Source organism: Ctenopharyngodon idella, chromosome 22 (assembly GCF_019924925.1).
Source record: "Ctenopharyngodon idella isolate HZGC_01 chromosome 22, HZGC01, whole genome shotgun sequence".
NCBI classification, from domain to species: domain Eukaryota; kingdom Metazoa; phylum Chordata; class Actinopteri; order Cypriniformes; family Xenocyprididae; genus Ctenopharyngodon; species Ctenopharyngodon idella.
The window spans coordinates 9,429,991-9,998,088 of record NC_067241.1 but is presented as its reverse complement, the minus strand read 5'-3'; the positions used below and the strand labels follow the sequence as shown (position 1 = coordinate 9,998,088).

General features: G+C 37.0%; 23 protein-coding genes, 3 long non-coding RNA genes and 1 other non-coding gene across 57 annotated transcripts; 14 read left to right on the top strand and 13 right to left on the bottom strand.

The window, feature by feature from the left end:
• Nucleotides 1–15,756: 15,756 nt before the first annotated feature.
• On the bottom strand, nt 15,757–44,990 carry LOC127505247 (uncharacterized). Its single transcript, XR_007927673.1, has 4 exons — nt 44,490–44,990; nt 23,079–23,165; nt 20,818–20,995; nt 15,757–16,268 (listed from the first exon to the last, which is right to left on the bottom strand). It is a non-coding gene; the product is annotated as an uncharacterized LOC127505247 (long non-coding RNA).
• On the top strand, nt 24,019–43,022 carry cd34 (CD34 molecule). The gene is made up of 5 exons (XM_051880674.1): nt 24,019–24,250; nt 35,411–35,611; nt 35,707–35,855; nt 39,816–39,968; nt 41,360–43,022. Exons 1-5 carry the CDS (start codon nt 24,175–24,177, stop codon nt 41,549–41,551), a joined length of 771 nt encoding a protein of 256 aa, XP_051736634.1. The 5' UTR covers nt 24,019–24,174; the 3' UTR covers nt 41,552–43,022.
• A 10,258-nt stretch (nt 44,991–55,248) lies between the features above and the next one.
• LOC127505246 (uncharacterized) lies at nt 55,249–69,948 on the top strand. The gene is made up of 4 exons (XR_007927672.1): nt 55,249–55,392; nt 56,881–56,917; nt 58,298–66,060; nt 66,221–69,948. It is a non-coding gene; the product is annotated as an uncharacterized LOC127505246 (long non-coding RNA).
• An 817-nt stretch (nt 69,949–70,765) lies between these two features.
• On the bottom strand, nt 70,766–75,325 carry LOC127505244 (L-rhamnose-binding lectin CSL3-like). 3 transcript variants are annotated; one of them, XM_051880678.1, is made up of 10 exons: nt 73,376–75,325; nt 73,219–73,242; nt 73,020–73,076; nt 72,811–72,946; nt 72,615–72,724; nt 72,494–72,538; nt 72,099–72,216; nt 71,643–71,752; nt 71,253–71,299; nt 70,766–71,172 (listed from the first exon to the last, which is right to left on the bottom strand). In XM_051880678.1, exons 1-8 carry the CDS (start codon nt 73,404–73,406, stop codon nt 71,647–71,649), a joined length of 627 nt encoding a protein of 208 aa, XP_051736638.1. In that variant the 5' UTR covers nt 73,407–75,325; the 3' UTR covers nt 70,766–71,172; nt 71,253–71,299; nt 71,643–71,646. The 3 variants fall into 3 exon arrangements, with proteins under 3 accessions (XP_051736638.1, XP_051736636.1, XP_051736637.1); XM_051880676.1 differs by having other exon boundaries at nt 73,219–75,325; XM_051880677.1 differs by lacking the exon at nt 70,766–71,172 and having other exon boundaries at nt 71,195–71,299; nt 73,219–75,325.
• Nucleotides 75,326–86,205: 10,880 nt separating this feature from the next.
• Nucleotides 86,206–106,054, top strand: snphb (syntaphilin b). 13 transcript variants are annotated; one of them, XM_051880653.1, is made up of 8 exons: nt 86,206–86,468; nt 92,958–92,995; nt 93,248–93,347; nt 95,102–95,176; nt 97,274–97,390; nt 98,026–98,133; nt 98,252–98,401; nt 100,223–106,054. In XM_051880653.1, exons 2-8 carry the CDS (start codon nt 92,989–92,991, stop codon nt 101,853–101,855), a joined length of 2,190 nt encoding a protein of 729 aa, XP_051736613.1. In that variant the 5' UTR covers nt 86,206–86,468; nt 92,958–92,988; the 3' UTR covers nt 101,856–106,054. The 13 variants fall into 13 exon arrangements, with proteins under 13 accessions (XP_051736613.1, XP_051736616.1, XP_051736617.1 ...); XM_051880656.1 differs by having other exon boundaries at nt 86,209–86,468; nt 93,211–93,347; XM_051880657.1 differs by lacking the exon at nt 92,958–92,995 and having other exon boundaries at nt 86,209–86,468.
• Nucleotides 106,055–106,203: 149 nt separating this feature from the next.
• sdcbp2 (syndecan binding protein (syntenin) 2) lies at nt 106,204–119,960 on the bottom strand. Its single transcript, XM_051880673.1, has 9 exons — nt 119,707–119,960; nt 112,641–112,692; nt 112,243–112,339; nt 110,686–110,786; nt 108,808–108,966; nt 108,439–108,614; nt 107,457–107,628; nt 107,136–107,227; nt 106,204–106,894 (listed from the first exon to the last, which is right to left on the bottom strand). Exons 2-9 carry the CDS (start codon nt 112,689–112,691, stop codon nt 106,840–106,842), a joined length of 903 nt encoding a protein of 300 aa, XP_051736633.1. The 5' UTR covers nt 112,692; nt 119,707–119,960; the 3' UTR covers nt 106,204–106,839.
• Nucleotides 119,961–120,444: 484 nt separating this feature from the next.
• Nucleotides 120,445–127,673, bottom strand: fkbp1ab (FKBP prolyl isomerase 1Ab). The gene is made up of 4 exons (XM_051880679.1): nt 127,483–127,673; nt 127,308–127,355; nt 123,894–124,006; nt 120,445–123,733 (listed from the first exon to the last, which is right to left on the bottom strand). Exons 1-4 carry the CDS (start codon nt 127,517–127,519, stop codon nt 123,605–123,607), a joined length of 327 nt encoding a protein of 108 aa, XP_051736639.1. The 5' UTR covers nt 127,520–127,673; the 3' UTR covers nt 120,445–123,604.
• A 2,345-nt stretch (nt 127,674–130,018) lies between these two features.
• On the bottom strand, nt 130,019–144,219 carry LOC127505241 (sodium-dependent lysophosphatidylcholine symporter 1-like). Of its 6 annotated transcripts, XM_051880670.1 has the most exons (15): nt 143,547–144,210; nt 143,166–143,285; nt 141,377–141,501; nt 141,057–141,189; nt 140,663–140,741; nt 137,856–138,019; nt 136,982–137,072; nt 136,665–136,786; nt 136,399–136,482; nt 134,059–134,142; nt 133,850–133,962; nt 132,377–132,520; nt 132,035–132,211; nt 131,015–131,058; nt 130,019–130,917 (listed from the first exon to the last, which is right to left on the bottom strand). In XM_051880670.1, exons 1-14 carry the CDS (start codon nt 143,628–143,630, stop codon nt 131,016–131,018), a joined length of 1,563 nt encoding a protein of 520 aa, XP_051736630.1. In that variant the 5' UTR covers nt 143,631–144,210; the 3' UTR covers nt 130,019–130,917; nt 131,015. The 6 variants fall into 6 exon arrangements, 4 of the variants coding, with proteins under 4 accessions (XP_051736630.1, XP_051736629.1, XP_051736631.1 ...); XR_007927670.1 differs by having other exon boundaries at nt 130,019–131,058; nt 132,385–132,520; nt 143,547–144,219; XM_051880669.1 differs by having other exon boundaries at nt 130,019–131,058; nt 143,547–144,197.
• Nucleotides 144,220–150,293: 6,074 nt separating this feature from the next.
• Nucleotides 150,294–159,974, top strand: LOC127505516 (F-box only protein 44-like). Of its 5 annotated transcripts, none has more exons than XR_007927729.1 (9): nt 150,294–150,438; nt 150,524–150,638; nt 150,722–150,992; nt 151,080–151,194; nt 151,283–151,378; nt 152,767–152,902; nt 152,998–153,180; nt 157,211–157,325; nt 159,804–159,829. XR_007927729.1 is itself a non-coding variant. In XM_051881120.1 (8 exons), the coding sequence occupies exons 1-7, from the start codon at nt 150,431–150,433 to the stop codon at nt 153,142–153,144; spliced, it is 888 nt and encodes a 295-aa protein (XP_051737080.1). In that variant the 5' UTR covers nt 150,294–150,430; the 3' UTR covers nt 153,145–153,180; nt 159,804–159,974. The 5 variants fall into 5 exon arrangements, 3 of the variants coding, with proteins under 3 accessions (XP_051737080.1, XP_051737079.1, XP_051737078.1); XR_007927728.1 differs by lacking the exons at nt 157,211–157,325; nt 159,804–159,829 and adding exons at nt 154,724–154,823; nt 154,985–155,863; XM_051881120.1 differs by lacking the exon at nt 157,211–157,325 and having other exon boundaries at nt 159,804–159,974.
• On the top strand, nt 156,251–188,318 carry fbxo44.9 (F-box protein 44, tandem duplicate 9). The gene is given in 24 exon segments (XM_051881117.1): nt 156,251–157,122; nt 157,211–157,325; nt 159,804–159,884; nt 173,946–174,026; nt 174,028–174,136; nt 174,228–174,339; nt 174,467–174,562; nt 175,143–175,278; nt 175,369–175,487; nt 176,243–176,289; nt 176,375–176,483; nt 176,584–176,679; nt 177,221–177,356; nt 177,452–177,591; nt 178,618–178,664; nt 178,753–178,858; nt 178,988–179,083; nt 179,606–179,741; nt 179,834–179,935; nt 185,321–185,591; nt 186,453–186,567; nt 186,678–186,773; nt 186,866–187,001; nt 187,093–188,318. Coding segments are annotated over 24 exon segments (2,631 nt in total). The 5' UTR covers nt 156,251–157,114; the 3' UTR covers nt 187,234–188,318.
• On the top strand, nt 165,491–170,516 carry LOC127505517 (F-box only protein 44-like). Its single transcript, XM_051881121.1, has 6 exons — nt 165,491–165,807; nt 167,173–167,434; nt 167,572–167,686; nt 167,816–167,911; nt 168,253–168,388; nt 168,485–170,516. Exons 1-6 carry the CDS (start codon nt 165,748–165,750, stop codon nt 168,647–168,649), a joined length of 834 nt encoding a protein of 277 aa, XP_051737081.1. The 5' UTR covers nt 165,491–165,747; the 3' UTR covers nt 168,650–170,516.
• Nucleotides 188,319–188,384: 66 nt separating the features above from the next.
• cdc42l2 (cell division cycle 42 like 2) lies at nt 188,385–191,053 on the bottom strand. 2 transcript variants are annotated; one of them, XM_051881124.1, is made up of 6 exons: nt 190,876–191,053; nt 189,854–189,993; nt 189,575–189,647; nt 189,320–189,420; nt 189,048–189,245; nt 188,385–188,954 (listed from the first exon to the last, which is right to left on the bottom strand). In XM_051881124.1, exons 1-6 carry the CDS (start codon nt 190,901–190,903, stop codon nt 188,865–188,867), a joined length of 630 nt encoding a protein of 209 aa, XP_051737084.1. In that variant the 5' UTR covers nt 190,904–191,053; the 3' UTR covers nt 188,385–188,864. The 2 variants fall into 2 exon arrangements, with proteins under 2 accessions (XP_051737084.1, XP_051737083.1); XM_051881123.1 differs by having other exon boundaries at nt 190,683–190,922.
• Nucleotides 191,054–191,672: 619 nt separating this feature from the next.
• On the bottom strand, nt 191,673–201,520 carry dnmt3bb.3 (DNA (cytosine-5-)-methyltransferase beta, duplicate b.3). The gene is made up of 24 exons (XM_051881116.1): nt 201,157–201,520; nt 200,538–200,655; nt 200,171–200,239; nt 198,538–200,060; nt 198,246–198,378; nt 197,990–198,094; nt 197,778–197,884; nt 197,645–197,698; nt 197,080–197,223; nt 196,879–196,986; nt 196,571–196,712; nt 196,122–196,430; nt 195,980–196,024; nt 195,534–195,613; nt 194,800–194,912; nt 193,812–193,995; nt 193,625–193,709; nt 193,377–193,522; nt 193,162–193,252; nt 192,728–192,876; nt 192,490–192,575; nt 192,291–192,360; nt 192,047–192,168; nt 191,673–191,944 (listed from the first exon to the last, which is right to left on the bottom strand). Exons 3-24 carry the CDS (start codon nt 200,190–200,192, stop codon nt 191,803–191,805), a joined length of 3,960 nt encoding a protein of 1,319 aa, XP_051737076.1. The 5' UTR covers nt 200,193–200,239; nt 200,538–200,655; nt 201,157–201,520; the 3' UTR covers nt 191,673–191,802.
• A 342-nt stretch (nt 201,521–201,862) lies between these two features.
• Nucleotides 201,863–213,195, bottom strand: dnmt3bb.2 (DNA (cytosine-5-)-methyltransferase 3 beta, duplicate b.2). 2 transcript variants are annotated; one of them, XM_051881113.1, is made up of 26 exons: nt 213,164–213,190; nt 211,467–211,577; nt 210,945–211,066; nt 210,644–210,789; nt 210,331–210,502; nt 208,721–210,225; nt 208,281–208,428; nt 208,027–208,155; nt 207,815–207,924; nt 207,675–207,734; nt 207,356–207,499; nt 207,146–207,253; nt 206,737–206,884; nt 206,320–206,619; nt 206,180–206,224; nt 206,020–206,099; nt 205,711–205,823; nt 204,660–204,843; nt 204,473–204,557; nt 204,225–204,370; nt 203,991–204,081; nt 203,686–203,834; nt 203,426–203,511; nt 202,653–202,722; nt 202,408–202,529; nt 201,863–202,318 (listed from the first exon to the last, which is right to left on the bottom strand). In XM_051881113.1, exons 2-26 carry the CDS (start codon nt 211,547–211,549, stop codon nt 202,162–202,164), a joined length of 4,503 nt encoding a protein of 1,500 aa, XP_051737073.1. In that variant the 5' UTR covers nt 211,550–211,577; nt 213,164–213,190; the 3' UTR covers nt 201,863–202,161. The 2 variants fall into 2 exon arrangements, with proteins under 2 accessions (XP_051737073.1, XP_051737075.1); XM_051881115.1 differs by lacking the exon at nt 201,863–202,318 and having other exon boundaries at nt 202,404–202,529; nt 213,164–213,195.
• Nucleotides 213,196–217,262: 4,067 nt separating this feature from the next.
• dnmt3bb.1 (DNA (cytosine-5-)-methyltransferase 3 beta, duplicate b.1) lies at nt 217,263–265,678 on the bottom strand. Of its 4 annotated transcripts, none has more exons than XM_051879004.1 (23): nt 265,439–265,678; nt 255,400–255,498; nt 246,705–246,855; nt 245,894–245,982; nt 244,474–244,617; nt 241,812–241,931; nt 240,707–240,865; nt 239,137–239,244; nt 238,404–238,545; nt 232,743–232,883; nt 231,689–231,733; nt 229,607–229,686; nt 229,144–229,256; nt 226,369–226,552; nt 226,193–226,277; nt 225,814–225,959; nt 223,616–223,666; nt 223,404–223,494; nt 221,416–221,564; nt 221,246–221,331; nt 220,259–220,328; nt 220,005–220,123; nt 217,263–219,060 (listed from the first exon to the last, which is right to left on the bottom strand). In XM_051879004.1, the coding sequence occupies exons 2-23, from the start codon at nt 255,457–255,459 to the stop codon at nt 218,919–218,921; spliced, it is 2,475 nt and encodes an 824-aa protein (XP_051734964.1). In that variant the 5' UTR covers nt 255,460–255,498; nt 265,439–265,678; the 3' UTR covers nt 217,263–218,918. The 4 variants fall into 4 exon arrangements, with proteins under 4 accessions (XP_051734964.1, XP_051734962.1, XP_051734963.1 ...); XM_051879002.1 differs by lacking the exon at nt 265,439–265,678 and adding an exon at nt 261,922–262,001; XM_051879003.1 differs by lacking the exons at nt 223,616–223,666; nt 265,439–265,678 and adding an exon at nt 261,922–262,002.
• An 814-nt stretch (nt 265,679–266,492) lies between these two features.
• Nucleotides 266,493–276,894, top strand: commd7 (COMM domain containing 7). Its single transcript, XM_051879006.1, has 9 exons — nt 266,493–266,676; nt 267,539–267,592; nt 268,813–268,915; nt 270,032–270,088; nt 270,173–270,210; nt 270,341–270,431; nt 270,539–270,588; nt 276,020–276,068; nt 276,172–276,894. The coding sequence occupies exons 1-9, from the start codon at nt 266,593–266,595 to the stop codon at nt 276,246–276,248; spliced, it is 603 nt and encodes a 200-aa protein (XP_051734966.1). The 5' UTR covers nt 266,493–266,592; the 3' UTR covers nt 276,249–276,894.
• A 13,968-nt stretch (nt 276,895–290,862) lies between these two features.
• On the top strand, nt 290,863–405,853 carry nol4lb (nucleolar protein 4-like b). The gene is given in 12 exon segments (XM_051878998.1): nt 290,863–291,761; nt 314,844–314,999; nt 318,875–318,986; nt 322,564–322,676; nt 347,570–347,717; nt 397,433–397,785; nt 399,139–399,318; nt 399,523–399,711; nt 400,605–400,724; nt 400,859–401,063; nt 402,773–402,894; nt 402,896–405,853. Coding segments are annotated over 12 exon segments (2,130 nt in total). The 5' UTR covers nt 290,863–291,425; the 3' UTR covers nt 402,992–405,853.
• Nucleotides 405,854–411,610: 5,757 nt separating this feature from the next.
• Nucleotides 411,611–425,146, top strand: srms (src-related kinase lacking C-terminal regulatory tyrosine and N-terminal myristylation sites). The gene is made up of 8 exons (XM_051879000.1): nt 411,611–413,124; nt 416,956–417,077; nt 418,053–418,219; nt 419,795–419,942; nt 420,740–420,898; nt 422,377–422,558; nt 422,648–422,804; nt 424,087–425,146. The coding sequence occupies exons 1-8, from the start codon at nt 412,778–412,780 to the stop codon at nt 424,284–424,286; spliced, it is 1,482 nt and encodes a 493-aa protein (XP_051734960.1). The 5' UTR covers nt 411,611–412,777; the 3' UTR covers nt 424,287–425,146.
• Nucleotides 425,147–425,152: 6 nt separating this feature from the next.
• Nucleotides 425,153–438,887, top strand: ptk6b (PTK6 protein tyrosine kinase 6b). Its single transcript, XM_051878999.1, has 8 exons — nt 425,153–425,674; nt 427,525–427,646; nt 427,747–427,907; nt 428,257–428,425; nt 433,218–433,376; nt 433,492–433,673; nt 435,401–435,554; nt 437,437–438,887. The coding sequence occupies exons 1-8, from the start codon at nt 425,277–425,279 to the stop codon at nt 437,673–437,675; spliced, it is 1,584 nt and encodes a 527-aa protein (XP_051734959.1). The 5' UTR covers nt 425,153–425,276; the 3' UTR covers nt 437,676–438,887.
• Nucleotides 438,888–441,705: 2,818 nt separating this feature from the next.
• LOC127504543 (uncharacterized) lies at nt 441,706–449,776 on the top strand. The gene is made up of 4 exons (XR_007927400.1): nt 441,706–441,828; nt 446,888–447,006; nt 447,498–447,605; nt 447,720–449,776. It is a non-coding gene; the product is annotated as an uncharacterized LOC127504543 (long non-coding RNA).
• Nucleotides 449,777–449,791: 15 nt separating this feature from the next.
• ppdpfb (pancreatic progenitor cell differentiation and proliferation factor b) lies at nt 449,792–451,811 on the bottom strand. Its single transcript, XM_051879282.1, has 5 exons — nt 451,583–451,811; nt 450,974–451,065; nt 450,802–450,879; nt 450,350–450,449; nt 449,792–450,190 (listed from the first exon to the last, which is right to left on the bottom strand). Exons 2-5 carry the CDS (start codon nt 451,026–451,028, stop codon nt 450,067–450,069), a joined length of 357 nt encoding a protein of 118 aa, XP_051735242.1. The 5' UTR covers nt 451,029–451,065; nt 451,583–451,811; the 3' UTR covers nt 449,792–450,066.
• A 229-nt stretch (nt 451,812–452,040) lies between these two features.
• trnae-cuc (transfer RNA glutamic acid (anticodon CUC)) lies at nt 452,041–452,112 on the top strand. The gene has a single exon. It is a non-coding gene; the product is annotated as a tRNA-Glu (tRNA).
• A 748-nt stretch (nt 452,113–452,860) lies between these two features.
• Nucleotides 452,861–467,904, bottom strand: tpd52l2b (tpd52 like 2b). Its single transcript, XM_051879281.1, is given in 10 exon segments — nt 452,861–454,536; nt 456,370–456,418; nt 456,706–456,747; nt 457,053–457,079; nt 459,245–459,346; nt 459,834–459,881; nt 465,773–465,861; nt 465,863–465,922; nt 466,080–466,231; nt 467,443–467,904. Coding segments are annotated over 10 exon segments (675 nt in total). The 5' UTR covers nt 467,462–467,904; the 3' UTR covers nt 452,861–454,449.
• Nucleotides 467,905–469,164: 1,260 nt separating this feature from the next.
• trim101 (tripartite motif containing 101) lies at nt 469,165–475,632 on the bottom strand. 2 transcript variants are annotated; one of them, XM_051881171.1, is made up of 10 exons: nt 475,132–475,632; nt 473,838–473,924; nt 473,210–473,358; nt 471,300–471,477; nt 471,127–471,222; nt 470,785–471,018; nt 470,667–470,689; nt 470,451–470,575; nt 470,136–470,371; nt 469,165–469,659 (listed from the first exon to the last, which is right to left on the bottom strand). In XM_051881171.1, the coding sequence occupies exons 1-10, from the start codon at nt 475,294–475,296 to the stop codon at nt 469,573–469,575; spliced, it is 1,380 nt and encodes a 459-aa protein (XP_051737131.1). In that variant the 5' UTR covers nt 475,297–475,632; the 3' UTR covers nt 469,165–469,572. The 2 variants fall into 2 exon arrangements, with proteins under 2 accessions (XP_051737131.1, XP_051737132.1); XM_051881172.1 differs by lacking the exon at nt 473,838–473,924 and having other exon boundaries at nt 475,132–475,565.
• Nucleotides 475,633–477,120: 1,488 nt separating this feature from the next.
• On the bottom strand, nt 477,121–495,622 carry dnajc5ab (DnaJ (Hsp40) homolog, subfamily C, member 5ab). Its single transcript, XM_051879196.1, has 5 exons — nt 495,447–495,622; nt 483,339–483,506; nt 482,574–482,787; nt 482,300–482,471; nt 477,121–481,117 (listed from the first exon to the last, which is right to left on the bottom strand). Exons 2-5 carry the CDS (start codon nt 483,446–483,448, stop codon nt 481,014–481,016), a joined length of 600 nt encoding a protein of 199 aa, XP_051735156.1. The 5' UTR covers nt 483,449–483,506; nt 495,447–495,622; the 3' UTR covers nt 477,121–481,013.
• On the top strand, nt 494,511–500,908 carry gid8b (GID complex subunit 8 homolog b (S. cerevisiae)). Of its 2 annotated transcripts, none has more exons than XM_051879194.1 (5): nt 494,511–494,534; nt 496,662–496,790; nt 496,888–497,084; nt 497,610–497,807; nt 499,847–500,908. In XM_051879194.1, exons 2-5 carry the CDS (start codon nt 496,670–496,672, stop codon nt 500,018–500,020), a joined length of 690 nt encoding a protein of 229 aa, XP_051735154.1. In that variant the 5' UTR covers nt 494,511–494,534; nt 496,662–496,669; the 3' UTR covers nt 500,021–500,908. The 2 variants fall into 2 exon arrangements, with proteins under 2 accessions (XP_051735154.1, XP_051735153.1); XM_051879193.1 differs by lacking the exon at nt 494,511–494,534 and adding an exon at nt 495,920–496,070.
• A 1,179-nt stretch (nt 500,909–502,087) lies between these two features.
• On the top strand, nt 502,088–518,098 carry slc17a9b (solute carrier family 17 member 9b). The gene is made up of 13 exons (XM_051879192.1): nt 502,088–502,673; nt 503,402–503,599; nt 506,016–506,155; nt 508,213–508,312; nt 508,413–508,543; nt 509,793–509,889; nt 511,508–511,604; nt 511,932–512,019; nt 512,332–512,366; nt 512,682–512,797; nt 512,980–513,035; nt 515,727–515,756; nt 515,902–518,098. Exons 1-13 carry the CDS (start codon nt 502,543–502,545, stop codon nt 516,078–516,080), a joined length of 1,398 nt encoding a protein of 465 aa, XP_051735152.1. The 5' UTR covers nt 502,088–502,542; the 3' UTR covers nt 516,081–518,098.
• Nucleotides 518,099–568,098: the final 50,000 nt, after the last annotated feature.

The following is a 568,098-nucleotide window of genomic DNA, read 5'->3' as shown; positions in this document are numbered from 1 at the left end:
AGTTTATTTTTCAAGCTAGACGAGCCAATGCGCATGTGCAATCCTAATCGCGAGTCTTAGGTTTCTATGGGAACCGGAGCCTCTAACGGCAGCTGCAGTGACGCAATGACTTTATCAATCAGCGATTGGCTCTTTTACTTAGAAGGCGGGACGTATTCCGCCATATTGCGTGTTGCAGTTTCTCCCATTCATAACTAATAGGAGTGAACCGTCTTTCTATATATATAGTCTTTGCCCCAGCATAGTAGCATAGCAGCCCATGCTTAAAAAAAAAACTAGCAACAACAACACAACATATGCTGGTTAGCATCTATGCAGTGCTTTTCAGCAGAGACTTCACATGGGTTGCTGAAGAACATGGGGATCTGTGGTTTGGCTCTGTTTCTTATTACCTGCAGGGTAAATCGCCACAGCAGCTGCAGCAGCTAGCTAAACGACCTGTGAGGAAAATAGCTGCTGGTCGATTTAGTTTTTCAACCGCCATCCATCTGTCATTGATGGTTATGCATCTAGTCAATATTAGCTAGTGTGGTGAGGCCTGTCGCTAATTAGCTGGTCAAATAGATAGAGGTCCGGTACAGTCCGCGCGGCTCAAAGGGCGCCGTCAACTGCAGCCATCAATAATGAAAGAGGCTGCGTGTAATAGCTGGTCATAAATATTTTAGCGTGTGCTCTGCCGAGACCTCTGATCGCCATTGAGGTGCTGCCCAAGGCAGTGGAGCAGGTTTTAGTGCAACTTCATTAGCCGTGATACTTCACTGTGAATGCTGATGGTTTGTCGATGTGTTTTGATGTGGGAATGTGAGAAGCTTTCAATAGCAAGTTAAGAATGTTCGTTAAAAGAGGTGCTTGTTTAAGCTTAATTGGCAGTGATGTCAGTTTGAAATGGCTATTCTATAGTAGACTAATGTATATGTACATGTGTAATAGTCTCACAAAGAAATCCATGTTTTGTTTGACTATTAGGACTTCGTATCAATTTAAATGATCAGAATGCATCTATGACAATGGGTTCGAAAAATATGGATTCTTATAAAAAAAGTGTTCATTTGGCTCAATTTGCCACAGTTTAGGGGTAAGTTGCACCATCAGGGGGTAAACTGACCATCTAACTGAATCTGAATCAAACCCATGTCAAATTTTAAAGACAATTGACCTCTTTTAAAAACTAATTTAGTAATCAGTTTTCCTTTTAAAAATAGTCACATTTCTTTTCTTAAATTTAATTTAAACAACATAAAACCAACCAAATAATGTTTAAATTTCAATATTTAATTGTTTGCATTTCTGAAACAATTTATTGAACACCAAAGTTGTAACCTTCCCGAAAACAGAGAGTTTGTTGAATAAAACTACATAAAAACTGAATTGAATGAATAAACAAATGTCACTGAAACTAATAAACATTTTATTCAAAAGGTTTTTGGTGTGATAGGTTTTCTGCAATGTCGAACATGTTAGGTCATTAGGGACTACAGGTGAAAAAATATATGATTATAACCTGGTGCAAAGCATCTGGTTCTTATCCGAGAAGGATTTGGTGTATTTTACATCGTCCCTATCAAATAAACTGGTAACACTTTAGAATGATGGTCCAACATAAACTATGCAGGAAGTAATGCAGGACAAATGAGTACTACCAAAGTCCCTTTAAGTGTTATTATATAGTCTTTGGTAGTACTACATTAACTTCAGTGCCTTATGGTGGGATACGCTGAAATGCTAATTCAGGCTAATATTTAGCTAAATGATGGTTGTACGTTGGTAAATCACCAACATGCATCATAAATATTTTTTATGATAAATTTGCTTTCATGTAGCAGCCATTACATCTGATATGTTAAAATTTTACTCTGACAAGCCAAAAATTGGTGCTTACCACTCCTCCCATGTGCTTCTCCTTTTCACAGTTTGGCAGAAATGACGGATGGTTCCAAAATGTATGGTCACATGACCCTAAAAGTGTACGGTTGCCAAGATACAGGCAGTGGGTCAACTTACCCAATGGCTCATCTTACCCCATTGTGTATATGACCATGAAGTTTATAGACTTTATTCAGAGTATACATCATATTTATCCTGCTGAAATCCGGTTAGGTTGGTTTAGGCATTTTTCTGCTGGTCAGTTTGGGAGACCAGCTGCCCAACTAGCTAAACGCCAGCTTGAACAGGCTTGAAGAGCTACTAGACCATCTTAAACCAGCTGAGATCAGCAAACCACATTATTAGGCTGCTTTTATTTCAGCAGGATAATTTGATGAGAAGGAAAACGATGTTGCAGCAACAGGAACTTTGGCACCAACAGTAGTATACTAATCTTTCTTAGTAGACATACTCCTTGGGCTACACAATTAATTAAATAAAAAATAAATGCAATTACAATTACGGCTGCTGGGATTGCAATGGCCAAATAAGAGGAGTTTGTATTAATCACTGGCATAGACTTTGCTTTGAGGTTGCTGCAGGATTGAGTCCTAAAACCTTCTGGCTCCATCGTCCCAAGGTCAGTGGGTTTTTTGAATGGGTTGTTGGTTAAATGCCCGAGGGTTGTGGTTAACTCAAGTTTAAGATATTTTAATCACATTTTATTCTAGAACATAAAATACATCAGTAATACCCCACTCATGATTTTTTTTTAAGCTTTTTTAAAAAGGTGGTTGCTAACAATTGGCTAAATGGGATTACTGAGGTTGTGAGGGACATTAAATGTCATCACACTGAACAGGAAACTACTCACTAGTCCGCTTTTAAAGACTTGTTGTGTTCATACTTGCAAACTAATCTAAAACTTCCTAATCTAAAGCTAATCTAAAACTTATAGGCCTGGTTTCACAGACAGGGCTTAGATTAAGCCAGGATTAGGCCTTAGTTTGATTAGGACATTTATGTAGCTTTTATAAACATGCCTTAGTAAAAAAACCATTACTAGTGTGTATCTTGAAACAAAACAATGGCACTGACATATATTAAGAAGATTTTCAGTGCAAGTTGCTTTCAGTTTTAGTCTGGGACTAGGCTTAAGCCTTGTCTGTGAAAATGAGGGATGTCGTTGAAGTCATTTGACTGTGGTGTAGTTTGTTTATATAGTTTATACTTTAGCTTTTTACTTCTGGTGATTGCATAGTCTTGAAAATTTAATAAATGTTATGTTCATTTTTGAAGATTATATTGAAGAACAAAACATATAAGAATCATACATTTTTGTTGGTCACAGAGCTTATTTTCTGCAATAACTCAAAAACCAATAGACTTTATTCAGAGCAGCGCCATGAGATGTATGAAAACGAGGCTATGAGGGATAGACTTACCGTGTTTTCAATGGCATCTGCTGTAAAAAGCTGTATAAAGCTCCTATATCACTTAAAATTTTTTCACAGCTCATGTTGTCTGGAGTTTTTTGTCTACTGAAATTTTTTAGAAAGATATTTTTGCAGTGTTTCGTCAGCAGAACAATCCCAAAACACATTAAATAACAGTACAACCCACTGAAGAGATGTATAACTATCTCTCACAGCCTTGCTTTCATTCCAGTTAATCAAAGATGGTGCTGCTATGAATAAGGTCAATGGAAAAATCCTATTGTTTTTTGTCAAGGGAACTAGGGTACTAAAAAATGTGAACTTCCGCGTTGGTCTACAAAATTACATCATCCCCGCAGTACACTCTCTTCATTTTGTTCTCACTTAGTTAAATGGCCTCGTTTATAAAACTTGCGTACATACAGATTTGAACTTGAGTGTGTGTAGGCTACGCTAAAATCCACGCCAACATTCATATTTATAAAAACGTTTTTTGATGCGGAAAAAGTGCTCAGAACCACGTCAGAATCTAAGCAGGCCTGTGCACTTTTTCTTGTGGCAGAGAGTCAAAGTACTGCAGGTATTTGGAAATCTAGGCAATTCTTGTCGCTTTCTATTCTCAAGTAAAGCATTTGGATGTTGTCTGATGCTTTTTTATATGGTATAATGACATTAAATAGGCGGAGATCTGAAACTATTCAGCCGCGCACAATTTCAAGATCATTTCCAAATTATAAATTTCAAATCTGGAAGAGAGGCGTGCACACTTTTTTTGTGCATATGATCATTCTCTGAATCACACGTACGCACCTTTGAGAAATGATCGTAAGATCAAATATAGGACGGTTTCTACGCAACATTTTATAAGGCCCCTGCACTCTAACAAACGGCATGGCATGAAAAGTAGCAGATTATTAGATAGGCCTAGCCTACTTATTTCAAGATTAATTTAAAAGGTGTTTTTTGTTGATTTATATTTATTATAATTATCATTTACAATTTTTTGAATGAGCAAATCATCATAGACCATTTGCAGGTCTTCACGGACCACCAGAAAAACACTGGCATAGAACATGCATTAAAATGATGTTTATATCAAAGTAACCTTAATGTAACCATAACAAGATAAAGAAGCTTTGATCAATAATTTGGTTTTATCTGCAGTTCACCTTTATGGCGTTCCTCCAGCGATGCCGAGGGTGAAGAGATGGGCACCGCTGTCATCCGCAGGCCTCGAGCAGACGGACTAATCCTGGATACTCTGACAGCGGCTAGTCACCGCATCCCCCGAGGCTAGTTACAGAACTAAAGCCTCAAAAAGCTGTCCACACAGGGTACCTGTCAGACGGAGAGAGAGGGGGAGGAAATGATGAGGGGATGTGAGAGTTGAACGTGTGAAGGCTGGAGAGACAAAAGCAGAATGAGCAGTGTGGCTAACACAGAAGAGAACGGAAGAGCAATAATGGAATAATGAACAAATGATGAAATAATAACTGGAGAAGGGCTGTCACACAAGGCTGAACTAAGAGGGAGAGAAAGAGGAGGTAAAAGAGCACAATAATCAGACTTTGTGAAAACAGAAGTGAGGTTCTGATCGACAGAGCAGAGATTAAAGGAGGAATAGAGATGGAGATATGAGGCAGAACAGCTGTGTGTTACTGGATAAGAGAGGTGTGCAGGAAGAGTGGCATGTCTAAAGACTGATTTAAAGGAAAATTGGTGGGGGAGAGAGTACGTCAGGGTGAAATCACCCTCCATGCGTCAAAGTGGAGTTATTTATAGAGTGATGGCCTGTTCACCTGATCTAACTGTCACTTTCCTTACTTTCTATCTCTCTCTCCCTCTTTCTCTTCATGTAAAGGGTAAATCTGCAGGTTTAAGGAATAAGTTTCATTATTAGGTAAGGCAAATGTAATTTCTGCAGCACTAGCATCACCAAAAGTAAGGGCAAAAATATATATATATATATATATATATATATGCACATTTTTCCTTTTAGCAAACTCCAACACTTAATCAAAGTGAAATATGGACTAGTGTCTGTGAATATTAAAGGGTTAGTTCACCCGAAAATGAAATTTCTGTCATTAATTACTCACCCTCATGTCGTAAGACCTTCGTTCATCTTTGGAGCACAAATTAAGATATTTTTGATAAAATCCGATGGCTCAGTGAGGCCTCCATTGCCAGCGAGATAATTAACAGATGCCTAGAAAGGTACTAAGGTACAGTTCAACTTTAATGTTATGAAGCGATGAGAATACTTTTTGTGCACCAAAAAAACAAAATAACGACTTTATTCAACAATATAGAGATGGGCAATTTCAAAACACTGCTTCATGAAGCTTCGAAGCTTCACGAATCTTTTGTTTCAAATCAGTGGTTCAGAGTGTGAAAATCACATGATTTCAGAAAACGAGGCTTCGTTACATCATAAGTGTTTCGAAATTTCAATCGTTCACCACTGTGGGGCGGGACTTTGGCAGTTTGATACACGCTCCGAACCACTGATTCGAAACAAAAAATTTGTAAAGCTCCGAAACTTCATGAAGCAGTGTTTTGAAATCGCCCATCACTAGATATTGTTGAATAAAGTCATTACTTTGTTTTTTTGGCGCGCAAAAAGTATTCTCGTCGCTTCATAACATTAAGGTTGAACCACTGTAGTCACATGAACTGTTTTAAATATGTCTTTAGTAGCTTTCTGGACATCTGAAAGTGTTAATTATCTTACTGTCAATGCAGACCTCACTGAGCCATCGGATTTTATCAAAAATATCTTAATTTGTGTTCCGAAGATGAACGAAGGTCTTACGGGTGTGGAACGACATGAGGATGAGAAATTAATGACAGAATTTTCATTTTTGGGTGAACTAACCCTTTAAACGCAAAAAAAGAAAGTATGCACATACTCAAGCTCAAGTGACATGATGTTTTCAGTGTTTTCTGTCTAAAATAAACATTTGGTTTAAATTAAAGAAATTATGACATATATCACTATTGTACTGTAGAATGTACTAGAATGTATCAAAGTAATAATAATTTTTTTAAATAGTTTTTTAATAATACATTTGTACTAAAACATTAAATACATAATCTAAAAAATTTAAAACAAACTTGCAAAAAATATTCTTGTTAAAATTTGAACAAATTAAATTGTGAAAGACTTACGAATTTGTTTGTTTAGACATACTGACATCCTAATTTAATTAAACCATTAAAACAGAATTCAAAAAATAAATAAAAACACTGAATTTTGGAAGATAAATAAATAAAATGGATATAGGACTGTACACAAGCATTAGTCTTGGCATCATCCTACTTTGTGTGAGTCACTTTTCAGACTATCAACATAGTATACACTTGTTTTCTGTCAGAACTGTTGAGCGTCACAAGCAGAGGAGTTTTTCCTGGTTCTATGTTCCTCTCAATGTTCTTCCTGTCTCGTTAGACTTGTAATTCATCCAGTATCACTGAACTACATGACTCACTAGGCTCAACTGCTCTGACGGTTTGTTATGAGTGCCTCTCCTTTTTTTTCCCCGACAGCAGCAGGAAGAGTGCGGTAAACAAATGTAGAGCACTTCTATGGCCCTCAGTGGCCCCTCACGCTCCCACACCATCTGGGTTGAGCTGTAGAGGCAGTGGTGGAGGCTTCGAGTGTGGTAAGATCATGTGCTTATGGGTCCATTTGTGCTCATTCTCATATATAGTTCATGTCCATGTATTGTTGATGGAAACATCTAACTCTTGCATTCATTTGAGAGCTTATCAAATTCAGCCTCATTGCACACCCTGACTTTAGGCATAGTTGGACGTTTGCATGCCAAGAATGTCCTGCTGGCATGTTTATTAATATATGCAGATGTTTACCACTTATGAATCTCAGAGGGTCAGTCGCTAATTAATACACCTCACACCCCCTCACACCTCTAGAGCTAATTCAGTCAGGAGATGACAGATTTTACAGAAAATGATGGTCACAGACTTGAAAGTATGATTCCATACAGTCGGAGGATATCAAACATGTTTGATATATTGAGCCAATTTTAAAACACATGTTGTTTTCATTTGTCATAGCAATGAGGCGCATGTTTCTATGAGATTTTGTTCAGAATGACTGAAAAGTCTGTTTGTGATTCTTAGACATTTAGTATATGTTGCCCAGTTTTTCTCTGTAACCATTTACAAAGTCGACAAGTGTATGATTCCTAGTTTTATTGTTTTTTAATCTTTTAAAACCTGTTTTAAAATCTTCATCCTTCCCTCGCACTTTGTAACAAAACCTTCCCTCGCAGCTCAAAATGACCTGAAGCCCTTAAATTATACTGTTTTCGTCCAGAAAGCTTATTTAATTTCATTTTGATAATATTTTTTTTCTATTTTTTAATGCAATTTTTTGGAGATTTTTTGTTATTTTTTTCTTCGCATTTAAATTACTAGATTTTATAAATAAAAAAGTAAATAATTTAAGCACATTCTTCACTTAAATGTAAAATAACTCACAATTTCATGCATAACCCTTTTAATTCAGCTCAAAATATCTTACATTGGATGTCTTTGCCGACCTTTTTTAGGAAAAAAAAAATTATATAACATGATATTTCATGACTCTTACCACTAGATGGCCTCATAGCTCTATATGGAGCAAATTAGCTGTTCTGCTGGGTCCCAAGGTCAGTTCACTTCAGTATGCATTCAGATACACATGTAGACATAAAATAATGGCAGCGGCTATTTGCATTAAGTGTAAATAGGAATTAGATGCTATTTACACTAAGTGAAAATAGCATATTTTCTTAGTGATAGATGCTATTTACACTAAGTGAAAATAGCGATATATTCTATTTACACTAAGTGACAATAGCAGCATTTTCTTAGCAGTCTATTTACTGTTGTTAATGATATGCTATTTACACCAGGTGAAAATAGTGATAGATTGTATTTACACCATGTAAAAGTATGAGTTCTTTGCAATAAGAGTAAATAGTAATTAGATGCTATCTATAATTTTTACCTCAGTATTTTTGTTCATTAACAGGATGCAATAATATCATAGAGTGTAAATGATTATATTTATTAAAATTATTAAATGGATGCTGCCTTATTGGGAGATTTAAAAGGATTTATTACTTTTTAAAATATCAACCACAAAACTATTATTTCATTGATAATGAAGCTGTATTACAAAAGCAATGACTGTAGTTAGTATAGCATAAATCATTACCAATAATAATTCATAATTATTGAGCAACAAATCAGCATATTAGAATGATTTCTAAAGGATCATGTGACACTGAAATCTGGAGTAATGACTGCTGAAAATTCAGCTTTGCCATCAAAGGAATAAATTACAATATATTAAAAAAAACTGTTATTTTACATTATAATGTTTCACAGTATTACTGCTTTTACTGTATTTTTGATCAAATAAATGCAGCCTTGGTGAGCATAAGTGACTTAGTTATTCCAGACCAATAGGGTATGCATTAAACGTAACATGCCTAGAAAGTTTGAATTGAGATTTGAGATCTGTGGGGAATTAAACTTTATTCACAGAAGGTGATCATATGGATTTAGAATACTTGGAATATAGTACACACCTCATATGGAGCACTTTTGTGGTGCTTTTTGTCATTTTTGGAGCCTGTTTATTATATGCGTTCTCTTTATCCGAAAGAGCAGTGTGAACATTCCTCAAGATACCTGCTTTTGTGTTCCACAAAACAAAACAAAAAAGGTCAATCCGTTACACATGAAAGGTTTAGAGGTTTATTAACAGCTTGTACTGCCTGGAGAGTTTAGTTTAGCTAAAGACATAATGCTAAAGTTTGGCTAAACAATGCTTATACGTCTCTCAGTTCATGTCAGTTCTGGGTTTCCCCCCAATATTAGTTTTATTTATTTTTTTTGGTCTGTCTATCTCTCCTCTGTTCCCTTGAATCCATTGTCCAGGTTGAAGCGTGTCTGGGTTTGTAAGGGCTTGCTTTTGCCGCAGTTCTTTGAGAATTATTTAAGGCATAAGAGTTACTGTGGGATAAATATTTGATGCCTAGAACCTGTGAGTCTGTGCTCAAGCCCAGAGCAAATACATCAGAGGCAAACAATACACACACACACACACACACGTAAAACAAGACTATAAACTCTTTGTACATTTATTTTCTACTAAAATAGACTTTTAGCATAGAGCTCAGATTTAATAGCTATAGAGGTTTTAGTGTCCATTTACTGTCTCAGTCTAGCTCAACACTTTCAAAAAGATGTCATGCATATAAAGCACATTTAATGCGACCACCTATTGTGCACCGTGAGAAACAGAGATATAGCTGAACGCAATATTTTGGAGTAGGTTTTTGCATGTTACTGAATGCATCTTATTGGCAGATGCAGCTTAGTGATACATTTGAAGATGACGAATGTGGGGATCAAAGGAACAATCTGTTTAATGTTTTCCCAGCAGCTTTTGCTTTTTCTAGACTATGCTGTCTTATGAAATATGAAGTGCATGATAATTAGTATGTTCACAGACGATTTTATGTTTGACCATTAGAGGGAGTACTTGAACATGGTACAACTTCACTGTCTGCTGTAACACTGCAAAGATTTAACTGGTCTTATGTTGCCATCAAGTGGAGAAATCTGAATTACTAATATAATAAACTTGAAACGTACTCTCATCTAGACAAAATTATAACCAGGTTTGCATTTCCTGAAAGGAAAATAAGGGCTTGCAAGGAAGCAAAAGAAGGTACGCTTAGGTGATGAAATGCCATCAAATCGTGTAAAGTCAATTTACTGTAAATGGTGAAGAGTCACAATTCAGTATGCAAATAAATCCAACAAAGAAGACCATATGTATGTAATTATATAATTAAATTATACAATATAAATTAAATATTGTATAAATTAAAAATTGTAAACGCTTTGAGGGTGAAAAAATCTAATAAATCTTCCTTTGACTTATACTTGCAGTTCAGAGATCCAAGCACTGATATTCATGTTGTATTATTTTTCAACACTTAAACATGTCTTTAGGAAGATATTTGTTTGCATTAAGGTAAAATTTGTGAAAACGTTTCAAAATTGCAACACTGGGCAAAATTTCCCCTCTATTTTTTGAAACAGTAAGTGAAAGTTTTTGGAAGTTTTGAAAAATAACATTTTAATACTGTAATAAATATTCATATCAAAGTATATTTTAAATATGTATTAATTTTAAACAACTTAATTTAGATATAATTTAATTAATTTTAATATATATATTGTTATATCCATGAGACAATAATGACAAGACAGCTCAGAAAACGGCTGACAAATATATATATATATATATTTGTTTATAGTATTTGTTTTCTCTATGTTGTGAGAAAAACTAGACATATAGAAATAAAAAAAAATATATATATATATATATATATATATATATATATATATATATTAGTCAAACCAAAATTTATTCAGACACCTTGAACATTTCATTCATTAATACAGTTTATTCACTATATTTAAAAAAAAATGCTCATAAAATATGACAAGGTCTCAGAGTTTAACTGTGTTAGAAAAAAAAAATCATCTTAATTATGTCAGAAAACACTTAAGCAAAACATGGTCAGATCAAAGTGTCTGAATAATTTTTGGTTCAAAATTCTTATCAATTTTACTGGTAGTCCACTGTATGAATAATTTTTGGGTATAATATGTCACAGTTTATTTTATTTTGCTATCTTCACTTACATAAATGAACTGTAGTGTCCTGACCCACTAGTAAAAATATATCGAAAATATCAAATATATATATATATATATATATAGTGTGTGTGTGTGTGTGTGTGTGTGTGTGTGTGTATATATATATATATTTATATATATATGTGTATATGTAAATAGAAAAAAAAATGTTCCAAGAATTGTCAGCTGGCTGGCACGCTTTTGTGTCCCATGCATATAAACTTTATATAAATTATAAACTATAAAGTATAACCACTACAAGTATACTTGTAAAAGATTATCAAATTGACATATATACGTTTAAAATGTTCTAAAATATTTACGGCACTGATAAAACATCTATAAAATAATGAAAATTTTTAGATTTGTATGTTTCTTGCAACCAAGAAAAAAAAAATTGTTTTGTCAAAATAAACAGCGAAGTTTAAATGACCATAAATGGAGAAAGAGGCTTTTTTAGGCTCAAATGGTGCACTTACAGCATCTACTAGCAGAGGTTAACTAGGTTTTGCCAAAATTAATCAATAATAATAATAAAATAATGGTTAAACTTAGCATTTCTTGAGTCTTCCGTGTTCTGTGATTTAGCTTTGCGCTCTGTTTTTGAATGCCAAAAACGCCCACTAATGTGACTGCATCTTTGCAGGCAGCTATATAGATACATGACAGAAAAAAGAAAAAGAAAAAAAAAGACACAATTTAATACACAAATAAATGCAAGAAGAAAGACTGATTCAGTATGCAAATATTTCAGTGACCTCATTGCTGTTGATGGTAAACACATAGTATCAAAAAGAAGGGTAACCACAAGTTATTTTCATGAGTTCATATGAGATTGTGAACTCTATTATTTATCAGATTACTGTGTTGAATAACCTTAAGGCATCTATCACAGGCAAAATGCTTGTGTGAGAAATCCGTCAAATGAAAACTTGACAGTCCAACAGTATGACCTCAGTTCAGATATGATTCTGATAGCAGATATAATGAGAACCATGTGCGTGCCCTCCGTAATGGATCAATCTCACAAGCCTTTTCTGACAAAACCGATTTCACTCTGTTCCAGCTTACACACACACACACACACACACACACACACACACACTTCTAAAGATTTACAGTAAAAAATAGACTCCATAACCCAGACATGCTTTACAACTGCATGTCATTTCAGGCTTGCACAAAAAAGATTGAATTTACAATGCAAAACCCCTGTTTGCTTTTTCTCATTTCTCTTCCAAGTATTGTCTCGCACTCATTTTGCAGTCAGGCCTCAGTCTGATTTATTGTAACAGACCATACAGGGAGAGAGAGAATGAGAGAGATCTGAGTGAAAACCACACAGACGAAGAATAACATCCATGTGTGTAAGAACAGCATTGTGGGAAGTGGGTTTGGGTGAGAAGTAATATGCACTTAAAGGGTTAGGAATTACGTTTTGTTATTCTTGATATCTCCCTAGGTCTCACTTTAAGGGTTATACTGATGTCTCAAGTAGGTTTCGAGACTTTCACAAGGATTAAACGTCCACAATAAATCACTTATAAGAGCTGCCAAGCCGCCCAATCAGCACCAATTAGGGCTGGTCATGTGGTGTGTTCTGTCCTCTTCAATCAGCTAAAGACAGTGAGACACAGTTATAGGAACGAGCTTGGAGAGAGTGAGATGAGAAGATGATGAAAAGAAGGATGTGGTTAAAGCCACATCAGAGGCAGAACATGACAGATAAATGGAGTGCTTGGCTCCCAGAACCACGTCAATACAGAGAGAACTGGCATGAGTTATGAATTTGTATGTTTGATGAGCAAACTTTTGTATGGTGTGTTTGTCTTTTTATCTGCAGTTTTTTATTTATTTTTTATTTATACAATTACAATTCAGATTAAGCACATCTCTCATGTGTAAATGTACCATGAAAGTAGTCCATATGACTAGTGCACTTTATTTCAAGTCTTCTAATACCTGTTAATTTGACAACAGCTGACCGGATCATTGAGTCAGTGATTTGAACTTGAGAACAGGATCAGTCCAATTTGTGAACAAATCATTCTTTTGAACCAGTTCTTTTTTTATTATTCTTTTTTTTTTTCTTTTGAACATGTTCTCTTTTTAACAAATCATTCTTTTAAATCAGTTCTGCTTTGAACAAATCATTCTTCTGTACCTGTTTGTATTCTTTAAACAAATTATTTATTTGAACCAGTTCTCTTTTGAACAAAGTATTCCTTTGAATCAGAACTTTTTTGTACAAATCACTCTTTTGAATCAAATCTCTCTCTCTCTTTTTTTTTTTTTTTTTTGCTGCACAAATTGCATTGAATTTTGAATCATTTTTGAACTGTTCCTAACTGGTTCTTTTTTGACCAGATCATTCTTTTGAACAAGTTCTTTTCTTTTAAAGGGGACATATTATGCCCATTTTCACAAGATGTAATATACAGTGGGTACAGAAAGTATTCAGACCCCCTTAAATTTTTCACTCTTTGTTATATTGCAGCCATTTGCTAAAATCATTTAAGTTAATTTTTTTTTCCTCATTAATGTACACACAGCACCCCATATTGACAGAAAAACACAGAATTGTTGACATTTTTGCAGATTTATTAAAAAGAAAAACTGAAATATCACATGGTCCTAAGTATTCAGACCCTTTGCTCAGTATTTAGTAGAAGCACCCTTTTGATCTAATACAGCCATGAGTCTTTTTGGGAAAGATGCAACAAGTTTTTCACACCTGGATTTGGGGATCCTCTCCAGTTCTGTCAGGTTGGATGGTAAACGTTGGTGGACAGCCATTTTTAGGTCTCTCCAGAGATGCTCAATTGGGTTAGGTCAGGGCTCTGGCTGGGCCATTCAAGAACAGTCACAGAGTTGTTGTGAAGCCACTCCTTCGTTATTTTAGCTGTGTGCTTAGGGTCATTGTCTTGTTGGAAGGTAAACCTTCGGCCCAGTCTGAGGTCCTAAGCACTCTGGAGAAGGATATCCCTGTACTTGGCCGCATTCATCTTTCCCTCGATTGCAACCAGTCGTCCTGTCCCTGCAGCTGAAAAACACCCCCACAGCATGATGCTGCCACCACCATGCTTCACTGTTGGGACTGTATTGGACAGGTGATGAGCAGTGCCTGGTTTTCTCCACACATACCGCTTAGAATTAAGGCCAAAAAGTTCTATCTTGGTCTCATCAGACCAGAGGATCTTATTTCTCACCATCTTGGAGTCCTCCAGGTGTTTTTTCATGTGTCTTGCACTGAGGAGAGGCTTCCGTCGGGCCACTCTGCCATAAAGCCCCGACTGGTGGAGGGCTGCAGTGATGGTTGACTCTCTACAATTTTCTCCCATCTCCCGACTGCATCTCTGGAGCTCAGCCACAGTGATCTTTGGGTTCTTCTTTACCTCTCTCACCAAGGCTCTTCTCCCCCGATAGCTCAGTTTGGCCGGATGGCCAGCTCTAGGAAGGGTTCTGGTCGTCCCAAACGTCTTCCATTTAAGGATTATGGAGGCCACTGCGCTACGAATTTTTTTTGTAACCTGGGCCAGATCTGTGCCTTGCCACAATTCTGTCTCTGAGCTCTTCAGGCAGTTCCTTTGACCTCATGATTCTCATTTGCTCTGACATGCACTGTGAGCTGTAAGGTCTTATATAGACAGGTGTGTGGCTTTCCTAATCAAGTCCAATCAGTATAATCAAACACAGCTGGACTCAAATGAAGGTGTAGAACCATCTCAAGGATGATAAGAAGAAATGGACAGCACAGGGTCAGCAAAGGGTCTGAATACTTAGGACCATGTGATATTTCAGTTTTTCTTTTTTAATAAATCTGCAAAAATGTCAACAATTCTGTGTTTTTCTGTCAATATGGGGTGCTGTGTGTACATTAATGAGGAAAAAAAAATGAACTTAAATGATTTTAGCAAATGGCTGCAATATAACAAAGAGTGAAAAATTTAAGGGGGTCTGAATACTTTCCGTACCCACTGTAAGTCTATGGTGTCTCCAGAATATGTCTGTGAAGTTTCAGCTCAAAATACCCCACAGATCATTTATTATATCTTGTCAAATTTGCTCCTATTTGGGTGTGAGCAAAAACACATTGTTTTTGTGTGAGTCCCTTTAAATGCAAATGAGCTGCTGCTCCCGGCCCCCTTTCCAGAAGAGGGCGGATTTTTAACAGCTCGCACTTCAGTTGCTCAACAACAACAAAGCTGGAGAATCTCACGCAGCCAAAATGACGATTGTCGGACACTGATGGAGAGCCTCAGGAAGAAGTTATGACTTATAGAATTCAACTGGACATTTCTGAATGGTTAGTGGATAAATTTATGTAGTTGATTCAACTCATTGACTAGCATGTGTCGTCATGTTAATCTTTTGGGCAAATCCAGCATTGAATTTACCCTTGTTTGTCAAGCAGTCCAGCGTAAAATTACGGCATGGTAACAACAATCTACTACAACAACCCTTCCTCTTCTCTAAAGCAGCCCAACATGGCCTCACCCCCTTTGTTGTGTTCTTGGGGGCAGGGTTAATGGAAATTTTAGGGTTAGTGATGTCACTAACCCAGGAAGAAGCTTGTTGTAGTCCCTATACCAGCCGTTTACTGTCCTTAAACAGCGAATACTTTAAAAGAAAATATCTCCCTTTGCATTGAACTTTGAGCGTTGTAACTTTGCAGACGTTGTTTATGCTCTAACTGCAACATTACACACTAACTAAAGTTAAAAAAGTGAAATCATAATCAACCACCCCTTTAAATCAGATCTTTTTTAAACAAATTGTTCTTTTGAACTGGTTATTTTTTTGACCAAATAATTATTTTGAATCAGTTCCTTTTTTAACTAATTACTCTTTTGAATCAGCTTTGTAAAATAAAGAAAAAAAAGAAAAAAAAAATGTCTTGATTTTTTTTTAAATAATTGTTCTTTTACAAATTGTGTTAACTTTATTTAAAATAAATGCCACTTGATTTAATATTTTGTTTTAATGCAATCAAATTCCTCTGAGTGTAAAAGCAGATATACAAACACATACAGTATGTGTGTACAGTATTGTGTATTTTTTTCACATTCTTGTTTCTTTACTCCATTGAATGTCAGTCGTACATTTTGTTTCCCATACTGCTGAGGTTACGCTTTTTGTTGGGTGTGGTGAGGATGTTTTATTAGCACATGGAGAGTCCTTCCTCCTGAGATAACTGCTAAAGTCAAACATCTGCACACGCTCGGCTTAGACAACAGGCTATAAAGAAAGAAAAGGAGCGAAGAAACAAGGGAGGAGTTTAGAACAAATGGAGGGGATTTTGGACAGAGAGCAAGAAACACAGAGATTTGTGTTTTCACTGCATTTCATGAACAATTTAGCCCGATTACTTAAAAATGATTAAAGACAAAATTCATTACGTCTGTAAGTGGTCTGTGTTTTCTATTGGTTGCTAGTGACAATTTCAGTTTCAACCACAATCACTATAAAAATCAGTTCAGGCTGAGTTCTTGTTGTCAAGAGAGATTAAAAGGTACGTGTTGTTGCTCAAAGCACACGTCTCTCTGCTTTCATACAGTTGTCCATTTCCTCAGAGCAGCACTGGCCTGAAGTGATTTAATTGGCCCAGACAAAACTTTGGAAACCCAAACTACCTTGAAAATAGTCTCTTGTGTTCACCAAAGCTGTATTTATTTATTTAAAAATCCAGTAAAAACGTTACTATTGTGAAGTACTATTGTATTTTGAGGATCAACCTACGAATAGCTTTAGACCGGGACAGGGATCCAAAAAAAAAAAAAAAAAAAAAACATATTTCACCTTTAAGAATTTGTTTGAGCCAGGCTGTCTTGTTGTAAATGATCTATGAATGAAAAGCCCCATTTTCCCAAAATATATGATACAATCAATTCTGAGGTGGATCTGGCAGGAAGTAATAATGGATTCCATCTGGATGCCCTCTCACTGGACTGATCTTAAAAGACTCCAGAAATAAAACCAGTACAGATGCATCATAAATGACCGTATCTCAATTTGCCATGGCACTTTCTACTAAAATCTGTTTTCCTGTTATTCCCAATCGATTTTTCCCCACATGGAAAAGTGCCTAGTGAATGTTGTTTCAGGGTCTGTCTCCTTTTCCATGTGTCTTGGAGAGAGCCAGAAGACAATTCCACTATAATAAAACATGGAAATTCTATGTGGAAATTTCACTTAAAGGGATAGTTCACCTAACAAAAAATGTCTTTATTTATTCATCCTATGTAATTTCAAACCTGTATGACTTTCTTTCTTCTGTTAAACACATATACACACACAGAACACAAAACAAGACTTAATATCTTGAGTCATATTTATTTACTGGAAAACAAGACAAATATTCTAAGGAAGACAATTATTTTTTGCATTAGTCATCCTCATGTTATTCTGAGTGACTTACTTTCTTCTGCGGAGCACAAAAGGAGATATTTAGAACATTGGGGTTCAGATTCCATTGACTTTTCATTGGGCATTTTTCAAAATATCTTTTCTCTGTGTGTTTCAGGTATACCCTATACGTTATGGGGACAAAATTTCCCCACAAAGATGGCAATATTCAAAATCCTTGTCGCCCCATGAGGAAAACAGTTTATAAATCATACTAAATGACGTTTTTTTGAAAATCTAAAAATGTGTGTGTGTGTGTGTGTGTGTGTGTGTGTGTGTGTGTCTTTAACAGAAGAAAATTTCATAGGATGAGTAAATGATGACAGAATTTTCATTTTGGGTGAACTATCCCTTTAAAACAGGACAAAAGAATAATGTCATCAGCGCAACAAAATGAGCGTGGGACAGTTTTTCTGACCTGCACCAGGATCCAGAGGGTCATCTCCCAGAGTGATGTCCACATTTAGTCCGATGACAGGGGGTCAAATGGTGAGGGTCCACTATCTACTCACACTCACACTCATAAATATACACATACCAAAGAAAGACAGGAAGCAGGCAATAGCTGGACAGGAAGAAGGGAGTGTTGGCTATCACAATGTGCAGAACAGGGGTTCCCTGTATTGTTTCCTGCTTTTTCTGGCCAAAGTGACACCAATCTCATTCGTTATACAGGAATGCAATCCAGATTCCTTTGAGCTCCTCGGCATCTGCCTATTTTCAGACGATTTGCACCACCTGAATGTGCTTGATAGACACATTTAGCAGCTCCAGTAATCTCCCATAATTCCATGTATTACTCAACAGCTGCCTGTCATTGTGTTTCTTTTGGCTTGGCATTTGTTTGTTTATTTCTTTTTTTAAGTCCCCATTGATGATATCAGTGTCACATTTGGCATCAGATGTGAACACAGGCCTGGTCTTGGTCAGTCTGATCACTGCTTGTTTGAACAGGCCCTTCGTTTTTGTTTGGACAGACAAGAGAGGAATTTTGTGGCCATTGCACGTGTCGTTTTAGCTTATTTATAGATTTCAGAAGCTTTTGTCATGACAGTTGTCAAGAAGAGGAGCCAATGTAAGTTATGTTCCCATTTAAATTCAGTTTGGGAGTTTGGGGTTCAGCTGCGCTCATTTATTTGCAATTTAGCTTCACAAATTACATAGCAGTCATTTAATAACTTTTTAAAGATTTATACCTTCACATGCATTATTTATTACTGATGCTTCAATTTGTAAAAACCTCTAATGCAAAGTATTAAACTTCAGTACGTAACCCATCCCACTACATTTGTGCTACTAACATGAATGATCAAATCGTGCTGCTTGTTGTCGAATTGTGGATTTGCTTTTTTCTGGTAGACAATAAAACGTGCAAAAAACATCCTATAGACTTACATTGTAGAAGAAACCTGAGCCATATCTAGAGACCAGAATAATACTGATTCTTATGGGTCAGTAATGAACCCACCCTAAACCATCAGGACACTTTAGCATCACCGCAGCAATGCCCCGGCAACCACTCACTTCACTTACATATGTAAATCAGAGACTTGTTCATGCAGTCACAGTTACGCTGCACCAGATCGCTAACATAATGTAATCGTGAATTATGAACACCGGACAGATGCACAACAGCTCAACAGAAGCGTCGCTGCATGCAAACCACAGTCACAGCCACAGGTTTCTCCTCCCTTCCCCACTTCCTTACTGGAGTCAGGGGAAGCTCCACACTCTCTTCAACTAGAGGTGAAAAACATCCAAAGCTAGAAACATGCACAACTAGTGCAGATGTTACATTAATTGAGTTCATATTTTTTGGCATTTAACATAAGAGAATTTGTTACTATAGGGCTGAGTGATGTATCAAATGCAAATATTGATATAATATTGGCCTATAACAATATATTTGCAATCTGGAGATATTTACATGAACCATTCCAATTTTCAAACTATCAATTTCAATGAATCATATGTTTTACCTTCTGAATAAAACCTTTTGAATTTAATATCTGTTTGGTCAAATGATGGATCAGCCTTTCCTGTCTTAAGAGTCACAGACTCTTAAGTATAGGCAAATACTTGTTGTGATTATTATGTTTCTAATATGTTATATGTTTCGGAACAGATTTTGATGGAGTGTGTAGCTTTTCATATCTTAAACAACCACGTAGGAAGACGCATCATGGTCGTATTCCAGGATGACAATGTCAAGATTCATCAGAAAGAATGTTTGGGAGGGAGCATGAAGAATCATTTCCACACAGGAATAGGCACCTCTGAGTCCTGACCTTAAATTCATTGAAAGTCTTTGGGATGTGCTGGAGTAGACTTTACAGAGTGCTCGACTCTTGCATTGTCAATACAAGATCTTGACCAGAAATTGTTGTGCTTCTTGATGGAAACAACATTTACTTCCATCTCCTCTGAAATGCTAAAGGGATAGTTCACCCAAAAATGAAAATTCTGTCATCATTTACTCACCCTCAAGTTGTTCCAAACCTGTATGAATTCCTTTCTTCTGTTGAACACAAAGAAGATATTTTGATGAATATGGGTAGCCAAACAGTTGATGGACCCTACTGACTTCCATAGTATGGGAAAAAAAAATACTATGGAAGTCAATGGGGCACATCAACTATTTGGTTACTGACATTCTTCAAAATATCTTTTTTTTGTGTTTAACAGAAGAAAGGAATTCATACAGGTTTGGAACAACTTGAGGGTGAGTAAATAATTACAGAATTTTCATTTTTGGATGAACTATCCCTTTAAAGGCCATTTTTTTCACATTGAAAAAAGTGACATTTATAATGTTATAATAGATTTACATTTCAAATAAGTGCTGCTCTTTTGAACTTTCTGTTCATTAAAAAAATCACGGGAAAAATGTATCACAGTTTCCACACAAGTATTAAGCAGCACAACTGTTTTTTAAACTTTGACGATTATAAGAAATTATTATAAGAAATTAGCATATTAGAAAGATTTCTGAAGAATCATGAGTAATGCCTGCTTTAAATTCAGCTTCGTCATCACAGGAATAAATAAAACTAAAATATATTGAAATGAAAAAAGTTATTTTAAAATAAAAGCAGTCTTGGTAAGCATAAGAGACTTCTTTCAAAAACATTTTTAAAAAATCATATCGACCCGAACTTTTGAACTGTAGTGTATATATACAATATGATTTTAGCTATCAGCCCCATTTATCACTTATATGCATGAACAAAGCTCTTAAGCATTCCATGTGGAAGTCATCCTCCTTCCCAGTGGAATGCTAGTAACATTGTGGCAGTTTGTGTAAACCATCCCCCCGCTTGCCCCCATGGACTGAAAAATAACAAGGTCATGAAAGGTCAAGTGCCTCTGACCATTTACCCACCACCCCTGAGCCTCATGATGCCGGAACGGTGCCCAAGCCATGGCCGACGGCCACAGAGACGTTCTGTTTGTGCTGAAGGAACATTTACATGTTATTTTCTGTTCTCACAGGCGTGGCTGTGGAAGGAGGAGGCAGAACATACGCTATGAGGCAATCCCTTCTCAAAACCCCTGAGACTCTGAAAGAAAGAGAAAAGAAGGAAAAAAAAGATGATTAGCCTTCTTGATGGTAATTTAAAACAGGTGTCTGAAAGTGGTTGTGTGTGCCTTTGTGTGGTGTGAATGTACAAGAATGCTGTATGTTTTAGTGTTCCATGTTATGATAACCAAAACGATAAATTCCACAAACAGGAAATGACAGGGAGCAGGAAATATCACAAAAAGGGCACTTGTAAGTTGTACATCTCCCCAACAAGTTCTTTATGTAAGGCTGGTGTTTTATAGTGGCTAAAGGGCTGTAGAATAAAAGGTTGCTGGTTCAAGCCCCATGAGGAAAGAGTCATGAAATATAACCATGATTAAGATGCGTAAACACAGGTTGCTCCAGGATGAAGGAGAAAACAATCTTATTGCTCAGATGTTGCTTTTTCATAGCTCGGTTATATCTCATTAAACAACCAACTTTGTCTTTTCTCAGATGATAAATAAAAATAGACAAAAATTAGGCTATTAACTCTTCCCCTGCCAGCATTTTTTTTTTAAGTCGCCAGTCAGCACCAGAATTTTTTTTATCATTTTCACAAAACTCAGAATATTTTGTTGTATGAATATCTGAACATACAATATATCAAAAGAAAGAACAGAACCTCTGCTTAAAAAAAATTATCATCAACACTCAAATGTGGGTGTTTCATGTAAAAGCAACATTTTGAGCAAAAACCTGTGAAAATCAAGTTGTCTGGAACGGATTCAGAACGTTGATCAAAACAGTTCAAGTAGATCGAGTCCATCAACACCTCCAAAGCCTGCACAGCCCTATACCTCTTGCGTTGACATTTCATTCAGTAACATTAGGCAGTTTTGATTTATATCCTGTTTCATGTTTGATAATCGCATTATTTTACATAAGCATTAAGCAGTGCTTCTATTGCTTGTTTCTGCTGCTTCTTTGCTTGTTTTTTGATTCCAGAGATTCTGTACCTTTTCAGAAAAAGTGCAATAGCACCCCCTACCGTATAACAGTGAAAACATGGATTGCCGGAAAATTCCATCAATGGTGGGGAAGCGCTTTGTCATATGACAGATAATTCATTCAATGGTGGGGAAGGGCTTTGTCATATGGCTATATTTTATAGATAGATAATCTCCGTTTGCACTCCATTTAATCTCATAGCAGTCTTGAAAAAACAATTAGGATATTTGATTTGCGTTTTGTCTTTTACTACGGGGATTTCAATGAGTACTTTAGATTGCTTTTGATAAATGCATGTGCTAAATGGCTACTTGCATACTAAACGGCCCTCAAAAGCACACACATTGATTCATTTGTCTGTCTGCGTAAGAATAATAAAAAAAAAAAAAATCATCCACTCTGAAGTAGAAAACAGATGAGTTTTCCTTTGAGTTATGGTCACGCTAAGTGCCTGGAGCATCTTGCGTTACAAAACCACAGCCACCAGGAATTAATTTACAGATTTGTTCTTTTCATTTAATGCATCAATGCTACATTCAAGAGTCTCATTGGCCATTTGTAACTGGAGTGTCTTGTACCGTTCTTGAACAGCTCAGGTTACGTGTGGTTCCATATGTGGAGCCTTGGCCGTGCCGTCGGACTCTCCTCACACCGTAGTGCTAGCGGTCACACTCCACCCACTGCTGCTGCTGGCCAAAAACTGGACAGCCCAGGTGGATGTTATGTGCTTAAGCCTATCAATCATTTCACTTCCAAACTCCCCACACCTCAAAAAGGGAGGGAAATGAAAAAATCAGGCTTGTGGGAGGGGGACACATGTTCTCCGCTCTCTCCCCCATCTGGCCGAAATGTTTGACAAGTAATTTTGCGAGTAGTCCCCAAGAACACACAAAGCTGCTCACACTGCACTGTTTCCAGATGTTCTCCGCGCGGCGCCAAGACACAGATACATGTGAACGATTCCCGCCCAGTCACACCGAGGGGGAAATGGGATCGCGTGAGGGTGTGTGCGTGTTTAGATGCAGTGGTGCATGTGCGTGTCGGCTTTCTCAGCTTCCCTTCCGTTCTTTCCTTCCATGTGAGTGTGTGTGTTGGCATTTTTGGGTGATTGAGGGTTAAAGATGACTCACTGTATTACTCATTGGTCCAGGGACGGACAAATTCAGCGTACATGACGGCATGTGCTTTCACAAGCTGATCAGCGGTGAACAAATAGTCTGCAGAGATGAAAGAAGAAAGGACACTGTGGTTTATATATCATAGTTAAAATATCAAAATGGAAATGTGGAAGGCAAATCAGACAAGGAAAAAAATTTTACCTTTTCAGACCCAGGGAACTCTAAGACAGCCCATATATTGTTTTTATAATGCAAATTATTATAAACTATAAAAAAACATTCTTAACTATAGAAGCCTGTTTCAACCTCAGTATAAAAATAAACATGACTGTGAGATTAAAATAATAGTAACATTGTGAGATATAAAGTCATATTATGAGATATAAAGCTACAACTGTAAGATATAAAGTCAAAATGACCTTTTTTATTTGTTTTCTCAGTGGCAGAATGCAACTTACGTGGTCATGTACAACAACATATATGGATATTTTTTTAAAGGAAATCCTAAATGTTTTATATAGTATATCTGTTTATGAACCCCCTGTGGACCAACAGATGAAATGTTTGAAAATATATGATTAATCAATTAATCAATCAATCAATCAATCAATCAATCAATAAAAATTAATTATATTAATTTCTCTGAATCTATTTGGAGGTTTAGTTGGTGGCAGGCTTTGTAGAGTTTGAATTTTCCAGGTGCCAAGAGACTTTTTCAAAGTAATAAATATAAATATACAAAATCACTGTAATAAATATACAGCTAGACATACATGTTTCAACTCTTTTTAAACTATCAAATGCACACAACATGAAAGAGGTGGTCTTGCCTGCAAGAAGAGAAGGATGACGGTTGAGAGAGAGAGAGAGAGAGAGAGAGAGAGAGAGAGAGAGAGAGAGAGAGAGAGAGAGAGAGAGAGAGAGAGAGAGAGAGAGAGATGTGGGGGGAGTGTAGAGAGGCCATATAAAACCCCTGGAGCACAAGCCATGCTTTATCTTGTGACCCGCTCATTTCTGTTTCAGGCACAGAAAACCCCTAAACTCTTTCAGCCCTGCCCCAGCGCCTGCATACACACTCTCACACACCTCAGCGTGCTCAGAGACCAGAATGGCTGTACGAAGAATGAATGAACTCTGGAAAACCATGGCTCTGGCTTTAATGTTCGGCTTTCTTTTGCTTCACAGTAAGTTTATTTAAAGTCTTTTGTAAGCTGTAAGCTAAATATTGCGTATTACATGCAGCATTTTATCATTGTTTAATCGTTTACATCCTTTTCATGTTCTTATTTTATATTTTGTATCATTGTTTAAGCTTTTTTTGTCCAGATTTATAGGAACATAACCTTATAATTTGTCAGGATTCATCATATTTTAAGCTGTATAAAAACATCACTGATTTTGAGCTCTAATATTTGGTTTTGCTTAGGTTTTTTTTTTTTTTTTTTAAAATAGTCTCATCTTGATTGATGTGACAGCCGGCAGTTTGTAGTGTTTACTCAGAGGAGACAAAGTTAAAAATCTAGCGGGAAACTAAAACAAAGGGCTCTGGCTTAGAGTGGAAACACGCCGTTGATTGTAGTTGTGGGCTATATACTGCTCTCCGTCTGGGTGGAGCTGGCCGAAACATGGGCGTATGTGTGTGTTTTAGGGACTGAAGAGTTTGGAAAAGCCTGGAAACTGTCTGAGGAGTCTGTTCAGCATCTTTATCCTGATCTCTGTGACTGCATGTGGTGAAATTGTCCTTTCGAAAAGCAGACGTACGAATGGATTTATTGTAGACTGAAATGTGGCCCACAGTGTTTGGTTCATGTACTCCTGAAAATAGATGAATGTTTACATTATCAGCCACAGGGATGAAGACAGTCGTGTGTAAACGGCACTCTCTTCTCAGGGAGGTTACCACAGGTCCGTTATTTCAAATAGGAGTAAAAAGAGCTGGTTTGTAAGTGACGCCCATGTGGGCAGGGCAGAGCTGTACGCCCCATTCCCTTTTCCCAAGAGGTGAGTATAGTTTAATGGTGGGAAGTCTAGTTTAAACACAGTGCAACTTCTCAAAAGCGTGGTGGCTGAACCAATCAGACTTTTACCAGGAAACCAGTTGTTAAAATGTAAAAGAAAACAAATATTAGAAAAGAGAAAACTATGATTTTGGTTAGTTGAACTACAAAAATGCACTTCCATGGCAAACAAACACTCACACAGCACATAATCAGTTTTCAAGCTAAATGAAAAATTGAATTATGCAGCCTTGTTAAAGGGAAACCTGCGTAGTTTGCCAAAGCTAGTGTGTAATACGAAATCTGAAGTTAACGTACCCTATATTCCTATAGTTCTCCTCAAATGTCCTGCTCAGTGGCTTTAATAAAAGAGTAATGTGAAACTGTAAACCAGCTGAATTCATTAGGCTGTAACAGCCATGCTGCCGTTTGGAGTTTGCAAGAAGACATTGTTAAAATGAAGCCTCTTCCTCTCCCCACCTAGAGACCGAAAAGCACTACACGTTTCCATTCCCACCAGTCTGTTAAATGCTTGGCACTTTAGTGCAATTGGCACTCCTGTGAGACTTTGCCAATGGACGGTCAGAACATAGCAGCACTTTTCAGCCAACCATGGAAATGTGTGTGCATCAGGTCCAGATGTCGATACGCCATTAAAGTTCATTATATTCAACAGAAAATCTTAAATGCTTGTTATAGTGATTCAAACTGATCTGTGCAGACATTAAACATAATTAGGCCTCTAGGACAATGTTTCTTGTTAACTGACTGCAAATTCTTTGATGCAGATTTAACTAAAACTCTTATAAATATTTGTTTATAAGAGCCATACAAGCATCTATGGCTATTTTCATGACAAGATCTATGTATTTTAACAGAAATAAATAGTGGTACATTAATAACGAAAATCAACAACTGACTCTTATAAAGAAACATCACTCTGGTGACAGAAATGTCACTTTTGTACTGTATTCATTTGATATATTAATGTTGCTCTGGTGCCATATTCAGCTCATTTCATAAGATGCCATGCTTCACTCAAAGCTACATTTTTAATGCTAAAATTAAGAAAATTCTGTCATCATTTAATCACCCTCATGACATTTGAAACCTGTATGACTTCCATCTCTGTAGACTGAAATTTAAGTCGTTATTACTAATACACTTCCCTCATCAATACTCTAATATTCTTGAACCCACATCAATGTGTGCCATTAAAACACAATATCGGAAGGGCATTGACAAAATCCTGAGGAGTGACAAATTTTGGTTGTGAAAGCAATCTTTTGTTCATATGTTGCGTTGGCAGAATTTATTCTTGTAGCTCAAACACCAGAGCCAAGATCATGGGTTTGATTCCCAGAGAATGCATGAACTGATAAAACCTACCTAAACAGCATCTGCTAAATACATAAATGTAAATGTAAATTTACAAAATGGGAAAAACTGATCTGAAAAACTTTCAAATTACGATAACCGAATCAGTTGTTTCAGCATGTGGACACTTAACCACACGCTACAGTTGCTGCAGAATTAAATTAACCGGAGCTAAGTGGCTCAAAAGGGTCAAATTACATGGTATTTGAATAAGGCCTCAGAGGAAAGACTCAGAAGATAGAAGTACTGCATTCCAACTGGCCACCCACTGTTCAAATGTGACAGTGACCTCCCTACACTTTTTGAGGTGTAACCTTCCTCCTCTGATGGATGGAAAAGAGCAAGAAGGAATGATTCGCTATGACAGCCTGTTAGCTGAGCTCACATTCACTCCATAGTTACGTTAACCACCCAAATGACATGCTAAATTTCAGTTACCACCTTTTCCCATGTTGTGAGTTCAGCCATTATACACCCTGGCAGCTATGTGGCATTTCAGTGGACAGGCGCCAAGATGATGGTTGGTGCCGCCCAAGCACCATGGAATATTATTAAATCGGGCTGCATTTTAAGCTCAACGGTGAGTGAGAAAACACCTTCACGCGTCTTTAGCTCCCTGGCAGACCTAGCGTCCCTGACGCAGGTCTTTTCGCAGTCCTAAAACTGCAACTGTGGTGTATTACAGTTAGATATCTGGATAAAATCCAAGGCCTAGATCAACTGTACCAACAGAAGCCAATTCATCCACCCTGATCTGAACCAACACATGGGAACTTCCAAACTATACAATACAGGACGTTAAAAGGCACTATTATCACACACATTTTTATTGCATCGGTCAGTATGAGAAAAGCTATTTAGTGGACAGCAGATGCATATTTTTATGGGTTTAGTCACACAAAGACACATAGTCAAGGCACAGAGGAAGAGGAAGTTAATGCATGCCAGTGCATCATGCATGATAAAATAAAATGGATGGAAGGAGTCACTACAGGGCAAGGAGGGAAATGATAAGCTCATATCTGCATACCTTAGTTCTGTAATATTCTCCTTGGCTGACAATGCACTGTTCGGCCAATAAAAACATGCAGCTGCCAGTTTCTCATGGCCTTTAGCTATTGCCTGGCATTCCTGCAGTCCCAGGCCACTTAACGTCATGTACCCAGGGGTGGGGAGCCTATACACAAATCCTGTAAGATACCTTACATCATTATGATTTGGGTGTGCTCTGTCTCACTGGGCTTTTCACCGATGCATATTGATTAAAACTGAAAGGCTGAAAAAATAAGCAGTTCATTCTCCAAATACGTGAAAAGATCATCTGAGCAAACAGTAATTACGGCAAGTTGTATGCTTAGACATTTATGTCAATCACCCCACTTATAATTAAGAAAAAGATACAAAACAACTATTACGTATCATATTATGAACAAATGCGTACTATCAACTAACATTCATGTTTAATTAGCTGAACATCATCTTAAATGAGAAAAACAAGACAATCTGGATTCATATCAGGGTTTGTTGTTGTTGCTCTTGTGAGTCTGTTACTCTGTAGTTCCCCTGGCACTCCAATGCAGTTTTGAAGTTATTGCGTCTTCACAGCTGGCAGCTTCCAACCACTCTCACTCTGACATAGTGCTCTGGTAATACGAGTACCCAAAAACCTGAGTCCAAACATTAGTGTGTAATTAGCCTGTGGTTCAACAAAATCTGTAACAAGTGGAAACTCCAAGACACTAGTTTGGACCAGACTGCTGGTTGGATCATCGTATTAGTCAAATAACAACTTATAAAGTGACGGCAAAGTTTCAATTTCACAGAAACTCTAGCTGTAACATTCAGGATAAAAACTTTGATGTGAAAATTATGCAACATCCTGTAACTAGCCATATATTTGTGCTTTTTTCCATGATTAAGGTTTTCCTATTGAAAAGTTTTTTTTAAATAGTATAAGCATATGTATAGAAATATATTTTGTAATAAACATCTAAATTAAACAGACAAAATAAATCAAATGAAATACAATAGTATCTAACATAACTAATAGTTATCACAAAATATCTAATATTTATCCACAAAAAAAAAAAAAAAAAACACTTTGTGCTTTTGATGCATTTAAAATAATAATAATAATAATAATAATAATAATAATTGTACCCTATCCATGGACAGTGTCTTTTCATTAAAGGTGCAGATGGTGATCTGGGAAATGCTAACGTTAGCCTGCTAGCATTGAAAGCATACAATCCCACCCTCCCTGCAAATCGCCGTCCAAAGCTACGCCTCCTCCAAAACACATGAACGCGCACAAACACAGCTGCTCTCGACAAAGTGTTAAACTACATCATGTTTCAAGGCACAAAATATTACAATAATAATGAAAGTAAACAACTTAAGAGAGCTTGCTGCTGCAGATTCATTTCGGTGTTGATACTGTTGACATGGATATGCATAATTCTAAGTCTGAGGATGTGAACAGCTCTGGTTAGAATATCACGGGTTGCCATCTCTTAACTATGGTAGTTATGGCGTGAATGCAGCATAAGCTTGTCGTTTTGGAGGAACTGTAAAAGGTGGCTGCTGTTTGCTTGCGGTGCTCATGACTGAGGTCTGTCTGTAATCTGTATAAACTGCATAGCATGAAACGCGCTGATAACGTATGATGTCCGCGCGAACAGGGCGCGCGAGGGAATGTAAAAACATATGTTGACAGGCAGGTAGGACATTGCATTTCATTCGGACCGAAAATAATAATTGGATGAACATTTTATGGTTCTACGCCTTCCACAGACGGTATAAAAATACATTTAGACTGTTTAACATAGTGATTACTATTAGGATCTTAGGAGACTTTCAGCCAGTATAACAAAAAAAAAAAAGTTTCTGTAGAGAATAACCTATTGCACCTTTAATTGCTTATTACGTACAAAGATTGAGCTATATTATTGTTGTTTTTTGTAATACTTGTTACATGCATGTAACTTTATGGAGAAGTTTGCAGTTCTATGGTGGTTTCTGCCATTTTGCCTGAGGAATAAACAGAGTTAATGTGGCTTGGCTGAGCCTCTTTAACCAGTGGGGTAATTAATGTTCAGCAAGCAGCACAACACTGGGGCAATTCTACCTAATGTTCCCTAATTGAAAACATAAGATTTTATCCTTTCCCTGCCATCAAAAGCACGAGGACTTTCTCACAGCAGTCTTTCCTCTTTAACCACACTGTTACAGAGCCCAGGGGATTTGTTACGGTTAGCCAGAAAGTGAGAGAGGGGGCAAAACCCAACCCCAGTTTTTCTTTTGTGTGATGAAAAGTAAAAAAAAAAAAAAAAAAAAAGAGAGAGAGGGAGAGAGATAGACACTTCAATACCCCCACACTCATCTTTCTGTTGTGGCCTTTTCTCCAAGCATTGTATAAGCTGAGCATGGCAGTGGATCAAACATTTAGATATCCAATTACATTGTCTGAATCAATCTGCATGATGATGTCAAAGAACAAGAGCTTGGAAATGGTCCATGGACATCTGCAGACACGCAATGCTTTTGGTGCTGACAGTGAGCTGCAAAAAGAGGAGGCAGCTGGCAGCTAGAGGGGGGTGACAAGATGATGCCTGTTTTGGACAGTAGGGGGTGCTCTTTAAAAAAAATGAGGTTTTATGTATTAAAAACACCAAAATCTTCAACATTCATTAACCAAACCATCAATTAAAATATTATAATATCTGTACTGTATAGATCTAGATGGTTCTTATGGAAATTAACACAGCAAAAACAGTGAATGAGACACTATTGTAGAAGAATAGTAGAGGAATCTATTAGTAGGTGGTCTGTGTATTAAATATACATCTTGAATTGGGTCCAAAGGGGCCAGGAATGGGATCATTACTGTGTGCATTGTTAACGCACTGTCTATAGTTTCTATCTGAGATACCTACATCCTGTCTGGCTTGGGAAACATTCCACACCTGACACTAATTTGATTAATTCCTTCACCTCGTTTTTGTTTTGTCACAAAACAACTGGGCTGCGGGCTCAGTGCTAAGTAAACTCTCAGGATCAGCATGCTCCCTAATGGAAATAGTTCTCCCGTACTTGGGGTGGATAAAGTGACCATTGGATTTTTAGTGTGTTCGTTAAAAGAGCCCATGAAGTTCTTTGACCTTTTGAAAAATAATATTTTGTGATCGCACCAACAAGTGCATCACAGGGGCTTCCGCTTTAAGATTTTTAAAATAAACCAACAAAAAAAGACTACAAATATTTTTTTTTTTTTAAAAAGGGAAAGTTAAATGTTAAATGAAAAAGCCAAGTTTGTCAGAACAAATTTTAAACGTTGGCTTGACAAGTCTTTTAAGAAACTTTTATTACTTAAAACCTCTCTCCCAACAGAGAAAATTAATGACAGAACGATAGATAGAAAAACAGATAGGTAGATAGAGAAGGAATATGGCTGCAGCTGACTGTGATCACCAAGAGATGCTCTCTACGATTTGGGTGGAGGAGAAGCGATGATTCCTAGGCTGCCGTCCAGCTTAGCCGGCTGCAGACGTCAGAGCCTAAAGTACACTGGGAGGAGAGTGGTTCCCTTGAGATCTGTGCATCTGGTGATGGGAGAAAGATGGACTCCACCCTGCTGGACAACACTTTAGGGATTGTTAGAGTGATTGTTAGAGTGCCTACATCCGTCATCACACTCTTTCTTCTTTCGCTGAGATGTTTATTTAGGTTTCTCCTGTTTCAACCCGACCCAGAGATAGGTGAAAGATAGGAGATCTTGAAATGGCATTTTGTCCCGCTAGATAATTAGGTCACAGATCTGAGTGAGGAAGGGAGAACAAGAGGATGTCTTTGTTAGGAAGCTATAGACTGTCCCAGAGTTCAACAAGCTTGTGATTTAAGCATTAATGTGGGTATTTTAGAGATTAAAGAAGTTCCCTTAAGAGCCGTGAAAAGGCAGATTGCTTATCTCTGCATTCCTCCTGGGGATTGAGTTGAGGATACAAACCAGAAGTCAGAATGAAAGCAGACATGCCTTTAGATTCCCAGAAATAAATGTCTCTGGGAAAATTACATCCCAGTGACATCATTTTTAGTCTTATGAGTAGACCCATGGGACATTTAAAGAGACAATGATCAAAACATGACTTAAAATGCTTTGAAATCCAATGAAAAAAAAGGTTATTTGGAGTTCCTGTGCCACTTTTCTAGCTCAGCACAACTCCATATAGATTAAAACAAAATCAAGCTCAATTCTTGAAATCTGAACCCTACAACCAAGACTTAAAGGAACAGTTCACCCAAAACTGAAAATTCTGTCATCTGCATAACTGTCCATTTAATGAGGTACTTACTTTAAAATAACCTAAGCATTTTACAGGCATCGCTCATGTTTTTAGGGAATGTGGAAGAAGGAGGCTTTAGCTCTCAGGTTTGTATCAGAGCTGTCAGGACGTGTCTGGTTAAGCTTACTGCCATACGTCCATTCAGGCACAACTGGGGATTTGGGAAGTCTTTGTCCTGAGATTGTCTCATTACATCAGACCAGACGTGCCAGAACACCATGGAATGGATTAGAGTGATTCCAAAATCTGGAGAGCACATTTAGTCCCTGTTGTGTCACTTTCCTTAGAAAAACAATGATTCCGGTCATATTTCTGTTGTATTGGTGGATGAAAAACATGCACTGAAGCAGTTAGGTGGAGCCACTATTATCACTCTTCCAGATCTCTGTTTATGCTTGCTGTCGGGGCATTCAGAAGTCAGTTTGATGAACAGATCTCACTGCCACACAAATTGTAAAATATATGATATGATAAGAGGAATATCTCATTTGGGATGAAAATGTGATGGGATATGAGTTGTATGCTTTTTGGGGTTGAATTAAAACAACTGACCAACTTCACTGAACTAAAATGTGCATTCTCCAATCTCCAATTTGTCTCATACTGCCATGGTGACCGTTAGCTAATCTTTACCTTTCATCTCTAGCATATCACTTTAGACTATGTGCATATTTGAGGGTGTGTGCAAGTCTATGTGTGATGAATGTAGCTAAGTTCCCAGGTGAAAAAAAAAGTTCATATACTAAAAATTATTCTTTAGTACTTCTTAAGATAATCTTAAGAACATCTAAGTGTACTCAACTGTGCTATTTTGAGACACCATGAAATATGAACTAAAATGTGCTTTTAATATACTGTCTGTGTATTAAAATAATGTCTTTAGTTACCACTTATAGTGTACTACAATTTTTTTGCATATAATACATAAACAAATGTATATAGAAAATGTATGCCTAAGATCTACATAAAACTTATGGATAAAATATATGCATTTTATGCATAAATAAACTCATGCATAAAATTTAAGCATACGTCCAGACAGCATGCTCCCTGACCGCCCACTTAAAAAACTGGAAAGTACTTTCCCAATCTGGATCTCAAACTCAGATTTGACTGGCTGTCTTTGCGCAACACAAGGTTTTCATCAGTCCGACTGGAAACAAAGTTGTGTGTTCACAAGGTTTAATCAGAGGTCTGGCTATGAGAAACAATATTTACATGGAAATTCACGGGTTAGCCAAGACTAACTCCCAAATTGTCTAGGATGACCTCATTCACCTCAAAGATCAGTGTTCCCTGCTATATGGATGATGATGATGTTGTACCACAACACAATCATGTTTGTACACATACCAAGGAAGCACACCTTTTGGATACTGTTTGCATTTGCATTTTTACATCTAGCTATAAAACCCCAAAGTTATGATTTTTGGGATGCACTAATTCTAATCTCACAAACATACCATTTTAAGACAGAAAGTATGGAAAACAGGATGTCGCTACTCTGTCAGCATGTGCTGCTTTTAAAAGTAGGAGGGGTATTTTGTTCTGTGCACAGTTATAGACATTCATTATCATACATGTTAAAATTAATATTGTGGTGCTTCTCATTTGTCGAAAACACACAAATACAGAAGTGTACAAAGGCATTCTCGTATGCTGGTCTTGTTTATGTGATGTTGGGAGAAGAGGGAACATTCTTCCTAACAGTTATTATATCAATAAACATGTCAGGTTTTGGCTTGGGTAAGTCAGCTCTTAGTTTTATTAACATTTTTAAGAGCTGTAGGATACATGCCCAGTTCAACCAATTAAAATATATGGCCAGCCACTCACAGTATCAAGCACGATAGACCCGCTTACAAGATACTCATCTATAAGTATCTGAAAAGAGGGAGGGGTGCTTCACACCCTTAAAAAAAAAAAAAAAAAAAAAAAAAAAAAATCACAAACAGAAAACGAGGTATCATAGCAATCAATGAGATCTCAGCTTGACCAATCATTTCTTTTGGTGTTTTAACTAAAAAGATTCATCAGGGTTCATTGTTCCAGCATTGCTGCCATACAGTACAGTGGCCTTGTTACAGTCACACCTGTTGGGACAAATGTAGAACTAGTTTATGATCAGGGTGTGGCAGATATCTTAGTATTGCTAGTTAGGAAAACACAAGACCACCCAGCATGAGCTCCAGATGGCATTCTGAAGCCTGCGTGACAATGAGTTTGACGGCAAGACGTGTGGTGTCCTAAATGACACCAGAAATTGTTCTAAATTTAGAGCTCAGCGGCTCAAACACCCAATGCCCCCCCAAAAATGTAATCTACTCTTTGCTAAAAAACACTTAAAAGAGTATTCTGGGATCAATAGAAGTTGTGCTCAATCAGAATTTGTGACATGTTAATTGCCACAAAAAAATAATTTCCACTTGTCCTCTGTTTCCTTAAAAAAAGGAAAATTCTGGGTTACAAATTTAAAGTAATGGAAGAGAATGGGGCTAACAGATAGTTTAGCTACAAGATGTAAACAATAAGCATAACTAGTTTGAAAAAAAAAAATTACAACTCAAAAATCAACTACTCAAATACTGTAATGCACCAGTTTTAGCAAAAGAATTAATGTGTTACAATTACAATAATTTATGCTTTTTTATATCCACCAAAAATGTACTTCCATTGTATTTCAGAGCAACCTCAAATTTTTGCTTTTGAGTTGATTGAGCTTAACTTTTATTGCACTCTAAAAGTGAAAAATCAAGTATTTTTCTTATAATGTTACTTTTAGCAAGAACACAAGTTCAATGACTTTCGGATATGGCGTAGTCAGTTGAGGATGCAACACCTAAAACAAATGAGAAAATGAATTCACCCATACTACGCCCAGCCACACGCTTCCTGCATTCCATGCCTCTAGACAAAACTCTTTCTTAAGGAGTGTGATAATGTACAGCAAAGCGAGGGTTATGTTTATTTGCTCAGTCAGTGTCTGCAGCATTACCCTCCTGCTTAAGTTATTAATAATGTAGAGTGGCTGTGCAAACAAGACACATTTTTGGAGAGGGTGGAGACAAAAGGGCATTAAATAACAGGCCAGGCTTTTTTAACCTCTTCTCAACCTCAGGGTTCACCTACCACCCACATGCTACTGTGTGGCAATCTCTGGATGAGGAGCATCTGACACTCAGGTCAATTTGTGATTGCATAGTAATATGCGTGAATGGGTGGCATGGAAACCTTGATTAAAACCCAAACTTTATCATTTCGCAAAACTTTGAAAATTTGTTTTTTAAATTAATATTAGGGTTGCCTGTATCAGTGTTGTATCAGTATGCAGAATTGAGTTGAATGTGAGTTATGAGACGGTTCTTTTAATGAATAGTTAGTAAAGATAAGTTACTGGAAATAAATTAGATTAAAATGAAATGAACAAAGGGGTTCCCCCTCGTAGAAATCGCATTCTGGGGCGGGTAACACAGGGGCACCGCGATACGACCACAAAGGGCACTTTCACTTTCACGATCAAAGGGGCAGGGGGCATGATGTGCCAGCTGTTATGTAACATAGAGCCAACATAATTAAGCAAGGTGAGGTGGAAGTCTAACCTAAAAGCATTTTCTGTGTTTCCGTGTAGGTTGTCAGGGACAGACCACAGCAACTTCAACTAATGCTTCTCCAAACACGGGATCAGCCACGACATCAAATCTGCCAGGGGAAGCAACAACAGTCCCAGTCCCAGTAATAAACACAAAAATGCCAGCAAACTCAACCCCTGTGATCCCTGCTCAAACAACACCTGCTGAACCAAGCATACTTGGCACTTCTGGCCACAATGGTATGAGGCATCAAGAATGTCCAAGAAAATAATTTGAAATTGAAAGTGTTTTTAGTTGGTGAAACTACTATTACTTGATTCTTTGTTATTATTAGCTCCATCAGAAACCACCTCCTCTGGCAACAGCAAAGATGCCGGCCTGACTGAATCCCCACCAAAACAATCAGAAAACACAGCCTCCAATACCCCTTTTGTAGTGAAGCTAAACAATCCGGCCTCAAATCAAGCATCCGAACCTTCTAAAGTAAGTAATTTTGAGTCACTGATTTCATGGATTAGAATTCTGGGTGGAAAAAACAATGGTGCAAAAAGAATGTAATTTGAGAGTTTAATTAAGAACTGTAAGAGTTTTGATCACTGATTTTCATGGGTCAACAGCTTTCATGAAGAATACACAGAAAAGTTTTATGAAATGCGTATGGTTTTTTGTGTAAATTTAATTTAATTTGACTAACGTTAATTTCCTAAACTCAACATTTAGTATTCACATTGTTCAAGTTTCATTATTAGTCAAAAAAAAAAAAAATATATGATTTTGGAATAGAACACCAATTCTGTGGTGTTTGTTACATGTCCCTTACAAAAACAAGTACGGTAAAGGTACAGTGATGGTTACAGATGGTAATACCATGGCACTGATAGTGATTTGGAAGTACTTTGGAGTACCATATAATAATCTTTTTTGGCACTACCATATTTTTGAAAATTTACCAAAGCAGTATTATGGTAATTCTGAAAGCAAAGTACATTCATTTTAGTAGTACCATGGTATATTTCAAAGTACCTTAAAAAATACCATTATATTAGCATCATAATACCGTGGTACTGCTGTAGTAGGGGAGTATCAAAGTATCAAAGTACAAGAGTATTACCATCTAATACCACCAATGTACACCTCCAAAATGCATTTTTTGGCAAGGGAACACTGTGTTTACACTGCATTTACATACTTTTATATTACAGTTAGGCCATAACAGCATCATATGTACACACACGTCCCGTATCTACCCAAAAGGTCATCAGAACAGCTTAACAGTTATCTAAACTCCACTATACAGTTGTCTCTACAACAGTTGAAGACTCTTTGCCAACCCAAACCATTTGGACAGAATGATTTCAGATGTTTTCAGTTGCTGTCATCTGCATCCGTGTACACTGGAAAGGAAGGAAGCTTCGTGTCTGAGAGGATAAAGTTTAGCAAGGCAGTTTGAGCTGTTGATGCCTGTGAGCTCAGATTAGGGAGATCCTGTTTTGTCATTCGCTATAAATAATCCCTGCACACAAAAGATGAATGAGTGGGAGAGAAGAGGGGCTTCCTCTCACTGCTGCCATGCGGTTTATAAACCCAGGAAAGAGGTTAGACAGAAGAAGTGGGGGGAGATGATGAGTATCTATTGTTGGCAAGAACTGATCTGAGACCAGTGAAAGTATAGTGGGTGGGATGATAGCATTGATAGGCCAGTCTGATGCAGGATCAGTCATTTTTTTCCCATCATGATAGGCATTGCTCATTCTGGCATGACACCGTGGCATGACACATCATAACCTAAATGCTTTGTGAAAGGCAGGGAGAGGTACTAAACTACAAAGACTCCTTCCTGTTCACTTCCTCTTTTTGTTTTCTATATTAACAGATAAGTTTCATACAGGGGACGCATGTCAGGAAGAGTGGAAAATGTCTAAAATGGGAAAGCTTAGGAATGCTAAATATCAAGGGTGTAAGTAGGGATGCTAGGGACATAATCCCTACCAATATTCAGCAATACTGAATTGTATAGCAATAATTTTGATTTAAAAAAAAAAATTATATATGTAACCAGTGCTGTTGTAATTTTGGACATATCTGAAATGGGTCCATTGGCATTCCCAGAGAAGTCAAAGTAAATACGTAAGAAAACTGCACTCTTTCAAGGACGTGCATTTAGTGCATGGACAAGCGTTAGCAATAGCCTACATGCACAGTTCAGTTGAATGATAAAGTTTAAGCTTCTTTAACTTCAACTTGATGTCGTTAAACTGAATGTATAAGGCAAACTGTTAGCTCAAATATCCACAAAATTAAAAACAACACTGAAATAATCTCTTATTCAGTGTTGTTTTTAATTTTGTGGATATTTGAGCTAACAGTGTGGATTATCTGTCAATCGGATGCACGTGAAATTTGTGTTCATTTCTACAGCAACAGTAAACTCCCAGTCTAGTTAATAGGTCAGACAGTATATTTTTGATATTAAAATAAAGTGATGTGCAGAGTCATCAAGAGCGCTCTGAATATATATATTATATATAGAGTATTACATATACATTATGTATAGGCCTATGTACTCTGATGCTGATGAGAGATGTTGATGGTTGCACTATGGACAGAGTAAATGTAAAATCTATTAAACTGCCTTTAACTTATAACATTACAGAATTGATTAATTGAAATCAATATCAACTAAAAACCTTAATGTCAATCCCTAAATAAAGTTTTATATATATATATATACATATACAGGTGCTGGTCATATAATTAGAATATAATCAAAAAGTTGATTTATTTCACTAATTCCATTCAAAAAGTGAAACTTGTATATTATATTCATTCATTACGCACAGACTGATATATTTCAAATGTTTATTTCTTTTAATTTTGATGATTATAACTGACAACTAAGGAAAATCGCAAATTCAGTATCTCAGAAAATTAGAATATTACTTAAGACCAATACAAAGAAAGGATTTTTAGAAATCTTGGCCAACTGAAAAGTATGAACATGAAAAGTATGAGCATGTACAGCACTCAATACTTAGTTGGGGCTCCTTTTGCCTGAATTACTGCAGCAATGCGGCGTGGCATGGAGTCGATCAGTCTGTGGCACTGCTCAGGTGTTATAAGGTTATAAAGCCCAGGTTGCTCTGATAGTGGCCTTCAGCTCTTCTGCATTGTTGGGTCTGGCATATCGCATCTTCCTCTTCACAATACCCCATAGATTTTCTATGGGGTTAAGGTCAGGTGAGTTTGCTGGCCGATTAAGAACAGGGATACCATGGTCCTTAAACCAGGTACTGGTAGCTTTGGCATTGTGTGCAGGTGCCAAGTCCTGTTGGAAAATAAAATCTGCATCTCCATAAAGTTGGTCAGCAGCAGGAAGCATGAAGTGCTCTAAAACTTCCTGGTATACGGCTGCGTTGACCTTGGACCTCAGAAAACACAGTGGACCAACACCAGCAGATGACATGGCACCCCAAACCATCACTGACTGTGGAAACTTTACACTGGACCTCAAGCAACATGGATTGTGTGCCTCTCCTCTCTTCCTCCAGACTCTGGGACCCTGATTTCCAAAGGAAATGCAAAATTTACTTTCATCAGAGAACATAACTTTGGACCACTCAGCAGCAGTCCAGTCTTTTTTGTCTTTAGCCCAGGCGAGACGCTTCTGACGCTGTCTGTTGTTCAAGAGTGGCTTGACACAAGGAATGTGACAGCTGAAACCCATGTCTTGCATACGTCTGTGCATAGTGGTTCTTGAAGCACTGACTCCAGCTGCAGTCCACTCTTTGTGAATCTCCCCCACATTTTTGAATGGGTTTTGTTTCACAATCCTCTCCAGGGTGCGGTTATCCCTATTGCTTGTACACTTTTTTCTACCACATCTTTTCCTTCCCTTCGCCTCTCTATTAATGTGCTTGGACACAGAGCTCTGTGAACAGCCAGCCTCTGTTGCAATGACCTTTTGTGTCTTGCCCTCCTTGTGCAAGGTGTCAATGGTCGTCTTTTGGACAACTGTCAAGTCAGCAGTCTTCCCCATGATTGTGTAGCCTACAGAACTAGACTGAGAGACCATTTAAAGGCCTTTGCAGGTGTTTTAAGTTAATTAGCTGATTAGAGTGTGGCACCAGGTGTCTTCAATATTGAACCTCTTCATAATATTCTAATTTTCTGAGATACTGAATTTGGGATTTTCCTTAGTTGTCAGTTATAATCATCAAAATTAAAAGAAATAAACATTTGAAATATATCAGTCTGTGTGTAATGAATGAATATAATATACAAGTTTCACTTTTTGAATGGAATTAGTGAAATAAATCAACTTTTTGATGATATTCTAATTATATGACCAGCACCTGTATATATATTATGTCCCCACCAATGTCAAAATCAAACCTATGCCCTTGCTATAAATGATCATGATCATGTTTATGTTTTTCTCTACAGACTAGTGATATTAAAGAAGACAATGCCAACTCTGGGTCTTCTCCTGTGGTTTTCGTGTCTGTGCTGGTGACCGGCTTACTGCTTGCTGCCATAATAATCGGCATATACTACTTCAAGTGCCATCGGCGAAGCAACGGCAAAGGCATGAAACTGGTGAGTACCAGCCCAAAGAGTCAGACTTAATGAACCCCAAAAAAACATCCCTCATTTCCTACTTTTCCTGCAGTCTAAACCCCCAAATCGATGACTTCAACAACTGTATCTCCACCACCAAGTGTTCCCAATCAAATTCCCATTTTGAATGTGCTATGCACACATTTTAATTGCAAAGTTTAGTGTATTTGGTAAGAAAGTGTTGCCAAGCTTCTAATTAAGAAGGAAACAATTGGCAGCATATCAGTGCAGCGCAAAGTTCCTCCAGCACACGCCCAATCTAATGTTCAGAACCACAACACATGCTAGTGAAACACAAACCGTTTCATCTCCTTGCCAATAGTTCTAAGCTGTTTTCCTTCTCTGTTAAATGATGTCAAATTATGAATTTGAAAGAAAGTGCACTTCATCGGACCTCAAAAAGAGACTTACAATAAAAAAAAACTAAAAAAAAAACATACATTTCATAAGCCATATGCTGCTCAATGAAAGCTTTAGCTTTGAAGATGCATCATGAAATATATTCCATCAAATAAAAATGATTTTATAGCAGTTTTCATATTCTGCTCAAAGAACACACTGACCTTATTTTAAGGGTCTTGCTCATTAAAGGGATAGTTCACCCAAAAATTAAAATTCTGTTATCATTTACTCACCCTCAAGTTCCGAACCTGTGTACATTTCTTTGTTCTGCTGTACCCAAAGGAAGATATTTGGAAGAATGTTTGTAACCAAGCAGATCTCGCCCCTCATTGACTACCTTCTTCCAAATATCTTCCAAGTTGAGGGTGAGTAAATGATGACAGAATTTTCATTTTTGGGTGAACTATCCCTTTAAGTGGTGATTTACAAAAGTCCTGAAAGAAATTTAAAATCTTTCATAATTAAAAATCAGATACTGTAGTGTTTAATGCATTGTGATGTTTAGTAAGTAGTAATTTAGTAAACACTTTAATTCAAAACAATTCACAGTACACATATAGGACGACCTCTAAGAAGTCTGTAAACCTCTAAAATGTTGGGTTTTTTTAATGTCTCAAATTATTACATCTCTTTTAAATTGTTATTGTTTTTGGTTTTTGGTTGTTGGACTGAGAACTTGAAGGCTAAATACAGAGCGAATTGAGACGTCTAATTAAATCTTCTGCTGCTTCTCCTATGACAAATGGTCAATCTCACATACATCTTCTCTAGAGTTTCTGAATACATCTTAACAATGTCAGATCTCGATATAAACTCAATATGAACTCTCATCAAAGAAACATCTCAGGCAAAGTTGAAATAAACTCTGTTAAGTCTTCTGAGCTAGCTTCTGATGATAATAATAATAATAAATAGTATAAAAAGCAAAATAAAAAAGTAAAATCTGTTTGTATCTTGTTTTCCTACAGGCTGAGGAGTCATACATGGCTGATGAGGAGAACCAGGGCAATACTCTGGTGTCTGTGGCCCCTCTGAACCAACCCGAGCCTCAGGAAAAACCAAGTCTTAACGGAGAGTCACAAGAGGCAGTGAAGCCCCAAACTCCCCCTGCCGCCACCAATGGCCACTCTACCACCAAGACGGCAGACACAGAGCTGTGAATGAGCCGTTCTGCCATCAAGGGTCTGGGTGAAACGCTCAGCCCCTGTTTCTTAAACCCAACTCAATCTACTGCATATTGACCTTGGCCGTCAGAAGGCACGAGGGAGACAAAGACTCAAATTCCCACATTTACATGTAAATATCATGCAAAATGTTCCACTTAAAGTCATACGGAATTAAAAACACATCTGAATCAAAGTTATAGCTATGGGATACAAATATATAGGATAAAAAAATGGGATAAATGTTATGAAAGTTGTAAAATGGCAGTTATGACAGTGATGATTTATAATGAGAACATCATTTAAACTTAATCATATGATGCAACAAAAATCGTTTTAGTCCAAGAGGTGCATCCCTTGAGTATAATACTACTGTGGGGTGGGGAACCTTTCCCATGAGTCATTGCTAGCTTCCATTAGTACAGCCAGGACTGGAACATAACACTGGGAAGATTCATGCTCCTGTCCCAGCGCTCCACAGCTAAGTGTAAATCCCATCACACCATAAAGAAACACTCAGAATCCATTGGGTGCGAGTTGTGGATTTGTTTGCGTTGTTTCTAGACTGTATGAAATGTTCTATATGTTCGTCTTTGTGTATAGTATGATTTGACTAGTTAATAGTCTTGTATAATTTTGTTAATATCACTGCATGACAAAGTAATGATTTCTGGAGTTGGTGAGTATAAAAAAAAAACAGTTTAAGCATCAACATGAACTCCATTTCATTGCTGCAAACAACACTTAACATAAAATCCAACAAATTAGGTTTGCTGCAAAGCCCGTTAGCACTCAGGGTGACAGCTAAATATTATCTGACATTTCTGGATTGAGTTACACCATACTTTGTAAACCAGTATTATGCTCTTTTTGTAATATTTTTATTCTAGACATCTAGATGTAGTGTTTATGGACTGACTGAATGACTGACTAAATCGTTTGAATAACCTGCCTTAATTATTAGAACCTTCTTGGGTGGGTGTGTTTTATTTTGTATCTACATTTGCTACTACACTGTACATAAATCATTAGGCAAAGAAAGTATGTAATTGTGCAGCCACGAAACCCTGGACCATTGCCTTTAGTTTTAATAGATTCACTACAATACAACAAGAAACAGTGCAGACATAAAGAAAATTTCTACACTATTTGTCAACCCATTTCTTGTTTAAATACTTCACATTTCTTCAAAAGATTTCTGACACAAGACTGACTAAACCTTGGGGTCAAAATTTGGTGCTAGAGTGACTGTATCTCTTGAAATAAACCAACAGAAAATGAAATTATATGTTGTAAGGTTCAATATGAATATATGAGCATATATACATATGAATATCATGTCCTTTATTTCAACTATGACATTTTGTTTTAACATTCCGGTGTTCTGTTATATTTTGGATCGGTGTACTAGCATTGTGTTAAACTGATGTATGTTTGTGATAGGAATAAAGTTTTGGAAAATAAATCAGTACATGCTCACTATTCATTTCTACTTTACCCCATTGAGACCTCGTCTTTGTGTGCCTTGGATCTATATTATGCAATGTTTCATTTATTTGGCTGCTGGGCTGTTTACTCAAGAGCTTTTTGTTTGATATGATATGCACACATATGTTCTCTCTTCATCTCTCTCTCTCTCATTCCTCTACACACGTGCAAAAATTTGGCTGGTATCTAAAGGCCATTTAAGCAAACAGCTGGTTTGTGTAAGAGACGGTAATGACATCATAGTGAAGGGATTCGGGTGGGGCTCAGTGGTCCCTAATCAGTTTAAGAGAAAGCAAGTTAGCGTTTATGTGTTACTGACTGCTGAGTTCTGTGACTGATCACCCTAAAATTAAAAGCTGTTAATGGGATAATAATGATATCACAAATATAATCTCCTAGAAATTAAGCTATGAATTAATGCTAAACTTTCTAAACCAATGCAAATATTTATAAAAACAGCAACGTTCCGAAGATGAAGACCAGAACCTCAAAAACCTAGATCCAGACCAATATCAGACACCAGCACTGACAAAAAAAAAAAAACTCTTAATTATTATTTCAGTCTTGTTTTTGAGTTAAAATATCCTTACAAATCCTTAAAACAGGATGAATTCATCAAATTCATCATAAGAAATAACATTTATTTTGTTGCTGATGTGAAATATGTTATTTAATTGTGAGTTCAGCAAGTAGTTTTCTTAGATTTCAGGATTCCCCCATTCAAATACATAGGACTTGGTCTTGGATGCCTGAAATAGCTGCCTGGAGGCTTAGCAAATATGGTCACGGAGTGAACAGACTTTCCTTGAAAGGGACTTTGATATATGTCACAATATGGAAGAAAAAAATATTGCAAGTTCGCAACTTCCTTTTCATTTCATACCTGTGGGGTTATCAAAAGATACCACACAGACTAGTGATTGAGGTCATTAAAATCTTCATTATGCTGGAAGTCAGACTGCGGTCTTGTCTGAAACTGTAAGCCAGGCCCAGATCCAGACCAAACTTTTAAAAATATTTAGCAAATATTGCTAAAAACATCATTACACCAACGAGAAAGAAAACTCATACTGTCCTCTTTGGAGCCTGGAGCCAGTTCACATCATCTTACATATTTTGACTATGTCTTATCTCATACATAATCTCCTCTGATAATCACAGGATACTCTTGTTCCACACAAACCCATTCCCATTACCCCAATGCAGCTCACCTTCATGATAAATATGTTCTACAAATCAGGAATGAACCACAATAACCTCACAGCACTGCCCACCAAAACAAACAGAGCAAGGACAAATGAGTTTGGTACAAACAAACAACAGACTGAGGAACAACCTTCCTATAGGACAGAAATAAATGCATATATATCATGGCTTATCTGACAAGAACGACTAACAGTTAACCTTTTGTTATTTTGTTTTCATGCAGGCTACTAAATATTATTACCTGTAGTACACAGTTGTTCATAAGCTGCACGTGCAGTTGATCTTCACAAAGACCCTACTCGTCTTTGGCGATTGGATGGATTTGTAGGTTTAGTCCAGTTTATTGTAAGTAACGAGTATAGTTTACTGTGTTCTAAACGGTTTGTTGTTCTACAGTTTTACAGAAAACCGCTCCAAACGATTCAGTGTGCGAGTGAGATGTTCGAATGATTAAGACCGATTCATGAAAAATGATTCATGTTCACCCATTTGATGAGATTCATTGCAAAGAATCGATTGGAAAGAATTATTCATTCTTGAACAGCAGACGTTTGTTTTATTTTTATTTTTTAAAAATGTCAGGAAAACAGTGTTTTTCAACTAGGTATTCGGTAATCTCACTCGTCAGAGGATTTATCAGCAAAATTTTATTAATGCTCGTGGCATAACGAGGAACAGGTATATGGCGCACACAGAAATTTGGCGCCGCCAAGAGATGGCGCCCTTGGCTATCGCCAATGTCACTAATAGGCTAATATTTTTACAAGTTTTAATCATCATTGCTGTTTGTTTGTTTTTTTATGTGGTAAAAATGCAAGTGTGTGATACAAAATAAAGTGTTTCCAGCCAGGAATAAATTCTGTAATTGTCACTAGACTTCAATAAAGCAATATTTATGTCAGTGACTGGGCTTTAAAAATATGACTACTACTTGCATGTACATATTATTTAGCATGTACAATTATGGTATATGATATATATATATATATTTTTTTTTTAAACATGGTTTGTTATTATATAATGGCACTGAATGTTCATGTATCCATATGGTATTTCTTCCAAGAAAAAAATATAATACAATGGATATTTTTTGTTGACCAGACTTGTTCTCACTGATCATGAAAACAACTGTTTTCTAGTAGAAATAGTTTTTTTCTGCGTGTGTGATTGTGACGGGGAGTCAGAGATTAAACTCACACACATATATCCACATTCCCACCCAAGGCAGCAGGGTGTTTTCTCTTCTCAGCCCTGTGAAGGTGTGTGTTGTCGCAGCTGTGAGGTTTGTCAAGTTTTCGTTCGCCTCACTCTGATGGTTAGATAGCCTCGCTGAGGAATAGAGTGAGAGAAGTCCAAGAATGTTATGTGTCAGGGTTCAGGCCACACCAGCCATGGGAGGGGAGGTCGGAGAATCCCAGGAGAGTCTGTTGTCGTCACTGAGAAAGAAAGGCCGATGAAGGGAGAGAAAGATAGAGGACAGATGAAGGGTGCAAAGTGCACATCTACCTCATATGTTTAGGCTAACACATGAAATGAACATAAATATCACCAAAGGAACCTTTGGTTCATGTTATATTTGGTACAGCTTTCTGTTCTGATTTAAGACCACCTAACATTTTAACTCTAGCTCTTTAATAGTTTTGGAATGGGTATGATTTAATTTGAGTAATGATGATAAATAATAATTTAATCAAAGTTTATTAATAAACGATCCCTAATGGATATAATAGCGGGCATAATTATCCATTCATCCATCCATAGACACACACACACACACACACAATTATATATATATATATATATATATAAAATAATATATACATACACATATATTATGTAAACACAAACTTTTATGTTACAAACCCGATTCCAAAAAAGTTGGGACACTGTACAAATTGTGAATAAAAAAGGAATGCAATGATGTGGAAGTTTCAAATTTCAATATGTTATTCAGAATACAACATAGATGACATTTCAAATGTTTAAACTGAGAAAATGTATTATTTTAAGGGAAAAATAAGTTGATTTTAAATTTCATGGCATCAACACATCTCAAAAAAGTTGGGACAAGGCCATGTTTACCACTGTGTGGCATCCCCTCTTCTTTTTATAACAGTCTGCAAACGTCTGAGGACTGTGGAGACAAGTTGCTCAAGTTTAGGAATAGGAATGTTGTCCCATTCTTGTCTAATACAGGCTTCTAGTTGTTCAGCTGTCTTTGGTCTTCTTTGTCGCATCTTCCTCGTTATGATGCGCCAAATGTTTTCTATGGGTGAAAGATCTGGTCTTCAGGCTGGCCATTTCAGTACCCGGATCCTTCTTCTACGCAGCCATGATGTTGTAATTGATGCAGTATGTGGTCTGGCATTGTCATGTTGGAAAATGCAAGGTTTTCCCTGAAAGAGACGACGTCTGGATGGGAGCATATGTTGTTCTAGAACTTGGATATACCTTTCAGCATTGATGGTGCCTTTCCAGATGTGTAAGCTGCCCATGCCACACGCACTCATGCAACCCCATACCATCAGAGATGCAGGCTTCTGAACTGAGCGCTGATAACAACTTGGGTTGTCCTTGTCCTCTTTAGTCCGGATGACATGGCGTCCCAGTTTTCCAAAAAGAACTTCAAATTTTGATTCGTCTGACCACAGAACAGTTTTCCACTTTGCCACAGTCTATTTTAAATGAGCCTTGGCCCAGAGAAAACGCCTGCTTCTTTTTTGACCTATAGAGTTTTAGCCGGCAACGTTGAATGGCACGGTGGATTGTGTTCAACGACAATGTTTTCTGGAAGTATTCCTGAGCCCATGTTGTGATTTCCATTACAGCAGCATTCCTGTATGTGATGCAGTGCCGTCTAAGGGCCCGAAGATCACGGACATCCAGTATGGTTTTCCGGCCTTGACCCTTACGCACAGAGATTGTTCCAGATTCTCTGAATCTTTGGATGATATTATGCACTGTAGATGATGATAACTTTAAACTCTTTGCAATTTTTCTCTGAGAAACTCCTTTCTGATATTGCTCCACTATTTTTCGCCACAGCATTGGGGGAATTGGTGATCCTCTGCCCATCTTGACTTCTGAGAGACACTGCCACTCTGAGAGGTTCTTTTTATACCCAATCATGTTGCCAATTGACCTAATAAATTGCAAATTGGTCCTCCAGCTGTTCCTTATATGTACATTTAACTTTTCCGGCCTCTTATTGCTACCTGTCCCAACTTTTTTGGAATGTGTAGCTCTCATGAAATCCAAAATGAGCCAATATTTGGCATGACATTTCAAAATGTCTCACTTTCAACATTTGATATGTTATCTATATTCTATTGTGAATGAAATATAAGTTTATGAGATTTGTAAATTATTGCATTCCTTTTTTATTCACAATTTGTACAGTGTCCCAACTTTTTTGGAATCGGGTTTGTAGATAACGTTAATCGCGATTATTGTTTTTTAAAATACAGTGATCCACTATGAATATCACTTATCTTTCTGACAGAGGCATTTGCAGGTGAATTGTACGTCAATGCGTTCTAATCAAAGTAAACATTGGTTAAATGTCCTGAGTGATCACATGCTCTAATATACAGAAAGTCATTTCATGTGACCATTCTTTCCCCATTATAGAAGCTGAACCCTCAGGAGGTTTCTATTAGGAAAAAGTAAGCTTAAGAATGTTTACCTACTTCCTGCTTCTTGCGAGCATTTTGACTGCTTCATGTTGACATGGTTCTTATCTCGGGGGGAAGGAAACATATGGCCGTTACAGATTTGGGCAGGAAATGTATCAAATTGACGGCTTCCCCCTTTCTAAAGGGACCACTGCTATTGAGTAGCAGCATCTTTGGCTCGTACTTTGTTTCTACTACACACAAAATCACACACTTGTATGCACAAGAAACTGATTTCATCAACACCTTTTCACTTCAAGGACAATAAAGTATATGATCCAAATTGCTTCAATCTAATCTATTCTGTGACCAATTTGATCTGGAGATGGTTCAGTGTGTGCCAGAGGCATTCAGACAATAAAGCTGAACAGAATTTCATTCAGATTGGTCACTCTATCAGCCGAAGAAAAGGGAAGATATACAATAAGGGTGTGGGCACATAGTCCTCCTCAAACATACAGTGCTCAGCGTAAATGAGTACACCCTTTTGAAAAGTAACATTTTAAACAATATCTCAATGAACACAAAAACAATTTCAAAAATGTTGACAAGACTAAGTTTTATATAGCATCTTTTTAACTTATAACATGAAAGTAAGGTTAATAATATAACTTAGAGAACAAAATTTTCAGTTTTACTCAAATTAGGTTGATGCAAAAATGAGTACACCCCACTGAAAGTCTTTGGAGCAAAGCTAAATTTTAGACTACAAATGTCTAATTTAACAAGAATCCAACCACAGGTGAGTCTAATTACACAGGTGTCCAGCAGAATGATGACTATAAAAGGGTGTTAAAACCCCTTCCTATTTCATGCTGTCAGCAATGGCACCACATGGAAGAGAAATGTCACAAGACCTGAGAAAGAAAATAATTTCTTTACACCAGAAAGGTGAAGGCTACAAGAAGATCAGCAAAGCTTTACTTATCAGTCAGAATGCTGTAGCAAAAGTGGTACAAAAATTTTAAAAAGATGGAACTGCAACCATCTCACAGAGACGTCCAGGTCGTCCACGGAAGTAAACACCTCAACAGAAGCGTCTTCTGATGAGAAGGGTTGAAGAAAACCGGCATGCAAGTTCACTGCAGTTATCTAAAAAAGTAGAAAGCCAAACTGGGGTGACTATTTCCCATGACACAATACGGCATACACTGCAGAGGAATGGCATGCATGGGTGCTGTCCACAAAGAAGCCTTTCCTAAAGCCCAGGCACAAAAAAGCCCGCCTAGAGTTTGCCAGGGCCCACAAAGATGAAGACTACTGGGACTCTATACTCTGGAGTGATGAGACCAAGATAAATGTTTTTAGAACTGATGGCTTCAAAACTGTATGGCGTCGCAAAATTGAGGAATACAAAGAAAAATGGATTTCTGAAGAAGAACAGGGTGAAAGTGATTCAGTGGCTCCTGATCTGAACCCAATCGAACACCTATGGGGAATTCTGAAGAGACAAGTTGAGCATCACTCTCCTTCCAGCATCCAGTCTCTAAAAGAGGTCATTCTTGAAGAATGGAAAAAGATAGATATTGTAAAATGTCCCTAACTTGTTCATTCCATGCCTAGAAGACTTGGTGCTGTCATTAAAAATCATGGAGGCCATACAAAGTACTAGATGTAGTAATTTTTGTTGTGGGGTTGTACTTATTTTTGCATCACCCTAATTTGAGTAAAACTGAAAAATGTGTAATCTAAGTTATATTATTAACCTTACTTTCATGTTATAAGTTAAACAGATGTTATATTAAACTTAGTCTTGTCAACATTTTAGAAATTGTTTTTGTGTTCATTGAGATATTGTTTAAAATGTTACTTTTCAAAGTTCATTTACGCTGAGCACTGTACATTTCTCACTCTCAATGGTTTTATTTGTCGACTAACAATGTCCAGCAGTGTGTGTGTGTGATGAATGATGAATGCATAGTAAAACACTTTCCAAGTCAGTTTTAATGTGACTTTCACATGATGTAAAGAAAAAAAAAAAGTTGATAATCTGTAAAAATCAACCCTTGGGACATAAATGTGCCCATAAGAATCACCTACGCTGTACATTGTTCATGCATGATTTACGGATCACATTCTGCTCTCTGCAACCTTGAGTGTTTAGCTGTCAAAAAGCATGACACAACATGAAAATTATAACTTCTCAAAGAATTGTTTAACCAAAATATATTTTATGTCATTCGTGCTCTTAAAAGGTGGAAAGGTCCAAGAAGAGCAACTGAATTTTCAGCACTGGGTTGGTAAAGGAAAGAATATCAGGATTATGTCACCAAATATGAGCAACTGAATAGACTATTGTGGATTTTATTAATACAGAGCCTTCATTTTGCCTGGAACTCCATGACTGTTTAGCCTTTCAGAGTAATCCATCTCTCCATCTCAAAGTCCTCGCTTCATTCCATTGTCCCTCCCTACACCTCCAGTTACAAACCAGACAGTTATTAATACACACAGACTGTCATCGATGTCCTATGGCAGTGAGAGGGTGTGCTCAGATACTATAGAGGACACATAATCCACTGCTATACGTGACTGACGGCAGTCAGCGAGTGTCCTTATGGGAGGGGCAGAGGAGGCTGCTAGACGTGGGCTGACCTCCAGATTTCACTGTAAGTATTTGGATGGAGGAGAGAGAATAAGACAAGCATTATATCAGTGAAACAGTGCCCTGCTTATTTCTCTTTAAAGGGGTGGTTGATTTTGATTTCACTTTTTTAACTTTAGTTAGTGTGTAATGCTGCAGTTTGAGCATAAACAACATCTGCAAAGTTACGACGCTCAAAGTTCAATGCAAAGTGAGATATTTTCTTTTAAAGAATTTTCTGTTTAAGGACTACAACAAATGGCTGGTAGGGACTACAACAAGCTTCTTCCCTGGTTAGTGACATCACTAACCCTAAAATTCACAAAAACCCTGTTCCCCATACGTAACAAATAACTAATAATAATAAGGGGGCGAGGCCATGTTGTTCCGCTTTAGAGAAGAGGAAGGGTTGTTGTAGTAGAGTGTTGTTGCCATGCTGTCATTTTACGCCGGACTGCTTCACAAATGAGGGTCAATTCAACGCTGGATTTGCACAAAAGATTCTGAACACCGTTACTGACAATCGTCATTTTGGCTGCGTGAGATTCTCCAGCTTTGTTGTTGTTGAGCAACCGAAGCCTGGACTAATTAATTTGAATATTGTTTACGTATTGTGGTGGAGCTATTGAGTATTTTAGCATTTACAAATTTGGCCTATTCACTTCCAATATACATGTCTCGCTGTAACCAAGTTTTTGCTTTTTAAGAAAATGAGGGAACAAAGTGGAGATAAATTTTTACTGTAATCAACATTACGCCACAATTGCTGTCAATTGAGCTTAACTTGTACTCAACTCTGTATATTTCTTTAAGCAATGAAAGAGCAACCTCTGAGCAATAAAATGTTCTTCTGGGTGAGTATACATGACATAAACATACACAAAGACAAAGCGGCACGATGGATATCACTGCTTACGCATGTAAGGCGTGTGCACATTTCCATCCATCTTTACATGAGAGTTTGACACAGTCATGTGCTGCTCCTAAGTCTGACCTAGAGGGTGTGTCCATAACAAATTTTAAACTACACACATACCAAGCCGTCCAAGCCAGAGTGATCTCTCAACAGACACACACTCTCTGACACCTGGTGGCCACGCCTGGGGGGTTTAATTTCATCGTGTGTAAAATATGATACTGCTAAGTTTTATTAGCGACACTAACACATGCACATATACACAAAAAACAACACATACACACTGTGGACAGCCACAGTGTCAAATTGCCAATGCTGGAAGCCACACTTTCACAAGCATTCATTTATTTCTAAGTATGCAATCAGCAGCTTTACAGTAAGTGCCTCGTGAAGTTCCCATGCCTGATTGAGGTCATTTGAAATAGCCCGTGATGAGGGGTTTTTGTGAGTCTGGGTGTGGACCGGCCTGTATAACCCAGGCATATGACAGTGTGGTAGTCCTCTGGTTTAAGAATATAATTGGATCATAACATTTTACTGCAGCTCGGAGGGTCAAGTATGCTATCACATTTTCCCACATGTGCAAAGTTTGCACCTGTTGTTTGGAACATGCATGATGGATCAACATAGATCACAATATATATATACTGTACTGTACTGTGCAAAAGTCTTAGGCACATTAGTAAAAAGAAAAAAAGAAGAAAAAAAGGGTTTTGAGCCAGTTATATTGTAGTGTGTCAGTAGGAAATATCAGTTTACATTTTCAAACATTCCTTTTGCCATTAATTGTAATAATCGAGTGAGATTTTTGTATGCACAAAGAGTCTGACAACAGCCGGTATGCTCCACATGGTGATCTGATCTCACCATCATCGAATCTGTCTGTGATTACATGAAGAAGCAGGAAAAACCGAGACAGACTAAATCCAGAAGAACTGTGGCAACATCGCCAAGACGCTTGAAGAAACCTATTGAATATTATTGTTGAAATCAACTTTTCCTTGAGCTTTTCTATATAAGAGGTCATCGTACATAAGTTTTCAGAACTGAAAACTTCCTTGCTAGTCCAATAAAAGCTTCTATCGACACCAGGCCCAGCGAACAACTGATCCTAGAATGGGCTATCTATAGGTGAAACGCCGCCTCCGCAGAAGAAATTAACGCCTACTTCATCATTGCAACGTTAGCCCCGCAAATGAATGCCTCAGTTGAGCTTTATTTATTTGTATTCAGTACATTTCACTGTGGATTCTTCGGTAAATCAAGCACATTTTGGAGCACGCTTTGCAAACAGACTTTAACGATATGGACTCGACAGTAATGCAACAACATGTATGTAACTGTGTTCTAATGCCTGATCTGGTATAAAATGATTCATACACTCTGATGTTCTTTATCTATGTGTCAGTAAGTCAAACCAGTGACTAAAGGGTCAACTTCATGTTGTTTCTCTTAGTAGGATGAAAATAATCTGTTATTTAAACAGTGATTAAATTAAATATAGAAAGCGATCAAAGAACGCTCCCTTTACAATCGCAGGAGCTGTCAATCAAACAGCACGGGTTTATCAGTGACTGAGTTCTGGACTCCCAAAACTCCTGTTTTATTCAATAAATCTCTTAGTTACCTCGCGTTTGCACTGCTAGTTATGATGAAAGCATTCGTTAGTGTGCAGAAATTGAGTTGCAACGACGAGATCACTGCTTTCAGTCGCTCAACAACATGTCTGTGATCGGCTACAAGGTTCATCATTGCAACCTTTCATGCCACGATATAAATATAATGCCATAGATTTAAGTGTAATGCTATAATCAACACTTTTCACGATTAGTTAACCTTGAGAGCTGTAATTGTAAAAACATGCTAAAAGTTTTCGAAAGAGTAATACTTAGCTATTTCAATTGGAAAGATGTTAGCCAATCACAGCAAAGTCTCACAGCAGACACGCCCTTAAAACAGAGCGTTCAAATAAGAGGGCTAAAATCAGGGTAGAAAAAATGCCTTTTGTTTCTAAATTATGACAATTTTTTGATGTAAAAAGCATACTAACAGTATAAGTGCACCCCAGGAAACATTATAAAACAATAAAACAACACAGTTCATGACCCCTTTAAGTGTCCCCACACTTGCCCCCATCAAATGAATGAACTTTTTATTAGGTTCCTGCTTAAATTAATATGCACCCAAGATACTATTGTACTGAAAGCAAAGAAGAATCAAAAACATTAGAAAAAAAATGTAACCATTGCATAAAAAACTTGTTTCATAAGAGGGATCAGGACAGCAGATGAAAATACAATGAATAAAACTATTGTTCTCTGTGAGACGTTTTAACTCTCTTCACAGGGGAGTCTTCAGTTGTCTTTTCAAGGCCACAACATCTGATGAAGACCATGAGGAATCTGGAAAACATGTCTCTTTCTTTCCACTGTGATGCAATGCACACTGAAACGATTTCATTTCCTGTTCTCCATAACGCTCCCAAGTCAAGCGTCATCTCAGCTCAACTCTGAACATTCCAGTCTATTATAATTATATAACTGTTTGTTTCTCTATATATTGGCACTAGATTTATTATTAAATGTGTGTGTGTGTGTGTGTGTGTGTGTGTGTGTGTGTGTGTGTGTGTGTTGTAATTAAGTTGTTTATGTTTTAAAATGTTTAATGCTATAAAATGTTTGATAATCCATCTCGGCTTTAACAAAAAAATCTCTGGAGGCATACTAGGCATTAAAAGATATTAAAATCAAAATATGTTAAGACCAACTTGGACACAAGTCTAAATTTCTTCTCATGTTGTGTACAGGACCCAGCATAGTGTAAAATCATGACACTTGCGTCATGGATAAAGAATGTTAACTGATCCATGTGATGTTTTTCTTGGACAAATGTCGCCCCCTGGTGTAATAATGATGACTATACGCTGTAAGCCTACATAAATATTTTGACACGTTCATTTACTATAAAGAGGGAAAATGCAACTGGAAAGACAGTGAAGCTTTCTTATTTTTTCTTATTTTTTTTTTTTATATATTAAAAGTTGTATAGGCCTGTCATTATAGTCCTAGTCCATATACATTAAATATATCATATTAATAAATCATATATATTATTTCCGATGTAAAGGTAATTTTGATACATTTGACAGGAAAAGCACAAAACAGAAAGAGCCCCTTTAGACCCCCATGACTGTGTCAAAGCTGTTTTTGTTCTTAAATATATTTTAATATTTTTATGAAAATGCATGTGCTATCATGTTCACACTAACATAACAATAGAAATTTTTGAAATGTTAATGTGAACGTGATCAGCACATTCATGTTCATAAAAAAAATAAAAATAAAAATAAAATAATAAAAAAAATTTAAAAAAAAATTAAAAACACTGTTTTGACACATAGTCACGGGAGTCTACGGGGCGCTTTCTGTTTTGTGCTTTTCCTGTCAGATGAGAAAAAATATATCAAAATGACCTTTACATCAGAAATTAAAAACATCTTCATCATGTTTGCCGCCAGTATGACTTTCACCAACAGAGTGGAGACGCCTTTTTTCTTGCAGGGGGCATAGCGTGGTTACATTCGATGACAGGACACTCAAATTCGTCGCACAGTTTTAACGGCACGTCTCACACCAAAACGTAGCGCAAAGGGAAATGCCTCTTCTAACAATCCTAATAACCCAGCAGTCGCGAAACATGTCAATACGGCTCTGCGACATGTGATTCGCTCGAGTGTTTGTAAACATGCGTCAAAAGCATGTGATTCTGCTGACGACAAACTGCGTTCTAGAAGGACGGCCAATCAGAAAACGGGGGTGTGTGAGCTGGGCGGGGCCTCGCTGTATCGCTGTGGAACATTCTATGTGCTCGGCAACAAGACGCTTCTGATTGAAAAATGCAGTTCAAGCCAAAATCATCCATCGTTTGACATCTCTAAGAGACAGAATAACTCGACGACACGTTTGTTCAGGTCAGTGGGGTATTTTCTACCTAGTAAAGTTGTGAAGTATACTGTACATTAGGCGTTGCGTTGTTCTAAATAATCCACCCTCAGAAAAAAAACAACAGGCTATTTCGTCATGTGTGACAAGTTGATGAACTTTTGTCTCACTGTGTAGACAAACTAATGTATTTATTATGTGAAAAATGTCATATATGTTGGTATTGAGCTCATTAAGTCAGTCCTGATGTCAATGTGCTGCATTATAAGGATGCTGTCAATCAGGTTTATTGAGATGCTCTAGGAATACCTTGACTAGTTTCCATGGAAATATGCTTAGTTAAAATATACAGGTGATTCTTAGAAAGAAACAAAACAAGGTGGGGTTTGCAGGGAAGAGGAGGGTTCTGCTGCGACAAAGGTGTGTTTGTGTCTGTGTGTGTGGCCTAGCCTACTTGGCGTGGCAAAGATAGGATGTTACGCAGTTCTTATTTACAACCCAGTGTGCTTTGCCTTGACCCATGTAATATGTTTTCATCACGAACAGACAGTCAGAAATACCATCTAACAGGTGAGCTCGGTTGTTTTTGTTCCGCTAATTAAAACATATAAAGTTTCCAAACAGACATCAGTCGATTAACCAAATAGTTTGGTGCTGTCCTGAGCATACAAATAACCTCAGATTTGAATGAAAGGCTTGTTCAGTCTTAGCTGATAATACCTGTTCATTATATGACTTGGGTTTATGTAACTTATTGATTCTGTGGTCAGATTTTTTTTTTCTGTTCCGTGAGGTAAATATATGCGGTTTACCCTCACTATCAGCCTCTTATTTCTCAGCTAATGATGTTTTTAGTCAAGTGCGCACCTTTTATTTCTGATGTAAACAAAGCAGGAATGTTTTTTCCTCAGCCACTGGGTGGCGCTGTTTTGCGACTGGACTGACTGCACAGATTAGGTTATTTCAACCAGTTGTCTTGAGTGGAAACTTAATTTAAATTTAATTTAAATTATTTATTTTAAAAATAAAACAATTGGTTATTTTAATATTTATTAATTAATTTATTTTTAATTAATATGTTTATATAACTAAATGAATTTTATCTTTACAATAATTAAAAAATATATTTATTTTACACTAAAAAAAAAAAATAATTATTTTTTTATATTTTGATATTTAATTTGATATTTACAGATCACAATGAAAAGCATTGACTAGGGATCTGGACAGGTAACTGAAAGGTTGCAGGTTCAAACCCCACAAGAAATGATTTATACTTTCATTATTGTGCCACTGAATTAAAGCACTTATGGGGACTGTCGCTGTACCTAGAGCATCAGCTAAAATGACAAGTTAATTTAATAATTAGAGTTACTATTCAAGAGAGTAGAATCAATATTTTGAATGTTGATTCATCAGACAAACTCAAACATGTCATGTCGTGTTGTGTGTGTGTGTGTGTGTGTGTATAAAATGCAATTTATAACAATTTGTACATATTTACTTTTGTTTTGTAGTGATTTTGGGATGAAGAGCGACTGCAACACTTTAAAGGTATGTGTTCACGTATGAGCAAACATCTTTAGATTATTTTTGTATAGATTTTCGACAAAAAACGGATCCTGTCTGTCACTTATATTCTCTTCTTGGGTGTGGCATCATTGCTGTGTTCACAGTGGCAATCTGCCATTTCATCCATCCAAGCCAAACAAGCACAATAAGGTTAGCCATATCACCGTTTCCCTCCAACAAATTTAAATAATGTGAATTCACCCTTACCGTGTATTAAAACATCGATCCTTGATGGCATGAGAAGAATGAGAGAATCAGCATGATCATGGTATTTTTGCCAAGATCTTAATTTCTCTATTTTGCTCTAGTTTTATTTGAGCAGATACTTTGGAAGCTATATTAAAAAGTGCATCAATCAGGGTCAGTGTGTAGTCAGTCGGCCAGGCTCCCCTACTGATAGAGATTAAGCCGACAGGAAGTACTATGTAAAGATGACACTGCTAAAATTAACCCACCTGCTGCTTGCTGCTAATGTTGACTGCATTAATAGCAGACAGGAAGGACGCTAATTAGCATGCATTGCTGCTGTATATCCTGTGTGAAATGGTAAGGAGACAAACATAATACGTCATGTATTGATAAAGAGATAATGTTCTGTCTTGTATACAAAGCGTCTTGATAAAAAAAAAAAGGGCCTTCATTTGATGTGGGTGGCCAATTCTGTCTGATATTACTACATTGTAATTCTTCTTTGGTTGGATCTTGGGGTAAAATTAAGTTAGAAGGATTCAAAGAGATGAAAGTAAGTTCAGTAACAAACCTCAAAGGTGTTTGGATTTGGATAAACTATTAGAAGTGAACTAGTACTAAAGGTTTGTTAAAATAATCAAACAAATTTCATTTGTTGTTCAGTTCTGTTAGTTGTCCTAAATGAAGTTTCTAGCAACGAGCAATTTGTGTGTCCAGACTGAATGCAACTTGACAGTCTATTCTCAGCATAAAGGTGCGGTCACATTAGTGAAATTTTGTGGGCAAAAAATTCAATTGTCTATAATGTAGCGAAGTAAAAAGCACAGCTAACATAGAAGTTGCTTTCAAAACAAGCAGGTTTCCATTAGTCAGTGCGGTGAAATCACGCGATCACTTGAATATGAGAGAAATCTGCATGGGGAACTTTTTTACCCTCATGAAACTCCAAATCGTGTGGATTCCTATTGGAATGGCTGGATTTTGCCCAAGAAATTTTGCAGAGCAATGGAAAATGTGACCACACCTCAACTGATGTTGAATATGCAGTTATGCAGAGTGGAATATTAACAGATTCATTTAATATTTTATCAGAATTTAGTAATATTGTATTGTATTTATTTAATATATTTATTAATATATTTTTATTTTATATATTATTTATTTTACTTGTAGGTCTCTGAAGGCAGGAACAGATTAGGAAAGCTATAGTTTCTTTTATTGATTCTGACACAGGAAATCTTCCATTTTCTGGTATTATTTACTGCATAAACTGCAGTGCATCTCTGCATTTATTGCTTCATATTATTTACAATTAGGGTTGCAAATGGGCAGAAACTTTCCATGGGATGTTAAGCTGGGGATTCAGAGTTGGAAACTTGACGGGAATTTATGGGAATTAAAGGTAATTCATTGGAAGTTTGGGAGAAATTATACAAATGGTATCATATGAAGAGTTTGGTTCCAAAACGCTATAAATCCATTTTGATTAATTTGAGAAAAAATGTGTTTTCTTTACCAAGAAAGTGGCTAGATGAAAACCACTATTTTCTGTTTCAAACTTTCACATAGCACCTTTTGGTTATAATAACATTAAAAATTCAAATCCAGATATTGATTTTCAAACATTTATTATAAAAAATGATTATTTTTTCCCCAAAATGCAATAAATCCATGACACGTTTTTTTTTCCAAAATGCAATTAAAATGCATTTAATCCATTGAATCAATATAAAAGTTATTTTTCATATTGAAACTGTTGAAAATACACAACAAAGTAAGTTGATCCACATATATGACAGCCTCTGAACTTGGTCAATACTACTAATTTTATAAAACTAGCAATGCCAGATTCGAGAATTAATCATTCTTGGTCAAACGGCTTTTAAAAACTGTTCATGATTCAGTTTTGGGGACCGTGACAGAAATGTGATGCTGTCGTGTGAGGACAAGCAACAGTCAGCATTTTTCCGCCTCCCGAGTGCCTCATCTTTTTAATCTCCTCACGTAAATGATTAGACTTCGATGGCTTACGTTTCTTCCCCTACCGCAGAAACCACCACAGTTTCGTCAATGCCGTCAAAATTATTCATTTTTCTGTTTTTGTTGATCACAAAGCACAAAGTAGATAAGGAAAACTAGGATGCCGGGTGTATTCAGAGCGCCGCCATTACTGTTTACAATGTGTGGAATGATGCACTGTGATTGGTTGAGCGGATATATCGCATTCTGCAAAGAAGGGAGACTGGCGTTTGTCGTGGTTTGGAAAGAAAGGGAGAAAACATGACAGAATAACACGGCGGATATCGCATTTTGAGTAAAATTAAAAATTGACTTTTCAATACTGACCAAATACAATACTGATTTTGGCAAGAACTAATTTTTTTTTTTTTAAATGGCGTTTATATCGCGTTTTGGAACCAAACTCTTCATATACAAACATAAATATAAACATTTTGTTTGATCATAAGCAGACATGCATGCAAACTAATAAAAACGTATTTTATTATGATTTATTTGTGAGTAGAACTTTAATTGATTCTTTCATTGAACAACAAAAAAGCATGAATGTTGAATAAAGTAAACATATTCCCCATGATACCCTTTTCCCCCAAAAAAGTCCCATTCAAAATGTAAAATGAAAGCAGATTCAGGGGTGTGGCCTCAATAGCCCTGCAGTAAGTAGTGTGCATATGATTGAGAATAGAAATTCAACTGAATCTGCATTAAATCTGGTTGTTTTAACCGAGATTATGCTGCAAGATGGGTTTTTTTATTTTTCAGCTACATTTAAGTTCCCTGTTGTAGGCTAACCTGCAATTTTGCAAATTTCCAGTTTGTTCCCATTAATTCCCATATATTCCAGTAAAGTCCCCTGGAAAGTTTCCAACTTTGAAAATTCCCAGAATTTTGCAACCCTATTTACAATGATGCACATCAAATTGATAAATGTTGAAGAAGTCATACCAGCCATCAGCTTAACAGATGCCCTCATAACTGTAATGTTACATAATAGCCTGTCCTGATATACCCGGACACAAATAGATTGAAACACAGCTTGGGTAGAAATGCACTGTGAATTGTGACTAGGTTTAATCTGTGTTCAGAAAAGCAGCCCAACATATAGATGAGTGAATGTTTATTTCTGTCTCAAACAACCAGTTGGTTCTAGTTCATTGTAGAGTCTATTTTCCATAAGTCTGTATCTTCTTGCATACTTAGTATGCCTTAATCAATACACAGTTGACATTGTTCTGGTGCCAAGTTGTAATGCAATGAGAGGTGGTTCAAAAAGCCATTAGGGAGACATAGAAGCTCCTCCCTAGGCGTGAAGCAGATATTTGATTACTTAAAGACAAATGTTATTAAAGATATGTATATGCTTTATAGTGTAGCGATTCATACTGTGTTCATCTCTCAATCTAACATATATACTGGAGCACAGAGGAGTATATCACTCACTGGTGGCGTGTCATTAGTCTGCGGACAGCCATGCACCCTGCCAGCTGACCTGCCTCACTTCCACACTTAGATTGAGATGTCATAAGTAGGAGCATGCTGGGAACTGTGGTCTGTATTAAAGTGTGTCAGGCTGCTCTGAGCATGGAGCAATTTTAGCCATGTTCTGTTATATGTTACCATTATAGTATGTGTACAAATATTTGCTCTTTGATGGGATTCTCAGCGAAGCAGTTCTTCTGTGTACGGTTTTCTGTACCATTAACAAAAGATTTATTTAATACTTTTGTCAGGATTTAAAAATGTTTTTGACCTCCTGTTATTTAAAGACCTTATTTTATTTTATTTTTTATTATTAATAATCATTTTAATAATTAATTATAACATTAATACTAATAATAAAATAAGTATTATTATTATTACAATTATTAGTAATAGTAAATTAGTTATACAGCTAATATTTTATGCAAAATAATTTAATTAAATGTATATTTTAATTTCAAATGTGATTATCAAAGCCTACCCTCCCCTTATCCTCATACGTGCATCACTTCTGTTTTGAATATGGTGACATAATCCATGTTGTTCTGCTGTCTGTCTCCATGGTTACAGATCTGTAGTCATAAAACAGGAAGAGGAAGTCTATGATGTCTACTGATGTGCCTACCCATGATTCTACCTTTTCTCTTGTTTTCTTTTAATCATGTAGTTATTTATCACATCTTAAACATCTATTTCTCTAATCTCTCCAAGCGATGGAATGGTGTTACCTTATTAGACGTCACTTGTGATGTTCATAGATTCAAGATTCTTTCCGTCCCTACCTATATTATCTGATTTAGCCGTTCCCCCGACAGCCTGGATATTTTAAACAGGCCGAGCAAATAGGCCGAGATTAAAAACATGAGAAACAAAACAGCCCAGTTGTTACATAACTGAAACAGAGCTCTGCGATGTGCCTTTAAAAGCTGCAGGCTGTCAGGTGACCACAGGGGCACCGTCATCTCAGTTCACCGAGACACCAGCACGTCTCTCAGATACGCAGTTGAGACGCTAAAGATATGGGGGTGGGGGGGGCAGATGGGTAGAGAAACAGTTATAGGAGGACAGAGGGGAGAGGAGGACACCAGATAGACAGGAAAAGAGAGAAGCCAACTGTAATCAAAGTGCCTCTGCCTCTCTTGCTCTCCGTCTCTCACTTTCTCTCCCGTTTATGTGGATTTTTTGAGATGCTGCGTTTGTGTGGTCATAACACAGAGCGAAAAAGACCCAAGAATTAAGTGCTGCGTCACAATGAGCGAGAGAGACAAACTGAGGGAGAAGGAGACAGAAGGATTGTGGGAACGTTTGCGGCAACTATCTGTCTCGGCGATCACAATGAGCGCGTTTGTATGCGTCTATTAGCGATCTATTTATGTAGACATGTGTCTGTCTGAAAAAACAGCAGCGATTCTGCTGTTGCAACAAGATGAAAATAGAGCGAGCAGGAGAGGGTGGAGGTCTGGTGGAGAGAGGGAGGGAGGGAGGGAGAGAGAGAGAGAGAGAGATTTTGGATTAGTTGCTACGTCACTTTTTCACGTCGAGAGGAAAACAGCAGCTAGGAGGAGAGGATTCGGACATGTGTGTTTTTCTCCTACCTGTGAGTGTATCCCAGCCCTTTCGCCTGCTCGTTCGCCTTTCATCCTCGTCTTCTCCATCTCTTTTTCTCTCCCACTCTCTCTGATTTCACATTTTAGTTCATTTCTCCACAATCGCAGCTCCAACATGGATGCTGAGAACGTGATAGAGTTTCTCGAATTGTGTGCGCAGAGGTTCGGTGTGTCGACGTTTGCTGGGCGTGTGATGGCGTCGCGAGGTGTGTACGGGGCAAAAAAACGGTTATCAATACAAAAAGCGATAACAAAACAAATGCTGATATCTAAGAGATACAAGAATAGTTGTAGATGTTGACATAAATACAGTGGTTTACCTTGTATTCAAGCCAACGCGTCGGATACCGCAAGTGTCAGTACCGTAATCGCAATACGCATATTTTCGGTTGATACTGATACCGATATACATTACATCTTTTCTGGCTCCTCGTAACAGGTAAGTGAAATATAACGGGCTATTCACTGTTAGGCTGACCTGAGATCAGTCTCTGGCTTTGTAAGACATTATGACAGGCAACTTACTTTATGGTATTTTATGCCCCATATATTGGATAGGATGATAGGAGAGCAGGTGGAAGTGGTGCTTCAGCTAATTTGTGATCTATAGGTAGGGAAGAGGGCAGACGTCACACCTCCATCAACAACATTTGTTTATGCTATTACAAGAAATACAAGTGGTGACGCAGTCATATTTGCTGCACTTTCTTTTCAATGCGTGAATGTTTTAATCTCTGGTTCTCTCTTTCTGCATCTCACCTTCAATTTGTGGGTTAAATTGCGTCCTGAGGAGGGTCACGTTGATGAAAAGAATCTAAATGTCATGGGAGGGATCCAGGGAAAGAACTAGAATGAGAGCGAGAGAGAGAGAAAGAGAGAAATTGTTTACCTTGCTCTCTTGGTGACTGTGCACTGGCAGGCATCCAGTTCACATGCGCTAGACTTCCTAACACAGCCGCATCAGAGAGATGAGTGACAGAGCTCTGCTCCTATCAGGTGCCAGTTAGTGCTTCCGACTTTTTCGCAGCTCCAGAACCCATTGGATTAACCCTGGAAAGCAGCTGGAGGGAATAATCTGATTGGCTGCAAGGTAATGTTATCATTTGTGAGTACTCAAACAACCAGTTGTTATTCATTGTTACGTTAGAGTGTTGTTATTTTAGAGAGCTGTTACTTGGTAGAACCTCACTATGGAAAAATGTGCAAAAGTGTGTTATTTAAAGGAATAGTCCACCTAATAAATCTGTGAACCTGTGTGAGTTTTTTTCTTTTTTGTGGAACACAAAAGGAGATATTTTGAAGAATGTCTATGTTGTTTGTCCATACAATGAAAGTCAATGGGGTCCAATGTTGTTTGGACCCCAGCCTTCATCAAAATATCTTTGTAATGACGTAAGGGCGAGTAAATGATTTTAATGCAGTTTAAAGGAATAGTCACCCTCATGTCTTTTTTTAAACCCCGTATGACTTTCTTTTTTTTCTCTGGAACACAAAAGAAGATATTTTGATGAATGTTGGTAATCAAACAGTTTTGGTTCCCATTCACTTCCATTGTAAAAGCTACCGAAACTATTTGGTTACCAACATTCTTCAAAATATCTTCTTTTGTGTTCCACAGAAGAAGAAATTCATACAGGTTTGGAACATGTAGGTGAATAAATAATGACAGAATTTTCATTTTAGGGTGGACTATCCCTCGTAAAAAGTAAAATGGGTTGCTTTTGCTTTTTTATTTAAGCAGTAGTTAAGATTAATTATCATACAAATTGTAACCCAAGTGTTCAGTACATTATCATGTACACAATATATGGTAGAGTTAAGCACATGCTGTTTCGTTATCGAATGATTATAATTGACTTTCTTTTTAATCCCTCCTCATTTGCCTTCTTTCTTTGCTAGTTGACCACTGAGCTTCTTGTTTAGACAGGCAGTATCAAAACAGCGTTTCGCCATGGCAAGTTTATCTATGTGTATGCGATTTGTCCTATTAGGGAGACAGTCCTGTCCTAAAACCTGTTGCGTGTCAAGCGGCGCTGTCCCCAGGTTACGTCCGAGTGTGTGTGTCTCTGTGTGTGTGTGAGGCAGAGGCCTGCACTGCAGCTGTTAATGCTGCATTAGACGCCACAGACCGGAGTTCTGGCAAACGTTGGTGGCACCAGAGGGCCAGAGGGGATTGCATCTTCGTCTACCTCATCCTCCCTGTCACGTGGGAGGGGCGTTTTTACGGATAAATCTCGCCACATGACGGAGTTAACCCATGGCCGTCTGGGCTGAGTATCGGGCTGTGACGCAGATTGTAACTTGTGCTGTTTTCCCCTGATGTTCAGCCTGGTATTGTTGCACCCTGTGATATCTGTGTCAGTGTAGACTATTTCTTCTAAAAACTCATCGTTACTTTTATATATATATATATATATATATATATATATATATATATCATACTTTTTTTTTTGTCATATTGTGATGGAAAACAAGCATGTTTTCAAGTGAATGCATATAAGAAACTGATCAGTAAAGTGTAATTCAGCTTTAATTTTTTTTTAAAGCTGTTCTTGTCTTGATCCAATAGTTTACTTTTAAATTACATATTGAAAGTATACCTGCATTTTTTTTTATCTTTATAGGCAATGTATAGAATTGTGGACCTCAAAAAGTATTTGGACATTTTTAGATGTATAAAAATATATATATATAGCAAGTATGAATTTACTTGCATTAAAGGATTAGTTCACTTTAAAATGAAAATTATCCCATGATTTACTCACCCCCAAGCCATAGGTTTATATGACTTTCTTATTTCAGACGAATATAATCAGTTATATTAATAATCACCCTGATGCTCCCAAGCTTTATAATGGCAGTGCATGGAAACCACCTGTTTGAAGCTCAAAAAAGTGCATCTATCCATCATAAACATACTCCACACGGCCTTCTGAAGCGAAGCGATGTGTTTGTGTAAGAAAAATAGCTATATTTAACACGTTATAAAGTAAAATAACTAGCTTCTGCCAGACTGCCTTCCATATTCAACTTACGAAGATCATTTTAAATGTAATAGATAGATAGAAATTTTAAAATTCTCTTTTTTTCATTATTTATTCATTTGTTTACTCATTCATTTCTTTTTTCATTTATCAGAAAAACAAAGCTGCCCCCCCCCCCCCCCCCCCACCCCCCGAGTCTTTTATAAATATTGCACAACAGTTCGAAGGCAAACAAACAGGCAGAAGAAAGTGAGAGGGGCAATCAGATACCTCTAAACAGCAACTGTCGCCATGCTCTTCTCTCGGCCGGGAAACTCCCACGAGTTCTGTCCTATCAGTCAGATAAGGGTTACCGAGCTCCTGGGGCGTGTTTCAGCTCTGCCATACGGCTTAAAGCAAACAGGGACTGCAGGCTTTGAGCAAACTAAAGAAGGCAGAAAAAATATTTTGACATCCATGAATTGCTTTACTGAATCTCTCTTCATCAGTCTATAGGAATGGACACTTAAAAAGAATTAGAACTTAAAACAAGATTTAGGAGAAAGTTATAATAATGTTGAGGGATATATCGGATGAGTGGGATGTTTATCTGCCAAAGGGTTTGGCTCTGAGGACGCAGATACATAAAGAACAAAAAACCTTGGCAAAGCGTCAGTATACAGGGCAGTACCTGCCGCCACACCCTCGCTGAGTGCTGGCTTCAGGAATCTCCCTTCCAGATTGCTCCATTTCCTGCGCTCACTTCATTTTGAAGAGACTGCGGTGGTGACGGCTGCGTAACACAGAGTAAAAGCCTAAATGAACATCTCCTTTATAGAGAAGCCCGATCCTCTATGCCACGGGTCTAGTGAGTACTTGTCGTTTGAGGTTTAAAAACAGTTTTTTAATATTATTTGATCTGTTTTTTTATTAATTTTAAAAGCCAAGCAAATGACTTTTTGGCATGGTTGAATGCATATATGCTGACCTGCTTTTGCTCTTAAATCTTTCCTGGTTTGCCTGCGTAGGCGCTGCCTCACATTCCCAGCCTGTGTGCTTGTGCCATTGAGTGACAGATGAAACTACTCTAAGCATAGAAGGCGTTCTCTAGAGCCGTGGTGCTCAACTGGTTTTGCATCAGGACCTAAAGTTTACAAGCTAACACAGTTCACATTGTTCATGTAAAAGTTTGAGATTAAACATTAAATCTTTTTTGTATTGTTGGATCTATGCAGTTCATGAAAATATAGGTAACACTTCACAATAAGGTTTCATTTGTTAACATTAGTTAACTGCATTAGTTAACATTAACTAATAGTGAGCAAAAGGGATGCACCGAAATTTCGGCTACTTTTGGCTGAAACAGCTGTTTTCCGTTTCGGGATGAAACAGCTATTTTCCGTTTAGAGCAGAAATGGTTTTGGAGGGCAGAAATCAGTGACCGAAACAGATTTTTAATTAGCATGGCAAGTTTTGACTGTGTTCAGTGTCTGTTTTGTGCACACAACATGAATAAGTTACAACAGTTAAACATATCAGCTGTGTGGACACTAGTTCTGGATTAACAATATTAATTTCTCGATTTTAATTTGTAATGATATAGTTTCTTAAATCTAAAATCTTTTAGTCTGAGCTGTTTACTGTTGATGCATGAACAAAACGTCACTAAACATTTGTAGCCTGCCATCTAATAATCATCTTTGCCATCTTTGTGCTTTGTTACTTTTAATATGAAGCAAAGTCTCAAATTTGAAATACTTTCGATTTTATTTATGAAATTCAAACAATAAATTACATTTTGCCATGTTTTAATATGGTGTGACAGATCACTTTAGCTGCGGCAGCACGGATCAAGTGTACATGAAGAGATCATCTCATCTCCTCTTTACTACTAGTTACAGCACAAAATAAACATGGGTGAACACCAGAAGGTACGTTACAGCTAACCGAACCTTAGGGAAATGAATCCTGTCTCATGTAATCACTCGATTAGTGTTATACAAGATCACTTAAAGTTACATTTACCTCAAGAAAGCTATTCAATATCCATAAACTCATTAGTTAGCTAGAAAAACTCTAAATATATGCACTGCATTATGAATTCATTATATTTTTACTTAAACTGTTAGTGATGACTTCATTATTTAATGTATCTGTCATGAAAACATGTTTACAGTTAATTGTCATTTAAATGTTTCTATTTCTCCAACAAACTGGAGTAGAAACAATTCTGTTATTAAAAAGTTGATATAAAAACTGCCTTATGTGCAATTTAAATGTTTGTACAAACGCAGTTTTAGCTATTTGAGTCAGATTATTAAATAAGTTTGATTAATTAATTGATTTATTAATTTTTTTTGGTTTCAGTTTTTGGCCCAGAATTTTCATTTTGGTGCATCCCTAAACAATACTTCTTTATTAATCTTAGTAAATGTTAATTTTTAGTAATGTTAACATTTACTAATACTGTCAACATTAGTTAATGCACTGTGAACTACATTAATATTTTTGATTTTAATAATGTATTAGTAAATGTTGAAATTAACATTAACAAGTAAGCAATAAGGTACGAGAGGCTGTGCCGTATCGTGATTAAGTCACGGCTGAAGGGCGTTGTTCGAAGCGGAGTGCCTGCAAACCCTTAAGCTGTGACTTATTCACAATACAGCACTAGCCTCGAGTACCTTATTGCTTTTATAAAACGGTTTCCACACAATACAAATATTAAAGCCAAAAACATGTATCAATGCAACTTGCATGAAATAAACTTTCACTAAAAGCCTTCCATCTGCCGAAAAAAATAGTCCCTGACTGTAAACAGCAACAGAAGTTACATTATTACACCATTAGATGGTGGCAAAGACTGTCTTTATGAGTGTGTCAGTCAGCAGCGAAGACTTTCACATTGAAAAGACTGAATTGTTGTGAACACGGAACAAGACGCAACTGACAAATGCTTTGACTAGCGCTGTCAGTCACGGGAAAACCCCTTAACTGTTAAAAGGACAAGATAATACATCGGACATTTAAACAGATGTTTTATTATGAACATAGGACTGACCTGAAGGAAATGCTAAATCTGAATGCAGGTAATAAACTCGCTCACTCGATCTGTTTCTCACAATACTTTTCTACATAATACAGCAAGCTTCAATGAACAATATCAACTGAGAACAAACAGTTTACATTGCTAAGAGTGGTTGCTAAGGGTGTTGTGTAGTGACACACAGAACCGTTGGGTGAAGCGGTCATAGCCGTGTTTTATTGTGAATAAAACACAGCTATTGACCAATCAGAATTAAGGACAGGAACTAACCGTTTTATAAAAATTAATAAGTACTGTTGAAGTAGTTCATTATTAGTTCATGTTAACTAATGTAGTTAACTAATGAAACCTTATTGTAAAGTGTTACCAAAATATTAGTAAATTTATAAATAAATGCATTACTATTATACTGGTATACTATAATTATTATATGTATAACAATTATTATATATATATATATATAATATTTTATTATTTGCATTTAGCTTTGTTTTTTCCTCGCTGCCTTCGAACCACTGTACTACAGCATTGAGAGGGAGCTGTTAGTAAATGTCTGATATCAGTATTCAAGTCAGTATTCTCATTTGCTGAGAGAAGTTACAGATTACCTCGAGAAATACAATAGGTTTCAGTTTATAAAAGTGGCTGTAGCTATGGAGACGGAGGCGGGGATTGATCTCTTATGGGTATGAAGCTATACTGTACATACTTTCTGTATGCTTGCAATTTTCCACTTAAAGCCCACAAACACCAGGCTGTTCACAGTTCTTCATCCATGCCAAATTTGCTTAGTCAGATTGCAAATCAGCATTGTCTCGTGTATAATTATTCACTGGCATTATGCCACTGCATTTGCTTGTTATGAGTGCCGTATCCAGCACTTATGAAACCACATTATCTTTTATCCTAAGATCGATATTTCTTCAAATTATATTTCTTAGCAGTACGTAACATTTCCTTCTGTGCATTTAATATTTAAAGCGAGTGACCAAGTGGAAGAAGATTAAAGTAGCCCTCTGTGCTCTTCCTGATTGTCTTTATAGTAGGCTCTTCAGAGCAGTTCTGCAAACTAATAATCTTGATTATCCCCCGTGAAAGGAGTCTAACAGTGTTGGGTTTCCTGCCAGAACTGGTGTGGGTTTTCTTGTCTTGTTTTGTTTTCTCTGTGGTTTGGGGTGTGAATCTGTCATCGAGAAGTGAGTTTTGAGTTTCTACTCTTTAATAAAATTTCAGAGAAGAGAGTAAATGGAGGTTTGGCTGGTTAGCTTTGGCAGTTAACTCCTGCTAGTAGATGCTGTACACCATTGCTTTAACAGTAGCTGTGTATTATGTCAGAATATTTTGTAAGCAAATTGGAAATATTTAAATATATTATTGTAGATGTTTAACCAATGCTTATTTTAATGTAATAAATATAAAGTTCTGTCATGTAACTCTAGATGGTGCAGGCTGATAGGTCCTTAACTCAATCTGCTTGCAATCACGTGATTCTCTATAGAGCACAGCTGATTGTTTCCTGCTGTATCAGTAGCCAATGAGCTTGCTTTTTTTGTTATAAATATTATAACAGTTATAATTAATTATTAAATTAATTATTAATAAATTGTTTTATTGCTCTTATTGTTTTATTTTATTTTTTTGCAAGTGAACCCATAGTCTTGCATGGTTTTGTTTATGGTTTGACATCTACCTAAATATTATTACATTTTATATTATAAATATTATTCAAAACATTATTAACCAATAGTATTTTATTTTATTTCATAATATTATATTATAAACATTATTAAAATTATTAACAAAGGTTAATATTTTATTGTGTTTTAAATGTTATTAAATGTATTATAAATAATACTGACGTTATTATTAAATATTCATATTTTATTTTGTTAAATAGTATTGATTTTATATAAATAATATTTTTGAAGGCTCTTAAAACCATAAAATGTACTTATATTTTGCCTTGCTGCGGCCATTGATATAGCAGCTCATGTAACAACAGGATAGTCACCAGTGAAGGGCTTGTTCTTGTGATGCCATCAGCATCGTAAGGATGTTTTGTTATTCCTGCAGCTTCAGAGGGATTCATCACATAGCTTTACAGATCAGAAAATCTTTACATTTTGTTGTTTTGGTTTCCAGGCACATGATCCAGTGACAGCTCTCCTAAATCCAAAAGCTGCAACTGCCAGTTGTGTGATATATTAATGGAAAAGTGAAGACGTTTCTTTCAACATTGATTTTTGCAATGTGGAAAAATATTGCCTGTTTGTTTACCAGCAAGAGGTAGAAATTATATATATATATATATATATATAATATGTGTGTGTGTGTGTATTGAATGTGACTTAATATTCTGTCTTTTTGTCTGAAGCCCTGAAGTTATGTTTCTGCACCTGACGTCAAAGGAAGGCCTATGAAGTAGGCTGACCATGTCTCCTCTTGGAAGCTGGTTTCAAGTGGTGTCTTAGAGTGCTGATGAAATGAATCTAGCACCATTTGAAATCAGTGTTCTTGGGGTGGGAAATGCATCACTTTTTATCTTGAAAACTGACAACATTCATGCTTTAAACTGTAAACCTCTTATATCCTATTTGACTTCAAGACCTGTGTCCTCTACCCAAGGTTGACCGATTTCTTTTGGTGTTCAGAGTCTTTTGGGGTTTCTAGCACCATTTGAAATCGGTTACAATGAAGGACAGATAACGACGCTGGAGTCATTTTCAGCATCTCTATTATATTTATCAGAATGTTTCATGGTCTTACAGTGAGTACAATCATTCAAAATGAATCATCAAGGTAACAACAGCAAAAATAGTGAATTTTATTATATAGTCTTTTGCAATTATATGATAAATAATACTATGCAACATAAACTTTACAGTCAAACACAAAAAAGTGACTTCAAAACAACTTTCTTCCAATCATTTCAAATCATTTTCAAATCATTCCAATCATTTTTTGTCAAACACAAAAAAGTGACTTCAAAACAACTTTCTTCCAATCATTTCAAAGCTTCAGTTATTGAATATCCATATCTTCCAGTGGTTTCAAACTCTCTCTGTGAACAGCAGTCCAAAAAGTGAATTCAGTCAGGCAGGTGATAACTTGTCACAATACCATAAAGTACCACTAGGTGGCGTGCTTGCTTATATATTGTGGTCAGACACATGGTTATACTGAGAATGAAATGAAACTAGCATTTGAATAGGTGATGCTTCATTTTAATCCAGTTTGCACTGAGCTGTAATTTTTGTCATGTTTTTGTCATTTTTACACAGACCTAAACAGTTCTATTAGGAAAATGAACTCTCTTTCAAACCAAAAAAATGCAGCATCTAAAATTTAAAATGGTACAACACACATAAAACATATAAAATAGATTTAAGTAGCAGGATACTCACAATATTATATACAGCTGTACGTCACTTCTAAGTACTTATGGACATCCGGACACAGATCAGAGTAGACAGAATTTGAAGCATTTAATTGACAAGACTTCTTCCCATTGCAACTGACAAGATAAAAAAATAAATAAATAAATAAAAAACATTTTTATTTTATGCTGATGTTTTATTATTTATTACATTATATTTGCTATTTATTATGTTTAGTTATGCTGATTGTTTATTGTTGTGGTAGTTTCATGTCTCTTTTATTCTTACTCTTTTTGTTATGCACATAATTTAATCTCAAATCAATAACTTTTATTTTTTTAGCTGTTTAATAAGTGGTATAATGACTTGCTAACTCTCATTATACCTTATGATTCTTTTACATATTGTCTCAGAAGTAGCTGAACATTGTAAATTGATGTGTATGTGATCCAGTATGTCCTAGATGAAGTTTTTCTGCTGTACCTGGAACGCAGGCTGCTGGTCTGGGGAGAGTAACAGTCTGCAGTTGCTAATTTATGAGGGCAGATTACAAGATCCCGCCGTCCGTAATTTGCATAATGAATCCGAATCACACCATTACCTTTATAGACATAAAAATATTGGTGGGTTTTGCTAATGTACTCCTAAATTTTGACAAAATTCACTTTATATAGGACTTTAAGCAAACAGCCTGCTTTGGTCAGAAATATTAAAGAAATGAACCATTCAAAGTCAAAAGTAAATCAGTTCAACAACAACGTACACTATAGCATCACAGAACCAATGTGGATAAAGCAGGCGCAAAGACTACAGTTTATTGCTGGGTTACTATAATAACAACATAGAAATTAACTTGGAGAAAGAAAAGATGACCTTACCACAGTCAATGAGACTTTGGCTACCTTCACAAGTGACACTTTTTCCTTGAATTATATTGGAGAAACAAAGGTCAGTAATACTTATCAGTAACTACCAATTGAAGATGAAAAATTGACTTACTTAATGGGAGACACAAGTAGGACACATCCAGGTATTTGTAAGTCCCAACACAAGGGTCAGAGAAAACTGAGTTCACCGCAGGAACAGAACAGCTCTTTCTTCCATCACATCTATGATCGTACACAAAGCATTTGAGAAGAATTGCAGTTGTGTCATACAGTACTGTCATTTCTTTTGCTTTTAAAGAAGCAGGTACCGGATGGACATCATACGGACGGATGTTTCTTGGAAGCAGTCAACGTTTGAGAGCTGATCAAGTGATCTTCCGGTGGAGCATGTTGTGTGGTCAGTTCGCCCATAGTTAGCTGTAACCACCTTTATGTATCCCCAATCTGACAAATGAAACAATTTATCATGAGAACAATTGTGGAGTATTAACACTGCATTTGAATGTAGATTACTCACAGCAGTCGAGCTGAACAGAGCCTCCTTCACAAGTGAAATATCTTTTTGTTTCAACAACTGGAGAGAGAAAAGCTGTCTAGTATGCAGTAAAGTGCAATTACTTATTAAAAAGCAATACTGTCCTGTATTTCAGGGATTGTTTTGGATCGAACTATATGCTACATTTTTTACATAGCAAAACAGCTCAATAAGACCTTACCTTGTTGGCACAGTAAAATTAGCACTGCAAAATCAAACAAAACATTGGATTCTAACATCTGTCATTTTCAAAAGTGTCAAATTCGCATTGCAAGTCAACGAAAATATAAGTAAATTTAAATTATGCTTTCTTAAATGAAATAAAGAAACTGACTTACAGGAGATCCAGGTCAGATTTTGTGGCAGCATGTTGATATGTTTAAAAACAAGGAAGTAACCTCAATATTTATAAAGCTTTATCTCTGAAGAATAAAGATTAACAGCATATATATTGTCGCTGATGTGTGTCGAGCTCACTGCCAAAGTCTAACAGCCTCCAAATCAAAACGTGCAAAATGTTTGATTTAATTTGATGTTCTGAAGAAAAGTGAGTGGTTGCTGACCTAGTAAGGATGTTAATTATTACCATGCGGGACCTTTTCATATTTACAGTATACAATATAGTTTTGCATTCTTTGATTGCTCGTTCATTTTGAAATGTATTATGACCCAGAAACCTGAACTGTTATGTTCTATTTTAAGTCGTAAAGTAAGCAGGATATATTAAAAATGAAGCGCATGGATTCGGCAGGCATTCATGATACTAAGTGGGGAAGCCGGTGTGGTGAGAAATCAAGTTAACGTAGAAACGTTAACTGATGGTAGAGAGCGAGAGAGCACTTCTGTTGCATGCTCTTGAATGCTGATCTTCACTCAGAAAACATAAAATGCATGTGTAACAGTAGCCTATACTTGATCCATGCATTCGGTCTTAAAGTGACGGCAGCTTAATAAACCTGCTGCTGTGTTTTTAATGTTAATAAAACAACAAAGAAATCACTCACTGCTGAATGACTTCAATAAAAATTAATCTATATTTAATTTATATGCAGTGTTATTTAATGTGTAATTTAATTGTAAGACCAACCTGAAAAATCTGAAAAGCATTATTTTATTTCATTTGTATCTTTGTTCTATTGAATTTATTTGTGCTTTCTAAAATTTACATTAATTAGGCTAGTAGTTTTTGCTGTAGAATCAAAATTGTAATAGAGAATTGTGATATTTCACTGGTATCTAAACATTTGAACCACTGACCCAACCAGGCCAGTAGGAAAAAAATCCTTAACACTGAGCCCTGCTGAAGCAGCTCTAAATATGATAGAGCAATAGAAAGAACAGTGAAAGTAACAGAGGCTTGTACAATACATTTTAACAGGCATAATCAAGTTTAAAAAGAACTGAAGGAAATATATATTTTCTAAAAAAATAAAATAAACCAATGAATATGATTCATATTCTTTTGGTTTCTCTACCTAATATATTTTAAAAATTACAAATGCAATGAAAATACAGGTATCGGTATCAACGAGTAGCCTACCAAAAATGAAAGTATCAATATCGGTGCATCTCTAACAGCTACGCAATAAGCTCACAGTTAAAGGTGCTCTATTGTAAGAATGACAGCTAGTGGTTGAAATGGGTACTGCAGTCCAAATTCAAAATATTGTTTGCCCCGCCCCCTCCTCCTCTGACTCGACGCTCTCGCGGGTTGCCAGTTTGAAGACACGCAACAGGAGCGAGCTCAATTGACATTGGAAGGCGTGGAGACTTACACACTGTAAGATAATTAGTTGATTTATTGATTTATGATGAGTTGATATTTAATATGCTCCCTTTCATAGAGATTTTTAGATAGATGCTGAGTTTGTTCGCTGGCTTCCATGGCTGCAATTAGCTGCATGTGTTTCCCGCCAACTGGCAACCCGGGTTGGCGAAATACTATTGGATAAATGGGCAACGTGCGGTCTTGCACAGACCAAAACAAAAACATAAATTCCGACACGGAACGCAAATTTCAAAGTAAAATAACTGGCTGTAGCAATGGTTTTCAGAGGAACGAATATGTGAACTCAGCATGTTTAATAAATATCTGGTATTTTATATATATATATCTGGTAAATATCTGGCTAACATATTATGGTATTTTTATGCTTTAGTACAGTCAAAAACTTACATAGAGCACCTTTAACAAATTTTTAATATTTGATTACAGGGTGAAGATGTCAATTTTCCTAGACCGGGCATCACTTTTGGCATCACCTGTAGTTGGCATCAAGGACATTTACAGTGGCAAGAAAAAGTATGTGAACCACTTGCAGAATCTGTGAAAATGTTAATAATTTTAACAAAATAAGGGAGATAATACAAAATGCATGTTATTTTTTATTTAGTACTGTCCTGAGTAAGATATTTTACATAAAAGATGTTTACATATAATCCATAAGACAAAAAAATAGCTGAATTTATTAAAATAACCCCATTCATAAGTATGTGAACTATTGATTCTTAATACTGTGTGTGGTTACCTGGATGATCTACGACTGTTTTTTTGTTGTGTGATGATTGTTCATGAGTCCCTTGTTTGTCCTGAGCAGTTAAACTGAGCTCTGTTCTTCAGAAAAAATCTCCAGGTCCTGCAGATTCTTCAGTTTTCCAGCATTTTTTGCATATTTGAACCCTTTACAGCAGTGACTGAATGATTTTGAGATCCGTCTTTTCACACTGAGGACAACTGTGGGACTCAAACACAACTTTTAAAAAAGGTTCAAACATTCACTGATGCTCCAGAAAAAACATGATGCATTAATAGATGGGGGGTGAAAACATTTGGAATTTGAAGATCAAGGTAAATTGTATTTAATTTGTCTTCCGGGAAACATGCAAGTATTTTCTGTTGCTTCCGAAGGGCAGTACTCAATGAAATAAAATGATATTCAAGCGAAATAAGAAAAATTTGGACCTCTTAATCCTGTTCAAAAGTTTTCACCCCCCGACTCTTAATGCATCGTGTTTCCTTCTGGAGCATCAGTGAATGTTTGAACCTTTTTTAATAGTTGTGTTTGAGTCCCTCAGTTGTCCTCAGTGTGATAAAATGGATCTGAAAATCATTCAGTCACTGTTGTAAAGGGTTCAAATATGCAAAAAATGGTGGAAAGCTGAAGAATTTTTGGGACCTGGAGATTTTTTCTGAAGAACAGAGCTCAGTTTAACTGTTTAGAACAAACAAGGGACTCATGAACAACCATCACACAACAAAAAAACAGTCGTAGATCATCCAGGTAACCACACACAGTATTAAGAATCAATGGTTCACAAAATTTTGAACGGGGTCATTTTAATAAATTCAGCTTTTTTTTGTCTTATGGATTATATGTAAGCATCTTTTATGTAAAATATCTTACTCAGGACAGTACTAAATAAAAAATAACATGCATTTTGTATGATCTCTCTTATTTTGTTAAAATTTTGCACATTTTCACAGATTCTGCAAGTGGTTCACATACTTTTTCTTGCCACTGTATGTATCCCAAGTCTGACAAAGTTGAGAAATCCATGAGAATCATTGTAAAGTGTAAACAGCGCGTAGCGCACCCTGATTTTGCCAAGTTAGACGTGTTCCTGAACTTCCTGGGTCAACATATTTTGCTGATCCTGAAACAGCATTCCTGTCCGAAAATTTTATCATAACCATATCCCTACCACTAAACCTAACCATACCCATACCCATAACTTATTGCTAAAATCAGAGAGAAATGATAGGTGAACAACCCTGATGTAGAAGCACCTAAACTTGGTTATAAGCCTAAACTTGACAATTGTAAACTTGTCCCTCAAATCTTATTGGTTGATTGGAAAGTTGTACCAGGATCAACAAAGCTGTTGATCCAGGAACATGTTGCACTTGGTGAAATCAGGTTCTGCCACTGCATATGAGTCTGGATTACTCACCACAGCTAAGGTCCGCAGATTCTCCTTCACAGATCAGTGTTCTTTTTGCACTTGCAGAGAGGAAACATGGTGTTTAGGTGAGAAGATATAGCCAAGTAAATTTATTTAAAAACAACATTTTTACCTGTACTTATAATATTCAGTGGCTTTTTTGGATTTAATTACATTTGATATTCATATAATGGCACATCTTACCATGTTCACACAGCAACAGCATCACTGTAAAATCAGATAGAAACCAATTAAAACACTGAATTGAAAATACTGAATCCCATGAATTAAATCAAAAAAAAAAAAAAAAAAAAATCTGTACCTTCAAGTTATCCTTCTTAGCTTTTGCACCAGCATGGTAGATTTGTTCAAGTGAACAAAAAGAAAACCTTGTATCTTGATTTGTCAAATGTGCAGATGGTATTTATAACAAGCATTTCTTAAAATTTGGGTCACTTTTTCATAACCCTTCAAACAGTTCTAGCCAATTTAATTTCACATTCAAAATGCAATAAAACTACCACAACACTTCATAAATGTTACAAATCAACTCATTCTTTCTATAAAACTAGCAAAGTCTGCTTGTTGGGTGACAACCTTTGCTAGTGTTATGGAAGAATGCGTTGATTTGAAACATGTATGAAGTGTTTTGGTCTTAAAGAGATGGAATGGATGGAATTTTCAATTTTAGAATTATTTTTTATTTTTTGCATTTAGTTAGGTTTCTGGCGTGTTTATCAGTTCAGAAAAGCTGAAACGAAACACGCAGCTAGTCTGAGTGTGAAACTGTGTCGTCCAGCAAGCTGTTTTAATTTGCAGCCAGTTTCTCTGTAGGTGGCTAGCTATTTGAATAAGACCACCCATGACTACTGATGAACTCTGCCGTATTAGCATAGACCCTGGCCTGAGAGAGTTGTACAGTGTCCACCATTTTCTCCAGGCCGGTGCAGCTGTAGCGACAAGAGTGTCTCATAAGCAACTCAGGTGTTTTGTTGTTAAATGTAAGAGTGAATATAACAGTCTTCACGTACTCCCGACATCGAAGCCATGGAAGACGCAGTGGATTAGTTTTATTTTTGAAGGGAATGCACCCCATATACCTAAATTTGTCTCTGTGAATCATTCACCAGAATGCTTTGTGAACGAGGGTCAATACAAAACACAGGTCTTGCTAAAAAGATGTTACTCAAGGATGGATCAGTACAAACTGTTCGTGATCCAGCTTATAGTCTCCGGAGCAATACTGGTTACGGCAGTAATGAAGAGGAGAGCACGCACTTTATTACAGTTCATCACAGTTGTTTCACAGATATAAAGTTTACCAGTTCATTAAGCACCCTGAAAAAGCATAAGTTCTGTATGTATTTGTTTACTATTAGTTGTAACGAATGTTTTTGTGTAATTCACTGTGTATGTTGATGATAAATCAAGGGAGAGAGTTTATTGAGAAGACTTTAATGCGCACTTCTTGTACTGTTTTTTTTTTTTTTTTTTTTTCCAGCTATTGCGTTGATCTTCTGGAGTGAAAACGAACACTTCATCTTTTGTGTGATGTAAAATAAACTTCATAAAACTCATCAGTAAAGTTTTGGCCATCATTTGGATAGGGTCCACTACAACAGGCTTGTACTAATAGTGGATAAAACAAGATGACAACATAAGTTATAACCATAGTTAGACTAAACTATACCTGTTCTACCTCCATGCAGCATATATTCTGGCTGTCTAGGCATCCCACTCCGGTTCAAACTGACAGTTTCTGACATTTTAATTGCCTGATATTGTCCTGACACCGGCAGTAGCACCTCCAGACTCCACACAAAAATGGGTGTAATTTTAACATGCTATAAAAATTATCTGTGAAGAATTTTGAGCTAAAACTTCACATACACACTCTGGGGACATCAGAGACTTATTTTACATCTTGTTAAAAGGGGCATCCAATGTCACCTTTCAATGTAGTATTGTACAATAATTAGAAAAAAAAATGCAATTACCAACACCACATTAAACATCGAGGTCGAACTAATCACAGTTAATCACATGAATCACACAACTATACATTGTCACCATTCTCACATGTGGTGAAATAGAGTAGGCCTATATGTTTGATATCCGAAAGGTTTCGGAATTTTACATTTGCTACGACAAAATTCTAATTTCTGCTGTTACCCTTGTATTTAAGAAGCGAAACTTAGATTTGGATAATTTAAATAGCTATAATTCCCTTCCTGGCAAAATTTTTTAGAATGTTTGAGAACATGAGATGACCTAGGATTTTATACGCTTGTAGAGGAGGATTTGTCCAGGGAAGTGTTTAAGAATTGAATAAAATAATATTAATAAAAAAGGCACTTTAGGCAAAATCAACTCTGTTACACAGTCTTGCAGCACAGCAATACTGTAAATGATAGTTAGTTGGGGCTCAGTGTGGAATAAGTCTGTTTTCCTCTATAATAACCAGCCAGGAATAAAAGACTACCTCAGAGTTTCCAAAAAAAAAAAAAAAGTAGCAGCTGACTCAGAGCTGTCAAAGAGGCGAATCTGCCTATCGTGAAGACATAGGAGCTGAGCTGGGTAAGCGAAGGTGTCAAACTCTCGTCGTTTAGCATCTGTCCCTCAAATGTTGTTTGTTTTGTTATAGGGTTTTTTTTTTTTTGTTTTGTTTTTTTTTTTTTTTTTCTCATTGTTGTCTTTGTTCTGTGAAAAAGAAAAAACTAAAATAAATGTTTAAAAAAAAAAAAAACTCTCGTCGTTAAAGCAAAACCTCCGCAGATAGGTCAGAGTAAAACTGTAGTCTGGAACCGTCATGATAACCGTCAAGACATCATGCTTCTTTAGAGCTGCCTTGATTACCGCCGCTTTTTGAAAGTGTCGAAGAAACCACACAAGACGACTTCTCGGAGGCTTATTCGCAATCCGGTGGGAGGCCGAGCTCGGTGAGCGACTTCATTTTCCAGTAGGGGATTATCAGTAGGTAAGCAGGTAATGTCACGTTTACTTGGAGAAAAGAGAATAAACCCTGGCCTGGAGCAGAGCGAAGTCTCAATCTCAATCCGCCCCGTAACTTTTAAAAAACGCATCTCCAGACCAGGGTGCTTTTTGCAGTAAAAGAGCTTTACTGGAAATAAAAAGACAACTCTTGTGTTTTGTAGATTCAACAATTTGAGTGGTTCTTTTAAAGTTCACTGAAAGGTTATTTTGGGAGCCCAAAATGGTTGGCGTCACTGTGAAAGCCCCATTTCGAAATCTTTATCTCTATTTTTTTTTTCTTCTACATTTGTAAATAAACTGCATGTTAAAAATATCTGTACCTGGAACTTTATTTCCTCAATGTAAAATTAAATACAATTGAATTCACAAATAAAAAAACTTAAATTCACAAACAAACTATTTACAGTTAATTTTGTGATTACACTTTAATTTTAATGCGTCAAAAATTGACAGTCACAGCACTGCCATTTTTCACACTGCAGACCATGCCGTAAATTTAGGTAGGGCAGATTCTGGGTCTTAGCGCTAGTTTATGATAAACATTTTGCAAGCTTTATCTCCTAATCGCTCAACACATCAGACACACTTTTGGCAGAATTCTAATGTACTTGCGTTATTTAGCCTGAGGGTGGCGCTCTATGATTAACAGACTTTAGTAAACAAAACAAACGCATAGAATGCCGTCTTAGAATTACCTTAATGTAGTATTTATTGCGTCCGAAAGTTGTTTTAGAATGTTACAAGTTATGTAGGAATTCCAGTGAAGGAAACAGTCATGTCTATTCTCAGAAAAACATAAAACACAACAGAACTACTGTATATAAAATCTATTCACATGAGCACGTTTAAACTAAATACTCTCATTCATTTAATACGCTACTCCACATAGGAAGAACAGACATGCCAACTAGTTACTGACCTGATGCAGACACATATCTGAAGCGGACAGTTTGCAAACAATTCAGAGATGACATTAATGAAATATAACTTTGTATACATTACACAGAATGTATCAACAATACATCCAATGTCATCTGAACACATGGAAGAGAAAAAAACGTTGACAATGACTGTTAAAAGAGAAAGATGCATTTAAATAGCTTTTTTTAAGAACATAAAGAAACAAATAAAGAAAGAGGATTTAAAAAAAAAAGTATTAATCACAGTGCATGAAAGACTCATCATATTTTTTCAAAAAAGAAATACATTTTTTGTTATTAATTACTCTTAGTGATTTGATTAAATGTTCTACTTCACATAAGAAATCTATAAAAGTAGGTATTTTCTTAAGAAACTTTTGTTTGTGAAAATAGAATTTTGCCACAAGGATAAGAAAGTTAACAGTAGATTCTAAAGATTTGTTTTAGTTTTCAAAAAAGCAAACAACATTCTTCACTTTCTTTTTTACAGAAGGTGCATATATATAAAAATTTCGACACAAAAGCATTACAAGGGTATACATTATGCAAAATTTTAAAATGCACTTCTTTCACTGTTATCGTCTTGGTCTGGAGCGAGGTTTACGTGAGGCAACGTCACAGGGAAATAAGCGGGGCAGCCAGAAATCTGCCCAAATGGCTCTCTATGAGAGGGCGCTGCAGTTCCATTTTCCACCACAGATTTACATGGGAAATATACACACCTTATTCCTTTTTGAGGGGTGCTTAATAAACTGGAAAACTCTAGAAAGCTCAGATGAACCATAACAATGAGCGCGCTCTCTCGTTCAGTACTGCTGGAATTAGGCTGCGTTCCACTTCAAAGGTTCATTTCATGGCTTTTTTTTTTTTTTTTTTTTGTGATAGGAAAGTATGTAGACAGGAAGCAAAATGGGAGAGGGAGAGAGAGAGAGGGGGGGATGGGATCAGGAAATGTCCACGAGCCAGGACTCAAACTCAGTTTTGCTGATGTGCAACAGAACTAGATATCAGCACACTGCCAACGAGGCAATCGGGAATAACGAGCCTGGGAGAGTTTAATAAATATTATAACTTCATTGTGTAAAAAAACATGAGAATCCATTCCCTCACCCATATGATGAGAGATGTTGATCCAGTGACTTAAAAGATGCTGATTCTGTCCTGTGTGTGCATGGAGCTTGTCCAGCATCAGTTTGATACATTTTAGAATCTCCTTGTGTAAAAAACATGGGGGGAACAGAATCCAACGGCAAAAAAATCCAGCTGTCAGAATCCGTTCCCCCACCCCCATGATGAGAGATGATGATTCTATCCTGTGTGTGGATGGAGCTGAACCAGCATCAGTTTAATGTTTAATTTCTTGGCTTTTTTTATGATAGGAAAGTATATAGACAGGAAGCAAAATGGAAAAGAGAGAGGGGGACAGGATCAGAAGAAGTGCACAACCCGGGACTCAAACTCAGTTTTCCTGATATGCAACAGAACTAGATATCAGCACACAGTTTGATAAATTTTAGAACCTCCTTGTGTAAAAAACATGGGGGGAACAGAATCTGACGGCAAAGACTTCAGCTGTCGGAACAGAAATGTTTATCAGCAAGATGGTGTAAAAGCTTCTATTTCTTGTGTGTTACCACACACTGTTGCTTACACCAACGGCAGGAATAAGCACAGTTAGAAAAGCAGAATATGTGGGAGAGCTTTGCTATAGTGTGACTATACTGTATTGCAATACAGGAGGTAGGCCAGCAGGGGGTGCTCACTCCCAGGCCTGTATGGCTCCTGAAGTCAGAGTGCAGCGATGTGGACACTAGACTGTAAGAAGAACCATACTTTAGACCAGGGATAGGGAACGTTGATACTGGAGAGCCACTGCTCTGCAGAGTTTAGCTCCAACCCTAATCAAACACACCTGAACAAGCTAATCAAGGTCTTCAGGATTACTAAAGTTACAGGCAGGTGAGTGTTTTTTTCAGGGTTGGAGCTAAACTCTGCAAGGCAGTGGCTCTCCAGGATCAACGTTCCCTACCCCTGCTTTAGACCAAGGTCCTGTCTCTGTGTGATCTTTGGCCCCTTAGCGCTGGCCCTGCACGGGCAGCCCTCACTTAACCTCCAGGAAACCTTAGCGCTGTTTTATTGAAAATAATAAAGTTTGAAGTCACCGTTGTGGAGGTAAGCACTTGCTTTATTTGGGCTCTTGACCCTTGACTTCTTAATTTTTATGTTTCTCTGGCTGCTGTAACTGTGTGTTTCTGAAGCACATTTGTTATAGCAAAAGTTGTGAAAAGAAAAAACTGATCAGATGATTCTGTTTTCTGTTCACTGCTCTCTGGAGACATTATTTAGATTTAGTAGTTTCATGTTATAGTAGTCCCATGAATACCATGTTGTGAAATTTTGTCCTGCTCCAATATTTTGAATGTTTTTAAGTCATTATGCAGAAATTATTCAGACAGGCTCATGTAGACTCACACAGACATCAAGATTCAGCGTATGAGCCTCAACAATGGTGACAGTCAACAAAAAGCTTTTTTTTTTTTTTGTGACTTTAGTTGCTTGTCTTGAGATGTTTAGAGTTGATGTCTTGATGTCTGTGTGAGTCGCCAAGAGCCTGTCTGAATAACTTCTACATCATGAATTAACATTCAAAATATTAAAGCAGGACAAAAATTCATGCAATGGCATTCTAGAGCTCCTATAGTGTGAAATCATTAAATCTAAATAATGTCCTTAGAAATCAGTGAATCTGGACACTACATGATGACTGAATCATCAGATCAGAGTTTTTTTTTTTTTTGGTTTTTTTGCAACTTTTGTTGTAACAAATGTGCTTCAGAAACACACAGTTAAAGCAACCAGAGAAACATTAAAGTTAAGAAAGCTAGGGTCAGGAGCCCAACTAAAGCAAGCGCTTACCCCTATAACGGTGACTTCAAACTTTATTATTTTAAATAAAACAGCATTAAGGCTTCCTGGAGGCTAAGTGAGGGCAGCCCTAAGTGGGCCCGTAAAGGGCCAGTGCTGGAATGTTTGCAGGGACATTTCTTGTCTATTACCATCCAATGCTGCTTACACCAATGGCAGAAATAATCACAGTTAGAATAGCAGAATATGTGGGAGAGCTTTGCTGACTATACTGTAATGCAATACAGGTGGTAGCTCATTCTGAGGGACATTTAGAGGCACTCAGGATGCGCTGCCACTGCATTAGACCCGTTTTATCAAGGCATTGTGAAGCAGTGCTTCTGTACCGTCCCATGGCCAAAGCCTGGCTTCCTACCAAAGCTAAGCAGGCTTGAGCCAGGCCATGGCTTGAATGGGAGACCTATTTTGAAAAAACTTGATTGTTATTGGAAGATGCTTTAGTGAGGCCAGCAGGGGGTGCTCAGTCCCAGGCTTGTATTGCTCCTAAAGTCAGAGTGCAGCGATGTGGGCACTAGACTGTAAGAAGAATCATCTTTTAGACCGAGGTCCCGACTTGCTGTGATCATTAATTGCCACTTTAATTATTAATTTGACCTCATTAATTAATAAAAATGAATAAAATGCCCCTGGAAATCAATTTATTGGGGGAAATAACACCTCTTAATAGAAAAATTTGTGTCTGTTGCTGTCAACATTGTTTTTGGAAGTTACATTAAAAATGTAATATATGAATATCATATTCATGTGTGCCAAGACATTTTGGAAATCCCAACCGGGCAATGTTTTTCAGCCATGTCCGGAATACAGTTACACAGCAAAATCCCCAGAGTTAAATCAACTCTGCTCAGATTACATATGGTCCCTCTCTATGTAGTGTTAAAGTAACACTGAAGCAGAGTTAAAGTTAATGAGATAATTAAGTGATTAAGTTATGATTGAGCATTAGTGATGAACACCTGCTGTTAACAAGCAGAATCCCTGAAGAGAAACACAATAACTACAAATGACTTTCAGCCACAGCCTTAGATGAAATCAACTGAAGATAAAAGACATTAAATCTCTCAAGATCTGAATAAACAACTCCACAAAAAGCATATTATCTCATTAAATTTAACTCTGATTCAGAGTTATTTTAACTCTATGTAGAGAGGGACCATATGTTCTCTGAGCAGAGTTGATTTAACTCTGGGGATTTTGCTGTGTAGGGTGATATTAAATGACATAAACAGTAATGTAAGATTTTGGATATATTGTCCATCTTTAAGTCATTCATTCCCTGTGCGACTTCTTGCAAAGGCACGTCCAAACCTCTTGCATTTCGTTTAGTCACAAGTCACTGTGGCCTCAAAGCTTCAGCACTGCCACTCTGAGCTCGATTGCTGATGTAAGACACGCCCTCCTCATTAGCATACAGACAAAGAAATGTAGAAATAAATAAATGTAGACATAAATACATATATGCATAAATAAATAAATGTGGAAATAAATAAATGCATAAATAAATAAACATGGAAAAAAATACAATTATACATAAATAAGGAAATAAAAGTATAAATATTCATTTATTGTTGTTTTTTTTTACATTAATGTGTATATTTATTTATGTATTTTTGTTTTTTTACATTTCTTCTTACAGTTATTTACGTATTTATTTATTTATTTATTGTTTTTGCAGGTTTGGTCCTCCATAGGAAGCTCAGCCTGAGGTGTGGTGACATCAGCAACAACTAACTCCTGTCCATCAGCCGATCCCAGCTCTTCATCACACATCTTTTTTTTTTTTTTTTTTTTTTTGAGCATCCAATCAATGAGAAGAGCGCTGTCCGTGGTGCTGAAAGGGCGACTCTCTTGTGGAATATCAGTTTCTCCTGTATATCAAATGCTGTCAGATATATGATATCTTATTAGGCGGACATAAAGCAAACTAGAATCCCATGGGAGCGTAATGACTGGAAAATCTGTGCTTGTTATTTTTTTAGATTGGGTGGTTATTTTTAGGGTTACCTTGAATCGTTCTGTTTAACATGTTTGTTTCCATCCATTTAACTTGTCTCAATAATTTATTTTATTTTTAATGGGTTTTTGCAGTTTCAGAGATTTTTTCTTCAGTAATTTGCACAGTGAAGTGCAATGAACTTATCTGCAGGTTGTAAACTACTTTTATTTCACTATTAAAATGTGTATACAGCCCAAAATATGTGTTTGGGGGGAGGCGAGATGTATTTAATAGCCTAAATAGGCCTATTTCAGTAGCGTATCAGTGAGCACAAAACAGCAGACTGCTTGAGCACTTTTCGGTAGAAAATATATTTTAATACCCCACCCTCGGAAATAATTAAACGGAAACAGGAAAACAAAACACCGCATATCCTCACAACTTTAAGTGGTGTGGTCCCCTTTAAGTAGGTCTTCGTAATATTACGCATCTGCGTTCATATCAACGCTCGTCCTCCCTCACAAGGCTCTCAAACAAACCTCACGCGCCAGAATCCCTCTCATTATCAGCAGCACCCGCCCCGTCGACTCGCCCTCCCGAGCAGCGGAGCACCGCTGTGGCGGAGTCCTTGACGGGGACGAGCACGGGTAAACACGACAAAACACTGCTGTTTACATGAAGGCAAGCTGATTCTCGCCGGAAGGCTGCTACTAGGTAAACGTTAAACGTTTTTGTATTGTAGTTTGTCATGCAAATCGTGCTGCATCTTTGTAGCGAAGGACTCCTTGTGTATTTCCCGTGTGTAGGACACACCAAGGACTGTGACGCGCCAGGTACACGGTCTTTATGATATCTGGATGTACCGAGCAAAACGATGTCTTACATTCGCACGCTAAATGGCATTTATTTGCACCGTGTGTTTCGCACACAGCTTGGTTTTCGGTGTTTAGATGTGCGCGCGCACAGCAGATGTTTCCCTGCAGCGAGCATGCGTGTGCATCTTGCGTTTGTTTTTGTTTTTTGCCTGTATTGCGCTTTCATACTATTTTAATCTAGGACTGTATTTCATAACTTGAAATTTGTCGTTTCATAGCTCTGGTAATTGCTTTAATTTCTGATTTGCTTTCAGCACCTCTCGTGCGCTGTGAGTCGTGACAGGGACAGTGTAGTTTGTACGGCCTAGGGTGCAGTATGACCTTGCATCCTTGTGAGGACTTGCCAAATTGAAGAGAAAGTGGATTTGTAAGGGATCTAGAAAGATCATCATCTGTAGTCTTTATCACATTCAAGCAAGTTTACATAATTTAGAACATATTAAAGCAGTACAGTATGTCTCAAGGTGCATCACTGTTAATCTCTCTCTGGTATCACAATAATAATCACCTGGCTTCTACTTTGCACAAGATGTATAGTGTTTGTTGCTCATAAACTTGCCATTGAGCCTGCTTGCTTTGCGGTTGTGTAATGTCACAATCCCGTCTGTCTGTCTCACCACATACACACAAGCAAGGAAAGCCGATCACACCACTTGTGGAGCTCACATTCTAGAATGTAGCTGAATGGCTGTCTCCATGGTGACTGCTCTACATATTCTCAGCATTCAAGCCAATCTTCCAAAGCATTTCCTTATCACACCGTGTGGTTTCAGCCAAATGTGCTTCAGCTACAAAGAGAACACTCAATAATATTTCACTCTGGTGAATACAAGTGAAGTGGGACACTTAAGCTTAATCATCTGTCAATATGTACTCTTACCAGTGTTGTTATCGTTAGATAAAACTATTAGAAACGTATATATTTTATTTAACATTTTACTTAAAAATATTAAAATTAATAATTTAATTTCTTAATTAAAATAAAGCTGAAATAAAATACTAGATGGAAAAACCTTTTAAAGGGGTCATCTTTTGACATATACGAGATCTTTGTACCATTAAAACATCCTGCAAGTTTCAGAGCTTAAAACGTCCTCCTCGTTATAAACCAAGCATTTATTTAATCAAGATCGTACTGATTACAACTACTGGAAGAGTACATGTTTGTGCCATGTTGTTCATTCACTTCAGAGGCATACATTCTTTATTTAATACCCTGCTGCATTCATCCATCCACAATGGATGCTTTCAGCTCCATTCAATCCACTGATGGAGACTTTGCTGCTCTACAGGACCCATGAGAGATAGATGACTTCATAATCACTTAGTTCTGATCGCTTCCCAATCTGTCTTAGTCTAGCTCCCATCGGATTTAGGAAAACATAAGATAGGCAGCGGCCTACTCATTTTCAGGGGGGTCAGGACCTACCCAATGTGAGGGTTGTCCCCCCCTAAAAGTATCATTACAAAAACCATGCTATGTATTGTAAATTCCTGCTTTCCCCCTTTACTTCACCTACACAGAAGTCTGGTGGGAGAGAACAAAGTTCTTCAGTAGTTGTGGTGTTTAATACCGTAGCTTGTTGGATAGTAAGTCACCCACTACAACTAACACAGCAAAAAGCCTATGTGTGAACTGATATTAGGCTAATATTGTAGATCTACCGTTGTGTTGGGTTTTGCTCAATATGATGTTAAGTGTCAGATCATTGGGCTTGCTGCAGTTGAATATCTAAGTAAGAGACGTCCTCTGTCCCAGACGAAACCTAAAATACTATGTGGAGGATGAAAGTTAATTTAATAATTATATTATGACAAGTACAATTTTGGCTGTATTATTTGTGTCCCCTTCGAAAATTGCTCTTGAGAAATTTTGTTTATTGTCCCCTCCCACCAACTGTTAGATGAAATTAACACCCATGTCTGTAAGTATTTGTTAATCTTTTGTTTTACTACAAACAGCATTTTCTTTCTTCTGTAACAAAAAATATATATATACAGTACTGTGCAAAAGTCTTAGGCACGTATTTTTAAAAAAAATATTAAAGAGTTTAAAAGGGTTAGTTCACCCAAAAATTAAAATTCTGTTATTAATTACTCACCCTCATGTTGTTCTACACCCGTGAGACCTTCGTTCATCTTCGGAACACAAATTAAGATATTTTTGATGAGCTTTCTGGCCTTCGATAGACTGCAACACAATTACCACTTTCAAGGCCCAGAAAGGTAGTAAAGACATCGTTAAAATTGTCCATGTGACTACAGTGGTTCAACCTTAATGTTATGAAGCGACAAGAATACTTTTTATGCGCAAAAAAGCAAACAAAAATAATGACTTTATTTAACAATTTCTTCTCTTCTATGTCAGTCTATGCTGATCACGTAGTAAACACAGTGCAGCACTTCCGGGTTCTACGTCAGAACGCCGGCTCATTATTGGCCGGCTCCTCACACGCATGTGTCGTGGTGCTCATGTGAACAGCGTCTGCCAATACTGAAGAAATTCTTGAATAAAGTCGTTATTTTTGTTTGTTTTTGTGCATAAAAAGCATTCTTGTCACTTCATAACATTAAGGTTGAACCATTGTAGATCACATGGACTATTTTAACGATGTCTTTACTTTCTGGGCCTTGAAAGTGGTAATTGTGTTGTAGTCTATCGAAGGCCAGAATGATACAGATTTCATCAATAATATCTTAATTTGTGTTCCGAAGATTAACAAAGGTCTTACAGGTTTGGGATGACATGAGGGTGAGTAATTAATGACAGAATTTTCATTTTTAGATGAACTAACCCTTTAAGCCAGTTATTTGTATCTTTTGCTGTAGTGTGTCAGTAGGAAATATCAGTTTACATTCCCAAACATTCTGTTTGCCATTAATTGTAATAATCCAGGGACAATTTTGTATGCACAAGGAGTCTGACAACAGCCGGTATGCTCCACATGGAGATCTGATACAATTTCATGAAGAAGCACAAAAAAAACTGAGATAATAATTGAGATAATAAAAAAACTGAGATGATAATTATACCTGCAACAAGATAATTATTAATATTTTGAATTAGCTTTTATTTTTATATTTTCAGTTTTCTTTTTAATTTTAGATTATTTTAGATTGGTTTTTGGAAATTTATGAGCAGTAAACACTCTTTCTGCAGTGATACTCTATATGGCTTGAATGTGGCCTGTGAGAGAAAAAAGAAGTGCTGGGTCATAATAATCGCTATTCTGCAGCTTTCTGCACATCTCATTCGACAGCAGACAGAGGTCGTCCAGTGCTGATGACACCGCTGTAGCAGGAGCATGACGCAGCAGATTTCAACATCAAAATGGAACTGAATTGTTGGTTATACACCTTTATTCAGCCTAATGAAAATTGTTTAATATTTGCTAATTTTTAGTTTTGGATTTCTGTGTGGTCTTGCGAGTTTTTTTTTCTTTAAACATTATTCCTTTTGTTTTCTCACATAGAATAGCCCAAAAAAAGTAATTACCTAGGATTCATGTATTATGCTGCTACAGTCTGCATAAGCTACGCATAAATTGTGAGAGAGACTGAGACTCTAGTCTTCTGCATCGGTGCAAAGTTCAAGCTGATAGGATAGATTTAGCAGCTGCGCTCTACATTATGACTCACACTGCGTCAGAGGGAGACCACACTGTCCCGATACTGACTCAGCAGTTGCACATTTTACAGCAAAATGTGCTAGGTTTATGTCTGTTTTGTTCATTTTTGTCACCCAACCAACCCCAAGTGTTTGAAAGGTCATGTCATTATGGTGAAGGATTGCGTTGCTTATTGTGCTGATCATATTGCTGTGTGTTGCTGCTAATACTGAACTGTGCCAATTGCTTTTTAATTATTTAGATCATTAATCCCTCTTCTCTTCACCATATGTCTCAGGATGCACACTGTAGCAGCAATAACTGCTTTTTTCAAGCAAAGGTTCTGTACAGAACTTTAAAGGGGCCCTATTTTACTTTTTACATGTTCAACCTTCTTTATGTGTAATGTTGTTGTTTGAGCATGAAAAAGGTCTGTATTAAAGTGACAGCACTACATTCAGTCCAAAGAGGTTATTCTCTACAAAAGTAAGCACTGTTTCTGAACTCCCTGAAACTCCTCGATTGTAAAGTTTTCTTCCAGGAATGTACATGCCACAGTATTCCTCATTTAAATAATTCAAGGCATATGCAAAAAAATGAGGCAAGGCCTGATTGAGTTGTATCAAAGTCCCTTTAAGACAAGTCATTTCACTCGGCGGCCATCTTTGAAACACCTCTCGGGCAAGTGCTGCTCTTGTCACTTTGAATGAGGAAACATCAGATTCTCCAAAGCTGTTCGCCAAGCTTTAGATTAAATTTCATATTTGAAATAACCAGTGAAATCTGACAACAACTGTCTCATAAATTTTGTTTCTAAACTCTTGAATCATGACAAAAAAACAGCATTTTTCAGGCTGAATCAAGCTAATGCGCATGCGCAGTCCTAAGAGCGTCTGACTATTTCTATAGGAACCGGAGCTTCTAATGGCCGCTGCAGTGACGCGATGACTTTACCAATCAGCGATTGGCTCTTATTTAGAAGGCGGGACTTATTCCGCCATACTGTGCGTTGCACTTTCTCCCATTAATAATAATACGAGTGCACCGTCTTTCTATATATAAAGTCTTTGGATGTATTAGTAGTGTGTTAAAGGGTTAGTTCACCTAAAAATTAAAATTCTGTCATTTATTACTCACCCTCATGCCGTTCCACACCCGTAAGACCGTCATTAATCTTCGGAACACAAATTGAGATATTTTTGTTGAAATCTGATGGCTCCGTGAGGCCTACATAGGGAGCAATGACATTTCCTCTCTCAAGATCCATAAAGGTACTAAAAACATATTTAAATCAGTTCATGTGAGTACAGTGGATCAATATTAATATTATAAAGCGACAAGAATATTTTTGGTGCGCCAAAAAAAACAAAATAACTACTTATATAGTGATGGCCGATTTCAAAACACTGCTTCAGGAAGCTTCGGAGCATAATGAATCAGCAAGTCGGGTATGGAACAGCATGAGGGTGAGTAATTAATGACAGAATTTTCATTTTTGGGTGAACTAACCCTTTAAAACTCATGGTTATGATCAGGGACATGACATTTCCGAAACACGCTTGAAGCGGTTGACCAATCACAACACACTGGTCCAGCCGACCAATCACATTGCCGCTTTTCGGAAGGAGGAGCTTCATAGAGACCGGAACGAAACGGAGTGTTTCTGACAGACTGGGAAGAGAGTTGCTGCAAAATATAAAATTCAAGTATGAGTAGACCCCAAAAACAAAATCAAGCCTTTGAAAAAGGACATAATAGGTCTCATTAAAGGCTCAGGTGCTTCATGTATCGAACCTTTGAGGGGTTCCCACCATGGGATCATTTTATGGATTTAGTTGTTAAACAACTGTTAAACATGAAAGTATTATACAATCATTTAAGACATTTCTCCTTATGTATAACCTTTTTGGCATAAAGTGTTCTTTAAAATTGAGTCAAGAACTCTAGGGTTCTATATAGACCCTTTTCACATTGATAATGGCAGTCAGAAGAGAGAAAGATGTCATTTTTACCGTCACTCCCATTGCCACACCCTCACAGCAGCGTTAACTAGATTTTTGTAATTTGATGCAAAAGTAATATAATACTAAGTATAGTGTTATAAATGTACCTACGTTTTTAAAAAATGAAAATATAAAAAACTTTGCAGGATTTACGATATTGATTAAAACGTGTCATCACAGTCTGTGAAAAGGGTCCATTGAACCCCACTGAACCTTTTTTCTCATTTCCTTGTTTATCTGTTTCTCTCAAATTAAAAATTCTAGCTGCATCAGGAATGAAAACATTTTTAGAGCTTCAGGCAGATCTTGATATCATTGAGTAGTTTGAATGTGAAAGTTAAAGCTCTATTATGTCTGTTGTCTGGCTTAGCACCAGCGCAGAGTCAGAGCAAATCTGTGTCAGCACAATGTTAAATATATTACAGCTCCGCAAGCAATGCTGCTGCCAGGTCTGCTGAGTGTGAAGAGGTCAGATAGATTAAATGAAATGGGCAGATTGTTATGTTTCCTTTTGTCTTTGATGGAATGATCTGCCTCACTTGATGAGTGATAAAAATGAGAATATTTGCAAACATTTAATGGATGTCTTAAAGGGACAGTTCACCTAAAGGTTCTTTCCTCTGTGGATCACAAAAGGATTATTTTTTTTTTTTTCGTTTTTTTTTTTTTTCTTTCAAAATTTAAAATAAAAAACAAATCTTATTTTATGTTCTACAGACCAAAGAAAGTCATACAGTTTTGGATCAACATGGAGGGTGAGTAAATGGTAACAGAATTTTCATTTTTGGGTGAACTGTTTCTTTAATAGTATTATAGTCTGGCAGCAAAAAACTTGAAATATTTCCTTTTTGACTGTACCTCCTTGTGACACTGCTGTTATGTAAATGGGACGAGGGTTAATATAGAGAATAGAGAATCATTTCCTCTAGTCAAACTGACTACATTGTCTGTGTTCTTGTATTTTATTCAGGCTGGCTGCAGCTGAGCTTTTCATGCTGTGTTGACAGGGAGGAAGACAGATCCAGCTGAAGAAGAAGAAAGAAAGGAGAGGACTGCTGACTCCATGTCTTCGCCTTCAAATAAAAGATCTGGCTCTGGATCACGCAAGTAAGGCACATCTTTTGTCTGTCATTAATCTTCTTTCTAACCAACAATCTTTCAAACTTGCAGCTGTGTTGGTGCTTTGCTGTAATATCTAACCCATGTAGCTGCTGTTTAACTCTCTTAATCACACTTGTCTCTGCTGCAGTTTAACGACCTTTTGAGCTTTATGTGCTTCAATAATCCTCTCTCTCTCTTCTGCTGCTGTTATTAATACATCAGATGTATAGCTCTTTCAATTTCTCTCTCTGCTGTTAAGATATTTTCACTTTACAACTACCAGAGTGTATAAAACTGCCTGAATGGTCAGTTCACATTAATGTACAAGGATAATAAACACATAAACACAATTGCACATTATCCTAAATAAGATTTTAAATGTTTTTAAAGGAAGTCTCTTATGCAAGGCTGCATTTATTTGATCAAATATACCGTAATATTGTGAAATATTATTACAATTTAAAATAACTGTTTTCTATTTTAATATATGTGACCCTGGACCACAAAACCAGTCATAAGGGTCAAATCATCTGAAACCTGAATAAATAAGCTTTCCACTGATGTATGGTTTGTTAGGATAGGACAATATTTGGCCGAGATACAACTATTTGAACATCTGGAATCTGAGGGTGCAAAAAAATCAAAATACTGAGAAAATCGCCTTTAAAGTTGTCCAAATGAAGTCCTTAGCAACGCATATTCACTCACAAAAATAAATTTTTGATATATTTACGGTAGGAAATTTACAAAATATCTTCATGAAACATGATCTTTACTTAATATCCTAATGATTTTTGGCATAAAGAAAAATCAATCATTTTGACCCATACAATGTATTGTTGGCTATTGCTACAAATATACCCATGCGACTTATGACTGGTTTTGTGGTCCAGGGTCACATATTTTAAAATGTAATTTATTCCCGTAATGACAAAGCTGAATTTTCAGGATCATTACTCCAGTCTTCAGTGTCACATGATCCTTCAGAAATCATTCTAATATGCTGATTTGGTGCTCAATAAACATTTCTTCTTATTATCAGTGTTTAGTTGTGCTGCCTTTGATTAGTCTAATGCAACCTTTCTAAATAAAATTATTAATTTCTTTCATAAAAGTTTTGACTGGTAGTACAGTCCATATACTGTAGCACCACAGAAATAAAACCTTTCTTTCTTTTGTAAAAAGTCTGGCATAGAATGACTAAATTACTTCAAAACAAATTACAAATTCCACCAAATTATATAAAATATATATGTCAGTCTGATTATTCATGAAGCACAGGATAAAGCAATATTTTTAATAAACATACTTCAAGTTACATTTAAAATTGTGTGCGTTTCAGAAATTTGTTGTCATTAGAAACTTTAAACTAAGATACTACATCATGCATATCTACTAATTTTTTTAATATGAACTATCTAGTTAATTTTTTTTAAACCTTCTGAGCGAGTTAAGCATAAACGTGCTGCTGTGTCTCACTTGTTCTCTTTCTTTTTCTTTCTTTTTGAACTTTTTTAGCATTATTTTACATAACGGTTATAATAAAAAACTATACATGACAATTGTATGAATTATACAACTATGGATAAATCTAAAAAATTTAGTTTTCATACACTTTAGGTTTAAGCCACACCCACATCAGTTCTGTCTGAATACAGATAATTTGTCACTGTAAAGTATGTACCAGTATGGCAGTGAGTATTCATGGTAACAATGCAGTAGAGCCCAGCTCTGTGCCTCTGTCTCATCTCTTTCCTCAGATTCAACCTGCTGAAGGCCCTACAGCCTAAGCAACGCTTGCAACAAATGCTGTCGTCTCCCACTGCATCTCCAGTGTGAGACTCTGATTCAGTACCCTACTGTAGGGCATGACTGTAGTAGACAACACTGTTGCACTGGACATTCACACACCAATTTAACACCAGTTTATTACCTGATTTCACTGATGCTGATGTTGATGATCTGAGAGGGCAGTTCTGATACAGCTTACGCTGAACTCTCTGGTCTGTGACAGAGGCTCAGAGGAAGTGCAAATGAATCAGTGGGAATCTGTCCCATGAGAAGCCATTTTGGCTCTGACTGAACTGATAATCTGTGAGACCTACAATGAATGTGAAATTTTCACAGTGATTAATGAGTGTGTGGCAATGCAGTGCACATATTCACTACACCGCATTACCCGACTTTGCCTCAATAAGTCCATATCACTGGAAACATGATGGATGTACCTGATCTGTCCTACCTACCCTACCCTTCCTTTCCTTGCTATCAGTATTGATAGCAGAGTCCTCTTCTTACTCTCTCTCTCCTCAAGCACGCTTTGTTTGTCTCGGCTGTTTCACTTTTACTTTTATTTTCTCTGCTTTGCTCTCACCTTAACCATGACCTTGGCTTGCTTTCATGGTTAGGTAGTTCAGCAAACCTCTTACAGCCCACCAGTGGTGGTCCTGGTGGACAGTAGTTAAGGTAGCTTGATGTGCTGGTATGATTGGTTTGTTTGGACCAGTGTTATTTGAGCATTAGTTATATGCTATTAAAATATTGATTAATATTTATTAATTTTTCACCTTATTTTTCTATTTATTTTATCTTAACTTATATTTAGGTTCTAAGTTTTTCATCTATTTTTTTATATTTTATTTTATTTAATCTTTATTTCAATTAACAGAAACGAAAACAACCATTTGATATACTTTTGCCAATTTAACTAAAGCATATGGACATTTATGTCCTGGTTTTGTCTAATAATTATTGCTGATTAAAATTCAAGGAATAATTATTTTGCTGTTTGATATTGCTTTGATGGGATTTTAAAAGCCTCTTCTGCAGCTCTAGCTCAACTGAGTTTTTCAGCAATGCTGATACCGATATTTACTCAAAACTCACAAAAATGAAATGAAACTGGCCAAATATCAGCTGATTAATATCGGACTATCACTAGATTCCACATTGTCCATCATGCCTATGAACGCACCACTCTGCACCACCTAAAGGAATTGCTTTCATTCAGTGCTGCTAACCTGCTCTTTCCCGAAAGAGAATGTTTCTGGGAGATTAAAGAGTCATTATGCTCTAAGCTACCCCATGATCCATTGCTCCAGAATTTGACAGGTGATTGTGTATTTTTTTGCCTCAGTTGTATGATTTTGGTAGGCAATGTGAGGTCAGCAGACAGCTTTAAACTGCATGTTCAAAAGGTCCTGAAAACAGTTCTTTTTTGTTTACATAAAAGAGACATTTAATGCCAGTAAAGATGAAGGGAAACAGTGCAGTTCTGTCAAAAGTAATCTAGTGAGCCTTTGTACGATATGTCCAGCATGTCTTTTATTCTCTTAAGTGTGGAAAAGCGGCTCTAATCCTACCCTTTGCTAGTGTTTCTGACAACCAGAATTAATTATAAGCTCCCTTTTATCTTTCTCCCTGTCCTCCTCTGATTCAATTAATTAGTCAGACAATCTGTTAAATAATCTGTCAGATCTGCAACCTCATGTTTCATGAACATAAAAACAAGAACAACTTTCATCTAAATGTTAATTTCAGTTGGATGTTTTAAATGGACTTTATAACGATGCCTACCCCGAGGTTTCTTTAAACAAATGTTTTGTACATTTAAATGATTTACAATGTTATTATGAGTGTATCAAAAAGACCCAATCTGCATGTGGAAATTCAATGACATACCTCTATATATTTTTTTGGAAAATGAAAGAAAAAAAAAATAGAGCATAATGATTACAACCCAGTCCGTAAAAGTGCCTGATAATGACTTTTTGTAGCACAGCCCCAAATTCATTCCATATTTATAAGCACAGATTTCAAGAAAATGTCCGCAGAAACATTCATTTAAATATCTACAATACAGGTCAAGCTATTAAGGTGAACTTAAGGTGTGTGCTACCCTGTGTAATGATTCCTTCTTGTTTGTGGGTCAGTTTTGACTATTGCAGGTTTATAGAGCTAGACTACACACCCATGGAGTCAGGCATTATGGTCTCTATGAGACAGAGCAGAGGATTTGTGACACCAAAGTCCCCGGAACGCCACTGTCGGTCAGCGCTCCATCATCCCTCTTTCTTTCATCAGTTCTGTCTCTCTCCTCCTTTTTTCTCTTCTTTTCTTCACTTTTCTTTGTTCTTTGTTATGGCATTGTGTCAGCATGGATTCAAACTCTTCAACCACAGCACAATGTCCCTATAATATCCAACTTTTGATTTTATTGGGGTTGGGGGTTAAAGCTTGAATTGCATAAGTGTGTCAAAGTTAAAGATGATTTCATATTTGTGGTGTGCAAAGTAAATCTTTGCTCTCATCAGATCATCATGATGGCGCTGCTGTCATAATTGAATCATGACTGATATTTATCATAATCTGTGCCTCAGCACATAATACACCTGCTTGTATTACTTTGCAATTTGTGCCATTTTTTGCAGTTTTATGTGAGCTAGTTGTCTTTTTCTTTTTTACATCCATAAAAGGTGTTTTCTTCCTAGGGTTGACTGTATGTTTAGAGGCATGTTAGTCATTTTGTACCATAGATGGGCATGTTTGTTTTTGTGTTTCGTGGAATTGTACTTTTTGTTTGTTCATGTAAGTGTGTGTTTGTGCATTCTGGTTATACCTTGTCTTTGGTCCTCTTAAGTGGCTTTGAATGTGACACTGAATTTGTGATTCTTTTATGGCACAGACGAAGTCCAGCACCCGTCAGTAACCGCGATCCCTATGGAAATGCCTCTCTTAGCAGCAGTAGCAATTCAGGATCATGCAAGGGCAGTGATGGAAGCCCAACCCATAGGTGAGACACGACTCACCCAGAGATCAATGATGCATTGCTTCTTTTCAAACGTCTTTTTTTCATGTTTGTTTATATATAGAATTGTTTTTCTATGTACCACTTTTCTCATCCAAATCAGGCATCACATGAAATACACTTCCTGCAATGATAACCATGGAATCCGGCCCCCTCCACCTGAGCAATATCTAACTCCACTGCAACAGAAAGAGGTGTGTATCAGACACCTGAGAGCACGGCTTAAAGAGACCATCGACAGACTGCAGGACAGGTGAGGCATGCATCATTCAAATGAGGGCCCATGCATTAATGATCTCATCAGTCTATGATGAAATTAGTTTTATCTTTAAGCAGCTACTTTGAGCAGCAGTTAATTAAAGTGGTTCCTTTATTTGAAATTGTTATGCAAATTTGCACTTGGTTGATGATTTCCAGACCGTGTCACAATTACAAAGACAGATTTACCTATTGAAGTTGCTAACCACTGAATATTAGCATCTAGACTGTGCAATTTGTCATTTATTTCCCTCTAATGCAAGGCCTCTAATCTAAATATTTATTACTTCTAAACTGTTTCTTTCAATGGCAGCCTTTAATGGCAGCTCCCATTTGTCTAATTGCAAGGATCCTATAAGTGTTAATGCATTCTTAAAGCTGCTGGGTGTAATGAGTTAATCACCTGAACCATAAAGGCCTCAAGACTAATTACTGTTGAGCCACAGAAAAATTCACAACGACAATGCTGATTGGCTGGTGGCACCACAAGAACATGCAGTGGCAAACAGTGAAAGTCCCTTTCAAGGAAAGTCTGTTCACTCTGCGACCATATTTGCAATACCTCGGGGCAGCTATTTCGGGCATCCAAGACCAAGTCCTATCTCTTTGAATGGGAGAATCCTGAAATCTCTAAAAACTGCTTGGCGAACTCACAAATAAATAACATATTTCAAATCAGCAACAAAATCTGACATGAACTGTCACATAAATGTTATTTCTTACAATCAAATAGCATTAAAAAAAGTTTATTTTTCAGGCTAGATAAGCCAACACGCATGTGCAGTCCTATGCGTGAGTGTCAGGTTTCTTTGGGAACCGGAGCCTCTAACGGCAGCTGCAGTGACACAATGACTTTATCAATCAGCGATTGGCTCTTTTACTTAGAAGATGGGACGTATTCCGCCATATTGCGCATTGCAGTTTCTCCCATTCATTAATAATAGGAGTGAACCATCTTTTATCGATGGCGTTCATTTGAGAAAGTTGCTTTTTTTGCACCATGCTAACCAGACAAACTGACCACTTGCTCTTTTCGAATAGGTTTCCTTGGCACACTGCCCTTCTGCCACTGGTCAGACAAACCCACTCCAAACTCATATTGATTAAGCCAGTATGTTGCTGTGCTGGGCCGCTCTAAAGCCCTGGTTATACTTCACTTTTTTACTCATACGCTAGTGTACGCGCACAGTCGAACGCACCGCCTTGGAAAGTATACTTCATTTGGCTAGTACGCATACACAGGTGTTCGACGCATGCGCAGTTTTGAGCAGTCTCTCGCCATGAGTTACATCCCATGTAAACATGTTTGTATTTTTTCATGCTAGAGTACAAATGAGGTACTTTCTAACCTCTTTGCACAATTTCACACTACCTTGTGAATCGATGCCCCCAGGGCACAGTTGCCACCTTGTGGATAAACTAATTACTGCAAAAAAATTTAAATGTGCACGTGCAACCTGCGGTCATAAAAATCTGGCGGTGCGTACTTTTCTGATGACGAAATTGCCGTCATGCGCACTGTACGCTGACCCTCACATATGCATAAAAAGTGAACTATACTTTGGGCTTAAGACCAGTGTTGTCACAGAGCAATGTTGTTTACAATTTTCAAGAAAAGCAATCTATCTGTGACTGACATATAGTTGGCAAATTTGCATTAAGTTGGGATAGGACAAAGTATTTTCAAATCGAAAACATTTCACACAACAGATTTAATTTTAGTCTTTCCTTCACCTGCTGGTACGTGTGTCCCTTCCTTTTCTCTTTTGATATCCTCTGTTTCTTTCTCACTCTCTTCTCCCCCCTCCTTCCTTAGGGACACTGAGATTGATGAGTTGCGTACTCAGCTGTCTCGTATGCAAGAAGACTGGATTGAAGAGGAGTGCCACCGCGTGGAGGCCCAGCTGGCTCTGAAGGAGGCTCGCAGGGAGATCCAGCAGCTTAAACAGGTTGTAGATGTTGTCCGATCCAGTCTGGGAGACGCTGATACGGGGGTGCAGAAGTGCTTCCAAGACATAAACCTCCAGAACCACAAGCTAGAGTCTTTATTGCAAAGCATGGAGATGGCTCAGATCGGCGCCACCAAAGCAGGAGAAGCCCTAGCAGGTGGAGGGGTGGTGGGGGCAGGGCTGGAGGTCAGCGAGGGCCTGGTGGAGTCTTCCGAAGGCTCCCCAGCTCGCTCGCTTACCCGCAGCTCTACCTACACCAAGCTGAGTGACCAGACCGGCCCGGAACGTGGGGGTAATGAAAACGGGTGTGACATTCCATGTTTGTCAGGCGAGGGCACGCAGGACAGCGGGTTTGTTTGCTGCGGAGACAGTGGAAGAGGAGCCAGCAAGGCAGATCTGCTCCTGGAGGCTGCATTTTTGTCTCAAGAGACTGCTTCGCTGCTCAATGCGTACTCCCGCCTGCCACACTCCTCCACCTATGAGGTGCTGTGCAACAGTGAGCCAGGAGTTGTGCCACTCCGCTGCAGTGGGATCGGAATGGGAACCAGTGTTAGCTTAAGTAATCCATGTCTGTCGCATCATCACTTATACCTGCACCACCTACGTGAGCAAGGCATTCAAACCGACCATTCTCCGGCTTCAGCCCCTGCCCACGGCCCCAGTACATCTTTTAACTCTGATCTGGACACTATTGCTGAGCGTACCTTCCGCTCTCAGGCCTGCAGCCCGACCTCTACGTGGATGTCTGACGAGGGAGATGATCTGGAGTCGGTAACTACAGAGTCAGCCATTACTGCAACAGTTGCCACAACTTCCATTGTCAATGAATTTTCCACTAAGTCTGCACCGGTTGTTGCAATGGAGCCTTGCGCACCAACTGTATCAGTTACAAAAGGACCTGCATCTTTAGCGTTGATCCCCATGGAGTCCTCTGTCAAGGAGACTACTGTTTCAGCGTCCCTTACAGTCTTACCAATCACAACGACAGCTTTGACCACAGAGACCATTGGATCTCCAGTAACTAACTCTGTTCAACCTCAACCTCTAACAGACCCTTTGCCAAACCCTGACACCTCCCCTTGCTCTGTGCAGCCATTGGTTGAGACAGAAGAGGACACCCTTCCACAGACCACTCAGCCTTGTAGTGTACTTACAGAGGCTGGGGTTGCAGGGGATAATGTTATCAATATAGATGCAGATGATGAAGATGAGGTTGATGAAAGTGCTACGAACACAGAGTCCAAGTCGTCTAGCTGTGGTTTACCAGTAAAGAACTACTGGAGCCGGCACTTCCTAGTGGATTTGCTTGCAGTGGTCGTGCCAGTGGTGCCCACAGTGGCGTGGCTCTGTCGGGGTCCACGCCGGGATGGTCAGCCTATGTACCATATTGGTTCTCTATTGCGGGGTTGCTGCACCGTGGCCCTCCATTCCCTGCGCCGAGGAGGTGGTCTTCGACATTACCCCGCAGGAGGAGGTGGTCCAGGAGGAATGAATATATGAGACCTTCTCTTCTGTCTTGGGAAGCCCTGAAGCCAGTGATATCACTGTTCTTCTGTAAGATGTGCAATAAGAGAGTGGTTAAATATTAATTGAGGCAACCAGTGGAAGCATAGTGTCTGAGCACAGCACCTTAATGCTGTGGTTCTCTATGGTCTATATTCAAGAGGAGATAAGAATGAGGAAGTGGAATCACTAGCATGTATTTACACCTACAAATAAGATGCTCATGAAGACTTCATGCGAGCTTTCACCTTTCTCCACAACTGCTACACTGAGTAAAGGGGTGAGATGATGTGTTTTGAATGACTGACACAATGACATTGACTCAGCTTTGTGAGTGACACTAAAAGATCCCCTTTAATATGATTGTATTACCCCTATTTCGAGTGAAGAGACGCAATAAGTGATGGAAAGGAACTGTCCTTTTGTGCGTCCCTCTCACTGTCACTGCAGAGGGTGTGTATGTTGTATATGTGTGTTGATTTATCTGAGTGAGTGTTTTTGTTGTGTTAATGTACAGTGCAGCCAAAGTACCTGGATTACTAATGGCCATCATTGTTGTAGCCGTGAGTGCAGTAGTTAGCTGTCCCATTACTTATGCCTGTGTGGCTCAGAGCAGTCATCTTTTCCCCTTAAGGAGCCAGGCAAGCGCCTGCTGAGCTATTTATATGCTTTGCATATACTACTAGTGTCCTAGATAAATGCTGTCACACAATGATACTTAGTCCATCTGGAGTCTTTTAGAAAATGTATTCTTTATATCTAGGCTCAAATAAGTGGGAAAGTTTAATAGTTTAGAAATTCTCTGTATGGTTGAATGCTAAATTGTGTATTTAGGAAAAGGGTAATGCATTTTAAGTAATAATAACAGTAAGAAGGATTCAGCGTTTAGACAATGATCAGGGTTAAATGACTTTAATAGGGTCATGGGAGCTTTTTCACCAGAAATGAATTTTATGATTTTGTTTCACTGTGTGATTTTTCACTGTGTGACCATCAAAATACTGTCATAGCCAAATGTTTTTGGATAAAAGACTAAGCTTTAATAATAAGTGTAATTTTAATGTTCACTGTTAGACTAGGTTATACAATTCAAACTCAAACTGGCGATAGCCACCATGTGAGACGAGAACGCTAAAAACAACACTAAAGAGTGTAATTGAGGCCACATGTGGATTTGTGGTTCAGAGTTAGATTTCACCAACACCACCATTTCAAAGAATCATCACTGATTTACAAATATACTTTAATATTTATACTTTGCGTATATGTGACAGCAGAATTGATTTGCCAGAAAACAGTCACTAGTGCACCTCTTGTGGCCAGTGTTGCCAATTGCTTTCAGTTGAAAGTAGCTAAAACTGGTCACTAGATGGCATCATACTGGCGAGTGACTGATCTATATTAATATAAATATAGATCAGTGGGCGAGTCACAGAATCTAGATAAGGTTTGTCAAAGAAGTTGCTACATTTTACGGAGCCCCGGACATGATATGCAGGAAAAAAAATAGTATGCTAAATCGTGCGCACAATTTATTAATTCGTTCCCTCGATTTACTAAAACATGCACACGATTTACTATTTCGCTCCCTCGATTTATAAATCATGCGCATGATTTATAAATCGAGGGAACAAAATAGTAAATCGTGCGCACGATTTAATTTTTTTTTTTTCTTGCATATCATGTGCGGGACTCATGTCGCTAGGATTTTGAAAAAAGTCTCAAAAGGGGCGGGAAGTCGCTAAATCTAGCGACAAAATCGCTAAATTGGCAGCGCTGCTTGTGGCCAGGGAGTGAGGTTTACCTGCAGAGGTCATACCAGCTGTCCTCTGTTACACAATGAAACATCTGAAATTAATTTATCATTACACCCTGCTAAACATGTTGTTGCTATGCTAATATGCTATTGATGTATTTGTGAAATACTATGTAATATAATTCCACTAAAAAGATCAAAGAAAGCAAAAAATGTACGTAGTAATGTATTGTACAAAAAGAGGAGTATTCAACTTGTAGAAAGTTGAATCATTTTTAAAAGTAGCGTGCAGAAACAAATCTGATTTTAAACCTCTGTTTCTAGCTTTTTCCAAACATTTGGCCATGACTGTATGTCCCCTATGATACTCATGTTGACCATTTATTTGATTGACACTTAGGTGACATTTACTGACATGTCGATTGCACTATAATTCACTTTATAAGCAATTACTTGAAGTATACTTGATTGTGTGTTTTTGTCTGTCCAAAGGCCAGTGCATACATGTGGATTTGTGGTTCAGGTTTAGATTTCACTAAACACCACCATTTTAAAGTATCATCACTGATTTACAAATTTACTTTAATATTTATATTTCGTGTTTACGTGACAGCAGGATTGATTTGCCAGAAGAAAAAAAAAAAAGTGTACAAGATAATCAGCCAGATGAACACTAATTGTAGTTATTTGCATCTCACATATTGTCTTATCTTCTGTCCCTCTAAACCATGAATAGCCGCTGCCTTTCAGTCTACCTCCTCCCTCTGATATCGTGTACAGTATATGTAGTGTGATATAGTCTTAATTTGTTGTCTGTTTGCAAAGTTCTCTTTTAAATAATTTGCTGTGTGGCCCTGTAAGGTTTTCCGGCGCTTGATATTTATTCTTTCAACTGCTTGACAATCTTAATTTGTGCTTTGTGGTGGCAAGTGTGTACAGATGTCTTTAATTTATAGTCTAGTCCCTGCACTTTTCACCTCATTCCAACTAAGCACTTATTAAAGAACCTTACAATAGATTTAAGAAAAGAAGGCATATATGTTCCTGTTTTTTTTTTTAATCGTTATTATTGACTTTGATGTTTGTTTAAACTATGAATGTGTGGCTTTCAGATAGTTGTCTTTTGGCTTAATGGAATATGAGGTTAAATGAGATTGTAATCAAGCGCTACTCCAAGAACAGGAGGTTTCCTCCAAACTACTACTGTCTGTCAATGAAATGTACGTAAATAACTATCGCATTAGTTATTCGGCCAGATAAATGTTTTACGCTGATGTAAAGCTTTGTATAACTGCTGAATTGACACATAAGGCCTTGATAAGATTTTCTTGAATTTTTTGAAGCCATATTACAAGCAGAAATGTGTATGTTGGCCCTATATGCTGGTACATTTGAGTAATAATATTTCTGTCATATAGTTATTTTATAAAAAAATATATATACTTTTAAACAGCATTCAACAGTCTTCTTTTGGCAGAGAGAGGAGCTGTGCAAGTGTGTGTTATTTAATGTGAAAATTCATGCATCAGTTAATTTTTCTTTCTGCAATTTCTGATAATTCCAGATTATTTGCTTTGAAGCTTCAGATCCACCATTAAGAAGTCTACAGATATTATTAACATCTTGTTAGTTTACAAATAAAATATTTGTTAATTATCTTCTGGGGTTAACAAGCTGTCCTTAGAGGAGTGCATGTCTGAGCATTGTGACAGTTTTCTCCATGTCCAAAGTTTTTATAGCATTTTTTTCTTTTGCCAGTTCCAAGTTTGATGTCAATGTCAACTGGCACATCCTTTTGTTTAGAATGTAGTTTTGTAACCACAAATCATCTTGGAACAGATGCATCTCTTGTTGAATCATTACTGTCCAATAACACTTTTTAGGTTAAACTGGCAATTCAGATGTTTTAAATGTCTTTTTATCACCTTCAAATATGGTTTGAAGACTTTAGTACCTCATATATTCTGTAAACTATTTGGTTAAATGGAAAGATTGGAAGTGGTTTAGCCACCAACAAGACAAAAGTCATCGTAAGCCATGCTTTTTCCTTTCAGAGTGAATACTGAAATGTAAAATTGGTGGCAAACTGATTTACATTAGTAGTTTAGTGTCCATTAAGCAGGATTATATGACTGTGCCTAGAAGATTAAATCTCACAGAAGTACCTTTGTTATAGAGATTTTTTCTTACATGGTAATTCTAATGACGTTTACATTTTTCATCTGGCACATCAGTTTTGGCTCTGTATTGTCTAACAGTATCAGCACCCTAAGTGGAGCCAGTCTTGTAAGTCTGGTTGTGTTTCATATTGTCTTAATATTTTTGTGTAGAATAATATTTTAATGGTAATATTCGTGTGTACAGACATCACTGCAACACATCGCTCTTGACCCACATCGCTATGTAAAAGGATCTATATTAAACAGCATGGTGAACAAAGCCTTCTTGCTACTTTTGAAGTTTTTCCATCCATTGTTTCAGTTCCTAATCATCTGGAAAAAAAGCAAATGTGTAGACCATCTCAAAACCTTTCTGAAATGAAATATTTAGATTTTTTTTTTTTTGAGTATATTTGAGCAGTATATTCCATTGGTATCACCAGGATGATTATTTATTTTTGTAATAATTTCAGTCTTCAGGTTACATTCGTATATAAATTTTTAGAGACACTAACATTTACAGGATAATGACAGATTATCAAAGATTAAACATCTAAAAAAACATGTTCAAAATCAATAAGAAATGAGTTTACAAATTATGGCCAAGGATTCATTCTGGCAGAGTACAGCTGTCTTGGCATATAGATGTTCCAAAAAACAAACAAAAAAAAGTGTTTGTGCATAGTGGGAGGAATTGAAAAGATAGGAGTGTGGAAGCTAATGCTTTTCAAAAAGGAAGCTCAGGTTCAGTTTTTAACCCCTTGCCTTCCAGCCAAAACAAAATAATCAGATGATAATACTCAATAATGACAATGGATTATTATATAACATGTAATATGACAACAATGGCAACAATGATATGAAGGACAGAATTGAGAACTAGAAGGTAAACAATAACAGCCAACAAGTGAAATAGAAAAAAGGCCATTTGTACATGTTATAAATGAACGTGATTGAGGAGGTTTATCGAATCGGTGATAGACGACCCATGTGGTGGAAAGGCTCCAATAGGAAGATTGTAGAGATTGTAGGCATTGTGGAAGGGGGTGTGAGTGGTCTCCTGTGTTCAGACCTCAGGCACAGAGTGATCCATTGAGGACTTCAGCAGGCCGCCTGACATCCTGCAATACACAGATTAGGGCTGTCATGATCAAAAAATTTTGCCTGACAATTCATTTTGATATAAATTCTTCAGATTATTGATGTCTGTTTTGTTCACGTCACACTGTAAATACACATTAAGAAGTCATTTTTGTGCATCTCTATTATTTATTAATGCATCAGGATTTTTTCTTTTTTGTAACTGCTATATTACAATTATTAGATCATTTAAGAGTATAAAAAAAATAAAATAAATCTCACTTCTTAATCATGTGCTCGTAGATGAATTTAGGCATGATGGTGATGGTCATGGCAGTGGGAGATGTGGTCAGGATGTCCTTAATCTGAGTGTCCTGTAGACAGAAAACAAAATACTTTACTCCACAAATCTAAAATTGATAAATTAATTTGATTTCTTATAGTAAGTGATAGATATGGATCTCAGTCTTGTATTGAAATGTCCTTTTTAACATTATATTTATGGGCTTGTGTTTTTATTATAAAGGAAAGTTGACATGTAAAAATGGCACTGGGACATGACAGTCCAGATTTAAAGGCATATCCTGAAAACACCCCTCTCACCTTGAGTCCAATGACGTTCTGGCCGTTGATCTCGCAGATGTAGTGATCGGTGAGCAGGCCATTGCGGGCAGCAGAACCATCCTTCACTAGAGACGTGATGCGTCCGGATTTGAAGATGAAGCCCACGTGTCCAGAGCTGTCCTTATGCATGGTGACTGTGCGCTGGAATGGTCTGGAACACAAAATATATGAATATGATAAACAGTTCATCTCTATCTGTGGTATTATGTTGATTACCACAAAAAATCATTTTGATTCAACCCTTTTTTTATGTGATCATGACATTGCATATACAGTGCTTAACAAATTAGACCACATGTCATAATAAAGTTACACGACTGTGACTAAAGAACTTACACACACACACACACACACACACACACACACACACACACTGGTGCGGATTAACCATTACAGAAACATAAAAAAAATGATTTTGGTAATCACCAATACTGTTAGTTTAGGGCAGCTGTGGCAAACCTTACACTGGGTGGTGGTCTAATAAATTTGTTTAGCACTGATAACTTTAGTGCAAACAGTAAGGTCATTAAGTGATTCATGTCTCATAGTAACGTGTATTTTGTCGAATGGCTATACTTCTAAAACTGTATTTAAATGTTTACTGCTTGTAAGTGCCTTACTGTAACTGAATTTAATTTTATGTTGGGTTTTTTTTCCCCCAAAATTACTTTGTGGTATTCACCACTATGCCACAGATGATACAGAGCTTAATTTGGATTAATTAGGTACTTTCCTTCTTTTCATGTTGAATTAAAAAAAAAAAAAAAAAAAAAAAAAAAATACTACAACCACCAGGGGGCAGCAAAGAATTACACAAATATAGTAATACACCTGTCATGCTGATTCTATCAATATATATATAAAAAATTCCTTTTAAATCAGCAAAGATATATAATACATTTTAAATTGCAGTAATATTTCACAATGTTACTTGTTCTGTATATAGACCGAAATGTCTGACCTGTCTCGGACGATGAGCTCAATGCGTTGTTCAGCTGCTGCCTTCAGAGCTTTGTGGGCCTTATCTGAGCTCCAACCAGCAACGTTCTGCCCGTTGATCTGCAGAACCTGATCTCCAAAACGCAGACCGCCCAAAGCCGCTGGAGAGTTCGCCTGCACTAGCTGGACAAACACTCCCTAAAGAGAGAGGAAATGACATGCATAAAGATAATGACACTTAAAAACAACATCACATGTTGCTTATAATAACAATGACACATATGCTGAGAATGAGGGTGTAATGCCCTAGAAAATATTACCAATTACTCAAAACAATCACAACACCAGTCATGACTCTGAGGAAGTGTTTAATGCGAAGGGCTTTACTCACATTATCGATATCTCTGAGTCGGAGGCCGACCTTTCCTTCCTGGTCTTTGCAGATGATGACCTCCCGAAGACCTGGACGAATCTCTGCTCTCCTGATACCCACGTCTGCACCGGTCACGGGCCGCACCATCCCACCCACAGAACTTGGAACTGCCACTTGCTGCCAGGAGAGAGAAAACTATTTTAATTCATTCTCATATGTGTGTGTATTGGTCACATGATACAACACTAAAATTTATTTCTCTAGGATCTGCTCATTAAGCCTGACATCATGCAACATTGATTCCAGGTCCAAATGCTTTGTATTTGGTATTTGTCAGATACTAAAAGCAAACAAGAAGTGATACTAATATACATTCACAGCGTGCTGTAAAACTATCGGGGAAAAAAAAAAAAATCTTGATCCTAACCTAAAATCTCCATACCGATATCCCAGATGGCCAGACAGGGATTCATCTTTTATGAATAATTTAAATATTAGTGTCCGGGGAGCCATGAGACCAGAGACTGTAGTATATGTAATTGTAACACGAGTTTATAAAAGCTTACTTTTAAATGTGTAATATGAATAAATAGTGTTCTTAAACTGCAGTTGAGCTAATATTGTGACTTAAAACGACGAGACTTGGACCCGGAAATGGTATTCCATACAACATGATTTAAGCGGATAGCAACTGCGTCCATGCAAATGGTCTAAATGCAGTACTTTCCAAGAAGTACTTGGAAAGATTTAGATTTTGCCTTATTAAGACTATATTAGAGTCACTATTTAGACTATTTAGTTAGTTAAGTTAATTTAGTAAGTTAGTTATTATACATTATATTTTTATCCACTGACAACTCTGCTCATATATATATATATATATATATACACACACACACATATTTCTTTTGTTGTATAAAGTTGTATAAATTAGAATTAGTTACAATGTATTATATAAGAACAAGAAATAACAATGAACAACAGTATATTCATTGGCTGTTAAAAATGTTGTTTATTGTTACTGATATCTAATGCATTAACTAATGTGAACAAATTAGTTACCAAATAAATGACTGTAATTAAACCTTGTTATTTTTCAGTTTCTTTTTAGGGAATGAAAACCTAAAGTAATGATTTTTTAAGCAGCTTTAACAATGTTGGTAAAATGATGTCTAATGGTATTACTGAAAAGAAATGCATTTCTAGTTTGGTGTTGATAAATGGGTACTTGAGCCTTATTGATGCAGCATTACGGCTGTTACGGTACAAAAAAGGTTGGGAGATGCTGGCCTAATGTTTAGTACTTTGAACACTGAATATCATTTTAAGATGCCTTTAGAAAGCAGCCTACATTAGCAACACTCCAACACAAGCCTTATGGTGCATGAGTCATTTCTGAGCTCTGCTTCCAGGAATGATGCTGAAAAGAAATATGGGTTATGCTAAGACACCCTGTGGCCAGTTTGAACTATTCACAGAAAAAGAAAAAGAAAAAGCAGCACAAATGCTGACACACATACACAACTGCTGCCTGTTTCAAAGCTTACACAATTACCTTGGCTGTTTTCACAGAGAAAATATTGTACAAGGCAACAGTGGCAGGATTGAAAAAACAGGCCGTAGAGCAAACTAAACCAGGAAAGAGTGGTTTAGCTTGCACTGCTAGGAAAACATTTGAGACTTTGAAATGTCATTGTTTGCATACATTTAAATATTTATTGATGAGTGGCAATACTTAGGAACAGAGAAGAGAAACTCAAATTGAACAAACTGAACTCTTGAAAAACAAATGTGTACTCCGAGACAATCAACTTTTTTACTTCTGCTTTGCAATTTGCACTTCTCAAAGCACACATTTATGCCATGCTAAAGCAACAGAAACACAGACATACTTACACTCTCAGCCACCGGGACCAGTGCAAGGTTTCTCTGGACCTCATCACTGTTCAGACTGAGGCCCATATAGTCTCCCAGCTCCTCGAGATTCGGATACAGAGCTGGAGGGAGAGAAAGAGAAAGTGAATTCTCTACATAATACAGAGCTAATAGCTACCATAGTAGCTTAGTTATGATTAGCCATGAACCTGTAGATTATTTTTTGTTTATTCTGTAGTTTTAAAAAAATCTTAGTTTACAGCATCAAGCAAATGAAAAAAGTAGAACATAGAAAAACTGTGAAGAACAGAGAGTTCAAGTGTCGACACTCAGTCATCCTACAGTCGCTGGTTTCAGATTCTGGCCATGAATGTTTCCATCCAGTAATTATTTCCTGAGTTGAGTCAAGCTACAATGCTTGCTTCTCTTCCTCCTGCTTCCCCCAGCACTCTGATAGGAAAATGTCTGCCTGTGAAGCATGTTCCTACACAAACACACACTAGCACACCAGCCAGTCTCTAGATTTCTGCACTGAGTTTTTTTTTTTTTTTTTTAACTTTCCTATCATCATCAGGTCCAGACATACATTTTTTTTTTTTTTAAAAAGCTACACTTTAAAAATAAAAATGAATAGAAAGCTCAAATGAACAGCATATTTGTAAACACATCTGATGGAGCGATAAGAATGGGAGCACAATAATTCTTATTATAAAATATTTTGCTAACATATTCGCATCCAAAGGTGTAAGCACTTCAAATCTTCCTCCAATTACAACAGCACCATAAACTGCAGTGTGTGTTGCTGCCAGTTACAGCAATATTGACAGAATTTTTGTTGTTTAAAGATGTTGTTGTTAAAGATGCTCTTTTGTTGGTTAAAATGCGGTCTGGCGGAAGCTAGATATTTTACTTCATAACTTGTTAAATATGGATTTTTTTTTTCTTCAGCTCATACACGTGAACCCTGTTCACTGCCATTATAAAGCTTGGATGCGTCAGGATATATATTTAAAATATCTCAGATTGTGTTCATCAGAAAGAAGAAAGTCATATACACCTAGGATGGCTTGAGAGTGAGTAAAGCTTGGGCTAATTTTCATTTGAAAGTGAACTAATCCTTTAAGGTTAGAGAAACATAAGCTTCAGAGACCATCATTGAAGTTACAGTACTGTGTGAACCACCACCTTAAAAACTCTTAACATTCTTGTTGTGTAATATCCTGGCAGTGTCCAGAGAGGCCTCACACAGGGACACAATGAGAACAGACAGGTGAAAGGCAGTGCCGCCTGGATAAGAGGGGTTCAACTTGAGCACTTGTTTTACACTGAGATTAAAAAAAAAGAAATAGGGAAGGCTGATGCACTGTTGTTGAATTGCTTCCAGATTCCCTAAGGCATGTCTTCATTTCCTGTTTGACAATCCCACAAAACACTGGCATGCCTTTCATCTCTATAAAAACAGCTCTCACTCAGCACTCCAGAAATGAAAGAGAGAATGGCATGATAAGGGAGAGGGAAGCAAGACAGACGGCGTAAGAAGCATTGAAATGAGACAGGCAGGAAGAGCCCGGGACTCACTGGAGCTTGGCATCCCCTGTGTGGCAGGCTGTGGCTGGTAGACGCCCTGGGTGATGGCTGGGGTACTGGAAGTGGCATTAGCAAACTGTGATTGTGCCTAGAGGGGAAGACCACATGTGAACATCCACTATATTTCAATTCTAGATCTTTTAAAGTGCCTTAATCATGGGGATGGTTACTAACACTTTAAAAAACATTTGTTTTTAAATTATAAAGCCGAAATAAAATAAAATAAAATAGATGAGAAACTAAACCTAAAACTGAGAAAAAAAAAAAAATTGAAACAAAATTATTAAAAAATATAAATAAATTAAAATTGAAAATATAAAAATAAAAGGCAATTCAAAATATTGATAGATACTACAAGTATTTAAATAATACACATTTTTAATGCTTACCCTAATGACCTTGTCCACTTTAAGGTCCTCTAGGGATGGGTACAATGACATCCTAGAAAAAACACAATTGTCACAGCATTAAAATGGGGGAAATAAGACAGCGTGCAGCTGAAGCACAAGAAATCATGCTTTCAGTGAGCTCATATAGAGCCATATTGCCTAAGTTTGTTTTTCAGCTGACTAGCAACCACATGACTCCAGCGGGAATTGAAACCTATACTAATTACATGGGACAGACAAGGGAGTGTATTAGGAGCACACAGACAACGACTGCTGCTTTGATCAGGAACAAAAACACAGTGAATTCATCAGGATTCTTCATCATGACTGACCCCTTCATGAGTGTGATTCTCTAGAAATCAAACACCCCCACCACACACACACACACACACACGGATGTGTCACAGCTCTCCAGGCATTAGCTTAGTGTTAGTGTTGCTTTCACGCTGTGAAATGATCCACCTGTGAATCCATCTGTGTCTTCTGCACAGTCATCCTCGTTGACATAAAAAAGAAAACATGCTGATAAACCACCAGAAATTATAATTACTCCTACAATATCTCTAGCTGCACTTCACTTCAGACATAGAAGTAAATTTCACTTCACAACAGAGGAAGAGGCACATATAAAACCCTACAACACTCAGTCCGTATGCACAAATAAAATGATTTGATTTGACTTAAAGACATTCTTGCTCCAATAGCTCAAACAGAAGAGTATGGTGCTACAAACATCAATAAGCATAACTCATGATCACATATAATAATATTATACAAATGTTTGACAGATAAAATAGCAATAAAATTACACATTTAAATAACTTCAGACTGTTACATCAAACCTAGTTTGACTTTTGTCTGTGGTTTATTAATACTAATATATATATATATATATATATATATATATGTTACATTTGTATTATATTTTATATATTTGATGATGATGATGATGATAATTAGGTCTGCACAATACTGGAAAAAAAAAAAAAGAAGAAAAAATTGCGATATATAATGCGATATGAAAAAAAACAAATTTCACCAGATGACTTGAATAGCTCTATTTGGAAAGAATTAATCATTCTAGGATAGTTGGGGTGATTCTGAATGTGAGTGAATACACACATAAAATAATTCATAAATAATAAATAAATAGAATAGAATAAAGACAAATAGTGCTTTATATATTTTCAGGTAAGTCTAACAGTATTCAGGTACAGAAATTGAATAATCAAATGTAAAATAACACTGCATATTCTTCAGTGTATAAATTAAATATAAATCTGTGTTAAAACTACAAAAGTGATTTTTATCTTTGTCTTTGGTTATTTGATTAACATTCATGACACAGAAAGCAGCAGGAATATAAGGCTGCTGTCACTTGAAGACTGAATGCGCGGATCCAAAATACTGTTACACATCCAGTTTTCCTTCTCAATTGTTTAGTCCATAAGCAACTGTGTTTTTACAAGGATACTCAATGTTTTTTTGCATTTTGATCTTTTTTTTTTTTTTTTTTTGCATGTATGTGTCCGTTCAGGCACAAATAGACAGCATTCGGTAGTCTCAGCCTCAGATGTCACGCCCACGGACCGCTGGCTGAACGTCTGATGCATATGGCACACTTATTTGGAAACACTTCAGAAGTTTCGAAGTCGTCATCTGTTTGGTTGAATTATACAGGATGTCCGGGAGACACGTGTCACATTCTTTAATGGTCCGCCTGGAAACAAATGCCGTGATGCTAACCCCCCTCGTGGAAAAAGAACGCGTTCGAGTTTACAAGCGCTTATCAGGATCAACTAAACGCTGGATTTTCAAAAGTATGCGAAGTTCGCGGCTCCATTGTTGCAGTAAACTTGAACAACATTCTTGAATTAATAATTTATAGATGCACGCCAGTCTGTTATTGCAGGGACAGTGACATTTTCACGCCCCTAAACATGACGCGGAACAAAACAGACTGTGATTGGTTGCGTTACATATCAGTCAAACGTCCTCTTGGGCGGTCCTTGGCCAATGAAAGCTGCGACAGAGTCCAGACCTTCTGCTGTCAGTCTGAAGGTCTGGCTACGCAAGACTAAGCATTCGATGTTCACGTGCATCTCCACAGCTGTGTGTGTGTGTGTGTGTATGTGTGTGTGTGTGCACACAGAATACAGCCACACATTGAGAATTGAGTTCTCTTTCGCGTCTTCATACTCTCAAATGGTTTAAAATTGCTTTAATGTTTAAACTGACAAGACCTAAAACACGTTCAAATGATGATGGTCAAACTTTGCAATCAATCTGAGAATCACGTGCGTTTTGAATAAGCGGCAACCCCCCCATAATTTCTCTTGAAGTCAGTACGGAAGTGACTTAAACTGCAATTCATCGACTGGCCGCTAGGGAAAGGCTCCAAAAGAGAGCAGAATCTCATTGACTCCCGTGTTAAAATGCCCAACTTTACAGCAGAAAAAAAAACATGTTTACAGCCTGGTACAAATTGTGGTTTTGGTCTATACGGCTAATTTTGCCCTTCATGACAACTCTGAGGGGGGTGATTTTTTTTATATGTGATGTGATGTAAACAATGGATAATATATCAATATTTCATGGATTTAACGCTTTTGTGGACAAAAAGTGCTGTTGTTTGTTTTTCAATGGACGCTCATGGACATTTTACCCAAGTGCAACGGATTGGATTCATCTTGCGATCACTATTTCATTATAAAGGTATGAAGTCCCGTTTTGATTTTGCGTGTTGTCATTTGCACACCCAACACAATTTACAATATTACTATTGCTGGAGCATCTATATCATTGAAAAGATACTGTAGATTGACAGTAAACCTTTAGAACTTTCAGATTATATAACTTGTTATCTTTATTAATATTTTAGATAGTGTCTAAGATAGATAGCTTCTTTAGCCTGCTAACATGATCACGTCACGCTAAGTGGGCGTGGTTTCAGCAACCAGGCACCTCAGTTCAAACTACGTCCTGCCTCTTTGCCCATTTTCAGTTATCCGGGAGTGACGCGCTGCCAAGATGGTAACGGCTGTTTTTTCACTTCAGAAATGCTCTTCGAAAATCTACGGGTGACATCACAAACACTACATCCATATTTTTTTTTACAGTCTATGGTTTTGAACCGTGGTGTCTGGTCTGTACGGATTAACAATCTCTATATTTAACATCGCACATCCCGCAATGTGACTATCATGGATGCACACATTATGATTTTGATGCTACAACGATATATCATGAAGCCTTAATAATATTATTATTATTATTATTATTATTATTATTATTATTATTATTATTATTTTTATTATTATTATGTACAAATTATATAATAGCTCAGTCAAAAATAAAATTATTCACCCATTTTAGCATTGCTGAAGTCTAGCACTAAACATTCTAAAGATGATGTGCATTCTAAAGATGTCAGTGAACAATCTGAGACGACATGCAGCTTTGACACTTCCAGACTAGACAGACTCAAGCCATTACCATGAAAGAAATGTAGGCAAACTTCAATCCATGAGAACAGTAGCAACAATTTCAACAATTACAGCTACAATCATCCAAGAACACATCACTGCCATACATGCATACAGTAACATACATTTCAGAGCTATCCATTATAAACTAAACACTCTGGAACTGTACAATGTGACTTCATATCAAATGGTTGTCGTACAAAATTCAATTGCCAAGACAGAATAAAAAGCAGCTTAATGAGAACTAAAGTTCATGATTAAAAAAAAAAAGAAAAGAAGGATCTGAGCATTCTCCACATTTAACTAGGAACATCCCAACAAAAATCATCACTACAGAGTCAAAGCACTAACTATTTCCAAATCCAAACAAAATTAAACACTGCCTGACTGTGCTCTCCATCTTATAATGGAGGAGCAATGAGAGGTTAAGTGCTTTACTGGGAACAAATCCATACTGGAAGGGGGGGGGGGGGGGGGGGGGTAATAAGCCAGAGAAGTACAAAGAAATTAAACTACTTAAAGACAGAAAGGAAGACCATGAATATGAGGGAGTGATTTATAAGTTACTAGAGGAAAGGCCAACAAAAGAGATAATACAAGCATGTGATTGATGGATGCTGCCGTTAGTCATAATCATATGACAGTGATCACATGACGTACTGTGCATTTCAGTCAACAATACCACTGCCTGTAGATCATCAGGTTACTGTATACGTCACAACAGCTGAAACCAAAATCAGATGCAGGAAATGACAGAAATGCTGCTCAACAAGAGCCTACAGCGATGCCGTACTGTGGATCATATGGTTAAGCATAGACAAAGCTTATATAATATTCACATTTCTAGCAAGAAGCATCAAGTAACAGCAAAAAGAATGTAGGCAGACATGGTTAAATGTTGGGAAATAAGAGAAAATGCACATTGCCTCACTTCCCTGAAGTGACATCCCACATACTAATGAAAATAATTAGTCGATCATTATATGAAAAAACTGAAATGGGAAACGGGAGCTATTTAGTTAGAATCAGTCCGACTGGAGCACTGCCAGTGACTGCAAATGAAACAAACAGCCTGGAGACCTATTCAAGTCTCTAATGCATGTAGGAACACACAGGTTTACAACCAGATTAAAGAGACTGGAGCTGCTTATTCCATAATGTCAGATTCAAGACTAAAGCTAAAGCACATGCTCCTACACACGGACATATCGCACAAATCTGCTAAACTCTCACAGACAAGACATGACCACAAAAAAGTAAAAAAAAGAAAACTCTCACCCACATGCTCATGAATAAACTCCCACACTAGTGCACACAGAACAGCTCATGCAAACCAACACATACACCCTCTTCACGTCATTCACAGACCCAGATATGTTAAAGTAAACATGCACTGAAATATCTGCTCTGACGCTTCAACTACAACCAACATGTCAGACACTGGCACTAAATATAATCAGACAGACTCCTACCACACAAACACGGTCTCTCATCGCATAAAAATGTCTCTGTGGTACTAAAGGGCCATTATTTCCCGTCAAGAGCACTCCAATAAAATAGAGATGTCTCCAAATAGTGGACTAATAGAGACAGAGAGCAATCTTCTCACAGACATGTATGCCTCTATTGTTTGAAGCTCAATCTAGATCAGCTACTCGTGGGCACAAAGTGTGTCATAAATCAGGCAGCCATAAAGGACGACTGGGAATCTCATCATTGAGGCTATGTCGTCTGAGGTCAACACCTGTTATCAGTGTTCATTCAGGTCGCAATGAAACGGAAGTAGCAGCAGATCTTTTCTTCCATAATACAAAGTACAAATCATAGTAAAAGGAATCACCAAAAAGAGAACAAAATGAATAGATGATGGAGGAGAATCTGAGCTTGCAGTCGATTGTAAGAAATAGGCGGGTTTTATGTGGAGAAAAACATTTTCATGACTTTAAAATAAATTTATAATGAGCAAATTACTTTTACGTAATGAGCACAAATTACTTTTTAAGTTTTAGATACAAAACACAAAACACAAAAAATGAAATAAAATGTAAATAAATATAAAATTTAAAAATATAATAACCCTAAATCTCAATAGATCAACCAACATTGTGGAAAGTGTCACTTGAAACTAATGCAAGATAATGCAGAAGCAGCAGAATGATTTCACACTGCTTTAATTTGGTTTAGATGACATCTTTCCTAGCATTATTGCAGAAAAATCACCAGAGCAAACTTAAGTTAGGGGCAAAGCCAGTGGATAACTGTCTGGTTGAGTGGGTGAGGGGCCTTTGGTATGGGGGAGAAATGGGCAAAGCAAATTTTCAGGCAGACTGAATGAGTGCTGAGCATAATAAACGACTCTCCCATGGCAACAGTCTGTAACTCTATTGACTGAGTCCAAAAAAGGATTCATGTGGCGATAACCCATCCACAGCTTCTGGGGAAATATAATGCTGCTGTCATTAACTAAATATAATATATTTTATTATGACTACTACAGACTCTATATTTGTGACATAAACGACAATGGTGAAATGATGTAGATTATTCCAGTGGACGGATGACATCATGTGGGAAAGTCCCTTCATCCAAAAAAAGAAAAGAAGGAAAACTAGGTTATAAGCCTTTAGGTTAGTCAGCATCACTCTTTTGTTTGTTAGTTTGTTTTCCGCCATTCGGTCATCAATAATTCAGTTCTTTCCATTATGTATTTATTGACTGAACATACAGGTATAATCGAAAGTAAAACTTGTTTCTCAAGAAATATGACTAGGTTTCATATGTCAGTGACACATCCTGGAATCAAAAACATTTAATACGCCACATGCGAAAAGACCTGGAAATTTTGATTGAATGTTACGTGATTTTAGTAAGGTTTAGTAGCTCATCTAATCGACATCATCATGTGATTCACTGACGAACAAAGTACATGTCATTAACATGATAACTGGCTAAACGTGCATTTCAGAGTCAAACGTAAATGTGTTTTTTTCATTCTTCCCCTTTCTCTCTCTCTCTCTCTCTTATATATATATATATATATATATATATATATATATATATAGTTTATCCGACGATGACTTTATAATGATTTTCTGCTCTAAATTACCCAATATCTGTAAAAAAAAAAAAAGGTGAAAACAGCACCTGTCAACTGTTTTTAAATATAAACTAAGGTTTTATACTCCGTGTCACAGTAAAGTATGCAAAATTAACTCAAAATATAAGCAACCGGACTGATAATGACTGTATTTGTTGTGTTTAGCTCTCGAGCTAGTCACGGTTACTCCGTTAGCAATTGCACAATAATGCTAATTACACGAATAAAGTTCGATTTCTTTCTCCTTAAAATAGTGGCCATGTAAAGGGTTACAAAAATATCCTTAAAACACAAAAATATAATAAAAATAACGGAATAACGAACTCGGTAAAGTGGACACGAGCACGTCTTTGTTCTTCGTGTATGTTAGCAGCAGCCTGGTTAAGTTTAGCTTCTGTTAGCCAGCGAGTCCCACATACCTGAATAAATCACACTAAAGATAATTAAAACAACAATATTCAGCATAGAAAGTGTCGCGTCTTACCTTTCGGCTTTCAAACGAGTGACTTCTGAAGAAATGGGGTAAATGTAATGAGAAGGAATGTAAACAAGCTGAGCACAGTAGATGGGACCCTTTTCCTCTTTAGGTTGAAGCAGAAGTGAACACAGATGGGAGGTGAGAGAAAAAAAAGTATGCGTGAGCGTACAGTTTCTAAGGCTTAGTAGCTCAACTTCCTGTTAGTTATAGACTTCATTTTGTTTCGTGACGTTATTAACTCATTGATCTTGGGACTGAGGCTGGGCTGCAACTTCTGTTTATTCTTTATTACTCATTAACTTGAGCTCAACCACTTTGACTGCCAAATACGACCATGGTAACAGTTACTCCAGTTATTGCTAATACTGTAAAATCATTGGACTGATCTGAGATCTTTCTTACCACTGCCATCTTTCTTGATGGCAGTGGTAAGTTAACAGTTCTACTAGTTCATAGATAGAATGACTAATGTAATTATTCGGCTGAATCTATCTATCTTGGTTCATGATGTAGGGTCCATAAAGAATAAAGTGCTGAATAACATCATTCACTGACCTACAGTTGAATGTCATTGTTGTAAAACAACTTAACCTCTGTAAAAGTCTCCAGCTCTTCAGCTTACATTTGTTAAGAGTGCCAGCCCTCTGAACACAAATAGGATTAAACATACATAGTCATAAAAACAGTGAAGGTACTAATCTGAAATAACAAGCAAGCAACCTTTCTCAAAACATGTAAAAGCACTTTATAGCACATTTTAATTATTTTATTGTTTTTTTGTCTGTATGACAATACATAAATATACAGAGCATTACAGAAATATTAAAGCCATATATTTGATGCTTGATCACAGAAATCAACAGCATCGACTCAAGTATTTATGCGTCTGCAGATTTCATTTGAATTAAAAATTATTATCATGTCAATACAAAAAGTACTGTCACTGTATCTGCATCCAATATAATCACATCAATTATCTATAGGCAGCACGGTCTACATTAACAACAACAGATGGCTGCAAATAATTTAGCATCAAAATGTATATATTAATGGCAAGTAGTGTGATGAAAATAGGGTAGGTCACAATGTGCTTTTCAGACATTGTCCATCATTGAAAACAAATAGTTCCAGCTCAATGAGAACACAAAGTGCCCATCTATTATATTTATTAGCAAGCTAATTGACTGTTTTTAAATGAAGAGTGAAACATGATCACAAAATCCTTAAGTACTAAATATGGCATGCATCCATTGCTATGGTGCCAAATGTGCCACCTACTCAACTACACAACCTAATCATACACAGAACAAAGTAAACACTTCAAATAACATTTCCAAATAGCTGCATGTTATTAATGCAAGAAAAAAAAATGTTGCTCACCAAATTGACAGAAATTGCAGTACTATAATACGTCATCGTTGTATAATTATCAGCCTGGTCTACTGTAAAGTGTGATTACAGGACAGCACTTTATCAGCTGATCACTTCTGATCGCTTTGTAAATATACAAAACCTGTGGAATTCTGGCAGGTGTAAAACACACAAAGAGGCACAAGGATTGTTCAAACCTAACAATTCAAAACTGGCTGAAAATTAGGTAACATTTTACATCCCCAAATCAAGAAACATTTTGTAAAACACTATAAAGTCAAGAATGTGTGATTTGTTAATTCTCTTGAACCGTTATTTAACTGATAAAAGTACAAAGAAAAGATGTTCAGTGTTTTCAATGACAAACCTGATTGTATTTTTTTTTTTAAATATAAACAAATATGAATTTTTGATGGCTGCAACACACTTAAAAAAAGTTGGGACAGAGGCATGTTTACCACTGTCACATCAGCTTTCCTTTTAATTACACTTTTTATTCACTTGGGAATTGAGGATTCTAATTGTTGCAGTTTTGCAAGTGGAATTTTTGCCCAATCTCGCCTGATACAAGACAGCTGCTCAACAGTCTGTGGTCAATCCGATTCTTCTTTTCATGATGGGCCATATATTTTCAATAAGAGACAGTTCTGGACTGCAGGCAGGCAGTCAGACACATCCCTTCTACAGTGCAGAGTGTCTCGAAACCACACTGATGTATGTGCATAATGAGGCCTAGCATTGTCTTGTTTCCCAGGAAAGATCTTGATGTCTCTGTACAATCCCAATATACACTTCCACGTCAATGGTACCTACAAGTCACCCATGCCGTTTGCACTGATGCACCTCCATACCATGACAGATGTTTGCTTTTGCACCTGTCGCTGATGAAAGTCTGGATGATCCCTGAGGTTTCTCATGCAGTGCCATCTAAGGGCTCAAAAGTCACGCCCATTCAACAGATGTTTCCTGCCTTGCCCTACGCTGACTGAGATTTCTCTGAATCTTTTCACAGTATTATGTTTGGTAGATGGTGAAAGACCTAAATACTTTGCAATCTTGCATTGAGAAATGTGATTTTAGAATTGTTTGACAGTTCTCTCATGAAATTTGGAGCAAAGTGGTGAGCCATGACCCATCTTTGCTTGCAAAACAGAGTCTTTGATGGATGTTCCTTTTATACCCAAACACGATACCCTCACCTGGCTATTTCCAATTCGCCTGCTAATTGTGGACTGTTTAAAAACTGTTCAACTTGAATATTCTGTAATCTTTTCACTATTATTGTGCCTCTGTCCCAACTTTTTTGGAGTGGGTTGCAGCCATCAAAATCATAATTTTTTTATACTTACAAAATACAATTCATTTGGAAACATTTTCTTTGTACTTTTGTCAGTTAAATAAAGGTTCAAGAGAATTAACAAATCACAGATTCTTGATTTTATTGCGTTTTACAAAATGTCCCAATTTTTCTTGATTTGGGGTTGTATTTCTGCTAACTAAGTATCTTTGCATCTGCATGACATGTCGTTAGAGAATTAGTAGTCTGTTTAATATCTGATAAAACTTTATTTTGATGCTTGCCAACAGACATTCTACTGACTATAAGTAACTTTGCAACTACATGTCAACTTATTCTACTAACCCGAACCCTAACACCTAAACCTAACCTAATACAGTCTACTAATACTCCAGTGAGAGTTATTTGACATGTAGTAGCAAATTATTGAGAGTTATTTGACATGTAGTTGCAAACTTACTTATAGTTAGTAGAATGTCTAAAGTGGACAATCAAAAAAAAAAAAAAGTATTTTCTAAATGTAAAAAATATTAAATGTAATTTATTAATTTATTCAATGTGAAAAGTAACAATGCAACAAATATTTAAATTTTTATATCACAAACATAACATCTTTAAGATAAATTTATGTCAATTCAGGGATAAAATCGCAGATTTTTGTAACAAATTTGTCTACAGTCACATTTGTACTTGGTTTCAAGCCAACAACAATCACAGTGCGAGAAAAAGTCACAAAAGAGAATACAAGTCTAAAGGCCAATTTACACTGCACCAACAGACGGCGACCAACGACAATGACACTTTGTTGGGTTTTGTCGTATTACCCTGTCAGCGTCTGTTGCCGTTGGTCGCCAAATTAACATGTTGAATCGGAGTTTGTCGGGTTCAAGTTCAAGATTAAGGACATTGCAAGGTTTTTGGTGATTTGGTGATATCATATCAATTACACAGGAAGAATCTTGGATTGAAATTAAAAGAGTTTAAGAATTAGTTCAGATGTAACGAGACCAAAGCAAAAGTTTGATAAAATGAAGCACAGATCTTTATATAATGTGCCTAAAACTGTACGAGTGGGATGCTGAATAAAGGTGGTTCTGAGAAGAATGACTAAAAATACAGCCTGACAGAAAGAGATATTGATTTAATTAAGTTTCTAAAGTTAAGACTAAACTTTTGACACTTGAAACATTTATAAAACAATGAAAAATGAATAAAAAGGCAGTGAAGAGCATTAAATCACTCCAAACTAAGAAGCTCCACATCAAAGATGAGGGTGGCGTTTGGGGGAATAATCCCAGGATGGCCTTTATTACCATAGGCAAAATCAGGTGAACAGGTCAGCTTTGCGCGTTGGCCCACACTCATCTAAAAGTCACACAAATATAGGCATGAATTATCTATATTTTTTACCATTGAAATATCAATCCTAGACAGTCTAGATTTGGTAGTTCTTTATTAAGATATTATTTAAACTCAAAAGGCGTTAGCTATGATTTTTCTGAGTAGACAAAACACCGTCACGCACCTGCGCAATACCTTCCTCCCAGCCACGGATCACTTCCTGTTTACCAATCTTGAACTTAAATGGCTTGTCACGGTCACGGGAAGAGTCAAACTTTCGTCCATCTGTCAGAGAGCCTGAAGATTTGAGAGGAAAAGGATGAGGCCATGAAAAACAGGAAATGAGGTTAGGACATCAGATAAATGGGCTACTTTATTATTGTTCTGTTCTATCAGGGGGATTTTCTGTCCCTCTAACACATGTCTATAGCAGTAAATTATCAGGATATGAAACATATATCTCTTTCAATAACATGGAGTGGAGTAACATATCCACATAGCCATAAGACTGCTGTGAGTCAGTCAAGCAGAAAATGGATCCACTTATCAACACAAATCAGGGATCAGATAAATTCATTCTGTATACTGTACACAGTAACTGTTATAATGCTCTTTATACAACAGTTATTTCTGGTTCTCGAATCTAATGGGCTGAGAGGTCTTTCCAGCCATGCCATATTCTACCAGTATCGCCTCGGGAATCATTTCACCATTTGAATCACTCCGCTGTCAGCATTCTCACAGCAAGTGTCATGGCGGACAAGCAAACCCACCATATTTTTATAGATATTACTGTTATTTTGTAACAGTATGTAGTTTTAAGAGGTTTTTTTTAGGTGAGAATGTAGTTGTTTAGACCTCAGATATGCGATTTATGTAAACATAGTGCCTATTTTGAAAATTTGTTTAGACGCTTTCGTCTAGGCTGTCACTGACCGTTCAGCGTTCATGTACCCGCAGAGAACAGCTTCATCTCGGCCAGTCCTTTGGGAATTTGCCGTTGGCTCTTATGTAGATAGTGTTTAAACATGAGGTATAATTTGTTTTGGGTATATCAAACGGGCAATCTTTAGTCTTATTAATATATTACTTGTTCCAGAGCTAATAGGTTTGACTTAAGGGCTATATTAATTTTCTTAACTTTATATTTACATTAAAATCAAATCCTGTACTTTTAGAGTGCTGCTTTTGTATGTTTGACTGAACTGTTTGCTTGTGTTTATTTCCTATTTTAATTCTTATACTGTTATAATGGCTATTGTTGTTCATTTAAATATTATTGTTCAATAAATAATATTTTATATAAATAACATGCTGTATTTTTTGGTATTGAGAAAATGTCTGTTAGTGATTTTGACTTCAGTGAAAGTTACATTAATACGCCATGAGATGGCGGCAAAGACTGTCTTTATGAATGTGTGAGTCAGTCGCAAAGATTTTTATATTGAAATGGACTGAAACAAGGAAACAAGGACATTGTTTTTATGCTGCATTCACACCACCGCGTAATTACCATAATCTTGAGATGACAACTGACAAATGCGTTGACTAGCGCTGTCATGGGAATGTCTTAAATGTTAAAAGGACAAAGACAAAAGACATTCAAACTGATTTTGTGATTATGAATATAACATTGACATGAAGAATATCAGCTAGATGCAGGTAATACACTCTCTCAGGCGATCTCTCTCTCATAATACTTTACATATTACGGTGAGTTTCAATGAAGCGACTCAACGTTTCTTCGTTACTAGTTCTAAAGTGACGTTTTAGATTTAGTAACGGAGGCTTAGGCTCAACTGTTAAACTATCAACTTGAGATTTGAGTCCGTGGCGGAAGTAGTTCTTCACAAAAGAAGGTTTTTAAAGACACCGTTGTTGTTCTTATTCATTTACACACTTGTGCCGTCAAACTGTCGTATATAAATGCAATATCACACTTGTAGCCATGCAATATTGCTGTATATCAGCACGCTGTGATTGCCTACGGCCTCATGCCTATGGACAAATCACAGCCGTGCTGATATACAGCCATATCGCACGGCTACGAGTGTGATATTGCATTTATACAACAGTATAGTGCTCATTTAACAACAATGGTTCTTGGCCTTCTGACCTGTTGCTATGACTAATAACAAAGACTATATAATAACACAAGACGCGTTACTCGCATTGTTTTGAATGGGAGAAAGTGCAACGCGCAATATGGTGGAATAAGTCCCACCTTCTAAATAAGAGCCAATCGCCGATTGGTAAAGTCATCACGTCACTACAGTGGCCGTTAGAAGCTCTGGTTCCTATAGAAAAAGTCAGACGCGCCTCTGAAATGAGACACAAGAGATGCGCATTTAGGACTGCACCTGCGCATTAGCTTGATCCAGCCTGAAAAATACAGTTTTTTTGTCATGATTCGAGCATTTAGAAACAAAATGAGGCAGTTGTTGTCAGATTTCATTGGTGATTTCAAATATTAAATTTAATCGAAAGCTTGGCAAACAGCTTTGGAGAATTTGATGTTTCCCCATTCAATGAGATAGGAGCTGCACTTGCATGCCCGAGAGGCGTTTCAAAGATGGCCGCCGAGTGAAATTATTTGTCTAATAAATGAGCTATGAGCATTAATCAAGTCCACAGGTAAAATATCTATGACAGTTTTTCCATTCTTCTTCCCACATAATAAAGAAATAATGAGATGGAAGCCCTGAACAACAAGATGGAAATTTTTGCTCTATATACTTTTTAATTTTTTTAACATTTTTCCTACGTTTTTTTTTTTGTTTGTTTATTTACTTGTGTAAAAAAAACAGAGAAATCGTAGATTTTTTATTTTTATTTTTACTTAATAAGTAAATACTCCAAGTAAAAAAAAGCTTTATTAAAAAAATGTTTATAGAGGGGAAAAAAAAAAGGGGGGGGGGGGGAATAAAAAAAATGTTAATTATTTAAGTTAAAGGAAAATCGAGTAAGGGTCATGAGAATGTAATGTCAAGTTCAAAATGAAAAAAAAATGTGGGCTGTTTTGGCACAATGTTTAATATTATAACAAGGTTGAATATAATAATTTTTTTAATACAAACAGCGTGCAAGCAGTTTGTAGCCTATAATAATGTTTCAACTGAGTATGATAAACTTTCTGAAATTTTAAGCATTTAAGCGTCAAATAATCTACTTGACAGGCGGAGATTTCTTAGTATGAACCATTAAAAGACAATCACAACATCCCAGGGATCGACTCACTCCAGACAGTGATAATCCGTCTATCCGACGCCGCCAACCTCACGATCCAACAAAGACTGTTTAAAATCTCAGCTGTCAAATGAGGATCATGTCTGGGGACAAATGCTTTGCGTGCAAACAATACACAACTAATGATGTATATTAGCTTTATTTTTCTTTCTCCTTTATAGTTATTTTCTACTGTATCTTTACGGCATTTCGACTTTTCAGATGTTTATATTTCCTAATACATTAACCTTTTTTAAATTAAGCAAAATTTTACCATAAAGCAACAAATATCCACATACACTCACAATGTGCAAACAGGGCAAGACTACAACATCCGTACACCCACCAAAAGAAAATTTGAAATTCAACTCACCAACATAATGCACCACACATGTCTGTCCTTTTTTGGGAAAAGTCCTCCCTGCAAGAGCAGCGTGAGGAGAAACAGGGAGCAGGAGACAGATTAATAATATAATGCTGTTAAATGCACGCAGCTTGACAAATAATATGCTACTTTACATGATAGAGGCTGCACTGGGGTAATTTACCATCGCCGGGGGTTATGGTCTCGATCTCCACTCCCATTTTGTCCCGCTCGTGTGTGTTTCTGAAGAGCCCTCCTGCACACTGTTTCACTCACAGCTGTTTGCGGGCAGAGAGAGAGAGAGAGAGAGAGAGAGAGAGAGAGAGAGAGAGAGAGAGAGAGAGAGAGAGAGAGAGAGAGAGAGAGAGAGATGCTGTCGGGTCACATGACCGCAGCGAGAAGACGCGTTGTGCGTCTGCTGGAAACTCAAAAGAGGGGAGAGGGTCCAATGGCATCGCACTGATTTAACATAAACCCTGCTGATGACTACTGTGGCCAGTCCCACATGAAAAAATATAGTAATAGGACAAATAGTCATATTCAAAAGCAAATAATGGGTGTTTTTAAAGTCTATTATTATTATGTGTTGTTATTATTATTATTATTATTATTATTAAAATCAACTTTGATGTTAGCATGCAAAAAGTAATAGATAGGTAGATAGATATAGAGTTATTGACACAGGGAGTTATTGCAGATTTTCACCTCTCCTGCAGCGTTCCCTATTTGAATCCCCCAGCCTCCAGCTCATTGTAAAGTACCTGTTACATAACATGCTCTCAACACTCACTGTATCTGTAGTGGTGTAATGTGGGTGACTGGAGTAGCACATATCCACCTCCCACGCCCCCTCCATGAATAACTTGACAGTCACCCAACTCATGTTAATTGGTCTTAAAGGGATAGTTCAACCAAAAATGAAAATTCTGCCACATTCATGTCGTTTCAACTGTATGTCTTTCTTCTGTGGAATATGTGGGGGAAATTTTGCCATTTTGCCAAGTACTGAGATAAAAGTTTAAGAGATCACAATAGAGCAAATCACCTTTTAAAAAGTAACTGCGCTTTAAATAACGATTGTATCGATTACACGGTTACGCCAGTAGATGGCGACAAGTGACCGTTAAAAATATGTTGTCATTGAATCATTAATTCAAGGGATTCGTTCAAGAACGCTGATTTATCCAGAAATGAAACAAATATTTATAAGTGAGACATTGAATCATTCATTCAAACCGTTTTTTAAATATACTGCAGCAATTAACATGTTGTCAGAACCTCTAGTAAATTTTGTATTTTTTTATTTATTTATTTATTTGTATCTAGGGCCTGAGCACCATGTGAGGTGGGAGGACCCTATTGTAATCGCTCAGTCTATTATTATTCTTATCCGAAATGAATCGCATTTTTAAAAGCCTAACATGCTCGAAAACACATGAAACTTTGCACATGCATCAGAAGTGGTGAAAAATTACGTCTGATATGGGTTTCAGAATTGGGTGTGGCAAAATGGCTCGATAGCGCCACCTACGAAATTTCAATTAAGCGCCCTTCGCACTATGCTACACATTCAAGTATGAAATTTGGTAGACACATGTAACAGCCCAATACCTACAAAAAAGTCCCTGGGAGCAAAATCTGAAAAAACAGCAGGAAGTCAGATATTTTGTGTTTTCTCTGCAAAATTTTTGCAGTTTTTGCCATTTCCAGATGTTGTACTTTAACAAACTCTTCCTAGAGATTTAACCAGAACAACATCATATTTGGTCTGTCTAATCTTAAGGCCTTGGCGATGTTAAATTGCGAAGATCTTGAGTTTTCGTTGAACGGCGTGTCCGTGGTGGCCTGACAAAATCTGATGTTTCGCCTTGAAACAGGAAGCTGTTGTAAGTCAGGCATACAATGTCCAACTTGACCAAACTTCACATGTTTGATAAGTGTTCTGGCCTGAAGACATCTACATGCAAATATTCAGTTAGTCATAGCACCACCTGCTGGCAACAGGAAATGGCATGCTTTACACAGTTATTCATTCCCTGAAACACATTTAAATATGCCATGAAATACTAGAAACACATTAAATCATGCAACACTCGGCTAAGTGCTAATGTATGCGATTAACGCCACGAAGCAGGAAGTTGTTGTAACTCAGGCATACAATGTTCAGGCTGCCCCAAACTTCACGTTTGAGAAGAGTCCTGCCCTGATGTAATCTTCCTATATTTATATACCTAATTGCATATTGCCCACCGTGCTGTTTTCCTAAAGCCACCGGGTGCGGGGTCCTTTCATCCCTGTTCGCAGGTTTAATTTTTTTGGTATTTGTTTTGTATTTTGTGTAGTTTTTTGTTCAGATCGTGGGAGAATTGTGATCTCTGTCTGAAAAATAAAATTGTGATTCTCAATTCATCCAGAATCGTGCAGCTCTATGTTTTTGAGTGAGTAAATTATGACAGAATTTCCATTTTTGGATGTTACTTTAAAGTCAGCATGAAGTGGAAGGTGCAATAGTCATTGCTTCCCTATTGTGATGTATATACAAGTGAAACTGCTTTTTGGACAAGGAAAAATGTAGGGCATACTTGATTTTGTCCATGGAGAATTAATTGGATGGTTGGATGGTTGTGTGCTTTTGTTTTGATCTCATGTGAGTGACAGTTGGTCCTACCTTCACACCGAAACACACATCATCAGAAAAGAGAAGACATGTTTACAAGAGGGAGGGGAAATTTTTTTAATTGAACACTACAAGTTCATCAAAATTAATAATCAATCGCCGGAGCACCACCTAAGTCCTCTCCTCCCATTTCTACCAGTGATGCTGACAGGTATGCTATATACCATAAAAAAACAAGAATTGTCAACTTTGATTTCATGGTGACTTTAAGGCCTAAAGACGTTTGGCCTTAATAACTATTGGCCACAAGAGGGCGCTGTGCTGTTTTCTGCACTGCAAAAGATGACCTTGCACATGCACATGTTTACACATGGCTGATTATTTATACACTTTTATATCATTATCATCATTTTCTGAGCAAAAACGCTGATACAAGTACATACATACACGACTAGCTGTGTCTATCTTTTCAGTGTTATAATGCTCAGCTTAATATGAATAGACAGTTATCAGTAAGCCATTCATTTGTTGAATTTTCTGAAAAGTGTAAACACTGCAGAAACTATGGCTTAATCAGCGGTATGAGTCTGAGGTGAGACTCCGTCTTGATATGGTGCAGAAATTGCATATTGCACTTTTAAGCTCACTAATGTTTCTCAATCCTGTGGCCGGTTGTATTAACTGCTTAGAATAGTTTTAAGTTAATCATGTAATTTTTTACTTTAACACTGGCTATAGCTTTTACATAAAAAAGTAGATTGGTCTAATTTGAATTCAAAAAGAAAGATTGGTTACCCCTTGACTAGTTGGTCAGAATAGTTCTTAAGACACAGTCTTAACAGTGGCTGTGTTTACGCAACTGGTCTTACAGGCACTACAGGCTTTGAATGTCTCCTTTATTCATCTTGAGTGTGTAAGATTAGTGAGATTCCTAAACTGTGTTGGGGTCCCTCCAGAACTGGATTGAGAAACATTCACCATGCACAATGAAAAGCCTTTCCACTGAGATGGAAAACAAAACATGTTCATGATTAACAGTTTTAGAACCCATAAATGTTACAAAAGTAGTGAACTTCTTAAGTGAATACTGAGTGATTACTTCATAGGCTCAGTTCTTCTTCTCCTTTCATGCTGGTCTCTGTCCTGTACAGGTCAAGAAAACAGGCAGTAAAGGCACAGTTAGTACAGTTATTACAAGCTAATGCAAAACTGGAACACAGTGTGAGAACATGAAGACATCACTGAATATATTACTTAACATATTAGTGTTGAAATGAATGTAAAGACTAAAAGAAAATGAATTTTTGTAAGTTCGCGGAAGTTGCTTCTGTATAGCAGGGAGATGTGGCAAGAAGGAAATGGTGCTATTTTTGATATCAACATTGCTTCTCTCTCATTATTTTTAGTATGTAGAAAAAGATCACACTCCTCAACTCGGCAAGTTAAAGGGTTAGTTCACCCAAAAATTAAAATTCTGTCATTAATTACTCACCCTCATGCCGTTCCAAACCCGTAAAACTTTCGTTCATCTTCAGGAACACAAATGAAGATCTTTTTGATGACTACCACTTTGATGCATTAAAAAGTTCATAAAGAGGTCGTAAAAACTGATCCATATGAATTGGGTGGTTTAGGTCAAATTTTCTGAAGAGGCACTATCACTTCATATGACGAACAGATTGAATTTAGGCTTTAATCACACATAAACATACATCAACTCACACATCAGTTGTGGTAAACGGAAGCTCAAGCTCAAGCACGATTGCTTAACATGCGAAAACAAATGAGGTTCATTCTCATGTGTTACACAGCACGTACGCAGCTTCCAGAAGAACCAATGAGGTTCATTCTTGTCAAATTCAGATGACCTTCTGTTTATGTTGGCTGATCAATGTTCATATGTGAATTAAAGCCTAAATTAAATCTGTTCATCATATGGAAGGACAGAAAGCTTTCAGATTTCATCAAAATGATCTTCATTTGTGTTCCGAAGATGAACAAAAGTCTTACGGGATTGGAACGACATGAGGGTGAGTAATTAAGGACAGAATTTTCATTTTTGGTTGAACTAACCCTTTAATTCTTGGATCCTCTTTGTTATACAAACAGAAACACATACCCTGCTTTCCTTAAAGCATTCTGGATTTCCTGCCGTCTCTCTTCATTGATGGGATAGAAGCAAAAAATCACCAAGCTGATGAGCAACAGGCAGATGGGCACTGGAGCGAAGAGCAGCCGCAGCGAGTGTATGACCTCTGGATTATGTTTACAAGCACCAGGCTTATATCCTACGAAGCTGAAGAGTTAAGGAAGAATATTAACGAAGTATTGTTGTGAAATCCGTCACAGAAGCTATAGGTTTAAAATAAAGACATAGTGCACAGGAGATGTTCAAAAATAAAAAATAAAAAGTTACCATTGTTAGCAACTAAAAAACAATCTGAATGGAGGAAGCTCTTACTGTAGTACCAAAGTAGAGATTCCAACAGACATGCCTCCACCGAATTTGTTGAAGAAAACATAACAGGAGTAGAATAGTGGTTCTATATCCTGGCAAGATGGGTTCTTGACTTTGAAGTCATCTACTACATCTGGCAACATTGACCTAAAATAAATAATTAATCTGGTTTTATAGTAGGCCTATGGCATGTTCCATATACATAATTTGACCATAAATACTTGTTTTCGGTGTCACATGATCCTTCAGAAATCATTCTAACATACATGTTGTTGCTCAAGAAACATTTCTTATTATTATCAATATTGAAAACAGTTGTGGACATATTTTTGTGGAAACCATGAAACATTTTTAATTAATAGAAAGTTCAAAAGTAAAGCATTTATTTGAAATAGAAACCTTTTGCAAGCATGTAAAAGTCGATACTGTCACTTTTGATCAATTTAATGTATCCCTGATGATTAAAAGTATTCATTTCTTTTAAAGCTGCAGTCCGTAAGTTTTTCCTCTTTGTCGCCATCTCTGTTTGAAACCTGCAATTACAGTTATTTGCGGAATTATTATTTACGTGGGTTGTGCATTGCCATGGCTCTTCAGCGCGGATGAATCTAATGTTTGCAGTCATTCACCGCACCGGTGTGGATACTGTACTTCGGAATTACAGATACTACATCTCGGAAGTATGACCAAACTAAGAATTTTCTTTTCTGACCAACTGAAAAAACAGCATTACAATAAATCGCGCTACCAATGCTGATTAAATCCAACGATCGCTTAGTTCACATCACATCAAACCGTGCCAAATTATTATTATTGTTATACTTTGTTCTTAAATTGTTAATGTTAATAACATCAACATTGCGTGACTGTGTATTTAGTGTGTATTAGCGTCTGAAGTCTTCTGCTTTTGACTACGGGTGAATCTCCAGTTGTCACTGATGATTGTTTCTGGATCCGCCACCTGCAGTGTCCGGGACTCCTTTATACAGATGTGACATAATGACGTAAAGGCAAACTCGTATTTCCCGCGGAAAACTACCAGTACCACTCAAATTATAAAACATTACTACAAGCTTACCGTTGTGAATCGGGCTAAGGTAAGGAGACTGAACACTGGCTGGTTATGTACTTGCTCAAAAATTGATTTTGGATCATTATTTAACCAAATAAAGTTATGAACTGTAGCTTTAAAAAAAAAAAAAAAAACTCTTACTGACTTACTATCTTACTTTCTATCTTGACTATGTGCATTACAGCATAGGAGGATATGTTTTCCTAGTCATGGGGGTCCAGTTTCAGTATAACGTCATTCTGAAAAGACTGCCAAGCATTACATACAATTCCCAGCTGACCACTATCTGAGTTAGCGTAATGTTTCAATAATGCAATAGAGCTCATTTGATGGTGTGGAGTATGTGTTGATGCAATTAAGGGCTTTAGCAATGAAGAAGAGATATTTTATAAGGGTTACATTACCAAGGGAGTAAAAAGAGGGATGCCAGACTTGTGCCAGCTAACATGGACATAATAATGAAGACAGGTAAATTACTTTTCACTAGGGATATCACAATTAGAGCTGGTATATACATCTGCAGAGGAGAGGAGAAAGACAGATGAAACAATATACCTTGGAAACAAATATACAGTTTTAATTGTTAAAGCCATTAACAAAGAGTGGTGCTTACTAAAAGGCCAATGAATATAGTAGTCTTCTTGCCTATTTTGACCAATAACGTCTGCCACACTGGGATGGATATTGTGGCTGCTGTCTGTAGAGGAGCAGAAAGGATTACAATTTTTATAACTAATATACTATACCATGCTAGTGCTTAAAAATTAAGTTATAGAATTAGTTCACTTTAAAATGAAAATTACCCCAAGCTTTACTCACCGTCAAGACATCCTAGATGTATATGACTTTCTTTTTTCTGATGAACACAATCAGAGTTATATTAACAAATATCCTGACACATCCAAGCTTTATAATGGCAGTGAAAGGGGCTGACAAGTATGAAGCTCAAGAAAGTGCCTCCATCCACATCCATTCATCATAAACATACTCCACATGGCTCCAGGAGGTTAATAAAGGCTTTCTGAAGTGAAGCGATGCGTTTGTGTAAGAAAAATATCCATATTTAACAAGTTATAAAGTAAAATAACTACAAACCCGATTCCAAAAAAGTTGGGACACTTTACAAATTGTGAATAAAAAAGGAATGCAATGATGTGGAAGTTTCAAATTTCAATATTTTATTCAGAATACAACATAGATGACATATCAAATGTTTAAACTGAGAAAATGTATCATTTTAATGGAAAAATAAGTTGATTTTAAATTTCATGGCATCAACACATCTCAAAAAAGTTGGGACAAGGCCATGTTTACCACTGTGTGGCATCTCCTCTTCTTTTTATAACAGTCTGCAAACGTCTGGGGACTGAGGAGACAAGTTGCTCAAGTTTAGGAATAGGAATGTTGTCCCATTCTTGTCTAATACAGGCTTCTAGTTGCTCAACTGTCTTTGGTCTTCTTTGTCGCATCTTCGTCTTTATGATGCACCAAATGTTTTCTATGGGTGAAAGATCTGGACTGCAGGCTGGCCATTTCAGTACCCGGATCCTTCTTCTACGCAGCCATGATGTTGTAATTGATGCAGTATGTGGCCTGGCATTGTCATGTTGGAAAATGCAAGGTCTTTCCTGAAAGAGACGACGTCTGGATGGGAGCATATGTTGTTCTAGAACTTGGATATACCTTTCAGCATTGATGGTGCCTTTCCAGATGTGTAAGCTGCCCATGCCACACGCACTCATGCAACCCCATACCATCAGAGATGCAGGCTTCTGAACTGAGCGCTGATAACAACTTGGGTTGTCCTTGTCCTTTTTAGTCCAGATGACATGGCGTCCCAGTTTTCTAAAAAGAACTTCTAATTTTGATTCGTCTGACCACAGAACAGTTTTCCACTTTGCCACAGTCCATTTTAAATGAGCCTTGGCCCAGAGAAAATGCCTGCACTTCTGGATCACGTTTAGATATGGCTTCTTTTTTGACCTATAGAGTTTTAGCCGGCAACGGCGAATGGCACGGTGGATTGTGTTCACCGACAATGTTTTCTGGAAGTATTCCTGAGCCCATGTTGTGATTTCCATTACAGCAGCATTCCTGTATGTGATGCAGTGCCGTCTAAGGGCCCGAAAATCACAGGCATCCAGTATGGTTTTCCGGCCTTGACCCTATGTACATTTAACTTTTCCGGCCTCTTATTGCTACCTGTCCCAACTTTTTTGGAATGTGTAGCTCTCATGAAATCCAAAATGAGCCAATATTTGGCATGACATTTCAAAATGTCTCACTTTCAACATTTGATATGTTATCTATATTCTATTGTGAATAAAATATAAGTTTATGAGATTTGTAAATTATTGCATTCCTTTTTTATTCACAATTTGTACAGTGTCCCAACTTTTTTGGAATCGGGTTTGTAGCTTCTGCCAGACCGCCTTACGCATTCAACTTACAAAGAAAGTGTAACTTTCGCGATGTGGAAAATGCATCGCTTCGTTTCAAAAGGCCTTTATTAATACCCCGGAGCAGTGTGGAGTATATTCAGCTCATACTCGTTGGTCCCGTTCACTGCCATTATAAAGCTCAGATGCAACAGGAACTCCAATTGTGTTCATCAGAAAGAAGAAAGTCATATACACCTAGGATGGCTTGAGGCTGAGTAAAGCTTGGGCTAATTTTCATTTGAAAGTAAACTAATCATTTAAACCTGCCTGAATATTGTATAATTTTAAATGTATTTTTAAGATAAACCATTCAAAAACATATAATATATTGTGCTTTTAAATAATATAATAATATAATACTTCATGTTGTAACATCCAAATTAATAGGTCAGGTCAAACATATTATTTTCTATTAAATTTGACCAGACTACATTAGGTAACAGGTTGGATCATGTAGAAATAGCTCGTTGCAGTACTTCATACTATAATCTTTGAAATAATGGATCCCTCACCAATAATATGAGAACAAGATGCTGGAAATATTGTCCCATATTTGCTGCATGAGTACAGAAGAGGGCGAAATTTCCCTGAGCCATCTGAAAAAAATATTCTTATCACGATTACCGTCATGCTTTATAAAATCCATTTGTTATCTCTTTGACTGTATGACTAATATAAAAACTATAATACATAACAGGGCACCTGCAATGCAAACATGTTCTTCTTGGTATTTCAACTACAAAAATGCATTCATAATTTAAACAGAAAAAAATCTGACCTGGAATGCTAGTGAAGCAAAGAGGAAGCCAAATACAAGCCGCACATATGGAGTGTGTCCCAACATCATCTTTATACCAGTAAGATAGGAGATATTTATGCGGTCCAGTTTACTCAGAGGTGCTAAAGTGAAATATAGACATGTGCAAATCATTAAATTAGTCTAGAAGTCTCTGCATGTAGTCATTTGGCCAAAAATAATATATAGTTATACAAGTGTTTGAAACAGATGTGGTACTATAAGTGAAGCTTGAAAGAACATGTGGTAAACATAACATCATATAGTATTTGAACTAGTGTTAATTCATTTGGACTTACCCAACTGTTCCTTTACTCCAAGAAAAAGCACGAGGCAGCACAGGAAGTACAGAATTCCTAATACTAGTGCACCAGTCAAATAGGCTGTTCTCTGTAGAAATTAAAAGACAAATGGAGCTTTAATTCCGCAAGGACACATTAAATTGGTCAAATATGAGAGTAAATCTATTTTCTAGCATTACAAAAGATTTCTATTTCAAATAAATGTTGTTCTTTTATCCATCCAAGAATACTGACAAACAATGAATGATGGTTTCTACAAAAATATTAAGCAGCATAAATATTTTCAACATTGATAATAATAAGAAATGTTCTTGAGCAGCAAATCAGCATAGAATGATTTCTGAAGGATCATGTGACACTGAAGACTGGAGTAATAATGCTGAAAATTCAGCTTTGCCATCACAGAAATAAATGACATTTTAAAGTATATTAAAATAGAAAACAGTTATTTTAAAATGTAATACAATATTTAATTGTATTTTTGATTAAATAAATGCAAACTTATTCAGCAGAATAAGAGAATGTTTAAAAACATTAAAATCTTACTGACCCCAAACTTTCGAAACGTAGTGTATATTCAGCTAAATCTTCAGCTAAAGTATCAGAAGATACTTTGTTGTTGAGGTTAGGCATACAATTTATGGTTTAGAGCCATGCTTTGCACAGTAACTGCATTCTCTGATGCAACAGATACAGATAAAGGCCCTACGTTTGCTCAAAACAGAAAGCATTTTATCTTCTACACATGACTGAATTATGAATTTAAGAAAAACAGTTGCCTTGATAGTTCGCAGTCAATATGTGTGCAATAACTAATAACAAATTCCACTATATCTCTGTTTGACACAATGGCAAATTGATGTTCACTCACTGTGTTTTGTAGAGTGACAGATATTTCATCTGTGTGGTTCCCAGAAGGCTCAACCGTGTCATTCTGTAAGCTGCAGTCGCGTGTTTTTTTGGCATGGTGCACTCCCACAATCTGACCCTGAATGGCGGCCCCCGCCAGTGTAGCGAACATTTCCATGCCCATCCCTGTACCATAACAGAAAGGAATGTTCTTGACTTGTTTCTCTTTTATACAGGAAACATATTGCAGCTAAGGTATTTCCACTGTATCCTGCTTACAAATTATAATTAAAAAAGGTGGAAGAGAAGAAGTTTCTTCATTAATAAATTTGATCTCTCTTTCTATTGCTCTCTCTGTCTGTAAGGAATATAAACCTTCAAATGTCAATGCTTTTTAAATGTCAAATGCTTTTTAAACTTTTTTCAAAACTCAAGACAACATTCAAAGAATTTCTTTGAATTCCAATTCATTTTAATTCTACTTCCTTACAGAATTTTAAATAGCGATTCTTCTGTTTGCTATCTCAATTCAAATTAAATTCAAATTCAGGAGTATAAAAAAACATTCTCAATTCAATTCTGAATGGAGCACAACACTGTTACTGGTACAGAACTAATGATTTGTATTTGAAATATTTGAAATATTTAATCTGTTGTTATATTGGTCCTTGATAGAAAAACATTGTAAATCTGTGTAGAGGACACTAATGTTCACTGTGTAACACTAATGATTGTCAGGATTTCAAGCAATGAAGCAAAGTTTCAAAGTTCACCACTTTTTTTTTTAACTCATCTTAAAGGGTTAGTTCACCCAAAAATGAAAATTCTGTCATTAATTACTCTCATGTCGTTCCAAACCCGTAAGTTAAGATATTTTTGATGAAATCTGATAGCTGCTCCTGTGTCAGCATCACACACATGCGTCAAACTGCTCACATGATCAGCTTTGGCCAATAATAAGCTGGCATTCAGACGTAAACACGGAAGCCTTCACTGTGCTTACTGTTTTGTTTTTTTTCGCACAAAAAGTATTCTCGTCGCTTCATAAAATTAAGGTTGAACCACTGCAGTCACGTCGACGGTTTTAACGATGTCTTTAGTGCCTTTCTGGACCTTGAAAGTGGTGGTTAAATTGCTGTCTATTGAGAAGTCAGACAGCTATCGGATTTCTTCAAAAATATCTTAACTTGTGTTCCGAAGATGAATGAAGGTTGTACGGGCTTGGAACGACAAGAGGAAGAAATATGTTGTTAGTAAAATTCTAGAAGAATTTTATGAGGAAGATACACAATTACAACTTCTGTGGGGCGTGAAGAAAAAGTAATATAACTAGTAGTGTAACTAATTACTGTTGCCAGAAAGTAATAGTATTATTTTTGAAAGGAGTAACTAGTAACGAGTACTAAGGTACATTTTTTGAGTAACAAGCCCAACACAGCTCCTGACAAAAAGTTGTCAAAAGAATTATGATTTATTTATTTGATTAGCATATATGGGCTGATATATATTTGGGTGTGGCCCATAATCACTAATTGGCCTATGTCCAAACTTCATAAAACTTGGTACACATGGACACCAGAGCATTCTGTGGAAACATGCCAAAGTTAATGAATTTCATATGCTACCAGCCATTTTTTGTCTCAGTGAATGAGGAGTGAAGGCTGTATAACTAATGTTGTCCACTAGAGACAGCTATAGGATATAGAGGGTATGCATTAACGTCACTTTCCCGCCAGAACGCACTCCCTCAGCTGGACTGAGTGGCAAAAGAACCTGCTGCATGACTGGATTTAACAGGGGAAACTGCGAAAATGCGAGTAAAACAAATGATTACACTAGAGGGTTGGACTCGAAAGTGTTTCTCATAACATGTCAAAGAAACCTAATCCATGGATATTGACATGCAGCCAGGAATCGTGTTTCCTGACATTTATATGTGCCTGATTTCGACGCCGGGAGAACACATAAAGCAAATCTGCCTGTGAAGGCTTTATATAACTACAATATGGGTAGGTCTAAATCGGAGTGAGCACTTATGTTAATGTTATATATATCGTCATATCGTCCAGCCCTAAAACTTGTATAGTTTTTGTCAGTGTTTATTTAAAAGCACCCAATTATGCAGAATATAAGATAATAAATATTTAATTGATGAGTTGTCAACACAAAATATAACAATACAATATATAGGGTATGATTTTACCCCTAAATCCATCGTTTGGACACAAAATGATAACAGCAAATCCATGTTTCTCTGCCTGGAGTCCAGTTGTTTGTGTGAATTGCAGTGATCCATTTACTTCTTTTTTTCTGTAGCTTTTGGCAGTCTGTAAAAATATACCTCAGACTTCGTGTCAAAGCTATTTGAACAGTCAATCGCAAAGCTCTTTCCCGTTTTGGATGTGTTTTGTATGTTTTTCGCGGCATTCACGCTGAAAACCAATGCTGCCACTCAGTCTTTTAGCCACTCAGTGGGCGTAACTGCAGTCATAACGGTCGACAGTGACGTCACATGCATACCCTCTATAAAATCCTTTTATTTGCAATCCTTTTGCATCTGTCAATGGCATTGGCAGAATATTCCCTGACTTATTTGTCATGAAGTCAGTTCTCTCTTTAGGAACTTGCATGTATTTTTGTAAGCTGTTTCATCAAAACCTAACTAACAGTATCAGTGGAAATTCAAAATCACTGACTTTGCTAGAAAAACACGACACAAGTTAACATGCATGGCAATTCTATCAACTCGCCCCAATCTAATCTTCTATGAAAGCTATTTGTGCTTGCCTTGAACCACAACGATTGCCACTTGAGGCTATATTTTCTTACTGTAACCAGTGGCTGAGTCTCGATCCTTCTCATTCCCCCCCAGAAACATGTTTAGGGAAGAATACGGCACATGGTAGCACTGAGCAAGACAGAAAGAGAAAGAAATGTTTGGAGTCCATCATGAATCATATAATGCATTATATTAGCAAAACAGTAATGAGTACTATATTTAATCACCATGAGTACTTCAGAGGAAAGAGGTAGGCACAATAGTGACACTGTATTTTTGTTTGCAATGTAAATGAATTCAAATTCTAATGCATTTTTCCCTTGATTCAAAAACAAATTTAAATTTGGCCATCCCCCTATGCAGGAAATGTCCTTAACAGCTTTTAACACTGAATGTGTAAAACAACTGAAAACTGTGGGCAGATAATAGTAATAGTGGGCTTACACTCATGAAGGTGTCAAACAGACAGCACCATATGAAGTACCAGCTGAAACTGAAGGAAGAGGACATGGTGTCCTGTGGGGTATACCAGAGCATGACATACGATAGGACCCCAAGTGGCATTGTGAAAACAATCCTGTGTAAAGAGGGTGGATGAGCAGAGTGGCACGAAATGATGCACATTCGGCATATTAAAAAAATCAATTTTAAAAAAAGCACACAATCCCCTATCATATATATGCTTAAAATATGTAGTATAAATGTGAGTAACCTCTGGTCTGATTTTAGGAAGTAGTCTGATATTAACAGGTACACTCACTCACCAAGGAATAAGTTTGCCAATTCTGGTCCGTCCACTCTTGCTCACAGCATAACCAATCAGAGGATCCGTAATGCCATCCCAAGCTCGACCAAGGAAGAGGATGATGGATGCAGAGAAAGCTTCCATCTATGAAAAACATTTGGCTGACTTATTTCACATAAAATACTCACTATACTACATTATTGTAACAAAAAACAACAACATTTACTTATAAAACAATGTTCGACCAAGTTGTATATTAACTTTCACAGGATCTTTCACATACTCCATTTTTTACTTCCTGTGCTAACAGTTCGGTTAATAGTGTTGAGTGTGCAAACATGGCATACAAACTGAGAAAAAGATTTAAGGTGGACCATGATGGAGCCTCGTGCGTTTTATAAATGCTCAGTTGTTCACAGATCACACAGTGATTGCCTCGAAATTCCCTCAAATAGAAAACTGAACGCACATGGTTTGATCCTACAACCTTTTATTTGCCAGCCTAGGTCTTTAATCACTAGGGGATGTCTTTGTTGTCTTATTGTTCGTATTAACTATCATTTTTTGGGTCAGCTTTTAATGGAAAGTGATGTTCACTTAAGTTATACAGCAGACTGGATTATATTTAGTTCAAAAGTAATCAAATAATATGGCACATTTACGCTACCGGTCAAAAGTTTTGGAACGGTAAGATTTTTTAATTTTAAATGTTTTTAAAAGAAGTCTCTTCTGCTCACCAAGGCTTCATTTATTTGATCCAAAATACAGCAAAAACAGTAATATTGTGAAACATTTTTACAATTTAAAATAACTGTTTTCTAATTGAATACATTTTAAAATGCAATTTATTTCTGTGTTGGCAAAGCTGAATTTTCAGCATCATTACTCCAGTCTTCAGTGTCACATGATCCTTCAGAAATCATTCTAATATGCCGATTTGCTGCTCAAGAAACATTTTGGGGTCAGTAAGAGTTTTTTTTTTTGGAAAGAAATTAAAGAAATTAATACTTTTATTCAGCAAGGATGCATTAAATTGATCAAAAGTGACAGTACAGACATTTACAATGTTGCAAAAGCTTTATATTTCAGATAAATGCTTTTCTTTTGAACGTTCTATTCATCAAAGAATCCTGAAACATTTGTACACAACTGTTTTCAACATTGATAATAATAAATGTTTCTTGAGCAGCAAATCAGGATATATGAATGATTTCTGACACTGAAGACTGGAGTAATGATGCTGAAAATTCAGCTTTGCCATCACAGGAATAAAATATATTCAAATAGAAAACAGTTATTTTAAACTGTAAAAATATTTCACAATATTACTGTTCTTGCTGTATTTTGGATCAAATAAATGAAGCCTTGGTGAGCAGAAGAGACTTCTTTTAAAAACATTAAAAAATCTTAGGTAGTGTACACAGTCAAAAAGCCAACAAATCATAATAATTATGTAAATAATACACACATTTTGCATTATTAAACAAATAACATTGATATTGCTGTTGTATAGGGTGATTTCCTGGATCACTATCTAAACTAATGGGTGTGGTAGTTTTACAAAATGTTGTTCCTTTATGTATACTTTTTTTCAGAACTTACACAAAATTAAGGTCAATGTATATAACAAGGTCTCTTCACTCCTTTAGATTTAACATAATTATTCTACGTATTAGTTATATCATGTTTTACCAAGTGTGTGTGTGAAGAGCAGCTGTGACACTGAATTTGTACAGAAGACATCTATCTATATGGTGTTCACCAATATCAGCTGCTGAAGACCACATCTTCTGTTCTTTTATACTGACCTTCACAACGTCCAGTAAAAAGATCTGCATGAAAAAGCCCTTGGCGGTTGCAGTCATTTGATAAGGCATTCCTCCAACGGCATAACACAGCTTTCTGGACAAAGGGATGCCTGGGGTTTTCTGCACGAGACCAACATGTTGATGTTATGTTTCAGCGTTAACAAGAAAAAACTGACATGAAGCATTTTAATATAAAACAAGTCTGGAAATATAAAAATATAAGCTATATTCACCAGCAAAATGAGCTTAGACTCGCAAGCCAACTGTTTTTAAATTTGTTCCAACATCTTTTAGAGTTTCCATGTAAGTTATTATTTACATGCCAAACCCACTTATGTTTACAAAGAATTCTCTCTAAAAATGAGATATAGCCTATCATACCTGCTCATCGTCGTCATTTTCTGTCGCGCAGGCTATTTTGTCATCATTTCGACTGTACAGTATATTCGCATTATTGTTGGCCATCGTTCAATTATAGAGAAAAGAAGTTGTAGGCTGTTTTAGTTTTTTTTTAGCGCTTCTTATACGTGATCCAAAGTAGGCGTGGCTCATTCTGTACGAGAGCATTTGAGGATGTCCAGAACACACGTTTCGCAATCTTTCTTAACGGCACTGTTATTTCTCTGTCAAAAGTTGTGCGTTTTCTCTAACACGGTTTTTTATTATTGTTTTTTTTTTTTTTTTTTTTTAAACAATCTCTTAATTTAGAATCATATTTGTGAACTCGAAAAGGTAGAACTGTGTTCTCAGGACAAGCATATATTTTTTTTTCTTAAATGTCAGGTTGGGGCAAGTTGTCACGTGTTTTAGACCTTTATCTTCTTTCTTAGACAATTTTATCTTCTTTCCTAGAAAGCAGAATGAAATGTTATGACATTGCATTCTCTGGAGTGATCACAGTCATTATAACATAGCTTAGATTAGCGTTTATTTAATTATCTGAGCAGTCTCTAGTTATTTAATATCTAAACCCTGCTCACATTTTCAAGTTTTTAGACAATTTTGATCACAATATAATTCCCAGACTTCAATTTGTGTTGTTTTGATGACATTTTCATTTTAAAATGTGTCAAACCTAGTGTGAGCAATGGATTTGGAGTTCTGATACAAATGATGTTATGATAAACAGCTGAATGAAGATTAACAAAATAAAGCTCACTACTTTGGACTTCGTCTGTACAGTCTTATTGCAAATATTTAACTAGCGAAAGAAGACACAAGTTCAATATTGAGTGAATGTGCACATGAAATCTAGCATTCACCAAGATACAAATGCAGGGCATAGACAATAGAAATAATAAAAAAAATATTATACATTTAAAAAAAAAAAAAAAAATCATACAAGGAATTTAAGTCATATTTATTTATTTAGAACTTTATATAATACAGCTTCACAGTACTAAATAGGAAAATAACAGTGTCAGTGTCACAAAATTCACCAATTTTGACTGCTGTTAAGTAGCTTTCCAGAAGACAACAGTGTCACTTTTAAGATTAATTCAGATTCAATGTTGATTCAGTTCAGTAAGCTTTACAGAAGACAACAATAATGTCAATATCCAGCTCAATTCAGTTCAAGCTTTTGCGTTCTCATCCGATAGTGTCAGAGCAGTCAGATCGATATTAATTTATAATGAAAAAAAAAAACACAAAAAAAAAAGGAACACAGGTGACGGTGTGTAATATAGAGTGTACTGTAGAAACTCCCAAACAGCAGATGCGGGCTTTGGATACACAATGTCTGAAATGTAAAATAATATAAAGCATGTTTTATCAGCTTACTATGGTACGGTGTTGCCTCCAGGCAACATGGTCTATTTTAGTTTGTTTTTAATAAAATAAGGCACCAATTGATTGATCAAACATATCTCAGGACAGAATAACTCAAATACTAATCAATAAAAGTGTAAAAAAGACCAAAACATGACCAACAGGGGTCCATTTTGTGTCCTGTTTCAGCACGTCACATGGCTCCATATTTTCTCTGTTGAAAAATGCTTGTATTTTCAAGAACTTTACATTATATATCATCAAATGTTTTACAGAAAATAACAAAAAACTGTGTGTTGCCTCAAGGCAAAAAGTATTCTCGTCGCTTCATAACATTAAGGTTGAACCACTGTAGTCACGTTGACTATTTTAACCATGTTTTTAACTACCTTTCTGGACGTCAAAAGGTGCAATGACATTGCTGCCTACATGTGAATCAGATACCCTCAGATTTCAACAAAAATATCTTAAATTGTTTTCCGAAGATCTTACTGGTTTGGAATGACATGAGGGTGAGTAATTAATGACAAATTTCATTTTTAGGTGAACTAACGCTTTAAGTGATTACATTTACATTTAGTCATTTAGCAGACGCTTTTCTCCAAAGTGACTTACAAATGTAAATAATTAGGTACATAATATTGTAAATAATACACCAGAACAACTGTATTTACTTTTTACCCATAGGTTCAGCATTTAGAAGTTATTGCAATTATTTTCTTTTAAAATTAGTCATGTAAGATGTCATGTAAAAAAAAATTCTTGATTCATTTTCTGAACAGTAGGGCATGATGAGTATATCTGGTTTTGTTTCAGGTGACACAGTGAAGCCGAGGGCATGGATGCTGTCATTGGAGTGTCAAGTGGTCATGGGACCTCACCTTGACTTCACAACTCGTCTGGCTGCCATTTTTGCCAGTTACTACAATTTCAATTTCAAGTATGCTGAAGATGCTTCTTGCACTCTGGAATTTATCCAAAGGTAATGTCTACATTAATTTTGTACTTTTTTTTTTGGTGGGTTAAACAAGGAATGTTTGGATGTATTGTACTGTGTTTTTACGAGCCGCGCAGGACCACAGCAGCCAAGCAGTAACAACCCCCATTTCCCCCTCAAACAAGTGATGTGTGTTGCAGACTCAACTCATGTGTCTGTGCTGGACACCAGAGAGGAAGCTGTTTTTAAAAGGATGGAGCTCTTACTCCATCCTTTGCAAACAGTACTTGTAAATGATGTAAATTGTTGTGTGCAAATGCTCTGTCTTAAATCACTTTGTTGCAGGACTGTTCTTGACTGTGTGTTTGTGATGGAAGTGTTTTTCAGTTGCTGTTATTTATGTGTTATTTACTGTGTAATGTCACCTCGTTCCAACTGAGCTAACTTTTTGTTCTGTACTGCAACAGCAGTGACCCACTGAAAGTGGTGACTGGAAACTGACACCTTTTTCATCCCACTTGAATGAAACTAACAGCTTTCCTCTCTGCCTTTTTGTTTATAGGTGGTTCTTGGGCATCAATCCAGCAAGTCTGTACACTTATCAGGAAACTCATTGACTTTGAATGGATGTCAAGTGTTCCAGCACCAGACCAGACAAAACAAACACTGGCTCTGTGTTAAGCTAGATGTTGTTATGCAGTAAGATGGTCAGTTTCCTGGTTCAATGGAAAGAAGCATGACCATCTGAACCTCTTCGCTGGAAGGTTTAGACAGACTTTATTAAACTGCAAAATAAAGGTGTAAAATTTATCATGCTTTTGTGTTTATTTGAATTTAACATGTCTTTTCAATGTTATAGGTTATTATTAACAAATGTCTTTGCTGCTGACCTTCGACAAACCATTTCATCCATTCCCAGTAGCCCCTCACTGCAGAACACATGAGATCCAGGGGGCGGAGACGGGTAGGTGGAGATGCGTAGGCTTAGATCCAGGGGGCGGAGACGGGTAGGTGGAGATGCGTAGGCTTAGATCCAGGGGGCGGAGACGGGTACACTGTAAATCATTTGACCGTGCATTTACAGTAAATTACTGGCTACTGGTTGTATTACTTTCACAGTAAGATACTGTATGTAAATTTACAGTAAATTACTGGCAACTAGTTATTCACAGTAAGTTACTGTATCATTTTTACAGTAAATAATTGTGAAATGACAGCTATATACTGTGATCACACAGTAGTTATTCCATCATATTACTGTGATTTAGCAGTATGTTCCTGTAGAATTACTGTATTTAACTGTGAAGTTACAGTAAATGCCATCAGATTACTACAATTTAGCAGTATGCTGCTGTAGAATTACAGTGTAAACTATAATAGTAATGCAACTCAGTAGCCAGAAATGTGCAGTTAATTTACACTTAAAAAATATTGTAAAATACTGTAAATCAATAACCAGTGAGATTAAATACATAAAGAATATTTAATTATTGCAGGTTTATGTAATATTCTGAGTTTGCATTCACAGTTTTATTCATTTTTTTGAGATATCAACCTAAACAGAACTTCTTCAGATATTTTGCTTTGATTTTCTTGAAGTTTTAGAGTTGAACATGTTTTGTAAAATATATATTTCATAGAAAAAAATATACATATTATATATTTTAAAATTTCATAAACTTCTACAACTTTTGACTTCTATAACTCTAACCCCAACTCTGAAGTATTCAAGATTTTTAACAATTTAAGTTAGAAAAGTCCTTTTCATATCTATGCTCAAAAAGTGGGACAGACAATTAACAGAAAAAACAATTTTATATTTTCACAAACTTTGAAAATAAAAAGTTGTTAAACTCAGCAAGTGGCACTGGCACTTCAGTACTAGAGTTGAGGAGTTCTGACATACAACACAGAAGTGTTTTGTATTTTGGGTCTGTACAGTTGCTTTTGAATGGCTGTCTATATGGGTCAAATTGACCCACGAAAAGTAAGAGCGTTTAAAATTTCTGTAATCACATTTCACAACACATAAGCGTGTTGAAACTTTGCATGCATGTTCATGAAGCTAAATAAATCACAAAATTTCAAGAAAAAAAAAACATAGGTTAACTGATATTTCCGACAGCTCAAAAATCAAATCAAATTGACCCGCAACAGTACACGAGGGTTAAAAAGCAAGTGTAGTCAGCGATTGTTAGTTTCTTGAAAAAAGTAATCTGATTATTTAACTCTCATTACTTGTGATACATTACTCCCCAACACTGCTTACAGGCTGCAAATCAACAAATGCTTATTTTGTCTCCTGGTAAGAAGGCAGTATCAGCAGAGTGTGATTATCTGTGTCCTCGTACCTGATATACAGAGTCTGACATACAACCCCATTTCCAGAAAAATTAGGACATTTTGTAAAATGCAATACAATCAAGAATATGTGATTTGTTCATTCTATTTAACCTTTATTTAATTGACAAAAGTACAAAGAAAACATTTCCAAACTTATTTGTATTTTGTAAATATAAACAAGTTTTGATTTTGATGGCTGCTGCAACACAATTCAAAAACGTCAATATGGACCAAAATCTCTGAGGAATGGAACAGCACCTTGTTAAATCTATGCCACAAAGAATTAAGGCAGTTCTGATGGCAAAAGGGGGTCCAATCCGGTCCTAGTAAGGTGTACATAAACTGGCTGGTGAGTGTTGTATGTTACGCTGTTAAAATGTCTGCGACTATACGTATGAAATGATCAGTTGCTTGAATGCAATAAATGATTCCAAATTATTGTGTATTAATAAATTTATGTTCACCAAACCTTTGTAAAAAAAACTTAAAAGCTAGTTTTAAATTTATAAAGTTTTAAATAAGGATTTTTTTTTTTTTTTTTTTACAAAAACACTACACTTCAGAAGACCATTAATAACCCCCTTGAGTCGTATGGATTAATTTTTTTATGGATGGATGCATTATTTTTGGCTTCAAAACGCAGCCCCCCATTCACAACCATTATAAACCTTGGAGGACTAAGGATATTTTTAAATATATCTCTGATTGTGTTCGTCTGAAAGAAGATAGTCATATACACCTAGGATGGCTTGAGGGTGAGTAAATCATGGGTACGGTGTACATTTTAGGACTTCCTCACACCTCAGTCATACAACGAAAAGGCTTCAGTCACTGGACAAAACGGCATCGCGCCTCAGACCGAAAGGCTTCAGGTCTCAGGAAAAACGACGTCAGGTGTCAGGTCTCATACAAATAGGCATCGAAGGAAACAGCCTCAGACCAAAAGGCATCAGACGAAACGGACTCAGATAAAAAGGCATCAGACAAAACGGCCTCAGACTAAAAGGCATCATACATTAAGGCATCAGATGGAACGGACTTAGAAAGAAGCGAATTGCCCCGCCTCAATGTGATGTCACGTGCATGCAGTTTTCTGTTAAATGTTACACTAAGTTGTATAAAACATATCCCACTGAGATTGTTTTGTAAATTTGTAATATTCACTAGTTTTATTTGCATGTATAAAAAGTTAGCAAAATAACATATTGCAAATAGTTTGCATTTGCAAACTATTGTGAACACATACGAAATAATTTTTGTCGGATTGATAGGCTACTATCTGTATAACAATAATTGTACTACAAATACCATAAACTATAGTGTAGCAAAACCATGGTTAATTTGTGGTTACCATGGTTAACTACAATAACCATTTTATTTTATTTGTAGTAAAGCCATGGTTCATTTTTATAAGAGAGGTAAAAAATCTTTCGAGCTATTTGAATGCGTTGTTATAAGCACAGCTGCTTTGTGTACAGAGGTTACCAGGGAAACGGCTTTATTTCTTCTGTTCCAGCGCCACCTACTGTCAGAGAGTCGATTAGGCAAGGCAAGGCAATTTTATTTAGCACATTTCATACACAATGGTAATTCAAAGTGCTTTACATAAAAAGGAAACAAATACATAAGAATAAAAATGGAATGCATACAAAATAAAAATAACAATAAAAACAGAATATCTGGATGGAAGAGTCACATTTTACATTTTCATTCAGCCCGTTGCTGTTTTTCTGCAGACCAATGTGAAAATCGGCATGTTCTTTTCTTTTCTTATAAATAGCCTACATGAATACCATCAACAGATAGATTCTACATAATTAACATGCACGCACACACATCTTACATAAATTTGGAAATAGTAACAGTAAAGAAAAAGACAACTGAAGGACGGCATTATGATGGGATAAAATGCCTTTTCGTCTGAAGCCTTTTGGTCTGAGGCTGTTTAGTTCGATGCCTAATTGTACGAGACCTGACACCTGACGTCGTTTTTCCTGAGACCTGAAGACTTTCAGTCTGAGGAATGACGCATTTTTGTTGTATGACTGAGGTGTGAGGAAGTCCTAAAATGTACACCGTACTACGGATAATTTTCATTTTTGGGTGAACTATTCCCTTAAGGCCCCCCCCATAGCCTGTTTCAGTTTTCCGGAAGCAGATAGAGTGCTGCTGCACAGTCGTTGTATCTGGTTAGGAACGATACTAATGCGAACTAATGCTAAGGTATCTGCTATTTGTGTTTCAGCTTTTTTTTACTGTTACATCTTCACTGTAACACGTACTGTAACTAACGTGTTTCCACCCGTAGGTCCAGGCACACAAAAGTGTCAAATAAAGTACCACTGTCTTCTCAAAAAATAAGAATGGGTCAGTCAGAGAGCGGGCACATTCATGTTGCTTCGAGGAAACGCAGATCAGAGGAAGTAACTTGCATTGAGAACTAACATTTAACTGGATTTTTCCAAGAGTATTAGAACTGAAAGCTATTCTTTCTTCCTCTTGTCAGTGCACAGTTCTGCATTCAGATGTTCCAGATGTTCCTCTAGCTGTGGTTGAGGAGATCCTACTGAACCTGCCTGCACATCAGGTGGTGCGAGTCTGTCGGCTGGTGTGTCGTGAGTGGAAGGAGCTGGTGGACAGTGCTTCACACTGGAGAGAGCGCTGTCGGAGAGAGGGGATCCAGCCCTGTGATGCTTCCAGACCCCCAAAGGACTGGCGCCTGTTTTACTTTCTTACTAAGAAACAACGTAACTTACTCAAGAATCCCAGAGCGGATGGTGAGCCACATAATTAAGACTGTACAATACATGTCAGTGTAAAAATAAAAGTTTGCATCAGTTTTTTTTTTCTGATGTTCTTATCAGATGTTCTTCAAGGATGGGAGATTGTATGTAATGGAGGTGATGGCTGGGCGGTCGAAGGAAATAGGAAACCATTTCCGGACAACACAGTCACCAAATGTTTCGTAACATCTTATGGGTATGATTGATATTTTAGACCCTTCAAGAAAGTTCTATCAATCATGTAGCCAATCCACACATGAATCACCCATAAACTTTGTCCTCAGGTTATGTTTGAAGCGACAGCTGATTGATTTGAAGAAAGAAGGTTATAGTGCTGCTTTAATGGATCAAGTGCAACCTCATATCAAAATATCAGACTGGTGAGTGTTCGCTCAAACTCACATTTCATGCTACAGTATGTTAGGTGGTAAATTTCATAATTTGTTTTTTTTTTTTTTTTTGGGTGAATGACCTGTCCATCTGGGTCACATGTGCAGATTGTTTTGTATTTTGTACTTTCCAATCCCACTCCCCCATCTCTTTTAAACATTGCATTCAACATAGTCTCTTGTATTTCACTCTCATTAAGAATGGTATTGGTGGAAAAGTCTTTAGTGTCATGTGTCTTTAAATCATGTGTGAAAGGAACTGATGGTTTAACAGAATATTTTGGCTGGAGCATTTGTGTACGACAGGGCTGCATGGTGAGTCCACTTTTGTTTATTCTTTTCCTAAATGAATATATAACAGTATTGAAGGAGAACTGTAAAGGTAAAGGTATTCAGATTAAAAGTATCACAAAAGTGCAGACCTTGTTATACGCTGATGATATGGCTAATGTATCAGATACAACTGGAGGGTTACTGAAGGAAATTTAACAGCTGGAAATTTTTTGTAGCCTTTACAGTATGAGAGTGAATTTGAGTAGAAGTTATGGTTTTTAGAAGAGGGGGCTCGTTAAATAAGAATGGAAAATGGTATTTTGTTGGTGAGAAGATTGAAGTGGTTAATTGTTATCTGATGGTACAAGAGAGCTACATTGCATCTGTATATAACATACAGCTGGTACAATCGTTGTTCCTATTCAGATGCTCAGGTCATCATTAATCTATAGAAACAGGCAGATAGAGTATCTGTAACTATTGTAAGTTACCTTTGAATGCCTCTGTGATAGTAGATGACAAGCATTTCTTGTATGATTGTTCTTTATGTGGATCTGCGTAAGAAATATTTGGGTGATCTCGGCTCTTGTTTGTGATGTTTGTATTGATGTGTAGTGTCACATGTTTGTGATTCAGGGTATTGCATGGAGTATTGCACTGTATGAAAAAAGAGCATCTGCCATGCTATTGTGATTCTGTGGAACTATGGGCCGAGAGGCCATGTATTCCTGAAATAAATAAACTTGAAAAACTTGAAAACTTAACCTAAAAATACAAATTCTGTCATCATTTACTTACCCTCATGTCATGTCATTCCAAACCCTTTTGACTTTCTTTCCTCTGTGGAACATAAAAGAAGATATATTGAAAAATGTTTTTTGTCCATACAATGAAAGTCAAAAGGGTCCATTGTTGTTTGGAATCATCAACTTTCAAAACATTATTTGTGTTCTTCAGAATAAAGAAATTCATACAGGTTTGGAATGACATGATAGTGAGTAAATGCTGACAAAATTTTCATTTAAGTGAACTGTCCCTTTAAGGTCCTAATATGAAAGCTCAATTTGTTAATAGGAAGACGTTTATTTGATGTTTGTCTGGTACAGGTATGCCCCATGCCCTGACTGTGGAAGTGAGTATCAGATCTGTGTAGAGTTGCTTGATCAGAGGAAAAACCCCATCAGAACCTTTCAGCCTGAGACAGTTATATTTCCATCTGGGAACAGTGAGCCGTGGTGTCAAGTGAGTAAAGTAATACTGACAGTGCAATTATTCCCCTGTAATCAAACTAATAGTCAAAGCTTAACTGTCCTTGTGTTTGTTCTGCTTTATTTCAGATGACCCACATCTTTAAGGATTATGGACCTGGAGTTCAGTTTATTCGTTTCACTCATGGTGGGAAGGATACACGGTTCTGGGCAGGCCATTTTGGAATACGGATCACTAGCAGTAGTGTGGAGATCAATCCAACTGATGAGGGGTAGTGCGGTTTTTTAACTGCAAAACATATTTATTAAAAGGTTAGTTCACCCAAAAATGAAATTTCTGTCATTGATTACTCACCCGCATGTCGTTCCACACCCGTAAAACCTTCGTTCATCTTTGGAGCACAATTTAAGATATTTTTATGAAATCCAAGAGGTTTTTTTAACCTCCATCGAAAGCAATGGAATTATTAATTAAAGGGATAGTTCACCCAAAAATGAATATTTGATGTTTATCTGCTTACCCCCAGGGCATCCAAGATGTAGGTGACTTTGTATCTTCAGTAGAACACAAATGATGATTTTTAACTCCAACCGTTGCAGTCTGTCAGTCGATAATGCATGTCAATGGGAACACAATCTATGAGAGTCAAAAAAACATGCACAGACAAATCCAAATTAAACCCTGCGGCTCGTGACGACACGTTGATGTCCTAAGACACGAAACGATCGATTTGTGCGAGAAACCGAACAGTATTTATATCATTTTTTACCTCTAATACACCACTATGTCCAACTGCCTTGCGCACGGCATCCGGTGTGTGAGGATTAGTCCACTTTTAAATAAAATTTTCCTGATAATTTACTCACCCCCATGTCATCCAAGATGTTCATGTCTTTCTTCAGTTGAAAACAAATTAAGGTTTTTGATGAAAACATTCCAGGATTATTCTCCTTATAGTGAACTTCAATGGTCTCCAAACGGTTGAAGGTCAAAATTACAGTTTCAGTGCAGCTTCAAAGGGCTTTAAACGATACCAGACGAGGAATAAGGGTCTTATCTAGCGCAACGATCAGTCATTTTCTTAAAAAATACAAATGTATATGCTTTACAAACACAAATGATTGCCTTGCATGTGCTTCCACTTTCCGTATTTAAAAAGCTTACGCTGTATGTCCTACGCCTTCCTTATTCAACTTACGGAACGAACACGGCGCCAGTGAGAGATATCATACACTTTACTCTCAGAATGAGTCTTAAGGCTGAGAATCTGTCTTATGTCTAGTTGTTGGTACCATAGTGCATTTCCCATTACATGTCCTGTCCTACTGCAGGCATATTGCATTTGTCAGAGTTGTGGGAGGGGCTATGATGCCATCAACAATCACTCTATGTTTTATATTTTCGATAAACAGAAAACACGTGATCCTCAAGAATTAGATCTTGATTCAGCGGTTTTGGAAGTCCAGAGTCCTGCTACATGTGACTAATGAGATACCTAAACTGTATAAAGTATATATAACGGATCTGCTGTCAGTGTCAGTTAGTAGTGAGTCATCAAGGCGCTCCACTGCCAGAAATATTTCAGTTTAACAGAAACCGATTGTTTGCTGCTGCAGTAAATGCTTAAAGCACTATTGGAAAATCCCTCGTGCTCGCCCTAGATGAGAATCGAATAACAAAGTTGTCACCTCGTGACTCATGACGTGTCTTCAGCTATAATAACCCCTTAACATGTCAACTCAATCTCTAGATCATTCTCGCGATGCTGAGTGACCAGAGACTCTAGCAGTCTTCCACTTAGTCATAGAACCACAGTTACGTTCGTGACCAGCATTCTATTTCCTTTCGCTCTAGACCGCCAGAGGCAGTGCTGAAAGGACTAGTGGAAGACAATTACCTACGCAATCATAAGGAATGTCCGGGCAGGCAGAAAGCACTGCAGCGCATACCACTGGCAAGGGAGTCACATTCCATCTGTAGAAACTTGAAAACGTGCAGGCTGAACCCCAAGTTGCTGCAGCAACTTTTTCGTTTTTCATGTCCAAAAACTGTAGTTTTCTATATGTAAAAACTGCAGTAATCTTTTGTAAGGGATATGCTGTTTTTTTTCAACAGGGAATGTGCATGTGGAACACCCAAGTTCCGAAAGATGCTGCAAAAAATCTAAAATGCATCCCACTGAGCAGTATAATGGATCAACATCACGGCTAGAACACCAGTCAGAGAAAACCTTCCATTTATAAGCATGTAACTTTTCCATGGATGCCGCAAGTGCATTCAAAACAGTGTCCCTGGCCCTCTCTGAACACTCCAATGGTGCTTTTCCACTGCATGGTACGGTCTGGTACAGCTCAGTACGGCTCACTTTTTGGTGCTTTTCCTCTGCATGGTACGGCTCGCTTAAGTAGTACAAAGCGCCAAGAGAGGCCTGGTGGGTCCAATGGCCACACCCACAGTTTCAATCGATCTGGATGTGGGTACTAAACTCTTCCTTCTAGCTGACTCAGTAGGTCTGGTCTGTTGGGTAGAGGACAAGGTGGTCCTATTATCAATGAAAACAGAGTCTGAAACATGACCTCGCAGGCCAATGTGGAGCCACTAACAGCAGACTGTGGCCGCAGTCGTGCACTCGAGACGGAGTCCTCCAAATCAGTGTTAACAGGGGAAAGCATATAGTGTCATGTCTGGCCAGTTGTGTGCAAATGCATCCAGACCCAGGGATCCCGGTTTATCCATCAGGGAAAACCAACGAGGGCAGTGAGATTGTTTGTGAGCACCTCTACAGTTGATGCACTTAAGAAAAATAGACATGCAGCACAACATGGTGGTAATTAACAGAAAAAAAGACTGAGAATGTGCATCCGTCATGTAAACAATACAAACTTTTGCCTATATGTGAACAATCTGCCCATACAGGCTATTTTGAATCTGCATAAATAGGCTATATACTGACACTTATAGGTCTCCATGAATTAAAAGAATATAGCCAAATCAGCCTATATTGTCATAATATTATGTCAGAGATATTTTAGCAGATTCACTCTGCATTTAAATGTGGTTGTCTCTGAAACTCTGCAGTGTGTATGTGGATGTTGGTCCTCTTAGCAGCATGAAAAATAAAAGGGGAGGCGATTCACCCCATAGATTAAGATAAAATGGCCAAAGTGTAGTGTAATCTGAATAACCTACAGTACGTACAAGTACACAAATTTTAATCTTTGTTCATACCATATTTTTTATCTTCAAACGAGAGTGAGAGACACCACAAAATCAAATGGTCATATCAAATGTATGATACCTTCTCAAAATAATCGGTAATAAGACTAAACTGTCTTGTGTGCATGTTGGTAATTATTATTATTATTTCTTTACAGAGATTACATTTTTTATAATATACAGACTGAAAAATACATATATAAAAAAAAAGAAAAATAAGAGAAGACCATTAAAGATATTAATTTATACATCAATTAAGATACATCTTAAATTCTTTCAAGAAGATGAGAAAAATTGGTTTGTTGTTGAACTTTTGTGGGTATTAAATTTGCAAAGAAGATCCGTTTCTGTGTGAACTTGGCAAAATGAACATCTCGTATAAATATCACTTTTATATTTCTTCATGAAATGTTTGACAGGGTAAAATTTCTTTATTATTTTCAAAGACATTCTTTTACTTTATTAGCGAGTAAGTATTTTTTTTGCAAGGACCAGAACTTTTTCCTATTTAAATTTAAAAGTTAGTTATTAAAGATTGCAGGAGATACAGAAATAATATTTTCAAGAGCCTACAGTTCTCATGACGTCTCTCCTATCTTGTTCTAATCGTATTATAATATATTTTTATAGATATGTTTTATTAAATGCTTATCACACAACATAAACACTTTACAGAGAGCTGTAACAAGACAGTCAAAAAAACAACAATCGTGTTATATTCGTCAGTGCTGTAGGGGGCGCCATGATGTCAAGTACAAGCTTATAACAGTACTTTCGATTTTTGGGTTCTCATCTCGGTAAGCACGTGGGAATACGTTGGGAATCCGACCAGAATCCTGGTACGTGTTTAAATATTGGGAAATCTAAGCTGGAAGTAAGTATAACGGATCAGATGTCACGGTGAGCCGTCAACACGCTCCACTGCCGTTCCAGCTCCAAGACATTCCAGTTTTCCAGAAGCAGATTAGGGTACTTCCGCATTAAGAGTCGTTATCGCTGGTTATGAGAGTGATATTTGTCATATAACTAATGCGAAGGTATCTACTATTATTAGTGTTTCAGTTTCAGCTTTTTACTGTAACATCGTCAGGCTATGAGACGTAACTTCCGTGTTTCCACCCGTAGGTCCAGACACACAAAAGTGTCAAATAAAGGACCGATGTCTTATCAAAAAACAAGAATGGGTCAGTCAGTGAGCGGGCACATTCATGTTGCTTCGAGGCAACGCAGATCAGACAAAGTAAGTTGCATTGAAAACTAACATTAAACTGGCCCAGACAGAAATGGACTGATTAAGATTGATCCAGTTTAAGATGGTAGATGTATTTTGGTAGCTTCTAGCTTGTCCAAAGAATGACAGGGATGACGTCAAAACCCGGAAGTCTCGCCTCTGTCCCCTCGAAATTTCCCTATGGGAGTTACAATAGCCTGTGGTTAACATTCAGTTCAGTTCACATTTATTTATATAGCTCTTTTCACAATACATATCGTTTCAAAACTGCTTTTCAGTAAATGCATGTCAACATTACAATTCAGAGTAATATGTTGTCAGAGATGACTGTCCAAATTATGTAATTTCAGAAATGTACATATACAAATCACGCAGTTAACTAACCATGTATTAATTTAAGCAATGTATTAATTTAAGGAAGAAACAATCAGCTCATGGAAGTAATGAATACATGTTAAAAATGATTAGGATTTATAGCAAAATTTGGAATGGTGCATGTTGATCCAGAGTTTGCGCCATCTGAAGTCCTCGCAGGGGTTGGCGCTGTCTCTTCACAAGTTTTGAGGCACCTTAAGTCTTCATAAGAGGCTGGATCCAAAGTGGAGCTGTTGATCTGATATAACTGGAGTACAAGGATATGAGATGCATTATGTGAATGCTTGGCAAAAGAGATGCGTCTTTAATCTAGATTTAAACTGGGTGAGTGAGTCTGAGCACCGAACATTATCAGGAAGGCTATCCCAGAGTTTAGAAGCCAAATGTGAAAACATTCTCCCTCCTTTAATAGACTTAGATATCCTAGGTACAACCAGAAGCCCAGAGTTTTGTGATCTTAAAGAGCGTGATGGATTGTAAGGCGATAGAAGATCTGTTAAATACGCAGGAGCTAAACCATTTAGGGCCTTATAGGTCAGTAGCAATACTTTATAATTGATACGGAACTTGATAAGACTTGATAAAATTGCTGTTATATGATCATATTTTCTTGACCTGGTAAGAAGTAGCTTGTTTATTAAGGATGCAGGACAACCAGCTTGTAATGTGTTACAGAAATCTAGTCTAGACGTCATGAATGCATGAACTAACTTTTCTGCATCAGAAACAGATAACATATTCCATAGCTTAGCGATGTTTCTTAGGTGGAAAAAGGCTGTTTTTGTAACATATGAAATAGGTCTTTAGTAGTAACAGTAACAGTACATCCTTCTAAATGCAGATTATAGTCTAAGAGATTCTGTGTACAGGTTTTTGGTCTTATCTAAATTTAATAGAAGAAAATTACTGGTCATCCAGTGTTGTATATCTTTAACACACACTGTCAATTTGGATAATTTAGAGATTTCATCTGGTCATGATGAGATATATAACTGAATATCATTGGCATAGCAGTGGAAACTAATTCCATGTTTTCATATAATATTACCAAGTGGCAGCATATATATTGAAAATAACAGAGGGCCTAACACAGATCCTTGTGGAACTCCATAATTTACTGATAGATTTTCCCCATTTAAATATACAAAATGGTAACCGTCTGAAAGGTACAATCTAAACCACCTTAATGCCTGTCCCTGAATACCAGTGTAATATTGTAGTCGATCTAAGAGTATTTTATTATCTATAGTGTCAAACGCAGCACTAATATCAAGTAACACTAGCTAGTTTTGAGATACAGCCTTGGTCAGAAGCTAGAAGTGAGTCATTTGTTATTTTAACACGTGCAGTTTCTGTGCTACGATGAGGCCTGAATCCTGACTGAAATTTTTCATAGATATCTTTTTTACTTTTTTGCAAGAAGGAGCACAATTGAGCCGACACCACCTTTTCTAGTATTTTAGACATAAATGGAAGATTTGAAATGGGTCTGTAATTTGCTAATACATTTGGATCTAATTGTGTTTTAATGAGAGGCTTAATAACTGCCAGCTTGAATGGTCTTGGGACATGACCTAGAGATAAAGACCTAAAGACTTTAGAGATAAAGTTAATAATATTGAGAAAAGGCTCTTCTGTAACAGGTAACAACTCTTTCAGAAGTTTAGTGGGTATTGGATCTAATAAACATGTTGTTGGTTTAGACACAATGATAAGTTTATTTAGCTCTTCCAGTATTCCTGTAATGGAATACTTAAACGTTTTGTTCTACAAAGTAAATTACACACATGCATACCAAAAACGTGAATTTTGAAGCAGTTAGGTTTCTTTTTGGAAATGCATGTTTCTAATAAATAACTAACTAATTTACAGTTTGGGGTGTGAGTGTGTGCGGTTTACGTTGTAGAACAAAAGGTCAAAATATTGTCGAGTTATGTTTACCACAGGCTTTATTTTACACATATATTGATAAACCCCATATTAAAATCTCAAGAGAACCATTGGTGAATTAGTCTTTCGTATTTTGACGTCATCCCTCCACCACTCTATAAACCATGTTCCACAGCTTCCAACAGGATTAGAACTGAAAGTTATTCTTTCTTCCTCTGTCAGTGCACAGCTCTGCAGTCAGATGTTCCAGATGTTCCTCTAGCTGTGGTTGAGGAGATCCTACTGAACCTGCCTGCACATCAGGTGGTGCGAGTCTGTCGGCTGGTGTGTCGTGAGTGGAAGGAGCTTGTGGACAGTGCTTCACACTGGAGAGAGCGCTGTCGGAGAGAGGGGATCCAGCCCTGTGATGCTTCCAGAACCCCAGAGGACTGGCGTCTGTTTTACTTTCTTACTAAGAAACAACGTAACTTGCTAAAGAATCCCAGAGCTGATGGTGAGCCACATAATTAAGACTGTTCAATACATGTCAGTATAAAAATATGAATGTTTGCATCAGTTCTTTTTTTCTAATTAGATGGTCTTCAAGGATGGGAGATTGTATGTAATGGAGGTGATGGCTGGGCGGCCGAAGGAAATAGGAAACCATTTCCGGACAACACAGTCACCAAATGTTTTGTAACATCTTATGGGTATGATTGATATTTTAGACCCTTCAAGAAAGTTCTATCAATCATGTAGCCAATCCACACATGAATCACCCATAAACGTTGTCCTCAGGTTATGTTTGAAGCGACAGCTGATTGACTTGAAGAAAGAAGGTTATAGTGCTGCTTTCATGGATCAACTGCAACCTCATATCAAAATATCAGACTGGTGAGCATTCACTCAAATTCCTTTTTTGGTGAATTTCATATTTTATGTGATGATTTTTTTTTTTTGTGAATGACCTGTTCACACATGAACCCTGTTTGCACTTTTTGGACCCTGTTGTCTTTCAAAACATCTTTTTTTGTGTGTTCCACACTAATGATAACAGAATTTTAATCTTTGGGTGAACTTTTCATTTAAGAACGTAGTACCAATGTTACATACAAACCAAATTTAATATGAAAGCACAATTATGTGATGTCTTATCTGCAGGTATGCACCACGCTTTGATTGTGGGTGTCAGTATGAGGTCTGTGTAGAGTTGCTTGATCAGAGGAAAAACGCCATCAGAACCTTTCAGCCTGAAAAAGTTCTATTTGAACAGTGGAACGATGAGCCGTGGTGTCAAGTAAGTAGAAAAATACTTACAATTATTTTCCTATAAACAAACTAAGTCAAAGTCTCATTGCCCCTGCATTTTTTCTGCTTTATTTCAGATGACACATGTATTTAAGGATTATGGACGTGGGGTTCGGTTTATTCGTTTCACTAATGGAGGGGTGGATACACAGTTCTGGGCAGGCTGGTATGGAATACGACTCACTAACAGTAGTGTGGAGATCTGTCCATCTGTCCAGAGATAGTATTTTCCTGCATGATTTTTTTTACATTCCTAAATTTACCAGGCACTATATTACAAATCTCTGTTGTAAATGTTAGTGACTTATAATGTGATCAGTTACTTAAGTGCAATAAATGACTCCAACTTACTGTGTGTATGTGATGTTACGCTTTGAAACTTATACACTCTAGTACACTCTATGGCCCAGTCCCAAATGGCACACTTCATATATACTTTCGGTCTCGTGGACTTATAGTGGCTGCTGCGTGTGTGTCCGTTAAGTCCATGAGACCGTAGGGTGTCCCATTTTTCATTTTAGGATTCAGAAGGGGGTTCGTGAGTGGAAATACTAGAACTTGTTTTGCATGATCATCCAGATGCCACTGAGATAGGAACACGGAGTGAGAGTTGTGTACCTCAGAACAGGAACTCTATAATAGCTTTTGCTATGGCAGACTCCTTGACAAGGCATTCTCTAATAAAAAGATTACAATGAAGTACTTTACTCCAGGCCACTCTGCAGTACAAATTTCTGACTTTAAGGCATGTTCTAAGCTGCTTCAGTACAAACAGGTTCCATTCTCTGAAGTGTCTCATCAGTGTCCATATACTCTTCATTACACTGTCACATGCACAGCCTAGAGTTAAAGTAGACCTAAGAGGGCCATGTTTAAATTCATGCCACTAGCAGATATAGAGTATTATAGTGCTGTGTTGAAAAATTGAGTCTGTCAATGTGATGATTTAGAGGCGTTTTATGAAATGACGTGAGATGAAATGTTAAATTGTACATTGTTGGATAGTTGAAATAATATAAATACTTTAAATGTGGATTTTTTTTAAATTATATATGCATAGCCTGAAATATTTTTCAATGTTTATTAAAATTTGTGAAACAACTTTGCTGAAGCATTGTCTGTTTTCTTGCAGTTTTTTGTCTGTTATAGTATATTTTATATATATATATATATATATGTTTGAAACAGATGTGGTACTATAAGTGAAGCTTGAAAGAACATGTAGTAAACACAACATCATATAGTATCTGAACTAGTGTTAATTTATTTGCACTTACCAAACTGTTCCTTTACTCCAAGAAAAAGCCTGAGGCAGCACAGGAAGTACAGCATTCCAGTGCACCAGTCAGATAGGCTGTCCTCTGTAGAAATTAAAAGACAAATGGTATTATACCATTCAGAGTTTGCTGTAATAGAACTCTTTTTTAAAGTTAATACTTTTATTCAGCAAGGATGCATTAAATTGATCAAAAATGAGAGTTGATGTTGTCTTACAAATAAAGAACCCTGAAAAAATATATCGCTGTTTCCACAACAATATGAAGCAACATTTTCTAAATTGATAAGAAACATTTCTTAAGCGTCAAGTCGCGTATTAGAATGATTTCTGAAGGATCATGTGACACTGAAGACTGGAGTAATGATGCTGAAAATTCAGCTTTGCATCACAGGAATTATTTGAAAAAAAAAAAAAAAATCAAAATAAAATGACTGTTTCTACTGTATTTTTGATCAAATAAATACAACTTTAGAGACTGGCTGATCTTACTGACCCCAACCTTTTGAATAGTGCATTATTCAGGCACTTCGCAACATCAAAAAATATTATGAAATGAGAAAACTGAGAAGTAGAAGACAGGTTGAGCAACATTGACCTTAAAATATATTTTCTAAAGATTCTAATTCCCGTTCCTGGTAATAAAACAGAAGATACTTTGTTGCTCAGTTTCGACATACAGTTTATGGTTTCTAATATGATATTTAAATCTGGAGGCATGCATTGCACAGTTCAACAGTTCCAGAGAAAGGCCCGTTCATCAAAACAGGAAGCATCTTCTACATGACTGAATTAGGAATTTAAGAAAAACAGTTGCCTTGATAGTTCGCAGTCAGTACGTGTGGCCATTTCACAAGCAATAACCAATAACAAATTCCACTATCCATATGTGCTTGACACAATGTTAATATAAGCAACGTTTTTGTCTTTTTTTCTCTTTCATACAGGAAACGGATTTCAGTTAAGATTATATCCTATAAATCCAAGCTCCTGCTCTCTATTTCCACTGTATCCTGCAAATAATAATAAAAAAAGGTTGAAGAGAAGTGTCACGATCTCAGGTCTCCTGCTTAGTCACATCTGCACTACAGTTCCCATCATGCTCCTTGATCCACACCTGCACTTAGTCGGCCTTGAACCACACCTAACACCATTCACCTCATTAAGTCACCCTACTTAAGCACACACCTCGGCTACCCTTGTTGTCTGGTTTTGTTTAGGGTTAAGCAGTGCTGTCAATTTAGCGATTTTGTTACTAGATTTAGCAACTTCCCCTCCCCTTTTGAGACTTTTTTTTAAAAGCCTATAGCGACAAATCTAGCAACTTCTTGGATAAATCTGTAGATTCTGTGACTTGCCCACTAATCTATATTAATATAAATAAAGATCAGTGGGACTCGCCAGTTTGACGTCATCTAGTGACATTTAATGACCAGTTTTAGCTACTTTCAACTCAAAGCAACTGGCAACACTGGGGTTAAGACTATTCTCCAGCATTCCTGTTTCCTTCTGATCTCCAGTGTTACTCTTGAGTTCCTGTCTCCAGGATTTTTTTCCAGTGTTCCCCTGTGTCTGATGTTACCTGGACACTACCTATAAGAAGATGAGGTGTATGCATTCCCGGTTCCCCATCTCCAAGTCTACGATCTCTCCAGCTACCTCTCCATTTATACCCTGAACTGCAATAACCTTGATTCACTTACTGGCATTGCTCCATTTTGCTCATCACTGCAATAAAACTGAACTGTTGTTGAACTCTGTCCATCTGTCAAAGTTTTTCCGTAACAGAAGGACAGACCTACACAGACTGCAGTATTCCACTCCATCCACAAAATGGCCGTCCCCTTGACAAATATGCAAAGAAATTCTTGCAGCTGGCCTTCACGTCTATTTGGAGGACGATTTGCTGATGACCATCTTCCATGGGGTTTGAAGGAACCACTATACTCAATTATGTTGGAGTAATATATCCTGTATGCACTCTTGCTCAGTCGATCCACTTCCAGAGCGCCATATCCTCTCTCTTCATCTCCCGAGTCCACTCCAGTGTCAGCTCCAGCCCCTGAGTCCACTCCAGTCCCAGAATTCAGCTAAGAGCCCACTCCAGAATGCTCTCCGGAGGCCGCTCGTCTCACAGAGCTCAGCCAGGAGTCTAAGTCCCTTGTCTTGACCACGGAGGCTGACTGGGTCTCAAGTTTACCCTGTTGCAGTCACTATGGCCACCACCAGCCTCCTCGCCATGGTGGCCATTCCCTATTCCTATGCTCCGTCTCCTGAGTCACAGCCGTGGAGGCCATCCCAGAGCCGCCCACTCTCCCAAACATGGCCACAGAGGTCGTCCCCGAGACGCCCATCCCTTAAACACAACTACAACACAGTTGTCATTGTTTCCATACATTGGCTCAAAATTGTTCACACTTGTTTCTATTGATGTGATCAAGCCAACTGTACAAAATATAAGCCAGCTCAGAGTGCACATGGTGCACTGAATGTTGCTACCAACAATGGATGAAACCATCTGAGAGGGAGAGGAGGAAGAATATGTGTAAGAGGTGGTGGACGAGAAAGAGCAAGGTGTGGAGTGTTGTCAAAGCTGCATCTGACAAACCAGAGAGATATCATTGCCTGTGATGTGGACAAAGTTCTCCGGCTAGACCCAGTATGAAGACATGATGCTGAGACAGAATGATTCTCACTGACTTTGATTTTGCAGTTCCTCTTTTGAGTATACTGTAAAATAACTGTAACAGTTTTCTTTGACCTTTTGCATTTGGACTACTATATTTTTACAGTATGCAAGTGCTGAATACAGACATTCAAATCTGTGGCGTGTTACAGAAACTTTCTATAGGTCTTTCTTAAGATCTGATATTACATTTTTGGAGAAACAATCGGCATTGTGTTCATTCTGGTGCTGCAGAAGTAGAAGTTTTGATAAGTTTGGCAAAATCATATTTCATAGTCTGTAGGTTAATTATTTTTTAGTGTTTTATCATCAAAGCGCAGCACATCATCTGGGACTTCCAAAAGTCTTTCCACCATCAAACATGGCTATCTCTTTTATTATTAAGAAATGTAACACCATTCTCTGGTGGGGCTATTGTAATGTGATTCAAATGAGTTTTGAGTTAGGACACCAGAATTATGCTAAAGTTAAGAAACTTTGTTTCCTAACTTTAGTTAGGATGCTTTTGAAAACCATTTTCCTATTCTGTAGTTAAGATAATAATAATGCACTTAGGAAATGTTATTCTGCAACAACCTTTGTCCTAAATGAAGCCCTAAATGTATTTCTTTCACTTTCTGTATTAGTAGCTACGCCCCGATGTAGGCTACATGTGACTAACGGGACATCTGAAAGAAGAACATCTAGTCTGAGCCGCCCAGACGCTCTTCTGCCAGACATATTCCACTATTCAGAAGCAGATAAGGGTGCTGCCGCATTAAGAGTCGTTCTAATTAGTTAGAAGAGCTATGTTAGCCATATAGCCTAACTAATGCGATAGTAGCTAGCTCATGTTAATTGTGTTTCAGTTGGTTCACTGTAATATCGTCAGACTGTAAAACTTAACTTATGTGGATCCACACTTAAGAAATGCAAGAATGAATCCGTCAGAGAGCGATCATGTTTCTTCGAAGGACTTTGAAAACAGAACAGACGCAGTAAGTTTGTGAGTTTTTTGTTTCAGTTGTTATATGGAAATGTTATGCTGCCTTCACGTGCTCTCGGAATTATCGTAAATACGAATTTCCTAGGTAAAAATTGCACATAAACGCCCTCCCATTTCGAAACTTAAATGCGATGAGCTCGTAATCACGACTTCAAAAGTGGGAATTATCAAATTTCCGATAGCACGTGAAGGCAGCGTTATATCCCGTCATGGGATTCTGATGAATCTGATCTTCGAGCAAAAAGAACTGGATGAATATTTGAATGCTACCGATCCCAATCTGAATTCTGATTGTGATGCAGCGTGAATCATAATCACACCGTGTTCGTTCGTTTGCCAGAGGAGAACTGGCCACTAGACTGAGCCTGGTTTCTCCCAAGGTTTTTTTCTCTCTTCGGTCACCTGATGGAGTTTGGGTTCCTAGCCACTGTCACCTCTGGCATGCTTAGTTGGGGGACACATGATAGTATTATTGAACTGACTGTGCTGCTGCTGTTGTATGAGAACTGAACTGAGCTAGAAGATGACATCTTTGTTGTTGTTGTTATTGTTGCAGAAATGCTTTATAGATTAAATGAACTAATTTAATAATTGATGATCTTTACAATGGACCTGAATCAAAATGACAGCCGAAATGCATAATTTTCTTGTTATCACTGTAAAACTGCTTTGAAACAAACTCTAGGCCTATAAATCACTATATAAATAAAGGTGACTTGACTTTTTGTATTTCCATTAAAGATCATGATCTTACTGCCTTAAAATATTGAACACAATCTGAACTCTCAGCATATTGAAGTTGATTAATTTGAGACATTTTACAGCATTTTCAACCACCATATATCACCATTTTTCCTGTCCCCAGGCTCGCACACCCCATTTTCATGATAAATACAAAGCTTACTCCGTTATTTTTTCATATTTTAACTTTTTTTTTTACATTGTTTGGTAATGATTCTTTTTAAATGATGTTTTCTTACTTATATGTTGTGAATTATAAGTGTGAATCCGTGAATGTTTTTTTTAATATATATTTAAATTAATGTGAACAATTATAATGAAGGTTTTTAGTTTGTTTCTCCACTTTTATTTTGATATTTTCCAGCAGAAATGGATTGTCAGTAATGTAGTACTTTAAAAAGTTAACAAAAATGCCTTTTAATGCATTTGTATCTGAAAACAATTCTAATGCCAAAAGAGACAGTAGAGATAGTGTGAATTAAGGGCACTGGGCTTTGTCATACCAGCTGGTCAAGCTGATTTTGGGACATGCATAGCTGATGGCCAGCAACCATATTCCACAGCTGGATTTTCCAACAGGATTAGAACTGAAAGCTAATCTTTCTTCCTTTGTCAGTACAAATTTCTGCAGGCAGATGTTCGTCTAGCTGTGGTTGAGAAGATCCTACTGTACCTGCCTGCACATCAGGTGGTGCGAGTCTGTCGGCTGGTGTGTCGTGAGTGGAAGAAGCTGGTGGACAGTGCTTCACACTGGAGAGAGCGCTGTGAGAGAGAGGAGATCCAGCCCTGTGATGCTTCCAGAACCCCAGAGGACTGGCGCCTGTTTTACTTTCTAGCTAAGAATCCACGTAACTTGCTCAACAATCCCAGAGCGGACGGTGAGCCACTCAATATAGTACAATAAAGAGTAGGCTGTGAGTACAGTAGTGTGAGTAGTGCTGTATATAAATAAGTGTCACTATAAAAAAGTGAATTTATACTGCAGTTAATGTCTCTTCTGTTATGTTCTTATTAGATGGACTTCAAGGTTGGAATCTTATACAGAATGGTGGTGACCGCTGGGAAGCACACGGAAATAGATGTACATTTCCAGACAACACTGTCACCAAATGTTTTGTGACATCCTATATGTGCGTTTGATATTTTAGATCCTTCATAAAAGTTTTGAGCCCATTTCATTTCAGTGGATGTTCAAATATGAAAATAAATCAACCGTCAAGCCAATCCACACATGAATAACCCATAAACGTTGTCCTCAGGTTATGTTTGAAGCAGCAGCTGATTGATTTGAAGAAAGAAGGCTACAGTGGTGCTTTCATGGATCAACTGCAACCTCATATCAGAATATCAGACTGGTGAGCATTTGTGAAATTCCCATTTTTTGCTACAGTATCTTAGGTGGTGGATTTAATTTTTTTATGTGATTATTATTTTGTGAATAACCTGTCCATCTGGGTCACATGTGTTATGCTCATCCTAAGTAATATGTTATATGTTCATATTTAAATATTACATTTATGTTATGGGCGGTGTTCTTTTTATTGGAAAAATCTGCACAAATTGTAATTTTATGTAAAAAAAAAAAAAGAAAGAAGAAAGAAGAAAGAAAGTAAAAAGGCACAAGACAAATTGAATTTGTCATTGAGAACACAGTAGTCTAACCAGTGTTAGGTACAAATCATCTCTTCTGGTACAGGTATACTGCACGCTCTGATTGTGGAAGCGAGTATCAGATCTGTGTAGAGTTGCTTGATCAGAGGAAAAATCCCATCAGGACCTTTCAGCCTGAGACAGTTCTATTTGAACAGTGGAACAATGAGCCATGGTGTCAAGTGAGTAGAATAATATCGACAGTCCAGTTATTCCCCTGTAATCAAACTAATAGTTGAAGCTTAATTGCCCCATGTGTTTGTTCTGCTTTATTTCAGATGACCCATGTTTTTAAGGATTATGGACCTGGAGTTCGGTTTATTCGTTTCACTCATGGAGGGAAGGATAGACAGTTTTGGGCAGGCCATTATGGAATACGGATCACTAACAGTAGTGTGAAAATCTGTCCAGCTGCAGAGAGACATGAACTGCTAATGAGATGATGAATTACCTGAATGCAATCCACCTCAAATCACGTTGAAGCTTAATTATGAAATAAAATTTGAAGACCTGGGCCTTGGTTACAAGAGACAAATCAGCAGCAGTTTGCACTATATGTATTAATGTAATTTATCTAGGATATATGGTGACATTTACTTGTTTATTTTGTTTTACTGACAGCACACTGAACTTAATATCTTTAACAGTGACTTTTATTGGATGAAAATCATGTAACTTTTTGTCAAAGGACCCTGTGTAACTGAAGACAGTGGCTAAAGCCCTGGGTACACTTCGTTTTCTTCACACGCACACTAGTGTACGAGCACAGTCAAACACACAGCCTTGGAAAGTATACTTCACGCATACACAGGTGTTTGACGCATACACAGTTTTGAGGAGTCTCTCGCCACGAGTAACAACCCATGTAAACATCTTTGTATTCTTTCATGCTGGAGTTGTACAAATGAGGTACTTTCTAACCTCTTCGCAAAATCTCGCATCTATGTAGGTCTCTATTGTCTCTGTAGCTTGCATGCGTTCCAGTCTGTTCTGTTTATGCAGTTTTTCTTTGACTACCTTGTGAATTGATACCCCCAGGGCACGGTTGCCACCTTGTGGATAAAATAATTACTGCAAAAAAAATTAAATGCGCATGTGCAACAAGTACGCATGGTTATAAAGATCTGGCGGTGCATGTACAGTACGCGCATACTCTTCTAATGACAAATTTCGTGTCACGCACACTGCACGCTGACCCCCGCATATGCGTAAAAATGTAACTATACTTTGGGCTTTAGTAGATGAACATCATGGGTGGGGGACCTAATGTCTGCACTGCATCCATTAGGTTCCGTACGCACATGACTGCATAACACAAAATCCTGAGTCAAATATGAATGGATCAGTTGACCTGCACTGTTTATCATTTAAACCGGTTTAGGTCTTTTGTATGTGTTTCATGAAAAAATTAGCTATTTTATTCAAGATAACTTAAAAGGAGTGAGCAAAGATGAGCATAACTGTCCCCCACATATGCATATTTAAAAGCTTTTTTAATTTTTTTTTCTTCACACTAACGTTTAGATATTTAATAGAATAAAACACCTATAACAATGTAAACTAGGTAGTTTCGCTGATTATCTTAAAAGTCCATAGATATGCCGGTAGTTCACACTGCTGTTAACACTTTCTCTGACAAGCGGATGCAATGAGACCAGTTTTCCGGTATGGTCATGTGACGTTCGACTTATACCCTACTGGAAACACTTCAGGAGTTTCGAAGTCGTCATCTGGTTGGTTGAATTCTACAGGACATCCGTCTTTAATGGTATGCCTGGAAACAAATGCCGTGACGCCAAACCCCCTCGTAGAAGAAGAACGTTGTCATGTTTACAACTGTGACAAGGAGCACTTACCAAGATCAAATAAAAGTTGTGAAGTATGTGAAGTTCGCGGGTCCATTGTTGCAGTAAACTTGCACGTTCTTGAATGAATAATTTATTAGATGCAAGCCGGTGTGTTATTGTAGGGACATCGACTTTCACTTTCACGCCCCTAAACCTGACACGGAACATAAACGAACTGTGTCTGTGATTGGTTACATTACATGTCAGTCAGACGTCTTCTTGGGCGATAGAGTCTAGACCTTCTGCCGTCAGTCTGAAGGTCTGGCTATGCCAGACTACGATCCAACTGAAAACAAAATGAAAAACTAAATCTAAAACTCTTTACAGAAAATTTGGATAGTGTTGAAATCGGATATAAGTTATGAAATTTGGACTTCAAAATTCAAGCTGTTCAAAATTAATAAGAGAATCCTCTAAACATGCATTGCATATATGCTGTTTAAATAAACTTATTATATCTGTTTTTTTTTTTGTTTGTTTTTTTTTGTTTTTTTTTTTTACATAAAAAACAATATACATTTATAATGACATTCGGTAGGTTAACTGCAAATAAATAAACAGTAAATAAAGGCACATCAATACATTGAAAAAAGGAATAAAAAATGGGTCTTTTCATTTTTCTTCCAATGAGCCAAAGTCTCTTATCATCCCAGAAAGTTTGCAGGCTCTTTATATTTTCTTTATTTCTTTACTCTTTATATTTCAATGATGGAAAAGGTTTTGTCTTCATACACTTATACTCATGGATAAATAATTTACCCAAAATCAACATTACATTAATGAAAAATGGAGCCTTTTTGTTTCCCAACAACACACCAAATGTAACAGACATATGGTTTATAGAAAGAAAGAAAAAAAAAACTTTCCCAGTAACACGTTAACCCGATGATTCAGACGGAATTCCAGACTGAAAGTCAGAATGAAACCACGGGTCGAGTTACAGAAATGCCTGTTGCAATCTTAAGGTCTGATGCATTACAGAGAAACAAAATCGTCATTCTTTTAATTCCAGTGCTGGAGAAGTAGAAGTTTTGATAAGCTCGGCAAAATCATATTTCTTGGGAATCTGTAATTATTTTTTGGTGTTTTATCATCAAAGCGCAGCACATCATCTGGGACTTCCAAAAGTCTTTCCACCATCAAACATCGCTGTTCTTCGTCTTTTATAATTAATAAATGTAAACTCCATTCTCCAATGGGGCTATGTAATGTGATTGAAATGAGTTTTGAGTTAGGACGCCAGAGTTATGCTAAAGTTAAGAAACTTTTTAGGATTGTTAAAGTTTGTAAAACCATTTCCGTTAAGAAAATAGTAATGATAATGCACTTGTTATTCTGCAACAGCCTTGCTCTAAATGAGGTCCTAACTTAACTTCTGTAATACGCCCCCAAGAGTACATGTGACTAACGGGAAATCAGGCGAGAGTCTCTGCGGAACAAAAGTAGGCGTTTCTGTAGCCTATTTGTAGGTGTTTTCAAACGGGTTGGTGGTTATATATCATGCAATGTAAATGATCCCCTTCACCCGACCCCACCCCTAAACCCTACCCACACTCTGACGTGGGCAAATCAGGTAACGCTCTCAAAAACGCCCCTCTGTTTATGGCCTCGCCCGTCAAATGTTAATGTCCCGCAGAGACCTGTACTTGAAGCAGGCTACTACTGCTGCTGTTAGTGTTAACGTCAGCCACTCAGATGCTCTTCTGCCAGACATATTCCGCTTTTCCAGATGCAGATTAGATGCTGCCGCATTAAGAGTCATTATCGCTAGTTAGAAATAACTAATGCGAAAGTATTTAGGTAATAATAACTGTTTTTCAGTTGGTTCACTGTAATATCGCCAGACTATGAAACGTAACTTCAGTGGATCCACACTTAGGAAAACAAGGATGGATCCTTCAGAGAGCGATCAAATTGCTTCGAGGGACTTTGAAAACAGAACAGATGCAGTAAGTTTTTGAGTTCTTTGTTTCAGTTGTTGGAATGTTATACCATCAGTCCTGGGATTCGGTTCCTTTTGTGCTCCCAGAAAAGATTACTGCCTTATATTGTATAATATCAATTTTAAAGACTTTTCAGACCAGTCTTTCGCAACAGTAATTAAACCTTTTTAATGCTTAAACTCCTGATGTATTGTCAAATATTGTCAAAAATATAGAAGGTTTCACTTCACAAATAGGTTGTATAACATTTATTTTGTTATCCAAGTAATTCATCTTCGGAACACAAATTAAGATATTGTTGATGAAATCCAATGGCTCAGTGAGGCCTCTATTGAGAGCAAAGCCATTGAAACTCTCAAGGTCCATAAAGGTAGGCCTACTAAAACATATTTGAAACAGTTCATGTGAGTTCAGTGGTTCTATCTTAATATTATAAAGCGACAAGAATGTGCGCCAAAAAAACCAAAAACAAAATAACGACTTTTCAACAATATCTAATGATGGGCCGATTTCAAAACAATGCTTTAGAGTTTTACGAATCGAATCAGTGGATCGGAGCGCCAAAGTCACGTGATTTAAGCAGTTTATTAACCGTTTGATAGGAGATCCGAATCACTAATTCGAAACGATTAATAAAGCTCAGAAGCTTTATGAAGCAGTTTTGAACTCGGCCCATCACTAGATATTATTGAAAAGTCGTTATTTTGGTTTTTTTTTTGCCACAAATAGTTTCTTATGAAACCTAAAATGATGAATGGGACACCCTACGGACTCGTGGACTTAAGGGACACGCGCACATGGCAGCTATTGAAAGTCCACAAGACCGAAAGTGCATAGAAGTGTGCCATTTGGGATTCAGCCAACATTTTTCAGCTTCCCAAAGAACTCAGCGTTAAGGGAACAGTGGATGCAGTTTGTTTTTCCGGGGCAGCAAAGGAGTTGTGCACGTATGTTTGTTTGCTCCCGGAATTTCGTTAATGAATGTTTTGTAAACAAGTCCCAGTTCAGCACTGGATTTGCAGATCTTAGGCGGTAAAACTGCATCAGATGTCTTTTTTTGTTGGCAATCGGCGCGCAAGTGCATATAATGTGAACAACACAAACGTTTTAGTTCCCTATTCATTTTTAATGATGTAGCAGCTTGCAGACGATCCCTAAGCAAAAGCTGCTTTGCTTGCTCGTGACTCTTTAGCCCTGCCCACGGCACGCCTCCAGGAGCTCGGCTTTTTTCGGAAAGAGTCGGTACAGCATCTATCTTTTATAAATCTGATAAAACTGAAGACTTTTCGGAGTTATGAAGGATGCAATACTACTCTATAGGTAAGATTAACATGAGATTGGCGGAAATGTACCCTTTAAAATCTGTCCATGATGAAAAGCAGTCTGCGCTACTGGCTGTGGTAGATTACCGTTTATCTTTACTCGCACATTCCACTAAACGCAGCTTTTGTGTCGGGAATTTAAAGTCAGCTGTTAAACAGTACCTGTTTCTACCAGCAGGTGGAATATTGTCAGACGGCAAGTTTAAAAAAACGCCACTGAACCGTCGTCATTCATTCATTGTTAGAAGAGCTGTTGAGGTAATAATAATACAACTGTTCCACGAAAATGAGAAGTTCTAATGACTAACTAACCTTAATAAGTGTCCACAGTATACACCGTGTATAGTACTGGCGTAATAAAATAACTTTAATCAATAAAATGTGCATCATTATTATGTAAATACATGGCCGTAGCCAGCTATGAGGTCACCGAGGTCCGAGGGGGACATATTCTCAGGGGCTAAGCCCCTTATATCTTCTGACCCTAGCAACGCCCCTGCGTCCAACAGGATTAGAATTGAAAGTTAATCTTTTTTCCTCTGTCAGTGCACAGCTCTGCAGTCAGATGTTCCAGATGTTCCTCTAGCTGTGGTTGAGGAGATCCTACTGTACCTGCCTGCAAATCAGGTGGTGCGAGTCTGTCGGCTGGTGTGTCGTGAGTGGAAGGAGTTGGTGGACAGTGCTTCACACTGGAGAGAGCGCTGTCGAGAGAGAGGAGATCCAGCCCTGTGATGCTTCCAGACCCCCAGAGGACTGGCGCCTGTTTTACTTTCTAGCTAAGAATCGACGTAACTTGCTCAAGAATCCCAGAGCGGAAGGTGTGCCACATTATTAAGAACCTATTACAATAAGTGTCACTATAATGAATTTTTGCTGTGGGTAATGTCTTTTTTCTGATGTTTTTATTAGATGGACTTCAAGGATGGAGGAATGTACAGAATGGAGGTGACTGGGTGGCAGAAGAAAATAGAAAACCGTTTCCAGACAACAGTGTCACTAAATGTTTTACAACATCTCATAGGTATGTTTGATATTTTAGAACTTTCTGGAAAGTTTTGAGCTCATTTCATTGTCGATGTTACAATATGCAATTAAATTAATAACCCAGCCAATCCACACATGAATCACCCATAAACCTTGTGTCGCAGGTTATGTATGAAGGAGCAACTGATTGATTTAGAGAAAGAAGGTTATAGTGCTGCTTTCATGGATCAACAGCAACCTCATATAAAAATATCAGACTGGTGAGCATCCACTCCAATCACCATTTCATGCTATAGTATCTTAGGTAGTGAATTTAATATTTTATGTGATTAATTTCATGTGAATGAACAGTCTTTTGGGTCACATGTGCCTAATGTTGGTATTGTGCCTGGCAGTATGAGAACCCAAGCAGTATGACATTCATATTTCTTTCTTTTTTTTGTTATTGGCATATTATTTTGTATTTTTATTGCAATAATCTGCATACATTTTATGTAATCAGGACAGAAATTGAATTTAAGTGTCATTAAAGAAATAGTTCACCTAAAAATGAAAAGTCTGTCATCATTTACTCACCCTCTTGTCGATCCAAACCTGTATGACTTTCTACAAAAAAAGATATTTTGAAAAATGCCTGTATTTTGTCCATAAAATGAAAGTTGATTGAGTATAATGTTGTTTGGACTCATCAACATTCAAAACATGAGTGAGAGTAAATGATGACAGAATTTTCATTTTTAGGTGATCTCTTTAAGAACACAGTACCAGTGTTAATTCAGTTTCTAATATAAAAACACAATTTTTGAACAGAACCACAATTATTTGATGTCTTATCTGCAGGTATACCCCACTCTCTCTTTATAGAAGTCATTATCAGATCAGTGTAGAGTTGCTTGATCAAGAGAAGAAAGCCATCTGTGGCTATCGTCCTTATAAAGTTTTCTTTCATCAGGGGGACAATTATCCGTGGTGTCCAGTGAGTAGAATAACTGATTGTTTGATTTCACTGTAATCAAACTAATAGTCAAAGCTTAACTGTCCCAGTGTTTATTCTGCTTCATTTCAGATGACCCACGTCTTTAGGAATTATGGATGTGGGGTTCGGTTTATCCGTTTCACTCATGGAGGTTTGTCTGGAATACGACTCACTAACAGTAGTGTGGAGATCTGTCCAGCTGCAGAGAGGTAGTGTTTTCCAGAGTGGTTTTTTTTTCAGCCACAAAAGTGAATTTTAATGAATTCTAATGTGTCATTAGGAGATATAACACGCATGATATTATAAAGGTCTATTGTAAATGTACTCTGTTCCAATAAACATTGTTATACTGTTAAAACTAAGGACTTATAACTACAGCCATAGACATGCACTGCTTAGGGGTGAGCGACATTACCAAAATCTTATGTCTGTCACGTGCTGGTGGCTGAGTGAATGCGCACAACGAAGGAATGGAAATCAAAATAGTTTTTAATAACTCTAAACAGAGCACTCACTTTAATACAGACAATACTGGACAAGGGAACTGTGAAAAAAACACAGGACTTAAATAGACAGGGAATGATTAACTGAAACAGAACTGGTGTGCAGGAAACAAGGAGCATTAAACCAGGAAATCAGGCAGGAAATCAGGAACAGAACACAGAGAAAACTAAACCAAAACAGGCTACATGTGACAATATCACGAGATGAGTAATTTTATGTAACGATAACAATATATATCACAAACATTTCGAATTGAGTATCTTTTACATCTTATTGCGTTTAAACAGTGTAAAGTCACTTGAATAAAATATCTTCATCTTATATGAGTGTATATAATTTTAAACATATAAGTCAAAACATGACATATAACTAATGCGTAGGTAACTGCTATAATTTGTTTTTCCGTTGGTTTTCTGTATCGTCAGAATATGAGACGTAACTTCTTTGTTTCCACCTGTAGGTTGAGATGCACAAAATCTAACTTGCTCAAGAATCCCAGCGCACAAGGTGATTAATATAATTAAGATTGTTCATTAAGTGTCATAATGAATTTTTGCTTCAGGTAACGTCTCTTTTCTGATGTTATTATTAGATGGACTTCGAGGATGGAAGATTGTACGTAGTAGAGGTGAATGGGTGACAGAAGAAAATAGGAAACCACTGCCGGACACGGTCACCAAATGTTTTATAACATCTTATGGGTATGATTGAAAGTTTTCATTTCAGTCAGTGTTAAAATATGAAAATAAATCAATCATGTAGCCAGTCTACACATGAATCACCCATAAAGTTTGTCCTCAGGGTATGTTTGAAGCGACAGCTGATTGATTTGGAGAAAGAAGGCTACAGTGATGCTTTCATGGATCAAGTGCAACCTCATATCAAAATATCAGACTGGTGAGCATTCGCGCAAACTCTCATTTCATGCTACAGTATCTTAGGTGGGGAATTTCGTATGATATGCGATTAATTCTTGTGAATGACCTGTCCATCTGGGTCACATATGCCTTATGCTGGAATTGTGTTTGGAAATAAAAATAAATCTTATTTCTTAATGTAAAAACTGAATTTAAATGTCATTATAGGAATAGTTCACCTAAAAATGCAAAATTCTGTCAACATTTACTCACCCTCATGTCGTTCCAAACCCATATGACTTTCTTTCTTCTGTGGAACATAAAAGATGATGTTTAAAAATACAATGAAAAATACAATGAAAGTCAAAGGGGTCCATTGTTGTTTGGACTCAACTTTCAAAACATAATTTGTGTTCTGCAGAATAAAGACATTGATACAGGATTTGAATGACAAGATGGTGAGAAAATAATGACAGAAACTGTCCCTTTAAGAACACAGTACTAGCGGCACAAATGAGGTTCTAATGTGAAAGCCCAGTTTGTTAATAGAAACACTTTTATTTGATGTTTGTCTGGTACAGGTATGCCCCACGCTTTGACTGTGGAAGTGAGTATCAGATCTGTGTAGAGTTGCTTGATCAGGGGAAAAACTCCATCAGAACCTTTCAGCCTGAGAAAGTTATATTTTCGTTTAGGAACAGTGAGCCGTGGTGTCAAGTGAGTAGAATAATACAGACAGTCCAGTTATTCCCCTGTAATCAAACTAATAGTCAAAGCTTAACTATCCCTGTGTTTGTTCTGCTTTATTTCAGATGACCCACGTCTTTAAGGATTATGGACCTGGAGTTCGGTTTATTCGTTTCACTCACGGTGGGAAGGATACACAGTTCTGGGCAGGCCATTATGGAATACGGGTCACTAACAGTAGTGTGGAGATCTATTCAGCTGAGGGGTAGTGTTTTCCAGCATGATTTTTTTTTATTTTTTTTTTACTGCAAAACATTTCAATGAATAATTTTTTATCAAAATGCATAATGCAAATACAGGATATATGTAGGCATATCATGAAACAAAACATTAAAAATTCTGCTCCGCCTGTTTGAAACCGGCATCAAGCAAGCATTGGGCTTGTTAATGAGGACGGCAAAGACCACAGCCTCTAGCGTTGGCCATTAGTATGCCTTTTAAGGCCAGGGAAAAAATCATTCAGAAAATGCATTAACACTCATCTTTATTCATACCATATTTCATATCTTCGAATGACAGCACAAAATTGGCGGGCATTTTGATGGGGGTTGGGGAGGATTGTGGGTCCTCCTCATTCTAAATTACGGTCCGGGGGATGGGGTGAATTGTGGGTGCGGAGATGAGCAGGCACAGTCACTGAGGTGGTCGGGCTGGGCTCTCTTGTGGCGCAGACGCTGAATGACAGTGAGAGATATCATACATTTTATCAAATGTATAAACAAGCTTCTCAGAATGAGTCTAAAGGCTGAGAATCTGTCTTATGTCTAGTTGTTGGTACCATAGTACATTTCCCGTAACATGTCCTGTCCTACTGCAGGCATATTGCATTTATCAGAGTGGTGGGAGGGGCTATGATGCCATCAACAATCACTCTGTGTTTTATATTTTCGATAAACACTAAACACGTGATCCCCAAGAAGATCATGATTCAGCTGTTTTGGTAGTACAGAATCCTGCTACATGTGACTAATGAGATATCTAAACCATTAACAAGTATATATAACGGTTCTGCCGTCAGCGTCAGACGGTAGTGAGTTGTCAAGATGTGTCACCGCAAGACATATTTCATTTTATCAGAACCAGATTAGGGTGCTGCTGCATTAAGTTAGAAGAGCGATGTTTGACATATAACTAATGCAAAGGTAGCTACTATTATTTGTGTATCAGTTGGTTTATTGTAATAGACGAGAATGTGAAATCTTTTAGAACTAATTTATTTTTCCACCTGCAGGGCCAGTCTTACAAATCGTAACTTGCTCAAGAATCCCAGCGCACAAAGTGAGCCACATAATTAAGATTGTACGATAAGTGTCACTATAATGATTTTTTTCTTCAGGTAACATCTTTTTTCTGATGTTCTTATTAGGTGGATTTGAAGGATGGGAGATTGTACAGAATGGAGGCGACCACTGGGTGATATCAGAAAATAGGAGAACATTTCCAGTCAGCGATTGTTTTGTAACGTCTTATGGGTATGTTTGATATTTTAGATCCTTCAAATATGTTTTGAGCTCATTTCATTTCAGTCAGTGTTACAATATGAAAATAAATCAATCATGTAGCCAGTCCACACGTGAATCACCCATAAACTTTGTCCTCAGGTTATGTTTGAAGCAGCAGCTGATTGATTTGAAGAAAGAAGGTTATAGTGCTGCTTTCATGGATCAACAGCAACCTCATATCAGAATATCAGACTGGTGAGCATTCACTCAAACTCTCATTTCAATTTACAGTATCTTAGGTGGGGAATTTCATATCTTATGTGATTAATTCTTGTGTCCATCTGGGTCACATGTGATGTGCCTTATGCATTTGCATAGATCCAATGAGAAAGTGTTTTTTTTTCTCCATATAATATTACCGATTATATGTCTAATCAGCCAATATTGTCTTAAATATCCTGCATAGCACTTCATCTTTTATAACATGAGATTTTAACCAAATGTTGATTTTGGTAAAATGTTGCAACAATATGTTAATTTTTTTAGTGAAAAATTACAGTTTTGGACATATAGGGTAATAAAAAATAAATGAAAAAATCCCTTAAAATAACTACAAATGAGCATGTAAAGCAAATAACTTAAAAAAAAAAACTGTGCGCAGCATGCCGCTGCCCCGTGCAATGTTCTCACCTTTTTTCCCCCTTACCTGTTTGCGTCGCTGAAAATAAAAACACAATTTTTGAACAGAACCACATTTATTTGATGTCTTATTTGCAGGTATGCACCACGCACTGATTGTGGAAGTGAGTATCAGATCTGTGTAGAGTTGCTTGATGAGAAGAAGAAACCCATCAGGACCTTTCAGCCTGAGAAAGTATTCTTTCAACAGGGGAAGAGTGAGCCGTGGTCTCAAGTGAGTAGAATAATACAGACAGTGCATTTATTTCCCTGTAATCAAAATAGTCAAATCTTAACTATCCCTGTGTTTGTTCTGCTTTATTTCAGATGACCCACGTCTTTATGGATTATGGACCTGGAGTTCGATTTATCTGTTTCACACATGGAGGGAAGGATACAAAATTTTGGAAAGGCCAACATGGAATACAGGTAACTAACAGTAGTGTGGAGATCTATCCAGTCTGATGCTACAGAGTGTTTTCCAGATTGATTTTTTTTTTTTATCCTTCCTAAATTTAACAGGAGCAAAAGTGACTTTCAAATGAGGAATTGTAATGATACAGTATGCCATAAGGAGATATATCATACATATATCAAATATAACATTACAAAGTCTAATTGTAAATGTATTCTCTTCCAATAAACATTATATGTTATACTGTTAAAATGAAGGACCTTAGTCGACGACTATAACTGGGTCAATGATGTGACGGGTCTTTTTTCTTGTCCAAAGGCCTTAATAATAATAAAAAAAAACAGATATGAGATCCAAATTATGTAAGGTAGTAAAACTAGATCACTTTTATTGAATCCAAAAGGTTTTAATTATATTTTGCTACATATAAAGGTATTTTAAAGATTTTGAAGTGTCAAAAGGTCATTCGGTTTAACTGTCCAAAGGCCAATACAGCCATTTCATTTGTGATTAAAATATCTTAAAATGTAATAAATGTATAATTTTTTTATTCTGGCATGATTTTATAACATCATATATTGACAAAATGGTATTAAAATTATGTGTAGAAATCGTTGCTTTGTTATGAGAAAGAATGTCCGGAAAAATGAATTTCATTGATGTCATTCAGAGTAACCAATATAAAGGGACCATTTTGGATCAAGTCATACAGTCAATATCATGTGACAGGATGTGACATCATTCAGACACCTGCAAAGGACCACATGGTCGTGAAGCAAAGTAACTAACTCTAACTTGAAAAACTAATTTGAAAAATTCGTGTTTTCACTTGCTCATAAACATGTCATGAAACATCAGGTCATTCGGTACAACCGCTATAAAACATGGAAAATGTTGTAATATGTTGTAATATTTTAAAAACATTATCCATGTATATGTTTTCCCCTTTTGTATAGATGGTAATGAAACTGAAAAACGAACACCTTTGTAGGTGTTCAGCTATATCTAATTGTTTTGATAGTATTTCAGTTTTGGAATATATTTCATATGGTATTAATATGGTATTACTGTAGAGATGTAGCAGATTGCTGTCTTATTATGTTTATTATTAGGCTCTGAACTTAGGTTTCAGAGTTTTGAAAAGAGTATGTAAACATGTGCAAATTGGCCTGTAGTTTCATAGAGCTTTGGCGGTGGTTGTGTCTTAGCCGGGCTCACACTACAGGAGTTTTAAAAGCCTAACTGATTGTGAGAAAAGAATTCATGGGTCATTCCGTGTCAACTCAACCAAGGTCCCCTGCTAATTTTTTTTTTTTTTTTTTTTGATAATTTTTTTTTTCTGCTGAAAGAAATGCATAAATGAAGAAGAAATCCAAAATATGAAATGCCATGGATGTATATTTACTGAGTAATCCACTATTTTGTAGAGGGAGGTGATCATTTACCCCCTGAGATTAGGAGCCAAATTACAGGGGGTAAAAATGAGTTTAGAAAGATGGCAGCATCATTATTTTATTTTTACACAGAGATTCATAAAATCTGTTGACTTTATCAATGTTTGTTGCATTATATGCCAACGGTGACGGTTCAAAAATGGGAAAAAGCACTTCTTGTGTTTTTTCCCCAAAGTTTGCAAGCCTGTAACTCAAGAAGTATTAAAGATATCTTAATATTCTTTTAGATTTTGGTTCTTAACAAACTTTTCTTCTAGTATCTTCATTCATGAACTCCCTTTGGTTTAATTCCAGAGATATGGAGATCTCGGTAATGACATCTCCATGAGTAAATTAGTAAATTGTAGACATTTTCAATGTTCAAAAACCAAATGTGGGTCACTTTGCATACAGCTGATACTTTTTTCTTTTAAAAAGGGATATCAAATAATGTTGAAACTAGAAATGTATCTTGTTTTTGTTTTTTTTTTTCTTCTATCAAAACAGTTGGATAGACCATTCCTGTCTGAGTGCCATATTGTTTTTAAAAAAATTGTGTGCCTGTAACTCTAAAATTATTAAAAATATTATATCCTTCTAGATTCTCATTCTTAATAAACTTTTCTTTTGGAATATTTTAAGGCCCTAAATGGTTTAATCCTAGAGATATGGGGGTGTCAATGCAGTAACGTATTATGATACTGCATATTTGAAGTCTTGGAAGCTTCAAAAGCTGATGAAATGAACAAAATCCTTACTTCCAAATATTTTTAGATTCTTATAAACACACTTTTGAGAGCAAGTTAATATGCCTCAGTTTGGGTATGTTAGGGAAAAAAAAGGTATAGAAGGAAAAAAAGCTTCTAGTTTCAACATTAAATATTTCAAAGTTAATCAAAGTTTGTTAAGGACCAGAATCTTTAAATCATACTGAGATATCTTTAATACTTTTTGGATTGCTTTTTCCCATTTTTGAAATGTCACCGTTGGCATATAATGCAACAAAGATTACTAAAATCGACATATTTTACTAACAGACCTAGCAATCCTGCTCTCTATTTCCACTGTATCCTGCTTACAAATAAAAATTAAAAAAAAGTTTGAAGAGAAGTGTCTCGATCTCAGGTCTGCTGCTCAGTCAGTTCCCATCATGCTCCTTGATCCACACCTGCACTCAGTCGGCCTTGACCCACACCGAACACCATTCACCTCATTAACTCACCTTACTTAAGCACACACCTCGGATACCCTCGTTGTCTGGTTTCGTTTAGAGTTAAGACTATTCTATTCCTGTTTCCTTCTTATCTCCAGTAGTGCTGGGAAAACTAGGCTCAAATTGTGCCGAAAAATGGTTAATTACTCGAAGCTTTTCAACACAGTTCACACTAACGACATCTTGTGGTTAAAAGGTGGAAAAGCTGCCTTTGCGTCCCAGACGACCCAGCCAATATTTGTTTTATATAATAAATCAGTTTGTGCTACAAAACCATATAAGACAATAAATGTATTTAGTCTATATACATATTTCACGTGTCATTGAACTTAATATGAATAAATGAGAGTAAAATTGATGAAAAATTTAAATGGGACAAATTAACTTGTGGACAGTTGAAATGCTTGTGAATTGGGGATTAATACAAATTGAACACAAAACTAAACATGTAAATATTTATTCGTATTCTGATTTATTCTCATCAAAGAAGCGGATTGCTATCTAAACCTGTGCAAGCTGGTTCGCGACCGCGTTACTTTTGAAACAGAATACAAAGCAGTCACGTGGTTGTGTGCAAAAACGAAGCTTCGGACGTCACAGATCACGTGGTTATGGCAAAACGAATCAAGCTCCGCTACAGTGCTTCACTGTGAAATGCTTCGTTTCGCTGTCAAACTTCGCATAAGAGTCTGTGACGCCATTTTACAAAATACACAAGATTCAGAAAGATTATTTTTTATTTCTTTTTAGGAACTGGTTTGTTGGATAAATTATATGTATAATTTTAAAGTGTATTTCATTAACTTTATTATTTATACAATATTTGTTGTTATAAGTCCAAATCAATCTCCAATTAATGTTCTCAAAATGGCCATTCCAAAAGTATTTATTTCGAAAAAAAAAAAAAAAAATAGAATTGTATTATTGCATTTGCTATCTTTAATATCAACACTGTTTTAACAAGACAAAGTTGCTCATGAGCGCTGTGCCAATGTCTCATCCATATTGTGGTAATGAACATGTAGCCTATGATGACTGTCCCTTTTGAAAATGTGCTTAGGGCCTCGAAAATGCTAGGTCCGGCCCTGGTGGTAGCCCAGTAGGGAAGTCTGCGATTTCGGAGCAGTATTGTACTCATAATGCATTCGTCAGAGTTGTGGGCGGGGCTATGACGCTTACGGTAATAGTACTTCCGATTAGGGGTGTTCGATTCCAGGTTTTTTGGAGTCGACTCCGACTCCCACTGTAGGAGTCGATGGAATCGACTCCTCGACTCCATTTACTTTACATCAAAACAGGGTCATAAATAAGGCAAGATGGCAGTCCTTACACACTTAATTAGTTTATCTTTCCCTAACACGAAGTCTTAAAATCCCCTCATTAAAACAACACACGTTTAGCAAGACTGTCCAAATTAGTCCAATGACTTGATGAGTATCAATGTTGCTACCTAGCTAATTGCAGACACCTAATTTTACAGAGAGAAAAGTCACGAAACACATCTGTGGTCGAATGTTATGTCAGAATTAAATAAACGAGAAAGAAGGGATTCTTTAATGAATTCATCTCATTATAATGCTCGGGTGATTGCGCTAAACACACATGATCATTGTCTTAAAAGTGCTTGGACAGGAGAGTTAAAGATAATAAAATTAATACAATACATACAAAAATGCATACAATAATGTACACTTATTGATGTGTTTATTGTTGATGTGAGTTTTTTTTTATTATGTATGGTTAGTTTAATGATTATGAATACGGTTAACCATGGAAAATAAAAAAAATCTATATTTATTGCATTATAAGCTACCATCAATACTAAAGCTGGCACGGAGATATGTATAATTACAAATTAAAGTCACTATGACTGTTATCCATTTCTAAAGTAAGATACATGTAGGATAAATGTATGTGACAAAGTTTCTGCGACAGCTCTCTAACGCGAGAATCAGTAAACAAGTGAGCGGTTTCGGACACAGCAACAGAGTCGACACCGAGAGTCGATTCCTGTGCTGGAGTCGACCCCGACTCTGGGGCTATTCAGAGTCGAGGAATCGACTCTTTCGGAGTCGACTCCCCATCACTACTTCCGATTTGGAATGTGATTATAAGGATTATACTGATTCAGCGGGTTTTGAAGTCTAGAATGCTGCTGCGTGTGACTAATAATGGGATATCTAATCTGAAAAGAAGTGTATATATAACGGATCTGCTGTCAGCGTCAGCCGGTAGTGAGCCACTGGTCAAGACGCTCCACTGCCAGACAGTTTTCCAGAAGCAGATAAGAGTGTTGCTGCAATAAGAGTCGTTATCGCTGGTTAGAAGAACGACGTCTTACATATAACTAATGCGAAGGTAGCTACTATTTGCGTTTCATTTTATTCACTGTAACACTGTCAGACTTTGAAACGCAACTTCCGTGTTCTTACATAAGTGACGCGCATATATAGCTAAGAAATCAAATGTCATATCACAAAAACAAGAATGGATCATTCACAGAGCGGGCACATTCATGTTACTTCGAGAGACTCTGAACCCAGATCAGGCTCGGTAAGTTTTTGAGTTCTTGGTTTCAGTTATAGCCAGTTGTCATAGAGAATTAGCATCATATGATAACGAGGACCAGCAATAAACCAGATGCTCATACCACCTTAAAATGGTGGGATGGTGGTAGTGACCAATAACAACCAGTAATCATGTTCCCCAGCTGGATCTTGCAAATTGAAAAGTAATCTTTCTTCCTCTGTCAGTGCACAGCTCTGCAGTCAGATGTTCCAGATGTTCCTCTAGCTGTGGTTGAGGAGATCCTACTGTACCTGCCTGCACATCAGGTGGTGCGAGTCTGTCGGCTGGTGTGTGGTGAGTGGAAGGAGCTGGTGGACAGTGCTTCACACTGGAGAGAGCGCTGTCGGAGAGAGGGGATCCAGCCCTGTGATGCTTCCAGACCCCCAAAGGACTGGCGCCTGTTTTACTGTATAACTAAGAAACGACGGAACTTGCTCAAGAATCCCAGAGCAGAAGGTGAGCCACTGGACTGAAAATAAGTAATGTTTCAATAAAGCAGTGCACTTAATATTCTGAGCTGTCACTGTTTCCCAGAAGCATTGTCAGCCTAAGCTGATCATAGAGACCATCTGTAGGCTTATGATGCTTTTCTGAAACACAGTCCTGCAGTGTAAGCAAGGCAGCACTGTATTGATATTCCTCAACAATTGTATTTTCGTCTTCACGTGTTCCAGACTCTGTTTTAACAGATAATGTACAGTCATCTGACCAGCTGATTGTACATTATCTGTTACATATCAGTCATTGAAATTAGAGAATTTTTGAAATGATCAGTATTGGTCGATATCGACATGTAATTGTTTATTCTCATTTCCTGTATTTTTATATATGGATCATCTTTGCTGTCATCTAACGCTGAAAGTTATTTTTTAAAAACACTAATAATTTAATAACACTGTTAAATGTAATCTTTAGTAAATCTTAAAATGAATATCCATTTTATTTTTCTGAAAGATTACCACTATGATTTGGTATTGCAAAATCAAGAGTTTTTATTTTACTTTTGTTGTTTAACTTTACTTTAAGTTTAATGGCTCACAGCAAATATGCAGATTACAGACATTTATGGATAGCTCAATATTTGAATATTTGGAACAAAAAACTTCCAAGGGGGACCTAGTCTTAATATGATTTACTCCAAGGCCCCCCCTTTGTACAAGACAATATTCAAGGGCTCTTATATCTATATAGGCTCATATGAACCTCTATTACTTCTGTTGTAATAAAAGTAACATTATTTGTTTGCCTGGAAATGTGATGCCCATAATGTCAATTGCTGAATTGATGTAATTTTCTCCTCTCTGGTGGTCTGATTAGAGAAGTTCAATGGATGGACGATTGTACAGAATGGTGGTGACTGCTGGACAGTGGAAGATAATTATACAGAAATCCCAAATCACACAGTCCCAAAATACTTTGTCACCTCTTACCGGTAAGTTTGATATGACTGTTCTTCAGTTGAAAATTCAAACTGAAATTATTTGCATTAAAATACAATTTTCATTCAGTTTAAACAAAATGACACATAAACGTTGTCCTCAGGTTATGTTTGAAGCGACAGCTGATTGATTTGGAGAAAGAAGGTTATAGTGCTGCTTTCATGGATCAAGTGCAACCTCATATCAAAATATCAGACTGGTAAACGTCGCTCAAACTCTCATTTCATGTTACCGTATCCGTGGTTTATTTATTATACCAGTCATGATTTGCGAATGTTTTGTCTGGTGCAGGTATGCCCCGCGCTGCGATTGTGGGAGTGAGTATCAGATCCGTGTAGAGTTGCTTGATCGAAAAAAGAAACCCATCAGTACCTTTGAGCCTAAGAATGTTTTCTTTCAACAGTGGAACGATCAGCAGTGGTGTGAAGTGAGTAGACAAAAAGAAAATTAACAAACGAATCTTATCAAATAACTGTGCCATTGTCACTATATGTATGTTTTTTTTTTTTTTATTTCAGATGACACACGTCTTTAAGGATTACGGACCTGGAGTTCTGTTTATCCGTTTCACTCACGGTGGGAAGGATACACAGTTCTGGGCAGGCTGGTATGGAATACGGGTCACTAACAGTAGTGTGGAGATCTGTCCAGTAGAGTAGGGTTCGAGTCCAACTTATTACAGTCCGAGTCAAGTCCAAAAGGGGCCGAGTCGGACTCAAATGCGAGTCCAAAAGAGCTGAATCTTAGTCGAGTCCAACTAAATATTACTGTATGTCAATAAGTCATTAAGTTAGGGATGCCCCGATATGAATACGATAATCGATAATTCTTTATATTTGAAAGCCAATAACCGATATATTGACCGATAAATCTAAATCCAAATTTGTATATAATTTTTGAGAGCCTGATTGCAAAAACAAAAGTCTCAATCCATGTCCCAACATGTCCCATGTTTTAAAAATTCATTTTACACTCCTATGGCCAACTTTATCAAAACAAACAAACAAAAATATATATATTAACTTACAAATAAATAAAAGAATGCCTAAATAATGCAAACAAGTCATTGGACAACATTACTTGAGTAGGCTATAAAGAATCAAAATGCATGTGCCATGGATGAATAGCATGGAAACGGACAATAATGAAATTATTTAAAATAAACCATATTGTTGATGTAAATGATATGAGGAAAATAAAAGTGCTATTTATTATTAATAATGCATCAATGTTTTTTTTGTTATTTTAAAACATCTAAAATTAATATTACGGTTTCAAATAAGATTTAAAAACGCCAATGCAAATGATAGATTTTCGTGACACAATCACAGACAACACTGGATTCAGTTGCACTCTGACACTTTTTTTGAGAGTAAAATGCATCCGAGTCCGTGACAAGTGCAAGTTGGACTCGAGTCCGAGCTCACGTACCCCAACTCTGCTGTCCAGCTGCAGAGAGGGAGTGTTTTCCTGTTTGAATTGGTTCTGTTATGAGAAACGCTGTTCTACGTAATGGTTACCTTAAAAGCCTTATGAAAATTATAAGTGCATCTCTTATTGTTGTACATAATTTGAAGACTATGTCATAACCATTCTGTATTTGTATTTATTTTTTCACTAAGTATAAATAAGTATTTAGCTGTTTATATTTAAAAAGGGCCATGTTTGAGAAGTAACATGAGAAAAGGTGATTCTGACCATTTTTCCTCCATGCCAAAGTAATAAAACCATATTTTTGACACCACATTGAAACACTGTGAGAGTTTTATGGATATTCTTAAAGGAAATGTGAATAATGTGCAGCAAGATCTTTCTGTATAAATATTTTTTCATATTTTTATTTAAAATGCACATTTCTCTGACATTACCCAATGACTCAACTTGACATATCACAACTTACCCCTATGTGTGTCATGGTGTTTAATTTTTTTAAGTATGGCTTTATGATGTCTTCTAAATTCAGTTCATGACAGACATCCACACATATAAATTGGCCTATTTTCTTCTATGTACTTCACATTTCTCCTTTTCCTATTTGACAACTTAAATAAAAAGTGGCACAACTTACCCCACTCTACCCTACTAACATTTTTGTTATGAAGAGTCTTCTAAATCTTGAAGGGACTGTGTTTTAGTATCACAAAAGCGAGCTGTATGCGTGTATGTGTAAAAGCTGCACACATACGATCCCATCATGTGACATGGGTACCATACCAAAGCTATTGTTACTTTCCTGATAAAAACCCATAGAAAAAAAAGATCCAGTTCGTTGTTAGTTGCTGTGTCCAGCTCATAAAATAACACATTTGCATGTCTTCTGGGACCCTGGGGGCTCTAAAGCTGCTAATATCGCCTCATCAAATACATTCTTCAGTCCTTTCTGTAACGAAGGGAAAAAGTGAATCTCCATTTGTTATGCTAATAAAGCAAAAGCATGGCTTTAGAAACAGAACATACTGATGAGCATACCCACCTGTGTTAGAGCAGAGCATTCAACATATTTCACAGCCTTTAAATCTTTGGCTAGTTTTTCAGCTGTCTCTGGTTTGATTGGCTTTTGTTTGTTTTTTGCAAGCCTTGCAATAGTTATAGGATCGTCTCTTAGGTCAATCTGAGTTCCAACCAGCAGAAAAGGGGTTTTCGGGGAGTAATAGGTTATCTCAGGCACCCACTGCATTTCAAATGAATTGTTGTTAGCAAACAATAAATGATTCTACATTATTAACAGATCACATACAGACTCACCTTTTCTTTCACATTTTCAAACGAGGAAAGAGAAACTACAGAGAAACAAACTAAGAAGACGTCTGTTTGAGGATAGCTTAGGGGCCGTAATTGATCCTGACCTACAAAATATTGAAATATTTAGGTTTGTGAGGATCGGTTCTTGCGCAAATTGTGTACATATGAAATCTGAAAGGTTTGACTGGGACAGGTTTAAGATATTCCTCACACTGTACTGTAAGTTGATACTGCTTCATCAATTGCATTATCATATACCTGCAGCATCAAATAATCTAATGGTATATGGTTCACCGCCAATCGTTACAGACACAGCTTGGCTGTCAAATACCTGAAAAAGAACATGACAAAACGGCTGAATTGACACTACTTTGATAGGATTATTTCCATGTGTGTTGCAACTGATGGGATTTAACAGTCTATCACTGATAATGGATACAAAGGTTGAATTTTTCTCTTTCTTAAGCTGGTCGAGATGAACATATCAATCAGAGCAATAGTACTGCGTACATAATTGAAAAAAGAGAAAATCCTTACTGTTGGTTCTGATGGGAACTTGTTTGTAAATGAAACCAAAAGGCAGGTTTTACCCACGCCACCATCTCCAACCACCACGCATTTAATTGTGGACATCACAGTTGTCATAAGTTGTTTTCCAGCATCTGGCATCAAAGAATCTGTAATTCATAATAAATGCTATTCAGTTTATAGAGGGGGTTAGGCTGCTTACATGCAAAGAAAAAAAAGAAAGAAAAAGCAGCATAAAGGGCAGTTTCGATTGTGGATTTGTGTCTCCTACAAAATACATTAAAGTAAAAAACCATCTTGGTGTAAATTGCTTCACTTTATAAGCCACATGTTTTTTTTATTTCCTTTTAGCTCTGCTAAGTGTCATTTTCAATATGACAACTATTTAGCCATGAAAAGTGGTTATTGAGTTTCAGTCATCAAGTAGTTAAGAAACCCTAAAGAAAAGGCTTCATTCTGTAATATTAAATTGGCTTGAGTATATTCAATGGCACATTTTTTGTTGAATATCCCAATTTGTCAACCCAGGGACCTAAAATAACTTCAATGAAGAACATGATTTATAAGGTAATTTGTTAGAAATGTTAGGACAATATAAGAAAATGTTCTGTTTCACATTTTTCCCAAGGGCCCCAGGCTTAAAATCTTGGGTTTAATGTATTGATTTTAGTCTGACCAGTGTGTTCTGCAATGCTGCTTACATCTTCTTAGAAAATAATCTTTTATGAGAATGTCATTTGTGTAAAATTCTTTTTGTGAATATTATTAACCTTCAATAAATAAAACAGTGAAGTTGTGTTTTATTAATTATAATTCCAGAGTGCCAATAAACACTTACCATCAGTTTTAATTCTAGATAACTGATCTGAACTCAAAACTTCTAACATCGTTTTAAGTTGGGAACATTTTTGAAAATGACACGTAACGGGATTAAATAAACAAAAGCATGACATTAAACGTCACCATTAAGTATTCTTAAAGCATACAAGTGTTGACAGTGACCGAATATTTACATTATGATTGATAGATACCTAGTTTCTTAACAGCCTGACGAAACATGTTTAAACAACAGATGAACTGGTATACTGTTAACTATGTAAACATTTCACACATGCAACTAACGTTACTCTTTACTTCTACTACAAACATTGTAAACTAAGAATTGATATGCAACGAGTAAGAATTTGCCATGGCTGTGCTGTCCATCCAGAACACGACACTGCCAATCACACTTCAAAATAAAAGTCTCTTTCTTAAAGCCTTAAACTCGTTTGAGGCTCTTAAATACCTTCAGAACAAGTGAACTATTTTATTATTGGCAGATACATTTTTATTAATTCTATGGTGATTGTAATAAAATGCACACTCATTAATAGTAGTGTCAGAATAACCAAGATTTCTGAGCAAAAATGCTGCAAATATAAAACTAAGGTAAAATAAATAAATAAAGGCTGTATGAATTACTTGTGTTTTTTCTCTTATCTAACACTTGATAAACCTCTATTCTAAGCCCAGTTACAGGTTTATATATAGTTATAGGTTTAGACATCATAGTGAGCATTTGAATTAATTAATTAATATATTTGATATAAATAGACCAACACTTCACTTTAAAAAAAAAAAAAAAAAAGTACAAAAAAATATAATGGAGAAAAAAAACAAAAACAAAAAACTTCTGGGGGAAAACAGCTCAAATAAATTATATTAAGGCCTGAATAAATGAAAACAGTTCATTTCGTCACTGGTCAACCCTCATTTCAGTTCTAAATAATACTGGTACAAAGTTCCAAAAGGTCTATTATCTTGTCACTTCACAGAGCAATACACAAACATTTACTAGGTTTATTCATTTTAAACGACAAAAAAACAATAAAAAGTAACAAACTGTTGTTTCCCTGAGTCTTTTTACTCTGAAAGGTGAAAAGTGCACCATAAACTTCTGTTCATTTTAAGAGAACTTAGTCACAAGCAAAGTAATCCTTTAGTGGTGCAAAAAGATGCCTTATGACAGGGACACTCCAGGACTTCCCCAGCACTCTCTGCCTCTGCATACGCCCCAGATTTTTCACGTCTGTGTAATGCTTCGGAAATCCAAATATTCTGTCAAAGTGCAAGTGTAAGAGTGAGTATAAACAAAATACATATTTGTGACTGAATTTGGAAAGAATGTAAAACTGAAAGGATAGAATAAGTAAAAGTTACTTCTCCAATTCAGTGATCCACAGACTGTCATCTTTTCCGTTCATGATGATGGGGTAATGCCTGTCATCAACGCCTGGTTTCTGTATGTTTGGTCGTGTGGTGATAGTGCGAACTTTTTCATACTGCAAAATGGTACATTACATAGCATCAGAATTCAGGTGGGCAACACTGACACAATTAAGTGTAATGGGATCATTAAAATTAATGTGTACTGCATATATTTGGCTAGAAACTCATGACAAACCTTTGCAGTGCGACCGGCCTCCAGACAATCCTGAAGACTGAGTTTATCTTTCTGAGATGCTATGATTGGTCTGGTGAAAATAGAATAAAACACTTAATGTATAATATCATAATTATATACTTCACACAGTTGAGTGTATTTAAAAGGGAAAACATTGTCTTAAATGAGTTTGACAGTTATATGAATATAACAAACTCACCTGTTCATCCCAGGTATGTTCCCCCAGAAGAATCTCGCTCTGTAAGCTGGACTCACTTTCACAGCATCAACAAGCACAGGGTTACACTAAAAACAAACCACACACACTTAATATACCATGTGACTAAAAAAAAAAAAAAAAAATACTGAAAATGTGAGGCCAAGATTTGAGAAATATATTTGAACATATGTCCTAGCAGGTTCAAACCTCAATCCAAAAAAAACACAATCACACTTACTTCCAGAAAGCGGGAAATGTCAGCTTTAACTCTGGTTTCCATTGACACCACGTTCTCAAACAGCCAGAAGAACGGTCGTGGGTCATCCTCCTTCGGCTTCAAAACATTCAGCAGCCGATAATATTCGAAAAAGAGCCGCCCAGTGCCCTCTGCAGAGAGTAAAGAGGATCTCAGATGAAATGAATTATGTCATCCATTTTGACATGAGACCAGGTGTTTAGACTGCTCAGTAGTTTGACAAAATCCTCCCACTTGATGCATGAACCATGTGTTCATTTTGAGTATCCGGACTTTTGCTTACTGGAAAAAGGTTGGTAACCCTTGGTAAATATGTGTACTCGGACTCCACGAAGCTGCATAAAGCCAGGCAGATTATAGTTCGCCAGATCAAGTGCTTCTCATTTTGTGTGCAACATGTATCAGACATGTCTTACCAAACAAGCCCTTTCGGCTAGGATTGGCTGTGCACAAGTCATTACACGGACTTCCACCGATGAGAAGATCAAACGGGCCCCATTTCTCAATCTGAACAATGAGAGAATAAACTCGATGAGCAGATTTTTCTTTGAATGTGAAATAAAATCTCAGTGCATTTGTACAGAGAGGTTTTAACATTTAAAGACTATTTTGAAATTATTATTTTGCATACGTGTTTTTTAGTAATGTTCTTAACATCAGCCACATGAGAGATTTTTCCATCATGGTTGACCATAGAGATGGTAACTGATTCTTCATCAACTTCTGAGGCCACATATTTTTCCACTTTGAAGCCAAGATCCCTCAGAACGAGGTATCCTGAAACACAAAAATACATTTAAATGAACCAAATGACCAATACAAGAACAGACTGTAATAAATGTTTTAAACTACAAGTGGTCCAGGAAGATAAGAAGTTACCTGTGGCTATACCATCAAATAAGGAAAGGACTCTGATTGGACGTCGCAGGTTAGCGGGGATTGATGGGTAAACACGATGGGGCTCCTGAGGAGGACAAATGTCAGGAGTCAAACCAATGCAAATACAAATCAGGAAGATCATTCAATCTCTTTACAGGATAATGAACTATATGAAACAAGCACTAACAAACTCCATGGCACTGTTGTTGGCAAAGAATTCCTGCACACGGATGCTCCAGTCATGCCTGGGCTTCAAGGCTCCAGAGCTGCTCTCAGGTGCACACAGGTAACAAGTCCACGGGTCCACATTTTTCAGCCGGTCGAATGTCCCCTCACCCACTAGGATATCCAGACAGTCCACACAATAGCAGCTAGAGAAAGGGAAGAGACCAAATTAGATTAGCAGTCAAAACTTGTGAAAATGATTAAACTTTGCATTTTTCTGATTTAATTTACTTTATCAATTAAAGTTCAATTAGTTCACCCAAAAATGAAAAATTATCCCATCATTTACTCACCCTCAAGCTATTATAGGTGTATATGACTTTCTTCTTTCAGTCGGAGTTTTATTAATATTAAAAATATTCTGGCTCTTCCAAGCTTTATAATGAGAGTGAATAGTAACCAATATTTTGAAGCCCAAAAAAAAAAAAAAAAAAAAAAAAAAAAAAAAAATCACATCCATCATCCATACGGCTCCAGGGCTGGGGAACAAATTCAAGCTCCTCTGACATTTCTCTTTAAAACTACTCATTTTAGACTCCTAGTTCGTGACCGGTGTTCTGTTTCGCTCCATCCTTCTGCATTCGTCAATATGACATGCATCAGGTCAAAGTTCACTTTCCCACCAGAATCAACTTGCATATGGAAGCCAGTGATTCTAGTTTATAAAGTTTTATTATGGATGGATGTGCTTTTTTGGGGCTTCAAAATCTCAGTTACTATTCACTCCTATTATAAAGCTTGAAAGGGCCAGAATATGTTTTAATACAACTCAGACTGTGTTTGAAAGAAGAAAGTCATATACATTTAGGATGGCTTGAGGGGGAGTAAACAAATTTTTGGGTGAACTATCCCTTTAACATTGTAATGAATGAATGATTAGTGACTGAGAAACAGTGCAGTTTTAAATTTGTATTTTTTTGGACAGTTTTGTGATCAACAACCACACTCACCGACAACAGCTTTCATGACCGCACAGAATGACCTCCATGCCAGAACAGCACACGGTGCAGTACGACTGATAGCCATCTTCATCATAACGGTACAGCGTCTCCGTGAAATTATACTACATGTGACAAACAAACAGACACACCATTGAAATCATTCAGCTACAACTAGTAGCATTTACAAGAGCATGAGTGAGGTCAGGTGCTGATTTTGAACACTAATTTATCCCAAAATGGTTGGGTTGAGGTCAGAGATCTAAGCAGAGACAGTCCAAGAATTAATAGGAGAAATTGTAGTGCTCAATGGCAGGTAAAGTTCCACTTCACTTTCTATTTGCCTATTTGATGCTATTCACATTAGAGTCAGAATCATTTGACCATTCGACAAGTTGTTTACTCTTTAATGCGCATAAGCAATAACTGGACCAGCTATTTGAGCTAAAGTAGCAAACTTCATGATTTATTTAGACAGGAGCTGTACTCACCAAAATTGTTGTTGAGGGGACTGACTTGTCTTAATAGGGACTTTAGCTTTATGCAGGCCAATCACTGACAGTATATAGGTGGTTTTATGCAACTGTTACTAATGGGTATAGCTGAAATAGCCAAACTCTTTAAGGAGAAGCAGGTGTCCTACTGGCCAGCATGAAATTAGACAACCCTAAACTCGCTGACTAGATCCTTGAAAACTACAAATGTGTGATGTGAGGAACATCTACAGTTATGTAATTACATTGTACCTTGCATTTCATGCACAGGCTGCCTTGGAAGAGTGGGTGGATGATTTCGACGAATGTACTCCCACATGATAAGCAGAACTCTGAGAAGGAAAAGAAGTGAAATTAGGACAAACTTTACTCATTATCAACAGTTATTGCAAATCATAAGTGTAATTTGCAGGTGGGACATGTCCCATCCACTTTTTGCCAGGGTCAGTTTTGTCCCCACCACTTTCTGAAACACCTCGCGGCACGGACGTGCACACAAACGTGTCCCTGCACTTGATATATAATCACTGATGAGCATCTTTCTCATCCAATGAAAAAAAAAAAAAAAAAAAACTACATGCATTTATTATTGTATATTTCTGATATGCAACCCCCCCCCAATACACACAATCCTGTCCCACCCACTTTTTAAAACAAAGTTATGCCACTGTTGCAATGTCTAGGAAAGGGTTTCTCACCATCAATGTTTCTCTTGTTTTCCAGGAATTCATGCACCATTTGATCTGTGAAAACATTTCAATAAGCACCAGGTTAAATGGGATTTTTTTTGTTTACCATCACAATTTTAATAGCAACAATAAATAACAATGGTGTACATACATCTTTTTTGGCTGTTCTGTCTGGACTCGACCTGCATACTTTCGATGATATTTAGATACTTATTCCAGTTTGTACGTTTCTGTTCTCTACATGTCCTCACAGTCTGCACAGATCTCTGATTCAATTTTGGATGCATGAACTTTCTGTAAACATCTTTTTTTCTGAGGTTTATCGAACCTTTGTGCAGGTCCAGAGATTCAGGGAGTTTATTCAGAGATACAGTTAATTTAAATAATTTTTCTCTATGGTCTTTGTAGTTCGGAGAGGATCCAACATTCCCATTCACAGATCGTGGCATAAAATCCTCTTCTAAGGAAGGAAAAAAAACAAAAACACAGTAAATAAACAGCAAAATAACAATGAATATGAAACAGAGACTTAAAGTTCAACATTACAGTCCATGCAATGAAATACAGCAGAGGTCAACGAGTTTCTTCAGTGCTGCATACCACTGTATTCTGATTGAGGTCGAAGTCCATCCGGGCCTGTTGGTTTAAAGCCACCAAAGGCCCAGTCCAGCATAACTCTAAGCAGCTCATCCGTTGAGTCCATCTCAGGAGAAAAAAACATTCTACTGCGTCTGGATGCCACCTATAACATATTACATATAAAACTTTGATTACATGTGTTTGTGTTTATGTACTTGCATGGAAAATTTGTTTGAGATCTTAAAATAAAATGTCAGAATAAATTGCAATCTGCACCCTGGCAAACGGATATGCTAAAACATGATACTAGCAAATAAAATTTGTACTACCTGCAGAGAATTGAAGATAGCATCTTTATATGTCGCTACTGTAGCAAAGGAATTGGAGCAGAAGCACTTAGCAAATGAAAAGAAGGGCAGGAGATCGTCAACTTGGATCTACAATGGAAAATATATGTAACATGATTATTTTTCATTGAGTAAATAAAATAAGAGCACAAAATTTGCACATAAGACTCTGCATTTTTATACCTCTGTCAGCATCCTGTTTCCAAAGAAAATCACTTTACGTATGGAGCCACAAGGCCTCTTCCTGTCCCAGCTCTGAACTAGTCCAGGCCAAAGACCAAAGCCCTCAATCGGCCCCCAAACCATCTCACCGACTGTGTAATTGCCCTAAAAAAAAGCAGCAGTCATTAGACAGTCTAAGATCTAATCACACAGATTACTTTAAAGATGAAGTGTGTAATGTTAGAAATGTTCTTTCTATCATATGACTATAAATCCTCACACAGAGCTATCATATGAATTTTCGGATGAACTATTACTTTAATATGTGGAGTTAACCAAGCCATTTTAGGTTGATTTTCCCCAGAAGTGATTGATTTTGATTTTGAGCCAGGGATATTTGTTATATCAACCAATGGCTGAGAGGGAGGGTGTTTGGGAACCCTGTTTGAAAACAATCTTTTTTTTTTTTTTTTCCCCTACAATTCCTTTTGGTGATGATTAGAGACAGAAATTACACACTTCAGCTTTTACTACAATGCATGCAAGTAATAAAAGTCTTTAATTTTAGAAATGTTAAAGAAGTTACCTGGTATGGACTGTTTGTTTTCTCATTGTTACGCAAGATGCTTTCTTTTCTTTTCTGGCAGAGAAAGCAATGTGTTCAATCAAGATATCCACAACAAAACAACACCCTTCTTTGCAAACAAGTAGATATATACCTCAGTCCATTTAACATCATCATCACTACTGCTGTAACTGTCATCATCATCATCATCATCACTGCTGCTGTACTCATCATTATCACTGGACACATATGGCTGATCTCCTGGCAACAAAGAAAGGACAAAATAAAGTTTGATTTGGGCCAAGTTGCAAAGTTTCAGAAAGGACAAAATACCACTAGCTGGTATATTTATACAGAGCATGAAACCTTTTCTGTCATTTTGACTTTCTGGGCCAGAATCAGAATAGACTGTCACAATATCCTCCACCTCCATTGCCACAATGTCTTCCACTTCCCTTAAGTCAATAACATCTGAGAATCAGAAACATTTGTTAGAGTGTTATGCATAGCAAATAGAGATCAGTTCCTCAACAGTTTTTTATTAACCTTGTTGTCAAGTTCCTATGTTATAACATGTCTTTCGGCTTCAAAGGTACAAAGACCTGACCAGATGTGATGCTACCTTGAGTCTCTGGGCTGAGATGTGATGGAGCGCTTTTATATGAGCTGCTGTCTGTGATATCGTCCTCAGACATGTCCTTTTTCTCACAGTCCTTCATTTTACTCTCATTGAGATTGTCATTTTGATTAAAAATCTGAGAAACACAACCACAAACACACAAATACAAAAACTTTTAGATATTTGCTTGTATAAAACCCACAATCATGATGCTAGGGTGTTTTAGATGGTAGTAGACTGATATCAGATTAATGATGATTTGGTTTCTCAAGCTTTTTATAGTTCAGTGACTCACCTGTTCAAAAATGATCTCTTTTTTCAATGTTTTGGGCAGGGCCAATAAGCTAATGATAATTTTTCCAAAACTAGATGTCCTTCCCATAATCCTCAGCTCGGCCTTCCAGTACTGCTCCACTGACTGGTCAGCTGGATGTGCGTCACCCTCATCAATGAACTGGTACTCCAAAAACTCATCTGTGAGCAAGCTGACATTCTCAGGGCTTGAGCAAACCCCAAAACAGACACCTAAATCTTGGACGACTTTGCCAGTCACCTCAAGCTTTTTTCCTGGACTCAACACTAATGACAAGTTTCTCAGGGTGGAGTCTGGGAGGGGTAAACGTTCAACAAGATTAACAGTAACAGTTGTGTAGAAGGAGATGATGGAACTGTGGAACGTCTCCAAGTAGTCAGACAACTCCGCAGAGCACTGCAGGAGAAAATCAGCAGCCTGTTTGCCAACTTGGACCTCTCCTCTAGGTAAATGTCCCACTGTGTCCTGTACAAGCGAGGTCTTTCCTCTCCTAAGAAAGAACTCTGCTGTTCTTGGTCTGAGGAAACTCACTGTGTAAAATCTCACTAATTGAGAAGCATCTTGGAGCAGCTGTGTCACGCTGACACCTCGTTCGAAACTCTCCTGAAAATCACAAAGCGGTTGCAAAGCATGGCTAAGAAAGAGAACGCTGAGTCTTATTTTGGGATCGCTAAGATGACGACAGATTGCTTTTTCGTCTGTATCCAGAGATCCAAAGTATTTCTCAAGGTCTGACCAAGCTAAAGTCATTTTCTGGATTATTCTCCAAAAGAGAGAGCATTGAGACGTAAGGAGATTATTGAAGTTTGACCCCTCAACATCTTCAATCAAGTTTTGTAGAGCAGCTGGGAAAGATGGAAAGTGTTTGTAAATTTCTCTGATGAGATTCAGAATCAGGCCAGAAAACTCCATTTTCATGACACCATTATGGCATGCTTGTCCTGCCATATCTGTAAGTCCACAAAAAGATACAATCTCAGGTTTCAGCAGCTTTAGACCAGCGAGAAGATGTTCATGATCTGGGAAATTTGAATAAAATATTGCCATATTCATTAGAGGTATTCTGAACTTCCTTAGCATCTCCACAATGCCGGTACAGATGGCATCAGCAGTCTGTTCCTTCGGATGAAGAACACCAAGCAGTCTGATCTTGTTTTCCCCAGTAGCTTTGTCAAAAAAGCCCAACAGGACCACACTGGCCTCTTTCTCGTCCTCAAGCTCCACCCCATGGTATAAATAAAGGCAGTATGGAGTCTGACTGCAGGAGGCTGTAATATCTTCCCAGTATTTCTTGCCTAATACTAGACTGTCCTTGCTATTGGTACAGTTTGATCCAGCATCAGTTGAGGTAGATGGGCAATACTTTCTGATGAAACAAATTGTGGCTGGGGTGCAGGAAAAAGATTCATCTGATCTCTTTTTAGCATTCTTCTTGCTCTGGTTTGGACACTTTGACTGTTTGTATACAGAACTGTTGATTCTTGAAGAACGTTTTCCCTTCTTAGCTACAAATAAAAAAATGACAAATAAAGTTTACAAGACCAATGACCATATTTAATTTTTCAATATGCTCAATTCAATAAAAATAAAAATTAACTCAAAACTAAACACCTACACATTTCAGGCTCTGTGATCATGTTGTTTTCAGAATTTGTCCATTCACCAACAATTTCTGCTCTAGTTTCTATAAAAGGGGTAAAAATACATGGGTGATAATAATGTTGAGCATTGCACATCATAATTACATTAAAAAAAACCCTGTATAATAAAACACTAATTACATAAACACATTCAGAGAGGAATTATGTCAATAAATAGGCAAACACTGAACCTGGGAAAACACACCAGACTTTGATATTAAGATGATATGTTCAAAGTAATGTTTAAAAATGTTTGGGGAGGGAATACTGGACTATCACAAACAACTTCACCCAAAAAATTTGAAGTCAGTGACAACATTATACCAAATTAAACAAAAATACCTGAGCAGGTGTGCTGCACTTGACTGAAAGTGTCTTGGAGTATGTCATTGAGTCAGTCCAACAGCTCACTGATATTGTGTTTCTCCAATCTGTAGATTCATCAGCATTTTTCCATAACCTGTGGAGAAATTGTATGTAAAATGTACTATAAAAATATAGTTTCGGTTTGAAAACTCCTAAACTAAGAAAACACTGAACGAGGATATGCTGCACTGCATTTAGTCAATAAACAAAAACTTCTCAATTACACTTACTAACTCATATTAAGCTAAATTAGACGTGTAACATGTCGCTGAAATCACAAACACATATATTTAGTCTAATATCAGTCAGAAACCGGCGGTAAAGCGAAAAGACCGTTATTTTTAAATCATTTGCGCGCGCGATATTCTCTGGATGACAGACGTGCAGTAGAGATAGAAACAAACCCATGAATTACGATTGTGTGCTTCTAGTCTCACTACAGTGAATCTAATATATTCGGCTATAAAGACGGACTTCTGAATCTGAATTGTAACTCTTTTACACGGTGGTTTTAAAATAATTAGTACCGTGGGGGAATTTTTTAGCTAATCATGAAAATGTAACCCGCACACTGCTCAAAGGAAAAGCAACAAACCGAAAAGATGTTTTCTTTTTGACCGGAGGCCCCTTTAGATAAAGACGTCTTTACACCTGGCATATCCAGAATTCAATGGCAACACTTGGAATATCAGAAGGATTTGAGAATGGATATAGCTCATATCCACACATGGCCTCATTCCTTTACCGCGAAAACTTGAAAGAGAGGAAACGGATGCTGCTGCCAATGAAGCGCAAGTGGTGTCCAAATAGCGGCCATTCCTTCACATTGCACGTTTATGTAAACACTTCACACATACTATTCTTTTTTTATTTATTTTTAACCTCCTCTAAACATTGTAAAACCGTACTAAACTACTTGTACAGTGGAAGACTTTTCCATGACTGTCCATCCACAACAAAACACGCTTCTGTCTTCATGTTTCAAAATAAAAGTCGTTTTGTTTCTTATTTTGTGGTACCAGTTAAGAACTCGTTTGAGTCTTTTTAAACACTCCCAGAATGATATATGAATATATAGTGAATATCTAAATAACTACTTATTTTAGTAAATGCATCTTCTATTAACGATTAAACCTGTGGTTATTGCAAATGTAGAATAACTATCAGGGTTAAAGATTAACCAGGACTCAGGATATAATTGTCACTGACAAAATGTGGGGGCAAAGATGCCCTGCGGTGAATTACTGTTGATTTATTTGATAATATGCTTTACTTTAGACACAATAGAGATCAACACTGAACACATTTACCAGGTTTATTCATTTTGCTCAATTCCAAATTTGTCAATCCATTTGTAGCTTAACTTGATTACAAATTGAGGGAAAAAAAAAAAAAAAAAAAAAGTTTTAAAAAGTGACCTGTGATTTGATGCATCATTCGATAAAATGGAATTAACTTTCTTTCTTTCTATTATTCAATACAATTCTTCAGTCATAACATTTTGGTTAAAAAAGGTACAACAATTAAAAGCAACAAACTCTCATGTCCCTGAGTCTTTTCACACTGACAGAAACAGATTAAAACTGATTATAAAAACTGTTCATTTCAAGGGGACCTCATCACAAGCAAAGTAATCCTTTAGTGGTGCTAAAAGATGCCTTATGACAGGGACACTCCAGGACTTCCCCAGCACTCTCTGCCTCTGCATACGCCCCATGTTTTTGACATCCGTGTAATGCTTCGGAAATCCAAATATTCTGTGAAAGTGTAAGTGACAGTGAGCATAAAATACATATTTGTGCTTAAAGGTTTTATTTATAGCTAAAGGAGTAGAAGTTTAACTTACTTCTCCATTTCTGTGACCCATATATTGTCATCTTTTCCATTCATGGTGATGGGGAAATGCGCATCATTGGTGCCCTGCTTCAGTGAGTTTGGCCGTGTAGTGATAGTGCGAACTTTTTCATACTGCAAAATAAGTACATTATACAGTGTTACAACTCATCACTACAGTGACATCATTACAATAACCATGTACTGCATATCTTTGGCTAGAAACTCAAACCTCAACTCAAACCAAAAATGACAAACCTTTGCAGTGCGACCGGCCTCCAGACAATCCTGAAGACGGAGTTTATCATTCGGAGATGCTATGATTGGTCTGGTGAAAACAGAATAAAAGACTTAATGTATAATATCATAATTATATACTTTTTAAATTAGGAATGTCCTGACCCGATCTCAAGGATCGTTATCGCTGGCCGATTAAGCTTTTTTTTTTTAACTGATTGATATCGACTATCCTAAGTCTTATCCTTTATTTTACATCAGCTGTCACACAGGTGTAGTGCAGTAGGTGGCAGTTTGCACCTTCAGGTGGGTTTGCCAACTGCCATTAAAAGAAAAAGAAGAAGCTCAAATGTGCACGCGTGAATGAGGTCTATTCTAGCACGTCACATGCAAGATCAAGCTTCTGTGTGTAGCATATTTGATGCACACTTTTGTAACGAATCACTCGAAAGTAATTTATTTACCGTTTATTTTTATCTGACGTGAGACTATCTGAGACACTGTTGCCATAACACATAACATGTATTGAGCCCATGAGAAACTCTCTGCACAGCCCTGTATACATTGGATTGATTTTTTCATAACTTGAATGTACTTGGAAGTGTGCACCAAGCACTAGGAAATGACAAGTATTGGAACTCTGTATCGGCAGATAATCAATATTTAATGATTCGGATCAGCGGCACAAAAAAAACTTGATCGGGACATCCCTGCTCAGTTGAGTGTATTTACCAGGGAAAACATTGTCTTAATTGAGTTTGGTAGTCATATGAATATACCAGACTCAAACTCACCTGTTCATCCCAGGTATGTTCCCCCAGAAGTATCTTGCTCTGTGAGCTGGACTCACTTTCACAGCATCAACAAGCACAGGGTTACACTAAAAACACACCACACACACTTATTACACCGTTTAACTAGAAAACATTCTTTTAAAATGAGAGGACAAGATTTAGCTGTTTCATTTTACTGAGAAAAAAATTACAGCCTAAACATATGAAAAAACAACAAGAAAATGCTGAGTCTTTATCCAACACAAGAGAATCACACTCACTTCCAGAAAGCGGCAAATGTCAGCTTTAACTCTGGTTTGCATGAACACCACGTTCTCAAACAGCCAGAAGAACGGTCGTGGGTCGTCCTCCTTCGGCTTCATAACATTCAGCAGCCGATAATATTCGAAAAAGAGCCGCCCAGTGCCCTCTGCAGAGAGTAAAGAGGATCTCAGATGCAATGAATTATGTTATGGGTCCAGATGCTGAGTCTGCTCAGCAGCAGCATGTTTAACAGAACATTAAATCTGATGTGTGAACCATGTATTAAGTTAGTCAGTATCCAGACTTTTGACTTTTGTCTTACCAAACAAGCCTTTACGGGCAGGGTTGACTATGGACAAGTCATTACACGGACTTCCACCGATGAGAAGATCAAACGGGCCCCATTTCTTAATCTAAACAATGAAAGAGAATAAACTCGATGAGCAGATTCTTCTCCGGATGTGTAATTAAATGTCAGTGCATTTGTACAGAGAGGTTTTAACATTTTAAGACAGAAAACAAACAAGATGATGAAAAAATTATTTTGCAACCGTACATGCTCTTTTGTAATGTTCTTAACATCATCCACATGAGTGATTTTTCCATCATGGTTGACCATAGAGATGGTAACTGATTCTTCATCTATTTCTGAGGCCACATATTTTTCCACTTTGAAGCCAAGATCCCTCAGAACGAGGTATCCTGAAACACAAAAATACATTTAAATGAACCACATGACCAGTACAAGAATAGACTGTAAAAAATGTATTAAACTACAAGTGATCCAGGAAGATGAGAAGTTACCTGTGGCTATACCATCAAATAAGGAAAGGACTCTGATTGGACGTCGCAGGTTAGCGGGGATTGATGGGTAAACACGATGGGGCTCCTGAAGAGGACAAATGTCAGAAGTCAAACCAATACAAATACAAATCAGGAAGATCATTCAATCTCTTTACAGGATAATGAACTATATGAAACAAGCACTAACAAACTCCATGGCACTGTTGTTGGCAAAGAATTCCTGCACACGGATGCTCCAGTCATGCCTGGGCTTCAAGGCTCCAGAGCTGCTCTCAGGTGCACACAGGTAACAAGTCCACGGGTCCACATTTTTCAGCTGGTCGAATGTCCCCTCACCCACTAGGATATCCAGACAGTCCACACAATAGGAGCTAGTGAAAGGAAAGAGACAATATTCAACTATACAAATTGGGGTTTAAATATGTAAAGACACTAGTGAAGATACTTCTAGTTGGCATTTTTCTATTCAAATACAGTTTGTTTCACTACCAAAACTGCAAATGAGAGAAATTGAGCTCGATCCAACTAAAACTTCGATCGGATTGGAAGGGGTGGTTTATTCCTTTTCTAATCCGATTGAGAGAGCATGTAAACACTTGATAGTATTGAAAACCGAAACTGGAAAGTACTGCGTATGTGCAATGACGTAGAGATAGCATATTGACGTGTGACGCATGGAACGATCTGTTCTTCCTGTGGAATAAAGTGTCCTGTCATTTTAAAATTCTTTTCACTCAGCATCTGTGAAGCAAAACAGAACAATATCCCTCCAAGTCCTTGTTTCATGCTCTCATCAGACACAGGGAGGGGCATTTTTACTGCGTGATCAGCAGCACGGCACAGCAGTTCATATGCTCACCTGTCTCCAAATTATGACCAGAAATGGATAAATAAGGAGTTTTATCACTCGGATTTATAGATCTGAATGAATTCAGTCCGACTGAAACAAAAGTTGTGCATGTAAACAAAGCCATTGATGTGCAAAGTGATTTTAATCGGCAATAGACTTTTGTCAGGGTAGAGGCCATATTGAATTTCACATGGATGAAAATAAGCCTCGTTTTAAAACCTGTCAAAAATGACAGTAATTTTACAGTAAATTTACAGTAACATGACTAAGGTCTATCTGCTTGTTTTGTGCCGCCAATTCCGGGTTCAAGAGCTCTACCAGATGCCCCAAGAAAAATACAAATGGTCCTAATATACACTCACGATGTGATAATATCATAAACACTCACCGACAACAGCTTTCGTGGCCGCACAAAATGACCTCCATGCCTGAACAGCACACGGTGCAGTACGACTGATAGCCATCTTCATCATAACGGTAAAGCGTCTCCGTGAAATTATACTACATGTGACAAACAAACAGATGCACCATTGAAATCATTCAGCTAAAACTAGTGATAATCTTTGCACACACTAACCTACTGAAAATGTTTGTTTAAAGATATTGTATGACTGTATACTTGATTTCATGCAATTTTTGGTAATAGGTATAGCTGGAACCCATGTGAGAACAAGCTGTGTAACTATAAATATAGTACCTTGCAGTTCGCACACAGCCTTCCTTCGAAGAGTGGGTGGATGATTTCAACAGGCATACTCCCACATGATAAGCAGAACTCTGAGAAGGAAGAGAAAAAAAAATTAGGGTGAACTTAATTTATTAACAGTTATTGCAATGTCTATGAAATGATTTCTCACCTTCAATGTTTCGTTTGTTTTTCAGAAATTCATGCACCATTTGATCTGAAAACATTTCAATAAACACCAGGTTACATGAGATTTTTTGCTTTACCATCACAAATTTTAATAGCAATAATATATATGAATGGTATACATACGTCTTTTTTGGCTGTTCTGTCTGGACTCGATCTGTATGACTGGTTTAGTATTTTGTTGCTTATTCTGGTGTGCATGTTTTTGTTTTCTACGGGTCTTCACGGTCTGCAAGGATCTCTGATTCCATTTTGGATACATGCGTTTTCTGTAAGCATCTGTTGTCCCAAGGTCTATTGAGCCATCATGCAGGTCCAGAGATTCAGGGAGTTTATTTAAAGACACAGTTAATTGAAATAACTTTCCTGTATGGTCTTTGTGGTTTCCCATGTCCCCATTCACTGATTGAGGCATATAAATCTTGTCTAAGGAAAAACAGAAGATACAAATACAGCAAATTAACACAGCATATGATACTACAGTCCACGCAATGAAATACAGCAGAGGTCAAAGAGTGTCTTCAGTGTTTATCTACTGCATACCACTGTATTCTGATTGAGGTTGAGGTTGAAGTCCATCTGGACCCGATGGTTCAAAGCCTCCAAAGGCCCAATCCAACATAACTCTAAGCAGCTCATCTGTAGAGTCCGTCTCAGGAGAAAAAAACATTCTACTGCGTCTGGATGCCACCTAGAGACACATGACAAATCACACAATGAGAGGCAAAGACCTTTCAGTACTAACATTTTAGTTTTTTTTTATATGGTAAGTGTAATTTCTGTGTCACTAGCATCACCAAGAGGAATTTCAAACAAATGTGTTGCAAAATGCAAACAAAAATATTATCAGTGAAATTTAGGACAGAATTAGGCTTAGGTTTTCCAGACTGTAATCTCAAACTAAATTGCAAACGGCATGCTAATACATAACAAAATTAGCAAAATTCCTTACCTGCAGAGAACTGAAGATTGCATCTTTATACGCCTTTACCGTAGCGAAGGAATTAGAACAGAAGCACTTCGCAAATGAAAAGAAGGGCAGGAGATCATCAGCTTGGATCTGAAATAGACAAAAATATATAACATGATATTTCTCCTTGAGTCAATAAAAGAAGAAAAACACAAAACTTGCACATAAGACTCTGCTTAATCATTTTTGTACCTCTGATAGTACTCTGTTCCCAAAGAAAATCACTTTACGCATGGAGCCACAAGGCCTCTTGCTGTCCCAGCTCTGAACTAGTCCGGGCCAAAGACCAAAGCCCTCAATTGGCCCCCAAACCATCTCGCCAACTGTGTAACCATCCTAAAGAGAGAAACACAGCAGTCATTGGATGGAGAGTCTCAAGTCCTACTTTAGTCCTGCTTGTTTCGATTTTCTGTTCCATTTTAAAGAAATAAAGGCACAGAAATACTTCAGCTTTAACTTAGATGTACAGAAGCAATAAAAGGTCTTTTTAATACCTAATAATTTAAGTTACCTGGTATGAACTGTCTGTTTTCTCATCATTTTGTGTTGAAGATGTATTTTCTCTTCTTTTCTGGCAGAAAAAGGAAAGCGTTCAATCAAGATATTCAGAACTAAACTTTAAAAAAACAAAAACAATGAGCAGATATTTACCGAATAATTCCATATGACATCATCAGCATCAGAGTTGTAATCATCGTCATCATCAGTGATTTCATCGTCATCATCATCACCTAAGATTACAGACACGTATGGCTGATCCCCTGGGAAAAAAAAAGGGCAACATAAGTTTTACTTAGACCTGTCTCAATGTTGCAAAATTGTACAAAGGATAAAATATCACTAGCTGGTAAAGGGTCTGAAACCTTCGGTGTTATGTTGGCTTTCTGTGTCTGAATCAGAAGATATTGGCACAATATCGTCCACTTCCAGAGGCGAAATGTCCTCCACTTCCATTGGCGCAATGTCGTCCATTTCCGTTAAGTCAATGATATCTGAAAATCAAATGCGTTTGTTAGTGTGATGCAAAGCAAGTAGAAATTGGCTCATTAAATGTCTTTCGATAAGTTTTAGTTCAAAGATGTCTTTAGCTTTGTAGAGTATACGCATGTCTCATTACCAGATGTGATGCTCCCTTGAGTCTCTGGGCTGAGATGTGATGGAGCGCTTTTATATGAGCTGCTGTCTGTGACATCGTCCTCAGCCACGTCCTTCTCCTCACAGTCCTTCATTTTCCACTCCGTGAAACTGTCAGCTTGTTGAATCATCTGAGATACAGACAACCACAAATACAAAGCAAACTTTTAGATGTCTGCTTGAGTAAAACCCACTGTCATGATGCTAAGGTGTTCTAGATGGTAGACTAGTGTGTTGCTATGGAGGTAATGTGGTCTGGATGTTCTTGATTTTTTAAATATCATCACAAGTCTTTTAATCCAAACTAAACTCATTTCATAAACTATCTATACATTAAAAGTAGTTGGAGAAATTATATTTTGTCACACATATCAGATTAATGATAATTAGGTTTCTCAAGCTTTTTATAGTTCAGTGACTCACCTGTTCAAAAATGATCTTTTTTTTCAATGTTTTGGGCAGGGCCAACAAGCTAACGATTAATTTCCCAAAACTAGATGTCCTTCCCATAATCCTCAGCTCGGTCTTCCAGTACTGCTCCACTGACTGGTCAGCTGGATGTGCGTCACCCTCATCAATGAACTGGTACTCCAAAAACTCATCTGTGAGCAAGCTGACATTCTCAGGGCTTGAGCAAACCCCAAAACAGACACCTAAATCTTGGACGACTTTGCCAGTCACCTCAAGCTTTTTTCCTGGACTCAACACTAATGACAAGTTTCTCAGGGTGGAGTCTGGGAGGGGTAAACGTTCAACAATATTAACAGTAACAGTTGTGTAGAAGGAGATGATGGAACTGTGGAACGTCTCCAAGTAGTCAGACAACTCCGCAGAGCACTGCAGGAAAAAATCAGCAGCATGTTTGCCAACTTGAACCTCTCCTCTAGGTAAATGTCCCACTGTGTCCTGTACAAGTGATGTCTTTCTTCTCCTAAGAAAAAACTCCGCTGCTTTCGGTCTGAGGAAACTCGCTGTGTAAAATCTCACTAATTGAGAAGCATCTTGGAGCAGCTGTGTCACGCTGACACCTCGGTCGAAACTCTCCTGAAAATCACAAAGCGGTTGCAAAGCATGGTTAAGAAAGAGAACGCTGAGTCTTATTTTGGGATCGCTAAGATGACGACAGATTGCTTTTTCGTCTGTATCCAGAGATCCAAAGTATTTCTCAAGGTCTGACCAAGCTAAAGTCATTTTCTGGATTATTCTCCAGAAGAGAGAGCATTGAGACGTAAGGAGATTATTGAAGTTTGACCCCTCAACATCTTCAAGCAAGTTTTGTAGAGCAGCTGGGAAAGATGGAAAGTGTTTGTAGATTTCTGTGATGAGATTCAGAATCAGGCCAGAAAACTCCATTTTCATGACACCATTATGGCATGCTTGTCCTGCCATATCTCTAAGTCCACATAAAGATACAATCTCAGGTTTCAGCAGCTTTAGACCAGCGAGAAGATGTTCATGATCTGGGAAATTTGAATAAAATATTGCCATATTCATTAGAGGTATTCTGAACTTCCTCAGCATCTCCACAATGCCGGTACAGATGGCATCAGCAGTCTGTTCCTTCGGATGAAGAACACTAAGCAGTCTGATCTTGTTTTCCCCAGTAGCTTTGTCAAAAAAGCCCAACAGGACCACATTGGCCTCTTTCTCGTCCTCAAGCTCCACCGCATGGTATAAATAAAGGCAGTATGGAGTCTGACTGCAGGACGCTGTAACATCTTCCCAGTATTTCTTGCCTAATACTAGACTGTACTTGCTATTGGTACAGTTTGATCCAGCATCAGCTGAGGTAGATGGGCAATACTTTCTGGTGAAACACATCCAGGAGAAAGACTCATGTGACACCTTCTTAGCATTTATCATTTTCTGGTTTAGACACTTTGTTTCTACAGGACTGTAGAGTGTTGAAGAATGTTCTTCCTTCTTAGCTATCAATAAAAACAAAACAAAACAAAACAAAAACAGAAAAAAAGTCATAAAAATGACAAAGATCATATCATCAATAATAAAAACTAAAAATAGTAAACACTTACACATTCCAAACTCTCTGCTTGATTCCAATGACACCTCTTCCTCCTCAACAAAAACCTCCTGAGGGCTATACTTCTGCTTTGCAAAATTGAGATCATACATATTTTTGAACCATGTAAGCAAATCTAATGTTTTTAGTGTGTCTCCATTCACCAACAATTTCAGTTCTAGTTCCTATAAAAGGAAAAAAAAGCATCTGTTGACAAAAATGCATGTTGATAATTGCATGTCAATATAACTGAAAAATAAAAACACAAACCTAAGTATAATTTAATTGCATCAAACATTTTTTTTCTCCAGTTTACACAAACTCACTTTCTTGATTTGTGCTTTGTTGAAAGCTTCCTGTAGCAGATTGAAATTATTCAAGATGTCCGTGTTCTCTTTTGCTGTGAACTTCACTTTATTTATGTCGATAGATCCAGGATGAATGATGTCCATCAACTGACAAAAAGCAGCACCTGGAAAAACACACCATTAAAGTGTGTTAGTGAAAAATATTTAAACTTCAAAACAGACTTCATACAAAAAAAGTTAGCAGCTAGCAGTCAATGTCAACATAGCTGGTATATCCAATAAAAATAGCCTATTTTAATTAACCAGGAAACAAAAATACCTGAGCAGGTGTGCTCCACTTGACTGAAAGTGGCTTGCAGTGTGTCATTGAGCCAGTCCAACAGCTGACTGAGGTTGTGTTTCTCATCTCCAGTCTTTACATTCACCACCATTTTTCCATACCTATGGAGATATTGTAATGAATTAGTCTGAAAACTTTGATGATATAATTGTTTACAGATAAGTACCCTAACGATGATACACATATAAAGTATGTAATAACTCATTTACAACACTAAGATTCTGACATTTGTAAGTGCACAGAGTAAAAAGTAAAGTTTATAATGTACACGCAAATCACATTAAGCGCTAAATGTGGTTTTGTTCATTCAACCCAACAACAAAAAAATCAGTTTGAAAGGACAAACAACCGACCAAAAATAAGCTTTCTTCTTGCCAGTAAGTCTTTACAGATGAAAACGTTTCGTTTAGTCTAAAGTTAAAAATCGTTTTGAAAATAAGAGCGTTTTTAGAATCTGTTATGGATATATCCGCGTATGCGCATGCGGACTCCACAATTTACCGCGAAAACTTAAAGGGAGGAAAGAAGAACTGCTGGGGCCAATGAAACGCGAGCGGCCTCCCAGTCCCAGCAGCAGCAGCCATTCCTCCACACTGCACGGTGGGACACAGGCTGCAGGGAAACAAAGAGACAAAAACCAATGTCTTAAAAAAAAAAAAAAAAAAAAAAACAACATGTTTCTGTCTGTTGCTGAAACTTTCTGCTAAAATGACTGCTGTATCTAAACACTTACAAATTCTTACAAATGATATTGGTTCACACAAACCACGTTAAGGTAACTGGAAATTGCTTTAAAACTCGTTAATATAAATTAAGTAATATTTTTCTTAGACGAAATGGTAACGTATAGTTTTGTGTTATTTGTAAACATTTATTGTGTTAAATATAAGGCGCACAACGGGTTCATGTAATGTTTTGTGGTGAAGTAACCACATATTGATAACTGCAAATTCACTCTTAACGCTTCTGATAAGTATTTTAAAACATACAATGCTTAACATGCATAACGAACGATCTTTAATTAGCGATACCCTATTTGCAGCTCGCGCGCACAGCTATTTCCGCATCTCACGTTGTGCGGTCAGCTATTTACATTCACTATGTAAGTTATACAGATAAAGAGAAATTCACTACTTACCACAACCACCCCGTCGATTCAATGTTTTGGTAATCGGTCCTATCTCTGGCGATCCCGCGACTTCAGCGGATCATCGGATTGGTCGATTTCACGTCGGGGAGTCGATCGCGTTGGAATCAAAAACGTTCTATTGCATGCGTTCTGATGTTTTACAACGTGGAAACACCGAATATCAGTGGTGGGGATTTTGATTCATCCCAGTGACTCGATTCTTTTGAATCGGTTGACCGAAAAGATTTGTTCACGGATGTTTTTGCAAGTTACATCCTTTCGCCAGTAGATGGCGGACCAGTGCGTGTCTTTTTGTGTTTAGATGTGAGGGGATGTTTACGCGACACCGTTTTCAACTAAAAACGGAAAACTTTTTATGCGTTTACACGACAACGGCATTTTGGTGGCCTGAAAACGCAAACTTTTGAAAACAGGTTTCAAAGTGCAAGTATTTGAAAACGATACCGTTGTCATATCAGTGTAAACTGCAAAAACGCTAATCTGTGAAAACGGTGACGTCATGCGTATTACGTATTTAGTCTATCCACCTTATTTTTAACGCGAAGGTAAGGTGTTTTCTGTGAATGTGTGGGACTTCCGAATTATTAGCCACTATAGGAAAATAACAAGAAGAATATCAAAGTGCAGTAAACTGTAAAAATAAGGTGGATAGGCATGCGCGTTTGGCGCGAATGCTCTGTAAAAGAATGTACGTTATATGCGCAGGCGCATAGTCTTTATTTACAAAGTGACATCGCCAACTACTTGTCTGACATGCATAATACAGCGTTTTTAGTCATCTTCGCGGATCCGTGTGAACGAGGATAGATAACGTTGTCAATTCTGTACAAGGAAAAAAACTCCGTTTTTAGTACATCGTTGTCGCGTAAACGTACCTTGAGTCAACAGATTCGTTAAAAACGCCGAATCAATCTCGACCGAAACGAGTATATTTTGTCCTTAATAGTTATGTCTTCAAATCTACTAAGAGATCTTAAAAAGTATCCTACGCGTACTCCCAACACTTAAATTCTCCCGCTCTCTTTGAGTTGTTATGAACAATACTTACTAAATCACATGACGAACAACATCTCTGGTAGGTCTGCAAATCTTTGTTCAGTGCAGCGCCGAGTCTCGTTCAGACTCGTTTGTGAGGGGGGCGTGTTTGTTCAGTTTGTCCAACCAATGAAATGCTTTTTACAGCCCGCATTCGAATGCTATTTGGTCAAGACGGTTCAAAACGGTAGAAAGAGAACGAAAAACAGACTGAATTCGGAATGATAGCACTAAATTACTATTAGGCCTACAATTTCTGCGTTATCTTTTTACGGCAGTAGCCTATAGCGAGAGTATCCGAATTCTGCATATGAATGCTGACCGGATGTATTACGATGTTATATAATAAGTCAGTTAAACATCTTTGTACTTAAATAAATAGTTAAAACACAGAAGAACTAGGTAGATTAAGAAAAATATGCTCGGCATTGCATATTACCATACAATTGTTGAAAGGTAGGCCTATACAGTATAGAATATTAGTAGTATAACACAACTAGAACAGTGCGATACTATATCCCACAATACAATCGACTTCACTCAACCTGGCGGCCATGAAATGAACCGGAAGTAATTTCTTTTAGCGGGTTCATTTTCACGACTGTAGAAAGATCAGTTGTATCTATATCTCAGTCTATGAAGTCTTATAGTCAATTATGTCTGCCTTTTATGTTACTGTTGTATAAAAAAAAAAGGATAAGTTGTAGTATCTAAATATGACTTCAGGTTGACCGAGACAAAACAAGATGCCTATCGGAGATGCAAGCTAGCAACGTAATAGCTAATTTGACAAGTGTTTCACGTTTATTGCTGTATACCGCATAAGATTTAATTGAACACGCCTTATTTAATTGAAGCAGTGTACAGTATAAACGATGTAGTATCAAGTAGCAGTATTTCATTATAGAGACACCCAAATCTCCAATTTGTTTTATTTTCCTATTTCATATTGTGAATGAAGCACATATGTGCGTCTGAATACTAATTCACACTGTTGCACAGTTAGATCTTGTGCATTATATGAACTAGTTGACTGCAGATTTGGACGATTGTACTTAAACTGCACATTATATATAATAAATATTTTGTAATACTCGCTACTAGAAGTGTCAGCACATAGGCTAATATCTTTGCGGTACAGCTTTTCATACACGTTTGACTGTCAAACTTTGGATTTTTTCCATTTTTTCTTGGAAATAACGTCTACGCCACTCAAAGTCGGACCCCTAACCTCAGCAAGACGCGTCATTTAACGTCACTTCCAAGATGTCTGCGAGTCCCATGGCAAGTCCTGCTTCCAATGAGCATAAACGTAAACACAAACTTAAGTTTAGACATAAGACATTAAGTTTATGGAATAACTTTGTTTTTGCTTTTCGTCAGCTGTTTTTCAAAGCCATTTAATGTTTTTTTTATTTATTTTTTTTTTTGCCATAATTGACACAAAACACTATGCTCTCGTTGTGTCGTGGCGACATCATGTGGTCAACATGTGAAAGTGACGTCTGATTGCCCGGAGCTCACTGAGGTCTTAAGCGGGACATTTAATTTGGGATATTACCGTCCAACCTCGTATGGAACGCAGCATTACTGTATATGAGCACTGCATTATGGTATATGAGTATACCATAGACTAAAAAAGAAAAAACAGACAGCGCGTCTCTGCTTCCTTCCACGGTAAACAAATAAAGTATCCCAGTACTGTCGTTGCCGATTACGTTGTTAGGAGCCCGAGTCCACGCAGTAGTGGAGCCGCGGCATCAAGGTCCCGCCCACACTCCCACTCCCGCAGACTCAGTCGCAAGGACAGCTGTCAATCATGATGAAATGATGTTAAGTGGAATTGGATTTTTTTTTAGTTTGGCTCTCGTGGGCGGGGTTTAAGACTTATACTGCAGCCAGCCACCGGGGGGCGATCGAAAGGCTTTGGCTTGTTGCAGCTCAAGGAGGATCATAAAAATAATAAAAATCATAAAAATTAGTCGTTTGGACTTTTGGTCACTATATAGTGTCGTTTCAGTTGGAACCGTGTTTTGCTTTATATTCCTAATTCCTAATAAAATTACTTGACTAATGTTTAAAAGAATGTTTTTTCATTTTTTTTTTTTTTTTAATTAAATAATTGATGTTCTAATTAATTGTCGGTGGTATTGGAGTATTTCACCTGACAAAATTCAGTATTTTGTGTTACCCTGCACATTTTAAATGCATATATTTGATAAAAGTGAATTTAGTCTGTGTTTAGGACTCCACTTTTTAGAGAACAAAACATTAATTTCAAATTGGTAGACAGTGTTGGGGAAGGTTCAACACTCTTATTTCTAAATCTAATCTAAAGTAATTTTTGCTTATTAGTATGGTTGAATTAGATAATTGAAGGACAGCAAACAAGGTCAAAGACATTGGTTAATAAAGTGAGATTAAATACATAAATATATTTGTGTAATTTAATATAGTTAATATTAAGTTTGCGTAAAATTCTGAGATTGCATTTCGCTGTTTTTATTCATTTTGAGGAATGCATGTTCACATTTAGTCTAGAACTACAATAACCATCATGTTCACACAGCGCACACAACACCTCTGCGCTTTATTTCTCTCAACATGAGGACAGGAAATCTGTCAGGCAATAAATGTAAAAAAAAGTAACTTAGATATTTTGTTGTAAATTGAAAAAGTAATGCGTTACTTGAAAAAGTAATCTGTTTGCGTATCTCAAGTAACCCCAACACATTATTAAAGGTGGGGTAAGCCATATTTCAAAAACACTGTTTGGAAGTTATTCGGGCCGACACCAACAACAAACGTGTAACCAATCAGAATTAGAGGGCGTATGATGGTCAAGGAGACAGAATGAGCAAGAGGGAGATTTGAATAAAGACTGCAGAAAGAGAGATGAGTAACACTGGGTTTGAGTGTCATTGATTGTCTGGAGCTGCTGTGCTGTTGGCGACTAACAGCAAACTCTTGTTTGTATTTATTACTATTGTGTACTGTACATTCATCTTTTGTGCTTCCTTGTCATTTGTTCATCATCTGCGCTTTATTTTTCATGTATCATTATTTTGTTGCCCATCAGCTGTGATAAACAGACAACCACTCTTGCACTGTATGTGTAACAGTGGCCAGCTAGTGAGAGTTGTGCAGGTAAACCACTGCGCACTGACGACCGTTAGAGAATGTGGTGTTTAGCGTCCGCCAGCAGTGATCGGGGTTCAACTGACTCGGAGCAGGGTGATTAGGATTGGAGGGTGAGTTTTGGAGGTGGAGCAATGAAGAGAGGGGTGTTGGTTTGGGTTTATTTCAAATATCAACAATGTCCAACAACATTTTTGAAATATGGCTTACCCCACCTTTAAAGGGTACATAACGCACACAGTTTCCGCCAATCTCATGTTAATCTTGAGTACCTATAGAGTAGTATTGCATCCTTCATATTTCCGAAAAGTCTTTAGTTTTATCATAGTTATAAAAGATAGATACGCTGTACCGACTCTTTCCAAAAAAGCCGAGCTCCTGGAGGCGCGCTGTGGGCAGAGCTAAAGAGTCACGAGCATGCGCATCATTTTAAATAAAAAGGGAACAAAAATGTACATGTTGTTTACATTATACAGATGTTTGATGTAGTTTTACTTGCCACCCACGATCTGCAAATCCAGCGTCGAACTGGGACTTGTTTACAAAACATTCATCACCGAAATTTCGGGAACAAACAAACATGCATGCACAACTGCCCCGGTAAAACAAACTGCATCCACTGTTCCCTTAATGCTGGGTTCTTTGGGAAGCTGAAAAAGGTTATCTTTCCCTCACAACCAAAAACACATTTCTTTGGTGACATTGTTGAACTCTTGCTCTGGGTGATGTGTGCGCACGATTATCAGGGAGAAGTGCCCATACAAGGAATTCCGCCCTTTATGACGTGATACAGGGCCATACTCGAAAAAAACTTTCCAAAACTTATCCGAATCCGGAAGGAGTGTATTTGACACAGAAACTCGTGTTTTGAAACTTTGGCCATGTTTAGCATGAGAATGCAACTCTTTAACAAGTCAGAATGCATGAAATAGCATTATACCCCCCCTTTAAAATCAAGCACTGTAGACAAAACACAAGTTTTGAAGTCTGTCTTTATTGGTTTTGTTTAGGATACTAACATTTTTTGGTTACTTTTTATGTTTTATACCATAAGTCCCAAAAGAAAAACAAATTGTATACAAAAACTAAGAAAAAAAAGTATAAAAAATAAAAGTACATATAAATTGACTGTATAAAAGCACTGTTAATGTTCAAACGTATAGATTAACATGTTTATTTGGTAACATAATGAACAAGTAAAAAGACAGCTTTATATATCAAATTTAAAGATCTACTAAGCAAAATATTGGCTATGATATCAATATTGTGTTTACACTACAATAAAAAACTTTAAAGAAAACACAGTGACAGTAAGCACATATTTGTGCTGTTTTACATACATTTTTGCCTGTCAAGATGTGTACAGGACAAATGACTGTAATTTACATGTAGTATCCAAACATTGTGTTCCATGTCTTGTGAAGTATTAATTGTTACGTTAGACTTCAAGCTTTGACTTTGGACAGTAGTTTTCATTAAGCATATAATTAGACATAAAACAGTTTGTGTTACAGCATTAGGTCTATCAAACAAAAGCAGAAAGCTTCTTCTCAACCCTCCTATGGCAGGATGTATCTGTTCTCTTCAAAAGGCACCACACATTAAGTGTTTTAGACAGTTTTAAGAATGAGAGTGCTACAATGATACAATGCGTTTGTTATTGCTTGTAGCAACAGTAAGCATAAAAACAACAGTTTTGAAGTCAAATAAAAGCATCTATGTGAGAAAAACAGTCCCATCATAGAGGTCAATCTAAAAAAATCAAGGTATAATAAGAAAGCTCTAAAAATGTGTTGAAATGTGTTAAAGTTTGTAAACATTAATTTTAAGGTTAAAATACAGTACACTGATCTCTATCTTAAGCAATAACTTGACACTAATTATTACTTGTCAAGAAACAATTGTATAATGTTCAGCAGGCTAATGCCCTCGAGTTCTGCTAATAAAAACACCTTCTGGTTATACTGTTATTGTGCAATGTTATATAGAGGGAATGTATAAAACGCAAATGGGGAATCATATCTTTTAATGCATCTCTTTAAATGCATTTGTAAGGGCTCACAGCTTGGTGTTTGTAAGTTTGCATTGATGAATTTCAAGTATTTTTCTCACACCAACAATACCATGGAAATATGTCACGTGCAAGCATACTAAATCTATGACAAATGCACATTTGTGCATTTCTTAGCCAGATAAGTTTTGTAAGATACTGTAAAATGTTTTGTTCAATTTAAAAAAAAATTCAAGTTTGAGACGGTAAGGCAGTTTAGCATTTTTTTTTTCATGAGAATAAATGATAAAATCTAACTCCATGTGTCCTGGCAGTTTCAAAGACCTTGACAGGCACATCAATTTCAAAAACGTCTAGTACAGAAGCTAACTGTGTTTTTACTAAGTGACGCTCTAAGTGTCACAGCACAGTGTCTACCTTGAGTTTGGTCTGATGGTCAAGGCTATCCTCATCCTCAAGTTAGCCTGACTTCTCAGCTTGTCTTTCCAAAGCTGAGATCGTCTTGTAAAATTGGAGATTACCTGGTCTCCAAGAGCTCCTTATTGAGGACATTTGGTTTTGTACTTTGTTATTGTGTTTGTTGTGTGACTTTGGACTAACTGAACATGGACTACATGTGTTATTCACAAGCAAAGTAGTCCTTCAGTGGGGCGAATAGGTGTCGGATTACAGGAACACTCCAAGACCGTCCCAGCAACTTCTGTCTGGCGCCACGGCCCATGTTGGACACATCCGTGTAGTGGACAGGAAAGCCAAAAATCCTGACAAGAGAAAGAGACATTTTTGGGTCAATAACGTGATGCAAATTTTTTGTCCAGATCTATTAATTTATTAAAAAATACATATGACTTGACATTAATTCACAATTTAATTTAATGTAAACTTATTTTTAACAAGCATAAGTCAAAAATAACAGGATGATACAACTGTCCTAATATAATGAAGGGAAAAGACTAATTGAAAGAAAGAAATTCTTGAAAAGAAAGATTATTAAGTGGTTTATTATTTCATAGAAAAAAGTGAAGCAGTTTAGTTAAACATTTAAATGAATTTTTCCAAATCAAAGTCAAACATAAAATAGAAATTGATTTCATAGAGGACCCCTGTTGACCCTCATGATTGTGTAGTGTTAATAAATCTCTTAAATTGTCAGATAATTTTACCTTTTTATGACATGACAAGGTGCATGGTGCAAAAAAGTGCAACCATCCATCATAAGAGATATCCACATAGCTCAGGGGGTTAAAAAGGCCTTCAGAAGCTAAGCGATGTGTTTGTGTAAGAAAAATATCCATATTTAAAACCTTAAAAACTAAAATAACTAGCTTCCGACAGATGGCCGTATGCATCATAACCACATGTGGATATCTTTTATAATAGATGGATGCACTTTTTTGGGCTTCAAAATCTCATCCTCTATTCACTGCAATTATAAAGCTTGGATGAGCCAGTACATCATTTAATGTAACTCCAATTGTATTAGTCTGAAACAAGAAGGTCATATACACCTAGGATGGCTTGAGGGTGAGTAAATCATGGGGTAATTTTCATTTTTGGGTGAACTATACCTTTAAGTTTGTTAGGTAGGTCTAACAATAGTATTCAGGTAAGAAATACTACCAACAGAAATTGAATAAAGTAATCAAATGTAAAATAAAGAACTTGATTTTTGATATTATTGATATCTTGGCTGTTGCGAACACACCTCTCGAGCTCTGTGCACCACAGGATGTCCTCTTTGCCATTCATCATGACAGGGAAGTGTTGGTCTTTGCCCTGTTTGATGGAGTTGGACCGTGTCGTGATGGTACGCACCTTACCAAACTAAAGATAAAGAGGGTTAAGAGATTATGCTTGATACAACCTGCTCAAGGTCATGAATAAATAAAGTAAATCAATAAAGGGCTCACAGGTTTACATTTTCACCAGAGCCTTTCATAGATAAAAAAAATAAGTTACCTTGGCAACACGGCCGTGTTCCAAACAGTCCTGAAGTTCTAATTTATCCATCCCAGAAGCACACAGAGGCCTGAAAGAAAGCACATTAATTTCAAAATTGCATAAAGTACATGTATTGCTTTTTTCTTTTTATTGTGATGCTGATTAAAAAGATTTAGAGATGTTGTCTGGAGACTATTTAAAGGGTTAGTTCACCCAAAAATGAAAATAATGTAATTTATTACTCACCCTCATGTCGTTCCACACCCGTAAGACCTTCGTTCATCTTCGGAACACAAATTAATATATTGTTGATGAAATCCGATGGCTCAGTGAGGCCTCTATTGAGAGCAAAGCCATTCAAACTCAAGGTTCATAAAGGTACTAAAAACATATTTGAAACAGTTCATGTGAGTGCAGAGGTTCAATCTTAATATTCAATAAAGTACTTTGTGCGCCAAAAAAAACAAAACGACTTTTCAACAATATCTATATGGGCTGATTTCGAAACACTGCTTCATGAAGCTTCTGAGCTTTATAAATCTTTTGTTTCGAATTAGTGTTTCGGATCTCCTATCAAACAGCTAAACTGCTGAAATCACTTGACTTTGGCACTCCGATTCACTGATTCCATTCGTAAAGCTCAGAAGCAGTGTTTTGAAATCGGCCCATATAGGTATTGTTGAAAAGTCTTTATTTTGTTTTTTTTTGTCGCACAAAAAGTATTCTTGTCACTTCATAATATTAAGATAGAACCTCTGAACTCATGAACGGTTTCAAATATGTTTTTAGTACCTTTATGGACCTTGAGAGTTTGAATGGCTTTGCTCTCAATGTAGGCCTCACTGAGCCATCGGATTTCATCAAAAATATCTTAATTTGTGTTCGGAAGATGAACAAAGGTCTTACAGCGGTAGAACGACATGAGGGTGAGTAATAAATGACATTTTCATTTTTGGGTGAACTAACCCTTTAAGAGAAACTTGGGGTAGATGAGATGACAAATACCTCTTCATTCCTGGCAGGTTTCCCCAAAAATAACGTGCCCTGTGAGCAGCTGATACCTCGATAGCGTCAATCATCACTGGATTACACTAGAGATACAGAAAAACAAGTTGAAATGAGAAACAACCAGATCAATCTATCTCCAACAACAACAGCCGTGAAGAAACGCAAACCTCCAGGAATCGTGAGATGTCTCTCTTATCGTTGACGCTCATGGCGACCACGTTCTCAAACATCCAGAAGAAAGGCCGGTCTTCCCCTTCCTTTGGTTTTGCTTCACTCAAAAGGCGGTAAAACTCAAAAAACAGCCGTCCAGTCCCCTCTAAACACAATATCCACAATATAATAAATAAAACATTAAAAAAAAAAATAAAGCCTTACATACTTATTATAGCCACTTTTCCACCGTTGGGCTGAACGTTTCCAAGAATTGTAAGAGATGGTTACAGTTATATTTCTACTTGAGCTTGGTTCTGCACGGCACAATAACAAACTGTTCTCAGCCTGGAATTCTGTGCTGGCAGAATGTTTATAGTGACGTTGCCACTCAGGATTAGTCACTTGTCTGTTGTCCGACTACCAGTTTCCCTGCAGCTGGCTAAGCGCACTATTTGGGCGAAGTAAACACAAGTTATTAATAATAGAAATATCTGGTCATCCTCCGTAACGTGATTGCTATTTACATCTCGTACCTCTGTAAACTTTTGCGCATTTATATTACATTCCAAAGAGCTCTGTTATCAGCCCCACAGTGGAAAATGAAACCTGGATCAGCACGGAATTTAAAGTCCCCTTGTGGTGAAAATCAAGTTTTTAATGTTGTTTATATGTCTGTGTGGTGCTTTTAATATGCTTTAAGACAAACCATGTGCAAATTCATAAGTCAACACCATTGCTGAGTATTTTGTCCTTAAAACTGCAGTGCAAAAAAAATTAGGTTTGAAATTGCTGGTGTTTCTTACATCACAAACTACCTTGTAACTAATCACGTCAACATGCGGGCGGGCTTTAGCATATCATTACTATTCTCTGAAGCAGGGGAGTCTCAAGAGAAGCCAGGTTATCCTGGTATATTTTTCTGTTGATATGAAAAATTGGGTACATTTAGCAATATAGCGGGTGAATTATGTATATGATGTATATTACGATGTTATGATGAACTATATGCCTTTATCCACTGACGTTCTAAGTGGTTCAAAGCATTACTAAGGATACTGATTGTTAGAAGGCAGCTGTCTGACTCTGAGATGGCGAACGGAACATGGTTTGTGTAACATTAGCAACATATTAGCTGTTTGATAACATAGGCTAATCATATTAATTACCATTATGTGTCTGACGTTGTAGAGACCGATGCAGAAAATGCATTACAATTCTGATACATCAACTTGCAGACAAGCCTGTATAATTCACTCTTCCACTTCTTCTGAATCATTTTCTGGTTCAAACATATATGGCTGAATTAAATAGTATTTCCACTTGCCATTGTGCAGTGTTTACTACAGTAAAGTTGACTGAGTGGATCTCTGAGCGGGTGTGAGTGAGTGGAGGCGGGGCTAATTTGCATATTCATGGTTCCATGTATACTAAATGAAGCAAGGGTGTAGAGCTACATTCAAGCTTTTTAAGGCATGAAGATTTTTTTTCCCCACAGGAAAAAAAAAACATTTAAATAGGTCATTTTGGTGATCAAAGATGAGTTTTAAGGGATAAAATTATTGATTACAGGGGGACTGCAGAGAATAGTTTGGCCTGATGGTGGAAAAGCAGCGTGTTAGTCTTAGTCAGTTTTCTCGTTCATTGTACGCCAGGGTAAAATTATGTGTGATGGCTTAGAAAATAATAGCACAACTGCACTTAACAAGCTGCATAATTTGAGATATTATTCACATCCGTCCCGCAACCCTATGGAGGATAAGCGTTTTGGAGAATGGATGGATGGATAGATTCATGTCCATAGCACAAAACATGTTGACTTTAAAATAAAAATATTTTTTAATAAAAAACACACTGCCATTGATTGGATTGTAAACACACCACCATAATAATTCAGCATGTGACATGAAACAGCATGTAATCAAAACAAATGATAGAATCTACAAGGGGTTTGTGTGGGAGAATAAAAGATTACTTTAATAAGATTCAAAAGCTAATGTCTTACCGTACAGGCCTTTCCTGGCAGGGTTGACAATTGAAAGGTCATTACAGGGACTTCCACCAATCACCAAGTCAAAGGGCCCCCATTCAGCAATCTGAGCAACAGAACAGCACCATCTAGTGTTAGCACAGCTACATTGCACGGTCACCTCAGGGACTCTGAAGATCAATTAGTTTGTTTCCAAATGTTTTATTATACAGTGTAACAGCGCTCACCCATTTTTTCAACTGCCTGGAAGTATTTTTCCCATAAGGATTTAATTTTTCCTATTAGGATTTTAAAAAAGCCTTTGTTAAAAAGTTATAAGCCATAGACCAAACCAACCAGCTACGGGATGAATCACATTACAAACCATTGACTTTAAGCAAAAAAAGTATTTGATGCTTGATGTATACTGAGAGCATAGGGAGACGTCATTCACAGTGCTTGGCTAAGAGATTTTTTTCTAGGTTATGCGAATGTTAAAGGGTTAGTTCATCCAAAAATGAAAATTATCCCATGATTTACTCACCCTCAAGCCATCCTAGGTGTATATATGACTATCTTCTTTCAGACAAACACAATCAGAGTTATATTAAAAAATATCCTGGCTCTCCTAAGCATTATAAGTATCGTAAGCTTAGACGCCTCTCGTGGTTTAAACAAATAGGGCTGGGCAACAAACTCAAGCACCTCTTCTCTTATATCAAAATCCTCCGACATTTCTCTTTAAAAATTCTTGTTTTAGACTTCTAATTTGTGACCGGTGTTTTGTTTTATTCTATCCTCTGCGCTTCCACTTTCATCATTACTTCATGCGTCGGGTCAGAGGTTAGTCTTCTGCCGCAAATCAATGCTTATTGAAACCAGTAATTTTACTTTATAAAGTTTTAAATATGGATATTTTTCTTACAAAACCCATCTCTTAGTTTCAGAAGGCCTTTATCAACCCCCTGGAGCCGTATGGATTATTTTTTTATGATGGATGGTTGCATTTTTTGGGGCTTAAAAAAAACACACGCCCAGTTCACTACCATTATAAAGCTTGGAAGAGCCAGGATATGTTTTAAATATATCTCCGATTGTGTTCGTCTGAAATAAGATCATATACACCTAGGATGGCTTGAGGGTGAGTAAATCATGGGATAATTTTCTTTTTTGGGTGAACTATCCCTTTAAGGAAACATTCCATCTGATCATTTTGCAAACATTATAGAAATGTTACTTTAGAACATTCTTTGAGTATTCTTAAACAAGTATGCATTTATGAACATCCAACTAAAAAGTTTCAGAAAAAACCTCCCATGAACAATGTATAAACACCGTTTTTTGTGCTAACATTTTGAGAACATTATTAAAATTTTGAACAAACATTCTATTAATGATATTTGAAGAAAGTTTGTTCATAACTTTGAAAGAAACTGGCTAGAATGTTAGTCAAAGTTCTGAGAACATTCACTTTTAGCTGGGTTGGAATTCCTACATTTTAAACAAAACAAACAAACAAAAACAAAAAAGAACATTCAAGATTCCAACATGAAGTGCATCATTTCTCACGGATACTGATAGTTCCGTGAGTTGATAAGGAAACTCCCTGAACACATCCGAGTAATTTGGTGTAATTACCGGTCACTGGGGTCATAGATGCCATTTAATTAGACATTCCAGATGTTCTGCTAAAGGAAACTGTGGGAATGGCCCGTGTTCGTCTTTACCCTTGGCACATCCCAATGCGAGAGCATATCTGCAGCTGGACTCTTTTCAGGCCTTCTCATTCTTTCAGTGTTTCATAAATACCTCAACCCAGGGCCCCAAAAAAACCCTCCAATATATCCCTTCTCTCTTTTCTTCTGCGACAAGAGCCCTTTCATGCATCCCTCTCTGCGATCCCGCCCAGTTCAGCCTCGGAACAACAATGGGTGAGTGAATGAGTGATTGAATGGGAGGGTGAGCTGGTGAATGGATGAATTGAGGAGAGGGGATTTAGGAAGGGAGAAAGCGCTTTTGTGTTCTGTCACTAAGGCTTAAGACAACTTGGGGCTCTCTGTGTGTGCCTGAGTGTTTGAATGTGAGGTAGAGAGATAATAGAAGCCAAACAGAAACTTGGTGGACTGACGACAAAGACCAGACTCAGGTGAGGCCATTAGCCTTATCAAGTGCTGTTGGAACAAGCAACACGCTACTAAACAAATAACCTTGGGCCAGGTGTGTGTGGCCTGTGAGGTGACAGCGCCAATCGGTCTCTACACAGTCTTTTATCAAATGAAATGGCTGAGGGAACAGAGAAATGAAGCCTGAGTCTTACTAGGTTAATATAAAAGCTGATTATGTAAAAACAGCAATAAAACTGGTTCCACAGACCTGAAAAATCATTAAATTATCTCCATTGAAAACGTCAAATATAGCAGCCAGAAACAGATTACAGTTAACTCACATTTTTTCTGGTGATGTTGCGAACATCATGCACATACTGGATTTTTCCTTCATGTCGGACAACTCCCACTGAAATCGAGTCCTCACATACTTCTGATGCAATGTACACATCAACCTTGAAGCCCAAGTCCCGAAGCACCAGATAACCTGCAGATTAACATGAAAAACATTCAAGACACTTTAAATTCAGGGTGATTAGCATCACTAGTGTCCATAGTTCTGGCCACACAGCACAACTTTATGTACTTCAAAAGTCTCAATGTGTGGATGGATGGATGGATGGATAAAAATATTTTATCAGGTAGTCACATATTATGAATCACTGATGGTGTAAATTTCACCAGAAAAAGTGAATATAGAATCTAAAGAGATATATTGACCTGTCGCAATGCCATCAAACAGTGAAAGGACTCTGATTGGACGTCTCTGCTCTGCTGGGACTGCAGGGTAAATTTTTGGACTTTCCTGGAAGTAACAAAAAGTAAATATGTTGTATAATTATACAGCTTTGCAAACAGAGAATTTCCCTCTCTGTAAAAGTTAATGTGAGACTTACAAACTCCTGTCCATTGTCATTGACGAAGAACTCTTGTAGTTTCAGGCTCCAGTCGTGGCGTTTCTTTAACACGCCGTACTGCTGCAGCGGTTGACACATGTAGCAGCGCCATGGGTCCAGATCACGGGCGCTGTTGGCCGCTCCTGCTCCCACTAATATATCCAGACAGTCCACACAGAAACACCTGCGGGGAAAGACACTGATCAAAGACAGCCTTCAAAAAGGCAAATGAAACCGACAGTGTTAAAGGTGAGGTGTACCCTTTTCTACTATTTGAGTTTAATGTGTAAGCCATTTGTAGGGTGACACTGTGGCACTTTTAAAACAATGCATTTTGTTTGAGTGGCCTGACATTAATTTGAAAAGCCAAGGCTTATAAAAAAACAAACAAAAAAAACTTCAGGTTAGCTTGTATCAACAGCAGCAACCATAGAACAAAATTATTGTAAAACAAAACAAACAAAACAGAAAAAAATGTTATTTGAAAGGATGTGCATTTTATGAATTTAAGGGGAGTGCACACTTGAAGGCAACACTTCACAGGTTCTGACTACGCTTTTATTAAAGAAATGCAAAAATACAATACAAAATACTAATTATGACTATAAGTAGATATGAGTAAAAACTGCACAAAATAATGTTTTTATTGCTTTCATGTTCTTATTTTTGATATTAATTTTACATTGTCAAGTGATTTTAATTCAAATTAAATTAAATAATAAAGAGTACATCTGTCAATTTAACATATTAATTTAGCATTAATCATAAAAATACTGATAAAATGTAATTAATAAATAAATAAAAATTAAAACATAGCTAATCATGCCTCTTTGTCCCACATCATACTGATATGTACAATACCGTTCAAAAGTTTAGGGTCAGTGAGGGGCATTTACAAGACACCCTTTTCAACTAAAAACAGAAAACATTTTATGCGTTTTGGCAGTTCATTTACACGACAACGGCGTTTTGGTAGCCTGAAAACGCAAACTTTTGAAAACGGGTTTCAAAGTGCAAGTTTTTGAAAACGGTCTCTGTGTAAACAACAAAAACGCGAAACTGTGAAAACAATGACTTCGTGCACATGCGCATTACATGTTCAGTCTATAGTGTTTCATCGCCATCTAATGGTCAGCCAGCAGAATACAGCGTTTTTAGTCATTTTCACGGATTCATATAAATGGGGATCGTTTTGACAATGGTGTCGTCTGCATGCGGAAAACTCAAAGGAAAAACTTCTCCGTTTTAACCATATCGTTGTAAACGTACCCTAATATATATATTATATATATATATATTTTTTTTTTCCTTTCTTTTTTTTTCAGAAATTCAGAAATCTATTTATTCTTAATGAATTATTTAAAATGACCAAAAGTGACATTTAAAATATTACTGTCATGATTCCTGTCTTGTGCTCCCCCGATCTTGTGTGGACTTTTATGTTATTTCCTGTTTTACGCCATGTTTTGTAGTCCTTTGTAGTTTTTCTTGTTGATTAGTTCTCTGATTATTCCCAGGTGTGTCTTGTTTGCCAATCAACACTTGTGTATAAATACCCCAGTGTTTCTCATGTTCTTTGTCTGGTCTTGTCCCATGTGGATGTTACGTGTTTTCTGTTTATATCATGGTTAGAATCTCCTGTTTGTTGCCTGGATTTACTTTTGTTGTTTTGTTTTAATAAAATAGTCACTGCATTTGGATCCTCCTCTCTGTCATTTCTGAACTGCCTCATAACAAATACAAAAGATTTGTTTTAAATAAATGCTGTTCTTTCGAACTTTTTTTATTCATCAAAGAATCCTGAAAAAAATTTATCAAGGTTTCCACTGCACAACTGTTTTTAACATTGATAATAATAAATGTTTCTTGAGCAGCAAATCAGTGTACTAGAATGATTTCTGAAGGATCATGTGACACTGAAGACTGGAGTAATGATGCTGAAAATTCAACTTTACCATCACAATAAATTACATTTTATTTTCATTTTAAATTGTAGCAATATTTCACAATATTACTGTTTTGCTGCATTTTTTTATTTATCAAATAAATGCAGCCTTAGTGAGCACAAGAGGCTTCTTTCGAAAACGTTAAAAAAATCATACCGACCCCAAACTTTTGAGTAGTAGTGTATGATTATTTGCAATTAATCTGCATATTATGTTGTTAATATGATTAAAATCTTCAATTGAGTAACAGCCCTTTAATAAATATATAACTGAACCTGCAACTGCATTACATTTGAAAAAACCAAATGATACATCATTCTAACATGCAACGACTACAGAAACAAGGAAAACATCTTAAAACTACTTACCACCTCAGACACTGCTGTAAATTAAAATCCAAGATGACACTCTTAGTAAGGCAAGATGTCAAGCTAAAGCTCAACAGTTCAACCAGTTTAATTGATTTATCAAAACTGGCAACCATGCACTGATATAAATACAGGGGGAAATTTGATGAATGTTTTTAATAACATCAGATGTGGCAACACTTGAGTTGTGATGAAGGTGTACTGACTAAATTGTATGAAAATTGATGGTAAATGAATGGTAAATAAATTATACACTTCTCCCTTAAAGAAAGTCAATATGCTGAGTAAGAGAAGAAGACAAACATCTGAACGGCTCAGAGATAATGGGAGGGAGGGGGGTGGTTGGGGCGGTTATGGAAATGAAGTGTGACAAAATGCCAAGACGCTAGTGGAATGAAATGCGAGATTGAGTGAGAGATTGCGGGACAAAAATGAGTTTGTGAGAAGCATGAGTTTCGTACCTGCAGCAGTTGGCGTTTCCACAGAGCAGCACCTCTCTGCCGCCACAGCACACGGTGCAGTACGACTGGTAGCCATCGTCATCGTACATGTAGGAGATCTCTAAATAAACATCCTGACACATTCACAAATAAAAACGTGTAAATAACTTAAATAGCTTAACATTTTACAAACCAGAGTCCCTGTTTGAAGCAATGTATCGTGTTGCTGCAAATAGAGTGTAATAGGATAATGCAGTGATGATGGAAATGATCTATGCTGAAATCCATATAGCCATGGCACTTCCTTTGTCCCCTTAAGGTAATCAATAGATACAACACTGGTGTCCAGGTGTAAGGATCGTGTGCTGTTGTTTGACGCTTTTATGAGCAATCATGTCAGCGCGTGTTAGAGAACCATGTTCCCAGACTCTCGAGTTGTGTTGTGTTCTGTTTTGAGAATGTGGAGAATAAGGTCAACTCTTACCTTGCATGTTAGGCAAAGGCCTCCTTCAAACAGCGGGTGGAAGGTCGCCACTCTCGTCTTTCCACAAGAGAGGCAAAACTCTGAAACAGACAAGCAAACATATTGACAGGAGTTATTCTTGGAACCTCTCTAGTTTGCTTCCTAATCTAAACAAAACCTGGTATTGTATATTGCAAATATTGTTGGCTCTTTTACAAACTGCTTTAGCTCCTCTTTTGTAAGTCACTTTAGATAAAAGCATCTGCTAAATGCATAAATGTAAAATGTATAAATGTAAACTGTATTCCATAGTTTGCTATCGCTTTCCTGCAAATGTATGTTTATGAATATAGCTGTGATGAAGGGCTTGACATTAACTTTTCTGCTCACCAGCCACTGTGGCTAGCCACTCAGCATTTTCACTGGTCACAATTCTGACATCGATACCATAGGGAAAAAATGCCATATAGATATTTTTAATATTATCTCATTATTTGGCAGCAGGTATATTAGGCTGCTGTCACTTTAAGACCTGATGCACAGATCCATTATACATACATAACTGACTGTGTTTATGTAAATACTCGCCAAGACTGGCATTTTGACATTATTTTGTGTGTATTTGACTGTTTAAGCGGAAAAAGCAGCAAAAAGAACTCAATTTAGAGCTGAGAGGTGGCTTTATGTGCGGCCACTTTCGGTGTGAGCACAAAATCTGCGGGAATGAGTAAAATTATGCACAATACACGCAATCCCACGCCAAAATTCAAACCCTGTAACACCGACAATATTCAACAGGAGCAAATGAAACAAGTGAGTGAGGGGAGGCGGGTTTGTGTGTCAGCTTGCTGTCAGAGAGATGAGAGAGCGAGAGAGCGCAGCTGGTGTCGTCTTAGTCTGCGGAAAATTAGTTTTGGAAGCATTTCAGATATTTCAATATTGATATGTATTGAAAAATCAATATTTTTGAGAGGCCTGCATTCACAGCAATGGTACTTCCTCTCTCAAGATCCTTAAAGGTACTAAAAACATATTTAAAACAGTTCATGTGAGTTCATTGAGTTCAGATAGAACCACTGAACTCACATGAACTGTTTTAAATATGTTTTTAGTACCTTTAAGGATCTTGAGAGAGGAAGTACCATTGCTGTGAATGCAAGCCTCTCTGAGCCATCGGATTTAATCAAAATATCTTAATTTGTGTTCTGAAGATGAACGAAGGTCTTACGGGTGTAGAACGACATGAGGGTGAGTAATAAATTACATTATTTTCATTTTTGGGTGAAAATGCGCCTAGGACTTTCGCACAGTACTGTACTGTGCGTGCATACACACACACACACATATATATATATATATATATATATATATATAGATAGATATAGATATATATCTGATATTAGCCAATAGCCAGTATGGCACTGATATATTGTGCATCCCTAAGAAAAATATAAACATTTTTACTGGCACATGCAAAAATACATTTGCTAAAAAAAACAATGTATTTTTGTGGTGGAGCCAGTAAAAATGTTTTCAGGACAAGTAAAAATTAACACCACTGGTGCTCGGGCCCTAAAAAAAAAAAAAAAAATCAGCCAGCAGAATCCTTACCGTTGAACCCTTGTATTGTAAGTTGCTCATTATGATCTAGATTTAAGTACTGTAATGTGGCAGTTGTATTTTTTGGCCTTTGTAGAATTTTTTTTTTTTTTCCTACATGATAACACAGTGGAGAAAGGCAGGAAATAACAGACAGAGGAAAACAGAATCAGAAAAGGACCCTAGGATTAAAACTCAACTGCAGCAGTGTATGCCAGAGCGCTGCCCACAAGGCCATGGCTTCAATGCTGTTAGGAGCCGTTCACACAGAACACATTTTTGCATATGACTAACACTTCTTTTCCATTGTTTTTCTATGTAAACATGCACTAGATGGATGTGTTTGACCACTGCACTTGTGTCTTTTTCAGTGTTTTGAACATGATACAGCGTTTTAAAAAGTTGCTTTTTTTTTTTAAAGCAAAAACGTGTTCTGTGTGAATGGATCCTCATGTGTTTTAATGGGTGAATGCAGGGCTTGTAACAGGTTGCAACACTACACACCTTCTATACTTCTGTGATTCTTCAAAACTTCATTGACCATTTGTTCTGAAATGCAGATGAAATGACAGTCATGAGCAACAAGTTGGAAGTTCAAACACATTATAAGAGTTAAATCTTGATGTCTTGTTCACATCAAGTCCAATGCTACTAAATTACGTAAAAGTATAAAATATCTAGAGTATGCTACAATAACTATGCACATAAAGCCCAATATTATATTTGAATTATTTACATGCCTGAATCAGTTGTTCAGAATTTCAAATAATAAAAAAGATACATATTATTTTGAAATTTTGTACTGTTTAAAGGAGCTCACTGTTACTGTTAATCTTGTCACACATGATTTACTGCAATTTAGACATCAATTTATTATCTATATCATTTAAAGGGTTAGTTCACCAAACCATGAAAAAGCTATATATTAATTTATTTATTTGAATTAATACTTAATAAATTAGAAATAAATCATTTTAAAATAAATAAAAAATAAATCTCTAAATTAAACACTTACTTTAGATGGTAACTTGTAATCATTTTACAGTATTGTTCACAAATAAAGAAATTGTTTGAAAAAATACGAATAAAAAGGAAGTAAACACTGTAACCAACAGAGCACTCAGTAATCTGGCAAGTTTGTGCGCACTGGGAATACATATTCTGTTCATTCATCAACTGAAAACAGACTAGACTAATCGATTCTTGGGATTTAAGAATCAATATCGGTTCGTAAAAACGAGAATCGATTAAAATCGAGAAATCGATATTTTTTACCCAGCCCTATTGTCTATACAGTATATCGGTCGACCACTACTTTAAATGGATGGACAGAAATTTCAGGGTTTTTTAAAAAAAAAAAATCTTAAATCTGTGTTTTTTTTTTGTTTTTTTTTAAATCTTAATCTGTGTTCTGAAGATTAACAAAAGACTTATGGGGTGAGTAAATAATGACAGAAATGTCATTTTTGGGTGAACTAACCCTTTAACATCACATTTAGAGTGCAGAAATCGGTTGTCACCCATGAACAAGAATAGTATCCTTAGTGTGAGCTCTAACCTCTGCTGTAGACGTCCTCAGTGCCAGTTTTGGCCTTACAGAGGCTGAGTCGAGCTCTCTTAGCAGAGGGGGGGAACTCTGGAGGGCTGGAGTCCAGCAGTGCTGAGCTCTCTGAGGCCATGGGAAAAACACAATACTCAGCTGGAAGAGACACAAGCACACTAATATTACAATCAAACATGCTCACACATGCACTGTGAATAATGACACTTAAATTTCATAGATCAGGCACTTAGATAATGAAGCAACTTACATACGTATTGTGAGAACTACTTCAGTATCTAGTTAGTAATTATCAAGAATGACCATATCACTACAGCATTACTTCATAAAATAAATAAGACACTTATATAATATATATATATATTAGGGCTGTCAATCGATTAAAATATTTAATCGCAATTAATCACATGATTGTCATGAGTTAACTCGTGATTAAACGCAACTTAATCGCACATTTTTATCTGTAATCTTTACATTTTTTATAGCTGTACAGGGCGGGGTTTTATTTCTTATCTCCATAAATATATCTAGTAGGAGAGCTAATGCAAGGGCTAGAAATTAATTGGGGTTATCCTTTGCCGAAACTTCCTCGTCATCATGGAGAGAGCAGTTCATGGTTGCATAGCGACGACAGACGCCACGGGAACGCAAGCTTTGAAAAGAAGGAGAAAGCGGCGCGGCTGCGCTTTCCAGCATTTTTAGACGCGACATGTGAACGGGCTATGGGCTAGGCCACGGGTTCAAACAGAAAATGCGTGCTGCGTTAATCGTGCATTAATAAAATTAGTTCTGTTAAAATGAATTTGCATTAATGCATTATTAACACGTTAATTTTGACAGCCCTAATATATATATATATATATATATATATATATCGTAATTGCTCTGAAAATAATGTCACAGTACAAAAAAAATCATAATCTTAAAATAAGTTTAATTTTCTTTAAAGGGGACCTATTATGCCCCATTTTACAAGATGTAAAATAAGTCTCTGATGTCCCCAGAGTGTGTATGTGAAGTTTTAGCTCAAAATACCCCACAGATAATTTTTTTTATAGCATGTTAAAATTGCCACTTTTTGGTTCAAAAACACACCGTTTCAGTGTGTGCCCTTTAAATGCAAATGAGCTGCTGCGCTCGGCCTAAGAGGGCGGAGCTTCAAGAGCTTGTTCTCCCCTGTCAGGATTCAGTCAGGACGCACTATAATGTCAGAAACTGCGAATGTATGCTGCATGGAGATAGAACAGGTATAGTTTAGTTCAATTACGGTTATAATTTGTATTGTCTTCTTGTTTTTATCCACTATATTAGTACAAGCCTGTTCGACTTTAATGAATGAGTTTTATGACGTTTATTGTACTTCACACAAAATATGAAGCGTCTGTTTTCACTCTAGAAAATCACTGTAAGAGCTTAATAAAACACAGTGCAAGTGTGCATTAAAATATTATCCATAAACTCTCTCTCTCTCCCTTGCATTATCATCAACATACATAGCGAAGTACACAGAAACACTCGTTACAACTAACAGTAAACAAATATATATACCTTTTCAGGTGGTGCTTAATAAACTGGTAAACTTTATATCTGTAAATCAACTCCGATGAATTGTAATAAAGTCTCACCTTCATTACTGCCGTATCCAGTATCACTCTGGAGACTGTAAGCTGGATCATGAACAGTTACTGATCTATCCTTGAGTAACAAATTTTAAGCACAACCTCTGTTTTGTATTGTCCCTTTGTATTGACATTCGTTCACAAAGAAGTCTGGTGTGAAATGATTCGCGCAGACATAAACGAAATTTCGGTAGAGTTGAGGGAGCATTTTCTTTGAAAACAAAATTAATCCACCTCGTCTTCAGCGGCTCAGATTTCGAGAGTAAATTGAGAGAGCTATGTGGATTAATCCATCCAGCTACAGAACACCTAAAACGCTTGGGAGACGTCAGTGCAGCAATGGCGGACTGTGTAAACTTGCTGTGAACTCGCTCAGGGCGGTTCTATGTTAAAACTGCAGTGTCTGTCAACATTCGTGGGCGGGGCCTGTGGCTAATGTGACGTCACACTGCCAGGGATCTGGAAACGGCTTGTTCTGAGACACTGCTTATGATTTATGGGGATTAAAAAAAAAGGAGTGGTTGGATTTTTATCATTATAGAGTGGTTGTGTACACACACTGCCAACACACATTTATAGCCAAACACCATGCAAAAGTGAATTTTGCATAATAGGTCCTCTTTAACCAAAATATTTTTTTTTCCTTTTCATTTTGTGGCAAATTATGACAAAGACATTGAGAAACTGACCAAGATAAATACAGCCATTAACATGCAGACAGACAGCTGTTAGATTCTTACAAACCACATCTGTAATAGCTGTGGGAAAAAGCCAGCAGTCTATAAATCGTAAAGTTATTAGATAGGCTATTTCCTCTTTCTAATTCCACTGTAAGACCACAATACCAGAGACTGCTTGCTCATCTCTGCAGTGGTTCAGAAACATTTTCAGTGCCTTGATGCTAAACTCAAGGTTTTACCCTTAGGTTTTACAGCCCAAAATTGACTATATGAAAACACATTTCCAAAAATTATAGATATGCTAGATACATTTTAACTAGAATGTTTAAGAAAGATACTAAAGGACCTGATAGACTTGTTTAAATGAGATGAGACAAGACACACTAAACCTTGCAAACAAATGACTGCACCAGCTCAACTTCTGTTGTGGGTCTCTGACAGGGACCTTGAATGTTGCCTTTAGTTAATGTAATGTCAATGAGCAGAAATGTAAGACATTTTAAACTGCACATATAAATATGCTTGGGAGGGCTTATGCATGTAAAGGAGTCACTGAACTGATCTATTACTCACAGATTTTCCTAGATTACATTTTAATAACACTGAAACCCTCTGAAACCATTGTATAGCCCACCATAAGGTGCTCTCCTGAAAACTCAAGGTATGGACATTAAAATATGATGGACCAGCTCTAATGAATCACAAACAGAAGTTTATGATCTGACACTCTAAGCTGGTAAGTGTGAGAGTGTAACCTGCTAATACCTGACTGAGCAATGATGCCTGAGGGCCCTGCAGCTTGATTTTAAAGCAACACCACAAATACTTTATAGCGAGATTTCCACAGAATCTGAACACCATTTGTTCACAAAGTTTTTTTTAATTACGCTTTTAAAGTCTCAGCTCCATTTATAACACATCAGAGCAGAAAATGTGAAAAAAAAAAAAAAATACAGAAATTAATAACCAGCAATTCTTATAAGCTTTTGAAAACCAAACAACTTGATTATTTGTATTAGTTGTACTATTAGCTATATATTGTTATATATTAACTGCTAAATATGTAATTAATAATAAATGTGGTTGTTTATGTTACCCTTTTATTTTGAGGTTTTTTTTTTTTTTTTCATTTCTTGGTATCTGTTAATACTGAATATTTAATTGTTCATGCACCCTTATTATTACATATAGATGACCTTTTTAGCCATCTAAACATTCACTTGAAGTTGATCTTTAAAAACTAATAAATAACAGTTATTATTTTTTTCTTTAGCAAATGATATACATATTTGGTATTGCACCACATCTGCTGTGTATGGCAAAAAAAAAAAGACCTTGGTCGTAAAGCCGCTGTCTTGCAACTCAACTACAATGTGAGACTACAAATGAATTCATAACATTCCCTTATAATAACAGCTTTGATAAGTGGAGAAAAACTTGACCAACAAGTTTACAAGTTTACAACATTACTTTCCTGTTGCTAACATTTTCTATGACTTAACAAGATGGCAATGCTTGAAACTCTGCCAGTAGAAACTGCTTAATCTGTAGGGCTTTTTGTAGAAACCGCTCTAACGGTTTTAAGTGCGGTTTTAAGAGTTTGTCTTTTCATGTCTCGTGGTGATTCACATTACCCATTTATTTTAATATTTTGTTCAGTTTGTGTATTCAGTGGCTGTAAAATTGTCTGAATGCCCCTTAAACCATGCTTTAAACCATTGTGGCATCTGCAAGCTAGTGTTAATTTTGTTAGCTATTTTTTAATTTAGTCTTAGTCTTAGTCCTGTGTCAAATATACTTTTTAGTAGAGATGCACCGATACTAAATTTCTCTGCCGATACTGATAGCCGATTATTCAGAATGATATCGGCCGATGACGATACCGATAGTTTGGTTTTTCTTAAGGAAAAAAAAATCTCTCCTAAATAATGTTGCAAACTATACAGGGAACCCTCTCATTTGGTACACTACAATATTAGAGGTTACAATTAACAACAGAGGTATTATATTCAGCTGCTGTTTATTTTCAGATATAATAATTACACTCAAATAAAACCTGAAATGTTTGTATAAAACTTAGTATCACGTAAGGTAGTTTTCATAAGCACTTGTTGTCTTCAATGCAAATTTACACAAACATATAATTAACAGTAAATAAGCTCCTCTCTAGTATTTTTTATATATAGATAGCTAAGGAACTGTGAACACTGGAAAACATTCCTGAGGTAAATGTGACATGATGTGACATTGTTCACAAGCTGTTTTATTGACATCTTTCCGCGGTTAAAACACAAATAAAGTGATTACATGAGACATGATACATTCCAGTAAGTTGTACTATATCTTTCAACATACCTTTGATGTTCACGCATGTTTTTCGAGATGTAACTTGTATTGAAGAGGAAGAAAAGGTTTGTGCTCCGCGCTGCCGCCTGAACTGAGGCGTTACAGCGATCTGACACGTCACATTTAAGAGCATCAAAACACCATTTATTGTTTGAATTTCATGATACAAATAATATTTCAAGTAGCAAAAAAAAATGCAGACCTGGCAACGCTGGCTTGAACTACGGGTGATTCACAGGGTCAAAAAGAGCCTGCTTTAACGTCACTATTTTTATACTGTTAATGCATTAAAATTCAACACAAGAGTGATTTTTTTCACAAACAGCATGTATGAGTTACAGTCTGAACACGTTTTTCTGCACCCTTTTATACGACAGGATATAATCGGCCCTGATCATCGGCAGTTTTTAAACAATCGGCAGATGGCCGATAGTGATAAGAATAGCTTTTATCAGCCGATACCGATTGTTGGCCTATACATCAGTGCATCTCTATTTTTTAGTTTCTATCATATTTAGTCAACATTGTCATGTTTTTGTTTAGTCAAGTTTTAGTTGACTAAATGTCTGGGCATTTTAGTCTAGTTTTAGTCAATGAAAACTTAGTCAAACTGATAATGATTATTTTGCACAAAATTATAATCGCAATGATTGTTCTCATTTGAGAAATTTATTTTTACATTTCATCACAAATTCACAATTATTGCACTTTCACCTATAAGCACAAACTCATACACATGGTTTATTTGACCTCATTTACTATACTGATGTTTTAAACGCTATTTAAAAAATACTAAATTCACAAAACTTTTTTTTCTGGTTCTCAGGAGGATATATACCCCCTCTAGTCATAAGCCTTTGTCTGTGTCTGTGTTTGACCCTAAGCTTAAGCCCTTTTACTCAAGTACTTTTTTTTTTTTTTTTTTTTTTTTTTTTTTTTTTATACAACTGCATAGATTGAGTGTGAGATCTGAGATGCTGTCACAGATGGCAGTCATGATGACGTGTACTCACCTGCGTTCTCTCTGGGTTTCAGGCCCTCCTGACCTTTGGGCATAAAGCCACCATGAGCCCAGTCAAGCATGGGCTTTACCTGTTCTTCAAGACTGTCTGACTCACACGGAGGAAAAGTCTTCTCTGCCCGTATACTAGCCACCTGAGGACACGCAGATAGCAGGAGAACAGTATGTCAGAGTAACTGTAAGAAAACAGAAACCATCCTGGAAACAAATGTCTCAGGTGGAATAAAACCAACTATGTGCACTGTGTCTAAAATAACATACATTCAGTAAGACTATCCTCTCAGTCGAAATAGAGACAAATTGCAGATATTAATCATGCTGTAGAGAGTGGGGTACAAAAACAGAGACAGAGGGAATGTAAAGAACAGCCAGTCCTGTCATTCTGGTGCATGTCTGGGCTTGGATGCTTTTGTTAAGTTTGTTAGGAGGTACGATTCACAGAGAGATAATTAAGGAAGCTCTGGGGAATTCCAGACTTTCCAGATGAGTGTTTTCCCAGTCTACTGTTTATCTCACACACAAACACATGCGCACTTCAATACGTAGAAGTGAAGTCCATGCTCCCCTCCCAGATTTTGGAAGAGCAGGTGCATATTTATATAACTGTTTTCTAATAAATTAACTAAAGATGTTGTAAAATGCATAGTTGCAGCTAATTGCCCCATAGGCAAAAATTGTTTCCAAGTGCTATATAACAATGAACACAGACTGCTCTCTGCTCTCACCTCCAGGGCCTGGAAGATCGCTCTACGATAGGAAGCCAATTTGGTGTAGGATGACTGGTTGAAAAACTTTGGGAAGGCTGTGATGGAATCGAGTTTGTCAGCAGACACCTGCAAAATACACATGACACCGGGGTCAGAAAGTAACCAGGGCTCAGGGCAAGCATGTGCGCATGTTAAGTTAATAATTTAATTGTATATGTAATACACTCTATGTGTGTGTGTGTGTGTGTGTGTGTGTATATATATATATATATATATATATATATATATATATAGTCTTCAATGTTTAATAATGTAAGATTTTTTTTCAGAGCATTTAATTAATGAATTTATTACATTGATTTAATTAGCACTGAATTCATTACATTTCACACACTACACATTCTATTTAATTTTATAAATGTTTTGTTCCACAATTCACAATTTCACACAATAGCATAGACGGTCAAACTAGTGATGTCAGAGGTACTAGTACTTCAGGATCAAATCAAAACATCAATAAAACAATGTAACAATACCAGTTTTTCTACAGTATCAGTATTACCAATATGGCTTTTTTTTTTTAATTGGCAGCACGTTTTGTAGGATAAACAAAATATTGTGTTGAATTAATTAATTCATTCATTAATTTATATCTTTGTTTTTATGCGTTCTATTGCTTTTCATTTGTTTCTTTGTTTTTGTTACTGACTGTTTACTTGAATAATTGCTTGGAAAAAGTTTATACCATTACTTTAACATTGTTAAAGGGATAGTTCACCCAAAAATGAAAATTATCCCATGATTTACTCACCCTCAAGCCATCCTAGGTGTATATGACTATCTTCTTTTAGACAAACACAATCAGAGTTATATTTAAAAATATCCTTAGTCCTCCAAGGTTTATAATGGTTATGAATGGGGGGGGCCGCGTTTTGAAGCCAAAAATAATTCATCCATCCATAAAAAAAGTAATCCATACAGCTCCAGGGGGTTATTAAAGGCCTTCTGAAGTGAAGTGATGTGTTTTTATGAGAAAAATATCCATATTTACAACTTTATAAATTCAAATAATTAGCTTCCGGTGGATGACCGTACGCAGAATGTGCAAGTTGACTTGTGCCAAATGAGTAATCCTCTGACGTGATGTATGACGCAGGATGTAGGAGTATTGTAAGCTTACACGCCTCTCGCGGTTCAAACAAATTGTGCAACAAATTTAAGCTCCTCTTCTCTTATATCGAAATCCTCCAAAATTTCTCTTTAAAAATGATTGTTTTAGACTTATAATCTTATCAACTTGTGCATTCTGTGTATTCTGCATTACTTTTTTTTAATGGATGGATGATTGTGTTCGTCTGAAAGAAGATAGTCATATATACCTAGGATGGATTGAGGGTGAGTAAATCATGGGATAATTTTCATTTTTGGGTGAACTATCCCTTTAATATTTATATCAATATTTAACATTTAAAATAAAAGAGCGTGTTCAATGTCATTTTAGTTTTTGCTGTGCTATTGAAATTTCACTGCTATTAGTATCAACTACTGCAGTTGTCGTTTTCTGGCAACACTTCATTTTGTTTGTTACCTCGGAGAATTTTCCATCTCCAAACCACTGCAGCCAGCGCATGCCATGGGACGCCTGCCTCTTCCCTGTTGCTCTCCAGGTCACCACCATCCCGGGCCACCAAGAAAAGCCCTTTATCTTGCCCCAGACTAACTCTCCAATACCAAAACCTTTATTATCCTGAGGAGGAAAGATGCACAAATTAGACATAGTTCACCATGAATTAACATTTTCTCACTCACTGAAACCTGCATTAGATTTGAAAAACGAACTGGATGAAATATTTGAATGCTACCCATCCCGAACACTGAACTGACTTCAGCTGAACAACAGTACGCAGACACAAATTTCAATGAATAATGGCTTTAAAGTTAATTTAAATTTTTAAATCTGAAGATTTGACATCTTTATGTACAACTTTTATGTTGTTTTTTTGGTCCGGTTTTGTTTCGATCCAGCCTGAACATTCTGCTAAATAACTTCTTTTGTGTTCCACAGGAAGAGAAAAATCATACAGGCTTTGACTAGTAGATTTTAATTTCTTGGAGAATTATCCTTTTAAAATAAGATGGACAATTATGATTATCACTGCACAGATTTCTTTGATCCAGTTACACAAAGAAGGACAATCAAAAGCTCTGTCGCAATCAGAGAGCTGGATTGAGCATGGACTGAGACACAAGCAAAACCTCTGACACTGAGCTTGTCTGAGCACGACTCTCAATCAGTCAGGACCATTTCAACAGCGCTGTTGTTTCCTCACCTGTGCGAGTGTCTGTGAGTATTTATGAGTCTGTGGTCAAATGTGACTTAGAAGACACTATAACCCATAAAACCCCCATTCAAGACCTTCACGGTCTCTTTATCTTGGTCATCTGTGCTCTCTAAACACGCAGCTGCCTGGCTTAGTGACACGCAAAGAAGAGGATAGACCACAAGCACAAAAGCTGTTATCTTCACATTCAAGTGGAGCCGTTCTTTGAGGCAACTGTTACATATCGAAGGCAGGTGGACAAATATTGTGGGTTATTTATACTTGTGGGTTGTTTGTGCATGAACATAAAGAGGAACGGGACATGACAGGATAGTTGGATTGTGAATTTGTGTGTGTGTGATGTCCTGGTACCTTGTACTCGGGTTGGCTGACTGTGTCAGTAGTCGAGGTGGATGTGGCGCTGCTCTGTGCAGAGTCTTTAGAGTCCTGTTCCATGAGCTCCAGTACGGGACCCTCAGGAACACTAGAAACCTACGAACACACGCAATTTCAACCCTTATTCAAAGCAAAAGGAAACAAAACAAAACAACAAATAAAATAAAATAAAACAATAAAAAATAGTTACAATTGCTATGTATCAGCCTGTTTTTATGCGCATTTTGAAGTATTGCATCAGAAATGAGTGATGGAAATGGCAAAAAAGTTTTTACACTCGCTTGAGGTGGTTTTTAACTTGTGCGAAAAAGAGTTAATGCAAATAATGGGAGATGCATTTGCCGAATAAATTCTGACGTAGCGAACACTAATCGACTGTTTCCGCTTATGGTGTTTAATTTACTGTTGATTACCCCTAGTGAAAAAAAAAATACTAAAATATTTTGAAATACATTTATTTTGTGCTAAGTATACTACAAATACATTTGCATATTTATGTGCTAAATAAAAAGACCCTGCAATTTAAAGTATAATTAGTATGAAATAAATGTATTTTAAATAGATTTTGGTATAGTTTTTTTTTTTTTTTTTACTAGGGACTAGGTTATTAATGCCACCAACATCCGCTAGAAGAACTTGATGGAAATGCACCTAATTCGCATTTGTTTTGTTTTTTCTTTTTTTGCGAACTCTGAAAAGATTCGCTTCATGTTTGGCTAATGATTACGAATGGAAATATAAGGGGCAAATGTACAGCCTGCTGCCGTCACAGACTTCTAGTGCAACTACGTTTCTGTCAACAAGTTTTTGAGTGTGTTTTTACAAACTGTGAGACAGCTCAAAATGATTTTCTGTGGTAACAGACAGCATGCCACAGTGATGTCAATTCAGCTTAAGTTGAATTTAACCTGGAATAATCCTTTAGGATAGCTGTGTTGTGGAACATGGTAGCTGGTTTCTGGCTGGTCATGACTTGTTTTGCCAGCAGGACAAAGTGTTTGCTCAAGCGCGTTCGGCTCTCGAGGGAGTCAAAGGCACTGACAGCGATATGTTTGTGACTGTTATATGCGTGATTCTTGATTAGCGATAGAGTTCAGCTCTCAAGGGAATTGAACGCGCTCTTTTTGATGTGGTCACTGTATGAGCTCCTTTGTTGTTTATTCTCTCTCGAGGGATGAGAATAGAGCGCCTATACCCCTCAGTTTGGGTCCCGCGGCTGACATAGCAGCAGTCGGGTTCAACCGTGGGGGTGGTGGGCGAAGCAAAGGGAGAGTCTTATGAGATTAATTCTCTTTCTGGTCTGCTATTACTAATGTGTGAGGCCTAAATCTGTGGAAATTAGAGGCAGAGTATGAAGGCAGGAGTTATTTTTAAGTCTGCCTCCTCCACTGGCTCACACAATAGCAGTGCTCTGTGGTGGCGATGTCTGGAACTTGACAGGAAGCGAACCCTTCCTAGTTGTAGGCACCTTCGTGAGTGTTGGAGTCTGGAGAGCCTGTTTTTTCCTCGGGTTTGACCGAGAAGCAGAACCCTCCCCCTGAGTCGGGTCTTGAAGCAGGGTCCTCCAGTCCCTGGGATGAGCTCTTTTTATCTCGAGAACCCGAAAGGAAGTGGGTCTTTCGCCCATTTGCGAACCCTTCTTTGTCATAAGGCACCTTCAGGAGTGTCTGGGTTTTTGAGATCCTACAAAGACATTTGTTTCTGAGTGGTCGCAGCTAGCACTTATCTGGCTCCCCTTGATAGCAATGTTTTCATGGTTAAGTATAAGTGGAACTCTTAATAGTATTATCCCCAACTCTCTATGAGAGAGCTGGGTTGTTGCTGGAGTCTCAGTTGAGCATTTATAATGGCGTGGCAAGCATTTTTGCCTAGCCCTCTTATACTCTCCTGTGGCTCAAAAGGCTCAGAGCTCTTCTGGACTCTGGGCTCCAACAGGAAGTGGTCTGTTCGCCTTGGCGAACCCCTCCTTTGTACAGCACCTCTGAGTACTGGAGCCTTGAATCATATTACAGCCTTTACAATGGTTGTAGCTAGCCTTAGCTGGTAGCTCCCATTGGTCATTTAAGATGAGCATGGAGTAAAACCTTCCTGGTTATGAGAAAGGTCCTCCGCTCCCTGTAATGAGCTTGCTGTGTTTTCAGCATCATTCCGCTATGACATCGAGTGGCCTCATGGGCTGTCACCAGCCAATGTCATTGTCGTGTTTTGACACATGCTTCAGACACTGGCATGCTGGAGACATTCCCCATTAGCATCCTAGGACGCAGTGTCTCGTTCTCCTTCTCAGGGAACAATGGTTACATTTGACATGGTTAACCCAAGATATTTTCTGCACTTTGTCTGTCTTTGCTCACCCTGCCACAACACAGACAAAACAACCATTAAAACAAGTTGTGACTCATTGATAAAAAAATGGGGGGGGGGGACACTGATAGACAGCTTGACTTAAAGGTGTTGAGTTAAGGTGTTGACAGTGATAGCTTGACTTAAAGGTGTTAAGAGTGAGGAGCTGACAGTGTCATGACAGCTTTAATCTTCTGCGAGATCTCTGTTCGTCAGCCTTGATTTCAGTGTGTCTGACAGACAAAAGTTCACTTAAAGCATAAAGTGACTTTGTGTGTGTGAATGTGAGCATTACCAGGTTGCTGTGATCCTGTTTACTATGTCCCCTCTCTCTGTTGCGGGGTTTACTGTGAGCTGTCAGTCCTGCCTGGAAAATAGTCCTGGGACGAGGCCTTTGCCGCAGACCCGTCTCACAACCAGACCCAATGTCAGCCTTTTCCTGAAACCATAATCCCGTAACAATAAGCTGATCCATATGTGCTAGTACTGTACCATATTTATAGATTAATTTGATAGAAATAGAGATTTTATAGAAATAATGATTATCAGTCAACTTTTATGGGTTTTTCAATGGCCACTAACATCTAGAGTGCAGGGTGGCTAATGGCAGAAATTATATTATCACATTGTTGAAATTAAATTAACATGATTATTTATTAGGATTATTTACTTTCATTCTATCTAAATGTATATTTTGTTTGCTGCTTATTTACTTTTATAGACAGAAATAGTCAAGTATTGACAGGACGAGGGGGAGAGAAAAGCTGCGTTCAGATATTGTACTAGCATGTATCTATACTTCAGACACAATCTAATTCCATATACTGTATATGCAAATTTTGATAATAGGTTGGTAAGGCAACACAGCAGCACCTGTTCAGTCTGTAAACTATATCAATTCCCATAATCTGACTTAGGCCATATCTTCTCTGTTTTGCACTGGATGCACAAGCTTTATCAGTATAGAGGAAAACCACAGATAAGCACAAAACACAACAGAACAGATAAGAAGTGGTTTATAATACAGTCATTTCTGCTTATCATCATTTATCTGATTTTAAGGAGTCTTTACAGTAGAGACTGTAAAGCTCTTAACATCTTAAAGGATGAAATGAGTTGTTGGTACAGATATGCATCACAACAACAAACATTCATAGACATGCATACACATGCACAGAGTTTGCAGTTAGCACGCATGTGTATGGCAGAGTGTTTATTTAAAAGGGCAGCAGGAATGCTGCACAATACGTTCTTCTGCATGTCTTATTTCATTACTCTGAATATCTCATGCGGATAATCCACAGATGTTCCATGGAAGTGATACCAAACTCTGTACTGTATGTATGTGTTTTCCTGCATCCGATCAGCTTCATGATGCACCTGCTCTCTAAAATTACGCAACCTATTGCTAACTTCTGGTGTGTTATGTGGTATTTTTATTATCATAAATGTATTCATGAACATAAATAGTCAATCACAGCAGAGGTAATGCATATATGATTATACCAATCACATTTTTATAGTTTTGTCTTCTCAGTTATTTAATGATGTATTGATTTAAATATATATATATACCTGGACTAAAGCAACTAGCAAGCCCTATTTCAGCCATGCCTCCGGAAACAGCAGTAAAACGGACTTTGGAATGAATGTGTCTTATTGAAGTTTTCTGTCAGTGTGCGATAAGATCAGATGTGTAGTAAGTAAATTCTCACCTCACTGTAGGAGGAATCCCAGGCACTGTCTTCCTCTGTGTCGGAGCGCTTACGTGATCTCTTTCTTCTGATGCTGTTCACACTCTCATCTGAAAGATTAAGAAAGTTTATGACAAAGTACAAGAAAATTCAGACACTTTAATAACTATATACTGCATAATAATATTTTATCCTAGACCTACCTGGTTATGTGTCTTAGACACCAAAGTGATCATTTTATTTAATTTATTATATTGTACTGAATAATAATATTTAGCATTTCTAATAATAACATAATACTTGACAAAGGAGGAGCTCCTTAATAATCAAGCTAATTTCCGACACTCTTTGCAACGTCGTTGATTACCAAAAAAAGGCACCAAGATAAACTTTAAAACACACTGTTTCAAAAGTATAGCCACAAGACTTAAATATGCATGTTAAAATGAGACTAAGTGTGATATAACTGCTTACTAAATTGCTTACTAAAGTATATTGAATATTTAAATTCCTGTCATAATCATGTAATATCGCTAAACATGGTAACTTTCACAGGAAATGCACAAGGATACCCAGTATTTACATGTAAAAACAGATTTAAATTTCTCAGGAATTACATTGGTAACAGTAGTCCTACTGATAAAATGGCAATTAATTTAAGTGTGTTAACAAAAATTTTAACTTCACTTATCTGCTATTAAACCCTCCAAAATGTCTCGTCCCATAGACTTCCATTCCAAGTGCAATACTCTAAACATGATGTTTTAAGTTCATTTTTGAAATAAATGACAGATTGTCCCAGATGCTGAACCCAGAACATGGGTCTGTGTACCTGTGGGTGAGGCTGCGCCTCCGTTCTGTTTGGGGCAGAAAGGTGAAGGTGGCTCTGCCGCAGTCAGCGGGCTGTTCTCATTGGTCATCTCCAGACCGCTGTCGTTCTCTGACAATCCCTCTCCCACAGACGTGTCACCATTCACTGCAGCCTACAAAAGGAGACATTATGTTTATAATCTTCACAGATCACAGAAAACAAACAGGACATTTGGACAACTCACAATTAACAGAACTGCATCCCATGTTACCTGGCACAGCTGAATGGGTGTGTGATGGTACAAATATATTCTGTTCTCATTCAAAAAATAGATACTAATGGAGGGCAGGTCCAGACACCTCCACAACATCACTGTCACCCCAACACAGCACCAATTATGATTATGAAGGTGTAGTTATGACATTTGGCAGCAGAATCTGAGTCATGCTAACTAGCTAAACCTTGACCCCTTGACCCTTTTTTATACTAAGTTAACAGATTATGTATTTTTATCTACTAGTAGAGGAAAATTAGATGAGAAACATCTTCAATTAATTCAATAATTTTTTTCTTTGTTGTTGTTTTTTCAAATACAGTTTTACAGAGAATTTTCGATTAAAACCCCCAGTGACTGAGATAAAGGAGATAATGGCAAGGTACTTTCCACAGAAAGTACAAACTTTTCTTGAATCGATGTATGTCTCAAAAAGAGAAAGATGATCATATATGCAGATTATATACAGTTGCAAGAAAAAGTATGTGAACCACCTACAGAATCTGTGAAAATGTGAATAATTTTAACGAAATAAGAGAGATCATACAAAATGCATGTTATTTTTTATTTAGTACTGTCCTGAGTAAGATATTTTACATAGAAGATGTTTATATATAGTCGACAAGAAAAAAAAAATTACTGAATTTATTAAAATAACCTCATTCAAAAGTTTGTGAACCATTGATTCTTAATACTGTGTGTGGTTACCTGGATGATCCACGACTGTTTTTTTGTTTTGTGATGGTTGTTCATGAGTCCCTTGTTTGTCCTGAGCAGTTAAACTTAGCACTGTTCTTCAGAAAAATCCTCCAGGTCCTGCAGATTCTTCAGTTTTCCAGCATCTTTTGCATATTTGTACCCTTTCTAGCAGTGACTGTATGATTTTGAGATACGTCTTTTCACACTGAGGACAACTGAAGAACTCAAACACAACTATTAAAAAAGGTTCAAACATTCACTGATGCTCCAGAAGGAAACATGATGCATTAAGAGCTGGGGGGTGAAAACTTTCGAACAGGATGAAGAAGTCCATATTTTTCTTATTTTGTTTAAATATAATTTTTTTCATTTAGTATTGCCCTTCAGAAGCAACAGAAAATACTTGCATGTTTCCCGGAAGACAAATTAAGTACAATTTACCTTGATCCTCAAATTCAAAAAGTTTTCACTCCCTGGCTCCTTAATGCATCGTGTTTCCTTCTGGAGCATCAGTGAATGTTTGAACCTTTTTTAATAGTTGTGTTTGAGTCCCTCAATTGTCCTCAGTGTGAAAAGATGGATCTCAAAATTATACAGTCATTGTTGGAAAGGGTTCAAATATGCAAAAGATGGTGGAAAACCGAAGAATCTGCAGGACTTGGAGGATTTTTCTGAAGAACATTGGGCAGTTTAACAGTTCAGGACAAACAAGGGACTCATGAACAACCATCACAAAAAACAGACTGTAATAAAATCTATAATAATAAAATTAATCTATCTATAATATATATATATATAGTCTTACACATATTTTATTAATATATTAAGCTTAGGATGTTAACTTTAACAACTCTAAAAATTAAATAATTATTATTTAAAAAAAAAAAAAAAAAGGAAAAAAAATAATGAAAAATAAAGAAAAATTGTGCTTAAAACCTTCTTGTGGCCCCTGTGGGTCCCTGGACCACACTTTTAAAAAACCCTGTGTTAGTGGACTTACTATGACGATGCAGACGGTTTTGTTTTACAGAAGAGTGGTGTTGTTGCTAAAGCTCAGTTCGGCTTACTGGGAGTTATCACAGCAGGAATTTTCCCAGTAATAAGTGTTGCTTTGGATAAATGTTTCTGCTGAAATCTGTCTCTTGTTCTTGAAAGCTATTACCTACACTAAAATATAATAATAACAGAATTCTTTTCTCAGATTTGTTTGAATGATGTACAGCATTCAAAAAACACTGCCAGTCTTGGCTGTTGTACTTTCGATTCTTTTAATTTAATTTCTGCCAGACTACTTTTGTTGTGCTAGATACATCTGTGTTGTGACTTGAAGAAGAGACATTAGAAGGTCTTAAGAAGATCAGACCGCTGACAGAGCAAAGAATCAATACAAAAAACATGACTTATACATGTCTGTGTTCTGAGAATGAATGTATCTATGTGTTTGGTCATGCCTCTATTTCATGTTGATGGGCTGTCATCCCTGATGACTTTCAAAAATCCCTGATGGATTGATGATTGCTTATGCTTTGATGATGCTTGGATACAATGATGTTTCTCTTTTGGAGGTAAATATGTTGTTGCAAGGCCTTGGTGATTGTCACAATCTACACTACCATTCAAAATTTTTGGAAAGAAATGAATAATTTTATTAAACAAGGATGCATTAAATTGATTAAAAGTGACAGTAAAACTTTTATAATCTGAAAAATTGAAGATTTCAATTTCAAAGAAATGCTGTTCTTGCCCCCTATTGACTATCATATTAGGGGAAAAAAATACTACGGTAGTCAACTGGGGGCGAGATCTGCTTGGTTACAAACATTCTTCCAAATATCTTCCTTTGTGTTCAGCAGAACAAACTAATTTATACAGGTTTGGAACAACTTGAGGGTGAGTAAATGATGACAGAATTTAAGCCTTTAAAAGGTTTTTTCATATGTTTAGTTTATGGTGCCTCTAACAAAAAAGGAGTGTCTTTTTTGCAATTTCAAAGCAAACACAAAAATGTTGAAAAGATGAAAAATATTTGTATATGATTTTTTTAGCTTTATCACCCAGCTCTAATTTGAACAGTGCCGGATAGGAGCATGTGTGAACTGTGTATGTGGATGAGCAGACAAAAACTGAAAAACTATACTATAAAAAGCAGACAACTGCTAAACTTATACAAAAATAGACAGGAGAGAGCACTGTTTTCTTTAAGCACAGGCACGGAGTAAAGCACACAGACAGAAGATTGTGTGTTCATGGTTGTGGGAACAATACAGGCTGCTGTCGCATTTCTGGAACCGTCCACTGGAATGCCAGACATCTTTAATGCCACAGCTGTGCTGCAGCGGATCAGAGGTCTTGCCAACACACGCACATGCACACACACATGCACACACACACCATGTTTTATGAGGACTTTTCATAGACATAATGATTTATATAATGTACAAACTGTATAGTCTATCTTCTACCCCTACCCCTAAACCTACTCATCACAGAAAACTTTCTGCATTTTTACGTTTTCAAAAAACATCATTTAATATGATTTCTAAGCTGTTCTCCTCATGCAGACCAGATTTCTGGTATTGCCATTCTTGTGGGGACATTTTATCCCTATAACGTAGGGAATACCTAAACCACACACACACACACACACACACACACACACACACACACTTCCACCAACCACAACAACCACGCTGACTGTGTCAGTGCTTAGTCCTTACAAAATAAAAAACAATGGTCTCTCCATTGAAAGTCCAGGTAACCAAACCTGGTCGTCATAAAAAAATCCATATGAATTGACCGGTTTAATTCAAATCTTGTGAAGAGATATGATCGCTTCATATGATGATGAGATTTAATTTAGGCTTTTATTCACATCTAAACAATGACTGACATAAAGAACCTCACAAATGGTAAACACTGAAGCTCAAACAAGTTTGTGTGATGTGCGAGAGTGAGGTTTGTTAACATGTGTCACATGCACAAGCTTTCATGTTTACCATATGTAATGTGCTTTATGTGTTTATATGTGAATGAAGTGATTTTATCTCTTCTCAAGTCTTGGATTAAACTGTTTATTTTATATGGATTCATTTTTATGACTGTTTTACAACTTTATGACCTTTTTGGATCTTCTAATTTATGATTACCTGAACTTTCAATGAAAGGACAGAAGCCTTATTATTAGAAAATTAAAAATCATTAAAAGTTTCCATTAAAAATATCTTAATCTTAATAGGGTGAGTAAATGATGACAGAATTTTCATTTTTGGGGGAACTAAGTGCATTTTATAATATGGTCCATTTAATAATGCAATGACAAATGTAGAATTGATAATCCTAACATTGAATTCTAGCATATAAATGTCATCAGCATGATGCATAGAAAATCTGTCTATAAATGAATGCAAGAGCTGCTCAAAATCACATTAGCATAAACAAGAATAAACTTACATGAAATAAAACCATGTATTCTGTTTAAGGAGGCAAGTAGAGGCTAGAGAGGTCAAAGGGTTTATGGGCTCCTTCATTCATTCAGTTTATCTTTCTGCTGGCTCCTAATGACACCCCCTGCACTGCTCTTGCCTAAAGGGGCCCCCGGCCCCGGGCTCAAGCTTTTGAAATGCTGAAGAAAGTCAGCGGATCAAAACAGGTGGCTCAGATCCCCTTTTATACTACGTAATAGTACACACACACACACACACACACACACACACACACACAGAGGAATAACAATGTGTAGAAACTCAATGTTATTTCCCAGAGTTCTGCCATGCTTCCCAACCATGTGAACAGGCATTCTCACAGAGCCAAAGGTACAGCGCAGAGGCTCATCAGATAACAGCTCTGTTAAAGCAGACATAAATGATTCCAGACAAGACACAACATGAGCAAACAGTGGAAGCACATGTCATGAACCTGTAAGACAACTTGTTTAAGCCAGTAAAGCCTGTTATTACACAATTAAACCATGAGTGAAACTCAAAATGACAACACAAACTACAAACTAGTATCCAGCCTTAAAAGGATATTTTACCCAAAAATTCCTCATGTATTCACCCTCATGTTATTGGAAACCTGCATGACTTTCTTTCATCTGTGGAACATAAAAATTATGTTTTAAAGAATGTTGGTAGCCAAAAAGTTTTGGTGTCTGTTGACTTCCATTGTATAGACAAATTAAAAAAATTGAGTGACATTACTCAAAATATCTTATTTTATGTTCCACAGAAAAAAAAAAAAACTCATACAGGTTTGAGTTGTGCGTAAATTATGACAGAAATTACATTTTTAGATTAACTAATCCTTTAAATTATGCCAGAGATGCTGTGCCTTCAGAGGATAGGCAGTTTGGAGAATGGAATCTTGGATGGATGGATGGATGGATGGATGGGTGGGTGGGTGAATGGATATGCCTTTAAATACATAACACTATTGCAATTAATGACTTGATTTTGACAATCAATTAATCTGTCAATAATTTCTCTTATTAATCAATTAAATCATTTACCCAAATCTTGCTCAATTCTCTACAGTAAATAATGTGCAGTTTATTTATATAATGTGTATATAATGTAAATAATATACAATGTAAATTTCTACAATGTATACACATTATGTGCAAAAATGGAGTTCAACATAAAGGTTACAATATAAGTGTTAATTAAAAAATAAATGAAATTAAAACATAAATTTGCTGTTCGTCAGAGCCAAAAGCTTTGCGGGCAGGGCTCCGACAAGCTTTGGATGACCCAATTTGACTCCCAGCTTGATGTCCTTTCCGATTGCCCCCACCACCCCATGTTGCTTTTCTGTCTGCTTTATACTGTGCTATCCAAATTAAGTGGAAAAATGCCAAAATTAAATGTTAAAAATGATACATCTGATGTTTAAAGGCCACTTCACACTGCAACAGCAACAGACTTCGTCAGGTTTTGTCAGATCAGTGTATTACACCCTGTTGGCACTGGTCGGCACTTGTTTTTGTTTATTTCTTTTTAGTTGTCGGGATTTTAGGATGTCTGAGAAGTGATATACTGTAATTTTACGTTGGTCGGCATCTGTCTGTGCAGTGTGAATTAGCCTTAAAGAATACTGTGTGGATTCCTTTCATTTGCGCTCTATTTGATTGACAAGCATGTGCACACTATGTGAAGTATTTGATGTTTAACAATTTAATCACTCAGTTTGTCATGATGCACTGCTCTGCAAAATAGAAATGCTTGAATTAAAAAAATATAATGTAACCAATGTGTTTTTTATAGAAGTACATGTATTTTTTTCACTGCAGTTCTCTATGCCCAGCGCAAAAAAAAACAGACTAGCTGATAATATTTTGTCTGTTAATTTTATTATAAATAATTTATTATATATTTTTATTAGTTGTTGTGGCCACATTCTCTTGACATTTCTTCAGAACTGTTGGCTTATAGCGTGCACTGTAAACGGAGAGTGTGCCAGGATCACTTTATTTTCACATTTAGGTAATTTAAGCCTTAAATGCATGAATGTTTCGTCAATCATTATTACATATTTGGGTCTTTAGCGACCCGGATCTATATCTAACACAGATGGATCTCTACCTGTCGCGATAATATAAAACTCTCCTAATATTAGAGTAACAATTACAGAACAATAAAATAAAGCATATTTTGTTACCTTTTGGAGCTTGGAAGGGTTCAGTTTGAGCAGATGTTTTATACCATTATCACTGTCCTCGTCAGAGCTCATTTCCCAGTACATTCAGCATCTGGCTCATATTCGCGGTCTCAAACTTATTCTCAAAACTATCATTTTCAACATCTTCAAAATCAATATTTTGATCGCTGACAGCTTCTTCACCAGATCCACCATCAAGTGACAGTGACACTAATATTTGATTGCATTCATTAATAGCTCTGCAGTAAATGGCTGAACCATTTCAAGTTTTAGTGACGATACTTCGTTTCTTTTGTTTTCTGCCTGCAGTAACTATGAGCGAAACGTCACTTCATCATTGTGTATCAGACATTGCCACCTTGTGGAATAAAGGTGAATTGCACTTATTCAGTCATCAAAGATTCAATTATTGTTGTGCAGAAAAGATATATTTACAGCGTTACACACCTCGGGTCAATAGCGACCCTATACAATTTTTAATTTTCATATTGCTTATAATGAATTGATTGAGGAATACTAAGAAGGTTGATGTCTATCTTTAAAAATTGTATGAGAAGAAGGGTAGTAAATGACGTCCTGGGTCACTAAAGACCCGAGGTATGTGTTTAAGTGTTAAAAAATGCAAGACTGTAACCACACATTCAAGATTTCTGAAAAAAACATATATATATATATATTAGTGTTGTGACAACACTACACCACAGATGTCCATTTCTGTCAGTTCATTACAAACTAAGAGACCAGATTAAATTGTTTTCTGTGATAAACGACAGCCGTGACTAATGGTGTCAATAGCTTAACCTGTATTTAACCCCAAACATTCCTTTAAGTTAAAAAGAAATAATGACGTTCAGAACACTGACATGCTGCAACAAAGTAAAAGGAGATCTGAACCATTTAAGTCTCATAAAACAGATTTGTTGGAACAGACTAGTTTCAGTAGTGCTCAAAATGACACGCACATGTTCTTGGGCATCTGAATGGCCAGTGTGCTCCTCTCTCCTCCCTGGCCAAGCAGCTGGTCTGTGGGATTCAGAGCACTTCCTCAGCCAGGTGCAGTGTTCAAAGAGCCTGCTCTCTCTCCCTTTATTTCTCTCTCTCTCTCTCTCTCTCTCTTTCTATCTTTGCGCTCTATGGAGTACAGGATCAGAAGAAAGTATGGAAGTGGTCTTGCCTCATTTACGGTTGCAAAGAATATGTAGAAAAATCCATTAGAAAATAAAAATTCAGGGCAAAGTTGAGTAGAGCTATCATAACAAACCTGTTAGAGCAGCTTTTCCATTATCAGAACCAGATACTTCAATTTTTCCCCTCTCTCCCCGTTTCTCTAATCCCCTAAATTCCACTGCACCTTTGGCCTTATTTTGAACCCAAAACACCAGAGACGAATGAGACACCCACACCAATCCACACCTCTGTTTGTGTGCATGTAGGTGAGAAAAGTGTCAAATGGATGAGTGGTTTTTGATGTGAAAATAAGGCTGAAATCATTTAAGAGATGCAGATATCATTGTAACTAGGGTGGATATTGGATTTTCAGCAAATAACGGTCAAAGTTATTGCATAATGTTTGAATATACTGCAATAAGGTGCAGCAACATTTACCACTGTTGCGAATTTTTAAATCCAATAGGAATGCATGTGATCTGGAATTTTCGGGTAAGGGCAAAGGATTTCCACACAGAAATTTTTCAGTGGGTTTAAGTTGGTCAAGTAAATTCGCTGTGCTGACCAACAGAAATAGTTTGGTATGAAAGTGACTTGTGTGTGAGCTGTGCTTTATGCAATGCTGTACTATTGACAATAGACCTTTTTGCCCCCAAAATTTCACACAAATTTTGCTAATGTGACCATACCTTAAGACTGCACAATATGAAAGAAAAATGCAATAAACTTGTTTGTGTTATGATATGAAACAAGTGCACAAGTCATATGGACTACTGTTATGATACTTTTATAGTTGTTTTGAAAGCTTCAGTCACCATTCATTGTAATTGCATAGAAAAAAGCAAGAAGAAGAAGAAAGTAAAGGCTTGGTAAATTATGACAGAACCTAATTGCTATCCCAACACTCTTCTTCCATCTTACCGTGGCAGTCATCTTGTCACTTTCCGCCATGATAGCGGAGGAGTACTTGTTGGATGGCATCACTATTTCAGTCGTCTTTTTTATTTCTTCCTCTCTATCCTGTCAAAAAAGAAACAGACTTGAATAAATGATAAAAAGAGGCAAAACAGAAAAGACTGAACCCAATATGACTCGAATATAGAAAAACATAAGTATGCACTAGCATTTGCATGCTCCTCTGAGAAAAGATTAATGGATAATTGTTGTTAGTCTTTAACTAAACATTGACCTCTGTCTTAGCTAACATATTGTCATATTTGCCCTTAGGAAACAAGCACTCAAACTTCCTTCATGAACAACAAAATGGGTCAAATAATGATTCATTATTCTGAAAACTCGATACACACTGAATGACACAGTAAATTCTTCAGAAAGCTCCAGAACAGTATTGATCTGTATCTACTCAGCAATCTGTTGCAGTTATGATTAGGTTTTACTTCCAGTTTCTGATCTTGAATGTTTGTTTCAGGTAATGATATGTAATGATTGTCTAGGTAAGCCAAGAAAAAAATAGTTTGATGTTATATATTTCATCTTAACAAGATAACAAAGGCCACTAAAGAAATTGTTCACCAAAAATAAAAATTCTGTCATTATTTGCCTACCCTTACCCTCATTTTGTTGTATGGAACAGAGCATTGTGAACCATTTTTTTTTTTTTTTTTTTTTTTTTTACAGTTTTTCCTCAATCGCTTTGGCTCATTTAATGAAACTGTCTTAACTGTAAGTGCAACTGTCATAACTGTTTTACAGTATGGGACATCATAACTCTGTTGCATGTCTGCAAAATGTAGTAACTCACTTTAAAACATTTAATTCATGCTTCAAAACCTAGTTGTGTCAGTAATTTGGCCAAATGCCACTAAAATAAAAAGTTTTTTGTCATCATGTGAGCTGTACTGGTCAAAATGTTTAGATGTTTTTTCACCATGGCAGTCATCCCTGGAAAATTTTGTTATATATTTTTGTTGACTCTGACTGTCTGTTTCATCTAGCTGAATGCTACTGTGCATCACACCAAGCTTTTCAGATACAGATTTCAACAGATGGTAAGATTTACTGGGAAAAGTAAATCAATACTGTAGTACACAGAAAAAAAATACACACATTTGTTATGTATGCAGTACATTTATTTTTGAAGCAATGTGTTCCATGTACTTCAACCATAAAACACCAGACAATGCAATGATTAATTCAAAATACATAGACCCACAGCAGACGTGAGGGAGGAAGGAGACATGGTGGAGCCTTAGCCAGCGAAACCAGGAAGACTACTGACTGAGGCGGAGCTACTGGCAGTGGAGACCAATGCGGAGCCAAAGAGCTGAAGGGACCGGGTGACACGGAAGGTCCAGGAGACCAAGGTGGAGCCATGGGGACGAGCAGCCAAGATGAGGAGCCGGTGTGCCCAAGGAATGAGGTGAAGCCAGAGGGAAGGAGGAGCCCAGCAGAGCAAAGGGGTGGAGGGACGAGTCACCGACAAAGGCCCGTAAGTCCATGGCCAGGGCAGAGCGATGACTGACCAAGGCAAAGCCGGAGGGACAAGGAAGCCCGATAGAGCCGTAGGGACGACAGTCCCAGGTGGAGCCAAGGGGGCGAGCCATGGTGGAGTCGACAAGCCAAGGTGGAGAGACGGGCACGGGTCGTCAGTCCAGGGCTGAGCTGGTGAACAAACAGTCTAAGGCAGATCCACAATGCTTAGATCAGGTAGAAAGGGAGAGATAAAAGGCTGGAGTGAGACAGTGAAGACAGGGCTTAAGGACTGGGCAGTGCCGCACTTGGTTACAAAATGGCCTTCCTGGATCTATACATGACAGACAAATAGTTCAAAAATGGCCTCCTTGGCTAATACAGGGCAGACAGATTATCATGCACCTGGTCATACTTTTCTTCGGGCTCGCAAAAGGCCGCCTACTCTCCGCCTACTGAACACGTAAACATTATGGGAAGCGTGCTAGCCAGACGGGATTTAAACTTTGTCGGCTGGAGACCCAAGTTTGGTTTGAAAACGAAAAATGTACCAAGCACAATGTTCTCTCACCATTCCTCTAACACACACTTGCCACGGTGTGGCGTGGTTTTGCGGCTCTCAGAGCAGAAAGGAAAGCTGATGCTATGTATGTTTTTCTATCGTCTCTGGGCGCGTAAATTGCGCAAGGTTATTTTGTCCATTAGATTGAAAGATCTACAAAAAGCCTATACATTTATCCACCCATAGACCCTTCCCTCGAAGAAATCAGGACAGAAGTGGTTGAAAGTAGACAAAAGAGATGGATTAAAATACCAGGTGTAAACAGGTATGTGTCTCCCTCGTCTACTTGTGATGTGATCGACCAAAACGCATCTTAATACCGGGTGGAAACAGGGCCTTAGTAAGTAACGAACAGAACAACCGGTATAATGTGCAGATAACAGACAAAGGAACTGAACAAAACATAAATAAACAGCAAACTAATTAACGAAATGAACATCAGGTGTAAATCAATGAATAACCATGGAAACAAACTGAAAGCAAGGAAACTGAACTAAAATCCACCCAAAACTGGAACAAACTCAGATTACCCGTAACAGAGAGTGCGTTGGCTGCAGTTTTTACTGACTTTTCTTAGAGTGCAAAGAGCTGAACTTATTGTTTTGAGAAAAAAATAGAATTAAGCCAAAGCGATAGAGAAAACTTTTTAAAAAATTTTTTAATGAATTACATAAGAATGAAAGTCATAGGAACGACTTGAGGGTGGGTAAATGATGACAGAATTCTTATTTTTGGGTGAACGATACCCTTAATAATGACATGTTTAGTATCATTATTCATGTTCCTCTGTCCCACGAGGTAGAAACATTTAAACTGTCAACACAACAGTCATCAGTCATTCATACTTTTGAGATCACAGCTGTTGTTCACGTTACACCCTGAGGGTGGCGAATGTGTTTCTGTGTCATTGTCAACTTTTTCCCATAGCTTCAGAAGGCAGTTTTTTCTATAGTCTATATCACAAGTCTTTATCTGACTTGCACACTTGATCTGGGGAAATATAAAAACTAGGGAAAGCGACAAGTCACAATATGCAGACAGGACAGGCAGGGCGTCCAGGTGCATCCTACAAGCAATGGCTAAATGACATTGTGCTTAAGTCTGCAGACAAGCACATGCAAGTACTTGCACACACACAAAGGCATTTACTTCTTAACTTCTTCTATGGATCTCATTTCAAGTCCATTATCTAAGTGACAATGCGTTCGTTTTCCTTATGGGTCCTATAAACACAAGTACTCCCTCCACAGCCCAGTGGGGGAACTGAGAAAACCTGTGAAGGTGAATGAGATTGAATACAATAAGAGGCCACATCAAAGGTCTGTATGAATGACAGAGAATGTGGACTGAAGCAAGGTTTTTGTGTAAATGCAGTTTTGAGTGTGTGTGCATGTGTGTATTGTGTGAATATATCTGCCATTTAGGATCACAAAACTAACTTATATTAACTTCAACATAAAAAGAGATTTAATATCATTATCAAATTCCATTATGAATAATAATAATAATAATAATACAAAATATGTTTCCCCTGCTGTAAGCTTAGGGAAGTCTGACAATTGGTTATTTCAGATAGTTTGTTTCTAATGGTGCATTCAAGTCCTCCTGGACATTTCGTATTTATGTAGTTGGGAAGTCATAATTTTGATGTCAGGTGTGTTGAAATACATATATATATATATATATAAAGGATGCGTTTTGAATAAATACAAAATGATGAGTAAATGATGATACAAATGATAAATAAAGAATGTGAATCAGGTTTCTTTTGGCTTTTTAATGTTTTTATTCAATTTATGAAGTTGTTGTGAACTGAATTGTTATAAAATTATACAATTATGGTTCGGTGTAAATGAAAAAAACTAATTTCATCCATTTTAACACATTTACCGTCAACTACAGACGTTGTTGCATTCCCAAGTTTTCTCATTGCAACTTGGAAATTCTGGGAAACTCACTTGTAATTAATATAATTAATATCTAGCTTCCGCCAGACTGCTTTCCGTATTCAAGTTACCAAAAAAAACGGAACTGGCATCACATAAGTTAAGCTTTTACCGTAAGTTGAATATTGCAGGCGTAGGACATAGCGTAAGCTTTTTGAACTGCAAGAGGCATTGCACTTTCTTCCTAAGTTGAAGGCGGTCTTCATAACTTGTTAAATATGGATATTTTTCTTACAAAAACACATCGCTTCGCTTCAGAAGGCCTTTATTAACCCCCGGAGCCGTGTGGAGTATGTTTATGATGGATGGATGTGGATGGAGGCACTTTCTTCAGCTCATACTCACTGATCCCGCTCACTGCCATTATAAAGCTTGGATGCATCAGGATATTTATTAATATATCGCCGACTGTGTTCATAAGAAAGAAGAAAGTCTTATACACCTAGGATGGCTTGAGGGTGAGTAAAGCTTGGGGGTAATTTTCATTTGAAAGTGAACTAATCCTTTAAACATGTAAACATGATCTTTCTGACATGACGAACCAAAATAACTAGTTCAAAATAAACTTTAGCCCCAAGATGCTCTTGGTTCAATGTATCAGTGAGTTGTTGACTCAAGAACTGCTCAGACCGATTCAGTCCGATTAGTGAACAAATCACTAAAGTTGCGATGAAATAGAAGAAGCAACAGATCTCTTTTTCCATATTGTGACCGTGACGTACATCACGAATTATCGAAAAAGAAAACAAATTATTACGGGGACTTGGTTCAATGCATCTGCTGTTGATTGGTTTTTTGAGATATAGGCATTGCACTTAACAATGGAGGCAGATGAACCATGGGTACCGAAGAAGACGTCACTTCCGCTATGCCCACCGCCATTTTTGTGTCCAACATGGCAGCCAACTAACACAGCAGCGCTACTGATGATCATCTTTAGCTTCAGTGCGGGTACTCAAACAGCAACGCAAAACATTAATAACTATGATTGTGGCTGTCATATTAATAACATTATAATTGTATACACTATTAAAATAGAATGTTTTGAATTCTTTGGGCTTTGTTGCTGTGTTTCGGCGTGTTGTTACAGAGAACGCATCCACAACAGGAGCTACATTCTGACTACATTACTTAGCTCAAGTTCATGTGTGCATGATTTTGTGCAAATATAAGTTGCAATATTATGTTTATCTGGTATAAATATATCTGAATTAAAGCGCTTCAGTTTACGGGTGTTCATTTCTTCAGCTTCAGCTTGCGCAGCTCAAACAGCAATGTTGTTATCTTTATGAGACGATTTGGAAAAAAAAAAAAAAAAAAAACATCTGTAATTGTTTGTGATCCTTATTTTATTACCTTCAACTGTGTTTTGTCCCTTAAAAACATTTATACAGTAGTGCCCACGAGAATAAGGTGGATCTAGTACATAATCCATCGAAAGTGTTACCAAAAAATCTATTGCCGAACAAAAAAATAAATAAATAAAATAACATAAAATACCTCAATGTAAACATGTCATTTGACAACATTACTTAGACTATAAAGAAACAAAATGCATGTGCCATGGATAAATTAAATAGCCTCCGTACGGACAATAAGGAAATGATTTTATTCAAACCATATGTTGATGAAAATAATGCGAGAACAATACAAGGGCTAGTTATTAAAAATAATGCATTCAAGTTTTTGAAAAAATATGAAACATTTTTAATATTACAGTAATAGTAAATAGTAATAGTAAACATCTTTAATGACTGTTTGAAATAACATCATGCTGAAGCTGAAGAGAATAAACTCCCGTAAACTGAAGCTAGAAGGTTAATTAACTCAGCGGAACACATCCTATATAAAATAATTCAGATTTTTTAATACAAAATAAAAATAATATTAGGCTACAACTATTTGCACAAAATCACGCACAGATGAACTTGAACTATGCCTAAGTAACGTATCAGAATAATGTAACTGTTGTGGATGTGCTCTTCCCGTTTTATTACAATAGTGTATACAATTATAATGTTATGTATAAGACAGCGTTGCTGTTTGAGCGCTCGCGCTGAAGCTAAAGATTGTCATCAGTACAATAAAGCTCTGTGGGTTATTTACCTCAACGAAACGCATCCTATATGAGATTAATCAGATATTTATACTAGGCTACATAAATTTAATATTACGACTTATCTGCACAAAATGATGCGAATGCACAAGTAAAGCTTGAACTAAGTTATGTGCTAATCAGAATGTTCAACTCCTGTAGACGCGCACTTCCCGCAACAACACGCTGAATTCACAACATTTTATTACAATAGTGTTCTCATTATAATGTTATGTAAATTACAGTCCCAGTAGTTATTAATGTTTGGCTGCCAGTGGTCCCTTCTGATTGAAGCCAACCATTTATTCCTCCGATCTAACTCCTTAGGGATCTAATAAAATTGTAGTTCTGGGTTTCTTTGAAGACTGTTATTGCAGCTAACGGCACAACATATCCCAGGCATATTGTACCTTGTTCTGAACCTTCTGGGAGTGTGTTGTTGATCTTCCTCTGATAGTTGTAGCTGCTGTGACCATAGACTGAAACAGGTCACGCAGCTGTGACCGGGCACAAAAATGGCGGCGATAAAGCACAGTGACGTAATATGAAACCCATGGATAGATATAGAAAGACGGTTCACTCCAAGCGGCAACCTCCAGCAGTTTCTCTTAAAGCCAATACGGAAGTGACTTAAACTGCGATTCATCGACTGGCTGCTAGGGACAGGCTCCAAAAGAGAGCAGAATCTCATTGAGTCCCATGTTAAAATGCCCAACTTTACAGCAGAAAAAAACATGTTTACAGCCTGGATCAAATTGTGGTTTTGGTCTATACAACTAATTTTGACCTTCATGACAACTCTGAGGGGGGTGAATTTTTTTTATAACTCATCCGTTTAAATTACATTAAGCCTTAAAGTTATGCATAATTAAGGGGTGGTCGCTTGAGTGACAGGTTTGCCGCTGCTGTCTGTGAGCTGTCATGTTACCACAGCTAATTCCAGCTGCTGAATTTGGCATCTCTGCCGTGTTTGTGCTTTTTTTCGGGATTATTTCATACAATTATAAAATAATAATATATACAATTATAAAATAATATGGCTTGCTGCGTTAATGGTCGAGACTCGAGACAGATGTGCGTCTGTGTACATGTGCACGCATGCGGAAGATAAACAGAACACACGTTGTTGGATCGTGGCATTGGCTAAAAGTGTTGTTCCTGAGTCTGAGATTTATTACAGTGACAATGGTGGGAGGATATAAAACTCCGACAGCACTGCTTGCATATTTAACTGCTGCGTTTTGAAAAATTATACTTTGGACGCGGACTCATTTGTTTGTGAGATATATACAATCATATACAGTTTTACAACATAAACGCTGCTCAGGTTGCATAATTTCTTAAAGAATAGAAAGCAGATCATTCAGAAGAAATGTGATGCAAACAATGGATAATATATCAATATTTCATGGATTTAATGCTTTTGTGGACAAAAAGTACTGTTTTTTGTTTTTCAATGGACACTCGTGGACATTTTGCCCAAGTGCAACGGATTGGATTTATCTCGCGATCTCTATTTCATTATAAAGGTATGAAGTCCCGTTGATTTTTCATGCTGTTATTTGCACACCCAACACAAATTACAATTACTGGTGCTGGAGCATCTAAATTGTAAAAAAGACACTGTATGTTGACAGTAAACATTTAGAACTTTCAAATTATATAACTTATCTTTATTAATATTTTAGATAGTATCTAAGATAGATAGATAGCTTCTTAGCCTGATAACATGATCACGTCGCGCTAGGCGGGCGTGGTTTCAGTAACCAGGCACCTCAGTTCCAACCACGTCCCGCCTCTTTGCCCATTTTCAGTTATCCGGGAGTGACGCGCTGCTAAGAAGGCAGCGGCCTCATTTTCGCTTCAAAAATGCTCTTCAGAAATCTACGGGTGACGTCACAGACACTACGTCCATATTTTTTACAGTCTATTGTTCACTCCTATTAGTTATAAATAGGAGAAACTGCAACGCGCAATATGGCGGAATACATCCCGCCTTCTAAGTAAAAGAGCCAATCGCTGATTGATAAAGTCATTGCGTCACTGCAACGACTGCACATGCGCAGTGAAAATAAGCTTTTTTAATGCTATTTTAGCATAAGAAACAACATTTATGGGACTGTTCACGTCAGATTTTGTTGCTGATTTGAAATATGTAATTTAATTGGGAGTTCGCCAAGTAGTTTTTGAGATTTCAGGATTCCCCCATTCAAATAGATAGGACTTGGTATTTGAATGCCCGAAATAGCTGCCTGGAGGCGTTGCAAATATGGCCGCTGAGTGAACAGACTTTCCTTGAAAGGGATTTTGGATGAACGCAGGCTTGAGGGGAGGGGTTTAAGCAGACTAAATGATTGGACGAGTCCTGCGCATGTCACCAGAGAGAAGGCTGATGCTTTAACCAGAAGGTCCAGTTATGACATATTTATTTAAAAATGATGTGGTGAAAATAAATTTTAACATATGCATAAAAAAAAAACATGCACTTAGAAAAGGATTTAAAAGAACGGTTTGCTCACAAAATGGACATCGCTAGTTTCTAACAACGTGAATGCAGCTGTGAGCTGACAGAAAAGAAAGCGAGTTATGAATGAACGACTTAGGTTTTGGACATCAATAAAAGCCGAGGGAGGGTCACGTTATTCGAACTGGCCGTATCGTTCTGAGTTCAGTGTGCAGTCTCATTGTTACTAGAGGTTTGACTGAAGTCTGAGTCATTTTATGCAGCAGCGCAAAACCAAAGTGACGGCGCGGCATTCCTCCGAGAGGCCCCGCGGGCATTGAGCGCGCGCTCCGCCGTACAGTCTACCAACGACAATTAGCACGTTACCCTCGCTCAGATGCACGCTCGACTCAACTCACATTCACCCTGCTGCGGAATTCACCTGCACTGATCGCCTCCATATTTACGCGCTCGCATTTCTATTGCTTTGAAGGAATAGCTCACTAAAAAATTTAAATAATGTCGTCTTTTACTCGCTCTCATGTTAGTCCAAACCTGTATGATCTAGTGCGGACCACAAAATGACAATGACAGCCTCATTCGCCATTCACTTTCCTTCTACAGAAAAAAAAAGGAAAGTGAAAGATGAAAGTCCGTCATTCATTCCCTACTATTATGACCAACATCCGATTATGTGTTCCACAGAAGAAAGACAGTGATACAGTTTGGTTATGTAAATAATGATAGAACTTTCATTTTCGATTAACTTTAAAAACATTTCCATAGGCCTCCGTGAAGAATGCACAATAGAGGTATATAAAATGCGCCCATTATCAATTATGTTGCAAAAGGAGATGCTGTCACGACAGTAAAAACTTTAATCCGTGTGACGCTGTTACTAAACTTCTTGACGTCAACGGAATAAACCGGTTTTAATATAGGCTGACAGAAATTATTTGACTTCGTTTATCTAGCCTACTTATTCGCAAAGTTAGTAAAACGGTCACTAATTTAGAATATGGGCTTCAATTACATTTACTATCTACTATTTTAAAATCTCACTTGCATCTTCACTAAACATCTGGATTTTCTTGACAACGTGGAAATCTTGGAATAGGAAATTCCCTAAAAGTGTAACAAATCGAAATTCATTAGGAAACGTGCACTAAAGAACTCAAACCAGTAATGTAGGAAAATGAGGGATAAATCTCAGAATCTTCTCCACGCCACGCTATACGCTATAATCTCCAATAAGACTTGCTTTCAGCACGCCTCAGCCATGCACGCTCGATAACCACACACTATTTCCATGGTTTCACAAAACGAAATATAAATACATTCTAGTTATATATAGATATATTGGTTAAAGTAAGTTAAATAAAACTAAGTTTGAGAATATCATTAGACATGTGCGGTCATGCTGCACTTGAACTCTTCCCGAGAACGCGCACCAGCGCTCCATGCAGAAGAGGCATGAAACTTACCTGTCTCTGGAGAAGTAGTCTTATTAAAAAACGCTTGAGAGCAGAATGTGCAGTCAGAGTAGTCCACTGCCAAGGTACCAATGTATGTCACACTAATCTTTGGTGGTACACACGCCTTTAAACCCTTAGGGTGAATATGTAAATGGAGTCTCGTTCACAAGAACCGCTCGGTCTTTCGCCTCTACTACACTCAGGCGTGACTTTTCCCGGGTCTCGAATCGCACTCCCACTGAATAAAAGCTACTTTTACCTCCTACTGTTTAACCCTTTCTCAGGATGAGATGAGTTTGCCATGCACGTGCTGTGAAATTCTATTTTGTGCAAATAAAATATGCATGCGGTTTTTTTTTCACTTACAGAACTACTTTTTATGTTTGTTGGATTGCTTGAAACGCATTTTTATGGGACTGTATGTAACCTATTTATAATGTTGGAAATTATTAAATATCTACTTTGTATGTTGAGCATATTATAATATAATATTATATATGTTGTTATAGTTTACAGATATTTTAGAGCATGGGGGGAGCAAGCGACAATGAATGTGCCCAATTTCTGAAGAAATTATTTAAAATTGGTCCCTGTAAAAACTCAGGTCAAGTGACTTTGTATAAAAACCATGGTCCCACAAGAGTTGCCCTGTTCAAACAAACTAAGAAACATAGTTTATAGCATTGCATTAGGATTTGCCAGAGTAATATTGATAGCCTACATTTTTTTCATGGGAGATATAAACTGTACAATTGAAAATATAAGCAATATTTTTAGTAAAAACAGGAAAATTTTATTACTTGAGACCTGATGTTTTGGAAAATCGCAATAAATTAATTTACTGAGGTATTTTATGTTGCTGCCCATTTAAGGGTTAATATCATGGCACATATTTTATAAATAAGACGAACTTAATCAGCTACTTTTTGCAAAGAAATTAATATTTACTTATATTGTCCGTTATGATAGTTTAATTAACACACAAAAACATCTAGGCTACATTATCACTGCACTACAAAAAGTTCACGACCATGTGCTCAGGAGAACGCGCAAGTTTGAGAATGGCGAAAGTGCTGCGCTAAATCATTGGCCTGAATGAGCAGCGGAAGTGTGGAAGCAGATGTGACAGTTGAGTGTATCAACAGCGGAGCTGCAAGGAAACAATGTTGCAGTTGCATTTCACGAATGATACATTACCCGACAATGTCAGCACTGACTTTCAGAATCTGAATAAATTCAGTGAACAGGTAAGAATTCAGTATGCTGGGAATGGAAAGTGTGAACTACGATCTTAAAGAATGAGTTTAGTGTGTTTGTGATCAACAGATGTTGTGTATAATTTAATTGGATGTAAATAAACGGTCTATCGATCATCGCGCCTTCAGAAATAAGTCACCTAATGTCTCGCTTAAGTGTGTATAATGTGTTGTCACGTGATATTACAGTACCATAACACTTAGCATTAGCACGACTAACCTGAGCTTCATTAGTTATGTAGAAGACTTCAACAGCCACTATTTAAAATAATTTACTATAATTGTTTTACTGTATTTTGACACGATCGCAATTGTATCATGCCGTAAATATAATAGACACCCGTTTTTGGTTTGCTGTGAATGTTTGGGGAAACAGCTTGACTTATTTTTATAAGTAACATAGACACCATTATGCTTTCCTTTCTAATATGTATTTGATCACTGCTATAGAGTTTTATACAACATTTAGCTACAAACATAAGGTACACTACCAGTAAAGTTTGAACACACGTTTCTCATGATATTAAAATGTCTAAATACCTAATGCTAGACATTGCAATTTATTTTTATTTTTTTTGCAATTTAGCTAATATTTTAATGTTTTTAAATGGGTGAGAACAAGACGAACAGTGATGGAAAAGCAGCAAAAACGAGTCTGGTGTTCACTTATGTTTAAAGTGATTTAAAGTCAAAAAGTTTTGTCCAAACATTTATCTGCATGTGTCTCTGCTACTTACTGTCTGTACTGATATACCTTAATTTCAGCTTTTCACCTACATTGTAGATAATACACATATGTAACCTACATTCAAGGCCAATCACTCAACTTTACTTAACTCCCCTCCCTTTACAGCAATTTGTGAGTCTGACAGAGATCTTATACCAGTTCCTTCTAGAACCCAAAGAGGTGAGTCAACACTCCCAGATTGCATCTCTGAAAAGCTATTTCTCTGTTAAATCATTACCAGGAAATACAAGAAACGATAAAATGTCTAGCTTGAATGCAGTCACTTTGGATAAAAGTGTCTGCCAAATACATGAATATAACGACAACAAAAAGATAAAAATGAACATATAACAGTAAACAAAGAGTAGTTAAGATGGTTAAGAGTAAACAAAGATTGAATATGTGAACATTTATTGTGATAACAACATGTAAAATGATAGTGTAAAATGATTCTTGTTTTTAAAGGGATAGTTCACCCAAAAATTAACATTCTGTCATCATTTATTCACCCTCAAGTTGTTCCAAACCTATGGAACAACTTATTTAGTTTCCGCCACTAAATAAAAAAATAAAAATGGTAATTGCGACTTTTTATCTCAGAATTCTGACTTTTTTCTCACAATTGCGTGATATAAAGTCAGAATTCATTTTTTTTCCCTCGCAATTCTGACATTATAACTGGCAATTGCGAGAAAAAAAGTCTGAATTCTGAGATATAAACTCGCAATTGCGTGATATAGTCACAATTCTGATTTTTTTCTCACAATTGCAAGTTATAAACTCACAATTGCACAGTTCTGACTTTTTTTCTCTCACAATTCTGACTTTTTTCTCAATTGTGAGATATAAACTCACAATTGTGTGAAACTATATCTCGCAATACTGACTTTATATCACGCAATTGCAAGTTTATGTCTCAGAATTGTGACTTTATAACTCGCAATTGTGAGAAAAAAAGTCAGAATTGTGAGATATAAACTTGCAATTGTGAGATAAAAAGTCAGAATTCTGAGATAAAAAGTCGCAATTACTGTTTTTATTTTTTTATTAAGTGGCGGAAACGGGCTTCCATACAAACCTGTATGAATTTCTTTCTTCTGCTGAACACAAAAGAAGATATTTTGAATAATGTTGGTGACCAAACAGTTGATGGGCCCATTGACTTCCATAGTATTTTTTTTTTTTCCATAAGTCAATGGGGCCCTTCAAATGTTTGGTTACCCATTTTCTTCAAAATATCTTCCGTGTTCAGCAGAAGAAAGAAATTCATACAGGTTTGGAACAACTTGAGGGTGAGTAAATGATGACAAAATTTTCATTTTTGGGTGAACAATCTCTTTTAAAAGTATTTATAATCACAACACAAGAAAAAGTTAAATATTTGGCCTTTTCCTCTTCAGTCCGAGCGGTTCTTGCAACAGCTGACGGAGTTTGCTGGAGAGAATGGGATGAGTGCAGGACCACTGAGGGCTCTGATGAAGAGTGTCCTCCTCCTACCTCATGGTAAAACCTTAAAGACCCTCATCTTGAACAGATCGAGCACCTTAATCTGAATATCCACTGTTGAATAATGCACTCCCCTTCTGCTGGTGATAACATCAAATGTAGACGCTTAGCCTGACCCCAGCACTAATCTAAACAGTGAACGCTATGATCCTAATCACAGTGAGTGATTGTTCACTGTATTTTACACCAAATTGCTGCATTATGCGTCTAGAGGATCCTAACATATGCAAATAGCCCTTGTTGCAAATTGCCCTTGGGAATCTGGACCTAATGTCACATGTAGACTGCCCGACCCTACTAATCACTATGCATTGGTGTGCTGCTACATTTGCATGCAATGACTATCCTGCTGCCTGTGCTTTTACACATTAGAATGAAGAGAAATGTGTCAAATTACTAATCATACTGTTGGGGGAAAATGATCAAAGTGGTAGTGTAGAATAAAATGAATAATCAGACAGACATACAAAAAACATATAGGCTGAGTTTAAAAAAGCCTATAGTGAGCTGCTTACATAGGCAGTATTATAAGTGCACTCTTGATGTGAAGACTGTTTCAAAAGGTAGTAACACAAAACCAAAATCAAATTTTAGACTTTTTCTAATGCATCAATACAATATTTTTTACAGAGGAATGTTTATTATGAATTTACTTTTCATTTAATTGTTAATAAAATAGTTTAGTGTTTAAGTTTATTTCAAAATTGATTATTTTACCATATATTTGTATTAGAATATCACTTGCAGAGCGCAATTTGTGTGTCCTTCAGAATTACTGCCTATGTTTAGTGTCAGTGATTTAATTTGCATGTTTCATCGCAAAATGAGGTACTCCAGTTGCTGAAAAAATAAAAAATAAATTTAAAAAATAAAGCTAATATATCGATTTTTTTTTTTTTTTTTTACATGTTGCAACGATACATCATATCATTAGTCATTTGACTGATGCATAGATTCATATTGATGAATCATTACACCCCTATTTAGTGTTCCAAATTGGTACATTATCAAGGTCCATATCAGTTATAATGCTGCCTATTTAGGTCATTAGGTTTGGAACAGAGATATAATGTGCATATAGAAACAATATTAGTGTCTTCCTCCCTTCTTTAGGTGCTTTAAAAAGAAACCTAACAGCTGAACAGGTGAAGGTGGACTTGCTCTCATTAGGTACGATCTTTCCTCACACCCATAATCTGTACATGTTTAACTATATTTCCCAGTTTAACAATGAGCTCTATTGCTTAATCACAGGACTAAATGAAGACAAGGCCAGTCATTTCTCTGACCAGGTATGTCTTAACATTGAGACATCATGGATGAGTTATTTTGGTGCTTCTCTTCTCTTTATTTGGTGTTTCCGTGCGGTTGTGGATGGGTATGACTAAGATTCACTATGTCTACATCTTCCATTTATTTCAGTGGAGAGTTCACTACCCTGTTTTGTCCAGGCTGGCTGTGGGACAGACACTAATGGTCAACCAGCTTATTGACATGGAGTGGAAATTTGGGGGTAAGCAATAGACAAACATTTGTATTTAAATCTATATCATTGTAAATAAGAAAATAAATAATGTGTTATATAATATGTGAATAATTTAAATGCATAATCCTTGACAGTTACTGTTGGTACAAGTGAGCTGCAAAAGACTGGAAACATTTTTCTACAGGTAAACCTCTTTAACTTTTTGAAAGTCATAGCAAATATTCACCAATAAATTGATTTTAAGGTGCATTTACCCTTTGCTTGATGGTTCAAACAAATTTAAGGCTGGAATATGCTACACACATTTTGCCCAGATGTTTTACAGTCTGGAGGATTTGAGGTTAGTTGCTGAAAGTCAGTGTCCGTCTTCAGATTTTGGGAAGTTGGAGTTGACAGATTTCCCAGAAAATAATGTGTAATACTTTTCAGTTCAATGGCAGGAGAAGTCAGGGGCAACAAGAGGACTTTCACAAACTTTATTTTAAATCTCATACAATACTAAACAGAAAAGGCACCTTTTCAACTCCACACTCATCTCTCTTCCCGTCCCAGGTAAAGGCTGGCCCACACTAAAAGATTTAACATTTAACAAACATAACAAAAAAAAAACCCATAGATTTAATGGTTTTGTTCCTATAGCATGTGGAGTGCCGCAATGTGATCAAGACAGTACGCCACACACTAACAGACTCCATTCACAAACACCCAGAGTCCTGACTGTGAACACGAGAAATCTCACAAAATCTCTCACGATCAAACGTGACTTTAGAGTAAACAAACATGGCGGACGACGGGCAAGAAGAATTGGCGATAATAGTGTTTTTACTGGTTTTTACAGAAAATTTGCAGGGGAAAAAAAGAAAAAGGTTTGGATGAAGTCATGTTATGTATGGGACTGTCTTCCGTCAGCTCACTTTTGATTGGGTATCGTTTCGTTCCATGTGACAATCTTGAGAGTGTGTGTGTTTGTCCTCTGGGTTCCCCCCACACAACAGGATTTCTGATTGTAAATATTCAACATTTAGAATTTGAGAACGGTGCGGCCCGACGTTCTTCCGAACAGATTCAGTCACTCTTAACACATCTCACACCACAAACTGTAGAACCATCAATATAATCGGGACTTTACTTAGGATTGTCAGAAGGGGAGAATTGGGCACAAAATCACCCTGATTATCTTGTCATGTGTGGGTGCCTTTAGCCAGTGCCTTATATCCACCTGTCACTGAGAGTGGAAACAGGTGCTAGTTATCAAACAATTGACCCACTTTTTTGCCGCTTGTCTCCTGAGCTCTATCTACCATCGCAGACTCCGCTCAACCACACCCATCCTGTATAATGTTGGAGGGTATCAAACATGTTTGCTATTTTAAGCTGATTTTTAGAACACGTTTTCATTTGTAATGCGTCTCCTAGCAATGAGTTTGTTGTGTTCAGAACGAAGGCACATCTAATCCTATGATCGTGTCACGTCTTGTCTAGTCTGATCGATATCCCACAATCTTGTGTGTTCGGTTCTGTGACAGTTGAGCTAAAAAATAAAAATGGCATCTGAAAGTTGTGGTTGGTGGTCAGTTAGTGTGTAAATTGACATTTTTGACCAACTTTTTCCAATTTTGATGTAATATCTAGTGAGAAATTAGTATTGTAATTAAATGTCTGCTTAGTTAAGCTGTTTCTATTTTGTTGTAGATCATTAAACCGTTATGCGGCTTCAGAAGTCTGTTTGAGATCCGTTTCGTGAGGTAGCCTACCTTCTTCTGCAAACGCTGCCTGCAAAGTCATTGCCTGATAGGGCAGCGAGGGAACAAGCCGGTTTTGGACCCAGCAAGTGTGTGACCCTCAGTCGTTTAGTGCTTGATGTTCAGTTGTTCTCTGTAACCGTTTTTAAAGTTGGCAAGTGTGTGATGCCCAGTGTTTTAAAACTTTGTTCATATTTTAAAAGTCATATATATGACTTCCGGTTGGAGCGAGGCTCTAGATGGCAGCATAAAACTATATAGCTCCCGGTCATTGAGTTGAAAAAGCCCTCATACTCTAAGAATTTCCAATTCAAATACGAGAAACGACTGTAAAACGATTGGGGCGAAACAAAAAACAACTGAAGAGGGTAACAAGACGGTTGATGACAATGACAAATCTGCACCGGAGAAAGATGGCACCAAAACTTTACAAGCACTGCGGGCACTTAGCAAAGATAACTCCAACTTGAAGACAGAGTTGAGAAAAGAATTTAGCCAGTTCTAGGAAGAGTTTAGGGAGGATATTAAAACTGCAGTTGAAAAGCTGATAAGAGACATAAACCAGAAGCTGCAAGATATTGCCAAGGATATTCAGTCACATAGCACAAGGTTAGGTGGGACAGAGGAAAAAATTACTGGACTCGAATCTGAGCACCTTGAACTGAAAGATGCGCTACTTCAAACTTTGAAGGATCAAAAGACGATATCACGGATCTTGGATGTCGGTCACGGTGAAATGATATCCGAATCATTAAAGAAGGAGCGGAGGGGGCGTCCATGTTTAAGTTAATCAATGGCCTACTGAAAACGGAGCTTTCGCTGGATGACGATCCAGACCTGCAGATACAGAGAGCACATAGGTCTCTAGGCCCGAGACCTCAGAATGATGCCACCTTGAGATTGATCATTGTCAGTTTCCTGCAATACAGTACTAAAGATCTGGTCCTACGTGCAGCATGGGCGAAAGAAATACGATACGAGGGCAGACCAGTTTTCTTTGCACATGACTATCCAGTGGAAATTAATGCAAAGCTCAAGGAATACAAACAAGTTAAGAGTCCTTTATGGAGAACAAAATTCGATTCCAGACCCCTTACCCTGTTAAGATGCGAATCCATTGGGAGACAGGACCTCAGCTTTATGACAGCGCAGCGGAGGCGGCAAAGGACTTGAACAAGAGGGGGTATGCAGTGGACTTGATGGGGATAGCTGAAGGATTTGAAAGCCGGTGGGAAGAAAGGCTGACGCGACATACCCAATGGCAGAAAGTGAGAATAAGCGCTCTGCATACGGGAGAAGCTTCAGGGCTTCCAGAGACGACCACTAACATTGGATTAATAATTGAACGGACATTACTGAACTGAGCTCTGAAGAGGTATGCAGATTTAACCGTGTTTAAACAACTTTTTGGTGGACTGTATGTTGAATTTGGAGTCTGAACACTCCTCTATAGGTAAAATATTACTAATTTTACGAGTCTTTATTTTTATGATATCATTCAACTATATAGGGCAATAATTGGACATTTGAGAAAATTGACCGGGGACTGTTATTTGACTTATGATTGGTGCTATACTATTAGGGGAGATCATCCACCATTTAAGTGATAGCGAGGGTCCCCTACCAGTAGTAGGACTAGATCCCTCATCCCAGGATTGGAACTGGATTTACCAGGTCATGTTTGGACCTTAATTGTGGAAGTCATTGTTCTTGTGCGTTCGGTTTTATTTCAGTTGTATGTTTGTTCTAAAGGTTGCCAGCATTTGTTATTGATCTCTAAATTGATATGCAGTGATATGTTAAAATTCCATCGCTAAATGTAAATGGGTTAAATAACCCAGTTAAAAGGAGGAAGGTTATAGCCATGTTGAAACGTGAAAAGAGCCAGATTATATTTTTGCAAGAAAGTCATCTCTCTTCTTCTGAACATGATAAACTGACTAAACATTTTTTTAAACATATATTAATACATAACTCTCTACATTTCGATTTGCTGAAAGAGATATCAGACAAAGAAGGCCGATATGTTTTGGTTCAGGGAAAATTGTATCAGCATCTGGTTATTTTAGTAAATGTTTATGCACCTCCTGGAAGTATACACACTTTTTGATCTTGTGGTCACAGAGTCTAAAGGAATAATAATATGTGGTGGTGACTTCAACATTGTTCTTAAAGGGTTAGTTTAAAAATGAAAATTCTGTCATTAATTACTCACCCTCATGTCGTTCCACACCCGTAAGACCTTCATTCATCTTCAGAACACAAATTAAGATATTTTTGATAAAATCCGATGGCTCAGTGAGGCCTGCATCGACAGCAAGATAATTAACACTTTCAGATGCCCAGAAAGCTACTAAAGACATTTAAAACAGTTCATGTGACTACAGTGGTTCAACCTTAATGTTTTAAAGCGACGAGAAAACTTTTTGTGCACCAAAAAAACAAAATAATGACTTTATTCAACAATATCTAGTGATGGGCGATTCCAAAACACTGCTTCATGAAGCTTCGAAGCTTTATGAATCTTTTGTTTCAAATCAGTGGTTCGGAGCGTGTATCAAACTGTCAAAGTCACGTGATTTAAGTAAACGAGGCTTTGTTACGTCACAAGTGTTTCGAAATTTCAATGGTTCACCACTGGGGGATGTGACTTTGGTAGTTTGATACGCGCTCCGAACCACTGATTCGAAACAAAAGATTCATAAAGCTTCGAAGCTTCATGAAGCAGTGTTTTGGAATCGCCCATCACTAGATATTTTTGAATAAAGTCGTTATTTGTTTTTTTTTGTTTTTTTTGGTGCACAAAAAGTATTCTTGTCGCTTCATAACATTGAGGTTGAACCACTGTAGTCACATGAACTGTTTTAAATGTCTTTAGTAGCTTTCTGGGCATCTGAAAGTGTTAATTATCTTGCTGGCAATGCAGGCCTCACTGAGCCATCGGATTTTATAAAAAATATCTTCATTTGTGTTCTGAAGATGAACAAAGGTCTTATGGGTGTGGAACAACTTGAGGGTGAGTAATTAATGGCATTATTTTCATTTTTGGGTGAACTAACCCTTTAAAACATTTTTAGACTCTCTTGACCATCCTTCTATTGGAAGGAATCAAAATAACCTTAACTCTCACCCATGCTGGAGGAACTGTGGGGTAGAAAAAGCCTATCATACACATATTTTTTTGGCTAAAGGTGAATGGTTTTTGGTAGGTTGTATGGTCTATTAGTAGTATTTTCACTCTACATATACCAAAATCATTTTTTGTTTTATATTTGGGAGATATTCCAGATGAGGTTGGAAAAGATGAAAAATATTTATTTAGGATTTTACTGGCAACAAGTAAAAAGGCAAAAACCCGGAAATGGTACAAGGAAGACCCACCTACAGATAGTAACAGAGGTTAGAGAAAAGGAAGACTCCAATATGAACTTTGGCTGCAAATGCAAATCTTTGAGAACAAATGGAGGAAATAAACAGTTAATATAACATGTTCTTTTGTGGTTTAGATAATTGTATTTGTAAGTGTATGTAAATGTTTACTGATATAATGTACTGGTGAAATGACTAAATGTTTATGACGACCTTTGTTATTCCTAAACGTTTATATGTAATGTATGGCAACCTTTTTTATACTTTTTTTTTTCTTCTGTTCTCAACAACAACAAAAAAAAAAACATAGTGTATATTCCAGTCTTTAAGTGCATTTGTAAAATACAAAAGTAGTGGGGTATATTTGACTAATGTGTGGTATTATGTTGTTTTTCATTTGTAATCTTCAGTGGTTGTTTTTGGCAAAGTCTAATATCTAATATATCAAGACAAATATGCAGTTATAAGGCTCATGATTCATTAAACTTTTTTTTCTTCTCACAGCTGAAACTGGTGATCAGAAAAGGAAACACGACAGAAAATGTGTACATGGGTGAGTTTACTTCAGATCTGTTGTCATACTGTATATGATTCAGAATTTTCAGTGTATATTTGATGTCATTTTTGACTGTTTTGCTTGTATCTCTCCACATTAGAGCTGACTCTACCACAGTTTTATAACTTCCTTCATGAGATGGAGCGTGCCAAAGCTAGTATGGATTGTTTCAGTTAACCGAGTCGGGAGTCATTGTAATCAGAGTTTGCCTGTTGACCAGTAAAGAGTTGTAATGATGCTTCCATACTTTCAAAATGTTTCAAAAAGAAACTTAAATAATAATTCACTGATCTTATTCAGTTGTGATTGTTAGTGTCTTTGTTTTTGTGTGGGACAAAGATCACATTCCACATCAATGCTCTTTATTGATGATCTTCTGTTTATTAAACCTTTGATAAATATCTTCTGCCATGGTGTTTATTAGTACCAACATAGTGCTTTTTGTTCTTTATTAAAGGAATATATTCTCAAAAATAAGCTTTTTTTGTAGTGTTGGATTTCATATTTTGTTACCTAAAATTGAACCTTCTGCTTACTGTATAAGTAAAATAATTAATACAGAACACTGCAAACACTAAAATTCATTTATTTTGGGATGAATACAGAACATAATTGTCAGTCAAATGTATGTTTTTGTTTTGTCCTTAATAAAATATTTTAGTAAAATTGAAATATTTTTACTTCTACTACTACTATAGGTGCTGCAGAAATGTATTCATTTTGCTGTCAGCAGACATGCCCTATTTGAAAAGTGTTTGCTTATATCAAAGAATGTCATGTCGAGTCAGATTTATGTAATAAATTAATTCTGTGTTAAATATGAGCGCTCTGTTAGATGGTATTTGTGTCCTGGAGCAATTTAAAATCAAGACTGGCAATATCAAAGTACATACCCAGAAGCTGTGCAGATAAATCATAAGACTGATTTGTCCTTACAAATGTCATTGTTTCCCTCTCTTTGAGCAGTAAATTTGCATTCTCTTCAGTTTGAATGTCTAGTTAATGCATTCTCCCAATTTTCTCAATTATTGACTGACAGTCTGCATGTCAGTGCATGCTGGTCATCTATGAGACATTTAACAGCAGTTCCCTTTCAGTCGGTCACATTCGACGTACGTCAGTAGTGACCGACGAATTGGGATCCCAATTCGTCGGTCACTACTGACGTACGTCTCCGTTCCCTCCTTCAGGGAACGAGGGTTACATACGTAACCGAGACATTTCTCCCAACTTGTGGTGCGTGTTTTTCATGACTTTCATGACAATTCAGAATTATTTTATGTTTTGGTGAATAGGAGTTGAATTACTATGAATTTGTACAATCTACTAATGCCCCACCAAGGGTTAGGTTTAGGGTTGGATCTTCATTCTGTTTTTCTCCCAAAAAAATGTACAAATCAAATCGTACGTGTTCATTTGAAATGGCCAACTCCTAATATATGTTTTCTCATGAGATAGAGTTGGGACAGTTCTCCCAGGTCAATCAAAGTCCCGTGGCAATGCATTATTGTTACTTATAGGGGCATTCTGACGTTAAGGAATTCAGTCGTAATCCCAATGATGGTAGTTTCACACAACATTCTCAAAAAAATAAAGGTGAATGAATCGAAAAGCAACATAACTATTACCGCCATAAGCGGATCTCTGTGGTAAATTTTCTGACACCTGATTAAACGGTTAGTTCACCCAAAAATGAAAATTCTGACATTCATTACTCACCCTCATGTCGTTCCACACCCGTAAGACCTGCAATGCAAATGAACACTTTTTGATGAAATCTGAGAGCTTTCTGTCCCTTCATAGACCGTCACAACTGGAACTTTGACACTTCAAAAAGTTCTAAAGTGCTGCGTAACCAATAAGGTTCATTTTCGTGTGTTATGCAGCACATTTGAGCTTCTGGAAGAGGTTTGTTCTCGTGCGTCAAGCAGGTTCGGTTGAGCTTCTGTTTATGTTCGCTGATCAATGTTTATATGTGATTAAAGCCTAAATTAAATCTGTTCATCATATAAAGCAATCGTGTCCCTTCAGAAAATTTAGACTAAACCGCTTGATTCATATGGATTAGTAAGACTGTCTATGGAGGGACAGAAAGCTCACAGATTTCATCAAAAAGATTTTCAATTGTGTTCTGAAGATGAACGAAAGTCTTACGGGTTTGGAATGAAATGAGGGTGAGTAATTAATGACAGAATTTTCATTTTTAGGTGAACTAACCCTTTAAAACCTAAAAAAGCCAGAAGCATTTTGAGGCCCTGCTATCACAGTCCATTTTGATCCTCCTATATAAGATGTTCCTGTGAATATAAAAATGAGTTTTAGGACCCTGCCCTAAACAAACATGTTCTAGCTGTTGCTATCATATAAATGCTCTTTATGACCAATTTATGAGTTGACTTATGCATGTGGGAGGAAGCTCAAAACCATTCTCTAGAAGAGACTGTCATATAAGTTGTATCTGCTTGCTTGCTATGGTGGTCTTGAAGCTGCTAAAAAACACTGAACAAGGTTTTCCAACAAAACAATCTTATCCTAACTATAACATATGGTAGTGGTGGGAGCAACTAAACAAACACTTCACGTCACGATTTTTAGGTAAATTGTATGTGAGTGGTCAAAACAGAGAAAATTCCATGTTTTGCAAGGGCCAAGTCTCAGTCCTCATTTTAAGCCAAGCAATTCACAGAAGACAGCAAAAACATCTTAACTAGTGAAGTCCAAACATCTTAAAGGAGGTTTATGAAATAAAATAGAACATAACGCCCATCATCACTGCTAAGATTCGTTTTTCCAGCATAAATAGAGAGTAATGGTTTACGTATGTGCTGTGTTAAAACGTTTACCGAGATCATCCTTACACAGTGCATTAATCCTTATATTTACGGTCATATTAGTCAAATGAAACTATTGAATAAAAATTTAGATTTGTCAATGAGAGCATATAGATTTATCTTGCATAAAAAATATCAAAGAAACATAAAAGTAAAGGAAAATATTTGAACATCTATGGATGGTTTGCTTTATTATGTGAAACAACTTGTTTCAACAAGCACTTCTGAAGATGGGAGAGCTGGAGAAGAAAGCAAACTTCACTTACCAAAGAAAATTACTCAAACTCTCTTTTATAAAAGCCGACAGGTATCAAGGCTAGATAGCTCTTCATACTGCATGGTATCTGGAAAGTGGAGCATCTCAGTGTAAACCCTCGTAGTTAAAACCTCGTAGTTAAAACAACGTAGTTGTTGTTCAGTCAGTACACCAAAATGTTGTGAATGTAAAATCAATCATTCATCGCTGACCTCAGTTTGGCCTCAAAATGTAGCCTAAGGTGCAGATCAAAATATCAAATGATGCTGTGGCAGTGTTCTTGGGACGGTGTTTTACATGAACAATTGCTGTTCTGGAAGAAAAAGGCCTATCAGTTCCAATCAGTTCTTAAGCCGTGTCAGTTAAAATCAAATTACCCCTCTCTGCATTTAAAGGGTGTGTTCATCACAACGTAAGAGGAAAATCCTTCAATTGAAAACTACCATCTGTCCGCTGTACAAATATATTACAAAATTCATCTGATATTTCAACAATAATACTAATACATCACATTGATCAATTTAACTTGAAAGCTATTCTTTCTGTTAATCTGCACGTAATATCTAAAACTATGGCTAAAAAACTTCTTTTGAATCAGAACTGACATTTTTTGTTACATATAAGTTTCATTTTGTTATTGAACAGAGTGTACTAATTCTATTTACAAACAGATTTAAAATATTGTGAAATACTATTAGCTTTTGTTTGACTTTGACTTATAGGAAATAAAAAAGCTTCAGGCAGTAAACTGTTGCCATGAATCCATCAGTAAGCAATAAATATGAGTAAAGTCAGCGATAATACGTGCATGATGTTAAACAGACTGTCTGAATAAATTCCAAAACTGCTCTTTGATTTTCACATTTCTACTTCTTCAGGCCTGTCATGCTTGTTCACACCTGCCGTCCACCAAACACCTGGTGTGTGTGTGTGTGTGTGTGTGTGAGGTATGTGTGTAACTGAGAGTAGAGAAAGGGATAGGGGAAAGTTACTGTTACTCTAGACAGCAAAAAGAGGAAGTTAAATTCCCACGAGAATTAACTAGACACCCTAAAGCAATTCTCCAAACATCTGCCATATACTGATAAAAAACAAAAAAGAAACAAAAAACAATCATATATTGTCTACAATGTATGTATAGGTGCACATTCTGAGATAAAGAAAATATGGTTTGGACAGTTTTCTGAAGTATTTGGATGGGCCGTTAAATGCCATTTAACACTGAAATGTTATAAATGATGTTTTCAAAGTAGCCTAGTGTGTAAAACTGGGTTTTAGGACAAGAAATGTTTAAATTATTAAAGTTAACACAGTCCAGTTAGCCTCTGCATGCTGTATATTGATGTATATTGAAAGTCATTCATACAGCCACTGAAGCTTTTTTCAATTTTTTTTTTTTAATGTTTTGTTAATGAAATCATTGTAAGGAAAAATATAAAGTATGAAATAACAGATATTAAAGGGTTAATTCACCCAAAAATGAGAATTCTGTCATCAATTACGTGTCGTTCCAAACCCGTAAGACTTTCGTTCATCTTCAGAACACAAATTAAGATCTTTTTGATAAAATCCGAGCGATTTCTGTCCCTCCGTTGACAGCCTACACAACTGACACTTTGACGCTTCAAAAAGTTCATAAAAGAGATTGTAAAACTAATCCATATGATTCGAGCGGTTTAGTCCTAATTTTCTGAAGAAACTCGATTGCTTTATATGATGAACAGATTTAATTTAGGCTTTTACTCACATAAAAACATCGATCAACGAACATAAACAGAAGCTCAACTGAACCTGAATGATGCACAAGAACAAAACTCTTCCAGAAGCTCAGATGTGCTGCGTAACACACGAGAAGGAACCTCACTGGTTCTCGCACGCGTCAAGCAATCATGCTTGATCTTCCGTTTATACCAACTGATGTGTGAGTTGATGAATGTTTATATGTGAATAAAAGCCTAAATTCAATCTGTTCATCATATAAAGCGATCAAGTCTCTTCAGAAAATTTGGGCCAAACTCAGTACATATAGATTAGAATGTGAAGTGTCAAAGTTTCAGTTGTGTAGCTGTCAATGGAGGGACAGAAAGCTCTCAGATTTTATCAAACAGTTCTTCATTTGTGTTCTGAAGATGAACGAGAGTCTTATGGGTTTGAAATGACATGAGGGTGAGTAATTAATGACAGAATTTTCATTTTTGGGTGAACTATCTATCTATCTATCTATCTATCTATCTATCTATCTATCTATCTATCCATTAATATCCTGTTTTATATATATATAAAATAATTATAAATAAGAAAATATTTATAAATAGGCTACTAGTGTGTGTGTGTGTGTGTGTGTGTGTATATATATATATATATATATATATATATATAGTTTTAGTAATTTTGTTATGTGCTTTTGTCTTTTTTTTTTTTTTTTTTTTTTTACATAGCTAACCATAACAACACTGGAAATAAGCCAGAAAAAAAGCATCTTAAATTGGCTCCAACACATTTTACTATATTTAAATCCTTTCCGCAGTTCTTCTTCCAACAAAATCATCACTGAAATGTGTGTGTGTGTGTGTGTTAGGGGGGGTATCTGCAGATTTCACCAGGGTAATAAATAAGCAGAGTGAGAAACAGGACTGAAACAGTTGCTCAGAAAGGAAGAAGAGGGTTTAGCACTTCATCAGCCCCATACAGGAGCTCAGTGGGCTGAACACCAGGATACTGATACTCATCCCACACACACACACATTTCCCCCCATGAATCTCTCAAAGGCACAGTTTCAAACAGGAAACAAGACCAGTGTGGTTCCTACAGTCTTCCTCTTTCATATACGGTCCTGTTCTTTCCCCATCTGCGTTTCGCAGAGCCATGTGCACACTTTCATTCAGACTGTTGTTTCACTCTGTCGTGTTCTCATGAGCATGCACACGCACACACACACACACACACACACACACACACACACACACACACACACACACACCCTCTTTAGTCTCTCGTCCACTGGAAAATAATTGATGGTTTCTTATTTAAGTTCCTCTCGGGTGCAGGCCACAGACATCACTGTGCCGTGTAGATTGGTCTGTGGTGCACAGGGGGATTTCCTGCAGTATTTCACCCCAGGCGCTCTGGCCCTAATCTGGGCAGGACAGACAGGCTGCGCAGGGCGCTTTGAAGGAAGAAGGGCCTCAATTTGTGTGCCTTTAGAAAGTGTGATGCAGGGTTTCCTGAATATTAACACAGGCAGTAGTGAAATGCAGGTGCAGACACTTTATATGCATTTGTGTATTCTTTAAAATCACACAAGCGATTTGACATACAAGAGTGAAAAATTTTTTTGGTCATACTGTAAATCTCGTATGTGTATTTCTGCATTATTCTAACTCTCATCTGTTGTTTGCTCTTGTTACTTAGTTACCACTCACCTCAGTTCCAGTCTCTCTCATCACCCTGGCAACCGAGCCATCCCATTGCTTCCCCTCCACTAGCACGCCGGGCCTGTCCCAAGGCTGACCCCTCCCCCTCCATCCCCCACCTCTCCTCTCCTCCCCCTCCACACAGCCTCATGCAGTAGTCGGGGGGGTAGGGCACAAAAATAATGCCAATGCCAACACACACACTTTCTACATCACCTCTCTTTTGTTGCAATATTTTATGAGAGAATTAGTAAAAATTCAGAACTAAGAAATGTGTAAAACCATAAACATTTAGCCATTAGAAGATTTTGCTCTTTTTTTTTTTTTTTTTTTTGAGCATAATCACAAATAATAATACAAAATATATTTTATACTTTGGTATAGTACAGTGTACATATTATAATATGATAAAAGCATAAGCCACACCTCCGTAATATAATATACGATTAATATAATATAATATAATATAATATAATATAATATAATATAATATAATATAATATAATATAATAACATTTTAATTTCATTGTGTTTCCCTGCAATCTGAAGCCCAGAACATGCATTTAAGAATATTATATTTTATTATATTATTATTTATGATGTATGGATTATGCTTTTATCATATAATATAATAATAATAATCATATAATATATAATATAATATAAAATATTTTGTATAATAAACCATGGTCTAGAATGTATATACATATACATTTTACATAATAATATATTGGCATAATTTGTAATATTATATTATATTATAATTTATGATGTATGGATTAGGCTTTTAACATATTATAGTATATTTTGTATACTAAACCAAGGTCTAGAGTGTATATACATATACTTTTTACATATAATAATATTTTGGTATATGTAGTATTATGTTATATTATTAGTACACATATTGTAATATGATGAATGTAAGTATGGATAACAATACCATCACTAAACAGAGAGGTTTTGTTGTTTTTCTTGTCATGTTTAATTTGAATCCTAGATCTGATTAATTGCAGTTAGGTGCATTAGACACTAGAGGTCAGCATTGGCTATAATGTTCGTTTAGAACTATGAGTCTCATTAGAAAAGTGACTAGCTGAAAAAAGACCCCAGAGAAGAAAGAAAGGGCAAATCAGGGTGAAGAAAATGAAGGGTAGATTACAAATGATGGAGTTGGAGTAACGGATGTGAACATGGGAGAGGATGGTGAGACAAAGAGAGGAGAGGCTAATTTAAGTTGTGAGAAAAGGGTCATAAGGTGAGGCCAAGGGCATCGCTGCCGCCGGCACAGAGCTGTAGCACCTCAAATGAGACAAAAAAAAAAAAAAAAAACACTTCTTCCTGTGTGATGACCTGCACAGACTAACCCACGCATATACAGAAAAGAAGTAAAAAGAAAAAAACAGAGTGAGCAGGAGAAAGAGAAAACACACTTTATAAGCTGTGGACAATGGCTGTAGATGTCCGTCTCTCCTCTCAAACGTTCAGGAGAATAACAGGGCAGAGTAGGAGAAGGAAAAGTACAGGGACAAAAAAGGGAGGGGAGGAGAGTCAACACAAAGCCCAAACAAAAGAGAGTCACTGAACAACTGATTCCTCCATCTAACACAATCCTTGTATATTGTCTGTAAACACCTACAGGCAGTTGTAAGGACGGTACATGCTAGCTTGACCTCAGGGCACCAGCTGAAGACAGGTAAGAGGCAAAGTTCAAACAAATGAAAAAAGGACAGATAAACTGACCAAGTGTGTTAAGAAAAACTGAAGTCTTTAATTGCGGGTGATCCAAAAAGAGAGATGTGCTCATTAGTGGATAATATTTATGGATGTTTCTGAGTGGGTGTTTCCATAAATGGATCTGAAATCTACATCTTCATTTGACATGTTATACTGAAATGGACAGAAGTGAGCTAACAAATTAGCCCTTATTTGTATTGCCTCAAAGCAAACTGTATGTTTATGTTCTAGTGTACACATTTTTTACAATGTGACAATTATATTCACATTTGTTACAATGTGTTTTTGTAGTTATAAAAAAATTCAAAATGAACACTTAAAATTAAGTCTTTCTTTTCTGAGAAAAAACAAACAAACCAAAAACATTGATGAAATTGCCTCTGATTAACAATAGCAATGAGCAAATCATGGTTCTCGCCTGTGATATAAACTGAATGCTAAAAGGACAAGCCCTTTGATATGACCACCCCAGCTTCCTGTTTTAATAGAAAATACATCAAAACAGGAATGAAAACTGCTTTCATGGAGTGATTTCTTGGTTGATTTCATGTGTGTCACGTTAAGTTAGGTTAATGGGTTGCGGTTTAATACTTTAATACTTTTATATACTTTCTCAGCCAATCAATCACATTGCTAGCATAGATGCTAATACTGCAGTCAACACTATATGATTCACTATGGGTCTGGATCTACTGTTGATAAAATTTACAAGGGATCTTTTCACACAGGATGTTCAGTCTGTGCTATTTTTTAATTGCAAGTGTAAGATGGACGTTTTTAGCATTACACTGTGTCTCTGTTTTTTTCCAGTGTTGCTTTTTTGTTTTTATTTGTTTTGTAATATATATGATAAAGCTTTTAGCTATTGTTTAACTTTGAAGAACGTGTCTTAAAAGAAATGTTATTCTTTTCCACTCCTTCCTGCTGTTTTTGAGAACAAAAATGTTTTCTGTGTGAATGTGACCTAAGGCTTTTTACCTGAAAGGGCTACCTGTTGTTTAAAAAAGACATCAAGGCTATGGTTGCTAAGAATCTAATGTACTGAAAGTAGAATCTTCTCTAATGCTTAGAGCTGTGTCGTGCTTAACATCTTGATTGTTATTATTATTATTATTTTTTTTTTTTTTTTGCTCTTAGACCATAGGAGCAACATGGCACATACATTTGAAGTGCATTCCAGGTCTTTGGTATCTCCAGGCACCATTTTGATTATGGAAGATGGATAGAGGATCGTTAAACAGCTATTATGGCCGTGTACAGTCTTAGGACAGCCCGGTAATGAGGTGCAGCGCAAGGGATTGATGGGTGTTTGGCTCCACAGTGTTTCAAGAGACCAGTGCTGCCCTAGTTTCGGCCACTGGGACATCGCAAAACAGACAAACAATGAATCGGCATTGAGAATGGATCATCCGTTAGCTTGTGTTTGTGATAGCATTCATGCAGAACACAGGTTAGGGTATAAACAATATAACATATCCAAACCTCTACATATATTTAAGCAAAAAAAAATAGTGTTCAATATGAGATGTCTTTCCCAAGAAAGTTGTTTGAGATGAGAAAAGATCGATTGCTCTGCACAATTTAGTTTTGTTACCTTAGTCTCACTCTACATCTGTCATTCTCAACATCGCATCTTTCCAAATCGATTTCAGTACTTTTATTTTCAATTGTTGCCCTGACACACAACTGATTCTCAGCCACACTAAGCCCATGTGATGACACTGTGAGATATTGATCAAGACAGACATGTCTTGAGTTCCCCCTGTTCAGCTTCCTGTGAAAGATGAGGCTAGAGATCAGCGTGTGCATAGAACGGCTGCTGGCACGCAACCGGACACAGGAACGTTGGTGGTAGGAACTTCAAAGGTAGTGGGGTGATGATTATACAAAATGTACTACTTGGTGAGAGACTTTTATGTCATAGGATCACTCCATAATGCTCTTAGTTACGTGTAAGGTGTCCAGGTTTTGCTTTATTGCCCCTATACCTTCTCCAATTCTCCAATACATGACATGCAGGGGGAAAAAACAATATTATTTAATTCCCACAACAAAAGGCTAGCCCACACTAAAAGATTAAAAAAAAAAAACTTTTCCGATTTTCAAAATGTGAGAGACCACAAACATAACGATTAAAAAAATCATGCATTTAACAGTTTTGTTTCTCTAGTGTGTGGAGTGCCACAATGTGACAAAGTCAGCACACCACACACTAACAGACTCCAGCTGCATCCGAAAACTTAGGCAGCTGATTTGTTGCCTCACTGCTTATAGGCAGTGACTCTGCAGGCAGCGTTTGCATATAAAGGCACCTCATGAAACTGACTTCGGACAGACTTATGAGGCAGCGTAATAGAGTGAGATTTGGTGAGAACTAAACAAATATTTAATTACTACAATAGCAATTTCTCGCTAGAAATTGCATCAGAAGTGGAAAACGTTGGTCAAAAACGTACCAACAACCACAACAACTTTCAGACGCCATCCTTAGGTACGGTGACCATACGTCCTCTTTTTCCTTGACATGTCCCTGCCAGGATTTCCAAAATGCGTAAAATGGCTTGAGCCCCTGCCCCTTTAATCGTGAAAGTGCCCTTTCTGGTCGTATCGAGGTGCCCCGGAACGTAATTTCGTAATGTGATTTCTATGTGGAGGTCTGTGCATGCCACTGTTCCTGTTGACAGTCCTCATGCATTAAAATGTTGTCGTATTTGCAATGCTTTAACCGATCTCTGTAGATTCCGCATTCTCGCAAGCCATTATGTACAATGCCTGCATGCTATTCTTCAAATTACTTTTTAGCCATTACCTTCAACAAGTATTAAAACAAAGCCAAAACCGGGACATTTTAGGCAATTTAGAAATCCTGGCCAGGACATGTCTGAGAAAAAGAGGATGTATAGGTCACCCTAGCTTAGGACCAGCTTAAACCAGCTCATGACCAGCAAAGGACCAACTAAGGACCAGCATAAACCAGCTCAAACCATCTGCCATGCTTCAAAACATACCTAACAGGCATATGCTGGTTTTTTCAACAGGGTAAACAAACATGGCGGATGACAGGCAAGAAGAAATTGTGATAATAGTGACTGCATCTGAAAACTTAAAAATGCTGCCTTTGGAGGACGCATTCCAAGGTAGGAAGGCATCAATCCGAATCCAATGTTAGCATGACTTCCTCTCTCCTGAAAAACCTTCATCTCATCGATTTTTGAAGGCAGTGTAGATGTGTCCTTCTCTGCATGTGATATCCCACAATCCTGTGCGCTCCATTCGGTGACAGTTGAGCTAGAAGAAGAAAGATGGCGTCTGAAAGTTGTGGTTGGTCAGTTTGTGTAAATGTATGTTTTTGACCAATGTTTCCACTTCTGATGTCATTTCTAGTGAGAAATTACTACTGTAGCAATTAAATATTTGTTTAGTTCTCACCAAAATCAGTTTCATGAGGTGCCTTCACACGCAAACGCTGCCTGCAGAGTCATTGCCTAATGCAGTGAGGCAACAAGTCAGCTGCCTAATTTTTCAGACGCAGCCAGTGTTTGTACTGCTTTTTACAGAAAATTGGCGGGAAATTTTTTTTTGGATGAAGTCATGTTATGTTTCCGTCAGCTCACTTTCTGATTGGGTATCGTTTCGTTTCACATGACAATCTACAGAGTAGGTGCGTTGACAGTGCTTTCACACCCTCAAAACTCATGAAGAGTTTTGAAGGGCTCCTAAGAGTGTGAAATCAACTTTTATTATTTTTTGTATTTTATTTTTATCGTTTTATTTTATATTTGACCTTTTTTTTTATGTTGGAAGGGGTGTGCAGACATGGAACATGGCAGGAAGTCTGTTGTGAATGATTTCATCAAAGTTATTTTTTATTTTTCCATGCTGTATTAAGGCACTGTGTGGGACTTAACTTAAAGACAACAAATGTAAAGCATGCATGTAAATGTAAATGCATGTCTGCCTATGAGTTGATTTGTTGAATTAAATTTGAAATTGAATGAATTAGAAATTCATTTGATCAGCATAAAACATTTCACATTTGCAGTAATGGAAGCAGTCCGAATTGCACAAACCCATGCAAGTAATTCAGCAGGGATAAGCAGCACACTGTACCCTACACCCACTCACAGCCTCTGCTGATGACTGCCGTCATAGCAACAGATAGACATAACTATACCACCCTTACACACAGTCCTGTAGAGCAGAGCCTTACACACATATCTCCAGTCCCATGTGGAGCTAGACAGCTACACTCAACAAGTAAAAAACAAGGATAACAGAAAGTCAACGCACTATACATCTGCATAATTCAGTTTCAGAACGTTATAATATGAACACATTTCAATGAATGTTTATTTCCACTACATACATACAGTAATTGATGGGAAGTTTAAAGCATGCCGCTCTGACTGCACAATACTAACAATCCAAACAGTCCCAGATGACAACATAAGTGTCTTGAGAGGCCTACTGGAACATGGTGCGGCCCAAACCAGCGGTTGTGATTTCGACAGACAGAGTGACAAACATTTCAGGGAAGAGACTTTAGTGGGCTAACCACAGATGACTGACCACTTTTCTCTGGAAGCAGATGCTCGCTTCTCTCTTGGGCCACAGCTGAAAAGGGGAAAAGAAGGCAGGGAGGGAGTCAGCAGGGTTTTGAAACCCACTTTCACTTCCCAAAGCAAAAGGCTATTTTAATATAGCTCGTTCTACCCAGTGCTTTGTTTCCCAGTGCCCACTGCTAACTTTTGCTGAGAGGGAGCGTTTTTAGGATTAGGGTGTATACAAAAGACCTACTAATTCCTAAGTCATAAACTGAAGTTACTCTTCACTTGTTTTTCATAAATCAGAAGAAAAACACAAAACTACATGACTAAAAACCCTTTAAAATCAGACTGATATGCATTGTATATGAATTTCTGTATTGTCACTTGACAGGCATTGTTGATTTATTCCCTATTAAAACAAGATTTTGTTAGCCAATTGAGTCATTAACCATGGTTTGGTAGTTGCTAGTTGGCAGGAGGAGGGGCATACTCATTCTAGGGTGCATGTGATTGGACAAAAATCTGTGTAGTGCAGGATGAGTCATCAATATGTATTGTTAGTTTTCCTGGAAAAAGAAGTTTTTAAATTGTACTTTTTTGTCATTTTTTTAGAAGTACAATAATGTATTGATGCCTTCAAAGCTAATAGACATAGGCAAAAGGTCACAGAAATTTATTAAATGGAGTTGAGCTGTCCAGAAATTTCAGAAATTTCCTCTTTTTTACTATGACACCCAATTGTTTGTACTTTCAGCGCACTGAATGTGTATCTGTATGTTGTGTCTGATTCAGTAACATGGCACTTGGAAGTTACACAAACACACTCAGCCCAGCACAGAATGTCCATGCTCACTGTTCACTCAAGGTCTCCTCGATCGCCCACTTTATTTAATTATCTGCAGTAGTATTTCTCTCTCTAAGCACTTGGATAAGTATTGGTTGGTTGATTATTTAATGATTATATTTTTTTTTAAAGATTTAATTTTTTGCCTTTATTGCGATAGGATAGTGTAGAGTAGACAGTGCGAGAGAGGAGGAGATGGGATCCAGGACTCGATTAAAGACTATTCATTTCATTTTAATTATTCTTATATTTTACATATCTTTAACTCCACTGAGTCTCCTAATATATGAAAGAGCAAACTCTCATGATCAAATATATTTTTCCTCAGGGCATATGTTTCTAAATGAAAGTTAATTCCACAACATCTAGTCATCAATTTTTTTTAAATTAATGATTAAAGTATTATTATTACTATTATTAAGTTTTTGTTTTTAATCATAAAAAAAAGAGCAATTTCCAAGAGTTTCCTAGGTCTTGAAATCACAATCAAATTTAAATATGTCCAGGTTTTCCATGACTCTGGGAACCCTGTGAAGACCCACAGTTAACTAACAGTTTAAAGACTGATATTTACATTCATGCATTTTGGCAGACACTTTTATCAAAAGCAACTTAAATTCATTTTATCAGCACATGCATTCACTGGGAATCGAACCCATGACCTTATTGTTGTTAGCACGATGCTCTACTGTTTGAGCTACAGGTCAGGAAAGCTACTTTCATGAAAATATAAGTTAATTAAGTGTTTTAAATATATAAAGGACTACAGTACAATACCGATCTCTTACTGCAATCTCCTTTTAGTCAAACTTCATGGAGCTGTCCGGGTTTTAGAAAAATGCAGCCGAGTATTCTTTGTAAAACCCTGTTTACACCGGCATCTATTAAATTATTGAAGGTCTCAGAGTTGCTATAAATATCAGTTTCTCATGTAATTTCATTGTACTAAATACGCCTTACATTCGGTTTGCCTGGATACAGTAGCATAAATTACATACAAAAAATGTAATTAAATAAATAAATAAATAAATAAATAAATAACATGTAAACGCAATAACCTCCTAGTCCAAAATTGGTTTCTGCAGGACACTCATCTGCTTTGTGTTGATTTGGGCTATCTGAACGCGTGCACTTCCTGGATCTGAACTGTCCCACAGCGCATGGGACGCTGCTCAAACCCATCCACCCGACCGCCTCGTGTGTCGGTTAGTATTCCTCACATAACTCACATTACACGCACAATCCCGTCCTCCGCGTGAACAGGCGCGATGAGCGTCGAGCTCATTCTAACAGGTGGTGAGCGATTTCAGGTGGAGCGGCAGTTCATTCACTGAGCCGACCGGCGCGCGAGCTTCAACGAACGCTGAGAGAATCACTTGCTCCTCATTATTTAGACTCCTGTGTGTATTAACACATCCTAATCGTCGTATTTAGGTTATTTAGGCGATGGACTGTTTGTTTTAATTAGCCCTCAGCTTACAGGTGGGCGAAAGCCGTTTGTAGGACGGCCCCTCTTTCAGTTCCTCAACAGGAGACGCGGGACTGTCATTTGTTTGCCATCCTGTGGGACAGAAGAAACGGCTCCGTTAACAGGTGCGAGGTTTGACAAACACACCGCGATTTGAAGAGTATTTTCATTTGTATTCGCGGTAAATTAGAAGCTATATCTACATATTTAACATTTTTACAAAGCCTCTTTCGTTCCGGAGGAGGACCGACAAAGCCATGTCAACCAAAAAACGGATGGATTTAACGAGAAGGAGCCGAAGCCCCGCGGTGTCCGAGGCGGAGATGTTTGGTGATTTTCAGGAGTGGTGCCTTCGCACTTACGGGGACTCCGGCAAAACAAAGACCGTCACCCGGCGAAAATACAACAAAATTCTGCAGACCCTCTTACAGAGCGACGACTCGGAGGGCGTCTATATCGAGAGCAACCACATCAACGCCAAATTTAAGTTCTGGGTGAAATCCAAAGGTTTCCAGGTGGGCAACACTGACGGCGAGCCGAACGAGAACGGGGCAGCGGACAGACCGGTCCTGTACGTCCCCATCAAAGCAACGGTTAGTATGGGTGCTCTTTTCCCCGTATGCTTATCAAAAGCGTAATACTGCGTGACATTTGCCTATGCAAATCCTGCGCCAGACGCACAATGGAGCACATGTTTACGCATCGCGCTGCCGGTGAATCTTGTTCACGGTTGTATATCTGTAGTGGAGTTCATGTCACTCTCGTGTCTCCGGTAACCACTTGTTCGTGTGTCACTCCGCCCGGTATCCACGGGAACGGTGGCAGCTCTGCCACCCGATTGTCCGGAAGCTGTTATCACTATCAGACACTAACAATCAACACCAATTTACCCTTGGTGAAATTTAGAGCTAACGAATCAAACATTTATTGTGAAATGTGCATTTAATATGGTCTGCTAGTTAAAAATATGTATTAAAATTTCATTTATACAGGCGATACCTTGAACATACCTCTTTGTGACGTTGTTTTCAGTTTCTGAATGTTTTTCAATTTATGTTTGATTTTTTTTTTTTTTTTTTTTTTTTTGTGAGTCTTAAAAAAACGCCATAGTTTACAAAACAAAACAAATTTTTTTTTTAATGCTGACGTGAATGGTTTGGCATATTATTTATTATATTATATCAACCTTTTATTAATATTATTATTAGTAGTAAAAAATAGTGTAAAATAAATACGGTTTTGAAAAGTCAGTGTAGTGTGACCAGCATGGAAGACATTTTGTTGTCATGTGACAAGCAAACCAGACAGAGAGGAAACCTTTTGATCTTCATGAGTGTTAAAGAAGCTTTTACAAAATATAACATATTTTATTTATTTTATTTTATTTTTTTTATGTAAAAGCATATTTTGTTCAGGTCAAGTAGTCCTGGGAAAACCTCTTGATATTTTTTTTTTTTTTTTTTTTTTTTTGTGCAGTACTTGAAATTTTTGCTACCTTGACCTTTTAAGTATTGTATTCATTGAGTAAACTCAAGTGTATTCAAACTACATGGAAAGTATTTTAGTACATTTCACTTGATGGTTATACACTACTTGATATTTTTAAAATTAGTAGATCAAACTATTAGTAGAAATGTTTTTGTTTTTAATTTAGGAAGCCAACATAAAACAACCCAAGTTGGGTTGAAAATGGACAAACCCAGCGAATGGGCAGTTTTAACCCAGAGGTTAAACTATTGTTTAAAAATTACTGTATTGCTTGTTTAAAATGAACCCAAAGTATTGGAAATTAACATTTATAAATATTTATTAATAAGTGTAATGAATAATAATTAAACAATAAACATTTATTAAATTGCTTATTAATAATTGTTTACCTTTTGATTATCATTGTTGCCTCTAGTAATTATGTTTCTGATTTTTAATTTCCAACCTATTTTGGGTTCATTTTAAGCCAGCCGTATAGTAATTTTAAACAATAGTTGGGTTAAATAAAACTGCCCAGCACGCTGAGCAAACATTTAACCCAACCGCTGGGTTTGTCAATTTTTTCAACCCAACTTAGGTTGTTTTTAACCCAGCATTTTTTAGAGTGTATGAGTACATTTCTAAGAATTCCTCCCCTTTTCATCACCATTATCATCATCATGTGTCTGTTTAGGGGTTAGTTAGACCAACACACTCATTTTGTCAAATTGGTGGGCATTTGTATGAATCTGTACAATCTCTTCTGCTTATGCTGCGCTGACAGGTTTAACGATGGACCTTCAGGCTTATTTTTCCTTTGATTCCATACGAATCAAATTGGACGAATTCATATGGAATTGCCAACTCATAAATTAGTTATGTTTTCTCATGATAATGGTTTGTATGGATCAGTTTAGAAACAGCGTCCTTTTGAAAGCCCATTTCAGTTAGTGGTCCCTATTCATGCATTTCTTTTTTTTTTTTCTTTGCATTTTACCATTTAGAAAAGCATTTAGTGACACAAAAATGAAACCATGCCGATTTTTTTTTTTTTTTACAGCATTCATGTATTGAGACCTGTTTTAGAGAGAAGATGCATGTTTTCAATAAGAATGACTCTTTCTCAAATGATTAATCTTCATAATGTCATTTTCTGAGCTGAAGAGTTCAGGTTTTCTAAGCCGTTGAGTTTTTTTATAATAATTGACTAAACCTAAACACACCTGCCGATTTAGTTCACCTGTGTAGCTTAGTGAGACAATATGGCAGTGTGTGGTATTATTGGTGAAAAGGCTAGTTAAAAACGTGTGTTTGTATGAGAGCAATAGAGAGGCAGAGACGAGGTGAGCAGGTCAGCTCTCGACAGAACAAATGGTAGAATCAGAAGGCCAGATGAAGATTCATCTCATGAACATTTCACTGATAAAGGAAAGGAAACTGGTATGATGGAAAGTTAAGATGGATGCGCCCTCCATGCTCTGTGTACCCTCATAATGAAGAGGCTGCCCCAGATTTGTCCTATTCAAATACTATTTTCGCTCGCTCTCTCTTTGCTTTGGGTGTTCTGCTTTCTTTATGAGACATTCCTCCCATTCAGTTCACTCAGGGGGGCTAATTGACGTGAATAGGAGGAACTGAGAGAAAGTGATTCCCTTACAATTCGATTAGCAGGTCAGTGACTGTGTACCAATATGCACAGGTAACACAGATCCAGACACCTAGATCAGCTCTGACCTGTTGTTGAGCTCAGCTTAAAACAAAGCTGTGAGGCCGACTCGCACTCGAGCACCCATGTGAAGATCTTGTCTATCAGCATGTTCATATCATGGCCATTGCCTGAAGGTTTATATCAGATGTGAGAAATAGAGAATCTTATATCTGTCCTGTGGTACAAATTTCAACTAAATGGAACTTGTTTCAAAGGTCACCTGGTTCTCTTGATTGAATTTTAAAGGAATTATTTAACCCCAAATCATTATTTACTCACCTTCATGTTGTTCCAAACCACATGCTGCTATTTTTTTCAGTGAAACACAGACTTAGATGTGTCTAAAGAAATGTGATGCAGCTATTTTCCATACAACAACAGTTTGCAGTGAAAAAAAAAAAACATAAAAGAAGTATTCTAAGGCCTTAAGGTTTTCATTTGAATTCTGTACATAAATGCAGATTATCAGTGAATACTGACTTAAATTTTGGTCTGTTCTTTACACAGAACTATATTGTATGGCAGAAGAATACCTGAAACAGTGTTTAAGTGAAGCCCTGGGTATATTTCTTTTTTTTATGCGTACGCTAGTTTACCCACAGTCGAACGCACAGCCTTGCAAAGTATACTTCATTTGACTTGTACGCATACGCAGACGCATGCACAGTTTTGAGCAATTGCTCGCCACGAGTTACAACCCATGTAAACATCTTTGTATTCTTTCTATGCTAGAGTTGTACAAAAAGGGGGGAGTTTCTAACCTCTTCGCACAATCTCTCGTCTATGTAGGCCTCCATTGTCGCTGTAGCTGGCATGCGTTCCGATCTGTTCTGTTTATGCAGTTTTTCTACCATTCTGGAGTTTTGGTGTTAGAATTTGGTCCCCTTCTTGCCTGAAATAGGTTTCCAGCTGCTGAAGAGTTCGTGGTCGTCTTTCTTTTAATGATGTGCCAAATGTTCTCTATAGGTGAAAGATCTGGACTGCAGGCAGGCCAATTTAGCACCCGGACTCTTCTACGACAAAGCCGTGCTGTTGAAATAGCTGCAATTTGTGGCTTTGCATTTTCCTGCTGAAATACACAAGGCCTTCCCTGAAATAGATGTCGTCTGGAGGGGAGCATGTGTTGCTCTAAAACCTTTTCAGCATTCATAGTGCCTTCTAAAACATGCAAGCTGCCCATACCGTATGCACTTTTGCACCCCCATACCATCAGAGATGCTGGCTTTTGAACTGAACGCTGATGACACGCTGGAAGGTCTCCCTCCTCTTTAGCACAGAGAACACGGCGTCCGTGATTTTTAACAAGAATATCAAATTTGGACTCGTCTGACCATAGTACACTTTTCCACTTTGAAACAGTCCGTTTTACATGAGCCTTGGCCCACAGGACACAATGGCCCTTCTGGACCATGTTCACATATGGCTTCCTTTTTGCATGATAGAGCTTTAGTTGGCATCTGCAGATGGCACGGCGGATTGTGTTTACCGACAGTGGTTTCTGGAAGTATTCCTGGGCCCGTTTAGTAATGTCATTGACACAATCATGCCAGTGATGCAGTGTCGTCTGAGGGCCCGAAGACCACGGGCATCCAATAAAGGTCTTCGGCCTTGTCCCTTACGCACAGAGATTTCTCCAGTTTCTCTGAATCTTTTGATGATGTTATGCACTGTAGATGATGAGATTTGCAAAGCCTTTGCAATTTGATATTGAGGAACATTGTTTTTAAAGTATTCTACAATCTTTTTATTCACTCTTTCAGAGATTGGAGAGCCTCTGCCCATCTTTACTTCTGAAAGACTCTGCCTCTCTAAGACATCGCTTTTATATCTAATCATGTTACAGACCTGATATCAATTAACTTAATTAGTTGCTAGATGTTCTCCCAGCTGAATTTTTTCAAAATTTCCTGCTTTTTCAGCCATTTGTTGCCCCCGTGCCAACTTTTTTGAGACCTGTAGCAGGCATCAAATTTGAAATGAGCTCATTTAGTGGATAAAAGTGTAAAATTTCTCAGTTTAAACATTTGTTATGTTATCTATGTTCTATTGTGGATAAAATATTGGCTCATGTGATTTTAAAGTCTTTTAGTTTTCAAATTCAAATTTAAAAAACATCCCAACATTTCCAGAATTCGGGTTGTAGTTCTGTTGTAAAAATCATCAGTTATTAATTTAGTGCATTTCATCTATTCATCTATATAATATTGTAATAGTAGGTGTCCCCAACTAAGAAAGCCAGAGGCGGCAGTGGCGAGGAACCCAAACTCCATCAGGTGACAGAATGGAGAAAAAAACCTTGGGAGAAACCAGGCTCAGTCGGGGAGCCAATTCTCCTGTGGCCTTTTATCCTGATGTCCTTTTACACTGATTTTAAGTGAAAACTAATTACAGTACTGCATTCTGTTATTTACCTCATCGGTGTGCTTGTGTGTAGTAGTAATTTGACATTAGAGTGGACTGATCAGCAGCTCGGTATGAAGACAATGATCAGTCTGTCGTTATAACTAACAAACTGTTTTTTCTCAGACGCGTCACTTACAGTATTACTCATCAAAACAATCAGCTTAAAATAGTGTGAATACAGATCCACACATCATCCACACATGAAAATAGGTCCTCATCTGACTCACCTTAAATGACCTGTAGCAGGAGAGTTAAGTGAGAATGACGGGATGAAATTGCTTATAGGGATGAAGGCATGAGAGGAGAAGAAGAAGGAGAATTTTTTTAATATCAGCTCAAGACAGAAACATGAAAATAGCAAGGTTTCCATCCAAGTTTTTTTTTTTTTTTTTTTTTTTGCAAAAAAAAGGTTTAGCGCTTCAAAATGGTTACCGATATAGCAGATCGTTCAACTTGATGAAGCAAGAGAAAGCAGAGGGGATTTCAGAAGAGGGAGAAAGAAGAAATGATGTTGAGAGAGGGAGAAAGAGGTGGCTGGAGGAAACAGTCACACAGCCATCACATGCAGTTGACACCAGCGTCTGTGGACACTATTAATAGCCCTTAACGTTCCTCTCTTTCCTCCCTTTCTCTCTCTCCAAACACTGAGCAACTGTTGCAGAAGAACGCTGTTCTCTCTTTTGCTTATTTTGTTCTAAAGCTTCTTTTATTTTGTGGTCTGGGGTAGGACAGGATAGTGAGAATCTCAAGACAATATAAAAACATCAAGTACAGGGAGCCCAAAAAGTATTTGGACTCTTACATGTTTAAAAACTATTGAATGTCTTTGTGTTTTAAAAGAAAATCTTCTGAGTAGAGCTGGGTGTTAAAGGATCAGTTCACTTCAGAATTAAAATTTCCTAATAATTGACTCACCCCCATGTCATCCAAGATGTTCATGTCTTTCTTTCTTCAGTCGAAAAGAAATTAAGGTTTTTGAGGAAAACATTTCAGGATTCTTCTCTATATAGCGGACTTCAACAGCTACCAATGGGTTGAAGGTCCAAATTGCAGTTTCAGTGCAGCTTCAAAGGGCTCTACACGATCTCAGCCGAGGAATAAGGGTCTTCTCTAGCAAAACCATCGTTCATTTTCAAAAAAAAATTAAAATGTATATACTTATTAACCACAAATGCTCGTCTATCACTGCTCTGCGATCCGCCACACATTACGTAATCACGTTGGAAAAGTCACGTGTGACATAGGCGGAAGTACCGCGGTAGGGCAAAAAAGGTTATTTTACCTTTTTTGTAAAGGCAGTTTGACTTAGTCTTTGCACGTTCGCTTTGTAGACACTGGATCTGTACTTCCGCCTATGTCACGCATGACCTTTCCAACACGATTACGTCATGCTTGGCGCAGTGCAAGACGAGCATTTGTGGTTAAAAGTATATCAATTTTATTATTTTTTTTAGAAAATGAACGATCGTTTTGCTAGACAAGACCCTTATTCCTCATCTGGGATCATGTAGAGCCCTTTGAAGCTGAACTGAAACTGCAATTTGGACCTTCAACCCGTTGAACCCTGTTGAAGTCCACTATATGGAGAAAAATCCTGGAATGTTTTCCTCAAAAACCTTAATTTTTTTTCGACTGAATAAAGAAAGACAAAAACATCTTGGATTACATGGGGGATGGGGTTGAGTAAATGATCAGGAAATTTAAATTCAGAAGTGAACTAATCCTTTAATACAGATTCGCCTCTTCAATATGATTAAGATTCACAAGCTCTCGATTTTTCAATACAGACTGCAAACTCACTTTTGCTAACTCAAATATGTGTAATATATGGCCCTCTCTGTCCTTAGCTGCATGTGTTTGTGTGTAGTCTAGCCTCTGCTCCGCCTAAGGGAGCATCTCAACTGGGATGGCCTGTTTTATCAGTCCATTCATCTCAGTGCCTTTTAGGAGCCCCAAACGCTGAGCTAAATTATTCTGTATTACTGAAAGACCCTCCCTCAGCACACACTGGCTGGGAATGTTTGATGGTTGTTTGTGTTTGTGGTTGGCCATGTGCAGGTGTAGAGAAGAGATCGTGGTTGTGATCGTTGACATCATCATGGGCCGTACCCCTGCAGATGGAGTGGGATGTTTTTTTGCTGTGTTTGTCTAAACAGTCAGTGAGCTGTGACGTGTTTACCACCATTTCTAATTAGGGATGGGCATTTTGGTCATTTTTTCAGCATTTTGTGCCATGAATGTCTCAAGAACCCTATATTCTGTTCTGTTCAGTTGCACTTCAGAATTTGAAATATTTTTAGGCTTTTTTAATGGCAGTTTTCTCTTTAAACAGAGTTTTGAAAGTTGCAAATTGTCTGATGAACAGGGATACACAATATACTGGTACCATATTGGCTGGACTATTTAGTTTATTGGTATTAGTCAATATATTTAAATCTATATGCTGATTTCCTCTATTTTAGATTTCTTTCAAGCACCTAACATTAATTTAACATTAATCTGTAAAAACACTAATAACAGAATCAATGTTAATGTTATTTTAGTATTATTTATATAGTACACTCTAAAAAGTTGGGTTAAATATGGACAAACCCAGTGACTAGGTTGTTATTATTTAATAATTACTATATTGTTTGCTTAAAATGAACCCAAAATAGGTCAGAAATGAACATTAATTAATATGTTTAATAAATTAACATTTATTAGGGTCAATGACGTGACGGGTCATTTTTTTGTCCAAAGGCCTTAATAATAATAATAAAAAACAAAGATATGACATCAAAATTATGTAAGGTAGTACAACTAGATCTCTTTTATTGAATCCAAAAGGTTTTAATTATATTTTGCTTCATAAAGGTATTGTAAAGATTTTGAAGTGTCAAAAGGTCATTCGGTTTAACCATCCAAAGGCCAATACAGCCATTTCATTTGTGATTAAAATATCTTAAAATGTAATAAATGTATATATTTTTTATTCTGGCATGATTTTATAACATCATATATCAACAAAGTGCAAAATGGTATTAAAATTATGTGTAGAAGTCCAGAAAAATGAATTCCATTGATGTCACTCGGAGTAACCAATATAAAGGGACCATTTTGTATCAAGTTATGCAGTCAGTATCATGTGACAGGATATGACATCATTCAGACACCTGCAAAGGACCACATGGTCATGAATCAAAGTAACTAACTCTCTTTCAACTATTTGAAAAATTCATGTTTTCACTTGCTCATATGCATGTCCCGAAACATCAGGTCATTCGTTACAACCGCTATAAAACATGGAAAATGTTGTAATATTTTAAAAACTTGTACTAAATATAAAATGTTTGATTGTCCTTTTGCTAGCTAGCTAGATATCAGTCTGTCATTGTTTGAAAATATCATTTAAAAAATTTGTTTGAAAATGGTCATTTGGTATAACCAAATATGTCATTGGGTAAAACCGAAATTTTGGATAAACCGAATGACTTTTTTGGTGACGAGTTTTGTCCGTCTTGTAAAAAATGACAAAAGCAGTGTTAATTGATTATAAAAAAAACACATAATCTCATTGTTAACACTTAATAAAACTTCAAAATTAATTATTTCTCTATTATGTTTTTTTTTTTTTTTTTACACTTTTAAAAACCTTATTCATCAATGATCCATTAATAAGTTTAATAAATAATAATTAAATAATAAACATTTATTAAATTGCTTATTGATAAATGTTCACCTTTTGATTATTACTGTTGCCTCTAGTAATAATGTCTGCTTTTTAATTTCCAACCTATTTTGGGTTCATTTTAAGCCAGCTATTCAGTAATTTTTAAACAATAACAACCCACTGGGTTTCACTGGGTTTGTCCATATTTAACCCAACATGGGTTGTTTTTAACCCAGAATAGTGTATTAAAATAATAATTAATATTTTTAATGTGCTTTTAATTTTTTTTTTTTTTTTTTTTACATTTCAGTTTGTTTTGGAAATTTTACTACTTCCGCTTAAACTTATTTTTTTTACCTTTGTAATTTTCGTTGAAGTTTTTCATCTAATATTTGTTATTTTATTTCCGCTTTATTTAATTTACCGAAAATTATTTTTAATCGTTTCAGTTAACAATAACACACTGATCACTGTTAAATGTATTCCTTAGCAAATCTCAAATTAATATGAATTTATTATTATTTTTATATCATTTTTATATTATAATTGTATATTTTTGTGATGCCTAAATTCACTTGTAGCATTTAAAATGACTGATTCTTGTTTTTAGTGTTTTATTTTGAATTTGTTTAAAAAAAAAAAAAAAAAAGTTTTTAACAGCTGCCATTTATCAGTTATAAAAGGAATCTGCTTATCATATTTCCCAGAATTTCAATACTAAAGAAATGGACTGCAGGACACTTTCCCATAATTATGTCCAGGTCATATTAGAAAGAGAACTTTAATTGATCTGCTAATTTGAAAAACTTGAGTTTCTTTGTCGAAAGAAAGCAAACTTCATCTTTCTTTTTTCTGTGCACCTCTTTCTCTTTCATGTGGACACTAAAGATGAGCAACCTCACAACACCCCCTACCCCCCAGTCACTGTTACCAGGGGCTCAAATATCTCTTACACATACACACACAAAAAGCAGGTGTAGGGGAGCAGCTGGTAAGATTAGTGTGTGTGTGTTGGTTGGTTTAGATGTTGTATGAGGACAATGATCTGAGTGGTTAATCATTCAGAGCAAGTAAAGAGCAAGAGTTTGTCACATCCACTGACTGCTCATCAAGGGCTCTCGGTTTATTCGGCTTCGCAACAATGAGAGAACCAGAGAAAACATCTCCTCTCCTCTTTCACTCAGATTACCACTGCCGCACACACGCGGCGGTCCTGACCCCCCTCTGCTAGTTGAGCAGCTGTAGATGTAGCTCCAGCGGTAATTGCGGTAGTGAGTGTTCAGGCTAACAGGAGCATGAGGAAGAGGGAGGGAAGGAGGGGGATGAGAGGACAGGGCAGAAGCTGATAAAAAGATGAATGCATTGGAACAGAGTGTTGTTCTGCTGGAGAAGGGGCCATACGGATGTTTGCAGGGCAGCTAGTGGTCAGTGTGTTCTGTACAAACACAATGTTCTCTTCTCTACGGGACTTCATTAAGAGGTCCTTCAGGTGACAGAATATCTCACAGTAGAGTAAACTCTGTTTGCTATTAAGAAACTGTCTGTGGTGTTTGCTCATAAAACTAGCCGCTAAGATGTTAGGGCATTGGTAGAGCATTGCTATGCTGTTTCTACGGTGGTTTGGGTGGTTGCTACATGTGTTTTGGATCATTTCTTAATGGGAAAGTCAAAAATGCCCATGCCCAAGTCTCTGTGGCTATGTTCACGCTACATTCCTTAAAACTAGCAGCTAAATGTAGGTAGCATCGAGTTGCTATGTAGTTGCTAGGGTGTAGTCAGTGTGATTCTATGCTTTTTTTAAAAGCTATTTTGGGTGGTTGCTGGGGGGTTACTACTAGGAAATTCTGGGTTGTTGCTAGGTGGGTGTTTACTCTGAGTGTCTTATGAGCCACTAAGATGCTAGGCTGTTGGGAGAGCATTGCTATGCAGTAGCTAAGTTGCTAGGTGTAATTGCCTACTGTGTGACACTTAAAGTGTTGCTATGTAGTTGCTAAGGTGTTCTGAGTTAATGCAGCGTGTTGCTATGCTTTTTCTAAGGTGTTTTGGGTGGTAGCTAGGGTGCTGCTTACTGGCAGTGTCTTATAGATGCCATGAAATCAAAATTGTATATTGGAAAATTGCAGTGTTTATTGTAAATTTTTTTATCCGTGCACATCATTTATTTTTATTCACTTGCTCATAATCTTTAATCAAAATAACTTCCCCTCTCTCTTGCAACAACATCTCTCATCTTCTCTGATGATGTGTTTACTTGCGTGAGGGCGGGACAAACTGTCACTCACATGACATCACAGCAATAGCATACCACAATGGTCCAGTCAATTCCAGTAAAAAATCAAGTCCTGCTCTACATTTTTCTCTTGTTTGAGAAGCAGTTTCACTCAGATAAACTGTACATCACAATAGGGAAGAAAAGACTCAAATTGTTTAATACTGGCTTTAAAATCCCATTCCTCCTCTGTAACTGCAATACACAGGAACAGAATATGATCAAAATATGGTTTAGTGTTCTGTAACCAAACTGAATCCCTTAAATGTTCAGGACTCGCACCTAAATTTTGCAAGACGTTTGGTTTAATCTGTGATATGTGAACAGAACTGTGAGCGGTCAAATTTGTGGGTTAATTAAGATTTGGTGGATGAAGTTTTTAATAATGTAAATGTAATAATAAATAAATAACATAGTGTCAAAAGAATTTCCTGTGTTATGGTAGTCACGATCTGGGATATTTATCACTGTCACTGTGCTTACAAGCATAATTCAAAGTTATAGTAAACAGATGTAATATTTATCAAGTCATTTTTGCTTATTTGTATGGTTGAATTGGATAATTGAAGGTCAACAGCAAAGACATTAATTAATAAATTGAGATTAAATACATAAAGTATATTTGTATTATATAACATATTTATTGCAGGATTTTGTAATATTCTGAGTTTGCATTTCTCGGTTTTTATTCATTTTGAGGAATACTGAATCTGTTTTTGTTCAAGTGAGATGAGTAAATGCTCACATTCAGTCTGTAAGTCAATAAATGGGAAAACAAAATAACTTACGTTACTTATTTGAAAAAGTAACTCAGATTGTAACTTTAAAAGTAATGCATTACTTTACTAGTTACTTGAAAAAAGTAATCAGATTACGTAACTCGTGGTACTCGTAATGCGTTACCCCCAACACTGATCGTAACAATAAAAAAGCATTGTGACTTCAGTTGGAATACAGAGTGTGTCTAATTGTTAGAAAAGTAAGTACGGTTATGAGTTACATGCCAAAGTTTATTACTTAGTGTTAGGGGTTTATTCAGATCACTATCCTGAAGTATGAGCATTAGCTTTAGCATGCACTGCTAATTAACTGATCTCATGACATTGACACTGAGGTTGTGTGTGGAATGAGAGATTAGTAGGGAGCACTGCATCACACTCTATCATAGTGGAACTAATTGATTTTAATAAAGTTGGTGTGAAGCTACTTTTGATATCTGCAAATAGAGTGACTCGTCCTGAATATTCATGGGCTATTCACAGGGATCAGGTCTAAGGCGCTTCACACAAAACCAAGCCTTTTATTCGGAGGACGGTCTATAATTTGGCCTCCCCAGGAGGCCAGCCGTATCTGTGGCCATAGATTCAGATGTGTAGCCATGAGCACAGATACGAGACTGAAAGAGTGATTATTTATGAATTAGAGAAAAGAGGAAGTGTCGTTCCACTACCCTGGAAGTCTAACAGAAACACATACACACAGCTGGAGGGAGCTAATGACAGACCAAAATGATTAGTTTCATTTATCACCCGTGCACAGAGAAATGAAATAAGTCTAACTAGACGGAGATTAATATTATGTGACAGAATACTGAATCTCATAGTGGAGGTACTGAGTTCAAAAATAACTGATGCAGTGATAGCGTAGAGCACTTTTGTACACTCCCAGTGACTGATATTTAGTGGCCAAGCATTATGGGTTTTTCAGCGCTGATGTTTCAGATATTTACAGAGTGGAGTGAGATAAAATTGAAGTTGATTAAGCTGAAGTGTGTAAAAAAATGTTTAAATATAATAGCCAGTTTCTGTCTCAGGAAAAAGGTAAGTCTGAGAGAAAGTTTAAAATAACGGAGTGTCTATTTACACTAAGTGTAAATAGCCTGTCTGGTTGGCAAAGGCTATTTATACTAACTCCGGGAGTATGGCGCAAGGAAGTAGCTTTTGACGCAGTGGACCCGAGTTCGAATCCACCTTTTGCCGAACTCGCTCTTTTCCCTTTTCCCATCACAAATCAGATCGGAAAAGCATTTATTTTAAATAAAAATGAAGAAAATATTTGAAAAGTGGAAATAAAGTGCATAACGAATGTTTAATAATAAAGTATTTATCGGGTAGGGTTAGGGGTGGGTGTAGGGAGGGCTTTATTGCCCAATAAGGTGGCATCCATTTAATAATTTTAATAAATATAATCATTTACACTCTGTTATTATTGCATCCTGTTAATGTACAACAATACTGAGGTGCAGATAGTGTCTGCCACTATTTATAAGTATAAATAACAACTATTTGCACTTATTGCAAAGAACTGCTATTTATTGTAAATAGGATGTATTGCTAAGAAAATATGCTATTTTCACTTAGTGTAAATAGCATCTAATTGCACTTTGTGCAAATAGCTGCTGCCTTAAAATAAAAACAAATAATGCCACATTGTGAGATATAAAGTCAAGGCCTTTGCACACTGAGTCCGAAATTCGTGTCCGAAATTTTCGCATGTTAAAAAATAAATACGACCTCACGTTCTGTCAATCACTTTCGTCTGTCGTAAAAAAATTTGGATCAGGTTCAATTTTCTGCGTTTTTCGCATCCGTGGCATGCATTTTGAGAGATGTTTTGACAATTCAGAGCCACCACACAAGCGAACGGCAAAATCCCAAATGCCATCTGACAAGTTCATCCACATCGTCTACAGCACAAAGCAGTAGTACTGTATGACAAAAAAAGTGCGGAATACAAAGAGACAGAATATAAAGACAGATTGTACCAGCAGCAAAGCATCAAACTGAGGCACTGACATCCTGAAGTAAACTTTGAAACGCTCAGGATAATCCCGCAGCTCCTTGATGAGGTGGAACTCTCCTTCCTCTCTATGCAATCTCGGGATTGGATGGACCCAATATTTCCTCTTTCTTTTTCTCTTTTTAAGAAGAGAGGACAACTAAATCATGCTCACTGCTTGAAGACTTCATTTTGTATTGTTTTGCGAATTTTTTCGCAACAGATTCATTAATATGTATTGCGCTCAGTATGCAAGGTCTCTGTGCATGACAAATTTTTAGGATCACGAATATGAAAAAACTCATATGAAAATTTCAGACTCAGTGTGAAAAGGCCTTCACACTGAAGGATATAAATTTGCTATGTTAGCAATTTGCAAAAAGTCTCGCAGTGTGACTTTTTGTCTCATAAACTGACTATATTTATTGTATATGAAGATATCAAGTCACATTTGTGAGATCTGAATCTAATGAATCTATTGAGATCTGAAGTTATTTTTGCAGTTTCGTGTGGTGCCACTAGTGGTGCAAAGATGTACTCTAACGTCTAGTAGTGTATGAATGTTACAAGGATATTTTGTCATCCAATGTTAATTGGATAATATCCGCTACGTAAGGAAAGCTGCAACTGTTCAGTGCATGAAGCATTTTATTTATTTATTTTTTTCGGTTAATTAATGCCATCATCTGGGTATTTGAAGTGCACTTTTTATTTTTGGGAATTGTCAGTCTAAGTACACTACTCAACCTATACTAAACAATGGCAAAGAATACTGCACAAGTATGTGAATTGGGCCACACCTTGTCATTTGACTTGACAAAGTACATTGACATGGCTGTTGTGGATTTTGGAAATGACATGAAGAGCTAACATTTCTGTTAGTCATTGGCCAGTGCTGATCATCTAAAACAGCTCAAATATTGATCGGTTTTATGGCCTGGTTTCTTATTCACGGCTGCATCACTGGTGAGAATACAAGAGCTAACAGTATACCAGCAGTCACTCATCTTCATTTCCACTGTCAGCATCTCACTTCGTCTGCACACACACTATAGTAACTGCAGGACAGCCTGTGAGGTGAGTGGCTGCGTATTCTGGTCTCCCTGCATTCCTGCGGTTGCCATGGTGAAGAATCTCGGTGCTCTAGAGCAGGATAAATTAACAATGTTTTAATTGGCTCAGGGCTCTGAGTTACAGTGCGCCTTATCGCTTCACTGTCATTTGCGGTGCATTATCATACACTCTGCATATGCATTCACTCAGGTGTGCATGTTTAAGGACCTTATAAATCTCAGTGGCGCAGTGTAACCCCAAGTGTGTGTCCAATCTTATTTCCAACTCAGAATCACAGCTCAAGCACAGAGAGCCAATACGGCCAAAACATATGACATAAGTGCACTTCACCAATAGAATGCACAGCACTCCATTGAGCAAACTAATCACACACTTTACCTGGGAAAAAGACGACTGAGGCACAAGGAGAGGGGGAAAAGGAGGGATGGAGAAAGGAACAAGGGAAAGAAGAGAAGAAAGAAAGTTGAGGGTATATAGGTGAAAAGTCATATGGGACTGAGAGAGGGCAGATCAAGAGATTTCTGCCCTGTTCTGTGAGCTAGTGAGATGCCCCAGTGACTACAGCCTACATAGGCTGTCATCTAAAGGCGCGGTCACATTTACCGTTGCTTAGTGAAATTTTGCAGGCAAAATCCAGGCATTCCGAATCAGAACCCATGTGATCTGGCAAAAAAGTTCTCTATGCAGACCAGCAGAAAGCTGTGATAACAAAAATCATAATGTGCACTACCATTCAAAAGTTTGGGGATTTTTCAAAATCTTTTTGAAATAAGTCTCCAATGCTCACCAAGGCTGGCTTTATTTGATTTAAAAATACAGTTAAAATAGTAATATATAGTTTGACAAAATATATAGTCTTCATTTTTATAGAATACCGTCATTGAAGACGCCCTTTAAAGCTAAACGGAGACATTTATGTTGCAAGTCACTGACTGGATTGATGAAACCTGCAATGATTAGTCAACTATTAAAACATGAATTTGATGTAAACAGTAAGTCTACGTAATATTCACATATGCAGTTCATAGGGAACATGCATAAATATTAGTTACAGCATGAAATAATATTTAAACCTACATCATTTTACATAGATAACTTTTAAACAGCCTTTTAAAACATTTATCTCACAATTCTGATTTTTTTTTTTTTTTTTTTTTTTTTTTGCATTTGTGTGTTTATATCTCCCAGTTCAGACTTTATAATTTGCAATTGTGCAATTCTGAGGGAAAAATGTCAGAATTGCGGGATATAAACTCGCAATTTTGAGGAAAAAAAAAGACAGAAAAACGAGTATATCTCACAATTCTGTTTTTCCTTTTAAACTTGGATTTGCGAGAAAAAAAAGTCTGATTTGTGAGATATAAACTCAAAATTAACTTTTTTTATTCTTTCATTCTGTGGCTTCCACAGACTGCTATTGCAGAACTGTCATTTTCTGCCACCAGGTAGGCTCTGCCCACAAAAACATCATCACTGTTTTCAAACACAAAATAGGTCTATATAAAATGTTTTGTAAGGAACGCATGTGAGGTGAAACATTTCCCTGTGCAGATTTTGCATTAGATTCAAGCTGCTTAAATCTTTTGTAACACTATAAATGTCTTTCTATCACATTTGATCAATTTAATATGTCCTTGCTGAATAAAAATATTATTTAATAAAAAAAAATATTTTGCTGACCTCAAACCTTTGAATGATAGTGTATATCCATTAGAGATCGGCGTTAGCATGTTGCTAAGCTAATGGCGTGATACTCTAATAAGCATAACTATATAGAACACAAAAATTGGGTAAAATAGATTTTTCTTATTGTAACTTTTCAATAAAAAATATATATAAAATATATAATTTTTTTCTACTTCATCTGTGATCTTTGGAGTTTGCTGCAATGCATTCTGGGATTGCTTTTACTGTAAATGATACATGCTGCCTTAGAAATTGGCCAAAAGAAATTATCTTTGGAGGCCACATAATAAAGTTTACTAATTTCTGGAATGGTCTTCATGTCGGGAGCTTGCCAACGATGCCCTAAAATGCTGCCTCAGTAGGACATTCACAAGGTTTTGGAACCAAGCAGATGTGTGTGTGCTCCTTCCCTCTTGTTAGTCTTATGAACGCACACAGACTCCATCATTTAGCCATCAGTTTGTTTATCTACGCAGCCATTTGCCAAAATTAGCCCATAAACTGTGACCGCCTGTCACAATTAGCACTAACCCAGTCAAACTCATTCCACTCCCACTCGATCCTGTCCATCTCTCCGCTACAGATAAAACCCTCTTCACACCCCCATGCCGCACATTATCTCTCGTCTTCATAATTATTTTTTGTCCTGTTTTCTAAAATATCAAAGTTCGTCCTTAAAACTATAGATTTACTTGAGAAGCAAATCTATTCTCTGGATGTGTGCCAAAACATTCAGCACTCGTCCTGGAGAGGGTACGACCCCGAAACAGACAAACAGACAATCTTCAGTACCATAAATGTTTGTGTCGCTATCAGCAGGTTTTCCACCCTGAATTTGCCATGCCGAGCTCGGCATGTGGTGCAGGTGTGCGTAAGAACTTTGTGAATTTCAGCGATTTTGTCGTTATTGTTTGTTTGGATGTCTGTATATCAGTGGGGGGTCGGTGTCTGTCTCTTCCTTTTGGCTGAGCACACATGTCTGAAGGGCTTCTCCCCTCCACTGAACTCTTCCACCATCCCTCCATCCCTTGTTTCCAGAGAGGCGGAGACGTGGGGGAGCTGCCGTTGCCGCTGCTGTTGCCTCTCCTGCTCCGACCCAGCTTGTCTCCTAGCAACAGGGCTGTTTGGTCCGGGACCTGGGAGTGGAAGCAAGAGAGAAACAGAGTAGCAGAAAGGAGAGAGTGTTGAGGGAGAGATTAAAAGGGAAAGAGGGAAAGCTGTAATTATCCGGTGCTGCTGGAAGGAACAAGGGCCTGGAAGAGCATAGGAGAGATGGAGTGAGGGAGAAAGACAGTGAGGTTCTGGGTTAGAGGTGCTAGTGCTCATATAGGGAGGTATGTGAGAAATAAAGGCAATAGGGGAGGTATGGCAGCAGGGCTGGAGGAAGAAAAAGTGTGAGGCTTTAAAAACAGCATAAGCATCCGCTTATAGAGGTGGAAGTGGAGTGAAGGGATAATTCCCCTCGCTCATTTTGTTCACTGTTCATTTCGAGCAGTTTTCTGTTGTGTCCAAAATGGTGCCTTCCTTCCTGGCCAGTCAGTGGAAATTGAGTAGTGTCCTAATACAGCTTCAAAAAAAGTGAACAAAAACAGCATTACAATCATGGAAATTATTATTTACTACTAAAAATATAATAATAATAAAAAATGTAAACTGCCCAACAATAAGCAAGTGAATTTTTTTTTGATATTTTCTTTATTTTATATTGATATTAAATTCGGCATGAAAGCAGATACTAAGAAACAGATGAATTTGAGCACTAAATACTGTTTAAATTATTGTGTTTGATTGTACACACTGTTTTTTGATTAAGTATTTTACCCTTTTAAAAGTTGAACATTATTTCTAGTTTTTTGACCCTATCAGAAGCAGATCTTAAGGTTAAAAAAATCAAGTTTTTAATGTTGTTTGTATGTCTATTTGGTGTTTTAATACACTTTCAGACAAACCATATACAAATTCTTAAGTCAACACCATTGCTGAGTATTTTCTCTTTAAAACTGTAGTGATCTAAAGACAGTTTCAAAAACACAGTTTGAAATTGCCATTTCATGTCGTTCCAAACTCGTAAGAATTTCGTTCATCTTCGGAACACAAATTAAGATATTTTTGATGAAATCAGAGTTTTTTTTATCTCTCGGCATTCGGACGTAAACACGGAAGCTCTGCATTGCGTTCACTGCTCCAACTGCGTAGGAGACTGACAGTGAGGAGGAAAAATTGTTGAACAAGGTTTTTTTGCACACAAAAAGAATTCTTGCCACTTCATAACATTACGGTTGAACCACTGTAGTCATGTTGACAATTTTAACAATGTCTTTACTACTTTTCTGGACCTTGAATGTGGTAATTTTATTGCTTTCTATGGGAGATAAAAAAAATTGTGTTCTGGAGACGAAACGAAGGTCTTACGGTTTTGGAGCGACAAGAGGGTGAGTAATTAATGACAGAAATTTTTATTTTTGGGTGAGCTAACGCTTTAACTGTGAAGCAGGGGAGTCTCAAGAGAAGCCTGGTTATCCCGGTATATTTTTCTGTTTATATGAAAAATCGTGTAGATTTAGCAATATAGTGAGTGTATGATGTATATTACAATGTTATGATTAACTATATGAACTATATTTGATAATGTAGTCAAGCAAAAGGCTAATCATTTTAATTGCCGTTATGTAGCCAACATTGTAAAAAGCAATACCATTGTGCAGCGTTTTCCTCAGTAAGTTGACCGAGTGGATCTCTGAGCTCGTGCGAGTGAGTGGAGGCGGGGCTTATTAGCATATTCATAGATCCAAGTATACTAAATGAAGCAAGGGTGTAGAGCTACGTTTAAGCTATTTTAAGGCATGAAGAAATTTTTTCACAGGAAAAAATGTTTAAATATGTTGTTCTGGCATTCAAAGATGAGTTTTCAGGGATAAAATTATTGACTACAGGGGGACTTTAAATTACTGTGGTGTTTAATTATTGGTTGACAAAATGAAAAATGGACATTTATAAACTAATTTACTACTTTCAACCATCAGACACCATTTCTGTTCTTCCAACCAAACGCTGCACAGGATTGTGGAATTTCACAGGCAGTGACGGATGCATTGCTGCCTTTAAAAATCCACTCAGTGGACTGGATGTTAGACAAACCTAAAATCGGATGTGCCATGATGCATTGGCCACCTAGATTTCAGATTGCCTTTAATTTATACCCGTACATGTGCATTCTGAGCACAAGATGCCATGCTGCAGTGGCACAAAGAAAATGCTAATGTCGGGCTGCGAGTGTGTGTGCAGGACAGCCTGGTTTTACCCTCTCAGGGTTCGGTGACTTTGACCCCGTGCAGGCTTTGGGGGAAGGGGGATCTCTCTCTATCCTGTCCTCTCTGCCTTGAGGTGCACCCTGTGTGTGTGTACGGGCATGCGCGAGTGTCCTGTCTGCCATGCCTGAAGGTACTGCGCTGACCCCCTCCCTCCTGTGTCCCACATTGGCGCGTGTGGTTGGGCTGCTGCTGTCACACGCACTATCGTCCCAGGCCGCTGATGTGCCCCGCAACGCTGGGAAAAGGGGGGTAGGGGGGTTGAAGGCTGGGCGGCATCATGCTACAGCAGCATGAATTTCTAACAAACACACACACGCATTGGCAGAGCCTGCACACGTGTCCTATCTCCTGAAGTTAATGTAGTGGAGTGGAATCTAGCAGTAAACATGTGTGAGCGCATGTCACATTACTGCAGCGGCTCGTCGCGTGTCAGAACGCACCCCGCGCCCACGTCGGTAGCTTCATGATTAGTGCAGAACTATTGTTATACCGTAACATGATGATTTGCAGGTGGAATATAAGGCTATGTCTACATTAATCCAGATACATTTTAAAACAGTGTTTTCGTTTCAAAACATCTCTGTCCACATTAGCATTTTAAATTGTTTTCCAAAAGCTTCCTGAAACCTACTTAAATCATCTTACAAAATGGTTGGTTTAACTTAAAAAAAGTAAGTTACCTGGTTGCCTTAAATTTGAGTTCATTGAAATTAAAAATTTAAGTTAATACAATGAAGGCGATTTGGTTTAATCAACAGAAACTCAAAATATTATGTTATCTGAACCACGTTAATTATTTAAGTTGATTTGACAAGAAAAAATGTTGTATCATGAAAATTTTTTTTACAGTGCACTGCACACGTGAAAAATGTAATAAAAACTCACTAAAATGATACAGAGAGACCAGACTTAATAAAGTTCTCAGTTCAGTCGCCTTTGTATGTATGGCCTAAACGTAGTTGCCCTCATGTTTTGATGCAGGACAGCAATTGCAGGAATATAATATAAAGATTGTACAAAGTAACATTTTTCTTTAGCAACACTGAAAGTGAATAGCACATAGCTGGCACATAATGGTATAAAACATAGACATCTTTAGGTACAACATCTTTTTTAAATGCCTCTGTTTTTACAGTCCATACCACAATGCGAAAAGAGCGTTTTCAGATTTGTCCAGTTTAGAGAGCATATTCGAAAAGCTCAGTTTTCACAGGACAAAAACTCTGTCTCAGTGTGGACCAAAATATAGAGAAAAACTTGCATTTTCAACTGTATCCAGATTAACGTAGATGTAGCTTAAGTTATAATTAACGCTAAAATGAATGGTGAGATGCTGCATTGCTGATACACCCTTGCTGCCATGGTAACCCCGTGGCCCTGTACCGGGGGGTGGAGGGGTCTGAGTGGGGGATGTGATGAAGGTGAAGAACCGAGGATGGAGCAGAGCATCACTGCATGTGACACAGGTGATGAAAGTAAAGGAAGATACGGATGTTGATTTGAGTTAGTAACAAGATTGGCCCTCCGGTGGGAGCTGGATCCCCAAACTACCTTTTACTGCTCTGTAAACCTGACGCTGAAAAAACTGCACGAGTGAAATATGCTCCTCATTACTTTGGAGGGTAACACTTTAGTTTAGGGTTCAATTCTCACTATTAACTAGTTGCTTATTAGCATGAATATTATTAGGATATTGGCTGTTTATTAGTACTTATAAAGCACATATTAATGCCCTTTTCTCCATGACCATATTCTACATCCCATAATCCTACCCAATACTTAAACTTAACAACTACCTTACTAACTATTAATAAGCAGTAATTAGGAGTATATTAAGGCAAAAGTATTAGTTAATAGTGAGAATTGGACCCTAATCTAAAGTGTGACCGCATGGAGGTTCATGGTCATATTTATTACACGAAAATACTGCGTTATGACAATAAATGTATATAATGGAAAATGTTTTTGTGATTATAATGAAGTACCTTGCAGTATCATCGTATTACCATCCGATGACATCACTGAACCATGGGACTGATATTGTACTTTATCTTAAGTCGGGGTGGGGGGGGGAATCTTTTGTTGTAAATAAAAATCTTGTTCTTAAAGTTGCAATCAAACAGTGGTAGCAACAGATGTTTTCTTCCATATTGTGATGTACATTCGAGTGAACCAGATTATGGAAAAAGAAAAAATGTGGAGTGGGACTTGATTCTGTCCATCGGTTATTGACTGGATGGTAGAAGATCTGAATGCTATAGAAGCTTGTTTCCACCACGTAATAAAAAATAAAAATAAAAGATAATTTTTATCTCACAATTCTGACTTTTTCTCACAATTGTGAGATACAAACTCGCAATTGCGAGAAAAAAAGGTCAGAATTGTGAGATATAAACTCGTAATCGCAAGTTATAAAGTCAGAATTGCGAGATTTAAATTTGCAATTCTGACTAATTTTCTTGCAATTGCGAGTTTATATCTTGCAATTCTGACTTTTTTCCTCGTAATTCTGACCTTTTTTTCCTCACAATTGCGAGTTTATATCTCATAAGTCTGACTTTATAACTTGCGTTTGCAAGTTTATTTCTCGCAATTCTGAGAAAAAATCAGAATTGGGAGTTTATATCATGCAATTCTGAGGAAAAAAAGGTCGGAATTGTAAGAAAAAAGGTAACTGTGACTTTTTATCTCACAATTCTTACTTTTTTCTCACAATTGTGAGATATAAACTCGCAATTGTGAGAAAAAAGGTCAGAATTGCGAGATATGAAGTTGCAATTCAAACTTTTTCTCTTGCAATTGTGAGTTTATATCTCGCAATTCTGACTTTTTTCTTGCAGTTGAGTTTATAGCTCGCAATTCTAACTTCATTTCTTAGAATTAGGAGTTTATATTACGCAATTGAGAAAAGGTCTGAATTGTGAGATAAAAAGTCGCAGTTATCTTTTTTTATTTTTTTATTCAGCGGCGGAAACAATCTTCCACTGAATGCTAGCTTGCAGTCGATTGTTAAAAAAAAAAAAAAAAAAAAAAGGGGGCAGGTTTAAGTGAACTTAATGTCAAAATGGGCACATATATTAACTTTAAGTTCTGTTAACTGTGTTCAACAGGTTTAATTTATTTCAAAAGATAACAAAGGCAGCCCTAATTATATATAACCAAAGCACTGCTGTTTTACATGACAGAATTATGTGCTGTGATAATTATTATTTGACTTTAAATTGGCTGTTTAGAAGTGAGAGAATAAGTAAAAGGGTATAAATATCACATGTGATATTACTTAGGCATATTAAGTAAGGAAATCTCCACGTCTCTGTCTGATTTCAGTGTGTGGACGGGGGCTCAGGATCAGAGAGCTCCTCTCTGAAGAGGGTCGCTGTGGTGGAGGACTTCTATGATATCATCTATGCCATGCACGTGGAGATCAGCTCCGACCCAGCCAAAACACCCAAACACGCCGGGCAGAAGAAAACGTATAAAGCGGTGAGTAAAGCGAGGAACTTCTCTCTCATTGTCTCTGATCAGTCATGGAAGTATGTTTATGGCCTCGTGCAGTTTAGATTTAATACCCCGTGCGGCCCTTTTTGACCGCCTATATCTGTCTGTCACTTCGAGTGTCCCGTACTCTGTCAGCTTGATTTATTTCCTCTGTGATTCTTATGAGCAGAAGCGAGCGGCTCGTGGTGTGTGCTGCACTCCTGCTGTGTGTTGTCCTGGTGTGATTTGTAGCAGAGAATCGCTGGCCTCTGTGAGTTTTGGGTGAATCAATCAGAATACGCAACATAACCTGATAAATGAAAGCTGGAGGGACTCTGTGGGACTCTACTTCTTTCTTGTTTCCTGCTTTTTTTGTAGTTTTCTGTTTTTGATTTCTCCAGCATTTTTTTGCATTGCTTTTTTCTTTCTGTATTTATTGATTTTCATTCCTTCTGCATGTCTTTTTTGCATTTATGTGCTTTTTCAGTTTTTTCTTTTTGCATTTTTTCTTTATTTCTGCATTTATTCATTTTTTTTCTTTTTTGCGCTTTTGCCATTTTTCTTTATTTCTGCATTTCTGTGTTTACTGTATACACTTTTCTTTGTCTTGCGTTTCCATTTTCTTTCTGTATTTCTTTTTAAATTCTTTTGCATTTGTCTTTCTTTTCTTTCTGTCTTTTCTTTCTTTCTGCATTTCTTTCTGCATTTCTGCATTTATTTCTGCATTTCCTTTTTTGCAATTTTTCTTTTCTTTCTGCATTTCTTTCTGCATTTTTCTTTTTTCTTTTTGGTTTTCCTTTTGCAGTTTTTATTTTCTTTTTTCTGCATTTCTGTGTTTACTGTATTTCTACACTTTTTTTCTCATTTTTTGTCTTGCATTTTCATTCTGCATGTTTTTGCATTTCCTTTCTGTATTTCTTTTTCAATTCTTTTTGCATTTCTGTCTTTTCTTTTTATTCATTTTTCTGCATTTTCTTTTCTATTTACTCTTTCTGTCTTTCTGCATTTATTTGTTTTTGCAGTTTTTACTTCTTTCTTTCTTTTTACATTCCCTTTTGCAATTTTTATTTTATTTTTTCTGCTTTTTTTTTGCTGTGTTTTTACTGTATTTCTACACATTTTTCATTTTTGTCTTGTATTCTCATTCTGCGTGTTTTTGCATTTCATTTTTCTTTCTGTATTTCTATTTGAATTCTTTTTGCATTTCTGGCTTTGTTTTCTTTCTGGTCTTTTATTCATTCCTCATTTCTGCATTTTCTTTTCAATTTTCTCTTTCATTCTGCGTTTCTTTCTCTTCATTGTTGTAGGCAGAGTTAGATTTACTTAGGTCTGCGGTGAACATCTTTAGAACTCTGTATCACACATGTGCTGTCATGGAAACATGGGAAGTGAGAGTGACATGGGCTGCTCTCACCTGGTGTAGTTGTTGTGCACAGAGGTCCAGTGCTGCTGCCCTCTTTTGGACAGTTACAAAAGTGCATGTTTGCTCTCACGTGCATTTAGCTATCACTTACACACGTTATTCCAATAAATGCACAAATAAGCTTGTTTTTGGTTGTGTTACATCAATAATTTCTGTGGTATATGTTTTAGTCTTTGACACTCACGCACATATATTGTGTCCTCCACACTGTCCCTTGTTCCTCTCGCTCCTGACAGCTGTTGGTCTATGAGGGGAGGGGAGGGCAGGGCCACGAGCAGAGCTTTTCCCTGGGCATCAGGATTTGTGTGCTTGCTCTTCTTAGGATCTCTTGGAGGAATCAGGGTACTAGAAAGGAGAAAGCTCAGTCTTTCTGGCTCTTGTATCAGTGCTGCAGTGGGGTTTGTGTGTTTAGTTCAGCTTCTGTCTTCGTAATGCACACACATACATACTATACCCTCCAGCTGTGGTTCCATGGCCTCCCATGCTGGTTTGTTAGCGCCTCATGGGAGATTAGAGAGACACGAGGGACCCTCAATGAGGGGGTGTACTTTCTCTATTTCTTTGTCCAGTTTAATGGCAGAAAGGTGGAGGAGGGAGAAACTAAACAGACATGAGAAAGAAGAGGGTAAATATAAAAGAAAGATACATATACAATTTTGCTAAGCTTTGAGGGGTGATGATGAATAAAAAACTAGTGGATTTGTGGTGATGATAGTTTGTTTAATGGTGTGTAACTTTCAAATAATGCATTGTTTTATACCAAATTACCATGTTTGGCTTTAAGAGAGTATATGGGAAAGAATATAAGACCATGTAGATCATCTTTCAATGTGTGTAAATACAGTGAGGTCCAAAGGTCTGAGACCACTATTGAAAGTGCTTCTGTTTTTCCTCATTTTTTACGTGTTATAATATCAGCAAAACAAATAATAATCTAAAGCTGAGAAAATAACATGAATATCAGAATGTCTTTAGTATTTAGTTTGTCTCCCTTTTGCTTCAATGACAGCAGCACTTAAGCTGTATGAACTCTATACGTTTGTGTAAAAGCTGATGATCATGTTCTCCAACATGATTTGAGATGATCCAAAGAGGATCTTGAGCTTCACTGTCGGCAAAAAGGGTACAAAAGCTGTCACTGGGGCGGTACCCTTTCAAAAGGTACACCTTTGTACCTAAAGAGTGCATATTAGTACCTCAAAGATACATATTAGAAACTTTTGAAAGGGTACCACCACAGTGACAGCTTTTGTACCTTTTTTTTTTCTGAGCGTGTTCAAGGGAGAAACCACTGACCGTCCGTACAGAGTCACATGATCAATGTCACTAATTTATTTGATTAGTGAGCTTCATGAATTGCAAACTTTAAACATTTTATATAAACCTTTTAGAATTTTTTCAACAGCCTAAAATGTTTTTTTATTTTGCAGTTTAAATGTTTCACTGATTTGCAATGTGTTCTCAGACTTTTGGATCTCATTGTATATATGTGTGACAGAGAAATGTTTTGACAAGGACAATTATGAGCATTCTCACGAAAGTAAATTATTTCATCCTTCATATAGACATGGAATCGAGAGGTGTGAGCATTTCAGAGAGCAGATCAGCTCTTTGAATGTAAAGATATCAGGGATTATTAGTCCACTTGATGACAGTATCCTAAGAAAACATTCACAGGCATTCACACCCTGCCAGTAAACTAATCATCTCTTGTGTTTCCTGTTACTGACTCTCTACAGCTCTTTGTTAAGAGAAAATGGTAATAAATCATTGTTTCTCTGCACCTCTGATAGATATTAGGAGTCTCAAATATGAAAAATTGCTGGGAAAATGTTGACAAGTGAACATTAACACTTAATCAGTTAAAATGTATGTTAAAATTACAAGTATTAAATGACGTTTATGGTTAGTTTTATTCCCCAGCATTACATCACCATTAATGGTTTCACAAATTAGCTAAACTTTACAATCAGCGCTTTTGAAATAAATAAATAAAGACTATGCATAAATAACAGAAATCAACATTTTAATATCGAAATAATAGCACCTAGGTTTTGACTTGTGCACATCACTTATAAAAAACAAATTTAATCTCCAAAAATGAAAATAAATAAATAAATAAACACAAAGAAAAAATAGCAGCAATAGCAGATGATTACTTGTGCATATCTCTTGTAAAAAATGGAAAGAATAAATAAATAAATAGTCCCACTGATTTATGGGTTTCATTTTCTTTTCTTGTTTTGGTAAATGTAAACTGCATTGTTTTTCATAATCATCCCTGTTCCATCTTTCTTATAAATTGTTGCCGTCATGTCTGATCTGAGAGCATTTTACCATATATTAAACTTTGGCACTACTAAATGTGATTTTTATAACACTCAGAGTTGCCGTTTGTAGGATCAGTGAGTCTAAAAGATCTTGAAGTGAAGTTCAAAATGGTGTGTTTGTGTGTCAGATAGCGGAGACGTATGCGTTTCTGCCCAGAGAGGCGGTGACCCGTTTCCTGATGAGCTGTGGAGAATGTCAGAAGAGGATGCACATCAGCCCCAGCGGAGCAGAGTTCAAAGGTATCACACCAAATCCACACACAACCATAGACCAATCTAGATTACTTTAGATTTTGTCTAGGTTTACACCTTTAGGTATTAACATCTGCTTGACTCCAAAGAACTGACAAGCTAGAATCCATTCATTCCCATATATTTTAAATATATTCATACCCATAATGCTTCATTGGACAACTCATTGTCTTTGTTAAAATAACCCCCTCTCCTCCCTTTTGTCCCCTGCCCACCCTGTAACGAGCTCCCCCCGTCGCGCCAGCCTGAAGCTAATGAAACCCCCTCTGGCCACACCTCCTCCCACTCGCACACACTCATCCCAACACCCTCTGATTAGGCTGCAGTCACTGGAGTGTCCTGCTAGCCTCCCTACACATGGCAATTAGCCCAATTACAGGCCTTTTAACAAAGAAAATGCCTCTGAAACCAGATTATTTCTACAGAGAGTGAGAGGGAATTGTGGGTGGAATCCATTGGGGGAGGGATTTGATTGGGAGGTTTTCATTGGGATGGAGAATGCAATGAATAAAACTCGGTTATTTTGTCATTTTGGCGAAGATGCGATCTCAGTTAGTCCAAACCCAGCGGTGCGGGTTGCCAATCAGAAGATCTGCCCTCAAATGTCCCGCTCGCTGAGATAAACAGAGAGGAAACACCTCCCAGGCCTGAACTGTCAAAGTGTTGTGTCAACGTTGCAGGCTTAGGTTGGGTGTTGCTCATAAAGAGAGCAGCTAATTGGCTTCTTGCCCATGGGGGTGCACAGACCTACCCCCCTCCCTCCCTCCAGCCGGCCGTATGAAAGTTCAGTGCTGAATTATTCAAAGTAATTAATTACTGTACACTCACTCTGTCTTTAATTGACACTCAGGCTGTGGTTGATATCGGCTCTTTTATCCACATATCTGTTGCTGTTGTATGGCTTAATGTGCAAATTATATATAGATACTTAAGAAGTGATATTAGTAGCAACACATGTCAACACACGGTTTTTCCTAACTCTGCCGTAATTTCTTTAGCTGACAGATGTGTGGCATAATGGTTAAATATAAACTAATTATTGTATTTTTACCTCAACATCCTCTTACTCTGTTCTGCAACTAAAATAATGTGTTTTAAAGGAGAATGTTTCAATTTGCTGTGCTGTATCGTGAATAAGTCACGGCTGAGGGCGTTGTTAGGCACAATGTGAAGCGGAGTGCAACCCCTTCAGCCATGACTTATTCACGATACAGCACTAGCCTCGATTACCTTATTGCTTTTATAAAACGGTTACCACAAAATACAAATATTAAAGCCAAAAATATGTATCAATGCAACTTTCATGAAGTAAACTGTCACTAAAAGCCTTCCTTCCGCTGGAAAAAATAGTCCCTGACCGTGAACAGCAACAGAAGTCATTAGATGGTGGCAAAGACTGTCTTTATGAGTGTGTCAGTCAGTAGTGAAGACTTTTACATTGAAAAGACTGAATTGTTGTGAACACGGAACAAGACGCAGCTGACAAATGCTTTGACTAGCGCTGTCAGTCATGGGAAAACCCCTTAACTGTTAAAAGGACAAGATAATACATCAGACATTTAAACAGTTTTTTTTATTATGAACACGACTGACCTGAAGGAAAATGCTAAATCTGAATGCAGGTAATAAACTCGCTCACTCGATTTCTTTCTCACAACACTCTTCTACATAATACAGTAAGCTTCAATGAACAATATCAAATGAGAACATACAGTTTACGTTGCTAAGATTGGTTGCTAAGGGTGTTGTGTAGAGATACACAGAACCGTTGGGTGAAGCGGTCATAGCCGTGTTTTATTGTGAATAAAATACAGCTATTGACCAATCAGAATCAAGGACAGGAACTATCCGTTTTAAAAGTGATTTTATAATAATGTCAAATTAAAAGTTTAACTTTAAAGCGCATTTTAAATAATTATGTTTTAATAATCTTTTGTTGTGCTTTAAAGTAGTACCCTTATTTTGATGTGTTGACTAACATACTAAAGCACATGTAAAGTACTTGATTACAATTTTATCTGTAGTTTAATTTGATATTACATTTAAAATGTATATTTTAAATGTACTAAATAGCAACTTCATCATTGTAAAGTTTACCATAGTTTACCATGAACGCTAGTACAAACAGCAGTACACTTTAACCATAACAGAATTATGAAATTACATATAAAGATGTACTTAAGTACTACTTAAATGGGTCAAAAGCACAACTAATTGCAGTTAATATAAATAAAACATGCAAATAAGTGTCCGTTTGCATTCAAGTATATTCTTTTAAAGTATATTATTTCCATAGTAAGTACTCTTTTTAAAAATATGCCTAAGTGAACTTCTTTTTCACAAGTGGTATTACCTTCAATAATTTACGCTAGCTTGTTTGTCTTCATTATTTTCTTTTTTGTTGCATTTCTTTGCTGCCTCACTGATATATATATATATATATATATATATATATATATATATATATATATATATAATATACATTTTGAAAGATTAGTGACCAAACAACAAATTTTATCAATTTTCTTTTTTTTTGCAGTCCAAGCCTAAGTGAAAAATTTATTGCACAACTAAATCAGGGAGTCTTTTTAGCAGCCTGACAAAACTGGAAGCCTGAAAATCATTTTTTGTCTTTAACCATTATTATGTTTGTTTTAGTGGTGATCTAGTTCCTGAAGGAATATATATATATATATATATATATATATATATATATATATATATATATATATATATATATATATATATATATATATATATATTCCTTCAGGAACTAGATCACCACTAAATCATATATATTTTTTTTTTTTTAGTTTGTTTGTTGTGGTAAATCCATATGAAATGAGAAAATGAGGTTGATCAATACACAGCAAACAGCTCATCCATTACTGATAGCCTGTGTGTGTGTGTGTATGTGTGCGTGAGATTATCAGCAGGTAATGGGTTGCTTCATGGCTCTTTTAACTCAAAGCTGATAAAATCCATAAATGAGAAGGATGTTACTTGACTAAAAACAGCCTCCACATTTACGAAGTCTAAAGGAAATGGTTGAGAATTCCTCACATTGTGTTTTAGACCTTCTTCAGAACACTCAGGAAGACCATAAGTGCACTTCTTTGTGTAAGCGCACTTAAAATTTAGTGTATATGTGTGCATTAATCACACACACAGATGAATTAAAAAAACAAATCAGTCATCATTATTGTCACTGTCAGAAGCATTATCATCATGATCTTTCCAAACATTCATGATGATTTTTTTTCACACAGTAGCATTGGATGAAAAAATTATCATCTGTTGGGGGAATTTTTGTGCATTTCTCTATGCCTATTAATGTAATTTGCATATGGATTTTTTTATAATTAGGCCTTTGTTTGGATTGTTAATCTGGCAGAGACAGAAGTGTGACTGCAGAAAACACAGGGACAGATACTGCCCTCTAGTGACAGATTAGAGAAATAACACTCTTTATATGATTCTCGGGTATAACAACAGAATTATTCACTTTTCCTGTCACGATAATTATGTATAGCCTCACTGTTGTAAATCTCTCATGCTCTCTTAGAGAATAACCAACCAACATCTCTGGCGGCCGACCTCATAGACTACAACATGCCCCTCACGACAACATACCTGAAACAGAAGAAACTACAGTGCATGAACAACAACAACGAACAGGTAAAGCACTCTTCTCTAATATCTCTGTGTGTTCACTGACCGACATACAGTCAGTGTGTAGACATCCATATCCAGATGGTGCAGAAATCATTGTGGGTGTTGTGTTTTACTTTAGTTTGCATTTATTTATTTTATTACATATTCAGATATTTCAGGCACTTTCAGCGTGTACTCCAGGTAATATGCAGTAACAAGAACTCTGCCACATCGGCCACCTGTGGGTGGGGTGGGTGGTTGTGAGTTTGTGTGGTGTGGTATTTAGAAGGAATGGCAGTTAGTTCTGTTCTAATTAACAAGTTTTCTGAGCAGCTTGCTAATTAGCTGAGGTGTTAGAAAACCGGTGAAGTGCCAATCTAACAAAGAAAGGCAAACCATACTTAAAGTCGTGCACACCTCAGGTTGTACACACAGAAACTTATACTCAGTTGTATAGTTTGCTCAGTAGAGCAAAGCTAGCTTAACCAGCAAGACCTCAGTGGTCAAACAGCTTCACCAAAATAACCATGATGGCTAGTTTAGGCTAACTAATTTTTTTACAGTTTTTTTTTTTTTCAACCGCTTACACACATTTTTAAAACTTTTCCTTTTTTTCAAAACTTTACACACAAATCCAAGAATTGCACACACAAAATCAAAATGCCTCACATCTCTTGCAAAATGAAGCACTGCATTCAAAATATCACAAACACATCTCAAAAGCAAACATTTGTCTTACATTGCAAACACCTTTGCCATAATATTCTATTTTTGGATATATCATACACAGTTATTCAAAACCTAAAGCTCTTCTTTCATGAGCTCCTATGTGCATTTCTGTAAAAGATTGAAAGTAATTGGCAGAAAGATGTTGAAAAATTCACAGTAAACACGAAAGCAAGATAGAAAGCAAACTATTTATTTTTTACTGTAAGCATTTGTGGTTGTGAATACAGTATTACACAGTACGAAAGAAAAGAAATACATCAACCATGTGTAGTTGGACAGAAACAATGGTTGTGTTTGAAAAAGGAAATCAAGATACTTCCTGTTAGATTTTTGTGTGTTACATAGAGAATTGTGTGTTGTGTTTTGCAAAAAGTGTTTTATGAAATTGAAAGTCAAAGGCCTGAGAATTAGTGTATGGTTTTGCAGATTTGGCGTGTGGTTCTGGTGTTTGAGTGTCAGGTTTCAGAAATTGTGTAATAAGTAAAGATTTTGTAAGCAGTTGAAAAAAACATTTAATGTTCATTTAATGTTAAGTGCTAAAAATGACATCATAAAAATCATGGTTTTAAACAACATTTGGACATTTTTAGACCAAATATTGATAACAGTGTTATTAAATAACAATTCTGGTTGCCTAACTTCGCTTGGCATGGCTATACTGTTCCTTCAGCTAGTCTGGCACACAACCTAGACAACACTAACCACTATAAAACTGTCTGAACCAGCATTCATACTGGTCTAAGCTGGTCTTTTCCATTTCAGTACACTCTCTAAACTGGTTACATTTTTCCTATACTGTGTAGCCAATGCAAGAAAAGGCATTCCACAGTTAGATTTCCTTTTATTATAGAATCTACCTGTGCACTGCAGTTGTTTGCTTTCAATTTACTGTGAAATTCTTCCAAGAATCTCTAATATAAAATGTCCTAATATAAAACCTCACACTGCTTATAGGAATCTGTTTTGAATACATACCTTTAGTGTGAGAGGTTTTGTTTTGAGAAAATTGCAGGGAGCAGACAGGAAGAGAGTGTGTGTCTGTGTGTCTGTGTGTGTGTGTGTGTGTGTGTGTGTGTGTGTGTGTGTGTGTGTGTGTGTGTGAGAAATATTGTAGTTTTGGTTTCCAAAGGGTGTGGCATGAAAAGAGAAGCGGGCAGATGATGAGTTAAAAGCACAAGAAGCACTATAAAAATAGGGTAGTTCAGTTCTGTATCCCACTACCTACTATTATGTTAGATAAACTATTATCTTGCATAACATTACCATAGCATGAAATCAAGCTAGTTTTAAACACATGAAAAAACTGTACCTCTTGATTAAAAAAGGGGATTTGTCCCACCTCAAAGGTTGACCTTCTTAACTGTGTCAAACTATTAAAATTAAACAACTATGTAATTTTGACATAATGTGCTAATTTGATTTTGTTTATACATATATATATATATATATATATATATATATACATATATATATACATATACACGTTTATAAATAGCTACATGTGACATAACTACAAAACAACATTTGGTCCCAAATTAACCAGCCTCTACCAAGTGACAGCTTAATTTAGCCTACATTTGCAGTTTATTCAGTTTTGTCTTCTTGAAATTTTATTTCATTTTTATGTTCATTACTAAAAACAATAATAACCTCATACAAAATAGGGTTTTAAATAACATTTAGACATTTTTTTAGACCAAATATTGATAACGGGGTTGCAAAAATCGAAACCCTTGTGTAAAATTAACATATATTACCATTTAAAATTTTGGTGTTGGTAAGATTTTTTTAAAGCTTTTGAAAGAAGTCCCTAAAGCTCACCAAGGCTGCATCTTTTGGAAAAAAAGACAGTAATCAAAAATACAGTAATATTGTGAAATTATTATATAATTTAAAGAACTATTTTCTATCTGAATATATTTTAAAATGTCATTTATTCCTGTGATGGAAAAGCTGAATTTTCAGCAGTCTTCAGTGGCACATGATCCTTCAAAAATCATTCTAATATGCTGATTTGATGCTCAAGAAACATTTATTATAATTAAACAGTTGTGCTGCTTATTTTTGTGGAAACCATGATTTTTTTTTTTTTTTTTTGAGGGTTTTTTGATGAATAGAAAGCATTTATTTGAAATAGAAATCTCTTGTAATATTATAAATGTCTTTCACTTTTAATCAATTTAGTGCATCTTTGCTACATACAAATAGTAATTTCTTTAAATAAAAAATCTAACTGATCTCAAACTTTTGAACAGTAGTGTAAAATGAAATATAATTTGACCTCCTAAAGCTAGCGATGATCATTTGAAGGTTAAGCTCCTCCTTTCATTGTTAAATGTCCTATTTTGTACGCTATTTGCAGAAAGTGCCAAGAGGCAGATGGAGAGAAGCAGAGTTAGAGACGGCGACTAAGTGCTGAGATATAGAAATAGCAAAAGAAAAGAGAGAGAAACTCAGAGAGTCACACAAATAAGCAGAATAATTAACAAAGAGGCCCTTGGATGAGTAGGAGCGAGAGCAGAGGATGTGGCGAGGAGGATGGTCGGCTCTGCAGGACGCGTGTGTCCAGCTCAATTCAATAAAGAAGGAAATTAGCAGCATCCTTCCTGCAGGCTGCAGACTCCCGGCTCTCAGAGGGGGGATGGAGGAGATTAAGGAGAGGGGGAATGTTCATTATCGTTTATGGCCTTTTTTTCCCCCATTTGCTGTATCTCCTCTTCAGGAAACTCATTTTGCTCTCTCTCCTCCTTTAGCTCTCTCTCTCTCTCTCTCTCTCTCTCTCTCTCTCTCTGGGGAAAGGTGTGAGATTCTCAAATATTCTTGCAAATGATAAAGGCCTACTGTAGTAACACATGATAGAATTTGTTCCATCTACATTCCTACTTTTTCATGCGTTAAATGGATAATCATTGTTTCTTTTATGTGATAGTCAGCTTTTCTGAAAAATAGCTGCATTCGTAAGTGTTATGTATTTCGTCCATTGTCACACTAAAAAAATTAGCAGTGTCACTACTAAATTTAATATGGAAGAGGTGGCAAGTCCAGCAGTGTGATTGAATGTGAATGTCACTTGTTCTTATCAATGCTGTATTGTGCCATTTTGTCTGTAGGTGGCAGATTTACCAAGCAATTCATTCTGCTAACTAACAATATACTAGCTGAACAAAGTTGCTGTGTAGTCTTTTGCTGGCTTATTTCAGATACACTACAAGAGTCAAAATCAACATTTTAGTTACCATGACAGACTGTTTTATTCTTTTGTCACATATTTTCTCTGTTTTGGTTTTTGAGGGCTATTTTTAACCTGTGCTGAAGATTGATATGGGTTTCTATTAGTTGACCTGTGCCTTGTTTTACTCCTCATTATCTTGTGTTTTTGTAGTCCCCTATTTGGTTTAGTTCTTTGTCTGTTCTCGTCCGTGTTATAAGGTTTTCTGTCCCTCAGTATATTCTTGGTGTTTTCTTTTAAAGGGTAGTTTCATCCATAATTGAAAGTTCTGTCATTAATTACTCACCCTCATGTCATTCCAAACCCGTAAGACTTTTGCTCATCTTTGAAACACAAATGAAAATATTTGAATGAAATCTGAGAGATTTCTGTCCCTCCATCGACAGTCCACGCAACTACCACTTTGATGCTTCAAAAAGTTACTAAAGAGATTGTAAAACCAATCCATATGAATCAAGCAGTTTAGTCCACATTTTCTGAAGAGACACAGTTGCTTTATATGATGAACAGATTTAATTTTGGCTTTTATTCAAACATTCATCAACACACACATCATTTATGGAAAATGGAAGCTTGTTTGCTTGACACATGCGAGAACCAATCAGGTTCATTCTCCTGTGTTACGCAGCACGTTTGAGCTTCCGCAAGAACCAATCAGGTTTGTTCTCGCGCGTCAAGCCTTTAAGGTTGAGCTTCTGTTTATGTTCGCTGATCAATGTTTATATGTAAATAAAAGCCTAAATTCAGTATTTTCATCATTTAAAGCGGTCGAGTGTCTTCAGAAAATTTGAACTAAATCGCTCGATTCATGTGGATTCATTTTACGATCTCTTTATGAACTTTTTGAAGCATCAAAATGGTAGTTGCGTGGACTGTCAATAAAGGGACAGATTCTCTCAGATTTCATTTAAAATATCTTCATTTGTGTTTCGAAGATGAACAGCTTTGGAACGACATGAAGGTGAGTAATTGATGATTTTTAAAAAAATTTTTTTTTATCATTATTATTAATTTTTGGGTGAACTAACCCTTTAATAAAAATACTGCCGGCAATTATATTCTCTTCTCTCCCTGTGTGAACCAAGCCGTGACACACATTGTAAACTGGCTTGGACTCACAATGTCTTCTTGCATTGCTGTTGTATATCTTTTTTCCTTAACGTCATTCTAAATATAACGCTGGTGCAGTTTGCGTTATGAGCACAAATTGTATTTCCTGATTCCTTTGAATGTATGTGCTTCTCTTGAGGGCTCCATTAGTGACTCTTAAATCAAAGAGTGTGTATGTGTATGTTCATGCACTTAGATGTGCACTGGGTAATTGAGACAGTAGGCTAGTTACTGTACTGATGTATAGGAAAAGAAAAAAACTTGGCTGATTTCCTTGTTTGTTCTTATTTCATCATACAGTCTTCAATTTGCTGAGACAGTGAGTATATGGAATGAATATACAATTATTGAGGTCTTTCTTTAGCAAACTCCAAAACAGATTATTTTTATATGAATATGGATTTTCATCACAAATGTCGCTTTTACAGTAGAGGAAGATGGAGGCAGAAAGAAAAGAGGGAGGGAGGGAATGGGAATTGCTCTAAAGTGGTTTTGGTGATTCTGTACCTCACTGTACTTATAGCGGGGGTGTGACGTCAGCTCCCGCGGCCCCGCCTCCATCTTCGGGGCTGGTTGCTGGAGAGAGTCGCGCGGAAGGCTCTCGCGACCGCAGCAATATTGTTGCAATATTAAACGGATAGAGAGTGGAGAGGAGAGGGGTTCTGCAACGAGAGCTGATCTGAGAAGAATATTAAAAACAAAATTGCGTCCACCAGTGAAGGTAAGGACTCAATTAGGCTGGCATGACTTCATTATCTTAAATAGCAGGTTATTATAGATTTCCCCACAGCAGAAAACGGCGTTTGTTGACTAGAGCTGCAAAGAGCGTATGGGAAGGTCGTTATGATTATTTATTTTTTCTAATTGGGGTTTAATACTGAGGTATGACATCTGTATATTTTAAGTTGAACAGTTAAATCGACATAGCCGTTGTTTACCATGGCGTTTAACCTGTACAAACACGCGACGCGTTTGCCGGTCAAGTTGAACAGTATGTTGATGACGGAATGAAAACGGTCATTTTAACATGTAGGCTACCTTGGCAACAGGATAGCGTCCGTAGATGCGTTAGATTGTTTATCATCAGTCAGCATTTCTGACTGAAGTATTTGTGACTGTCATATGTTGTAAAATATGCGCTTTCTGCACGCTTGATGGATTACTGATAATGCATGCATGGATGGACAGCAGCGTGTTTTTACTTTTTTTGTTCAGTTTTTTTTTTTTTCGTTTTATTTAACGTTATAGCACGAAGAGTATAAACACAACCTGGCAGAAATATGTGCAGGACAGTCAGTTGGGTCTATTTGAAGTCTTATCCTTGTTTTTTTTTTTTTTTTTTTTTTTTTTTTTTTAAACATGTACTACACATAGGATATGAAGCCTATAGAGAAAAACATGAAACTTACATGCTAATAACATCTGAACTATAAACAATAGAAATGTATGAGACAGAATTGTTGAGGTCAGACTGTCTGAAATTCTTTATGGATCATGACATTGTTCTAGCTATATGAAAATATAAATTATAGAGTTATGAACTGATTACATAGTATGTAAATGGTGGATGAAGGAAGGGCATCATATGTCATATGAATGGATTTGGCCATTTAACTTAAGGAATGATTGAGGTGTATAAATGTTGCATATAGTCAAGATATTAAAGTTAGAACGGTAAGGACTTTACCAGATAACATTGCTGGAAATGATGTATGGATAAATTAAGCTGTATTTTTAACATGACTTTTGCTGAATGACGATAAACATACACTTATATGGTAACTTTATTAACTTTTAAACTTAATCTTATTTAATAATATATTTTATTTAAAATGTCCAGCATGTGCTTTGAAGCGTTTTGTTGTGGGTTTTTATCAGGATCTGGCAAAGCTGGTTCTGCAGGCTTACACATGCATGAAGGACTGAAACCAGAGAACAGCTTACTAACTTAGAAATATCTAAAAGTGCTTTATGAATCATTAAGATTCATACATTTGAGAACTTTCTGCCTTGCTTTGCCCTTTACCTTTGCAGACGGCAATTGCCATATAGGTTCAAGTCAGCATTAAAAAAAAAAAAAAAAAAAAAGGTATTTATTTGTTTAATGCTTATTTCTTGCTGTACCTTGGCTGTAATTTTGTGTGAATTATGTTTTGTGCAATTAATAGACAGCTAAGCAGTTATTCCGGTGTTGTTTCTGTCTCTTCTGCTCTTCTGTGCCTCTGGCAGGTGGTTTTATAGACTGGTGTGAGCGTTTAAGAACCGAAGAAATGTGCCACTGAGTCAAATGCCAAAATTCACTTATCCCTCCATCTTTTTAACCTTTTACAATCCTTACTTTGTGACTCTTTCAATTTTTAGCATGACACACTACCCCATTTTTTTTTTAATATACTCTGTTGCACATTTACTAGGGCTATTTAAACGTCCCTTTCTGGTTACGTTTAATGGCCATGCAAATTAAAAGCAGAGAGGGTTGACAAAGGGTTAAAGGCTTTAAAACGTCCTTTATCATCCTCTGCCTTCTGCCAGAGCTTCACAAGGATAAAGCCTACCAAAATAAAATCACTTTTTTTGACCCCACGTCAGCCTGTCCAGCAGAAGGGAAGCTCCATGAGCCATAATCCCTCCCTATAGCCAAGCTGTTCGGCAGCAAGGATCTCCCTCGCTCCTTCTCTCCCTCCTCCTCCCCTTTGCGCACTAGGCATCTAAATAGTCAAACTCATCCTCTCCCATAATTTTTTTCCCCGCTCCCTTCCGCTTGCACTCCTTGTTTCTCTCCTCCTCTGTCCTTTTTCAGCTCTGGTTCTCTGAGTCTATTGTTCTTTGTATTGTCCCTGTGGTATTCCAGTGACTGTCTCTTTGCTCCTTCGTTCTCTGAGAGGGTCTGTACCATCCTCTGCTCTTCTCCAGCCATTACAAGACGAATCAAAATTCCCATCTGGATCCCCGAGATGCGCCTCTTTCTCAGCGCCACTGTTTCAGTGTTCACGGGTCTGTATGGCCACTTGTTCTCGCATCACTGCAGATGGGATGTGCTGTATCTTAAAGTCAAACCACCACCAAATCACCAAGCCCTCTTATTTTTCCATGTCTGATATACAGTACACTACCATTCAAAAATTTGAGGTCAGTACCAAGAAATGTATACTTCTACATGAATGTATTAAATTAATCAAAAGTGACAGTAAAGACATATGCTGCGTCCGAAATCGCATACTGTTGAGTAGGTACTACTTTGAATTTAAATTTACTTCACGACCGTTGTAAAAGTACGTTCTATATAGTACGAATGCTTGTATTATGAATGAATTCGGACTTATTACTGTCACATGACCAACCCGCGTCTGTTATGTCCCTTCAACTCGTATGCACACTTCAGAATCTCAACGGTAGTAGTAAGTCATCCGGGTACTTTTCGCATACTGTTTTTCGAATAGTACGAATTCAGACATACTACTCTGTTCGCATACTGTTTTTTGTGTACTATATAGTAGAGAAGTATTCGATTTCGGATGGAGCGATAATGTTACAAAAGGTTTCCATTTTTAAATAAATACTGTTCTTTTGAACTTTCTATTCATCAAGAAATCCTAAAAAAATGTATCATGGTTTCCACAAAAATAGCAAGCAGCACAACTGTTTATAGAATTGATAATAAGACAATTTTCTTAAGCACAAAATCAGCTTATTGGAATAATATGCATATTAGAAAGGATCATGTGACATTGAAAACTGGCGTTATTATGCTGAAAATTCAATTTTACCATTAATTCAGAAAATAGTTATTTAAATTGTAATCATATTTCATAATATTACTGTTTTTTTACAGTATTTTTGATCAAATTTTTGATCAGCCTTGGTAACCATAAGAGACTTCATTGAAAAACATTAAAAAAATCTTTCTGACCCCAAACTTTTGTATGATTGTGTATGTAGTGACGATTTTTCACTCTCCAATCAATACCTGATGGACTAGCCTATATTAAGTCCTGTCCTAATTTTTTGTTCTTGTTTTATATCCTGTTTCAGAAATATGCTATATTACAGGAATGAAATGGGTTGCAATTGCAAATGACGTTATGTATCAACTTAAAAGTTTTCCCCATATTTTCCCTAGGCTGTTTTTGATTTGTCATAACATTCCGATTGCCCAAGTAGCCGCAGCTGGTTTGAGCTTAATTATTTCTGAGCATCTCTGTGCATCTGTGCCACTGAGCAATCTATTGTCATCACATCCAAGTGCCCAAATGCAGTATGTTTGTTTAGAATGTTATTGTTGTTCTTTTACAGCCCATGCGAGCGTTGGGCTAACCAATGAGATGCTCTCCTGATGATGGGTACCCCACTGTGTAATTTCTTGTCTTTTCATGGCTCGTTTCCTCTTGGGCAACATGTGCTTAGACCGGAGGGGGAATCTAGGATGTGACATACAGGCTCCCTGGTGCCCTTTCTGCTTGTCTGTGCTTTCCCGGTGCTTCACTGTATGTAAGACTCATCCAGCAGAACGTCAGGCCTCTCTTTGGAGCAGCCTGTGCTTTACCGTTACTTATCCAAAGTCTGAAAGTGGACCTTAGGGTATCTTCCCTGCTGAAAAGAATGCCTTTCACTCTGGTCCTGGCTAGTTTATGCTGGTGCTGATTTGGCTGACTGAATCTACATTGTATGTAGATAAATCTCTGCCTAAAGGTGCGGTCACATTTACCTTTGTGCTGCAAAATTTCACTTGTTCAAAATCCAGTCATGTAAAATAGAAATCCAAGCTATCAGGAGTTTCGAGTGAGGCAGAAAAAAATCTCTGTGTGTATTTCAAATCGGATTCAAGTTGGTCACACAAATTTACAGCGTTAACCAACAGAAAGCTGCTTGATTTAAAAGTGACTTATGCAGCGGATTGTTACATTATTGACAATAGACAGTGGACCTTTTTTTGCCTGCAAAATTTTGCTGAGATTTTGGCAATGTGACCACTCTTGTACTCTGACAGTGTTTCCTGCAGTGCTGAATCTAAAAATAATGCTTTAGTTGAGTTTGAGAATGAGACACATGAGAATGTGATTTCTTTACATTGGCCAATACTGAGCCTGCGTTCGGACGTAGAACACGGAAGCGCTGCACTGTGTTTACAATGTGAACAGCGTAGGAGAATGACCGGAAATAGAAGAAACTGTTGAATAAATTTGTTATTTTTGTTTTGTTTTTGTGTGCAAAAAGTGTTCTCGTCGCTTCATAACATTAAGGTTGAACCACTGTAGTCACATGGACTATTTTAACAATGTCTTTATACCTTTCTGGGCCTTGAAATTTGTTCAGATGTTTCTGTGTACAGGGAGATCAGAAAGCTCTTGGATTTCATTAAAAATATCTTAATTTGTGTTCCGAAGATGAACGAAGGTCTTACTGGTTTTGAATGACATGAAGGTGAGTAATTAATGACAGAAATTTCATTTTTGGGTGAACTAACCCTTTAACATCTGACTCACTCACTGAACCGAAGTCATTACTTTTAACTATATCTGACTTAAAATTGTTATGTTGTAGCTATTTGAAGTAACAAAAATGTTTTTGTTTTTTTTAATAGTTTTAGTTAACTTTAGCTACACTATACTTTAACGAATTTATGACTTGTGCTGTATGACAATACGAAGAATAAAGATTTACTTAAAGCGTAACTTTAAAAAAAAAGTTCAGTGTTTTTTGTTTAAAAAAGAAAAAAAAAGTAGATAAAAGTATAATACAGTTGTGTATAGCAAAGTTATGGTCATTTAATTGATGGTTCTTCAAAAAGTACTAATAAATATTAATGGAATCATTAGGTGGAGTTAGAATTGTAATCAAAATCGTAAAATTCCCATCCCTAACCAACAATGTTGGTGTAATTTTAATCTGTACTTTATTTGTGGGATTTGTGCTTTGTGGAGGAGGGAAAGGGGTTAATCGTCAAGATAGATTTGTGACTGACTGGATTAGAGAAGAATAGCAGTAGTGGGACCTACAGTAATCCGTGTGTCTGTTGAATGCTGGGTTTGACCTCATGAGGCTTGTTGTGTCATCTGCTTTTAAATTCTGTTGAGTTGCTGTTTGCTCCCTACAAATCAGGCTGTGAAATGGGAAATCTTGATCATCATCTTTCTTTCTTTCAGTTCTTCCTCTAAACATTTCCTCTAAACATTGCTCATGCTGAACATTGTCTCTTGTCCCTGAAAGACTAAATTGATCATGCCCCTTTTTTTCATGCTTACAAAAAGGCTAGGACACTGCAGACAGAGATGATGGGATCAGTAGCAGAGGTCGTTTAGAGACAATAGTGGTCGGCTGCAGAAGCCGCATTGGGAAGACATCAGTTGGTCAGTGCGTACAGAAAGAGCGGGCTGAGATCGGTTGCAGAGGTCACAAACATGCACGGCTATGCCAGTCGTCTCTGCTGACCTGGATAAAGCCATTGCTCCAAGGTATATCTTACAGGAAGTGAGGTCATCTCATATATCAGTATTCCTCGAGTGGCATTTTTTTGCAGTGTAATCTGGTTTATATATACACTACCATTTCTATACGGTCCTGATGGTCAGTTTAACTGTGCGAGAGGACATCAGGACATCTATGTGAGTACATTCTTATTTCACTTCACACAAACAGCTGTGTAATTGTATGTGCTGGTCCTTGACAGATATTTTCTACCCATAAAAGATGATAAAACAAGCCTTTATTGTCAACATTTGTCAAGAAATGGCTCCCTTTAAAATTCCAGCAGCGATGCATGTCTCATAGAGAAAAACACATCTATGCCAAAGGGTGGGGAATATGTTTTTGTCTTATCTCAGCAGGAGTAAGTATCAAAGGCTTATGTGCTTCACAGGAACGTGAGACACTTCATTGAGTAGAAAAAAGCCAGAATGTTTGTTTAATGACTCCAGTGAAGTTCTGCTTTTAAAAAACACACTTTTTCTGACTGCAATATCAGACAATAACTAGTGATGGACATTTTTTTGTCAATTCATTTTGAATACTGATAGTTCTCAAAAACGAGTACTGGCCCGTGCCAGTAGACACACGCTGTTATGAATGCCCGTGTGGCCGTGCGCATTTTACTTTCGCTTTCAAATTAGCGATTTTCATCAAAATGATTCAGGCATCACTGCTGCTTTCAAATATAGTTTCATTTTATTTCGCCGGTCTGGATGGCATGCAGTTCTCACGCTAACCAATCAGACCTCAGGAACCTCCCAAAATGCTGCAATACCCATTCAGAAAAAAAGAAATATATTTTTAAAAGTCATGGCAATTATCGTTTTCATGATTGATTGTATCTGAGTACTCGAGTACTCGTGCACATCCCTAACAAGAACTCAAAAACCTTGTCAGGAATTGCTGTCATACTGTGGAATATCTGTTAAGCAAGTATCTGCACAAAAGCAGAGATGTTTTTCCCAGAGTATAATGTGAAGAAATGGACAAAAATGCCCCATGTGTTTCATTTAGCAATGCTGTAGGGAGCAATCATGCCTCCTGCCGAGAGGGGGAAGAAATCACGTGTTTGGCTCAGCTCTGATTCAGGAAGCAGAGCAGGTACAATACCAACCCCCTCCCATAAGCCATTGATTTAAAGCTGTGGTTTTATCAATGATATAATGGACCACTCTGGGCATTCGGCTTTTGAGGTTATTGCCACCTATGCAGAAATGAAGTAGTGAACTATGGCTAATTTATCCTGCCAACGAGGCACATGGATGTCATGATGGTTGACAAGTTTTTCTAGAATAATAAAAAAAAATAGTTGTCCCCACGATTTGTCCCTAAGGGGGAACATCTAGTAACACATATAGTTTGTGGATTGTGAGTTTTTAGAATCTTTTTTTGAAATTTTTTTACAAGTGTATACACTACCATTCAAAGGTTTGGGGTCAATAAGATTTTTTTTTTATTTGAAAGAAATCAATACTTTTATTTAGAAGGGATGCATTAAATTGATTAAAAGTGACAGTAAAGACATTTATAATGTTTCTATTTCAAATAATCTTTTGAACTTTGTATTCAAAAAATCATGGTATCGTGCTGCTTAATATTTTTGTGGAAACCATAACTGTTTTAAAAGGTGATATTTAGAAATATTTCTTGAGCACCAAATCAGCATATTAGGGGCCATTCACACAGAATGCGATTTTCCAATCCACTGCGCTACTTTTCCATTGCTTTTCAGCTTTTAAAAAAACGCAATCTCTAGACCTTTTTTTGTTCTACTGATCTGCATCTTGCATTTTTAACAGCAAAGATGCATTCTGTGTGAATCAGCTCTTAGGGTGTACTCACACTAGGCGCTCTGAACCATGCCCGAGCGTGTTTGACAGGTGTGAGCGCTCCGTTCCGTGCCCTGGCGCGGTTCGTTTTGCCGTCCCTGGCCCGCTTGGAAGAGGTGGGCCAGAGCGCGGTTCGCATGCAGTGTGAGTGCTAACCGTGCTGGAGCACAGAACAGCTACTACTTTTGTGTGCGCTACTGTCATCATTACGACGGCAAACATCTTTATTACTACTTTGATAGTACACTTATCAATTCATGTAATTAATTTGAGTGTATTTGGGTTTATAACGGGTCTGCTTCTCACCTTATTGATGAACAGGAATTGTAGTTTGCGAGTAAAGCTGCAAATTCCTCCATTAACATCAGCTGCTGTAAAAATCCTCTGATACGTGCAAGTGAAAATCGCTGTGCGGCATAAATGATAAATATATTAGGCAGTATCTTAGCGAAATTGCATTTCTTTCTGTTTTCTTCCATTCAGAAATTTTCATCGTATATGACGTAAGCGTGCTTCGGCCCAGAACGTTAAGACAAATATGAGTGCAGGCCAGCGGGGGAGGGGGGAGGGGGGACAAGCGCACTCCGTCTCGGTTCAAGGCAACCGTGCCTAGTGTGAGTACACCCTTAGAATGGTTTCTGAATGAGATTAGAATAGTTCTTAAATGTTATAATAATTCACAATATTACTTTTTTAATGTATTTTTATATATGCCGCTGTAGTGAACATTAAAAAAATGTGCTGACCCAAAACTTTTGAACAGTAGTGTATATGTCTGTTATAAAAATAACACTTTTTAGTTTGTTTAGGTTCAGCATGTCAATTTTCATGCATTATGTGTTCTTAAACATAGAGCACACTCTAACTATTTATAAATAGTCATAGGCTGGCTAGAAACTGGCTATAAATCTTCTCACAAAGTCCACTTTGTGCAGCTAAAACCAGAATCTGAACAGTTCTAACAAAAGAGAAATTTAATTTTTGTACAATTGTATGTAGATTTAAAGCCTGATATTTGACTGAGCAACCACAAGAGACAGGATTTGATGAGCAGCTTCAAGTGGTCATTGGGAATGCAGGTGCCGTTATCCATGCCGGATGCCAGGCAGGAACAATACTGCATTTCTAAGGTTACAAACACAAAAGCTTGAGTGGTGTCCTCAAAAAAAAAAAAAGTGGCCTTGATCTGGAAAGTGGATTCACTTTTTATATACACAACATCAGCTTGAAGCAACTTGTACTTACTGTGAAAAAACGTTTTTTTTTATTTTTTTTTTTATAGTACCATCTATAATACCATATAGTTCATGGAGATTCATGCCTTGCCCGTAACTGTTACACTGATTTGTTAAGAAATGTAAGACTTTTCATAGAAGCTTCCAAAGGCTTGTGTGCAGATGAACTGGACTTTTAGGTGAAAGGTATAGCCTACTTTTATGTTGTGGTACACCATAAAGATATTTTTTTCCCCCTGGAATTTTAGTTGGTATCCTTTTTAAGAAACTTTTGTTAGGGTATATTGGATATTTCTGGTAAATTTGACTTGATGTTGGTTGTCATGTCTTTTACCGAATGGCTGTGATGATCAGCTCTCTGTGATCAGTGGAGAATAGCTGGGAAGAAGATATGTGAAGTGAATTTCATTTCCAGAAGTTTTTCATCTTCCTAGTGACTTTGTACTGATGTCTGTGCATAAACTCGTGGTTAATTAATCTGGAAAGCCTCCTGATAAATGTTCATATCATTCAGTGAAATATTATTTGTTTGTTGTGATAAAATCCCTAAAAAAAATGTTTAAAATGTATAAAAATTTAAGGAAAATATGTAATATTTTGGATACTGTATCTGGCCACCATTCATTTAAAGTAAAGTACAGATTTATAGTCTGTTAATATAAATCAATTATAATTATATATAAATATGTTAATATTATAATAAATTATATAAATATAATGTAATGATAAATAATATTAATATTATGAAGAGAGCATATTTATATTATATATTTTAATAAATTATAAAAGGAAATAGAAATATGTGTTTATAAAGTAAATAAAAAGCAATAACATTTATTTAATTAAAAAATGGAATATAATGCACAAGTCATGTGAACTACTTTTATGGTGTTTAAGCTCGACAGTCCCAGTCCTTATTCATTTTCATTGTATTGAAAGGAGGGGCCATATATTCTTTTTGTGTTCCACAGAAGAAAGTAAGTGATTATAACAAACAACATGTATTAAACATTGGAGAAATGACACACTTCACCTTTAAAGCTTATGAAGACCTCTATGACGGATATGAGCGATGCCTCTGAGAGACCCTCTTGTCTCTTTCCTCTTTTTGACTTTTGTTCTGGGTTGTGTATAGAATAATGGGCAGGGGTGGTAACCGAGCGCGCAGATTTGGTTTCGCTGCTCTTCAGAGAGGAAAAGAGGGGCATCTGCAGGCAGAAATAGCTCCCCTCCCCTCGCCTCTCGATCAATGAAGGTCCAGTCAGAATCATTGATCATAGCCCGTCTTCATGTAACAGAATGCTTTATGTTTTTTAGCCTGTGGCTGACACTGGGGTGTAATATCACAAACAGACACTGATATCAAACTGTCTGTTTGTCCTTACAGTGATTCGATCACATCCACACCTACATTTAAAAAAAAAAAATCTATAGGGTTTACTTTATATCATGTTTTGGATGCGTTATCACCAAGTGTGTTTTGGCATGATTATGCATGTATATTACCTTATGTGTCAGTGCTAGTTTTTTCCTTTTTCATGGCCGGTTTTCCTACCCAATCAATATTCTGCAGTGGAAGCTCATGGTCTGCAAGATGTTAATCCTCATCGGACCTCACAATGTGTGTTTTTGTGTGTGAGTGTTTGAGGGCGAATGGTTATGTGTTTAAGTGTGCAGGCTTACATGCCTTAGTAGAGTAACGGCACTATTATCAATACGCTCACCTTTCTGTGTTGAAATGATACAGTGTGCTTCCTTAGGAAGCTATTGATCCCAGTGGACGGAGGGAAGGTGATCAAAGACAGAAAGCTCATGTAACGTGCTCAGACATCTGTTGGACGTGAGAAATAAAGGATTTGACGTGACAGACAGCTGTCAGTGTTCATTCTAGGGCCCACAAAGATCTTGTGACCTTGTGTGTGGTGGATGTGTGAGAAATTGGCTTCTGAGCTGAATGTGCCGTCATGATTTGAGTTCCTGTCTATGCTATAACACTTCCTGTTGCTAACTTATAAAAAAAATGAAAATAGTTATTTTAAGTTATAAGATTGAATTTTTATTATTATGATTATTTTAAGAGTTTTTAAAGGGTTAGTTCACCCAAAAATTAAAATTCTGTCATTAATTACTCACCCTCATGTTGTTCCACACCTGTAAGACCTTCGTTCATCTTTGGAACACAAATTAAGATATTTTTGATAAAATCCGATGGCTCAGTGAGGTGTCCATTGACAGCAAAATAATTAACACTTTCAAATACTCAGAAAGCTAATAAAGACGTATTTAAAACAGTTCATGTGACTACAGTGGTTCAACCCTTAATGTTATGAAGTGACAAGAATACTTTTTGTGCACCAAAAAAACAAAATAACGACTTTATTCAACAATATCTAGCGATGGGTGATTTCAAAACAATGCTTCATGAAGCTTCGAAGCTTTACAAATCTTTTGTTTCAAATCAGTGGTTCGGAGCATGTATCAAACTGCCAGAGTCACGTGATTTCAGTAAACGAGGCTTCTTTACGTCATAAGTGTTTCGAAACGTTTCGAAATTTCAATGGTTCTCGTGACTTTGGCAATTTGATACACACTGCGAACCACCGATGCGAAACAAAAGATTCTGGATCGATTCTGAGATTTTCCAAATGCATCGCGATTCTCTCTCGATTCTGAGCTTAGATTTTAACAGCAGATGGCACTGCGTGCTTCAGCCATACTTTGCTTGCTTCCATTTCGTTACACACACCACTTGAACCTTTTATAAAATAATCATTCATAAAGTTCGAAAGGGTTGAAGCGAATTACAAGGGTGTTTGCAGTGGGCTGTTTACATTAATCTCGTGTCATAAAAACATTCTGAGGTGCAAGTACATTCATAGACTCGGCCGAAAGCACGAGTGCTCTTCTTCATGAGTGCTCTTCTTTGTGAGCATTTGAGTGTGCGGTTAAAAACTAGCCTAGAGCGCCATCTGCTGTTGAAAACTAAGCTCAGAATCGATTCAAGAGAGAATCGCGATGCATTTGGAAAATCTCAGAATCAATCCATGATTCGAGATGAATCGATTTTTTTTTTTTTTTTTTTTGTCCCAGCCCTAATTATTATTATTGTTATTATTTTATTAGAACTCGCATAAATGTCTGTCCAGACTAAAAAGGTACATCCCATTGTTTTTTTTAAGATGAAAGTAATTTTTAAACAATTATTATATTATTTTTAGAACACACACATTACAGTCCAGACTAAAAATGTATGTCTGTTTTTTTTTTTTCTGTCTAAATCAGTTTCAGTATTGCAGATCTTGATCAGTTTCCATGGCAGCACATATATATGCTTAGCATTCCTCCTTTTATTTATTTAATTTTTAAGGCTTTAAATTTATTTCTTTATGCATTTGGAGCCATGTCGCTGTCCTTGCCATGCTAAATTAGAAAGATGGAAAAAGGAGGGGAACTAATTGCAGATTGAATAAGACGAGACGCTGAAAACTATCGCTTGTTCCAGACGCAGATGCAAAACTAATCACATAGTCACATAACCAATCATTTATGCTCAGGAAATACCATGACCACCTCACTCTTTTGTTGATGCTGCATTCACTGTTTTCTATTGCTGAATGATTCAATGTGAAAAGGTGCTGTGAAAAGTCTAAACCCAGTTTTATCAATATTAAAGGCATTTTGTGAGAGTTTCATTGATTTTTACAGTATCTGCGAAGCAAATGGAGTTTATCAGGTTAATTGTTTTGGACTTGCCAACATAAACCCAAGGGTTGCACAGCATTGTGCTTCTCACAAGGACACCAGAAGCCGGCTTGCCGATATGAGAAGGAAAGGTTGAAGAGTCGGACAGGAAGGGTTGGCTTGCTAACTGGATTAGCTTTAAATGGCCTTGGTACCAAAAAGCCTCCCCATAACCCAGCCTAGAAGATCCTCATCTCTTAACACAGGCGGAAGGGGTCAATCTCCTTACAAAAGCTTTTTTTACAAGCTCAGGAAAGCAAATGTTGACCCAGCGTTCTCATGCTTTAAGGTGTCTCAGAGAAATACATTCATTTGTATTCATATTTTAGTGCCTCTGTGCTTGACAAAACAGCACAGCGTGCCTCAGAAGGTAGGCATCAATCATTGAAGGTACATTAGGCATGTGTATTTACATGATGAACCTGTATATTAATATGCTGTCTTTTTTTTTTTTTTTTTTTTTTTTTTTTTTTCCCAACACCTTATTTTGAACTTCAGACCTGAAGGCAGAAGAACGCCCAGGTAGTCCGACTCCCCTCGGCATGCTATTAAAAATAGACTCGCTCCTGAAGTTAATGATTTTTTAAAGACTTTACCCCCTTCACGTTTTAATTTAGACAATTTACAGCTCAGTATACAGCGGGGCAGCTAACAGGCTAACCCTGCTAATAAAGTCACTCTACAAATGTCCACACTCCTGGCTCGGAGGTTCAAGCCGCTTGAACGTAAATCAGTTAAAGTGATAAAAGGCTCCTTTCATTGTCACCCACCCAAAAGTGTATCATTATGAAAGCAAAGTTAATCAACTAAATGAAAAAGCGAGATGGGACAAAGGTAACGCCCAGCCCTGGCTGAGAAGAGACCGTCTCCCAAGGACGTCTGCTCTTTGTGTTTTGTGTACGCACACACAGCTCTCAGACAAAAGAAACCCTGAAACACACTTGCACAGCCCACAGAGCCACTCAAACCCTCCGTAAATGAAAGAAACCAGGTGATTGGACTCGTTTCTGTCAGTTATTCTCATTAAAGACACGGAGGAGCCAGGATGTTTTGTGAAGGGGGAAAATGCCAGGCTGTCCCTGCTCTCTTTATCTGCATAGACAGCAATTTGTCAGAGAGAGAGAGGGAGAGAATGTCACCTGCATGCAGATGAGAGGAGGCCTTAAGCATGATCATTAATAAACAATAAAAACTAATAAAAGACCACCAGAATTGAGCCGTAGGGGTGCGGGGAGATGGAGTTGGAAAGATTCGGCCGCTGATGACCTGCATTGTCCTAAATTGGATTAGCCGTGCGGCGCTGATCGCGGGCTTGAAGTGGTTAAATGCGATTTTACAAGATTATAATTGAAAAGGAGTTAAATGTCAGATTAATAGAGGCTCCTGTTTGATGTCCTATTGGAAGATGATTAAGGAGGTGCTGGATTGTCCATTCTGTGACTTGAGCTAGGGAATGAAAATGCGGCAGAATACATTACGCAGGGTTTGGGGGGTGGGACGGGTGTGTGGCCGCTTTAGGTGCGATCCTCTTTGTTGTCTTCCTGATGGTTTGAACCAGCGTGTTTCCTTGTGACCTTAAAAGGGTGTCTCTGACCCCTCCCTCTGCTGTCTGTTTCTATCAGCTGACCCTGCTGACTTCTGCTGACCCCTGGGCATCATTCTTGATCTCTGGGGGCACATTTATACACATACACATGTATCTGATTGCTGTATTTGTTTGATGTATTATTCAAATGTTGATTATTGAAGTCAGTTCAGGGCTCAACAATAAGGATGGCCTGTTGGCCCTGGGTCAGTGTGAGAGTTTCAGGCTGGTCGACAACACTGAAAATCACTTGACGAAGAGCAATCACTTGTCCTTTCCGGCCAGTGCTGCGCTGCCACTGAAAATCATTTGTTGATCTTGCACATCCATTTTTATGGCTCAAAACGTCAAATTCAGTTAATTTGTCACTACTGTTATCTGGCTAACCTGACCAACAAAATTGAAAGATTGACAAACCAATAAGTAATATTTTGCATCTCGTTATAATTTTCCAGAAGTGCGTTTTATGAATTTATGAAGTTACATTATAGCTGTATAATTTCTAGTTTGTTGCAAATGTTCATTTTATAAAGAAAATGTACAAATATATAAACTGTTTCTAGCAAAAAAAAAAAAAAAATTCTACATTTTGGTTTTATGGGAAAAAAGTTTACTTTTTTTGTAGTTTTGTGAAAAAAAAAAAAAAATCAATAAAAAATGTAACAGAACTTTAATATACATTGCTATAATTGTGTATATGTATACTACCATTCAAAAGGTTTTAGTCTGTAAGATTTTTTTAAAAGTTTCTTATTCTTATTAAGGCTAGATTTATTTTATAAAAAAATACAGTAAACGCAGTAATATTGTGGAATATTATTACAGTTTAAAATAATGTTTTCTTTTTGAATAAATGTAATTTATTCCTTTCAGCATCATTACTCCAGTCTTCAGTGTCACATGATCCTTCAGAAATCATTCTAATATGCTGATTTGCTGCTCAAGAAACATTTCTTATTATTATCAATGTTGAAAACAGCTGTGCTGTTTAATATTTTTTAATATTGGAATTGGAATATTAAAGGGTTAGTTCACCCAAAAATGAAAATTATCCCATAATTTACTCAACCTCAAGCCATCTTTGGTGTATATGACTTTATTCTTTCAGTCAAACACAATCGTAGTTATATTAAAAATATTCTGTCTGTTCCAAGCTTTATAATGGGAGTGAATAGTAAATGTGATTTTAAAGCCCAAAAAAGCACATCCATTCGTCATAAAAGTAATCCATATGGGTCCAGGGGGTTCATAAAGGCCTTCTTAAGTGAAGCAATGTGTTTTTTTTAAGAAAATATATATATTTATAGCTTTATAAACTAGAATCACAGGCTTCTGTACGCAAGTCGATTCCGGCAGAAGAGTGAACTTTGACCCGATGCATGAAGTGTGGATGAACGCGGAAGTGCAGAAGATAGAGCAAAACAAAATATTGGTCATGAATTAGAAGTCTGAAATGAGAATTTTTAAAAAGAAATGTCGGAGGAGCTTGAGTTTGTTGACCAGCCCAATTTGTTTGAACCAAGAGAGGTGTCTACATCCTACGCCGGAACTCGACTCTCTATGTGATCGTTACTGGAAGCTAATGAATGCAGTTTATAAAGTTGTAATTATGGGTATTTTTCTTACAAAAATGCTTTGCTTCGCTTCAGAAAGCCTTTATTAACCCCCCAGAGCTGTATGGATTACTTTTATGATGGATGGATGTGCTTTTTTGGGCTTCAAAATCACGGTTACTATTCACTCCCATTATAAAGCTTGGAAGAGTCAGGATATTTTTTAATATAACTCTGATTGTGTTTGACTGAAAGAAGAAAGTCATATACACCTAAGATGGCTTGAGGGTGAGTAAATTATGGGATAATTTTATTTTTTAGTGAACTAACCCTGGAATGGAAATGGAAACCATGATCATTTTTTTTGAGGATTCTTAATTAATAGAAATTTTAATAGGACTCATTTGTAATATTATAAATGTCTTTACTAAGTCTTTTTTAATAATTTAATGCGTGAATGCTGAATAAATGTACTAATTTTTTTTTTTTTTTTTTTAATCTTGCCTACCTCAAACTTTTGAATGAAAGTGCACATAAAAATAAAAACTGATCACGCTTTTGTGCTTGAGGGCCAGTGAAAACATTGACAGGGCATGTTAAAATCAGAACTAGCAGAAGAAGAACATCCTGATTAACATATTGCTGTTCCTAAAACACATTCCTTGTTTACTTTTTATGGTTAAAGTATGTTGTTTCTGTGCTACTAGTTGCATTGAGCAGAATTTGTTGTGTCCAAACAGGTTACCCAATCACTTCTATCCCAAACAGATAGTCCTGTCCCAAACTTATGCCACTGCTTGCACCATGTTACTCAAACGTACAATCTGTTTGAGCCACTATGGTGTTTAGTAAGACAATATAGAAGTGGCTTGCTTTGTAGTCACCTTTGCACATTAAACTGTATTTTAACAGTAAAAACTCCTTTAAGGGAGCAGCAGGAAAGGAGAGAGCGGGAGAGTTTCTCCCATCAATAATGAACTGTCAAATTTGCATGTAAGCACTTTAACCAATCAGAGCTGGTGCTGGGCTGGTGGTGGGAGGTATTGTGTGATTGGCAGCTCTGGGGGGGAATGTGTCTGTTTAAACAGAGGTTGTGCCGTGCGGCGGGGTGGCAGGGTTCCCCTTCAACAACATGCATGAGCAGATGGGTCCTCACCCGCTGTCCCTGGGGCGGCTTTTACTTTCGCCTGTCTAATAAATCATCCTCTTCCGTCCAGCACATTATGCACAGGTATTTCATTGCTTTACAAACCTGGCACAGTGTGTACGTTTGCTTGAGCCAGTTTGAGATGTTTGTGTAGATATTAGATAATGAACACATGTTCCAGACTATAACTACCGAATGGAACAGCTCTTGAGATTATTTAGAGACATTCATTTGAGGATATAGGTTGTTATGTGATTAAAATGGGATGATGGCTGTCCTCCAGAGGTGGAAGGCCTCAACATGATTCTATCAAACTGAGGAGCAATTTAATAAGTCAAGGGAACAGATTAAGTATAATAGCCATCATTACATAGTCATTATGTTTACAACAATACATCTTTTCTTTTTGGCCTTATAATTATTTTTCAAATTGTGAATAGGACAAGTTTAACCTTGTTTGAGGTGTTCTCTCAAAAAAAACAAATGTGTTTTTTTTTAATTCAGTTTAACATTACAAATGTACTTGAGAAGTGTCATCCAAACACTCGTGTTGAAAAAATGTTGCTGTCAAATGTGCCGAAAAACAAATTGCTATGATTTATTTGATTCATATATTTATACAGGCATCCTCACCACCGGTTCAGTGCTGCTGTGAGTTTAATATATTGAATGGAGAAAATGGATTTATTCAGGAAAACAATCATTCATTTGAAGAGACTTGTTATGAAACAGGACCAATTGCTCTGTGATGGAACACATAGTTAATTTTTCAGAAATAGATAAACAGACTGGGAAAATAAATTACATATATCATTTTGAGCTTGTAATTTTTGAGTTAAGTTTTGAATAATGATAATAATAATACATTTCTCTAAGAATAAGCACTTTTTAACATGAATGATACTTCAAATCTTGCATTATTTTCTAGGAGAGGTGTGCTGTTACTTTAAGTGATGGTAGACTTTTGCCTGGGGGATGCTAAATCTAGCAACAAAAAAAAAATTTTTTTTTCTTTTTGCATTTTTACAATATATTACAATAAAAACAGTAATATTGTGAAATATTATTACAATTTAAAATAGCTGTTTTCTATTTGAATATATTGTAAAATGTAATTTATTCCTGTGATGGTAAAGCTGAATTCCCAGCATCATTACTGCAGTCTTCAGTGTCACATGATCCTTCAGAAATCATTGTAATATATTTATGTGCTGTTAATAGTTGTGCTGCTTGATATTTTTGTGGGAACTGTGATGCATTTTTTTTCAGGATTCTTTGATGAATAGAAAGTTCAAAAGAAAAGCATTTATTTGATAGAGAGTTTTTGTAACAACATAAAAGTCTTTGCTGTCACATATTTTTATTTAATGCAATTTATTCCATCCTTGTTGAATGAAAGAATTCCTTTTAAAAAAAGTTTTGACCCCAAATGTTTGAACGGTAGTATTAATTTAAAAAGCTAGAGTTTAGGCCATCTGTTCCGTTGAATGAAAGTTCCACTGGTAGAAAATGTTCTTGATTGAGCAACTTTTCACAACCTTGCATTTTACTTTTAATTCATAGTCATGTCAATGATATGAATAGTGTGAATATGTATATAAAATATCAGTTTATTTGAGATGCATACCTTGGAAAATGTTTCACAGATTTTATTTACAGACATTTCAATGAATATTTGTCAGCGGATAAATCGTGTATTTATGTAGCCTTATATACCGCAGTGCAAACCATTATTCACACATGTGAATAAAATATTTTTTGATACATATTCCTTTAATTACAAAATGATTCATGTTCATTGATTTGATTTTCAAAGTGGATGCACAAAGGCAAAAAACCTGAATGACTTGACTGAATCAGGTTTTAGGGAGGTCAGAATGTGAATTTTTCAGCAATAAATCGTGTTTTTCTCCATGTTCATGCCTTCAGTAGAATAGATATACTGAAGCAGTACACCATACTCTCTTTTTCAACACTTCTATGTATTCATGCTTGTCTGCACTGTGCTTTGGGGCCCAGTCGTAATTTTGGTGGTCCCAGTGGGCCACTGCGCCTGTGTGTGTGTGTGTGTGTGTGTGTGTGTGTGTGTGTGTGTATGAGTGATGCTGTCACTCAGCAGGGGGTGACTGCTCTCTCTGACAGCCCTCCTCATGGGCCTGTTTGCCTGCCAACATCACGGCCCAATCTGACTTTCACATCTATTCTAGTTTTGCACACATGCACAGACGTGGCGCCGATATGAGCAATCTCGCCTCAGCTGTCGGACTGACATCTCTCTGGCTCTCTCTCCGCAGGATGAGTGTTCAGTGAGTAGTGAGGAGTTTGATATGAGTGACCCCACATGGATATCAGCTGAACGTCACACCACACTGTCTGACCTGAACCACCCCTCCAGCGCAGATAGGATGCACAGCCCACAAAACACACACAAGGAAGAGGACGGTAAGAGTCACTGTATGCTCATCTGTGGCTTAATAAAGGGTTTGAACCCTCTGATTACTCTGGAGTCTAAAATGAAATGCATGTGTGCATGTCTTCAGCATAAAAAGTCATTTCTTTATCAGTATTTTTCTCTTGTTTTCCAGTAATCACATCTAAACATTATTGAAGAGGGATACACAATTTTTTTCACTAATTCAGACTTGATTTCAAAGAATATACCTTGGGAAAATGTATAAATAAAAGTAAGATTGATGATTCATAAATGCATACATTTAGTGAGATCTAGTGAGGTTTTTCCATATAAAAAAAACATCATAATGTGGAATAGTTAAAAATAGTTAAAATAGTTTCTAGTTTAAAATAACTGTTTTCTATTTGAATATATTTAAAAAACATATTTTATTTTTGTGTTGTCAAAGCTGAATTTTCAGCATCATTACTCCAGTCTTCAGTGTCACATGATCCTTCAGAAATCATTCTAATTAAGGATGCACCAACATGAAATTTTGGCCGATACCGATAACCGATAATTCTTTATATTTAAAAAGCCAATAAATGATGAATTGGCTGATAAATCTAAATCCAAATTTTTATAAAATTTTGAGAGCCTGATTAAAAAAACAAAGGTCTCACCATTAAAAGCCATGTCCAAAGCACACAATTATAATATTTCCATTTTAATTTTATGTAGCCTATATGACAGACATGTTGAACTTAACTAAATTTCCTTTTTGAAGTAATTCCAATCATATTTCAAGCAATTCAAAACTATCATGGCAAACAATGCCTATCTGTAGTGTCTCAGCTGAAGGAAATAAGCCATTATTTATCAGCTTTAATATATCGGCCAAATTTTCTTGTCGGCCCGATAATGATATCATTAAAAATGAACTTATATCAGCCGATATATTGTGCATCCCTAATTCTAATATTCTGATTTGATATTGAAAACGGTTGTGCTGCTTAATATTTTTGTGGAAACATTTTTTTCAAAATTCTTTAATTTGGAAAGAACAGCATTTATTTGATATAACATCATAAATGTCTTTAAATTTTGATCAATTTAATGCATCCTTGCAGAATAAGTGTTAATTTCCTTAAAGAAAATCTTAGTAATACTAATGGTGGTGTATATTAAAATATAAAATACGAATGAAAATTCATAATATATTTTTTGAAAACAAGTTTTAATATTTTATATATTTTTGCTTCTGCTTATAGATTATTTAGATAAGGATGCTCAGATGTTTCTGAAAACAAGACAAAAATACTGATATATGTTTTTGGCAGTGGTGTTGTGAGATTGTGTATGTAAGTAGATGAAGCTGTTATTTTACACACATGCTGTTTGAGAGCGCTGGAATGGCCAGAATGAGGCGAGAAGAGATGTAGGTATTGATTGCGATCGAGTGGCCTCCTCCCTGCTGCTTTCAAGGAGAGAGAGGGATCTGGACAAAGAGAAAAATTTATAGACAAATGGAGATAAGGAGAAAAAGAGCGATGGAAAGTGAGAGCTCTGAAGATATAGAGTGGTGTGGATGTGTCTTTTGGATGGTTAAAGGACTAGTTCAGCCCGAAATTCATTCATCCATCGTCATTTACTCACACTTGTTTCAAACCTGTATACTCTTCCATGAAAAACAAAAGGAGATTTTCAGGGTACTGTTCTGGGGTGCGTTTCCCAAAAGCATTGTTAGCCAACTAACATCGCAAGTTCCGTCTTTACTAACATAGTTCAACGATTTGGTGTTCCCCGAAACCATCGTTTAAACGAACATTCGCAAACTGCATCGCAAACTTGTGTGGTTGGAACGTGTGAATTTACTAAATCATTATCTTGAGCAAAATAAGCAGGCTGACATTAAGTACAATGTATATCTTTTATTTCGAATATATACAAATGTCATTTACATATTTTAGTTTGTCAAGTGATTTTAAGCACCGTTTTTGAAGAGTGCGCATGTGCGTACGTGCTCTGGTACGTAAGAACGAGCCTATTATTGAATCTGGAAATAAAGCAAAATAACTGAGAAAAATAGGAATTAGTCCTCAGATGCCATGTCCATAATTTATAGCAAAAAATCTAGCATTAATTCGATCTCAAACAGATTCATTTAAATAAGTTATTACTCCACCACCTGCATGACATCATTCAACAACGTGGCTGAACGGCAGGTTTGTGACAATATTGTTTCGGGAAACAGTCATGACTAGCTAGTTCAATGATGCATCGTACTACGGTAGTGAAGCTGCGAGTTACGTCGTTGTACAGGAAACGCACCCCTGGTCTTTATTTCTTTATTTTTCCATGCAGTTCCAATAAATAGTTACAGGAGCTTCATTATTGACTGAAAATACCCACATCTGCCAAATGTCCTTGGCACATTCATGTCAGAAGTAGCGATGTTAGTCTGATTTATGAACAGTGTCTTCTTTTGAATCACATCTTTTCAATGTATTAGTTGACTTGGTTCACAAAAACTACTGTGACTCGTACTGGTCCAGTTCTTGTGTTCTAGACTCACTGACTTGATTATTGGATTTATCAGTGAATAACAACTTAACAACCTGTTATCGTATGACTTCCAAAAAAAAAAAAAAAAAGCAAATTAAAGTAATTTATTTGACTCATGTGACTCTTCTGAAGCATGAAATCTTTAGTCCTAATTAAGCCTGAGTAAATGATGAATTTTAATTTTTGGGTGAGCTACTGAAAGAGTCAGGAGAAGTTTCTCCAGGTCTTTTTAGGTCAGTGGTTTCTTGCTACATTTTCCAGCAGTTTCTCTGTCTGTGGGTGACATTAGCGACCCAGAAAGCTCTGCATTTAGATAATGACGGTGAAGCAGAGAGCATTTTTTCTTCCCCTTCTTCCTCTCTCTCTGTGTATGGTGAAAGTATAGCTGTAATCTTTTTGTATTGAAGGCAATCTGAAATCTTCAATACAGAAAGCTGAGCAAAATCACATACATACAGTTTTCTTTTTAGATACTTAAGATAAACATATAGGCTGCATACAGACGTGTACACACACCCACACAGACGCGAACACTCAGTAAAGAATATCAGCTACTGAATCACAAACTGAACCAGTGACTGTACCTTCCCAGTATTCACCTTTTCTTGCTCCTTCAGCCCTGACAAGTGATGACAAGTGTTCATTTTTGGGTAAACTTTTTGCAATTTTTTAATATATTACTGTGTTTTTTTGGAATGGACCCTTTTCTCATTTCCGGGTTTCTCAGAAGCGGAAGTTGTCATAGTTGGGTGATCTTCCATAGTGGTGAACAGGAGATGACAGCAAATAGAATTTTTGTCTTACTGTTTGCTCCAATAACAAAAGAAAAAATACATGATAGCGTTTCCATGACTTTCCAAAAGAGTGAAAAAATGTAGAGAGATTGATTACAGCAGTCAGAAGAGAGAATAATGTGAAATTTGCCGTCACTTCCTTAGCTGTTATATTAGAAACACTCTCGCAGCAGTGTTAATTAATTTTTTTGTATTTTACTTCCAAGGTAATATAACACAAAGCATATAGCATTATAAATGTATTTTAAATTTTGTAAAAATGAAATATTTTACTAGACTTGCGATGTTGTTAACTGTGTGAACGCATCATCACAGTTATCATCTGAAAGGTGTTGTGACTTCCAAAGCGACTTACTGTCATTAATGTCAAGGGCACAAAACACACATTTGGGTTCATGCCGATTGAAAGAGGAATGTGTATTTGTGTAGATTTTTTTTGTATAGCGCAATTACTCACACACTGGTAATTCAGTTTTACTGTCTAATACATCTGTTTTTAGACTTGGCTTTGTATGATATATGTTTTTTAGAATGTATGTTTATTTTTTACTTATATTTTTCATTCTCGTTTTGTTCTGAATACCGTTAAATTTATAAGATTTCTTGTGGAGTGCGGGGGAATGAAATGTTTGTAAACATTTTGACCTGGTGGGACTTAGCAGTCATGTGCAACTTATTTTCCAGAAAATATAATAATTAATTTTTTCCCCACTTGGTTTGTCTTTTTAAGTGGTGGTCAGAATGTGCAATTTCTGACCAGAATGAGCTGGAATGTAGACTTGATGGTATATGGCAATTACTAAATTGCTAAATCAGTTTTTGCGCAAGAAACCTGTTATGAAAGTCTAGAATACTGTATGGTTCCCTGCAACAGCCTTGCTTTAAATTCTAAGGATCTCCATGGCTTTACCTATGCCTTCCTGTAGCTCATGGAGGTGTAAGCATGAAGTTATAAAATGTATAAGTTGAAATCTCTGTAAGTTGCTTTGGATAAAAGCATCTGACACATTCACAGCTGTCGAGCAGGGGCAGTGCTGCTGTCCTCTAGAGTTTCTCTCATGGAGGCCAGGCGTGGGCAAAGAACTCTCTGAGGGCCATCAGCTGAGAAAGACCCCCTGAACCCCTCTATCAGCAGGACTCTGACAAGAATGTATAGAGATGATGATGATGATGATGATGGAGGAAGAGAGATGGAAAAAGAGATAAAAGAGGGAGGTCAGGTAATCAAGACTGCTCTCTCTGACTGATTAGAGTTGCTCTTGAAAGTGAAATGTTCTGCCACAAAGAATAACCTTCATCACCTCAGGCTGATTTCAGATTGCCTGAACATGAGGAGACACAGGCAAATGTGATCCTATATACAGTATTTGCAGAAAGTTTCTTCTTTGAGGTGTTAGGTGTAGATGCCTCTTTCCCTTCCTTGTACTCGTTTGACCTCTTGTAAAAGTTAATCATTGTCTAAATGCATAATTACTCATGCTGTTAATCTCAACCCAGCTTGTCGGTCTTAACCTGTGGACTGAAAAAAAATTGTATAGTACTTTTGTTCTCTTGGATTGAAGTAACATGTTGATTGTAGTGGCTTCAAAAGGAGTTTTGCACATTTTCAAACCATTGCTGGTGCGTTCTATTAATTTAAACAGGAAAAGTGAGTCTGTGAAGTGATATTTTTCATTTAGATGTTGGTCTTCACTAGTTTGTTTGGCTTTACTTAGTATGTTCATATAGTAAATGGCATAACCTGCAGGTGTTACTGCTTTCTGACTTGTGCATTGGTGTTTGTTTAGCATGTGGTTTGTGTGCATGCAGTGTCGGTTTTGACGCTGTGGCTCCCACTGGCTGTGGCCTTGGTGCCGTGCCCTTCTCTCTGTGCAAAAGCCAGAGGCCAGGCAGGAGAAAGAGAAGAGAGTGGGGGGATGGTTCAAGTGAATATTGGGAGCTGCGTGATGGAGAAAATTTACTTAACACCTCAGTATGAGGGGCAAACACACGTAGTGCTAAAAATGTTGGTCAGTGCTTCAGATAATGAAGCTCAGAGCAATGGAGCAATGTTCTCTGAACAAATGCTGTCAAGGTCACGGTCTGCCCTAAAGCATTGTACTAACCCTGTACATCACTGAACCTCATGATTGGCCTGGGAAGGTTTATCAGAACCCTGCTGTGGTGTATAATGAAGCTGAGATACTGCATTATACCAGCACTTTACTACTGCGTTATAGCCCTGCAGCAGTGAATTATGTGCATTTACTAGTATTTAATAAATGTGAACAAGTGATTCATATCCTTACCTGGCTAGTGTGTATTAAAAAGGCATTATTAGTCAGAGCCTTTTCCTCCTAGTTAGTGCATATGCTCCAGACATGGTCATGTGGGAATGAAAGTTTATTTCAGCCTGCATTGTGTCTTGATCTCACAAAAATATGTCCAGGTCAATTTCTTACAACTTTATTTAAATGTAAAGATTTTTGTTTAATTTCTTTTTTTTAAATTAATTTGATTATTTATTTTATTTTATAAAACGGATAGTTCCGGCCCTTGATTCTGATTGGTTGAGCTACGTTCGAAGCCGTTGTAAAATTCCCGAAAACATACAGCTGACCGCATTACATAAGTATCGCTGCGCCACTGAATGTATATATGTTGCTGTGTCTGTCTTAGCAACCACTCTTAGCAACGTAAACTTATGTTCTCAATTGATTTTGTTCATTGAAGCTTACTACATTATGTAGAAGAGTATTGTGAGAGAGATATCAAGTGACCGAGTGTATTGCCTGCATTCAAATTTAGCATTTTCCTTCAGGTCAGTCCTATGTTCATAATAAAAAATCTGTTTGAATGTCCGCTGCGATATCTTGTCCTTTTAACAGTTAAGGGGTTTTCCCGTGACTGGCAGGGTTAGTCAAAGCATTTGTCATTTGCATCTTGTTCCGTGTTCACAACAACTTTCAATATAAAAGTCTTTGCGACTGAGTGACTCGCTCATAAAGACAATCTTTGCCGCCATCTAATGGCGTAATAATGTAACTTCGTTTGCTGTTCACGGTCAGGGACTATTTTTTCCAGCGGAAGGAAGCCTTTTAATGATTTTTACTTCATGAAAGTTGCATTGATACATATTTTTTGACTTTAATATTTGTATTGTGTGGTAACTGTTTTATAAAAACAATAAGCCCTGTGAGGCCGTGGTTTACAGCGAATTTATAACAACTAAGGGGGTTTTAGACGCCCTATATATATAAATTTATATAAATTTTTTACAGCACTTTTAATTTCTTTTTTTTAACAGTAAAATGACTGTAGTGCAATAAATTTATATACTGTTTAAATTAAAGGCAGTTCAACTAATACCATTATGTATACTTAAATTAAATAATATATACTATTTAAATAATATATAAATAATATTTACTTTATATGTTATTTTATATTATATTTCATATGAGAATTGATGGGGGGAAATGCTTAATTCATGAAAATACATCTTAAATTCATGAAAATAGTGTTATAAATCCAGTATTTTAATGCTTCTTAAAATAGGCTTCATTTTATTTTAGCAAAATGTAATTTTTTTTTTTTCTTTAAGCTTCGTTGAATTCTTGCGTTTCATGTTTTTATTTACTAAAAATTGTCAAAAATGAACATGAACAAAAATAAACATGAATAATCTCAACATTAATCCCTGTTTGTGCCTTTTAATGCATAGTCAGGTCATAGTACACCTTTGCCTCTAGTGACAGGTTCCTTGGATGCCATCAGAGGATCTGGTCATAAGCTGAAGCTCAGGAAAGCTAAAGCTTGAATGATTCAGACCTGCTATTAGAGCTCAGATGGATTTGGATGACCTTTGTCATTACATGGGTGGATTTGTTTTAACCCTAGTGGCAAAGTAACTCAAAGGACAAATGCAACCGCAGCCCAGAGCCTGTGTCGTGTGTGTGGTAGGGAAAGTAGGCCATGTAAAATGACAGTGTGACTTTGACGGCTTTCCCTCTGGAAGCTAGTGATAGAGGTCAAGTGTAAAAATAAATAATTAGATAAACGTGTGAAGCTCCTTCTTTTATTTAATGCTCAGCAAAAGGTGTGATTATCCTGGGGGCCATTAGACATGGATATCACAATATTGCCCTTGCAGCCAACACTTACCCAGCACACAGGAGTCCATGCTGATGCTATGAGCTTCATTTTGAACTATTTCCATCATTTGACCAAGTAGCATTCAAAAGTTTGGGGTCGGTAAGGTTTTTTTTTTTTTTTTTTTTTTTTTTTCTTCAAGTTTCTTGTTCTCACCAAGGCTATATTTATTTGATCAAAAATGCAGAAAAATATTGTGAAAATTTAATATGCTGAATTGGTACTCAAGAAACCTTTCTTATTACCAGTCTTAAAAACAGCTGTGCTGCTTTTTTTTGTGGAAACTATCATACATTTTTCTCAGGATTATTTGATGAATAGAAAATTAAACGGAACAACATTTATTTGAATTTTATAGCATTATGTCTTTACTGTCATTTTTGATCAATTTAATGCATCCTTGTGGAATAAAACTATAAATTTCTTTAAAAAAATCTTACTGACCCCAAACCTTTAAACATTTATACTGCATATATAGTGTAAAGGTGTGGAAAAAACGTTTGGTTACACTTTATTTTTTTTAAGGTGTCCTTGTTAAAGTGTAATTATAAAGTTTAGTACTGAGTAATATTAATTAAATACATGTACTAACTATAAGGTTAGGGTTTGATTTCAGGGTTAGTTGCATCTAATTTTGTGCATAATTTATAGTTGTTACTACAGTAAGTACATGTAACATGTAACAGTGACATTGTAAAATAAAGTGTTACCAAACGTTCCCCACACAGATTGTGCTCATGTTGCAAATCTTGCGAATTCACCTCACTGACCAACAGAAAGTGACTTCATACATTTTTACGCTATTGGCAATGGACCTGTTTTTGCATGTGAAATTTCGCTAATGTGACACACTTTAAATATGCAAAAATATATTTAAAAAACCCCCAAAAGTGTTTATTATGGCTGGTAAAATGGTTAGTTTTTAGTATCTATAATTAGCTGCATTTAAAAACAATAGAAATCTATGGACGAAAGTCTAAGCTCATATTTTGGTAGTTGAGTAAACGTGTGAGTGTGTGCGTGTGTGTGTGTGTGTGTGTGTGTGTGTGTGTGTGTTTGTGTGTACATGTGATGATTCCTCTGGCTGCACTGGAATGCGTGTCAACATGCGTGTCAGACGCATGCTCTCATACATACAATACACACACATCGGCAGATCTGTCAGTGTTAAATGCTGTATCACCCCTCTGTTTCCCGCTTCTCTCCTGTACTAACCTCCCTTGATCATCGCAGCTCCTGTCACCTCCTCTACTCATCTCTCGTCTTTTCACACCAGTGCTTTCTATTCACGGAATCCCTCTCTTCCCGTCCTTCAGACAGCAGACGTCTCTGATCTGCTCTGAACTCTCTCAGCGTTTACAGACAAACAGCTTAAAGATGCCCAACAACAACATCAGCAGCAGCAGCAGCAGGTACAGTCATCAAAAGCAGAACAAGTTGATCCACGCTCCAGCAGGAAACCCTCTCACTGATGCTCAAATAGAAAGTCTGAAGCCCCCCATCAGACTTGCCACTCACTCACTTTGAGTTCTTTGTGTTTGGTTGGTATTGCTATTCAGACCCAAAAGTACAATTTGAAAAAAAGAAAAAGAAAAGCTGGATGAGGGGGTGGAATTGCACTCGGGTTTGGACCAAGCAGACGAATCGAGTGTGAAAACAGCCTTATAGCACACTGTGTGACTCAGAGAAGCAGCAGGCTGAAACATGACAGTGAAAGCTTCACAAAAAAGTGTTATGGTCGTCTAGTTGCTTTGTGAGAGAAGACAGTGATTATGTGCATGTGGGACTGAATTTCCAAAGAGCTCTTTTCTGTAAAGTGCAACAGTGACTGGCCATTTTTTCAGTGGCCTTGGTTTTGAAAGAATTTTTGCCATTCATTTCCTTGATAGGACTTTTAAAAAGTACCTTAATAATATCTCCTTCAATAGAGAGTTCTAACTCTAGCTCTAACTTTTATTTGAAGAAAAAACAAAGCAAAAATCTGTATTATTTACATCAGTGTCAGTGGCTTCACTGATTGATTGAGATCTCTTTGGGATTATAGTTGGTTATATATGGACTAGAAATTTGACTATTAAAACACTTCTTAAAGGGATAGTTCACCCAAAAATGAAAATTATCCCATGATTTACTCATCATCAAGCCATCCTAGGTGTATATGACTATCTTCTTTCAGACGAACACAATCGGAGATATATTTAAAAATATCCCTAGATTTTGAAGCCAAAAATAATGCATCCATCCATAATCAAAGTAATCCATACAGCTCCAGAGGGTTAATAAAGGCCTTCTGAAGCGAAGCGATGGATAAGGATATTAAACTAAGGATATTTTTAAATATATCTCCAATTGTGTTCGTATGAAAGAAGATAGTCATACACCTAGGATGGCTTGAGGGTGAGTAAATCATGGGATAATTTTTATTTTTGGGTGAACTATCCCTTTAAGAAAATTAAGTGCCATTGCTAAATGTCCTCAGTTAATGTCTACTGTATGTTAAAAGGTTTATATGTTATTAATAATGATTTTCTCTAAATGAATGGGATTTTTGTTTTTGGCTACTTTATAAATAACTTGTCTTGATATTCTCCATCAACATGGCTATCACATGCACTACTGTATATACATTCACACAACCATAGCATGACCTCCTGAAACTCTCAAGCAGCGTTTTGTTCACCAGTCGAGTTGACACGTTTGAATGACAGGCAGGAGAGGAGAGGGTTCATTAATGCTGTCAGGTCATTCTCTCTGGTTTCAGCAGGTCATGATTCTTATCTGATTCAACCGTCCGACCGGGCAGCTATAGACATATATCCCACCCGTACTGAAGAGTGCAGCTATTTCCAATAAACTAGCCTGTCAGTCATCTGACGTACCATGTGTATAGATAGGCAGACGTGAAGTCATTTGAAACAGACGGTCGTCCTCATCTACTTCTGAGGACTGAAAAAAAGATGACTGTGTCTCCCCAACATGAGCCTACAAGGCAATAAAGACACTGTGTGGGAGAGACAGAGAGAGACCAAGGGCGATAATCACATGATCACCTAATGGAAATGTTATTAAAAATGCAAGGCCATTAACATATGACATTTCCCAGTGTGTGTTCTATTTGATTATGAGTATGTTTGCCGAGTTAATCTGGAGGACCCGGAGCGAGATAGTGAGGCACTGAGGGGAGAAATAGGGAAGGAGCTAGCCGATAAAATCTGAAGGCCTCTTCAGATGAATCATGCAAAAGATAGGAGCATGAAGAACGGACCAGTGTTCTCATCCCCCCTCTTTTATGCACATGATCAGGCATCCCCCTCTTCCATAATGACTCCACATGGAGGCAGCGGCTGATAAAGATGCATTTGAAGATAAAAAGATGGAAAGAGACGGGAAAAGAGGAAATGTGAAAATGTCCTGAAGATACCTCCCTTTCTCTGTAAAGATAAATATATAGTCTTTTAAGAGTATAAATGTCCCTCCGGGTCTCAGGCTGTTCAGATAGAATATTACCGTACTACTCATACTATTTCAGCATTATGCATATATACTATATGTAACAGACGTAGGCTAGTAAGAGCTCTGCGTGTAAACCTCACTCCCCTGAACTCGAGGTGCTCTAGCGACTGACACTAGAGACTGCGGTCTTTAGCCACCTTGTTAGAGCACCCACCTCCCAGCAGACGGGCCTGAGTTTGCGTCCCGCTTGGAGCGGGCAGGTGCGAACTAGAGGGGCTACATTAGTGCCGTGACCCAGATGGGAGTGAGATTTAGGGGGGTGAGTGTAACAGACGTAGACTAGAAAGAGCTGTGCGTGTAAACCTCACCCCCCTGAGCTCGAGGTGCTCTAGCAACTGATGCTAGAGACTGCGGTCTTTAGCCTCCTTGTTAGAGCGCCCACCTCCCATGTGGACGAGCCCAGGTTCACGTCCCGCTTGGAGCGGGCAGGTGCGAACTAGAGGGGCTACATATATGCAGTATGTGAATTTTCAGTATGTATAGAATACCTGACTAACCTACTACTGTACATTGTACAACACAGGGCCGTAACCACCATAGACAATGAGGGGGACAAGTCCCCCCCCTAATAATTAGAAATGGACAAATTGCCCCCCCCCCCCGAATATTTGAAATTCTTGCACTGCTCTGCTGCACTCCATTGTGCAGGCTCTGTACGTTGTTAGGATGACAAAAAGGTTTAAAGTTCGATTTTTAGTCTGGTCTGCCTCAGCGGTCTAACAGCGCTTGTCAATGTCAAAATGATTGAGACGGCCAATCAAATCAAAATAGGTGGGGTTTACTGTTTTTAGAAGCAGTGCGTGAATTCCAGCGCAAAGCATCGGTTTAACATTGAAAGAGAGTGAGGTCAGATGTAAATAGTGAAAATACATGTCAACTGTTTTGCGATAGAAATGTTAAACGACCGACGGTAACATCCAGTGATGCAAACTACATGACTTTTTTCCCAAATATGGCCGTTTTGAATTGAAAATATGCATTTATGTGATTCATGTAGTTTCTGAGTGTTATGAGCCAAGAAAGATTTTACGTTTTCAACATACTAGGCTTATAAATAAAAGTACATGTGCGCATATTTTAATGCAAATATTATTTGCAAATAGTTAAAAATGATTATTTCCCAAATAGAATTAGACCTACAATTTCCTTCACTGTTCTGTTTCTTTATGCTTTATAAAAAATTGGTCCCTCCCAATGTTCAAGACATAGTTACGGCCTTTTTTTTTTTTTTTTTTTTTTTTTTTTTTGACTGATACCAACAACTGACCTTTTTTACAAAATAGATTGTATGTGACAAGTGAATATGAAAGATTGCTTTTGAAATCTGCTATAGAATAAACAAACATTTAAAATCAGTACCATTAATAAAAGATGTTGCATTTTAAGAAATGAACTTTAAACTCATTCTCAACTTTTTTTTTTTTTTTTTTTAAATATACACAGCAACTCGCGTCAACATGTTCTCTTAAAGGAAAAACACTTGTCAAGAGACTGTGCTCTTAAATGGTTAACTTTTGCCGTAATCCATTGCTATGCTTTAAAGTTGGTACTATATAATGATTTAGATCTTCAGTAGGTGCAAACATGTCCAATAATGGTCAATAAATATTTTAAATAATCAGCCAAAACTGATTTAAAAAAAGTTGTCAACTAATATGGCCGACATATTGTACACTTGGAAATGAATTCATCTGTTATTTATTTGATTGTACTGCAAAAATACACAAGTTTTTTTATTATTACTATTTGTATTTATTCTAATTTTAAAAAATGGGATAAATTGGATAGTAGGATAAAAAATTTGAAATAATGAACAATCTGATAAATTAAAGGTGATACATAGACTTGTTGAAGTAAATGTTATGAAATCATGTGACAGAAATACCTATTGTTCTACAGTAGCATGTAGTATGCGTTTTACACACTATAGTATAGTAGGCAATATAGTATACTGAGGTGTTTGTAGTAGGCAGTGTGCAAGCAGTTCATTCTTTGCCATTGTGTGCAGTCTGTGTGTGTGTGTGTGTGTGTGTGTGTGTGTGTTGGGGTGCTCTACTGAAGGCCTCATTTTCTGTGAGAGAGGATGCTTTCCACTGAGCCAAGGCCAGAGGTTGCTTAATTATTAACTGCCACCCCTCAACGCCACCCTCAAATAACAAGGGTTTGAATTAATTATTACACATAGGTTTGTGCCCATGACCGATGGCTAACAATGTGTTTTGTTTGCTGGAATGACAGCCTGCTGTGATTTTAGCACATGTGCATGTTCGTTATCTCTGGGCAATTAGATTGTAGACTCCTAATCATATGGTTGCTTTACTTTTAATGAGGTGTGCATGTGTGTGCTGTGGACTCCTGGATACAATCAGGGACGATGAGGTGGCGCGCTTCACCACGTACAAAACGCACACCCCGTCGCCTGTTCTAGCACGCTCAGCGTTTCAAGCCTCAGTGTGAGGGCTGTGAAAGAGTGTTTGTGTAAGCACCCTCTCGCAGGGGCTGTGCACCTCTACCTGATTGTTTTATGGGGAGTGGGTAGGGTACATTTCAGAGAAACCGTGTAAAGGTTGCTCCATAAATCTCCAAAATGCCCCTGAAATTTGGACCCGGTGCTATCAGCTCCTTCTGCTTTTACTGGAGGGTGAATAAAACACCCTATTGGATGAAGGAGATAAGATAAACTATTATAAAAGGGCCACTCCATCGTGCCTGTTTGCTCTTCTAAATTTAAAGCAGGTGTGTTCGTGGCACCCTGTGACCTTGGTTCGATTGGCACTCTGCAGAGAAAGAGTGACAAACATGGGTGTTGCCTCAGGAGAGAGTGAGTAATGTAACCCTTCACTTAAAGGAACAGTTCACCCAAAAATGAAAATTATGTCAATATTTACTCACCATCATGTTCCAAACCTGTATGACTTTCTTTCTACCACACAACACTGAAAAAGAAATATCGCAAAATATCCAGAGTGCTGTTTTTCATCACAGGTACTCCAAAAAGGACAATGTTGTGCACAATATTACAAATTTTGTCCTTCATTCATTTTGTTCTTGGTCTTATTTTATTTCATGAATGAAGAAATAGTCGTTACACTAGTGTCAAATTGTAATAAAAATCATAATTAATAATTTTGTAAGATATTATTTTAAAATTGATACTTCTGACTGGCTAAAATAATTGAATACCATGAGCATTTAAACATTGTTGACACGTTTAAACAAACCATATGGAAAAAAATAAAAATTAATAATAAATTTATAACTTGTTCAACATGATGGGAAAATCACCATGTGCATATTTCAACATCCTCTTCTTACTCTGAGCTTTACCCTTGGTACTACTTTTCCACACCTTTTTATTTTCAAATCATTTTTTTAAATTGATAACATTATTGGCAGAAGGGTCGAGCATTCTTTTTAGAGATGTATCGATATGAAAATTTTGAAGAATTCACAATGTTTTATTACAATAGTGTTCTCTCTGTAATGTTATGTACTGTATATGACAGTCCCAATCATAGTTATTAATGTTGTGCATTGCTGTTTGAGCTGCGTGCGCAAAAGCTAAAGATGATCATTGAAGTGCTAAACTGAAACTGAAGCGCTTCACTACTGTTTAATTAACTTAACCAAAGCATATATACAGAATAAACATAATATTGCAACTTACAATTGCACAAAAAGCTGCGAATTCACAAGCGAACTTGACTGTGCTTGTCATGAAGGTGGAACTCCATTGTGGATGTGCTTATCCCGTAACAACGCGCTAAAACACGGGCGGACAAACAATTCACAACATTCTTTTATAGTCGTGTTCTCATTATAATTTTATGTAGCCTATATGACAGATTTGCTCTGCACGAGCAGCGGCTTCATGTCGCACAACATGAGAAACAGACTCTCAGAGAGCGCTTGCATATGCTGAAATAAGTTGTCTTTTGCTGCTAATTGCGCTTCAACGGTTTAAAACTACTTGTTTTTAAACCGCAATGCTTAAAAACGCATACAAATGATAAGCTTTCGTGACCATGCAGCACGTGAGCCACATGAGCGTAACCACGATATAGAGACAATAGTCCAAAACCTCTAACGGTTGACAAATTTCTACCAGTATATCGCCCACCGCTAATTCATATTATTAAATACTTATTTTATTTTGCTTTTTTGCACACATGTGCTAATGCTTAACTCAAGAAGAACAAAAGCAAAAATACAGTTTAACTTCAGAAAACAAATTAAAATGTCCAGAAGACCAGATGAAGGGGTTTATCTAGAAAATTAAATATTTACAGTAAATAACAGTGGAGTAAAATAATTTCATATTATTTAATAAACTGTTTTATATGGTGTCTCCTGACAATGTCTTTTTCATGATTGAAAAAAAGAGTCAAGGGACCATATTTTGAGAATGACCTAGAACCATTCACCTTTATGGAAATTCTTCAGTAAATTATATTTTGTGTTTCACGGAAGAAATAAACGATGACAGAATTATCATTTCGGGGTGAACTATTGCTTTCATATGTGGTGCGCCACCAGCACCAAGTGTTTTGGAAAAATAGCAGGCCGTATTAGGAGGCGAATCAGCTTTAGAAAGCAGCACCAAGTGTCGACCTTTGGCACATTTTCTGTGTTAATATTGGTGTGATGTAGCTCTCGAGGGGGATCCATTAGAAAGTTGTGAAAGGGACAGATGTGAGATTGAGGGATAGAGGAGAGGCAGGATACCACAGGATCACCCAATGACCCAGCTGTTGGTCACAAACAGATGTGAGTTTAGCACAGATGTTAAAAGGGTTGTTAGACGTAAGCTCCACCACACCCACCAACCTAACCAGGCCAGAGGATCAGCCGTTGGGTCTGTACATTATACTCGCCCTCTCTGTATCTCTCTTTCACTGCTACTGAAAACCCTCTTATTAATGTTAATGAGGCCTGCGCCCAGGCTTTTACACTTTTAACCCTCATCCGGTTCAATCAGTAATCTCATGGATGCTTAGCAAATGCAAGAGAAGTTTTTTTCTACACAAACAAGACTCTTATATTGTACAGAATGTGTAAAACTACACTTTTTTTTTTTAATGGACTCGTCAGGAGGCTGTCTGAAGAGTTGGTCGACTTGGTCTTACAGACCTGTGTAGGTAGGCATATATAATATGCATTTACATTGACCAAGTTGGTGAGTTTATTACACAAGCAGTGCTTGTGTACCCACGTTGCTTTAAACGGTGAATTTAGAAAAACTATTTTTTTTTCTGTATTTTTGGTCAAATAAATTGGTGAGCAAAAGAGACTTTCAAAAATATTAATAAATCTTACAGACCTCAAACCTTTGAATGGTGAGGGTATATATCGTCTGATACTGTATATTTAATTTTAAATGCTCATATCCTTTATTTTTACATGTGTATATTACAGTAATCTAATGTTCACTTAAAGTTAATCTTTAAAAATGCTAATAATTTAATCACTGTTACATGTAATCTTCAGCAAATTATTGTATAATGTTGTGATGCCTAAATTCACTTGTAGCATTTAAAATGACTGATTTTAGTTTTTAGTGTTGTATTTTTAATTTAATTAGGCAAAATAGTAGTATTGGCCAGAACTTTAAAGTCCCCCTGAAATCAAAATTAATTTTTTTTAGCTTTTAGTATTAATATGTTAGCCTTAAGGTTATGAATAAGCTGGTGTGTTCCAAACCAATGACAAAATTCACATTTAGGAGATATAAGCATATAGCACAGCTCCTCAACAAACCGTCCATACCGGCGTGATGAATACGATGGATTGAACTGGATTGAACTGGAATAAATACTTTGAATGTTGCGATCCTATCGGGCTTATGATAGCTACCTGAATCGTAACAAAGCACTGTTTGCCAGAGGAGAACTGGCCCCCCGACTAAGCCTGGTTTCTCCCAAGGTTTTTTTCTCCATTTTAACACCTATTTGCCACCTTTTTGCCACCTGATGTCACCTGTTGGAGTTTGGGTTCCTTGCCGCTGTCGCCTTTGGCTTGCTTAGTTGGGGACACTTGACATTTGACATTTGATATTCAACAGTGCTTTGCATCTGCTTACATTGACAGCATTTTGTTTAAGAGCTGCTGTGCAGCCAAAATTATATACCATTTATCACTGTAAAGCTGCTTTGACACAATCTGCATTGTAAAAAGCGCTATATAAATAAAGGTGACTTGATAAGCATTCAAAACTTAGTCTCACACTTCTGCTAAAATGGATCACAGATTTTCATGACATCACCGCGCACTTCAGCTTCTCATCAAATATTCTGTCCAATCAAATGCTCTCTAGAATCTGAAGTCCCGCCCCTCCTACACTATAAACAGATGCTGAAGCTGCGGCTGAAATCGGTCATTTGTTCACACGTTCACTAGTTTCTATATGGTGACTGGCACATAGTTCACTATATAGAGGATAGGGAACGATTCAGACAGTGTAAATATGCTTTCCATTGATGCGAATGAAGTCCGTTTTCGCGTTAGTGTCACGTGAACCACCGCAGAGCAAGCAGTCTGCTCCGGTCCAGAGACACGAGAGCACGGAGTTGATCATATGGGCGTGTCGGCACAAACCACAAAACGTATTGGACCCATTTGAATTCTGCACAGAATGCTGTATTTTAAAGCGATATAGAGGAGATCAGGAGGAAAAAACAGTTAGAGATTAGAAAGAAACCAAAGCTTTACCGAGCTCAGCGGCTCTGGCCGAGCTGTGATATAAACAAAACGCTATTGGCTATTTTAAAAAAAAAGGGGCGGTGCTGTTCGATATATCCCACCCTGTCTTCCTGTTTCAGTTGAAATTACGTCAACACATAATGCTGTGCGTTCCAAGACACTTCAGTGGGCCTTTAATATCTGTGCATCCTTAGAATTTCCTGGAGATTTTGAGGGTAGTGAACATTAAAGAAAAGCATGCTAACATGCTAAAAAGTTGCTTCTCAAAATAAAAAATGTAGATAAACTAATCAACCTCAGTACAACCTTGTATACAGTGTGTGAATCAGTTTACCTGCCCACTGTGTGTGGAATCTTTGGTCTGTATGTTAGCAACATCAGCGTCGGTGTTTGAAGTCAACTACTGATAATGATATTAGAGGACACGTACAAAGACTTATGCTGGTGAAATCCTCTTTCAGATCACCATCCGATGTAATGCCTCATCATGTATCTGTTGTAACAGCAAACCTATTAGTCATACAGGATTAAACTGTAGTCTGTAGGTAAACTTACACCGAGTACGCTGTTCGTTGATACTCTTCAGTCAATAGCAGTCATCAGGATCCCTTCCTCTTTTCGAGAGAACTTCCTGTTTTTTCCACAAGATGTGCTGCATAAGTACTGATATCTTAGACCTTTCTCCCTCAGCGCTTGCACATTAGTGCAAGTGGGTTTGTGTGTAATTCTGCCCCCTACCCACTGAGATGATTGGACGTTGTTTTGTGCTGAAGGGAAATTAGATCAGATAATGCTTGCCCACAATTTTGTTTCTGACCCACAGCTGATGCACACGCACATGTACATGAAGTCTGAAACAATTGCAACGGGATATGTAGATTTCATCCAATCAATGACTTGAACTTTATATCGAATATAAGCAACCAATTAAATTTTCTATTATTAAATAAATTCATGATTCCACTTTAGTTTAGCTTTCAAGTGAGGACCTGCGTCGGCAGATATACCTGATAAACCATCACAGTCATGCCGTTTCCACAACGTTTCATTTGTAACAATTTGTGACGTCTCCTGCCCCGAGCATAGAAGGAAAAAAACACTTGACTCCACAAATGTCTCCACTGATCTTGGATGATCAAAGCTAATGTAGAGAGAGATGTACAGTACCTACCTGTATTAAAGCTGCTATACTAGCATAATTAACTACTTTAAAGCTATATCATGAAAATCCTTAATGATAAAAGAAGATGGCAATTACAATAGCAAGTCTTTGGATGTCTCTTCTATCAGTTGCCGCACAGGGATTGTCCTCTTAAACCGACAGTGGAGGCTTAGCCTCAGAAACTAAATGGTCTAATGATATTAGCACTAATTATAAGACTGCTACTAAATTTACTAACGGCTGAATGGAGCGGGGATACTCTTCCTAAACTGCAATGTGATTTTGTGGTATTGTGTGGGGGAGGGGCCTTTTTTTTTTTTAAGACATTTTTAATAAAACAGCATTATCTCACCTAAATGTTCGTGCAGTGCATTTTTGTTTTTACAAAACAGTTTATAGCTGCACGATAGCTTACACAGTTAAGTTGTAGCTTACAGAGTTAGTTATTTGCTTCATGACCATGTGGTCCTTTGCACCTGTCTCATGATATTAACTGCATGAATTGATCCAAAATGGTCCCTTTATATTGGTTACTCCAAGTGACATCAATGAAATTCATTTTTCCGGACATTCTTACTCATAACAAAGCAACGACCTCTACACATAATTTTAATACCATTTTGCACTATGTTGATATATGATGTTAAAAATCATGCCAGAATAAAAAATATATACATTTTAATACGTATTACATTTTAAGATATTTTAATCACAAATGAAATGGCTGTATTGGCCTTTGGACAGTTAAACCGAATGACCTTTTGACACTTCAAAATCTTTAAAATATGTAGCAAAATATAATTAAAACCTTTTGGATTCAATAAAAGTGATCTAGTTGTACTACCTTACATACTTTGGATCTCATATCTTTGTTTTTATTATTATTAAGACCTTTGGACAAAAAAATGACCCGTCACGTCATTGACCCACGTACATTTGTGTGTATTTGACTATTAAGCGCAATTTGGTACTCGCAAGCTGTTTGTGAGGCAGCCTTATGTGTGAGGCAGCCTCAAGCGCTGAGTGGTTTAAACACTGGCAAGACTTATAAAAAAAAAAAGCAAATTATAAACTTTAGTGATGATGGGACACTGCCTTGATTGTGCGGACGCGATGTGGTGATATGAAGCCATTTGCGCATTTTGAGAGAGAAAGAGAGCGAGAGCGCGGTGATTGACTCTCGCTGTTTCTGAAATTGCGTCTCACAGAAAGTCTTCAGATTACTTTGTAAGTTATTTAATAAAGAAATATGAATTGTACCTCACCTTTAGCATTATAATTATTTTACCTGTTCTGGACAGAGATCGAGACGGTGCCGCTACATGTCATACCATACCTCTCACGGCAGGCATGCGTCTTTATGCGTCATTAGCATGAGATCGGTCTTTATAGAGAATGTCGATCAAACTTCCCAAAGCGATTATTGGCTGATAGCTATAAGTAGCTGATCAATCGGTGCACCGCTAGTGTGATTATTATGATTTTTACCATTCAAACTAAAATATTTTTTGTTATAGCAGAGACTGAATCTGTACTAGCACATTTAAAAAAACTCCCACTTAAAACACATAACTCCCTACAGCCTGTATCCAAATGTCATGTTTTTGGGGTTAACAGTTGACTGCACTGTGCAGCGCCGTGTGAAGATACAAAGCCGCCCAATAAAAACACAAGGTCTCTGTAAACAGCAGCTCTCTGTTTATTGCCCTGTAGACTTTTCTGTCCCTGACAATGTGAGGCCATTTTCATTTTCACCTTCACTGTTCCCCTCCCTTTCTGCCCTCTGTCCTTATCCTCCACAGTTTATCTCCCGTGCAGCCTTGAGGAGGAGGCCGTTTGGAACCTATGAGTCTCTGTGTGTGTGTTTCAGGGTTATGACTAGGTTCAATCCTCATCAGCACAGATATCATTCTTAATACAAGTACAAACTACCGTCAAAGTATACTTTATACCTTTATATACTGTTATACCTGTAACTCAAAGCTAAATTGTAAACCCAAATAAGTTTGCAAAACTCAAAAAAAATAAGGTAATCGGTTACATCAACATTTTTAAGTTAAGGAATTCAATGTTTAATTAAGCAGAACTGGCAGATTTTTATTTTGTAGTCATACATTTTAATTGCTCTCAACTTGAAATGGCTGAGTAAGCTAATTAATACACTTGAACTACATTTAACTTAAAATTATCATGTAATCTCAACTTAAATATTTTATTTGTGGAAACTTAGCTAGCTATAACTAGCTAACTGAATAAAAAAAAAAAACACATAACAGAAACTCTTCTAAATTAACATAACCAAACTCTAAACTCTACTAAATCTCCCAGTAAACATTAATCTTTCGCAAAAAAACATCACATAACACTTTTAGTATTTACTGTACCTTTTCGAGTGCCATGGCAAAGCATGCTGGGAAATAGAAATCCTAGTTTATTTTCAGTTAAATTTAAGTTCATCTAAATGAAAAAGAAATGAGTTTATAAAACTCAAATCAATAAAAGAGTTTAGATTACTTAAATTGTGTCAGTTATGTGAACTCAAAAGAAAAAGCAAGTTCTAAATATTCATAAAAGTTAATTTAACTGAACTAATTTGCTTAATTTAAGTTTGCCCTACTCAAACCAATTAATTATTTTGAGCATTAAGGTTTATAAGTTTATACCTACTGTATATAGTGCGCTGTAATCAGACACTGAAGGTGTCTCCTGGCAGTCCATCAATATGGTGTTTTCATAAGTCGAATCTTACACATTGCTTTCCATTCTATTTGCCAATAAAGATATTTTTTTTTATTTTGTTGTACAAATTCAAAGTCAAAAAAGTGGCAAGTACTTAACCAGAAAGAAAAAAACATGCAAATGGAAGTATGGACCCATCATGGCATTAGTCATTCAACAAACTTGTGAACTGTTTAGATCAGGGGTCTCAAACTCAAATTGGCTGGGGGCCGTTGCTGTGATTGACACATCATAGGAGGGCCATTTTAACATTCAAGCACAAGCGCAAAATTTCTGAAAAATTCCTTTGCATCATTTCTAATTTACTTCAAATTTCATTACTAAAATATTTTTGCCATTCTTAAAAAAAATGTAAACAGCAGTGTCTATTATTGTTGCATACAATATTAGTTTTTAACAGTTAGTGCAGATATTTTCCTTTACTTTATTTTAGCTTAAATAACATCAAAATCTTGCACTGAACAACAATGTACTGAACAAATGCAGTCCCTGAATACATTTGCACACTATAAGCTGGCAGGCTTCTGCTCACACAGCTGAGCCACATTTGTCCAAGATGCCGTTTGAGCATCGGTAACGTTTATTGGTAGCATCGGATGCATTTCGGTGGTTTAAATCGACGCTCGCAACTTGCGCGAGTGCTTTTACTGTAATTTAGGCAAGCGCGCTCATAATAGAAGCAACGCGGTCAAATCCAAATAAAGGGCTGCTGCTTGTGTTCTCTTCTGTCCACCCAGCAGCACCCCTCCTCCTCGTCCTCTCCTCCCCCATCACCATCCCTGTGATGCAGCACTGCCCCATCAGCACGCCTACCCAATGGCGGTGCCAATACCACACACACACAAAGCACAGCATCCTGTCTCAACCAGGACTCTGACCAGCTCACCTCATTTGTTTTTTTTTTTGTTTTTTTTCCATCAAAGAGGTGCAGCTTGATGTTTTGTGTGTGTGTGTGTGCATGTCTATGAAAACATTATGTTCTCATTCTATTCACTTTTGCACTTGTAATTCTGTTCGAATTCGGTGTATTCCCATAAAATCCCACCTGTTCCACCTGCAGTCAGCCTAATATGTAAATCCACAGCATGGTAATTTCCTGACGACTGAATCAGCCGTGTCTGGGCTCAAATTAAAGATGCATATGGAATGTCCTTTAGAAATGCATTTGGAGACGCAACCGTCTGCATTATTCTACCCACTCTCCGCGGCAAGTCAGACTGGGGCGTTCTCAGCCGACAGGCAGCAGTCTGGAGGGAGGGAGGCACAGCATATGGGGGTGTGGAGGAGTGTTTGTACGCCAAACAAAGAAAATGAGAAACTGTTGTCCACAATGGCACACAGGCTCCAACCTGACCGAAAGACAAAGACTGAGAGGAGGTGTGTGTGTGTGTGTGTGTGTGTCTTAAGACTTGACTATGAAAACGAGACCTTGGTTTGGGCGATGTTGTCTAGCACTGCCTCGGGCTGGAGCAAGATAGCATTACAGACAGAGAACAAAGGTTGCAAACACAAACTGCGTTATTCTCCCGAATACACCCAAACTTGCCTCGGTTTACCCTTTGCTGCCTGTTTTGTGTAGGTAGGTTGTCGATAAGCCGCAGCACCTGTGTGAATGTAAATGAGACTGTTCTCTAATAGAATCCAGAGGCCTTGACTGGCTGTCACAGGTCATAAAGACTTCATAATGACTGCTGGATTGCGGCGGGCTGCAGTAAAGGTGCTATCAGTGTGCTGTTGCTAATGGGCCGCATGGACCCAAAATAACCGCTCTGTGCTGTTCCCACATCACTTCTGTTCTGACTCTCAATCACACGCTGAATAGTAAAACATCTCTGTATGTGCGCCCCTCCCCACACACACACACTGGGAATATTCACTTTACAGCACTGCTATATTTGTCCTTTCTTTCTGCATTTCTTTCTGAATTTCATTCTGAATTTCTTTCTTTTTCAGCATGTCTTTCTTTCTGGATTTCTTACTTGCTGCTATTCTTTGTTTTTAAATTTCTTTATTTTTCTTCATTTCTTTCATGGTTTCTTTCTGAATTTCTTTTTTTTTTTTTTTGCAATTCTTTCTGAATTTATTTCAGAATTTCTTTATTACTCTATTTATTTTTTACTGCATTTATTTCTTTCTGAATTTCTTTCTTTTTCTGCATTTCTTTCTGAATTTATTTCAGCATTTCTTTATTACAGCATTTATTTTTTACTGCATTAATTTCTTTGTGAATTTATTTCTTTCTTTTCTCTTTTTTTTTCTATCTACTATATTTCTATCTTATGTTCGCATTTCTTTCTGCATTTCTGTATTTTTCTTGCTCCTTTAATAAAATTCCTAAATTCATTTCTTTCTGAATTTTCGCATTTCTTTCAATTTTTTTTTTCTTTTTCTTTCTTTCAGCATTTCTTTATTTTTCTGCATTTCTGCCTTTTTTCTGAATTTCTTTTTTCCCTGTATTTTCTACATTTGCTTCTTTTTTTTTTTCTAAATTTTTTTTCTTTCTGCATTTCTTAAGCATGAATGATATGAATGTAATTGATAGTGTTGAGGTCAGGTGTGCGATCACTTTTCTAAACAATTAAACTTGCACGACGGACAATAAAATGTAAAAATTCACATACATTTAGAATGGTAGAACTGTGACATTTGGCCAGCCATAAGAACCAGAAGATTATAGAGACTTGGGTGTGCACTATATTCTCTTGGCCAAGTAAGCAACCACCCAAATTATCTTCAGAAAATGTAAAAGTCTTCATTTTCTGTCTGTAAAAATATACTCATGCTTTAAGACTTAAATTGTTATCAAAAGAGATGAAAAATACTGGCTTTTATGCAGTGGGGATTTGGGGCATAATATTTTTCACCTCCATGCTTCTGCAGACAGCACTTCTGCCGCACACACACACAAATAGACACACTCTTCCCATCCTCCTCGGATGCAATCCATTAAAATGAAAGAGGCTGTTAGTCATTAAGAAAAAGGGAGAGGAGAAGAGGCTTTGTGTCATATGGGTCCAAATAAAAGGCTGCTACCTCTGTCTGACTGTGCCTCCTCCTCCTGCGCTCTTTATATCTTCTCCTCCCCCCCCATTACCATCTCTGGGATGCGGCACTGACCCATCAACATCCAGCACGGGCTCTAAACAGGAACTCAGGACAGCCTGCCTTGCTTTGGACTCTCCTTCAGCGGTATGCAGCTCATTCTGGCACTTCAAAACATGTTGTGCATGTCTGTGCATGTAACATTTGTTGTGAGAAAAGTTGAAATTATTTGTCAAGTACATGATTGCAGTAATTAGGATTCCACAGGAAGCTTGTTGATGTCACGGCCGGGACTTCAGCAGACACGCACTGTTCATTCCCTGCGCTGCAGGCTACAGTAAGAGCGAGCGAGTATGCTTGCGGGGCGGATGGAGTGGGTGACACGGGGTGAGAGAAAAGGTGGAACGTGCCACTCCCACTCCTACGTATTCGCCTGCTTAATCGCTTCTTAGACTCGCAAAGACGAAAAGAGCCACAGGCTGCGTCTGCACTCTCATGTGACCTCAGAGTTATGTGGGCTGCTCTGACTGCATCTCATCCACTGCTATTGGCGAACACACACAGTTGTGTGAATTTTAACAGGTTAGGCTGGTTAGTGTGCATGCGGGGACTTATTTCTGACATGACATTTAATGAGTGTGCAAAGTAGTCACTGAGGTATCTTAAGAGCTTCTACCAAGTGTTCGTTTCCTCCATCTCTGTCACCATTGCTGTGGTCTCATTAGGGCTGTTATGATTATGAAATTTTGTCTAATGATTATTTGTCATACAGATAATTGCACTTAGTGATCGGTTTGCCTTTTTTGTTCATGTCATAAAGTATAAACTTATTAAAACATTTATTCACAAAGAAGTATTCAGGTTGAACATGATGTGGCACTGGTGTAGAATGACATGAATTATACAGTGTTAGTATGTAATATTGTTATATATTATATTATTATGGTTAAAATGTAACTTTTTTCATTTTGGTTTACATATTCTTAGTCCATGTTCCATGCAGACTGTTGTTTTTGGAAATTATTTTTGAGCAGCATGGAATGATTTCTGAAGGATCATGTGACACTGAAGACTGGAGTAATGATGTTGAAAATTCAGCTTTGCATCACAGGGATAAATTACATTTTAAAATATATTCAAATAGAAAACAGTTATTTTAAAATAGAATATTTCACAATCAGTACGTTTACATGGACAATAATATTCCGATATTAACCCGATTAAGGGTGCGTTCACACTTGTAGTTCGGTTCGTTCGGTCCGAACCAAAAAAAAGAAAGGAAAAAAATGTAGTCCTGGTCCAATTAGCGTTCAGATTGGCAATTTTATCACCGAACCAAAAGATATCGAACCTATAGGCACAGGGACAAGTTTACAGCCTGATTGGCCGGATTTTATAACGTATTGCCTATTTTGAGACAGAACTTACCGAACATCCAAAACAATGCTGTGTGCTGAGATAAATGCACTTGTTGTGTGTGCGTAGCCTGCATATGATGGTATTTTGGCCAGCTGGAAACTTGTGAAGAGCTTATAAAATGTGTAAAGGAGTCAAAACAGCGGCAGGAATCCCTCCGTCACACACACAAACAATCTGCTGCGTGGAGACGCGCGTCTGATGCCTGTGATGGGCAAACTCACGACTATGACGAGAAAAACCGGTATGCATGAGGATTCTGTCCTTTTTAGGGTCTCATATTCCTGTTTTTGGTTCGTTTACATGTCTTCGGTCCGTGTTGCGTACATATATTATTCGAACCGCACCATAGTTCGTTTGGAAGCGGACTAAGACCCATCTTTTCAGCAGTCTTGGTCCGCTTGTTTGGTGCACACCAGGGTTTGGATGGCAGCGTTCACACATGTTCAAATGAACCGCACTAACAGAGCAATCGTACCAGGGTTCGTTTTAATCGAACCAAACATGACAAGTGTGAACGCACCCTAAGACAATACTCTGATTAAAAAGACATGTGCATTATAGACATGTACACACCTTAATCACACTATTAACATCGTGTGGGAGTTTTCACCGCATTTTGTGACAGGACACATAGACACACGGTAGTGGTCAACCATTTGACGGCAAACAAGAAAGCATGGCTTCAAGCAAAAAGGCACATTTTTGGTCCAAGCGGGAAACGATGGTCATGTTAAGAATTCTGAAAGAAATTGATATTATGAAGTGCCTTGATGGCTGTAAGAACAGGAATGGTGACATCTTGAGTTGCAGAACGAATGGGGGATGAAGTGTGCATGTATAGCATGACAAATAATTAACTGCACTTGACGCTTTCGTTAAATTAAAAATGAAACGTCAAAACTTTATATGGTACCATAACAAAGACAAACTGTATGCGTGAAATTCTGGAGGGAACGTCGGACAGCGTGGCATGGGGATGTAATGACGTGTACCATTCATTGATCCATGTTCTATAACTTGTAAAACGGGAACATGAAAGGAATATTCTAAAAACAACTGATGTAAACACCTTAATCAGAATATTGTCTTATTCAGAATAAGGTCAATAAGTAGATTACTGCTGTCCATGCAAATGTAGTCACTATTACAGTCTTTACTGTATTTTTGAATAAATGCAGCCTTGGTGAACATGGATTGGAGTTATATGTGCTTCTTTCAGATGATCACAATCAGATCAAATAATCGTCTCAGAAAATTTAAATGCATCTTGTAAGAGCTCAGGAAGAGGAATGAGAAGAGAACAAAGGTGCAGAAACAGGAAGGGAGTAGAGAGGGTTTCTTTATGGCTCTCAGTATGCTGTCTGTTGGCATGTGGGAGGCTGTGCTGGGAGGGGAGCTCTCACCCTTTCAAGGCCACAGAAGGAGACAGATAGAGATGGAGGGAAGGGAGTTAGAGTACTATAATACACTTCAGCAGCTCACCATGCCTGCTCTACCCTAGGAGAGGATGTGGGGATGGGGCAGGAGAAAAAGAGGGTTGTAGGTCATGTGGCATGATTTGGAAGGAGGGAAGAGGGGAATAGAGGAGAGAGATAATGAGAGATGACTCAGAAGATGAGCGATCAGAGTAACTAGAAAGGAGAGGACAGCGTTTAGCTCTGACAGATCTGGTGATTTGCGTTTGTGTGTGTGCGCTTAATGTCCTGGATCTCTTCTGACACAGTTGAAACTAAGATTAGGGGTGTGTCTGAAAAATGTACAGTGAGTGTGGTTGTCTTTTAAGTACACAGTCGATGAAATCATCATACACTACCGCTCAAAAGTTTGGGGTCAGTAAATTTATTTCAGAGTGAACTGACTCGCCCAGGAAAAGCACACGAGTCGCTAAACTTGTGAGAAATCAAAATGAACAAAAGCACGACATGAAATGCAATCCATTTACTTTCTTCTCTAAAGGTTAATATATCTCTTGTGTTCGCCGCAACAAGAAGTTATCGCGTTCATATCTGTCAACTGTCATTCTGTCACACTTTACTAGGGTGCCTTTTCTGGACGAGTCGGGGTGAACTGTGGCGTTAATAGAGTCTCACAAACTCGCAGTTGTGCACAGAAGACCAACGGCCAAGATCAGGATTTTCATTAAATAATGCATTAAATTACGGTTGTTTTTCACCAAACCAGAACACTTGGAACATACGACATGTCACATGGGATCATTCTGTGACACTTTTGTGTCTTTTTTAAAAAGCTCGATGCTGGTCGCTATTCGCTACCATTATATGGACGAGCTCAAGTGGAACATTTTTTAAAAATTCTCCTTTTGTGTTCTGAAAAAGAAAGAACGATATACTGCATTATTACAACAGCATGGTGAGTAAATGATGACTTACTGTATTTTTCATTTTAGGATGAACTATCCCTGTAAGCTGTACAACTGTTTTCAACATTGATAATAAGATGTTAGAATGATTTCTGAAGGATCATGTGACACTGAAGACTGGAGTAATGATGCTGAAAATTCAAGTTTGACATCACAGGCATAAATTACATTTTAAAAAATATATTAAAATAGAAAACAGTTATTTAAATTTTAAGAATATTTCACAAAATTACTCTTTTTAGTGTTTTTTTTTTTTTCCCTTCTTTCTCAATAAATGCACCCTTGGTGATCATAAGCGACTTTCAAAAACATTTTAAAAACAGTATTGTCTTATTGATGGTTGCCTACCATTTGTGGTTGGAACAGCACATTCGTCAATGTAGTACTAGCTCATGTGTGTGTCTGTGAGAGAGAGTGATCCTGCAGTGCTTAATGAGACGGAGAGGTTGAATATTAAACATGATGAAAATTCTAATGGGGAACAGCCGCAGAGTGTGAGTGACCCAGATTAAGATCACCTTTCTGCTAAATCTTTTATGAGGAACAAAAATGGGAGCAAATTTAATTTACAATAGAGACAGAGGAAGGATAACCGGAGATGCAAGTGCTGCTTTGGAGGACATGGTAGGATGATGATCAGTGAAATAGTTTTGTTGTTTCTGAAGTATTAGCAGTGCTTAATTGATTTTAATTTGTGAATTATGTCGGAACAAGCCTTAGTGAAATATTCCACAGATTTTAAGGTATCACGGACCACAAGTGTAGAAGAATACACTTGACAAACATGATAAACTCTAATCAAAATCATAATAAATGTAATTTTTAACTAGAAAATAGACTCTTCAAGACTTTATAAAGAGTGCTGGATGAGTTGGATATTTACAGTCCAACTCATCCATATTTACAGTAAATTTGCAAATGTCTTCTATCTTTTGTCAATAATGAAGCAGCTCTATACTGCATGTGCAGCTTGTGAATGACTCTGTACTACAGTTAAAAATATATATATCCATATATCCATAACAGTATCAAAAAAAGAATATGGGTACACTTTGGCGGCCATGTTGCAAATTATTGATTTAATGACATTCATTTTTCAGTACACATGTGTACAGATCACGACATCCAATAAAATGGCTGCCAGATCAATTCCAGCCGTGGTTATAAAGCTGTGGGATATGTCTCGAGTTGGCAGGATTGATAGCATGGTGTGAGGATTGAGTCACATTATCTTCATGTAGCTGGATTAACACGGTCTGTAGTAATCCTGGGATTACGTAGTAAAGTGAGATATCATGGTAAGACCACTCATGTCTTTAGCCTACTGATGGAATAGAAGCAAATCGTGTCTCGCTGTAGGAACCACTTGTTCTCAATCGAACATCTCGGCACAGCTGGATCTGTCTTGCTTGTGCAGTCATATCTCCAATCAGTCATACAGATTTCCTCACATCTGTTTCAGATCTCAGGTGATAATTGCAAACCTTTCTAACCAACCATCTCCTCTGAAGGTGTAGGTCAACATGGCATGGACTCGTGCTCTTCTAGAGTGCTGGTCCAGTAGGTTGTCTCCTCCATTTTTCCAGGCAGTGTGGTCCACTAAGTGAGTCAGTTCTCCAAAATACTGCAAGCACAAGCACTACCACATAGTGATGGGAATCTTTAGGCACCTCATGATTCGATCTGGTTCCGATTCTGGCAGTCATTATCCAATTGACCGTTTGCAAAGACCCGCCCCCTTTAGTTACTGTTGCTATGTCCGACAAGCCATGCTCTCACGCCACACATCATGTTCTCACGCAAGTCTCAAATTTCAAATTTTGTAATTTTAAAGAAATTTAAACAGCAAATACCACTTTGCGGCTCTTTAATGTGTCACATACACACCATTTTTCAAGTTCAAGTCCATCGACTAATCTACCAACTCCCCTGACTGCTTTGTGGGACATAACAGCGGATTCGGCATTATGATTGATTAGATCTAATTCAAGTGGTACCGGTAGGTTTCTGTGGGAAATTCGAGCATGCCGCCTTTTGTCTTCGCGTTATTGCGGTCACATCTGTTTACGTAAAGGAGTCCCAGCTAGTAGGCATGGCAATGCACAACCCACGTAAAGATGATAATTCTGCAAATAACTGCAATTGCAGTTTTCAAACAGAGATGGTGACAAAGAGGCAAAACTTACAAACTGCAGCTTTAAATTATTTAATTGGTTTAACTACTTTAAATATTTTTGTTTATTTTATTATAAACACCATTTATTATTACAAATTAATAATATTACTTGCTCTAATTTAAGTAATTTTCTAAATATAGCTTAAAAACATAGGCTACAAGGAAATGGTCAATAATAAAGAAGAGTAAAGAAAGATGCTTCAAGCAATAAACAAAGAGTGTCTTATATCTAAGAGTGCTTTAAGTATCTGAAAGTTTCTAGACAAGCGCAAATATTTTTCTTTTTATCCAAGCATTATTACTGTTTGGTTATTAAAGATTACATTATAGTTTGCTTGTTTTGTGTATCTGATAATGCATTCCAAACTGCATAAATTATGTCTTCAAAGAGCATTTTGATCTGAAAACACTGAAATACAAGGGAGAGACAATATCAAGCAAAATCCTTGGTTTCTCACAGCACATAAGCTATTCAGCACAATGTAGCCTGCGTTTGCCCTTGTAATTTGCTTCGACCTTTCCTAACTTTACGCAATATTAGATACTTGTTTGAGGGTTTTGTGTGCATGTGTAATTGGCAGCAAGAATAATGCTGCTGTCTCTAGCACAAGTGCCATCACGCTTATGCAGTAAAAACTAAGCTCAGTATCGATTTTGAAGTTTTCAGAATTGTTGAAAAGAGAATGGCAAAGCATTGAAGAATCGATTATTTTTTTTTTTTTTCTTTCTTTTTTTTTTTTCCTTCTCCCAACCCTATATCCACAGGTGGAAATTGTTCTCCTCTCTGACAAATGTTTTAACAATGAGCATCAGGCTTTTATTATGTTATTTTACTTCATATTGATTAAATTCCAACAAGTCTCTCACCTATGCTCTGTGTCAAGGTCCACGTCTGCCACCTGTTCTGATTGAGTTGGACTTATTCAAGATTTTCCAACTTCCTCAAACACGTGGGCCGGTGACGGCGCATGTGTGAATTTCAGATGGGTTTAGTCAAGATTATGCAGCTCTCAGACCCATGTAGCCTGCATTAACACAAAAAGCAAGAGTACTCTCCAGTTGCTGACAGATCAAGGCCATTATTACAGCTCAAGAACTGCCAGACTCCTGCTCACGCCAAGATAAAGCTGCTCGCTTGTTTTTAATGCTGCCGTAGATTCAGCCTTACATGAACTGCTCACGGACCGCCTCATGCATATTACACACAAAAATTGGTAAACGATGACATTTGAGGTGCTCCAGTTTTATCATTCAGCTAGGAAACAAGGTTTGTTCACAAGTGGCAAACACATTTTTAGTTGCCAAATTTTCCAATCTTTAAAAATTAACAATTAACAGTTTTGTTTGAGGACATTGACACTATGTTAAGATCGCCTCATTGGTTACTCAAACAAGCTTTACACACAGTCACATATTAGAATGAACTGGAGATTTTGTGAACAGTGGGTCAAAGTGGTAAAAAGGGGCACAAATATTTTGGCAAAATAAGCCATTGTGTGCACCAGACTTCATAAAGTACAATTTCGTTCAAAAATTTGTGGTCTCTTGTGCTCACCAAGGCTGCATTTATTTGATCATATTATTACAAATTAAAATGTCGGTTTTCTGTTTGAATCTGTTTTAAAATGTAGTTTATTCCTGTGATGGCAAAGCTGAATTTTCAGCATCATTACACTAGTCTTCAGTGTCACATAATCCTTCAGAAATCATTCTAATATATTTCATTCTAAAATATAGATCTTTTGTATCATTATCAATGTCTTTACTGTCACTTAATGACCTCAAACTTTTGAACAGTAGTGTACGTTTGACAATTGTTAAGATATCTGTCTAAGACTAACACTTATATAATGAAGTTTGTCTTAGTTTTTGTTTCTCATTTGCTGTCTTACATGTAAAATGGATGATGTTTAGGTGCTTGTAAATGACAATGGAGTGGACAGCACAGTAAAATGAATGTTACAGCCATCTTAAGATTCTAATGGACCCTTACAATCCTCCAGAGAGAGAGAAAGAAAAGAAAAAGGAGAGAATATGAAAGAGGATAGATAGAGAGGGAGATCTCTGAATAGACTGCTGAGTCACACACTTAAGAAGCACAAACCACAGGAAACCTGACCCTCACACATTCGCAATCAACCTTCATCACTAATATGCCAGTCTGTGTCTTAGGATGCAGGATTCGCAGTTGATTCGGCATTGTTCGCTAAAGAGAAGATGACTGAATTTATGATTATCAGTGGCTGATCTACAGTAGAAACGTCTCTCAGTGGGCTCTCGCCATCTCTCTCTCTCTCTCTCTCTCTCTCTCTCTCTCTCTCCGTAATCCTCTCTGCTGGAACGTAAAGAGGGGAGGGGTTAATATGTTTTGACAGAGGCATGTGACTGCCCACCCTAAATGAGGACTCGCTGCCTGCGGCCACACTCCCACTCCATCCCTCTGTGTAATTAAATTTTAAATTTTTGCAAGCTACAAAGCAGCGTACAGTCAGAGCTGACCCTTTACTGCACATTTAAAGAGACATGCTCTTGCAGTACCATCTGTTTGGAGACAGTCAGGGTCAGGTGTAGGATTCCAGTAAACTGCTGTTTAGCAACAGATACGTTCTGTCATGCATGACAAAACTGAGCAGAACTGAATTACAAGATAAAACTGAACAGACCAAAGATATTTACATTCTTGCTGTCAATTATAGTGCGGTTTTGTTAGCATATATATATTATATATTTACATAATTTAAATATTTAAATAATTAAATGTAATTCATATATATGTGCATATATCTAAACATATGATTTAGATATAATGATATAATTATATAATTCATACACACACATACACACACACAAATATATATGAAGAGTTCAGATGCAAAAGCTGCTAAATGCCACCTCCGTCAAAAATGAATGAGATAATGATATTGAGCGAATGTTTTTAGCACATAGTATACGTTCATCAAATACTTTTGCTTCAAATCTGCTAAATCTCAGCATCAGCCCATTCAGAAATACCGGTTTGTTGGCAGAAACAACTAAACGCCACTTCCCTTTGACAGCAAAAGCCTCTAAGTCCACAGAAGAACCAACTGGAAGATGCGAATCAGGTGGACTTAGTGCTTTTGCAAAAAAGCGCACATGGATTTAGCTGGTTTTGCAGCAAAAGAAAAGGCATTTCAATAACTGACGAATAACCTTTTCATTGTCATTAAAGTGAAATTACTCAACCTAAACATAAGAGCCTGGTAAAAAAAAAAAAACATGTTAAATGGACTTTTTGCATCTGAATATATTAAAACACATTTTTAGTTGCCAAATTTTCCAATCTTTAAAAATTAACAATTAACAGTTTTGTTTGAGGACATTGACACTATGTTAAGATCGCCTCATTGGTTACTCAAACAAGCTTTACACACAGTCACATATTAGAATGAACTGGAGATTTTGTGAACAGTGGGTCAAAGTGGTAAAAAGGGGCACAAATATTTTGGCAAAATAAGCCATTGTGTGCACCAGACTTCATAAAGTACAATTTCGTTCAAAAATTTGTGGTCTCTTGTGCTCACCAAGGCTATTGAATATTTTGAATATATATATATATATAATATTCATTATATATATTCATTATATATAAACACACAGCCCCTACCCCTCCGAACCATACTCTGTCTCTCTATGTCCATCTCATCCTTTTCTCTTTCTCTTCTCCTTCCCTACACCAGTGTCAATATTGCCTGTTACTGCTGGTCTTTGTCCATGACCACACTTGTGCAGTAATTCAGTCTGCCTTTCTTTCTCTCTCCCCTGCACTCCCAGTATTCCTCCTTTCTCCCTCAAGACCACCGCAGGAGGAAGATGGTTCCTTTAACACTGCAAATCTTCCTCGTACCCTCCCCCCACCCTTCCGCCAACACCCTCTCTTTCTCTCAGAGTGGTGCATTGCTAAATACCCCCATGTCTTACTTTCCTCACCCTCAGCTTGCTGCGTAACCCTTCCCACTTGTCTCTCTTGCCCTCATACCGTCTGCTCTCTCACTCTCTCTATCCATTTTTCCTCTTCATTCTGGCCCAATGCCAGAACATGCACCTGCATTCAGAGATGAACGAAAGGTGCGGATGGTCCGCAGGTCTCCTATTGTGTCAGCTCAGCTTGAGTTGGTGAACGTGCTTGTATATATTTGTAGGTTAAGAGTGTCGGTGTGTTAATATGTATAGGGCTTCCTACCAAAAGCTATTTCAGAGCAAATTCCCCCCACGTTTAGTATTGGAAATCATTGCTTGTTTTGAGTAGCACTACAGACTTGCAAATGAGCATGTGAGTGACGAGAGAGAGCAAGTATAGAGGTTAGCAGCACCTTATTCTCTCACTACACTCCTTCTGTCTCTGGGATACAATATTCATTTGCAATGAAGTGTGATTGTGTGTGTGTGTGTGTGTGTGTAAAGTAAGCTGCTCAACCTGTTGTCTCCCTATGTCTAAAGTATAGGAACACTTGAACATTGCAGATCTGCAAAGAATTCTGGGTAATTACCAGGGTTGTAGGAATGATCTGAAAAGTCGGGGGCACATTATAAAACCTTATCAGTCTGGCCCATGAATATTAATTAGGCAATATAACGTCCAGTAAGTAATCGCAACAGATTTGTTGAAAAGCAGATAAGTGAGCACTAACCATATTAGCCAATTGCATGTTTGCTGATGTAACCACTTGGCTTCTGTTTGATCTTAAAGCATTGTCGGAATTAAATGAAAATTAAATTCTAAATATATGTTATTGTAAATGATTGTATGTGTTATGTTTGACCTAATAATTCATCTAATAATTCATTCTCGATCTTCCAGTGAAATGACAGACTTCTCTTTGGTGACGTATGCTGGACTTTTCCAGTTATTTTGTCCTTTTAAGCTCTTGTGCCCTTTCTCCCAATTGACTGCAAGCTTGTATTTAGATCTGCCTCCATCCAGTCAACAACCGGTAAATAGAACCAAGCCCCCACCCATTTTTCTTTTTCTACAAATTATTATGCCCGGATGTACATCACAATACCGAAGAAAATCTCTGTCACTACTTTTTGTCACTATTTTGTCGTGACTTTAAAGTGTTGCCAGTGCAATAAGTTGCCACTGCTCAGTGCAGTAGCTTCACATACTGCTAACATGGTACATCATGCTAACTTATCCTAAACCTACACAATTAACTTAAAGGGTTAGTTCCCCCAAAAAATGAAATTTCTGTCAGTCTCCAACGCTGTTGACATAGTGAGTGAATAAAGTCGTTATTTTTGTTTTGTTTTTGTGCGCAAAAAGTATTCTCGTCGCTTCATAACATTAAGGTTGAACCACTAAATGTCTTTACTATCTTTCTGGGCCTTGAAAGGTGAAATGACTTTGCTCCCTATGTGTGGTTCAGAAACCTCTCGGATTTCATCAAAAATATCTTAATTTGTGTTCTGAAGATGAACAAAGTTCTTACGGGTTTGGGATGACATGAGGGTGAGTAATTAATGACAGAAATTTCATTTTTGGGTGAACTAACCCTCACCAAGGAACTAACCCTTTAACTAACCCTGAACTAACCCTTTAACCTAGATGTAATCACAGAAATCATTACATCTCCTGGGGACACATGCCACCTAGATTCAATGGGTTGACCAAAAAGTTCATGATACTTGCAACATTTTTATTTTTATTTTCACACAACAACAAAAATAATAGTGATTACTGACCAAAAAGTGAGGGCACATGACATTTTCCTATAGATGAGTGCAAAATCACACTCATAACTATACATTAAATATCAAATATACTCTGATTGTGTGATGTCGTGCAGCAGTTTCACATTCAGGAAACTTGTCGCATTGCGTCTGGTTAGGACACTGTGTTTGGGTCTTTTAATTTTAAGTTTTGTGTCAAGCTTCTTCATTTCCAGTGTCATGATTATAACAGCCGTTGACACCATTGCAGTTTTAGTGTTGCCCGCCAGCCCATGCGTGCCGCAAAGAACAGACTGACATCCACATGTAGCTTTGGACGACTGACAACAGAACAGACAAACAGTGGGTTGATTCTGGCACAAAACACTGTCTGTTGTTCTGCGTGTGTGTGTGTGTGTGTGTGTGTGTGTCATTTTATGACTACTATTAGCAAGGCTACAGAGGTACACTGTACTGAGCTGAACAAGGGAGAAATGGTTCTTCACTGCATGTAATTTTGTCATTCCTTCAATCTCATGACAGACCCTCCTCTCCCCCCTCCGCCGTACTTTCCTCCATCCCCCTCTCACTCCATCTCCTCTGCTGTCGTCCATACTACGCTAAATGCTCTATTTGTTTCTGCCCTCAGCACAGTCATAACTATTCAGAGCAGAAAAAGGCTGCACATGCACAAGAAACATACCCTGAACCATTTCAGTTAGCTTTCTCTTTCTCCTCCACACCTCCATATCTCACTCATCCCGTCTCTCGCTCTCACAGTACCAATATGGCACTCAAGAAAGATGGAAAGAGGGGAAACAAGCTGTGACAGAGAGAAAGTCCCTGCCTTGGGCACTCTCTGTCTTTATTTCTCTTATTCCATCTCTTGTTCTCTCTATCTCTGTCCCTTCCCCCTTCCCTCTCTTTTTCCTAGGGAATTAGGTGAAAGGCCGATGGAAAGGCCGGGCCATGCTTTCACAGGACTGTCTACTCACATCCTATTACCAGCTGAACTGCTGCCCAGATTCAGCATCTCAGCTGACCGCAGCTCTACTGTACCTGTAGCCTGACCTCCTCTCATTTATAATGCGGCTCAGGCCGGCCGCTCAGACCGCAGGGTAAATTTTCTGTAGCGCTTGCGACGTGTAAAAGCTTGAAGATATTAAAGTTATGATGAAATGGAAGTAGCGACAGATCCTTTCTTCTGAAATTGTGATGTAATCGATTAGCGAAAAAGAATAAATGCTGGATGGGGGACTTTGTTTTATGGATCGGTTGTTTATTGGATTTTGAGACTCAAAAGTGGAGGCAGATGAACATGAGCTTGCAGGGGTGGGGTTTAAGTGACTAAATTGTTGAAGTCCTGCGTACATCACCAGAGAAGTCTGTTGTTTGCACTTTGAGGTCAAAAAAGAGAAACATATGCATGGTTGAATTGTTCACAAGAAGATCTGTAATGTGCATTTATAAAATAGATACTTTTATTTTCAGTTAGAATAACAGGTTAACGCTATACTTTGACTTTTACACACACTATAACTACAGCATAAACTGTACTTCTCCATCCTGTATGTGGTGTGTCTGGGCTCTTGGGTTTGCTGTATTGATGTATTACAGACAAACAGAACCACCCTGAAAACTCTCTGTTCAAAAGAAGCACTAGCAGTCCTAGGAGAGAGACGAGGAGGAGAGGCAGGGGGAGGGAAGCAAAGATTAATAAATGACTTTTCTTTATTAAATGTGAAAGGGGGTTTTGAGCCCCTCTCTAATTATCTCTACTCAGTTTGGAGCTCAAACTGGGGAATTTCAGCTGGGCCCATTAAATCTACCTGATTATGGTCTCTCATCAGCTGTGCCATTAGGATTTACACATTGAGTGTATGTGTGAGGGGCATAGTTAAACTTCTTAAAATCAAATCCTTCATTCCTCATTTAGCTGTGCATTCTCTTAAAGGCATAGCTCACCTGAAAATGGAAATTCTCTCATCATTTTCTCACCCTCATGTTTTTCCAGACCTGTATGACTATCTTTCTTTAGTGGAACATAAAAAGTGAATTTCTGAAGAATATTCTAGCCACTCAGTATAATGAAAGTAAATGGAGACTGTGGCTGCCAGGCTCAAATGACAAAAAAGCAACATGATAGTATCATAAAAGTGGTCTATATCAGTGGATCTCAACAATTTTTGTCCAAGAAAATATTCAAAGACCCTCCTGTCTACACTCATATGTACCTCTGGTACTTCTGTTGTAATAAAAATGAATAAACTCTAACATATGAAGTCAGTTTAATGTTGTACATCTTGTACATTTTTAGTGTTTTTGTAGCAATTCTGTTAACATTGGTAATATAACTAAATATAAATCATTTAAGACTTATTAGGGCCCCCTAGAAGTTTGCCGAGGCTCCCTAGTGGGTTCTGGTGCACTGGTTGAGAAGCACTGGTCTATATGACTCATGCACTATATTGCAAGTCTTCTGAAGTCATACAGTGACCATGTGCGAGAAACACAGACAAATTTAAAAGGAAATTAAAAATTCTGTCATTAATTACTCACCCTCATGTCATTTCAAACCCGTAAGACTTTCGTTCATCTTCGGAAGTCAAATGAAGATCTTTTTGATGTAATCTGAGAGCTTTCCGTCACTCCATAGACAGCTACGCAATTGAAACTTTGACGCTTAAAAAAGTTCATAAAGAGATCGTAAAACTAATCCGTATGAATTAAGTTGTTTACTTACATATAAAACATTGATCAGCGAACATAAACAGAAGCTCAGCCGAACCTGAATTACGTGTGAGAACAAACCTCTTGCGGAAGCTCAAACATACTGTGTAAAACACGAGAATGAACCTCATAGATTCTCGCACGTGTCAAGCAATCATGCTTGAGCTTACGTTTACCACAACTGATGTGTCAGTTGATGAATGTTTACATGTGAATATAAGCCTGAATTCATCATATAAAGCGATCAGAAAATTTGGACTAATCTAGTCAATTCATATGGATTAGTTTTATGATCTCTATGAACTTTTAGAAGCGTCAAAGTTGCAATTACGTATGCTACCTATGGAGGGACAGAAAGCTCACAGATTTCATCAAAAAGATCTTAATTTGTGTTCCGAAGATGAATGTAAGTCTTACGGGTGTGGAACGACATGAGGGTGAGTAATTAATGACAGAATTTTCATTTTTGTGTGAACTAACCCTTTAAGTTACTATTCACTGCTTTGATTCAGATATTTTTAATGAATTGATTGTTCATGAATTGGAATGATCCTGATTCTTGAACTTGGTGAGTTATCAGTGAATAGTGACTTAATCTCATTGGAATATAAATTGTATGGATAACTTTCTACCTTTTTTGTGGTTCTTTTGCATCCTTTTTGAAGCTTGAAATCAAGGGTTTTCATTCATTTTAATTAACAATTGCAAAAACAGAAAAGATCCACCAGTATATTATTCAAAATTGTTCCTTTACATTCCACAGAAGAAAGTCGTACTGTAGTGTACTGGTTTGTAACAACATGAGGGACAGTAAATGATGACAGAATTTACAATTTTTTATTTTTATTTTTTGAGTGATCCCTTTAAGTGTCTGTTTCATAAAACCCAGAGGATTTGAGAGGTTCACCATTTGTGAAGTTGTTTATGAGCACATGCTGAGTCTTGCACAGGGAAGTCCGGAGTGAAGATAATCTGCTGTGTCAGGGGCACCAAGACAGTAAAGGACAAACCCAAGAACATGAACCTCTCTCTCCCTCTCTCTCTCTTTCTTTCTTCTTACTTCTACCTTCTGTCATCCCAGTGCAGACTTGCATTTACCTCCATCTGTCTGTCTCTCTCGCCTCTCTGCATTTTCATTTTGTGTATTTGCACATTCCCACCCTTTTCAAATCCTCCCTTCTTCCTCTCTCACTCTGCTGACCCATCTCCCCTCTCTCTTTTGGGTAGGGGACAGCTGTCACTGCTGCAACAGTGGGTGTTTCAAAGGGGGGAGCAGGGAAGGGTTTGTTGCTATGGCAATGCCAGGCCTTGTGCCGGCATGGGGAGCAGCTCGTGCCGCGTCTTAGCAGGATAATCCATTGTAATCCCGCAGAGGGGAGGCCGACACATATACGTGCTCGCGCACACACTCCCTGCAGGGCGGCTGGGGAAGTAGAAGTGAAAGAATTAGCATCTGTTACTGCTTGTGCTCAGGTCAGCTCCGCTGAGGCTTAAAAAAAAGCCTGGCTGACAGAAGTTACCGGGCCTCACGTGAAAAAAAAAAAAAAAAATACACAGCCGGTTCAAACCCTCCTCATACACAGTAAGTGAAACGTTGCTTATGACCAGTCTGACTGTTCCTCTAAGGTTCTCATACTGCCTTATGAGTCATGCAGCAATAAATGTATACAAGATGAACGCCAACACAATGTCACCATTACGAGTGGAAAACTTTTCTTAAAGGGGTAATTTGCTGGCAAGATGGGGTTTTAATAAAAGTAGTAAGTAGAAAGCCTTTTTTTTTTTTTTTTTTTAACTGGTGTTAGTTTTTCATTATTCTGCAAAATTTTGCTGTCAAATAAACAAGGATATTTCAGTGCTGGTAACATGAAAATGGGTGTACACTTTTACATATGCTACCGACATTGTAACAGTACAAAGCTGGTTGGAAATCAGCAAACTTACACTTTAAAGCCAGAGCTTCTAAGCTGAAGGTATGTTACTTTTTGACACAAAAAGAAAATTCTGCCATCATTTACTCACCGTCATGCCGTTTCAAACCCTCAATATTTATTTATTTATTTATTTATTTATTTTGGTCCATACATTGGATGTCAGTGGTGTCCAGTGTTTAATATGGACAAAAACAGTTTTTCACAGAAGAAAGAAAGTCATACAGGCTTGGAACAACATGAGGGTAAATGATGACAGAATTTTCATTTTTAGTTGAGCAATCTTTTTAAAGAAGTAATTTTTTAACTGGCTTTATGAATATGATACTATATTTGATGGCTAGTTTTTATTGGTCGTAATTTTGTTATAATTGTGTCTGTTGACTGTACAATTTAGTTTTGTGTACTGTTCATGAAGAATAACCATAAATCTTGGCTGAAAATACTACCAATTTAGCAATTTTATGAGGCGTCAGGCTCATAAAAACATTCCCTTCATTCTCTGCACTAGATAATAGATCAAATATATAGATAATGCACCAATTCTTTTGCTCCTTATTTTGATAAAAAACCTTTTAAGCGATAAAGAAAGAAAGAAAGAAATATGACATGCCCAAATTGTCCATTGTGTTTTAACCAAAACCACTTTAATGCCTATTGTAATTATGACCGAACATCTAAGTAGAATTGTCCAGGAAAAATCATGCCGCGTTCCTGCTCAGTTAAATCCAGCTCTTCAGAAAAAAACAAGTACCTGAACAATATGAACCCTAGTGTGGTTTTACATGCGCAGGAAATTGTCTGCGTGAGTTTTAGCCTACTCACTGTGATCATTACACTATAGCGTACCGTAATATATACACTCTTAATTGTGCTTATTTCATATACACCTACAGTTACAGTATATATTATGCTGGTATGCATATATGCATACACATACTGTATATTATTTGGAAAAACAGACATTCTTATGCATGAATATATACATTCATAAGTGTGCGAGGGTGTAAAGAGCTCTGTTCTTTGTCCGTGTGTATGTGTGTGTGTGAGTGAGTGAGTGAGTGAATGAATCAGTGTATTATTTGTTTGTGACAAATGGAATCCAAGTCATGCCTTGTGTAGTCTCATGGTCTCATAAATTGACCGTTGAGTGAGATATTTGTGTATTTGTGAATGCATTTTGATTTGTTAACATACAGTGACCCCAAAAAGTTTGGGACACTTAAAAGCCTGGACATCATTGCATTAGATACAAAATTTTAAACCGAGTGTTATTTGCAAACAAATTTTAAATACTTTTTACATCTATTAAAAAAACACATGGTTTTCAATTTGTTTGCTCATGAATTTTCTGTGTTTGAACTTGTGCATTTTTACCATGTTTGTTGAAGCATGTGTAAGTGTTTGCATGGTGTGAGTTTTGGCATGCTTGTGCATGCATGTGTATGTGTGTGCATGTGTGAAGGCCCACATGGTTAAGTAGTATTTTTAGCTCTGTGATTCATGCTTTAGTTGTCCTGATGTCGTAGAATTGAGCTGATTTGAATGGAGAACTAGATTTTTATGTAGTCCACTGTCCCCTATACACACACTGCAGGCTATGCTGTGTACATGACATACGATAATTTAATTTATTGGCCCATTGCAGCATTAAAGAAACAATTCCCTTAATTAATGTCATGCTTTATCTGTAGCGTTTATTTAAATCAATGTTCTCAGACCGGACTACAATGAGAACATTGATTTATACCAGCTCCTGTAAAATATAAAATCGCTGTTGTAGATTAAATCATATTGATTAAAATGTTTGTGCTTAATCCTGAGAAGGATTAGTGTTTAGGCCAAGTAAAAGTTGATTTATGGTTCATTTTAATTAACATGTTGTTATTACAAAATTTCTTTGATTTGATAAGAAAGAACGAGACTTCAGCTTGCTGTTTTGAGATTTTCTAATGCCCACTGAGAACTGAAAGACCTGCATAATTTAATATATACTGCATAAGATCTCACTAAGACAGCATCCTACCTGAATAAAATGTCATAAGTGACTGATTTGGAATGATCTACTTAGGCATGAACCATGAACAGGCTGCGCACCACAAAAAAAAACTGCTACTAGCCCTAACCCTATGGGTGAGGTCACATTTACCTTTATATGGAGAAATCCTGTGGGTGAAATTCAGTCCTCTCAGTAGGAATCTACGCAGTCTGGAAATTAAAGTGAGGTACGCGTGAGGTAAAATATTTCCCCATTTGGATTTCACGTCAGATTCAAGTTTGTTAAACTTTAAACACACAATTTTGTTGTGCTGACCAATATAAGGCTGCTACATGCATTGCTACTCTATTGATAATGGACAGTGGACCTTATTTGTCCGTGAAATTTCATCCAAGTTTCGCTAATGTGACGGTGCCTTAACCCTAAGTCATTACCGATTTCAATAGAGTTTGAAGGTAACATGTTGCTAAGCTACACTCTAAAAAAATACTGGGTTAAAAACATCCCAAGTTGGGTTGAAAATGGACAAACCCAGCGAATGGGTTGTTTTGACCCAGCGGTTGGGTTAAATGTTTGCTCAACATGCTGGACAGTTTTATTTAACCCAACTATTGTTTAAAAATTACTATATGGCTTCCTTAAAATGAACCCAAAATAGATTGGAAATTAAAAATCAGACACTAGAGGCAACAATAAGCAATTTAATACATGTTTATGGTTTAATTATTATTCATTAAACTTATTAATAAATGTTTGTTTATTAAACATATTAATAAATGATAATTTCCAACATACTTTGGGTTCATTTTAAGCAAGCAATACAGTAATTTTTAAGCAAAAGTTGAGTTAAATAAAACTACCCAGCAGGTTTGGCAAACATTTAACCCAACCGCTGGGTTTGTCCATTTTCAACCCAACTTGGGTTGTTTTTAACCCAGTATTTTTTAGAGTGTAATAGGCACACATGAATAACAATTAAAATAGTACATTTTCAACTAGATTTGAATTATTTTATCAATATATTTTGCAGTATTGAATGAATTATAATTGTTTATAATCAACATTTCACACTCAATCTCGATCTTAGGTGAATTTTTTTCTAAGTTTTTTATTGTTCTTTATATGTCTGTGTGGTATTAATTTAATTGGTAATGGTTCATTAGTTAACATTAGTTAACTACATTAGTTAACTTGAACTAATAATGAACTGCACTTATACAGAATTTATTAATCTGTTAATGTTAATTTCAACATTTACAAATACATTATTAAAATCTTGTTAACATTAATTATTGTTATTTATGAATGGATTATATTTAGCATAGATAGATGGCTCCCTTTATAATCACTAAAAAGCTGTTCACGATCTCATCTCAGTTCACGATCTCACAAAGTTCTGTTATAATCAATGAAGTTGTCTATACTGCACAAAGAATCTCTTATTTACATCATGGATCAGGTATTCCGAGCTGGTGTGATTGAGTGGAGGCGGAGACTAATTTGCATAATCATGGCTCCGCGTATACTAAATAAAGCAAAGGTTTTGAGTTACAGTCAAGCTATTTTAAGGCATGAAGAGGAAAAATCATTTAAATATGTCAATTTGATGATCAAAGATGAGTTTAAGGGACACAGTTATTGACTGCAGGGGTACTTTAAATGAAACCTGGATGTCTTGACGTGAGATTGTACGTGTTTGTGTGCCTCTGTGGTTTTGTGTACGTCTGTGTTAAGGAAGTACTTTACGATGAGTTTGTTGGCAGCTAGTGGCTGATGCAGCACTCCGCTCTTCCCGCCTGCCCTCTGCCCCCACACCCCAGGAGAATCATGGGTAAAGCATTGATTGACTGTTTGTGGACCATTCTCACAACCTGACAGCAACTCAACAAGCCTGGTTTCAATCAGCATGTTTGTGTGTGTGTGTGCCCTTGTGCCTGTTAGACCCTTGCCCTCTTAAACACACACACACACTCCAGTGTTGTCCTGTCCCCAGTGCGCTAAATGCCCCAATGAATCACTGTGACATTCAGAGCAGCTGGACCGCACTGTCAGCTCTCTCTCTTTCATTTCCAGTATCCGAGCTCTGGATAGATAAATAAATATATATATATATATATTTTAGAAGAGCCGGGAGGAGAGGGGTGGTGCAAGCAGACAGGGTGGGTCTCTATTGTGTAGAAGTCAGATGCAGGGATGGGGGTGGAATAGGGTGGGAAGGGGTGACTTTTTCCTCTTTTAAACCAGCTGTACAAACTGAATACTAAACACACAAACACAGACACACACACACACACACATACACATATTTATATATATATATATATATATAGGGCACTGCAACTTACAAATGAGGAACATTGCAAGTAATTTATGCCACTTATTAAAATGTATAATTATAGTTAATTAATGTATGTTTTTATAGATATAAATATACATTACTATAGTGTGGAGTGCTGTGCTCAGCTGTTTGCATGGTTAAAAATCTTCAAAGTTGAGCAGGTGTGTGATTTGTCATTCAAGTCTGAAGAAATTAGGGACGAGGAAGAAGCTGTTAGGAGCTGTATGTGTGATAGGTGTGCGGTGAATAAGATTCTGTTAGACTGCAGTGGAGGGAGTTGACTGAGAGGCTCAGGCTTATCGGAGGTACCCACTGATAGGAGGTCATCTACATGAATTAAAAAAAAACAGTGTGTAAGGAATAGGCGACCATTTCCTCCTCCTTAATGCCACCCTATTTAGATGCCATGTACATGTGTGTGAGGTGGGGGCAGGGGTGTGTTCAAAAATTACACAGTCTATCCTCTCTGCCAGTCACCGCATGGACTGCACCCCTTGATGAAATGTTTGTGTTATGGTGACTTCTCACAGGTCCTGCTGTGTAGACTGGATCATTATGCCTGATTGGTCGTTACTGAGATTCTGAGACAGGAAGCACAGCTGTGCTATCGACTGTTGTGCCTGCACCCCTCTGTGTGTCTGTGTGTGTCACATGCAAACACACACACACACACCTGCTAGAGTAATTGCAGGAATAAACATAGCGACAATCACTCGACCTACTGTGTTTTTTTTCTCAGAGATGTAGACATTTTTATACAGTATTAATGTAGTTAACATTTGTATTTGTAGGATGGGTAGAATTTTACCCTAAAATCATGATGGATGGATGGTGAAAACTCCAGGATGTTCAGATGTAGTGGGTTTGATGATTTAAAGGGAAACTCTTCTCAGGAGTGAACTGGACTGGGGCCAGATGAGTGACATGAGCCAGGGCTAATCATATTTCACGCTTGTCACACGCTTAAGAGGTTTTATTGGCTGTTATTATTTGCATCAAATGAGAAAGGAGAGCTTCAGGAAGCTGCCACCTGGTTTCCTGGATTCATATCGTGTTAAGGAGGTGATCAAACCACCATTCTACCGGCCTTGCTAAAACACAAGGGTCTGTAGTGTATGTTTGTCCGAGTTGGTCTGAATACTACACTACTATGATAAAGAAACTCCCATCAGTCCAGTTATCTCAAAGATGAATTCTGTGTGTTCACGGTCCACAGTAATGCTCCAAAGTGACAAATGAAATTAAATATTTGAGTGCTGGCCAGTTGTTGTTTTGTTGTTGTTTTTTCAGTTTGAGCAAATGTTTTTAGCCTATAATCATCCTTTTCTACTTTAATAAATAACAATAAATAATTACCAATTAATGCCACAATTTAATTTAGTATATTGTTTGCATAACTCAATTCATCTGTTTTAATCATTTAAAACAGGTGAAAATAAACATGCGACCATTTAGATTGAAAAACAACTTTGCATAAAGATAATGGCAAAATATTATTAATAACATTTATTAATTCAAAATTTTGGGGTTAGTATGATTTAAAAAATAATAATAATAATACCATTGTTTAGCAAGGATGCATTAAATTGATCTAAAGTGAAGTAAAGACATTTACGATTCTATTAATAAATTAACTTTCTACTCATCAAAGAATACTGAAAAAATTTTTATCAAATAAATTCAGGTTTGTTGACCAAGAGATGTCTTTCATAAAACATATATATATTATAGAATATATATTTTTTAGAATTAAATCAGTGAAGTTTATATACTCACCATTGACAAGTATGGCAAAAAGTGAATATTGGAGCTTGAGCTCTCACACTTCAGGAAGAACATATGTGACCCTGGACCACAAAACCAGTCATAAGGGTATTTTTTTTTTTAAATTGAGATTTATACATCATCAGCTGAATAAATAAACTTTCCATTGATGTATGGTTTGTTAGGACAGGACAATATTTGGCCGAGATACAACTATTTGAAAATCTAGAATCTGAGGGTGCAAAAAAATCAAAATATTGAGAAAATCGCCTTTAAAGTTGTCCAAATGAAGTCCTTAGCAACGCATATCCACTCACAAAAATACATTTTTGATATAGTTACGGTAGGAAATTATCTTAAATTATCTTAAATAAACAAAATATCTTCATAGAACATGATCTTTACTTAATATCCTAATGATTTTTGGCATAAAAGAAAAATAATTTTGACCCATACATTGGGTCACATCTGATTGTTGGCTATTGCTACAAATATACCCGTGCGACTTATGACTTATGTTTTGTGGTCCAGGGTCACATATTACATATTACGTACATATAGCGGCATTGCACTGTAAAAAAATAAGTCACAATGTACTGTATAAATATAAAGGAATTTCCCATATTGTTTTTTTTACAGGTGTTTTACCTGTATTTTGAATTACACATTGCATTGTGTTATGTTTTAGGTTTAATAGAAATTTCCATAAAATTACTGGATAATGTCCTGGCAGAAAATTACCAGTACATTTTCCGTTTTTATTTTTCACAGTGTGTAACTGCCAGCCATTCGCAAGCCGGTTGAAACATACGAGAGAGAAAAGCAACAGCAACCTCGGCCCAGTATCTGCACTTCAAAAGCCTGCCTGCTGCAGCCTTTACTGAGCAGAGGCAAGCAAATAGTGTATTCAGGACATCACTGTGCATAAGAGACACGTCCACCGCAGCGCCCGTGTGCACACATTTTATGGACGCTCTCTCATCTGTCATTCAAACACCTTTCCTGAAAGACCAGTGAAGGAGGGAATAGCAAGAAAAAGTGAGAGTGTATGTGTGTGGACGCTTTAGAGCTTTTTAGCAGAGCTGGCAGGCATTAGTCCGGCCTTCCTCTCCCTGCATGAATACTCTTTATACTCCAATAAATATGCGGCTGTCTCTGCCATGCTCACCCCCTCCACACACTCGATGTCTCTTTTTCTGCCTCTCTCTCACTCTCTGGCTTATTTTTCCATCCCTCTTTCTTTCTGCCCCTCTCCCTTTTCTTACCACCCAGCTTTCTTTTATGTTCCTCCCTCTCACATCCTCTCATCCAGTGTCCTCCACTGATAATGTCACCATCCCCCCATCCTTCTCTCCCTTCCTCCATCGATGTTCAGTGCCCCTGACTCTGACCTGCTTCCCGCTGCCCTCTTCCCCTAACTCACTCTGCATCACCCCCTCCCTCTTTTCATCCAATCTCTATCCCTGCTTCTCCAACCGGCCTGTGCCCTCTCCTCTACATCCAATCCATCCTGTCCTCTCTCTTTTTCTTCCCTCTCTCTCTATTTTTCCTGCTGGCACTGTACTCTGACCCCAATTCTGCCCTCACTGTTCTTTCCCCCTATGGCCATGTGTAGGCATTACAGCTGTATGCTTGCACTGTTTTTAACCCACTTAAGTAGGACTTAAATACATATTGATGTGATTTCATGATTACTTCTATTGTCTTTGAAATATGGTTGAAGTGCACTGCTGAATATATTAAAAAGCATTTATGGTGAACTAAAATACACTATAATTTACATCAAAACTATTTTGGATTTAAATATATTTAATGTATTACGTATTTGTAATGATGAACTTGCAATTTATGATCTGTATATGTAATTTCTGAAAGGAACACATAATGTATTGCATTTGTGTATCTGGGTTGTGTTTTACAAGCACAGTGGTGTGTGTGTTTCTGTGTGTCTGAGTGTATGTGCTGTGTTTGGCGCTCTTCGATATAGATCTCTTCATAAACTAATTTTCATACATCAAGCCCTTCAAACTGGACGGCATTGAATCAACTGCCGCCTGGTAGAATGGACTTTGTAGTGGATGTACTGTAGATCCAGACCGGCTGTCATTCTTAGATGTTGTGAATGCTTCCAGTGTAGCACATTAGCATGCTAACATTGTTAGCATGACAGGAAGAAGTCCTGGCAGTGGGCAACATCTTCTAAAAAAGCTATAAATAGGCTTCACACTTACAGATGAAGTCAAAAGTGTCCTCTGTAGACAGTTGCTGTTAGCTGTGTTACAGTTAGCAATTAGCTATCTTCCTGGAGAAGAAAGCACTTATCATAGAGTAAAATATGGCCAGCAAGTTAATGTTGATTTCCTTTATTCATATTTTGAAATATTTTTTCCTCTCCCATTATTACTATAAGTTAACCATTTATTGTTTTTTTTTTCCCCCACCCAAGATTGTAAACACTGGCACTTTCTACATTTTTTTTTTTTTTTTTGTTGAAGACCGCAGCATATAGCAGATCAACCAAATGTTTCTGCAGAACGACCCATTTTTCTGACCAATGACTGATTGTTTGGGAAATTGTCAATTTATGTTTTGATGCTACTAAATATGCTGAAATTACATGCAAAATGTCAGAATAGTGCAATGTGTTATCTGTTGTAAAACTAATTTTTGCTGTATTTGTGTATATTTTCAGATGATTCATCTTCAGAAAGTGGGAGTGGCAATGGGATTCACACGCTGACTCCTCCCTCAGTAGGTGCGGCCGGTGTGAGCGACAGTACAGGGACAGGACCTGGATCGGGCTCGTACACCGAGGTTAACGGCAACGGTACCGCGGCTCCACTCGACTTCAGCACGACTTCCTCGTCCTCATCCTTAGAGGACCAGCAACCAGCCAACCTCAGCGACAGACTGAGCCAGGCCCTGCCCAGTGCTGCCGCCATGCTGGCGACCTTTAACCCCGAGCAAGCAGAAGAGCTGCGCAGAAAATACCCCAAATCCTCAGAGCTACGCCTTGACCGAGACATCAGGGACTATAACAACAAGGTGTTTACATTAATTTAGAACAAAAAATGGTAAATGCTAAAAGGGGGTTCTCACAGTAACAAAATTTCAGATACCAAAAGCAGTCAAATTTCACTGGTATCATTAGAATTTTTTTATTTAGTATTGACTTGGAACCAAAGTACCTGACCATTTGACATCCTTATTTGTTCATCTCAGTCACATATAAACTCTAATACACATTCACACACTTGCTTCTAGCACTGCCAGTATATATGGAAGTAAAATAATGACTAATGTCTTTAAAACAAAAAAGCATATTGAATTGCACTAATTAAATACAAAAATGCATTGCATTAACAGTGCTTGCATTTTAATGCATTGTATTTTCAGGGCTTGCATTTTTGGGGGATGAAATTCAACATGGTTGTACATATATTTCAAATGAAAATATTTCATGCACAATTTCATTATTAAAAATTTAGTAATCCATATTCATCTTCCAGACTTAATTTCTAAAAATATTTACTAATAATCCACTGAATTTGTTGAACTGAATTTGTATCGAATATTATAGGTGGTATTTTTTAACAGACTGAATATTTTGGAAATGAAGTCTGGAAGGTGAATATGGATTATTGAATTATGAAATTGTGTATGAAATGTTTTCATTTAAAAAATTTACATCTTAAAAATTCAACCATGTTGAATTTCAGTTAAAAATACAATGCATTAAAGTGCAAGAACTGTTAATGCAATGCATTTTTTTTCAATTAGTGCAATTCAACATGCTTTTTTTGTTTCAAAGACACGAGTCATTATTTTACTTCCATAGAGTAGACTTTCCTTCAACCTTGTTCACAACAGATTGTCATTTATTTTGAGCGTATAATGCGAGTTGAACCAACAGTCATGAAAGGCGCTTGATTAAACCTCATTCATTTAGTTAGCTAGCTACTGGCATAGCATCATTTTTCATACAGACAGAAGCAGAGAGGTTTGAACAATCTGCCATGCAAGGCTCCGGTCTGAATAGAAACTTTCATTACATTCCTGTTTTCCATGGTCAGCCTCTGTTGCTTTCTCTCTCCTTTTTATTTGTATTGTCTTTGTAAAAAGAAGAGCGCAAAACTGTCTTTCAAATGAACGGATTCACGATCTGAAATGCAGTGCAAGACTCTTGGTACTGAGAAAGTCTGAATAATATGGTTAGACCTTGAAGACATGTTTTCATCAGCCGAAGCGCCGTAGGTGGCCATGAATGGCCTAATTGGTAGATATCATATTTTTTTGATGCATCTTTCAGTCCGTGTCCTCCTTTGAAAGTCTTTTCTGATCGTCTATACACTCTTGCAGACAGAAGACTTACCTTGGTTTCTTTGTGTGTTTGTGTAGTCTCCTCAATACAGTTCAGGCAGCTATGATTCAATAAAAATGGAGATATGTGCTGAAGATCTGACTGTTGGCCGGTCTCAGGCGGCTGATGATGATGACGATGACCATGATGACCACGACGATAGCGATAAGATCAATGATGTAGAAGGAGTGGATCCAGAGAGGTTGAAGGCCTTTAATGTGAGTATCATAACATTCAGCTTATGATTTTCTACTGCATAAAAAGAGCCGTACAGTCTCGCAGTAAACCTTCTGGTTTCTCATGGCTTTTTATTTGCAAGTTAAACTGCAATTCCTCAATGCATGTGTGCTTTTCACTCATTCCTTACACTTCGTTTAAGGAATTAATTTGGCGAGCTGACCTATTTTTCTGTCTTCATTTAGATGTTTGTGCGTCTCTTTGTGGATGAGAACCTGGACCGTATGGTGCCAATCTCTAAACAGCCTAAAGAGAAGATCCAGGCCATTATTGAATCCTGCAGCCGTCAGTTCCCAGAGTTCCAGGAGCGTGCTCGCAAACGCATCCGCACCTACCTCAAATCCTGCCGCCGCATGAAGAAAAATGGCATGGAGGTACACACACTGCTGCTTTGAGTTGCCACTTCTGTTTTTTGTTATGGTTAGATGACTTATATTGCTCCCTGGTGGCCAACACAGTACATGGCAGATACTGAGAAATACAGTTTTGTTTAGTGATGAAGCAGTGTTGGGCAAAAATTCTAAATTAATATTCATGAGTTGCAATTTTAACTGAATTGGCCACGCTCAACATTAGAATGGCTATAGGTGTTTTTTTTTGTTTTTTGTTTTTTTGTGTAAGTTGAAATTCAAAGAAATTTAGCAGAGGAATTTCTTTTGTCCAGCAAGTTTTGCTACAAAGCAGAAATAATTACATAATAAATTTAGACTAATTATGCAAATGTATTGCTTGATATTCATATTAGACACATTTTACTAAATTAAGTTCAAACCTTTCAAAACTACACAGATTTTTAATGTTGCTATACAGCAAGGCAAAATGTCCACAATAGTTTTCAGATAACTGTACAGAAATAAATAAATCTATTGTGTATACACTACTATTTAAAAGTTTGTCTAAAAATCCTGAAAAAAATGTATCAGTTTCCGCAAAAATATTAAGAAGCAACTGTTTCAACATGAATAATATGAAATGTTTCTTGAGCAGCAAATCAGCATATTAGAATGATTTCTGAAGGATCATGAGACACTGAAGATTGAAAATGTAGCTTTGCCATCACAAGAATAAATTACATTTTAAAATATATTCAAATAGAAAAGAGAGAGACTTCTTTTAAAAACATTAAAAACCCCAAACATTTGAAGTGTATAACATATTTAACATGAAAAATAAGAGAATTTGGAGAAGTAAAATGTTCTTCCACCATGACCCATAAAATGAGTCCATAAAGGCAAATATATAAAATATGCTGTTTGTGTACTAGCAGACTCGACCCACGCCACCCCACCTGACCTCAGCCATGGCTGAAAACATTCTAGCAGCTGCCTGTGAGAGCGAATCACGCAAAGCTGCCAAAAGAATGCGCATGGATGTCTACCAGGCGCACGTAAGTAGTGTTGTGGAAGTGTATGTGATGTATACTTGTGAAACTTGGAGATGTCTTGGTGTGTTATTTTGTCTCTCTTTATTTTAAAACCAAGTTAGCCCTAAGCCTGATGTATTTGTCTCTTTCTCTCTCAGGAGGACCCAGTATCTCTGGAAAAGGCGGTCTCTCGTGAGCCGGTTTCACTGACCCACTCTGCATACTCCCTTGCTGCATCAGCCTACTCCCAGGACCAGCTATACATCAATGGAGGCCTCAACTACAGTTACCGAGGTTACGGTGGACTGTGCGCCAGCATGCAACACCCTGTGTCCCTGACAACAGCTACCGCCCAGACCAATGGTGAGAGGAAGCTGGCAGCATCCTAAAATAAGTGATAACTGATTTGAAACTTCATTAATGCTTAATCACACAATTGCCTTATCAGTGAAGGACACATGCAATGCAGTTGTAAAATGTGACCTAATTTTATAATAAAGCAGATGCATAAATCAGTGGTTCTCAAGCAAGGTGCCATTATAAACTGACACTGCAGTTATAAATTCCCATGAATGAGTATAGAAAGTTTGTGAATTCATTAAAAGGAATGACTCTTAGGAGTCAATTGTTCATGAATCAACCTGCATGTTTTACACTGCACATTTTTGATTTATTAAAAAGTAGGGCTGTCCTCCATTGTAATTACGTGTCGACTACCCGGCAAAATAATGGAAGTGGCGCATTTCAGGGACAAGAATCCATGAACTATTAAAACTAGTGCTGTCAAACGATTAATCGCATCCAAAGCAAAAGTTTGTGTTTACATAATATACGTGTGTACTGTGTATTTTTATTATGTATATATAAATACACACACATACATGTATATATTTAACAAAAATATATTATATTTATATATAAAATATTTATATATAATATAAATTATACAGTCAAACCAAAATTTATTCAGACACCTTGAACATTTCATTCATTAATACAGTTTATTCACTATAGTTTAAAAAAATGCTAATAAAATATGACAAGATCTCAGAGTTAAACTGTGTCAGAAAAAATTAATCTTAATTATGTCAGATAATACTTAAGCAAAACATGGTCAGGTCAAAGTGTCTGAATAATTTTTGGTTCCAAATTTTTATCAATTTTACTGGTACTCCACTGTATGAAGAATTTTTGGGTATAATATGTCACAGTTTACTTTATTTTGCTATCCTCACTTACATAAATGAACTATATTGTCCTGCATCCACTAGTAAAAATATATCAAAAATGTTTGAATAATTTTTGATTTCACTGTATGTATGTGTGTGTATATATATATATATATATATATATATATGTGTATATATATATATATATATATATATATATATATATACACACACATGTAAATATTTCTTAAATATATACATGTATGTGTGTGTATTTATATATACATAATAAAAATACACAGTACACACGTTTTTTTATGTAAACAGACATACAGACACATTTTGTTTCGGATGTGATTAATCATTTGACAGCACTAAAAAAAAACATTTTAAAATCATAACATAGCATAGTGCTATTGTGAAATCACAAAGGCTGCGATTAAATCAAACAAATATATGCAATTTAGTTAATTGAATACGTACAGGTTATGTGCGTCTCAGAGCAGCCTTAGGTCTATTTTTATTACCCCCCAAAAAATCAGATTATTCGATTAATCGTCAAAATGATTGACCGATTACTCGATTACAAAAATAATTGTTAGTGACAGCCCTATTAAAAAGAACTGGTTTAAAAGAGTCATTTTTTCACAGATTGGATTACACTGGTGATTCAGTGGGTATGCCATTATGTCAGTACACCATAATTTAGGACTGACTTTATTTCCTCTAGGACTGTAGATTAGAGGAGAGTAAAAGAGCAATCCTGGGATTTTAAGAATTGATATTGAGGTCATTCAAATGCAGTTAGAGATTAATCATAAAATCAATATCTGTATCCTCCCCTAAGAACTACCATGTCTGTGTTCTTATGTCCATAATTATATTTTTATTCTCTCCGTTCAGGGCCTACTGATCTCAGTATGAAGTCTCTGGCATCGAATTCGTCCTCGTCAAGCTCCAGTAGTCTCGGCAGGAATGGAGGAGGGGGCGGGGCTTCAGCTCAGCTCAGCCATACAGAGGTAGCAGGCGGTGCGTCAGCTGATCGCGGGATACCGTGAGTCCGCGGCCTTCCTGCTACGATCAGCAGATGAGCTGGAGAACCTCATACTGCAACAGAACTGAACCGATCTTCAGCGCTCTCTCTGTCTACATCAACCCTCGTCCCTCTGGACCGCATAACTGACTGTGTCCCTCACATGATCATCATCCTCATTGTCATAGGTTTTCCGGTCACCAAGGAAAACCATCTGGCTCTTAAAAATGTTAGAAGAGAGAGAAAACACAGCTTCATCAAGCTTTTGCTTTCATGTCGCTTCAGTGAGAATGACCGACAGATGAAGAGGATAAACATGGAGATGAATCTCTGAAGGACACTGCAGTGCTGAAGCGGACGGTTCGATGTATCCTCCGCGTTCTGCTCCTGCATTTCATGCCTTCTCCACAGCCTCCCTCCGTTCGTTCTGCCTCCATGCCCCTCTGAGAGCCATTGATTTCCGATTTTCTTTGTTTTTAGCTACTTCAAAGGAGGAATTACGGCGCGCCAATCCTCCAGACAGCACTAACTAAATGAAGACACTTTTGATTTGGAGGTGTAATGGAAAGAAAGAAGAGAAAAAGAGCAAGAAAAAAACAACTAAGAGACCTTTGTATTTGCTGTAAATAAGCACTCGCTGTGTCCTGAAGCACTTTTCCATTCGTTCTGACCTCTGAATCATTAATTTATGCATTTAGATACGCAGGTGGAAGCTCACCTGGAAATACCTCAGCCTGTCTGTCCTGCTCTCTCTCTCCCAGCGTGTCCCTCTGTATGTGGGAGAAGAAAATTATCACCTGTCCATCCTCCACTTCACGGTCCACTGATTTGGGCATCGAAAGTGGAGAGTGGGAGTGAATTTGTTCCTGTAATTGAAGTGCAGATTTTCTTCAAATGTATATATCCCGATTCCATTTCAAGGTATTGATTGCAAAAATACACTGGACTTGTTTTGGGACTGGACCCTTCCTAATGGATTTAAACCCTTTGGTTTCACAGATGCCAACTCTCTACATGTCTTCTGTACGTGTCACCTCCCGCTCTCCTCTTCTTTATGTGTCCTTCCATTTCTCCTGTACGTCCTCTCCTCCTCCACCTTATTATTCTACTTTGGAGGGAGATGGAGAGGAAGGATCCGGGATGGAAGCTGTTAGTCTTTTATCTGTTGACTTTTCTTAATGGCCATTAATCCACTCTGCTGCTATGGACTCCAATGTAACGCCACAAACCTGAAACCTCAAGCCTCCCAAACACAACCAGAGCACCTCAAGGTGAAACAACAAGGCAAAAAAAAAAAAAAATCTAAATGGAAGCCAAATCCAGAAGAAAGCCGTTTTGCATTCTGGTCGAGGGTGTTTGATTTAATACTGAGGGCTGCTTGTGTTTGCTTTTGTTTGATTTGTTTTAAAAGCGCGGTGTGTGCTTAAATCTCAACTGGGATCAAATCATTGGCACAAGAGCTTGGCGCGCACACACACGAACACGCATACGACACAGACAGACATGCTAAAGGGTCTTTAGTGAACTGAATATAGCAGGAGAGGTTTAAAAATGTGTAGTTAGCGAGGTAGATTTGGTTAGGGACTGACTGACAGTAATGTCACTGTAATTTGCTCCATTTTGCACACAGAGGCAGTGCTAATCTATGATTGAGGAGCTCGGCGGCTCCGTGTTGCACTGCTAGTGGGGGATGGAGAAAGAATATCGCAATGCAGAAGATAATCAAACACATTTCTGGCCCTAAAGGAGACAGACCAATACAGAGAGGCTACCATGGCCCCCGCTGAGAAGCCTTTAGAATCATTACATGCATGATCACGTGACCGGGACCTACATATGATTGAAAGCCATGATGATGAGTGAGTGTGACTGGAGACTACACTGCTCTCTTAAGACATATTTGTGTGCAATTTTGACACCCCCGTTCAAAACAACAGTACAAATACAGAAGTAATGATTTCTTCTTAATGTATTATATTTATGGTAGACCTTCACAGTCCAGCCTCCTACTGCGATATTGATTTGTTAATTAGAATGTTGCTATAGATGTGAATATATATGCAAAATTGTCAGCGTGAGGCTTGTACTCACTGTGCGTGATCTATTTAACATTGATCTCATCATAAATGGTCCTTGACCTCTTGTCATCTCTGACTGCCTTCGCTGTTTCTTTTACTTCATTTCAGGAGAGAACGTGATAAGGCAATTTTTTAAAGGGTAGAATCCATTTTGCTTCACCCCCAGATAAAAATAAATAAAATAAGAAATTATATTTTGCATTAAGAAAATGAAGTCTGCTTGTAGAACCAAGACTTTTTAATTGTGACATTATTTTGATGTCAATCAAGCACATTTTCCACCCAAATTCTCATTACCTTAATGCTTCCTAAAATTTCACTTTTTTAATTTTTTTCATTAGAACAATGGTGTTAAATCATGTAATTTATCATTTCAATTTTTTTTCATTTATTACAGTACAAAAATTACAGTAAAAATACTGTAATACATTTTTTATTAAATTGCATCTACATTATAAAAAGATTACAAATATTACTAAAATGTTTAAATATAATTTCAATATAGCAGAATAAGTTACATATATTAAATATAAGAATATTATTTTTTTGCATTACGCTAATGAGAATTGTGGAGAAATATGCTTAAGTCATGCAAAAAAATATTATTGACCTAACGATAGTTTTCATTTTCACAAAACACAATTTCTGATTTTATTATTTTGATTTTTGGAGTGAAATTTAAAGGGTTATTTCACCCAAAAATGAAAATTCTATCATTAATTACTCACCCTCATGTCGTTCTACACCCGTAAGACCTTCGTTCATCTTCAGAACACAATTTAAGATATTTTTGATAAAATCCGATGGTTCAGTGAGGCCTCTATTGACAGTTGAAGTTAATTTACACTTTCAAACACCCAGAAAGGTACTAAAAACATATTTAAAACAGTTCATGTGACTGCAGTGGTTCAACCTTAATGTTATGAAGCAACGAGAATACTTTTTATGCGCCAAAAGAGCAAAATAACGACTTTATTCAACAATATCTAGTGATGGGTGATTTCAAAACACTGCTTCATGAAGCTTCGAAGCTTTACAAATCTTTTGTATCAAATACATAAGTGTTACATCATAAGTGTTTCGAAATTTCAATAGTTCACGTGACTTTGGGAGTTTGATACGCGCTCCGAACCACTGATTCAAAACAAAAGATTCGTAAAGCTTCGAAGCTTCATGAAGCAGTGCTTTGGAATCACCCATCACTAGATATTGTTGAATAAAGTCGTTATTTTGTTTTTTTGGCACACAAAAAGTATTCTTGTCGCTTCATAACATTAAGGTTGAACCACTGTAGTCACATGAACTGTTTTAAATATGTCTTTAGTAGCTTTCTGGGCATCTGAAAGTGTTAATTATTTTGCTGTCAAAGGAGGCCTCACTGAGCCATCGAATTTTATCAAAAAAAAATGTTGTGTTCCGAAGATGAGCGAAGATCTTACGGGTGTGGAACGACATGAGAGTGAGTAATTAATGACAGAATTTTCATTTTTGGGTGAATTAACCCTTTAACCATAGACATGTTTTTCACAAATTTGACCTGCACATTCAAGGGGGTTGGTTTGAAAAAAAAAAAAAAAACTCTCTCCTTCCTTTCTGTGCTGTTTCTATTCATCTCTTTCTCACCTTCTTTTCCATGTCATTCTTGTCATGTCCGCTCTAGACACACAGATGGTGAGAGGTCAGGTAATAGAGGATTCTAGCTGCTGTCTCGGTCATCTGTCTTTCTCTCGTTGAGGTCTGATATGGGTCCCACTGCCGTCAAACGCTGCTGATTATACGCCAACCTCACATGCTCTTCTATGGATTTATAAAAACGTACAATGGAGATGGACCTGCTAATCGTGTCTGTGTGGAGAAGCCGAAAAAAGCGAAGCGTTCATCTGTTCGTACGGTGTTTCTTCTCTCCAGTTCACTCAAGGACAGCTACTGAAAAACAAACTGTAAAACAAGGCAAACGACAATCTTGAAAAAGGTGTAACTAGTTCACGGTTTTGTTTCCATGCTCTGTGTTCTGTGTGTGGTCGTACAGCGCAGTGTGTCCCGGGAGAGTGAGGGGTATTTTAGCCATAATCAGACCATCTCTCACTCTCAAATCCGAGTTCTCATGCTAGCCGCTGAGGACTCCTTGTGGCCCACTGTTGAAAACCTTTTTATCTGATTCCTATTTTTTTTATAATTATCTCAATTACTATTATTTTGTAATTCTTTTTGTATCGCAAGTGGTCTTTTCAGAACTGTTTTGTACCGACATCACATGTGAAGTTTGTCCTGTATGCCTATACATTCCAAACAAGGATGTCAACATGCCAAGCAGCCAGCCAAACCACGGTCACACCGGATTGCAGATTCACACACCGAGGGCAAATTCAATCCCACGCTGCACAGGCTTTAAAGTTGAAGTAATAGACATTAGCACCAGTATGTTGACAGCCTGATGCCCGATTCCTCTTGCGTTACAAACCCCAAAGAACTATTATCTCAGTACTGTAAGACCAAGTTTTCTGATTAGTTACTGCGTCGTGCCTTTAAAGGGGCTTAACAGAACTGATTGTCGTGAATGTCCCTTTAATAACAGTGTATTAGAAACCCCTTCAGCTGTCATATGGTACCTCAGAACCTTTTTTTTTTAATCAGCACCGCAATCTACTGTGATATTATGTACAATTAAAGCGCCCACTTGTCATATGTTAAAGGCATCACTCACAAACACACGGATGGTCCTGTACGGGTTCATGCTTTGCATTCAGGTGTGACGCTGGTTATGGTTGCTGCTAAACTACACAAGAAAAATGCTCTGGTTTGATCAGATGTATAGCTCTTAAAGAAAAAAAAAAAAAAGAAAGAAATGAAATGAAAGAAGAAAAAAACAACTTGACTTTTATTTTTCTACCACAGTGGTGTACAGCTGCATTCAAATTCATGTGGTTCCCAGTTTTAGTCTGTTCTCTTTAATAATTTGTTGGTGTTTTGGATCTTTTCCGTCCCATCTCGGTTTCCTCCTGTATAAGGAGCTGCTGACGTTTGATATGTACCTAATACCAATGTGAAACTGTCTCTTTCCTTCTCATTTTGGACTCAGTGGAAGTGTGATGTTTACATGTACAGATTTTGGAGATTTTCTCTCTTTTTTTGTTGTTGTTCTTATTTTTTTTCTTGTTTAATTCAAATGCTTTTCCCTTCTTTTCATGCATTGTTTAATTTGATCATCTTTAGTGAAGGGAAATGGGACTTGCAGCAATGTCCATGCATTTACAGTCAGTAATTTTGTCTGGGAGACCCCCATCACTGACCCCAATCACTTTCTGTAACTGCTGTCAACAGATACACAAAATGAAGAAGGCTTGTTGTAAATGAATCTTTTCCTCTGGCCATTAGGGATAACACATCCGGCTGTTCCTTAATGATTAAAAGCCATTATCACACCCATCGTCGGGTGCAGACGTCAAGTATTACAATACAAGAACAGCAGAGTGAAAACCTCAGGTAAATGATTGCTGTTTTATAGTTGAAAAAGAAGTCTTATCGGCGACCCATTTCCCACTTTAATACCATAATATATATGAAATAAATCCTTTTTTATATTTATTGTGTTAAATATATATAACAGTGAATACTTTTTTCAGTACATGTGGCTAAATATTTTAATTCTTTAGAAAGTGTTGATACATACATATGTGAAGAAACTGAAAGATTGAATGAAAATGAAAAAAAAAAAAAAAAAAAAATCAATTTCTGTTGTTTAATGCAAAACAGCATGGGCGGCTCCTAACATATCACTTTCATTAATGAAAACCAATGATTTGAGATAAAGCTTTCTCCAGTGGGATGTCACTGCTAAAATGTCACTGACATGACATTGTGACTTTTTTTTTTCTCCCAAGCTGTACGTCACAAAGCTAAATATACTAATAAAACAGTGTGCTATATATCAAATCCAGTTGCTGTATTTCTTTTCTTCTCCCCAAGGAAAACTTTCAAATCAGCATCAATGTATTTGTCTGCATTTGTGTGTGGGTCAGGTTTTGCTATCTAAGTAAAACCTGAAACTGCTTAATGAGAACGCTCCCCCATCATCCAAGACAATATTCGAATGCTAAGCTATTTGCTCTGGTACTTAGATCTCAGTTTATTGGTGCATCTTGATTTTTAGCAGTTATTAAAATTTTGATTATTTTAATGTAGGTTATTTTAATTTTAATAATTTTAAATCATGTTATTGCCCACTTGGAAGACCTTTAATGCCTGTGTTCGTGGCCCCAGGTCACTGAAATAGGGATAGGGTTAGGCACTGGCCTAATTTGGGGCTTTTGAGTAAATTGTATCAATATTTACAAAATATAATATATAAACCACAGTTTTAAGACAAATGTAATGTTGATAACTCCTTAACTGTCACCGTCCCGCTAGCGAAAGCTTACAAATTGTAGTTTTCGTATTTGTAGTTTTCTGATTTTCAAAACAAATGACAGAGGAACAGTAATTTATTAATTTGCAACAACAGCATATAACATGTTCAGACATTTATTTTGAAATGTCAATGAAAGTGAAAAATCTTGTTCTTTTTGCATGTCTTTTATGTGTTTGTTAAAGATCGAATTAAAACCAAATACTGCCGTTCTGCCCATACTACTTCTGAATAGGATGTCAGTTTCATAAATTGAATGAACGTTATGGAAATAAATGGTTCAGGTCACTCAAACCATAGGCTATATGGAAATGGAAGAGTCGCCAATGGAGCCTGGATGGTCTCTAGTGGAAAAGTTTGGTTACTGCGCCCAAACAAAATCTTACTGAAAGCTCAATTTTTGAGATATCAACCTAAAATTTAAAGCAAAACTTAATTCGATTTTAGATTTTGGCTTTGATTTTCTTGCAGTTTTAGAGTAAAACAGTTTTGTAAAATATATATTTTATATAAATTATAAGAAATCATATTTTTACATTTTACATTTTCCTAAACAAACTTAAATAACTTTTTTTTTTTTTTTTTTTTTCACTTTCATATTTTTTTCTTTCACTTCTAAAATAATCTTTATAAAAAGATCAAACTTAAGTCTGTGCTCAAAAGTATTCAAAATTTAACAATTTAAGTTGGGGTCTGTTCCCCAAAAATGGGAGTGACAGTTAAGGGGTTAAATAACTTGGATTGATATTACATATGCCGCATAGTTGTTAGTGGGTTAATTATAATATACATATCCAGTAACTTTCTGTAGACCAGGGATGCATTCCAGAAAGCATTAGCTACCGTTCGCTAACTTATAACTTACCCGGGTTATGTTATATAACCTGCTTTCTGGAATACCTCCCAGATGTAGCCTACTATACTTTCTAAATGACAGAAACCTAGAAGTATGCAGAACATGTGCAGAATATGCAAAATAATGAGACAAGAATTAAAGGGATAGTTCACCCCAAAATGAAAATTCTGTCATCATTTACTCACCAAGTTGTTTCAAACCTGTATAAATTTCTTTGTTCTGCTGTACACAAAGGAAGCTATTTTTAGTATTTTAGTTATATTTTGTATTTTTTCCTACTATGGCAGTCAATGAAATTTATACAGATTTGGAACAACTTAAGGGGGAGTAAATGATGGCAGAATTTTTATTTTTGTTTGAACTATCCCTTTAAAGACATAAAGAGCTGCCTAAAATAAAATGTTTCTATTATTTAAAGACCCACTGAAAGGCCCTCATTATTTTGCATATTCTGCACATGCCTTGAAACATGCAGCATTATTCAATGTGTTGACGTAAACAGGAAGACAGGGCGGGACATATCAAACAGCTCCTCCCCTTTTTAAAAAATTGCCAATAGCGTTTCGTTTTTATATCACAGCTCGGCCAGAGCCTTTGAGCTCAGTAAAGCCGCAGTTTCTCCTCCATATCGCTTTGAAATACAGCTTTCTGTGCAGAATTCAAATGGGTCCGATACCTTCTCGGGTATGCGCCGGATCGCGCATATGATTCGCTTTGTGCTATTGTGTCTCTAGACCGGTGTTTTGAGAAATCGAGTCTGATTATGATTCCTGCAAAATCACGTTATGATTTATATTGTTTAAAATGCGTTATAATGACCTTTTAAATTACATGGTTCATATACTAGTATACAACTGCAGCTACAGGTTGTGAAAACAAGCATTTCTCATTCTTACTGTTTTTTAGTTACCTTACGTACTAGCATAGCATACATCTACCCGATTAGCCTGCTAGCTTAGCTTATATTATATTAGGTATGTTTTTTGCTTCCACTATCTGTTTCCAGTTTGTTTCATGATGCAATAGGCATTCATTTTATATTTCAAGCATGTTGTTTGTGCACTTAATATAATAAACATCATACAATAGTAAAAATAGGTTATAATTAGTCAAGACATCACTATAACAACTTTTGATCAGGCATTACCCCCTGGGTCCTAAAGGAGACCCGATTCCTGGGGGGGACTTGATTTCTCATGACACCGGAGCAGACTTTGTGCATGCTGCAGCGGTTCGCGTGACATTAATGTGAGACCAGACTTCATTCGCCCCAGTGGAAAGCATATTTACACTGAATCATTTCCTATCCTCTATATATAACACACTATATGCCATTCACCATGTAGAAAATAGTAGCCTAGTGTGAACAAGTGACCGATTCTAGCCACAGCTTAAGCATCTATTTATAATGAAGGGGGCGGGATGCTTCACATTCTAGAGAGCATTTGATTGGACAGAAAATCTGATGAGAAGCTGAAGTGCAGAGTGATGTCATCAAAATCATTAATTCATATTGGCGGAAGTGAGAGACTGCAAGTTTTGAATGCTTCTTCTAAATGCTAATTTTGTCATTGGTTTGGAAAACACTAGCTTATAGATAACAGTAAGGCTAACACATTCATAAGCCCAAAAAACTTTAATTTTAATTTCATGGGGACTTTAACACCTATACAAACGCCCATGAATGACGTCACCATGTGTGGGCGGATCTATGTGTGCCAGTGGTTTAAATAATTACAATTTATTAATTTACAACAATACGTATTAATTGTAACTCATGTAAATTGCAAGTCACCACCCACCATGTATAACAGACGCGAATTTATATGTTTTTGTATCTTGAAAAATAATAGAATAGTGTTATTTTCCAACTAGCAAAACGTTTGATGCATATGCAGGCAAATGAGTGTCCTCTCACAGGAGGGACGTGTTTTAATAAATGCAAATATTTTCGGAGATGTACAGTCTACGTTTTACGATTAAAGGCGAATCTTAAAATAAAGGGTTACTGGTTTCCAGCTCCAAGTGTGGGCTTGCCTATAGTGAACAGATGACCGCACTACAGGAGAAAGGGTCGCTTGCAGCCAAGTTTACATACTGCGAAGCGTTTTGCTCCGGAGCGGATAGAGGCACCAAATGCTGCGGCGCACTGCAACGGTCATTATGAGAGAAGACCGAGGGGCGCCATGGACAAATAGAGCCTAGATTTAGATGAAAAGAGGATGTTCTTCAAGGTACTTCAACCACAAAATGTTCTCCTCGTCTTAATGTCTCATTAAACTATCCAACATGTCTTTTCCGCATACCTTTGTGATCCATCCCGAAACAGAACCGGTTTCACCTGATCCTCCGCTATGATCGCGGCCAGTGCGTTAGCTCAACAAAGGCGATCCCGGTATAGAATCGCTACGGACGGTCTGTCACCATCGGTAAGGGACCCGCACACCTCTTTTATTTTCAATTTTAACCGTTTCGCTTGGTGGACAGCTGCCAGATATTCTAGCTACCCTGGAGTCCGTAGAAGGAAAGGGCTGGGATGGAGAAGTGTTGTCGCAGCTGTATGCCATGCCTGAAGAGGTTATGGGACTGGATATGGCCCGAATTTCACTATCCGAACGTCGTTCGTCCGGCCGAGATCCGCACCGTTTCAGGTGATATTCGGGTCCCGGCTCCTAAGAAGAAGCCGTCGCAGCTGTACGCGGCTCTGTTCGACTTCGAAGCCCGCAGTGAGGAAGAGCTGACGGTGAAAGAAGGGGACAAACTGTCTGTCATAGAAAAGAGGGGAGATTATGTATTTGCCAAGAAGCTGACGGGATCCCTGGAGTCCGGACTGGTCCCTGCTAATTATGTGGCCCTAGTACAGGATGAATTCGCTAACTACAAGTAAGTGCTGAGATATTATATTAGTGAGATGTTTTATTTCATTTAGAATATTCATTATATTTTATATAAAATTATTACTCTGTCATAGTCAGCCACTAGTCTTTTCTAGTGCACAGTTTTCCTAGAGTTGAATGAAGAGCTTGACACTATAGGCTACTATACAGTAGGCTACACGTGTCAATGGTTGAACTTTACAATTATTTAGCTATCTGTTGTTTTCATACTGGGCTAATATTGTCTACCAATACACATCACATGAACATTGCATTTTAGATTTTCATTAACATGATTTTGTTTATAAAGCCCCGTAGAATTATTTCAGGTTTAAGAGCCTTATAATTGGGTTGTGAAAAATGGTCAGTTTTTGGGGAGTCATTACACCATAATTAGAGGGTTAAATCACCCAAAAATGATTAATTACTCACCCTCATGTCGTTCCAAACCCGTAAGACCTTCGTTCATCTTCGGAACACAAATTAAGATATTTTTGATAAAATCCAAGAGGTTTCTGATCGCACAAAAAGTATTTTCGTCTTTTCATAACATTAAGGTTGAACCACTGTAGTCACGTTGACTATTTTAACAATGTCTTTTCTGGACCTTGAAAGTGGTAATTAAATAGCTTTCTGTGGGGGATCAGAAACCTCTCTGATTTCATCAAAAATATCTTAATTTGTGTTCTGAAGATGAAGCCCCGAATACCCTGTCCATTATATCACCAAAAAATCTAGTGGTTTTTTTTTTAAAGTCTTTAGTTAATTGACGTTTGGCTAACGGCACTAGACTAGTCCCACCAAATATTGCGTAAGACGAACCTCGACAGATTGCGCCCTGAAAATCACCTTTGCACTAATTCTGTAGACGTTGAAATGTCTTAAAATTTTGAATTCTCTTAAAATAGACACTGAAAACCATTTAATAATTCACACTGTAACAATAAGGTCAATAGGTTAAAATATTTCTTTGAAATTAGCAGTGCGCCTAGTCTGGGTTTTACATGAGCTCAGCCAAGGAAGCTTCATATCCCTGCACTGTCTCGTTTTATTCACAATGGCCTTTGTCCATGTGAACAATGAGCTGTGCACTGCTTTCTTTTAATTGCGCTATCCTTTACTACTATTTGGTTGCTGCTATAATGGGGTCAGTCAATTGTCCTCACTATAAAGACCTCCTAAATAGTGTTGACAGGTAACGGGGTTGCTATGTCAGAGTTGCGTGTGTTAGTGCACCTGTCACCTGCCAGTTTCACTGAAACTGAAGCACCATGGGATTGTGCTAACCAGGCATGTGCACCTGCCGCACCCATGTTTAACATGGCAACTCTTTGAATGACGCCACAGTGTTTACTGTGACAAGGTGAACATGGTTAATGTGGGCAAAATATGAGCTGTTTCTTTCTCTCACTTGAATAAATTTGAGCTAATAAAGGGCATAAGAGTATTAAAGTGTAATAAATGTAAATGAAATAAGGGAACCTCCTGACTCTAAACATCCAGTATATTATACAAATAGGTTTTATATGTTCTTGGTGTAGGGTAACAATTATATTGTCAGGCTAATTTGAGTGTTTCTACACAACTCATAACATATATTAAAGAATAATGTATAAAAAATTTCCCATAGTCCCATATTTTATGTTGAAACATCTTTGTTATATTTGTCATAAAATGGTATTGTTATGAAATGTGAAAAAAAAAGTGGCAGATTTATAATTTCATACAAAAATCTCAAGTTTGATGTCCATTATCTGAGATGTTTGTAGTGAGTAGTATTTTATGGTACAGTAGCCTACCCATATTACACACATTGCGTGCTGACATAATTACAGTAGGATTGACAATAAGTATGTGTCAGCAAATGATTACAATAAAATACACTCCTTACTTACTAATGCAATGTCTCTAAGGTAAAAAGACTATTAAGGCACACCGTTCACACCAAGAACGCTAACTATAAATATAAACGATAACTATTTGCGTCCACAACAACGAACGATAACAGTCTGTTTATTCTCACGCTCACGCGCTGCGGTTTCAAAGTGTGTACAACATGTTTTTGCTGTTCTTGTTGCATTTACAAGGCTTTAACCAGCAGATGTCCTCAGCATGCTATGTTTCGAGTGAATAGCTAGCGTAATCTAACAGTGAATTTAGCTGACGAAGTCAATATAGCGGAATAAAAACAACGCCTAGTCTTTTTCACTTCAACTTCAAAGGAAGCAAGACAATGTTGTCGAAACTAGCACTGAATACCTGAGGTAATTTTGTTACACTGTTTGCTTGCCTGGTATGATCTCATCATTAATACTTCTCACCATTTATTCCAAGAGCATGACTGATTGTTTTCCATATATCCATTTTCTTTAAAGTATCTTTGAAAAGGGGGGTTGACTTGTCAAAAAGTGGTGGCTTTTTCTGCACCTCGGCGATTAACTTTTCCGTAATGTCGTTCGCCATTTCAAATGCGCAAGCTCTTAAAGGGTTAGTTCACCCAAAAATGAAAATAATGTAATTTATTACTCACTCATGCCGTTCCAGACCCGTAAGACCTTCGTTCATCTTCGGAACACAAATTAAGATATTTTTGTTGAAATCCGATGGCTCAGTGAGGCCTCCGTAGACAGCAATGACATTTCCTCTCTCAAGATCCATTAATGTACTAAAAACATATTTAAATCAGTTCATGTGAGTACAGTGGTTCAATATTAATATTATAAAGCAACGAGAATATTTTTGGTGTGCCAAAAAAAAATAAAAAATAACGACTTATATAGTGATGGCCGATTTCAAAACACTGCTTCAGGAAGCTTCGCGTTATGAATCAGCGTATCGAATCATGATTCGGATCGCGTGTCAAACCGCCAAACTGCTGAAGTCACGTGACTTTGGCGCTCCGAACCGCTGATTCGACACGCTGATTCGTAACGCTCCGAAGCTTCCTGACGCAGTGTTTTGAAATCGGCCATCACTACATAAGTCGTTATATTCTCGTCGCTTTATAATTTTAATATTGAACCACTGTACTCACATGAACTGATTTAAATATTTTTTTAGTACATTAATGGATCTTGGGAGAAGAAGTCTCATTGCTGGTTATTGAGGCCTCACTGAGCCATTGGATTTCAACAAAAATATCTTAATTTGTGTTCTGAAGATTAACGAAGGTCTTACGGGTGTGGAACGGCATGAGGGTGAGTAATAAATGACATTATTTTCATTTTGGGTGAACTAACCCTTTAAATTAGAATGGATTATGATTGGCTGACAGTGTTATCGTTCTGAAAGTGATCCCAACGATATCGTTTCTCTGTATCATTATAGCTGTGGTGTGGACTCTGTTATTCTTTTATATTTATATTGATTTTTAGAACTATATCTTTATCATTATCTTTATAGTTATCATTCATGGTGTGAACGGGCCTTATTAAAATGCATTATTAAAGATTATATTACTAATATTATACCTTAGGCTACACATCAAACCTTTTAGTTCATAATTGTACATGCAGTAGACACAGTAAATGTGCTGAGTTTGCTTTTATCTATCATCATCGAAATAAACTTTTTAATATTTCATAATATCCTAAGGATTCATGGCATTTATGCACATATCTCTTGGTTTTATCTGAATCAGCATTATTAAATGCACAGCACCAGATATGATGAATAAAAATACTTTTATTGTGAATATTTAAAAATGCAAATTTTCAATATGACTATTTATTTATGTATTTTTTAAAATTTGAGCTGGACATGGTCTTGATGGGTTATGAAGTATTTATTCATTCATTCTTTGAGGTATTCAGCTATGCTGTGTGTGTCTGCTTTACAGATGGTACTATGGGAATATAAACAGACAAAAGGCTGAGAAGCTGCTTTTGGCTTCTCAGAATAAAACCGGTTCCTTTCTGGTGAGGATCAGTGAGAGCCACAGCGATGAATATACTATCTCAGGTTTGTTCCCTGATTTCCTCTCCCTCTCTCACACGCACTGTTTCGATTGAATGCCTGGAGACTTACCGCCTGTCCGTATTCCTCTGTTTTTCTCTCATACATCATCTCCGTTCTCATCTTCTTTCTTTTCTCATCTCCCATTTTCTGTCTGATCTGCATGACGACAGCCTCCACTTCATCAATCTTATTATATTCTGCATAAGATATCCATTCTCTGCTTATCCTCCATCCTCTCTCTCTCTCTCTCTCTCGCTCTCTTTGTTTCTTTCTACCCCACAGCTTGTAACACCATATTGGTCTTCCATGTTCAACTGACTAAGCGTTTTTCTGTCTCCACAGGAGAGTAGCGGGTGCTTTTTACCCTCATAATATTCTGTTTAAGGTCTCAAAAACCCCAAGGCTGTTTTAATAGCCGAAAAATATGTGTTGATGTAGCAGGTTTATACTTAATAATCTTTTACTAATGTTAAAATCAGTTGATCTTGTTAAAATTGCTTATACACAGTATTTCCAATTGTATAACATGCTTCTAAAGTCCTCCACTAAAAAATTTATTTTACTTACATTTGGGTATATTTTTAATATAAAATATTTTTTATTTTTTTGGCATTATTCAAAAAATTGGTTTCCAGTCACATTTCTGAAAACTACATATCTACTTTGTCATAAAACAGAGGGATTCAGCTTCAGTATAATATAATATAGTATAATATAATGCAGTATGATTAAACTGGCCTAAAGCTGGGATTAATGAGATGAGAATCATTTTAAAATAATTTGATGGGAAGATAATAGATTTATTTATACTATATTACATTTCTAAATTATTATTTTATATGTACCTCATTGGAGCTTCTGGGACCATATAAGCAGTCAGTCTCAAAAAAACGAGTTAAAAATTGACAGAGTCTTTAAAAAAAGTATGTTCCAAAAATATTTATGTTGGAAAATCCTTAATTTTTCTTTGCTTCACAGCCAGAAGTGAAAATAGTGTCTTCCATTTCCGTATTCATCGCTCAGCAATTGGTGCTTACTTTGTATCTGACAAGATCTCTTTTGGCACTCTGGATGAGCTCATCAGATACTACCAGCACAACTCCAGAAGTCTGGGATGCCCCTTAGACCAGCCGTGCGTACAGCAAGTATGACACTCTTAATATTTAATACACACATTCATGACTTCTTCATTTTAGACCACTTTTTGCTATGAAACTAATGCTTATAAATAGGTGTTCCATCTCATGGGTATCAGTTCTGCGTTAGAGATCTAATTAGCCATATAGAGAAGCAGTCTTTTTCTGGAGAAGTGGCCCTTGGTATGCAGTGGTTAGTTTGGTTTTCTAATCTCTCCTTCATCTTAATCAGCGGCTTTGCCCAGAAATACATTACAAGAGTTGTTTTTTTTCTTGCGCTCTGTCTGGGTTTGGCCTCAGGGCGATTGTCCGCTCTTCTCTCCTCTTTTTCAGGGAAGACACTGAGGCTGAATAACAGAGCGCATGGACACACAGTTCCACTGAAATAAACACCTTCCTAAAAAATAAAAAATAAATGGCACGCCAACCTTTTGCAACATTGTTGCTGGTATTTTTTTATGATTTAATTTATTAATTTTTACAATTCAGGGAGTTTCTATATAATAAATCCATTAATTAGATAATGCACATTTCAAACATCTTCATTATGCATCATAATCTAAAGACCAATTAAATGGAATCTGAAATCTGTTGCTATTATAACAATCCCTTCATTAAAAAAAAAAAACTCCTATATATGATTCACTGAAATATTTTGTGTAATTCAAATGTATTGTGTACTGTAATTCTGTTAAGTTGCCTGTCATTATTCAATTATTCAAACAAAATGCCAAATTAAATTGTGATGATTCATGAATTTTATTTTTATATTTAATATGCAAAAAAAGTATATAAATAATAATTAAAAATGATATTTTTACATATTCTGCAAAAATCAGATGATAGCTGGGATGAGTTTAACACGAGAGGCTTCTTGCCCCATAGTAGTTTTCATCATTTTTAATTTTGTGCTATAAGAAATAAATGAGTAGATGCTTCCATTTATTTCCTTTATTGCTATATATGTACATGCTAAACCCATATCTGAATGTTAATGCAGTAAATGCATTTTGTTCTTAAGGGGCGATGTTTTTCACCCATCTTACCTTAAATAAGAATGTTCATAAAGCCCTAACCCTAAAATCTGGTTGATTGTTTCAGAACCAACGAGGATGTAGATCCACAAACATGTTGTATTTGTCAATATCACGGTCACTATCATTTCATACTGTTTCAGACACATGTGTCATGTAGTTACGTATTAATGTAATGTAGCACTTGTTTTATTTAAACAATAAATTGTCACAATATTAAAAGCTTACTTTTTCCCTTCTAAACAGTCAAACATACTACAGCACATTTTGTATGTTCATACATGACTCCTCTGTGGAAATAGTTTAACCAAATCTTCTGATGATTTGTTTTCCCAGTGAACTTTCTTGGAAATGCAAATTGCCTCCATTCCTTCTCTCTTTTCGTCTCTTCTGCCTCATTTTTATGCTGTTAACAAACTATAACCACTCTCTAACCTCTCTAGTTTTATGCTCAACATGGAACGCTGGGTTTATAGCAACATGTGATGTAGGGGAGAGATTCTGGGAAGAGTTCTCTTGTAACATTTGTTGCATCTGTGTCCGTGTACAGAGGGAGTTGTTTGACATGGAGCCATGGGAGCGGCCGAGGGAGGAGTTCCAGCTACTCAAGAAGCTCGGGGAAGGCCATTTTGGAGAAGTCTGGGAAGCTGTCTGGACCACAAAGCAGCAGAAAGTGGCCATCAAGATGCTCAAACAAGGTGTGACATCACATAAGATGGAATGTTTTAAAGTGAGACAAACTAATATTACAAAGCATCACAGAATTTGTTAAATCAATCTCTAATGCTGATGTTTGTGCAGTTGTTTTCGCCACAAAAATTGTCTTTCTGGGCCATCTGACCAATTAGAGCAGAGTAGACCAATCACAACAGAATCAGAGCAGAGTAGTCTCACTGAAAGGAGGGGTTTAGAGAGACTGAATCTTATTGAGCTGTTTCAGACACTGTGAGAAAGAGGTGTTTCCGCAATATATATTTTACGAGAAAATTAACCTTTGATGCATATAAACCTATAGTAGAAGCCTTTAAAATAGCATAATAGGGACACTTGAATTGGGATGTTGTGATAAAGGAAAATTAACAAATATGATTTCCATTCTTAAAGTTAAATATTTTATGTAATATACCAAGACATATATGAGGATGTGAAAATGTATTTAAAAAAATGCATGACAGGAATGAGCCAAAACTGAAATCTTCTCATACAGTGAAATCTAAACATAGGGGTTATGTAATGTTGCTGTGTAAGCATTCATTTTATTCAACACTGAACAAATTAAAAAATACTCACAATTTTTAATGTTGTTTGGCATTTTTAATTGTTTGGGTTTTGTTTCAATTTCAAAACACTGTCCATCATCTGGATCTGCATCAAATCCTGAGACAAGGATCATTGTCTGTACACAAAAGGTTTTTAATAAAAAATATAAACGGATAAAGGAGATTCTTGATGTGTTTTTACGTTCAAACTTTTGTTCTCTCCCTCTGCCCTGTAGAGGACACAAAGGTGGATGAGTTTGTGAAGGAGGTCCACGCACTGAAGAACCTGCACCATCCGAAACTCATTCAGCTGTTGGCTCTCTGCACACGAGGAGAGCCGGTCTACATTGTCACAGAGCTCATGACTAAAGGAAGTCTCAAATCATACCTTTCTTGTAAGTGTCACCTCCCCTCCCTGTTGTGTTCAGTAATGGTTTGTACACTGCACCTGCATGTTTATGTATGAATAATGTACTATATAATATTGCACAAGATTACTGTATATGGCCTCGGCATTTCGTGCAATGCATTTTTGTCTCTTATCAGACGATCACATCTGCACTCAAACATTTATGGCATTATCTGACCACAGTGTTTTACGGTTAGAGTTCAAAAGTACATGAGGTCATCAAACACAAAAGTGTTTATATACCTGACACTAAACTTACTTCCTACTTTCTGTCAACCAACTTCTTAAAATAAAATGACATTTACCCCCGGTTTCACAGACAAGGCTTAAGCTAGTCCCAGACTAAAATGCATGTTTGAGCTGTTTTAACTGAAAGCAACTTGTACTGACAGATCTTAAAATATGCCACCATTTATAAAAGATACTTAAATATCCTAATTGAACTAAGGCTGTCTGTGAGACCAGGCCTAAATGTTTCATTTTCTTTTCTGTAAATTAATGCATCATTCATTGAACTGAAATCATATTTTAAGCATAACAATTTGACTAAAATTGGAATTGAAAAATTAAAATACTTTTCAGAATGCCTTGGAATTAGTTACCTTCCCCTTTTTTCTTTAATGACTCAAGCTGCATGAAATCCCCAAAATGAAATCCAAAGCAGGGTTATTATCATTAACTAAAACTAAAAGTAAATAAAAAATAAATTTTTAAAATTTAAAAAAACAAAATGACAAAAGCTAAAAACTAAAATTAACATGAAAACTAAAAATATAAAAAATAAAATGTAATTCAATTAATAAAACTAAAATAAAAACTAAAATAACACTGATTCAGAGAGCATCTTGACTGTACAAAGAGTCACATGATCAATGTCACTTAGTAATACTTATTTGAATAGTGGCCTAGAAAAGCTGAATCTGCAATATTTTTTAAAGTCATAACTTTTATTTATTTATTAAATCATAAAACATTTTTTCAGTTTCTTTCCAGATATACAGTCAAACCAAAAATTATTCAGACATTTTTGATATATTTTTACTAGTGGGTGCAGGACAATATAGTTAATTTAAGTGAGAATAGCAAAATAAAGTAAACTGTGACATATTATACCCAAAAATTCTTCATACAGTGGGCTACCAGTAAAATTGATAAAAATTTGGAACCAAAAATTATTCAGACAGTTTGACCTGATCATGTTTTTCTTAAGTGTTATCTGACATAATTAAGATTATTTTTTTCTGACACAGTTTAACTCTGAGATCTTGTCATATTTATTAGCATTTTTTAAACAAAATAGTGAATAAACTGTATTAATGAATGAAATGTTCAAGGTGTCTGAATAAATCTGTAAGTTATATTTGGAATCCCACATTTTCAATGTGATCTCATACATGTGGACCCTTTTTCACTGATGTTCCCAGTGAGCAACTCTCTCTTTTTCCCTCTCGTTTCTTCCTGTAGCACCGGAAGGTCAGGTGTTGACCTCTGCTCACCTGATCTACATGGCTGGTCAGATAGCAGAAGGAATGGCGTATCTGGAAGATCGACACATTGTCCACAGAGATTTGGCAGCTCGAAACATCCTGGTTGGAGAAGACTTGGTGTGTAAAGTGGCTGACTTTGGTCTGGCTCGCATCATCAAGGTAATGGTCGGATGTCAAAGATGTTGCTGGAAATATGCATATAAAATTGATGCTTGGTATGTAATTATGTGTTTGTGTGTACTGTGTAGGATAGTGTGTATACAGCTAGTAGAAACACCAAGATTCCTGTACGGTGGACAGCTCCAGAAGCTGCTCTCTACCAGCGTTTCTCTGTCAAATCTGATGTCTGGTCCTTTGGAGTGCTGCTGTACGAGATGATGTCACGTGGAAAGATGCCGTATGATGGTATGGCTCTCTGTTTATTAATTTTTTTGTTCCAGAAACACTAAATGCCTTCCATATATTATCTTTCTTATACATCGATCAGGCATAACATTATGACCACTAGCAGGTGAAGTGAATAACACTGATTATCTCTTCATCACGGCACCTGTTAGTGGGTGGGATATATTAGGCAGCAAGTGAACATTTTGTCCTCAAAGTTGATGTGTTATCACTGATAGTTCCTATAGTGCTGGTTTAGACCCTACTCTGAAGTAGGAGCTAATTAAAGCCTCGTTTGCACCAAAATTACCTGGAACAATTTGTACCAGGAACTTTTTTCCCAGGAACTTTTTTTCCCCCAGACCTGTTGCTGTCTGCATTTCTAAAGTACTGTGAAGATAAGTCCGGTGATGTAGGACTGTGCGTGACTTTCCAGTTTCCGCTGAATTTCGTCCTCTGCATATAAGCTTAATAAAGCCTGAAGCTCGTCGTTGGTCCGTCGGTCGTATTTTTAAACTCCAATGTTGATTTGAATAGCAATCAACTCTTACTGCACGCACCGCAACAGACTTTAAAAATGGTGGTTGAAATAAAATGCTGCGTGGAGTCAACCAATCAGAATGCTGCGTGAATTCAACCAGCACCCAAGTCCCACCCCCGAAAGTTCCTGAACCTTGAAAGTACTACCTTGCGAGCAGGGACGTTTTGAGGGGAGAATTTTTACACAGAACTTTATTTAGACCCTGGTATCTGCAGTCTAAACACACCGAGTACCACCCCAAAGTTCCTAGTTCCTGGGGAAAGTTCCTACGGTGGAAACAGGGCTTTAATTCCCCCAAAAGAAGTTCCTAAAATTAAAATCGTTCCTAGTTCCTGCAGTGTGAACACAGTAAAATATGGGTACTTCACCCAATAGTTCTAGGACCTATGAAAAGGTTCCTCTGGTGCGAAAGCCCCTAATGTTGTGCCTGATCGGTCTATACATCGGTCTATTAAAAGTTTGGGGTCTCTTATGTTCACCAAGGCTTAATTTTTTATTTATTTATTTTTTTATTAAAAAAAAATACAGTAAAAACAGTAATATTGTGAAATATTATTACAATTTTAAATAAGTGGTTTCTATTTGATATATTTTAAAATGTAATTTATTCCTGTGATATCAAAGCTGAATTTCCAGCATCATTACTCCAGTCTTCAGTGTCACATGATCCTTCAGAAATCATTCTAATATGCTGATCTGATGCTCAAGAAAAATTTCTTATCAATGTTTGAACGGTATATATCTTCTATACATTTGCCACAGGGAAGAATAATAAGGAGGTGTTGGAGATCCTGTCATCGGGTTACAGGTTACCGTGTCCAAATCGCTGCCCCCCAAACATCTACCGCATTATGATGGAATGCTGGCACGCGGAGGCTTCCAAACGGCCCTCGTTCCACGCCCTTCACAGTCAGCTGGACAATATCTACTCCAGAATCTACTTCAAAACCATTGAGGTGTAGAAGAGGTGGACTGAAAGGGAGAGTGAAGAAAAGGTTTGCATGGACAACAGTGCAGATAAGAAAGACTCTCTTTTTGATTGCTTGTGTTAATAAAGTTATGTGCAATAATAAATGCTTGTTAAAGAGTATAAAAGATTCCATGAGAGTGGAAGAAAGGAACGGAACTTGTAAAAGAGGAAACGTGCATCATCTTAATCTGACAGGGCCAGATTATCTGTAGCTTGTCATAGCGATTCCTGATCATCAGTGGATCAAGATATCGAGCACTGTTATGCACCATCATAATATGCATCATTCGCCCTGCACTTAAGTTTATTTTGCGCTAAAGTTGATCTGGCCCATTCAGTTTCTGTAGCAATAGGAACAGGAGAATATTTAATCTGATGTTTTCAGATCGGAGTTTATGTTTACAAAAGATTCACCTGCCAGTGTACAGACAGGTGTCGAGACGGTGAAAACTACGGCCGTTATAATTTATAACTGCTGAGTGTCTTTAGCCTATGTGAAGGCAGGCTGCACAAATAACTTTTCTACCAGGTACACGATCGTGTAACTTAAACTGTGGTTAACACAGGAGCCATATGACAAAAGCTACCTGGGTAGGTTTCCTCATGATCGGTTTCGTAGAAATCACATCCATGTCAAAAGTCTGTTGTCTTCCAATGGATTATACAAAATGAATTCTTAAAATAACTCTTGTAAATAAAGTATTTTTTCAGTATACATGTTTCTGCTGTTTCTTGATCATTTGTTTGCCTAATATGTAACCCGACTTTGAGTTTGACCAGAAATTTGCAAGCATGCTGGTAGCCTGTAAAGCAATTAACCTCAAACAATAAAGAATGCCTGTTTAGCCTATACTGAACTTGTGTCATTGTCGTCCACAGGCGTGGTTCAAATGCGGAAGGTTTCACTCTGTCAGTTCCCTAAACTAATAAACTCGTATGGGAATCTACTAGAGCAGGTGTCTCGCGGGGACAGTTTTATCTCATGGGGGATTGTTTGAGAAAAACTTGCCCATGTCTTAAGACATTGTGGGACAAAATATTCGGACCCTCAAAGGGCGATGGAGAAAACAGCGTGAAATCTGACTGCACGGGTGAAGAACCCGGTAATACAAGTCGTTACGATCCGCAGCCGCAGCCACCGCCACCATCACCTCGACCTCCGAAGCCAGAGGAGAATGGTGCTGATATTTATACTGCTCTATGGGACTTTGAGGCACGCGACGAAAAGGAGTTGTCGTTCAAAGCTGGTGATATGTTCGAGATTACCAACCGTTCCGGTGACTGGTGGAGTGCGAAGAAACTCGACTCATTCGGCCGCGGGGAAACCGGTTTTGTTCCGTTCAATTATGTGGCGCGAGCGGAATCTATACAGTCTCAACCGTGAGTGTCCAAGCAAGTAGTTTGCTAATACTATCTTTATCTTAGTGTCAAAAGGAGGGATATTCACTTAAGCTACAACAGTTCAGTCTCTAACTTCTAGCAATCTTAATTTATATTTCAGTGCCACTATTGTATGAAATATGAGCATTTCAAGAATATTTATTGTAAATGTTTATGTTGGCCATCATAATAATCTATCTTTACATAATCATAAATAGGTTCTCCAAGACGATTTAGATATTTTAATCGACTTGGATTTCAATCAAATAATAATCTGGGGCGCAATTAAAAGTCTAATCGCAGTATCTCAACTTTGATATCTGACTTTTGTACTAGGTGCCACCACCACGTACAGACGATTTAAAGGGATAGTTCACCCGAAAATAAAAATTCTAACATTTACCCGTACAACTTTTTTTTTTTTTTTTATCCGTACCATTCCCGAATGCATACTTAATCTGTCATTTTTTTAAAAGAATGCAACAGTACAATAAAAATATCATAACATTGCTTAATACACACTAAGTCTTCTGAAGCTTTGGGTGAAGTAAGGACAAAAATGTAAGTTGTTATTCACGGATAATGTTTCCCTCCAGTGAGCTGATAACAGCTGTGAAGGATTAAAGGGTTAGTTCATCCAAAAATGAAATTTCTGTCATTAATTACTCACCCTCATATCGTTCCAAACCCGTAAGATCTTCGTTCATCTTCAGAACACAAATTAAGATATTTTTGATGAAATCTGAGAGCTTTCTGACCTCCCTGTAGACAGCAACATGATAACCAATTTCAAGGCCCAGAAAGGTAGTAAAGACATCGTTAAAATAGTCCATGTGACTACAGGGGTTCAGTACAGTGTCAGTCTCCTACACTTTTCACGTTGTAAACACAGTGCAGCACTTGCGGGTTTCTACGTCAGAACGCTGGCTCATTATTGGCTGGCTCCTGCATCAGCATCACTCGCATTCGTCGTGCTGCTCATGTGAACAGCGTCGGCCAATACTGAGCCGGCGTTCTGACATAGAACCCGGATGCACTGTGTCAACTGTGTAGAAGACTAGCAGGGAAGAGAAGAAATTGTTGAATGAAGTTGTTATTTTTGTTTTGTTTTTGTGCACAAAAAGTATTCTCGTCGCTTCGTAACATTACGGTTGAACCACTGCAGTCACGTCGACTGTTTTAACAATGTCTTTAGTACCTTTCTGGGAGGTCAGAAAGCTTTCAGCTTTCATAAAAAATATCTTAATTTGTGTTCCGAAGATGAATGAAGGTCTTACTGATTTGGAACGACATGAGGGTGAGTAATTAATGACAGAAATTTCATTTTTGGGTGAACTAACCCTAAGACCCAATAACAACTATAACGATAATTATATTAGCATCACACCAATAGATGATATTGTTCTGTTTATTTTAAGCGTGCACTGCAGTAGTGTCGTCTGACACTTTAAATGCTCAAGCTCTTTAAAATAGGATGGATTCTGATTGGTTGTTATTGTTTATATCATTCATCAGCTGGAAATATGCTCTGAAAGTGATTTCAATGATATTGATTCTCTGTGTCATTATTTTTGTAGCTGTGATGTGGACTTCCTTATTCTCAAAGAAATACAATGTTTATTAAAACTGTATAGCTGTATAGCTATGAACTGAAACACAGCTGATTGGAAGAAACTGATTCGTAAATGAATCTTTCAGACTATTTTGTGAATCAGTTTGTTGAACAGATCTGATTCAAAGGAATGTGAATTGAATAGTGGAGGATCACCTATTATTGATACATTATTAAACACCCGTGCTATCAGCTGTACCCTATACTGTACAACCCGTATGTTTTTCTGTATCTTTAGGTGGTTTTTTGGAAAGATGAGTCGTTTTGAAGCAATGAGTCTCCTCATGTTACCAGGAAATGATAATGGATCCTTCCTTGTGCGAATTAGTGAGAGTGACAGCATGGGCTTCGTGATCTCAGGTGTGTGTGTGTTGTTTTCTGACAGACATTAGTGAGTTTGTCACAGTATATATCCTTAAAACTGCAATTGGAGACTGAAGTTCTGAATCTTCTATCTTAGTGAAGACACAGAACAAAGCAAAACACTTCAAGATCTACCAGACTAGTGGTCAGGTCTATGTGGATCCGTCTCCTACATTCGCCAGTGTATTAGAGGTGGTTGAATATTATCAAACTCACCCATTATCCACTTCAGACAAACTGAAGCGACCCTGTATTCGGGTAAGACTCTCTTTCTCTGTCCATTTTTCCTCACTCTCCTCTTATGCTTGTTTTTCTTCTTATGCTTGTCTCCCTTATTCACATACTCTCTTTCAGTTTTGTCATATGAGGAAGTGATTGAAAGAGGTTCTTCATTTTTATAAGAACATCAGCTTCTGTCTATTTTCATTAGATATAATAAATATTTCCCAACATCAAGAAACTAATTTTTCAGTCTTCCACCAAACACATCCTGATGTCTGATTGTAAAGCATCTAACCCAGTAAATATGGGTGTATACATAGCTGTGATAAAAAGCAATTCATTTCTATACTTCCTGTCCTGATACCACTGACTCATCTTCCTGTAGAATAAGCCTCAGCTGCAGGGTCTGTCACCCTCCACAGACGATGAGTGGGAACTGCCTAAAGAAGAATTTACCCTTGGAACGAAGCTGGGTGGTGGCCACTTTGCTGACGTTTACAGTGGCACGTGGAGAAATCAGACTAAAGTGGCCATCAAAATCCTCAAGAAAACTGGTGAGCTCATAGCTAGAGCTGCCACAGAGCAGAGCTGTAAAAAAAGAATGTAAATGTTGCACAGCAAAATAATATATAAGGGCCGTGACACACCATGCCAACGGTCAGGCCATCGACCAACATCGGGCTAGTTTTTGCAGTGTGTTCCACACATCATCTCTATTTGGGCTCACATCAGCAGGAGTTCAGTATGATGGATGAGAGAGATCACTCCGATTGGCTGTTCAGTTTAATGAGCGAGTCAGTGCACAAGAAAAAGTAAGCAAAGAATGGTCCAGACAGAAGGCTGTTCTATTTTTACGTTATCTTACCCGAGCATTCCAATACAAGAATATTTTACAACATGAGCCGCCTGGAATGAAGAAAGTGATCAGCGTGATTGATATTCAAAATGGTTTTGTAATGATACCTGCTGATATAGACAGATATTTACTTACACGCAGGCGCAGAATACACATGCTAGTTGGCAGCCAGCTGTAGTTCTTTTGGTGTGTTCAAGTGCAGCTTTTTGGCCCAGACGCAATCGATGCGAGGCGACAACATGGTCGGCTTTCGTCGCCGCTAGTTCTTTGACATCTGCTTGGTGTGTCACAGACTTAAGGGATCAGTTCACTTCAGAATTAAAATTTCCTGATAATTTACTCACTCCCATGTCATCCAAGATGTTCATGTCTTTCTTCAGTCAAAAAGAAATTAAGGTTTTTGAGGAAAACATTCCAGGATTTTTCTCCATATAGTGGACTTCAATAGTTACCAGCAGGTTGAAGGTCCAAAATTCAGTTTAACTGCAGCTTCAAATGGCACTGAAGTCCACTATATGGAGAAAAATCCTGGAATGTTTTCGTCAAAAACCTTATTTTCTTTTCGACTGAAGAAAGAAAGTCAAACATCTTGGATGACATGGGGGTGACTAAATTATCAGGAAATTTTAGTTCTGAAGTGAACTGATCCTTTAAGCCATAGACCGAGTTTCAACTTTGCATTTGAGCTTTTTCTTTTTATCCGAAAGAAATTCTGGTTGTTTTTGAATGTGAAATGAATTAGATTTTGTTACCTGTTGTTAAATCTGTATACTGCAGTGGTGATAAAGTCTAAAGATTTAAATGAAGAAATTTACACAATCTCTGCACATAATTCATTCTAAAGAGTAGTGTTTACCCACCACGCAAAGCACGCAATTGCGTGGGGCCCCGTGGGCCTCGGGGGATCCCTCTATAGGGAGAAATCGTGGTGTAGTCTACGTGATATGCGGTTATATGCCTTATACCCACTAGGAAAGGTCAAGGATTTCCGTATATCCACTTAAAAAAGCGAGAGCATACGGATTTGGCTATGGAGTTAATATTGTGCAAAACTAAACAAACAAATCCAGCATTTTGCAAACAAATACGATCTGCTTTTCAAAGGAAAACTCGACGCTCAAACAAACAGAAAGTGATATGCAAAAACAAAGGTCAGTTTGAGGAAAAACGCAGACAAATATATGTATTGTGTTTTACAAATAGAAATAAATGAGCCTACATCATATTTCACAAATAAATACAAACCATCCTACAAATGGCATGTAACCTTTGAACAAATACCAAATCTAGTGCATACAAACGCACACCTATCTGTTACGATTGTAAGACACTTGCCTTTTTATGAGATCTCTCGGCTTGATTTTCTCACAAATGTGTGCAGGCAGATTTTCTCACAAATGCAGTTGAGCAACTTCCTCTTCCAAAACAGCAGATGGGGCTTTGCTATGGGTCAATTTACGCTAGTCTCCCGAGAGAAGCCCCGAAACATGCGTTTATAATAATAATAATAATAACAATAATAATAAATGTTATTTTATAGCGCCTTTAAAAGTTGCATCTTAAATCGCTTTACAAGAACATACAAATAAAATACAATGGAATAGGGGAAATAAAAGATAGAAACATACATCAAAACACATTTAAAGACATACATAGTTATATATAAAACAAAATAATCACGTATAGAAAATAAGTTTACAAGGAGTTTACAGCTGACGAAAATGAGCGGTGAACAGGTGAGTTGGGCGTTTCTCAATACCAAGTACGCAAACAAAGTTTGGTAATTCTACATAATCTGCAAAATGCATCAGCAGTGATAACATCAATGATAACATCACTCGGCTCACTCTGGCTACTCCGGTTATCTCTGTATGTATAACCGCCAGCAACATGTTATACAAAACATATTATAAAACACCAATCTGCCTCTTTTCATTTTCATTTAAACATATTAATAATAGCCACACAAATCTGGTTCAGGCAACGCTTACATTGATTATCTTCACTGCATGTACAGACAGTACCGGTCAAAAGTTTGTAAACATTAAGTTTTTTTTAATGTTTTGAAAGTAGTCTCTTATTCTCACCAAGGCTGTATTTATTTGATCAAAAATAAAGTAAAAACAGTAATACTGTGAAATATTACTACAATTTAAATTAACTGGATTCTGTTGTATATTTCAAAATGTAAGTTATTCCTGTGATTAAAGCTGAATTTTCAGCTTAAATAACTGATATTGACTCAAATTGCAAGCTTGTGAATCGAAATGCATAACTATGATGACAGACTGGCAGGAAATGGTGCAAAACAAAGTCTAAACAGGGTGATATTGTGACATACTAATAAGCCTCATCTTTCCATTGTTATAAAGGGGTGGTATAATGCCACTTTTACAAGATGTAAAATAAGTCTCTGATGTCCCCAGAGTGTGTATGTGAAGTTTCAGCTCAAAATACCCTACAGATAATTTTTTTATAGCATGTTAAATTTGTCGCTTTTTGAGGGTGAGCCGTTTTTGTGTGTGTCCCTTTAAACGCAAATGAGCTGCAGCTCTCAAAAGGGGGCGGAGTTTCAGAGCTCTTGTTAGCACTTAACAGCGCCTCACATTACCTCAAGCACAAAATGAAAATATCAGAAACTTTTCAACCTTTAATGTTCAAATCAGAGTCGGACAATGATGGAGACACTCAAGAAGACAACATTTTGAATGAAACAGGACGCTTCTGAACAGTTAGTTGATGAATTTATGTAGCTAATGTGGAGTTAACTATCATAAAAAAATGATTAGCTTATTCTGTCATGATAATCTATGAATCGCTCATGTGGGAACTGTTGTAAGATGCCTACAGAGCCAGAGAATATATGCTGCATGAAGATAGAACAGGTATAATTTAGTGTAATTATGGTGGTTATAACTTGTCATTTTGTCATCTTGCTTTTATGACATGCTGTTGCATTTGTGTTACATTCTGTAATGCAGTAACATGGCCTCACCCCCTTTGTTGCGTGTTCTCAGGGGTGGGGATTATGTAAATTCTTGGGTTAGTGATGTCAACAACCCAGGAAGAAGCTCGTTGTAGTCCCTTCCAGCTGTTTGTTGTAGTCCTTAAACAGAGAATTCTTTAAAAGACAATATCTCCGTTTGTATTGAACTTTCAGCGCTGTAACTTTGCAGATACTGTTTATGCTCAAGCAGCAACATTACACACTAACTAAAGTTAAAAAAGTGAAATTGCAATGAACCACCCCTTTAATAACTTTGCAACTTGCACTCTTAAATGTGCATTGAAAATTGCCAGTTGATAAAACCTATGATCCAGGGACCATATTCATACAACATCTAAGGCTAAATGTAGATCTTAACTGGCTGAGTTAGATGGTGATTGACACTATACAGTAGAAAATCAGTCCAGTCTCTCCAGCTGTAAATGTCATTGGCTGTTAAAGTCTTGTGTTGCTTATAATAAATTGGCATGTTGATAACACACACATAAGCAGTCTTTCAAAATGCTCTCAATTACATGTAGCCTAGATCAGATGCATACTATGCATTAGTGAGCGTGGTGGTGCTTATGGGGTGTCGCTCTGGGACGGGTGAGTATGAGGCAGGGAGGGAAAATCACAGTATACTCACTACAAAAAGTAGACTACAGACCCCTCAAAAAAGAAAATTCAACACCAGGGTTTGAACCACCTTTTCTCAAGAAAAAACACTTCAAAGTAAGATACACAATACTCCAGACAGAACCCCTGGATCTGCTGGGAATTCTTGCTTTTGCTAGTTACAGTGTTCCGGAATTTCCTTCAGGGAAAGAAATGAAGCATGACATGGATAGGCAATTTTTGGATGTAAATGAGTAATGTGACATTGGGCAAAAATCAGCTGCATAATTCAAACAAAATAAATCCATCCTTATGAAGGCAACCACCTGCTTTGCAGCCTTAGGGTATGAATACCTTACAATTTTAACAACCAGCGGTTTCTGATTGTACATTGCACACATTACTGTTGAGGTAAATGTGAGCTGAGGCTGAACACAATGTAAGTCATGCACAACGGCAGTGATCCTCAACATTACACTAGTAAATCTGCAACTGAATACCTCAAGCAGAAAAAGGAATAATGTGGAATATGTGGAATAAATGCCGTACTACAGATACATTTAAGCATACACTTTTGTTTTGTTCTTCAATAATAAAAAATCTAAACTTTAAAACAAGATCAATTTACTTTATAATGACTTCTTTCTTACATCATTTGTAATTTTTTCTTGTTTAAAGCATAAATCTAACAAAATTCAATGACTGTTTAAAACAATGCTAATTAAGATAAAAAAATAAATAAAATATTTTTATCTAATAAATACAAAATATATTTTTATAAATAAAAGATAAAATACATATATTTTTACTAAAGAAATACAATAATAAATAATATTTTTTATCTTTTAATATTCTTTTTTTTTTTTTTTTTTTTTTTTTACCACAGATGCTGTGGTGCAGAGGGAATTTCATTTGGAGGTGCAGATCATGAAGCGTCTGCGTCACAGGCACCTGATTGCACTCTTTGCCATCTGCACTTCTTCCACCCCATTTTACATCATCACAGAACTAGTAGAGAAGGGCGACCTGCTTAATTTCCTCAGAAGTCAGTCACTGTCCACTATTGATATCTTACATTTAAGTGAATGTGTTACTTTAATATTAAAGTCTTTTCTTGTGGGTGTGATTATGCTGTCTCAAGTTCTCAATTTTATATTCAGTGGGAGAGGGTAAGGCTTTGGAAATGGAGTCTCTGATTGACATGGCAGCTCAAGTAGCAGATGGGATGGCATATTTAGAGGCAAATCACAGTATTCATAGAGACCTTGCTGCAAGAAATGTTCTAGTCGGAGAGGGCTATGTCTGCAAAATTGCTGATTTTGGCCTAGCTCGAGTCATTAAGGTGAGCAAACAAGATATGCTGATTTTTTTTTTTAAATGACTTCACAATTTGCATCTTAGGTGATGTATAATGTAATAGATTATGTTACTAATTACAATTTTTGTCATGTAATTTGAAATGAATAACGGCAACTTCAAGCACTGAATTTGTTTATAGGGACATTTTCTTCCTGCTTTGTGGAAATAGGCTATCGGGAACAGTGGGTCTTATTCACTGAGCATGTGTACGCACAAATTTGTGTGTGAAATGTACGTAGGAATGATTTTAAGAACAAATCACGATTCACCAAAAATTTTGTTTTAAAAATAATTCTAAATTTACAACAAAATATAGGAATAGCTGAAAGCACTCGTACACACAAAAAAAGCTCTTACTCTGTACGGCTTTGTGTTAGGAAGTTATATAAATATGAAATATCATCCTAACAAGAATATAATTACATTACAGTATGTTACATTAATTGTGTTATATAATCCATATATAAAACTATATAATAAAATTATTAAATAAAACTCAAAAAAACAGAATGAGAAAATAATCCATGTTACAAAAATAACAGAAATTACAAAATGTGACATTAAAAAGTGTGCAAGTCACTTGTTTTTCTAAACAAACACTGTCCAACAGCGACACCCGCAGGTGAAGTTAGAGCGGGAGTCTGCGTCTCTCGTGCCTGCTCTCCCCTCATAGAAAACCAATAGACCCCCTAAAGCGTGCTGTGGGTAATTGAGAATGAATGGAGGAAAGTCACGTGAGAGGAGGCAATGCCTCCATCGCGCTATGAATGGATGAAATTGGTGGATATGGTTATGATTGGATATGATTGGTTTGTGCGATAAATCCCGCCTCTTGTTTATGTGCGTATTCTGTGCATCAGTCTGAATGGATAAAATGATGCCGTCAATGGGAAGACTAATTGAAAAGTAACAGCTCAGCCATATATAGATATCACTGCTTTATGTCATGTTAAAATAAAATTTGAAAAGACCTGAAAACATGATGACTGCGGGGGTTTTAGTGCAATCAGCTTGGTGAAATTAAAGGTGGGATCAGTAGATTTTGAAAAACGCTGTTGGACATTGTTGATATTTGAAATCAACCCAAACAAACTCTTCATTGCTCCGCCTCCAAACTCACTCTCCAATCCTAACCACTCTGCTTCGAGTTGGTCTCGAATCCTGGCTCGATCGCTGCTGGACTGCTGCACTAACAATGACGCTAAACACTGCAGCGGCCTCTAGCGGTCGTCAATGCGCAGTGGTTTACCTGCACAACTCTAATTGTCTGGCCACTGTTACACACGCAATGCGAGTGGATGTCTGTTTATCACAGCTGATGTGCAACAGAATGCTTCACGTTTTATGCAAATGACTAACCTTGTGCACTCGGCCGCTCATTTAGAATACTCCAAATTCACTAAAATAAGAACGAGGTTAAGAACAAATTCATGTGCGTACGTATATGTTGTAAATTAGGTGGAGATTTTTGGTGAGAAGTTCTCCTGTGCGTACAAATACGAAAAAATCCACGCAATTATTAGTGAATGCGACCCAGTGTTTTTTTAACATGGTCCAGTGAAATGCATTCATATCTCTTAGCTATATATTATGAATCATATATGAACCATTATCATCAAATGTACCAATCCTGAGAGTGATTTTACTTAATTTTTAAGTGCTCTTCAGCTCACAAATTTGTTCAATGAAGTTGTCATTTACCATGTCTAGGAGCCTGTTTATATATCTGATGACAAGAAAATACCATATAAATGGACCGCACCTGAGGCTATCAGTCATGGCCGTTTCTCAAGTAAATCTGATGTCTGGTCATTTGGGATTCTCCTTTATGAGATTGTCACGCATGGAGGCATGCCTTACCCAGGTCAGTTTCAACGTGCTAATTGTTGTATCATGTTTTTTTTTGTTTTGTTTTTTCAGTTTGAAACTGAATATTTATCATTTATATTTATAAATATAAATCATACATTTTTTTTGTTTATGTTTTGTTATTATAAATTATAATATAGATTTTGAGCTGTTTGGCTTTTCACAGTGTTTTGTCAGACTAGTGAAATAAAACACAAATAGACTTTAAAGTGTTTGTTTTATTGTACTTAATCTATGCATCTGTAAATTTCATTTTTTTTTTTTTTTTCAGTTTTCACTTTAGTAGCACCAGAATTTACACGTTTATCCCTTTTTACATTTGTGATTGTTCATGTATCTTTTTCCTGGTTTTATACAATATTTTATTCCTAAAACCTTTTTTTTGTTTCTATTTATTGATAGTATTTTCTGATTTATGCAGTGATAAAATGAGATATCTAAAATCCCTTCTGTAAAAACCTAAAGGAGTAAACAAGAATTCAGATTTCTGTTCTGGAAGAGTATGCAAATGTGTGCATATTTAATTAGATAATGCCTCATTTGCATATTCAAACATACTATTTCAGAAAACTTGTAAGTAAGCAATAAGGTACGAGAGGCTGTGCTGTATCGTTGTATAAGTCACGGCTGAAGGGCTTTGTTAGGCACGTTGCGAAGCAGATTAAATATGCACACATTTGCATAATCTTCCAGAACAGAAATCTGAATTCTTGGATATTGGAGAATTCGTGGAGATTTCTGACTTTTATAAAACGGTTACCACACAATACAAATATTAAAGCCAAAAATATGTATCAGTGCAACTTTCATGAAGTAAACTTTCAATAAAAAACTTCCTTCCTCCGGAAAAAATAGTCCCTGACCGTGAACAGCAACAGAAGTTACATTATTACGCCATTAGATGGCAGCAAAGACTATCTTTATGAGTGTGTCAGTCAGTAGTGAAGACTTTTACATTGAAAAGACTGAATTGTTGAGAACACGGAACAAGACGCAACTGACAAATGCATTGACTAGCGCTGTCAGTCACGGGAAAACCCCTTAACTGTTAAAAGGACAAGATAAAACATTGGACATTTAAACAGATTTTTTATTACGAACATAGGACTGACCTGAAGGAAAATGTTAAATCTGAATGCAGGTAATAAACTCGCTCGCTCAATCTCTTTCTCACAATACTCTTCTACATAATACAGTAAGCTTCATTGAACAATATCAATTGAGAACAAACAGTTTACATTGCTAAGAGTGGCTACTAAGGGTGTTCTGTGTTGTGATACACCAAACCGTTGGGTGAAGCGGTCAGAGCCGTGTTTTATCGTGAATAAAACACAGCTATTGACCAATCAGAATCAAGGAAAGAAACTAACCATTTTATAATATATAAAAAAGTTTGTGATGCTTAATGGAATCAGTGAACTGATTTTTCACCCTATTCACCTGGGGTGTCTTGCCTTAAAGTCAAATCAAAAATCAAAATTGACCCTCTTTACTTTGTTAGTACACATTACTAGTCTTGTGGTAAACAATTTATCCATGCAAGTTAATACACAGAAAAAAAATTGTTCGTCACGGTAATCTTTAATTAAAATCTGAAAATTTGCTTCCGCTCTGGAATGGTGTTCCTTCTCTGATGACATCAGTTTGACGGCTTGGGTTGAATATCCTTAACCACTTCCCTCCAACTGTTAGTCTGATATGAGCGAGGGATGGAGAGAGGATGTATGCTAAAATAAACCCCCGCCATCTATTCAATATTCCCTTTCACTTGGAAATACAACACTGAAGTAAAGTCGGTTGCAACTTCCGGTTCATGGGGACTATAAAGACCTTAAAATTTGAAATCTGTATATTCAAGCCATTATCTTCTTTTATAGGTTATCAGCCTGGTGAGGTGTATAGTCTCGTCGCAGAAAGACACTATAGAATGCCTTCACCACCCGGTTGTCCACAGATCATTTACAACATCATGAAATCTTGCTGGAGAGCAGATCCAGGAGACCGTCCCACTTTTGAGGTTCTGAGACATGAACTAGACATCTATCAAGTGAGCCTCTATGAAGATTTGGGCAAAAAGCCTGAGCCGTTAAATTCTTGGATACCAAAACGAGACTGACTGTTAACAATTGCAACAGACAGATGCTACGTAAAATCATCTTTGAATCATCTTTGATGGATTAGATGGACTGTAGTAATTAGTCCACCATATCAGATTTCAGATCATGAGGAAGATGCACACATGAAGCACTTTTTGGGAGCACTAAGGGCAAATAATAATTTATTTGTGTTTAGACTTGGAGCAATAATTATTGACTGAGTTTAATGAGACAGATGCTGTAGTTGTTGTTTTTTTTTGTTTTTTTTTAAATAATAAACCGTGTTGTTCTCAGGTAGAGTAGACTGATTAAAAGATCATGAAGCCATTTTAAATCTGTAATCAGCAATCAGTTCAGGGGAATTAAAATACAAGTTAAAATGACTAATTACATTTCTTAAAATGGTAAAATCTTAATATTGAATGTATGTATGTGCTTGTTTTTAATGTTTTTTCCTCTTCTCAAGCCTTTAATGCAAATGTGAAAAGCAATATAGAGGAATATTCCATACAAGTGGCATTATCATATTAAGTATGAAGCAGATGAACATGAACAAAATGCTGTAAAACAACAAATAAGATATGCTGCCTTAAGCTGATCTGTACACTTTGTAAATATTGTGCTGTATTGTCTGCAATATACTTTATTGTATATTATAATGTATTGCATTGTTAATGTTTACTGCAATTCACTAAAACAAATTCCTTGTAGCAATCTGATAAACTTTAAAAAAAGAAAACACATGCCAAATCACACACAAAAATGTTAAAGCTTCTTTGTATTCCTCATGATGGGTATAATCCTGATGTGTGTCCCAATTGTGGTTAACTGCATTGTGTAAGGAAACTATGATGGGGCAGGATTGCGATCATATATTATGAAATTTTATTGCCATATCTGCAAATTCAAAGGTCTTGGAACTATTAGATAACAATGTTTATTTGTTTTGGCAGATGTAATGCTCTATATTGATGCAGGTGGTAATGGATTGTTCTATAGGGTCATTGTTCAAACTAGCTGCTTCTCACAATAAGTGAACCAATGAATCATGCCTGTACAATATGAAATGCTACCAGCAGATGGCGACACATCATTATTTTAGTGATGAGCTGTAGCTTTCAACCGAGAAGTCTGTATTTTAATTAATGGCATGTCATTATAGTGCAGACATCATAAAGAGTGAAACTGCAAATATATATATAAATATAAAATAAAGGAACAAAAAATAGGAATGATTCATGAACATGTTCAATAATGTACTTGGCCTATCCATAAGCACTGCAACCTGCATGCTTTCACTACAACAACAAACAAACACAATATACCCCTATGGAGGCTCTGACACTGTAAACTGTTATGTGTTTGAACTACTGACAAGAGCTGTTGATGTATGGGATCACGTTCGTCCTTGTCATTATCATCATAGGAGACAGTCATTCCTATTCCTTTTACGAAGCACATTTTCCACATATATTTCTCAATATAATGTTTTCAGTATCAAACTCACTATTTTAAAGAGAATAAAATATTTTATTTCTTTCTTTCTTTTTTTTTTAATCACAGTATCACAATGTGAACATGGGGTGAATTTTTCATTTTTGGTTTTCCATTTTTGGTGCAGTAACATTTAAAATCGCCATGAAATCAAAATGGAAAATTCTTATTTTTTTATGGAATATTGCAGTATTTACTGCAATATAAACGAGAAGCCGTTTAACTTGATATGAAGAAAATTCTGTTTCATGCCGAATTTAAAACAATTTATTAAGAAATATTACAGGCGTTTCTTTGTTTTTCTGTTTTTAAATCATTTTATCAGCTTTATAGGTTTCACTTTCCGCCCTGTTAGTGTTTTGAAATTTCCATTTAACTAAAAAGATCCAGTTCCTTATGACATCATCCTCCAGGAAGTGATTTATTTTGGTGGGAAAACAAAGGCACAGACTTCGGTAAGTAGCCCATTATCGCTGTATTTGATAAACATGTATGGTGTTCTTAAAGTCGTTATTTTTGTTTTGTTTTTGCGCACAAAAATTATTCTCATCATAACATTAAGGTTGGACCACTGCAGTCACGTCGACCTTTAAAAAAAATGTCTTTAGTACCTTTCTGGACCTTTAAAGTTTTGGTTATATTGCTGTCTATGGACGAGTCATATAGCCTACCTCTCGGATTTCATCAAAAATATCTTAATTTGTGTTTCGAAGATGAACAAAGGTCTTACGGGTGTGGAACGACATGAGGGTGAGTAATAAGTGACAGAAATTTCACTTTTGGATGAACTAACCTTTTAAAAAATCAGTTTGATGTTATCAAAATTAACGTTACATTGACTTGCTCATGCTGTCCGGTAGCTTTAGCTTATTTCCACCCTGTTCGGTTCTTTCCAGTTGGGTATATCTTGTTCTTTTTTCTTACTACTGTCTAAATAATTAATTAATAAACAAACAAACAAAACAAATAATAAATAAAGAAGAAATTTTCTACATGAGCATAAATATCGAATTATATAAAAGATTTTGTTGTGCTTAATATAAACACATTCAACTTCAGGTCACTCAGACCTGGACTGTGATGAGGGTTTTATGTTGACATGATCTCTTCCAGGGAAAGCTGCTCTAGTTCTCTGTGGGAATGATTTACGGTCGGCCATGCAGCAGGAAGAGGCTCACGACGCTGCTCATGCTGTCAGAGCGTGATCATGAGAGTCAGTCTGGATCAGTCCACAGCCTCTGACCATCGATCTGCTCCCCTGTCACTCATTTCTCCTGTAAACCAGCTGTTTCACTTCACTGTAAAATCGATACATTTGAGTTATTGTTTGTCTTAAGTTTGAGCTTACTTAAAAAAGCAGTAAACCGTCTAGCTTATAAAACAAACTTACTTTTTTGGCTCAAGTAAAGTCTAGTCTTTCTCTTCGGAAGTGTCATGTGATTGCATTAACTAGCCTATTTAAGTTAGCCTAACTATAGTTGCAATTACGCAATTCCAATAGCTTTTGTGATTAATGTAATTGTTTGCACTTAATTATTTAAACTGAATAAGTTATTATAGCTATATTAAATAGTATTAGGGAAATTATGTCTGAATTCTGGGTCAGGATTGATACATAGAACTGCACTTTTGTAAATATTTACATTCTTGAATTCAACCTGGTCCAAGTACACATGAGGTAACATTAAATCAAAAATGACAACCAGCTACAACACAACAACAACAATTCTGACAAAAGTTCAAACCTAGATTTTTTTTAAATTATTAACTTAAAGTATTAATGGATTTCGAAGTAAAAGAAGCAGGAACAGGTATTTTATTTATTTATTTATTAATGACACAATTATGCATATTTGAGATGTTAGTACAGTTTTGTAGTGCCTGACTGAATTGCTTATTACTTATGTAATATAAGTTTATAATAATAACTGTTTTATATTTTGCATATGCCTGGCACTGTAAAGGCTATTGCTTAAATATATCACTTTTATGTACTGCTATCATTTTTGTGATTAAACAGTTCAACAACCTTTAGTGGTTTTATATTGTGAAAAATGGGTCAGGTGACCTGCATGGCTTCCTAGAGCAGCAGCACCCGCCTGCTGTGTGCCAGCGTGCCCACACTGCTAACCACATGAGTGATATGATAATGATGAGGGTAACACCTCACAACTAACTAGGCAGTTCATATGTCCTTAAGCGGCCAACATTGAGCGGATGGAGGTAATATTAACTGTTGGAAATGTCTGCATTTATGAATATAGCAGCAGGTTTCATGTTGCTCTTTTGCAAAATTATACAGTCAGTTGAGGTCAACCGCAAATAGACATGCACCCACTAACCTTTGTAGCTCTGGCACCAAGCCAAAGTTTTTACAGCGTTGTGGGTGCAATGTGGTAACTGCAGCGGCCATGTACTGTTTCAGTAGCGCTATCATGTGTGGGTGTAATTTTCAGGGTTAAACCTGTCTAACTTAAAGGGATAGTTCACCCAAAAAATTACAATTCTGTCATTAATATACTCACCCTCATTTCGAGAGGGTGAGACATTCATTAGTCTTTGGAAGACATATTAAGATCTTTTTGATGAAATCTGAGAGCTTTGTGTCCCTCCATAGACAGCCTACATGACTGACACTTCGACGCTTCAAAGGTCTTAGGGGTTTGGAATGACTTGAGGGTGAGTAATTATTGACAGAATTTTTGTTTTTGGGTGAACTAACCCTTTGAGGCCTTAATAAAGCAATATGCCCCAAGAAGCTGTGGATTACAGGGAATTTATAACAGCTAAGGGACGATTTCATTACCACACAATACAAATATTAAAGCCAAAAAATATGTATCAATGCAACTCTCATGAAGTAAAATCATTAAAAGGCTTCCTTCCGCTGGAAAAAAAATAGTCCCTGACCGTGAACAGCAACAGAAGTTATTTATTACGGCATTAGATGGCGGCAAAGATTGTCTTTATGAGCGAGTCACTCAGTTGCAAAGACTTTTATATTGAAACTTGTGAACACGGAACAAGACGCAAATGACAAATGCTTTGACCAGCGATGTCAGTGTCAGGCTGTCAGCAGGGCACGGGAAAACCCATGAAATGTTAAAAGAACAAGATCGCAGCGCATGTTATGAACATAGGACTGACCTGAAGGAAAATGCTAAATCTGAATGCAGGTAATACACTCGGTCACTCGATATCTCTCTCACAATACTCTTCTACATAATGCAGTAAAGAGTGGTTTCTAAGACAGACAGAGCAACATACACATTCGGTGGCGCAGCGATACTGCATGTAATGCGGTCAGCTGTATGTTTTCGGGAATTTTACAACGGCTTCGAACGCGGCTCAACCAATCAGAATCAAGAGCCGGAACTATCCGTTTTATAGTAATATTTAAATTAACCTTTCTTATTCCTTTTAAATGTAAAGTGTGAATGAGGAATAAGGAATATAATAAAGAGCCTTTCTGCATTTGTTGGGTGATTTGGAAAAGGAGTTGTAGTTGTACTAGTAGTAACATTAATTTATAATGTGGAAAAAACAATAATTGTATTTATATATTTAACCTTTATTTTTTTCAGGAGTAATAGTAATCGCTAAATAGTTCTATAGAAATAGTACCAAAGGGAAAAAAAAGTATTTTAGTGTTTTAAAGTGATAGTTCTCCTGAAAAATGTAAATCCTTCATCCTTCATTTACTCACACTCATGTTGGTCCAAAACTGAATGACACAAAATAATAATTTTGTTTGGTTACTATGGAGCCCCTAATTAAATGTTTTTGCATTCCCCAAAAAACTTTGCATTTTTGCATGTAAACCTTTTTGTCTCTCACAAAGTTTTGCATTCTTTCACAAAAGTATTGCGTTTCCCTGAGAAAGTTTGTGTTCACTTAATTGTAAAAAGCATTGAAATGTCGTTTTGCCTCACACCTCATATTAATTCACATCACAATTTTAGGGAGCGAACATTTCTCAGTTTTATGAGAAAATGCAAAAGCATTGAATATCAATTTTCTAATTTTTTCCCCATCACTATTGGTTACCAATATTCTTCAAAATATATTCTTCTGTGTTCTGTAGAAGAAACTATTGATACAGATTTGGAACAACATGAAGAGTGTAAATGATGACAGAATTTTCATTTTTGTGTGAACTATCCCTTTAATATTAGTGTATATTTACACATATATATCGTACTTTAACCTCCATGGCAAAAATAAATAAATTAAAAAAAATGTGTATTTGTTCAATGGACATTATTGTTTGATTAACTAATGGGCCACAATCTCTGCATATTTTAGCTTTATGCAAAAAATAAATAAGATTGACTTCAGAGATCTGGAAAATTATCTTAATCTCATCACAAAAGGCTGTGAATATAATAACAAAGCACTAGTTAGATTACCCTCTGCTACGTCCTTAGTGTAAGAACATCTCAAACACAAAACTGCCACATTTTAGTTTTTCTGAAGGGCAACTGAAGTCCTTTTTTATTCATTACTCTGTACCTATTTCTCCTGTTTTCCTCCATTTTATTCTCTGCCCAACATTCACCTTTATACAGAATGACCTTTAAAATACAAGGCAGGATAGTAAACAGAAGAGCATGCTTCACCCCAATGGCTCCTCCTGTTCAAGACTCTTTAGCAGGCATGTCACATGACTTGGGTCTTTCTGAAGTGGTCCTGTTTTTCCTACCACGAGAATATAGGTCAAAGTGGATTGATGGCTTGCTGGGTTTTCTCTAACCTCAAAGACCTACAGTGTGAACTGGACTTTGCACAGAATATAACCATAATTACAACAAAAGGCAAAAAAAAAAAAAAAAAAAAAAAAGACAGACAGTGAGCTTAATAAACAGTGTAATTATTATAGTTATTTATTTTTTACAACAAATACTAAAAGTCCATTCAAAAGCAGTAGCATTCATGTGTAAAAGTAGAAGCTTCTTGTGCAATGAATTTCCACTGGCACTCCCTGAGGACTGAAAGATATTGTTGCAGAGCATAACTGTTCCTTCATCCCAAAGTCTTTCCCAAATGGTCAAGAAAGCACAGGGGTGTTCCTCAGGGTGGGACCTTCAGCTCCTTAGCAAATAGCTTGTCAGTCCTTGAGCCTGGAGCGAAGGAGGGGTTTGATATAAAGGTACAGTCTGTGTCATCTGTGTTTGGACATGCTCAACGATTCCTCAGACTTTCCCTTCTTCACAAGATTAATGTCTTCTGGGACATTTATACTGCCATTGGACTTTAAGGATTTTTACACATGACAGACAGCGTACAAAAAGGCAAGGTTCACTTAAAGATAAGGTCAAGACATAATGCATGAACTTTCGAATTAAACGGCAGATATATAATCAGCAACGTTACTGTTTTTAGATTTGAAGAAACGTTAAACACTTAAAAACATTAAGCCGACTGTATATATAACCACAAGCTATATATATAAGCTGACCTAGATATGTCTAGTATGTTGACATGATACTAACCAAGCAGGTCTCTGAAAAAATTCCATTTGTCCAGGACTTTTTAAATTGTGTTTTTATTTTTCTTTGTAGCTACATTTAGAAACGGGGTTTGTTACTGTTTTGTTTTACTGTGGAGGAAGTTTAGAAGAGAATTATTCACATCTGTGAGGATTAGTTTTCCTCCGTTTCCTTGTTTCTCTTTTTCTTAGGCCAGCTCTCTGTCTCTAATACACACTCGCCCACCACATACATCAATTCACAGAAAAACCTTAGTCTTTTGGTCTTTGTAAAATGGTTGGAGGACTTAGACATAGATTCTGTAGAAGAATGATACCCTTTTCCATTAACTTTTCAGACTGCTGCATCTGAATTCAATTCCAGTCGTCTCTAAACCGTACTAACCTTTTATGATCTTTCAAATGAGATCAAACGATATCAAGTTATCCTTTAATCCCTCACTGTTTCACTCTTTAACATCATCAGAGTGTGCTGATGAAGCGTTGTTCTCACTGGTGTTATGTCACTGTGGATTACACCTCCTTTACACAAAGGCTTTTGTGTTCAAGACCAATTTAATGTTGACTCAGTGAAGGATTAGTGCTCAAAACTAGTCTTGTGCTTAAGAGAGCCTTAACAGGCCTAAGTAAAGAAAAAGAAAGAAAGCCATGCAGGAGACTGCAGATCTGTTGAGAAGCATTGTCTTTCATATTCAGCATCAAAACAAGGCCCACAATATATTAGACAGGATCAAATGATAAACTTTTGGCTGACTATAAAGAGCAAAGTTCATTTCCAAAATTAGCATCGTCCAGCTATGATCTCACACTGTCTTCTCTCAGACTGTTAGTGTGATGGTAGTGACTATTCTTAGAGGTGGAAAAGTATTTTCAACACATACTGAAGATGAAGAGTATGGCATAAAGCTGTCAGCTAAAAACAGAAATTATGCCAAATCACATAACAATGTAGCCATTATTAGCCCTAGTGAATTCATATCAGGCAAACATAAGATAAGATGATAAAGCAATAAGCCCCAAGAAGCCATGGTTTGAATTTATAACAGCTAAGGTGCATTGTTAGAAAAAAAAACCTTTACCTGTTATAAATTCACTGTAAACCACAGCTTCACAAGGCTTATTGCTTTTATAAAATGGTTATTCCATGTATACAAATATTAAAACAAATATATGTATATATCGATGCAACTTTCATGAAGTAAAATCACTAAAAACCTTCCTTCCGCTAGAAAAAATAGTCCCTGACCATAAACAACAACAGAATGTGTCATCTCATGGAGAGCAACTAAAAATAGATGGTGGCAAAGACTGTTTGAGTGAGTCAGTCAGTAGTGAAGAGTTTTTAATTTTGAAAGGACAGATGCTGTTGTAAACACTAGCGCTGTCAGTGTCAGAGCACGGGAAAACCCCTTAACTGTGAAAAAGATATTGCATAGGACTGATCTGAAGGAAAAATGCTATATAGATGCAGGTAATACAAGCTTCAGTGAACAGTATCAGTGCGAACAAACATATGTTTACATTGGTAAGGGTGGTTGCTAAGGGTGTTGTGCAGTGAAGCGGCCATAGTCGCGTTTTATCGTGAATAAAACAGCTATTGACCAATCAGAGTCAAGGACTGGAACTAACCATTTTATAATAATCGTTTCTGCAAGTTACATCGATAGCCCAGTAGGTGGCGACAAGTGACTGTCTATATGAGTGAGTTTGAATCATGCATTTAATAGATTTATTCAAAACAACTGATTCATTCAGGATTGAAACAGGTGGCAAGAGTCATTGAATCATTCACTCAACCGATTTGTTCAAAAACACTGATTTATTTAGAAACGATTATATGTGGACTGATAGTATCTGATATTCAGAACAACATCAATTTTGCTCACATAAAACTAAACATATATTTAGGGATCTTACATGTTTATGTGTACAGCAAACCCTACATAGGACAAGCGGATTCTGTTTACAGTTTGAGCAAAACTGGGACAAAGGTCCTTTCTATGACTTTTGACACACCTGTGATCTACAATCAGCATGTCTGTTTAATTTGGAGTCAACAAGTTTTGTCTAAAGCTTGATAAGAGATTTTAGTTTTCCAAAAAGGACTTTGACCAGTTTTTTTCCCAGAATTTTTTTTTTTTCTATCATGTTTATGTCGCTCTGATGAGAATATTTGTTCCCTGACCATAAAACAAATAAAGCTCATTCAGCACTAACTTTAACTCCTCCTTCTTTGCTATATTTTTCCAGGTTCCAAAGAACACTCCACTTTCCGAGCATTTGGTTCTGTCATATTTGCACATAAAAGCTGACCATGACCACCGTAAATGCCCCCGTGTGTCTGCTCGCTCGGAATGAGTTTTATCGGAGTAAGTGCAGCACTATTTTTAGCTCTCTACTGTTTAACCAGCTACAGGACACGTGTAATTCTGACTGTCTGCAATTTCCTGAATCACTATTTGTTTTTCCTGAATGAACTTGTACCTGAATGTTCAGCACACACTGTTCCTATTTTAGCCTTATCAACCGACATAGTCTTTGACTAATTTGTTGACCAAATAAAAACATTGCTCCTCTTTTTGTGAACTGACAAAAATAGACCTAATTTTATTCCTTAAACGTTACTGAGTACTAAAAAGAAATAATAGAAAACAAACATGTTTAAAATTACTGTACATTTAAAAGAGCTCTAAATGCTGAATAAAGTGCAGATTCAGAAGGGATTACACTGTTGTTGTTTTCTTTCTTTTTTTAATAAAATACATTCCTAAGAGGATTGCCTCAGTGGGGAAGTGGTCCGTCTAACTACTTTCCTTCAGATTCTGCGTCTGTTTCTGTATGTTATTGTTTTTGTTTGCAGGTATCTACCCAACAGACAAAATGAAGGCAGTTAATAGTCTTTCTGATAACTTAATGGAACCAAAGCAAAGACAAGTGACTGTCTGGTTGACCAAATCCAAACTCCAAGGTATGTTATAAGTTCAACAGAGATCTGTTGATCTAACTAGATGTACATTTAGCCCTTCTGACAAGAATGCCCCAACAATGTCTCTTTTTTCCCTATATTTCTGTCTGAATATAGATTTTTCAGGACCTATGAACAATCGCTGGACAATAAATGTGGTTTCAAGGAGCCAGACATCCAGCGAAACCTCTTCCAAACGTCCTGCTGATTGTGTGGTCAAGTAGATGCCTGCACAAAAATAGTGCTGGAAAACTGAAAAGTGTGCTTCTCTACAGACACAATATTTAAAATTAAATATGCTGCTCCGGTGATTAATACCTAGATTTTTTTGCATTGTCTACAGATCTAGAAAACTTGCATGTTAGAAAAGGAAAAATTAGTTTGTTTATATGCTACCATTCAGAAGTTTGTGGTTAATAAGTCCCTTATGCTCACCAAGGCTGCATTTATTTGATAAAAATACAGTAAAAATTGTGAAATAGTATTACAATTTAAAATAACCATTTTTTTGTTTGAATATATTTTAAAATGTAATTTATTCCTGTGATGCAAAGCTGAATTTTCAGCATCATTACTCCAGTCTTCAGTGTCACATGATCCTTCAGAAATCATTCTAATATGCTGATTTGATGCTCAATTAAACATTTCTTATTATTATCAGCGTTAAAAACAGTTAGAAAGATTGATTTGAAATTGAAATCTTTTGTAACATTATAAATGTCTTTACAGTCAATCGATTTTAAGCATACTTGCTGAATAAAAAACCCTTTTTTTTCTTTAAACAAATGTCTTACTGACCCCAAACTTTATACTCTACTGTAATATCCATTTAGTCATGTATTCCATTTACTCTGCTTACTTTACACAAAGCATAGGCATTTTTATTTTATATTATTCTATTTATTTATTTACTTATTTTGCATGCGCATTAGCTGGACCAACCTGCAAATATGACGTGATTTGAGATAAAGAATAATTTATAATATTGTTCTTAGTTTTAGAGATCTTGCTCTTTCATCATTGAAATACATAGGAACTGTATCTATTGCCTAAACAGAAAATAGCCAATATGCAATTGAGTGAACTGATTTGTCTTTAATGGGTATCCATCTATTCTGCACTAAATAAAAAGTAAATTAAATTTATTTTTATTTTCCCAATAAACTACCAATCACAGCACCTGTCACAATCTCTTAGTTGGGACCTGTTGCTGCGAACAAAGGAGAAATGATGCCTGAAAAAGAACAGAGTCAGCATGCCACAAAGAGGCTTTTCCATGTATCTAGCCAACCATCAGAACTTACTGACCTGGAAAATCCATGTACACATGCAAACAAAGCTGTACAACGTCATCTCTACCAAGCAATTTTCCATATTCACTGTTTGGTCTACCACCCACACTGCTTATTTTGAAGTCCACAGGCACTCTGTCCTATTCTTTTTGGCTTACATAAACCATGTTCAAGTATGAAGTAGATGTTTTCTATTCAGAAAGCAATAGTTTAGTAAAATGTCTTTAAAATGCTTTATTTTCTACTCAAAAGCACTTCAAACCTATTTTTAGTTCCTGGACCTGCAGCACACCCTGTTCAAAAGGATACTGAGCTCAATGCATTTTTTTGAATAAAATTTTTTTTCCAAAAACATTGTAGTTAACTTGGCTTTTTTAAAAATTCTTGGATCATTTCTATATGAGGGGAACCGACATTTCGCTCAAGAGCAGTTCTTCATGGTTATGGCATTTTGTCTCCCTCAGTTACTATCAAAGAGTCTGTTTGTCCAAATTTAGCTTCAGCATGCTTGTTACGTAATCTAATCATTCTTTTATATGAAATGAACAAATGCAGGATGCCTTTCCTCCACACTGCACATTTAGAAATCATTTAATACAGCTGTAATACACACAGACACAATTCCCAATAAATGTCATATCAAAATAACTATGTGCAAAGGAAATGGACAATGAATGTGGTGTCCCTCCTCAAGACCTCATTATATTTCTCATCTTTTAGCATTCAATTATTTATGACTGCACTTAATCTGAAATATGTCTTCCAGTAAACTAGTAAATGCATAGCAAAGTATTTTTGAAAGGTCTTTTCCCTTAACTGTAAAAGGGAGATGGTGTACAGTTCATTCATTATTAAAGACAAAAAAAAAAAAAAAAAAAAGAAGTCCAGGAGCAGTAGTGGGCTGTTTAAGACAATTTATTGTGCTGAAAAACACAGGTTAAGACAATAACAAGTAACAAAATCTCCATCAGTGTTACAGATGTGTAAAAATGTACAAAATTCTTTTTGCAAGTTTCAGCTCATCCATTTATTACATGATATATAAAACAATGAATACAAAAAAGAAAGATGAAAAAGTACTAAAACAGCCCATTATATGGATGGGAAATTAAAAGAAAAAAAAGGGAGCCATTTCCGTCCCCTAGCGTTGGTGTCCTGATCTGGTCTCGGATTCAGGAATGAGGAGAACTCCCCGCCTCCGACTTGCCTCCATCGCTACATTCGCTCGCTTGCCTCATCACCATCTCCCGGGCAACACATGTCACCTGCCCATTGGTCACACTCACCACCCCTGACCTGCAGAGAGCCAACCAGATTAAGAATTATATCAATTGATATGACAAACCGATACACTCATTACAAAATCTAAAATTTGCAACAGCATCGGCTTTTAAAATCAGCAAGGCCTTCATGTAACGTGCACCAACTTGGGTGAAATTCAATCCAGTGACTCACTTCTGCTGAGCCTCCTCAGTAAGAGTTCCCATACCAGGCTGGTTCTGCTTCCCAAAGAAGAAACTGGACCACCAATGACCAGAATCCTGTTTGGGCAGACCTAAAGCACAATTAAACAACAGGTCAGAACAAAGCACCATCAGTCTTTCCTAATCTTCTAATGGATTTAGTATACAATGACATAAGCACTAACGCAATCACTGTTAAAGAGTCTCTAAACAAAGACATGCAGTCAGGTGAACATAACGACCCAATCCAAGCCCTGCCAGATGACTAACAGTCCTTTTTCTAAATTCAATGAGGTGACTTCCTCAAAAATTTGATGGAAGTCAGAAGGACACCCATTTCAACAGACTTGTGTTGCATAATGTCTGTAAATTGTCAAAACTGTTGCAATAAATTATCGGTTTAGGCAGGAGGTTGAAGAGAGATTGAAATGAAGCATAACTCACCAGGATGATGTGGAATAACCTCCCCACTGTACTCTGAACTTCCACACGAGCTGCTACTGGATGTAGAGCCAATGCGCCCTGAGAAGAAACAGTCATACAAATTCTCTGTATAACATCAATTATTAATATTGCGTATAACTGTAACAGTAAAGCACTTGCAAAGGCTACTTACTTCTGTAGTAGTCATGAGTGGCAACAAGAGAACCACTAGCTGGGATGGCTGCCATTTTACAGACTTGTGTAAATCGTGACTTAGATGGAAACCTTGTGAGGAGAGCAAAAATGACATTTGGTTAGATAAGACCATTTCTGTGGCACATAATTCAACCAGATAATCATTTTTCATCTTAACCCTGAAAATGGCTTCTAATGAATACAGAGACTCAAAACAAGGCATTTAAAAGGTTGTATCACTCATGTACATGTGGTTTAACCTTGTTTTGGTTAGATATTGTTATTATAAGGGTTACTCATTATGTTTTAGTGTCAAACCACAAGACTAAGTGACACATGAGGGGGTTCTTTAAGAAAAGGCTTCCCACAGCATTTTTCAAAAGGCTACGCGAGGAAGTTACAGTAAGCCCATAGGAATTACAGCAGTTGAAGCTTGGCTATGCATTAACAAAAGAAACATTTTACCCCAAACATGAGAAAACATGCATGGCAGAACATTACGGCAAGACGCATAACATTAACAGTGATAGATTAAATGTACTGTGCTCAGATTCTAACCCAAACAATGACACCCTTTAAAAAATTAGTTGTAAGACCACATCCTCACCTTCTTTTGCCGCTCGTGCTGATGTTATTAGAGCACCCTGCTCGATTCAGTCGGAGGCTTTGGGGAGAAAACGCTAGGCGACGGGGCCCATTTGAAAAGGTTTGGATGGATAAGTCCCTCCACGTCCGGAAATATCTACCGCAATGCTGTCTAACAAAAACAACTCGGTCGTTGATATTTATACATAGACGTGCGAATGGAGGCGGGGCCTCTCTGTCTTCTATATAAACACTTCAGCGTGGAACCGGATCAAACCAGCGAAATCAAGGACGGAAGGGTTGGTGCTTCTTTTCTGAAAATGTTCAGAAACAATGAAAGCGTTACCAAAATGTGGTCTTGTAACACACTGTGTGCATAATACCGAATAATATTATCAATATACACACATAATAAATAAATTTAATAACTTTGTTCATTTGTGTCAATAACACTGGATCACTGAGCCACCATTATACGCATCCCTGGTGGTCTAGTGGTTAGGATTCGGCGCTCTCACCGCCGCGGCCCGGGTTCGATTCCCGGTCAGGGAATGACTGTTTTGTTTCTCAATAATTAGAACAAATACAATCAACAACCGTTTAATTGAGCGTAAACATAAGTGTAAAATTATGATTTAGTTGGTAATGGCTCACATGCGAATCAGATTTTGATCTATGGTTGATTAAATAAAAACTGTTTACCTAGTCATATCGTGAGACTGACGCATATGTTTGCTTTTTAGACAGAAAGGACAGTTTCGGGGAAACAGATTATTAAAAACCTAGCCTTATATAAAAACATTTATAAGGAACAAGATAAGGCAACTGAATTATTCTTAGTATTGTTCATGTCTTTGGTATTTTCACCGTAATTTGCTGTGACAGAATTTAATTTAAATAATTTTAATGACCGTTTCTAACTATTAACTAATTAATATGGTAACTAATGATGTGATAGGCATTATACAATAAAAACGCTAATAAAGTGTTAGCTAGAAAGTATAGCATACTGGGAATACCTGGGCAGACTGAAAATGGAACTCAAGAGTCTGTAAAGAAGAGGTAATAAAACTTATATTATCTACATTTTGAGGCAAGAATATAACAAAAATGTTATAATTTTGTTTTATGTTAAAAAAGAAGATACAGCATGTTTTGAGCATCTCTGTAAAAGCACATGGCCTCTCCAAAATCTTGCTCTTGTCAGTTGTAATGTACATGATGTACTGCCACCTAGTGGCAGATTTACGTCACTAAGATTATGAAAGGAAGAGGGTAAAATAAAACGACAAACAAAAACTATTTGAACGAATGCTTTATTGATATACAAACAATCGACAAATTAAATGTATTACACCACTGTTGTTTTAAAAGAAAATTACCAGAGCCTGAACAGCTAGGCTGAGATCCCTAATTTAAAGCTATATGGTGCCTGTTCCCTAAACCACCTCCCCAAATGACTTGTGCATATACTACTCAAAATAATAATAATAATAATAATAAAAAGTCCTTTTCCTCTGAATGTTCACTATCCTTTCTCATCTTTCCAACGTTTGCACTATGAGGAACTACAGGTGTATTCTAATTCTATGGCATAACACACAGATTCCAGTAGAAAGTCATGTGATATTGGCATCTTTCTCATCAGCATCAGTCAGTCAAATGCATGTAATCCTATAATGCATGTAATCATCATTGTGTAATATACTGAAACAAGGCCACCCACTGACACCCATACAAATGAATGAAATATCAGGAAAGAACGGATTTATAAAAAAAAAAAGAAAAAAAAAAAAAAAAGACTACACTTGCTAATAGTGAAATATATTCCAATATCTTTCAGGTAAAAAGTGACTGTGCTACCATACAGACTACACTAGTGTTTACGTCTGTCTGGAAAAATCAACAAATGCCACTAACAAAAGGAATTAATCTTACTTAGGAGGACTTACTCGCCATTTGACATTTTGGGTTAGTGCGCACGAGAGCATTTGCATTTTTATTTCTTACAATTGAACAAAGTGATCTTTGTGATGTGATAATTTGGTGATAGTTTGAAACATTCTGACAGTAAAAGGTCTATGACATCTACTAACTGGCACTCACAGCATGGCACAAAGCAAAGGCAAGTGATTTCCGACGTAAACACAGCATAAATAAAACATCACCATCAATTAAAAAAAATAATAATAATTTGAACAAGAGCAAGAAAGAGCAAAAGAGGATATAAAGCAAAAACATCTTCATGTAACATTTTTACCAGCAAAAGTCCAATAAAGCAATACAGAGTGAGAGTGTAAGGCCGGCTGAGAAGGTCAGACATTCACCAGGTGTACAGCAAAGCATCGCTTCACATTGTACTGAGAGTAAAAAAGAACTCAACTGAATGCTCAGCAGCATCGAAACCTGCAGCAAGTTTCTGTTCTTTTCTTTATTGGCCTAAAATCCTCCCCCTTCAGATTTAAATATTTCCTCTTTGTGTGTTTTGTACCCCTCTGCCGTCTGATGAACGCTGCTTGGCAGTACTGTTTAAATATAGTTATTTGTATTCATTTATAGTCATATATAGATAAAAGTTATGTAAAAACATTATGCAAAGCAGTGTAAAATAGTTTCTAATACAAAATGATTCAACATTTTTCTTCCTTTGTACAACCTGTGATGATTTCATGTCACAGAACCTGTACTATGCGTGTTTGTTTTTAGTGAGATGAGCAAGCACATGCTAGCAGTAGGTGGAGGAGTATCAAAGGAGACAGAGGAAGGAGGGATGAAAGAATTCAGAGAGAACGGGAGAGAAAGAAAGGGAGGATTGGGAGAACTGAAGTGTGGGTGTTGTCAGGATTCACAAAGAAATGAGATGAGTGTTTAAATCAGGAGTGTGGGCTCTCAGAATGGAGCGTTGTCCTGCACGGGGTTTGACTCGTTCGGAGAGTGAGCACTTTCACCATTGGCCTTCCCTCCAACCACCTTATACTGAGACACACAAACAGAAAAAGATCTAGAAACAGGCAGGACAGATCCCAAATAGTCAGGTCAATGAGTGTCCAAGCTTAAAATGCATCCGTCAAGTTTTTAGACATGTAGTCTTTGTATGTGGTTTCATATGGCTAGCAAAAATTTATATTTCATTATCTGTAATCATCAAGTAAACAGTAATACCGTATTTTCATTACATCTTAATTACAATTTTTTAAAAAAGCTTTTTGGGGGGTTGTGACTAGAGCTGCACGATTCTGGATAAAATGAGAATCACGTTTTTTTGGTTTCAACTAGAGATCACGATTCTGAATATACAACAACATGTAATTTACTAGAGGTTCTGACAAAATATTAATTGCTGGAAAAAATTTTTTTATAGTTTTGAATGAATTCAATGACTCATTAATAAATACTTGTTTCATTACTGGATGAATCAGTGTTTTTGAACAAATCTTTTGAATGAATAATTCAATGACAAATACATTTTTTAACAGTCACTTGTCACCACCTAGTGGTGTAAGATGTAATTGATACAACCGTTATTTGAAGCGCCATGTTAGTTTCAAAAGGTGGTTTGCTCTATTTTGATCGCTATCGTAGACATCAGCATTTATATCCTAACTTTAAACTTTTATCCCAGTACTTCTGTGATCATTTGATTATCTGTAACACAGAAATAACTACTGTGTGGTTCAAAACTGCTCTCTCTGGCTCAGCGCGGCAGCGCAGATTTGAATGTTCTGGTATGATTTTGTCAAAGGTTTTATAGACATGGGCGAATCGTTGTCATTACAGGGTTAGTTCACCCAAAAATGAAAATAATGTCATTTATTACTCACCGTCATGTCGTTCCACACCCGTAAGACCTTCGTTCATCTTCGGAACACAAATTAAGTTATTTTTGATTAAATCTGATGGCTCAGTGAGGCATCTACAGACAGCAATGTCATTGAACTTCTCAAATCCAGAAAGGTACTAAAAACATATCTAAAACAGTTCATGTGAGTACAGTGGTTCAATCTTAATATTATAAAGCGACAAGAATTATTTTTCGTGTGCCAAAAAAACAAAATAACGACTTTTCAATGATATCTAGTGATGGCCGATTTCAAAACTGCTTTACATTATTTTCATTTTTGGGTGAACTAACCCTTTAATAAAATAAGGTGTTTGAATCGATATTGCGATCTTTTTACGATTAATCATGCAGCTCTGGTTGTAACCACAAGAAAAACTGGCCCTGAGGGATTTCAAGGGTCACTATAGTTCAAAATCTTGGGGTCAGTAAGAACTTTCTATTCAAAGAATCCTGAAAAAAAAAGTATCATGGTTTCCTCAAAAATATTAAGCAGCACAACTGTTTTTAACAGTGATAATTATTAGGAACGTTTTTTGAGGACCAAATCAGCATATTAGAATGATTTCTGAAGGATCATGTGACACTGAAGACTGGAGCAATGGCGGCTGATGCAGATTTTAAAATATGATAAAATAGAAAACATTTAATTTAATCTATTCTAAATCATAATAATATTTCACAATTTTGCTGTTTTTACTGTACTTTTGATTAAATGAATTCATCCTGAGTGAGACTTCTTTCAAACACATTAAAATATCTTACTGAACCTAAACATTTCAATGGTAATTTATATGATAACATTTGTTTGTTTTTTAATGTTTTTTCATGTTGGATGTACTACATGACTTTGATTCGATGGATGAACGTTTTTTTTCTTTAAAATGTGTCAATTGTATTTTTGAATAAATTAATAGATCTGCAAAAATGAGCATTATGTCAATGACCCAGTTTCAAAAGTGAAGCCTTACCTTGATGTTTCCAACTTTGTCCTCAAACGATTTGAAGGTTGGAGAGTTCCTGTTTAACAAACACACATTAATCCCAGAGTTCATAGTGGAAGAGGCATTACAATTAACTATGCATAAGCAAGTGTACTCAGAAAACTAACTGGCAAATAAAAAGGTTAAAAACCATAAGCATGCAAAAAGGACAATATTCAATCCAGCAGTCTACACATTTTAGTATTTTTTGCTTTAAATAAAACATATGTAGTCATTTGTGTGAACAATATATCTAATATTTTAATGTCCAATGAATCAAAAACAGTTTGAGTTGAGGGGCAGCGTTTTACCCTAGTACTTTACCTCATAGTTGGCATACTTATTGAATGGCGAATGGAGTAGTTGCTACTTCGAAAGCATTAAAGGAAGAAAAAGTTGTGTGTGTTAGCAAGCAAGCAGGAAAGCATGTGAGGCAGAGAGATCAACTGGGTTACACAGTCTCAGACATGTCTCCGACATTAGCAGCTCAAAGTTTTGATCACATTTCATTTCATTCATGCATAAAGCAGGGTTTTGGTGCTAAAATAACATTAAAATCATATTAATTTTAAATGATAATAAAAGCATTTTTTCTGTATTAAATGGGCTTGGTATTAAAAACAGAGCTCTATGTTATGCATTAATTATTTCATGACATTAATCAGTCTTACCTAAAGGAGTTAGAGAAAGGAAGAGCTCTGTAGACCAAGCAAAGGCAGCGTTTAAAAAGAAAGGGGAATACAAACCGATCAGGATGGGAGTTAAGCATGACCAGAGCAAGCAGGAAGAACAAATTATGAGAATTATTGTTCGTACTGATATAGAGGACTACAGGGTGGTTAAAGTCAAGTGAATCCACTGATTTATCAGACTACTAAAAAACAAAGAAATCATTTTATGGGGATGAATCATGAACATGAATAGATGTTAATTACACATTGGCTAAAAAAGGCAAATAAATTTGAGTGATGTAATTATTTGTCTGATGAATGAAAAACAGAACAGCAGTGCTTTCATTGATAAAACGTGGCTGAAGCTTTTGATCTGTTGAATGGAGCTAATCGTCTGATGATTTTGATTCTGATAACTGTGTCTCAGGCCCTCTGAATGTCAGAAAACTGAGGACTAACTAAAAACAGAAGGTTTTTATTATACAGGCCTTCATAAAGCTCCATGTCTTCTGCATTCTGTTTGTGTTAGGGGTGGTGAAGGAAGTTCAATAAATGTGTGCAAATAATGGTAGGAACTGAAACAATGTAGTAAAGTGAATCAGGAGCCTGGAGAACAGGTTAGGGAGAGCTTCTGTTTAAAGTAAAACAGCTGAATGCAGTTGAAGTGGCTCTTCTGACGGTGGCTACACTGCATTAACACTCGCTATGGATAATCATGGATTTATAGTGATGGTGAATGACAGCAGGATATGACACAAATGCAAAAGAGTGAATCAATAACCAAAGAAAGCTGGGACAGAGGGAACACAGGCATGAAGGCTTTGTTCACACTGTATACAAATCCAGTTCAGTTTTCAATACAATCTTTGGGAATGACTGTTCACACTCTGATTTAATCAGATTTTAAAGCAAATATGTATGCTTTACATATTTCAAAATCAATTAATCTGAGATGGATTTGTACTGCCTGTCTACACAAATGAGAATAAAATAAGAGGAATGTGATGGAGATCCAATATAAGTACATGAAATGCCAAACATGCAAATGCAGTTTAAGATAAATCATGTGCAGTGTTGACACAACAAAAATGAATTGCAGAGTTAGACAAAATAATTAACAAGGACATTAACAGGGAACTATGGGTAATTCTTATTGTATTGTTATCTTATATTTCATAGTATATATGAAATATATATATTTACAAAAAAAAAAAAAGTAAACGTTAAAAGCTGTTGTAATTTTAGCCACCAGAGGTCGCTTATTCAAAACAAAGGCGTAGCTTGATGACACTGTGAATGAGAGTGGAATCATGGGAGTTGTTGTCTTCACCTCCACTGCCGATGAAAAGGAATCCGATGGACTTGGGCAGAAATCATGTTCATGGATGAGCTAATGTATTAAAGTTTTATTAACGTTACTGTGGTATGAAGCAGGGTGGGCCAGAGCCGTGGGAGCGGAACAAGCTCGCTGATGAGAGATACCTGCGCGACACACTGGTCTCGAGTCCAGCGGAGCTTTTATTATGCTTATGCTGCAGTTGTCTGCTTCCACTCTTTTCGTTACGTATGTGGGGTTTTACAACAATCATACTAAATACATCTGAGTGTGTTGCAAGTTGTTATAACGTTACTCTACTTGTTGCACTTTGCAGTGATTGACATTAGGATATCATAGTAATAAAAGTTGGATGACATTTTAATAAAAGCAGGTAGCTCTCTCTGATTATGCAATGTTAGCCACTTGACAAAATAGTGTTGTCTCTGCGGCATGGTAAAAACATGGTACTCGTGGTAAATCAAGAAAACAAGCGATTCAAACAATAAGACTAACCGTGTTGAGCTAAATAACAATGATTAGTTTTCTGTTGATAAATGTGTCCAAACAGCTGCTCACCTGTCTAATAAAACATAATGTATTAGTTTTTTTCTGTGATTCCATGGTTTCTACTAAAGTAAAACTGGAAATCGAGGGCAACACGGATATGATGTCAATGTCAGGCGACGGAATGACACAGAAAGATTGTTCTAGTGGTTTTTGGATATTTTAAATTTAAAAATCTTACATATTGTGCCTTTAAAAGAAAGGATTCAAATCCAAGTGATTGCAGTGTCACACTGTTATTAGTTACTGGAATAAGAGTACAAGAGGAAGACAGGAAGAATATGGGTGGGCATTTTGACTTGTGCATTACCTCATGTCACCCAGTTTCCTGCTGATGGCAGTGCCAACGGTGGAGAGGGCAGCTGAGGTCTTCTGTCCAGCCTGAGACAGCGTTTCCTGAGTCTTTTTATACCTGTAAGAGGAAGAACGCAGAAAGAAATGGACGTGGGAAGAGAGAGAAATTAAAAAAAAACAAAAAACATTTGAAACTCATTGATGTCCATGAACTTTTCCACTTCTGAGTTAGTCAACACAACCACAGTCTCCAGGTGACAAAATCAAGTCAGATACCCTTAAATTCATTTAAAAAAAAAAATGTTAGTTGTCTCACTGATAGATTTCTATTTCAAATAAATGCTGTTCTTTCTATTCATCAAATAATCCTGAAAAAGAGAGTATCACCACAAAACATCTACAGATTAAGCACATTTGCAATTGCAATTGACACTACTAAAAAAGCTATATAAGACTGTAATATCTTATAAAAACCCATCAGCAAAATATCCACAAAGCATAGCAAGCCACCCTCAATCAATCCATTAACCCTTCAGGACCATAATAAAACCAGAAAACAACCTTTAAAACACACAAAAATGAACGTAAAGAATGAAGTAACTCACACTTCAGAGCTGGTAATGTCATCCAGAGTGGCAGAAGCTGAAACATATCTACAAACGAACAGGGTAATACATTCAAATCTCCACTCTCACAACCACAACGTGCTATAAACACATACGCATACAACATTTTCATTTTTAAATTACGATTATACAGTTATGCTGCCTCACAAACAGAATGCAAGCGCTGATAAACTGCACAGTCAGCAAAGCAATACCACTTAAATTCACATCATTCTTAGACTCACAAACTCCAGACATTCAACTTAAGAAACTCATGTGATCACATAAGATGTGTGAGTATATTTCAGTTTTCCAAGCACAAAAAGTCAAATCAAATCTTGAAATACAAAGTTATATTATAAACCACCTTAGCTATTGGGAAACGAAGCATGTTAGTGTGCAGGATATTGCAAAGTAGACCTTGATGTAATATTCATGACTACAGCAAGTATGGTTTCAGGAAGCATCAATTGGTTTGTATTGCTGCAGACGTGGCATTCGTTCATCTAAACATGACAAGACTTTTCTTACACAAACATATGCTCAGACGTCTCAGTCTGGATGTGTGATTCAAACTGTGTAAAGAGGGAAGTGGGAGATCTCTCACACACTCGTGATAACGTAGCCTGTCTGACAGGTTCAGCTACGAACTTGCAACTACATCAGGACTGCCGCTATGATTCATGGGACCCGGGGAAAAATAGAGGCCCTTAGTGACCTTAGGCTCATCACAGGGCCTGATTTAACATAATCAACTGATGACAGCCCTGTTTATGTAGCTGAACGTGCCCGGTTGCAAAAAGCACCTTAAAGGTTTAGTTCACTTCTGAATGAAAATTTCCTGATAATTTACTCATCCCCATGTCATCCAAGATGTTCATGTCTTTCTTTATTCAGCTGAAAAGAAATTAATGTTTTTGAGGAAAACATTCCAGGATTTTTCTCCATATAGTGGACTTCACTTTGGTTCAACGGGTTGAAGGTCCAAATTGCAGTTGCAATGCAGCTTCAAAGAGCTCTACACGATCCCAGACGAGGAATAAGGGTCTTATCTAGTGAAACAATTGGTCATTTTCTAAAAAAAATAAAAAATAAAAATGTATATACTTTTTAACCATAAATCTTATCTTGCACGGCTCTGCGATTACGTAATCACGTTAGAAACGTCATGCGTGCGGAAGTACAGACCCAGTGTCTACAAAGTGAATGCACAAAGATTAAGCCCTTTACCAAAAAAAAAAAAAAAAAAAAAAAAAAAAAAAGGTAAAAACGATATCAGACGATTTTGAAGTTGGAGGAGTAAATTAGGTGGAGTTTTTTGCCCTACCGTGGTACTTCCGCCTACGTCACATGTGACTTTTCAACGTAATGCGTGGCGGATTGCAGAGCAGTGCAAGACAAGCATTTGTGGTTAAAAAGTATATACATTTTTATTTTTTTTTAGAAAATGACCAATCGTTTCACTAGACAAGAAACTTATTCCTCGGCTGGGATCGTGTAGAGCTCTTTGAAGCTGCACTGAAACTGCAATTTTGGACTTTCAACCCAGAGAAGGCCACTGAAGTCCATCTGGAGAAAAATCCTGGAACGTTTTTCTCAAAAACCTTAATTTCTTTTTGACTGAAGAAAAAAAAAGACATGTGAGTAAATTAAAAGGAAATTTTAATTCTGAACTGAACTAATCCCTTAAGTGTAATTTTTTTTACCTATTAAGTGTTACTTAAGACATTCTTTAGGTGAAATGTCATAAACCCTTAGGTCTATTTTTCACTTAAGTAATCCTTTAAAAAAAAAAAAAAGTGTTGCATAAAGCCCCTTAACTGTCATTTTCCTAAGTATAACATAAGGTTTTGAAAACTTCACCCAATATACTCCAAGTGAAATAAAAAAACAAACTGGTGTGACGTAATTTAGAACAAAATCAGGTCAAAATGAAGCTTGTTTGGTGTTTGTTTCAGGAGTTCACAACAGCTTGACAAAGCTAACTTTCTGGAAAAGTTCACTCCGGCTGGTAAACACCTTCGAACTACCATTGGTCTGTGGCGATTATGTACTAGGTAGGTGTGGCTGAAGGTGAAGGCTGCACCTTCTTTGACTTTGGAAAATCTTCTCTGGTTTATTTCTTTTGCTCAGTTCATCGAGGTCAGAAGTCCGCGAGTAAAAACATGAATACACTGGAGAGCTGCTTTATAGTAGAAACTGAAGTTGTAATTCTTGATAGAATTTTGTTACGGCAAATCCTAGGTGTCCGTTGTAAATCACTTAACGGATCTAAGAAAAGTGTTTAAGGGATTATATGTAACAGCCTCAAATCATTCCCTTAGGCAAGGGTAAAGTGTCACACACTTAAGGGAAAAACTTAAGGTAATTTATGCAACCGGGCACTGAATTTTGGTAAATCAAGCAAAATGGCAGATGCTTCAACAGTTAGTAGTAGCTAAAAATCTGTTTGTTATGCCACTTTATTATTGGCAGTGTAGGCTGGTAGACCATTCAAAGATGTGGGGTCAGTAAGATTTTATTCTTTTTTTGAAGAAAGGAATACTTTTATTTATCACACATTAAATTGATTTTTAAAAATGCCATTTAAGACATTTATATTGTTACAAAAGCTTTGTTTCAAATAAATGCTGCTCTTTTGAACTAAAACTATATTAAATTGTAATAATATTTCACAATTTTGATGCTTTTACTGTATTTTTAATCAAATAAATGCAGCCTTGGTGAGCATAAGAGACTTCTTTTAAAGACATTTAAAAAAAATCTTATTAACCCCAAACATCTGAACAGTATTGTGTATAGAGGAAGTATTTGCAACAGACACACACACAAAAAAAGTTAATATAGAAACAAATAATTTCAATACACGAGAAGGTAAACAGCTGATTCAAATTTCAGTGGCTGATAATTCAGGGTACATGAAAGCAGCATAACATTTAAAGAAGGAAACAGCTGTATAATCCTGATAGTTTCAGAGATTGAGTACTATTTGCATGGGTGGACAAAAAAGACTGACTATCTGACTGTGAAGGGGAAAAAACAGAGGAGTCAAAAATATGTGATGCATGATTCAGCGATTCAGACACCCATAACTCTGGCCCTCGTCGTGTGCCAATTAAGTTGCTATTTTCTTTTATGAACAGCCCTTTTCTTTCAGTACTGTGAAAGGTTTCATTTAGTCTCTAAATGGAGAATTAACAGGGCTGAAAAAATATTGTAGAGCAGGTTAGAGTCGATGCTACAGGAAACCAGATCATAGCATTTTAAAAACCATCCATCTCACTTTGAGAGACAGGTTTTAGTTATTTGTGTCAGACTGTATCTGTTATAAATGGTTCATTTACCACATCAACGGGCAGAGCATCTGAACACCTGAATCTATATTTTGATGCCCTGCATCCACTGATTTGTGATCAGCAGGGCAGAAAAAACCCAAGGCATCATTTATGTTTCCTCCTGAAACACGTTGTTTGATGGTGAGATGTCAAAGGTTGAGCTGGATTCAGGTGTTCAAATGCTTCATCCCCATTGACGTGTAGAGAGTAGGTGAGAGGAATTCATGCTTTCACTGCAAATACACTCTTGATACGTGCCAACATGGTCAAACACTCACACATCACACCCTGTAACCTTCTCATTCCACTGGCCCAGTTTCTCTGATATCTTCACATAGCTAAAAAACACAGACATGGTTATGTGCTGCCTGGAGCAGAGCACATAGTGAACATCACTAAAGCAACGTGTGGTGTAACTGATAATCCGAAAAATTACTATGACATTCTCTGACTGACTACAGACCAATAACTTCACAGGACTGACAGACTGATTTATTGGCCAAGCAAATTATTCCGCTGATATTTGGCCATTTGGAGTTGCCATTGGCTAATTTCAGTATTTATTTGAGTAAATGATGTGCAAAGTAAGTGCCCAATTAAATTTTGTATACATCTTACTTACTGTACGGATCCTTTTCACAGACTGTGTTGATGTGTTTCCATAGCTATTAACATTGTAAATCTAATAAAGTTTTTTATATATATATATTTTTTTTTAATGTAATGTACATTTGTAACATTATATTTTGCTTTATATTACCTTAGCATTAAATGTTATATTACCTCAGCATAAGTAGTGACCGTAAATTTCACATCCTTCTCTCTTCTGATTGCCAGTCACTCTATATTTTTTCCTCTTTTGGAAAGTCAGGAAAAGGATTTTTAATTTACTGTATTTGCTGTAGACTCCTGTTCACCTCAAGCTTGCAGGCAGATTTGATCTTTGATTTAACATACATTTAGGCAAACAATTTTTATTTCGATTTATAACTCTTAAAGGGGACCTATTATGCCCCTATCATGATGTAATATAAGACTTCGGTGTCCCCAGAATGTTTCCATGAAGTTTCAGCTCAAAACACCCGACAGATAATTTATTATAGCTTGTCAAATTTAGCCCTATTTGGGTTTGAGCAAAAACACGCCATTTTTGTGTGTGTCCCTTTAAATGCAAATGAGTTGCTGCTCCTGGCCCCCTTTCCAGAAGAGGGCGGAGCTTTAACAGCTCGCACTTCGGTTACTCAACAACAACAAAGCTGGAGAATCTCACGCAGCCAAAATGACAATTGTCAGTAATGGTGTTCAACCTTACATTGTTCAAAACAAAGTCGGACACTGATGGACTCAGGAAGAAGTTACAACTTTTAGAATTCATCTGGACGTAAATTTATGTAGTTGCTGTGATTCAACTCATCGACTAGCATGTGCCATCATGTTAATCTTTTGTGCAAATCCAGCGTTGAATTGACCCTCGTTTGTGAAGCGTAAAATGACGGCATGGCAACAACACTCTACTACAACAACCCTTCCTCTTCTCTAAAGCAGCCCAACATGGCCTCGCCCTTTTTGTTGTGTGTTCCCCAGAGTTTATGTACATTTTGGGGTTTGTGATGTCACCAACCCAGAAATAAGCTTGTTATAGTCCCTACTCCCTACCAGCCATTTGTTGTAGTCCTTAAAAACGATTTCTGTAAAAGAAAATATCTCTCTTTGCATTGAACTTTGAGCGTCGTAACTCAATGCTCTAACAGCAACATTATACACTAACTAAAGTTAAAAAAGTGAAATCATAATCAAGGACCCCTTTAAAATGCATGATGCTATCACAGTAAATGTGAAAACCAAGGCTGGATCCTGTGAGTATCATTCTAAACTACACATGAGTAACATCCTAAACTTTTGATCCACCTACAGGATCAAAAACAGCAAACATCAAGCATCTGTTGTCTAAAACCTCGAGAGTCACACTCAAAACAATGGCCATGAGCCCCAGCTTGGAACAAAATAAACAATGGTGATTCATGTCTGAGTCGACTACAATCCTCCCACAGAACCTTTTGAAACTGGACTGCCATTTTTCAACTGATAAAACAATTACGCTGAAGGACTTCCAGCTGATGGTATAGATGCCTGCCCATAATATACACAGAAAACAACGGTCATCTCTGCTTCCTGAACAGGCACTCAAGAGCTTTTTCTAATGCTTTCATGTGGTAATGTATCCTGCAGAAAACGCAACTAGACAAAACAAGACTCTTTACTTTTAGGCTGATTTCCAGCAGCATAAAGCGAGGGGAATGTGTGTGAGCTGGAGGAGAGCAAATTGAGGGTGGATTAGTTCGAAAAGGTTCAGTTCTGCCATGAATTCCTCCACTGGACAGGACCTGCCATCATACAGAGTCGTGACCCAATTGCCACTTCAACAAACTCTTTTTGTTCTAAATTTTGTTAAATTTTGTCCAAAATTATGTCAAATCACTGTCAATCCTGCAGGGTCTGTGAAGGGGGTTTAGGGTTTGACTTTGCATATGACATCCCAGAGGGTTGTATCCATCACCTCCTGAGTTTAAGTAAGCGGGACATGTAGAAGGAAGGCATCCTTACGCGTTTGAGGTCTGGACGTCCTGCCAGCTTTTAGTGATGTTCTGTTTGAACTCGCTCAGGGGGCTGAGTCCCAGTTTACGCTTCAGCTCCTGCCGCGTGGCGCTCTTTAGCCGACAGCACCTGCCGCAAGGTCTGGATCTCCTCCTCAACCTGATATGAGGACGTCACAGATTATTTTTAGAGAGGTAAATAACTCAACAACAGGAATATATTTTTTAAACTTATAATTAAACACTCTTAACATTAAATCAACAGCCCTAATCTGAAGACCTATAGGAGAAGATAAGCACATCTCATGGGTGTTTACCTTGGTGAGCTCCAGTCTCAGTTCCTCTGCCTCCTCCTCTGTCAGACCTGGGGGGAGAGTCTCTGGACTCACAGCTGCTGCCCCCCTCTCTTCAGGAGCGTCTGAGAGAGTGTCAGAGCCCAGGCCTTTATGTGGAGAGTTCAGATTGATGTCTGAAAGAAAGAGAGAGTGTTTGTGTGTGTGTTGAGTGGCATAAGTTAAAGGTGAAGAGCATATTTTCTGTGACACTATACAGAAATGTAAAAATGAAATTAATAATAATAAATAAATAAGCAAATAAAATATATGTGTGTGTATATATATATATATATATATATATATATATATATTCCTCCTTGACAAATGTACAGAAAAAAAATACTTTTAGCAGATACATTTAAATTATAAAGTCTTTCTTTTCTGGGAAAATGAACCCAAAATATTAAAATATTGATCTACACTGCACAAATTTTTGACCAATTAAATGCTGTCTAAAATGAGAACGTCCCTAATATTATCTGCAACAGACTAGCAAGTAGCAAATCACGGTTCACGGATGTGACATAACTAAAGTTTATTGGCTATTTTTTAAAGGCATGAGTCCTTCAATTTGTTCCACCCAAACTTCCTTTTTCAATAGTAAATAAATATGTCACCACAGAAAGAAAACACCCTCATTTTATTATGTTATTTTATTTATGCTGTCACCATGAACGTATAATCACTCTTCACGTGACACATTCGGAGGCAAAAGCATAAACAGCAGAAAAGGTATATTGTTATAGATTCTTAAAAAAAACTATATACAGTATGTTGTTTATATATTTTCAGCCATTTGATATGCACGTGTACACAGTTAAAAGGTTTTATCAAACCGTGCCCAATTTAGGTCAGGCTGTGACAGAGAGGTCACGTGGGGTGTAAGTTTTATTAATGAGATGTGTCGTCAGCCCCTCACTGACCCTAAACTGACCATTTAAATAGCATCACATAATGTGACATAATAGATAATAGACAATCGACCGGTGCTGTCCTAACTGATGGGTTAGTGTTAAAATCCCAAATACAAGTAGAAAACCATCACACCTTAAAAAACAAAAGCCGAACGCAGAGCAAAAGGCACCATAACTTGCCTACATAATCTCTTTGATTTCAATGTAAATCAAATTACTGTAATACAAACACCTCCACTCAGCCTCGACGTGTTTTTGTCGTGCAATAGTAACCTGATCGCCTGCCCTGCCCTGATCTCCCCTTCACCGCCACACATTCACAACGCTGGCATCCAGAGATAAGGCTACAGTTATCGCTACATTACGCGATAAACATACAGGCTGTTCTATCAATCCAACGTATCTTTTTCGATTGCTTTGTTTTTGTTTACCTTGATTGGCGGAATCCATGTCGTCAGTTCGGATCTTCAAAATGTTGCTTTGACAGTTACGTAATTCAGGAGACGGTGCAAAAAACTACGTGTCTTCCCTCTTCTATCAAAACATCCAAAAGCGCTTGACAAGCCAACACAAGATCCCGAGCGATCAGCCAGCTCAGCTTGAAGAGCTGCCCAAGTGCCTTTCTTTCCGGCGCCCTGAGATGACGTTTACTAGCGTCTTTTTTCCTGCGATCAACAAAATAGCTGAGAAAAGCACTATTGGCCCACACTGCTGTTTTGTTTTTGGAAAATCTAGCATACCATTACTTAAGAGAAGCGTGCCTTTTCTAATGAACAAACAGAATACCAGAAACTGTACGTCTTTGATTAATTCATCAAATCCTACGTCTAGTTCTACAGAGCATGAGAGATGTGTGATTAGTGAAGAAAAGGTTCTTTTGGATCGAGTCTTTTCAGAGAATCAATCGATCCTTTTACAAAACCGTTCTGAATGATTCGTGAACGAATCGAACTGATTCGGTTAAAGCGAATTTCGAATCAACTGCTCACCGACTTTAAAGTCACGATGAAATCAAAATTAACAATTCTTATTTTAATGGAATATCCCAGTGTTTATTATAAATGATTTATCCTCCTTTTTTTTTTTTTTAAATGCCCTTAATTATAATCTTTAATAACTTCCCCTCCCTCTTGCAGCGACACCTCTTCTCTGATGACTTGTTTACTGGCGCGAGGGCGGGACAATCTGTCACTCACATCAGATCACAGCAATAGCAAACTACAACCATCCAATCAATTTCCCATGGACAAAATAAAGTCATGTCCTAAGTTTTTTCTTGTTTGATAAGCCGTTTTACTTAGATATCACAATAAGGAAGATTATAAAACGGTTACTTCCTGTCCTTGATTCTGATTGGTCAATAGCTGTGTTTTATTCACGATATAACACGGCTATGACCGCTTCACCCAACGGTTCTGTGTATCACTACACAACACCCTTAGCAACCACTCTTAGCGACGTAAACTGTATGTTCTCAGTTGATATTGTTCATTGAAGCTTACTGCATTATGTAGAAGAGTATTGTGAGAAAGAGATCAAGTTTATTACCTGCATTTAGATTTAGCATTTTCCTTCAGGTCAGTCCTATGTTTGGAATAAAAGATATGTTTAAATGTCCGATGTATTATCTTGTCCTTTTAACAGTTAAGGGGTTTTCCCGTGACTGACAGCGCTAGTCAAAAGCATTTGTCAGTTGCGTCTTGTTCTGTGTTCACAACAATTCAGTCTTTTCAATGTGAAAGTCTTTGCTACTGACTGACACACTCATAAAGACAGTCTTTGCCACCATCTAATGGCGTAATAATGTATCTTCTGTTGCTGTTCACGGTCAGGGACTATTTTTTCCGGTGGAAGGAAGGCTTTTAGTGAAAGTTCACTTCATGAAAGTTGCATTGATACATATTTTTGGCTTTAATATTTGTATTGTGTGGTAACCATTTTATAAAAGCAATGAGGTACTTGAGGCTAGTGCTGTATTGTGAATAAGTGCTGTATCCATTCATCTCATGACAACCAAATCAACGGTGGGAGATGGGTGTTTAAAACTAAAGATAATATATTGTCTTGGAGCAAACAAACGGCGAGAACTGGAAAATTGTCTTTGACTATTATAGCAAGAGAGCTTGTTATCGAACAAAAAACAAAACCAAAAATAAGTAGACATGATGTTTTAATCATTTGCACATTTTGCACAAACACAGGGAAGGTTTTGTCAAGAACCAAATAGAGGAAATGGTCCACATGACCCTATTCTGTCATCATTGTTGCTTTGAGCAGAAGGGTCACTTCTTATTGGTAAGTCATTGAAGGAGAAGGAGAATTTATTATAAAGAGATGAATTGGCTCACTGGTGACCACTGGAGGGCTCAGTCCTTGTAGTGTGGAGCTCACAGGTTTGCCAGTCGGCAGACAATTTGGTAAAGTGACTTTATTTTCATGCATGAGCATAGATACATTTTACCAATCCAGTCTTTTCTTAAATCTTACTCAATTTAAACAAAAAATCTGTGACTTTGTTTTTATATTCAAAACAACGTGAGCTTTATTAGACTTCACCTCTCCTATATACAAATAAGGTATTGAATGCTTCCCCATATTCGCTGTAGGATGACCAGAAAGGCCAGGAAATAAAGGACTAGAGTGACAACCTGAGGAAAGATGGAAAAGTAGTAAATCACTGATATATATTTCAATAGCAGTTTGACTGGGAATGAAATCAAAAACCACAGATGATGGTGTTAATTAAGTCTTCAAGTTATTGAAATGTCCAGAAAACGTTCTTGAAAACTTTGACTGAGATTGCAGACCCACACGGTGAACGTAATTTCACCAAGTATATGTTCCTGGACCAACATTTCAATCAACCAATCAGATTTGAGAGACAAGTTTACAGTTTATGTCAAGTTTAGACTTACAACCAGGTTTAGGTGCTTCTACATCAGTGTTATTACCTATCATTTCCCTCTGATTTTAGCAAAAAGTTATGGGTAGGGAGGTAGAAATATAAGGTTAGGGCTATTTTCAGATAGGAATGTTGTTCCAGGATCAACAAAATATGTTGATCCAGGAACATGTCTTGGCAAAATCACAGTGTCCAGATGGGCATATTGGGAGATGAATGTACCTGAGAAGTGCTTAAGCTATTCTTCTCACAAACAGCCACTTTTCTGATGTCTCCACAGGCATCTACTTGTCCCCAAGTGTCCTCCGTTGTCTCTGGTGTGGGATTCATCATCTCAGAAGCCTCTGATTTCAGATCCTGATCTGGTTTAGGGTCAGGTTCTGGGGTCAGCACTGGTTCAGGTTCAGATTCAGGTTCTGACTCCAGTTCTTCAGGTGTTTCCTCCACTTCTTCTTCAACTGTAAAGTTGCCAGCATTAATCAGAAGAGTTTTAAAAATAAAGGATATTAGTTAATCTATTGGGTTTTTGATGCTCACTCTCCATGAAATCCAGCTGATACAGAACTCTCTCTTCTGCATCGAAATCCACTTTGTAGTGATCCATGTTCTCATAATCAGGATCCAGTGTCTCCAGAGTGAAACAATTAGATGCTTTACCAACCCTTCAGAGAAAAGGACAGATACTGTTGATTGTTAGATGAATGTTCTGAACAATCTAACTGATGCTAAATTTGCTAAAAAGACAAGACTTACTTCTCGATAAGATCTTTTGAGGTCTTTTAGGGAGAGATAAAAAAAATACATCAAACACTGCATGCTTGACATTCAATATGCAGGATTACTGAGAAACCCGAACCAAAAGATATAACACCTGGACAAAAGAAGCCATCTCTGGCTCCTCTATGGCATTCTGGGCTGCCTGGATCAACTTTGAGTTTGTGTCCACATGCTCATTGTAGGTTTGCAGTAAATACTGGGTCCAGCCAGTCTTTTGTTCCTGCTCAGAAGTGATTTGTTGGATCATGATCTTACGACGTTCCTCCAGAATGGTAGACATGTGATCAAACTTCTCACACAGAATCTGTATCTGAATCCTGCTGTTTTCCTGTCAAATGGGCATTGTAAGCATTATTGGATAATCTGTTTGTTGTTAAATGTCTGTTTCATTGCATGACATTGTAAAAGTTATTTCTTCAGAAAGATCCACACGAACCTCTATGTTCCTGCAGAGTGCCTCTAGTTCATCAACAAATGTCTGAACACGGTCATTTGTGGAAACCAAACAAGCAACTCTGTCACTGAGTTCAGCCTACAAGAAGTGAAATTAATGAACTGTTCTGAATGGTGTGAAGATGTGAAGATGATGACACATTTTCTAGACCATACCTTCTGCTGCTGGTAAACATCAGGCAGGGGGACTACTTGGCAGTTCTTGTGTGCCCCAAACACCTTACAGAGAGAGCAGGTGGCCACCTGACACGTGAGGCAATAAATATTAAGCTTCTCATCTTCATGCTCTGCACAGTTAAACTCTGCAGGAGGCTTCGGTGGTGGAGGCCTAGAGCTGGAGACACATTGATTTAATTTCAAGATCAGGTCAGTGTTCAGAACACCATATACCAACAACCAAAGCCATCACTAGACCAGCAATGAGGGGGACTATATATATCCCCTGATCTTTTATTGATGGCCTCGAATTATTAGATGATTATATGATTTATTTGATAAGCATTAAAGGGTTAGTTTACCCAAAAATAATTACTCACCCTCATATCGTTCCACACCCGTAAGACCTTCGTTCATCTTCAGAACACAAATTAAGATATTTTTGATGAAATCCGATGGCTCAGTGAGGCCTCCATTGCCAGCAAGAAAATGAACACTTTCAATGACCCAGAAAGCTACTAAAGACATATTTAAAACAGTTCATGTGACTACAGTGGTTCAACCTTAATGTTATAAAGGGACGAGAATACTTTTTGTGCTTTAGTGTTAATTGTCTTGCTGGCAATGGAGGCCTCACTGAGCCATTGGATTTGATCAAAAATATCTTAATTTGTGTTCCGAAGATGAACGAAGGTCTTATGGGTGTAGAACGACATGAGGGTGAGTAATTAATGACAGAATTTTCATTTTTGGGTGAACTAACCCTTAAACCTTATAAAGCCTACACTCTAAAAAATGCTGGGTTAAAAACAACCCAAGTTGGGTTGAAAGTGGACAAACCCAGCAGTTGGGTTAAATGTTTGCCCAATGTGCTGGGCAGTTTTATTTAACCCAACTATTGTTTAAAACTTGCTGAAAAACCTGTTGTACACAATCTACTGCATGCCTTCTGTCATCTGATTGATAGTTTATACTTTTTAAGCCAGTAAAAGACCTTTTAATTGTAAAAATGTACCTCTTTTTTGCTGTGAAATCGTTTTTTTAAATTTTTATAAACACTTACTGGACTGAAGCACCTAAGGATTATTTACAAAAAAAATTAGGTACTTGCACAATTCTAAGGGCTCTGGTCAGACAGGGGGCCTGGTTGGTGCAACTGGTTGGCCATTGACAGAGAACGTAGCAGGGGCCCCAGAAACCCCAGCAGCACCCCTGTTTATTTTCTGTAAGTAATCTGTTATAAAAAACTAATTGATTTACATTACAAATGGCTTCTCTTTTTTTTTTTTGCTCAGTTTGGGCATTTTATTATCTTATTCAATGTTTTTTTTTTTCTCCTCAAGTATAAACTACATATTATCATACATACTGTATATATACAGTCAAACCAAAAATTATTCAGACATTTTTGATATTTTTTATATATTTTTACTAGTGGGTGCAGGACACTATAGTTCATTCATGTAAGTGAGGATAGCAAATAAAATAAACTGTGACATACTATACACAAAAATCCTTCATACAGTGGACTACCAGTAAAATTGATAAAATTTGGAACCAAAAATGATTCACTTTGACCTGACCATGTTTTGCTTAAGTGTTATCTGACATAATTAAGATAATGTTTTTCTGACACAGTTTAACTCTGAGATCTTGTCATATTTTATTACAATTTTTTTAAACTATAGTGAATAACTGTATTAATGAATGAAATGTTCAAGGTGTCTGAATAAATTTTGGTTTGACTTTTTTTGTAATTTTTATATAAAGGCCCAATAAACTGTTCCATTAAAAAAAATACTATTACACACACACACACACACACACACAAAAAAGATAAAAATAAATAATTATTTACTAGCTCATCTTTGTTGAAAAAAGTTATTCAGTCATCACACTCCAGACCTGACCTTTCAGACTCCTGTTTGTAAACATCAATAATGTTCTCCACAAGTAAATTGCGCTGCAGTCCATAAACTCCATGACGGTCCAAGACAACATCACTTCGACAGGTAGGGCAGCGGAAACGGCCTCCGATTCCAACCTGAAAGAGAGACGGCTGCACATCTTACTCAGCATGCTGCTCTTCAGCTGTCAGCAGTATTTGTGACAATATACAACTGAAACCACTTTTCCTAATTCACTGCAGAACTCTTTTTAAGGAATGTATAAACAACTAGCATGGTTTACTGGACTGGATAACATCATCACCACTTTGTTAGACTAATTGGACTCTCATGTACCTCTCTAGAGATGCACTGTGTGTACTTGAGGGTAGGGTAGGATGATCTTCTATGGTCTGAATCCTGTGTTTCTGGGTTTTGTTCTGTGTGTCCTTTCAGAATTGTTGTGTGGAAATGTGTTAACCCGTATGTACTTAACAAGTTTGTTTGCCCATATAATCTTTAGGGTATTAGGTTAGCTAATTTGGCTTGCTGTCCACTGATGAGGGGCTCGATGAAGCAGCTTCAACTCAAGCTCTGATATACCCCCCACAATGAATATATATATAGGATATGATTACATAGGGCAAGGTACCTGAGATGAAGATTGAGTTTGGGGAGGTGGAGGGATGCTGGAACAGCGGAGACTGAAGAGAGGTAAGCTGCTGCTTATATACTCTGGCTGTTGATTGGAAGATTAGATGGGCTCACTCCTCCCTAAATTATGTTTAGGAACTTCACTTCTGTAAACAAGTAACTGTGTAATACAGTCCATATTTGTCTTAATCAACACAGAGAGGAGCATGAAATAGAGATTGCAAACAGAGGAGTTTGAGACTGATCCCACCAGGCATCCTAAAATAGTCATACTCTTTAATATCTCTCAGCAGCTGAGGCTTATGGGCCGAGTGTGAATCAGAGCACCATCACTGGCTTGATGAACTGTGTCCTAGAGCATGACAGGAACTATTTATTTAGTGAATTATTTGCTGTTTATTTACCAATGATGCACAGTTGGATATTCCTTAGGAATCAGGATGATAATATATTCATGCTTCATTCTTAGCTTGAGGAAGGGAAGACTGGTAAGGGTATCAAACTTCAGTTAGGTGCAGAGGAGGAGAAGGATTATGCAGACAAGACATATAGCATTAATTACTAAGGACTCTCTTTCATATCAATGTGTCCATTGTGCGTCGCATGAGTGCTAAACCGCTGTCAGCTCAAATGCATCAAATGTAGGCCATCACCTATTTTTATACCTCAGATTTCACGCTGGGGATTGAGTTTAGACATTTACAATCCCCACCTGTTGGGTTTCCACATATTAGCATGACAGGTCGATAGAAAACTGTCTGTTTACTAGTCATCGTAGTTACTCCATGTGGAAGTGTATGCACAAGCACCTTTACATGTTGTTGACCATCCACCATAGCAAATAGTACTTAGCAAGTAACATTTTAGCACATAGAAAAGACTGGGTTATGAAGGAGACTGGCCCATTAAGTCATGTACAGGTGAAATGTTTGTGTACACTCTTAAAAGTAAAGGTTTCAAAAGGGGGTTCCCAGCGATGCCTTGTAGAAGAACCATTTTTGGTTCCCCAATAAAATTTTCAGTGAACATTTTTCTTAATTTCAATAATCTAAAAAAACGTTTCCATGGATGTGAAGATTCCATGGAACCATAAATGGCAATAAAAAAAACCTTTATATTGTAAGAGTGTAGTGTGAAAAATATTTTAATAATCTGAATTACTTTTTCCACTATAAAGAACCTTTTATGCAATGGAAAGGTTCCAGGGCACATTCTATTTTGAGAATTTATCATCTTAAAGGCTTGTTTCTGATGGTTAATACAAAATGTTTCTACATCCACATGGTACACACCTGGTACAGTTCATTGGCACACTTGCGGCAGAGGTTGTGCAGACAGGGCAGAATCACGACTGGTTTCGTAAACACGTCCATGCAGATGGGACAGATGAGTTGTTTCTCCAGCGTCCCCATCGAGGATTCTTTGTGGTCAGAGCGTATATCCAGTGGAAGAGACATTGCCGTGTGCCCCTGCTGACCCCACAATCACTGGAAACTATGTTAGGAGAGCGAAACCACAGCTGAGAAGATGAGACGCCACCGTCTCCATGTCTCTGTGCTGTTCTTATGTGGATTTCCAGTCTCTCGAGGCAGCGGGCAGTCGCTCTGCCCCAGTGCTAGAACAGGACGATGGGGCCTGGGTTGGTTTGCAGCTGAAAATGTATGCATGTACAAGAGGGGGAAGGTGTCCGGTTTCTTGCTGGCTCACTGTGACACCCCTACCCTTGATCAGTTGTGCCCATATCAGGCAGCCAGTGGAATGCTGGGAAACAGAGATGAAGCCCTGTCTCCTGTTACTCCAATCATTCATGTCCACAGTCTTAAAACCAGCCAACAAAGTCAATAATACCAGAATAGCCATAGCATTAGAGGAAAGAATGTTTATCAAGTGTACACAAAAACATCCATGTGTGTACGGGTGTATTTGAGTTGAGCGGGAGTCACAAATTTTTTTTTTAAAAGAAATAAAAGAAAAAATATAGCTGCTAGCAGCAATTATCGGGGCTCAAATGTTTAAAGGCCTTTAAGCACATACGTAAAAAGATTTTTTGTTTTATTTAGCGTGACTGTAACCACCATTTTCAGCCAATACACAGTTTTTAACAGTTATCAAGGTTGAGCCAAAAACCTAAGACTAGTTCGCCAAAGTTTGTTTTTGAAATAATCTACAAAATTTAACGAATGATTCGATGAACAGCAGCGGTCCTAGAGAGCAAAGCTGCTCAGAATTAGGAGTTCTACCATGTATGAATGCCGTGGGCATGCGTGAAAAACCACACGATACACGATGCTTTACACACGTGAAAAACGCGAGCGAGTCGAACAGGTCCAGCAACCTTGTCTGATAGCTGCTCAAACATCAGTGGCCGACGGCAGACATGTTTTTCGAGACACGTCAATGTCCTCATACACAGATGTGACCCCTCAGACGAAGACACACGCATGCCAGTTTTCAAGTGGCCAGTTGCCGCGTCCTTTTTCACGTGACCACAGAATGAGCTCTTACATAGGTGTGCTGAGTTTGGTGAAAATATAATTTCGTTATAGCCATTTTAGTAAAAGTGGCTCCACCCACTTCGAACATTTTGGTGGCCCTTAGGAACTATGAATCGGAATTTCAACTTTTTTTGATAACTATACTGACAATCAGACTCCAGAAAATCTCGCTGCACTGGTTTGGTTCCGATCTGGTCAAAAACCTAGGACTAGTTTGCAAAAGTAGGATTCTCAAAAAATCCAAAATACCAGGAAATTTCGCCAAGCGAATCCAAGGCATGCATCTTGTCCGTCTTGGGCCAAGGATTCCAATGATATAAGACTAGAGCCTAGGCCTAACAGTTTAGGAGTTATGAGCCATTTCGTACTTTTGACCACTGTAGCGCCCCCGTCAGGCCGATTGGGGTGAGCCTTGGTGACGTTGAATGCGGTGTGAGTACTACCAGCCCTCAAAGTTTCAAGTCTCTACAACTTCCGGTTTGGTCTGGCTGATCACTTTTAGGGGAGAATGCTGATCCTTGTAAATTGTAACAATTACAATAGGGTTTCATGCTTGAACCCCTAAAAATGTATCAGTTACCACAAAAATATTACGTAGCACAGCTTAACGTAGATATATATTTCTTGAGCAGCAAATCAGCATATTAGAATGATTTATAAAGTATCTATAATAATTTACTCACTCTCATGTTGTTTCAAACCTGCCTGACTTTATTCTGTAGAACTCAAAAGATGATGTTTTGAAGAATGTTTTCATCCATACAATGAAAGTCAATGGGACAAAACTTTGTCAAAAACCTTTTACTTTAATACATACAACTTTTCTTACTTTCACTTAAATGTTTTTGGCTTGATATTCTAACTTTTAATTGAATTAAGATTCCTTTTGTTACATCGCTGCAAGTGTAAAAAGCAACATTAACATTTTATTTTGCAGATCATCATTGCCTTTGCACAAACACACAAACACCACAGATACTTTTTTTTAGCTTCCTTCACATTTAATTTACAGCTGTTCAGACCAATTATCCATGTTACGTCTCTGACACAGTATATTCATGCTACAACAATTTCAGCTGATTTGATCCAGAATGCGCAAAACAATTCAGCCATTCTGTACAATATTGGCTTACACCTACTGAACTATGTAATTTATTAAAAACATAGGAAAATAATAAATAAAATATTGTTTCTCATCACCATGTTTACACTATTTCCTTCATTTATAACATGATTCTGTTTAGGTGTTGCACTCAGACACAAGGCTCCATTCGTTCTCATATTCTTAGACTGGAAGCAACAGGATCAATGTCAGATCAATGTTTTTTCAATTATGATCATGAAAAAAAAATACAAATAATTGGAAAGGAAAACTGGGATAACTGACATCAGTAGCTGTGTTACAGTGGAGCTTGTGTTGAGAAATAATATTTTGCAAATAAAAAGCGTTACACATTGTGAACAGTTCAGTTTTAGAAATGTTTAGAAACATGATCACTAATAATCTGCCTAATGATTCAGACATGAATTAAATACAAAAAACATATAACTATGAGATACATGTAGACACCTATGAAATATCCACAATGTGAACCTAAACAAATAAAACATACACATTTGGGGTAAATTACACAAGTTTTCTGCACATCCTCTTTTAAGTACATGTAAATGAATGTATGCAGACACATTCAAAAACACATGCCCAAACAGTGACAGATATACAGCTTAAAGAAATGACATATTTGAACACAGTACATAGATGGTGGTACAGTGATTAAATTCAGAGCTCTCTCTCTCTCTCTCTCTCACACACACACACACACACACACACACACACACACACACACACACACACACACACACACACACATATATGTAGTGTCTAAAACAGAAATAAGGATTTCCTACTTTAAAATCTGTATGCTATGGAAGCTTGTTTCTGCCACTGAATTAAAAAAAAAAAAAAAAAAAAAGGTAATTGCCACTTTTTAACTCACAATTCTTTTTTTTTTTTTTAGCATTTTTCTAGCATCAACTGCGAGATTTGACATGTAAACTCACAATTGCAAGAATTGACTTTATAATCAGCAATTGTGAGTTAATATCTCACAAAAAAAGGCGGGATATAATCTCGCAATTGTGAGAAAAAAAGTCAGAAATGTGCGATATGAACTCTCAATTCCATGACGAAAAACAAGCTTCCATAGTATGCTTATGTTCACTTCTATCAAAAATAAAATGCATGCATTCAGGGAGATAAAAGAAAAGGGAAGAAAAAAGGAGTTTGCAAGAGTCAGGGTTCCCAAAACATCTGACCATGACAAATGATTTTTCCATGACCTTTCCATTCACCCATGATTACTAGATAAGGATTTGTAAAATCCTGCTTAGGATTGTAGCTCATGAGCAATTTCTAGCCAATAAAATATTTTAGGGCTGAGCAAAGCTAGAAAATGTATAGAGAATGGACTTTTTTTGTTAATTTCCAAGTCATAAATTTAAACTTCCCTGATATTTCCAGGTTTTCCATGAATGTGGGAACCCTGAATCGTGTATGAATGACATGATCAAAACCAGCAAGCATGAACTATTATAGCCTGAAGAATACAGATCACAGAGTTATATATATATATATATATATATATATATATATAGGCATAATAACAGTAATAATACTGTTAATGTGTATTAACTACAGTAAAATATTATGTTGACCTGATTACATTAAACCAGGCACTAGGGAACAAGATCAAATTATGGGTACAATTACAGCCAAAATGTATGCAGATGAATCCCTTTACCCACAATCCTCCTGTGCTTGAATTGAATGTCTGTCTTCTGAAACCACAAACCTGAGAAATGCAAACACTAATGCTAGTGCAACCCTTTAACTTAAAGCCTCAAAAGGGATAGCTTACCCAAAAAAAAAAATAATAATTTTTTTTCAATTGACTTCCATAGTATTTTCATACTATGGAAGTCAATGGGGACCAGAACTTGTTTGGTTACCTACATTCTTCAAAATATCTTTTATGTTCAGCAGAAGAAAGAAACTCATACAGGTTCAGAACAATTTGCGGGCGAGTAAATGATGGCAATTTTTATTTTTTGGGTGAACTATCCCTTTAAGAAAACAGATGGAAGTAACCTGCACAAGAATAAATAACCTGGTAGAGTCTCAGTATGTATCTGACAATCCCAATCTCCTGTTCCAGTGACCGACCAAACACACACACACACACACACACACACACACACACACACACACACACACACACACACACAAATCGAGCAGAGCTAAGCACTGCATGATTATACTTGACAGTACATGCCCACCGGATGCCATTAACACGAGACGTCTCACATAAACATACACAGCATGACACAGCAATGTTTCCTCAACCGTGTCCTCAGTGACTACACTACAGTTTTCCTGTTTAAAAAATATAAATGTATGTGTACTAAAACTACTGAAAACCATTTCCTGTTGATATAACGAAACACTTGAAATTTTAATCTGAAGGATTATAATTTATACATTTTGACTTCTGCTTAAACATTGCACAGGTCTGTTACTAGTCCATAACATGAGCAGAACATTTAGGTCAAAACACTGACTCAGAATGTGGAAATATATACGAAAACAACCCAGGACAACTTTATGGTGCGATCGTGAGGTTTGTGCTAATCACATGCATGAAAAGGTCAATAACTTTTGAAAAGTTTGGGGTCAGTAAGATTTTTTAATGTTTTTAAAAGAGGTCTCTTCCACTCACCAAGGCTGCATTTCTTTGATTAAAAATGCAGAAAAAATGTGAAATATTATTACAAAGTAAAACAACTGTTTTCTGTTTTAATATATTTTTAAATGTAATTTATTCCTGTGATGCAAAGCTGAATTTTCAGCATCATTAGTGTCACATGATCCTTCAGAAATCATTCTAATATGCTGATTTGCTGCTCAAGAAACATTTCTTATTATTATCAATGTTGAAAACAGCTGTGTTGCTTTTTCCAGGATTCTCTGATCTGAAATCTTTGTAATATTATAAATGTCAACTTTTGATCAATTTAATTCATCCTTGCTGAATAACAGTATTAATTCCTTAAAAAAAATCTTACTGAACCCAAGCTTTTGAATGGTAGTGTTGAATGAACCATTATCAAGTTGTTTCCAGTCAGTTAGTGTAACACCAGCTTCACTGGCCATTATGATAGCTGAAAGCATTAAAGCATACAACATATTTCCTTGTGTCCTGTTGTTACATATTAATTCTCAAATAAGATTGATCAAAATGATCTTCAGTGATCATGTAGACAAACGCTGTGTGAAAGATGAAGCATGGATCATAGCAGGAAGACTGTATGGACACTGTAAGAAAGTCCTTGTGTGTGTGTGTGTGTGTGTGTGTGTGTGTGTGTGTGTGTGTGTGCGCGCGCGTGTGAGTGAGTGAGTGTGTGTGTGTGTTGAATATAACAGCAGTAGGTTTGGGGATGATAGAGGTTAAAGGCAAATAAAAATAATAACTCGCTTCTTGCCCTGTACAGTGAAGCATTTCAGGTTTTTCAACAGAAGATCTGTAACTAACTAACCCCTCATCCTCTTTCCTCTGGATCACTCATTCCACAGCGTGACCTCTTCCGGGATGGTGGTCCCATGTGTGAGAGAGGGGAAGGTTTTAATAGCTGGCGTCTGTCCGGTAGCTGGTGTGGTAAGAGTCTGCAGTCAGCTGAGTGGTCTCTGTGGCAGAGGACGGCTGCATCACGATGGGACTGCTGCCATCTGTGGAAACAGACACCAGTGTCACGCTGCTTTATAATATGACCAGCTAACAGCCCAAACTGAACCCTGTTGCTAAGCATTTCAGGTATGATTTTAAGTGCCAGGAAGCCACTTTAAATGCTGAACAGACCTAAGTAAACAATCTGAAGGCATTTAACTGCAATTCTAAGTGAAACGGGCAATAACGTTGGGCAGGACTTGATTTTATCCATTAGGATTTGATTGAAACCAATGATACTATTGACCTACCTGCGCGGCCTTGGTTATGCCAGCAGAAAAGAAAAGTTTCATTTCAGAAGCAGATAAAATTGTGCCGAAAGATTATGAAACCAAACGTTATTCCTTTACAATAACATGCAATGAATTGTGTACAATAGTGCCAGGGACATTTATTAAAAACCCCATGAAATAGTTTGATGGATGCAGTTTTATTTCCAGACGCATTTCCTTTTGAAACAGGAAGTATGGGAGAGGGCACATTGAAGGTCTTTTTTAAAAAATTCTTAATAAGACCACAAAACTTGATGTACAAATATAAAAATTCTGGCTGAAACCAATAAACTGATAATTATTAATGTTGTAGCGAGTAACCAATAAATGGCTTATATTAAAATAAAAAATAAAACAAAAAACTAAAATCAATCTGTTTAAAATACTATGAATTTAGGCATGACAACATTAATAATATTGATTTTGATATTTGATGAAGATTACATTTAACAGTGTTATTAAATTATTAGTGTTGATAAATTAACTGCATTATATGTTAATATATTATATGTAATGTTAATTAAACATTATTTTAAATCATCTTATTATAATTTTACATATACTGACATTATTAAAATAAAAATTTGAATTTAGGTTACATATTTCGCATATCCTGCAGAATTGCATTCCTTATTTTTTATTATTTGTATGACTAAACATTGAAATAACAAACAGTAAATAATAAATATAATAAACTTAAGTCATCAAACCATGATATGCTTGCTATTGGTTGTCAGTGTCCGGTGGAATGATACATTCTAGAGAACTTTTATTAGACTTTTAGAAATACACCAGCTAATGTATGGTCTCAAAAATACACATGGACTAACAGCCACAAAACTTCCATTTTGATTTCTTGAAACCATGTGTATTTGACTATTGTGAATGAATGAGTGAGTCAGTGTGTCTCACCTCTCTCATCAGACTGCATCTGAGCTTCTAAGTCTTCAGGAGACACATAGAAATCCGGCTCGTCTGCCCGCGGAGGATGAGGTTTACACTTCCCACAGCAGCAGTTACAACAGCAGCACAGACAACAGCAGAAATAACAGCCTGTAGCCACACCGCAGAATATAAACAATGCCTGTCAAGAAGGAGAAAAGGAGAAATTCAACAGTATGTACATAATTTACTGACCCCAAACCTATGTATATATCTTATACGTCTGCTTGTGAGTATGACTAACCTTGGCCCACCAGCTGGACAATACAAAGTAAGTGTTAACATTCTCCTCTCCAAACTGTTCTGCCACGTAAAGGCCCAGAGATCCATATTTGTCATAGATGTTGCGTTTGGTGGGGTCTGATAAAATGGCATGAGCGTTGTTGATCTCTTTGAATTTCTCAACCGCTTCTGGATTGTCGGGATTCTTGTCTGGATGGAACTTCAGAGCCAATTTTCTGCAAACCAAAAGACCAGAAATGAGAATGAAACTTTTAATTCTACTATGATCTTTTCTGGAATCAATGCCAATCTGCTTTTAGATGTGTTGACGTGAAACTATTGCTATGCTCAGAATGGTATACTAACTGGCAACTCCTATTTATAAAAAAAAAAAAAAAAAAAATACTAAGCATTATTTTAAAATAAATGTTGGTAAATGTAGTCAGTCATCTGTGTATTCATGCACAAAGAAAATGTACATGTGTGCACAGTATACATACTATATACAACAACAGTAGTGAGAATAGTATGGTAGAATGTTATCTTGAACATCCAGAGGAAGTGAGGAAACGTTCTGTCACCCTCTAGTGGATTCAAATGTGCTTAACACAAGGAAATTTGTTTTTCACCTACACAATCTCTCTTCGGTAAAGTAAAGTAAAATAAGATAAAATAAAATAAGGCAAAAATAAAATAAAATAAAATAAAATGGGTTCAGAGCATTTTCTCCACTATTTTCATTGGTAATGTTCTAACAATCTTTCTGTGTCCATCCAGAGTGTCTCACCTGTAGGATTTCTTTATGTCTTCTGGTCCTGTGTTCTTATCAACTCCCAGGACCAGGTATAAGGATTCTCCCGACGTGGAGAGTGAACGTTGTCTCTGCTGCTCCGCCATTACTCGCACACACACTCACACACCCTATCCCCTAACCTCACACAACCACCTCCTCAGTCTGAAAGAAAAGGAAGAGAGACGTGCGTGTTAAATGTGTTGTACGCGCAACACTGCTTTTATACTTCCACTGCTTTTTGGTTTCTTCCTTTTCACAAAGCAGCAGAAAATGAAAGTGTGTACATGCTGCCATCCCAGAAATGTGGCAATAACACTTCAGTTTTCAAATTATTTTATTATTATATACACAATTTTTTTTTCATCCTATTACCCTTTATTTCAGCAAAACACTGAGTACCACCATTATTACGTCAGTCAGTCATTGCCTCATCATTGCCCCAAATGTCTGTTCTGAGAGCAGAGTCACTGCATTAACATTGTGTACACTCACTGCACTACAAAGTCATGTGATTTTGGCATGCAGGGAGGAGTTTGAGAGGAAGGGAGAGATGCTGATTCCCTTTTAGGTGTGGCTTTCTTTGCTGTGACTAACCCTTATATTCGCATACTATCTGTCCTAACAAGTTTGGCAATTAGAATTAGCACGTCCCCAATCATAGTATGTTAAAATAGTATGCCAAAGGTGAGAGGGGTATACTTCAGCTGTGATGAAACGCAAGTACAAGAAAAAAACTGTAGGGCTGGACTTGATTTTATGCATCTGTTGTTGATTGAATTTTGCAATGTGGGCATGCACTGAAAAGTGCAGGCAGATGAACATGAACATCAGTTTATTTTGATATATCTTGCACCCCTATATTACATACATATATATATATATATATATATATATATATATATATATATAAACAAAAAAAAAAAAAAAAAGCCTTAAAGGGTTAGTTCAACCAAAAATGAAATTTCTGTCATTAATTACTCACCCTTATGTCGTTTCACACCCATAAGACCTTCGTTCTTCTTCGGAACACAAATTAAGATATTTTTGATGAAATCCGAGAGGTTTCTGATCCCCAAGAGAAAGCAATGTAATTACCACATTCAAGGTCCAGAAAAGTAGTAAAGACATTGTTAAAAGAGTCCATGTGACTACAGTGGTTCAACCTTAATGTTATGAAGCGACGAGAATACTTTTTGTGCGCAAGAACAAAACAAAAATAACGACTTCATAACATTAAGGTTGAACCACTGCAGTCACATGGACTATTTTAATGATGTCTTTATACTTTCTGAACCTTGAAAGTGGTAATAGTGTTGCAGTCTATTGGATGCCAGATAGCTCTCGGATTTCATCAAAAATATCTTAATTTGTGTTCTGAAGATGAACGAAGGTCTTACAGGTGTGGAACAACATGAGGTTGAGTAATTAATGACAGAATTTACATTTTTGGGTGAAATAACCCTTTAATCTGATTTGTCGAAAGAAAATGAAGTCTATATAACAATTTGCAAAAAGTTTTTTCTCTCTCTTTTTTTTTTTTTTTTGCAGTGTGCTGTTATTTTCTGGCCAAATAAGCACATTTTACCCCTCATTAAAAGTTCATTAAGCTCACTTTATGCAGACAGACAAAAGTCTGGCTCAGAATATTTGTTACATGACTATGTTGTAAGGAAGGTGTACATGAACACATGGAGATAGGGAGACAATGTCTTCCACACAGGGAGAATCATAAGTTATGTCCTCCTCTATGCAGGAAAGTCAATTAACCCATTAACCCAGAGTAATTCAGGTTAAGACACTTCCACACAAAATGGCTGCCAAGCGAAGAAGCATTTCACTGTCACAAGAGGCTAATAAATTAATCAACCATTAGCAAATAAAAAAAATTAATAAATAAAAAACACACTTATGACTCTTTGTATGAGTACAAATTCCTTTTCCTCATCAGAGGAGCTTTCTTTGTTTTATCTCCATTCCAGGCTAATCGTGCAGCTTGTCAGTGAGTATTAGCAGATTAGTATTAGCGGAGCGTCTGAATAAGTGAAGGGTTATTTCTGTCCCTTCTCAAACCCTGTGTGTTTCTTCAAACTGGACACTCCCATTATTCCTCTAGGTGTGATACACTAAGTGAGTGTGTTTGGCTGAGATTTTGTTGGGCTTCTGAATGATGTCACAGCCAGCCTTGTGCATCACTGACTGATCTCAGAGTATCCTATGACCATTTCATGTGTGTCAAAACAAATACAGCATCAGCTGAGACGATAGTGGTGCTTTCTAATACTAGCCTATTTACTATTGCTCATACTTAGGATTTTCAAAACTCTTATTAAAATTAAACTTCAGTGCATAACTTCTCTTGCTATAAAGGTACATGATTGATACCTCACAACCTCGCAATTACAATTTTTGCTTGGTAATAGATTTGCTTAGACAATAATACTAGCAAAAAATAACTAAAAGAAGTAAGTAAAACACCCAGAAGAAGGGACCAGAGTCGCATTAAGGGACCACAATATCATAAGTTGTGTCCAAAATTGTGTGCTATCAGAGTATGTACTGCATTTAATGAATGTATCAACTGTTCTGTAAGAATGCATGTACCATTCAAAAGTTTGGAGTCAGTGAGATTTTTTTAATGCTATGGAAAGAAGTCTTCAGAAGGGCTGCATTTATCTGATCAAAAATACAATAAAAACTGTAATATTGTGAATTATTATTACAAATTAAATAACTGTTTTGTAATTTTTTATATTTTTTTTAAAAATGTAATTTATTCCTGTGATCAAAGTTGAATTTTCAGCATCATTAAACCAGTTTTCAGTGTCACATGATCCTTCAGAAATCATTCTAATATGCTGATTTGATGCTCAAGAAACATTTCTGATTATTATCAATGTTGAAATCAGTTGTGCTGCTTCATATTTTTGCAGTAACTCTGACAACTTTTTCAGGATTCTTGAAAGAATAGACAGTTCAAAAGAACAGCATTTATTTAAACAGAAATCTTTTGTAACATTATAAATGTATATACTGTAACCTTTAAATCTAATTAATCCGTGCTGAATAATAGTTCTTTAAAAAAAAAAAATCGTACTGATCCCAAACTTTTGAATGATGGTGTTTGTAGTATAAATACAATCCTAGTAACAACTATTCTGCATACTTCAAAGTATGTTTGTTCTTGAGAAGCCTCTTTTGACTTCCACCATTAAGCAGTGACCTCAACCCCCAGCAGACTGCCCCGGTAGCAACCATATCGCAGTGAGCTAAAAACAAGTATTATATCAACATCCTGGCAACCTTCCACAACACCTTATAGCATCACGCACCACCAATATTTGCTGAGAAAATGTAAAAAAAATCTATGTACAAGTCTGTGGCTACAATTTGTATCTAATATTGTGTCAGTAATAAGCATGTATGTGTGGGCTGCTAGCAGACAGACTTCCTGCTTCAATCAGCAGGTCATTAAATGTGATTACTAATAAGGTTTTCATCAGGAGCAGGGCTCTGCAATGCAGCCTCACCAAAACACTACATCCATCTCTCTTCCTCTCTCACACACTCCCTTCCCCCTCTGTTTCTCTGCACCACCATATGGTCCAGCTAAATCTTTAGTGGCCATCTCAGCCTGTGGACTAGAGACGGCTGTCAAAGTCTCCTCTCCACAGCTTAATGAATATCACTGAGTCCATGTATCTCCTATAAATGTTTGTCCATCAATTCTCTGTCTGGTCCCTCTGTTTGTGTTCTAACATCCTCCCACGCCACTCTATGCGTTTCTCCATCTATCCGAGCAGGTGAAGTGATGTGGCTTGTATTATGTGCTGCTGGTTTTACTGTTTGTAGAGGGATAGAATAGCAGGAAAGAGTGGGACATGTTTGATGAGAGTCTGTACACAATGAACAAATACACAGAGGCTGTGACACACATACAGTAATAGTGTTGACGTAACTAAAATCAGGGTTATTATCGTTAACCAGAAATGAAACCATAAAAAGAAACATTAATTGAAATAAAGCATATATATATATATATATATATATATATATATATATATATATATATATATATATATATATATATATATATAAATAAAATGACACAAGTCATCAATTCCAATACGACTTGATACGAATGGACGTGCTGGTTTCGGCCTCATCACCGACTGCAGCCATGTTCTCATCTAATATGAGGCCCGGAACACACCAAGCCGACGCAGACGAACTAGTGGCGATGAAAGCAGACTGTGGGGTTGGCTCACGTCAGCAGCATCTGGGTCAAAAGTTACCCTGACACACCAAACCGATGCTCGACACCCGACGGCTAAGGAGCACGTCTGTTCTGTGCCTGCGTAAGATGAAATGCCTTTCCATACCAGCAGATGGCAGTAGCCGAACAGCCAATCAGAATGATCAGATGCCGACTGACCAAAGAGCTCCGACGGCGATTCAACGTCGAATCAGCCGAAAAAAAGCCGACGAGGACCAACTTCAGCCGACGGTGCGGAACACACGGAGAAAACTTAGTCGGCCGACAAACAAAAACTGCCCTACGGACGACCGTCGGCTTGGTGTGTTCCGGGCTTTACCTGCAATTCACAACTACCCGCTAATGCACTCGCATTCACTTAAAGTAGCCTTGTTGACAAGTTCGGGTGTTTAAGGGCATAACGCACAATATATAGCACATTCAGTGCCCTGTAGATGGCGATATTGCTTATTTTGTAGCAGAAATAAACTGCTGCAGAAAAAGTTATGTGTCATGCAAAATGTAACTAGTAACTACATTACTCATTACAAATGTATTGGAGTAAAGTGTACATATACTAGGGCTGGACGATTATGGCCTAAAATCAATTGAACATTTTACCTCGATTACGATTAATGAACGATTATTTTGTTTCTGTTTTTTTTTTTTTTTTTTGCCCTCATAGTTCACTGACAAGGTTTGTACTGTAAATATGCTTGACTATTAAAGGTGGGATATTTTTTCCTATTGAAAGAGTGATCTGACTCACTTTCAGCAGTTATTTTATGGTTCGTAACATTTCTTACAGATTTCTGCTCGTTGTAAATCAGATAAAGATAAATTAGTAGCCTACAGTACATAATGAGAGCGATTGCGTTTGTGAATTAGTCATACCGTCTCTCTATTAATTGTGAAGCTGTGGGTTGTAAATAGTTACTTCAAAAGTAGAAAAATATATGCTATAATAAGTTTGAGTTTCTAAGGTACTTTAGTGATAAATCACGGGACAGCGCTGACAACTAGTTTCTGCATTCCTCTCTGTGCGCGCGATCTTCACGTTTTGTGCAGCTACTGTTTGTATGAGTGTTCGTGCCACAATGCAGATGCGCAAGCACAGTAGCTCGATATAATAATGCACATCCGATCGTCTAAAATCGCTTGAATGTCCAAACTGGCAAACCTTAAAACAAATACAACTGACAAGTTTAGTGAAGACGCAAAGCTCACCACTCGCGCGCCGTCTCTGTGTGTGTTGACTCGGCGACGCGTTCACCTCCGTGTTGCTTTCATGCCACTGATTGGACGGGGCAGAGTCACGTGGCTACACACGCGGTAGTATGTTTTTAAGGGGGAAGTACTAACAGGATTAAAAAACCGAAAAAATCGACATGGGAAAATTACGTCGGTTTGAGGTTCTGAATTTCGGTTTCGATTACTTTTCGATTAATCGTACAGCCCTAACATATACTTATTCAAAAATGTAGTCAAATAGAGAGTAGAAGTGCTATTATCTTTGATACGCACTCAGTAAAACTACAATGTAGCCAAAAAAAGATACTTAAGTACAGTAACTCAATACATTTACTCAAATATTTACACCACTGAAAAACTATTTTGTTGCTTCATTAAATCATTACTTATGTGGCCAATTATTGCAAAATGGTATGATCAACCTATGTGAAATAATGAGAGAAGACAAAAAAAAAAAAAAAAAGGAAAGTATCAGAGCATGAGAAGACAGAATGGTATGCTGGGTAGAGTAACATCAGTCGCAAGTTCTTGTAAACACCTCACTAACCCTGAGAAATGTCTGCAGTCACCACAGAAACAATGGTGCGGTTGTTAAGATCTGCAGACTAACCATGTTATTAAAGTTTGCCAGTCAAGTAACTTTGATTGTTACAAGAATTTACTGTGAATATCACTATAGCAGATACCTTCATGACGGGAAAGGCACAGCAAATATGTCTGAAGGAAAAGACACTAAAGACAAAAGATGGTACATCTTAACCTCTAAAATAAAAACACTGAAACTGGTACATGGACTAATATGTCGACAAAGATACCGTGTGAATATGGAATGAAACCCACTACAGTAGTTAAAGAAATTCTGTCATTATTTACTACCACATTTAATTTTGAGAGCTATAAAGACAAAGATTTTCAAAGACTTAAATTTTAGTCTATTTTGCACTTCATGGAATGCAATATTATAGCACACAAATTGTATATTCCTTTTATAGTGTTTTTTCGTGCTTTTGGAGCTTGACAGCTCTGGGGTCTCATTTAATAAAGCGTACATACGCACAGACTTGATCTTAGTGTGTGCATACGCATAAATCCATGCCAATGCTCATATTTATAAAAACGGTCTTTGACGTGGAAAAGTGCTTAGTGCCTCGTCAGGGTCTGAGCAGACGTACGCAAATCTCAGGGGGTACTTCATGTAAATATTTTAGGACAAATTAGTTCGACAGACAAAAAAAAAAAATTTCCCTCCTGTAAGTTCTCTCCTGTGACTGCATATAATGACCTAAATTAAATATGTGTGCCATGTGAGGTGTGAATGTTCAGGCCAGGAACACAAATATATACACACATGATGAGCATCTGTCAGCGTCTGCTGAACTCTCTCCTCTGTCGGTCTGCTCTTCCTCATATCTCTCTGTGTTGTCCTTTTTCCTCAACCTCATTTTGTAGTATCCTCAATTTTTTCGAACATTTCTGTTTTCCTCAATTCGGTGTTAGTAATTTGGTGTGTATGTGTTTTTGATAGTATGAACTACACCTTAAACAAATGACAGAAATTTGTAAAGGAAAAAGTAAAATTCTCATTTACTTCATAGGTGAACAAGCATCCTTATAATGAACGCTCATCAGAGAGATGTAATCTGACTGTGATAAAAGCTTTAATCTCACGTTGTGATCATCACACCTGTAATCATCATCTGTAAGTCTGTAATATCACTCCAATGTAGTCTTTATCAAAACTGAATCATTTCAGAGTGACAGAGAAACACTATTCAATGCACATTTAAATCAAGACACATCTGAAACTGGTAATGTGTCTTATTATACCAATGTCAGGTAAAAAAAAAAACAACCCATTTGCCAGTATTAAAACAACCTCTCAGTATTTCTTCACATTTCCTAGCCAACAGATTGTTACATTTATTCGTGAACTTTGTTATGATCATTTAAAGAGCTGTTATAAAAATGTTCAGGTAGTATTAATCCAGTGTAACAACGCTATGTGTCATCTTTGATTATCAGATTCAGAAAGATAGCCTCATTCTGGCAATTAAACATGACGATCAGTGCACTGTGTGTTAAATATAGTGTGAGACACTGCCCTGCCCTGCCCCATATCTCAGGTTGAGTGGGATTTGTATGAGCATGTGGTGGTTTCCCCAATGCCATGAAAGAGCTCCTCAATCAGAGCAACCCATAGAGAGCCATATCTCTCAAAAAAGTAAAGAGCTGAATTGATAACGGCAGCAAAAAGTCTCTAATATCTAAAAACATGGTTTTCATTAATATTTAACTAGCACCCATCTCATAAAAAAAAAAAAAAAAAAAAAAAAAAAAAATCTCTTGTGAGAACAGGTATGCTTCTTCATCAATCTTTAACTTTTTAATCTTGCTTTCAGTTTCAGCTAGGTTTTGCTGCATATCAAATATGAGTGGTCCAAACAAAGTCACAAAAATGCGTTGACTAAAATTCTGAACCATCATGAATGTAAGAAGGGTAACAGCAAAATACAGAACATAATGTAATGTTATCCATGTCACTATGGATCAGCTGGTCATATTAAAAGCTATACTGGGTCATTCCATGTCAAATTAACCAAATTTTGGAAACTTCCCCTGCTCAAATTTTTGACTTTATTCATATTCTTTCTGAAGAAAGACTAACATAAATAGTGACAATTTTCACCCAAGATTTGGAGCCAACAGGGGAGTAAAAATGATTTTAGAAAGATGGCAGCTTCATTATTTTATTTACACAGATTGGTTTATAGTTACGGTTAGATCTGTTGACTTTTGCAATCTTTGTTGCATTATGCCAACAGTGACAGTTCAAAAATGGGGAAAAGCAGTTTAAGTTTTTTTTTTTCTCCAAAGTTTGCATACCTGTATCTCAAGAAGTATTAAAGATATCTTAACATCCTTTTAGAATTTGGAATTTTCTTTTGGTAACTTTTCTTTTGGTATCTTCATTCATGAGATACTGGGATCTCAATGTGGCTCTTAATTAGTAAATTGTACACATTTTCAATGATCAAAAACCAAATGTGCTTTGCATATAGCTGATAATTTTTTCTTAAAGAGGAATGTTTGAAGAACAAATAATGTTGTTTCACTCTATGAAAACAATTGCATAGAACATTTCTGAGTGCCATAAATATTCTTTTCCCCAAGTTTGTGTGCCTGTAACTCAAGACGTTTTAAGGATATATCTATTTTATTTTACATTCTGGCTCTTAGTAAACGTTCCTTTTGGCATGTTAATTTAAGGCCCTATATGGTTCAATCCCATATATATGGGATCTCATTGCGGCTCCGTGTCCAAATTGTTAAATATTATATTACCCATTTTCAATGGTCTAAAACAAAATGTGGGTTACTTTGCACAGAGCTGATACTTAATGTATTTACAGGCCAATGTCTGAAGAATAAATAGTGTTGAAACTAGAAATGTATCTTTCCCTTTAACAGAACAGTTGCATGGAACATACCCGTCTTATAGTGCCAAAAATATACACTGACATGGACAAGTTGTGGCGCATTAACTTGCTCTCAGTAGTCTTTTCATAAGATTCTATATTTAAATCAGTTTCAGAGATATTTGAAAGAAGGGATCATTTTAACAGCTTCTGAAGCTACCAAGAGTTCAAATATGCAGTATTGTAATATGTTTGAAACAAGTTTCATGCCTCCTAGGAAAGTGTGTTTGCTGTAGGAAAGTGTGCAACGCTGTATTCACATCAATAAACCAAGATTTGCCTCACCTGGATTGTATAAGTATTACAATTTCCCATCGAGCAGTATCCACTGCTAAGGGGCACATTTGGTGGAGTCACTGTTAATACCTCAAATATTGAAACATATAAGGGCTCTCACACTTGAAATAGTTCACCCTGGGTAATTCTTAACCCCAGGTAAATGGGACCCTGGGTTATCTTATTTTATGTTTCACACTGCTGAAGTTAACAACTAATCCTGGTTATTCATAATCTGACATGTCATACTAAAGCCTGGGTTACTGTTCATATTTGTATATACATGGTGTCAACAGTCATGACTAGATAAACACAAAATCACATTTGGTTTTGTGTTTATCATTGAAAATGGGTAAAATTCAACAATTTGGACATGGAGCTGCATCGAGATCCCAATATCTCTGGGATTGTAATTTTGCTCCAAATCTCAGGTGAATTCAACATTGATAATAGGAAATGTTTCTTGAGCGCTGAAACTCTATTGTAATTGTTAAAATTTCCAAGGATCAGCATTCTCCCCTAAAAGTGATTGAGCAGACCAAACCGTATTTTGGTATTTTGGATTTAAAAAAAAAAAAACAAAACAAAAAAAAAACAATTCTTGTGTGAACTACTAGGTTTTCCGCCGGATGGGAACCAAAACAGTGCAAAAAGATTCTCTGGAGTCTGATTGTCAATAATTTTTGGGAAAAAAAAGAAAGAAAAAAAAATCTATTTCCATTCATGTCCACGACAGGACACCAAAAAACATTTGAAGTGGGCGTGGCCACTTTTATTAAAATGCCTATCCCACTTGAGCGGAATGAGATAATTTCACCAAACTCAGTACACCCATGTATGGGATCAGTCCGTGGTCACGTGGCAAAAGGATGCAGTGACTGGCCACTTAGTGGCGCTATAAAAAAAAAAAAAAAAAAAAAAAAAAAAAAAGCATAGCTATAGCTATGCAACAGTCAGTTCTATTTTGAAAAGTGTCTTTGTCCAAGATGCCACGATTGTCTAAGAGGACACTGACGCATCTCGAAAAACATGGCTGCCGTCGGCCAGGCTTTAAACATATTTTATTAGTAAATTGCCTGTATTGGCTGTAAATGGCCTTTTGCATCTATGATCAAGTTAGCTACAGGCATGCTAAATAAAACATAACACCTTTTTAGGCTTGAAACCCATTAATTGCTGCTTGTAGCTATTTAAAAATATATTAAAACAGAAAACAGTTATTTTATATTGTAATAATATTTCACAATGGTCATGTATTGATCAAATAAATACAGCTTTGGTGAACATAAAGACACTTTCAGCATTAAAAATTGTACTGACCCAAAACTTTTAAAAGTTAGTATACATGATTTTTATTTTTACTGTTAAAATACCTCTAACCTGATGATAGCATTTAACGTGAGTTTACACTGGACTAAAAAAAACAAAAGCAAAACAAAAACAATGCAGAGAAGGGACTTTTCATCCTCATTTCAGAAGTCCATCTCACACCACAGTTGTATGAGAAAAGGACCTCCTTACACCCCCGTCACAGACTACACAGAGTTAGTTAGCCTACGTTGACCGGAATACAGACTAAACAAAAACCTTCAAGAAACCTTGCACAGCTGTGGTGAGAAAACAACTTTCAAGACCATCCAGTTAATTAGCTAATGGAGCGCAAAGATGCTTTCTTCAGGTCCTCTTAATGAGATGGACCACTCAGAGTTGTCAGTTCAAACCTGAGATTTGATCAATTAAATATGTGCTAATGACAACAGAAGGAGGTGGAAGACTGAGCACTTCAGAAAGAGCACAAAACATGATTATCTATATCATAAGATGACATAAGAAGGAAAACTTGGTTTATGGCAAGTCATCTCTGCACTAAAACAACAAGAACAAGCTTTTGAACAAACTTTGGAAACACACAACCAAGACGAGTAACATCAACGGGTAAATGATAATTCTCTCATCAATTACTCACCCTCATGTTCTAAACCTGTATGATTTTCTTCTGTGTAATTTAAAAGAAGATATTTTGAAGAATGTTGGGAACAAAATCTTTGGTTAGCACTGACTTCCACTGTATGGGGGGCAAAAACTGAGACATTTTTCAAAATATCTTATTTTATGTTCCAGAGAAGAAAGACAGTCAAATAGGATGATAATGATTTTCATTAGATAAATGATAATTACAAAAAAGACCTGATAGCAATAAATACGACGTATCACTTGTCTGGCAGTGTCTTACCCCTGAGGTTTAGGCAAGCAGACCATTGTTTGAGATTCAGCAGCAACACAAATCTAACGAATAACCTCAAATACTGATGACAGCCTGATGGGAAGAGTTTCAATACTGATGGAGGACAAACGGTACCGTGCTGACTGACCAGTTGGAGATTTAGAGCCTTTAATCTCCCTGTTCTGCGCTCAGCATCCATATTGGTTTGCTTGTTAAAGAGATAGTTCACCCACATTTACCATATCATTATTTACTTTGTCCAACCCCGTTCGACTTACGAAATACAAAATAAGATGCTGAATGACAGCCGCAGTCACCTTTCACTTTGTATGGGAAATAAAATGCAATGAAAGTGAACAGTGACTGAAGCTGTCAATCCTTCACATCTCGTTTTGTCTTCCTGGAAGAAAGAAAGTCATGCGACATGAGGTTAAGAAAACGATGACATAATTTTCACTAAGGGAGAAGTAACCCTTTAATGCTGGTTCACCGGGCTGCATTAATCTTTCTCGCTCAAAAACCTACTACAGCAGCACTAATCCATGAGCAAGGGCAGCATGCATGTGTAGCACGATTGAGACGCACAGATAGGATTCTCCTCTGGCTGCGTTCACTTTTCTTACCGTCTAGGAGAGAAACGTAGGTAGAAGTGCAGATAGTCAGTTCTTCGTATATTATTTCCAATATCTATAAACGGCCTTCAAATAGGAGTAGATCAACCTGCGGTGCTCAGATACGGCGTCCTGGTCTTATGATCGTGAAGCGTCTCCGCTCAATGGGAGTCGTGCGCTTACGTCACGGTCGATCTAGAAAGGAAAATGGGCGGAAACGAATGAAGGAAGCCGTTTGCGGGACTTAAATGACCAGATCAAACGTATGTATTTCTGAACATGAAGACTGCTGTGTTTTCATTGTCAAAATTATTGAGGACAATTGTATGTATGTAATAGTATAGGAAGAAAAAGCCAAGGTAAGTGCTAAGTGCTGACTGATGAAAAATAAAAAAACAAATAAAATAAAGAAATAAAAGTTACAACGAACGTAATATTTTCATTATTTTGGCAATACTTTAATTTTTAAAAATGTAAGCAGTTCGCTACGTTGATGTTATAAGGGTGACTTAAAATGCGTTTGATCGACAGCCAATCCAAACGAGGTATCGTTGAAATCTCGTTTTCTTTAAAATCGCGAGAGCTTAGTACGGCCTTTCTCCCCGAGCTGCTGGTGAGGAAAGTGTACACATTCAGGTAAAATGCAACATTTTTTTTTGTATAATCGACTAGTTACTCCAAGTGTCGACAACGAGTTGTACTGTATAAATGCTTGGAGAATATCTGTGTTTATTAACGTTTATGTGTGGTTGTTGTTACGTACAGTATTGCATCTGTTGTTGTCTTCTCTCCAGCGGTACAGGCTTCAATGTTATGATACAGGCCTTTATAATTATAGCTTCCGGTCATCATAAGCGCAAATGTCATCTTGCTTGATTTACAAAACATTATTGATTCATATTTATTCTCATTGTATATTCGCTGATTCGTTACCGTTTTCTATAGATTTTTGTGTCGTCTTTCTCGAACTAAAATCTTTATAAATTAAACATAATAGTATGTGTTTATATCAAGAGTGTCATTTGCAGACTATACAGTAACAAATATGTATTTGAAATGACCTTAATTGAACTCAGTTATTTAACTTAAGAAGAATGTAACTGTGAGATTATAACAAACAATACATAAAAAATGTATTTAACTTTTCAAGCCGTGTGTCTATTCCCATGACTAAAACTGTCATTTTAAATGTTATTTATCATGTTTTTATATTTTTTGTCAATGCAGAACACTTCATGATGAGTTATGCTGAAAAGCCAGAGGACATAACACGCGAGGAGTGGATGGAAAAGCTCAATAATGTTCACATTCAACGGGCAGACATGAATCGACTCATTATGAATTATCTGGTGACAGGTAGGTGGTCAAATGACCACTTGTATTTATTCATCATATATTGCAGCTTTAATACATGTGTCTGTCTTTCATAATTTGTTTGTTTTTATTTACATAGAGGGTTTTAAAGAGGCAGCTGAGAAGTTTAGGATGGAATCAGGCATTGAACCAAGTGTTGATCTGGACTCTCTGGATGAAAGGATAAAAATTAGGGAGATGGTCCTGAAGGGACAAATACAAGAGGCCATTGCACTGATCAACAGTCTGCATCCTGAGCTGCTGGACACGAACCGCTACCTGTACTTTCATCTGCAGGTAAAGCAGATTAATGACTTATTGGCCTATGATATATATTACATGTCTAACATGACTTGTATGATTAAAAATTTGAAGATTCTAATTGTGTGGACCATTTGGTTCACACTTTTACAGATACAGTTTCAGTTGATGGCATCTGAGAAACAGTCACAATGGAAATGTATCTGACTAGAAATAACTGAAAAAATACACATAATCTTTCATTTTCGAACAGTAGATCTGTTACTTTATCATTCAGAACCTAACAAAACATCAGACCAACCAAAAGGTTTATCTAATGCAATACCTTTCATACATTAAGTGTGGCTTAGGAGTCCAAAATGCTTTTTGGGGCCACTATAAGTTGTTCACTTTTGGACTTTTATTTTGTAAACTGGCTGTTAACCTTAATATTAAATGTATATAACACTTAATATGTACACTAATGTATATAACGCAAAAGATGTTATACTGTTCCACAGTGAGTAAAAGTTTTGTAGTTTTTAAAACAACTGTCTGATGCTGAATCTCACCTTCCTATAGCAACAACACCTGATTGAGTTGATTCGCCTGAGGGAAACCGAGGCTGCATTGGAGTTTGCACAGACACAGTTGGCTGAACAGGGAGAGGAAAGCCGAGAGTGTCTGACAGAGATGGAGCGCACCCTTGCACTCCTGGCGTTTGATAACCCAGAAGAGTCACCCTTCGGAGACCTGCTTAACATGATGCAGAGACAGAAGGTAATGTATTGCTTCAAATAGAACAACCATCATTTTAAAAAAAAAATCTTATTTATTTATTTATTGAACCAGTACAATTAATAATATGCTGTCTCTCTCTCTCACTCTCTCTCTCTCTCTCTCTCCATATATATTAAGCATTGTATAAAATAAACATCTGCCACCAGAACCAGTTGCGGGTACCTTTTTCACATTGCCAGATAAAGATTTTTATATATTTGAGTTGAAAAATAAAAATGTCTGATAAGAAATCTGATTGGCTGGGTAAATAGTGTATTCATCAGCTGTAATACCATTCAAAAGTTTGGGATATGTAAGATTCTAAAATGACTTTCCTTTTCTGCAGATGTCACTTTGTTTTCCTCTTGAGTAATATTTGCAAACCACATTTAATTTAGTGTAAATCATGATATTTGTGGACGGTAATGAAGGGCATCATTTATTTAAAGGGACTGTAAAAAAAAGATGGATGACACACCTTCACTCTCTTCCATTGTAGTATGTGAAGCTGCCAGTGTGCCAATATGGCACTGACATCTTAAGTCTCGAGTCTGTGCATAGTGAGCCCATTGGAGCCCGAGTCTATGCAGTAGTGAGCGCGAAGTGGAGCCGCGATATCAAGGTCCCGCTCACACTCCCGCAGAATCGGTTAATGCTGCAGAACAACTCATTATGTTGTTGTGAAACAAACCATTCTGGAAATGTACAAATTAAAGTTAAAGCTCCAATCTCCTCCCCAAGATCCAGAAAAAAAAGTCTGTTGGTGCTTCAGTGACTACTTTGCTCAGGGAAGCTGTAAATCTCAACTGTCAATCATGACGTCAAAACCCGCATTTTTATAGTATCAAATAACTAACTAAAAACAAAACTTCAATAACGAACACTTTAACTAACATCAGTGTCAAAAAAAAAACTGCCTAAAATGACAGAAACCATCTTTGGGGAAAAAAATTTGACATGTAATTTGTCTCACGTCCCATTACATTACATGGACAGGGTGGGGTTTATGATCTATACTGCATCCAGCCACCGGGGGGGCGATCAAGACGCTTTGGCTTTACTTTTCAGGACTCGTGTGGCACGCTTGGGGCTATGGCTGAATCCCAAATGGCACCCTAAACCCTCACGGTCTTCCTCTGAGTCCACACTTTCGTGATGTAATGCCACTTTGACTGCCAGGTAAAGTCCTCTGCATAGCTCGCAGACTTGCAGGCTCAGCTGAAGTGCGCATCAAGGGCGCATAGCGGCCGCAAAGGGGGCGCTCGTGAGCACCCTTCTGAAACCTAAAATGATGAATGGGACACCCTATGGTCTGGTGGACTTAATGGACACGCACACGCGGCAGCCATTGTAAGTCCACAAGAGTGAATGTGCATAGAAGTGTGCCATTTGGGATTCAGCCTATAAGTTGAATTTAGAAACCCTTGTTATTAGCGCCACCGGTGGCCATTAAGTGAACTGCAGCCAGCAACTTATTGCCCGTGCACATGTAACGTACAAAAGCCTGAACGTGATTCAATGTCCGATATACTCGCAGCGAAGTTTTTTTCCATTTGACGTTTAGATTTATATGTAAATATGTGCTCTCAATAACAAAATAAACACAGAACAAAAATGTCAGCGGTGAGCTCTGGAATTTACTGTCATCATGTCGACAGATGAGGTCATTATAATCGAACTATCATAACAGTCATTTTAAAGTATATTTGAGACTATAGGTCTGACAATGTGAGACTATAATTTGAATTAATCCCTTCTCTTTGCATGACACATTGACGTTACAGTACAGAATGGCTCTTTCGGCATAATCTCGGGTGTGCACGTAAACGTCACTTCCTTTTGATTTTCTCGGCAAAAACATCCAGAGTCCTTCACATAAAAATCAGTCTACAGGCTTCCATAGACAAGTTGAGGAAGGTCTCATTTTTTTTTAAGTTTTGTTACAAGATGTTCACAAAGCGATTAATACATGCAAATACACCTTACATATACCCCTTTTAATCTGTCAGTGATTGACAGCATGTGGTCTTGTATAACAGGTGTGGAGCGAGGTAAACCAGGCGGTGCTGGACTACGAAAACAGGGAGTCGACACCGAAACTTGCCAAACTCCTCAAACTGCTGCTGTGGGCTCAGAACGAGTTGGACCAGAAGAAAGTCAAGTACCCCAAAATGACAGATCTTAGCAAAGGCACCATCGAGGACCCCAAGTGAAAACGAATCGGCATCTCTATGCTTGCATTCTGCGGGGAACGAAATGGACGCTTTCCCTTTCCTTAACTATTTATACTCAGTGACTGACACTCAAACATCCTTTTATCAATCTTTTGTTTTGTTTACTTGTTGCTTATCAGAGACTTTGCATTACATGGGCTGTGGAAATGAGATTAAGATTTAAGGATGACTTCTAGCCAAAATGGAAACACTTTTTATCGCAGATGGATTTCTGTGATTTTTTTTTTTTTTTTTTTTTTTTTTTTTGTTACCACAATGTTTGACTTGCTGAGCTGAGTTGATTGCATTTTAGCCATTTTGTTTTTGCAGAGGATTATTATCTTTCTATTTTGTCAGTGAATGTTCAGAAAGTCTACAAATACAGTTGAGGACTGAACCACACTATTTAGATTTACCTTCTATTTGACTGTGTCTGCTGATGTGAGGTACCTAAGGCACAATAGTGGTGTCATCAAGGACTGTGAATTGATTGTACCAATACGATGAACGAGTTCTGTGTGCTTTCACAACTTTGGTTTGCAGTGCACGGGTATACATTTTGTATGCGTGTAAAAGGGCCCCGTCAAAGAAAATCTGCCCTTGTTTCGAGTACTAATGTTATTGCATTATAATGTTATAAAGTCATGTGACATTGTTTTCTACTGTACATTGTCATAGTATTCCTGCTTACATTGACATTCAATTGTGATTTATAGATATTGCAGAGATCAAGTTGTAAGCTTCTGAAGTCAGATGCTTTACTTAGGTATTAAATATTCTTTTTTTTAAATCCCCAAATTCTATTTGAATATCAAAATTGCTGCTGTTGTTGAATGTTATGGCCAAATACTTATGCTGTGATGCCTAATTAAATATTGCAGAAGCGTGTTTTTATAACGAAATGAATATGTGGTGAATGAAAGCCACCCACATGGCTGTCTCATTCACTGATGATAATTGTTTGCAGTGGGCTGGTAAAGACAACCTCAGAAATTACACTTTAAATGAGTCAAGAATCAGCTATGACAACTTGGATTCTGCCTTGTAAAAGTTTATTTCTTTAGCAATGTAATTTTGTCCTGGTAATGGACACGATTATTACACTTGGGCCGAGTATTTTTTTATTTTATTTTTTTATAATATTAGCGATATCCGATTAATGAACAAATCGTTTTTTGTTTTTTTAGTCAGATCTTTTTAATGAATCAGATGAGCCAGTTCACAAAGTGAGTTCAAAAGAGTCGTTCACTATTAATCGTATTGATTCAGTCCTCTCAGCTGTAATTGACTGAACCTACAATCGTCTATATTTGCGTATATATAAAGATTATATATATAAAGATTTTACTGATAAGCTGAAAAGTAAGTTACTTTATCTTAATCGTAGAAATGTTACAAAATAAAGCAAATATGTTTATGACTTGATTGTATGACATTTTATCAACATGCATATGAAACCGAGTTAGTTTAATAAACAGAAGTTTATTAAAAAGCGTGAAAACCTTTTCAGTCGATCAGGGTTGCCAGGTTTTCACAACAAACCCTGCCCAATTGCTACACAAAACTAGCCCAATGGGGATCCCCAGTAAAAATCGCGTTCTGGGGGGTAAAATCCGCGTGTTTGGCAGGGTTTCCCTGGTAAAATTCGCATTCCCGGGCCTAAATATCTTCAACCCGCGGACAAGAAAAACAACCCCCTGCAACAGTGTTGAAGTGGCCCAATTCCGACCGCGGGAAAACCGCGGACTTGGCAGCACTGGTCAAGAGATGTAAAATAGTATTGTTTAATGTAAAAGCAAATTACGTTCTAAATAACTTTTTATGAGCTGAAGCATGACTGCAATAAACCGAACTGGGATGCATGAATTTACAATAAAAACCCGCATTAAACCTTTTTGGAACGGAATGCCGGAATGGCGTAAAAGAATAGGCGATTCATTTTTTGTGAGTCGTTTTTTAAACGAAATGTTCAAAAGAACCGATTCGCGCACATGATTCGGACTTGGTGTATCTAATGACTTTGGTATCAATCAGTCGTGTTGCGTCCACTAAACCTGTCCGCTCCCATTTCGCATGAAAAATACCTTTATAAGATTTTCAATTTCACATTCAGGTATGTTGCCTAAGGCAGAGGCTAAATCATGACTGAATGTGCATTGTTATGTGTGGAAGGGGCTGAGTCACGTTACTTCCTGGTTTGAAGCGCCAGTGGTTGGAGGAACTGCGTGGCTGAAAAAAGAAACTGACACGTGGATCATCATCAACACTTCAGGAATCAGGAAAAAGCTGAAATTCCTCCCGCTGCGTTATAGCAGCTGTGAAAGCCGAAGGTCCGGTCATTTATGCCAGTCGTTGGAGCGCAATGGATGCGTCAGGGATGGTATAAAGAGATGCTTCCGCGAAGAAACTGGGATAGAAACATATTGTTTTCATTGCTTTGCTCTTTTGCCTGTCACGCTTGCAAAGACTGACCCGAGAGGACATCAGAGCAGATAGTCACAAACGGATATATTTGTCGTTGAATGGCAATTCTACAAAAACATGGAAAGAACTCTTGTCCAGATTTGGCCAGTATTAAGGAGAATCCCTCAGAAAATATCGGACAAGCTGGGTCACAGAAGAAGTGGGCAGAGTCGAGTCAGAACTGGACAAGGTGAGACCACCTCACCAAACTTTCCTCTAAATAATGCTTATTAGTCTAATGCAAATAATTAATTAATATAAGCACATTACTGTGATAATAAACTATATGAATACATTATATAACAAAGTATATTAATGTTATGTATATAATTGCACTTTATTCTAATTTGATTTCATAAAAAAAATCTCATTTTATCTTTATCTCAGCAACAAATTATGAGTGGTCAGAATGATTATTATTTTAATGTCAGTTTTTCCAAACATGGTACAGTTATTCCTCTTTAATTATCCACAGTTTTCAAACATTTCAAAAGTTTCATTCAGAATGGGAAAATACATTATGAACAAACATGTGTTCGTATTAAATTACATTTAAAGTTAAACGTGTATATATACCCATACTGGTAACACTTTAAAATAAGGTTCCATTAGTTAACGTTGGTTAACTAACATTAACAATGAGCAGTACATTTGTGCTCAGTCTTAAACACTGAGTCTTGAGTCACAGTTCAGTTCTAAATCAGAGGATTAAAATAAACTTTGTGAAACTTGGTATTTGGGTCATCTTTTTAAGTAAAAAGGTTGATGAACTGAGTGCTTCTGATGCAAATTAACCTAGATGGGTACCTGCCAGTTAGAAACTGAATTTGTGTGCTTTGGCCTGTAACAACTTGTCATATGAATCTCATACGAAACAAACAAAACAAACATCATACGGTTGTATCTCTCTGTCTCCAGGCCGGTAGCGAGGATATGGACGGTGGTGCTGTTGCTGGGCACATGTTTGCTGTACTGTGCCCGTGTGGCCATGCCTATCTGTGCAGTGAGCATGGGAGAGCGCTTCAACTGGTCCAAAAGAGAGACGGGCATGGTGTTGGGCAGCTTCTTCTGGGGCTACTGCTTCACTCAGGTCCTTGGAGGCTACGTCAGTGACAGGTTAGAGCTCACTGACTCCATTGTTTCTGTTGGTGAAACTTGAAATGAAATGCCTTTGTGTACTTTACATAAAGATTTCTTTAAGTATTTAGTAATATTGGATTTTTTTAAGTGGCCCTTACATTTTTAAAGTTAATATTTGATAGAATGTAAATAATCATATCTATAGTTACAGTATCAACAGACAGTAGGACACACAAGTCAGCGTCAGCAGTGTTGAATAAATGGATCACTGTCTTGTTATTAAAAGTAACACAGCATTTCTTTTTACTGAATAACTCATCACATAATGCATAAAGGTAGACAGTTTTGGTAGATATTACGTTAATGTGACACCAGTCTCTGGTTTAAGGGTGTGGCTCTATTTTATAATTTCATCCTGTGCCCTCTGTCGAAACTGCTTTACATATTTGTTGAACAGGTTGTGGCTGATATGCAAACCTCTATGAGGATGCGGTATACTAATTTTCACCTGTTTAGTACAGCAGTAATTTTCATTCTTTTGCATTCAGATAACAGTGTTGGGGGTAACGCATTACAAGTAACACAAGTTACGTAATCAGATTACTTTTTCCAAGTAACTAGTAAAGTAACGCATTACTTTTAATTCACAACAAAATATCTGAGTTACTTTTTCAAATAAGTAACACAAGTTACTTTGTGCTGTGTGTGAACATGATGCTTATTCTAGACTAGTTCTAGACTAAATGTGAGCATACATTTACTCATTTACTTCTTCTTCTCCTGCGTCCTGTTCTTCTGTATCCCACAATGGCAACACAGCTGAAAGGCTTATCGATCGATACTGACATATCTAAATTATCGATACTCAGATAAAAATATCAACACTAAGGTGTGATTTTGTTTATTCAACAAGAAATCTTATGTATAAAATGTGTATTGAATTGGACGAATAACCTATGTTAGCAAATAATTGTATAGGATAAATCTATTTTCCTGCTCATCTGAAAATGCTGCAAGACAGAACCAATCAATCACAGATATTGATCATGTTCTATTCTGTAACTAATATAAAACATACTGTCAGAATAAAAAGTCTGCATTTTTTTGGTGCAACAGCCCATCACTGGCACTCAATTATGAAAATGAACCATGGTTTTACTACAGTGAACATAGTTCAACTATTTGTAGATTTCTATGGTTACCACTACAGTAAAGATTTTTTAACCATGTGTAAACAAAAATAGAATCTAATAAGTTGCTATTAATGTGTATTGAATGTTAAAATGCTTTTCAAATATAATGTTAAGTGGGTATCATTACCCATCTTACTCAAATTTAATCATCGTATCGGTTTTAGGGCTGCACGATTTATTGCGATAAAATCGCACGCGATTTGGCAAAGGCTGCGATAATTTAATACGCAGCTTGTCAGAGCTGTACGGCTCTGTGATCAGTAGTAAATGATTCTCCATCTGAAAGCCAGAGGGCGCTCTTGTGCAGAAACTCAAAATATGCCGAGCAGCAGAAGAAGATAACACGCTTTGATTAATTAAACATGACTAATAAACACACGACAATCTGTGTGAGAAGCCACATCATCTCACAGAAGGATGCTCAACTGTCGTTATGAAGTGAGTTTGGAGTAAAACATGTTATTAAATGCTGGACAAGATGTTAATAAATGCTTCTCATGTCTGAAAAGATGTTTGACGCATGTTGCTTTTTCAAATGTACATTATAAGCGATTCAAACTCAGTGCTTTCAGATGGATTAGTATTTGGAGCCATACTTCATTGACAAGCTGCGCATAAAAAAATAATCGCAGCCTTTGTGATTTCATAATCGCACTAAGAATCGCGTTTAAGCAATAATCTCGTTCAAGTTCAATGTGATTTTTCGTATTGTGCAATAAATCGTGCAGCCCTAATCGGTATCGATATCAACGATACTGGCCTTTAAAAGTATCTGTATCATATTTAAAATAAAAATGAGTGGTATCGCCCATCCCTATTGTTTGTTAGGGCTGCGCCCTCTACTGTACAGGCGTGAATTTGCATTTCCTTTAGCCTGAGGCTTATTCATTTCACTTTTGGTGTGAAAGGGCCTTTACATTTGCCAAAAAATAGAACTTTTTTTTTATTGTTATAAAAACAAACAAACAAACAGCCGTGCCCAGATGAGAAAAAATTACGCAAAAAAAACGTAACGCATTACTTTCCATAAAAAGTAACTAAGTAATGCAATTAGTTACTTTTTTAGAGAGTAACGCTATAATGCATTACTTTTAAAAGTAACTTCCCCCAACACTGTCAAATAATATTAAAATACTTACTGCAGGAATGGAATGTCTGCTTTGCTGGAGAAATACTCAAAAATATATTTGATTACAAAAACTCGTGTTTGGATTTGATGTCATGTTCACAAATGCTTGTGTTTGTGTTGATTTGTTTAGGGTGGGAGGAGAGAAAGTGATGCTGTTGTCAGCGGCAGCATGGGGAGCAATGACAGCCTTCACCCCAATCTTAGCCCATTTCTGCTCCCAGCCCATTGTCTCCATGACGGTCTCCCGCTTCCTCATGGGCCTGCTGCAGGGTGAGTGATCGTCCCAACTGTGCTTATATGCTTTCACGCTGTGGAGATTGTGTACTTTCAAGGATCTAAGGATATTGAAGTACAATAATAGTTTAAGCTTGGAGAAAGTTACAAAACGATATTCAACTGTTCTCAGTGTTTATCTAAGTGGGGCTGGAGTTCGCTGCAAACTGCAGCCGAGCTGTGCTGTTATTAGGGGAAACTTTGCTTGCTTAGTAAATCATTTTAAATTGCTAAATGTTCTGTCCTGCAAATTTTGACCTTTTTTTATGAGAAGGAACATTTGCTGTGGAGTAGAGCATAATTGTGCTGTTTTTGGCAAAGCGAGGAATCCAATCCTGCTTTGCAAGTTAATTATGTTGTATGTCATTGTACTTCTGTTGTATTCTCTTGAAAGTAGTAAAAAAAAAAAGTCACTAGACTGCTATAAAATATGCCACTTTGATTCCTTTGTCAGAGGGAGCCGCAGTTGGCTTTTTGTTAAAGAAATGTAAAGTTTGCTAAAAGTTATTAAGGGATAGTTCACCCAAAAATGAAAATTCTGTCATCATTTACTCACCCTGAAGTTGTTCCAAACCTGTATAAATTCCTTTGTTCTGCTGTACACAAGGGAAGATATTTGGAAGAATGTTTGTAACCAAGCAGATCTCGCCCCCCCATTGACTACCATAGTAGGTAAAAAAAAAAATTCTATAAAAGTAAATAGGGGGCGAGATCTGCTTGGTTACAGTTGATCTTCCAAATATCTTCCTTTGTTTATACAGGTTTGGAACAACTTGAGGGCGAGTAAATGATGACATAATTTTAATTTTAGGTGAACTGTCCCTTTAATGGCATCATCTTGTCCAGGCTTTTGTTACAAATCAGAGTACAAGGTGCGTTCACACCATGTCAGAATTACCGTCAGTACGAGGTACGACTTGTAAAAAGCATTCACGTCCTCTGAGAACTCGTAATTCTGAGATCTGAGATCTCCGACTTGTACCATGTGACCACTGCAGATTACCTTTGTTGTTGATACTGTTGCCTTAGAAAAATAATTCCATGTCCAAGGACATGAAAAAAAAAGTTGCTTTTTAATTGGATTTTAATAGGCAAATACTTAAGAGTCTATGGATGGATCATTATTACAGTGATTATGTTTCTAGCATGTTATATGTTTGCCAACAGTTCTTTTAACCCTTAAAGATGGAGTGTGTAGCTTTTCGTTTCTTAAACAACCATGTAGGAAGACACATCATGGCCATATTGACAATGTCAAGATTCACCAGGGTTAAGATTGTGAAAGAATGGTTCAGAGAGCATGAAGAATCATTTTCACACATGAATGGGCACCTCAGTCCAGACCTTAATTTCATTGAAAGTCTTTGGGATGTGCTGGAGGAGACTTTACAGAATGCTCACTTCTTGCATTGGTAATACAAGATCTTGACCAAAAATTGATGCACCTCTTGATGGAAATAACATCACAAGATTTATTTCCATCGGGAGGTGCATCATTTTTCGGTCAAGATGTTGTATTGACAATGCAAGAGGTGAGCACTCTGTAAAGTCTCCTCCAGCACATCCCAAAACCTTACACTGAGGTTAAGGTCAGTGTCAATTCATGTGTGAAAATGATTCTTCATGCTCCCTCCCAGTTCACAATTTGAGCCTGATGAATCTTGACATTGTCATCCTGGAATATGGCCATGATACATCTTAATACATGGTTGTTTAAGAAATGAAAAGCTACACACTCCATCTCTTAGGGTTAAAAGAACCGTTGCCAAACATATAACATGCTAGAAACATAATAATCACTGTAATAATGATCCATTCATAGACTCTTAAGTATTTGCCTATTAAAATCCAAACAGCGACTTTTTTTTTTGGCCGGGCAGTGTATATATTTGTTTTTAGAATTTATTTATTAGGTACCACAAACAGTATATTTTAGTTTTTAGTGTGTTTGTTTTTGGTATAGGGTGGGTATAAGGTGGTATATTTGTTGTAATAACAATAATATCTACTTATGGCAATCCACAAATGAGTGTGTTTGTTTTCTCTGCGCTCAGGTGTTCACTACCCGTCTCTGGCCAGTCTGTGCTCTCAGAAGGTGGTGGAGAGTGAGAGGGGTTTCCTCATGAGCACAGTAGGAAGCGGCTCGTACATGGGGTTAGTGTCTGATCTCGAACTATATCTGCTGTCTCTGTTTCATGTGGAAATGTAACAGATGTCTTTGATATTGAATTTGTGTAACTGTGTGTGTGTGTAGGACTCTGGTGATTGGAGGTATCGGCTCTCTCATGCTGGACTTGTACGGCTGGGAGAGTGTGTTCTACGTCTCTGGGCTTCTGTCTGTGCTGTGGGCGTACTGCATGTGGAAGTATCTGCTCAAAGGAGAGGGTATGCACAGGATACACAAGCACAAACATAGTCATGCGAATCTCTAGGCAGTAGGCACCTCACAATTTGATTTTGATTGGGGTCAGTAGGATTGTTTAAATGTTATTGAAAGAAGTGTCTTGTGCTCAACAAGGCTGCATTTATATGATCTAAAGTACTGTAAAAATGCTGTAAAATGTTATTACAGTTTCAAACATCTGTTTTCAATATGAATATATTTTAAAAGTGTAATTTATTCCTGTGATAGCAAAGCTGAATTTTCAGCATCATTACTCCAGTCTTCAATGTCACATGATCCTTCAGAAATCATTCTAATATGCTGATTTGCTGCTCAAGAAACGTGTCTGTGGAATATATATACCACCACCAGCTTTGTTGTTTTAGCAATGTTTTAATGACCATCCATATTTATTTTTTGTCTTTATTATGATACAAACAGAAAATACAGGAAATATATACACAAAATGTAAAAAAAAAAAAGAATCAGAACAAAATGGCTTCTTTAAGCAAAAATCAGTACTTAGTGTGACCTCCTGGACTTCTTCCAGTTTCTCAAAGAAGAAAATCTGAGAAACTTCTCATCATATTTTGAAAGTTTTCTTGGCCATCCCCTTTCCATTCCATTTAAGTTTAAGAGAGCTGGTTTCTGCTATTGCTCATGTGTAAGGGGAGGTCACCAAATACTTGCCACTTCAGCATATAGAAGTAATTTTTTTTTGACTGATTTTTTTTGTTTTTTAATTCTGTATACAAATTTCCTGTATTTTCTGGTTATATTCTAATAAAGAGACTGAGAAATAATTATATATGGTCATCATTATATCATTGCTAAAACATCTAATGGTGCAAGACTTTTGCACAGTACTGTATATATGTTCAAGATTCAAAAGAACAGCATTATTAAATGTCTTTACTGTCACTCTTGATCAATTTATTGTATCCTTGCTGAAAAAAAAAAAAATTTTTCAAAAAAAAAAAAAAAATCTTTCTGACCCCAAACCTTTGATGGTAATGTACTTGGTAACGATTTCATATTTGCCATTGCCGTACTAAAATATTGGCCAATCAGAATCAATAATAATTCTAGAGGACTATGTAGCAAATATAATAAAAATAAAATATTTCACTGTTAATTAACAAGTACTTTGTGTCTCTATTCGTACATTCTATTCAGATCAGACACTGTAGCAGATCTTTTATTCTGTTTCTTCAACTGTTTGTTTAAAGGCCGATTGTGCTTGTTTGTCAGGTCCCATCATCACACTGGAGTCTCTGGGCAGCGCTGGAACCCAGTCCAAACTGTCCAAGAGAAACTGGCTGCGTCTCTTCAGACAGCCAGCTGTGTGGTGAGATTAGCACCTGAATACTGAGTGCGTGTGTGTGTGAGAGAGAAAGCGTGGATGTTGAACAAAGGGTCTTTACTGAGCTCCCATAGAGGCCTGATTCACATCCGCTCCATGTCTCTCTATATATAGAGCACTCAGAAACACAGTAACACAGTACACTGTCCCGTCAGCCAAACTTGGCTGAGCGTTTCTGACTGCACACATGATGCACACACTTTTTTTTTTGTGTGATATTTTATTTTAAAAATTATATTCATGTATAAGGAAAAGTAGATAGTAATTATTAAAGAATTTTAAAAAATGCTGCTGTTACTATCACACTTAAGTACAGTTACTTTACCATGTTGATAATGCCTAAGTGTGATTGAGAGGGAGTGCTTTAGTAGTACTTGTTACTGGTGTTATCGTTGTAGCAATAGAGGACTGCAGTGATGATGTTGTTGTAGGCCAACCTTGTTGTTGCTTGATGTTGTTGTAGGAAGTTGGCATGACCCTGATTTCCCTCAACAAAAACCCAAGAGGATTCATTGGCTTTTAGATTATTGCAGAAAATAAGCTTTGTGAACTACAAAAGTTCATGATTCCTGCATGTTTTGTTCAACGTGATTGTCTTCACAATTTAACACAACTTTATGAATTTTAAACCCTAAATACAATCGGCAGAAGTAAAAAGCTAAAGTTAGACTATAAACAAACAAACTACACCACGGTCTCATGACTTCAGTGTCACCACCACTAATCTTTCAACAAATTTTTCAGTCAAAAAAAAAACAAAAAATCTGAACATTTGTTCAAATAGCTATAAACACAACGAGGCTGTGAAAGTAGAGTAGTGAGTAGATGAGTTTTCCTGTTCAGCCTGATGGCGTTTAATGTCCTCGAGAACGTCTGTAGTCCCATTTAGACACTTTCTAGAAACAGCCATTTTAAAGACAAATAAATGCTTTAAAAAAAATCATAAAAGGGTGTCAGAATAAAATATTTTGAGCTTGTGTTAATCATAGACCATATTTCAGGCATTTAACCAAAAACCCAATGACTTCAGGACAGTGGAACCAGAATTGCTAAAATTGGTTTTGGCCTACAAAATACATCCTCCCTGCAGGACTGAATAAAGTCTTATTGATATACACACGTTTTCTTCCATTCTTAAATTACCCACATTCATTTTTTAAATTAAAAGTCATATTTTTATATTAATTATACAATTATTTATATTAATTATTATTAAAATAATATAATATATTCATTTTAAGATTAATGGTGCTGTCAGTCATTTTTTCTCTTTAAAAACTTTTGTTAATATTGTGTTATCTTAGTCATACACTGATACCTAGTGATGTGGATGTAGTATCATCTAATGCCATTGTAGAAATTTGTGGTTAATTGTGATTAATTTATTCCATGAGCGAAAGTCTCCAGATATAAGGTTTTACCAAGGTAAATGTTAGTATTCGGCTGGTCATGTGATCACAACATGGAGGCATGACTGTAGAATCTTGTACATAATTTTAAACATATTTGTCAAAACGTCTTGTCTTTTTTTTTTTTTAATAAGGAAAAATGACTGACTGCACCTTTAGTGTCTTTTGTCTGACAGGCTACATCTGTTTTTCAGTGCTGTCATTATTACACACTTGTGCACCGCCAGCACCTTCTTCACACTGCTGTCATGGCTGCCAACATTTTTCAAGGACACCTTCCCTGATGCCAAGGTAAACTGAACTGCGCTCTTACAGACAACGTGTGAGAACATGATCTGTGTCAAAGCAAAAGAATATCAGTCTGCATACAGAGATTTCTCTGCTTCTATGTGAGAAAAACAATCTCCAGTAATTAATTTCTGAGTGAGAGTTAATCATGTTAGTATGATGCTGTTCTGGTTGAACTCCAGCAGGGGGCTCCACATAACAGCGCATCAGAGTATGTGCTTGTTTCCTAATGCACAACACTGTATATCCACATGGGTTGTACTCACCTGTTGATCATTGCCTGTTCCTGTGTGTGTCTGATTGTATGTCTGCATGTGTGTGTTTCCTCAGGGTTGGGTGTTTAACGTGATCCCATGGTTTGTGGCCATCCCCTCTTCCCTGTTTAGTGGATGCCTTTCAGACCATCTAATCAGTCAGGGTACGAAACCATGCGTACTACACAGATACATTTAAAGATATAAGCTAACATTTGGTCCTCATATCAATGTGTTTTTGATAGACAATAGAAAGGCAATTAAATAGTCCCTGATCTTTTCTTTAGTGTCAACGGCTGTGCTCTGTAATCACTGTTGTGTCGTGACTTTGCTCTTTCCCACCAACGTTACGCGTCTGTTTGAATTTTACAGTGTTGTAAATGTCAAGTCTACATGACTTTAATTGTCTTATAAAATCTGTTAATGTTCCTCAGCTGGCACACTCATACTCTCGCCCCTTTCTTTGTCTCTTAAAGGTTTTGATACTGCGTCAGTGAGAAAACTTATGCAGGTAAATTTGACATAAACTCTCTCTCATGAGTATATCACCAAGGCTGCATTAATTAGATCAGAAAAACTGCAAAATGTTACAATATAAAATAACTGCTGTCTATGTTAATGTATTTTAAAATTGGCTAGAAAGTTCAAAAGAACAGCATTTATTTTAAATAGAAATGTTTTGTAACATAATACATTTTTTACTGTCACTTCTGATCATTTTAATATGTCATTGCTGTTTAAAGGTTTTAGAAAATAAAAAATATTACTGACCACAAACTTTTAAACGGTAGTTTGTATAACAGTGCATTGATGTGTGTGTTTTCAGTTCTTCTCTATGGGGGTGTCCAGTGTGTTTACTTTGTTTCTGTGCGGGAACAACACCTTCCCCGCAGCTGTGGCTTTTGTGTCTGCTACTATGGGCCTCACCACATTCAGTCACAGGTAATGCCACGCACTGCTTACACATGCATTGAAACAAACAAACAGTAGAGCATGTTGCTAGCAACCGCAAGGTCATGGGTTTGATTCCCGGGTAATGCAAGCACTGATAAAATGTATGTAAAAGTATCTGCCAAATGCATGAATGCAGATGTGAACATATAATTCTCTCTCTGTCTTTATAGTGGGGTTTCAGTAAATGTTCAAGATCTCGCTCCATCCTGTGCCGGTGCTCTGTTTGGTAAGTAACATTTTAATGCTAACTATATTAGCATCCACACCAATGGACAATAACTTTGTTTGTTCTAAGCGCACACTTCGGTTATGTTCTGTGTTATGTTCTTCAGTCAGGGTTCCTACACAGTTTGGAAAAGTATGGAATTCGATTAGTAATTTCCAGGTCTGGAAATGTATGGAAAAATATTTGCATTTCCAGGCTATTGCCTATATTTAGTTTTCTATCATTGAAAATTAGGAATTTAATGAAAATAAATGTATCATATAAGAAGCGTTTTTTCATGGCAGCTATTTAGTGATTCTTTAGTGATTGTCAAACATGACTGAATGAATTTAAGGTGCACTTTAGCGTTTTGATATTCTTTGCACTGTATTACAGAGCCTCTAAAAGGACCTTTGCAAAAATTAAAAATATACAGACTTGTGTGTGCGCAGGACAACGCACACTGAGTCACTTAATGCGCCATCAGTCCATTTCGTGGTGTGGTTTCTTGGCCGCCACAGAGTATGCATTAAAGCAGACATAAGGCCTTAAAATATGACGTACTACACTAATGAATGCCAAAGTTTAAACACTTTTTTACAGTACCCGTCTTTTTTATAGACCCTTGAACTTGGCAAATAAGACAATGCACACAGCCGTATTGTGCCATCAGCCCATTTCGTGTCATGATTTCTTCGCTGCCACAGAGGATGTTAAATTGGACATTAGGCCTTGATATTAGAGGTACTACTAAGGAAAGCCATTTTTTGAGCAAATAGATCTCTATTAATTCATGTGCATCCATGCTCTTGTTTTCTTCAAGTTTGAATATGGAAAAAGTATGGAATTTTGAAATGGAAAATGTGTAGAAACCCTCTTCAGTGCACACTTTGAAGTAGGATTTTGATTGGCTGTCAATCTTGTTATTGTTCATCAGCTGTAAAAAACAAAAACAAAATACTCTGAAAGTGATTATTGCAAGTAATATTTTGGTATCATTAATATACTATTATAGTTTTTATTAATAATTTAAATGTTTTTTTTTTATAATATCCATTTTCATGTAATTTTTTTTTTTTTTTTTTGTCATTTTTATTTGTTTTTGTTGTCTATATAGTTTTTTTGGGTTTTTTTTATTTTTTATGTTTTAGTTATTTAGTACTGTCAGGCTGATTATGAATGTAATTTGGTCGGGAGGACTGATCATGCCCAAACGGACCGGGTCTGTTCCAGTTGCGTTCAGTCGGTGTTTACAGTCGTGTAGTGTGTGGTGTCTAAAGATACCTAGTCTTAGATTTAAGAACAAGCTTTTGCCTGTCGTCCTCGCAAAGATTTTTCTAAACATGCTTAATATTTGCGACTGATGCCAGCGACTATGCCGTGGAGATGCATTCCCTGTCAAACATCATTCATCCTTATTTTTGTAATTTTGTCTAATATTTTGTCTTGACAACACATCTTGTTTTGATGTTTCTTTTATATTATTTCAAAAGTTATCATCGCAATTAATTTTATTTATTTTGTTCTGCAGATGAAAAAAAAAAAAAAAAAGTGAAACTGCATTCTGTAAAAATTCAGAATAAGCAGCGATTTCTCTCTTTTTAAAAATAATATGTGACCCTGGAACACAAAACCACTCATAAGTCGCACAGGTATATTTGTAGCAATAGCCAACAATACATTGTATGGGTCAAAATTATCGATTTTTCTTTTATGCCAAAAATCATTAGGATATTAAGTAAAGATCATGTTCCATGAAGATATTTTGTAAATTTCCTTCCGTAAATATATCAAAAAATTATTTTTGTGAGTGGATATGCGTTGCTAAGGACTTCATTTGGACAACTTTAAAGGCGATTTTCTCAATATTTTGATTTTTTTGCACCCTCAGATTCCAGATTTTCAAATAGTTGTATCTCGGCCAAATATTGTCCTATCCTAAGCTTTTTTTATTCAGCTTTCAGGTGATGTATAAATCTCAATTTAAAAAAAAAAAGGTCCCTTATGACTGGTTTTGTGGTCCAGGGTCACATATTAAGTATTCTTTATTTCGATCTGCAGTCTAATAAAAGTTAAACAGAAAAAATAAAATGGTAGCGTATGTAGGCTATACAACTACACTTGTTTCTTGAATATGTATTAATTTAGTCTAACAACATTTTTTTTTTAAATAAAATAATTTTATATTTAGGCTACACTTTATTTATATCAAATATAGTTGAGTAGATATGATGAGGAAATACAGTGCCTTGATCTCTCTGCAGCTCTTCTGTCATGTGTTGACAGTCCCCTATAGCATATAGGGAGCGGTGTACATTTACTGTAGACTGATAAAATGGAAATTAAAATATACAAATAAATGCAAATTTTAAATGACTCCTGTCTCAAAATGAATAAAGCAGTATTTTATTTTGTTCTAACCGGTAACTCTAGAACTGCAGCAAAAAAAATAGCCTAGTGTTTTTGCTCAGGATGAACCAATTTTTAATTCCTGATTTGAGAATAATGGATTGTTCTTCGGTGTCATTGTTATAGTTGCATTGTGGACTTGATCTTTGTCATTATGGTTATCATTCTTAATGTGAACAGATTTATTGTAATTTTACAATGAGCAATAAGATTATCTGCTTTTTCTGCAAAGTACATTGAATATAAGTCAGTCTCGTTATTTCACTCATCTTTTCTGAATCTAATGTTTTTTATTTCTTATAGGGGTGATGAATACCTGTGGAGCTTTTACAGGTAAGAACAGCATGAAAACAGTTATATTTTAAATGTAAAAATTATGTTAATCACTTCATATCAAATGAAATAAGAGACACAGTTTTTTACATGAAGATTGTTAGTATGCTGTATGTGTTAATGCTGTTGTGCGTGTCCTTGTTAGGGGTCATCATGGTGTATTTCTCAGGGTATCTGATTGAGGCCACTGGTTCCTGGGCGTCAGTTTTCGGCCTCATCACTGTGGTGAATCTGCTGGGGCTAGCCACGTTTTTAAGCTTCGCAGAAGCTCGCAGAGTGGACATAGATCTAGCGAAGGGCCGTTACCACAACATCCACATCTGAGAGCACGGGGGATGGGAGCAGAGCAACACCATCAGGATATGGAGCTTATGGATCTGCTGCGTTTTATGTATGAGGGGTGGGAGGGGTCATAGAGAAATCACTGACTCTAAGAAGACAGTCGCTGGTTTCTTCACTATGGCTCTTCAGAAATCTGTTTGGCTGAAGAAAATAAAGGAAAAGCTGTAGGAGATACTTAATCGATCTGTTATAGATCACTAGGAGCTGCAGTATGAAGAGTGTTACTGAGTATTTTGTTGAGGTCCATGTGTTCATTCATTTCTATTTTATGCTGTAGCACTATAAACAGCACAGCACTGTGCTGGTTTATAGTTGCAGTTGCTTTAATATCATCATTACTGTGACCAAATCAGAAACCTGCAGTACATCGTCCATTTAATCAGGTTATGACCAAAAGATAGAGTCTGGGAATTGACAGTGTTTATTAAATTATTAATAGCATGTTATTTTAAAATACCTCATCTCAGACATCTGTTTCTTCCAGAGGGTGTGAGCTATTGATAGAGATTACTGTTTTTTGTTGCTGCAGAATTGGAGTTTGTTCTAGTTGGAAGGAAGTTACTGTCATTAGTGCTTTGTTAAACATTATTGTGCGTCTTGTAGCTGGCTGATCCCTTAAAGCATTTTTTGTCTTAGCTGTGTGATGTTGAGAATAGTTTCTGATCTTGAAACGAAGTTTTATGTTTCAGCCTTTGAAACAAACTGCTAGTTTCCTTTTGTCTTTGATTGATTTAGTTATTAGGGACCTTCTTTCGGTGGGTCATTTGTTTGGACCAAGAAGTTGCACAATGAAATGAATGTATTATGGTGATAAGCTTTATTTTGTAGAGACAAGATCCTGAACGTTACATCAAACTGGGAATGATTTGACCAAAACCTATTTCAATTTAAGTCATCCAGCTTGAATATTTAGCCTGTAAGTGTACCATAAATCAAAAACTGAAGCATATTCTTAAGTTTAACTGTGGGTCACACGAGTATCTCATTAATCATGCTGCAAATCTCCAATTCCCCAGGTGTCACTGCTTTGAGGAGTAAAATAAATGTTTCTGTTTAGTTACTTTAAAGAATTGAAGGAAAAACAGTTCCTAGGAAGGCTTAGCTGTGCTTTAATGGGTCTTATTTTAATGTGCATTAAAACATGCAATACATTTCTGCTGTTATTGCAGGTGTACTGCTAGGGAAGATCATGGCAGATTAGCAAAGAAACTTGAATTATTATACAACTCTCTTCTCTGCAAGGGACTCAAGGAAATTGTATTTTTTCCTGTACATAAAATCATAAATATGTTCACAAAGATTTTTTGTGATTATAATCTTATTTTATACACAGATTAGATACCACTGTGTATAATAAATATAAATAAATAAATATATATATATATATATATATATATATATATATATATATATATATAGGAGACAATATTTCAGAATACTTTTATATTTATTGATTTATATTTGATTTAGAGGTTAGATTGAAAATGCTTATATGATAATTGCTTTCCTTATACATATTGTATGTTTTCTCTGGTTTCTTTCCCTTCATGTTTTCTTGTTCTGGCTGATGCAACTTTATAAAAATGCCGTCTCACATATATATTATGTTCTGTTCCATTTAATGCTGTCTAATTTGATATTTAATGTGTTAATGTTCTACAATAGACTGTTCTGCATAAATGGATTATGATCATGATCATCACAGCTGACAATAACTTGCATTAGAGTAGCGATGAAGAAACTGCATATTTATTACGCTTGCGTCATTCCTTATGAAACTTATCTCACACAAGACTAGGAAATACAATAGATGAGCTGTGAATTATTGCAATGTCATACCATCCTGAGTTGTGGATGAAAACTGAATTAATCCATATTGCATTCTTATTTTAGAGACAAATGTCACATGAAAAAAAAAAAAGTAAAACAATGTAAATGCAGTATTCTGTATTTGTAAGCATATTTTGCTGAAATATAAAACTATATTTTATCAAGGGAAATATGTTTTGTGTATTAATTTACTCCTCCAAATGTGATCCAAGATAGCAAGGCATTCAGTACCTTTAAAATATTAGTTCACTTTCAAATGAAAATGACCCCAAGCTTTACTCATCCTAATGCCATCCTAGGTGTATATGACTTTCTTCTTTCTGATGAACACAACTGGAGAAATATTAATAAATATCCTGACGCATCCAAGCTTTATAATGGCAGTGAGTGTTACCAAACGAGTTTGGTATTCTACTTACGATGAAAGTGTAAAACTCTAGCAGTTTAAAAACAATTAATGTGAGTACAGTGGTTCAACAACATTATAAAGAATCTGTTGTTTCGAATCAGTGATTCGGATCGCGTATCAAACAGCTGAAATCACGTGACTTTGGCGCTCCGAACCACTGTTTCGAAACAAAAGATTCGTAAAGCTTCATTAAGCAGTGTTTTGAAATCGCCCATCTCTAAATATTGTTGAAAAGTCGTTATTTTTTTTTATTTTTTTTTGGCGCACAAAAAGTATTCTCGTCGCTTTAATATTATGGTCGAACCACTGTACTCACATGAACTGTTTTAAACTGTTTTTAGTAGCTTTCTGGGCATTAAAAGTGTTAATTATCTTGCTGGCCTCACTGAGCCAACGGAAAATATCTTAATTTGTGTTCCGAAGATGAACGAAGGTCTTACGGGTGTAGAATGACATGAGAGTAAGTAATAAATTACATAATTTTAATTTTAATTTTTGGGTGAACACCCTTTAAGTTGTATTGGGAAGTTGGGAACCACACCACCAAGGGGCAGCAGAGTCCAGAAAATAGTGCGGTGTTAGCGGCCCTGCCTCACTTACAGGTTTACAGTCAGCTAAGTGTCTGGCACAAACATTTAAATGCTGAAAAGAGGCCTTTATGCGTGCAATTGAAAATGCGAGGGCGGGCATATGTGTGCGTTTAACTGGAGTGCCATGGCTAACACCTCCTGACTGTTTGTAGCATCATTACACCTAAATTTCCAGTCAAACTTCGCCAACTGTGTCCAACCAACAACTTCCACACAGTATACTTAAGTTCCGACAATCTTCATATATTAACAGACACCTTCGTGGAGCTCAACATTCTCAGTAGCCAAAATATATGTATGCAAGTAGTACGTGGGCCTACTGGAAATGCTAGCGCGCTAATTAATCTTATAGAGCCATATTGCGACAACTAGTTGTTCACACTGTTGTCGTAATTCCAGAGCTATATCAGCATGGATGGACATGCAGGTCTTCCTCTGCTTCTGTCGCTAGATATATGGGGTGGCACCATATGGCAGGTCGCTGCGTGCCATGCTGGTGAGTTGGCAATGTGTGCGTGTGCCAGGCATCCGTCACCCCTCTCACGGGACTCTCTCGGGTTACCATAGAGACAGATGGCAATGTCGCTTACCAGGGTGGTGGGAAGGAGGGGGGTGAGATCAGGGGCCTGGGGCAAAGTGGGCGACACTGTCACACCTGAAGATGAGAGGTGCTTCATGCGGCTTCATGTACTCAAAAAGATTCAAGAGACCAGATATATGTTGGGCTCATTTTGTTTGGTATCTAAAATAGCCTATTTAATAGTTTTCAGTGCAAAATATTGTGTTCATAGAATGTGCAATTCAGTAATTCAGATCGCCTGATTGTTTAGTATCTGAAAGAACATTTAGTTACTGTCACACCTATTGGACTTTACTCATTTTGATATCTGTGAAATGTGTGAAAGACTTTAACTCTATGAGCACTATGGAGAATAACATCCCCAGGCTCTCGGAGTCTGATCCGGTTTATGTCCAGACTGTTTGAGTGACAGGTGACAATATCCAGATGATCTCTGCTGATGTGCGGATGCATTGTCTGTGTGTGTATGTGTGGACAATCGTTTACAGTGATACTCCTGTCATTTTACAGATGCAATTTTATTGTTTAATCTTGTCCCAAACTGAGATGATGTTTTAAAATATGAAAATCCATAGTAAAAAATATAAATTAAGTTTTTAAAAAATAGGATAATTGAAACAAAGCATGACTGAAATAAATTTTTATATTTATTGTCTGAAATTGATTTATATAAATTTGTTACATAAATGATGTTAAATGTGCCATCTTTCCACAATGACTAAGAATTATTGGCTAAGAAAATTTTATCAGACGTAAAAAGGAACCTATTATGCCAGTTTTCACAAGATTTATTATAGCTTGTCAAATTCGCCCCTATTTTTGTGTGAGCAAAAACACAGTGTTTTTGTGTGTGTCCCTTTAAATGCAAATGAGCTGCTGCTCCCGGCCCCCTTTCCAGAAGAGGGCGGAGCTTTAACAGCTCACACTTTGGTTACTCAACAACAACAAAGCTGGAGAATCTCACGCAGCCAAAATGTCGGAAATTGTCAGTTCGAACTAAAATCAGACACTGATGGAAAGACTCAGGAAGAAGTTACAACTTTTAGAATGCAACTGGACATTTCCTAATGGTTAGTGGATAAATGTATGTAGTTGTGGAGTTAAGTTGATTCAACTTGCATGTACCGTCATGTTCATCTTTTGTGCAAATCCAGCGTTGAACTGACCCTCGTTGTGAAGCAGTCCGGCATACAATTATTTGTGCAAATATGTAACACTTTACTGACTTTTTTCGGCACATTGAAGAGAGTTTCAACCAGTATAACAAAAAGTGTTTATGAAAAGAATTGCCCCACTGTAAAAAAAAAAAAAATAAAAAAAAAAATAATAATAATTCTGTTAAATTTACGGTAAAAAACGGCAGCTGTGGTTGCCAGAAATTTACAGTAAAAACTATGGTAGCAACGTTTTAGGTTCTACGGATTTAACTTAAATTTACAGTAAAATACCGTATTTCATTAACTGATATAATGTTAATTTTCTAACATATTGAAGAACTAATATCTGTTTTGTACCTTTATAATACACTGACAACCACCAAACACAGTGGTGATGAGAGTCACATGATGAATCAAAGTTCATCACAAGCTGAGAAGGACAATACTAATATATAGAAGGTCATTCACACAAACACTAAACACCAAAACATCAATTTAACTACATTAGATGTAACATAAAACCCTAATGTACATAACTGATTAGAAAAAAAAACGAGAAAATGCAAATGCAAATGATTTCAAATACATCAATTGTGAAGTGTCACACAGGGAATTCTGGGAAAGTTAATTTACGTTTTTTTTTACTGTTAATTATACAATGGCTTGTTCTTTTTCACTTCCAAAAACTGTAAATTTAACGGTATTTTACTGTAAAATTATATTACATGTACGGTTAGATCTATTACAGTTATTCACTGTATATAGTACGGAAACTCTGTTTCACCGTAGCATTTTTACAGTCTTTTACCGTTAAAATAATGATCATTTTTACAGTAAGACAAAAAGTCTAAATTATGAGATAAAACATTGTGACTTTTTATCTCACAATTATGATTTAGTATCTCATAATTTCCAAATTTCATTATGATTTACCAAAGCAAAGATTTTTCTTATGGGGCAAAAGCGAAACTTCCATATATATTTATTGTGCATCATTTCCATTACAGCAACAGTTCAAATTATGCAAAAAGTGTGAAAATCTTATTTAATTGTGTGTATTTCACATACATAAAATTCTAGCTAGGAAATCAGCTAACTATGAAACAAAGGATTCGGCCATTTTATTTCAAAAATGTTATTTCCCTTGCGTCATTTCCACAAGAATGCTTGAGACGGGGTTCAGAAAAAATATGACTGAAAAATGAAACAATTCTTCAGTGTAGTGGCTGTTCTGTATGTGGGTTTTATTTTGCTTGTGTTCATGTGTTTATTAACACATCCATCAGCTTTCAATCTACATGCCATAACAGTCCATTAATACTAATACTAATACTAATAATACTACAAGTATGAATAAACAAGCTTGTTGTGATAAATTAAGGTATTACATATTTAACACAGACCTTTAAAAGTAATTTAAAATCTATTGTCAGTCTAATCTTAAAAACATAAAATACAATCTGGATTTGTTCCATTACTAATCTTTTTAATTAAACAACATCAAAACTGAGGTATAGGGCACTGTATGTTTTCAGAATATTATTGAATTTAACACAGCTGGTTGTGACATGCCATAATATCACAGCTTTTACATATCTTAAGGATCGTGGCAAAGCTCTTAATTAACTCACGCGGGAAGTGACAGAGGAACAGCCCATCGCGCATTATTGGTTTTCATCGCAGTGGAGGAGTAAAGAGCCTGTCAGAGGATGCCGAGAGATGCGCCTGAGTGAAATAGCGCCGTTAATTACTAATTAACTTCAAGCTAATGACAATGTCACTGTGTCGTCGTCTCAACGAATGTCCTCTGCTTATAAAGCCCCCCACTTAGACCTGATCTGCATGCTAATTAGTCCAACACATGTACTATTTAGTCTCCGCAATAAAAAATAATTTATATGATAGATTTTGAAATCCATAAGAATACATTTTACTTCATCTTCAAATGGGACTGCTTTAAATAATTTAATGGAGTATTTAGTGAACAAATTAATAGAACTTTTTGAGGCTGCTTGGAAATATAGTCAAAATATTTAAAACAAAAATAAATAAAACAAAAACAAAGATATTCAATGACCACAAGAAAGCTCCAAGCTTTCTTTCTCTCTTTCTCTTCTGTTAAAAGCTGAGCCCTGTGGCTATAAACTCTCCCTCTACTAACTAAATTACCACTCACTTTGTTTAGTGTTCCCTGTGGAGCGAGTCTAGTGTTGCTGATCGCCAATCATTTCCTCCGGCTCACATCTCACACAAACACACGCGCGTGTCCAGATATGTTGATTTCTGTCAATTAACTCAGTCAGCTGTTGGCTTCCTGGTAAGCATATGGCCAGCGTTACACACACTGTCCTGTAGCTCTGAGCAGCGAGAGACACTGTTTTAATGGAGCCCTCCGGGACAGGACCCCACACCTGCGCTCATGCCATGCTAAGGAAGTGTCAGTGAAGCACCCATATAAAATGATATATCAAGAGGTGATATCACCGAAATCAATCATGATTATACAAGGTACTGTAATTTCATGAATGCTGCCTCTGTAGATACACTAGTATCGTAGTGTTGTTCGGTGAGACAAAATTAGGCAATGAAACTTAAAACAGTAAAACAGTGCTTAAAACAGTAGAGACAATGGGAGAATCAGTAGACATACCGGTACAGCTAAAAAAGCAGAAAACTTCTGAAGCCCAAAACAAAAAAGCTTATGGCAAATGCAAGGTGGGAAGAAGTTGATGACGGAGCAAATCCTGAGTGGTGACGCCCAAGTTGCTTTTTTTAAGGGAATTGTGTTGACCACTCTCTAAAACTCACTAGTAGTCTATTAGTGTAACTTTACAAAAAACGCAGAGATGATCATGCTGAACCTCGTAGATAGATGGCAGTGCAGTGGTATCATTATTTGAAGTATACGAAAAACAGAGATGCTAATGCTAGCTAAAGAACTACTGAATGCACTTTAAAATAGGATGCAAAAACACCATTTAAGTATAAAGTGGTCCATACAGCTATATACAGTACACCGATCAGGCAAAACATTATGACCACCTTCCTAATATTGTGTTGGTCCCCCTTTTGCTGCCAAAACAGCCCTGACCCATCGAGGCATGGACTCCACTAGACCCCTGAAGGTGTATCTGGCACCAAGATGTTAGCAACAGATCCTTTAAGTCCTGTAAGATGCGAGGTGGGGCCTCCATGGATCGGACATGTTTGTTCAGCACATCCCACAAATACTCGATTGGATTGAGATCTGGGGAATTTGGAGGCCAAGTCAACACCTCAAACTCAATGTTGTGCTCCTCAAACCATTCCTGAACCAATTTTGCTTTGTGGCAGGGCGCATTATCCTGCTGAAAGAGGCCACAGCCACCAGGGAATACCGTTTCCATGAAAGGGTGTACAAGGTCTGCAGCAATGCTTAAGTAGGTGGTACGTGTCAAAGTAACATCCACATGGATGGCAGGACCCAAGGTTTCCCAGCAGAACATTGCCCAAAGCATGTGTTCCCCAGGTAAGTGACGCACATGCACCCGGCCGTCTACGTGATGTAAATAAAAAACGTGATTCATCAGACCAGGCCACCTTCTTCCATTGCTCTGTGGTCCAGTTCTGATGCTCACGTGCCCACTGTTGGTGCTTTTGGCGGTGGGCAGGGGTCAGCATGGGCACCCTGACTGGTCTGCGGCTATGCAGCCCCATACGCAACAAACTGTGTATTCTGACACCTTTCTAAAAGAACCAGCATTAACTTCTTGAGCAATTTGAGCTACAGTAGCTCGTCTGTTGGATCGGACCACACGGGCCAGCCTTCGCTCCCCACGTGCATCAATGAGCCTTGGCCGCCCATGACCCTGTCGCCGGTTCACCACTGTTCCTTCCTTGGACCACTTTTGATAGATACTGACCACTGCAGACCTGGAACACCCCACAAGAGCTGCAGTTTTGGAGATGCTCTGACCCAGTCGTCTAGCCATCACAATTTGGCCCTTGTCAAACTCGCTCAAATTCTTACGCTTGCCCATTTTTCCTGCTTCTAACACATCAACTTTGAGGACAAAATGTTCACTTGCTGCCTAATATATCCCACCCACTAACAGGTGCCGTGATGAAGAGATAATCAGTGTTATTCACTTCACCTGTCAATGCTCATAATGTTATGCTATATCAAGGTGAGCAAGGCCGCATGTCAAGATTTTTTGGTGAATAACTATTTAAATTTCAGCCTGTTCCTCACATAAAAGCTATAATGACATTAGATGACATATAGTGCACATCATACAGACCAACTTTTATGATACCGTTATGCTGCTTTATTTGTGAATCTTCTTCAAGAGTCTTCAAAACATAATTTTTGGTGTTCACCAGAAGAAAGTCATATTAAATATGACAATAAAGACAGAATTTCATTTTCAGTTGAACTGTCCCTTTAAATTTATTTAACCAAGGTGATGTTGTTGAGGACAGCTGCTGTTATTTCAGACTGTATTTCTTACCTTTGAATGTCCTGATATCATTATAAACTAACAGAAAGAACACAGAAATATGCTTCCTATTCATCTTTCTGCTTCTGAGTGTTAGTTCTCTATTCTGCTTTCTTAAACTGACACACACAAATTGCTACAAATGCCAAATGTATGTTTACAGAACAATATGATGCATTGCTCTGGCAGGGAGTCGTCGTATGCTGGCCACTTCAGAAATAACTCCATCTTTCCTCCCTGACAGAAGGTCTCCAATGATCAGACACAACAATGTGCTTAATACTCACTTAGTTCTTGATGTGCTCGTCGATGAGTGTTTTATAATTGCAGGAGTGATAGTGTTATATATATCCTTAAGACTTGGACAAGAAGGCTTCTTCCTAACAAAGGATCTTTATTAGCTCAGAGCTTTGGTGGACCACTTCAAACCTCTGGCAGCCTCCTCTTTGTTGATTATCAGCTCATCACGCAAGGAAATTTCATTCTCTTGTTTCAAACTGAGCAGCCTCTGTAAGTCATTAGCTCAAAATGTGCCATCGCTTATCAGTGAAGCTTAGCAGTGCTTCACTGTAAAAAAAAAAAAAAAAACTGCGCTCTTCTTAGACTGGTAAAGTTGAACTGGATTTTTCAGACAAAAATGAAACTTCATCATTTATTCAGCCTCATGTTGTTCCAAAACCATTTTATTTTGTCAGTGGAACACAAAAGGAGATATTTTGGAGGAATGTCCAAGTGGCTGTTTTCCATACAATAAAAGTATATAGTAACCTGCTGTCAAGCTCCAAAAAAAAAAAAAAAAAAAAAAAAAAATGACTTGTGAGCTTTATGTCATGTTTTCTGAAGTCAATCCAGAGGGAAATTTTAATGCAAACTCTAAAAAATGTTTTTTTTTAACAATAACGCATCAGTTTGCATTAATTTCACAAAAGTTATGACAACTAATGAAATTATGTTCAACCAACAAACTACACTGAGGTAGAAGAACTAACTTGTAGAGTAAACACACATTTTTAAGACGATTGTTGTTCCAACAAATTTCAGCATAATTTTGAGTGGTAGTCCTGAAACCAATTAAACTTATCTATTTCAGCTATAACATGGCACGTGCTAAATGTATTGAATTTAACCTGTGAATTTAATTAACATGTAAGATGTTATTTGTCATTGGTATCAGCACAGTTATTGTTCATATTTTTGTCACCCACAACCTAACCATGAACATTACTCTTCAGCACAATGACAACCACAAAAACTTCAACATTACAGAAACTCTTGTAAATGTAAAACATAACAGCATTAAACACTAACAGCTCTTTCCTTTTACTAAAACCACATAAAATAACATAATTTTCACTCCTTATCCAGTCCTATGCACAGCATGCTAGGGACTACAAATCCACTGCCAAATTTTCAAGGCAGTTTCATTAAGTTATTACAACTTTTTTTTTAAAGCTGCAGTCTGTAAGTTTTGCCTCTTTGTCACCATCTCTGTTTGAAACCTGTTATTTGCAGAATTATCATCTTTAGGTGGGTTGTGCATCGGCACAGCTCCTCAGCGCGGATGAATCTAATGTTTTGAGGAGAATGTGTTGCTGTCAGTCACCGCACCGGTGGATACTGTACTTCAGAATCACAGATTGTAGTCTTGGAAGTATGACCAAACTAAATTTTCAATGTCATCTGAACAAGTAACAAATCTGCCACTTTTGTTCTGACCAACTGAGGGAAAAAAGCATTACAATAAATCGCGCTACCAATGGTGATTAAATCTAACGGTTGCTTAGCTCACATCACATCAAACCGTGCAAATGATTATTATTGTTATACTTTGTTCTCAAATTGTTAATGTTAACAACGTCAGTGACTACGTGTATTTAGTGTGTATTAGCATTACCTGTAGATTTCAATTTCTGTATAATCTCTAATGTTAATTTATTATACCATACAATCCACCATCAAAATGATAAGTTTAATTATTCGAGCTGCTGTGAGAAAAGGCTATAAATGATCCGCCACCTGCAGCATCCTCACATGCGATGTTGCCTACTTGCTGGGACTCCTTCTTTAGGTAAACAGACGTGACGTAATGACACGGAAACCCACCAGTACCACCCGAATTAGAAAACATTACTACAACATACTGTTGTGAATCGGGCTAAGGTAAGGAGATAGTTTTGAACACTGGCGGGTTATGTACTTGCTCAAAAATTGATTTTAGATAGTTTTTAACTAAAAAACATTATGGACTGCAGCTTTAAATCAATTAACACAGACATTTCAGTTTAAATTACACACGATTAAGCTGATGTAATAATCAACATTATTATGTCAACAGAACTCAAAATAATGTTTGCAACTTGCAAACTTGCAACCATGCATTTAATTAGGTTGTGGTAATAGATCCCCTGATTCACTGTTTGCTTTCTGCTGTCTAATGGTTTATCTATTTGATTGGTTATATGTTAACACGATGACAGGCACTAATGCAGTTACCATACAAGGTTTTATCATAAAGGCTCCAAAAGGGGGGTTGCCATGCCATGAAGAACCATTTTGGGTTCCCAAAAGAACATTTCAGTTAATTTCAGGTTCTCAAAAAAAAAAAAAAAAAAACCTTTGTGTTAAGGGGTAACTAATGTCTGAACTGAAAAATTAATATATGTGAACATTCAGCTGAATTGTACTATTGTGTTCAAAGGAAGAAATAAAGTCATATAGGACAAGATTGTTCATTCTTGGATGAACTGTTATAGTTCTGTGTTGCGGTAACATGTTGTTCAGGTACCAGTTTGTTTTGTATTCAAAACAGCTCCTTTACACTTCATATCTTGTGTCCCAAACACATGTGCACCACTAAATCTGTCTCTCTCTGCTTCTGTCCATGCCCTGTGTCTGTTCCCCCCTCCACCAGCTCTCTCTGTCTTTCACTAAAGTTCGGCTGTCAATCAGATCTACCCTCCGGCTATGTGCACTGATTAAAAACCCCCAGAGATAAGGAGACCTAAATTAGATTTCAATAAGGCCACTGAATATTCATAACAGGAAAACATCTAAAGGTAAATGCTTTTTGATCTCGGCTTACAAATACCACTTGTGTGCATTCCTTTCACTCCGGCTCCAAGTGTCGCTGTGCCGAGGCGAGCCGGTCCGGCCGCGGCAGCGGTTCAGCTCACGCTCCTCCGGGGGATGCGGATGAATACTGATGACAGCCTCCATAAAAGAGGCCGGGCATTAATTATGTTTATACTAAAGGGACTCAATAGAAAGGGCACCCACACTAAGCATTCATTAATTAGTACAGCGGGAGAAGTTGACTGGGTGAAAAAGAGGGAAAAGAAACTGACTCGCACACATACGGAGGACTCCATTAAAGCTGCGATACTGTAATATTATTGAAGAAGTTTAGAGGGTGAGGGTGAGCGCGAGCTGCTGCCGGACCATAAACCATTCTCCAGACAGCTTATTTATGTCGTTTTCTACAACTTCTGGTTTTACGTCTTTAATGAAAATGCCAGTGTGAGTGTGTGGTGTGAGTAGCTAATATCCATGTTTCTAATGATGTCGCAGCCATAAACCTAAAGGCTAATTAGACTACTTTATTTGTAATATGTGCTCTTGTATCTCGTTGTTTTTAATTAATTTACATTTAATCAATGTACTTCTACAGGTGAAACTAGGGTCAAGGACTTCTGATTTCTGTTTTCTTCAATTATTTGACTGCAGCAGTGACTTACTCATATATTATATAGTAAGCTTATACAAATTCCTACTTTTACTTAGGCTAAAAATCTGAGGTGCGCATAAGAAATAAGCGACCTGGTGTGGAAAAAAACAAACCCAAAATAAGCAATCCGGTCTAGAAAAACAATTAAGCCCAAATTAAAAGCGACCCCTGGTTTTGGGGGGTGGGGCATACATGACACAGTCTGCATAGGGCATCCCTATGCACCCCTTTGAAAGGGAATTAGTTTCAGTTTTCTATTATGTTCTGCCAAAAATGCTGTTCGCTTTCTTTCCTTGAACCATTTCTAGTTGCTTTAAAAAAAAAAATGCTCCAACTCCCACAGCCGCCAGCACATTATTCAAGGACCAAATGACCATCTCATCATGGCATAACTGCGCTGAATTAAAAATGATGATTTTATTGTCCCCAAAACTCATAAGACACATAAACTCTAGCCACTTTATTTTCCCTATTTTCATCTATTTAAAATAGTTAATATCTGTGCATTGATGGCTAAGACATTTCTTATTGTTGTAATAACATAAAGATGCTGAAGTCAGCCTGTGTTAGTTTGTGGTTTCAGTAACATAGTCTTTAAACAAATGCAGCACTGGGACGAATAACAGACCATTTCAGTGGAAAAGAAGAGAGCACTCTGACCCTGACTCATAGCGCTCATTCAAACAGAGCAGCGATTGCCATGGCATCGACAGACAGAGAAATATAATCACACACTAAATAATGATAAAGCAGACATACATATTGTGCTATGGGTGCTAACCACCAGAAAGCACAAATATGCAACTGTATTCTGGAAATAGGCACAAAAAATGCAACCCATGACTGCCCAAGTCACTTATAATAAGCAGACTTGATAACAAGACTTGGGTGGATGTAGTATGTCCAGATTGTATGTATACATGTATGCAACATAATTTTGGGGTAAGATTTTTTTGTTGTTGTTTTTGAAAGAAATTAATACTTTTATTCATCAAGGATGCATTAAATTGATTGAAAGTGACAGTAAAGACTTACTATTCATCAAAGAAACAATAAGATAAGAAATAAGAAATGTTTCTTGTGCAGCAAATCAGCATATTACAATAATTTCTGATGGATCATGTGACACTGAGGACTGGAGTAATGATGCTGAAAATTCAACTTTGATCACAGGAATAAATTACATTTTAATAATATTTCACAGTATTACTGTATTTACTAATAAATGCAGCCTTGGTGAGCATAAGAGACTTCTTCTAAAAACATTAAAAATACTTGCTGACCCCAAATGTTTTGAACAATAATGCACTTTATGAACAGTCGCATAGTAAGTTCTTAATCAAATACAATAAATACTCTTTACAGTATGTGATTTCGGACACAGTTAAAGTATTTGGGACACCTGAATTAGCAACATGGTTATGTCCAGAATGCAACATTTGTCTACTGCATACTGTAGTGTGTACTGTATATTGCCTACTATTTTTAACATTAAGCCAAGGTGAGACAACATATTAAGCATTGTTGCAAACAGTGATCTGTTGCATATTTATTGTGCATTTTAATCAAATATTGTGTTAGGAACCGTTTACACACCGTTTTCAACTAAAAACGGAAACGTTTTTATGCGTTTTGGCCGTTTAGTGGCCTGAAAATGTGAACTTTTGAAAACGGGCTTCGAAGTGCAAATTTTTGAAAACAATACCGTAATTGTCTCTGTGTGAATTTGTGAAACGTGAATTTGTGAAAACGGTGACATCATGCACATGCATATTACATGTTCAGTCTATATGCGCCTAGTTCCTCCTTACAAAGTGACATCGCCAACTACTGGCCTGGCAGCATAATACAGCGTTTTTAGTCGTTTTTGCAGATCTGTGTGAACGGGGATCGTTTTGACAACGTTGTCGTCTGTACGCGAAAAACTTTTTTAGTACATCGTTGTTGTGTAAATTGGCCATTCAAATAATGAGTAAAGAAAGAACTGCTAAAAATCATGGTTGATATTACTTTCAGGTCACAGGAATGGAAGTTCAAATTGAGAGCACTGCATTGTGGGATACAGTTTGCTTTGTTTTATGCTAAAATATTAAAAATAAAATATATATTAAGAATACCAAACATAATTTGGCACAATCTAGGTTGATCTCCCCCTCCTCCAGCGTGTTTCGAGCGAGTGTGAGCTGTGTGTGAAGAGAGGGGACTGGTGTAGTTTGTGCCTGAGGCTGTGCTGTGACAGTCAGCCCAGAACGTTTGGCTAAAAGTCTCAACCAGACATCAGGAAACCAAAATGTCATTCACTGATGGGGCCAGTGGGAATCTCTGTAATAATACCCCATCGTTAAATGAAGATTTGACCCTTGACACTGCTCGTATAGTGTCATATTCACACAGAGAAGTTTTCTGATTCAGCATCGTTGTACATAAATTACGATGAACACAACTGACTCTCATGTACTGTAAATATAAAATGCACATCTGAAGATAATTAATTCCGTCAAAATGATTATTTGGATTTGGCATAGTGGAAACTAAAACTGCCACCATATTTTCTCTTTTTTATGTTCAATCCCTCTTTCTTTTTCTCTCTCACTCTTTCTCTTGCACCAGATGATGGTCATTCTGTTGCCAGGCAATCTGGTCTGTCAGATTCACACTTGCTTTTACCCCCAGATTTCTCTTTCTTTACTCGCTCTTTCTCCAACTATGTCTCTCTCTTTCTTTTTGTCTTTTTTAAGTCAGGACCATAATCTCTCATATTAAAAAACAAACAAACAAAGCAAACGCTTTCCAGTTGTGTTATCTATATGGACGGTGTATTTGTGTATGCGTCAGGTTTTGCAAACATCAAATATACAGTAAAATCTGAAATCACCTACATTTTAAAGACCAGATGATGGTCAAGAGGAAAACGCTTGATAAACATATAAATAATGTCTTAATTAAGATCTAAAAAAAGGCAAAAAGGTTTGTTTGAGGGTTCGTTTAAGGTGAAGAGGATAGAAAAAACTCAGTATAAAAACAATAGAAACACAAACGTGTGTGTGTGTGTTTCTGTTTATCTGTGTTGCACCTGAAGGAATGAGTGAACTCAGTAAGGGTCACTGGGACCATACAGGGTCATAGCCTGGCCTGCAGCGTGCAACGAGGGCCTTAGGCTGTGATCATGTATATAATCGTACAGCAATCAAACAAATATGTATATTTGTTTATGCATGTAGACTCACATGAGCATAGGAAGGTAATGCGGGTTTGTCAGTTGAAGTTTATGAAAAGAAAAACGCAGGAAGAGAGACAATCTTGTGTTTTTGTGTGCAGACGAGTTCATGGAGGCAGGTGGTGGTCTGGAGGGCTGGAGCAGCGGGGTGTGTGTGTGTGTGTGTGTGTATATGTTTATCTTTCCAGTCCTCAGGCCCTGTTCAGAGATGTGAGGTGTCATGCTAGCTGGGCTCCTGCAGTCTGAGAGGCAGCTGTGAAAGAGACAGGTACGTCTGCCACACACACACACACACGCAGAAAGGGGATGTTTCTTGCTTACCTTCCGTCTCACATGTTCAAAGAGCCAGAGGTGAATTTTTCCTCCATTTCTTAGGAAAATAAAACAAAGAGAAAGTGTAGATTGGGGAGATAAAGTCAAAAATGTATGTTGATTTTTTATTTTATTTCTACATTTAACATTTTAATATTATAATATTTTGATTAAATATTTTAACCGCTTGACTGCAAAAAATAAAATAAAATAAATAAAAAATAAAATAATTGTCTGCCAAGGCATGTGGTTCAACTGAAATGAAATAACATTGAACTGATTTGAGCTTAATAATGAAACTATTGTCTCCTGTAGAGCTGCTTATAGCTGAATTGAACTTGTTTCATAATTGATGAACTTTGTAATATTGACACAGTTATTTAACTGAATATCATTTACTGAATATTTTTATATTATTTTGTGAAGCTGCTTTGAATTATTTTTGTATAAACTTTTTGGACATTTTTGTATAATGTGCTATAAGATAAAACAGGAAATTATATCATAGATAGGACCCCTGAAGACCTTCAAGACTGTGTGTTAGAATCAATGTCTTTTAAATATATGATAATTTGACCTTTTAATGACACACCGCTCAAGTTTTATAAAAGACATGCAGAATTCGACGTCTTTAGTGGCCCTGCAGTAGCGAGTAAGGCTCGCGGATCTGGCTTTTAATGCGATCGACGCGAGTTTGAATCTGCCTTTTGCCGAGCTCGCATTTATTTTCAATTAAAATGGAAATAATGTTCTAAAAGTGAAAATATGCTATTTTGCTATATAGTGTAAATAGCATCTGTTGCAGTGTAAATAGCATCTACTGCTATTTGAACTTAGTGTAAATAGCACCTACTGCTATTTGCACCTAGTGCAAACAGCTGCTACCATATATAAAGCGCCTAACAGAACTCTTTAAGATTCTATATAGGACCTTTTCTTTTAAAGTGCCCCTATTATGGATTTTTGAAAATTAGGCTATCTTTCATGCAGTGTGTAATGTAGCTGTATGTGAATGTAAACAGTCTGCAAAGTTGTAAAGCTGAAAGTGCATCATAAATAAAGTTATTATCTCTCAAAAGAAAAAGTCGACTCTGCTCTGCTTAAACGAGTTGTTTGTAATTCGAATCCCATTTCCGCAAAGTTTACACGTCACAAGTTAATACATTTGCATAATGCCCGTCTACGTTCTGCATGGACATCCCACGAAAACTTGAACTCCCCTTGAACGTTGTAGCTCATTCGTGTGGATATTATGTCAACAAGACGCTGTGCTCATAAACCCCCTTATAAAAATTTATAAAACCCCCTTAGCTGTTATAAATTCACTGTAAACCACGGCTTCACGGGGCTTATTGTTTTTATAAAACGGTTACCACACAATACAAATATTAAAGCCAAAAAATATGTATCAATGCAACTTTCATGAAGTAAAATCATTAAAAGCCTTCTTTCGCTGGAAAAAAATAGTCCCCGACCATGAACAGCAACAGAAGTTACATTATTACGCCATTAGATGGCGGCATGGAGTCACTCAGTCGCAAAGACTTTTATATTGAAAGTTGTTGTGAACACGGAACAAGACGCAAATGACAAATGCTTTGACCAGCGCTGTCAGTGTCAGCAGCTACGGGAAAACCCATTAAATGTTAAAAGGACAAGATCGCAGCTGACATTCAAACGGATTTTTTATTATGAACATAGGACTGACCTGACGGAAAATGCTAAATCTGAATGCAGGTAATACACTTGGTCACTCGATATCTCTCTCACAATACTCTAATACATAATGTAGTAAGCTTTAATGAACAAAATCAATTGAGAACAAACATATGTTTACATTGCTAAGAGTGGTTGCTAAGACACTCAGTGGCGCAGCAATACATGTAATGCGGTCAGCTGTATGTTTTCGGGAATTTTACAACGGCTTCGAACGCAGCTCAACCAATCAGAATCAAGGGCCGGAACTATCAGTTTTATAAAATACACCGGCTAACTCATGTTAATGAAATACTTCTACAAATCAGCTGTGGGTCACTATTACCTAAAATTGTGTCCATTAATGCAGATTTTCTTTCATTCTTACTTCTTTGAGTAATGATAAAGGATGGTGAAAGATTTGTTTTACAAACTTTGTTACATCAGTCATTCACATTAGTGCTCTGTATTGATACTGTTAATAATACAGTTCCCACATGTGCACAGCAATAAATTTAAAATATACACATCGATTTGTTGATGGACATACACTTGTTAATGCTGATGTAGAGGAATTACAGTTGCAACATCTCATATTGTACGTCAAACTGAGTAGCGTATCACTGAGAAACGTCCTGCTCGGTCATCTTTGCGATGGAGGTTCGGGTTGAATAATTAGTTCCTCCAATATTTCATCATCAGACTCGCTCTTGGATTGATATGGTAAAATACGCCATTGTTACTGTCTTTACATTGTGTACAATCGCCGAGCTGTAAGCGGTAGACCAATAGCAACAGACTGAGCCATCTGGCCAATCAGAGCAGAGCAGGCTCGCGGAAAGGAGGGATTTAGAGAGACCGATTCATCTGTTTGAGAATCATTGAAAAATGTGGTGATGTGCAACGTATATTATGAGAAAATTAAAGTGTATTTTTGACTTTTGATGCATGTAAACCTGTTGTAGGTTATCTCCTGAACAAAATTAGGAACCTTTAAAATAGCATAATAGGGGCACTTTAAGAGTGTATTTTCCTTTTCTTTATTGTGGACATCTTATATATCATTGGCCTAGATATTAGTAGACTCCGTTGAATACTCGCATATCCAATTAGACAAACCATCTATCAAACACGCCCTCTTTCCTCTCAGACATCAGTCAGCTCCAGTTAACCGGCTGGTTTATCAGTTCATCAGTTAGCGGGTGTTGTAACATGGAAATGTGAAGTTTTCACGCACCATCGGTTCAATGTTTTAATTGCACCAGTAATTGAATAAGGAGTGTTCATACACGCTGTGCGCATGCCTGTGTGATGGTGCGCTCGCTCGGCGCCGAGGTGCCAGGTGTCTCCAGGTGTCTGGCTGCTCCCTGCTTCATTTGTCACATCAGAAAGCAATCATTCAAACCCGACAGCCCCCAGCATCACTCATTTCCTTTTGAAAACGCAAAAAGAAAGCGGCAGGGAAAGAAGAAGCGGTGGAGAAACGAAAGACAGAGAGAGAGAGCGCGCATCTCAGCAACATGTTTACCTCCAAGGCAAACGAAAGCCTCCCGGGCCTGAATCTCCACCGAGGCGGCAGAGTGAAGTAAGAGGGTTAGAGAGCTTTTATTCAGAAGCTCCAATACAATCCCACACAGTCCTTTACTCATCTCTCTGAGTCTTTCCATATCCCAAACCCATCTCCAAATGTTTCAGGCCAGCCAGATCCTCTCTCCCACACTCGCTCGCCTGTCTTGCTCTCCCTCTGGTTTCGTGGTGGGGCCAGATGTCCAGGTTGACAGAGCGCTTACGGCGTTTGACTTGATAAAAAACCGGGCTGGCTGTGGGTAAAGGGGGATTAAAACAGGGCCTGAGGCACTGGTGTTAGATTGAAAACATCCTGGGCTGCTTTGTATGGAGATTTGCATACATCCAACCCGTGCGGGGCCTGTCCATCTGCTAGAGTGCATTGTCCCCGCACAACAAAGTGTGTTTAAATATTTCACATCTCCATTTACCACGAGGGAGAGAGAGGGTGAGGGTGAGAGGCACACACACACACGGGCGCACAAAGCGACGGAGGGGGAACGGAGAAGAAAGAGAGAATGATTTGGCATGTCTTTGAATTTGAACAGATCCCAAATGTGCTCCCATCACTGAGTAAACAGCTCTGGCCAGGTTTTGGCAGAGCGTGGGCCATTCAAATATCTCATTTCGAATTCCGCTGTGACACCAGGTGAGAGCAAAGCTGGAAACAGGTAGCAAAAAAAGAGTCCTTCATAAAAAGCGCTCGAAAACAAATCTGATTGGGGAGCGACAACAAACTTAATTGAACCCCCTGTGCCTAAACTAAAATTTTTGGTTAGTCAAGTCACATCTATTGCTTTAGCATATTTAAAAACAACATTTGGTGACCAAAGCGCTGCACAATAAGAGTAATTAAAGAGATTTAAAAGGATCGCACAGCAAAAATCATTTATTCATGGTTTCTTTCTGTCATATAACCCACTAAGCTATCTGAAAGAATGTACTGGTAACATTTTTTTTTTTCATAGTGACTTCAAAAGAGTCTTATGAACATCTTTGATGATTTGATGAATAATGACACTATTGTCTTCTGTAAACCCTAAAGGCCGGAACACACCAAGCCGACGGTCGGCCGTCGGGCAGTTTTTGTTCGTCGGCCGACTAAGTTTTCTCAGTGTGTTCCACACCATCGGTTGAAGTTGGTCCTCGTCGGCTTTTTTTCGGCTGATTCGAAATGTCCAATCGGCATCGGAGCTCGTCGGTCTGTCGGGCCATCTGATCATTCTGATTGGCTGTTCAGCTACTGCCACCTGCTGGTACGGAAATGCATTTCATCTTGCGCAGGCCCAGAATGACGTGCTACTTGGCCGTCGGGTGTCGAGCGTCGGTTTGGTGTGTCAGGGCAACTTTGGACACAGACACTGCCGACGTGAGCCAACCCCGCAGTCTGCTTTCGTCGCCACTGGTTTGTCGGCATCGGCTTGGTGTGTTCCGGCCTTTATGCTCAAAATAATTTCTTGGGTTGAGTAGGACAAACTTAAATTAAACAAATTAATTCAGTCAAATTAACTTTTATGAGTATTTAGCACTTTCTTTTTCTTTCAAGTTCACAGAACTGACATATTTTAAGTAAACTGAACTGTTTCATTGTTTTGAGTTTTATGAACTTATTTCTTTTTAATTTAGATGAATTTAAGTATAACCGAAACTGGGCTGGGATTTCTATTTCCCAGCATGCTTTGCCCATGGCACTCGAAAGGGAGAGTAAATGCTAAAATTACGCGTTAACTAGCAAATTAGCAAGTTAGCATTTCTGAAATAGCTTGTTATAGCTAGCTAATTTTACACTAATAAAAATGTTCAAATTGAATTACACGAAAATTTTAAGTTAAATGTATGAATGAGTTAAGAACATTTAAAATGTTTGAGTACAAAATAAAAAATCTGTCAGTTCTGCTTACTTAAACTTTGAATTTTCTTAACTTTAACAACTTCAAATTTTTTGAGTTTTGCCAACTTATTCGGGTTTACAGCATAACCAAGCATCTACAGTGGGAGAGAATCTAAAGTAGAGTAGCAAAGTATGCCAAAGCCATGTGACCACATGGGACAAGGACGAGAACGATCACCCTTAAACTTTAAACGGGAAGTGGGAACAGACAGATGTAGGCCATTTAATTACCTTTCAGTCTTAAGAGTCTGATACTGAAAGAAATGTAATGTGATGTTAAGACATGTTAAAACAATTAATAAGACCTTAAACAGAATCCTAAAGTGAACAGGAAGCTAGTACAGAAACATTATAACAGGACAAATACTCTCTTCCTGGTTACATAACGGAAGAAGAACCTGAGGACCTTATTATGTGTAATCGCCTCATAAATAAGTGTTTGATGCTAATAGCATAGATGTTCCAGAAGTGGATGTTTAAAATGGCCCAAACACATTAGTCATAATTAAATAAATAACTGAACTGCGGGCAGCTGACATTTCTGGGTTTGTGATTCATCCTCACAGCTCCACTGACACTTGTCAGTTACTTATATCTGGATTGTTAAAACACTGCTTTAAAATCTCATTCATTTACAATTTAATCAGATCCAAATATTAATCATTTATATATTTTTCGGTTTCTGTTTCTACACACACACACACACACACACACACACACACACACACAAAGGTTAAATATATAGAAACATGCACAAAATAAATGGAGATTGGCTTCACTGAAATTATGATTTTATTAAGTCATCCTTGTGCCTCAACCCTCTTTGTAATATTAAGCCCATAACTCTGACTACATGAGACATTTAAAGGTGCTATAAAGTTAGATAATTATAGCAATATATCTGTAATAATCTGCAATCTGAGAGCTGGAAAGAGTGTGCGTGTGAGAGAGAGACTGAGAGAGAGATGTAAACACTCAGTAAGTGTGGTTTGAAATATGCTGTATGCATGTAATCCATTTTGTCTGAGGTAACAGAGGAGTGTGACAGTGTACCTATACATTATTAGTGCATTTCTCTCATGAACTATACAACTATAATTAATTTATTTTATATCTCTTTATAGATATTAAAATTTTGGGAAGAAAATGTTAATGTTTGACAAGGCAAAACTCAACACCATGATGCTTGGATGTTGTGGGTGGTTGCCAGGGTGTTGCTATGCAGTTGCTAAGGCGTGTTTTTAGCACAGTGTAAGATGTTTGCTTACTGGACCAAGTCTTAGAGCCTCCTTTTCAGTGTATGTTCCACTAGGTCAAGAGTCTGATTTGCACAAATGGTTCGGGATGAGTTACACACCCGTGTTGGGGGTAACGCATTAGTACCGCGAGTTATGTAATCAGATTACTTTTTCAAGTAACTAGTAAAGTAATGCATTACTTTTCCATTTATTGACTGACGCCTCTCCTGTCCCCATGTTGAGAGAAATCGGGACCTTTGATCCAATTCAACCAAACAAATAAGCAAAAATGACTTGATAAACATTACATTTGTTTCATTTTTTTTTTTTAATTCTGAAGAGTGTTTAACTTTCTTCTCCTGCATCCTATTCTTCTGCAATCCAGAATGGCAGCACAGCTGAAAGATTTGTTTGAGCTGCGCCCTCTACTGTACAGGCGTGGATTTGCATTTCCTTTTGCATTTCCACTTTTGGTGTGAAAGGGCCTTTACAATTGCTAAAAATAGAATTTTTTTTTTTTTTTGTTATTAAAAAAACAAACAAGCAAGCCCAGCCCAGGTGAGAAAAAGAAAGGCAAAAGTAATGTAACGCATTACTTTCCATAAAAAGTAACTATGTAATGTAATTAGTTACTTTTTTTTTAGGAAGTAATGCAATATTGTAACAAATTACTTTTAAAAGTAACTTTTCCCAGTGTAACAGACATAGGCTAGTAAGGGGGTTACATTGGTGCCGTGACCCGGATGGGAGTGAGGTTTAGGGGGTTGAGTGTAACGGAGGCCAGCTAGTAGTCGCTGTGCGAGTAAAACCTCACTCCTCTGATCTCAAGTGACGCTCTAGCGACTGACGCTAGAGGTTGAAGCCTTCGAGGCCTGCGCAGAGCAGGGCGAGTAGGACCTGGGTAGAGGGGTTACACAAACACTGTTACACACACAGTTAATACTTAGGGTTGGGGTTTGTTCAAATGAAAATATCTGATTAAATAAACCCAGGCTCATTGGAAAAACATGCAAAATGATATTACGTTGCTTCTTGCACTTTCAAAGTGAGTTGTTTTATCCATTCAGTACTCCATTCAAGAATGTGGCAATCATAATTTGTGTGAAAAGGAATAAGTTGTTTGTGTTTTACTGCCACTAGTGTTCAGTTGAGTTGGAAATGTCAGTGAACTGTATGTATAGGTATGTTTTTGGAGTTTTGCAAAAATGTAGGTAGAGGCACATTTTTCAAATGAACCTATATTAGATAAAATACAATTTAAAAAATAAAACATATTTGTACACAAAAGAATAAATGTCTCAGTGTTTTTCTGTCCATACAATGAAAGTCAGTTGGGTCCAATGTTGTTTTTAGACTATTGATTTTTATTGTATGGAAAGAATCATTCTTCAGAATATATCTTCTTGTGTTCAGCAGAAGAAAGTAAGTCATACAGGTTTGGAATAACATGAGGGTGAGTAAATGATTACGGAAGTGTCATTTTTGGTTGGACTGTCCCTCTAAGTTTTGAACAACAGGCTGCAGGACTAGATCAGGGAGACGGTATTTAAGGTAAAAGTCAATGGCGAACAAGTGGGCCGAGCCACCTGGCAGCACATCCACGCCGATCTCACACCTCTAACACCACCACGCCAAACACACACACACATCAGAGATGGACGTGAGGGAAGTGTGGACTGCACGGGGGAGGATTTTGGAACACAGTGCCTGGTCAAGCTGTCTTCTCACTCACATGTCCAAGAACACTGTAAAATACATTTCATCAAAAATAAAGCAAGATGTCCAGGCCTGCAATTAGGTGTATGTCCTGTCACCGCCATCCCAACAACACACACAAAAAAAAGTTTAAAATGAAAATCAGTGCAGGTTGGGAGAACAGCTGTATCGCCGTCACTATGGGATTTGGATCATAAATGAAATTTGTGCCAAAAAGTCAGTAGACAGATTCAGTTTTAACCACATAACGGAGACAGCATATCCTCCATTAATCTGGATTAACTGCAACAATGAACCATTATTTAAAAGCCATTACACCCGTCTCTCCTGAGAGAGAGAGCGAGAGGTACACGGCTCGTACCAGAGTACAAGACAACATAATCAGACTAATGGTTCGCATTAGTTATGTGCCAAACGCTTGGCTTTTTACTTTAGATCCTACTAAATAAATACGGCGCACAGATCACAGTAATTAAACCAATCCCTTTAAATCACTGCAGATTCTCTATTAGGCGCCGTCCTCAGTGGTAAACGTCGCTTAACAGATTAAGTCATCTGGGGCAGTGGGCAGGATCACTGTGTGGGTGAAAAGAGCTCGTAATTTCCTTGGGACAAGGACGCCTCTTGAAAGTTTTCTGACCGGCAGGAATCAATGGGTTATGCTTGAACGCTAATAGATGCAGCATTCTGCTCAAGTGTACACACACAAACACATGGAGTGAGCGGACCACTGCGGCGCTGTCAGCAGGAGGCCGGAGCTGATGGACATTCTGGTTACGCAACTCAGCAGATCACAGCCATTAGAGACAGGTGGCCCACCACGCTGTGTGTAGGTGTGTGTGTGTGAGAAAGAGAGAGAGTGAGAGTAGGGGGTGATAGAGACATGGATGGATGGATGGATGGATGGACATACGAATATCTATAACATTTCAAAACATACTGTGGCCATCAGATATCTCCTTTTCACTCAAAGACGACTTCCAGGTCATAGGTAAAACTAGGGGACATTATTTTAAAAACGTCAAACAAACTTGACATGCAATTTTGAGTGAATTTGTTCTGGTGTTGAACTGCCAATATCTTTTTGTGAGATATTGTGCTCTGAAACATCTGGTGAAGATTTACCATAAATAACTCTTCATAAGCAGGAAAAAGCACAAATAATAAACCCAACTGTTTCTCCCAGAGTGTAAATAGAGAGCTAATTGAGTTAAGTCTTTTGCATTCTATTGCGAAATAAAAGATTTCAACAGTGTTTTTTCAGCCTTTCTGGGGTCTATCAATTATTATTTGATCTCAAACTGATTGTTGTAAAAAAAAAAAAAAGAAAAAAAAAGAAAAAAAAATTAAAAATTTGGTCCAACTTCAACCAAAGCTTCATTGTTTCTCCCACATTAAAATGTATTAAATAAAATTAAATGTAATTTACAAGTACTGTATATGACTTGTTACATCAATAATGATTTTTTGTTGGCTTTACAATGGTAAGCATCATTACAAAGCATGTAAATACATTAATATTGTATTGTAGTGGCTTAATATGCAAAACCCAGTCCCTACTTCATCTCTCTATAAAGTTTGAAGACCCTTGCTTTAGAGATATCAACATGAACATTTCTCATCAAATTCTCCCAAAACCAAATGGTATAGACATATCCATATTAATCTTATAACTGTGTATCAACAAATTTCAGCAATTTTCTCTTTTTATTTCTTTTAAATTTCCTAAGGAATTTTACTGAGCAATGAAAGAGCAATCTCTTGAGATCCTCTGGATATATACTGGACGCACACGCACCCGGCCATCCACGTGATGTAAAAGAAAACATGATTCATCAGACCAAGCTCAAATCCTTATGCTTGTCCATTTTTCCTGCTTCTAACACATCAACTTTGAGGACAAAATGTTCACTTGCTGCCTAATATATCCCACCCACTAACAGGTGCCGTGATGAAGAGATAATCAGTGTTATTCACTTCACCTGTCAGTGCTCATAATGTTATGCCTGATCGGTGTACAACCCGAATTCCAGAAATGTTGGGATGTTTTTTTTAATTTGAATAAAATGAAAACTAAAAGACTTTCAAATCACATGAGCCAATATTTTATTCACAATAGAACATAGATAACATAACAAATGTTTAAACAGAGAAATTTTACACTTTTATCCACAAAATGAGCTCATTTCAAATTTGACCTGCTACAGGTCTCAAAAAAGTTGGCACAGGGGCAACAAATGGCTGAAAAAGCAAGAAATTTTGAAAAGATTCAGCTGGGAGAACATCTAGCAGCTAAATAAGTTAATTGATATCAGGTCTGTAACATGATTAGCTATAAAAGGGATGTCTTAGAGAGGCAGAGTCTCTCAGAAGTAAAGATGGGCAGAGCTGTGAAAGAGTGCATAAAAAGATTGTGGAATACTTTAAAAACAATGTTCCTCAACGTCAAATTGCAAAGGCTTTACAAATCTCATCATCTACAGTGCATAACATCATCAGAAGATTCAGAGAAACTGGAGAAATCTCTGTGCGTAAGGGACAGGGCTGAAGACCTTTTTTGGATGCCCGTGGTCTTGAGCCCTCAGACGACACTACATCACTCATCGGCATGATTGTGTCAATGACATTACTAAATGGGCCCAGGAATACTTCCAGAAACCACTGTCGGTAAACACAATCTGCCGTGCCATCTGCAGATGCCAACTAAAGCTCTATCATGCAAAAAGGAAGCCATATGTGAATACGGTCCAGAAGTGCCGTTGTGTCCTGTGGGCCAAGGCTCATTTAAAATGGACTGTTTCAAAGTGGAAAAGTGTACTATGGTCAGACGAGACCAAATTTGACATTCTTGTTGGAAATCACGGACGCCGTGTCCTCCGGGTTAAAGAGGAGGGAGACCTTCCAGCGTGTCATCAGCGTTTAGTTCAAAAGCCAGCATCTCTGATGGTATGGGGGTGCATAAGCATGGCTTCGTCGTAGAAGAGTCCGGGTGCTGAATTGGCCTGCCTGCAGTCCAGATCTTTCTATAGAGAAAAATACGTCAAACACGACCACGAACTCTTCAGCAGCTGGAAACCTATATCAGACAAGAATGGGACCAAATTTCAACACCAAAACTCCAGAAACTCATAACCTCGATGCCCAGACGTCTTCAAACTGTTTTGAAAAGAAGAGGAGATGTTACACCATGGTAAACATGCCCCCGTCCCAACTATTTTGAGACCTGTAGCAGGCATCAAATTTGAAATGAACTCATTTTGTGCATAAAATTGTAAAATTTCTCAGTTTAATCATGTGTTATCTATGTTCTATTGTGAATTAAATATTGGCTCATGTGATTTGAAAGTCTTTTAGTTTTCATTTTATTCAAAATTTAAAAAATGTCCCAACATTTCTGGAATTCGGGTTGTGTGTATATATATATATATATATATATATATATATTTAATATGTATTTTAAAGGTGATATTGAGCTTAATGCATAAGCAAAAGTGTGGTCAGCCAAAACACACTCTGTCTTCTTAATCGGGCTTTTGCCAGATGGTGTCCTATTGCACAGATGATTCATACAAAAATCAGACCCAGCACTGATCTGGTCTAGCGCCTTGGAGACCTAGACATGAAATAAAGATCATTTAAAGCCTATATGCACCATGTACAGTCAATGTCTGTATAAATAGAAAGTTTTTATTAACTTACAACTAACTGAATCACAGTGCAAATGCAGTTAGTGTGGTATTAGAATACAAGTAGATGCACTGCAAGGCTGTAGCAGAAGTTTCTTGCATAAGATTTCTTCTATATGTGTCTTGTTTTCCTTCTTTCAGCCTTTATTATTTGTGATCATCAACACCTACACAAAGCCATGCCAGTGCCTTTAAGCTTTGACCTTGCTGAGTAATCTTGAGAAATGCATTAGCTAAATCATTCATCGCTGCATATTTATGTCTTAGATTGACCATGAGCCCACTCATAAGCCCGATTAAGAAGACAGTGTTTTTCCAAAAAAGTACTGTGCATTGCAAATACCTTATACAACATGCACCCCATTCCATACACATGTAGTTTATATATATACTTCTCATATCTTCTCTCACATATGACTTACTGTATACATGGCATGTGAAGGACAGTATGAAATATAAGTGGTAAACATTTTGTATGGACAGATGTGGATTAGTGTTCATCTTTGCCTCATGAAGGAGATTAGAGCTTATTCACTGCTAACAGGGTTTATCTTTCTCTGTAATTCTGATTACAGTGAAAGAGGAGAGAGAGGGAGAGAGAGAGAGAGAGAGAGAGAGAGAGAGAGAGAGAAAGGGAAAGTGAGAGGCAAAAGAGATGAAAAGATGTTAAAAGACACACATTCTGCACATACTGAAACATAAGAGGAGCAAGTGACTTCAAAATGAAGGTGCCAATTAAAACTAGAAAAGGAAAGTTTGTCAAGACAATCGAGTGGTGCAGGAATGACATCAAAACTCTTATTAATTTACCGATGGTTCCTTCAAGATTTTCATATGGGGTTTTATAATAGGGTTTTTCAATTCATGAGTGAGTGAAATAAGGTCTGTGGTAAACATAACTTGATGATACCTGAATGTTTTGCTCTACAACGTAAATTACACAATGTTTGAAGTTTATCAGACAGACAGAAGGTCTGTTCCATGACTGGTAGCTGGAAAGCTCTAGGTGGTAAATTTTCAGTAGAAATTTTTAGTTTTGATTATCCGCTATGGGAAAACTAAGATTGGAGGAATACTGAGATTGGAGAACTGGAGGACCATGCCAAGCTTGGTGGATATAGCTTGAAAGTCACAAATATCTAAGAGATTTTGCAAATAAATTAATTAGTTACTGAATAAATAAATACTTTAGATAAATAAATATAATTAAAAGGGTTTTAATATTTATAAAAACAAGCAAAATGCTTCTACAGTAATGAAGTCAATGGGATGATCCTACCAGAGAGTTAAAAATAGGAATGTGAAGCTTGTTTTTGTTAAAGCACTTACTATAATTATTCAGTAAAAATAGTTTATCATCTGATGTGCAGTTGTCTCCATTTTCTAGTTGTGTGTTACTGATGTAATTCTTATAAGTGGAGTTGCTACATTTACAAACACTTGGTTTATATCAGAACATCATGACATGAGTTGAAGGCTTGGACATGATAGACAGAGCTTTACTTTTACTTATCCCACAACCCAGAAACCAATACATTGATTTTAAGATGTTATAATATAACACAAAGAACATTTTACCAATTTTAAGAAGGTTCTTTGTTGAACCATTGAAGAACCTTTATTTCTGCGAGTGTAAGGAAGGATGTAATCGTGGAGTAAGCATTACTCAGCATGCAACATGGAGATGAACACTGCATCCTAACCAGGGGCATCATGGGACCTTTCTGGGCAATAAACAATTTGTCAATTTTTGACAATTCTGCAGCACAATGACAGACAATCAGATATATTGATAATCAAAAGATTGGATTCAATAAGACTTTTGAAAAATGAATGCTTAACTCAACAAGGATACAATAAATTTATCAAAAGTGACAGTAAAGACATTTATAATGTTTTAAAAGATTTCAATTTTTTTTTTAAATGCTGTTCCTTTGAACTTGCTATTTAAAGAATGCTTTGCACAAAAATATTACGCAGCACAACAGTTTTTAACATTGATAATAAATAATGAGAAACATTTTTTAAGCATCAAATCAGCATATTAGAATGATTTCTGAATGATCATGTGACACTGAAGACTGGAGTAATGATGTTAAATTCAGCTTTGCCATCACAGGAATAAATTACACTTTAAAATAGATTAAAATAGAAAACAGTTATTTCAATTTGTAATAATATTTCACAATAGTACTGTTTTTACTGTATTTTTAATCAAATAAATGCAGCCTTGCTGTATAATAATAATGTATAATATAGAAAAAGTACCAAGAGATAATGGATCTAACTTGGTTTACGACATGACAAAGAGAGAGAATGTGTGTGTGTGTGTGTGTGTGTGTGTGTGTGTGTGTGTGTCTGGAGGGGTAAGTTTATGGTGGTTGAGGGGGTGCTGGTGGTGGTAAAAGAGCTTGGCTGCATTTGTGGTCGATAACGAACGTTTAATGCAAGTCTGGAAAACTGAATACGGTCACCATCTGCTCTATACACGACTGTGTTCTGAGAACGAATCAACAGCCAAGCACACTTACTGAAGACAGACAGAGATGGAAAGACAGTGTATGTGTGTGTGTGCATGTGTGAGGGAAGGAGAATGAGAGAGAGAGAGAGAGAGAGAGAGAGAGAGAGAGAGAGAGAGAGCGCGCAAGCCAGGAGCACAGAGAAGGAGAGAGAGAGCTATTTGCTCAGAGGCGAGCGATCCATCACGTGTGTTTAGGGAAAGAACAGACACAGATGAAGGTGAGCACAAGTAGGACGGTCAGACATGAGTCTCACACTCAGAGGTGTCACAGTAAAACACACACACACACACACACACACACACACAAACACACACACAGTCCTGGGGTAGAAAACACAACACATATGACTCACAGATGTAAGGTAAAGTAACCGCTCAGATCAAGAAAAGTGTGTGAATACTTGCAAGAAAATCGAAAAATTACCTTGAATGGAATTTTTTAAATTGTTAAAGGAATAGTTCAACCAAAAATGAAACATTTTGTCATAATTTCTTTAATTTTTTTTCTATATAGCAATATGTTTAGTAAAATGCTAATTATGCTCTTTTCCATACAATTAAAGTAAATGATGACCAGAGGTTGTCAAGCTCCAAAAAAGCACAACGAGTACCTTAATAGACATCCGAAAAACTTTTTTCCAAGACTTCTGAAGTCATATAGTTGCTTTGTGTGAGGAACAGACTAAAATTATATACAAGTCATTATTCACTGAAAACTTCTGCCATAATTTTCAAATGTCATGGTGAGATGGAATTTGAATATGTGAGTACTAAATTATTTATTTATAATTTTTATTTTTTGGGATTTTTACCTTTATTTTTTGGGGGATAGACAAGTGCAGTCAGGAAAGAGGGGGAATGAGTTTGGGACACCATTCACTTTAATTGTATGGAAAAGAGCAGCATAGACACACTGCTAAATATCTCCTTTTGTGTTACCCTGAAGAAGGAAAGTCACACAGGTTTGAAACGAGAGAGAAGCAATGTGAAGAAAGACAAAAAACAGAATGTGATGTAAAATTAGGCTATATGGTAAAAAAACAGCAGTTGTGGTTGCCAAAACTTTACAGTAAAAATACACAGTAAAAAAAACAAACATATTTCTTTAACTGATATTAATGATAATATACCAACATACTGAAGTAATAAAATCTGTTTTGCACCTGTATAATATACTGACAACCATAAAAACACAGGTGGTAATGAGAAAGCTACATGCTAGTGTTGTCAAAAGTACAGATCGCGATACCAAGTCGGTACTGAAATTTTAAAAATGTGACGCTTTGAGTGCTGTTGAGCGGATTCATAAACACCTCTGATTGGCCATTGTGTTCACGTGCTCATCAGATATGTCTGTGATTGGCTACAATGATCAACGCTTCAAAAACATGTTGTAAATAGACATCAATGATGCTCTTCACCGAGCGCTTACACAGATACACACGGGAGCATTTGAAAGCAGGCTTCTATCAGCGGACCAGTCCTCTGATAGACGCCTGCTTTCAATTGCTATCGCTTTTCAAATTCAAACCGTGTGCTTTCAAACGATCCTGTGCGTTGATCATTGTAGGCAATCATAGACATATCTGATGAGCGTGTGAACACAATGGCCAATCAGATGTGTTTTCGAATCCACTCAACAGCGCTCAAAGCGTCACATTTTTAAAATTTCAGTACTGACTTGGTATCGCAGTCGGTACTTTTGACAACTCTACTACATGTAGAGTCAAATCTCACCAAACAGCCTTTCCACAAGCTGAGGCAATTACTAATATATTGAAGGTGCACAATACAATAAAAAAACCCAACATGATAGCAAAAATAACACTAAACTACTGCAATAAACATTCATTAATTACATAAGATGTAAAATAAAGCCATCATGTACATAACTGATAAAAAAAAATTAACCATCAAATATGAAGTTTCACACAAGGAATTATGGGAATGTCAATTTACAATTTTTCACTGTAAATTATAAAAAGAACTGTAAATGTAACAATATTTTACTGTTAAATTATATGAAATGTCCCATTAGATTTATTTCAGTTTTTACACGTATATATAGCAAGGAAACTTACTGTTAAAATTACGCTATAAACCCTTTTTTTTTTTTTTTTTTTACAGCATACATCAACAGTAAATAAATACAGCAATTTTGGTTCACAATGCTGGTACATTGCTCAGACACACACACACACACTTCACCACCAGCAGGTTGTGATTAAATTCACCATTGCTCATGATCCCTGGCTAAATCTTTGCAATTTTCATTTTAGAGAGATTTAATATGGATCATCGTTTGGTTGAGCACAAAACCCCCGTCCACCGCCACAGCCCCTCCTAATCTAGAACAATCTCTAGGACAGGAGAGTGAGTGATTTTAACTAGAGACAGAGAGAGACTCGAGACTAAACAGCTGGTCACCATTACAGTTATTGGTGTTAATCTGAGCCTCTGTGACCTGATATCAGTCATAATCACTTACAAACACACATTAAATATGAACACACAAATCAGCAGCTATGATACTTCGCAGGGGAGGGAAGAGGCCCACCCATGACCCAGAGAAGAGATATCTTTCTTGGGGAGGAGAGACAGGCAGATGGGGGTCTGTCTCTCCTGTCTGGAAGAGATCATCTGATCCAAATGGCACATGATGATAACAGATGTACTTTGAGAGCTGATGTACCTTAATGTGTGTAGTTATGATATTAACATCATGTTACTGGTATTAACATCAATGACTGGAAAACCTATAATATGCATTGCTGATTTATGGTCTAGTAATTCTCATGTTTGTTATTACTGGATAGTGTTTCACCAACAAAACGTATCAAAATATACCATGGTATTACCGTGGTGTTCTTTGAAGCAAGTACCATTTAAATACCAGGGCATTATTATGGTAATCATTTAGTGTGCTGCAGAGTTACACACTATACTCTATCTAGCTGTTTAAAAAAAAAAAAAGTTTTTAAGTTTTAAAATTTATTTAAAATTATTATACATGCCATTTTATGAATCATTTATCATGAATCAATTATGAGCCATTTTATTTGATTAGTGCTCTAGAAATAGCGCAGTATCAGATTATTTCTTATAAATTTTATGGACTAGTGGTGCTTTATTTTAAAATTCTTAAAACAGTCTTTTGGACCCCAATGTAAATGCAAAGGTTGCAAAGAGCTGAATGAGATGAATGAAACAGAATGTTTCTGTGTTGGTGTGTGTGTAAGTGTGTGAGGGTTGGGAGGGAAATTGGTCCTGCTCTGTCTGAGACAGGCTCGAGCTCTCAGCTGGATTACAACAGAGCATTAGAGCAGAGACCACAGAAAACCCTTCAGCTCTAATGTAAATAACGACTGTTAGCACAGGCCCATATACAAATACACACATGCATGCTAATGCACACTAACACATACCAACAAACATCCAGTCATATAGATTATACACAAGTAATCACTGGATCTAGCACTGTCAGATGGTCATTTCTGAATTAAGATGGTAACTGACAGTAATGTACATGCACACAGACACAAACGCACAAACAGAAATGTTGTCATTGTAAACCAAAGTCAAACAGTCTGCCGGTCTACAGAAATAAAGCAACTCCATTCAGACATACTAAAATGTCATGCATTTGTGTGTGTGTGTGTCTCCTGCTACTGAAGGGATTAATAGAGGGGGTGAGTATATCTCCCCCTAATCCCCACACACTCCATGCTGCCCTGTATGTGTGTGTGTGTGTGTCTTCTGTCTCACACTGCCTTTCACTCTCTCAGCAAGACTGCAACTCTCACTGATGGAGGTAGAGAGGAGAAATATAACATAACTGCAAGCAAATATTTAAGATATTCTTATGAATTATACTCCCACAATAGGATGTAAACTACAAGCCATTTCCTTGGCTTTACAAAAAACTGCATATATATATATACACACACATATATACACATCAATCAGGCATAACATTATGAGCACTGACAGGTGAAGTGAATAACACTGATTATCTCTTCATCATGGCTCCTGTTAGTGGGTGGGATATATTAGGCAGCAAGTGAACATCTTGTCCTCAAAGTTGATGTGTTAAAAGCAGGAAAAATGGGCAAGCGTAAGGATTTGAGCGAGTTTGATAAGGACCAAATTGTGATGGCTAGACAACTGGATCAGGGCATCTCCAAAACTGCAGCTCTTGTGGGGTGTTTCTGGTCTGCAGTGGTCAGTATCTATAAAAGTGGTCCAAGGAAGGAACAGTGGTGAACTGGCGACAGGGTCTTGGGCGGCCCATTGATGCACATGGAGAGCGAAGGCTGGCCCGCGTGGTCCGATCCAACAGACGAGCTACTGTAGCTCAAATTGCTCAAGAAGTTAATGCTGGTTCTGATAGAAAGGTGTCAGAACACACAGTGCATCACAGTTTGTTGCGTATGGGGCTGCATAGCCGCAGACCAGTCAGGGTTGGTCCTGCCATCCATATGGATGTTACTTTGACACGTACCACCTACCTAAGCATTGTTGCAGACCATGTACACCCTTTCATGGAATTGGTATTCCCTGATGGCTGTGGCCTCTTTCAGCAGGATAATGCGCTCTGCCACAAAGCAATATTGGTTCAGGAATGGTTTGAGGAGCACAACATTGAGTTTGAGGTGTTGACTTGGCCTCCAAATTCCCCAGATCTCAATCCAATCGAGGATCTGTGGGATGTGCTGAACAAACATGTCCGATCCATGGAGGCCCCACCTCGCATCTTACAGGACTTAAAGGATCTGTTGCTAACATCTTGGTGCCAGATACACCTTCAGGGGTCTAGTGGAGTCCATGCCTCGATGGGTCAGGGCTGTTTTGGCAGCAATAGGGGGACCAACACAATATTAGGAAGGTGGTCATAATGTTATCCCTGATCGGTGTATATATATTAATATATAGTTCCTTAAGTTAATAACTGCACTTTATCATGTTTGCAGTATAGTTGAGTTTTAGCTCCAAATATCTATCTGAAACGTTTAAACCGGTGATCAGACCATTGAGTATTAAACAAAACCCTTCACTGCCTCAAACTACTGTCATGTTCTGTTTTAACCCCCTCCAAGCATGTAAGTGCTGCTTTACCTCTGCAAACATGATTAAATCAGACAATCTACTGTGTTAAATCCTCTTACAACTCCATATTACATATCTGCCCAACAAAAGAGACTCAATCAGAACAATCAAAACCCACTCTCTGGCCTGGATTATCTGATCCCATTGTCATGATTAAAATGAAAAGAGAGCCAAGAACATGATGGAAAATCCCATGTTCTGAATATAAGAGATATCAGGAGGGGAGGAGGAACGCAAATTTATCTGTCGTAAGTCTCTGATACGGATCAGCCATTGTTTGCTGTTATGTGATAACAATACACGGGCCAGAGATGATTGGTTGACAGGGACAGAGTGTCAACCATTGGCCGAAAAGCTTCAGGATGTACATGTGGAGAATGTAAATGCTATTGGCTGTTCATTTTAAAAGGAACACTTCCCAGGAACGACTTAAGACTGTTATTGTCTATTACACTGCAAAAAATAATTTTCAAAAAATTGTATTTTTAAAACTAGATACATTTAAACAGATGAATATTATATCTTGAATTAAGTTCCAATTATTTTATTCTTTTTCTTAAAGTTATAAACAGTAAGTTTTACAAGAAAGTACTATTTCAGTAATTCTACTTCAAAACTTCACATTTAAAAGGGACTTATTATGTAATATAAGTCCCAGGTGTCCTTAGAAATTGTCTGTGAAGTTTCAGCTTAAAATACCCAACAGATAATTTATTGTACCATGTTGTAAATGCCTATTTTTGAGTGAAAAGGAAAAACATGCTGTTTTCGTGCATGTATCTTTAAATGCAAATGAGCTGCTGCTCCCCACCCCGCTTTCCAGAAGAGGGCGGAGCCTGTACAGCTCGTGCCACGTATACTGTGCCAAAAATTAACAAAACATCTTATCATCTCTATCTATCTATTGCAGTTCTTCATCATCATGAAAGTTTATTATCTGCATGCGTTTTAAAGCCACATCAGTCTAAACTTCTGATATATGGTTTTCTGAGCGCACACATTCGAAGCATGCACACAGAAAGCTGGATATCAAATGGCGCATCCTGTGAGTATTAAATTAAGTTCTCTTTCACATATTATTGTGCTTAAATTGTCAAATACACACAAGGATATGTCAAAAACACGCAAAGTTATGCAAACACAATTGGTTATGTCTGTGAAGGTAAACAGCAAGTAAAGAAATCGCATGTTAGATCTTTGTATTAAAGTGAAGGCAACGTAATATACAGTACCTATTACAGAAGATCACTCACTGCTCTTGATTCAATAACTTTAGTAGCTTTAATAAGAATACATTTCTTATTTGAATGCTGCTGTTAAATGCTAAGGTGAGGAGATAAACATGGTGGACTGTGTACAGCTCACTGAGGGGAGGAGCTAAGCTAATAGAGCAGAGTCTGTGAGCAGTCGTGGGCATTTGTGACATCACAAAAGCTACAATCTGCAAACAGCTTGTTCTGAGACACTGCTTATGATTTGTGGGGATTTAAAAAAAGAGGACTAGGTGGATTTTTAACATTATAGGGTGGTTGTGTACACACACTGCCGACACATATTTATGTTCAAACACTATGTAAAAGTGAATCTTTAAATCAATGTGTTACTTGCCATTTCTTTGTAATTATTTATGAAATTTACTAGCAATTTTCTAGCAATTGTTTCAGAGTAAATCCTTTTTTTCATTCTCAGAGTAAAGGGCTTGTTGTAAAGAGAGCAAAATGCTTAATTTATCAATAATGGCTCTACAACATCCTATAGAGTTGATTTACAGCTTGGAAGTGGTGTGTATACAGATCGTGAGTGTTTGTGTGTGTGTGTTTCTGCCAGTTCTCCTGTAGTCTCCGCAGGGTGTGGGGATTATCTGAGGAAGTGCAGGGGAGTGGCAGTAATGAAGAGACCTCCTCGAAAGCGTACGGACACACACACACACACACACACACACACACACACACACACACACACACACACACACACACACACACACCAGGCTCAGTAAAGCAGTGTTCATTCATGCTATGCACTAGAACCAGACTACACATGCATGTCCTCACATAAATAAATAAATTAAACATAAATGCTGAGTTCAGAAAAGTCACTCATAACAACCCCCACAGTTTTCACTACATTATTAATTTAGAACCCTACACTCACTCTATGGCTGTGTATGAAGCATTTGAGGGCCATTTATGTTTCTTTATACTGAATGTGAGATTGATTCTACCCAGTATCAGTTTATCTGTTGTGTTCTGTCCTGGTCCTCCTCAAAGTCATCTGGGCCATTATCCTTCCAGAGTAATTAAGAGGGAGAATATTACCTCAGATACACCCCCTCACCCTCTCATGGATCGGCCTCTCTCAGCATGATGGATGGAGGGCTGTCACATCATCCTGAGCCGCAGAGGGGTGCAGGACCGGCCATAACACACCTCTAATCACATAAAACCAAACACTTGTCATTACACACTCTAATTGTCAAAATGCAGATGGCAGGGCTGAGTAATAACAGCATCTTGAATGAGGTTTACTTAGATTTGTAAAGCCATGACATCTAGGCATATTTCATGTATTTCATCTTAAAACATGCTCATTTCAATCACTTTTTCCTCATTTGTAAGTATTGATACATATTTCCTTTTTTTTTCAATTTGATTCTGCTTCATAAACTAAGCTCTCAATTTGTTTAGATTATTGTTGAGATTCAATTCCAATTAATTTGGCCATTTTTATTTTGATAATTATATTAAGAAATTCTCTCTCAGTTTATACAGGTAAGTTTCTAACTTGGTACATTACAAAAAAAAAATATTAATTTTAAAAAAGCATACTAAAAATGTACACTTACTGTTCAAACGTTTGGGGCCATAAAGATTTTTTTAAAGGAATTTATATTTTTATTCAGAAAATATGCATTAAATTAACCAAAAGTGACAGTAAAGACATTTATAATGTTACAAATGATTTCTATTTCAAATACAAGCTGTTCTTTTTAACTTTATATTCATTAAAGAATCCTGAAAAAACTTTCATGTCAAAAACATTTTAAAAATTTTACTGGCCCCCAAACCTTTGAACGGTAGGGTAAATACATTTTTTAATATCCCACCAGTGAAAATTATAATAACTTGCAGATTCAGTAATTGCTCAGATGGATTCAGTGAGTTTGTGAGTCTTTTTGAATTATTCATTCAACGATTGGCTCAAAAGAGTCATTTGTTTGTGAATCAATCCTTGTGTGATTTTTTAAGACTCTTTAGATAACAGTATCTGCTAAACAAATAAATGCAAATGTAATTTACCTTGTGTTGTTTAAAGGTGGGTTTAATAGTGGTGAGATTGAGGAAGAGTCACTCTCCAGTAAACATGCTAAAGCCATGAGCCTGCAGATTCAAAACAAGTGAGCAGGTGTGTTAGAAAGGAACAAAACAAACATGAAACAATAAAGATAAAGAGAGAGAAAAAAAACACCATACATCATTGTCTTTCAGTGATATTGCGTGTGCGAATAACAAGTTATTTGTATAAGGGCTTATCTTTAATATTAGTATTAGCTGAGGAGGCTTTAGGGAACATCTCTTCTCTCGCTATCCTACTCTAAAGCTTCCACCTCAGGGGCAGAAGAACTGAAAAACAACTGGATCCCTTTAATGTCAAAGCATGTTAAGAAGCCCCCCCCCCATATCCTGGAGAAAACTAAGTCAGAAAGAAATTACATAAATCAAATCCATTTTCGTTATTACAATATTTTAGCAGCATTATCCCTCAGACAAAACGCAGTAAAACCCCATTTATTCTTTTTAATCCTTCAAAGAGTGGCTGATATTACCTGATACTGATTGGGTTGCATGGGGTAAGAGTGTGAATGACATCAACAAGTCTGAAAGGGTGGAATCATGTCTGTGGATCCCATTGAGATGATTAAAATGAGCCTGTGTGTGTGTGCCTGTCTCTCAGCTTCTCCCTGTCCCCCTGCTCTGTGCTCGGACGTGCCTCTACCCACTCTTCAGAATTAGAAACTATTATAACCCATTCAAATCGGTTGTAACATTTTGGATTAAATTAAAATGGGAGAGAAAGTAAACAAAAACAAAAAATAGAAGCAAGGGGTGTCTGATACTTATTTGAAAGTCCACTCCTGACCATGTGGTGAAATATTTGATCAGTAGTTGTTTCATTTAAATATGTATTGACAGGTGAAGCCCATAGTAATGAATTCCTGAAACTTTTAAAAATCGTTTCACACTGTAGGAGATATTGCCTAGTGGTTGGTGAATGTGCTCATAGTTGACCCATGACATTCAAGAAATTCAAGAAAGAAAGAAAGATATATTAAAGAAAGAAATATATAAATTATACTGCGTTTGTATACAGGTATAGTGTATAGTGTATAGTATGTATGTATGCACATATCAGTAGTGTATAGTATGTATGTATCTATCTATAGTGTATAGTACTGTATGTATGTATGTATGTATGCATGCATGTGTGTATCTAGTGTATAATATGTATGTATCTATAGTGAATGTATCTATCTATCTATAGTGTATAGTATGTATCTATAGTGTATAGAATGTATGAATGCATCTAGAGTGTATAGTTTGTTTGTTTGTATCTATAGTGTATAGTATGTATGTATGTATCTATACTATAGTGAATAGTATGTATCTATACTATAGTGAATGTATGTATGTATCTATCTATAGTGTATAGTATGTATCTATAGTGTATAGAATGTATGTATGTATTTATGTATGCATATCTATAGTGTACAGTATGTATGTATGTATCTATACTATAGTGAATAGTATGTATCTATACTATAGTGAATGTGTGTATGTATCTATCTATAGTGTATAGTATGTTTGTATGTATGTATCTATAGTGTATAGTATGTATGTATCTATAGTATATAGTATGTATGTATGTATATATCAGTAGTGTATAGTATGTATGTATCTATACTATAGTGAATAGTATGTATCTATAGTGAATGTATGTATCTATCTATAGTGCATAGTATGTATGTATCTATCTATCTACAGTGTATAGAAAGTATGCATGTATGTGTCTATCTATAGTGTATAGTATTTATGTATCTATAGTGTATAGAATGTATGTATGTATCTATGTATGCATATCTATAGTGTATAGTATGTATGTATGCTGCTATCTATCTATCTATCTATCTATCTATCTATCTATCTATCTATCAAAAGAGATCAGAAATCAGAGTTCAGAACTCTTCAAAAGTGAAGTGTAATTAGCAGAACATAAAAGCAGTTTAAAAAAAAAAGTGGCACAGGCTCATGAGTGTTAGTGATTGACTAGGCTTTAAGTGGGAGTCCCCGGACTGAAGCACTTTCCCATGATAAAGATCCTGAACTGTAGAATCAGCCATAAGCAGATTAGTACAATGGGATGAGGAGGCTTTGAGAGTCTTTAGCCCAATTCACTGCAGAAGAGATCGACTGCGACTAGTCTAGATAAATCCCCCCCCCCCTCCTCCTCCTCCTTTCCTGCCTGCCCGCACTCAGCCCTTCAGGCCAAACATCCCTCTCAAACCCTGCATGCCTCATCTGGACCTGATGCAGCGTGGGCCATGTCCAGAAACCAATGACACGCTGAGAACGAGTACATGACTTACCAGCGCTCACGCTGAGTTCGCCTGCTCCACTAACAACACTAATCGCAAATAAATGCCAGCTCTTGTGCTACAAATGCTTTGTCCTGTTGATGTAGATAACAGGGGTGTGTGGTGAATTGTAAACTCTGAATGGGACATTAAAGGGGGGCGGGGGGGTCATTAGGGCCTGTTAGTATGTCTGACTCTACACAGCTCTTCTCTCATGTCAGGACTTGTCGAGTGACAGTACATCACCTCCCAGTCTGCACTGTACAGCGCAGGGGCCAGGAATTCAAATGACACAAAGAGTTATTCAGTTCGTAATGAAGCCGCTTAATGAAACCATTGCCCTTGAAAGTTCTTCATCAATTTCAACCCTCCCTCCCTCAGTCTCTCTCTTTCTCTACCGCTCTCGCTCTGTCTTGTCAGCACAGCCACGTGGCAGCTCTATATTAATTAAAGCCACCGTTTCCTGAAGTACTTAAGTGAGGTGTCCTCATTGATAATGAGCAGGTTCAAAAGAGTGCCATCCCTCCAAAATGACTTTTTAAACCAGCCTTATTAAGCAGAAAATTATGCCCAAATCAGCCTACAAGCTCCTCATTAAAAGCCACTGATCCTTGGCCGTGCGCTTGTTCGTCCGATTTTAATTAGGAACGCACGAGTCTCACCGCCGTGCTAAACGCCATTAATCTTCCCTTTCATTCCATCTCAGACGCCCAGGAATGTGGAAAGCCAGCCCTGCTTGCGCTCGCAGCCTCCGCCTCCTGTCTGCCAGCCAGCCTGAGGGAATGTGTGCGCCGGCTTGAGCTGGGGGCGGTGTACGAGTATGTCCAAGTTAGGAGGAGTTTCTTTCATCCGTGTGAAAACCGAAATGCATTTCACAACACTTAATGAATTCAATATTCAAGTGCATGTCATAAATTATATAAAAAAAGAAATGCTCCATACATATGAGGCTACTCAAGAATCAGTGAAAAACAGCTATTGTTGGATTAGACAATTAATTAAGGAATATTCAAATTAATAGTTCTGTTGACAGCATTTGTGGCATATTGTTGACAACAAAATTAATTTGTAAAATTGAATTTGAACGTACAGTACTAATGCTCAAAATAATAATTGGGTTGAGTAGGACAAACTTAAATTGAACAACTTAGTTCAGTCAAATTAACTTTTATGAGTATTTAATACTTTGTTTTTCTTTCAAGTTCACAGAACTGATATATTTTAAGTAATCTGAACCGTTTCATTGCTTTAAGTTTTATGAACTCATTTCTTTTAATTTAGATGAACTTAAGTATAACTGAAATTGGGCTGGGATTTCTATTTCCCAGCATGCTTTGCCCATGGCACTCGAAAGGGAAAGTAAATGCTAAAATTAAGCGTTATATAATGTTTTTTGTGCAAGATTAATGTTAAGTGGGATATTTATTAGTTATTAATGTTTTGTTATGCTAATTTAGAAGAGCTTCTGTTAATATGGGTTTTTGGAGGGTTACCATCATGGTAACAAGTGATGCATGTGCTTTATATTGCTGCACTCATTCAGCGATTGCTATACCATGCTATTGCTAACATGTTAGCAAATTAGCAAGTTAACATTTTATGAATTAGCGTGTTATAGCTAGATAAGTTTAAACTAATAAAAATGTTTATGTTGAGATTACATGGTAATTTTAAGTTAAATGTGTGAATTAGTATACTCAAATATTTCAATTTAAGAACAATAAATTGTATGAGTACAAAATAAAAATCTGTCAGTTCTGCTTACTTAAAAATAAAAGCTTAGCAAAAGTGATTTTTCACACTAAAATCATGTCAACATATTGTTTACATCTTGTGGCTTTATACTTCTGAAAAAGTGAGTATTTTAACATTATTTTCATTTTAAGTGCCTCATTCAGATTTTTGCTTTTCATAAAAAAAGTTGAAAGTTGAACTGAAACCGACATACTCAAAAATTAATTTGAACTGTAGCCGACATATTCTTTTATAAAGGTATAAAAAACTATGATTTACCTCCTGAAAAACACACGCACATACACTTGCATGGTGCGTTATGATTTAATCTGCTGCATGTGTTTATCAGTCTTCGCAGCGAAGCACACCTCTGCCTGCCTGCCTGTCAGAATTCTGCCTGCATGGAAGATTATGGATGGCCAATTACATAGTTTCTGGCATTAATTAATGATGTTAACAGCCTCCCCCTGCTCCTTACAAAACAGAGTTTCTCCTAAGCTGCCTCCAGGAGGGCAGACCGGGTGAATGTATGTGTGTAGGCGTATTGTCTGTAGGGTGGCATCTAAATAAATGAAAGTACAACATAATGTCCATATGTTAGTTAATGTACTGAAATTGCATTATTACAATTTATGTTTTTTCAGAGACCTAATTAGCATGTACATATCGGCAGTGTGCAAGCATGTCGTGCTACCACATAAAAGCTCTGATTACATGAATGTAATGGCCCTGACAGTGGAGAGGAAATGTGGTTGTAGTGGTGCATGTCTGTTTTTTTCATTGTTTCTAGTCTCCTGTCATCTCCCCAAATTTCCCCCCACCAGTTTGGTGTCTGAGGGCCATTACAGAGATTAAGCTGAGGAAGTGGACTGGCTGCCCTGTGTGTCAGCTTACATACACTGACAAACTGGGAGACAACCACTTAATCTCTCATCCTTCCTCTCTTGTTCTTTTACGCAGCTTTTAAAGACTTGGCTAGCCCACCTGCCTGAAGGCCTATAGGAAAACTTCCTCTGTATTTTTATTTCAAAAGTAATATTCTTGCTTCAGTACGAGTCAGGCTCAATTTTCAAAATTTGTGGCATAATGTTAAAGGGTTAGTTCACCCAAAAATGAAAATTATGTCATTTATTACTTATGCTCATGTCATTCCACACCGTAAGACCTTCGTTCATCTTCGGAACACAAATTAAGATTTTTTTGATGAAATCCGATGGCTCAGTGAGGCCTCCATTGACGGCAAGTTAATTTACACTTTCAGATGCCCAGAAAGGTACTAAAAACATATTTAGTACAATTCATGCGAGTACAGTGGTTCAACCTTAATAATATAAAGCGATGAGAATACTTTTTGTGCGCCAAAAAAACAAAATAACGACTTTATTCAACAATATCTAGTGATGGGCGATTTCAAAACACTGCTTCATGAAGCTTCGAAGCTTTACGAGTCTTTTGTTTCGAATCAGTGGTTCAGAGCACCAAAGTCACGTGATTTCAGTAAACGAGGCTTCGTTACATCATAAGTGTTTTGAAATTTCAATACTTCACATGACTTTGGCAGTTTGATATGTGCTCCAAACCATTGATTCGAAACAAAAGATTCGTAAAGCTTCGAAGTTTCATAAAGCAGTGTTTTGAAATCGGCCATCACTAGATATTGTTGAATAAAGTCGTTATTTTGTTTTTTTGGTGCACAAAAAGCCCTAATTATATAGTAGGTACATTGCTGTTAATTAATATTACTTACATGTATAGTTACACTGTAACAAGGACAACTTAAAATAAAGGGTTACACTTTATTTTAAGATATCATTGTTACAGTGTAATTACACATTTAAGTACTGTGTAATAAGAATTAACGTACTTACTATAGGGTTAGGTTTAGGCTTAGGGTGTGGTTTAGGGTTAGTTGCATGTAATTATGCACAATTTATAGTAACTACATGTAACATGTGTAACAACGGCACTGTAAAATAAAGTGTTACCAAATAAAGTGAAACTGTAAATTGTTACTATGTTACCATCAAGCTTAACTAAATTGAACCTGGAATATTCCTTTATCTGTAAAATTAAAAAGACCCAAAATAAACATGCTGATTCTGGATATTGCAGGTTCTGCTAGACTACACCAATATATCTTTTTAAAATATCTGAATGGACCTAGTTTTTCCTCTTTAGGACCATTAACCTTCTTTTCTTCTCTCTGCTCCCCGGTCTCATCCAGCAGTAATTCTATAGTTTAAATGCATGGTGTCAGGTGCCTTGTGGCGATGGTTGAGGGTTCTGGCCTGAATGCCATGTTAAGAGCGTTAGCGGGCATATAGACGGGCAGCGCCGCCCTCCCGCATCCATGTCTGATTAGAGTAACGAACAAAGGGCTGGTCCGTCATGCCGCATTGTCCCTCACGTCGGCCTGAATCACATGGCTCCTCGGAACCGAATGACTCAGTTGGTCATCGTATACGACAAACTGGGCCGCAAGCAGGGGGGCTGCGATGATGTCACAGACCCACCGAAGGGGATCCCCTGTTAAAAATGCACGACTGCACCTAAATACATGGACGTACAGAACAAGATATGGAGAAACAAACAAAAACAGCACCAAAGGGACATAAAAACAAGCTAATTATCTCATACGGACCATCTGTACCCTCTAAATCGGCGATTCAACCCGCGCTCACGCACACGCAGGTCTATTGAGGGTCATCACATGCAGACGTACTGCTTTATACACTTTTGTATTTCCTTCCAAACTACCTCTTCTGATTCCAGGGGCCTCTGACACTCTGCCTGAGTGCCTTCCAGTGTCTGCATGTCTGTTGTGAATAAACAAGCACAAACCTGAGTGCCGTTTCCAGCAGTCCGCCCCCATCTCCCCTTTCTTGCTCTCGGCCTGTTTGCATCTCCGAAACTCACAGTCCCAAACATGTGTGTGCAGCTATATGTGTATGTACATGAGCGAGGCCAGAGCTGTGATGTGCTTCCACAAGAGCTTAATGACTCTCAGCAGTGCTGTCAGAAACACTCGGCAGAGTCCGGCACTTAAGGGCATATGTTTTTCCCTCTCCTCAGCCGCCTGCAAAGAGCGACAAACACACACAAACAGAAGCTCCCAGCTACGGTAATGAAATCATTCTGCAGTGAACCCACGGAAAAGAAGGGCAAATACTGTACGATGTGAGAAATAACTGTAACCCAATAATAAACAACTTGTGTTAGGAGACTGATACATGTACATGTTGCATGTTGTTAGTCTGATTACATATCTGAATGAAAGAAAACGCAAATTATATTTTCAGAATAAAGTTTTGTAATACACAATATAAATGCTCAGATTACAAATAATAAGAGTTTTTCATAGTGCCTACCTTTCTATATAAGAAAAGCTCACAAACAAATAAGCCTTAAAATAGTTTGGCTGATCAGGTGCAGGACAATGAATGAAACATTTAGGAGTCATGTGACTTAGTTGACAAATTAGATTCACTCAATAAAAATGGTTGTGTAGAAGTACTTCAACTCAGTGAGTGCATATAGCTAATATACACTGCCCGGCCAAAAAAAAAGTCGCTGTTTGGATTTTAATAGGCAAATACTAAAGAGTCTATGAATGGATCATTATTAGTGATTATTATGTTTCTAGCATGTTATATGTTTGGCACCGGTTCTTTTAACCCTAAAAGATGGAGTGTGTAGCTTTTCATTTCTTAAACAACCATGTATTAAGATGTATCATTGGCCATATTCCAGGATGACAGTGTCAAGATTTATCAGGCTCAAATTGTGAAAGAATTGTTGGGAGGGAGCATGAAGAATCATTTTCACACATGAATTGGCACCTCTGAGTTTTTGGGATGTGCTGGAGGAGACTTTACAGAGTGCTCACCTCTTGCATTGTCAATACAAGATCTTGACCAAAAAATGATGCAAAGACTTTCAATGAAATTAAGGTCTGGACTCAGAGGTGCCAATTCATGTGTGAAAATGATTCTTCATGCTCCCTACCAACCATTCTTTCACAATTTTAACCCTGGTGAATCTTGACATTGTCATCCTGGAATATGGCCATGATGTGTCTTCCTACATGGTTGTTTAAGAAATGAAAAGCTACACACTCCATCTTTAAGGGTTAAAAAACCGTTGCCAAACATATAACATGCTAGAAACATAATAATCACTGTATAATGATCCATTCATAGATTCTTAAGTATCCCCCTATTAAAATCCAAACAGCGACTTTTTTTTTTTAGTTGGGCAGTGTATCTTAAAGTAGGCCTATACCACTGTAAAAAAAATATTTTCACGATTTGTTATCACAACATTTTTTGTGTGGTTCAGATAACATAATATTTTGAGTTTCTGTTGATTAAACCAATCGCCTTCGTTGTATTAACTAAAATTTTTAATTTCAATGAACTCAAAATTTTAATGCAACCAGGTAACTTTAAGTTAAACAAACAATTCTTTTTTACAGTGTATACATAGTTTCTGTTTCATTTAGATTCAGACCGAAAAATTATTCGCAGTTCAGTGAGGGAATCAGATGTAAACGGCTCTGAATGATTCACTGAGTGAGTGAGTCTGAATGAAATTGTCAATTATGCCGAGTGCACAATTTTAGCACAGATTTTTACTCGCCGACAGTTTTGTGGAAATCGTCAAAAAATGCCTGAAATCGGAGGCAAATCGACGGTTGTTCACCGTTCATCGTTTTTTTTGTATTATCAAAAATATGAGAGAATCGCAGATTTGTCGCTGAGATATTTAGCATTCTAAATATCTGGACCTGTCTGCGACTCAAGAGTCATGCAGTGTGAAATGTGTTTTTACTGGAAATTCACGATGACCTACAGCCAATGAGAGAGCAAGATACAGGGCAAGGGAAGGTTCAGGGGAAGGAGCCATAGACCTGCAAGAATGGCTTCTGCAAGTAACTATTCTCTCCTTCATATTCATGTTTTCGCTGCAAATCATCACACAGACAACTTGTATCACAAGCTTCTAGAAGGCTACCAAGGAAGAAATCCAGTCTTGAGAACTCCTGACTCATGAGTGATCTTACGTTATTTCCTGTATCACTTTTTGCGTGTTGTTTGGTGGAAATGTAGTTTGTAGAACAGTCAGAGAAGTCAGTGATTCTTCCTATTGAAATGTATTGTAATGTGGATCCCCTATCGCCGATCCATCATGTAATGTGCACACAACAGGAACTAAATGGTACACTAGTCATGTAGTGTGACAATAACAGTGATCCAACGACTTCGTGTAGCATGTTCTCGGCAAATTGTGTGTTCCTGTCGTTACATGGAAATTCAAGGCTGTTTCGTGAATCTTTTTACTGACTCATTAAAAAGAACTGGTGCATTAGAGTCATTTGTTCGCATATCAGACATCTGGCTGCAGGAAGACTGGAGCGCATATTCTGACAAATATCTTTGGGGAGTGACAATGCCTACTGCATAGGCGGTATAGTTTTACATAACTTACAGATCATCTTGTCAGCAAGTGTTGTTTTCATACTTTACATAAAAGTCAAAGTGTTGTCTGGCGGTATCAGTGTTAGGCACAGCATTTTCAATATCTTATGTTCTGAAGCCATTTTCTACTGTGCCGGAGAAAGGACGGGTTTGGTTCTCCAGTTCTGTTGTGGAAAACCAGTGTTGGGGAAAGTTACTTTTAAAAGTAATGTGTTACAATATTGCGTTATTCCAAAAGTAACTTATTGCATTACTTACTTACTTTTTATGGAAAGTAATGTGTTAGGTTACTTTTGCATTACTTTTTCTCACCTGGGCTGGACTTGCTTGTTTTTACTTGAAAAAAAAGTAATTCAAAAATAACATAACATTACTTTCCAAAAAAAGTAACTAAGTAATGCAATAAGTTACTTTTAAAAGTAATGTGTTACAAAATTGTGTTACTCCAAAAGTAACTTATTGCATTACTTGTTTTTTTTTATGGAAAGTAATGTTACGTTACTTTTTCTCACTCACCTGGGCTGGGCTTGCTTGTTTTTGTTATATTTTCTGCACCAAAAGTGAAATAAATAAGCCTCAGGTGGAAGGAAATGCACATTCATGCCTGTACAGTAGAGGGCACAGCTCTAACAAACCTTTCAGCTGTGCTGCCATTCTGGATTGCAGAAGAATAGGATGCAGGAGAAGAATGTTCACTTTTACACTTTTACATTAGCAATAATAAAATGAAACACAAATGTGATGTTTAACTAAATTCATTTTTGCTTATTTGTATGGTTGAAATGGATCATCAAAAGCTCAGCAGCATAGAAATTGGTTAGTAAAGTGAGGTTAAATACAAAGAATATATTTGTTGTGTGATTTAACATTTAATTATTGCAGGTTTGAGTTTGTATTTCCACTGTTTTTATTCATTTTGAGGAATACTGAATGTTTTTGTGCAAGTGAGATGAGTAAATGCATGCTCACATTTAGTCTAGAACTACAACAACCATGCGCATACAACACCTCTGCACAATTACTCCTGATTTCTCTCGACATGGGGACAGAAAAGATCAGTCAATAGTGGGAAAACAAAGTAACTGGCATTACTTATTTGAAAAAGTAACTCAGATATTTTGTTGTAAATTTAAAAAGTAATGCATTAAGTTACTTAGTTTTGCTAAATAACTTACTTGTATGTATAATATATTTAGATTTCTATATATATTTAAATTTAGGCCTATAATTATTTTATTTTCCCCTACATGTAGGCCTATCTCTTCACACAGTTAACGTTCTGTATTACTTATTTTAATACTTAAAATACCATAGGCTATATAGGCTTTATGTCTTGTAAGTAGCGTAAATGTCCGACAATCATTGCATTAAATCTTTGACTCTGTGAATCTCGCCAGTAGGTGGCGATAAACGAGCGTCTTTTAATGAGCTATTAGAGAGTCATTTTATTTTTGATTCAACTGATTTGTTAAAAACATTGGTCGTTTACAAAACAATGGACCTGAACGAAACGATTTGTTCACTTATACAATTCATTCGCCATGGAAACACCAATTATATCGTACGCACTCCACGTAAAATAAAACATTAGAAAGCTGATATGTCTAAAGTCTTGTGAGTAAACATTGTTTTAATGATATTTCTCAAAAATGCTGTACACTCTAAAAAAAATAATTTTTGGGCTCTACAAAAAAAATTACCGCAATCAATTTTGTTAGTTATGACAACTTTGAGTGAATTTACATTCAACCAACAACAAGCTACATTGAGTTAGAGGAACTTATTAATTTGTAGCATAAACACAATTTTTTAAGTTGATTACTCAAAAAAAATGAAGCCGCTCCAACTACCAGAGTTGTAGCCCTGGAACCAATTAATCATTTCTATTTCAGTTCAAATCCACAGCTAGCATAGCATGCTAAATGCTTAATGTAACTTATTTAGCATGTATAACCAATGGTAACCACAAAAAACTTCAACATTACAGAAACTCTTTTAAATGTCAAGCATAACAGGTCTATCCCTTCACTAACAAATAAATTAACGCTTAATTTCAACATTTATTCTCCTTATCCAGTCCTATGCAAAGCATGCTGGGAACTAAAAATCAGTGCTGGGGAAAGTTACTTTTAAAAGTAATGCATTACTATATTGCATTACTCCCTAAAAAAGTAACTAATTGCGTTACTTAGTTACTTTTTAAGAAAAATAATGAGTTACATTACTTTTGTGTTACTTTTTCTCACCTGGGCTGGGCTTGCTTGCTTAATTTAATATATTTAATTATCACATGTTTGCAACTTAAAAGGTTTCATTAAAACAACAAATTAGAATTTTTAACTTGCAACCATCCATTTATTTAAGCTGAGGTAACGGGTCCCCTGAATTATTTTTAGAGTAGGCACTATCAAACCAGCAAGAACAAATATCAGAAACACATCTTAAAACAAGTTTAAACGAGCAATAAATAAATAAATAAACTCCCTTACAGCGGTCACATTTTTATAGGCCTCATCCACACCAATTAGATTAAATCAAGAGTGATTACGAAAAGTGAAACAGCAGCGCGCTTGTCACTCTAAATCGCCGCTTTCCTCCTTGTCAGAAGTGCTCAGTGGTAAGTCATGTGTCAGGATAGCGCTGGTTCGACATGCCAGGGGTGTAATTTTGTTACGACACGACACGGTGACGCACCCACTGGGAGTGATGACTGTTCATTTAACGCAGCGTGAGTTCAAGATCACTTTCTCTCGAGTGCACACTTAGTGGACAGGTACAAAGACTGAAGCTCATTATAAGTGATGGCATAATACGAGGGGAATCTCGTCTTTAAAGAACACCTTTCATTGTAATAACCATAGAAACATAAACATTGAGAACTGCAGATATAGGCTAATAAATACACGTTAAAATAACGGGAATTCAAAATATTCTCGTGCTATAGGATCATTCTCCTGTAATATGTAAAAAAAAAAAATTAGGTAGCTCAATGCACGAAATGGGAGCGTTTTCCATTTTGAAAAGCTGATTAAGTTTGTTTGTTTTAGATTTTAAGCATTTCCTCAGACAAATAATATGTAAATAAGTTCATTAAATGTCATTATGCAATTTAACAAGTGTGAATAAATTGATAAATTGTGCCATATCGAGCTATACGTAAACATTTCAATGCATTTAAAAGGTAACGGAACTAAGGTAACAGTTGGCAGTTATAGCCTATACAGTTCATTTAAATCAATGCCTTGGGCCACGGTGTTTTTCCAAAGAAAATGTGAACATTTGCTAATACAGCAAAGAGAAGGTGGAAAGACACTGTGGAGATAGGACAAAAAGTAGAGTATCCTAAAAGAAAACGAAATAAGATTAAGTTACTAGATTGTTGATGTGTCATAAAAATGCCTATAATAACATAAGTAAAAGTTGGTGTCATATTGTCTCTGTTAG

Bases quoted from the DNA above. Each gene is read 5' to 3' on its own strand.
- LOC127505516 (XM_051881120.1), top strand. The intron at 151,195-151,282 runs GTATGATTGATA...CTTTGTCCTCAG, and splicing joins TGTTTCGTAACATCTTATGG to GTTATGTTTGAAGCGACAGC. The intron at 151,379-152,766 runs GTGAGTGTTCGC...TGTCTGGTACAG, and splicing joins CATATCAAAATATCAGACTG to GTATGCCCCATGCCCTGACT.
- trim101 (XM_051881171.1), bottom strand. From the start codon at position 475,296: ATGTCTCTTCCACTGGATATACGCTCTGACCACAAAGAATCCTCGATG. The intron at 471,223-471,299 runs GTATGGTCTAGA...CACTTCTTGTAG, and splicing joins ATGTTTACCAGCAGCAGAAG to GCTGAACTCAGTGACAGAGT. The intron at 469,660-470,135 runs GTACATTCATCT...ATCTTTCCTCAG, and splicing joins ATAGCTTAAGCACTTCTCAG to GTTGTCACTCTAGTCCTTTA.
- snphb (XM_051880653.1), top strand. The intron at 95,177-97,273 runs GTGAGACTCTGA...TTTGTGGGTCAG, and splicing joins TCTCCCACTGCATCTCCAGT to TTTTGACTATTGCAGGTTTA. The intron at 98,402-100,222 runs GTGAGGCATGCA...CTCCTTCCTTAG, and splicing joins ATCGACAGACTGCAGGACAG to GGACACTGAGATTGATGAGT.
- slc17a9b (XM_051879192.1), top strand. From the start codon at position 502,543: ATGGCAATTCTACAAAAACATGGAAAGAACTCTTGTCCAGATTTGGCC. The intron at 506,156-508,212 runs GTGAGTGATCGT...CTCTGCGCTCAG, and splicing joins CCTCATGGGCCTGCTGCAGG to GTGTTCACTACCCGTCTCTG. The intron at 512,020-512,331 runs GTACGAAACCAT...TGTCTCTTAAAG, and splicing joins AGACCATCTAATCAGTCAGG to GTTTTGATACTGCGTCAGTG.
- LOC127505241 (XM_051880670.1), bottom strand. From the start codon at position 143,630: ATGGCCAACAATAATGCGAATATACTGTACAGTCGAAATGATGACAAA. The intron at 137,073-137,855 runs GTGAGTGAACAT...TAATTTCTACAG, and splicing joins CTGTCACTCTACAAAACACA to AGAACAGCCTATTTGACTGG. The intron at 136,787-136,981 runs GTAAGTCCAAAT...ATTTCACTTTAG, and splicing joins TGGAGTAAAGGAACAGTTGG to CACCTCTGAGTAAACTGGAC.
- commd7 (XM_051879006.1), top strand. From the start codon at position 266,593: ATGTTGCAGTTGCATTTCACGAATGATACATTACCCGACAATGTCAGC. The intron at 266,677-267,538 runs GTAAGAATTCAG...CTCCCTTTACAG, and splicing joins TGAATAAATTCAGTGAACAG to CAATTTGTGAGTCTGACAGA. The intron at 276,069-276,171 runs GTGAGTTTACTT...TCTCCACATTAG, and splicing joins GACAGAAAATGTGTACATGG to AGCTGACTCTACCACAGTTT.
- dnmt3bb.2 (XM_051881113.1), bottom strand. From the start codon at position 211,549: ATGGCTGCTGCTGCTGGGACTGGGAGGCCGCTCGCGTTTCATTGGCCC. The intron at 210,790-210,944 runs GTATTTTTGTTT...GTGTTTTTCCAG, and splicing joins AGTGGAGCACACCTGCTCAG to GTGCTGCTTTTTGTCAGTTG. The intron at 208,429-208,720 runs GTGAGTCACTGA...TCTGTATCTCAG, and splicing joins AAAAGATCATTTTTGAACAG to ATGATTCAACAAGCTGACAG.
- sdcbp2 (XM_051880673.1), bottom strand. From the start codon at position 112,691: ATGTCATTGTACCCATCCCTAGAGGACCTTAAAGTGGACAAGGTCATT. The intron at 112,340-112,640 runs GTAAGCATTAAA...CTTCCCCTCTAG, and splicing joins AAGTGGACAAGGTCATTAGG to GCACAATCACAGTTTGCTAA. The intron at 107,629-108,438 runs GTCAGACATTTC...TTTGTGTTCCAG, and splicing joins GAGCTCATCGTCCGAGACAG to ACCATTCCAGCGCACAGTCA.
- dnajc5ab (XM_051879196.1), bottom strand. From the start codon at position 483,448: ATGGCGGAGCAGCAGAGACAACGTTCACTCTCCACGTCGGGAGAATCC. The intron at 482,472-482,573 runs GTTAGTCATACT...CCTTCTTGACAG, and splicing joins TGTCCAGCTGGTGGGCCAAG to GCATTGTTTATATTCTGCGG. The intron at 481,118-482,299 runs GTGAGACACACT...CTGTTTCCACAG, and splicing joins GATGCAGTCTGATGAGAGAG to ATGGCAGCAGTCCCATCGTG.
- cdc42l2 (XM_051881123.1), bottom strand. From the start codon at position 190,797: ATGTCATGCTTTTGTTTATTTAATCCCGTTACGTGTCATTTTCAAAAA. The intron at 189,246-189,319 runs GTGAGTCTGTAT...TTTGAAATGCAG, and splicing joins TTGAAAATGTGAAAGAAAAG to TGGGTGCCTGAGATAACCTA. The intron at 188,955-189,047 runs GTGGGTATGCTC...CCTTCGTTACAG, and splicing joins AATGCTCTGCTCTAACACAG to AAAGGACTGAAGAATGTATT.
- srms (XM_051879000.1), top strand. From the start codon at position 412,778: ATGGAGAAGTGTTGTCGCAGCTGTATGCCATGCCTGAAGAGGTTATGG. The intron at 422,559-422,647 runs GTAATGGTCGGA...TGTACTGTGTAG, and splicing joins GTCTGGCTCGCATCATCAAG to GATAGTGTGTATACAGCTAG. The intron at 422,805-424,086 runs GTATGGCTCTCT...CATTTGCCACAG, and splicing joins TGGAAAGATGCCGTATGATG to GGAAGAATAATAAGGAGGTG.
- cd34 (XM_051880674.1), top strand. From the start codon at position 24,175: ATGGCTGTACGAAGAATGAATGAACTCTGGAAAACCATGGCTCTGGCT. The intron at 35,612-35,706 runs GTATGAGGCATC...TGTTATTATTAG, and splicing joins TGGCACTTCTGGCCACAATG to CTCCATCAGAAACCACCTCC. The intron at 39,969-41,359 runs GTGAGTACCAGC...GTTTTCCTACAG, and splicing joins ACGGCAAAGGCATGAAACTG to GCTGAGGAGTCATACATGGC.
- LOC127505244 (XM_051880676.1), bottom strand. From the start codon at position 73,276: ATGTTAGAATCCAATGTTTTGTTTGATTTTGCAGTGCTAATTTTACTG. The intron at 72,947-73,019 runs GTGAGTAATCTA...TTCATTTGTCAG, and splicing joins CTCTGTTCAGCTCGACTGCT to ATTGGGGATACATAAAGGTG. The intron at 72,217-72,493 runs GTAAGGTCATCT...ATGTCTATAAAG, and splicing joins CCAAAGTCTCATTGACTGTG to GTAATGGTGTGATTCGGATT.
- LOC127505517 (XM_051881121.1), top strand. From the start codon at position 165,748: ATGAATCCGTCAGAGAGCGATCATGTTTCTTCGAAGGACTTTGAAAAC. The intron at 165,808-167,172 runs GTAAGTTTGTGA...TTCCTTTGTCAG, and splicing joins TTGAAAACAGAACAGACGCA to TACAAATTTCTGCAGGCAGA. The intron at 167,912-168,252 runs GTGAGCATTTGT...CTTCTGGTACAG, and splicing joins CATATCAGAATATCAGACTG to GTATACTGCACGCTCTGATT.
- dnmt3bb.3 (XM_051881116.1), bottom strand. From the start codon at position 200,192: ATGATCACAGAGCCTGAAATGT. The intron at 198,379-198,537 runs GTGAGTCACTGA...TGTGTTTCTCAG, and splicing joins AAGAGATCATTTTTGAACAG to ATTTTTAATCAAAATGACAA. The intron at 198,095-198,245 runs GTAGCATCACAT...TCTGATTCTCAG, and splicing joins TCTCAGCCCAGAGACTCAAG to ATGTTATTGACTTAAGGGAA.
- ptk6b (XM_051878999.1), top strand. From the start codon at position 425,277: ATGGGGGATTGTTTGAGAAAAACTTGCCCATGTCTTAAGACATTGTGG. The intron at 433,674-435,400 runs GTGAGCAAACAA...TACCATGTCTAG, and splicing joins GCCTAGCTCGAGTCATTAAG to GAGCCTGTTTATATATCTGA. The intron at 435,555-437,436 runs GTCAGTTTCAAC...CTTCTTTTATAG, and splicing joins TGGAGGCATGCCTTACCCAG to GTTATCAGCCTGGTGAGGTG.
- ppdpfb (XM_051879282.1), bottom strand. From the start codon at position 451,028: ATGGCAGCCATCCCAGCTAGTGGTTCTCTTGTTGCCACTCATGACTAC. The intron at 450,450-450,801 runs GTGAGTTATGCT...ATTGTGCTTTAG, and splicing joins GGTTATTCCACATCATCCTG to GTCTGCCCAAACAGGATTCT. The intron at 450,191-450,349 runs GTGAGTCACTGG...GGCTCTCTGCAG, and splicing joins ACTGAGGAGGCTCAGCAGAA to GTCAGGGGTGGTGAGTGTGA.
- fkbp1ab (XM_051880679.1), bottom strand. From the start codon at position 127,519: ATGGGAGTGGAGATCGAGACCATAACCCCCGGCGATG. The intron at 127,356-127,482 runs GTAAATTACCCC...CTGCTCTTGCAG, and splicing joins GACCATAACCCCCGGCGATG to GGAGGACTTTTCCCAAAAAA. The intron at 124,007-127,307 runs GTGAGTTGAATT...TCAAATCTTCAG, and splicing joins ATGTGTGGTGCATTATGTTG to GCTCTCTGACAGATGGACGA.
- dnmt3bb.1 (XM_051879002.1), bottom strand. From the start codon at position 261,987: ATGGTCACAGCAGCTACAACTATCAGAGGAAGATCAACAACACACTCC. The intron at 240,866-241,811 runs GTACCAGGACAT...TTTCCTCCTCAG, and splicing joins TCAGCCAACCCGAGTACAAG to GATAATAAAGGTTTTGGTAT. The intron at 225,960-226,192 runs GTCAATATATCT...GTTAATCTGCAG, and splicing joins GTTTGATGGCATTGCGACAG to GTTATCTGGTGCTTCGGGAC.
- gid8b (XM_051879194.1), top strand. From the start codon at position 496,670: ATGATGAGTTATGCTGAAAAGCCAGAGGACATAACACGCGAGGAGTGG. The intron at 497,085-497,609 runs GTAAAGCAGATT...ACCTTCCTATAG, and splicing joins ACCTGTACTTTCATCTGCAG to CAACAACACCTGATTGAGTT. The intron at 497,808-499,846 runs GTAATGTATTGC...CTTGTATAACAG, and splicing joins ACATGATGCAGAGACAGAAG to GTGTGGAGCGAGGTAAACCA.